At 38.3% G+C, this 453,973-nt stretch overlaps 20 protein-coding genes and 1 pseudogene across 31 annotated transcripts; 9 read left to right on the plus strand and 12 right to left on the minus strand.

The window, feature by feature from the left end:
• The first annotated feature begins 4,222 nt into the window (after positions 1-4,222).
• Positions 4,223-39,135, plus strand: LOC139940295 (uncharacterized). The gene is made up of 15 exons (XM_071936485.1): positions 4,223-4,270; positions 10,069-10,114; positions 11,886-11,989; positions 12,789-12,990; positions 14,151-14,888; positions 15,870-16,184; positions 18,018-18,260; positions 30,014-30,139; positions 30,587-30,682; positions 30,807-31,040; positions 35,719-35,949; positions 36,988-37,062; positions 37,776-37,901; positions 38,686-38,781; positions 38,891-39,135. The coding sequence occupies exons 1-15, from the start codon at positions 4,223-4,225 to the stop codon at positions 39,133-39,135; spliced, it is 2,925 nt and encodes a 974-aa protein (XP_071792586.1).
• A 1,483-nt stretch (positions 39,136-40,618) lies between these two features.
• Positions 40,619-51,961, plus strand: LOC139940296 (uncharacterized; annotated as a pseudogene).
• Positions 51,962-53,649: 1,688 nt separating this feature from the next.
• Positions 53,650-64,107, plus strand: LOC139940545 (Y+L amino acid transporter 2-like). Its single transcript, XM_071936848.1, has 10 exons — positions 53,650-54,253; positions 54,767-54,892; positions 56,041-56,134; positions 56,269-56,313; positions 56,445-56,568; positions 56,884-56,987; positions 57,671-57,767; positions 61,136-61,285; positions 62,087-62,264; positions 62,566-64,107. Exons 1-10 carry the CDS (start codon positions 53,767-53,769, stop codon positions 62,625-62,627), a joined length of 1,467 nt encoding a protein of 488 aa, XP_071792949.1. The 5' UTR covers positions 53,650-53,766; the 3' UTR covers positions 62,628-64,107.
• LOC139940547 (Y+L amino acid transporter 2-like) lies at positions 64,048-74,779 on the minus strand. Its single transcript, XM_071936850.1, has 10 exons — positions 74,144-74,779; positions 70,694-70,819; positions 69,670-69,763; positions 69,150-69,194; positions 68,270-68,393; positions 67,699-67,802; positions 66,688-66,784; positions 65,708-65,857; positions 65,015-65,192; positions 64,048-64,186 (listed from the first exon to the last, which is right to left on the minus strand). Exons 1-10 carry the CDS (start codon positions 74,637-74,639, stop codon positions 64,128-64,130), a joined length of 1,473 nt encoding a protein of 490 aa, XP_071792951.1. The 5' UTR covers positions 74,640-74,779; the 3' UTR covers positions 64,048-64,127.
• Positions 74,780-75,713: 934 nt separating this feature from the next.
• LOC139940804 (solute carrier family 49 member A3-like) lies at positions 75,714-99,857 on the minus strand. Its single transcript, XM_071937185.1, has 10 exons — positions 99,752-99,857; positions 93,958-94,145; positions 92,222-92,380; positions 91,605-91,895; positions 90,420-90,554; positions 88,601-88,717; positions 86,492-86,644; positions 85,215-85,372; positions 79,011-79,126; positions 75,714-78,782 (listed from the first exon to the last, which is right to left on the minus strand). Exons 2-10 carry the CDS (start codon positions 94,138-94,140, stop codon positions 78,610-78,612), a joined length of 1,485 nt encoding a protein of 494 aa, XP_071793286.1. The 5' UTR covers positions 94,141-94,145; positions 99,752-99,857; the 3' UTR covers positions 75,714-78,609.
• Positions 99,858-100,691: 834 nt separating this feature from the next.
• LOC139940697 (protein RRP5 homolog) lies at positions 100,692-145,927 on the minus strand. 2 transcript variants are annotated; one of them, XM_071937061.1, is made up of 36 exons: positions 145,834-145,927; positions 143,913-144,021; positions 141,909-142,154; positions 140,667-140,846; positions 139,635-139,796; positions 137,854-137,977; positions 136,630-136,832; positions 135,450-135,563; positions 133,275-133,484; positions 131,854-132,039; positions 130,914-131,060; positions 129,955-130,135; positions 129,412-129,608; positions 128,200-128,400; positions 127,017-127,187; positions 125,779-125,992; positions 125,030-125,161; positions 124,098-124,345; positions 123,002-123,072; positions 121,585-121,821; positions 120,637-120,733; positions 119,271-119,416; positions 117,932-118,031; positions 117,258-117,444; positions 116,603-116,786; positions 114,367-114,546; positions 113,247-113,360; positions 112,237-112,328; positions 110,832-110,932; positions 110,264-110,443; positions 109,599-109,658; positions 106,337-106,521; positions 105,233-105,401; positions 103,730-103,883; positions 103,024-103,189; positions 100,692-102,641 (listed from the first exon to the last, which is right to left on the minus strand). In XM_071937061.1, exons 2-36 carry the CDS (start codon positions 144,012-144,014, stop codon positions 102,467-102,469), a joined length of 5,616 nt encoding a protein of 1,871 aa, XP_071793162.1. In that variant the 5' UTR covers positions 144,015-144,021; positions 145,834-145,927; the 3' UTR covers positions 100,692-102,466. The 2 variants fall into 2 exon arrangements, with proteins under 2 accessions (XP_071793162.1, XP_071793161.1); XM_071937060.1 differs by having other exon boundaries at positions 109,599-109,667.
• A 1,250-nt stretch (positions 145,928-147,177) lies between these two features.
• On the minus strand, positions 147,178-170,205 carry LOC139940583 (SH3 and PX domain-containing protein 2B-like). 4 transcript variants are annotated; one of them, XM_071936912.1, is made up of 17 exons: positions 170,016-170,205; positions 169,198-169,270; positions 167,776-167,932; positions 167,162-167,242; positions 164,436-164,511; positions 161,996-162,072; positions 160,817-160,914; positions 159,844-159,866; positions 158,637-158,768; positions 158,150-158,254; positions 157,749-157,784; positions 156,076-156,193; positions 155,564-155,721; positions 154,395-154,444; positions 153,141-153,161; positions 151,414-151,542; positions 147,178-150,808 (listed from the first exon to the last, which is right to left on the minus strand). In XM_071936912.1, exons 3-17 carry the CDS (start codon positions 167,845-167,847, stop codon positions 150,107-150,109), a joined length of 1,878 nt encoding a protein of 625 aa, XP_071793013.1. In that variant the 5' UTR covers positions 167,848-167,932; positions 169,198-169,270; positions 170,016-170,205; the 3' UTR covers positions 147,178-150,106. The 4 variants fall into 4 exon arrangements, with proteins under 4 accessions (XP_071793013.1, XP_071793012.1, XP_071793015.1 ...); XM_071936911.1 differs by lacking the exon at positions 169,198-169,270; XM_071936914.1 differs by lacking the exons at positions 157,749-157,784; positions 169,198-169,270.
• Positions 170,206-170,366: 161 nt separating this feature from the next.
• Positions 170,367-176,351, plus strand: LOC139940645 (uncharacterized). Its single transcript, XM_071936996.1, has 4 exons — positions 170,367-170,502; positions 171,151-171,300; positions 172,498-172,657; positions 172,934-176,351. The coding sequence occupies exons 2-4, from the start codon at positions 171,151-171,153 to the stop codon at positions 173,089-173,091; spliced, it is 468 nt and encodes a 155-aa protein (XP_071793097.1). The 5' UTR covers positions 170,367-170,502; the 3' UTR covers positions 173,092-176,351.
• Positions 176,352-176,357: 6 nt separating this feature from the next.
• LOC139940644 (ATP-dependent RNA helicase SUPV3L1, mitochondrial-like) lies at positions 176,358-192,888 on the minus strand. The gene is made up of 15 exons (XM_071936995.1): positions 192,340-192,888; positions 191,603-191,680; positions 190,241-190,463; positions 188,768-188,936; positions 187,057-187,168; positions 185,906-185,983; positions 184,784-184,927; positions 184,170-184,298; positions 182,467-182,560; positions 182,008-182,098; positions 181,651-181,860; positions 179,775-179,951; positions 178,691-178,839; positions 177,720-177,913; positions 176,358-176,608 (listed from the first exon to the last, which is right to left on the minus strand). Exons 1-15 carry the CDS (start codon positions 192,761-192,763, stop codon positions 176,358-176,360), a joined length of 2,523 nt encoding a protein of 840 aa, XP_071793096.1. The 5' UTR covers positions 192,764-192,888.
• A 6,734-nt stretch (positions 192,889-199,622) lies between these two features.
• On the minus strand, positions 199,623-207,571 carry LOC139940880 (ectonucleoside triphosphate diphosphohydrolase 1-like). Its single transcript, XM_071937256.1, has 10 exons — positions 207,518-207,571; positions 206,586-206,785; positions 205,442-205,568; positions 204,602-204,725; positions 203,857-204,010; positions 203,027-203,281; positions 202,081-202,359; positions 201,655-201,741; positions 201,195-201,335; positions 199,623-200,601 (listed from the first exon to the last, which is right to left on the minus strand). Exons 2-10 carry the CDS (start codon positions 206,736-206,738, stop codon positions 200,350-200,352), a joined length of 1,572 nt encoding a protein of 523 aa, XP_071793357.1. The 5' UTR covers positions 206,739-206,785; positions 207,518-207,571; the 3' UTR covers positions 199,623-200,349.
• A 3,618-nt stretch (positions 207,572-211,189) lies between these two features.
• On the minus strand, positions 211,190-225,995 carry LOC139940921 (uncharacterized). 4 transcript variants are annotated; one of them, XM_071937316.1, is made up of 10 exons: positions 225,772-225,995; positions 221,859-221,975; positions 221,127-221,215; positions 220,467-220,563; positions 220,241-220,307; positions 218,861-218,980; positions 216,617-216,736; positions 215,846-215,872; positions 214,699-214,805; positions 211,190-213,146 (listed from the first exon to the last, which is right to left on the minus strand). In XM_071937316.1, the coding sequence occupies exons 1-10, from the start codon at positions 225,778-225,780 to the stop codon at positions 213,081-213,083; spliced, it is 819 nt and encodes a 272-aa protein (XP_071793417.1). In that variant the 5' UTR covers positions 225,781-225,995; the 3' UTR covers positions 211,190-213,080. The 4 variants fall into 4 exon arrangements, with proteins under 4 accessions (XP_071793417.1, XP_071793416.1, XP_071793420.1 ...); XM_071937315.1 differs by having other exon boundaries at positions 221,790-221,975; XM_071937319.1 differs by lacking the exon at positions 221,859-221,975.
• Positions 225,996-228,896: 2,901 nt separating this feature from the next.
• Positions 228,897-251,416, minus strand: LOC139940876 (nuclear pore complex protein Nup107-like). The gene is made up of 25 exons (XM_071937253.1): positions 251,258-251,416; positions 250,515-250,600; positions 250,040-250,140; positions 248,533-248,631; positions 247,970-248,067; positions 247,377-247,551; positions 246,947-247,118; positions 246,160-246,295; positions 244,922-245,082; positions 243,833-243,950; positions 243,271-243,421; positions 241,972-242,117; positions 241,409-241,554; positions 240,946-240,994; positions 240,571-240,640; positions 240,142-240,299; positions 239,899-239,995; positions 239,589-239,642; positions 237,644-237,759; positions 236,899-237,001; positions 235,922-236,082; positions 235,106-235,234; positions 233,370-233,483; positions 231,794-231,973; positions 228,897-230,799 (listed from the first exon to the last, which is right to left on the minus strand). Exons 1-25 carry the CDS (start codon positions 251,408-251,410, stop codon positions 230,692-230,694), a joined length of 3,081 nt encoding a protein of 1,026 aa, XP_071793354.1. The 5' UTR covers positions 251,411-251,416; the 3' UTR covers positions 228,897-230,691.
• A 360-nt stretch (positions 251,417-251,776) lies between these two features.
• LOC139940530 (H/ACA ribonucleoprotein complex subunit 2-like protein) lies at positions 251,777-257,309 on the plus strand. Its single transcript, XM_071936823.1, has 4 exons — positions 251,777-252,042; positions 254,199-254,268; positions 254,576-254,681; positions 255,790-257,309. The coding sequence occupies exons 1-4, from the start codon at positions 251,871-251,873 to the stop codon at positions 255,913-255,915; spliced, it is 474 nt and encodes a 157-aa protein (XP_071792924.1). The 5' UTR covers positions 251,777-251,870; the 3' UTR covers positions 255,916-257,309.
• Positions 257,310-258,580: 1,271 nt separating this feature from the next.
• LOC139940496 (pleckstrin homology domain-containing family A member 1-like) lies at positions 258,581-290,854 on the plus strand. 4 transcript variants are annotated; one of them, XM_071936783.1, is made up of 14 exons: positions 258,581-259,101; positions 263,175-263,377; positions 264,356-264,412; positions 265,427-265,472; positions 270,505-270,602; positions 271,949-272,107; positions 275,381-275,455; positions 279,761-279,925; positions 280,549-280,617; positions 281,030-281,094; positions 281,849-281,912; positions 282,266-282,352; positions 284,195-284,285; positions 286,650-286,789. In XM_071936783.1, the coding sequence occupies exons 2-13, from the start codon at positions 263,237-263,239 to the stop codon at positions 284,237-284,239; spliced, it is 1,071 nt and encodes a 356-aa protein (XP_071792884.1). In that variant the 5' UTR covers positions 258,581-259,101; positions 263,175-263,236; the 3' UTR covers positions 284,240-284,285; positions 286,650-286,789. The 4 variants fall into 4 exon arrangements, with proteins under 4 accessions (XP_071792884.1, XP_071792885.1, XP_071792882.1 ...); XM_071936784.1 differs by lacking the exon at positions 284,195-284,285 and adding an exon at positions 285,254-285,280 and having other exon boundaries at positions 258,585-259,101; positions 286,650-286,784; XM_071936781.1 differs by lacking the exon at positions 284,195-284,285 and having other exon boundaries at positions 258,585-259,101; positions 286,650-290,854.
• Positions 290,855-293,061: 2,207 nt separating this feature from the next.
• LOC139940351 (uncharacterized) lies at positions 293,062-327,436 on the plus strand. The gene is made up of 19 exons (XM_071936565.1): positions 293,062-293,240; positions 298,188-298,279; positions 304,423-304,494; positions 305,961-306,006; positions 306,870-306,989; positions 308,172-308,206; positions 308,854-309,090; positions 309,587-309,714; positions 310,901-311,081; positions 313,574-313,619; positions 314,397-314,487; positions 314,759-314,809; positions 315,489-315,579; positions 316,805-316,909; positions 317,788-317,969; positions 318,288-318,377; positions 319,289-319,391; positions 319,861-320,111; positions 321,723-327,436. The coding sequence occupies exons 1-19, from the start codon at positions 293,192-293,194 to the stop codon at positions 321,871-321,873; spliced, it is 2,121 nt and encodes a 706-aa protein (XP_071792666.1). The 5' UTR covers positions 293,062-293,191; the 3' UTR covers positions 321,874-327,436.
• A 147-nt stretch (positions 327,437-327,583) lies between these two features.
• Positions 327,584-337,367, minus strand: LOC139940352 (F-box/WD repeat-containing protein 4-like). The gene is made up of 9 exons (XM_071936566.1): positions 337,259-337,367; positions 335,771-336,108; positions 334,749-334,844; positions 334,363-334,545; positions 333,322-333,558; positions 332,731-332,796; positions 332,232-332,372; positions 331,253-331,394; positions 327,584-329,851 (listed from the first exon to the last, which is right to left on the minus strand). The coding sequence occupies exons 2-9, from the start codon at positions 335,974-335,976 to the stop codon at positions 329,735-329,737; spliced, it is 1,188 nt and encodes a 395-aa protein (XP_071792667.1). The 5' UTR covers positions 335,977-336,108; positions 337,259-337,367; the 3' UTR covers positions 327,584-329,734.
• Positions 337,368-337,902: 535 nt separating this feature from the next.
• Positions 337,903-342,774, plus strand: LOC139941017 (uncharacterized). Its single transcript, XM_071937433.1, has 3 exons — positions 337,903-338,030; positions 338,522-338,962; positions 339,416-342,774. The coding sequence occupies exons 2-3, from the start codon at positions 338,537-338,539 to the stop codon at positions 339,521-339,523; spliced, it is 534 nt and encodes a 177-aa protein (XP_071793534.1). The 5' UTR covers positions 337,903-338,030; positions 338,522-338,536; the 3' UTR covers positions 339,524-342,774.
• Positions 342,775-342,933: 159 nt separating this feature from the next.
• LOC139941139 (prominin-1-A-like) lies at positions 342,934-390,408 on the minus strand. Of its 2 annotated transcripts, none has more exons than XM_071937588.1 (25): positions 390,230-390,408; positions 381,235-381,638; positions 377,160-377,215; positions 374,161-374,366; positions 372,801-372,921; positions 370,582-370,648; positions 367,960-368,049; positions 366,923-367,131; positions 362,497-362,632; positions 360,608-360,684; positions 359,459-359,562; positions 358,397-358,549; positions 357,462-357,588; positions 356,308-356,411; positions 355,191-355,275; positions 354,589-354,735; positions 353,314-353,397; positions 352,081-352,161; positions 351,348-351,401; positions 350,405-350,485; positions 349,435-349,503; positions 348,480-348,569; positions 346,391-346,509; positions 346,053-346,087; positions 342,934-343,674 (listed from the first exon to the last, which is right to left on the minus strand). In XM_071937588.1, exons 2-25 carry the CDS (start codon positions 381,482-381,484, stop codon positions 343,670-343,672), a joined length of 2,550 nt encoding a protein of 849 aa, XP_071793689.1. In that variant the 5' UTR covers positions 381,485-381,638; positions 390,230-390,408; the 3' UTR covers positions 342,934-343,669. The 2 variants fall into 2 exon arrangements, with proteins under 2 accessions (XP_071793689.1, XP_071793688.1); XM_071937587.1 differs by having other exon boundaries at positions 381,235-381,642.
• A 218-nt stretch (positions 390,409-390,626) lies between these two features.
• Positions 390,627-402,380, plus strand: LOC139940930 (cytoplasmic dynein 2 intermediate chain 2-like). The gene is made up of 13 exons (XM_071937331.1): positions 390,627-390,767; positions 391,252-391,336; positions 392,308-392,364; positions 392,787-392,868; positions 394,136-394,308; positions 395,183-395,257; positions 395,892-395,958; positions 396,458-396,594; positions 398,391-398,544; positions 399,050-399,157; positions 400,824-400,981; positions 401,464-401,669; positions 402,240-402,380. The coding sequence occupies exons 1-13, from the start codon at positions 390,631-390,633 to the stop codon at positions 402,367-402,369; spliced, it is 1,569 nt and encodes a 522-aa protein (XP_071793432.1). The 5' UTR covers positions 390,627-390,630; the 3' UTR covers positions 402,370-402,380.
• A 1,954-nt stretch (positions 402,381-404,334) lies between these two features.
• On the minus strand, positions 404,335-408,737 carry LOC139940931 (uncharacterized). Its single transcript, XM_071937332.1, has 6 exons — positions 408,704-408,737; positions 407,354-407,475; positions 406,289-406,586; positions 405,928-406,125; positions 405,156-405,661; positions 404,335-404,580 (listed from the first exon to the last, which is right to left on the minus strand). The coding sequence occupies exons 2-6, from the start codon at positions 407,449-407,451 to the stop codon at positions 404,343-404,345; spliced, it is 1,338 nt and encodes a 445-aa protein (XP_071793433.1). The 5' UTR covers positions 407,452-407,475; positions 408,704-408,737; the 3' UTR covers positions 404,335-404,342.
• Positions 408,738-428,570: 19,833 nt separating this feature from the next.
• LOC139940348 (alpha-1A adrenergic receptor-like) lies at positions 428,571-429,572 on the minus strand. Its single transcript, XM_071936562.1, has one exon. It carries the CDS (start codon positions 429,570-429,572, stop codon positions 428,571-428,573), a length of 1,002 nt encoding a protein of 333 aa, XP_071792663.1.
• Positions 429,573-453,973: the final 24,401 nt, after the last annotated feature.

The raw sequence follows: 453,973 nt of genomic DNA on the forward strand, positions 1-453,973 counted from the left end.
TTACTTCTATCTCGAAAACTACTCCACTTCAGAGGAAGCAGTTTCTCACAATGTTTTATACTGCCAACCTCTCCCCATTACTTTTTACCAAGTGAGGTTTTAATGCTAATAATTATTTTGAGTAATAACCAATAGTGTCCACTGCCTTTAAATTGCAATTATTTTGTTTTGTTTCAGTTAACTTATTTTATCGGTACTTATAATAGACAAGTTTCCTTCGTGAATTATCATTTAGCTATAAGTTAAATGCTCTTAAAAGCGATAAATGAATTGCTCTTAAAAACCATAAACTAAACAAAAGCAAACCAAATTCATAAAACATTCATAAAATCAAATTTTCTGCGTGAAAATCTTCATAAAGCCAGTATATACAACCAATACTTTTCCCACTTCAGAATAACTATCCAAATGGAAGCTTTTTCAGAAAAAAAACACTTGTTTAATTCTTTATACAATTTTAGAACTATTTGAGAAATCGAGCTCTTTATCTATGTAGAGAAAATTTAGTTTAGTATTGTGGTCCTTGCCAAAGGTTGTTTTGAACACAGTGGGCGGTTTTAGCGTTGAGAATAAGTATAGACCCCAGCGAGCAAATGTTTTTCAAACATTAATTTATTTTTGTTTTGTATTCCCTTTGTTATGGGGGGGTTCTGGGTCACGTTCCGGAGGAAGAATCATAATAACAATATTCTAATTCATTAAACTATTTCTGTGACGTCACTCTATTGTTAAAAGTGTAAATTATTTTTACGAAACTACGTTATTCTTACGCATTGAGTGTATTTTCATTACAATGGTTCAACTTGAAAATTACTGTCTTTCCAAACTGAAAGATAGGATGAAGTGCACCAAAACATTGGCTAGCTAAATATATAATTAAATTAACTTCAATTTACAAAAACCTTTTTCCAGTTTAGACAAACCACTTAAGTAACACAATCTATTGTTAGCTGAGCAAACTGACGTTGTACTCGATAATGTTGCAAGCACTAAAGAATGGCTCTATGTTGTAAAATATTTATAAAAATATGTGACCAACCGTCGTTTGTAAACGTATACGAAATTATATAGACTAAGTAGTGTTGTTACTATTGAGAATCCCAAACCAATGGGGGAAATAGTTTAAGTCAGAGAATAGACCCTAAAGTGTAGATTCGTGAATATAATGTACTCGCCTTCGGCTCGTACACTTCAATTGATCTAAGCTCTATTAGTTCAGTATTGATCTAGGCTTTTGTTTTATCTACTTGTGGATTGCATTTCATGTTCGTAAACACTTTATTGTATAAGTCTCATACAGGTTTGTGGTTGTTATTCTATTACATTTGTTGGCATTCAATACATAACGTTTCTCAATAACTACCTAGTTGCGTTAATTGACATTGAGTGGTCGATCTGCTCTTGCTACAAGCTTTTACAAAATTGAAAAATCTTTGCGTCTGAATGAAATTGAATCTATATGTTATAATGACGCCATCGTACGTGAAGTTTTCGAATTAACGTGCAATAAGTAGAATTTTCTGACGTTCCTGTACGAGTAAATTGTTGTGTTTTTCTGCAATTGATTACATATTGAGCACAGTTTATGACTGTTCTCATATTAGACACATCATCAAAAACAACAACAGTATACAATAAGAGAGTACAATACATGGTTAAACGATAAGACTGTGGGTGTAATTACAATACTTGTAATAAACAAATAAATTAATGATGTTATTATATAGTGCTCTTATCACGCCCCTCGGGGCTTATCAAAGCGCCCAGTATTTTGTCCTGCAAGGAATGTGGAGCTATATGTTTTGAATTATGATACATTTTCCCAAAGGATTTTGGTACTTTACGTAACACAGAGTGTCTACATCAAACTTACGCCGTTTGAAGACAATGATGGTATTAAAGCTTACCTTAAAATTAGTTATTACTTTCTAAAGTGCTGTAGTTTTTGAGAAATGAATAAAACAGTGCCGCGAAAATACGTTTTACTTGCTTACCAAATTTTCGTCGTCAAAGAAAAACATTATTTTCGTGACTTGTTTAACTCATTCCTCAAAAACTACATTACTTCAGCTAGTAATATTTTAAGGGAAGCTTTCTATCCTTGACACTGTGTGACATGTAAATCTGTGGACATCGCGTTTTGTATCATATAAAGTACCCAGACCCTTTAACGCGCCATGTAATGGTTTACAAGTTACTGTGGCGCAATGTTCTGCCGATAAAACCAGGAACGACAGGGCGAAGCCCTGCTTGTTTCGATAAGTGCTCTAGGTTCTTTCGCATGCGTTACACAGCACACGGGACCAACGGCTTTACATCCCATCCGAAGAACGAGGCAATGATTAAGTGTATTGCTTAAGGACACAAGTGTTACGGCTGGGGATTCGAACCCACACTCTGCTGATCAGAAACACCCGGTTTGAGTCCGGTGGTCTTAACCGCTTTAGGCAACGACACGCCACTATACTGAAGACTGAGCAAAATGACTTAACCTTCCAGCGAACAAATCAATTAAAAACAACGGGTTAATCATTACCAATCAACAAAAAAATGTCATACGGATGTTTTTATCAAACACACCCTGATTAAACAATAGAACTGTGGGTTTTGGTACAATATGCGGTTATAAGACTGAGCAAAATGGCGCCAACTTCCAGCAAACAGATAAATTCAAACATAACACAAGGTTGACTGGCTTATTGGAGTCAACATAGGCCTATAATGTTGAAGCGATCGTCAACAAGATTCAATTTGACTGATATAGGGGCCTACAAAGTGTCGGTGTAATTTTTTGGGACAAATTTGCATTTTTACTTGTAATGCTAAAAATTATTTCGAACTTATAACTTAATTGAAAGCCTTTGGTGTTATCACCGTAAAATGCAGTTAGCTTTTTAATATCAACACTGAGCTTACAAGTTCAATTGAGAGTATAAAAGTGTAGCCATAAAACTGTTTTGACGAGAGGCATTGCCAATAATTATGACTTCGTTAATGAAAGTCGAACAAGGCGAGCGTTTAAATTGGTTTTTGACGAAGTTGACTGAGTATCATATCAACTCAGGTTTAATGAACGATTTAAACTTCCAGAAGCTGTGTGGATTGGTTTGACTGAATGCCTAGACTTTATTGAAGTCTTGTTCTCGGTTGAGATGTCCCTAAACACATATTGCGCAGCAATCTCGCCGTCAAAATGTGGTACCGAGAACAGGTTTGGGAGTATCACAAAGCAGTGAGATGGCACGGGATTGGGGCTCGAGTCAAGTCTACTGAATGCCTTGTCACGGGGTCATATTGGCACTGTCTTCTGTTCAATTTTGCAATGTGTAATTAAGTAGGCTCACTTTCGCCATTTAAATAGTTGTCTGCAAAATATTTGAGTGGTAAAAATAAACTTACCAGCAGTTTGTTAAATCTTGAAGTTTAGTGACCACTAAACGTTTAGAGTGTTTAATCCACAGTAAAGACACGGGAAGACTCGTGCCGATGGACCATAATTGGCTGTATTTTCAATAAATAGCACTTTTAACTAGAAAAACGAAGCCCGTTTTGTAAATGTGATATTTCCAGCATTTTACTACAAAGGAGGTTTCTTTTGAGAGTATGGTTAGACTACGTAAATTACTGAGGTTTGAGAGAGCTCACGCGCCGTGGATTTTGCGTTGTGCACGGCGTGAGTCGGGCTGTGATAAGGAAGATCGCAAAGTTGTCCCACTCATATAGCTGACAGCTCAGCCCTTCCTATAAAATAAGGTGAAAAAGGGGATTTGCAGCTTTGGGAGATTTTTATTGAAAATATTGGCAGCAAAATCATTACAGCGTATGAGGGCAATGTAAAAACACACTTTCCGTGCACAAACATTCTCGTGAAATTTCCTATTGGACTCAACAGTGTTTTAACCCATTACTGGCATTGTTCAGCCACCGGTAAGGTCTCATGTTACAAACTCCGGAATATTCTTCAGTGATTTCGAGAATTTAGTCTTTATTGAAAAAAAAATTGCAACAGTATAACATATCATGTCTGTACGTTATGCACTACGCCGTGTTTGTTTACATTAATTGGGTCACGTGACGAACGGAGCGCAATCGGTCTATTGTGTAGACGATAACGATGGTAACTGCATCTTTAGTCATTCACTCTGCTAGCCTTGCAATGATGACGAGTATACGTGTATGCTAGTTACTTAATCGTAATCTTGATATCTGTATCATTGTTGCGATGGGGACGTGTACTGCATCAGCGATGGGTCTAGTATTATTGAGCTTGGTGAGTCAATGCATTTCTTTCATTTCGCTTGCCTTAAAGGCAGTGGACACTATTGGTAATTGTCAAAGACTAGCCTTCACAGTTGGTGTATATTAACATATGCATAAAATAACAAACCTGTGAAAGTTTGAGCTCAATCGGTCATCGAACTTGCGAGATAATAATGAAAGAAGAAAACACCCTTGTCACACGAAGTTGTGTGCGTTTAGATGGTTGATTTCGAGATCTCAAGTTCGAAACTTGGGTCTCGAAATCAAATTCGTGGAAAATTACTTCTATCTCGAAAACTACTCCACTTCAGAGGAAGCAGTTTCTCACAATGTTTTATACTGCCAACCTCTCCCCATTACTCTTTACCAAGTGAGGTTTTAATGCTAATAATTATTTTGAGTAATAACCAATAGTGTCCACTGCCTTTAAATTGCAATTATTTTGTTTTGTTTCAGTTAACTTATTTTATCGGTACTTATAATAGACAAGTTTCCTTCGTGAATTATCATTTAGCTATAAGTTAAATGCTCTTAAAAGCGATAAATGAATTGCTCTTAAAAACCATAAACTAAACAAAAGCAAACCAAATTCATAAAACATTCATAAAATCAAATTTTCTGCGTGAAAATCTTCATAAAGCCAGTATATACAACCAATACTTTTCCCACTTCAGAATAACTATCCAAATGGAAGCTTTTTCAGAAAAAAAACACTTGTTTAATTCTTTATACAATTTTAGAACTATTTGAGAAATCGAGCTCTTTATCTATGTAGAGAAAATTTAGTTTAGTATTGTGGTCCTTGCCAAAGGTTGTTTTGAACACAGTGGGCGGTTTTAGCGTTGAGAATAAGTATAGACCCCAGCGAGCAAATGTTTTTCAAACATTAATTTATTTTTGTTTTGTATTCCCTTTGTTATGGGGGGGTTCTGGGTCACGTTCCGGAGGAAGAATCATAATAACAATATTCTAATTCATTAAACTATTTCTGTGACGTCACTCTATTGTTAAAAGTGTAAATTATTTTTACGAAACTACGTTATTTTTACGAATTGAGTGTATTTTCATTACAATGGTTCAACTTGAAAATTACTGTCTTTCCAAACTGAAAGATAGGATGAAGTGCACCACAACATTGGCTAGCTGAATATATAATAAAATTATCTTTCAATTTACAAAAACTTTTTCCAGTTTAGACAAACCACTTTAGTAACACAATCTATTGTTAGCTGAGCAAACTGCCGTTGTACTCGATAATGTTGCAAGCACTAAAGAATGGCTCTATGTTGTAAAATATTTATAAAAATATGTGACCAACCGTCGTTTGTAAACGTATACGAAATTATATAGACTAAGTAGTGTTGTTACTATTGAGAATCCCAAACCAATGGGGGAAATAGTTTAAGTCAGAGAATAGACCCTAAAGTGTAGATTCGTGAATATAATGTACTCGCCTTCGGCTCGTACACTTCAATTGATCTAAGCTCTATTAGTTCAGTATTGATCTAGGCTTTTGTTTTATCTACTTGTGGATTGAATTTCATGTTCGTAAACACTTTATTTTATAAGTCTCATACAGGTTTGTGGTTGTTATTCTATTACATTTGTTGGCATTCAATACATAACGTTTCTCAATAACTACCTAGTTGCGTTAATTGACATTGAGTGGTCGATCTGCTCTTGCTACAAGCTTTTACAAAATTGAAAAATCTTTGCGTCTGAATGAAATTGAATCTATATGTTATAATGACGCCATCGTACGTGAAGTTTTCGAATTAACGTGCAATAAGTAGAATTTTCAGACGTTCCTGTACGAGTAAATTGTTGTGTTTTTCTGCAATTGATTACATATTGAGCACAGTTTATGACTGTTCTCATATTAGACACATCATCAAAAACAACAACAGTGTACAATAAGAGAGTACAATACATGGTTAAACGATAAGACTGTGGGTGTAATTACAATACTTGTAATAAACAAATAAATTAATGATGTTATTATATAGTGCTCTTATCACGCCCCTCGGGGCTTATCAAAGCGCCCAGTATTTTGTCCTGCAAGAAATGTGGAGCTATATGTTTTGAATTATGATACATTTTCCCAAAGGATTTTGGTACTTTACGTAACACAGAGTGTCTACATCAAACTTACGCCGTTTGAAGACAATGATGGTATTAAAGCTTACCTTAAAATTTGTTATTACTTTCTAAAGTGCTGTAGTTTTTGAGAAATGAATAAAACAGTGTCGCGAAAATACGTTTTACTTGCTTACCAAATTTTCGTCGTCAAAGAAAAACATTATTTTCGTGACTTGTTTAACTCATTCCTCAAAAACTACATTACTTCAGCTAGTAATATTTTAAGGGAAGCTTTCTATCCTTGACACTGTGTGACATGTAAATCTGTGGACATCGCGTTTTGTATCATATAAAGTACCCAGACCCTTTAACGCGCCATGTTTACAAGTTACTGTGGCGCAATGTTCTGCCGATAAAACCAGGAACGACAGGGCCAAGCCCTGCTTGTTTCGATAAGTGCTCTAGGTTCTTTCGCATGCGTTACACAGCACACGGGACCAACGGCTTTACATCCCATCCGAAGAATGAGGCAACGATTAAGTGTATTGCTTAAGGACACAAGTGTTACGGCTGGGGATTCGAACCCACACTCTGCTGATCAGAAACACCCGGTTTGAGTCCGGTGGTCTTAACCGCTTTAGGCAACGACACGCCACTATACTGAAGACTGAGCAAAATGACTTAACCTTCCAGCGAACAAATCAATTAAAAACAACGGGTTAATCAGTATCAATCAACAAAAAAATGTCATACGGATGTTTTTATCAAACACACCCTGATTAAACAATAGAACTGTGGGTTTTGGTACAATATGCGGTAATAAGACTGAGCAAAATGGCGCCAACTTCCAGCAAACAGATAAATTCAAACATAACACAAGGATGACTGGCTTATTGGAGTCAACATAGGCCTATAATGTTGAAGCGATCGTCAACAAGATTCAATCTGATTGATATAGGGGCCTACAAAGTGTCGGTGTAATTTTTTGGGACAAATTTTCATTTTTACTTGTAATGCTAAAAATTATTTCGAACTTATAACTCACGATTTTTTTTTAAAGCCTGTGGTTATCACTGTAAAATGCAGTCAGCTTTTTAATATCAACACTGAACTTACAAGTTCATTTGAGAGTCAAAAAAAAAGTGTAGCCAGAAAACTGTTTTGACGAGAGGCATTACCATTATGACTTCGTTAATGAAAGCCAAACGAAGCGAGCGTTCAAATTGGTTTTTGACGAAGTTGACTGAATATCATATCAACTAAGGTTTAATGAACGATTCAAACTTTCAGAATCAAGCTGTGTGGATTGGTTTGACTGATTACCTAGACTTTATTCAAGTCTCGTTCTCGGTTGAGATGTCCCTAAACACATATCGCGCAGCAATCTCGCCGTCAAAATGTGGTACCGAGAACAGGTTTGGGAGTATCACAAAGCAGTGAGATGGCACGGGATTGGGGCTCGAGTCAAGTCTACTGAATGCCTTGTCACGGGGTCATATTGGCACTGTCTTCTGTTCAATTTTACAATGTGTAATAACACAAATTTAAAAGTAGGCTCACTTTCGCCATTTAAATAGTTGTCTGCAAATTATTTAAAGGCAGTGGACGCTATTGGTAATTACTCAAAATAATTAGTAGCATAAAACCTTTTTTGGTCACGAGTAATGGGGAGAGGTCGATGGTATAAAACATTGCGAGAAACGGCTCCCTCTTAAGTGCCATAGTTTTCGAGAAAGAAGTAATTTTCCACGAATTTGATTTCGAGACCTCAGATTTAGAACTTGAGGTCTTGAAATCAACCATCTAAACGCACACAACTTCATGTGACAAGGGTGTTTTTTTTTCATTATTATCTCGTAAGTTCGATGACCGATTGAGCTCAAATTTTCACAGGTTTATTATTTTAGGCATATGTTGAGATACACCAACTGTGAAGACTAGTCTTTGACAATTACAAGTGTCCACTGCCTTTAAGTGGTAAAATAAACTTACCAGCAGTTCATTAAATCTTGAAGTTTAGTGACCACTAAACGTTTAGAGTGTTTAATCATATTATTCCAACTTGCGAGAACACAAAAGGGGGCAGGCACAGCACCTGAACAATCAACACTTTTGTTTTGATTATTTTAGTATTTGTTTTTATTTGGTTGCTTATTTTTAGAAATCCTAAGAATTTTTCTCTAAAATTACCAATCTTTCGAAAAAGAAAGGAATTATTATAAATTGTTTAGAAAAATACACTATGCTGTAACGGTTGTGTTTTTAAACTTAACACTGGTCCGTTTTGCGCTTTGTGATCTTCTGTACTTCATTTGACGCTTGATGATGTCATCTCACCATTTAGTGCTTGTAAACAATGCTGTTTACAAGACGTGTTTCGGACGCAAATATCAAAATTTGTAAAACCTTACCAAATACTATGGCAAAATTTTAGTTTGAAATACCATGGATCGATTCTTCGGCATACAAAAGTCGATCGGTGACCTACTTTTTTTTTTGAAATACCAATATGCATCGTTCAATAAAAATTTGAGCAAAGTACCATTAAGCAATACCAGCTGTAGCCTTGATTCAAGGCTGTTGGCGAATCGTGCCCCGGCCGGCCCGTTGGGCGGCACGATTCGGCAACAAAAACTGCACGCAGTGCATACACACGAACAACGTATTATGTGCAGTACACTGCACAGCGAGAACAGTATAGCGAAGTTATGAGTACGGTCGTGTCTTTAGACCTCGTGCGCGTGGCTCAACAACAAAGTACTCATGGAAGAAATTACTCATGTACAGTACATGTACCGTACATACGGTATGTGTACATACGCTGTACACGTGTGCACGCTTTATGTTATGGGGTGCACTGGCAAACTGCAGTGTGGGGACTCGCTGGGGCGCCTCGATCAAGGCTATACCAGCTGGAATCATCAATGCGTTCCAACTTGCTTCAGGAGGGGGATTGTCTGCTACTTCCTCAATCAATCAAAATGCCAAGTCATCACCCGGGTGATGACTTGGCATTTTGATTGATTGAGTCTAAAGGCTCGTGACCATTTTGACAAGAATCGTTATTAAGGATATTGATTGTGGTCGATGACGCGGAAGGCAGCAACAATGCCCAAGTAAGTTCATGGGCCATAATCGTACGTGCGATACAAATTTTGACGGCACGGGGTTGTTTTCAAGCAAAATATTTCGCACAAATTTAAGGCTCACCTAGCCTGGAAGTGGTATTTTGTCAAAATAAAGCTTTTGTCACTAAACTATGTATTTTGATGAGTGGAATGTGAATAAACAGCAGTTAACCAAGGTTCTAAAAAATCAGTTCTTATCTCTTTCCAAATTTAAGAGTAGTCCCCGACCCGAGAGGGCGCTGTTTGTGGTGTCAATTATCGAGGCGCGATATTTGAAGAGTATAGTCTGGCCCAGTACACTATGTCTGGTACCTGGTCGGTACGATGCCTACGTACAGAACTACGTTCCACGGAGCAGACTGCACGCACTGCCGGCTGCTGTGCGGACGACCCTGCACGGTGAAGCGCATGCAATGCCAACAAAAAATCATGACGCTAGGCGCACGCTAAAAACAATAAATACGCTAAATACCCATGTTTTTCTTTTCACGTTACCAAGTAAGTTTTTATGCTAACATCTTTTTGAGAAATTACCAAAAGTGCTCAATGTCTTTAAGCGAAACTCAACTTGTCTTCAAATTGCTCGTTTTTTCTTTTTCAGCTAGTTTTTCTTCAAATGAGTTTCACCGCAGGAGTTTGTTTACCTGGTAAGTTTCGAGGTCCCTGTTAAGACAACCTATATATTCTGACATAAATTGTAACTGCAACAGGAACCGACCCTTTCTTAGTTTTCTTACAAGTCATGTTTAAACAATTAAAGGCAGTGGACACTAGAGGTAATTGTCAAAGATCAGTCTTCGCACTTGCTGTATCTCAACCTATACACAACATTACAAACAGGTTTGTAATCTGAAAAGTTGAGCTAAATTTGTCGTCTAAGTTGCGAGATAATAATGAAAGAAAAAACACCCTTGTCAGCACTTTTAGATGCTTGATTTCGAGACCTCAAATTCTAAATCTGACGTCTCGAAATCAAATTCGTGGAAAATTACTTCTTTCTCAAAAACTACTTTACTCCAGAGGGAGCTGTTTCTCACATTGTTTCTACCAACCTCTCCCCATTACTCGTTACCAAGTAAGGTCTTTTGCTAATAATTATTTTGTGTCATTACCAATAGTTTCCACTGCCTTTAACTATTAATCAAAACCTAAACTATCGCGAATACTCACAGACACAAGAACTTTAAACTTTTACATTGGGGTAGATTCTCATTGCAACTTGTCTTCGATTTGTACAATTTCGGTTTTCAAGAACAAACACGAAGATTAAGTTCATCATTGTAATGCCCATTGTAAATTTCAAAAATTAACTCAGTAACAATGGGAGACTTTGGGACGCTAGGTGGCAGCAGACTTACCAGGTATATTCCCATTGTTTACGTAGTTCTGAGCGTGCGCACATGACCGAGAACAATGGATTTTACCTGTTAAGTCTGCTGCCACCAAGCGTCCCAAAAGTCTCCCACTATACGTACAAAATCAGTTCTTCTCTGCATCACTTTTTGTCCTACCATGCTGGCTCAATTTTCATCTGCTCTGTTGCTAAGTTTCTATAATCCAATTTATTGCTCAATAGATTGTTAAACTAAAGTTGAACATATCATCGACAAATCTGGGCCCAATTCAATAGAGCTGCTAAGCACACAAATTTGCTAAGCGTGAAATTTCTTCCCATGATAAAAACAGGATTACCAACCAAATATCCATGTGATACTCAGGATAAGCAAACAACAGCTGAATACCAGTAACAAGCAATATGCAATAAATAGAAATTTGGTTGGAAATCCTGTTTTTATCAAAGAAGAATTAATTTCATGCTAAGCAAGTTTTTGTGCTTAGCAGCTCTATGAAATTTGGCCCTGTACATTACCTCGAGTCAATATGAAATGAATGTTGTTGTATCTATAGGGTGGTGCAAGTAAGTCACAATCAGATACTCAAATAATTATTCAAAAGCAGTATATTGGTCAATCAAGCTCAAATCATTCGTTATGAGAAAACTATTAGATAGGTCTACATTGCTGACTCATAAAAGCTATTGGACAGTTTTGTTAAACAGTATTATCCAAAGGCCCACACTTCGTGTATCACAACTTATATTCAAAAATCACAAACCTGTGAACCTAGGCTCAATCGGTCATCGGAGTCGGGAGAAAATAACGGGAAAACCCACCCTTGTTTCCGCACGTTTCGCCGTGCAATGACATGATTGTGTTTACAACAAATCCTCAATTCTCGATTTCGAGAATTGATATTGTTTTAATGTTTTCTCAAAAAGTAAAGCATTTCATGAAATAATATTTCAAGAGAAGTCTTTTACCATTATCTTCTGTAAATCCTGTAAGTTATTTGTATTTCTGTGAACTTTTTTTTTTTCTTTTCCGAAAGTGTATAATGGCTTTAAACATTATTTGACAGAATCGATACCTCCTATTGTGCCCCCTACCACTTGGACTGCTTGGTTTAGCGTGGATGACCCTACAGACGGTACGGAAAACGAGACACTAGCAGCAGTCAGATCGGTTAGTTGGTTTGTTTGTATAACTTTTTTTTTTAGGTTTTTGAAGTTTTAATTTTTTAGTTCGATTTTAAGTTTTATATTTTCTTATATGGAGCCACTATAGGTACTTAAAATAAATGGCCGACCAATAGTTCGCGATCGTTAAAGGATAACCGTGCAATTTCGAGTAATACCTGTGCGGATCATTAATATTCTACTTTTAAAGGCAGTGGACATTATTGGTAACTGTCAAAGACTAGCCTTCACAGTTAGTGTATCTCAACATATGTATAAAATAACAAACCTGTGAAAATTTGAGCTCGATCGGACATGGAAGTTGCCAGATAATAATAAAAGAAAAAACACTCTTGACACACGAAGTTGTGTGCGTTTATATATGGTTGATTTCGAGACCTCAAGTTCTAAATCTGAGGTCTCGAAATCAAATTCGTGGAAAATTACTTCTTTCTCGAAAACTATGGCACTTCAGAGGGAGCCGTCTCTCACAATGTTTAATACCATCAACCTCTCCCCATTACTCGTCACCAAGAAAGGTCCACTGCCTTTAAAACATCTGTTTAACCATTATTATGCACTTTATAACAAACGGTTACAAACGCTTTTCAAAGACCAACTCGTCCGATATAAGGCACCGGTCCCTTTAAAGAAGTTTTTTAGGCTTTTTTTCTAAAGAGGTCACCCTGCAGTTGAAGTACCATCATGCTTTCTCATAAGGATTTCAAATCAAGCCCTATCCAGAGGGCAGCCAAAGTTAGAAGTATATTTAAAGACTAATATTGCGAACATTTTTATTTAAATAGGCTTACCAATCGGTGTGCGTCAGCCCAACCCAGGCCGAGTGCCGAGTGAAATTCCTCCACACTGATGACGTCACTGCCGGACAGTCTTTAGTCTTTAGTTGCACTCCTTCTGCCGGACTCCTGTGTCAAAATTCGGATCAACCTCATCCCCAAGAGACATGCCTGGACTATGAGATCAGATTTGAATGTCCAACACCTGCAGGTAAATTAAATTAAACTTTATTCCACTAAACTCGAACACTTTCACCTGATATTAAAAGGTAATGACTACCTCTAATAAGTTGGGGTGGTTCTGAAAAGAACCGTTGGTTTTCTCTAATAAGTTTGGGTGGTTCTGAAAAGAACCGTTGGTTTCAAGGAGTTGAAACCAACGGTTCTTGTTAGAACCATCCCCAACTTATTAGAGATACATGGTGTTACCGCAAACCTTTCCATATCGTATTTCCACCATGCAAAGTTTCACACCCTACACACTTTCACCTGGTTTCTTGTAAAAAATTAAATCACAAAGACAATTGAAACGTTAGGGGAACCAGACTTGTGCGTTGATTCGGGGTAGTGCTTCTCTTGGATAAGGTCGGCATCCTCAAAAAGTAACTGCTCGAATCTGACTTTTTTAGTGGTTTCAAAAAGACACTTGTTAAAGGCAGTGGACACTATTGGTAATTGTCAAAGACTAGCCTTCATAGTTGGTGTATCTCAACATATGCATAAAATAACAAACCTGTGAAAATCTGAGCTCAATCGGTCATCGAACTTGCGAGATAATAATAAGATACAAACACCCTTGTCACACGAAATTTTGTGCGTTTAGATGGTTGATTTCGAGACCTCAAGTTCTAAATCTGAGGTCTCGAAATCAAATTCGTGGAAAATTACTTCTTTCTCGAAAACTATGGCACTTCAGAGGGAGCCGTTTCTCACGATGTTTTATACCATCAACCTCTTCCCATTACTCTTCACCAAGAAAGGTTTTATACTAACAAGTATTTTGAGTAAATAGTGTCCACTGCCTTCAACGAAAACGCACAAATACAAACAAAAAAGTTATTATGGCAGTTACCAGCTACTTCCACACCGATCTGTTTCTTTTGCTATTTTGAGGGTAGTGTATTTGTTGATGCAGGATATACACCAATTTCGTTTATTGTTTCGTATTGTTTCTTCATTCAGATTTCATGATCGGTTTGTTCTATTCTGAGTAAATAACTAACAATCATTTGTGCGTGATTGGTGTACGCCAGTCTGCAAGATTAATGGCGTTGTTCTTCTTCACTTCCTCTGATAACTAAAAGTCCAATTTCTGAAATTTTGAAAGGTATAACTATGGAAATATTTTTGTTTTTCTCTTCTTTTTTTTAGATACCCTTCCAGACCCCCATTTCTACTGGGAACTGAGTGGCAAGGCAAGTGGGAGTGACAATGACCCGGTATCATGCGGTGGTACAATATACTCAATCTATCCCACTATAGGCGGCTTGTCCGGAGAGGTGCATGTGACGTCTGGGCCGTTACCGATATCTGCAGACAGTTTCGACTCATCCAATCATCTCTGCGCACACAGAACTAACATTACTAGCGACATAGATTTCGGGTTACGGCCCGACAGGTGCATCACGGATACATCTTGCTGTACATCGGGTTGGACACTGACATTCTGGATGAGATACTTGAGCCTCCCAAGCAGTCTAAAACGACACGTAGTATCCACGGGAGGGCATGACTCGCAAGCAAAAGGTTTCGCTATCTGTATGGCAAGAAAATTTAACTTGCAGGTCCGTGGCGATCTCAATAACAAGATTTGGGAGATGAAAATGGATACTCCTGATGTATTTCCAACTGATGTCTGGACCCATCATTGTTTCACGTACAATGCCGATGATGGAACCCGGTATTACAAGAATGGGGTGTTAAGCTACTCGCTTGCAACGGAGACTGGAATTCAAACCATCAATACAAACCCTAATGACAATATTCGTTTGTTCTCACCTAATGGTGTAAATGTAGGACGCCCTGAAGGTGATTTCAGCGATTTCAAAATGTTTTACAGAACGTTTAACGACACTGAAGTTCAAACTGCATTCCTAAGGGAAACGTCAGGTGAGTTCAACACTTAACTCTCTTAAAATGAAAGCTTAAAACATGATGGTATTCATGTAAGGTATCAGTATATGACAACACCCATGCTGTCAACAACAGCCTAGTGTGTGCAGTTTTTTTTTTAAACAGTCGGACACTTATTAGGAATAATATCTATTTGAGAAAAAGGTCAGTTACAAACCGGAACTGTACACAAGAGCGCCTAAATATATTACATTTACAACTGTTTATGATAAAAGCATATAGTAGTACAGTGCTTAGTCACCAACAACATTCATGAAATTGAAGCTCAAGTAAGGTTCTAGGCCCAATTTCGTAGAGCTGCTAAGCACAAAAATTTGCTTAGCATGAAATTTCTTTCTTGATAAAAACAGGATTACCAACCAAATTTCCATTTGTTGCATATTGCTTGTTACCTGTATTCAGCTGTTGTGTTGTTTATCCTGAAAATCACGTGGAAATTTGGTTTGTAATCCTGTTCTTATCAAGGATTGAATTTCATGCTAAGCATATTTTTGTGCTTAGCAGCTCTATGCGATTGGGCCCTGGTCACCACTACGTGTTTACAAAGCTCTAGGTAAGTTCTAGTTGTGCAAACATTCGTGAAAGTGAACACTGACGTGAATGTAGCAACTGCCATGCTCCGTGTTTATTTTTTTAACACAAATCTCTATTATCTTACTTCTGTGGCCCTCCTGTTTGAGGTTTGGCAACAACCGTTTATGAACTGACAAATGAAGACGAGCAGAGTATACTGTTCTAAACGTCGAGACCAAACCCGGATTTTTTCAAAGCGGATACCTCCTTTAAAAGAAAACTAATACGTGGCTGTACCCGCATTCTTACAAATTATTACAGTTCATTCGTGATGTTCATACTATGCAGAGCTTAAAACATCACTCAATGACAATTATTGATGGTTGATGACCAGCTCAAACTTGTTGTTTTCGTTCGTTTGTAATCAAATATCTGTTTTTGCAGATTCAAACTTAGTGATTCACTACTTGGTGGAGAAAAACACTGACGACCCCTTCGATGTGGAGTTGGTTTGCTTAGCGAAATCTGGAAGTCACCCGAAGATCACCTGGCATCGCTCTGATGACGAGGCCCACTTCTACGTGGTGTCTCCTTCATCAAACGTTGATATCGTCGAAAGCTTTCCCAATATCTTTAGGACGCGGTCGGAGTTGAAGTTTCGCTCTATGAAACCGGCGTCTGACGTTGTTATTGCATGCGAGGCATCGGATGTTGCCGGCTCCAAGGGAAGTATATCAAAGAGTATTACCATTCCTAAAGGTAACGATGTGTTATGCAATGTCATGTGTTTGTCTTGGTTGTGTCATTTCCCTCATACTTTTGATAACAGTGCCTGCGTAATGACATCAAATCAACTCATTGAAGGGGGTACTAGGCATGTAAAGGCAGTGGACACTATTGGTAATTACTCAAAATAATTATTAGCATAAAGCCTTAGCTGGTGACGAGTCATGAGGAGAGGTTTTGGTATAAAACATTGTGAGAAACGGCTCCCTCTGAAGTGACACAGTTTTCGAGAAAGATGTAATTTTCCACGAATTTGATTTCGAGACCTCAGATTTAGAATTTGAGGTCTCGAAATCAACCATCTAAACGCACACAATTCCGTGTGACAACTTGGGTGTTATTTTTATTATCTCGCAACTTTAATAGACGACAATTGAGCTAAAACTTTCACAGGTTTGTTGTTTTGTGCATATGTTGACAACACCAACAGTAGCAACAACAACAACAACAACAATAACAGCAGCAACAGCAACACCAACACCAACAGCAACACCAACAGTAGCAACAACAACACCAACAGCAACACCAACAGTAGCAACACCAACAGCAACAACAACATCAACAGCAACACCAACAGTAGCAATAATAACACCAACACCAACAGTAGCAACACCAACACCAACACCAACAGCAACACCAACAGTAGCAACAACAACACCAACACCAACAGCAACACCAACAGTAGCAACACCAACACCAACAGCAACACCAACAGTAGCAACAACAACACCAACACCAACACCAACAGCAACACCAACAACACCAATAGCAACACCATCAGTAGCAACAACACCAACCCCAACAGCAACACCAACAGTAGCAACAACAACACCAACACCAACAGTAGCAACACCAACACCAACACCAACAGCAACACCAACAGTAGCAACAACAACACCAACACCAACAGCAACACCAACAGTAGCAACAACAACACCAACACCAACAGCAACACCAACAGTAGCAACACCAACACCAACAGCAACACCAACAGTAGCAACAACAACACCAACACCAACACCAACAGCAACACCAACAACACCAATAGCAACACCATCAGTAGCAACAACAACACCAACCCCAACAGCAACACCAACAGTAGCAACAACAACACTAACACCAACAGTAGCAACAATAACACCAACACCAACAGTAGCAACACCAACACCAACACCAACAGCAACACCAACAGTAGCAACAACAACACCAACACCAACAGCAACACCAACAGTAGCAACACCAACACCAACAGCAACACCAACAGTAGCAACAACAACACCAACACCAACAGCAACACCAACAACACCAACAACAACACCATCAGTAGCAACAACAACACCAACCCCAACAGCAACACCAACAGTAGCAACAACAACACCAACACCAACAGCAACACCAACAGTAGCAACACCAACACCAACAGCAACACTAACAGTAGCAACACCAACACCAACACCAACACCAACACCAACAACACCAACACCAATGCCAACAGCAACAGCCAACAGTAGCAACACCAACACCAAGAGCAACAGCAACACCAATAGTAGCAACACCAACAGCAACACCAACAGCAACACCAACAGTAGCAACACCAACACCAACAGCAACACCAACAGCAACACCAACAGCAACACCAACAACACCAACAGCAACACCAACAGTAGCAACAACAACACCAACCCCAACAGCAACCCCAACAGTAGCAACAACAACACCGGTATCTACATATAGAAAAGACCAGTGAACTGTGACGTTGTAAGCTCGTTAAAAAAAATCAAACTTTACTATGTTTTTTTTCCTCAGTTCATCTTGAGATAGAGGTGGTAGCCAACAATTGTTACCTTGGCCAGGAGCCAGACTCTAACCAAGGGGGTAAACTCAGATGGGTGTTACCAGTTGACTACAACAACCGCTGTATTTGTACACGACTCCTACCAGGCGGATTGAATTTGTACACACCAGAGAGATCGTACATACCTTATTACATTGATCAGCCACCATTCAGAGCCACTGAGAGAGATTTGGTCGTCTTCATGGATTGTCCAGGTGAGGCAAAGAGATTCTTGAGCAAGTTTAGTTGTTACTCTGTATAACGAAGCTTAGTGTGAAATAACAATTATCCCTAAACATTAAAGTCACCTGGAAATATATATTTTTTCTTTCAAACATACGAGTATAATGCTTACCAACGATAAAACAATTTTGTTGGTAATTGTTTGTCACGATTTATATGTTTAGAAAATATATAAAGCTGTTTGGGGGCTGACTCCACCTACCCCTTTTGTGACGTCAATCGAGGCAGGCTTTGCCTGCATTGCGTATAGTTAACACACGTGCAAAGTATATGTACGTCCAAGTCGTGAGTTGGTACATTTCAAAAAGTGTTTTTCTGCATTCAGCAGCAATACACCTGGTCGGCATTGCCGGGGAAAAAAAACCTTTTTTTTTAACGTACAAACTCACGACTTGGTCCGTACATGTACTTTGCAACTGTGTTTTATACTCTACGCATTACAGGCAAAGTCTACCACGGTTGACGTCACGAACAGCGCCCTCTCGGGTCGGGGTCTACGCTGAAATTTGTAAATAACATAAGAACTGATTGTTTAAAACCTTAGTTAACTGTTTATTCGCATTCCACTCACAAAAAAAACCATAATATTAGTGACAAAAGCTTTATTTTGAAAAAATACCACTTCCAGGTGTTGAAAGTTTTAACAAACACGAGGAATAGTAGTCCCCTAGCTTCCCGACATTTTTATGAGAGATTTCGACCATCATTTTAAGTTGTTTTTTTAACTTATTTTTCGCCATTTTCAATGCAGTTAATTTCTCAATTATTGGCAAACCGACTCTGCAGAGTTCAACGAAAGCGGCTGAATACGCATCACATAAAGCTGTAGACGGCAAAGGTTTGACATCAACTCAAATCGGAGATTGCACACACACGAGTAAGTGGAAGTCCCTTGCTATACCCGTCGTCAACATCATAATCACAAACAAAGTGCAGCGAAGTTACATCTGTTCAACATTATGATTTCATAAAACTAATACAAGCGTAGCATAATTATTATAGCTTGATATATCAAAGTTGAATAATTATTCACCTTTCCCTCCACTATAGTTCAGAAAGTTCCAAGTTTATTGTATGTGACGCAATAAAGTTATAGTTTTTACTATGAAGACATTCAGAGCTCACCAAACTTATAACATCAAAGTACACGTTTTGATAACAACGGCTCCAATACAATTCACAGTATAATAGAATAAGCCACTATCGACAACACTTTCTTGTATAGACACAGTTAGATTTTCTGCACAGCATATATTATGTATAGAACAATATTTCAACGAGATACGATATAATTTTATCTGAGATTTTGTGTTTTTCTTTAATACATTTTTTTCCAACAGCGGATAAGGATGGTGGTGAGGTACACCCTTGGTGGAGAGTTGATCTTGAGGGTAACCATTGCATAAGGACGATTACAATCATCAATAGGATTGACTGCTGCAGTAAGTACCATTTATTTTTTTTTTCATCAAAACACGGCTTATAGGTTGTGCTTTTGCAAGATCTGTAAAGCTTACATTTGTTTACTACAGAAACAAAGTCAGTATGATCTGAAACTTTGCATGGCGGAAGTGTAACTAGGGCTTTGCGGTAACTCCATGCGGATATCTTTTTGGAAACCTAACACACTCAAAACAGATATATGTGGTGTGGCCAGCTCTCTTAGCAAAAAGTGAATCAATTGGCCTAGACCTTATGCACATGACGTGGTTTCAGTAGGGCGCCCTCACCTACAGGTTAAAATAAGGTTGTTCGTTAGCCTGAACATCTGACGTCACACTTCGAGGCTCATGAATAACGCTAGAGACCTGCCTCGAGACCGGCGTATTCACCTTTGACATTGGTCATTTCACATAGAGATAGGCAGTCAACGTCTGTTGCGGACGTAACAGCAGTGTTCTGTTTGAGCATAACAAGATCATGTCACTGCACGTATCCAACGATATCATTGTATCCAATCGAATCACAGGGACCTGTCTTTATCCGTGCGGATAAAGACAGGAGCACTGTCTATGTGTTCATTGGCCGATCCTGTGCGCCGCGCGTACAAATCCGACCGTTTCTATTTTTTCGTCACCGTTTTACCTCTAAGATGGCGGCTGGATGACGTCAATACAAAGGTCTATTAAATAATTCAGACGTTTTTGTTTTGTTTTGTTATTTACAGGTGAGCGTTTGACTGGTGCCGTTGCTAGAGCAGGGATGGACCCCATAGTAACCAACAACACCATATGCGGGGAACCAGTGACAGCTGAACAGGCTGCACCACGAGGTGGTCTTATTGAGTTTAAATGTGACCCGCCGGTGAGGGCGCGCTACGTCTTTGTAGACATACCGATAGACGCACCTGCAATGCTGCAGCTGTGTGAGGTAATGGTGAAAGAATTTCCCCTTGAGGTCTGTTCACCATAAGAAGTGTAATTAAAGCCTCAAATCACAATCACAACGTGTGAGCTTGTATTAAGTTGATAAAAAGTCATTTTTTTTGAGCGCGATGAAATTCGTCTCCCTTTTCAATCTTTTGATTAGATGTTGAAATTACTGTAGTGCGCCACGCCTGAACACAAAATTCACTTTTAAATTGTATCTGCATGTAAAATGTATTTAAAGCATAAAATCAAGTTCTATCTTGACGTCTTTTTTCACGTGAGTGTTACGCTACCTTCGATCGTGCATTCACATCAAGAATAGTCGCTGGCTGTAAACAAGGTTTTAGAATATCAATATAAACCACAAGGGAAACTGACTGGGTAAATTTTGAAAAAGAAATTGGGGTTTAACGATGACTAGAGTGGGATTCGCACAAGCTATCTAGCCCTATATTGGCGGTGTCCCTATTTTGGTCAATATCTTTGTTCGGGGTGCCAGTCAGAAGCCATACAACCGTTAACTGCCGTGAAGCCATGGATCACACCCAAATTACGATACAACCTTGGAAGCGGCAGCTAGGGGATCACCTTAAGGGGATGCGACTTTTTGTTTCAGATATTAATATAAACCACAAGGGAAACTGACTGGGTAAATTTGTAAATGATTTTTGGGGTTGAACAAAGAATTGACCAGAGTGGGATTCGAAAGAGTGGGTTTTAAAATAGTAGTAGTCCGCTTACATTAGAAATTAAAAATTGTGTTATGTAAGGCTTACTGTTTATTCCAATACAATGTCAACAAAAATGTGAGGCCTGAATGAAAGATAGAAACAAACTCAAATCAAAAACTGAATTGGAGGAAAGTTAAGAAATGAAAATCTGGAAGAAAAACCCCCAGAAGTTCTCTCTACAAGAAAGGAACTATTCACACAATAATAAAATGCTAAAAATGCAATACTCTGCACTAAAACAGCACGGTAAACAAACAAAGAAATGAATAGGCCTAAAATACCAAGGCGAACAAGAATCACATTATGTTTTGTTTTTTTAAGAAAAAGGGTATAGCTCAGTTGCTTTTCGGGGATAAAAAAAACCAAGGACATAATTATACTTGGCAATATTTCATTTTGTACTTGACATTTTGATTGTTTTACTGCATTCAAATAGACTGAGTTTAACAGTTATTATATAAAAATTACTTTATTCTTATCTTTAACAAATGTAATTGTGTTACTGTAATCTGAAACTTTTAACTTTAAGTACGCTATACTGTGTTTTTTTTTTTTTTTTTTTAGGACAATGTTATTGTTTTTAAAGGCAGTGGACACTATTGGTAATTACTCAAAATATTTGTTAGCATAGAACCTTTCTTGGTGACGAGTAATGGGGAGAGGTTGATGGTATAAAACATAGTGAGAAACGGCTCCCTCTGAAGTGCCGTAGTTTTCGAGAAAGAAGTAATTTTCCACGAATTTGATTTCGAGACCTCAGGTTTAGAACTTGAGGTATCGAAATCAACCATCTAAACGCACACAACTTCGTGGGACATAGGTGGTTTTTTTTCTCTTCATTATTATCTCGCAAGTTCGATGACCGATTGAACTCAAATTTTCACAGGTTTGTTATTTTATGCATATGTTGAGATACACCAACTATGAAGGCAAGTCTTTGACAATTGCTAATAGTGTCCACTGCCTTTAGTGTAATCTGAAGAGAAAAAAAATAAAAGACTTATTGCACCCTACGCAGACAGGTTCAATTAAAACCATGCAGCAGTAGCACGTGCACTACAGGGTGACTTCCTATTCTTCATTAAAGCCATTAGACTTTTTCGGAACAGAACAACAATTAACATTTCACAGATTTACAAATAACTTACAGGGTTTACAGAAGGTAATAAGACTTCCCTTGAAATATTGTTCCATGGAATGCTTTACTTTTTGAGAAAACACAAAAACAATTATCAATTTTCGATATCGAGAATAACGGATTTATTTTAGTGTCATGACACGCCGAAACGTGCGAAAACAAGGGTGGGTTTTCCCGTTATTTTCTCCAAACTCCGATGACCGATTGAGCCTAAATTGTTACAGGTTTGTTATTTTATACATAAGTTGTGATACCTTTGGGCCTTTGGACAATACTGTTTACCGGATATTGTGCGATTGCCTTAATGTAAATATTTTAGAATAAATGTATAGTCTTTCAACTATTATTTTGACAACTTTCATAAAAGGAGTTGTGAAGTATTACATTGATCTGGTTTATAGATATTTTAATTGAATTTATCTGGGAGGCTGTATAAATTGGTGTGTTTGATTAATACATGAAAAACCATGTGGCATAGTGCCTAAACTAAATTTGGGGGCACTATTTTCTAAGATCATGCTTTGAACGTGAAATACGATGATATAGGATGACCTTGTAGAACGGGAAAATTTCATGTAAATGGCTATGGACTATTAAAGGCAGTGGACACTATTGGTAATTACTCAAAATAATTATTCGCATAAAACCTTTCTTGGTGACAAGTAATGGGGAGAGGTTGGTGGTATAAAACATTGTGAGAAACCGCTCCCTCTGAAGTGCCATAGTTTTGGAGAAAGAAGCAATTTTCCACCAATTTGATTTCGAGACCTCAAGTTTAGAACTTGAGGTCTCGAAATCAACCATCTTAACGCACACAACTTCGTGTGACAAGGGTTTTTCCTTCTTTAATTATTATCTCGCAACTTTGATGACCGATTGAGCTCAAACTTTCACAGGTTTGTTATTTTATGCATATGTTGAGATACACCAACTGTGAATGCTAGTCTTTGACAGTTACCAATAGTGTCCACTGCCTTTAAGTGGTGGCTTTGCTGAAATAGCCACACACTACACGTGCTTTCTATATGTGTTTAAATTCAACAAATGTAACTGCTATAACATAAAACTACAAATTTCGAGTATATAAACTAAGAACTTGATGTTTTGTGTCTGACTCGAAACAAAACAAATTGGATGCTGGGTGGCAGCATTGTTACCAAGTAGAAAATACTATTCCCGTTCATTCAAAATCTTAAGTTTATCGACGCGAGCAGAAAAACTTGGTTTTAGGACTATTCCCAAGGTTACTTCATTTCGTATTTTATTTAGTTTTTAACTTGTCAATTTGGTATATATTTAAAATAAATCAACACCTTAGTTTCAAAATTAAAATTAGTTGTATTTTGTCTGTTCATTGGGGCCACATAAAGGTCGGGCGACATATAGATACAACTTTGGGGTTACCATTAGGTCGGGCGACATCTAGGTGCACATTGGGGCACATAAAGGTCAAGCGACATATGGATACAACTTTGGGGCTACATTAAAGTCTAAAAACTAAAGAGTTGAATCCAACACTTGCATTAGTTCGGTGAGTGACTACACTTTGAAAGTGTTGGATCCAGCGTTTTGTATGTTAAATCTAGTAGTTTAGGTGTTACGTCAACCTGATCCAACAATTCAAAGGAAAACGGTTGGAGTAACACTTAAATTGTTGAATTAACCCTTTTTGCGTTGGATCAAACATTTAAAATGCTAGATTTAACATACAAAACGCTGGATCCAACACTTTCAAAGTGTAGTCACTCACCGAACTAATGCAAGTGTTGGATTCAACTCTTTAGTTTTTAGAGTGCACCTGGAAGTGGTATTTTGTCAAAATAAAGCTTTTGTCGGTAAAATATGTGTTTTGATGAGTGGAATATGAATAAACAATTAACTCAGGTTTACAAAAATTAGTTTCCATGTTATTTTACAATTTGAAAATAAGCCCGACCCGTGAGGGCAATGTTTGTGACGTCAATCGAGGCGCGATGAATCGCATGCAGTGCCAACACAAGATAGTGACGCTTGGCGAAAGCTAAAAACATGCCCTCAAAGGTGAAACAATACCTGATTTTTTTTTCACGTTAAGCAAATGCTCCTTTATGTTCGTTACGTCTTTCAGGTACCTTCTTCGACTTCCCCCCTAGCTGGACAAATTATTGGGATGGCGTTTATGTTTTAGAAAAGAACTTTTCTCTTCATGTCAAAATGTGCAGTGTATTCCGGATTCTCGAAGCACGACGGCTCGAAGTGTTTGCTGCACAGCGCTGGAAAAGACGTCGGACCGGACCACTTTGCAAACTGACCCCATCTTTAGTTGTTTTGCTGCATCCAGCAGCAATGCACCTGGTCGACATTGCCGGAAAAAATGAAGAAGAAAAAAACATGCGTCTTGCAACAAGACGAAGCGTGGCGGAATTTTACGTTACTTCAGATGAAGCTGTTTCTCACAATGTTTTATACTATCAACCTCTCCCCATTGCTCGTTACAAAGTAGGGTTTTATGCTAATAATTATTTTGAGTAATTACCAATAGTGTACACTGCCTTTAAGTCTAGCTCATGAAAGTTAGTCAGTAATAGTCAGGAATAAACTGAGATCTAAATGGTATTCAATAATAATGATCCACTTTGTTTGTAGTAAATTTCATAGCAACAAATGATTTGTTTCGGGGTATTTTTCATTTAAGATAACCAAACTAAGAACTTATCAAACTGGTTGGTCATAACGTTTTACTTTTGCAACACCTTTTTTTTTTTTTTTTTTTTTTTAGTAAGGCTTTTCGATGGTAACATAATATACTTTTTAACAAGTATGAACTAATAAGAAATATTCCAAATATTAAAATTTATGGAATTTTGTAGCTGCTCTCAAACTACAAATCAACAACCATTTCAAAACATGGTGGCAGTTCTGTAGTATTATCTGTTGACGTGTGTGGATCCTGTCACGAAAATTGGTTATTTTCACTATTGAAACCTTCCCAAAATGGACTCAGTTGTTGTGTTTATGGCAGACCGCGGTGAGCGTTTAATTAAGTGATTGTCGTTTATGAGTGACACCAAGGTTTGTGAAGTCTATTTTGGCAGAAACAGAGTAGAGAGGACAAAATGTCAAATCTGAATGAAGGTTAGTAAATAATAAACTGAAATCTTACAGAGACACTTATTATAACGATGAGAGCGAGCTTCCATTCCAACACTCCATTATCACCTTTAAGAAACAAACTAAAAACAACCTGAGAAAAAAAAAATCCAACTCGGTGGTTGTCATAAAAGTCATTCGCAACGCTGTTTTATGCTTTGTGATGGATCTTTCCTAATTCTTATAAAATGTTTTTTCGAGTTATTACAGAAGCTTATTAAAGATTGCGTAAGATGACCATGATGTATTAACAGCTAGTTCGAAGCAACATTCCAGAAATTAACAATTGTTTTAATATTTTAAATGCTTAGGTCAAAAGGATTTTGAAGATAATCAGGGCAGTCAGTAAAGAATAAAATATACAAATTGTTTACATGTAAAAAGGGTAGTCGTTTCTTTCCATCAATTCTGTGTTGTGTCCATTTTAGCGTCTAGCTTCGTTTAGACTCACAACCAACGCGATAATTAGCCCATAATTTCACCAACGCGTGGAGGCTACCGATTCGTTCGTATTGTTTGATACACGTAAGATTCATCGAAGCGACTCAATCTTTGTGGCCTGAATATTAATTGTAAGTGAATTTTGTTCGCCCCATTGTTAACTATAATGAGTGCGAGGTTGTTTGGGGGCGTGCTGCAAGCTAAATTAGTTGTAACGTGTCGTATAACGACGCCCAATATCCAGAGATGCAACAGGTCTTTTGAGAGGAGAGGCACCTATAAACCGGCGTATCTTTCAATGGCTTTCTCATATTATTAAGCAATGATTAAGGCATGGAAATGCACTATATTTAAAACGTTCAAAGTCATAATTGCTTGACAATGATTACTGTGATGCGTTGCAAGTTGTACATAAATAAAAGACGAACAGTACATAAATAAAAAGTGTTGCGATTAAATATGACGCAGTTTGGATTGATGGCAGTATTCATTTGGGCTATAGACGGTAAGTCGTATAAGAAATATAAGAAATCGAATCTAATTGCATTTTCAGCTTTTGAGCAGAAGAGAACTTAGTTTTAGTCAGATCTTATTTGGGGCTTTTAATTCTGATTTTCCCTCTCGTTTATCTACTGCATTTTTCTATCATAAACACCAGCGGCTTTTTACACAGTTTTCTTCTCCGCAATATTATGTTATTGTCTGAGCTTGGATCTTAATAAATAGCAAATATTAGTCAAATACAAATCACGTCATTGTGACGTCATCATGTGTCATAATCTTCTAAAATGTGCATTATAGAAAGGTTTGCGGTAACACCATGTAATGACTATCTCTAATGAGTAGGGGTGGTTCTGAAAAGAACCGTTGGTTTCAACTCGACGTTTCAATCATTATGCTCTGATCGTCTTCTGAAGAAAGCAGTCGAGTTCCGTTGAAACCAACGGTTCTTTTCAGAACCACCCCAACTCATTCGAGTTAGTCATTACATGGTGTTACCGCAAACCTTTCTATGTCGCATTTCCACCATGCAAAATTTCAAAACCTACTGAAAAATGTGCATTGTTCAACGTTTAATATTTTCACACATGAACTTGAACGATCAAGCTGAAACATTATTGGTGTTCAAGCAAAGATGTCTTACATACATAAACCAATATGTACTGTTAACAACGCCATTTAGGTGACGTCACCTTCATGGGTGCAGTTCTACAAATGGATGTGGGTTGAAATTTTGATTGATTGGGAGGACATCACGTGTAGGTGTTTAAACGGATGATATAACCACAGCCAGAATTGTTTAAGCATGGGCGGGCGTGACACGCGAGCTTGCACCTGTGCTTATGTTTATTCTTTCATATTGGTCGAGAGCAACGTCTGGAACATCTGTGACACATCACACGATACGTGCGACGCGCACGCCAAACTCCTTATAAGGAGTTTTTATCAGGGGGCCTTACCATTTCATAGCTGGAGGGGTGTTTTTGTTGAAAGAAATCATTGAACAATTTATAATTGTTGCATTTTTTTTTTCAAAAAGTGTATATGAATGGGAATTATTGCATCCAGACTGCAACCGGTATTAACTGGGTGTTTAAAACCGGCCAAGCACATATTTATTCCCTTATTATACTATGTTAAAGTGGCTGTAATACATTCGAAATATCTTTCTGTTTTTTGTTTTTTGGTGAAGGTGTATAGTTATTATGTTTATAATGTACATATTTCAAAATGTCCACAGATTTACATTAAACTTACGGGGTTTGAATATAATGATAGTGGAAAGTTTTCCTTGAAATATTACTAACTGGGGTTCTGTAGTTTTTGAGAAATGAGTAAACCAAGTCACAAAATAACTATCGTCTCAGGAAGACGAAAATTATTTTAGCATGTAAAATCACATTCACCAGTTATGATATCATACCATAATCATAGCATAACTGGTTTTAACCAGTTATGCTACGTTTTTTACATGATAAGACTGAGACGAACACTTATTTCTCAAAAACTACAACACCTCAGTAAGTACACTTTCAAGGGAAGCTTTCTACCATCATAATATTCAAACTGTGTACGTTTAATGTAAATATAGCTTTGTGTGTTGTGTTAGGAAAAAGTACATAGATGGATGGATGGAAGGAAGTAAGGACGTAGGGTTTGGGGTCACTGAAAGAGCCGATAACAATATTAAACTCACAACAACGTTGCATTTCAGGTGTTACTCTAGTCTCGTCACAACACGCTTGCCACAACGGATTGAAGTATGATCTTAACTCTAACAATCCAGACCGATGGGTCTTACCGTACGAGGATCCATGCGAGTATGTTACTGCACTCGGCGGACTGACTACTCATAATATATCATATCAACAGGGGGCGTCCTTTTACCTGGATAAGATATTCGTCAGACTGCATACAATCTTTGGTTGCCAATGTTATCAAAAAGGTATGTATAACATGGTTGATACTAAGGCATAAATGACGGCATTATCAGAAACAAAGGCAATGCAATTTTACTACGGAAGAAACACTGCAAAATGAGCTACAAAACTCGCATGAGCGTTCTTACTGTTTATTTTTTTAGAATACTTGTATTTAGCTGTTCGACTAGGTAGTCGCCTACCATTGCAAAGCCACAGGGCCACTTTAATGTGAGGGCTACACTTAACTGGTTTGGTCTGCCGAAACAAATTAGATGCCAACTACTCCAGTGTCTGCAACAGGGTTACCCCCTTCACACTCCGGAATGGCTAGGCTTTCTAGAGCCGCGTTCCCAAACAGCTGGAAGGGAAGACCACTTGCGGGCGAGGCATGAATGCATCGCCTACCAAACACGAAACATAACGAAAAACAAATTGGCCAATTCACGAAGGCCTTGAAAAAAGACTACACTCAAGGGCACAGGCGTTTAATGTTTCACGGCGTTATGTTTCAATACTTATGATGTGACAGATTGTTATGTCAAATTTGTTTCAAATAAAATTTGAATTTTGCCTTTTTTATCCCTCAGTGTATGATGGTACCATTGGTCAGTCATCAACCAGCGCCATTGAGAGAGAAACGACCATCTTCTGGGATTGTCCAGGTTGGTGTTGTCTCCTTTGAAACTCCTTTTCCCCGGCATACTGAGAAGTAACGATAGTTGGTATATTTTACTTTTGGCCTAGTTTGAACGTTAAACACTTCTGCCAAGTGACCTTCAAGTGCAATTAATCGTATATCAAAATGGGATGGGCTTAAAGTACTCTAAATGTATCGTACTTGTTTAAGTTCTTTTGACACAGTCGAGCGGTAGCGGTGTCAGATGCAATTGTGTCCGCCATGCAATACTGTCCGCTCCGGACACTTTTGCACATACAATCGTGTCCGGGGCTTTGCAAAAACCGTCCGGCGGACACGACTGTACATAATGTGCGCGCGTATTAGCGAGCGTGCATGCACTGAACCTACGTATTATGCAGCATGAATATTCACTTAATGATTGCAGCGAACACCCAACGGCCGAACATTTCCCATGTCATTCATGACATGCCCTTGTAAAAACAAATATGGCGAACGTGTTCCGTCGACGAAGGGTGTTTAATTTACTGCAGGACGGTTTTGCACGGGGTGGACACAACTGCATATGCAAATGTGTCCGGGCGGACAAAATTGCATTATGCAGCAGCGTCCGGGCGGACACGATTGCATTTGCAAAACCGTCCTGCGGACATTATTGCAATATGCAATATTGTCCTCCGGGTAGTATTGCAGAGTGGACATAAGTGCATGCGACACCGGTTAGGTTTTTAACTCAAAATGTAAGGATTTTTTTTAACTAACATTTTTTGTTAAAGTAAAACGACGGTTCATATGAGCGACTTGCCGTTAAGTTGGAATTAATTCCAATCTAAAATAACTGTGTTTGTTCTTTTCAGTGGATTTCTCCATAATTGGCAATCCAACTGAGCAAAGTTCGACGCACAGTGTCCAATACTCATCTTACAAGGCTGTAGACGGCAAAGGTGTGACAGCAACCCAAAACGGAGATTGCACACACACAAGTAAGGCAAAAACATCCCATGACATCCCATGATTAAGCCTTTTTCCGGGGAATTTCCATTAGTTTTGTACACAAAACCAAACGAGGACAGTCGATATGTTCTTTTTCGGATCCCTTTTACTAAAATCTTCGGTTTTGATGCGTAGACATGTTCACACTCACAAAACCTTCATGAAACACGGTGTTGTTTGGTTTGTGAAAGAATGAGTCCGATGAATACATGACGGGTAGATACAAAACGTGTGTCTCGTCGCAGCTTTGTATGTGCGCTTTAGCAGCAATGACTATACGTTACGAACAGCCTGTGCAAATACATTCAAAGGAACGAGTACCGTACATTTTGAAGCATAATTAATGTGAGGATATGCTGACATTTTAGTAATTATTGTAATGTTTTATTCCCCTATACAACATAATAAAATGTGGTTGTTTTATTCTTTGCCAACAGCGGGATATGGCGAGATACACCCTTGGTGGAGAGTTGATCTTGAGGGTGAGCATTGCATCAGGACGATTACAGTCATCAATAGGATCTTCTGTTGCAGTAAGTACCATTTAGTTCTACATTCACACACGACTTAGGTATTGCTTAATTTGGGGGCTTTAAAAACTGTCAGAAATTGAACCGCCTACATCATGCTTTTTTATTATAATTTGTTTATTTATAGGCGAGCGTTTGACTGGTGCCGTTGCTAGAGCGGGGATAGACCCCATCGTTACCAACAACGACATATGCGGGGAACCAGTGACGGCTGAACAGGCTGCACCACGTGGTGGCATTATTGAGTTTAAATGTGACCCACCGGTGAGGGCGCGCCACGTTTTTGTAGACATACCAAAAGACACGCCTGCACAACTGCAGCTGTGTGAGGTAATGGTGAAAGAATTTCCCCTTGAAATTTGTTCGCCATAAGAAGTAATTATAGCCGCGAATCACAAACACAACGTGTGGGCTTGTATTAAACTGATAAAAAGTTATTTAATTGATCGCGATTAATTTTAATTGTTGTTTTTGTTAATATTACTGTATGCTTTATTGCCTTAAGACAATGTTCATTTTTTATTTTAAACGTCATGTAAAATGCATTCATTTGGAGCATAACATCAAGTTTAATCTCAAGGTGGGTTTTTTTTTTTTTTTTTTTTTTTTCTCAATTAAGCCTTAAACCCAGTTCATACTTCCTGCAAATGCGAATGCAAGAGAGTTGACCCGCTGAGCTCTACCATTTCCTGCCAATTATTCGTTGCGAATTTGTGACGTTAAAGCATTCCTATCTCATTCGCATGAAGTATTAACCGGGCTTTACGCTATCTTCGCTCTAGCAAAACATTTTGTTTGATACTGCTGTTGATAGTTTTTGTCTGACATTGATATAAACTCAGTTCTTAGTGGCACACATGCTGAAACAATATCCATTAAAAACCAGTTAATTGTTTATTGAAGTTTAAAACAATCTCACTAAAACAGACCAGTGAAGCCTTAATGTAATACAGAGAAACAACAAAATAAAAAAGGAATTAGAAGAATATTAAACTATAACCTTTAACATTTTAATTAAAAAAAAAAAAGCAGAGTTCCCTTTTTACTACAATTATTCACACACAAATAAAAAAAAAATAAAAAAATGCAATAATTTGGCGACTAATTTAGGCCTACAGTTAAAGGCAGTGGACACTATTGGTAATTACTCAAAATAATTATTACCATAAAACCTTGCTTGGTGACGAGTAATGGGGATAGGTTGGTGGTATAAAACATTGTGAGAAACCGCTCCCTCTGAAGTGCCATAGTTTACGAGAAAGAAGTAATTTTCCACGAATTTGATTTCGAGACCTCAAGTTTAGAACCTGAGGTCTCGAAATCAACCATATAAACGCACACAATTTCGTGTGACAAGGGTGTTTTCTTCTTTCATTATTATCTCGCAACTATGATGACCGATTGAGCTCAAATTTGTACAGATTAGTTATTTTATGCATATGTTGAGATACACCAACTGGGAAGGCTAGTCTTTGACAATTACCAATAGTGTCCACTGCCTTTAACAAACAAAAGAACGAATCAATCAATAATTTTCTGCGATTGCTGTACATATATGCGTCTACACCTATATGGATTAGCTCGTGTTTTTGCCGTACCGGCCGATACTTGAAAAAGTCAAGGTTGCCAATTATGAACATCGCGTATTGTTTGGTACTTATGAAAAGCCTCTTAGTCAGTGTGACTAAATCTGCGATGAAAAAAAAAAATCGTCTTTTGGTTCAACTCCATTTTAATGACACTTGACACTATTGGTGATTGTCAAAGACCAGTCTTCTCACGTGGTGTATCTCAACATATGCATAAAATAACAAACCTGTGAAAATTTGAGCTCAATATTGGTCGTCGAAGTTGCGAGATAATGATGGAAAGAAAAAACACCCTTGTCACACGAAGTTGCTTGATTTCGAGACCTCAAATCTAATACTGGGGTCTCGAAATCAAGTTCGTGGAAAATTACTTCTTTCTCGAAAACTACGTTACTTCAGAGGGAGCCGTTTCTCACAATGTTTTATACTATCAACCTCTCCCTATTACTCGTTACCAAGTAAGGTTTTATGCTAATAATTATTTTTAGTAATTTCCAATAGTGTTTTTTTCCTTCAATAGACTTCTTTCTTCGTATACTCTATAACCCATTACAGTGATTATCCTATTTTGTTGCCGTACCTATCTACAATTAATTTGAAAGTGCCAAGGTTGCCTGTATATTATTTGTTTGTATTGTTTTCTAGAAAGTGTCTTCGTCATGGTGACCAAACCTTCGATTGACTAATCGTCTTTTGGCTTAACTCAATTTTAAATCCTCTTTAAATAATCTTACGGCCGTGTGCAATCTATTAAGTTTTTGTAATTATTTCTTGCGAAAGGTCATGTGGTTAATAATAGAAGAGCAATCTCACAAAAAATTCAGCACATTTGACGTTTTGTCTTGTAAAGGGAAGTCACGTCAAAAGCCTTATTTTTCTTCAAGCTGGTTTCAATCGGTATACGTTGGACACAATTAAGAATAAATTGGTTAAGAAATAAGGATATCATAACTGTTTCAAATTTGATGTAGGCCTACAGTGAGTTGTAAAATAAAATCAGCAAAGCTGTGTGATAACATGTCGCAGTTTATTTGGATGTGCGTGATAACCTGGGTTCTTTTTGTTGGTAAGTGATCTCTTTCATTAAAATTCAATTTTAATAAATTCAACATTTAAAGACACTGGACACAATTGATAATTTTAAAAGACCAGTCTTCTCACTAGGTGTATCTCAACATATGCATAAAACAACAAACCTGTGAAAATTGTTTGTCGAAGTTGCGAGATAACACAGAATGAAAAACACCCTTGTTTAACGCGAAGTTGTGTGCTTTCAGATGCTTGATTTCAAGACCTCACACTCTAAATCTGAGGTCTCGAAATCAAATTCGTAGCCTTGCTCAAGGCAGTCGAATTATTCACTCCGAAAAAAGAACGCCGCTGTATAAAAACCCACCCGTATTCACTGTGCGTAACATCGCACGACACGATGCCCCCGTACACTATCCGCATGCGGAGGCCGCGTGATTGGACGTCAAAATGAATAATTCATTTGCCTCACATCCTGTGTTGTCTGATAGGTCTGACGAAAGATATACATACTCATGGGCTGCATACTAGCATATCCAAAAGCCCCCCCCCCCCCCCCAATTTGTTTTCCACTAGTGGACATTTTTTCATGAAACACATTAAACCCGGACGTTACAGACCCGACAAGGCTGTCGGCCTGACGGCCTCCGCATGCGGTTAGTGGTACGAGTGCGGATGTGACAGTGTGTATACGGGTGGGTCATGCGGTGTGATCGCACGCACCACGCACAGGGTATACGGGTGGCTTTACAGCGACGTCTTTTCGGAGCGAATAATTCTGCCTTGAGCCAAGGCTATCAAATTCGTGGAAAATTACTTCTTTCTCCAAAACTACGTCACTTCAGAGGGAGCCGTTTCTCACAAAGTTTTTATACCATCAACCTCTCCCCATTACCCGTTACCAAGTAAGGTTTTATGCTAATAATTATTTTGAGTAATTACTAATAGTGTCCACTGCCTTTAAAGACAATGGACACTATTGGTAATTGTCAAAGACCAGTCTTCTCACTTGGTGTATCTCAACATATACATAAAATAACAAACCTGCGAAAATTTAAGCTCGATTTAGCTCGATCGGAGTTTCGAGATAACTATGAAAGAAAAAAACACCCTGGTCACACGAAGTTGTGTGCTTTCAGATGCTTGATTTCGAGACCTCAAATTCTAAACTTGAGGTCTCGAATTCAAATTCGTGGAAAATTACATCTTTCTCGAAAACTACGTCACTTCAGAGGGAGCCATTTCTCACAATGTTTTATTCTACCAACCTCTCCCCATTACTCGTTACCAAGTGAGATTTTATGCTAATAATTATTTTGAGTAATTACCAATAGTGTCCACTGCCTTTAATTGAAGTTACTTGGTGTTTCGGCTCTAAAGGGTGCGTTCGTTTAGCTTCCCTGGGTCGACCCCGGTGCGTTTTTTTTTTACCAGGACGAACGTGGGTAATTATCTGCACACGCTTGTCCTGGGAAAAAAAAAACCGGCACACACCGGGGTCGACCCAGGGAAGCTAAACGAACGCACCCAAAGTGTTAAAGACTTTAAAATTGTTTTGATATTGTTGTGTGGCTTCCCGTGTTACCGCGGAAAATACATTTTTTATATTTTACTAATTTTCCCCCCTGTTCGTGTGCTTGCATTTGTTTTACTTCAATTGACAGCGACTTTGTACACCTTTTTTTCTGCTCCGCAACATATTCTTTGTCTGAGCTTTGATTTACATTTATGGCAACATTTTAATACATGTTTACAAGTACAAGTTCCGTAATTGTGACGTCATGATCTTCTTAAAGGTGCATTATTTGTTATGTTTACGTAAGAACTCTAACGATCAGGCTGAAACATTGTTAGTGTAATAACCCTCTTATGGAACAGGTAAAATTGTGTCCTGGTGAAAACGTCATTTTGTGTGTCAACTATTTTTGAGGGACCGAACATTTATTTGAAAGGAACACAAAATTCACCCCCTAAAGACAATCACCGACGTAGACTGCAAGAGTCGATAACAACATTAAAGGCACTAGACACTATTGGTAATTACTCAAAAAGTTTATTAGCATAAAACCTTACTTGGTAACGAGTAATGAGGAGAGGTTGATAGTATAAAACATTGTGAGAAACGGCTCCCTCTGAAGTGATGTAGTTTTCGAGAGAGAAGTATTTTTCCACGAATTTGATTTCGAGACCTCAAGTTTAGAATTTGAGGTCTCGAAATCAACCATCCAAAAGCACACAACTTCGTGTGACAAGGGTGTTTTTCTTTCATTTTTATCTCGCAACTTCGACGACCGATTGAGCTCAAATTTTCACAGGTTTGTTATTTAATGTATATGTTGAGATACACCAAGTGAGAAGACTGGTTTTTGACAATTACCAATAGTGTAATGCCTTTAAACTCACAACAACGTTGTATTTCAGGTGTGATGGTAGTCTCGTCCCAACACGCTTGCCACAACGGATTGAAGTACGATCTCACCTCTAACAATCCACACCGATGGGTCTTACCGTACGAAGATCCATGCGAGTATGTTACTGTACTCGGCGGAATGACTACTCAAAATGTATCATACCAACAGGGGGCGTCCTTTTATCTGGATAAGATAATCGTCAGACTGCGTGAATTATTTGGCTGCCATTGTTACCATAAAGGTATGTAACATGGTTGATATTGGGGCAAAAGTAACCGAATTATCACCAACAATAAGTTAATGTCGATCAAAACATTAAAACCGAAGAAATAAACTGCAAATTGAAGTATAAACCCGTAAGAGTGTTGTATGACTCGTAGTACTTTTAGAGTACTTGTATTTAGCTGTTGGACTAGACTTGTATCTAGATTGCAAACTACTCGTAGTCGAGTTGACCTACAAAGGCCACTCTTGCGATCGGCAATGCTTGGTACTCGACTGAAAGGCTATAATGCTGACCACGACGCTCTATTTTTTAGACTTTTGTTTCATCATAGCGTAGAATATAATTGTACATCTTATTCGAATGAGATATTTTTATATCACCTAACATCACAAGGCCGCAACGGCCACGTGAAGGCCGCTACACTTAACTGCTCAGCGTCAAATATCAAAGAGCTGCTGAGCGCAAAAATTTGCTTAACATGAAATTTCTTCCTTGATAAAAACAGGATTACCAACCAAATTTCCATTGTTGCATATTGCTTGTTACTGGTATTCAGCTGTTGTTTGCTTAACCTGACAATCACGTGGAAATTTGGTTGGTAATCCTGTTTTTACCAAGAAGGCAAAAATGTCATGCTTAGCAGCTCTATGAAATTGGGCCCTGGTCTGCCGAACCAAATCTACTGTCGCCAAGGATGCATTGCAAACTACCCCTAAGTCTGGAACAGGGTTACCCCCTTCATCCACTGTGACCAAGGCTGGCAGAACAGGATGCAAACTACCCCAAATCAAAATAATTAACTGCCTTTGTCAATGTTATACTAGCCTTTTGAAAAGGCCTTCGTTGCTCGGACAGATTCCGTTTCCAAACAATTGGAAGGGGAGGCCACTATGGAGTGAGTCGAATGAATGTTTCGCTTACCAAAAAGTGCTACGGTCAAGGGAACAGGCGTTATGTTTCAAGGCGTTATCTTTAAATGTGTTATTTTTGATGTGAGAGATTGTTATGTCAAATTGTTTTCAAATATTTTAACTGGCCTTTTTTATCCCTCAGTTTTTAATGGTACCATTGGTCAGCCATCAATCATCGCCATTAAGAGAGAAACGACCATCTTCTGGGATTGTCCAGGTTGGTTTTGCCTTCTTTGAATCCCATTTGTCCCCTGAAAAGTAACGGTAGTTGATGTACTTACGGTACTTAACGGTAGTCGAGGTAACCCTCGACACATCGAACCTCAGAATGGTTTAGGTTTCAAATACGCTTAAAAGCAGTGGACACTATTGGTAATTGTCAAAGACTAGCCTTCACAGTTGGTGTATCTCAACATACGCATAAAATAACAAACCTGTGAAAATTTTAGCTCAATCGGTCATCAAAATTGCGAAATAATAATGAAAGAAGAAAACACCCTTGTCACGCGAAGTTGTGTGCGTTTAGATGGTTGATTTTGAGACCTCAAGTTCTAAACTTGAGATCTCGAAATCAAATTCGTGGAAAATTACTTCTTTCTCCATAACTATGGCACTTCAGAGGGAGCTGTTTCTCACAATGTTTTATACCATCAACCTCTCCCCATTACTTGTCACCAAGAAAGGTTTTATGCTAATAATTATTTTGAGTTATTACCAATAGTGTCCACTGCCTTTAAATGAATTGTACATGTATGGGTCTTTGACAAAAGACAGCTGTACCGGTAAGGAGTTGATTCGAAAAGTGAGGATTGTTTTGGGGGTTTTTAAGGTAAAACGATTTTTTTTTTTCATAGACAATGCCATGAAAGTAACGTGTTGTATAGTCAGAATTAATGCCGACCTAAAAGAATTGTGTTTGGTTCTTTTCAGTGGATTTCTCCATAATTGGCAAACCAACTGAGCAGAGTTCCATATACAGGTCCCAATACTCATCTGACAAGGCTGTAGATGGCAAAGGTGTGACAGCAACCCAAAACGGAGATTGCACACACACATGTAAGTGAGGCGAAACACTACAACCCACACCCCGTCGTGTTCGACCATCACGTTAGAGACACCTATTGTACTTTCTGTTGTTGAAGCAATCGCCATTAGTTTTGTACGCATGACTACAGAGGACAAATAGTGAGGACCTTTTGTCCTTATTGACAAATGTCCTCGGAGAGTACGCCATACAAACACACATGTAATTTGTGTTAATCGAGGACATCCCATGGTATGGACTTTAAAAGTTAAAAGTTAAAACTTTTTGTGCGACTTCCCCATTGGTTTTGTACACGACACAAACAGAGGGCTGTCCCAGGTCAAATTCCCAGATCCCTTTTTTTTTAATTCTTGGTTTAAATGCGAAGACATGTTCACAAACAAACACAACCGAATTTTCACCATGAAACACGATATTATTTAGTTTGTGAACGGGTGAGCATGATGAATAAAACAAAAACGTGTATATCCTTTTACAGCTTTTATCGAACTAGCAGTGACAACTTTACGTTACGAACAGTAATGTCCGAATATCTTCAAAAGAACGAGTACCGTACCATTCAGAGCATAATTTATAAGAACACTAAAAAATATTACAGCCAAAGTTAGAATTTGCCAATAAGATATCAGAATTTTTTTTATCGAAAGAAAGCCCATTTTCACATTAAAATTTTCTAATTCGACTTTACCAATTCAGTGAGGGCCAATGTGAGAACATGATGACATATTTCAATATTTTAATGTTTTATTCCTTAACAGCTAAAATAAAGGTGGTTGTTTGATTTTTTGCCAACAGCTGATTATGGCGAGATAGACCCTTGGTGGAGAGTTGATCTTGAGGGTGAGCATTGCATCAGGACGATTACAGTCATCAATAGGATCTACTGCTGCAGTAAGTTTTTTCTAAATCAACAGACGAATGTGGCTTTGCTTCTGTTTGTGCTTCTTTCTTTAAAAACATCAAAAATTGAACCGCCTACATTTTTTTTTTTTTTTTACAGGCGAGCGTTTGACTGGTGCCGTTGCCAGAGCAGGAATAGACCCAATAGTAACCAACAACACCATATGCGGGGAACCAGTGACGGCTGAACAGGCTGCACCACGTGGTGGCATTATTGAGTTTAAATGTGACCCGCCGATGAGGGCGCGCTACGTTTTTGTAGACATACCGATAGACGGGCCTGCAAAACTGCATTTGTGTGAGGTAATGGTGAAAGAGTTTCCCCTTGAAATCTGTTCACCTTAAGAAGTGGTAATTAAGGCAACAAATTAATAATACATTAATGAGGGCTTGAAATGAAGTTAAGTAAAAGACGATTACTTTATCACAATCTATTTCTTCACATTGTATTAAAGGCAGTGGACACTATTGGTATTAGTAAAAATAATTATTATCATAAAACCTTACTTGGTGACGAGTACTGGGGAGAGGTTGATGGTATAAAACATTGTGAGAAACGGCTCCCTCTGAGGTGATATAGTTTTCAAGAAAAAACTAATTTTCCATGAATTTCATTTCGAGACCTCAAGTTTAGAATTTGAAGTCTCGAAATCAGGCATCTCAAAGCACATAATTTCGTGTGACAAGGGCGTTTGTTTTCTTCCATAGTTATCTCAATCGAGCTCAAATTTTCACAGGGTTGTTATTTTATGCATATGTTGATATACACCAAGTGAGAAGACTGGTCTTTGACAATTACCAGTAGTGACCACTGTCTTTAACGTTACACCGTTGTTACATCGAAGTAAATATAATGCAATAACTGTAACAATATTCACTGCTAGTCGTAATAACTTTAGAATGTATTAAGAGTAGACACTAATGTTTTGTGCTTGACGATTATCTTTTACACCCTTATTTTACGCTGCCTGCGATTGTGTGAAAACAAGATTTTCCATTGACTTCGTGAACTATCACAGTACGCAAACAAGTGGATACATTCTTTTGGTTTTAAAGCCATTGTACACTTTCGGAACAGAAAAAAAAAGTTCACAGATTTACAAATAGTTTACAGGGTTTACAGAAGGTAATGGTAAAAGACTTCTCTTGAAATATTATTCCATGAAATGCTTTACTTTTGGAGGAAACATTAAAACAATTATCAATTCTCGACAACGAGAATTACAGATTTATAGTAAACACATGTCATGACACGGCGAAACGTGCGAAAACAAGAGTGGGTTTTCCCGTTATTTTTTCCCGACTCTGATGACCGATTGAGCCTAAATTTGCACAGGTTTGTTATTTTATATATAAGTTGTGATACACGAAGGGTGGGCCTTTGGACAACACTGTTTACCGAAAGTGTCTACTTGCTTTAAAAAGTAGGATCATGGAGTGGTAGAAGTAAATCAAATCACACAACTTTGAGATATTTTGATGTGAATCATACCATATTCCTTCTAAAAGAACGATTTAAAAAATTTAAAAGCCCCAAAGCGCCCAATCCGAAGGCAAAATGTCCATTTATTTAACACATTGGAATAAAAAAAAACAAGAAAAGAAAAAAAAAACAAGAAAAAAAAAACAATAGACAATCAGTCGTATCAGTTGTTTACACATCTTCCTTTAATACCGGACTCAAGGATGTCTTGTAAGAGTCTACTTGTTTCATAATCATCTTATTGTGTTGATGATGATTAGTCATTTTTACTCCGCTACCCTTGCACTGATGACGATAATATGCTAGTCACATAATCGTAATCTTGATATCTGTATCGTTGTTGCGATGGGGACGTGTACTGCATCAGCGATGGGTCTAGTATCATTGAGCTTGGTGAGTAATTGCAATTTGTTTGGTTTTTATGCTTTACATTATTGTTTGAAATTAATTTGCTTTGTATCAGTTGACTTTAGTTCTACATGCTACACTGTTGTTGTTGACTTTGTGAAAAGTTATTAAAAAACGAAGGAAAAAAATCCGATATATTTCTTGTGTTTATTTATTTGGTTCGGACAGTTACAAAATTGCATTACTGTGCCTCAAGCTTCAGAATTATTTGAGAAATGGAGTTGTCTACCTATTATTAAAACACGAAGAAATGTACAGGCGACTGGTTCCAGGCAAACTCAAATACGAACATATATTCAACGTTGTTTAGTTTTCTTTTATCTCTTGGGCATAGTGGGTTACAGCTAGAGGAATGTCTGACAGAGTGTTTATTTTTGCATCAGAAATGCTCTAAAATTGCGCGTTTGACATTGCCAAGGGTTGAGATTAAAGTCACTGGCGAGTTGTCACTGTTTTAAAGGCAGAGGACAGTGTTGGTAATTGTCAAAGACTAGTCTTCACATTTGGTGTATCTCAACATATGCATAAAATAACAAACCTGTGAAAATTTGAGCTCAATCGGTCGTCGAAGTTGCGAGATAACTATGAAAGAAAAAAACACCCTTGTCACACGAAGTTGTGTGCGTTCAGATGCTTGATTTCGAGACCTCAAGTTCTAAACTTGAGGTCTCGAAATCAAATTCGTGGAAAATTACTTCTTTCTCGAAAACTATGTCAATTCAGAGGGAGCTGTTTCTCACAATGTTTATTACCACCAACCTCTCCCCATTACTCATCACCAAGTAAGGTTTCATGATGATAATTATTTTGAGTAATTACCAAAAGTGTGCACTGCCTTTAAGCAATTTGTGTTAAAGTAAGGTCTCCCGGTCATCTTAAAAAATGCCCATTACTTCTAACTTAAAGCTGTAACGATACTCTGGAAAATCCGCAAGAGTTGATTGTTAATTAATTCGTTAATTTTTTTTTGTAAAAAAACCAAAACAAATACGATGGTCAAAAACAATGTTTTAAGGCTTTTTGGCAAGTTGTATTTTATGGGATACATGGACAGTTGATGAGTGTCTGATGACATCACGAATTCAAAATCGCGCGTCAAACAAGGGTTATAGTTTAAGCTGCTTTTGATTTCAGTTTTCGTTTTCGTTTATTCATTTGATATCATCGGAATTAGGTTCGTTAGATTTTTGTTTTGTTTATTGAGATTTTATATTCGATTTTCTCAATTTTGTAGTTTAATTTCAAACACATCTTACTGATATTGAATGGTTGCCAGCCTCTTGCTGCTGGCTTTTCCTCAATAAGCTTCGCCATTTTGATCTACCTAAACTTTGAAAATGCAATTACGACGTCATCTTGCTGCAGGTACAGATGCCGTTTACAATAATTGGATTTTTCTGACAACTCATACAATTTCAAAACTGTTTACATATTTAGCATAAGTTTTAGGTTTTCTTTATTGCAAGACATAAAAACATTAAAGTATAAAGCTACATCTAAAATAGACAATAAGGACGCGGTTGATCACAAAAACCCTGATTAAACCATGGGACTATGGTTTTTATAAAGAATATGCATTAATAGAGATGCCTTTTAATCTCCAAGAAAACAAATCGATTCGAACCATAAGACTGTTTCTTGGGGTCCAATATGCCATAATACAGACTCATCAAAATGACGCCAATCTTGCAGCTAACAAATCGATTCAAACCTAAAGAATTGGTATCAACTGGCATTTACAGGAAACGGGTGTTAGATTGAAATAAAAACAAGCTTTGATGGTCAAGCTGTGATCGTAAACAAGATTTCATGTTGATGATAAACCAACTCGTCGTTGTCATCATTTTGGGATAATGTTCACTTTACTTGTTCTGCTACAAATTATTATAAACTTAAACTGTATGAAGCTAAGTTTAACATGTGGTAATCACAGAAAATTGCAATCAGCAACTCATGTTTGATTCATAGACTTAACAAGTCTAGCTCACAATTATTATTACTTTTTTTTTTCAACAAGAGTATGAAATAAACGTGTATTGAATTGAATTGAATTGAGCTAGATATCTGGTATGAGAAACATTGCCAAGTTAATTTTCATAAATGAAAGTGCAGTGCTACAGGTTGTGTTTTAACCATGTCATACCTTGGTGTTGTGAACACTATACCGTAAATTAATAATCAAACACTGGATGACGTCAGTGGAGTATTTAGAACAGTGAACTTTTTAGTTACCATGGGTTGACTCCTTGGCATAAATAACGGAAACCAGTCAACTCACCCCAGCAAAGTCGCCCATCAAAAAGTCGTCTACTACAAAGTCGCCCCAGCAAAGTCGCCCCTGACGTACAAAGTCGCCCCTCTCAAAGTCGCTCCTCTCAAAATCGCCCCCTGACGAAGTTGCCCTCGACACTCGCCCCCAGACAAATCCGTTTAGTGCATACATGCAAGGGGGCAAACGTGCCGGGACGACTTTGTCATGGGGCGACTTTGCCAGGGTGACGTTGAGAGGGGCGACTTTGTATATGAGCGGTGACTTTGTAGAGGGCGACTGTCGGGATTAGAATTATAATAGATGTTAAATTTGCATCGGGGATAAAGAATATTAATTTTGGTTTTTACCCATACACCGATGTGTGTTAGCACTGTATACTCAGTACTTTCCCGAGTCCTGTGAAAAAATATCACAGGCATGTTACTCGGGTGGGATTCGAACCCACGACCCTTGCAATTCTAGAGCAGTGTCTTACCAACTAGACTACCGAGGTTGCCCGGCAGCTAGAGGCAGTTCGAATCCTATGTTTTGGCAGCGGGTACCGCAACGATATAATAGATGTTAAATTTGCATCGGGGATAAAGAATATTAATTTTGGTTTTTACCCATATACCGATGTGTGTTAGCAATGTATACTCAGTACTTTCCCGAGTCCTGTGAAAAAATATCACAGGCATGTTACTCGGGTGGGATTCGAACCCACGACCCTTGCAATTCTAGAGCAGTGTCTTACCAACTAGACTACCGAGGTTGCCCGGCAGCTAGAGGCAGTTCTTTTAATTAAAAGATTAGAATTGTCTTTTAAATTGTACATCAATTTCATATGCGGAGGACCATAGACACACCAGGCTGAAATCATTCATGTATTGAGCAAAGTTTATGGCCCCTTCATTTAAAGACACAGCACCAGCAATAGAAGCAGACATAACATCAGCCTAGACAATAAGGACGGTATGATCGAAATTACTGAGCAAAATAACGCAAAACTTCCAGCATACAGATCGATTTAAAAAAAAGGTATCAACTGGCTTGAAAAGGCAACGGTATGGTTTTAAAACTGTTCATATGAAAAGTGGTCATCAACAAGCTTCTTAATGAGTGGTAAACAAGGACAAAATTGGTCATACAGACCCTAATTGAAGATTGGACTGTGGATTTTGAAACAATATGCCGCCTAATAAAGACTGAGCAAAATTGCGCCAACAAACTTCCAGCAAACAAATAGATTCAACACGCGATGTGTTGCGACTGGCTTGAACCATGCTTGAACAGGCAACGGGTATGGTTCAAACTTGTCAACAAGGTTCCTTTTAGATGATATACAGCTTGTCAACATAGGAAGAAATAACAAACAGCAATAAACAATAAGACGTCATTTATCAGAATGACTGGGCGAAATTACACCAAACTTCCAGCAATCAAATCGACTCAAACAATGGGTATCGACTGGCTTGATCAGGCAACGGGTGGTTTTAAAACTTTTCATAATGAGGAGAGATCGTCAACAAGCTTCCTTATGAATGGTAAACACTTAGTGACACCAACCTTGATTAAAGATTGGACTGTGGGTTTTAAAACAATACGCTGTAATGAAGACTGAGCAAAATTATAGAAAACTTCCAGCAAACATTGCGATTCAATCGGCTGGAATAGACAGTTTGAAAAAAAAAAAAAAAAAAAAAAAACTGTCCATATGACAGTCCAAACTGTCAACAACGTTTCTATGTAATTATACAACTTGTCCGTATCATCTTTTGGGGAAAATGTTCCCTTTATACTTTCCCACATTTACCCACATATTTATCACCTGACTATCCTCAAACTTACTGGGGGGTTTTCTCTTACAGTTAAATTGTCTTGAGATGAGTTTTACTACAGGAGTTTGTGTTTATGGTATGTTACTCTTTCATTCAATCAACTTGAATATTAAGTGCAGTCAACTTAATAGACAAACTCAAGTTTCTTTTTCTTTTGTCTCTGTTATCAAATCATCTTGGTTCTGATGATATAATAATTTATAGCTTGCGACATTTGCACGAATGCTACAAGCTATGGTATCACGAACTGACTCAACAATTCAGTTTATCACGGACCTCCAGTTTCACAAAGTGACACACACGTCTGTTGATTGTTACTTGATGACGTCAAATATGTATACAAAACAAACAGTATATTGATCAAGTTCAAATCATCGACGTTCCACTTTAAGAACACAGAAGTAACTCGCGTGTGGCTAACATTGTTAGCGTTATTTTTACAGAATCGATACCTCCTATTGTGCCCCCTACCACGTGGACTGCTTGGTTTAGCGTGGATGACGGGAAACGAGACTGTAATAGCAGTCAGATCGATAAGTTGGTTTGTCGTTATTTTGGTTGTTTTTTTATTTTAATTTTTGGTAGAAGTTGAAAGTTTTTTGTTCGATAGACTTATGCTGTGTTTCAAATCTTAAGTCGTAATTCCGTTTTGTTCTGAAAAAGTCTCAAAAAGGGCCCTTTCTGTCATGCTTAAGATATGTATACCAATTTACATATTATAAGCAAACAGTGGTACATGTTTCTAAGCTGAAAAGAGCAGAAATTGTTGAAAATAATCATTGTAGCTGTTCCAACTTTAAAAAAAAATAATGCTAACTTTCAGTTATATATGTTTGATTTAAACAGGCTTACCCATCAGTGTGCGTCAGCCCAACCCAGGCCGAGTGCCGAGTGAAATTCCTCCACACTGATGACGTCACTGCCGGGCAGGCTTTGGTCTTGAGCTGCACTCCTGCTGCCGGACTCCTGTGTCAAAACTCGGATCAACCTTATCCCCAAGAGACATGCCTGGACTATGAGATCAGATTTGAATGTCCAACACCTGCGGGTAAATTGTATACTATTTTTACTGATTGTCTAAAATCTAATTTTGTATCTGGTTCCTTGTACTAAACACCAACAAAAATGAGAGTTGAGACGTGAGAGGAACCAGACTATACTGGCGTTCCATCTTTATCTCTCAAGACTGGAAAGTGTTTTCTATGTTATATTTTTAAACATCGTTTGGTTAATCATTTGAAAAATGTAAAGTTGGCGGCATTAATAAAGAAATGTGCTTGAGAATCTGACCTCTTTATTGGTTCACAATAGACACGTGCTAACAAGCACGCACAAACACCAATCAACACTTAATATGCCATTTATTGGCTACTTTTACACATTTGTTTCTTTTTCTGTCTAAGGGGGTGTTTGATTATAATATTATTATTTGTATACTTTCAATATTGGATTGTAAATAACTAACAGCCACTTGTTCGTGATCGGTAATTAATTACGTCAGTCTACAGATTATTGACATTATTGCGTTTCTCCATTTCTCTTCAATACAAGTATTTGTGGAATTTTTTTAACACTGTAACTATTGAAATAAATGTTTTCTTCTTTTTGTTTTCTAAGATACCCTTCCAGACCCCAATTTCCAACTAAGCGGTAAGGCAAGTGAGAGTGACGATGACCCGACATCATGCGGTGGGCCAATTACCTTAATCTATCCCAGTAAAGGCGGCTTGACCGGAGCGGTGAATGAACCGACACCGATATCCGCAGACAGTTTCAACTCATCCAATCATCTTTGCGCACAAAGAAATGTTGATGGCCACTTGTTCTTCAGGTCTGTGCTTTTCAAATGCATCTCGGAGACATCTTGTCGTACATCAGGTTGGACCTTGACATTCTGGATGAACTACAAGAGCCTTCCAAGTACTTTAAGACGATATATAATATCCACGGGAGGGCATGACACTACCGCACGAGGTTTCGCTATTTATATGACAAGGAAATTTGTTTTGATGGTCCGCGGCGATCTCAATAACAAGATTTGGGAGATGAAAATGGCTACTCCTGAAGTGTTTCTTACTGATGTCTGGACCCATCATTGTTTCACGTACAATGCCGATGATGGAACCCGGTATTACAAGAATGGGGTGTTAAGCTACTCGCTTGAAACGGAGACTAGTATTTCAACCACCCACCCAACGAATACTGACAATGTTTGTATGCTCACAAGTAATGGTGTAAGTGCAGGAAGCCCAGAGGGTGTTTTCAGCGATTTCAAAATGTTTTACAGAACCTTTAACGACACTGAAGTTCATCGAGTTAATTGAGGTCTCAAAATTAAATTCGTGGAAAAATACTTCTTTCTCGAAAACTATGTCACTTCAGAGGGAGCCGTTTCTCACAAAGGCCAATACCATCAACCTCTCCCCATTACTCGTAACCCAGAAAGGTTTTGTGCTAATAATTATTTTGAGTAATTACCAATGGTGCTCACTGCCTTTAAAATATATATATAAAAACATGTAGTTTAAAAAATATGAACTATGGCCTTCGTGGACTAACACTGTAGTAATGAGTGCAATGGAATCGCAAGGTCATATATTGCAGGTATCTAAACTAGCGTGTCTTGCAGGAGAAAAGATGAGGCCATGTTATAGTTGACGTCATCAAGTGTCACATGACCCAACGTGCAGTTTTCAAAAATCCATGTGTTCAACAATATTATTGTAAAACCTTAATACACGTATCCAAGCTGGAATGTAGTGAAGCGGACATGTGAGTTCGTGCTTAAAGGCATCATCAAGTGTCAGTCAAGAGACGTCACCTTAAAGGTGCAGTTTTAAAAGAGCTACATCCAAGGCAATTGTTACGCTTTATTATAACACGGGTGTATGAATACCAGGGTGTGTTAAATACAGTTCTTTGGAATGACCCTTTGTCGGTCATTTTCAGGTTGTTGCTCATTCGGAAAGTTCAACTATCTACTGAATTGAATTTGAATTAAAAAGCAGATAAGAGGGGGGGGGGGGGGGGGCGAAACAAACTTACAATACGTTCTGACTCTTTCTCGGTTTGAGAGACACAATGGCTGGATAGAGAGTATACGGCACCTTATCAAAACTTTCCCCGGACAACTTGTGGAAGGGTTTTCCCGAAACCATTTGGGAACATTTGCTTGCTCTCAGTAGATAGCAAATCTAAATGTGTATGTTTTTACCAACATTAAACAAATGGCCCATAGAACTTTCCTGAAAACTTTCCTGAACTTTCCTGGTGTTTATATACAGAATGCACAATATTTTGTTGAGGGATAATAAATTAGCTCCGGGAAAACTTTTCCGCAAGTTATCCGGGGAAAGTTTACATAAAGTGCCTACACATGGGAATACCTTCTTGTGATTACAGTTCAAATTAGAGCAGATCCAATGAAAATTTATCACATACTTCCAGCACACGAAACGTTTACGTATAAGAAGGTTGGGTTATTTCATCAATTCTGGTTTGGATCAATTTGACGTAGTCTATACGTCCTACTATACTCACAACCTAACAAGTATTGATACAATCTATATTGTTCGCACAATCCTATCTGATAAACATGTCAAGGTTACCGATATTAAAAAATTGTATTGTTTGATACACTTTAATGAAGTCTATTCGTCATAGCGACTTCTTGTGTTACGTGGCCTGATTATTCGATCATGTATTGGTTTCACCCAGATATTCACTTTAATTAGAACGTTCTGTATGCTGAGATGTATCTGGTAAGTGACAATACACAAAAACTCAACACATTCAACGGGGCAGACATCTTGTCTTGCGGGGGAAAGTCTCAACACCAGCGTATTTCTTTGTATAAGGTCTCATCTGCTTCAAATGTGATGTACTGTGATTTGTAAACTTAAAATTAGCAAGTTTTGTGGTGTGATGGCGCAGTTTACTCGGCTGAGTGTTATCATTTCGGCTGTACTCGGTGGTAAGTCACCTCTTTGAACGTACATGTTGCATTGTTATGTGCGCTTAGGCTTAAAACAAACGTTGTTTTGAAATAAATAAATGTGTTTTTTACTTTTAAAAAAGGACAATACGAGGGTTAACATACATATAAAGTGTGATTTCCCTTGAGGTTTGTGAATTGACAAGGCTCTCCATTTTGTATAAACAAGTGTTGTATTCCACAATGGCGGACATTGTTAGTTCATGCAGTAAAAGGGGGAGGATTGGGAGGATTTTGTTCGAGACCTTGTACTCTTCTTCATCTTTCAACCATATTATTTTCACAACACATGCGTTTTGTAGCAAAAAGGATTTGAATGTGCCCGTTTATCTGAAATTAATAAGGTGTTTTTTGCACTACGGCCGGAGCCCGTTATTTTCTTTTTGTTGGTATTTTTGTCTTTTTGTTTACGTAAACTAAATGGGTACTTTGTCCAGAACGCCTATCGTGTTTGGGTTTTTTTTTTACCTTTTTTTTTTTTTTTTTTTTTTTTTTACTATGGTAACCTTTCTCATATTCAAACTTTTGGGCATAAAACCTTACAGAATCACATAACTTCGGAGTGAAATGTTTCTCCAAATGCTTGAAACTTCTGAAAGCTGCCATTATTGGCATTATGTTTGAATATAAGAGTAACCTGAAGTACACCTTCCCTTCGCTTAGATAAGCATAACACATAATATTGTCAGGCAAAATTTGTTTAAAATCACTTTCCAACTCGACAATTTGTTATTCCTCAGCTCATTTATGGAGAGAGGTTGCGGCCAACAATTGTTACCTTGGCCAGGAGCCTGACTCTAACCAAGAGGGTAAACTCAGATGGGTGTTACCAGTTGACTACAACAACCGCTGTATTTGTACACGACTCCTACCAGGCGGATTGAATTTGTACACACCAGAGAGATCGTACATACCTTATTACATTGATCAGCCACCATTCAGAGCCACTGAGATAGAAATGGTCGTCTTCTTGGATTGCCCAGGTCAGAATTGTCTCCTTTAAAACCTTTTGGACCTGCAAAATTAACAATATTTAATAGTGTGATTATCTAGTATAGTTTTTGTTTTACTTTTTACCCTCCTGATAGACGATGTGACCTGTGACATCACAGGTTTACAAAAGAGCCACAGAGCCTGGAGGCACGATTTGGACATAGGATAATAGGTTTGGGAATTTTTTGGTTGGGGTGCGTTGGTGTATACAATGTTATCATTAAAGCCACTTTTCATTACGTTTACAATCTCTTTGTTCTTTTCAGTGGATTTCTCCATTATTGGCAAACCAACTAAACAGAGTTCCCTGTTCAGGGACGGGCACGAATCTTACTATGCTGTAGATGGCAAGATTTGCGATGAAGCTCCACTCAAGAGTTTCACACACACAAGTAAGAAAACAAACATTTAACAACCATCATGTGAGAAGTATTATTCTCTCTAAACGCAAAACAGTGAAAAAGGCACTTTTTGAAGAGCCATATGAGGGACAACTCTTTTTCGAGTGGTCTTCAACTCTTTTACATTGTAGTTTTCATCATTTTTTTGTGATTTTCACTCTGTCCTGGAGTGAAACCCCCCTAAAAGAGTGATATATGCACCGCGCTTTTTAAAGAGCCATTTGAGGGACAACTCAAAATGTAAGGAAGTAAATAGTAAAAAATAGTAAACTTTGCGGGTACAACCATGTATATGAGATCTCTTTTGAGGGAGTATTGGCTCTAATGACAAGCAGAGTATACTGTTCGAAAAGAGATCTTACATAATGGTATGAACCCGCATAATAAATAGTTTCTTTTTATTTTTCACACCATGCAAAGCTTCTAACACCATTTAGCATACCATGTATTTGTAGGCTGGAATGAGTTTTATATAAACACTAATTTGCCAGCAAGGCGGACAGCAGAGAGTCCTGTTAATCTTTCACAGCTTTGGGCTAATTTGAAGTGACAATTGTAGGCCTATACATACTTTTAAAAGAAAGAGTCTTTTAAAGAGTACCACGAGGACCAAGTTGAGGTAGTGCATATATAGTATTATGGAAATACTGGTTGTTATGATGCGTGACGTCACGGATCGTACTTTTCTCACGCGAAAGAGCTTGTGACCGGTGTCGCATGCAATTATGTCCTCTATGCAATACTATCCGGAGGACATTATTGCATATGCACATATTGCACATTATTGCATATGCAATAATGTCCGCCGGAAGGGTTTTGCATATGCAATCGTGTCCGCCCGGACACATTTGCATATGCAGTTGTGTCCGACCCCGTGCAAAACCGTCCTTGCCGTTGATTAAACGCCCTTGGTCGACGGAACACGTCTGCCTTTTTTTCAAGCTAACTAAGTGCATGTCATGAATGACTTTGGAAATGTTCGGCCGTTGGATATTCGCTGCAATCATAAAATACGTGAATCTTCATGTGCGTTTACGTAGGTTCAGTGCATATGCACGCTGGCTTACGCGCGCACATACATGTAAGTAATGTACATGTCCGCTGGACGGTTTTTGCATAGCCCGGGACACGATTGCGCATGCAAAAGTGTCCGGAGCGGACAGTATTGCATGGCGGACACAATTGCATTTGACACCGGCGTCCTGCAGCGAGTTGACATTCTGAATAATTATATAAGTCCACATTGAATGTTTCATTCTCCCTCAAGACAAATACAAATCTGTGCTTTCTTTTCACAATCTGTGCCACATGCGGTAGATGGCGAGATGGACCCGTGGTGGAGAGTTGACTTTGAGGGTGCTCATTGCATCAGGACGATTACAGTCACCAATAGGATCGACTGTTGTAGTAAGTTATCGAAGTTTTTTATCAACAAACGACTTGGGTTTCGCTTCTACATTATCTTGAAAAAAAAACAATTGTATTTTCTTTTAAAGTTTAAACAAAGTATCCGGTTATATAATTACTTTTGTTTTAATTATTGTTAAAGGCCATCGCTTAACTGGTGCCGTTGCTAGAGCAGGGATAAACCCCATCGTAACCAACAACGACGTATGCGGGGAGCCAGTGACTGCTGAACAGGCTGCACCACTTGGTGGCATTATTGAGTTTAAATGTGACCCGCCGGTGAGGGCGCGCTACGTCTTTGTAGACATACCGATAGCCAAGCCTGTAATACTGCAGCTGTGTGAGGTAATGGTGAAAGAATTTCCCCTTGAGGTCTGTTCTCCCGATAGACAATGAAAACTAAGGACACAAATCACTAACACAACGTCTGAGCTTGACATGAAAGTAAACTTATATTAAACATAACGAGAGCTTGATGCGACCTTAAAGCCATTGGACACTTTCGGTAAACAGTATTGTCCAAAGGCCAACACTTCGTGTATCACAACTAATATATAAAAAAAAGTAGTTAAGATGTTAACGTGTTGTTTTAGACAATACAATGCTTTATCAGGTATTTTGCTGTGTCTTACATTAATATGAAATAGTTTCTTATTCACAAACATCTATACACAGAATTCATGAATAGCAGAGAGTTATTTCACATTCTTAGAAAATGATATTTTGTCAATTACTTTTAAAAACAATTTATGACAAAACAAAATAACAGAACATACACAACATTTACCTGAAAGACGCCCAAGGCGCTTCAAGAACAAACTGAAAGCAAGATCTCAACACAATCAAAAATACATTTAATAAATTGAAACAATGTAAATAAACAAATAACGAGGGTTCTGCAATAAAAACAAAAACTGTCGAAATCAGCCAGAAAATAACTAGCTACGGTCAGTAAAAGATTGATTATTTAAGAGTATCAAACAGTAACACCTGTAATAGCCAGATATTGCTGTAAAGGTAAACATTAATTAAATAATTTGAAGAAATATGTTAAACACTACCATTTTACTCTGAAGCAGAGTTATCCAACATTTGCAGTTGCTTAGTTTCCATATAAATCAATTGAAATAAATCATCACAGAAAATTGAAGTTATAATGAGTTGGTATTTTTGTTGTCCATGTCTCAGCGTGTCTCAGTTCTGTTTTTGGTGGGGGGTTTTTCTTCATATAATGTTGGGATACATCAAGAGAGAGGTCTTTGACGATTACCCAAGGTGTCTGGTCCCTGCCTCCCACAGTTTGTTGCTCAGAGGTACCCGGAACAGTGATTTTTATTCAGTGTCCCGGAAGCTCAATGCTGCCCTCTATCGTCGCAACACTAACACGGTTTATGACATAATTTAAGAAGGAAGAAATTAGTCTGAACATCTGACGTCTTACTTCAAGGATCATGAATAACGTCAGAGAGTGGCCTCTAGCCGAGATTAATCCCCGCTCATCCTCACCTTTCACGTAGATTCATATGGAGATGACCGAAAGCGCAGCTGCCAAACATCAGCTCGGACCAATCAAAACACAGATACAGAAAGCTTTCGTCACTGCACATGATAATATTATCCAATAAAATCGTTGTTTTCAATGAAATCACTGGTACCGAAATGCAAGCCTGTCCTTATCCTTGCGGATAGAGACATGGTACCAGTCTAGGGAATAAATGTAGAGACATTCGAGCTTAAATTCGATGCTCGTCCACCTCACTATAGTCTTGGTGCAAGAGAAACTAAAAACTGTCTTATGGAGTCATCCACAAGTCAGGTGAGTCGGTGCGCGCGCTGTCGGTGAATTGGCCGCGGTGTGCGTGGAAAGGAAACGAGAAACGTATTGCACCAAGACTACCACCTCACTGATCTCTAGTATCTACATCCATGATATCAGCTACCTTCAATAACTTCCAATGATAACCCCAGGTGCTGTGAGCGGGGTTTATGATCTTTAATCTCACAAAAAAAACGATATTTGCTTTTCTATTTATCACCACAGTGTACACAAACACTGATGTGAATCCACCGACGAGTTCCTCACTTTACAACCTAAGCTTTGAATACTTGGTCTAAATGTTGTAAATGTTGTCACTCTAGCGTGGCATACTCTCATAGTGTAGAAAACACCCTCTTATGCTGCACAAAACAGACAAAATAAAATGAAGATGACTCCACAAGACAGTTTTAAGGACGGGGTGTCGTGCACCAGTCACACCAGCGAGTCATCCCTGGTGCAGATGAAACGAACCATCTCTCTCCTGAGCGGGGTTGCCATCAACATAGGTATCATCATCGGCTCCGGTATCTTCGTATCACCCAAGGGTGTCCTGGAAGGCGTTGGTTCCGTCGGTCTTACCCTCATCATTTGGGTAGTCTGCGGTGCCTTCTCGCTCCTCGGAGCGCTTTGCTTCGCCGAACTCGGAACAACCTTCACCTCCTCCGGAGCGATCTACACTTATTTGAGAGAGATTTACGGTGACTTTGTGGCGTTTCTGTATCTTTGGGTCAGTGTGATTCTCGCAGTGCCATCATTTCTTGCTGTAGTGGCGCTGACATTCGGTGATTATTGCATCCAACCTTTTTATCCTGATACAGCGTGTCAGCCACCGAGGATTGCCGTCCAGCTCATTGGAACAACGGCTCTAAGTAAGTCTTAGATTGCCGCTTTGAAAACCAACATGAACAAAAATATTAGTTTTGGTTTACCCTTATACCGATGTGTGTTAGCACTGTATACTGCCGAGTTTTGAGAACAGAAATCACAGCCATACTACTCGGATGGGATTCTAACCCACGACATTTGCAATTCTAGAGCAGTGTCCTACCAACTAGACCGCCAAGATTACCCGGTAGCTAAAGACAGTTCGAATGTTTTAGCAGTTGGAACCCTAACGTTTTAGTTTATATTAAATTTGCATCGGGGATGAAAAATAGTGTTGTCGGTTTTCACTTGTCTTCACTGTAAGAACGTGGGAAAGTATAACTGAGGTGCTAACACACATCGGTGTAAGGATAAAACCAAAATTAATATTCTTTGTCTAAATGATGCAAGTTTAGCATCTATACAATTTGAATGTTAATTAATGGATTCATTAACACCGAGTTGTCATCAACAGTTTGTATTAGTTAAACAATATATATGTGTTTATCCAAATCCAGTTTTCCTTGGAATAACCAGTACGATAAGCACCCGATTGTCGACGCATGTGCAGAACATCTTTACTGTACTCAAGGTAGTATCTCTTACCATCATCATCGGAGGCGGCATGGTGCAATTAGGCAAAGGTTGTTTCCTGATCTCACTCAATATCATTTTACGCATTATATACACACGGGAACTGACTATTTTTGTCACACTTTTACATATGGTGCGTTCGTTTAGCTCCCCTGGGTCGACCCCGGTGTGTGGCGTTTTTTTTCCAGGACGAACGTGGGTAATTATCTGCACACACTCGTCCTGGGGAAAAAAAACGCCACACACCGGGGTCGACCCAGGGAAGCTAAACGAACGCACCCATAGACATTTTTATTACGTCACAGCCCGAGCTTTTTGCCAACCATAATTTTACTAATGTATAGGGCGCCTCAGTTACATGACGAGACAATTATTACTATTACAATTTAGTGTAAATATTACTAATGTGCATTTTCACCCATACTCCAAGCACATAGACACCTTTTCCTAGCCAACACGCAATTCATCTTAAAGGCTTAAAGACAGTGGACACTATTGGTAATTGTCAAAGACCAGTCTTCTCACTTGGTGTATATCAACATATGCATAAAATAACAAACCTGGGAACAATTTGAGCTCGATTGGTCGTCGGAGTTGCGAGATAACTATGAAAGAAAAAAACACCCTTGTCACACGAAGTTGTGTGCTTTTAGATGCTTGATTTCGAGACCTCACATTCTAAACTTGAGGTCTCGAAATCAAATTCGTGGAAAATTACTTCTTTCTCAAAAACTATGTCACTTCAGAGGGAGCCGTTTCTCACAATGTTTTATACTATCAACCTCTCCCCATTAGTCGTTACCAAGTGAGGTTTTATGCTGATAATTATTTTGAGTAATTACCAATAGTGTCCACCGCCTTTAAGGCTAAGTACAGCTTTGTTATTTTTAACCGTTTGAATGATTCAATCCCACATACATGTAGGTATATGCAATGTAACTTATACATCCGGAGCGAATATGGTCATAATGGGGGAAGAATATTCAGTTATACGCAACATGGGAATCGTTACTCAGATTCAAATTTTGGGGCATAAAAACTGATGATTTCTTTTTACTCAATCTTAATAATTTCAGTGAAGTAAAATGTTTCTAAGAATGATATTAAAATATTTCGGTAAGCTGCTATTAACTTTAAGAGTGACTTTCAGACGTATACTTTAATTCACTTCAACAAGTGTCCGAAATTCTTGTCACAGGTGAGACCCAAAACTTTGAGAATGCTTTCGAAGGATCTACCTTCAGTGGATTGGGAGTTGCTCTCTATTCTGGACTATTTGCTTACACGGGCTGGTAAGTAAACCTTTCATTTTTGTTTTGACGCATCGTGCATAAGTATTTGTTTTGTTTTGTGTTTGTAGCTTCTTTTTATCTTGAAAGTCATTAATTTATTATTGCTGGTACTACTGTTTGCTTATTATGTGCAGTGAAAGCGTGAACTATGTTGCAGAGGAACTAAAAAATCCAAATAAGTAAGTAAAGTTTTGTTCCCTCTAACAAAAAAAAAGAAACAGTTATCTTTACACCCAAATGTTTCGATTGAGCTATTGTCATAAAGTTTATCTGTTAATGAATGATCTGTTAATGAATGTTTGGTTTACAGAAATTTACCGCGTGCTATATTGATAAGCGTGCCTATTATAACGACGTTGTACGTACTGACCAATGTGGCATATTTCACAGCGATGACACCAAGTGAACTCCTTGCCTCCAACGCAGTGGCAGTGGTAAGAAATCAAATTCACCCCCCCCCCCCCCCCGATGCTGCATAAAGTAAATTACATTGAACGCCAACAATATCTAGGCCCTACGTATAATTAAAAACAGTAACATCCCTAACTCAAGCTGTGCTTACTTTGCTGTTCCCCCAGCCCCTAAAATGTTTGTATCACTCCGAAAGAGAGGCTACTTCTTCAAAACACCTGTACCATTTAGACGGAAATTTACCTTAATTAAATGTTTTTTGTTTTATGTTTTTTTAATGAGTGAAAAGGTGGTGACAGGAAGGAAAGTTATCCTTTGTTCGTTTTTTGTATTTTCAGACATTCGGAAACAACGTGCTGGGTAGCTTTGCTTGGGTCATGCCGTTATCTGTTGCCCTGTCAACATTTGGCGCTATAAATGGCAATATTATGGTTTGTTCAAGGTAAACAACAACAACAAACTGTTATCAAGGCTTGTCACTAGCCTCGTGTCAAGGCGCTTCTAGTCTGTGTGCGGATTTTTTTGCTGTGTGTGAATTTTTCAGAGGATTTTTAGCGGTAGCAATTTTGCACATTTCTAAGAGGGAAAACAGTGTGTTCACGAGCGGAAAGACCAGCTTTTTTTTCAATGACTACAAAATGTGTGAATAGATTTCACTATTTTTTAACATACCCTTAACAATCATTTTCATATTATGAAGCAATTTCTGGGTGCGTATATTCCGAGGTTTAAAAGTAAGTGTAAGATGGCAGCTTAGTCTTTGTTTACTTATAATAATATGCACAAAAAAGTCTCACTGTGTGCACAAAAACTTAACCCTTTGATTTTAAATACATGTAATGTTGACATGAGTAAATATTTAGAATGCTTCAACCATGAGTGTGTGGGTCCAACGAACATTCATCTGTTCTGACCATTAAAACGAAATTTGGGCCCCGAACACAATTATTTACCCAATCTGCCTTCCGATCGCACCTAGTGAATCTATAGTATATTCTCCGGGGCTGCTCGGAGGGTTTAATGGGAACGTTGGGCGAAATACGGTGCCTCATCGGGCATGGTCCAATTCTAAAGTATGATATTAATGTTGCTAAATAATTATCAATATTTATATTTCTATGCTAGAGTGTTGTACGTGGGATCCCGTGAAAAACACTTCCCATCCCTTCTGTCGATGATACATGTTGACTTCTTAACCCCACTACCTTCAATTGTCATCGTGGTGAGTTTGCGCAAACACATAATTATTAAAAGCATACTATTGTCAAAGATTAGTATCTTTAATACTTGGTGTATCCCAACAAAATTATATGCATATACAATAACAAATCGTCACCGTTTTCACGAAGGGACAATTTGTCCCCTGCAGCCCAAAATGTATGTTTGGAGAACATCACGTTTGAAGTTAAGCTAATTTTGAAATCACTGATTCGTAGACTTTTCGATGTTAAATCTTTGAAATTTTTACATATCAGGAAAGTAGAGATCCTAAATCATAAAAATCTGTTTCCAATTTTGTTTATAATGGTTTAATTAATGAGTAATTATTCTATTAACAAAAGTGCCTCTTCGTGAAAACTGTACAAAATGTGGTCTGTGTGCAGCGCGTCGTGTTGCTGTTTGTGAAAACGCAAAAGCCGGATCTCCTACTTTTTTGCCGTGCAAGGGGACATTTCCACGCGTTAGAGCAATACACAAAGTGGCTGTTGGTGAAAACGAAAAAACAAGTTGTGGCCATTTGTGCCCGTTTGGGGCGCGCGCGCGTAAAACAATGTAGGTCACAGGTATAAACCGGAGCACTCGTTTTTGGCGCTGTGCCAGCCGTGTCTTTAACGCACAGAAAGGAAACTGTCTGTTCGTGAAAACGCAAATCAAGGATCTTGAGGTTTTTGTCCTTCACCATCTTAGCATATTTAAGAAACTAGACGACTTTTAGGTCTATAAATTAGAGAATTGTTAGATACCGTTAAACTAATTCGAAACCACCAAAAAAAAATCAAAATGATTTTTTACAATATTGTCCCTTCTTGAAAACGGCGACGAAATCTGTGAACATTTTTACTTTGTCATCAAAGTTTCAAGAGAATAATGAAAGAACACCCTTGTTGTACACATTTTTGTGCTCTCAGATGTATACTAAAAAGCTTCAGGCCTGAAGTCTTTAACTATTTGAGTGAGAAATTCTTTTTTTCTCATTAAAAGGGAGCCGTTTCTAACAATATTGTATAATACCAACAGCTCCCACTTGCTCTTTATCAGGTCCTTCTTTTTGCTAGCAATTATTTAGAGTAATTACCAATAGTGTCCAGTGGTCGATTTCACAAAGAGTTAGGACTAGTCCTAACTTAGGACTAGTCCTAGAAGATATACAAATTGCATGGATAGTCCTAAGTTAGGACGAGTTAAACTGGTCCTAATTATATGCATATACAATAACAAATCGTCACCGTTTTCACGAAGGGACAATTTGTCCCCTGCAGCCCAAAATGTATGTTTGGAGAACATCACGTTTGAAGTTAAGCTAATTTTGAAATCACTGATTCGTAGACTTTTCGATGTTAAATCTTTGAAATTTTTACATATCAGGAAAGTAGAGATCCTAAATCATAAAAATCTGTTTCCAATTTTGTTTATAATGGTTTAATTAATGAGTAATTATTCTATTAACAAAAGTGCCTCTTCGTGAAAACTGTACAAAATGTGGTCTGTGTGCAGCGCGTCGTGTTGCTGTTTGTGAAAACGCAAAAGCCGGATCTCCTACTTTTTTGCCGTGCAAGGGGACATTTCCACGCGTTAGAGCAATACACAAAGTGGCTGTTGGTGAAAACGAAAAAACAAGTTGTGGCCATTTGTGCCCGTTTGGGGCGCGCGCGCGTAAAACAATGTAGGTCACAGGTATAAACCGGAGCACTCGTTTTTGGCGCTGTGCCAGCCGTGTCTTTAACGCACAGAAAGGAAACTGTCTGTTCGTGAAAACGCAAATCAAGGATCTTGAGGTTTTTGTCCTTCACCATCTTAGCATATTTAAGAAACTAGACGACTTTTAGGTCTATAAATTAGAGAATTGTTAGATACCGTTAAACTAATTCGAAACGACCAAAAAAAAATCAAAATGATTTTTTACAATATTGTCCCTTCTTGAAAACGGCGACGAAATCTGTGAACATTTTTACTTTGTCATCAAAGTTTCAAGAGAATAATGAAAGAACACCCTTGTTGTACACATTTTTGTGCTCTCAGATGTATACTAAAAAGCTTCAGGCCTGAAGTCTTTAACTATTTGAGTGAGAAATTCTTTTTTTCTCATTAAAAGGGAGCCGTTTCTAACAATATTGTATAATACCAACAGCTCCCACTTGCTCTTTATCAGGTCCTTCTTTTTGCTAGCAATTATTTAGAGTAATTACCAATAGTGTCCAGTGGTCGATTTCACAAAGAGTTAGGACTAGTCCTAACTTAGGACTAGTCCTAGAAGATATACAAATTGCATGGATAGTCCTAAGTTAGGACGAGTTAAACTGGTCCTAACTCAAGATAAGACCAGTCCTAACTCTTTGTGAAATCCACCCCTGTGCCTTTAAACATGGAACTCTACTAGTGAAATAAAGAAACACACCCGTACCCTGAATCAATGAGATTTACTCCCGTCGAAAATCATAATTCTTTTCGCATTCTCACATTTTGACTAGTGGCATTCCACAAAGTACATTAAATTCAAAATAGTACATGCTACCATAAACATACAATTAGTTGAAAATGGAACATACCTGTATACCTTAAGAGAAGAAACTTGCTGATGATGTAGACATAATCAGAATCTCAAAGATGACTAAATAAATGCCACGGACTCGATACAAATCTCTAAGATTTAGCAGAACATGGATCTTGATGTCCTATAGCCAAAGATCGTAGAGCATTGCAAAGCACAACATGGTCAACTAAAGCTGTGTTGTTATAACGTTAAGTACGGCATTGGGCCATTTCAGTGTACATGTTTTGTTATAACAACATTGTTAGCCATGACTATTGTCTGTGCTAATCTGTTGTTGCACACTTATAATGGATTCCTGTGCATACTTCACATTTCCTCCGAATTCCACATCGTGTGTCTGCGATCCTTGATGCATATAGGCCTAACGTGCTGGTCGAAGGACCACACCCTAGGATGCAATTTATAGCTCCAAAGCAATCTAAGGGTGCGTTCGTTTAGCTTCCCTGGGTCGACCCCGGTGTGTGACGGTTTTTTTCCCAGGACGAACGTGTGCAGATAATTACCCACGTTCGTCCTGGAAGAAAAAATCGCCACACACCGGGGTCGACCCAGGGAAGCTAAACGAACGCACCCTAATGGTATTAGCAATATGCTTACGCGCGGCACACATAAAAACAAACTTTAGGTTAGCTTGTCATTTTACAGAAATACCTCGTTTGCCGAAAGGTTTCCCCCCATGAAAAACACACATTCTATTATTTTAAAGCCAGCGAAAAATTTCCACAAAAATCATTATTGTGTGTCCACGTGTGACTCATTGTAGAAAGCGTTCAGATAATGCCCCATAGACACAATTAATTTGTGTTTTATTTTGGCAGGTTTTGTTGTCGTGTATCTACACTTATTCCAACGATATCTTCACATTAATCAACTATTTCAGCTTCGTCACATGGACATCTATTGGTGCTGTTGTAGCGGGTATGGTGTGGGTTAGATGGCGAGAGCCAGACAGACCACGCCCTTACAAGGTAATGGTCCAATAGACTGGTCCCCTGTCTTCATTCAAGACAGGTACTTATACTAGGTGCGTTCGGTTAGCTTCCCTGTGCCGACCCCGCGGTGCTCATTCGGGTGAGCCCCTGACAAGAGCTAATCGAACGATCACGCACCCTCTCGTGATGACGTCATGCACCTTGGACCAGCCCGTGACCCGTTCCACAAGCACTAGGGGCTGACCCGGGTGGAATGACGTCAAAGCTATTCGAACGTGTACTACCGGGAGCAGACCAGGTCGACCCAGGGGAGCTAATCGAACGCACCCATAGTCTGGTCCCCTGTCTTTTTTTCGAGACATGTACTTGCTTTTCAGAACCAGTGATTTCATTGGATACAATGATGTCATTAAAACGTGCAGTGATGTGAGCTTTCCATATCTGTGTTTTGATTGGTCTAGAGTGATGTGGGTGCAGCTGACAAAAATCACATCAGACCAATCAAAACACAGTACTTTTGTGTATCATGGGGGATTGCATGTTAGTAAGGATTTGTGTGCGTGTCTCCATGTGAAATGATTGTAGGTGACGGGGTATGGCTAGCTAGGCTATAGAGGGAACTCTCTGGCGTTATTCACGAGTCTCGAAGTGTAACGTCAGACGTTCAGGCTAATGATCCAATACCTCTCCAGCCCCGTTTGTTTATCAAATTGATGCTCCCCAACCAAATACCGAGTGTAAGAATTTCCGTGGAGCATGTTGCGAGGCATTGCTCATTGTTTGTTATCACATGAACAATTACATTCCAACTTTCTCTAGTGACCGTTTTATTTACAGGTTCACATCACTATACCGATTCTCTTCGTGATTGCCGCCATCTTTCTGATCGTTATGGGAACCATTGACTCTCCAATAGATACCGCAATTGGTGTTGGTATTACGATGACAGGGGTACCAGTTTACTTCCTTTTTGTGTATCCAGAGCGATTACCAATGTGGCTGGATAAAATTCAAGGTAAAGTAATAGTTCATTGCGGGCCGCTGAAAAACATAGTGACTGTTCATTGTTTATGTTTTTGTCAGTTTCACGTAAAACAGCAACTTGGCAATCTGGTTTGAGGTCCGGCTCCAATCACATATGGGAGTCGGATCGGTGGTCCTTGGTCAAAGATTCGGACTCGTAACTCGGGACTTGTCCAAAATGACTCGGTTGGGCTGGAGTTCTGTTACATAACTAGGTAAGAAGCCCCCCTATACCCGAGAAATATATAAATGTAATTGTAATCCTGTGTTTTCATGATTTGTGACGCATCTAGATGCTGTGACTGGAAGGTTGCAAATGCTATTGTTCGTCGTTAAGGAGGAGAAAAATCTTTGAAGGGCGAACATCGTCGTGTATCATCATCGTCGTACTTTTTTTCAAAATATTAGTGTAATTAAAGCACTTACAACCTTGTAATCTTTTTGGAGAAGTGTTGACCCTCTAAAGAGCTGTTTTTGTTTTGTTAACGTCCCAACTCGCCTGTTGTAGTTGGCCTCTGTGGCTATGCGTACGCATATCTTGCGGAAACCAAATAATGAGTGCTTTAAGACGCACCAGGTGTGACAAAGCACCAGAGTATTGTTATTATTTCTGCATTCAAGTAATTTTATTCCTTGAATAATTGTTTCGTCACATTTTTCCCCTCTCATTATTTATTTCATTCTTTAGAACTTCATCCTGAAAACAGTCTTATCTCTCATTGAAATAAATTAAAAAGAACAAATTATTATGTGTGTAGGAACAATATTACTAGCAAACAAAATACGAAATTGACGGAACAAAAAAATCGGGGGAGTAAAAATAACAATGAGAGAGATGACTGTCAACGATGACAGGACAGAACATTATTATATTTTGGAAACTCTGTTTTTGTTTGCATTGTATTATCGTCATCAAACTCTCCTTTACGCTCCATATTGTATTAATGTAATACAAACAATATTATATTTCTTGATTACAATAAAGACGTTTTGATGAAAGAAAACTCTCATGTTTACTTTATTTACGTTACCACTAACCAATAGCGAACCGATACGTCACGATTTTGTGGGTATCCTGTTTAGCGGTTTACCAATAGCGAGATGGCCTAGTGTCCAGGGACCAATTTCATAAAGCCGGTAAGCAAAAAAATTTGCTAAGCATGAAAGTTCTTCCTTGATAAAAACAGGATTACCAACCAGTTTTCATTTGTTGCATATTGCTTGATACTGGTATTCAAATGTTGTTTGCTAAATCCTGAAAATCACGTGGAACTTTGGTTGGTAATCCTGTTTTTATCAAGGAAGAAATTTCATGCCAAGCATGTTAATTTGTGTGCTTACAGGCTTTATGAAATTGGGCCCAGGGGGTTAGTTCCACTTGGGCAAATGTTTGCAAACTATACGCAAAGGCCTACGTTTTTATAGTGGACGCGTTAAGTGCAGGCATTTGCACACGTTTGCGAAAATCGGTTACATGGCAGTTGTAGGTTTAAATGGCTTCTGACTGGCACTTTGAACAAAGATATTGACAAAAGAGGGAGTTCGCAAAAATGGGGCTAGCTCATTTAGGGTGCGTTCGTTTATTTTGGTAACATAAAATACATTTAGATAATAAAGTTAAAAAGTCAAAGATAGACAGTACTGGGAGATAAACATCAAACCAATGAAAACACTAATTCAAAAACCTTATAACGTTATGAGTTCCAACAACAGGATAGTCCATTGAAAAACACTTTTGTCATTACAATTTGTAACTTAAAATTCACCTACTGAAATACACATTTCAAATGAGCAGAATGATAGTGTTACCGTTGGGCTTTGTTTGGTTTACTACGGAGAGAAAAGAATATTAGCATCAGTCTTTCTCCTCCTCAATGACCAGTAATGCCTTCTGAAACCATCTCGTAATAGTACCTGAAATAAAAATAGAAATTGTAATGGGCCATATGCACCAGCGCCATCTTAAAAAATATACACCACAAGACATCATGGGAAACCGAGTGCAGTTCAAAAATCAATCAAGCTACCAAGATGGTCGCCATGTTAAGGTGTATGTACGTAGCTATGCCAGTTTTTTTTAGTTAATATGTACCGCACTACTTCAAAAGCAGCGCGTAATAGTGGTTGCCAGTGTTGATTGGACTTAAATTCTACTCAGAATCCTTTTCACGCAGATCATGCGCATTGATACTTGTCTATGGTGTAATCATTTCAGATACATGTATTTCATGTCAACATCCCCATCAATCAATACATAGTGTGATAATATTGCTCAGAAAACATATAATAAATTTTTCAAATGAAAACTTGATCTAGTTAATGAACAATAAATAGATAATAGTGTGACATTAACATGTAGGAAAAAGGAGAAGCAATGTTGCTTTTTGTTCCCCTTCCCTATACAGACAAAGACAAAATAAACGTATACAAGAAAAACGATACCGTTACATACACAAACAAAAGGGATACTGACATATTGCCCAGCGTTACGTACACACACAAAAGGTACACTGACATAATGCTCAGTTAAGAGAATCACATAAACAATCTCTGATGCAAACAAACATGCCTTTCATTTACAAACAAACTAACTTGAAACTGCTGCTCTGGATCCACTGAAATGAAATTGCCTAGCAACTCTTCTGCGTCCCATCCCAACACAATGGTCGACTGAGATATATGTGAACCGATCTGCAATGATCCTCTATCCATATTCGATAGCTTTCCAAACTATTAACTTACCCTCCAGTCTGGACAACCGTCTTGGCAAGTGCTTAGGATGAACGAAGAGAAAATACACTGGCACCCCGGTAAGTGTTATACAAACACCGATTGCTGTATCCAGTGGTGCGTCAATGGTTGCCATGACGACAAGAAAGATGGCCGCAATCACGAAGATAATCGGTATGATGATGTGTACCTTTGAACACAGAAACAGACATTGATATTCTTCCTATAATTAATTTATTCTGTATTCCGATATATTACCGTCAGAAAAACCAGTGGCCACAAGGAAACAGTTTGCCATTTGGGGCACAGAATCTCATGAGGCACTGGCAAAAGTCAAACATTTTCAAATTTTCTTTCGATGGTCACTATCGTGCTTGCAGAAGGTACACCAAATAGGCCTACTCCGTATGCTGGATGTTATCTTTCAAAATTTACGTTTAAGACCATGAAAACAACCATCGCTAACAGATTTCCTTCTCCCCAGGTGATTAAAAAAGTAATACTGGTATAACATTACATATAAGAAGAAGAAGAAGAAGACTAGAACCCCTCAAAAACAAACAAACAAACCAGCTAACTCCAACCAACAGACAAAGTGACAAACTATAAAATAAACGCAACTTCTAAGTTTCCGGCCTGATGCTTTTATATGATGATTGCAAGAAGAAATGCACACAAAATATTTTGACAAGAGTTAAGGATCACCTTGTAAGGGCGTGCTCTGTCAGGATCTCTCCATCTCAACCATACCATCCCAGCTACGGCAGCTCCTATAGGTGTCCACACAGCAAAGCTGAAGTAGTTAATTAAGCTGTTTATATCTTGGGAATACGTGAAGCAAACCGACAAGAGTACCTTTAAAAAAATGGTAGATACCGAAAAGTGCGTCACACTTGAAAGAACAAACTGAATGTAGTGCGCCACCAAGTGTCAGTTAAGCTGTTTATATCATTAGGCTGTTTGTAAGCAAACCGAGAAGAGTTTAGAAATACAAGCTACAATGAGCCGGATACATTTACAAATGCTGCCTATGAAGCGGTTTGTTTAACCTAATTAGTTGGCTTAAGGTTTAGTTGTCGTAACTAAAATACACTTATTGTGCTTATTAAAGACTCTGGACACTATTGGTAATTGTCAAAGACCAGTCTTCTCACTTGGAGTATTTCACCATAAAGCATAAAATATCAAACCTGTGGAAATTTGAGCTCAATTTGTCATCGAAGTTGCGAGATAATAATGAAAGACAAAACACCCTTGTCACACGAAGTTGTGTGCTTTCAGATGCTTGAGGTCTCAAAATCAAACTCGTGAAAAAAATACTTCTTTCTCGAAAACTACATAACTTCAGAGGGAGCCGTTTCTCAAACTGTGTTATACTATCAACATCTCCACACCAAAGGTTTTCTGCTAATAATTGTTTTGAGTACTGACCAATACTTTTGAGTATTGACCAACAGCTATATCTCAACCATCTGCAGGATTTCACACGGGGATATTGGATTTGCCTTTATGGTGTTAACAATATTTATCATGGGGATGAAGTCAGGCAAATGTGGTCAGTACTCTTGCTTCAGTTTCTCCTCACGTGATAATGAGAGATCTTCATAGTGAAACAGTCACGATTCAAAATTCAAACTATTTTCAATTTATTGTGAGGACATTTAAGTTGTAAAACATAAACTTACCATAAGTGCAATGGATGGAAGAGGTGTGAGATGCTTGACATGTATCATGGAAAGTAAAGAGGGCAACTGCTTCTCTCGTGACCCTACGTAATAAACTCTGAAATGTAATTGACAAAGAGTAACTCGAGACAATTCTTTGTTCAACCTCAAACATCATCTAAGAATTTACCAAGTTTCCCTTGTGGTTTATATCGACAAAGATCAACTTAGTACTTTAACAGCAAGGAAAGCTTCTCTAACTTATAAAGCAAGTATTGGACCGATGGAGTAGCGGATATGGGTTAAGATTTAGTGAAGGAGGAAATTGACGGGGAGGATTGACGGGGAGGATTTTGTCCGCACGGCGTGTGCCCCTAACCTGAACATCTGACGTCACACATTGAGGCTCGTGAGTTACCCTGACCTCGCATCATTTCACTTGGCTTTCATGGTTATGTAGATTCTATGTTTGAGAAGCAAAGTTCATGAGCAAAGTTCAAAGTTCGTACATAAAGCCAACACCTGTCCGCGGATAAGGACGAGGGACCAGTCTGTGTCCCCCATTGTGAGGTTCAAAAGAGGGGGCGCTGTCAGATGACTGTCTGCCACAGACACGTGCCCTTTTCGAAACCACGGCTTCGGCTCCAGATTAAAGGAACACGTTGATTGGATCGGTCGAGTTGGTCTTTGAAAAGCGTTTGTAACCGTTTGTTATAAAATGCATATGGTCAGAAAGATGTTGTAAAAGTAGAATACAATGATCCACACAAACATGCCTCGAAATTGCACTAAACACAAGCGGCCATTATGGGAGTAAAATTTTTAACTCGCATAAATGCATTTGATAACAAACGGTTACAAACGCTTTTTATAGACCAACTCGTCCGATCCACGGCAACGTGTTCCTTTAAGCTCAGGCTAGCTTGGGCCCGCGGTTGCTTTGAGTACGAGCTCAGGGCTTCAGACAGGATTATTTGAAGAGTAGATAGATGCTGGACTCGAAAGAACAAAAAATGGGTTTTTACATCATACCTTGAATAAACTATTATACTTCCATTGATGGAGCCAAATGTGGACAGTGCTACGAACACCGGCATGATGACTGCAAAACGACCCAGTAGCTTGTTACCAAACATCTAAAGACAACAAAAAACACGCAGGGGTGTAACTCATTCGGTATTCGTTGCAACAGAAGCTATGATAAACCATAGTTAGTGAAATCACGGCAAATTACTTGCCAAAAAGCTATCGACAGATGATCCAAACAATTTCTACCCAAAGTTTGTTTTCTCAACAATTCGGATCTCCTAATTAGGCCTACTCATAGATCCTCTTAGTAAAATCATTTATTTGTCGAATAATAATATAAAGGGTGGTAAATAAATGAAGGATAACAATTTGTAAAGACCGTATGCGTTGACGTCATCCAGCCGTCATCTTAGAGGTAAAACGAAGACGAAATAATCGAAACGTACTGAGTTGTACGCGCGGCGCACATGTTTGGCCAATGATGAACGGTCACTTTTCGAAATCCAGATGAGGGCGCCCTACTGATATGACATAATGTGCATCATAAGGTCTATTGAAACGATTTTAAACTTACCACTACAACTGTATTAGAAGCCATGAGCTCTTGAGGCGTCATTGCGGTGAAGTATGCCATGTTTGTTAATATGTACAGCACAGTCACAGAGCATACACTAATCGCTATTGCGCGTGGCAGGTTCCTGCAGTATGGAAACAATAGTATGTCGTTGTTACACACGGCAACAAAAGATTTTTTTCTGAAATTCATTTTGAATGTTCTCAATCAGTTAAGAAAGTGAGACTTAACAGATTTTGATTGTAAGATAGTACCCTCTCGGGATCTTCTGAAAGTTTTGCGAAAAGATCGTTACGTCATAAAAACTCATTTAACGTCACGTGACGGAGCTCTGTATTGTATTGCCGCTTTGTAGCAACGTGGCGGTATAACAAATGAAAATCCCAAAGATGACGTCAACAAAGTGTAGGGAGGTTTGTGTTGTTTCTAAGTGACGTCACCACTTGGGGCTTATTTCAAGTTCACGTATGACGTCTGCATGAACATACCTGACGTGAAAAATTATAACGTATGAATAAAAACGTATTTCACGTATGCTACAAAAACGTGAGATTTTAACAACACAACTTTCTGACGTTCACGTTTTTGCTCGCGAAACGTGCAGCTGAACCTTCCTAGTCAACGGCAGAAATGTAGCTAGGTTTTCAAAACCTTGGGGTTTGTTAGAGGCGTTTTTTTTAGAGGACAATTTAGAAGGGTTAAGTTATCAACATTGAAAGGACATTACAAACAGTCTTTAATCCAAGTGGTTGTTTTAACGTTATGATTGCCATTAAGGTCAATCTGAATTGGTGGCTATTAGAGCTACTGCTACGACTGTTGCTAAGGACGTCATATACTTTACGCATGACGCAGCTATTCAGGTTTTCATATTGCCTACCTGGTTGGGTTCTTTAACTCTTCGGACACAAAATTTAGACTTTCCCTGCACATGAATAATGCACAATAAACGAACTGTTAGAAAGGTGAAACCTGAAGGAAAAATGGGTTACTTGAAGGCAGTGGACACTATTGGTAACTACTCAAAATAATTATCAGCATAAAACCTTACTTGGTAACGAGTAATGGGGAGAGGTTGATAGTATAAAACACTGTGAGAAACGGCTCCCTCTGAAGTGACGTAGTTTTCGAGAAAGAAGTAATTTTCCACGAATTTTATTTCGAGATCTCAGAATTAGATTTCTGAGGTGTCGAAATCAAGCATCTGAAAGCACACAACTTCGTGTGACAAAGGTGTTTTTTTCACAAATACCTACTATTGTTTATTTTTATTATTATTATGACCACGAAATGAGTCAAAAGACGCAGAATCAGAGTTCAACTCTTTTCGGGTCAGCCCATTAATCCGAGTCAACTCTAATCCGGGTGTGGGGCTTTTTAGAGTGTATAATTATACATACCAGCCCGTGTATGAGAATAGTCCAGAGTAAAGAGCGATTCCAAGCCCACTGAAGGTCGAACCTTCAAAGGCATTTTCAAAATTTTGGGTTTCACCTTAAAGACAAAATGCAAACCAAAAGAACACAGAATATATTATTTAACTCTTTTTAACCGCGTTCATATTTTGTTTATGTTGTTTATAGCGTAGAATCCATGTACTTCTGGTATTAAGCCGTTTTGAGATATTATTATGGCGGACACAATGCTACAACTGATAACCCTTATGCACGCAGGTTCCCCAAGGCTTGCAAGCTACAGTGATTAAAGGAACACGTTGCCTTAGATCGGACGAGTTGGTCAAAACAAAAGCGTTTGTAACCGTTTTTTATAAAATGCATATGGTTGGAAAGATGTTATAAAAGTAGAACACGATGATCCACACAAGTTTGCCTCAAAATTGCGTGGTTTTCCTTCTACTGTGCGAACTAACATGGTCGGCCATTTATGGGAGTCAAAATTTTGACCCCCATAAATGGCCGACGTGTTAGTCGACGAGGTAAAAGGAAAACCACGCAATTTCGAGGCATGTTTGTGTGGATCATTGTATTCTACTTTTACAACATCTTTCTACCCATATGCATTTTATAACAAACGGTTACAAACGCTTTTCAAAGACCAACTCGACCGATCCAAGGCAACGTGTTCCTTTAAGTTCACATCATAACACATTTTTTGCTTTACTGTTTTACAAATAATCTACTAAAAATGATGCTGTATGCTGTCCACGTGCTTTTAAAGAAGTCTTAATAAAGTTCGTCAAAATTTGAAATTTTGAAAGTAAAATTTCTAGAGCAATAAAATAATTTATAATATCAGTATATAGATCAAACTTCAAACCGATATTGTTTACACAATACCATTCGAAACATATTTTTCGATTGTTATACTGTTATCTTCATCTCTCTCTAATGTTCTTGGTAACAGAGTCTGCCCTTTGTTCTTCACAGTACTGTAGGCCTACAGAAAAACAAAACCCATAATTACCTTTGCCTATCTGTACCATTCCAGTAATTATAATGATTGCCAGGGCGGCCACCTTACACAATGTAAAGAACTTCTGTATCCGCGTAGACAGTCGGGTGCCAATTGCATTGGTCAAACCCAGTAGCACTGTAAACAACAACAATATTATTTACCAGAACATGAATTTTGAGTAGAGCCATTTCGGGTGAGGTAGACTTGACCAGAGCCGTGGTAGCTCTCAAATTGACAATAGTCGACCTCCTGGTTTAGCCTTCAAGGCTGCATGCAAGAAGGAGCATCCCTCTGAATACTTAAAGTAACACGCTGCCTTGGATCGGTCGAGTTGGTCTTTGAAAAGCGTTTGGAACTATTTGTTATGAACTGCATACGGTTAGATAGATAATTTAAAGGGTCTGTGTACTTGTTGTATGACAAAAAACACAATGTCCACAGATTTACACCAATTACACAGTTTGAAGATAATGGTAGTAGAAAGCTTCCCTGAATATATTACAAGCTGAGGTGCTGTAGTTTTGGGGAAATGAGTAAAACAATGTCATGAAAATAATTTTCGTTTTATGAGACGAAAATTATGAGCATGTAAAAACGTATTTTCATGACATTGTTTTACTCATTTCTCCAAAACTACAGCACCTCAGTAAGTTATATTTGAAGAGAAGCTTTCCACTATCATTATCTTCAAACCCTATAGTTTTATGTGAATCTGTGGACATTTTGAAAAAGTACCCAAATCATTTAAAGTAGAATGTAATGATCCACACTAACGTGCCTCGAAATCGGTGTTTGTAAAATTCAAAGCTCGCTTTATTAGTGTCCCAAAACATATTTTCTCTGCTTGTTTACCTGCTACTCTGAAGTAGAATTTTACAAAAATAGTTCCATTGCCAGTACAATCACAGAAAAAAAGGTCTTCGTAATTCTAATCCGATTATAGTAACGCGTTTGTTTGATCAAGCAACATGACCCCACAATCACACTGAATGATACTGATAACAGTGTGCTACCAGGGGCCAATTTCATAGAGCTGCTTAAGCAAAAAATTTGCTTAAGCACGAAAATAGCTCGCTTATTTTACACATGTTACTGGCCAAAATGTCATGCCATATACATTGCTTATGACTAGTATTTAGCTGTTGTTTACTTAGCATAACAATTGAGTGGTATCTTGGCCGGTAATCTGATTTTACTAAGCAATGAAATTTTTGCTTAAGCAATTTTTTGTGCTTAAGCAGCTCTATGAAATTGGGCCCAGGCCATTTCAAAATCGAGATTACTGTTCATATATTAGGCGTACATGACGAGTTGTAGGGCTCTGCTTACTGCCAAGTTCTGCTTAAAATAAATTATTACCATTCTCCGTTTCTTTAAAAAGAATTATATATACATGCATCGTATTTCGTGATAGTATAATACATACGCGCAAAATCAAAAGTTCCCTGCTAACTCATGATGCATTGACGTAATTGCGGAAATCCCTGCTAGCTTCCGTAAGCTCCTATTATTTGTTGTTAAATTTGCATCGGGGATAAAGAATATTAATTTTGGTTTTTTACCCATACACCGATGTGTGTTAGCACTGTATACTCAGTACTTTCCCAGGACTCGGGAAAGTACTGAGTATACAGTGCTAACACACATCGGTGTATCGGTAAAAACCAAAATTAATATCCTATTATTTGCTTTGGGTAAGCAGAGCCATGGAATTGGCTCAGTTTGTTTGTGCAGTCTTGCATGAAAGGGCCCGATCGCCGTCCGATATAGGTCACAGGGTTTCCCACGAACAGTTTCCATTCCGTTTTTTATTTTAATATAGTACTTATTTTCTAGTGCAGAATAACCCTTAAAGGCAGTGGACACTATTGATAATAAAACCTTACTTGGTAACAAGTAAGGGGAGAGGTTGGTAGTATAAAACATTGTAAGAAACGGCTCCCTCTGAAGTGGAGTAGTTTTCGGGAAAGAAGTGATTTTCAACGAATTGGATTTCGAGACCTCAGATTTAGAATTTTAGGTCTCGAAATCGAGCATCTGAAAGCACACAACTACGTGTGACTAGGTTTTTTTATCTTTTCATTATTATCTCGCAACTACGACGACAGATTAAGCTCAAATTTTCACTGGCTTGTTATTTTATGCAAATTTTGAGATACACCAAGTGAGAAGTGACAACCATGCTTATTAATTTAGCAGCATGCAGCATCAGAGTCCAGCTTCCTCCAGAGGACAATCAGAGCATACTGATCGGAACGTCAAGTTGAAACCAACGGTTCTTTTCAGAACCATCCAAACTCATTTAGAGATAGTACATGGTGTTACCGCAAACCTTTCCAGTGTGTATTCCCAGTATGCAAAGTTTCAAATCCTACTTATGCTAAATTTAAGCAAGGGATCCCGGTTAAATGTCTGTCGTGTGAATAGCACTATAAAGTCTTCGAAAATCCTGTGAAGAATATCTGAGATTCCACGCGCACACATTGAATATTCAATGAGGAATAATGCCAATCCCCTTGTCTTTTGTTTGCCCAAACATTCATCTTGTCACGAAGGTTGTTGGTCTCTTTATTAGTTGATATTGATCAAAAATAAATTGAGCACAGCGATTTTTTTTACAAATAAACTGATATACAAACAATGCATGTCGACCTTTCTCGTAGCATGCGTCTGCTCTGATATGTAAAGTACACAGATCATTGTCCAACGTGTACAATACCACAGGTCCTCCTTTAAAATGAGAAACTTTGCTGAGTTGTCAAAAAAAATATATCAAAGGTCCCATTTGTCAATTCTTTTTATACATTTTTGTATGTGTGTTTTTTACACATTGATTGCCAAGTTGACAGTTACAACCAAATCACGGCTCGGATTGAACACAGATAGTGCTCCCATTGTGTGCCATTTTTATTCTCAAATCATATTAATTCTGCGTGTTGTGTTAATCAGTTGAAAATCACTGCAAATACCCACTGTCTTAGCATTGTTGTCAACACATCCCGCCTATATATATTATTCAACCATCTGATAAAGTGAAACCAGTCCAGCCATGTTTTGCATCAGGCAGTGCCGTTGATGTCTGGTATAGGCACTCTGAGCAGCTATGTGGTTTCCAGCGACCGTTTTAAACCACGTCACTCTATAGGTGTAACTATTTTGTGTGATTTTGTACACGGCACTATGGGCCTGTGTTTTTGAAAGGGCAAGGTATAATGGGCACCAAGGCATTTATTTCATGGTAAAGTACACCCTATGAGCCATATGCACATTTCTACTAGAGCATTTCAAGGGCACCTAAGCATTGACCAGGGGGCATGCAGGTATGATCGCCTTCGTTGCCTCTGTGGTGGCACTCTGTGGTGGTATACGGTATAGCGTAGGATAGCGCATATTATAACTCTTAAAGGGGATGGTTCAGACCCTGTCAGGCAAAAGATTTTGTAAAATTACGTTACTTACATAGACAAATCGTTCCAATGAGATTAACGGCAATCCTCGGTGGCTGGCAAGCTGGATCAGGGAAGAAAGGTTGGATGCAATAATCGCCGAATGTCAGCGCTACAATAGCAAAAAACGCAGGCACTGCCACCAATACAGTCACCCAAAGGTACAAGAAAGCTACGAAGTCACCGAAGATGCACTTGAGGTACGAATACACGGCGCCGGAAGACGGGAAAGTGAGTCCAAGTTCGGCAAAACTTAGCGCACCGAGTAGAGAGAAGATGCCGCAGACTGACCAAATAATGAGGGTGAGGCCGACGGAGTTAGCCCCGGCCAGGACACCTTTCGGTGAAATGAAGATACCAGAACCGATCATAATACCGACATTGATGGCTACACCGCTGATGAGAGAGATTGTTCGCTTCATCTGAACCAGCGAAGAGACGCTTCCACGGCTGGCGATGGACACGCCATCAGAAGTCACACGGCCCTCCTTGAGAGTTGGGTCTTCCATTTTGCACACAAAACACAAATAATTTGACTCTGGAGTAATGTAGCGTATTTGTTTCACAGTGTGTGCCTCTACCTGGCCAGCGATTGAACTTTGCTGCGATACACAAATAATTCCACTCTGGAGTAACTAATGTAGCGTAAGTTTCACAGTGTAAGCCCACTGCTTCACTCACAGCAATTTAACATTGCTGAGACGAGCTGACACTACTGCCGATGCAAGTTTTCAATTGATGTTGTCGATCGTTACCGGTATAGTGTACCAGTACATGCGGATCACCGACTGTGCATTGTGTGATGCCCAACGATTAGACTACACGTGCTGTCAGAAAATATGCCATGAACTTGGGTAGAGCCCTTGATTGGGTCTAAATGGTTTATTAGAACCACCAGTAAAGCCTAGTTTGTGTTCATTCTCTATGCAGCATGCTTTATAACATTATCAGTCATAGTTGAAGGCCGTGTCCTTAAAGAGGGGGGGGGGGTGGCTCACCTTTTTCACGAAAACAAACAAATGTATGGGTTTGGGGCTACCGATTAAAGTGGAATGACTGCTATCGCAATTTGCTTCCAACCATATTAAAGGTCCACAGAGCAAAGGTAACGATTAAACGGCAGCTTTGTGAAGTCTTTGCTCTATGGTTCAAAGTACAATGTCACAACTTTACTAAAGACGCTATGTCAGATTGTTGGCCGATTTGACCCAACAAATTTGATACCAATACCAAGTCGCCCATTTCCACTCTAAAACAATGACAATAATATGAAGGTCAAACACTGAAGGCGCACCATATTCAGTATGTGACGTAGCAAGCGAGTGCAAATGCCTTCATGCACTTAACGTGTGCCACTTTGAATGCCTCCATGCACTTAAAGTCTGTCACTTTTAAAACGTAAGCATAACGTTGGCAAAGATTTGCCCGAGTGGAACGCTCCCCAGGATACCGGGCCGTCTCGCTATTGGTCAACGGCAAACTATAGGATACCAGCAATATCGTGACGTATCGGTTCGCTATTGGTCAGCGGTAATAATAGAATAAACATGTCTTTTCATAGTTTTCTTCAATCATACGTCTTTATTGTAATCAAGAAGTACGTTTATAAATTGTGTTCAATATTTTTACATTCATATAATAATAAGCATATGAATAGTTCCATAATGAAATAACAAATAATAAACAATGAACATTATTTCCGAAATGAAAGTATGTGCTTGTAGAGACTCGACTTCATGCTTTATTTGTACTGTCTTTATGTATTTGTTGTGGTTGAAGTGTCGTTACACTACCATGGGAATACAGAGTATGCAAATGACTGACCAGGCTCTTTATCATGACCTACGGCTTTACGTCCATAGGACGACGCCGAAATGGTTACAAAAATAGAAATAAAATCACTTTGACTTAACAGAATACGATACAGAGGAAACCGTCTTTCTCTTCCAGTGGCAGTTTCTGTCAAGGCGTACAATTATCAGCAGTGTTGGCGTATAATTATTCTCTTCAAAACCTTACATCGAAAACTCCTCTTATCAAGACAAAATATTAATTGATTGTTCTTCACCTCAACTTTTTTCAAGTTCGACATTTTCAATTAGTGAATTTGTCATCATTTTACAAAATACAGTATATAATGTATAACATATTACACAAGTTACATACAAGTACATCACAGGTGAAGATAAGTTTAAATTATAAGCACAAAAATTGCATGTTTAAATAATTGTATTACACAAGCTGTCAAAATTACACAAAATTATCGGTACTATTTGAACTAATTGGAGACTTTGGAACGCTGGGTGGCAGCAGACTCCCAAGTAAATTTCCATTGTTTACTTAGCTCTGAGCATGCGCACATTGCCGAGGACAATGGATTTACTTGGAAAGTCTACTGCATACACAATCAGTCAATATTAGTCTTAGTAGCAAACCCAGTTACCAACCTGTTCAAGATTAATTTGAAATTCATTTTGCTTTTAGTTGTTTTAGAATGATGTTTGTGGAAACATTTACAACAAATCAAAATTAAAACAATTTCTCCCACAGGCACTCCTGCAAAATGGGGAATGTGCGCTTCTGCATCGCACGTACACTTCGCATTCCACCTTGTTGTATATGGGACGCAAGAGTGCAACATTTCTCACATTTAACACATGCTTGTGGGATAACTAATATTTTTCCTGAATATCAGATAAAAAAAGTGCATTATTTGTTTTTTTTTGAAAATTTTTATACTTTGTACAAAAGATAGAAAAGCTAATCAGTACAAAAATACAAGATGATTTCATCTTTCGCTGTTGAATGAATTTGTATTCTTCATATTTATAGATTATACAAACAATGTTTAATCATTGTAATTGAACATGAATTGTAAATATCAAAGGTTTGGTGGACCCACATGCACCAATAGAGATAGCAACATGTAGAGAGCGCAATAACAAAAAATGAAGTCAATATTCTACACCAGTTACTATTTCTAAAAAAAACTAAAAAGAACATAGGTGATGAGCAACATTCAGGTGTAGAAATTATTTTAATTTCAATTTCTGGTGATGTTCAAATTCTTTTTTCATTCGTCAAAATGCTTGGTTTAGTTTTTGTTCTTACAAACAAAAATAATTTTAAACAAAGATCAAAGAAGTGTACATGTTCATTGCATCAATATACGAAAAGGAAAATTAAGAGAAAAGGCAAAAAATTAATTACGTCAACAATAAATTAAAGGAGTGTGATTGATTGGGCATAATTTGCACTAGTTTTATCAAAGCTGCACGATTCCTTTTCTTTCTTGGTTTACTTAAATGTCCCCTCATTCACACCCAAAGTTTTTACACCTTCATTTTTGAAAAGGCAGTTCGAAAGGCTCACTTTTAAACAGAAAAAGAAATACAACGTTTAACTCGTCAAGAGATCCATAATCAAGTGATGTTTGAAGCTTTGCATGGTGTGAAGGATAAAAATAAACTAAAAATAATGGTAAACTTGCGGTTACAACCCTGTAATAATTCTCTCTTGAGGGCTTGTTGGCTATGAGAAGATCCTTCGTCTCGACGTTTCTGCTCATCTTTAAAATAAAATAAAAACCTGAAGTCGAGGAGATAATACTATTAGAATCGCCGAGACCAAACCGGCTCCTTTCAGAACCAACAATCCAACAAAAGAGATTTACACATGGTTGTACTCGCAAGTTTACTATTATGTATGGTTTATTCTTAGATCCATAACCAATGAAGTAGGAATTGCAACCTGCAATCAGATAGCTCGACCAACATATTCTGAGTACAGTGTGCTACCCGTTTAACCTCAAACAGAAGTACTTACCTTCAGGATTTCTTAAATGTTTTGCTTCATTAATATCAATAACAGACATATATTGCAGGAGTGAACATTCATTTTGACAGGGCAAGAAAATTAGTCTTTTACAAAAAGCACTTCGAATGGAAAAGTCTGTCAGAATATTTTGAAAGGTGCACCAAGGACAAGAAGTGGGGCAACATACATGTAGGCCATGCCCTCCATGTAGCCCTTATGGGAACATTGCAAAACCAGGTCCCAATTTCACAGCTCTGATAACGACAAATTCAGTGCTTGCGATCACAATTCTTCAAGAGGGCAAGCACCACATTTATGTACTAGCTGCTGGGTGAAGAATGTCTTATAATACTATAAATAAACCTTACACGGAAGTCCCGAAGCGCTTCACAAAATAAAGAAGCATCAAATTAAAATAAAAAGATGCCAGTTATAAGCATAGATTTGAAATTGTTTTCATCTGGGGCAGTTTTGATAAAGTTTGGCAAATTTTTCTTAGTATCAGAGAGTACTCACGCACACAAATCCCCTGTCAACCTGTGAAATACGCTGACGTTAGCACGAAATTCCCTGCTTCCATTAGCGAAGATTCTTTACTTACGGTAAGCAGAGCCATGAAATTGGGCATCCATGTAGATGTTGGTAATTATCTGACCTTTGGTCTTACGAATAAATGCTTTGAGGGGCTGGTGTCCCAAGGCTTTGACTGCTGAAGTTTAAGATGCTACTAGCTGCTTGGCGCTCCTCAGCTTTGAGTCGCTTGTATTCCGTCTTGAAGAAGAGTAAAAAGATGCAAGCGTTGAACGCTGCGTAACCAGCAAAGATCAGGAGTGGAACTAGAAACAAGAAATCAGAGATGGAAATCGTTATTGATTTGATTTAATATTAGCTATGCGAATTTCTGGGTGTGTAATTTATAATAATACTTTTACCTGATATGCCTGTGATTAATTCACAGAACTTGGTTAAGTACTAAGTGAGTATACATGTGTACAGTGCTAACACACATGGGTGTAAAGGTCAAACAATAAATTATTAAAGAACATCTGCTTCTCTTCACGTACGAGTTAAATCTTGGGGAGTGACGTCTCCTCGGCAAAGTTGTATATTTTTCTGATGTGGAGTAAGATCCGTGGTCAGGTACTGGCTGAGTAGGATGCCAGCGATGCCTTGTACTTGCCTGAAAGTAAGAAGGAAACAGTTGATGAGGCGACATTCAGCTGAAACTAAGAGGTAGGACTTCAATTTTACACTAGAACGCAGGTGCCAAGGCCAGTAATTTTTGCATCAGGCCAGTAAACTTACGACTGGACAAGTTTGGCGGTCTAGTGGTTTTTAATTGCATAATAATATCTGTAATAGAAGCAATTACAAACTAGAATTAAGTGTTTATAGAAACAAACACTAAGTGTTCGGGTATTGTCGGGTCAGTGTTTTGCTGATGTCAGAACATTTTAATTTAATCAATTAAAAAGTGTTTGTAACAATATCGATGGTTTACAGAACAACAACGACGCATGCGCGTCACTTTATTGGTGACCTAGGTCATATTGGTACATGACGTAAATACCATAACATCCCCCTTCTTTTTTTTTTTTTTTTTTTTTTTTTTTTTTTTAGTTTTGACGTTAACAAGAAACTAAAAAAAATGTATGCAGATTAAAAAGGAACTGCTGACCTAGCCTGAAAACAAAGGGATGGATAAGGAGGAAAATTCTCAACTGATTACAAAAAAAAAAAAACCAAGCTGTCTTCTATGCTTGAGTTAAAATTAACTTAATTTGTTGCAAACTGGTTCAAATGAGTTCGTTTTACTTGGAACAAACTGTAAAAATAACTTCTTTAAGTAACACTTAACAAATTTGTTCAGCAACAGTCCAAAAGTTCACTTGACGCGATCGGAGTAAAAGCATCCTTTGAATGTGCAATTATGGGATATAGTCTTTCAGGTGTTTCGGTTTAGTAACTACGCGTCCTGAACGGGTTTTGATAGATGCACCCAAATCAGTATTAGTGTCAGGCTTCGGTTTGGGTGTGCTTTTGTCCATGTTCAATTGTTTGTTTGTTTGCAACGGTCCGGGTTTTTCCATAGGATTCATTGGTTCCTGTGTACACTCTGCTGGTGAGCTGATGTCTCCACGACTCACATTGCAGCTGTTGTTTTTGTTAGTGTCCGGTGAGATTGGTGGGTTTTCTACCGTTTTACGCAGATGCATGCGGTTACGACGATATCTCCCAGTAGGCGTTTCGACAATGTACGAACGCTCATCAAGTCTACGCATCACTGTAGCTTTGTCCCAGCCTTTCTGTCCTTGGATGAGGGGTGGCATGCGTACAGTGTCTCCTTCGTCCAATGGTGTGAGCGTCTTAGCTGAGTTGTTGTAGTAATCAGCCTGTTTGCGCACGCGTTGCTTCATGCGATCATGCTCGTCAATGACCTTTGGTTTTAGTAGATTGGCAGTTGTTGGTAACAAGGTTCGTGTGCGGCGGTTCATGAGTCTCTGTGTAGGACTTGTGGCAAGACCTTGTGTGGGCGTGTTGCGATGATCCAAGAGTGCCAGGTAGGGGTCAGTGTGTGACTTTGCACTCTTTGTGAGCAGTCGCTTTGCTGTTTTCACCGCAGACTCGGCTTTGCCATTAGCTTTGCTATTTCCTGGGCTACTGCAGAGATGTTCGAAGTCCCATTCCTTGGAAAATTGGCTGAAGAGTGTGGATGTGAACTGTGGCCCGTTGTCACTTACCAGTTGGGATGGAGTGCCATAACGAGCAAAATGTCCCTTGAGTTTCCGAATTACGGTGGCGCTAGTCGTGTCTGGAAGGTTGTCCACTTCCCAGAAGTTACTGTAGTAATCCACCGTGATTAAATAATCCTTGGCATTCAGTGAGAACAGATCAGTTCCAACACGCTCCCACGGCCTTGTTGCAAGCTCATGAGAGATCAAGCTCTCTTTTTGCTGCCGTATCTCCATCGAACGACATACATCACAAGTGCTGATGAAGTGTTTTATCTCGCTATTCATTCCTGGCCAGAATAGGCTCTGGCGTGCTCGTCTTAGGCAGCTGTCAATGCCCAAGTGGGATGAGTGGGTTTTGTCTTTCATCTCTTTCCTGAGGGTTTCGGGTATGACCACTCTGTCTCCTCTGAAAATCATACCGTCTTGAATTGCCAACTCGTCGCGATAGCTGTAGTATGGCTTTAGCTGCTCAGGGAGTGTGCTTCGCTCATCTGGCCATCCTTGAGTGATGGTTTGCTTAAGTAGCTGCAAATTATCATCTTTTGCAGTCTCTTTTTGTATTTGAGTCAGTTTTTCTTCACGTATGGGCAAATACGACACCATATTGACTTCCTCAAAATCTCCCTGGCCATGGGTGGGAGGCTGTTCACCAACCGCTCGTGATAGTGTGTCGGCCAGATACATTCTCTTTCCTGGGCAGTAAGTAATTGCAAAGTCATATTTCTGGAGGCGTAGGAGCATTCCTTGGAGGCGCTTTGGGGCCTTCACTAGGGGTTTTTTCATGATCATTTCGAGAGGTTTATGATCACTGACCACACTGGTGAATCTTCCGAAGGTGTATTGGTGGAAACGCTCCATCGCAAAGACTACTGCAAGCATCTCCTTTTCAATAGATGCGTATCGTGTTTCAGTGTCGGTCACCGCTCTGCTTGCGTATGCTATGGGATGGCCATTCTGCAGCAGAGCCGCCCCAAGACCAACACCACTTGCGTCACACTGCACAGTTAGTTCATCCTTCGGATTGTAGAATTGCAATATGGGTGCATGACATACCATCTTCTTTACTTTGATGAAGGCATTCTCTTGGGCATCTGACCACTCCCACGCTATGTCTGGTTTGGTAAGTTGTCGAATTGGCTCCAAGGTTTCCGATAATCCTGGCAGGAATTTTCCCAAGTAGTTTACAAATCCAACCAAGCGTTGCACCTCTTTTACATTTGTGGGAGCTGGCATGCTTGTCACTGCAGATATTTTCTGCGGATTAGCTTTGAGGCCTTTGCTTGATACGATGTGTCCAAGAAATAGTATTTCATTCACTCGGAACACAGATTTGGCCTTGTTTAGCTTAATGTTCATGTCTGCACAACGCTTCAGTAGCTGTTCAAGTTTTTCGTCGTGATCTGTGATTGCTTCTTTTTGGGAGCCACCTGTCCCATAGACTAGGATATCATCGGCAACACAGATTATGCCCGTTAGTCCTTCAAGTGCTTGATGAAGCCTGCGCTGGAATATCTCTGAAGACACGCAAGTGCCGAAAGGCAGACGACACCAGCGATAGCGTCCAAAGGGCGTATTGAAGGTTGTCAAAATGCTGGAGGCCTCATCCAGTTGTAGTTGCCAAAATGCTGATCTCAAGTCTAATTTGCTGAAAACTCTGGCGTCAGCAAGGTCGGGCAGAATATCTTCAATTACTGGTAGCTGATAGTGTTCACGCTTCAGTGCTTTATTCAGTGGCCTTGGGTCGATGCATATTCTGAGTGCACCATTTTTCTTCTCAGCCACTACCAACTGGCTTACCCACTGTGTTGGTTTTTGCACTGCTGTGATCACTCCAGATCTTTCCATGCTTTCAAGTTCATCTTTGACTTTGGCTTTGATGGCATGTGGTAGTCTCCGTGGGGGCAGAACGACAGGCATAATGTCCTCTCTTGTTTGCAAGTGGACCTCTCCAGGGAGTTTGCCTAGTTTAGCATCAAAAACTGTGCCGTATCGCTCTTCGGGTAGCTTATCATGGTCTGATGACGTGGACACTTTATTAATGTGTGCTTTGTGGAAGTTCTCACTGTTTACTGTGATGAGATCCATCTGCTGGCTTGCTTTACTGCCAAGTAGTGGGGTAAGGTCGTTGTTTACAACAACAAACTCCAAAGAGTATTTCTTATTCAACTTTGGGTTCAGTAATTTCAGTCTACATACCCCTTCTGCCTGTAGTGTTGATTTGTTCCACATGAGCAGTGTCTTTGGGTTCTTTGTGGTGGTGTACGTAGTGCCCTTAAGACAGTTCTTGGATATGATGTTGACACTAGCACCACTGTCTACTTGAAAGTTGATGGGTTTCCCATCGATGTGCATTTCAACGTACACATCCTCTTTATTTGGCTGTACGGCGTTGACAAGAGTCACATCATATATGTACTCGGTGCTCGAATCACTGGCTGAGCCGTCTGCGTAGGTTGTGCCCAGTGCATGGATATTCTTTTTTCGGCATACAGTGGCAAAGTGGTTGTTCTTTCCACATGCCTTGCATGTCTGCCCGTACGCTGGACACAGATTTCTATCTTTGGCATGTGACTTCCCGCAATATTTGCACTTTTTCACTTCTTGTGTGCTCTTGCCAGTCTTATGTTGCCCTTCTCCCGGCTTTGACCGTTGTTTGTATTTTTGTTTGGGCCCCTGGCGCTTGTCTGTGACTCTGTGCACTGCTTGTGCCCCATCATTTGTATTTAGGGGTGCCGTGAACGCTTTTAATTGTGACTCTGCTGATTCCATGCTCTTACATATGTCTATGCATGTGGAAAGTGTTAGGTTTCGTTCTTGGAGTAGGCGTTTTCGTGTGTTAGAGTCTCCAATTCCCAGTACAATTTTATCACGTACCAGGCTACTTGACATACATTCACAAAAGTTACATGTCTTTGCCAGAGATCTAAGGGCTGCCAGATAAGTTTCAAAACTCTCACCTGATTCTTGTTGACGCTTGTTGAACAAGTACCGCTCGTATGTCTCATTCACTTCTCCTATGGCATATTTATCAAATGCCTTTAAGATTTTGTCCAAATCTCTGGAATCGTCTTCGTTGGGGAAGTTGAAACTGTTATAAATCTCAAGTCCTTGTGATCCAATCGCATGCAGGAACAAGGCTGTGCGGTATGCTGGCGTTTGTTTCTGGAGCTGTGTAACGATGCCATAGTTACTCCACATTTGCTTCCATGTCTTCCAGTTTTCTATGACCCCTCTCGAAACTTGCATCGGGGCCGGAGGTCGAATGCCGCGGACGGGTGCAGGTCCCTTCGGCACGGCGCCATGTTGTTGGTTGCCCGGGCCAATATTTTCATCGGCGTTTAACTGTTCACCGACATTGTCCTCCGCTAATGGCGATCCTGCATGTCCTGTCGCCATTTCTAGTCACACTCCCGTGTCTATCCGATCACTTAAGAGGATTCTCACTAGAAATTTGCAGATTAAAATGGAGCTTCACGCTGCCACCATGTAACAATATCGATGGTTTACAGAACAACAACGACGCATGCGCGTCACTTTATTGGTGACCTAGGTCATATTGGTACATGACGTAAATACCATAACAGTGTTGATCCAATGATGTACAGTTTGTAAGAATCTATTGCGTAGAACACCTAATGATCATGAATCGTCAACTTTGCATCAGGTCTATATATCTTTCATCATGTAAATTTTATTTCACAGCCCAATTTTAGGTAGGTCACATATTATACTTGGCTCTGACAAGTTTGAAACTTGTGTGAAGAACTTCTTAGCTTAGTGTCAAGGCAAGCTCAATCTAAACTGGCAGATTTGTTCTCAAATTTTAGATTTTTTTTTCATGTTTTAATGGAAAGGTATTGATGAACAGTAATACAAGAGTGGCGACTAAGTCTAAAATGGCCATTGAAAACATAAAAGGTCAGGACTGTGTATCAATAGTTTTGACATTCAAAATCAACATTTACAATTTTTAATTATCCAGTGGTTATTTCAAGCCCACCAGGGGTATAACACTGCAACGTTTAGATCAGTGCACTCAGATGATCTCCACAAAAACAGGATAAAAAGTGTTTTTTATTTTTAAGGGGTGTGGCATAGTTTTAGCCAGAGGGTAGTCTTTTGGACAACCTAACTTAAACTTTTGACACCGTTTTATCTCCCAGACATTTTTATGTTCTGTATCTGAATAGTTTGGACAACCAGTTTTCAAATTTTAAGCAAGTTTGGAGTCCCTTATACAAAGTCCAGGGCCCAATTTCATAGAGCCGCTAAAAATAAGCACAAAAATTTGCTAAAAACTTGATGAAATAAGGATTACAAACCAAATTTCCACATGGTTTTCAGGATAAGCAAACAACAGCTGACTACCAGTAACAAGCAATATGCAAAAACAAATTTTGTTGGTAATCCTGTTTTTATCAAGGAAGAAATTTCACGCTAAGCAAATGTTTGTGCTTAGCAACTCTATGAAATTGGGCCCTAGTTGGACCCTTAAGTGGGGAGGGGGTGGGGGTTGGGGTGTAATGTACTCACCCAGCCATCACTAGAAAGCCAGTGCTAGTCCCTTCAGCTACAGGGTAAGTTGTTTCAACTCCAAGCTCCATAATCACGGGGTATGCACCAAATCCGAACGTGCCGAATATTCCAGCGGCTACTGCTATGTATGGATCTAAACCCTGGTAGCACGATAGCTGTATGGTGATGGTAATAAATTGGCTTGTTAGTGGAAATAGTGTATTATTGTATTTGTATATAAGGCCGTGTACGCAACATGGTGAGAGTGCATGCTTAAAGGCAATTGACACCTTTGGTAATTGTCAAAGACCAGTATTCTCACTTACGCATAAAATAACAAATCTGTAAAAAAAAAAAGAAACTCAATCGGTCATTGAAGTTGCAAGAGAACAATGACAGAAAAAAACACCCTTGTTGCACAAATTTTTGTGCTTTCAGATGCCTTAAAAAATTATTTGAGTAATTACCAATAGTGTCCAGGGCCTTTAACAATGGAATATCTGCCTGTTTTTCAGGTTTCCCTATCCTTTTTTTTTTAAACGTGTCTATCCGACTCTTCTTAGGTTGAGAGTCTACAAAAGGCGTCATTCTTCAAAAACAAAGCTCAAACAATACCTTGCCGAAAAATACTGATAATTGATTCCTGTGTGTTGTGTAACACGGATAATATTACCATGGAGGTAGACTACCTCCATGATATATTCCAGTTTTCTTATTGAAAAGAGAAGGGGGTTCACCCCAGTGTCCCTGGTTTGATTGGCAGCATGTTGCGCCTCAATGCCTACATGTAGTAAACCATTACGAGGTGCTATAAAAGGATTAGGCCTCAGAATTTTAACAAAGTCCCTCACATACCTTGCAGGAAATACTGTTAAGCCATGTCCGAAACGACGACTTCGGCTACAGCTCCGTCTAGATCAGCGCGTCTACCAGTGTTGAAGTATAGGCACTAGCCGTAGCTGTAGCCGAAGTCGCTGTTTCGGACACGGCCTAACAGTACTAGGAGCGGCACTGAGTGACGATTATGAACACTGCATGTATCTAAAAAGCTATACTAAACAATTGCTGTTAACGTAAATATAATTTAGAGATTTGATTACCGTGCAGAAAGAAATGACCCAAAGAACGGCCACAGTGAAGCTTAGCTTTAAGAGTCACTAGGTGACACAACACATAAGTCGTTATTATTCCTATTGTTATAAATATATTGTTATAAATATATTGTTATAAATGTATTGTTATAAATGTAAAAATGTATTGTTATACATGTAAATATGATTTAGAGATTTGATTACCGTGCAGAAAGAAATGACGCCAAGAACAGCCACAGTGAAGGACATCTTGGCCGTCATCTCAAACTTCTTTGTCTTATCAACGTAGATGCCTGTTATAATTGCTCCAACCATTCCACCGCCAATCATCAGAGCACCAACCATCGAGGAGAAATTCTGTCAGATTAAACCAAAAACGAAACGGAATGTCTTCAGTAAAGAATAAATTACATGATTAATAAAATTCTTTAGTTAAGGATGGTTTTTTGTTTCTTTTAAACTGTATTTCTTGACTTATCAGGTTATGAATTTATTATATTAAATTATTAAATAAATAAAACATATAACAACTATTGCTTATTTATTTTGAAAACTCATGATTGTAACTTCCTATTTATATGTACTCTTTTTGAAGAGGCCAGACCTTGAACAATCTTAGGCTTCTTGTCTGCAACCTCCAAATATCATATTATTAAGTTCTGTTTACTAGTTTTCCTTACACTGTACATATAATCCTATATTAATTTTTGTTTTTATGTTTACCAGAAACCAAATCATTTAATGTTCAAAAACTTGTGTGACTTGCAGTCTATTGATCAAACAATTTGTGTTATCTAACAAAAGAACCAATTACATCAAATCATAAAACCTACACATTAAAAGTACTTAATGATATCACCCCAACTCCACAACAATAGTATATGTCTGATTTAATACAGTGTTACGGCAGTCAAATATAAACTTTAAAGCCATTGGACCCTTTCGGTAAACAGTATTGTCCAAGTCCCACACTTCGTGTATCACAACTTATATATAAAACAACAAACCTGTGAAAGTTTAGGCTCAATCGGTCATCGGAGTCGGGAGAAAATAATGGGAAAACCCACTCTTGTTTCCGCACGTTTTGCCGTGTCATGACATGTGTTTAAAATAAATGCGTAATTCTCGCTAACAAGAATTTATATTGTTTTACCGTTTTCTCAAAAAGTAAAGCATTTCATGGACTAATATTTCAAGAGAAGTCTTTCACCATTACCTTCTGTAAACCCTGTAAATTATTTGTAAATCTGTGAACTTTTTTTCTTTTTTTCTGTACCGAAAGGGTCCAATGTCTTTAATGCTAGATATTTGTTTAATTTTACAATTATTAACTATAGTTCAGTACAATTAAAACTTATTAGCAAATACAATATTTTGCATTAAAATGTTAATAATTGTTAAAATGTAAACATGGTAAGTTTAACAGTAAAGACAGGAGAAAACATTCACGATAATACATATAAAATATAAAACAAATTTGAATCAGACTATTAATACATGCTATGACAATAAAGCAATGAACTATTACAATCAAACATGTCAAATGGTATCAAACTTTTAGAAGAATAAATCCGAAGGAATATCGGAAAGTACATTGTAAGCAAGCAGCACACACAATAAAGCTGTGAAATAAATTTACAAGCGAAACTATGCAATCCCTTAACATATGGACTGTAAAAGGGGTGACCCTGTTCAGCCCTAAGAGTGGCAACGGCGTCTGGAAAAAAAACAATTGTAGCCCACACCTTGAAGTGACCTTCAGGCCTTGTGTGTCTGGCGACAGGCATAAAAAAAACATAGTAAAAAAAAATAGGCAATCAAGTTCATAAACCATTAATGAGAGCAAATATCGAATAGAAGGAATTAGTTAACCACTTCATAGACATATACAAAAATAACTTTCCAGGTCTCTGCAAGGGTTTGTCTTGGAAATGTTTTTCAATACCTTTGCAGCAAAACATTTTTTTTTTAAACATGGCTGTTTGAGTAAAACCATCTCAATTAATTACAGACAATAAACAAATGCACAGGGATTTATTTTTCTCCTTCGAGAAAACTCTTTTACCATGACTAGGCCATACCCTGACCGTGACCCACAGCAGACATACCCCCATTGAATGTTGTAGTCTTTAGTAAAAGGGAGATATCAAGCATGAATTCCAGTTCCCTCTGTCCGCTTCGAAATATCATAATACACATTTTCAGTTAAACACACAACCAGCTGGTAGGGCCCTTTTAAGGTACAATTATTTACTTTCTTCAGCTACATTCCAAAACCCCAGAAATTAAATCCAAACGGCAAGTTGCACTTACATCGGAGTAGCCTCTTGAACAAAGAACTTGCTCAACCAATGAGCTGACAGTGTTGAATAACCCAAGACCAGAACCAAACACTTGAAGAAGGAGCAGGTAGGCAGGATTGCGTATTATCTGTACAGTAAAACAACATCGCCAACAATCACATTAGTTTTAGGTGCCAGTTCAGGACCCAATTTCAAAGAGCTATTAAAGCAGACATTTTATCAGAAATGGTGCATGTGACACAGTAATTTGGCTGGTAACCTCAAAGCATTTTGTGTTGTGCTTTGCTACTTTTTGTGAATAAGTAGCTCTCTGAAATTGCTTCTCTAAATGATACATGTTATGCATGTAATGGGTTCTTTAGTGTGCATTACACAACACATGAGACCAAAGGCTTTACGTCCCATCATAAAGACAAAGCAATAAGAGTGTCAAGACCAGGGCCTAATTTCTTGGCTCTGCTTACCGTAAGCACAGAATGGGTGCTTACGGAAGCGTGCTCCACATTACTAGGCATTCTACACTTACAAGGCTAGCGCAAAAAATTTGGCGCTTGCACGTAAGCAGGAAATCATGATTGTAAGCGCAGAATTCGGCAGAAAGCAGACCATAAAATTGGGCCCAGGACTCAAACCCATACTCTGCTGACCTTCTGCGCTTGATGACTAGGCCTGGGCGAATAATTTGAATATCCGGTTAATGGCCAATAGGTTTTCCTATCCGTAACCACGAATGCCTTTTTTTTCTTAACCGGATATCCGCATAGGGTGTGAATACCTATTTACAAACCGGATAATTCTGTAATTACAACCGAGTAACCGGATATTCTTTAATATCCGAATACCCATGGACGTCGGGCGACAACTGATATGAATTGTTTTGTCTGAATCCTTATGAAACTTCTATTAAAACAGCATAAAAAAGCATATATGAAGTATTTAACTATGCTCACCTCCGTGAAGAGTTTAAACAATGACATTTCTGACGTAATTTGTTCAAAGATTACAAAATTTTTTCTTCATGTAGAGTCAATCATGATCAAAAGAAAAAGCAAATCGCCATCTTTAAACTAGATCCGGTCATTTTTATGAATGAACCGAGTGACACTGGTCTACAACTAATTTCAATCCGCCCATAACATCTCATTCACAAACGAACAGCGCCCTCTAGCGGCAAAAAAAAAAAAAAAATTATTTTTTTGAAATAGCGCCCTCTAGGGGCAAAAAAAACATTTGAATATATGGTTAATTTTGGATAGTTGGCCAGCGGTATCCGAATAACAAAATTTCACTATTTGCCCAGCACCATTGACGACATGACATGTCACAATACAAACTATACATAATAACCATAATAATACTGAAGTCTTACATAGCGCATGTATCTACCAAACAAGGTACTTAAGGCACAGAGTATATAAACTCAGAAAGATAGGTAATTGCAGTGATGAATTCTGAGACCCAATTATGTAGCACCTCATAAGGTTTTAAATGGTGCTACGGCGCATACAGCAGCAGCCACAGCCAGGAACACCGGGGCGAACCCCTTCTCTTTTCAATAAGTGCAATGGGTTCTTTTACATGCATTACACAACACATGGGACCAACAGCTTTACGTCCCATCCGAAGGATGAAGCAATGATTAAGCGTCTTGCTTAAGGACACAAGTGCCACGGCTGGGGATTCGAACCCACACTCTGCTGATCAGAACCACCAGAGTTTGAATTCTGTGCTCTTAACCGCTTGACCACATCCACAGATGTGTCTAAGAGAGACGGACTAACACACTCTGAATCAGAATGTCACAATAACTTCTTGATGTGGAGACTAACCTTCTTAAGACCCTGTACAAAAGATTCACTAACGGCAGCAGCACTAGCACTGGGAGGCGTAGGGGGAAGACTGTTACAGAATCCTACTGTCATCATAGCCGCTGCCACTCCGCCCGGAATAGTGTATATCCACAACTGAAACCAAATTGTCAAAAGTTATTAGAATTGATTTGATTTCTTGTTTTGTTAATAATAATACACAGAGTAAAGTAAAAGAAGCTTTTTATATAACGCTCACTTCAAATGCTAAAGGAAAACCCTTTTAAAGGACACAAGTGCCCAGAGCAAGAACTTGACCCGCACTCTGCTGATCAGAAACATCAGAGCTTGAGTTTTGTGCTCTTAAAGGCAGTGGACACTATTGGTAATTACTTAACATAATTACAATCATAAAACCTTTCTTGTTTACAAGTAATGGGGAGAGACATTGTGAGAAACAGCTCCCTCTGAAGTGACATAGTTTTCGGAAAAGAAGTAATTTACCACGAATTTGATTTCGAGACCTCAGATTTAAAATTGAGGTCTCAAAATCAAGCATCTGAAAGCACACAACTTCATTCGACCATGGTGCGACAAGGGTGTTTTTCTTTCATTAATATCTCACAACTTCGACAACCATTTGAGCCCAAATTTTCACAGGTTTGTTATTTTATGCATATGTTGAGATACACCGTCTGTCATGTCTGTAAAGACAAGTCTTTGACAGTTACCATTAGTGTCCATTGTCTTTAACAGCTGTACCAAGAATTGCCACTTTCATCACAAACTACTCCTATTTGCTTTTCTTGTTCATATAAAAAATGACAGGACTGTAATTTGTATCTATTTTTGTATGTAAGTACTGTCTACTCCGTACTTCCCGAGCTGTGAAAAAGGCATATTACTCCGGTGGGATTCAAACCCATGACCTTTGCAATTTTTTAGCAGTGTCTTACTGACTAGACCACCAAGATTGCCCGGTAGCTAGAGGCAGTTCAAATACTATATTGTAGCAGCGGCTACTGCAAACAAATGTTGAGAATATTAATCCCCGATGAAAAATTTTCTCTATCCCAAATAGAAATTTTCATCGGGGATAAAAATATCAATCCTCGACGCAAATTTCGTCTTTATTCCCGATGCAAATTTTCATCTTTTAATTTTCAACTTGCTGTTCAATACATTTGCCACTAAAACTTAACATACCATTGTTGGAATATCATTCTTATGCTGTACGATAACCCCAGTCAGTGCAAATGCCAGGAGTATTCCAAGAGGATTGGACGCCGAACCTAACGTATTAGCGATAGCCCTCTGACTGTCCGGAAACCAGACTGCTGCTAGTTTAGTCGGCGCGAAGAGAAGAAACGGTTGTGCAGACGCTGCGATCCCTTGGCCGATCATGACGATCAGGAAACTGTGACCATCAACTTGTGGGATTGTGCTTACGTATCGTGTTGCGAGTCCAACGAGGTTCAGCCAAGCACCTAGTAACATCTGAAAAACAAATAATGAAAAACAAATTCATCAGGAAATTATTTGTAAATAAAAACAAGTTTGTCTAACTTGTTTGTGTTCTGGGCTCAGACATAGATTCTATTCCCGTTTTAAGTTTGGATTGATAGGTTTTCGAGTCACAGTGGTTCGGTTTACTATTTTTGATCTATTTTAAAATCTTAGAGAATGGGTTTATCCTGTCTAACTTTTATTTTATTTTTTCCCTTTTTTTTTGAGAACACTCCTGAAATCAGGTGAATTTTACAACAAGCTTGGTGGACAATTGTAGACCAATGGATAAGTGATTTAAAGCAAACCAAACTTACCCCAGTTCTCAACCCGAATGTATCCAGAACCCATGTTGATAAGAAGCCAATGGGAATAGTTGTAACCATGTAAATCAGAGATAACCAATTGACATTAGCAAAGGAAGTGTGGTAGTATTCAGCGGCGATGTCTGCTATCGGAGCAAAGGAGATCCAACCCTGTAATCAAGTTTCAAAAAAATACGTTATTTTTTTTTATAGCACATAGCAAACAAAACATGTCATCGTCATCATCCTATGAGTCATGGCCGACCCTTTGTGACCCTGATTATGATGAAGTTCCCACTCTTCCTATCCAGTGCAGATCGATATGCATCGTTTATTAATAAGCCAGTGAGTTCTTTGATTCCGTCTGTCCAACAAAGTTCAAAAAAATTATAGTACACAAAATACAAGTTCACACAACTACATCTGAAAACCACTCAAATTCTGTGCCTACTGTGCGGGTTTCCATTTCATAGCGCTGCTAACCTCAAGAACATAAAAACACAAAGCTACCCCTACAAGTAAATGAAAATGAATGATGTCACATGTCACATAGTGAACGCATTTAAAGCTGGCCACCTAATCGTCTTGCTAACCTTTGAAATATGATGATAATTAGATGTTAAATTTGCATCAGGATAAAAAACCTACAATTTTTTTTTTTTTTAACAAATAAAAAATGCTTACGCCTTAGAACATTTTTCGGCTATATGCTATAGCCAGCAGGAAAACATGCATACCCTAAAAGCAGCACAATAAAGGAGATCCAACCCTTTAAACAAGTTCAAAAAAATAGTATACAAAAAAGTGTACAAAATACAAAATACAAGTTCACACAAACATATCTTAAAAACCAAATGTGTGACCACTCAATATCGTGGTTTTGAATTTAGTGCCTTCTGTGCGAGTTTCCATTTCATAGCGCTGCTAAACCTCAAGAACATAAAAACACAAAGCAACCCCTACATGTACATGTACAAGTAAATGAAAATGAATGATGTCACATGTCACATAGTGAACGCATTTAAAGCTGGCCACCTAATTTTCTTGCTAACCTGTTTGAATATGATGTTAATCAGGGCCCAATTTCATAAAGCTGCTAAGCACAAAAATTTGCTAAGCATGAAATTTGTGCTTTGATAAAAACAGGATTGCCAACCAAATTACCATGTGATTTTCAGGATAAGCAAACAACAGCTGAATACCAGTAACAAACAATATGCAACAAATGGAAATTTGGTTGGTAATCCTGTTTTCATCAAGGAAGAAATTTCATGCTTAGCAAATTGTTGTGCTTAGCAAACCTATGAAATTGGGCCCACATGTTAAATTTGCATCAGGATAAAAAACATTCATTTTGGGTTTTTTACGCATTAAATATGCTTAGCTTGAGCACATTTTTCTGCTATAGCCAGCACGAAAACATGCTTACCCTGTAAGAAGCACAATAATGTATACCCAGGCGCCGATTTCATCAAGATCTAAGATTGGTCGTAATTGCAAATCAATCGTAGTTGCTAAGTAATGTGTGATGTCACAATACAAATCATTATGGTGATACTGACAAATTGTCTTACGATGGATTCTATTGCTATGTGAAATTGAGCCCTGGACACGTGGCAAAATATTGCACTAAGGTAAAATTTACAAAGCTTGATTTACACTTGATTTACACTTGTTTTAACCAGCCTCACAACCCAGGCAGGTAAATTGGTCTTTCCCACCCTGTATCCCTACTACAAATTACTCACAATAGCATTGGATAGGTTGAGCACAACCAGTACGCTCAGCATGTACCATCTTCTCGTGTATACTTGGTAGTGGCTGGACTGTGAAGGGGTAGACGTTTTGCTACTAGACATATTGTGTTTACTGCTATTTATTGAGTTTACCACTGGATCAAGGAGATCGGATAACAGCTTGTCATCATCCATTGCATCTGGGTGGAGAAAAAACACAATCATTTTGGGAAATTTTATGTCTTTTGGTGAAAGAATGCTGCCGCCAACCACCAGATTTTCAGTCATCTCATTTTCACTTTTAGTTACCAAGTCAGTTTTAAGTTAATATTTGTTTTGAGTAATCACCAAACGTGTACCTTCTTCCCTTTAATGGCAATTTATACCATTAATTGTAAGGTTTAGATATTTGTAATTTCTTCCCCACTCATCCACATGAGGGCTCAATCTACTATCAGGCCTGGAATTTCAACTTCAACAGGGCAAGGCCATTTTAATCTTGAATAGGGCATTTCCATTGAAAAATCTTAAAGTCAATGGGAAACTTTTGAAGGAGCACCAATGCCAAGACCAGGGGCAAGGAAGGCCATGGTCTCCGCCTCCGCGGCCTGTGTGTAATTCCAGGCCTGTACTATTGGAAAATACCGATACTTCACAAAATTTTATAAATGACAGTTCCCTTCCTCTGTATATTAATAGGTGTCATTTCATTACTCAAGAAAATAAAGATCCACGCTTCCTTTGTACCAAATGACGTGTGAGCACGTGTGCAAAATGAGTAGCAACCTAATCTTTCAAGTTATCTAAAGCAAAGCATTCTATTAGGGTTTGTTAAATTGCAGGGTATATACACATTTACTTTTTAACTTCACTGTAAATTTTGTTAGGGAGTGCCTAAAAAGTAGACTTGGGTTTTCTATGTGGATTGGATTTTCAGTCCTACCCAGATTTTCCCTGGATTAATTCTCTTGGGTGATTCTCCAACATCTAAAATTGAAACTTCCTTCTTTGTCTTCTCTAAAATTGATCATATTGATTGGGCTCTTGGCTAGCCCACAAATAGGATGGGGCTAAATTATTGTCTAGCAAGAGGCATGCTAGGTAGGCCTGCGGTTATCGCTGAACGAGTACTGCTTCCATACCAGAATAAATTGAAACAAAGCGAAGGTGTCGCTACTGGGTGCTTCCTTGGTGATATTGTTTGATTTCATTATAAATAAACATTCACAATTAATCCCTCTCATTCCAAAGTGTAACAAACTTGAGATATGTATGATTATGATAACAAATAATAAATGGACCGAACATAAAACATGTTTAATTTAACGAATCATGTTGGAGCACTGAGTCCACTCAAGCTTTCCCATACGTACAGTGACTACTACTTGTACTTAACACTTACACTACAGTAACACTGTGTTATTGTACAAAAGTGATTTGACTGAGCGCCTGACAGCAGCCACTCAAATCAGCTCTGTGTTTGTTTGCTAATTTCTTAGTATATTGCTCAATTTGTGTTCTTATTTTTATACAACTGGATTTGTTACTACACCTGGAATCTACAGGACCTTTTCTGTGTATCCTGGAGTCATCTGAGTTGTGAAAATAGTGTTTTTCTGTTGGAATTTTTCACTGTCTCAGTTGAGAGTTCTGGTGTATAAAGCTTACACACACTTAGGTGGCTGCATCCTGTGCAGTCATCCACCTAGTCCATGGACATTGTTCGCCCATCTGGGGACAATGGAGGTAAGTATCCTTTTCATTCTCTCTCTGCTTGCTAGACCATTGTACTGTACTGACTCATCTGTGGTCAGCTTTGTTCCATCAGCATCAATTGTGTCTGATGCTTACATTCTGCCAAAGACACATCTAGGGTTCATCCAGCGTCGTAAATATCTGAAATGCCCTATTTCTTACTATGACAACTCCCCAGCCACTTTTCATTTGGAAATTGTGATTTTTGGTGACATTGCTGTAAATCCCGGCCCTGAAGGTGTCAATAACTCAAACTCAGCAGAAGCTAGTCCAAACTCTGCAAATTCCTACTCACGAAACAAGCTTCTCAGTCTCCGTTATGCCCCATCCACTCGTGCTACAACTCTGCTGCCTTCCTGTACACTATCATTACAGAACCTTGGCCTTTTTGTAAATCCCAGCACTGTTTACCGACCTACACATCGTGGTAAAAAAGCTGGTCGCCGTAGAACTGTTCATAAACCCCCCGTACCCGAAGTTACACTCCCATCTGTTCCAGTACCAGTGACTCCAGCCAAATCTCAACTCAGCCTTTGTGTTATAAACACACAGTCCATCTGTAACAAGTATGACGATTTTGCTGATTTTGTTCTGCAAAAAGATCTGGACCTTGTTGCCGTTTCAGAAACATGGCTGAGACCAGACGACAACTTAACATGTCGTCAGTGTACCCCTGCAGGCTACTACTTTCATCACATCCCAAGACCTCACAAGACTGGTGGAGGAGTTGCAATACTGTACAGATCTACTTTATCCGTCTCTGTGAAAAGTAATGACGTCCAGTACACAACTTTTGAATCTCTTCATGCTGAAGTTTCCGGAAACTCTAAATCTGTTCGCCTTGTCATTGTATACAGACCTGAAAGAGATTCAAACGGCCAACATGTGATTTTCTCAAGTTTTCTAAGGGAGTTTGAGAATTTGATTTTGGAATATCTGCTTCACCCATCGGAAATCATCATCACAGGCGACTTTAACATTCATGTTGATGACATCCACAACACCAATGCAAACCAGTTTAAGCATCTACTTCAGGCTTTTGGTCTTACCCAGCATATCAAGGAGCCGACTCATCGTCTCGGTCATTGCCTAGACCTTGTCATAACTCGTGAAATCTCCCCACCAATTGTCTCAAACTTTGTTATTCTACCTGGATTATCAGACCATTATGCAGTCATGTGTAACTTGAGTCTGTGCAAGCCCAAAGTCCCGACCGTTACTATAAAGAGCCGACAATGGAAACATGTGAATCCTACCGAAGTGTTCGCGACATAGGCTTCCATTTAGCAAATCTAGAAGTTGATCACGACTGCTTGGATTCCTATGTCAGCCAATATGAGAGTACAGTCAGTGACATCTTGGATAAATACGCACCTTGGAAAACGAGATCAGTCAAGGTCCGAACTGAAGTCTCCTGGTTCAATGATGATATTCGTACAGCGAGAAAGATCTGTCGTCAACTGGAGCGGAAGTGGCGGAAAAATGGCAAATTGGCAATTCAACGACAAGAATATCGCAACCAATGTAAAGTAGTTAGGAATTTGATCAACCAGGCAAAGATCATCCATTATTCATCTCAAGTACAAGAATCCTCAGGAGATCAAAAGAAGCTTTTCAAGATAATTGGTAAGTTGTTGCTCAAACCCAAAACCCCTGTCCTTCCATCCACTTACAATGACCAGAACTTAGCAAATGAGTTCCAGAAATTCTTTGTCACCAAGATTTTAGACATCCGCTCATCATTTTCATCAGTCCCTTACAACGTGCCGCAGACATTGCCACAACTTCAACCAGAGTGTAGACTATCTGTGTTTGAGCCTGCGACTGTTGCTGAGATTCAAAGGGTTATTATGAAATCTCCTTCAAAATCCTGTGAGCTGGATCCAGTGTCAACATCCATGATAAAGCAAAACATCGATATTTTTGTACCCTACATCACTAAGCTTGTAAACGAATCCCTCAGTTCCGGTTGTTTCCCCGATAGCCTCAAAGTTTCCTACATCAGGCCGCTCATCAAGAAACCAAACCTGGACAAGGAGATATTCAAAAACTACAGACCGGTTGCAAACTTAAAATATCTTGGAAAAGTCATCGAACGAGTAGTTTCATCACGTATTTCTGATCACATTCATACTTTCAACCTGTCCGACGTGTTCCAGTCAGCATACAAGCCTTTCCATGGGACCGAGGCTGCACTAGTCCGTGTGAGCAACTATACTCTCTCTGCAATGGACAATGGTAACCTAACAGCACTAGTCCTGCTAGACTTGAGTGCTGCTTTTGACACTGTCGATCACAACATCCTTCTCTCTCGGCTCCAGAATCACCTTGGCATAGAGGACACAGCCCTAGCATGGTGCAAATCGTATCTCTACAATAGAACTCAGCATGTATGTATTGGCACCGCGATATCCGACCCTGTTGTTTTGAACTACTCTGTGCCACAGGGGTCGGTACTCGGCCCGCAGTGGTTTACGCTATACACTTTACCGATTTGTGACATCATCCTGAAATTTAATCTGAATTACCATGTGTACGCAGACGACACTCAGCTATACATCACGTTTAAATCTTCTCAAGAAAACGCCAATGCATCTATTGCAAGACTTGAGAAATGCATCCAAGAGATTCGACGTTGGACACAACAAAACTTCCTGAAGTTAAATGATGATAAGACAGAGTTCCTTCTATTTGGGTCACGTCAACAGTTAACTAAGGTTTCAGTGCCATACATCTCCATCGGTGATGCTCGGATAGCTCCCTCGCTGAAAGCTCGGAACTTAGGTGTTATTTTTGATTCATCGATGACACTTCAGCCACACATCAACAACATTGTTCGTTTATCATCATATCACATCAGGAATATAGGTAAGATTCGCAAGTACTTGGACAAAAGTGCCACTGAAAAGGTCATTCACGCATTTGTTACTTCTCGTCTTGACAACGGCAATGCTCTTCTCTACAGTCTTCCTAACAACCAGATTTCCCGACTTCAACGGCTCCAAAATACTGCTGCCCGCATTGTGACACTGTCTAGAAAATCCTGTTCTATCACCCCCATTCTGAAACAACTACACTGGCTCCCTATCTCTCAACGAATCATCTTCAAGCTGATGCTCATTGTCCACAAAGCTCTTAATGGCAAGGCTCCCCACTATATTTCTGAACTGCTTCAAGTTTACACTCCATCAAGGAATCTTCGATCAAGTTCTATGCTTCTCCTCATTGAACCCAAGTCTCGACACTCATGGGGTGACAGGTCTTTTTCTTCAGCCGCGCCACGCATCTGGAACTCTCTACCACTTAATCTTCGATCTTGTCTTTGTACTGCAAAATTCAAGTCTCTTCTCAAAACTTATCTTATGTCACAGGTTTTCAATGACTAATTTTGTTGTGTCTGTTTTTTCTTTGTGTTGTGTTTTGTTTTTGTTTTGTTTTTGGTTTTACTGCGCCTTGAACACCCAGCAGGGTGGATATGTGCGCATTACAAGTCTTATTATTATTATTATTAGAGTCAGGGTCAGAGACAGAGAGAGACACATCCATTTTTGTTTGCTTTTTTTGTCCAAAACAAAATTATCAGATCATTCAAGCGGCCTCTGGGCAACCTAGTTGCGAGAACGTAACCGTCAGCAGGAGGGTTACGTTATCGCAACCAAGCTTAGTTCGAAGGATAAAATTAAATTTGCTGGAATGTGTGTACACAAATATGACCTGATGACGGCCTATGATGATCAGATGATTATGATATTATTAATATTATATTTTGTTCTTTAAAAATGTGCAATGGCAGAGGACCATGGAGGTGTATTTCTACCTCCAGCTCCATCTCCATGATAACTGATATGACTGAGTGGACCTAGCAGACAGCAGTGTAGTGTGTGTGTGCGGCGGCAAAGAAAGGTGTGTTCCGCGCCGTCATGTCGGTCATGTCGGTAGACTATAGTGTGCACAAACCGGTAGGATTAGGAATGCCAAGTTAGAAAAAGGAGCAAAAAAAGCCTTTAAAAAACATGTTGACGTAATTATTACCACTAACGTTCATACTCACCCCAAACCGTGAAGACGTTGGTTACATTTGTAGCTTGCGTGCTATTTTATTTAAAAACATGCTCAAAAGTCAAACCCTTCTTATCTGCTGTCTGTCACGTGAGATTTAGTGTGTTTCTTGCAGACTGGAGTCCTATTTACAATCGTAGGTTGGCAAGCGTGCCAAGCCGTGATCACGCACCCGACTACATACTTTCTGAAGGTTACGGCTACGACTACGACTTGACTGTTGCTAAAGGTGTTGCTATGATCCTGCCGTAGCCATAGCCAAGAGGAGGAGCCAGTGTGGGCGGGGCGGCTTTGATTGATTAGGGTTGGATATCTATTTGCGTGTTAGTTGCGATAACGTACACCCTCGTGCCGTCGGCAGGAGGGTTACGTTATCGCAACTATTTCCGTGTGTGGGTTGATGGGGAGATACTGTATTATTATGTTGGGTTACTTAGATCAGCATTCTACCTCCATGCTTAGATACTGGGACCAATTGCATAGAGCTGCTTCAGCACAAAAAAAAGCTGCTAAGCGCAACTAAGAACAATGTTAAGTAATTAAGCAGCTCTATAAAGTTGGGACCTGGGCCCAATTTCCTAGAGCTGCTAAGCACAACAATTTGCTTACCATGACATTTTTTTTTCTTTAATAAAAACAGGATTAACAATAGTATTTCAATTTGCAATTGTTACTGGTATTCTGTTGTTTGCTTTATAATATCCTGAAATTGGTTGATAATCCTGTTTTTATCAAGACAAAGATTTCATACTAAGCAATTTTTTGTGCTTAGCAGCAAATTGGGCCTGATGACAATGATGAACAATTTCCATCATGTGCTTTTAAAATATTTATTGTATTCCGTATTCTTTTGCATCACTAGTAAAAGTCTGACCATACACATACAAAAAAATAATACAATTAAATCAAACCAACAGGTTTTTGTTCTTGAATGTCATTTATTAACACAATGTTATACACCAAGGAAATTTATAGACTCCTCCTAGTGCATGGTGTTTGAATGAAAACTTTCCTCAATGAAAATATTAGTTTTCCTTTTTTTAATAACATGTACAAGCACCAAAAGAAAGGTGATTTTGTAGGAGCTAGGCCTATCTGTTTATTAATTTTGTTAGTTATTGTTTTCTAAATTGGAAAATAAAATAAACAAATGTTCTGGTCGAAAGCAAATTGAATCAAATAAAATTTCCATGTTACCATGAAGGAAGGAATTCACAACTATAATATACTATTAACTGCTGAATATTAAGAAAAAAAGTTTTATCAAATTAAACAAGATTATTAAATTTATAGGTAGGGTCAAAATTTGGTGATGACCAGAAAGAAATAAAATAACGCAATTTTTAATCAAAACCCAATTCGTTGATTCTGCAAAATGATACACTCATTGGTGAATGAAAGTACGTCAACACAAATGAATCTTCAAAACTTAAAGGAACACGTTGCCTTGGATCGGATGAGTTGGTCAATAAAGAGCGTTTGAAACCGTTTGTTATGAAATGTATATGATTAGAAAGATGTTTTAAAAGTAGAATATAATGATCCACACAAGTATCACTCCAAATTGCACGGTTTTCATTTTACGTCTCGAACTAACACGGTCGCCCATTTATGGGAGTCAAATTTTTGACTCCCATAAATGGCCGACCGTGTTTGTCGAGACGTAAAATGAAAAACAGGCAATTTTTGGTGATACTTGTGTGGATCATTATATTCTACTAATAAACCTGTAAGTTACTGATCAATACATTTATAAAAAGGCCTGGTACACATCATCTCTACATTATATGAAACAGTGCTTTACAACAAAGATTATTTCTATTAATTTTAGGGTAAAATACTCGTCTTTTTCATTGCTTTGAGTCAAAAGTTATATAGCAAAAACCTGCAAATGATTTACAGAGTCTATGGTGTCTGCAAAAAGGCTGAACCTGAATGGACTATATGTTCTGACATTATCAAGCCGCCATCTTGGAAGTAAAGCAATGATGAAGGACATAGAAAGCAATTTTGTTTATTAAGACTTGTATACCCGGCGCACAGGATTGGCCAATGAACAGCCTCCTTTTGTCCTCTAGGCTAGGGCGCCCAACTCAAACAACATCATATACATAAACCTTTTCGCAAATACCCAACTTGGTCGCTAGCTAGACCAGCATGCACCTCATTCCACGCCTAGCCTGCACATATCAAGAATTTGCAAAAGTTCTATTGACAGCTTTAACTGTTATGAAGAGTGTTACCAAGTCCAACCTCTGCTTCAATGGGTGCGTTCGATTAGCTTCCCTGGGTCGACCCCGGTGTGCTCATGCGGGTGAGCCCCCGACAAGAGCTTATCGAACGATCACTCGCCCTCTCGTGGTGACATCATGCACCTCGAGCAAGCCCCAAGTGACCCGTTCCACAAGCAGGGCACTTGGGGCTGAACAGGGTGAGCCCCTGGAATGACGTCGAAGCATTTCGAACGTACCATGGGAAGACAGGGTCGACCCGGGGGAAGCTAATTGAACGCACCAAATTTATGACACAGTGAGTTAGCCACAGTCGCAGCCGTAGCCACTAATTCAGAAACAGTCTGAATTTATGGCTTCAGCTGCGGCTATGGCTGACCTTATTTAAAAGTCCTATTCTCCAATGTTGCTCCTGTAGCCAGCAGCCATAGCCATAACCAAAGGTGCTTGAGTCAGACACGGCTGTACGACCCAGCTCAGCTATCAGCGACCACCTCCATCTTAGACTCTACATACTCAACAGCCTTGCGTTTAACCTCCACTACACTGGCATCAGTGCCAGATTTTTTCTCAAACTCCAAGTAGCGCTTGAAGAAGAACTTCATCTTCTTGGCCGAGAGACTGAGATGGATGACTCTTTCGAAAAGATGTCTGCAGGGGAAGAACAAATAAATTCAAATGTAAATTTTTAAAATCTTTAAATGTAAATCAGTGCTTTTCGTTAGAATTTCACAGAAATAGAGTAGTAGGCCTAATGTCCAACACTGTACTTTATTTATACATTTATTTATTTATTTATTTATTTTAAACCTTTAGACATACACAAAATAATTACAAGTTGGACAAGGGCTGTTATACAAAAGTATAAAAACTGTCAACTTGAAATGTGTACAATCAGACCCCTGCCAACAAAAATAAGATAATTATACTCTTATAAAATTATTACAAGGATATTGCGCTCAAACGATACTAAAATCTCAAAACTTTAAGAAAACAGCCTTTTCATCACTGCGTGTAAAGAAAAATCTTGTACCTGACAGCCTCTACATCTGCTTCCTTGATCATCATATCCAGGTACACTGACCAAATATCAGTACGCTTTGGATAGTTGCTGAGGACATTTTCAAACATCGTCTTGCCTCGTTCAGCTTCGGCAAACTTGAACTCCATTTGAGCAAATTTAGTAATTACATCAACATCTGGAAGGAACAAATGATATCAATTAATACAACCCATATTTTGTTTTAATTTTAGCTTGCAGATTATTTATACTTCTGAAAAATTGTAAACATAATCATAATGAGAAAGCTCCAATTAAGAAAGTATTACTTAAATAAAACATCCTTTTCATCTGGCAACTCACACCTGTTATCTCCATGTAATTCCTTTTTCCAAACAGTGGACTTACATGTATTTGGATCATGCAAAAGGCAGTTGGGCTGCTCAATGCCTCAGGAAGATTAACTGCTCATCCATTAACTTAAATTAATAACCCAAGAAATTCAATGTTAAAAACACCCACTCAGTAAAAAGGATGTATACTTCCTGAGTTTCTTTTGGCCAAACTCAGAATTTCTTTAATGGCGCTTTCCTGATTTGAGTCATTGTCATCAAAAAATCTTTATAACCGATATTTTATTCATCACACTCTCCAAGTGAAATATAAATCAACAACAGTACAGTCCATAACATAAATCGCTTAAGTAGAACTTGTATTTGATGAGTACAGTGAAACTTACGCTCTTTTTGTGTTAGACTTTTGAAACTTCTCTGCATAAGTTTGTGGGCCGCACCGTGACGTCCGCTCTTCATCAGAAAGTAACCATAGCTGATCCAGACGTCTTTATTGAAGTTAAATCGCTTCACCATCGTATTGTACAACTGCTCTGCTTGCTGAAAAAACAAATCGATTAAAAATTTTACAAATTATTTCCACACTTGGCAATTATTATTTAACGAGCGATAAACTGCAACGCCAGGAACTGAACCACCATTCTACTGATTCATCCACAACATATTAATAATAATAATAATAATAATAATAATAATAATAAATCTTATAAAGCGCTGGTATCTAGAAAACTATTCACTGCGCTAAAATATGACCAAGGGAAAAATTAATGGTAGGCTTGACTGAAGAGGTAAGTTTTGAGATTAGATTTGAATGAAGCAATGTCAGGTTGTGATCTAAGGGTGAGAGGCAGGTCGTTCCACAGGCGGGGGGCTGCAACCAAGAAACTTCTATCCCCATAGGTTTTCAACCTGGAAGGTGGAACGGCAAGCAAGTTGGCATCACTGGACCTATAGCTGGCGAACGGGCTTATACGGCAGGAGAAGCCTCTGCAAGTACAACGGGGATGAAGTCTCTGTCATACAACGGTATGTTGTGCAAAGGAGTTTGAAGATGATGCGTTGCTCAACAGGGAGCCAGTGTAATGCTTTTATTAAGATTAAATTGTTCTGTTGTTGTTGTTTTTTCTAATTGTTTGTATTTTGTTCTGTCTTTTTGTACAATGTAATCTTGCTGTATTTTGCTTATCTCTTTTTAGCTTAATGTTTTTTTAATGTTAAAGATGTCTGAACAGCGTTTTTAGATTTTTTTTTTAAGGAAGACGCTTTATTAAAAATGAATTATATTATCATTATTTTGCACCAATTATTCAGACAGTAGACAGTAAGAGAAGTTTTCATATTCTTTTAAAAAGTCTGTATAGTAATTTGACACGCCCATTCGATATAAATAAAAACCAAAACAAGATTCTTGCAGCAATAAGTGCTACTCACAATGCAGGAGGGAGAGCCATTGCTGACAAAAAAAGTCTAAAACTGGGATCCACATATGAGTAGGTTTTTGATGAAATGACGGTATTTCCACCTCTTGATAGACCCTAGGGTTCAGATTTAGCAACGCTTTCAGGGGCAGTGTCCTCAGAAGTGAATCACAGAGCAGGGACTTGCTTTAGCTGTGGGTGATTTTCTTCATAAGGCTGACCTTAAAGGTCTGAAATTTCTCTTCTTTGTACGGGTTTAGGCAGGAACAGAGTTGATGTAACGTGACATTCATAAATACCTCAGACAGTTTCGCTATGCCTATTGGTGGAGAGCGCATCACGTGGGCGTGTATAACCCTTTTTTTATGACCAGTAAAAAGTCTTGAAACATGGGCGTGACAGCTATGAAAGTAATAATAAAATCTGGAAAATTTCTGACTAATCACGAGTCTACATGTAAGTGCTACCCACCTCGAGTTTCTCTGTGCGGACGTAGATGTTGACCATATTCTGGAAGACTTTGATTGGTTCACAGTGCTTTAGCGCCCTCTCAAAAACCTTGAGTAGAGACTCTTCCGTTCCGTATAGATTCTCAAGATTCAAGAAGGAAACCCACACATTCAGCTTCTCAGACTCCTCCCTGAAAGAATAAAACTTTGGAATCTTAGTATTTGCTCAAACTCTTTCTTACAGATTCTCAAGATTCAAGAATGAAACCCACCCATTCAGCTTCTCAGACTCCTCTCTGAATAATATCAAGAACAAAACTTTGGAATCTTAGAATTTGCTCAAACTCTTTCTTACAGATTCTCAAGATTCAAGAAGGAAACCCACACGTTCAGCTTCTCAGACTCCTCTCTAAAGGATATCAAGAACAAAACTTTGGAATCTTAGTATTTGCTCAAACTCTGTCTTACAGATTCTCAAGATTCAAGAATGAAACCCACCCATTCAGCTTCTCAGACTCCTCTCTGAATGATATCAAGAATAAAACTTTGGAATGTTAGTGGTTGCTCAAACACTCTGAGATGAAGATGTTTTTGTTTTTGCTTCTTAAGGGATGTTGGTCTTTATTGCAGAGCTGCCAACATTTGCATCTTGCAGTCCGGGAGATACTGCATCAATTGTAGAGATATATAGAATTACATTTAACATAATAGGGAATAAGTTTCCTTAAGTAGGGCGATTTCCAAAATTGTTCAGCAGATCATGGAAAGGTTGATTTATTTTCAGGGAAAATTCTGCAGAATCGAGGGCAGTTGGCAGCTATTTTAAAGCAATACCACTACATTAAGTTTTCTAGTCCAACCATTTTTTTTTAGTGGTACTCATATCTTTTGCAGTTGCATAAATAAATAAAGCTTGGCTTTTTACTGAAATGTTTAAAAAATTAAAAGATCTTTAGAACGAAGGTGATTAGCTCGATTCCAAAAGCAGAAATCAAATAGTTTCAACTTGTCGCTACAAATGAATTCTGACAAAGCTCTGTAATGCTGGAAGTATTCAAAGGAAATTCTGGTAGGATTTGAACCCCCAAACTTTCTTCTTCTTTTTTTTGCTAATAAAGATACTGACCTGAAGCTCATAGTTTTAAGAGCTCTCTCAGCCACTGCTCTAGCTTTGTCAATCTCGGCTGATTGAAGGTAGAAGGCCATGTAACGAATCCATACAAGGGAGGAGTTTGGAGAACTCAGAACGAGACGATCGTATTCATCGGACGTCTGCGGTGTTTTGTCTTCATCCATCAATTCACGCTCCGTCTGACAACAAATTGATTTAATAGATGTTAAAAATGCATCGGGATAAAGAATATAACTTGGTTATACCCTTACACCGATGTGTGTAAGCACTGTATACTCAGTACTTTCCCCTTACACCGATGTGTGTAAGCACTGTATACTCAGTACTTTCCCCTTACACCGATGTGTGTAAGCACTGTATACTTAGTACTTTCCTCTTACACCGATGTGTGTAAGCACTGTATACTCGGTACTTTCCCCTTACACCGATGTGTGTAAGCACTGTATACTCAGTACTTTCCCCTTACACTGATGTGTGTTAGCACTGTATACTCAGTACTTTCCCCTTACACCGATGTGTGTTAGCACTGTATACTCAGTACTTTCCCCTTACACCGATGTGTGTTAGCACTGTATACTCAGTACTTTCCCCTTACACTGATGTGTGTTAGCACTGTATACTCAGTACTTTCCCCTTACACCGATGTGTGTAAGCACTGTATACTCAGTACTTTCCCCTTACACTGATGTGTGTTAGCACTGTATACTCAGTACTTTCCCCTTACACCGATGTGTGTTAGCACTGTATACTCAGTACTTTCCCCTTACACCGATGTGTGTTAGCACTGTATACTCAGTACTTTCCCCTTACACTGATGTGTGTTAGCACTGTATACTCAGTACTTTCCCCTTACACCGATGTGTGTAAGCACTGTATACTCAGTACGTTCCCCTTACACCGATGTGTGTAAGCACTGTATACTCAGTACGTTCCCCTTACACCGATGTGTGTTAGCACTGTATACTCAGTACTTTCCCCTTACACCGATGTGTGTAAGCACTGTATACTCAGTACTTTCCCCTTACACCGATGTGTGTTAGCACTGTATACTCAGTACTTTCCCCTTACACTGATGTGTGTTAGCACTGTATACTCAGTACTTTCCCCTTACACCGATGTGTGTAAGCACTGTATACTCAGTACTTTCCCCTTACACCGATGTGTGTAAGCACTGTATACTCAGTACTTTCCCCTTACACCGATGTGTGTTAGCACTGTATACTCAGTACTTTCCCCTTACACTGATGTGTGTTAGCACTGTATACTCAGTACTTTCCCCTTACACCGATGTGTGTTAGCACTGTATACTCAGTACTTTCCCCTTACACTGATGTGTGTAAGCACTGTATACTCAGTACTTTCCCCTTACACCGATGTGTGTAAGCACTGTATACTCAGTACGTTCCCCTTACACCGATGTGTGTAAGCACTGTATACTCAGTACGTTCCCCTTACACCGATGTGTGTTAGCACTGTATACTCAGTACTTTCCCCTTACACCGATGTGTGTAAGCACTGTATACTCAGTACTTTCCCCTTACACCGATGTGTGTAAGCACTGTATACTTAGTACTTTCCCCTTACACCGATGTGTGTAAGCACTGTATACTCAGTACGTTCCCCTTACACCGATGTGTGTAAGCACTGTATACTCAGTACGTTCCCCTTACACCGATGTGTGTAAGCACTGTATACTTAGTACTTTCCCCTTACACCGATGTGTGTAAGCACTGTATACTCAGTACGTTCCCCTTACACCGATGTGTGTAAGCACTGTATACTCAGTACGTTCCCCTTACACCGATGTGTGTAAGCACTGTATACTCAGTACTTTCCCCTTATACCGATGTGTGTAAGCACTGTATACTTAGTACTTTCCCCTTACACCGATGTGTGTAAGCACTGTATACTCAGTACTTTCCCCTTACATCGATGTGTGTAAGCACTGTATACTCAGTACGTTCCCCTTACATCGATGTGTGTAAGCACTGTATACTCAGTACGTTCCCCTTACACCGATGTGTGTAAGCACTGTATACTTAGTACTTTCCCCTTACACTGATGTGTGTAAGCACTGTATACTCAGTACTTTCCCCTTACACCGATGTGTGTAAGCACTGTATACTCAGTACTTTCCCCTTACACCGATGTGTGTAAGCACTGTATACTCAGTACTTTCCCCTTACACCGATGTGTGTAAGCACTGTATACGCAGTACTTTCCCCTTACACCGATGTGTGTAAGCACTGTATACTCAGTACTTTCCCCTTACACCGATGTGTGTAAGCACTGTATACTCAGTACTTTCCCCTTACACTGATGTGTGTAAGCACTGTATACTCAGTACTTTCCCCTTACACCGATGTGTGTAAGCACTGTATACTCAGTACTTTCCCCTTACATCGATGTGTGTAAGCACTGTATACTCAGTACTTTCCCCTTACACCGATGTGTGTAAGCACTGTATACTCAGTACTTTCCCCTTACACCGATGTGTGTAAGCACTGTATACTCAGTACTTTCCCCTTACACCGATGTGTGTAAGCACTGTATACTCAGTACTTTCCCCTTACACCGATGTGTGTAAGCACTGTATACTCAGTACTTTCCCCTTACACCGATGTGTGTTAGCACTGTGTACTTAGTACTTTCCCCTTACACTGATGTGTGTAAGCACTGTATACTCAGTACTTTCCCCTTACATCGATGTGTGTAAGCACTGTATACTCAGTACTTTCCCCTTACACTGATGTGTGTAAGCACTGTATACTCAGTACTTTCCCCTTACACCGATGTGTGTAAGCACTGTATACTCAGTACTTTCCCCTTACACCGATGTGTGTAAGCACTGTATACTCAGTACTTTCCCCTTATACCGATGTGTGTAAGCACTGTATACTCAGTACTTTCCCCTTACACCGATGTGTGTAAGCACTGTATTGATTGAGTTCTGAGAAGGAAAAAAACAGACATTTTTACTTGGTGGGATTCGCTATATTTGCACCGCAAAACAACAAAGTCTTCTTTGTATATAAGTTTATCTGTGGAATAAGAACTGTATACTCAGTTACGTCAGTGACTTGCCCAGTCACGAGAGAGATGAATCTAACAGTGCTTTGTCAAATTGTGACCCATATCTTTACTAATCAATTATGCAGGAAGTCCGGGCTCTGTGGCCTAGTGTAAATATTTGGCTTTACATCAAGATGGAGGGACAAACAAAATTATTCAAATTTATTTTTAAAAGACCACATACCTGGAAGAGAAGCTCTTCTTCTGCCTTTGCTATGGCTTCCTTCTCCTTCTTGCTTTTGACCTGAGAAGGCTAGGAGAGACGTCAAACAAGAAAAAAACTTAAATCACCAAACAGAACCCTCACGCTGTGATACAAGGGGGGTAACGACAGTAAAGGGGTAACCCTGTTTCAGCTCAAGAGGAAGGTGCTGGCAACGGCCTCTGGAACAAAATAATTGTAACCCACACCTTGAAGTGGCCTTCAGGCCTTGTGTGACTAGCACTTGCATAAAAACAAGTTTTAATTTTTATTTGGGCTTTCTCTCGGTTCACAATACAGGAAACCCATTCTAATAGTAATAACAATAAAATTGAACCTTTTTAGTGCGGCATGTCTGTCAAGAATAATAATAATAATAATAATGAAGACTTGTAACGAGCACATATCCACCCTGCTGGGTATTCAAGGCCCAGGCTGGTGATCAAGAACGACACTCCTGTTACAAAAACAAGAACTCTGCTACACACAAAGAAAACCAGAGGCCAAAGCTATGATTGCCAAAATAGATATGTTTTGAGATTTAAGTGGGACGCTGTTCCAAAGAGATGACCCGACATGTGAAACTAAAAGTTATAAGATTGAATAAACATCAGGCAACAGATCGAACCAATTTCTTGAATTCTTACCTCTTTGACAACTGTCTCCTCCTCTTCCACATCACTTTCCTCGCTGCTGGATTCCTCCTCGTTGCGGAGTACTGTCTTCTTACTCCTCTTGGCCTCTGGTGCATGACTACTATCCCAACTAAATCCAGTGTCAACGTTGAGTCGAGCAACTGGAGCGCCCTCTCTTGGTTTCTGTATCACCTAAAATTAAGAAAAAAATCACACAAAATTATGAATCGGATGGAAAGTTCACTCAAGATTTTGCTCTCTCATAAACAGACTTAACAAGCTGCAGTTTGGAATTGATCAAATGCACGACTCAGATGTTGCACATCTGTGTGTAGGGAAACAAGTTATGGTGAAATTTTATTTCACCAACAGGCCTTTTGCTTAACCTTTTTTGAAAAGTAGCTGACACGGCTAGTTAACTGTGTTTTTGTCACTTGCCCCTAGAAAGTTGTATAAGCCGAGATTTTGAGCACGTACACTTTAACCAATATGTAAATTCCTAACTTGAACCAATATTTGGCACAAGGTGGATCGAGGGGAGGGGGGGGGGGGTGGGGTAGGTGGACGAGTTGAAACTAACCTCTACTTCCGTGTCACTCAATGTTTCTGGTTCTTCTAATCCACTATCAATGTCCTCCTCTCCTTCCGATAGGTTTCGTTTCCTCTTCAGATTCTCCTTTCCTGTAAATAAAAATAAATAAAAATAAACCCACAATTTTTAACAACATTTGAACATTGCTAGACCAATTATCATGCTGTTTTTATCTTTGTATTTTGCCTGTATATTGTAATACTCATAAATGTTTATACTAAATGTTCAATGTATTTTTGTATAAATGGTAAATTTTTAGTGTGTATTTTTATAGACGAAGTGACCTCTGACGTCACACGAAAACCATAACATGATTCGCGCGCATACCGCCGGGCAAAACTTTTGTGTTTTGGCAGCCAGCTAGAAATCTTACTGTGACTGCGCAACTCAGTGCCCGGCGAAACATGACGTATAGAGTGTTTTGTCAACAGAGGGCGGTTTGAATGTAAACATAGGTCACATCGTCTATATAACACATTTTTAGACACGCTATTATAAAACCAAAACGCATTTCATTGTACAAATACTTGTTTTTTTTACAAGTGACAATAAAACATTATTCATATTCATATTATGATGTTACATAATATACCTGACACAAATGACATCATTTGAGCAGAGAGCTCTCTACTAGAGGTCAAAAGAAGGTTGCTCATTGGCCCATTATTCGACCTCTAAGATGGCAGCATGATGTCAATAGGCACAGTCACAATCATGGGTACCATTTTTGTTACAAAACACCAAATGAACAACAGACAACTGTTGAGTAACTCTATGCAGATCTTGTATTCGACAAACTCTTTATTCATCATTGACGCAAAAACTGTTAAAGGAACACGTTGCCTTGCATCATGTGCATAGGTTGAGTTGGTCATTGAAAAGCATTTGTAACCGTTTGTTATAAAATGCACATGGTTAGAAAGATGTTTTAAAAGTAGAATACAATAATCCACACACATTTGCCTCGAAATTGTGTGGTTTTCCTTTTACTTTGGGAACTAACATGGGCGGCCATTTATGGGAGTCAAAATTTTGACTCCCATCATTGGCCGACTGTGTTTTTTCGACGAGGTAAAAGAAAAACCACGCAATTTCGAGTGATACTAATTGTGTAGATCATTCTATTCTACTTTTAAAATATCTCTCTAATCATATGCAAATGGTTACAAACGCTTTTCAAAGACCAACTCGACCGATCCAAGGCAACGTGTTCCTTTAACTGATTATACAAATAAAATTGAGATAACAGCTACATCGGTGGTTTCAAACTGCTGTTCATAAAATGGACACCCAAAAAATATGCAGCCATTGGCTGTGCACCAATGCACAGGATGAATCCACTGTGCTGAATTATTGGATCATCTTGTGCCTACAATTTGAAAGTTCAACTTACTTTTCACTCTGAGTTTGGCAGGAACCGGATCTTCAGCGCCAGTGGCAGTGCTCGCTGAGGAGAGCTCAATCTTTCCTGACTTCTTATTAACGCTACCAGAAAAATAAACAATAATACACTCAATAAGAAATGTTGTTACCTTCACACTTCTGGTTTATCAAAGGGTTTTGTATAAAAATAACATCAAACTCCTCCTTAAACAACTGGCCTCATTCCCCCCAAAAAAGTCTCAGCGCAGAATCTTACTCTCTCTCTCTCATTAGATTCAAGTCAGTTTTTTATAGAGACAGTTTGAAATTCCATTTGTTTCAAACAGCTTTTCAGTAGTTGTTTTCATCTTTTTTCCCCATGACCCTTGCAATTCTAGAGCAGTGTGTTACCAACTAAACTACCGAGATTGCTAGAGGCAGTTCGAATCCTTTGTTTTGGCAGCAGGTACCTCAACAATATAATAGATGTTAAATTTGCATCGAGGATAAAGAATACATCAATGTTGGTGATGTTTGCAGCCATGAGTTAATACCAGAAACAACGATCTAGGATAAAGCTACTGCTGAGGCAGTAGACGTCAGACCTCTTTATCGAAGCAACTCTCTATTAAAGGCACCGGACACTATTGGTAATTACTCAAAATAATTGTTAGCATAAAATCTTACTTTGTCACAAGCAATGGAGAGCTGTTAATAGTATAAATAATTGTGAGAAACGGCTCCCTCTGAAGTAACGTAGTTTTTGAGAAAGAAGTAATTTCTCACTCAAATATTTGAATGGAATTCGAGACCTCAGCTGAGGTGTCGAATTCAAGCATCTGAAAGCACAAAACTTGTGTGACAAGGGTGTTTTTTCTTCCATTATTCTCTCGCAACTTCGACGACCAATTGAGCTCAAATTTTAATAGGTTTGTTATTTTATGCATATGTTGAGATACACCAAGTGAGAAGACTGGTCTATGACAATTACCAATAGTGTCCACTGCCCTTAAGACATAAATTATTACTAGATTCTCTCACCTTAACACTGCAACAGTAAGAAGCATTCCTGTTGGAAACAGAGGTCCTGGATCCTTGACAAAAGATTCCGACAAGTTCTTCATTTGGATTCGACCAACAACTTTTCGTGATAAACTGCGAACGAGAAAAACAGAAACATTTTGAAGTACAGAGCATTTAAAAAAGAAAAAAAAATTCTTTCACTCCCTGTTCAGATCCTCTATGCCGACTGTGGACTGTAAAAGCAAAAAGCTGAAACATGAAATTGCAATTATTCATTCAGTAACATTTATTTCAGTGCAAAAATTACAATATTGCACATTCATGTTGAAACTACAAAAGCAATACAGTATGAGGTATGATATAATTATTAGTATAAGGTACACAATGGTTCAATAATAAGCAACAATTTATAGACAACATTTAGGGATAAGGTTAATAATAAGAAGAAGAAATGCTTATATAGCGCAATTCAGTACTGCAAGTACTCACAATGCGCTTTACAAACAAATAAACCCATTTATACAATAGAAAGCAACAATTAAACTAAACAATACAATATTACAAAAAAGATTGAGTGAACAAGTGTGTTTTGAGATGAGTTTTTGAAGAGGTCCGGGTTTATCCGGGAACGGATGGTAGCAGGAAGAGAGTTCCAAAGGGTGGGTGCACTGAAAGCAAAGGCTCTTTTACCGTACGTTTTTGTTCTGTATGGGGGAACTTGTAGGAGAAGCTGTGAAGAGGATCTGAGGGACCTTGTCGGGGTGTATGGCGTTATCAGTTCAGAAATGTAATGACGGGAGAGACCATGGACAGCATTGAACGTGAGGAGCAGGACTTTGTACTGTATGCGAGCGAGAAGCTTCTGTTCCCTAACCTATGGACAGACAAACATTTAGTATGGTACAACCAATTGATGACCGTATAGTTTCGAGCAGACAATATACATGTCGTACATTTATAGACTTTTGTTCAGGCTACTGTACATGTATATCACAGTTTTGTCAATTTTCCTGAGGGCAAAACAAAAAGTTGAAAACAGATTTCGGTAGGAAGAACATCATGCATGAAAAAACTGCAGGACTCATGTTCCTGCCTCCTCATGGATTGAAAATCGAGGACAATAACAAGTTCAACTTACCTGACGAAGACGCCAACCTTAGTGCAGCTGCTCACATATCCTTTAACGATGTCCCCGACTGCTAAATCTTCAGCAGAGCTGATGTCCTTGTCAATAACTGCGGCGTGATCCTTCCATGTGTCCGAAGCTCTCAATGATAAAACTGCATTGTCTTTCTTTGGCACTGCCATCACGCAACACCTTTATAAAATATCAACTCTGTAGTATTATTTCCTAGTTTTATGCTTCATGATTGGAGGGGCAAGGGCACCAAGGCATTTTCTTCCTGGTACATGTAAATTGCACCCTTAGGAGGAAGATGTAAATTTGTACTGGAGCATTTCAAGGGCATCAAGGCAGTGACCAGGGGGCATGGAGGCAATCACCTTAAATGCAGTGGACACTATTGGTAATTACTCGAAACAATATTTAGCATAAAACCTTTCTTGGTAACAAGTAATGGGGAGAGGTTGATAGTATAAAACATTGTGAGAAACAGCTCCCTCTGAAGTGCAATAGTTTGTGAGAAAGAAGTAATTTTCCACGAACTTGTTTTCAAGACCTCAGGTTTAGAACGCAAGGTCTCGAAATCAACCAGGGTGTTTTCTTCTTTCATTATTATCTCACAACTTTTATGACCGACTGAGCTCAAATTTTCACAGGTTTGTTATTTTATGGGTATGTTGAGATACACCAACTGTGAAGGCTAGTCTTTGACAATTACCAGTAGTGTCCACTGCCTTTAATTGCCTACATTAAGTATCAGGCCTGATAGTTAGCCCTGTTTAGAGACCAATGGCCGGAAACAGCTTGTACGAAAAGGCCCATGGCAGCGCAAATGGCTGCAAGATCGGACCTACCTCCGACCCGACAAAACATTCAAAGTTAAGATCATAGTATCAATTGACAATGGCAAATTTTTTCTTTGTTATCATAGTATCTATGGATCACCTATAAAAAATGATGTAGTTTCTTATTTCAAATAAAAAAAAATTCACTTAGTTACATAGTCACTTTTCCCAACAGTTTGTTACCGCTTTACTTAATGGCAGTTGACACTATTGGTAATTACTCAAAATAATTATTAGCATAAAACCTTACTTGGTAACGAGTAATGGGGATCTGTTGATAGTACAAAACATTGTGAGAAACAACTCCCTCTGAAGTAATGTAGTTTTCGAGAAAGATGTAATTTTTCGGCGAATTTGATTTCAAGACCTCAGAATTAGAATTTGAGGTCTCGAAATCAAGCATCTGAAAGCACACAACTTCGTGTGACAACGGTGCTTTTTTCTTTTATTATTATCTCGCAACTTTGATGACCAATTGAGCGCAAATTTTCACAGGTTTGTTATTTTATGCATATGTTGAGATACACCAAGTGAGAAGACTGGTCTTTGACAATTACCAATAGTGTCCAGTGTCTCTAAGCAACTGTAATATTGTGGAGTCTGTGTAGACTTCTCCGAGTCCGTTTGTGGAGTGAAACCAACCATAAAGACAAGTTGACACAATTGAGTTATCAATGATTATAGTAAGGTCTTTAACATTCTGATACCACGTTCATTCAATCTTTTCCCCAAACTCCTCAAATACTCTTACATTCCTTTATTTCATTTTCAATTTTGTTGTTAATCATATTCAAAATCAAACATTAAAAGAGAAACCAAACCAGCACGTGCTCGCGCTTAAGAATTAGCTAAGGGAGGCCGTCTTTAACTAACCCCTATTTTCCGCCGTAAACCGCTGGATCCCTGCGGCTTTTAACTCAGTGAACACTTACAAAAGGATTGCATAAATCATGAAAATGCCAGCGCCCAAGAGGTCATGCTCTGGCCGAATAGCTCATTAAAACCCCAGTCCCTTGCCAGGGGGATAAGCAATGCGACAACAAAGATTAGTTACAATGTATACAGCGGATTAGGGCTTGTCCAGTGAAGCAAGCAGCCATAACAAAGGGGAGCAATCAAAGTGTTGCATCTCCATTTCTAAAGATCTCTGCAGAAAGGTGCCGGTAATTGGTCCCTTTGTTTGAAGCCACTGCCCCAGCCTGTTTGAGTAGACCTCATGCATATTCGTGTGACATAGTGTAGCTTTGTGAATTGACCTGTAGATCATTAGAGTGGTGAAAGAAAAACCGCCGGGATCCTGGGGTTTACGGCGGCAAATGGGGGTTAGTTAAAGACGGCCTCCCTAACGCATGTAGTTGATTCCTTTTAAGATCGCTACACAACAAATTGAAGAGTTGGCTTCCTACCTGACACACTGTTTCTTCTTGAATCCCGTCAAAGGATCTTTGATGAAGCGGTCTCTAAGGTCAGTGAGCGACACCCTGCCGTGATGACTGAAGGGAAGCTGAATGACCAGACCCACTCCGGGGTTGATTCGAGTTATAAATCCATTCAGGATCATTCCGGGGGTCAACTCAGACGAGCCAGTACCTACGGGAAAATGATGATAAGTGTTGATAAGTAACAATCATCATAATCATAGAATGTTTTTTTAAGAACAAAAACTTTGATTCTTACACAAAAATGGTCCGTGCAAAAATCCTTGTGCTGATTTTCGGTACCTCATTGAGACCAAACAGAAGACAAAAAGGGGAAATAAAAAGGGCTCGATTCTAAAAACTTGGTGTCGGGTGCTCCACAAGATAAATTATTTAATGGAGGTTTACCGTAATAAATTTCAAACTCGCGTATTTCAGGGATACAAAGGTTTTGCACTGACAATAACACTTTTCTTCGGGTAAGGTTTGCGGTTTAATAACATGCACATGAATCTGTTATGCTAGATTTTCTTATGGAGAATTCAAACGAGCGAGTTATTAACATGGCGTAACTGCAAACCTTACTAAATGTCAAATCCTACATCCAGCTTGAATAAATGTATTAACAGTTAAAAAAACTCACCCACAAATGTTAGTTCTAAAACCTTATGTGTCATGTCAATTTTGACCACTTTGGCTTTTTTGACCACTCCTGGTTTGAATAACTTAGCCGGTTTCTGCACTTCACTCAAGTTCTTGGACAGATTTAACTGGAAAATCTTGCCTTGCAGGGTACCAGTCACAGCCACCCACAACACATTCTGTACATACTGTGAAAACAAAACAATTTTAAATGAATTTTAATTTCCATTTAGTGAGAAAACTACTTGACACTTTTGCATGCACACTTATTAAAAACGCTTGTATGGCGCTTGTAGGCCGCTTTATGCTTGTCAAATAGCAAGTTTTTCTAACGCAATTCCATTTCAAACGAATCATGTTTGTACATAGTCACCCTAAAAACTGCATTAGTATACAGCTCGTGCTGCCAAATATGAGCAACTATCACTATAAGCTAAATCAAACACAAGAACCATCTCTGCCTTCCCCTGGGTGGAGAGAAGTAATTATAGTGAAGTGTCTTGCTCAGGGACACAAGTGTCACGACCAGGACTCGAACCCACACTCTGCTGAACAGAAACACTACAGCTTGAGTTCGGTGCTCTTATCCGCTCGGCCACGACACCCCACAATCACCCCTAGAAACAAGGTTGGGATTCACGATCTGAACACCGAGGGAGATGAGCACTTTCTTACCTTCTGAACCATACAGGTGACAGTCTGTTCAGGCTTGTAGGAAAGTAACTGCTTCTCTAGAGTTAAATCTTCAGTCTTGAAATCGTCATCATCCAATTTGCTGCATAAAAAACAAGGATTAAATTATAATAATAAAACTTGTAAAGCCCTGGTATCAAGAAATACTATTCATAAATACCTCAGACAGTTTCGCTATTCCTATTGGTGGAGAGTGCATCACATGGGGGTGTTTAAACCTTTCATAATGACCAGTGTTTATAATCGGTTGTGAGCGGATACTCCGCGCTAGTCTTGGTGCAAGACGTTTCTTGTAACAGGCGATGCGGGTGCTGTCGGTGAGTTGGCCGCGCTGTGTGTGAAAGGAAAACGAGAACGTGTTGCACCAAGACTACGCGCACGAACGGAGCAAGAAACTGTCGGAAATAGGCGTCTCAGTCATAACAATGCAACACACGGACATCGTACATGTACAAACAGAGCTCAAGCACGTCCTTGTGATAAAGGCCCTTGCCGACACGGCAACGACCCTGCCGGTTCTAAACGGCCGTGAAAGAACTCGTCGCTACCCTTTTATTCCCTTATTCACTGCGCCATAGGACCAAGGAAAAATTTAATAGTAGGCTTGAATGAAGAGGTAAGTTTTGAGATTAGATTTGAATGAAAAAACGTAAGGTTGTGATCTAAGGGTGAGAGGCAAGCGGGGGGCTAAAACTGAGAAACTTCTAGCCCGTAAGGTTACCTGGAAGGTGGAAAGACAAGCAAGTTGGCATCACTTAAAATGTTGGATAATCTGAGATTGTTATCCATATTTGATGATTATAGCTATTCCTTGTAATTCTATAACTTCAACTTTTGTGTATATTTTGAGGTTGGTTACTATAAGAAAAAGTGATAATTATAATAATAATTTATAGGTTTTATATTGCGCTCTCTCATGGACCAGCCTATTTGAGGGCGCATAACAGTAAAAATGGCAAAAGATTAATAAAATTACATACATTAAGTAAACAATTTTAAGAAGAGTACACCAGTTAAAAATATAAGCAAAATGGCTTGAAAATTGTACAGCCAAAAAAGGATAGCACATCATTGCTTTTAGAAGAGTCTACTTACTGCCTATTTTCTAGTCTTGTGAAAAGAAAACACACAATACAAGCACCTTGTGAAAATGTCATCAAGGAAGCCTTGCTCAAGGACACAGTTGTCGGAACTGACCGAGCTAGGATTCTAAACCACACTCTATAAATGACAGGACTCGAGTCCAACGCCCCAGATCACTCGGCCATGACACCCGACCCCACATATCAAGAACAAGTGTATAAACAAAAACGCACCATACCTTTGTATTAGTGTCAAATCTACAGCCATCTTAACGCCGTGAGTATGTGTGATCGGGAGGTAGTGGTGATCTTTGACCTGTAGATAACCTATGACCTTTGCTTTTAACTCCTGTCCCACTTGCATTCCTTTAAATGGAGACTTAGTCTGTAAAAGAAAAGTTTTACCAAACATGAAAAAAACATCATTGAGTCACACATTCTAAATTTGTTCATGACAAGAGGAAACTGATCTGTTGGATTTTGTAATAATAATAATAATAATAATAATAATAACAACCAGTTTTTATATAGTGCTTTTCACACGCGAGGGCTTCTCAAAGCGCTTCCAACATTATTACCCCTGGTGACTAGGCGTTGGATCATTCCGGCAGTGGACACTATTGGTAATTACTCCAAATAATTATTAGCATAAAACTTTTCTTGGTGACGAGTAATGGGGAGAGGTTGATGGTATAAAACGTTGTGAGAAACAGCTCCATCTGAAGTGGCGTAGTTTTCGAGACCTCAGATTTAGAACACACAACTTCGTGTTACAGGGGTATTTTTTTTCTTTCATTATTATCTCGCAAGTTCGATGACTGATTGAGCTCAAATTTTCACAGGTTTGTTGTCTTATGCATACATGTATGTTGAGATACACCAACTGTGAAGGCTAGTCTTTGACAGTTACCAATAGTGTCCAATGCCTTTAAACCATCTCAGCTCCCTGGGGAGTATACAACCTGTGCAACAATTATACGCTACTCGGCTAAATCAATCACAAGAACCATCTCTGCCCTCACAGGTACCCTTTTACCCCTGGGATGAGGGAAGCATGTGAGAAGGATTTGAAACTTTGCATGGTGGAAATACGATATGGAAAGGTTTGCGGTAACACCATGTAATGACTATCTCTAAATGAATTGGGGTGGTTCTGAAAAGAACTGTTGGTTTCAACTCGACGTTTTGATCAGTATGCTCTGATTGTCTTCTGGAGAAAGCATGTAGTTAAAGGAACACGTTGCCTTGGATCGGTTCGAGTTGGTCTTTGAAAAGCGTTTGTAACCGTTTGTTATAAAATGCATATGGGTAGAAAGATGTTGTAAAAGTAGAAGACAATGATCCACACAAACATGCCTCTAAATTGCATGGTTTTCCTTTTACCTCGTCGACTAACACGGTCGGCCATTTATGGGAGTCAAATTTTTGACGGTGCAATTTCGAGGTATGTTTGTGTGGATCATTGTACTCCTCTTTACAACTTTTTTCCAACCATATGCATTTTATTTAAAAAAACCGGTTACGTCTGCTTTTTATAGACCAACTCGTCCGATCACAGGCAACGTGTTCCTTTAAGTGTCTTGCTCAAGAAGTGTCACGACTCACCGGTGTCATAAAGTGTCTGACTTCTAAAGCGTGCACTCGACCCATGATGACATCATTTACTCGCACATTCATCTGACATTCGAGGATAGATTTCACCCTAAATAAAAACAACACATTAAGAGTTGGATCAAATATTTTATAAAATACATAAATGTTACTTCTTCAGGATGGATATTCTTGTCTAGATTTTTAAGTTCATACCAGTACCAATCCTCCAGTGAAATATTTCCATCTGAAAGCTTACCGATTCTAAAGTTCATACCAGTACCAATCTTCCAGAGAAATTATTTCCATCTGAAAGCTTACCGATTCTAAAGTTCATACCAGTGCCAATCCTCCAGAGAAATATTTCCATCTGAAAGCTCACTGATTCTAAAGTTTATACCAGTACCAATCCTCTAGAGAAATATTTCCTACTGAAAGCTCAATGATTCTAAAGTTCATACCAGTACCAATCCTCCAGAGAAATATTTCCATCTGAAAGCTCACTGATTCTAAATTTCATACCAGTACCAATCCTCCAGAGAAATATTTCCATCTGAAAGCTCACTGATTCTAAAGTTCATACCATTACCAATCCTCCAGAGAAATATAATTCCATATGAAAGCTCGCTGATCAAAAAGTTCATATACTCACACTGCAGTGGCGGTTTGACCCAGTTGTAAGCTTTCTGAAAGCTCACTAATTCTAAAGTTTATACCACTACCAATCCTACAAAGATATATAACTCAATATGAAAGCTCGCTGATCACAATCCTACAGAGATATATAATTCCATATGAAAGCTCACTGATCATAAAGTTCATATACTCACACTGCAGTGACGGTTTGACCCAGTTGTAAGCCTTCTGAAAGCTCACTAATTCTAAAGTTCATACCACTACCAATCCTACAGAGATATATAACTCAATATGAAAGCTCGCTGATCATAAAGTTCATATACTTACACTGCAGTGACCGTTTGACCCAGTTGTAATCCTTCTGCGTTGATGTCTGCAGATTCTGTCTTCATCTTCCTCTCCTTCCTTGACTCTTTCTTGGGTTCTTTCTTAGCCTGATTCTTGAGTTCCTTCTTGGATGTTTTCTTAGGCACAGCTTTCTCAACAGTCTGCGGCGCCGATGGTTTGGTTGTATTTTTTTTCTGACTGACAAACTGCTCAGTGAACACTCGATTGTTGATGAATCTAAAGAGATATAAAAAAGAAAATCAAGGTCAATCTCCTCTACATCTTTCAACTCAGCTGATTTTTTACTTCAAAATCTTTACGATCATCAGATTTTCTTGGGTTTTAGTCTTTTCTGTTATTGTACTTATAAATCCATCTATTTAAAAAAGAGTTAAAAAATAGCTCAAAGTGGTTAGTCTAACACAATAATGACTCGGCATTCTCAAGTTCCATTTATAAAACTGGGTTAGAAAAGGGTTCATGGTTAAAGGGAAAGTACACGTTTGTTAGTTACTCAAAACAAATATTAACTTAAAAACTGACTTGGTAACGAGCATTGGAGAGCTGTTGATAGTATAAAACATTGTGGGAAACGACTCCCTCTGAAGTAACGTAGTTTTTGAGAGAGAGGTAATTTCTCACTAAAATAATAAAAGACTTCTAGAAGTCTTTTATTCCTATCTGAAAGAACACAAATTTATCCAACAAGAGTGTTTTTTCTTTCATCATTTTCTCCCACTTTCGATGACCGATTTAGCTCAAATTTTTACAGGTTTGTTATGTTATGCATATATTGAGATACACCAAGTGAGAAGACTGGTCTTTGACAATAGACCCTTCCCATGAAATATCTAAATTGCACATAGCGCGTGCGCACTATTGTTTTGGTTGGCAAAATGAGGGAAAATCGCGCTGGTTTTTTTTCACGGCTAATGGGTGCGTGACGCACACGCGATTTCGCCTCTGCTTAGTGCACAACTCTATGGTGTTTGCCAACCAACAGGGTCTGTACGCATGCGTGAATGTAATTAGCATATTTCATGGGAAGGGTCCAGTACCAAAGGTGTCCACTGTCTTTAAGCGCCTTGCTAATAACAATTCTTTCTGTTGTTTTATGGGCAAACAAATTGGAAAACAGACTAAAGTAGGTAAAATATCATACCTGAAAGATGACAAAAAATAAACCATTTAGAGGTAAATGTTTGGTGGACACCCATGACCTACTAGATAGAGGACTACTTGTTTTGGGTAAATTTGTCTGAATACACCCAAACCAGATTACTCTCGCTGCAGACCAGTTATCAAAGTCGCAAAGTGCACAGTGCGCAATCAAAATTCCTATGCACGCAGTCGCAGCGCGGATAAACTGGCCTTTATAATGTCCACCATACCTCAAAAAGGCTAATGGGAGACTTACCTCTGTTTGATGACGTTGATGGTCTGTCCAACAGCAAGACAATCGTCTCCAACACGAATATCATTCAGATGCTGACAACAACAACAAAATATATAAACACTGGTCATATAACACATTCACTTAAAGGCAGTGGACACTATTGGTAATTACTCAAAATAAGTATTAGCATAAAACCTTTCTTGGTGACTAGCAATGAGGAGAGGTTGATGGTATACAACATTGTGAGAAACGGCTCCCTCTGAAGTGCCATAGTTTTCGAGAAAGAAGTAGTTTTCCACAAATTTGATTTCGAGACCTCAGATTTAGAACTTGAGGTCTCGAAATCAACCATCTAAACGCACAAAACTTCATGTGACAAGTGTGTTTTTTTCGATGACCGTTTGAGCTCAAACTTTCACCGTTTTGTTATTTTATGCTGATGTTGAGATACACCGACTGTGAAGGCAAGTCTTTGACAATAACCAATAGTGTGCACTGCCTTTAAGGATTTGTAACAAACATTGCTCTGTGATCTCACCCTTTTTCCTCAAAAACTTGACAACTAATGAGGCTGAAATGTCGACAGGTAAATTATACCACATTATAAATATCTTCATTCACAGTGCGTAAGGATTCATGTCAAGGCCGAAAACATGATCTAAAAAAGGTATCAAAACCCTTAAAGGCACAGGACACTATTGGTAATAACTCAAAATACTTGTTAGCATAAAAACTTACTTGGTAACAAGCAATGGGGAGCTGTTGATAGTATAAACCATTGTAAGAAACGGCTTCCTCTGAAGTAACAGAGTTTTCGAGAAATATAGTCTATTTCCACAAATTTGATTTTGAGACCTCAGAATTAGATTTTGTTGACCCAAAATCAAGCATCTGAAAGCACACAACTTCCTGAGACAAGGGTGTTTTTTCTTCTATTATTACCTCACAACTTGGACGACCAATTGAGTTCACATTTTCACAGGTTTGTTAAGTTGTGCATATGTTCAGAAACACCAAGTGAGAATACTGGACAATTACCAAATGTGTCCGATGGTGTCTTTAAATATATCTCATACTTTGTCTAAAAACGCAGATAAATTCTTTTCACTTAGCTCACCCTTCTTCCCGGGATGTACGCTATTCTCCCGCTGGAATTCAAGCAAACCATGATGAAGTCATCCTTCACCATGGCAACAGTTGCTTCCGCAACATCACTGTCTTTGCTCTTCTTGGAGAGCTGTTGTTGAGACACCTTCACGTCAAGATGAATGGTCTGAGGATCAAGGCAAAGTTCAACAAACTTCTCCTTGAGATCGACATTCAGTACGTAGGCGCTGACCTTTGACCCCTCTTCAGCTTCATTTTCTATAATCCAATAAAAGAAAGAATATTTTACATTTTTATACTTATCTAAATAATCTAACATCATGGAATTCAGGGTCGAGGGTTAATAGGGTTTGTGTTTTGGCCAAATTGGGTCTACACAATGTTTCAAACGATGCCAAATTTCAATGTAATCAGTCCACAATTATATTAATAAGAATTAATAATTAACCATTCTTATATAGCGCATAACACATAGTTACAAAACATGTCCCTAAGCGCTCTTTAGAAAAACACAACAGAATACAAACGGAAGATGTACTGGGTAACAATTGAAATGGATGAATTAAATGTTAAATGTTATCCAAGTTTTTTATTTTTCTTGCACACTCAAAAGGTTCGTTATTTTTCAAAAAGCAAGGCACTCTTGCGGTATTTACCAATATAATTGTTTGCTAATTAGTGCAGTTTGTATGCATTTCATAAAATTGCATTTGCATATTTTTGAGCACCCGAAGGATTGTTTGGCAAAAAGAAACAAAACCAAATTTCAGAGAAAAACTTTTCTTTTAGTTTATTTTTTATTTAAATTTAACACATGTTTAATTTAACTGCTCTTTTGATCATAATGAATGTGAAAATTTCAATTAAAGATCATTATGTCTAAATTACAGTTTTGAAAGTAGGGTTGTTTTATTAACATTAATATAAGTTATAAAATCTTACCTCCAATGTAACAACTATCAATAAATCCGTTGACGTCGTTGGGCAGCTGACAAACTAATCCTACTGGGGTCGATTGACTGACTTCGACTTCTACTTGCTGACAGATCTTGGGTTTCAGAAGCTGCTTCCAGGCTAAGGGTAAAGACAGTAGAACTTTGGTTAGAACTTCACTTCTTCTTTTTTTCTCAGAAGACCCAAACAAGATCACAGTCCTGTTTGCTTCGCTTTTCTAAAGAGAAAGGGCACCAAGTCATTTTCTCTGTGTAAAAGGGCAACCAAACACTATGAGAAAATTGTAAATTTATACTGAAGCATTTCAAGGGCACCAAGGCATTGACCAGGGGGCATAGAGGTAATCACCTTCATTGCCTCCGTGAAGTATCAAGCCTGAGACTGTACGGTGTTGTGGCTGAGCTAATAAGAGCAACAAACTCAAGCTCTGGTGTTTCTGTTTCGCAAAGTGTTGGTTCGAATCCCGATCGTGACACTTGTGTCCCTTAACAAGACACTTAACTATGGGTATCTGCGAGGGCAGAGATGGTTCCTGTGATTGATTTAGCTTAGTAGCGCTTCTTTGTTTCACAGGCTGTATACGCCCCAGGGAGCTGAGATGGTTTAAGGAAAGAATTAATTGACCCAGAGACCAGGAGTAATAATGTTGGAAGCGTTTTGAGACGCCCTTCGAGTGTGAAAAGCGCTATATAAAAACTGGTCATTATTATTACACCCCTCATGAAACTCTCTCTTACCTTCCTTTGTTGCCAGTTTCTTGCTGATAACATCTCTCTCGTTGAAGTACTGCTCCATCAGGAGACGATCTTCTCCCTTCTTAGGGTGGCACATGGACGACTGAAGACTCAAGAGAAATCGAGACTTCTCGACGTCTACCTCCGTCACATTAGCTCTCAGGGTCTGACCCACTTGGAACGCATCCGAGTTGGTGGTAAAGTCATCTGACATCGCCTAAAAAAAAATTTAAAAAACGTTATTTGTGTTTTACCCATTTACCGATGTAGGTTAAAGGGAAGGTACACGTGTGGTTATTACTCAAAACAAATTTTAACTTAAAAACTGACTTGGTAACGAGCATTGGAGAGCTGTTGATAGTATAAAACAATGTGAGAAACGGCTCCCTCTGAAGTAATGTTGTTTTTGAGAAAGAGGTAATTTCTCACTAAAATAATAAAAGACTTCTAGCCAGAAGTCTTTTATTCCTGTCTGAAAGCACAAATTCGTCCAACAAGGGTGTTTTTTCTCTCATCATTTTCTCGCAACTTAGAAGACCAATTTAGCTCAAATTTTCACAGGCTTGTTATTGTATGGTTATAATGGGATACACCAAGTGAGAAGACTTGTCTTTGACAATAACTGCAAATCAATCGTAGTTGCTAAGTAAAGTGTAATGTCAGAATACAAACAGCCATGGCACTATGAATTTTAGTGGTGTGTGAAATCGACCCCTGGCCTGGAGTTTCGTCTTTGAGAGGGCAAGGCCATTTTCATTTTGCAAAGGGTGAAGGGGCACCAAGGCCAAAAAAAGGTTGGCTGTATGCCTAAAGGCCAAAATTGAAAGACTGTTTTTAGTTTATACTGCACCATGCAATGATTTACAAGGTGCTGTGGCGCAACATGCTGCCAATCAAACCAGGGACACCGAGGCAAACCCCAACTCTTTTTGATAAGTTCAATGCTTTTTATGCGTATTCACAACACACTGGACCTACGTTCCATCAAATGTCAAAAGGACACGGCAATAATGGCTTAGTGTCTTTGTTTAAGGACACAAGCGCCAAAACCGTGAGTCAAACCCACTCTGCTAATCAGAAACACCATGGCTTGAGTCTGGTGAGCTTATCTGTGCTGCTACAACACACCACCCATGAATTCTATAATCGGTGAGCTCTCAGATTGAAAAAAGAATTGTACACAAATTTCAATACTGTATTCTTTGTTTACAAAACAACTTCGTTGATCTTCAAATACTCACAGATTTTGGAGCAAGTCCAACGAGATTGTTAGGCAACTCAATAAAGACGCCATATTTCATGACGCGCTTGACGACGCCCATGACGACGGCATCAGACTGCAGCTCATTAAACCCTTTGATAAGCTCGTTGTTTTGCTTCGCTTGTATCAGCATCGGTTTTTGTGTCACAACCTGAGTAGATGTCTCGTTAAGGAAATCAGAAAAAAATTCCACTTGGAAATATACTATTACAGGAAACACCCACTAAAACTAGACCTGTGTTTGCCTAAGACAACCTGGGGTTAGTCCCTGATTTGGGAAAGAACAGTTTTGAGCACGATCGGTGTTACCAGATAAAAAGTTTGTGGTTTAGGGTGTCACTGCCTGTAAGATTACTAACACGAACAGCTAAAGAGTATTTACAGTTGATATATTATTGCTAATAAGTCAAAGTAATAGGAAACAGTGTCAAATGTTATCATGAAAGCAACATCGACTCATAAAGAACGGACCAATTAATATCAAGAATTTGAATAAAAAACATTAGAAGTATCTCTCTGCTTTTCAGCATTTCAGTTTTTTGACACGAACGGGTTCCAGGGCATCCATGTGACCATCTCACGGCGACGCCACTCCCTCTTTGGCCACGTCCGTCAACTTCCAAAAGACCCTCCAGCACATGCCACCCTCAAGCTGAGCGTCAACGCTCGCTCGAGGAGGACTCCGTCCTGGCCCCGCCTGGAACAGACCAAGAGGGCGACCACGCAACAACTGGTTGCGCCAGCTAAGCGGACCATGACTCATCGGCACAGCAGTTGTGGCAGTCTGCAACAAAATGTTTGGTTTGGGCGGCTCTACGTCCCCCTTGATGGACCACAGAGAATGATGATGATGATGATGGTTCAAGAGTGAGTGTTTCTAAAACAATTACTTTACTCAAAATATCTGATAAGCGTCACATTGAAACCAATGAGTTCAGAGATTTGTTAGAATGAAATTCACGTAATGCAACTAAACGTATTAGGTCAAGAAAGTTCCTTTAAAAAATTTCCAAACTTGGGTGATCAATATTATGGAAAAAATTTTGTTTTAAACAAAATCAACTTCGAGGTGTAGCCTTCTTATAATGGTGAGTCAGGGATGACAAACTGAAATTATTAGGAAACACTGCCTAGGGACTGCCACAATTTTCTTCAAAGGATACAGCATGGTTTCTGCGAGTGGAGAAAGACCAGTGCATAACATTAGAAATGATGTCGTTCCGCTCATAGCATGCCAGCATCGGACCACAATTCTCTGTAAAATCAGACAGGTGCATCTTGGGAAGGAAGGCTCTAGCGCCACCAGGCTGCAGCGTGACATCTAGGCCATGGTCAGTGACCCTGGTCACTTTGACATCTGTGAGCTGCAAAAAGAAGAAGTTAAAAAGTATCATACAACTGTACACAATTCTTTACTCAGATAAGAGTGTCATGGCCGAGTGGTTAAGAGTATCAAATTCAAGTTCTGGTGCTGATTCACCAGAGCGTGGGTTCAAATCCCAGTCATGACACTTGTGTCCTTGAGCAAGATACTTTACTATAATTGCTTCTCTTTTACCCAGGGGCATAAATGGGTACCTGCGAGGGTAGAGGTTGATATTGTGTATGAAAAAGCCACAAGCGCCTTACAGGCAGCTCAGGGCTGTATCAGGGATGTTATTGGCCCCATGACCAGGGCACTAATGTAAAGAGCATTGATACGGTTATTGTGAAATGCGCTATATAAGAATTTGTTATTATTATTATAACACCATAACTAAGATTAATGGCAACAATTTGATGACCATAATGTACACAGCTTTAGCACGCACCAACGATGACTATTGTTTTTACCCGCTGTGTGTTACTCAGTACTTTCCTGAGTTCTGTGGAAAAAAACACAGGAATATTTTCCTTGGGTGAAAATTGAACCCACGACCCTTGCAATTCTAGAGCAGTGTCTTACCAACTAGACTACCAAGGTTACCCGGCAGCTAGAGGCAGTTCGAATCCTATGTTTTGGCAGCGGGTACCGCAACGATATAATAGATGTTAAACTTGCATCGGGGATAAAGAATATTAATTTTGGTTTTTATCCATACACTGATGTGTGTTGACACTGTATACTCAGTACTTTCCCGAGTCCTGTGAAAAAAATATCAGGCATGTTACTCGGGTGGGATTGAACCCACGACCTTTGCAATTCTAGAGCAGTGTCTTACCAACTAAACCACAGAGATAACCTGATAGCTAGAGGCAGTTCGAATCCTATATTTTTCCTGGGATTTTTCACAGAACTCTGGAAATTACTGCAAACACACATCGGTGTCCCGCTCAAATCAATTTTTATACGTTCAAACCCAAACTCTACAAATAAAATGAGTTAAATGACAAACCTGTCCCATCTTGGGATTGATGTAGTCAGCCTCCTTGATCTCCGTGGGCTTCTTGGTTAAATTAAGAGACAATGAGATGCGTCTGTCTTCAACAGGATATGTCTTTGTGACGCGACACTTGACGACTTGACCCACAGCGTAGGCGCCTTCTTCTACTGCTTCATCGCCAATGCACAGCTCTGAAGAGTGGATCAACCCTGGAAATAAAATTTCAATTACAATAATATTTATAATAAAAACTTATAAAGCGCACAAACCTATCAAAGTGCTCATGGCGCTAAATACAAATAATAAGATAAACATGTGCAATAACCAAAATTGAAACGTCACTTTAAAGACACTGGACACCTTTGGTAACTGTCAAAGACCAGTCTTCTTACTTGGTGTATCTCAACCTAATGCACAAAATAACAAACCTGTGAAAATTTCAACTCAATTTGTCGTCGAAGTTGCGAGATAATAATGGAAGAAAAATACACCCTTGTCACAAATCAAAAGCCTCAAACGACATCGGTACTCATTAAACACCGGTAACCAACATACCTGTGACATCGTTGTAGAAACGGACAAGGTAACCAAAGTCCTTGATTGTTACAATATAAGCATGTAGCAACATATCGACTTCCGGTTGGTCATAAGACGTGATGACTGGAAGGGTGGACTCCACTAAGCTTTTCTTGTGGGTCAGGAGAAGACGACGTTTGTTTGCATCTACCACGAGAACCTTGGGAGTAAGTATAACGAGTCAGATAATAATATTAAATTGATGTCTTATTAAGCACCTTATAATGGTTAACAAGGTGCTACGGCGCATTTAGCAGACACAGCCAGGCACACGGGGGCAAACCCCTTCTCTTTTCGATATGTGCACTGAGATCTTTTACATGCGTTCGAAAAGAGAAGGGGTACGTGCGCTATATAAGACTTCGATATTATTGTTATTATTATTATAATCAAACATTTTTAGAGATATCTCAAAAATGCTTCCATCTTTTGAAATGAATTTTTACAGATAAGGTTTATATTGCATATATCTACATCTACATACTGTATATATCTTCATTTATTAGGATTGAAAAAAATGAACAGCTTAAAAAAACAAAAGGTGTATACTCCATTTAAAGGAACTGCACACGTTCGGTAATTACTCAAAATATATATCAGCATAAAACCGTACTTGTAACAAACAACGGAGAGCTGTTGATAGTATAAAACATTGTGAGAAACTGCTCCCTCTGAAGCAACGTAGTTTTTGTGAAAGAGGTAATTTCTGACTAAAATAATAAAAGACTTCTGACCAGAAGCCTTTTATTCCTTACTGAAAGCACACTAAAATTGACTAAAGTCAAAATTTACTAAAGTCAAAATTTCCACTGGTTTGTTACTTTATGCATATGTTGGGATACACCAAGTGAGAATACTGGTCTTTGACAATTACCAAACGTGTTCAGTGCCTTTAAGAAATTAGTCAAGAAACAAAAAAATAAACATTGCATAGTTACCCTGAGTTGCAGAGCCTGATCAATTTGGAACTTGCTACTTGGTTTATGAATAGTCACATCCGCCATATGTAAGTTAGGCACAAAGCCTGTGACGTGAGCAGAGATTTGTATCCGTAAACCTTTGTCTGTGACAGCTGACACCGTGCCCTGAAACCGGGGAAAAGATCACAGATGTATCAAGAAAAGATCTAAAAAAGTGGAGTAAAATTAATTACAAATTAATCGTCTACTTCCAGTCGAATAAACATTTTAAAGTCATAAGGTGCACCAAGATAAAAATAATCTTCGAACAACAATCATTATTTGCTGGCTTGTTATATCCCCCCCCCCCCACAACAAAAACAGCAACAACAAGAAACACTTAAGCAATTTTTAAAGACCCTAAAATAAACAAAATATTGAAAAATCAGTTGCCCAACCCGAATTAAAAACTGACAAATATAGTCTGCAACTTTGCTTGGTCAAAACCATCATAAATCCTGAACCTAATTTTGAAAGAATCAAAAATCAACTGCAGGTACCACAGACAAAGTTTTGTTTTTATTTTCAATGATGACAAAAACAGGAAAATTCCTGACAAATAACATGCTGACCCACCACTTTTAAAATATTTCACAGTTAATTCTAAACCAATCAATACCAAATATGGGACCAGTTTATTAACAAAAAATCTCACAAATATTAATAGTTATGGTTTTACCAATATTCACTGATGTGTGTTAGCACTGTATACTCAGTACTTTCCCAAGCTCTGTTAAAACCAAATCACAGGCATATTACTCGGGTAGGATTAAAACCCACAACCTTTGCAAGTCTAGAGCAGTGTCTTATCACGGTTCTAAAACACATCAGTGTACATGTATATATACATAATTGGTAAAACCACAATGATTAATATTTGTTATCCTCGATGAAAATTTCCATCTATTGAAAAACTCACCTCCACTTTGACACCAGGCTGAATGTCATAGTAACCGAGGAATGGCTGCTTTAAGATAGATACCTTCATGGATACAGATGCCAACTTGTCCATTAAATTGATGTCCAGTACCCGGACTTTCACGATACCTCCTACTTTGTAGCCTTGCGTCGTAATTTTGTCCTTCTTGTCCGATAAATGTGGGAGCTGCAATTAGTCATAGAACCGACACTGATAAAACTTTGGAAACTATCTTCTTTTCTATTTTTTTTTCTTTTTTTTAAGGCACGTCGCCAGACACACAATGCCTGAAGACCAGTTCAAGGTGTGGGCTACAATAAGTTCTTTTTCCAGGGGCCGTTGCCACCTATTTCTAGTTCTAGGGCTGAAACAGGGTTTCCCCTTTTACAGTCCATACGGATGTAGGCTTAGGTATCATCAGTTCGAAGCCTGCTGAAATCAAACTTCCTTCCTTACTCAATAGAGTTATGGGGACACTATTCCAGCAGACTTCCTGCAAATTCGAACGGGAAGCGACTTATGACGTCCAGGGCTGCCCTCGCTGCGAATATTACATAGGAGTTGAGCACACTTCAACTGATATGAATTATTCGTTGTGAATTTGTGCCGTAAACATTCGTATCACACTCACATTCGCAGGAAGTATGAACCTTCGCAGGAAGTATGAACCAGGCCTAACTGGGTAAATCCATTGATCTCCGAAATAATATGCGCAATGCTCGGAAATAGGTTAACAATGAAAACTTAAATGAAGTCAACTGCACCCAAATTTCTTGCACATTTTTATGCATTTTACATATTTTATTTTTATATTTTACATTCTATATCAAGCAATAAACCACAGTGAGAACTGCCTATGCAGATTTCAAATGAAGTGTGGGTCGAACATAGGAAACATACCAGAAAGGGATTGGAACCTGTGACCTCTAGATTGACTACCGGTGGTCTACAAACTGAGTTTATCTAGCCCTAATGTTGGTTGATCTCCGTAGTATGACAATACCTGAGTTTGGCTTATAACTGGCGCTCTCAACAAAAAATTTCTAATACCAACAATGGGGCTAAAAAGCTCTGGGGTGGATTTCACAAAGGTAGTCCTAACTTAGGACTAGTCCTAGGCAATGCTAAGAGATAGGACCAGTCCTAAGTTAGGATGAGTTACTGGTCCTAACTTAGGACTGGTCCTATCGCTTAGGCAATGCTAAGCGATAGGACCAGTCCTAAGTTAGGATGAGTTACTGGTCCTAACTTAGGACTAGTCCTATCTCTTAGCATTGCCTAGGACTAGTCCTAAGTTAGGACTACCTTTGTGAAATCCACCCCAGATGGTAGAGGGCTTGCAAAGTAATCAACAGGTCACAGGTTCATATCCCGCTCGAGCCACTTTTCTTTCTTTACCGAAACATCAAATAAATACTCACGTAAACAAACCCTCTGGACTCTTCATGTAGCTGAACTAACATGCCAAGCCTCTTATCAATTCTTAAGATCGTTGATTGCTTGATGATTTCACCAATCTTTAAATCCTGGAGCGGTGATTGCGTCTGATTGACGGGGTCAACATGCTGGGGCATCAAGCTCAGGCCAAGAGATTTACTGTTTGGACAACTGAATATGATACACGCTTTCACCTGAAAGGACCAGAGTACAAAGAAAAGTCATGAATGAAAAAGAGAAACAAAACAAACAATAGTTTTAATGGGATCAGTTTGGCAAATAAATATCTTATAACTACGAGCAGTGCTGCCAAGAAGACGTGATGGCAGCAAACGAGTGATGCGCCCAACCCTGGCCAAACATTTGAGTTACGAGTTGATGATGGACTTGAAGAGTGGCAAAGAAAAAGCACTACGATATGTACAAAATGAAGCCAAATAGATTTTCCAAGCATTTTCTTTTTTATAATAATGATATGAACATGAATATGAATAGGAATAACTTTTATAATGATACTACCGAATGCTAAAATCTTCTCTGCAACAGTAGAATAAACAGCAAGACAAATTCTCAAAGAACCAATCTACACAGCAACGTAGACTGTTTTATACACACGGTGATACCGCAAAGCGAATAATACTGGAGTCATATATCTGGCACGTATATCTGCAAACTCGACTCTTTTTGCGCAGATTTTGCACTAAGCCTTTTTGGGGAACCCAATATACAATGCAGAATTTGATATGTGTTTTTCCCTCCCAACACCAAACACCTGGCGTAGCATTCTGGTGATAGCAACCATCAAGTTGTTTTTGTCTAGAACAGATGTTAATTGTCCATGCCTCACATCCATAAAGTAAGACAAGGCTACAATTGAGTGCCCTGTGATACCACATTTCCTTAGACCATGTAGTTTGTATAATTAATGAATGCCGTCTGACCTACAATACACCAATCAAATGACAAGGATAATAATAATAATAATAATAATAATAATAATAATAATAGTAATAATAATAATAATGAAGTCTTACACAGCCATGACAGCAAAGGTAGCTACCAACAAGGTACTCAAGTAACAAACTAATTGTAAGTAGGATTTGAAACTTTGCATGGTTCAGTGAGCACACACCCCCCACACAACCCCCAAGGCTCCATAACAGGTTTCACCACGCATCATCGAGTTCACTTCCCGCCTACATTTCCCGCCTTCGTGCATCACCGCTGATCCACCGCCTAGTACTTAAGCAGCATGCAGCATCAGAGTCCAGCATTCTCCAGAAGACGATCAGAGCATACTGATCGAAACGTCGAGTTAACCCAACGGTTCTTTTCAGAACCACCCCAACTCATTTAGAGATTGTTATTACATGGTGTTACCGCAAACTCTTCTAAACTAATTGTATACATTTTTTCCAGAAAGATAGATTATTGAAGTTATGGAATTCCGAGACCTAATTATGTAGCACCTTAAAAGGGTTTAATACAAGGTGCTACGGTGATCCCTTCTCTTAGCGATAAACTTGGATCGTTTACATGCATCACAATGCATGGGACCAACGGCTTTACGTCCAATCTGAAAGAATCTACTTGGGTTTTATATATTATTCATAAATACCCCAGACAGTTTCTCTACTCCTATTGGTGGAGAGCGCGTTATGTGGGTGTGCATAAACCTTTTGTTAATGCACACTGGAGCTCTGTTTATGCACACTGAGCTGGCTTCCGCGTGTCGGGCGCGCAAGATTATCATGCGGAACGCGCAAATCATAGCTATCAGCGCGTAATCTAAGCGAGCGCGCGCACACACAACCCATGCGCCTCAAACAGATTCTTCACAAAGTTTTGGAAAAAAATATTTCAAACCTCAAATTTTCAATTGTTAAAGTGTCTACAACTGTATTTGTGTACGTTTTTTAACAAGAGGGCATTTATGAATGGGAATAAAAGAGTAGTGAATCGTTCTCCAACGTCCGTTTAAAACCTTGCAGGGTCGTTGCCGTACGATAAAGGCCCTCGCCGTTCGGCTCGGGCCTTTATCACACAGCCGCCGACCCTGCCCGCTTTAAACGTACGTTGAAGAACTCGTCGCTATCCTTTTATTGCCTTATTTCATACATTCACAAGTAATTATTTCAAGACAGTGTCATGATCCTTACCATTTGTTTCTCTTTGTATAAACTCGTACCGGCACTGCTGTCTTCTAAGTGGAACTGATCGATGCAGCCAGTAAAAGAATTCAAGAAGCTGACCTTGATGTTTTTTTCGATAACCTACATCAATGAATAAAAAAAGATTGAACTCAGCTGTGCTACCCCTCCTACTGTGTAACTGCTCAATATCATCCACTTGGGCTTCGAATAAGGGAACATATGAGTGGACACAAGGTCTTAAAGCATGGGGGCACTATTGGTAATTATTCAAAATAATTATTAGCATAAAACCTTACTTGGTGACAAGTAATGGGGAGAGGTTGATAGTATACAACATTGTGAGAAATAGCTCCCTCTGAAGTGACGTAGTTTTCAAGAGAGAAGTAATACTCCACGAATTTGATTTCGAGACCTCTGATTTAGAATTTGAGGTCTCAAAATCAAGCATCTGAAAGCACATAACTTCGTGGGACCATGGTGCGACAAGGGTGTTTTTTCTTTTTTTAATTAATATCTCGCAACTTCGACTACAGATTGAGCTCAAATTTTCACAGGTTTGTTATTTTATGCATTTGTTGAGATACACCAACTGTGAAGACTAGTGTTTGACAATTACCAATTGTGTCCAGTGTCTTTAAAGAGCAGTTTAAAGGAACATGTTGCCTTGGATCGGTCGAGTTGGTCTTTGAAAAGCATTTGTAACTGTTTTTTATAAAATGCATATGGGTATTCAGATGTTGTTAAAGTAGAATACAATGATCCACAGAAACATGCCTTGAAATTGCACGGTTTTCCTTTTACCTCGTCGACTAACACGGTCGGCCATTTATGGGAGTCAAATTTTTGACCGACCGTGTTAGTTCGCGCAGTAAAAGGAAAACCTTGCAATTTCGAGGCAAACTTGTGTGGATCATTGTATTCTACTTTTAAAACATCTTTCCAACCATATGCATTTTATAAAAAACGGTTACGAATGCTTTTTATAGACCAACTCGTCCGATCCAAGGCAACGTGTTCCTTTAAGACTAAGGCCAGGTCCAGATTATTGGCTAGAGCTAAGGCAATGGCTAGTATTTCGCATAACCCTACATTGAAGTGTAATCCTACCTTAGCATCACACTTAGCAACAGTCGTAGCCAGAGCTTTGAGATTCAAATGGGACGATGATCATTGGGTAATATCTTACCTTTGTCACCGTAGCGTTAACTATGGTGCCAGGTAGCAGTGAAGAGAAGTGACGCTTTACTGGCAGCTTTGGGGCCCTGTCTTGCTTCCTGGCCTTTGCTCTAGAAAAAGCAGTCGGGTTGGTGGAGAGTACCAGAGACCTCCCATTGGACTTGACTTCCTTTATCTGGCATTTGATTGGCTTGGATACAAACAGCGGTTGCTCTGGAAACAACATTGTTTCTATAGTTATTCAAATGAATATTACAATAGTAATACAAAAATATCATACTCAAAAAGCAAAGGGATAAAAATGGTTCAAAAACAGGTTAAAAAGGGAATTATTGTCCAACAATTAAATTGGAAGCTCTTGGATGCCATTTGACAGCAGGGGTATCAACACCATTTCCAATGAGTGCCAAGTATCTTAGAGATTTGTTATCCTTGTTTAGTTTTAGTCTAAATGGCATTCCGACTATGAAGTTAAAACTAGAAAATAAAATAAAAATCTTTGAAATATTTCACTCTGAAATGCAGTCATAATAAAAACTGTATCTGAAAAATGTATAAAAAAGCAACAGCTGAATTTGGTTTTTTACAAACATGTATTAAAACCAAAATTAAGAACAATGTGTTTACATATTAAATTAATGGTTTTTCACTATTTTCTCTCCACTCACAAAATTGGATTGAGCACAAATGTTCACAGGTCTTTTGTTGTTTATGTATATGGTTGATCACAACTGACAAACATGAACACTGTCTGCGACTATTTTGTCAGCTCTACAAATCATGTATAATGCCTTCAAAATGACAAATTCTTGAATGTACATGTACATGTACATGTATGAATGAATTCAAATCAATGTATACTCGGTTTGCAGTTTGGCCTTGACGTTGGGTGTCGTGGCCGAGCAGATAAGAGCACCAAACTCAAACTCTAGTGTTTCTGTTGGTTATGTGAGTTTGAATCTCGATCGAATCCCGGTCGTAACACTTGTGTCCCTGAGCAAGACACTTTACTGCAACTGCTTCTCTCCACCTGTGAGAGCAGAGATGGTTCTTGTGATTGATTTAGGTTAGTGTGTCGAGGGAACTTCTCCTTATTATCTTAACTGCTTCAGAGTGAGTTCTTAATTTTGTCTCAATGTTTTGACTAGCCTGCTCTAGTCATTGTTAGGAGACTTCAAATCAATCTTTTCAAAATGAATGATTGTCTTGGGAAATCCAGACAAGACCGTCATACCTTGTTTACTATTCTTCATGTACCACTCTGCATCGCTGTTGTTAAGGAAGCCATGAACGCCAGCTACACCAGTCTCTATTACATAACCGTGGTCTTCTTTGCTGGATATGCTTCCAACAACAGTCTGAAAAATACAAAAGCGACAAACAAAACAGAAGTGAGACTTAAAGACCTGCTTGAACGAAAATGTTAAGTCGTGAACTTTGCTGAATTCCACTTAAAATGTTTTCGATGAATAAGAAAATCGAGTCTTATGATTATAAATAGGTTTCAATTGTGTAAAAAAAAACAATCATTTTGTATCTGAAAAGCCCCGTTACGTAATCACTCTCAAAACGTCATAAGTAGATAAAGCCGCTTTGTTGCAGCGTGGATGTATAACAAAGCAAACTCCCACAAATGACGTCAGCGGCATTGTCCTTTGACGCCCGCTCTCAACGGCAGAAGTGTTTTTAGTTTTTCAAAAAACCTTTAGGTAGGGGCCTGATTTTTTAATCGATAATTACGAAAAGTTCAGAAGTGTACACATAGCAAAATTACATTAAAATGGTGAACAAGTGCATTATAAACAAGTAAAAATACCATTTCCGTTGAAAACATTCCGCTCAGGTAGCTGTTTAATGCTATACACAGGATAGTTTAAAGTGCTTTATAAAACTTGAAATATTACTAACTGTAATGCATGGTTCATTCGTAGATATAGTTCAACGCTCCTACCATTCAACGATTGAATATCATTCCATAAAAGTTATGCCAGTCTGCGAAATGAAACTATAATCATAAAGGCAGTAGACACTATTGGTAGTTACTCAAAATAATTATTAGCATACAATCTTACCTGGTAACGAGTAATGGGGAGCTGTTGATAGTATAAAACATTGTGAGAAACGACTCCCTCTGAATTACAAAAGTTTTCGAGTAAGAAGTAATTTTCCATGAATTTGATATTGAGACCCCTGAGGTCTCAAAATCAAGCATCTGAAAGTACACAACTTCGTGTGACAAGGTTGTTTTTTCTTTCATTATTATCTCGCAACTTCGACGGCCAATTGAGCTCAAATTTTCCAGGTTTGTTATTTTATGCATATGTTGAGCTACACCAAGTGAGAAGGCTGGTCTTTGACAATTACCAGAGGTGTCCAGTGTCTTTAATAGTCATTGCATCTATACCATTTACCAATTTATTTAAAATAAAATTAAATAAAACAAAATTATCCAACGTTTCCAAGTGAAGGAAAGGTCAAGGTTTGTAGAGTGTCATGGCCGAGTGGTTAAGAGCATCGAATTCAAGTTCTGGTGCATTTTCACCGGAGTGTGGGTTCGAATCCCGGTCATGACACTTGTGTCCTTGAGCAAGATACTTTACTATAATTGCTTCTCTTCACCCAGGGGAATAAATGGGTACCTGCGAGGGTAGAGGTTGATATTGTGAATGAAAAAGCCTTTGGAGCGATATAAACTGTTGCCCAGGTTGTATACTCCCAAGGGAGCTTAGAAACATTAAAAAGGGATGTTATTGGCCCTATGACCAGGGCACTAATGTAAAGCACTTAGAGAATTAAGTATTAGTTATTAGGCGCTATATAAATCGAAAGTTATTATTATTATTATTATTATTACATCATTATATCATTGACTGTAAAGAAAAAGAAAAGTTGAGTCACTGAGCCATAACAGGCCAGTGAAATCATTCCATGCAACTGGTAAATTTATTTTGAAGATACAAAACTGGGGTTTTTGTTTTGTGTTTTTTTTAAATCCAGAATCATGAAAGCCCTTACCATTCCACTCTGGAGCATGCTGGGACTGAGTTGAGAATTAATAGCCTGTGGGTCAAGGGTTAATTGTATGTGCTGACGTCCAGACTTGGTTGTCCCTGCCGATTTGACCTTACACAGGACGAGCTCGCCAATGGAATAAAGATCCTGCAGATTTGGTAGTCCCTGGAGGGTGAGAACAAAAACAACAATACTTTGTTATTATCACAATAATAATAAAAACAACATTTATAAATATATATTTGGTTTGTGGTAACACCATGTGTGTATCTACATGCCAGGTAGAGTTTGTTTGTTTGTTTTTAGAGAACTGTCTTTCTCTATTCTACTACCGCGGCGTAGATTTATCGGATGTTCGGGAGACTTCTCAGTTTTGAAAAGAACTGTCCTGCTTTTTAACTACTACCTGAGAGGAAGGTATAGAAAATTAGCTGGGACTACAACTACCATTTGCCCGAGTAGTAGTTAAAAAACAGGACAGTTCTTTTCAGAACTGAGAAGTCTCCCGAACATCCGATAAATATATTCCGCAGTAGTAGAATGAAGAGAGAGAGTTCTCTAAAGAACAAACTCTATCTGGCATGTACATGTACATACACACATGGTGTTACCGCAAACCAAATTATAACATTGATAAAGCTTTTTTCCAAAGGATGCAAAATGCTCAGAGACCGACCAAGCAAAAAGCGCTAACAACATTATTACCCCTGGTCACTGGGCCTTAAATCATTCCTTAAACCATCTCAGCTCCTTTGGGAGTATACAGCCTGTGCAACATAATGCGCTACTCGGCTAAATCGATCACAAGAACCATCTCTGCCCTCACAGGTACCCATTCACCCCTGGGTGGAGAGAAGCAATTATAGTTTAGTGTCTTGCTCGAGGACACAAGTGTTTCGACCGGGAAATCGAACCCACACTCTGCTGAACAGCAGCACCAGAGCTCGAGTTCGGTGCTCTTATCCGCTCAGCCACAACACCCTCTGTAATCTGCATTATATTAACACAAAATTTTACTAAAAATTTTTGTTTTACCTGAACCTCATCCATTCCCTCCATCTGAGCATCTCCGAGTTTCTCCAGTAGTTTGGTATAAGATGATGAGATGTCAGTGATCTGAACATACCCCGTCATCATACTAGGTAGATTCACCACTATCTCATATTCATGGAGCTCTTTAATTGCTCCAAGCACCAACAAACCTTCGGATATCGTCTGCAAATAAGAAGCAAACACTTGATTAATTCATTCAGGGTTTGCCTTTCCTTTTGTAAATGACCAGCGACCGGTTTCACAAAACGCTAGGATTAATCCTATTTGGAGTTAGGACAAGTAACCTGTCCGAACTTAAGATAAGTTCAATGTGTCCTAACGTCTTCAGAAACGGAAGTGAACTCGTCCTAAGTCCTAAGATTAATCCTAAGTTATGAAAATCGACGGCTGGTGAAATCGACGGCTGTATGCTTTAAGAGTTTCCAGTAACACATTGTTTCACTTGTCTGTCAGCTTTTTTGCCAGAAGCCCATACTTCTGATTACACTATACCATGTTGCACGCTGTGACGTGGTTCATGGTATTTTGTACACACGAGAGGCCAAATGGCCAAGAGAGTGTTCAAAACCAATAGACCCCGTCACAGCATGCAACAACTGTTTTTGTTATACCACTGTTCCCGATGGCATAACGCAGAGGAATGTGTACCAATTTTACCTTCATGTAATACCAGCGTAAATACAACCCCATACCCTTACACAGCTTATGCTCTTGTGTACTGTTTTTTGATGGGCTCAAAACAAAATTCACTCATGACCTTTAAAGGCAGTGGACACTATTGGTAATTATTCAAAATAATTATTAGCATTACTTGGTAACGAGTAATGGGGAACCGTTGATGGTATCTAACATTGTGAGAAATGGCTCCCTCTGAAGTGACGTAGTTTTTCGAGAAAGAAGTAATTTTCCACGAATTTGACTTTGAGACCTCAGATTTAGAATTTGAGGTCTCGAAATCAAGCATCTGAAAGCACTCAACTTGTGCGACAAAGGCGTTTTTTCTTTCATTATTATCCCACAACCTCGACGACCGACTGAGCTCAAATTTTCACAGGTTTGTTATTTTATTATTATTATTGTTATTATGCATGGAGATACACTAAGTGAGAAGACTAATCTTTAAGGATTACTAATAGTGTCCAGTGTCTTTAAAGCTTTATATATTGTAAGATTTCAGAGTCTTTTGTATGAAAGTACTGTCTAAATAAAATTAAAGTAACAAACCCTTCTTCTGAGTTTGGAGAACTTTGGAACTATTTCCGATGTGCTCAGAAGACCATCTTCAATTACTCCCTCTGCTCCTTCTTCAGTATTCTCATCACCCTCATCACCCTCACCATACTTGAACATCTTGAACGGTGATTCATCTTCATCATCATCATCCACGTCCTCTTCAATGATAGTCACCTTCGACTCACTCCTCCTCTTTTCCAAGTTGCTTTTCCTACGCTCAATCGTCTCGCTGTCATCCTTAAGATTAACAATTTGTAAATGAAAGGAAGGGTTTGAAGAATTGCTTGGTGAGGTAATGTGTTGTTAGTATATATTTGGTTCGCGGTAACACCATGTGTGTATCTACTTGCCAGGTAGATTATGCTCTTTTGAGAACTTGTCTTCTACTACAATGGAGTAGATTTTTCGGGAGACTTCTCAGTCCTGAAAAAATACTGTCCTGCTTTTTAACTTCTACCTGGGTGGAAGGTAGACAATCAGGCGGGACTACTATACTTTAGCTCGTAGTGGATCATGGAACTTCTTGTTATTATCAGGTTTCGTCTAGCATTGTCAACTGTGGCATCTCAGACTTTTCCGCTAATGTTTTCATTTTATACAAAGTCTGAGATAATTTATTTGTATACGCACATAATGATCAGCCCAGCTTTAGTCTGGCCATGTCAGTGATCTTAAAAGAACACGTTGCCTTGAATCGGTCCAGTTGGTCTTTGAAAAGCGTTCTGTAACCGTTTGTTGTAAAATGCATATGGTTAAAAAGATGTCGTAAAAGTAGAATACAATGATCTACACAAATATGCCTCGAAATTGCGTGGTTTTCTTTTTACCTTGACGACTAACACGGTCGGCCATTTATTTTTGACTCCCATAAATGGCCCATTGTGTTAGTTCGCGACGCAAATGAAAAACCGTAATCAATTCTCAAGCCCTAGTTAGGATGAGCCAAACTAAATCAATAAGTATTTACTATAACATCTGAGACCCCAAATTATTCAATCATTTACCCAGTCAGTTTCTTCTGTGGTTTAGGTGTCAGGACACTTCGTACCTTTGCCACTTCCTACCCTGGACACTTCGTACAAAAGGTACGAAATGACTTTCGACACTTCGTACCTTGGACACTTCGTACCTTCTTACAAGACACTTCGTATCTCCTACCATTTTGACGATTGCATGATTGTTTTACTTTAAAATATTTGTAAAAAATATTGGCGGAAGATGTTGTCCTTGGCGGTAACTAACTTATATACATAATATTAATTTCAAACAAAAATTATAATAGTAGCCTATAATTAATTTTTTACCTCAACGAACGTTAAAGGAACGTAACAGAATTGGTAAGACACAAAAATCGTAAAGATCACAGATTTACATAAAACTTACACGGTCTAATGATGATGATAGTTGAAAATGTCCGTTGAAATATTTCTGTCTGAAATGTCATATTTGATGAGCGATAATCTAATTTCGCGTTTGGAGTTTATCGCTCAGTGAGCTTTTCATTCATTTTTAATTTGGCTTGAATGCAATGCAAAATTTGTAAAAGGGTTTTTCACTATTCTCTCGTGACACAGACAACCGATCGATCTCAAACTTCTACAGGTTAGTCAGTTTATGTATATGGCGGATTACATAAAGTGCTTACACTGCCAGCAACTATCTTGTTAGCAAAAACCAATTCTGTAATGTTCCTTATTATTGAGGAATACACATTTTAATGAAGGTACGAAGTGACTCTGCTGCAGCGAAGGTACGAAGTGACTCAGCTGATGGTCACTTCGTACCCCGCCCACGGTACGAAGTGACCAATTCGGTTATGGTACGAAGTGTCCCGAAGGTACGAAGTGTCCAGGGTACGAAGTGGCAAAGGTACAAAGTGTCCGACATCCGTGGTTTATAACAATATATAAAAAGAGAAATAAATACTTTAGCATGAATCATAACGGAACACTCGTTTTCGTTTCTCACTTAATTCTTTATTGTTTTTTACTGTACCTTGAACAAAGCATCTTCATGTTTTCTTTTGATGGATTTCGTTTCCAGGAATGTCACTTTCTTCTGGTTGCCTCGGCCACGAGGGAAGTCTTCCTCTTCCATTGTGAAACTAGAAAATGATTTATAAATATTAAATTAAACTACAGTACGGCAAACAGGGGGCTGATCTTCTTCAAATATACAAAATCATGCATGGATCTGAGGCTATAGAGAAGAATGACATGAATCCAGAACAAGGGGACACAGGCTCGAAATAAGGAAGCCCCACTGCAAATCTAAGACGAGGCAGATGTCATTTTCAGTGCGGAGCATAAACAGCTGGAACAACTTTCCTCAAATCGCCATCAATGCCTCATCAATTATAGTTGCGATAGGGTTACGAGATTCTTTTGATTGGCAAATGACAATCTGGTCCAACACGTATAATTTCGACAGTTAGTCACCAGATTTGCCCCATTTTTACCACTTTCAAAAATCATGAAACAAATTCTAAGGGCACGAACTTAATCCTCAATGTCTAATGAACACTCAAAACACCATTGAGAAAATATTTTGGAAGAAAAAGGACAAAAACTTACCAGATCCCGGAGCGAATTCCCAGGTTTATATTTTGAACTTGTCGCAACGCTTTACTTTGTTGTTGGACTAAATAATTCTGTGAAAGGGGTGGCGGTACAGAGAAATGTTTCCTTACCAGATTTTTTAGACATTTAGTTTGGAAAAGTTTCTGTATCACACCACCACTCTCTTTGTGGTTCCCAGAAGCGTGTCCATATGTTTTGTACACAAAGTTGACAAAGCACGGATTGGGTATTTTTTCTTTACAGGACAACCGTGTGGAGATAATTCTCCACGTTTGTCCTGGGAAAAAAATATGTGCACAGTCGGGGGCAATCGGCATATATTTAACGGTTGACTTATGTTCCAATGTTTTTTTAAAGTGAATTTAAAATTTGTTGTTGTGAGTTGTCATGAGGGGTCGTGAGTTGTCGGTATTTAGCGGTCACACTAAATACCGACAACTCACGACCCCTCACGACAACTCAAGACAACAATTTTTAAATGCACTTTAACAGAACATTTGAACGTAATTCAACCGTTAAATATGTGCACAACAGTCATATGCATCTAAATCACTTTCTAACTGTTGAAAAAATTGTATTTTTAACTGTAAAAAAGGTGTTTTTTACCCCGAATTTAGTAACGAACGAAAATATTCGCCATTTTGTCTTTCGACGTACTTGGACGATTCTATTACACCGCAGGGGGGCGAGGTAATTTCTGAGGGCTGAGTTTTATTTTTTCGTTTTGGTTTTAGCTGTTGATTTTTTCTTTCTTGTTAGTAACTAAGCCGCCACTCTGGAATTCGAAGTTAAAAGGGGAAACTTAAATATAATATTGTTTTAAACTCCATGAAATACATTTTTTTAAAAGGTAAATAATCATCTTGCATATTGTGCGGTATAATAGAATCGTCCAAGTGCGTTGAAAGACAACATGGCGGATATTACCGTTCGTTACTAAATTTGGGGTAAAAAACACCTTTTTTACAATTACACTACTGTCTACTACTAGTACAGTTAAAAATACAATTTTTTCAACATGTTCAACAGTTTGAAAGTGATTTGGGTGCATATGACTCTTGTGCATATATTAACCGGTTGACTTATGTTCAAATGTTCTGTTAAAGTGCATTTAAAAATTGTTGTCGTGAGGGGTCGTGAGTTGTCGGTATTTAGTGCGACCCGTATTTAGTAGTGCGACCCGTTTTCCATTTCAACAGTACACGAACAGTTCGCTGCATATTTCTAAGGATCTAAATTAAAATTGCCTTGAATCTGAACAAACTCTCCAATTAAAGGAACAACAAAACAATATCCCTATCTGTAATATGTAATCAATTAGTTTAATCATGTTTTACCTTTAAAACCTGGGTATAAACTTTGTAGAAACTGATTTGAAGAAGTACCACGTTGTGAACGCACGCGGATCACACGGAGGCCGCCATCTTTAAATTCATCAACACTGTCATCCTCCTCCCCATATACAAGGCTTTGAGAAGTACCTCGATCTCATTTGTTTCTGCTCGAGCTCGGGATTCGTGGGGGGGGGGGCGGGCTGGTCCAAAAGCAGTTGGGGGGGGGTAAATAAATAAGCAACCAAAAAAATGTACAAGAATAAAAGGACAACTTTCTTCTTTTATTTACTTTTTACATATTCATTTATTGCTAAGTTGTTTTGTATGGTAAGTTCCATGCCCTTTGAAAATCAATTTTAAATATCACGATGGTCAGAAGAATTCTCTTTAAAAACAGTTAATTTTGCCTGAAACGAGTTTTAGATTTCTCTGTTTGTAAAAACATTGAAAAGAAAAAGTTTAATGGCTTCAACTTTTATTTTATTGGGTCATATTAAGTCCAAATACTTTTTTTTTGATGGTTGTTGAAGGAACACGATGCCCCGATCGGTCGAGTTGGTCTTTGAAAAGCGTTTGTAACCGTTTTTTAATAAAATGCATATGGGTAGAAAGATGTTGTAAAAGTAGAATACAATGATCCACACAAACATGCCTCAAAATTGCGTGGTTTTCCTTTTACCTTGTTGACTAACACGTCGGCCATTTATGGGGGTCAAAATTTTGACTCCCATAAATGGCCGACCATGTTAGTTCGCACAGTAGAAGGAAAACCACGCAATTTCGAGGCAAACTTGTGTGGATCATTGTATTCTACTTTTAAAACATCTTTCCAACCATATGCATTTTATAAAAAAACGGTTACAAACGCTTTTGTTTTGACCAACTCGTCCGATCTAAGGCAACGTGTTCCTTTAACAATGTTGCCCATGCTTTAAAGGATTTGGGTACTTGTTCAAAATGTCCATAGATTTACATTAAACTTACAGGGTTTGAAGATAATGATAGTGGAAAGCTTCCCTTTCAAATATTACTTACTGAGGTGCTGTAGTTTTTGAGAAATGAGTTAAACAATGTCACCAAAATACATTCGTAAATGCTTAAAATAATTTCCATCTCATGAGACGGAAATTACTTTCATGACATTGTTATACTCATTTCCCAAAAACTACAGCACCTCAGCACGTAATATTTTCAGGGAAGCTTTCTACTGTCATTATCTTTAAACTGTGTAAGTTTAGTGTAAATCTGTGGACATTGTGTTTTTTGTCCTACAAAAGTTCTATAACACCCTAATTTAAGCAGATTTATAACACATCATTTAAAAACAAAACACAGTAAAACATCAGATCTGTTCAACTATTTATAACATATTTATATTTATTGTGAACATAAATTCCATGCAGTGAATGTGGTCAAGAAATATTGAAGTGAAAGTACTGATATTGGGGGAACTAAAAGTTTCTGCCGTTTTGTCTTTCAGACAAATTAAACTTTCGAAGAAATTTCAGCTGATGAGGGACAAGTTTGTTACACAGGAAATTGCTTGTTCTAAATTTATTATTTGGTAATTGTCTAACAATTACATTTCCCTTTGTTCACCAAAACTCATCTTACATTATAAAATGATAGGCCCACTGTAAATGGGAAATATCTAGATAAATTGAAGTTGAAATTGAAATATTTGTTTCAGGCCTATAAAAGGAATAAAATCTCCGGTGTTGTAAACTTTGTGTAATTATTTGCTTAGCAGTATTATCTCGTTAACATCTTTATTGGGCACTGAGCTGGGATTGATCCCAGGAATTTAGGAGGCCCAAGGCAAATAAATTAAAGGCAGTGGACACTATTGGTAATTACTCAAAATAATTATTAGCATATACCAAATGACTACCTCTGAAGTGAAATAGTTTTCGAGAAAGAAGTAATTTTCCACAAATTTGATTTGGGGACCTCAGATTTAGAATTTGAAGTCTCAAAATCAACCATCTCAGCGCACACAACTTCATACATCTGACAAGAGTGTTTTTTCTTTCATTATTACCTCACAACTTCGTCGACCAGTTGAGCTCAAATTTCCAAAGGGTTACTGTTATTTTATACATATGTTGAGATGCAGCAAGTGGGAAGACTGGTCTATGACAATTACCAATAGTGTCCATGGTATTTAAAGGGGTGCAAGGCAATTACAAGGGCCTACCACATGAGCCTACAGTTATCAATGTGGCGAGGCTTTTTGGATCGTGAGCGACGATGGTTGATTTTTAATCTAATCAAAATATTTTTGTGCTCTTTTTAATGTTTTTCTGTCACAAATTTGTTGCCTGTGTGTAATTTAATTTTTAAAGACTACTTTTGTAAAATGTACATTTCAGCTTTTAGCCGCTGTATTGCAGTGTTTTAATTAACCATGAATAATAGTAATAACAATATGTTTACTTAGGTATTAGAAATATATGTATAATCTTACTACAAAGTAACAACCATTATGCATTGACCTCATCGAGGTGCCATCAAGCCCCCATCTCCTTTTTGAGCTCAATCGAGAGGGCTCCTGCCTTAGTTGACGACATGCATATTCAGGAGGTTCTAAATTGACACCAACTGAGTCATGTATCAAATAAACCTACAATTGCTTAAAAAAAAAAAAAAAAAAAATTAAATATTAAATGTTTCATAGACTTTCAAGTTGTACAGATACGTTTAACTATAATAGCCAAAGTAGTTATACAAAAATATATGTTGTGATTTATAAAAATACAAGTATAGTAATTACAAATGATAATTGCTTCGTAACACCATTTATTTTGAAAATTGTGTCAGGCACTGTAAAATTGGGACTCTGTGGTCTCCACTGGAAAACCAAAAGTGTAGATGCGAGAGGAAGCCCAAAATAAGCTTTTTGCAAATTAGATTTGAATAATGACTATACTTTATAGCCACAACTCATTATCTGCTTATAGGGAAGGTACAAGTTTGGTAATTACTCAAAACAAATATTAACCTTAAAACTTACTTGGAGCATTGGAGAGCTGTTGATAGTATAAAACATTGTAACGGCTCCCTCTGAAAGAGCATAGATTTTGAGAAAGAGGTAATTTCTCCCTAAGATAATAAAACACCTCAAGCCAGAAGTATTTTATTCCTATCTGAAAGCACACAAATTCGTCCAACATGGGTGGGTTTTTTTTCTCATCACTTTCTCGCAACTTCGATGACCAATTTAGCTTAAATTTTCACAGGCTTGTTATTTTATGCTTATGTTTGGGTATACTAAGTGAGAAGACTGGTCTTTGACAACTACCAAACATGTACCTTTCCTTTAATCCAATTTCCTCATACTATTGATACAGTTGTGTACGGTCAGAGGTACCAGGATTTGCTCATCTGGTTTGCCTTCTATACTTGCCCCAAACCATTTGACATACATGTAGCAACTGTCTCTATAGTCTGAAAAATTCGAATTTAAGAGTTCAAATTCAAATTCAAATTCAAATTTAATACTAACTTCATTTTCAAATTCAAATTCAAATAAAGTCGCAGCCATTAGCCCTAGAACTTCAATCAACCTAATTCCCATCCAGCACCAATGACAAGGGGAATATATCATTTACTTTCAAATTCCTGCAGGACAATACTCTGGAGTCAGGACTCCATACCGTTACTGGTTTAATTTGATAACATTAAAAAAATACTACAACATTCTCCCACATACTTTCTTATATCTCACAAAAATATTCACCAATCACCAAGATACAAATATTTTAGGATTCTCTACAAAAAAACTGTAACGTTTTTAGTTAATATAATGGGAGTTCTTCTTGCACATAATGAGTTTTATGATATCCAATTGCATTGTCAAGTTGGTGGTGTAAATTATAAAACACAAATTTTGCACATTCTACACTAGGATCATGTCTGATTGCATAGATTCTACCTATGAATTTCAAAAAATTGCAAAACATCAAAATGTTTGGCAGCATAACATTAAAGGAACACATTGCCTTGGATCGAACGAGTTGATCGCGAACTAACACGGTCCACCATCCATCAATGGCCGACCGTTTTAGTTAACGAGGCACATTTGTGTAGATCATTGTATTCTACTTTTACAACATCTTTCTACCCATATGCATTGTATAACAAACGGTTACAGAACGCTTTTCAAAGATCAACTCGACCGATCCAAGGCAATGTGTTCCTTTAACTTAAACAATCATTTTAATGACGACTTGTTGATATTTCTCTATAAATTACAGTGACAGACTCTCTACATACATTACAACTTTTCAAGGTAAGTGGACGGCGCCCAACCCTCTACATCATCGATTCGTACCAACCACCACCCACTGTCATCCTCCTGTATCACCTCAACTTTAGCCCCTTCCTCAAAACTAAACCCATCTTCATCATCATTTGCATACGCACCTGTTGTTATATAACCCCCGGCCTTGCCCGGCTTTGATTGGCTATCCTGGGTCTTCATGGATTGTAATTGGTTCTTTAACTGAGTAACCTTAACAGGGACTTTCCTGGCATTGCCGTTAACTGGTTTCAGATTCGACTGAGCTCTGAGGAATTCTGGAGAACCTCCCCCGTTTAGTGGTGCGGAGGTAATTCTTTTATTTGGTAGGGGTTTCTTTGCCGGGACAATAGGCAGTGGTCTGCCGTGATTTGATATCGGTCTAAAAGCACTACGGTTACCATCACTCGGCGGGGTGGGCACCGGCCTGTGCATATTAGACGAACTTTGACCTTTTGCCGAACTTTGACCTTGTGCGGCATCGCTGGTTTTTCTGAAAGGAGGGGGGCGTGGTGGCTTAGACTCCCCCGTTTCTTCATCAAGGGATTGAATGGAGGATCTTATCGGTCTGGTTTCTGCCTCTGGTTCAAGTTTAGCTTCTATGTAAGTGGATGGAGCCCAGCCTTCTTCTTCACCGATCTTCACTAACCACCAACCACTGTCAGACTCTTGAACCACCTATTCAAATTTTTTTAAATCAGATAAAAAAAAACTTCAGAACTCGGTGTTTGTAGTTCACATACGTGAAGCAAGCACCCTTGTTTACAGGTCTCCTCAGGCTTGGGAGAAAGTTCACTCATGAGGAATCTATGGTTTCATTACCAGAAATATGAAATAATAACAATAACAATAATAATAATAGTAATAATAATAATAATAATAATAAAATGCGCAAGAGGAAGGCAGAAAATAAAGTGCTTCTGGTGAAAGAACCACTTGGTACACCAATAGTTATCTTCTGTGATCTTGACTGTTGCTTTTTACATACAGAAATAAAAATTAGAATAAGCTCTTGCAAACAACTTACTCACAACAAGGACATATGGTATAAATGCAAAAATTGGTTAATGGCCTGATGTTTCAACCCTAGCAGAGTCTTTTGTTTTCTCTCGCAGAAAGACTTTGCTAAGGTCGAAATGCAACAAACTATTTTTTGCCTTATACATGCCTGAACTTTCTCGCCACTTTGTTTTGATTTAAGTTTCAAGTCAGAACATCTTGGCCATAGAAAGACTTTGCTAGGGTCGAAATGCAATTAAAAATTTTGTTTGCTTTTCATATACCTGAACTTTCTCGCCACTTTGGAAGCTGATGCTGTCCCCAGCACTGCTTGCAAAGTCTGCGACTGTGTAGTATTCTTTCTTCTTAGGAGGTGGGCGTTTACTTCTCGTAGCACCCTTCCTCACTGTCCCCTAGAAATAATAAAAGCAGGTTGAACAATGTCATGAATCTATGTAATGACCGTTAAAGTTCATACAAAATTAACTTCAGCACTCACATGAAAATGAACCAGGTGTGGTGTTGAAGTATGAATTAATTGTATGAACTAACGGCTGGGGAAAAAAGTTGTATACAAAAACGATGATTTGAATGGTAAGTAAATGGGACGTGGTTTTTCATGCTGAAATGCAGAATGGGGGAAATTTCGATTGATGAATAAAATGGATGTCAACTGCTATTCTTGACACACATTAAACGTCCAAAAAATGTAAAGTATCAACGGACTGACAAGAAGGCTGTAATGTTTACAAACACACGATGCACACACTAAAAACATTATTTGACCCCTTTCATGTCTGCCATCGTTGAAGTCAATGAATGACGACCAATTCTTAGCCAATGATGCGTCTTCCCCTTGACTTCAGTGCAGTCACTAACTGTTTGAGTCAGTGACATACATTAACTGCCCGCTCTTATGATCTGCAGCGCTCTATACACCTGAACTGTCTGCCAATCAGAGTCAAAAATATAACAATTTAAAAAATTGACTCTCAAACCTACAGAAATGGCTTGGAATTACACGCAGGCCAGGAATGCCTTTGTTGCCCATACCTTGGCCTTGGTGCCCCTTCAAAAGGTTACCCATTTTCCAGATTTTCAGATGGAAGTGCCCTTTGTAAGATGAAACTGGCCTTGCCCTTTCAAAGATGAAATTCCAGGCATGGAAGGGATCAAAAAGGTCATGCAAGTCATACACAAATTCAAACTTCCGAGGACCATGAGGTTTTAATGGAAAGGGATCAAAACAGTGCACTTCAGTTCACTGTCAAAATAAACCATGCTTGCAAAGGCGCCAACATGCACAGTCTGCACAAAAATCAGCGACCAAAGTGAAGGATTTTGTGGGATGTTGATAAACACCATGGTGACGTGGGCCCAACTTCATAAAGGTGTTTACAGGCAAGCACATGTGTGGGCTTACAATAGTAGAAAAACCTGTATAAAAGCAAAGTGTATTTCATAAAGGATTGAAGAGATTTTTAAGCCCGATTCTTCATGGAGGCTTCAAAGCGATTGCCTCCATGCCCCCTGGTTGTTGCCTTGGTGCCCTTGAAATGCTCCATTAGAAATTAACAATTTCCACATAGGGTGCCCTTGACCAAAGAAAAAATGCCTTGGTGCCTTTGACCTTCCAAAAACGAAGCATACAGGCTTGAGACTTATTCACGATGGATTTGAATCGTTGCTCCATCACATATCTGCTTACAGAAACACCATCAAGCTAGCAGACAATTTTCGCCTTGCTTAAAATTAGCAAAGTTGGTGGAATAGAATTTTGGCTAATGCTGCTCAGTAAGCAGAAAATTTCTGCTTACAGTTTTTAAGGAATTGGGCCCTCTGCTCTATTCTGAATGATTGGTGTGGAAGGCAACCCACAATGGGAGACCCATCGATCGGATTTGTGATCAATTGACATGATTGAAATGTTGCTGAGAGATTGATTGGTGTTTAACAACTGACATAATGCAAGACACAGCACATCATGACCAAAGAATTGTGATCTACAAACCTCGTTATTTGAACCCACTGGCTGCATTGTAAAACAAATAGAAAGTACTGAACAAAATATTGTACATTTCAATAACAAAATGATATATTGAGTGTTAGACCGTCTTCATATACAGAACCATTTTAAAGCCAGTGGACACTATTAGTATTTGTCAAAGACCAGTCTTCTCACTTGCTGTATCTCAACATATGCATAAAATAACAAACCTGTGAAAATTTGAGCTTGATTGGTCGTCGGAGTTGCAAGATAACTATGAAAGAGAAAAACATCCTTGTCACACGGAATTGTGTGCTTTCAGATGCTTGATTTCGGGACCTCAAATTCTACATTTCGGGACCTCAAATTCTAAACTTGAGGTCTCAAAATCAAATTCGTGGAAAATTACTTCTTTCTCGAAAACTACTCCACTTCAGAGGGAGCTGTTTCTTACAATGTTTTGTACTACCAACCTCTCCCCATTACTCATTACCAAGTAAGGTTTTATGCTAATAATTATTTTGAGTAATTACCAATAGTGTACACTGCCTCTAAGTCTTTATGATTTTTATTTCTACAAAAACATTTACCTTCCTCTTTCAATGTGTCGTTATTTATCTTGGGCTAGGTTTACAAGAGGGTTTATAACTGCACATTTAATTGTGCATTCCACTTCTTTGGTAAATGTGATGTCCAAATTAAAGAGTTCGATACATGAGAAACTAACACTTAAAGCCAGTGGACACTATTGGTAATTGTCAAAGACTAGCCTTCACAGTTGGTGTATCTCAACATAAAAGTATGCATACAAATAACAAACCTGTGAAAATTTGAGCTCAATCGGTCATCGAACTTGCAAAATAATAACGAAAGAAAAAACACCCTTGTCACACGAAGTTCTGTGCGTTTAGATGGTTGATTTCGAGACCTCAAGTTCTAAACTTGAGGTCTTAAATCAAATTCGTGGAAAATTACTTCTTCCTCGAAAACTATGTCACTTCAAAGGGAGCCGTTTCTCACAATGTTTTACACTATCAACCTCTCCCCATTACTCGTCACCAAGAAAGGTTTTATGCTAATAATTATTTTGAGTAATTACCAATAGCGTCCACTGCCTTTAAGGATCGAGTTGGATTATACATGTACTTTAAAAGATTGCACCCCGTTAAGGTGGTCCCTCTGCCGCTACTTCCCATAAAGTATCGTAACTCGGGTGTTATTATGGCATTTACAGGTTGAATGGCTTTTGCTCTAATAAATTGTCTTAAAGTAACTTACCCTGACTGTACATCGTCTCGGTGGTGTGGGTTTACCTTCAGTCCCAACAGCTGTAATAAGAAGAAGAATAATAACTAGGCATTTATAGAGAGCTTAATTAGTATTTTAGTTCAAAAAATACCAACTGTGTTTCATTGAATAATTCACTTGTCTATCAAAACACTTATAGAAATGAACATTGGCCTAATCAGACACTTTTATTTGAGGTGGGACAAGTGGGGGCAAAGAAAAAAAGTTGGGGCTATTTAATGTATTAACCATTCAATTGTGCATCTCTGTCTCAATTTAAGGGGGGGGAGGCAAAGGTTCTGAGCGTGGAGGAGGGTCTCTCCCTAGCCCTGGCGGCCTTACACTTTCGTTTTGTACTACAGTGACGTCCTGGACATCAGGGTACATTTCTGGGGCGGAAAATTTTCACAGCTTCATAACTCAAATCTTACCTGCAAGAAAGCACACATTTCAACAGATTCACATTCCATGGCAGCATATGTTTTTCTGCGGTGGGTTTTGATCGTCATATATTCTTCACATTTCCGTCATTTTCATGAAATAATGCAGATCCCAACGTTAAGGAATTCCCATTTTTGTTCGTACTCTCACAGTCTGCCGTGTGTACGCAAGACGCGCAAATTTTGAATTGTGTTGTTAACGCTGTGCAGTCAAGATACGGTGACCAAGAATTCATGCGTCTAAGCTTGCATCGTGCGTCTTGCACGCGAATGTGTACGCGTACACACGACAACAGACAACACTGTGAGAAAACGATCGAAACAGGAATTTTTTAACGTTGGAAGCTGCATTATTTCACGAAAATGACGGATTTGTGAGGAAAATATGAGGACCAAAACCCACCGCAGAAAAATGTATGCCGCAATGGAATGTGAATCTGTTGAAATTAGTGGCTTGTTGCAGGTAAGATTTAAGTTATGAAGCTGTGAAATTTTTCCGCCCCAGAAACGGGCCTCAATAGTTAGGACTCTGTTCCCGTGTACAGAGAAAGAGTCCTATATAGGGCTAGGTCTCTCCCCTGCCCCTACCCCTTTGACAAGGCCACTGAAAACTCACAATATCAATCATCCATTTAATTTAAAAAACACAAGATGCACAAGATAATTTATTTTTTCAGATATTTATTTATTTTTTATTTTCTAAAAGATTTCTTGGCTTACATTTTGACCCTGTCTCTCCAGCTTTGCGCTTGTTGAGGATATCTGAGACATTCATGACGTTACCGATGCGTTGAGTTGGTGCATTGGCCGTTATATCAGACGGTCCGTTGTACGGCTGGAGGAATGCAGCCGGTACCCAGCCAGTCTTGCCTTGGTAACTGGTAACATGGTTAACATACAGAATGCAAATCAAATACCATTATTAGACTGTTGTCAGCATGAAAATCGACTGTGTTGGTAATCTGACACAATTGTATGTTCATATTTTGATCACAAGACTGGAATGCTGGAAATACGTCCGTGCCAGGGATGAAGTCCCAGTCGAAATTTACAGGCACAAAAATTTGTCCAGTGTTGTGATCAAAAGTTTCACATTTGATTGAAAAACTAATGTTAGTTGGTCCCACAAGGGTGCTAGATGTTCTGGATGCAGAATTGGTTCCTAATTGGTCTCAATGCTTTCGACTAGCTTGCTCTTATGTCATCGTCAGGAAACATGTTCTGACTCATACCTAACTTTCCACCAGCCGTCAAGGGATTTCTGAACCACATTTAAGACAGCTCCCGTCTCAAAGCTGACTTCATCTGCTTGCTGCCCCTTGTAGGAGTTATTCGTGATGTAATGCTCATCTAGAAACAAAGATAAATCAATAATGATAATAATTGGTTATACACCCGAAGGGCGTCTCAAAGCACTTCCAAAATTATCACCAATAAGCCTTTTGGAGGTATGGCGAACATGATAGGAGTGTACTGTTTGGTTTGGGTGTACACAAACAGACTATACCGAAACCTTATAGTGTTGTAGCATTGTGTCCGCCATATCTCAAAAAAGGCTTATGGTCACTAGGCAATTGAATTCATTCTAACTCTCTTCTGGAATATCATCTGTTGACTGTCAACGCCTTCAACGGCTCCAAAATCGTGCAGCTAAACTGATCTACCAGGCCAAGAAATATGACAGAGTCACTCCCATTCTTCACGATCTTCACTGGCTGACAGCCTCCAACGTATCAACTTTAAAATACTTACCCTGGTCTTCAAATGTCTCAATACCGCCTCTGCGCCTTCATACCTAACGGATCTCATTCAGTTGTACAAACCTAACAGATACCTCCGCTCATCTACTGACACCAGACTACTTGCCATCCCCAAAACACACACCACTACTGGGGAAAAAAGCTTCCACGCTGCTGCCCCCAAACTCTGGAATGATTTACCTCACAGCATCCGCCACTCTAGCTCACTAGCAGCCTTCAAGAAATCTCTCAAAACCCACCTGTTCAACTGATTTGCTTGCTTTTATTTATTCTTTGCTCTTTGTTTATTTTGTATGTACAGCGCTGTAGTACTTTCCCCTGTTTAAGTTAGAGCGCTTTATAAATACCTTGTATTATTATTATTATTATTCCTTAAATCATCTCAGCTCCCTGGGGAGAATACAACCAGTGCAATAAATCTGTGCTGCTATAACTAAATCAATCACAAGAACCATCTCTGCCCTCACAGGTACCCATTTACCCCTGGGTGGAGAGAAGCTACTATAGTGAAGTGCCTTGCTCAGGGACACAAGTATCACGACCAGAACGCGAACCCACACTCTGCCGACAGAAACACCATAGCTCGAATTCTATGCTCTTATCCGCTCGACCACGACACCCTAAACCCATAGAGCTAGGAATAAAACCAAGTTAGTTGTGGCTTCTTATAAAGCGCACATGTCTGTCACCCAGTGAGGCTCCTGGCGCTGTGACATACATTATTTCCTGCCGTTGTGGGACTACGTTTGAATTGTGAGACATAATTCATGTAATGCTTTACAAGGTGCCGTGGTGCATTAATTTGCTGCCGATCGGACCAGGAACACCGGGCGAACCCCTTCCTTCGATAAGTGCACTGGGTTCTTTTACATGCGTTACATAACACATGGGACCAACGGCTTAATGTCCCATCCGAAGGACGAAGCAATGGTTGTGTCTTGCTTAAGGACACAAGTGTCACGGCTGGGGATTCGAACCCACACTCTGCAGATCAAAAACACCCGAGGTTGAATTCGTGCTCTTAACCGCTCGGCCACGACACTTCCAAGGTGAAAAAGTGAAGCTATAGAGCTCAGACTACAAAGACATTCAAGTGTGTGAGATGTTAGTTTTGAAACAGGGTTGAAGAATAGTTTGATTTTTACCATTACACGGATTTGTACTGAGGACTTTCCCAAGTTCTGTGAACAAAAAAATCATGTAGACATCCCCAATAAACAAACTTAGTCAGACAACACCTCAAATGAATCAAAGTTAACAATCTTAATTGGCTTTTAAGTTTAATTAAACATTCTCAAAATTGCCAGGTAAAATAAAAACATGTGATCGTCGACAAGGCAAAACCCTTTTGTGAATTTTTCATCACATAGAATAGAACCCTGACCAACTAGATGAGTACATTAACTCATGAATATGCATTTGACACGAAATAGAACTCCGACCAATGAAATGAGTACATTAGCTCATGAATATGCATTTGACACGATTAGAACTCTGACCAGTGAAATTAGTACATTAAGGTCATGAATATGCATTTTTGACTTACCACTTCCCTCCATGGACTCCTCTTCATCACCAGTTCCATCCCCCTTGGACAGAAAAGTCCCTGGTGCCCATCCTTGATTGTCATTAGAATTAATGAACCACCAACCTGCGCAGAGAACCAGTTAAGAATGACATTACATTTTCAGACTATTAATAGACAAGGAAATCAAAACTAGTTGAAGTCTGCAACTAATAGTTTTGAAAATATGTTAAATTTGGATCATTGCATTTTAAAGGTACTGGACAATTTTGCTTTAAAATAACAAACCTGTGAAAATTTGGACCTAATTGGTCACCAAAGTTGCAAGAAAATAATGAAAGAAAAAACACCCTTGTTGCGCAACTGTGTGTGTTTTCAGATGCCAACACTATACTAAAAAGCGAAAGTCACATGGTGTTACCACAAACCTCTCTTAGTTATATACATCCACCATGCAAAGTTTAAAATCCTACTTCAGGCTTAGTTTATCGTAACAGATCTTACGAACCATTGTCATTCTTCTCAAAGACTTCAACGCTGTCGCCAGCATGCAGATCCACCTCGTTCTTTTGCTGCTTCTTGTAATCTGCGATGACAACATACTGCTCCGGTTGGATGGGATCCGAGATCATATCAATCTCTGCAGTCAGTAAAAAGATTTTAAAACAGTTCTGCTTAGGAGTGCCAATTTGTGACAGACTTGGCGCATTGAGTATAAAGTATGGGGAAGAATCCACCAGGCCCGATTTCATAAAGCCTGCAAGCACAACATCTTGCTAAGTACTCAAAACCCTGCTTAGCAGAAAAAGGTTAGCTGAAACAACTGCTTAGCAGAAACAGGCATTATTACTATTTTTGTTAAGTATGGGGAAGAATCCACTGGGCCCGATTTCTAAAGCCTCCTCTACGCACAAAATCTTGCTAAGCACAACAAAAATCCTGCTTAGCAGAAACAGGTAACCAGCTCCAGCCAACAATCCATATAGTTTATACAATTGCTACCAGTGCCCAACCTTTTTCTTGCTCAGCAAAGAAATTTTCTAAGCACCATTTTCTGGTTAAGTACAGCTTTATGAAATTGGGTCCTGGTTGGATTTGAAGTGCCAAAAACCCTAAACAACAATTCTACAGGATTTGAAAGCAATGACTAAATAACTGTTTATATAACCATTAATTGTAACCATGGTGTATACTTAATGAATTTCACCAACGCAAGAAATAATCCACTGAGGTTTTTTTATTTATATTGAAAAAAAAACCATCCACACACAAAAAAAGTTGTAAAGACCTTAAAGGAACACGTTGCCTTGGATCGGTCGAGTTGGTCTTTGAAAAGCGTTTGTAACCGTTTTTTATAAAATGCATATGGGTAGAAAGATGTTGTAAAAGTAGAATACAATGATCCACACAAACATGCCTCGAAATTGGGTGGTTTTCCTTTTACCTCGTCGACTAACACGTCGGCCATTTATGGGGGTCAAAATTTTGACTCCCATAAATGGACGACCATGTTAGTTCGCACAGTAGAAGGAAAACCACGCAATTTCGAGGCAAACTTGTGTGGATCATTGTATTCTACTTTTATAACATCTTTCCAACCATATGCATTTTATAAAAAACGGTTACAAACGCTTTTGTTTTGACCAACTCGTCCGATCCAAGGCAACGTGTTCCTTTAAGAAAGATGTTGTTAACAGACAGCAAAGTCCACTCACCGTTTCCGAATTTCTTCTGACCACTGCCAAAAGGATAAAAAGGAGAGAAAATGAGTGGTTGTTACTATTTGTTTAAACCTTCAAAGGAACTTGTCATTGGTCCAGTTATTCAATTTGGCCAACTCATGTATTCAATAAGTACAGGGAATCAGTTTTAAAGACTTGCTTATTGTGGGCTTCTTTATACATCATGAAATCTTTAGAAGCAGTGCATGGAAGGACACATAGCTGGTGGCGCTGGAAAAGGAAGACCAAAGGCCAATTGGACTGATAACATTTGTACAATATAAAAGGGTTTGCGGTAACACCATGTAATGAGTATCTCTAATGAGTTGGGGTGGTTCTGAAAAGAACCAATGGTTTCAATTCGAAGCTGGAGAAAGCTTGACTCTGATGCTGCATGCTGCTTAAGTACTGTGGAGGCGGATTAGCTTGGTGGTGCACGAAGGCAGGAAATAGAGGCGGGAAATGAAGCTCGGTGATGCGTGGTGAAACCTGCTCTGGAGCCTTGGGTGGAGTGTAAGGGGTGTGTGCTCACTGAACTGTGTCAGTAGGATCAAGCACAGGGGATAGTGAGGGTGTGGGGCCTAGTGGACTGAGGGTATAGAAGACCCAAAGCAGTCTAAATAAATTATGAAGTGGGGGCCTAGGTGACACTTAAAAGAAGTACATGTAGCATGCATGAGCTAATGTCAAAGCTCTGGACAGGGAAGTTTGGAGGGAGTTCGTTTCTTGGACCACGACAGGATGGTGGACTCTCTAAAGGCCCGGTCACACAGGCCTCGATAACGAGAACGAAAACGATAATGTTAAAAATGCATGCCCTCGATTGGTTGATTAAGCGTGGGCGTACTCTAGAAGCAATTCAACCGATAAAATGCATTCTCTTTGCGTCGTTATCGTTGTCGCTTTCGTAATCGCTGCAGTGTGACTCGGCCTTTATGAACTCAAGAAAGAGATAAATTTAACTGACCCGTCCTCTTTCGGTGGGTTGATGTCCTCTGCGGTTGGCGTCATAAATTGTATCACTTCATCACATTCGGATATCTTGGGTGGGAGTCTCACCAACGACTGGAGGTTAAACATAGTGCCATTTCAAGTTAATCTTTAAAAACTTATTTGTAAGGTTTTCTGATAACACGCTTTTTACATTGTATTTCTTATCTCCGTGGAAAACAGGCCTGGAGAGGCCAGCCGTCGACTTCACAAAACTCTTCCTAACTTAAGACTAATCTTAGGACTTGGGACGAGGCCCAACCCTGCACTGTAGCATGCAGACCTTAAGATTAATCCTAAGTTTGGATGAGTTACTTTTCCTAACTCGAGATAAGACGAGTCCTAACTATTTGTGAAATCGACCTTTGGGACTTTCTTTACCCGAGGTCACCCGGCACACTTTCATAATGTGTTCTTATTCCTAGATTTCGAGGGAGTGTTGGCTCTGAAAAGAGCGGGTGTGGTCTCTTTTTAGCCGGGATACCACACCGGTTCTTTTCAGAGCCAAGACTCCCACTAAAAGTGCTAAAAGAGATTTACACATGGTTTTACCAGCAAGTTCACTCTTTTGTTCATAAATACCTCAGACAGTTTCGCTATTCCTATTGGTGGAGAGCGCATCACGTGGGTGTGTATAAACCTTAGTTTATGACCAGTAAAAAGTCTTGAAACATGGGCGTGACACACCAGCTTGCACCTGTGCTTATAAGACAGTTTCTAGATTCCTATTGTTCGAGAGCAATGGCCGGGACAGTTGTGCCACATCACACGATACGCGTGACGCGTATAGCATTCCCTTATAAGGAGTTTACTCGAGGGCCTTACCATTTCATAGCTGGGGAGTGTTGTGTTGAGAGAAATCATGAACAATTATAATTTTTGCATTTATTTTACCTTTTGACCAAAAAGTGTTGATGATTTTTGACCGAAAAGGTATTTATGAATGGGAATCAAAGTGTGTTGAATCGGTTTTCAACTAGTGGTTTAAACCCGCCGAGGCCTGGTTCTTGACTTCGGCTCGGTAAAATTATCAAGAGCCAGGCCTAGTTGGGTTTAAACCACTAGTTGAAAACCTCTTAACCACACAACGATTCCCTTATTTATAGTTTCTTCCTACGCCTAATTGAACCAATAGAAACTGAAACAGTGCACGTACTTTGCAGTATTCATTGAGTTGTTTCATACGCCCGTTTGCAACTTCTCTCGTGTGGCTCCGACCAAACAACTTTTTACCTGCCGCAAACAAAGATAAAGATACAAGTTATGTTTATCTTGTTTACATTGAAGGAATTGTTTCCTGTTAAAAAAAAATAAACTCAAAAAGATGAAAAGTTTCAGAATTTGGTAGTTTCTCAATTCCAATTCTACTTTGTGTCAGTTGATAAGAAGCAGGAGAGTTCTTCAAAATTCGAAAACCAAATAAACATTAAAAAAAATAGTTTTACTTTATTGTATAATGATTTTTGTTTAGGGAGGAAGGGTCCTTTTAAATTATTTATGAGAACAAAACAAAAAATTCATCTTGACAAATAAATTCAAATCAACGTAATAGTCCTATATGATTGGTAGAGCATTATAAAACAGTCAGAGACAGTGTTCAAGTTTTGTGTGATCAACCATTTACAAGAGATAAGAAACCTCTAAAGATTTGGTCTTCATCTGTGTGAGAATTAGGAGATAGTAGTTAAAAATTTATATATATACATGTACAAGCATGTGGCAGGCTAGCCCTATATAGGACTCTTTCTCTGTACACAGAAACAGAGTCCTAACTATTGAGGCCCGTTTCTGGGGCAGAAAAATTTCACAGCTTCATAACTTAAATCTTACTGCAACAAGCAACTAATTTCAACAGATTCCTATTTCATGGCGGCATACATTTTTCTGCGGTGGGTGTTGGTCCTCATATTTTCCTCACAAATCCGTCATTTTCGTGAACCAATGCAGCTTTCAACGTTAAAAAATTCCCGTTTCGATCGTTTTCTCACAGTGTTGTCTGTTGTCGTGCGTACGCGTAAACATTCGCGTGCAAGACGCATGATGCAAGCTTAGACGCATGAATTCTTGCTCAGCGTATCTTGACTGCACAGCATTAACAACACAATTCAAAATTTGCGCGTCGTGCGTCTTGCGTACACACAGCAGACTGTGAGAGTACCAACAAAAATGGGAATTCCTTAACATTGGGAGCTGCATTATTTCATGAAAATGACGGATTTGTGGAGAATTATGACGATCAAAACCCACCGCAGAAAAATATATGCTGCCATAGAATGTGAATCTGTTGAAATTGGTGCTTTCTTGCAGGTAAGATTTGAGTTATGAAGCTGTAAACAATTTCCGCCCCAGAAATGTACCCTGATGTCCAGGACGTCACTGTAGTACAATACGAAAGTGTAAGGCCGCCAGGGTTAGTGGCAGGCCTGACACCACATGAAGGCAACAAAGGCGATTGCCTTCTTTGCCCCTTGCCATTGCCTTGGTACCCTTGAAATGCTCCAGAAAAAATTTACAACTTCCTCATAGGGTGCCCTTTGCCAAAGAGAAAATGCCTTGGTGCCCTTGCCCTTTCAAAAACGAAGCATACAGGCCTGATGTGGGCCTTTACGTAATGCCCTTGTGAATTACTTATTGTTTTATAGAATATTGCTTCATTCCAAAGGAACATACTTTACAGAAAAAATTGTTTCACTAAGCTCTCAGACTAAACTTAAAAAAATACAGCGATTTTATCATTACCAATCCTTACCTTTACCACAGATTTAGATACAATTTCACTTAATAATAATAAAGCATGAAAGAAGAAAACCCACACCCAAACCATTCAATTTTTAATAAGTTTTTAAATACAATTCAGTTTTCCTTTAAAATATCCAAATGCTTGCATCAATGTGAACTTCTTATAGACACCACTTCAGGAGATCAGTAGTATCAGACAAACAGTGTTTGCACTTCCAGCATGACAACAATAGTTACATGGTTCACGCTAACAGGAAGTACATAAACAACACACATTATATGGACAAGGAAATAAGTTATGCTACAATGCACAAGTACCGGCAAAATACCAATACATGGAACAAGGGAAGTATGTGGGTGTTTTGGTTTTCGTTGGCAATCATGCCAATGTTGTTTTGTTTTGTTTCTTTGTCTCTTCGGAATTTCTTTCGTTTTGAAGCAATCCTTATTAGTTGGAAAGCGCCAGGGTTTATAGTTTGCATCAGACAGACGCATAAACACGGAAGACACACCACCTTTTTCTTAAACTGTTTCTGGGTAATTTGCTTATGTAGCATTTTTACTGTTATGCGCCCTCAAACAGGCTGGTCCTGAAGGGAGTGCAATATAAATTCAATTAAATTATTTTTGATGTATAAACTATTACCACTATCAACCCTAGAAGGTGTATGCAAAAAGTAGTGTTAGAGTTCTCGTCCGATGTACAAGTTTACAAATTTCATGAAAGTGTGTCGTTATTTTGATATTAATAATAACAGGCAGTTATAGAGCACTTTTACACGGGACCACAGCGTTTTACAAGAAACAGTACAATAAGCAAATAATGGCACTATAGAATTGATGAAGATGCAACCTACCGGGAAGGAACGGAATCATTCGTTGGGTCGGATTTTTAGCTCCGGATTCCTCAGGAAATAAACTCAGCAACTTCACCTTTAGAATAACAAAGATCAATTACCAAATCAATATTTTGTTTTATAATAAGCCACAAGGGAAATGACTGGGTAAATTTTGACGACAAGTTGTATGGCTCATGGAGGAAGAAAGTTCTTTCTCCAAGTATGGCTTCTGACTGGCAGCCCCCAAACAAAGATATTGACAAAATAGGGAAACCACCAACAGTGGTGCTGGCACATTAAACCAGAGGTCGTTAGTTCTGTAAAATTGTCATTGTTCAACCCAAAATCAATTTTTACACAATCTTGTGTTTTAATTGACCAACTATAGGTCATATGAATACAGATTTACTAAACAAAATTAAGAATTTCCTATCCAGAGAAATGTATTATAAGCACAAATCAGGTTTAAAATTGTTGCCAATGAGATATCCCTGCTTAGAATTTTGGGTTGAAACTTGAATAATTTAGTTCTGAATTTTGGTGTGTAAAAAAAAAATTATCTGACAACTTCAATAACTCTAAAAATGTCAGGCATGATACTTCACGATGGCAGCGTTGTCTCAATTATCCCTTGTCACTGCCTTAAAGACACTGGACACTATTGGTGATCGTCAAAGACCAGTCCTCTCACTTTGTGTATCTCAACATGCATAAAATAACAAACCTGTGAAAATTTTAGCTCAATCGGTCTTCGAAGTTGCGAGATAATATTAAAAAAACATCCTTGCCACTCGAAGTTGTGTGCTTTAAGATGCTTGAGTTCACGACCTCATTAATTCTTAATCTAATTCTAATTTCTAATTCTTTCTAAAAAACTACAGTTTCTTCAGAGGGAGCTGTTTCTCACAATGTTTTATATTATCAACAGCTCCCCATTACTCGTTCCCAAAAAGGTTTTATGCTAATAATTATTGTAATTGCCAATAGTGTCGACTGCCTTTAAGAAAGAAACAAATTATTTTTGTAAAGATATTTAAGTTTCAAAAGGGATTTTGTGAACATATTATTTATTGTTTTGATAGCAGCAATTACCAATAGTGTCCACTGCCTTAATGCCCCTTGAAATGTTCTAATAGAAATTGACATTTCCTCATAGCGGTGCCCTTTACCAAGGTCAAAATGTCTGAGGAGCCCTTGGCCCTTTCAAAAAGAAGCAACAGGCCTAAGAATTCTTGCAATCGATTACAAAACAAAATGAGAGAGTAATAATTAACCAGTAAGTAAACATCTCTTGATATTTAAAGGCTAACCCTCCCTTTTTTGAAACCACATCTTCAGCTCTGATCTGGCTTGTGGGCCACCGGTTATTTTTAAAGCATGCCCCTTGGTACAGGGCTTCAAATGAGCAAACAAAGCCTAAACAGTAATTATTATAAACTACAGCATTTATAAGGCGCATTTTACTGAAAAGGAGAAACATTCAAAGGCGCCGGTCAGTAACCCAATTATAAACAATGGTTTTTAAACACACAGATCTATGTTCTGGATTATAAACTGTATCAAGATAAATACATGTGTCATAATAATGCATGTTTGCAATGTAAATTATCAATTTTGAGTTTTTCATAGCAGACCTGTATCAAACTACTGTTTCATTTCTGTGAAAATATTTCAGATTTGACAGGGATTTAGTGAACCTATTTTTTTTATTTTTTTTAGCAACTCAAATAACCAATGTTGATTTTTGAGTTTTGAGATGGTATTTTTGTATTTAACCATATTATTTCAAATGTTGAAATGGTAATCTAGCGGATTGGTTTATTGACCTTAATTTCGTCTTTGTTTGGTCTGGGTATGGCCCGAAGGACCAGTTACAGCTATAGACCTTTACCATGCTGCCTCCATCTTGGTCATGTTTCTGGTATTGAATAACAATTATGAATGCTAATAAGCATTTTGCAAATAGGAACCAGACTGTCTTTCCAACCTTGGTTTGGTTGAACATTGATATCTTTGGGACAAATTCAAGATGGCTGCACTATGATAAGGGACTCTTTATTTCACTAGTCTATCAGCTTTTTCACTTGATTTTTGGGTTTGAACAAAGAATTGACTAGAGTGGGATTCGAACCAGCGACCTCTGGATTAACGTGCCAGCGCTCTACCAACTGAGCTATCTTGCCCTATAATGGCGGTGTCCCTATTTTGTCAATATGTTTGTTCGTGGGTGCCAGTCAGAAGCTTTTTACCTTGTCCATTATGTCAAGAAATGGGGGTGCATTTGGAATCATACTCAACATGCTCAAGCTTACAAACAACCTGGGAAGCTGAAGCAAATATGACAGTGTTTTACTCATTTCTCAAAAACTACAGCACCTCAGCAAGTCATATTTTAAGGGAAGCTTTCTATCATCATTATCTTCAAACTGTGTAAGTTTAATGTAACTCTGTGGAAATTAATGTTATGTGTCCTACAAAAAGGACCCAGCTGTCGATTTCCACCAAACTCTTCCTAACGTAGGACTAATCTTAGGACTTAGAATGGGTTCAGTTCTGTATCCAAGTACGTAGGAAGCATTGAATCCATCCTAAGTTAGGACGGGTTACCCGTCCTAACTCGAGTTAGGATTAATCCTAGCGTTTCGTGAAACCAGCTGCAGACCCTTTACGATGACACATAGCTCTTTGTGCTTATCAGCTCCTGGCTATCGTATTTTGGTTTAAAAAACAGAATATTTCCTTACCTGAAAGTCAAAGAATTTACTGTAACGTCTGTAGATGACATTGACGGATCCATCCGACCATGAAATGTGTATAACATACACCTGTACACAATCAAATAAATAAAAAATTCTTTATCTTCAAATATTGATGATGTTTTCAAGACAGATAAAATCATCCTTAAAGGGAAGGTACACGTTTGGTAATCACAGCACTGGAGAGCTGTTGATAGTATAAAACATTGTGCGAATCGACTCCCTCTTAAGTAATGTAGTTTTTGAGAAAGAGGTAATTTCTCACTAAAATGATAAAAGACTTCTAGCTAGAAGTGTTTTAATTTTAGCCAAAATAGCAAAGTTTGAATATGAAGGAAAATTTTATTTTAAAAACCATCTATTAAACTAAAAGTAGTCAGATTGCTCACTTTAAGAAGGATTTACTAAATGTCTACATCTATACCAGGGCTGATACTTGATGGAGGCAACTGCGTCAATGCCCCTGGTGCCCCTTGAAACGCTCCAATAGTAATTTACAATTTCCACATGTAAGTATGTGACCATTCCAAAAGTGAAAACAACTTGTACCCTTTCCATTTCAACTACACAGAAACAAAGTCAAATGCAGAATGGAAACTTACATAATGTTTTGAGGGAAATTTCCTCTTCTGAAAATCGGAAATGGTGGCATCTTGGACAGTTCGCTTGCCCATGATGACTGTTTCAGACACACCTCACGTTACACAGAGGATGGGTCAATAACTTAGATCATTACTTGGGCTGACACTGAAAGTTGATCTGTTGAAAGAAATGTCAGACAATGTGATAGTTCCTTTGTGATTTCAATTCATCTTTTAAAAGGAACATGTTGCCTTGGATCGGACGAATTGGTCCATAAAAAGCGTTTGTAACCGTTTTTTATTAAATGATGGTTGGAAAGATGTTTTAAAAATAGAATACAATGATCCACACACATTTGCCTTGAAATTGCGTGGGTTTCCTTTTACTGTGCGATTTAACACGGTCAACCATTTATGGGAGTAAAAAATGGCAGACCGTGTTAGTCGACGAGGTAAAAGGAAAACTGTTCAATTTTGAGGCATGTTTGTGTGGATCATTGTGTTCTAATTTTACAACATCTTTCTAACCATTTGCATTTTTTAACAAATGCTTTTCAAGGACCAACTCGACCGATCCAAGGCAACGTGTTCCTTTAACACCATCGGACCATCAGGTACAGAGGTTTCGTTCTGCTATCACTCCACGTGGAGACAATAGCAGAACGAATCTCCACAGTTCTATCTAGGAAGGAGTATAGGCCCCACTTCGACACACAGGCCTACACGAGATGTCCATTTTTAAGCCGCAGTCTTGCTAAAATAAAAATAAATTCTCACTGTTTTCTTATGACCCAGTCAGTCAGATCAGATGACCAATCAAAATCAAACTTCTACATACAGGCTTGTCACTTTATGTATTACCATAATATGGTGGATTACGAAGTGCTTCATCTTCCAGTGCCATCTATTATAATAATAGACCCAGACATCGGTCATACTAGTAGGCGGATAATCTTCCGGTCGTCGCCACCAATTTATCCGCCGTTAATTAACTCCAAAACCACTGAATTTTTTTCTTACCTGAGAAGAAGGGTTACCGCATGTATACATCCAGAAAAAAAAGAGAGAAAAATAACGTTACCGCATGTATACATCCAGAAAAAAAAGAGAGAAAAATAACGTAACAGTTTGTAAACAAAGGTCAAAATTGGACCGTTTTTGACTCCCAGTGACATCGAACTCCGCCATGCTTATGCTGTTTGTGTGTGTGAGTGTTGTTGTTCAACGCTCCAATCAGTCGGTCATCGTCCATGCGCAAAGGAAAAAATCACTAGGACTGATTCATTTCCGATATGGGTAGACTGAAATTATTTAGGGAAGGGATGAGGGGAGGGAGGGAGGGAGGACGGAGGGAAATTCGAACAAACCACAAAATAACCACGTGCGTTTATGAATGTAATGTAATGTTATCAGAATAGGCTGTAATGGTTTCAATACACTGACCGACGTTGCATAATAAGCAGGTTGAACCATGGAGGACGGCGGGGGTATTGAGTCATCTCTTATTTTAGCCACCCTGCAAAAATAAGGGGAAATGAAGTCCAACTTTCATGTAATGTATGCAGTTGGACGATATGGACATTTTGCCTTATTTGAACTTGGGGTCACCAGTTGCTTTTGAGTAAAAAAAAAAAAAATAAAAAAACAACAGGCCGGAAGTTGGTGGCGAGGTCGTAAAATTTTTCCTAGTAGGCCCCTACTACCAATTTGGCCAAAATGACAAAACTTTGAAAAAGGAGTACACCTACATTGCCCCAGTTACAGGGTCTACTTGAGCAACTGCTTTGGCAATGCCGCTGCTTTTTTGTTAGTAAAAAGTAATTTTGACAGATGGGTAGCGTGCGAGGTAAGCATTAGGCAACCAAGCTTGCACCAAGAAGTTGTGTTTAAATTCAATATTAAAAATCCAAACAAAGCTGTCTTCTTTCTTTATATCATCATGTTCTATTATTTTTTTTATTAAAAAAAAATAACTTATAAAACTCCTAACTAGGACCAGGACTATGCAGTTTCGTTCCGCTATTGTCTCCCTTCGCAGAACGAAACCTCGTAGTTCTGTTATGGATAGGACTCTACTAGGAGTACTACTAATATATTAGTGAGTACTTCTAACTCTAAGCCAGTAAAAGTAACCTAACCGAAGCAAGCAAGTTAGACTTACAATTTTTTATATAAAAGCTGAATTTCTACACCAACATGAACATCATAAAGAAAGTAAGCTAATTTAAATTAATTGATTGAAGCAAGCAGGTTCGACTTACAATTTGTTTTTCTATAAACGCTGAATTTTTACACCAACATGACAATACTCATTTTGTGCTAATCATTGCACTTGCAACCACGACGACCTCAATTGTACACCAAACAAAATGTCTTTAATTCTCACACAGTGAAAGAAAACACACCAGCAAAACTCCTTATGACACTGCAACAACACTTCCGCATCTTATGTAATTTTTTGCTGTCTAATAAATGCTCAACAACTTGTTGTAAGCTGAAAGCTAATTGGCTAATTTATCCAAGACAAGAACGGTGACAAAGGTCTCAACCAATCAGACTTGTTCATAGAACCGTTCATCATAAAGCACGAGAGGGCGCGCTGACTAAAAATTGGTGAAGGGAAATCCCCCAATTCTATCTTTGTATCTTGGAATTCCCCCACAAGAACATTCTGGTGGTTTAGTACAGCTGGCGTAGTTGTGAGTTTGCTTTGCCTCCCTTTTGGAAATTTTACAGGATTGTTTAAAGGTAAAGTTGATTCTTACTTTTACACTAAACTTAACCATTATGTAAGTTACTTTAATCAATATAAACCACACACAAGGGAAACTGACTGGGTAAATTTTGAAATGTTTTCACCCCCCCCCCCCCGCAACCAAAATCATTACTTTTTAATCGTCAGAAGACACAGATTCAGATCGTGTGTTTCAGATTTTGTTCAACAATTTGTAAATGTGTAAGAAATTAATTGATTGATCGAAGGGATATTTGAATTTCATCAAATTCATGTATGTTGCGTTTATTTGATTGGAAACGTAAATTTGCATCCTTTCCATTCAATTCGATTCTATCTACACCACAATTAAGTGTTTGTAATTAGTTGTTAGTTGTGTGTTCGGTTGGACATAGCCATATATATAGGGCTACCTGTGTTGTGTTTGAAACGATATTACATATTTACTTTTAATATAATAATGTTTATGCCAAATCAAAGAAAAAACCTGGGCCCGATTTCATGGCTCTGTTTATACACGCACACCACAGGGAATTCTTCATTTAAGATATATTTTTTTTTTCATGAAGAGAAAAAATGGCTGCTGAAAAATTCATCATTCTTTCCCGTAAAGTAAATAGAAGTAGCTTTTATAAACAAAATTCTTATAATTTATAAAATAGATGGACTCTGCTGATAGGTACCGTTTGCTAAGCATAGAGTCGGATCTTCAAGATAATGTAGATGCCAACCATATTGTGGATCATCTTATTGAAAAAGGAGTCTTGGATCCAGACCACGATGAACAGATAAGAGCAGAACGCACACCTAGGGTATAAACTAAGACTAAAGACCTTTTCGAAACCACGGCTTCGGCTTTTGATTCAGCTCAGGCAAGCTTGGCCCCGTGGTGGTTTTGACATTTTGAGCGTGATTTATTTAAGTGCTCAGGGCTTCAGACGAGACTAACAGAGCCTGAAGCCAAATCCAAAGCCATAGGTGTGGTTTTGAAAAGAGCCACTCTCTTCCCCAACCATTTCCCTGACAATTCCTCGAAAGGAGGGGTTGCGATCATCACAACTAGGGCTTAGGCTGACTGGTAGCCATGGTGCTGCATTAAAACAATCACAATTTGCACAACAAAGATCATATTGCCACAGTGTAAAGTAAATTCACTGATCACCCTGTATCTAAAGTTATAGTAATGTTATATAGATTTATTGTTCTTATTTATCTATATTTTTTATTTTGCTTGTACAGCGCCATGAGCGTCACGCCTGACAGACCTGAGCGCTCTATAGACGATGTGACCTTTGACGTCACTCGAAAACCGTAACATGATTTGCGCGCATATGTCCGGGCAAAGCCTTTGTGTTTTGTCAGCCAGCTAGAAAGTGTATGCAATGTTACTGTATGCAGTCTTTTTGCTCGGCGAAACATGACTTATACAGTTTTTTGTCAACAGAGGGCGGTTTGAATGTAAACATAGGTAACATATGTGATATGGTTTTACCATGAATAGCGTACCTAAATGCTTAATAATAATAATAATAATAATAATAATAACATCGTCTATAAGAGACCACTATTATTATTTTTGTTATTCTCCCCATGCACAAGCTAGCACTCGAATAAGCTTTGGTCAAGATCTATACCACCATTTTTGTCATCAGCAACAGCTATCCTTTTCAATTTGACTTGTTTGTTGGACTGACAGACGTCCAGGTCACAGCGTTTTTTTTTAACTACCTTTTTGTTAATACTGCCAGCTTGAATTAGGTTGTCTTTAACCCTAATTCCCTGCCCCCCCCAACCCCATTTCATGTCCTTACCCAATCTACCATCTCTCATCTATTCTTTACATGTTCCTTCTATCCAAACCTGTCGGTCATCTTCATCAAAGGTATTTCTGTAAAACTTTTTTTTTTCTTCTTTTTTTTCTTCTTTTTCATGTAGCTATAATTTTGTTTGCAAGTACTCTTTCTGTGAAATTGAAAATAAATTATAATAATAATATTTTGTTTCTGAAGGGTCGAACAAATACATTGATTCAGATACTGCCAACAACAACACGCGATGCCTTGAAACATCTTCGAGAAGCTTTGCTGCCACATCACGGCTTCATTGTGACGAAGCTCGACTCGATTACAGTACCTGCCACCCAAACATACACAACAGGAGCAGGCGCAGGTATTTGAATACTCAGAATTTTCAGTTTGTTAGTCAGATACCTTGCAGTGATGTGATTTCTCTGTTTTTAACCCACATTCTGGTGGGGTGGGAGTGGGGGTGTTGGGGGCTGCTGCCCTCTAAAACAATTTTTTTTTTTTAAGATCAAATTCATAAAAACAATGTGAAGATAAATCAAATAATAACTCCCCAGATTGCAGAATAGGGCTTATTTATTAATACTGGTAATTACCCACATTAACAAACTTTTCTTGTTTCTTTGATTGTGTTGTACAGGTGGACTCCGAACAGCAGCAGCTGCCCTTAACAGATCAGCCGATCATCAACTCCCAACCGTTGTTGACAACAACACAACACACACATACAATATCAGAGGAGATGACAACTTTGTCATAATTGGAGGGCATAGCACAAACATCAACATACGTAGATAATTGCGGCAGAACAGACGGGCGTAGACTTGTGGACAAGTTGTTAATGGTCTGCCACCGTGAGATAGTCAAGTCGTGGTGGTGTCGTAATGATTCAGGTTTCCGCGATCGAATACTGCTCTCGCGCGATCACTGCTCCTGAGGCGAAACTGCCGGCTACCGACTACTACTCCCCGTTATCGAATTCGGCTGTAAGTGCCAATAGGCCCTGCACAAAATGCTGAAAGGGTTTTACAAGTCGTTAATTGAGACCGTAATAATGAGAGAAGTAGTCTTGGGGGGGGGTCAGCAGTCTCGTGTGTATCTCGCGGAAATCTCACGGGGAGAAAGTCAGAACGCTAGCACCTCGACAGACATTTAACGACTTGTCTATTTAATGTAAATCAATGTGAGTCCGTGTCTGAATTGGCGGCTACAGCTACAGCTACTGTGCTAGATTACCATGTCATCATGTGTTGAAGTATAGGACGTCCTTAGAAACACCCTTAGCAACAGACGTAGCCATAGCCGTAGCCACTAACTCTGACACAGCCTTACCAAACTGAGGCTTGAAGGAGAAGTCTGGTTCCTTTTTGTACGATGAATGATACTGTTCATTGTCGAGTCAAGGAACATAACCAAGATGGTGGCAGGATGACAAAGGCACAATGCATGTGTTCAAATCAAGATAAATGCACTGTCCTAAAATTACTTGTTCTGTATCCTAACATTTGATTTTTAATTTATTGTATGGGGGGGTGCCAGAGAAATGTGGCTATTGTAATGATTAAGACCAGTACAAAAAATGAGCAGTTGTGAAAATCTCGGCTCACAGTACTCGTAAATAATGACGTAACAAATTTTAAATAAGATTAGATAACAAGTAATAATTATTAATCAATCTTAAAACGATTGAACTTGTTTTATTTTAACTCTGATTGTTTGTATTATACAAACAGGCCCAATTGGATGCATTTAATGTATGCATTGAATTTTACAAAAATAATCCATATAAACCACAAGGGAAACTGACTGGGTAAATTTTTAAATGATTTTTGGGGTTGAACAAAAAATTGACTAGAGTGGGATTCGAACCAACGACCTCCGGATTAACGTGCTGGCGCTCTACCAACTGAGCTAACTAGCCCTATATTTGCGGCGTCCCTATTTTGTCAATATTTTTGTTCGGGGTGCCAGTCAGAAGCCATACAACCGTCGACTGCAGTGTAGCCAGGGATCACACCCAAATACGATACAACCTGGGAAGCAGCAGCGAGGGGATCACCTTAAGGGGATGCAACTTTTTGTTTCAGATATCAATATAAACCACAAGGGAAACTGACTGGGTAAATTTTGAAATGATTTTTGGGGTTGAACAAAGAATTGACATTAATCCGGAGGTCGTTGGTTCATATCCCACTCTAGTAAATTCTTTGTTCAACCCCAAAATCAAAAATAATAATCACAAGCTGAAATTTGGACTATTCCATTTCACAAGATGAAACCAAGTTAAAAGTGAAATGGAAGAGTCCAGATTTCACCGAATGATTATTAAAGAAATGCATGATTTATAAAACTCAAACGTGTAAATGACATGAATATTGTTTCATGATATTTTTGGCTTTGGTACATCTTTTATCTGACAACGGCCTTCATTTCCTAATCAAAATAAGAATACGCAATGATAAATCTTGACGCTTTAAATTTCATCTGCAGAATAAAGATAGAATAATGTAATTTGATGATGTGTACTATTAATAGCTATGTCCAAAACTGCCATAGATTGAGCTTTATAAATTTGTAAATTCATGCAGCTGTTGTATTGTACTTTTTACTTCGGGTACTTTTTTAAAATGTCCACAGATTTATATTAAACTTACAGGGTTTGATGATAATGATAGTAGAAATCTTCCCTTCAAATATTACTTACTGTTGTGCTGTACTTTTTGAGAAATGAGTAAAACAATTCACAAAATAGTTTTCGTTTATACGTTTTTACATGCTAAAACTGAGACAAAAATTATTTTTGTGACATTGTTTTACTCATTTCTCAAAAACTACAGCACCTCAGTAAGTAATATTACAAGGGGAGCTTTCTACTATCATTACCGTCAAACTGTGTAAGTTTAATGTAAATCTGTGGATATTGTGTTTTGTGTTAGAAAACAAAGTACATACACTGATACAGCAGTACTCTTTATTGACAGTGATTCTTAAGCCACCTAGACCCAATTTCATAAAGCTGTTAAGCAGTAGGTTCTGCTTAGAAAGTTTCTCGGCTAAGCGGGGAATTATCGGGTACCAATCGTAGAATTGGTAAATGTTTGGTAGTCTTGCTGGTAAAACCTTTTTTTGCTAAGCAACAATTTGTGCTTACAAACTTTTTTGAAATTGGGTCTTGCTTGTTAACCCTAGCAGCCTGTGCTCAGTATGAGTAATGTCATGTATTTTAGCTGTAAATTGCAACTTTCTTTTTCAAATTGCAAATAAAAATTTCTAAAAATGACTGCAGTCAACTCAAGGCATTCAAAAGTGTAAAGAGGATTTGCAAAACTTTGTTTCCAGCTTTGTAATCCAGCTGAAACCCAAGAAAATAATTTGATAAATAAGATTTATGGGTTTTTTTCATAAAAGACATTAGAATGAGTATTAAGTATACATTTGTGTGTTTTTGGTAACACCATGTGTGTATCTATAGACGAAGTGACCTCTCACGTCACTAGCAAACCATAACATGATTCGCGCACATACTGTCGGGCAAAACCTTTGTGTTTTGGCAGCCAGCTAGAAAGTGTATACATGCAATCTTACCATGACTACGCATCTTTTTGCCCGCCGAAACATGAAACTGTTTTGTCAACAGAGGACGGTTTGAATGAGAACTTGTCTTGCTGTATGTTCTACTACTGCAGATTAGATTTTTTGGAATTCAGGAGCAATTTCAGTTCTGAAAAGAACTATCCTGCTTCTCAACTACTACCTGGGCGGAAAGTAGAAAATCGGCCGGTACTGCTACTTAAGCATTTTCGTGGGATAGTTATTTAACTTCACCACTGCGGCAGTGTTCTTAGTTGGTCTCAAAGTTTTGTCTAGCTTGCTCTAGTCATCATCCGTTGACAAGACAAGTTCTCAAAAGAACATAATCTACTCAGCAAGTAGATATTAATACACTTGGTGTTACCGGAAACCAAATCATACTTTGATACCTCACCAATGAATGCCTTGAATCCTATTGGGAGTATTAAATACTGGTAATAAAGGTTGTATAAAAACTGTAAAATCAATGATTCTCATTTCTTCTTTTTCCTTGTTCTTCCATTCCCTTTACTTCCACCCTTGGTTCCAGTATTGAGCCACTCTTGATGTAGTTGATCTAAGACGTCTTGCGATAGCAGACCCTGTTTGATCAGCTCTTTGCTCAAACGTCCAGAGATGGTTTTCAATTTCGTCTGGTCGAGTTCATGATTCTGGATGTCAGACTCATCCTTGAGGGACTTGAGGCTGTCTCTTGACGGCTTACTCCTAGACTTCTTACCGGAATCTGTTATTTTGGAGTATATAAAAAATCACAAAAACTTGAAAGAAAGCTTAGCTGTTTAAAAGTCATTGGACCCTGTGGAACAGAAAACAAAATAAAAGTTACGGATTTACAAATAACTTACAGGGTTTACAGAAGGTAACGGTTAAAGACTTCTCTTGAAATATTATCCCATGAAATGCTTTACTTTTTGAGAAAACATTAAAACAATTATCAATTCTCAATATCAAAACGTGTGGAAACAAGGGTGGGTTTTCCCGTTATTTTCTCCCGACTCCGATGACCGATTGAGCCTAAATTTTCACAGGTTTGTTATTTTATATATAAGTTGTGATACACGAAGTGTGGGCCTTTGGACAATATTGTTTACCGAAAGTGTCCGATGGCTTTAATACTCCATAAAAAAAAATATATATTATGCAGTTCTTATATAGCTTTTTGTGACACCAGGAGTGCGTTTTGGCGACCCCAACCAAAGCCCAACTGAGTCAACAAGTTGGTATGAACAGCATCGTCACCGCGCTCAACCGAACACGCAAAAACGCTCAACCGATGACCAACGATTCTGGTTGGGGTCGCCAAATCGCACTCCTGAGGTCATCTGGAAGTGCTTAAAATTTTTGTCTACAAGATATGCAAAGCTATTAAAAAAAAATTGTGTATACACAGCATCGTGTAAAGGTTTAAAAGACGCTGTGGTTCAAACTGCAGCACACCATACCAGAAAATACCAGGACAACGCATTCCCTTATCCATTGACTGGGTTCGTTTTTGACGATACACACCTTACAATACCTAGAGCTTTATGTCCCATCCTACGGATGAATCTTAGCTCAGTGGCATACTCAAGTTTTTAGCACTCCTCACTAAAGTTGTGCAATTAACTACTCATTCACGAAACATATACGAATCGCTAGTATTTTTGGAATAATGCTTAGTTGATTAGTTTCGTCCAAGTTTAAGTAGCACCATGAAATTGAGCCAAAGGCCCAATAGCAAGGCACTGCTTAGCCATAAGCGCAGAAATATGCGGTAAGCAGAGCCATTAAATTTGGTCCAGTATGGCAAGATGACTGGGAGGACTTCAAATCAAGACTGATGAAGAAAACAGTACCTGCTGATTTGCCGAGGCGTTTCTTCCTCGTTATTTCATCATCAGGGAGCGAAGACACGCCATTGGCTGATCGGATCTCAGTAGCTCGGATTAGCTTGGTGATGTTGTCAACGCCTTGATGAATGATGTCGTCTAGTTCTCTTTGTATGTCTCGAATGATTAGGGTGTCGGGGAACATGTCCATGAAGCGGTAACTAAACAAAGGATTCAACAACAACAAAATTCATTCGTTCATGAATGGGTTTTTTCTTTTTAAAAACAAATTTCCTTGGTGACCAAGGTTCGAATAACAGGAAAATAAACAGTGAATACCAATTGTAAAAAGAGGATAAATTAATAAAAAAATTAAAACATCAGAGGGGGAAAAGTTTTTTTTATATTTAATTGTTTGAACTAAAGTTACGCATTAGCCTAGACAAAAAACTTTAGGTGCTGTCCAGCAAAACCTCAAGACTACCTCACAATAATTTTTGTTTAATTGGACAAAGCGCTTACAGCAAGGGCATAAGCCGGAGCCTAAGGCAAAGCCAGAGCCCTAGCCATAGACTTAGCCAAAGCTAAAGCCAGAGCCCAAGTCAGACCCTTGATTTAGAGGCACAGGCACGTTTGGTAATTGTCACAGACCAGTCTTCTCACTTGCTGTATCCCAACATATGTATAAAATAACAAACCTGTGAAAATTTGGACTCAATTGGTCTTCCAAGTTGCAAGATAATAGTGGAAGAAAAAACACCCTTGTCAAACAAGTTGTGTGCTTTCAGATGCCCTGAATCCAAGACCTCAGCTGAGGTCTCGGATTCAATTCAAATATTTGAGTGAGAAATTACCAAAAATTACGTTATTTCAATGGGAGCTGTTTCTCACAATCAGCTCTACAGTGGTCATTACCAAATAAGTTTTTATGCTAACAATTATTTAGAGTAATTATCAATAGTGTCCAGTGCCTTTAAAAAGGGCCAGAGATTCCTTACCTGAGCCACAGATAGAGATCCATGACATCATGCACAGCCTCTAAGTGCATTAAGTCTCGTATATTCTTAGGAATTGATAGCGGCCATCCAACTTGCCGACAGAACCAGTCGTATGTCATCGGCTCGTTCCGACTATACTGTCGAGCAAACTGCAGCAAGGTGAAATTAAAACCACTGACCAATTAATTTCAAGAGATGGTGCTTGATAAATACTTTATCAAGTCTGTTCAATCTTGAAGGAATTTTGTGAGAAGCAAAAATAAAATTGTTTAGTTATTTCAATCTTAAAGACCTAGGTTTGACAGCTGACAGTTGGCCAACATTTCCTCCACTACAAAGTTCCAAGTTAGAATCCAGGTAAAGCCCTTGAAAACTCTGAGCTGTGAGAATACTGATCGAAAATATCTGCTTCGTTTGAGGCATCACTTTGCTCTTCAGTGTTAAAAAGTGCGTCAGTAATTTCAAATCGGAATTTGGGGTTGGTAGGTGGGTCAAAACAAATTCAGAAAAAAATTGAAATGTTGAAACATTATTACTCTGAATGGCCCCTTAGTGAAAACACGCTCAGACTGGCCAAAAGGTCTCTTAGTTTGAAAGAAGTTGTTTTTAAAGACACTGGACACTATTGGTAACTGTCAAAGACTAGTCTTCTCACTTGGTGTATCTCAACATATGCATAAAGTAACAAACCTGTGAAAATTTGAGCTCAATCGATCGTCGAAGTTGCGGGATAACAAGGAAAGAAAAAACACCCTTGTCACACGAAGTTGTGTGCTTTCAGATGCTTGATTTCGAAACCTCAAATTCTAAATCTGAGGTCTTGAAATCAAATTTGTGGACAATTACTTCTTTCTCGAAAACTAAGTTACTTCAGAGGGAGCTGTTTCTCACAAAGTTTTATACTATCAACCTCTCCCCATTACTCGTAATCAAGAAAGGTTTAATGATAATAATTATTTTAAGTAATTACCAAGTAGCAGTGTCCACTGCCTTTAAGGACCACATTGACCCAAGTGGTTAAAAAAAAAAATAATCAAAAGTACCAAGTTTTCAAAAGTACTAACTTGAATCACATATATCTTACCTTGAGGAACATGGTACTAATAAAAGGGTGCTTCTTGTTGATTGGAGCACAGCAGAAAACGTAGCGAGCCCTGAGGTGCAATGGGATGTGTTGTATCATGTCGGCAAGAAACTTAAAGTCATCCACGTTGCAAACAAAGTAATTACTGTCCACTTTCGATAGTGTCACAAAGATATCCTGATGAAAGAAAAGAGAGATTGTAACCAAAAAGGTTTAAAGGAACATTAAAGAATTGGTAAGAAAAAAACTTGTGTAAGATCACAGATTTACATAAAACTAACACAGTCTAATGATGATGATGATAGTTAAAAACATCCCTTGAAATTTTTGTTTGAAATGTCACATTTAATGAGAAATAAATCAAACTAATTTGTCATTTGTAGAGTTTATTGCTCAGTTAGCATTTTATTCATTTGTTTTATCGATGCCATGCAGAATGTGTAATCAGTTTTTCACTATTTTCTTGTGACCCAGATGGCCGATCGATCTCAAACTTCAACAGATTTGTCAGTTTATTTATATGGTGGATAAAGTGCTTACACTACAAGCAACTGTTTTGTTAGCAAAACAAAATTCTGTAATGTTCCTTTAATATACACAGAACCAAGCTTGTAGAAAGATAAACTAATTTCACATGAGCTTGAATAGTTCTCAAAAAATAAATACAGCCAAAAGAAACAAGTTTTATTGAAATTACAATAAAGACTGGCCCAAAATGCCCTTAGTGTGTAAAAGATTGACCTTAACATTCAATGAAAAAAAGATAATAAGAAAAGTGAACTTAATTACTATACTAGCCAAGAACTTCATGGAGAGAAGACAAGGAAGGAAGTTTCAGTTTTAGATGTGGGAGGGAAAACCCTACATAATTTTTCCAGGGACTAAAACCAACGGACTTATTTTTTGTGTGATGGATTCTTGGCTAGTAATTGTGATTAAGTTCGCTTTTCTGAGAGTCCTTGGCTTCACAATGAGAGAAAATGAAATGAAATGAACTGGGGAAAAGCTTTGTGATGGAAGATATACATACTTAAAGGCAGTGGACACTACTGGTAATTACTCAAAGTAATTATTAGCATAAAACCTTTCTTGGTAACAAGTACTGGGGAGAGGTTGATAGTATAAAACATTGTGAGAAACGACTCCCTCTGAAGTTATGTAGTTTTTGAGAAAGAAGTAATTTTCCACGAGTTTGATTTCGAGATCTCAGATTTAGAATTTGAAGTCTTGAAATCAAGCATCTGAAAGCACGCAACTTCATGTGACAAGGGTGTTTTTCTATCCTTGTTATCTCACAACTTCGATGACCGATTGAGCTCAAATTTTCACAGGTTTGTTATTTTTGCATATGTTGAGATAGACCAACTGTGAAGACTAGTCTCTGACAATTACCAATAGTGTCTAGTGTCTTTAAATAATAAAAATAGTAAAATTTGTATAGCGCATATCACAGCTAAGTCCCTATGCACTGGATAGGAAAAAAGAAAACACCAGGAAAGAAGTACCAACGGCAGAGCCACAAGTGAAAAATGGTGAACAGATGGGTTTTATACATAGAGTTATATGGAAGAGCTAGAGCGTGCACTGGCCTATATACACGCCCCGGTATGCGAGCAGGCGGCCATTTTCTAGGCTGACAAAACAGCTATCTCACAGCACGTGTTTGTGCGGCCATTTTGTAAGTTGAACAAACAGCATCGCGTGAGCGTTCAATAAAAAAAAACCTCAAACGTGTGTTACATATTCAACGCGCGTGCAGAATGATGCGCTTGTCATCTTGCCGTCCCGTGTCGTTTGTGCGCAAAGCATCACTCGTGCGCCCTCTAGTTCTTATATATAACTCTATGGTTTTATATGCGACTTGAGCTTTACTTACGATAAGGTTAGAGAGAGTTGCTTCCGGTAAATGATAAGCAAAAAGCTCAATCTGTTCTGCGGTTGGGTGGAGTCCCGCAGCCTCGATGGATTCTACCGAGTGTGATAAGATATCCTTGAGTGTTATCAGGTCACTAGCGTGGAACGTTGTGGCTTCTCCTTCTTGGAATTGAGTTCCAAACCGCCCGGCTCGACCCGCAATCTGAAGAGCCTGGAACAAGGAAAGGCAAACAGCGGTAAGGAATATTGTTCAATGTTGAAGTAAACATTATAGCAAATATTATAGTAAACTTCGGGTACAACCATTTACCAACTGGCAAAACATAGGATTCGAACTGCTTTGTTTGGTGTTAATTACCTGTGATGTAGAGAGTCTATCCATCTCTTTTTCTCCTTTCTCATTGATGATTGGTCGGATCAGAGAGTTGAATATCACTCGCTTAATACTCCTATTTTAAGGGGAAAAGCAAAACATTAAAAGTATAGTACGAAAGGCACAACAAATGCTAACCGCAGAATTCTGTGCTTACAATTTTTACAGGGCGCCAGAAGTAATAAAGGAAAGAAATCAGCTGTTGCAGAAGACATACCAACCAAAAGAACCTGACGTTTCAACCCTAGCAAAGTCTTGTCATTTAGCCATTGAGAAAGACTATGCTAGGGTCAAAACGTCAGGCAATTAACTGTTTTTTTGCAAAGAAATTGGACTCCTATTCATTAGTAAAATTATTGCTTTCTGCAGAAAAAAGTTAATTAAAGTTGAATTGAATCTCAATCAGATGACTCTCATCTCTTTGGTTTCGACCGGTATACTCACAGATTCAGACCCATTCCAATAGCGTCAGTAGCTACCATGATCTTACAGGGGTCATCAGGGTCATTGAACTTCTTAGCTTGGCTTAGTTTGGTGCCTACAACGAAAAGAAAACCACTATATTAGCAATCAGTTTCCAGTAACGGGAAAGTACAGCTACTCCATAGGACAGCTTGGTGAGCAGCAGTGCAAGCTGGATCTGTATATCTTTGGTTTGCGTTTCCACCATGTGTCATGGCTGAGAGGTTAAGAGCACCGGATTCAAGCTCTGGTGTTTGACTAGCAGAGTGTGGGTTCGAATCCTGGTCATGACACTTTCTATGTAAAATTGGGGAGGTAGTGCTTTCTACTCTACCGGCCAGGCCAGGACTGATGATACCCAAGCCTACATTCGTATGGACTGTAAAAGGGGTAACCCTGTTTTAGCCCTAGGAGTAGGTGGCAACGGCCCCTGGAAAAAAATGATTGTAGCTCACACCTTGAAGTGGTCTTCAGGCCTTGTGTGTCTGGGGACGTGCATTAAGTAGAGTTTGTTCTTAGAGAACTGTCTTTCTTCTACTACCGCAGAGTAGATTTATCAGATGTTCGGGAGACTTATCAGTTCTGAAAAGAACTGTTCTGCTTTTTAACTACTACCCGTGCGGAAGGTATAGAACATTGGCTGGGACTACTTCTTTAGCTTATAGGATCATAATTAACTGCACTATCACGGACTGAGTTCTTAAATTGGTCGCATTGTTTCGACTAGCTTGCTCTAGTCATCGTCAGGAGAGCTGGATCTGCATCAGCATTTGTTGAACAGGGTTGATGCCATGACCATGCCCTACTACTCCCTCTGCCATCTACTGCCTGCACAATACCGGCCTTGACATGTCTGCATTACCGCGGAACCTCACAGTGTAACCATTATATAAATAATAATAATAATAAAGGAACATTTATAAAGCAACTTACAGGCCTATGTGCTTCGTTTCTGAAAAGGCAAGGGGACCAAGGCATTTCCTCCTTGGTAAAGGGCTCCCTATGAGGAAATTGTACATTTCTACCAGAACATTTAAAGGGCACCAAGGCAATCACCAAAGGGCATGGAGGCAAGAAGTATCAGGCCTAGCCTTATGCAAAGCTTCAAAGGGCTTTACACTAAAATAAAAAACAGCTACATATTAAAATACAAAGAGAAACACTCATTAAATCTATACATACCAATAACAAATAGGAATTTAAAAAGAGTCAATAAGAAACACAAGAGGGGAGAGGTTACCAGCACGATTCACCCTCGGCCAAGATCCTCAGCATCTGACTATATTTACATGCAAGCTTGTGCTTTGGGCCCCTACTCAAGGTCACTGTTTCAAGGCAGACCACAAACCACCTAGCTATGTGGACACCTTGTGCCGGGACTCTGGACTGCGTTGGGAAGAGCTGCGTACAGCAATGGAGGACCAACGTGTTTGGAGGGCCATCATCCGATGCTCCGCATCGACTGAATGCAGTGCTACATGTATATCTATCAACAAGATTTTGGAAAAATATTTCATTTATTGTATTGGTCACCAGTCCATTTTACATAGGCTTGAGTTAAAATGGTTTATGTTCCTAAGATATGATTAATTGAAAAAGCCAGTTGACCAGTAAAACATGCAGCCGACTGGTCCGGCTGCTTAGTCACTGACGATGTGACCAGCAAACCCTGTATGTTCACTCACCAGGAGGTAGACTGCCATAGATTACTGCACACTCTTTGCCCATGGCCTCTAACTGACGACTAATTGAATACAAGTCATTCTTATTGAAGGCAACGATACAGTCTCCAGGTCTTGTGTTTTCCAAACTCCCTGGAGACAACAGAAGAAAACAAGGTGAATAATTGAGTAAGAAAAAGAAAAAAACCTGAATTAGTAAACGTCAGTTATTTAAGGCAATATCAGTTTTACGCTCTGGTCTTTGCTGCGTGGTAATGACCAGGTTGGTGGCTGGTCGTCGGGGTTCATCAACAGTGAAAATATTTGATGAGAAAGAACTAAAACTAATTCCCATTTGGAATTTATCGCTCAGTGAGCGTTTTATTCATTTATTTTTAAATCAATGTCATGCAAAATGTGTAATAGGTTTTTCACTTTTTTCTTATGACCCAAATTGCCGATTGATCTCATACTTCTACAGGTTTGTCAGTTTATGTACATGTACATAGGCCTATATGGTGGATTACATAAAGTGCTTACACTGCCAGCAACTGTTTTGTTAGCAAAAAACAATTCTCTAATGTTCCTTTTAACAACATATTAATGCAAAATAAATGTATACCATCATTATTTCTCACCTAATGGCTCATCAAGAATCTTGAGAGACGTAAGACGTTTGTAGCGTCTTATCTCCATCTCGTCTCCGGTTGAGGCTGTGAGTTGTTGGACGAGATCAATGGCCGCCTCCTCTCCACATAGATGAATCTCCTGAGCTGTCAAACCTAACAAAAAGACAACAGATTTGTCACATGGGTTTTTTACACAGAGCTTGGGTAAGTTCACAGAGCTCACCGCATACATTGCCAACACACATCGGCGTATATGGGTAAAACCAGAAATTAATACACTCATTAAGACAACTGCTTTTCAATAGACAAGGTAGTAATTTTAAATCAAAAGTATCAAATTTGATTCCATAATATTGCTTGTTTTTGCTCACTTAAAGACAGTGGACACTATTGGTACATGTAGTTGTCAAAGACCAGTCTTCTCACTTGGTGTATCTAAACATATGCATAAAATAACAAACCTGTGAAAATTTGAGCTCAATTGGTCGTCGAAGTTGCAAGATATGAATGAAATAAAAAATACCCTTGTCACACGAAGTTGTGTGCTTTCAGATGCTTGATTTTGAGACCTCAAATTCTAAACTTGAGGTCTCGAAATCAAATTTGTGGAAAATTACTTCTTTCTCGAAAACTACATCACTTCAGAGGGAGCCGTTTCTCACAATGTTTTATACTATCAACCTCTCCCCATTACTCATTACTAAGTGAGGTTTTATGCTGATAATTATTTTGAGTAATTACCAATAGTGTCCACTGCCTTCAAAAAAGGTTTAACTCTTTCTTTGTAACATTCTATTCCACATGCCTGTACCGGTAGTTCCTCAATTCAGGGCTTTGTTTTATAGATTTCAATTTCAAGTGTCTGTCTCAGGATTCTCGCTGTTCCCGAAAGCGCGCCCTTCTGTAACAGATCTACCCTCCAATTATAATAATAACTAGTTCTTATATAGGGCATTTTAGAATAACAGAATCAATGTGCTTTACATTAGTGCCCTGGTCGTTAGGCCAATAACATTTTTCGTTATTTCACCGAGATGTTTCCCCAGTGCTTTTGGAATGGTGCCAAATAGTCCAACCGCCACCTGCCAAATCTTGCGAGGTAATTATTATTCTGTTATTATTATGTCTTACCTAGGAAGGCTCGAGTCCAAGCCCAGCCTCGACTTGGATCTCTCAACATCTGAATCTCATCAATAACGGCGACTTCATCTGATCGAGAGAAAAACAAGTAATTTGGGGTTGAAACAAACAAAATTGACGTGGGATTTGAACCATAGACCTCTGGCTAAACATGCCAGTGTCCCAGGGAATTCCATCCGCCGGAGATTCTGTCCACAATTTGAGAAATCAACATGGGCTGGAGGAGGAGGATTCAAAAGAGGGCACCATCAGAAATAGTTTGTACACAGTTGTCCATATGGGGGGACAAAATCAACCTCGTTCCCAGGGGTGATCGATCTCGCCGCACCATTTTTTCCCAGCATGCCTTGCTCGATGACAACCCCAAGTGTAACTCCAAAATATCCAAATATAAGGGATATTCCAATTAGTCCTGTGGTTGATCCGTTCTGTGTTGGGCGTTAGTCGCGCACACGCTGGATGCGCTGTGTGTAATAAAAGTCATAAACTTGCCTTGGCGTTCAGTGTTGCGTGACATAAAACGTGAATACGTACATCTTTATACGCACGCGTTTCGGCGTATAGAGCTTTTTGAAGACGCACGGCGTTTCATATTTTGGGCATGTATGATAGCCAATCAAAGACACGGATCGGAGTTTCCCTCCCAGGGGTTAGAGATGTACGCAGAGCTAGCAGATGATACGGCGCGCTGCCCATGGTAGCGAGGTTGGGACAGTATCTCCGGGGGGACAGAATCTCCTGCCTAATCGGCGCTCTGTCAACTGAGCTATCGAGACCCAAGTTTGCAATCTCCCAACAATAAATTAGACTGCCAACATTCCTACATGTCAATGACACTTTGACATGTCAATGGCACCATTATAATACAATGATAACCGAATAAGACAATGACATCATGCATGTCATGCTCCAATATTATTCAAGTGTGAAAATGGCATAATCTAGTGACAAAATGTAATCATTATAAAACCATGACAACCGATTAACAAAATAACATCCATATGTCCCAATAACACTGAAATGTGACAATGGCATTATCTAGTGACAAAGTGTGACTTATAGGGTTGATTGACAAAAATGCCAACCCAAAAAAGACAATGACATCCATATGTCCCAATAACACTGAGATAGATAACACTTACAGGGTTGATTGACACTTGTCATCTCGACAGTACAGGCCAGATGACTTGAAGGTGTTCCTTCAGGATTAGAATAGCGACGTTCCTCACCAGTCACAAGATCACACATAATACCCTGAAGAAAAATTAAGGTTCAAGAATATATAATAAACTGTTTAATTTTTGGTCTGTAATTTCACTAAGTACATACTAGAACTATTTTTCTGTGAAATATTTCCCTCTGAAAAAAGTCATATTCAAGAAATTTTATCTGAAAACCTTAAAAAAATGCAACACTTGAATTCAGTTGATGCAACCAAAATTAAGGACAATGTGTTTGTTTACTGCGTAACCATTTTGGATTGGTATTCCAAAAAACAGTACGACTCTACGCAGTATTATTTTTTTTTTTTTTCATTTCGGAGTAAACATTGTCCTTTAAAAAAAATGTTGTTTGAATAAAACCTAGACTTGACAAAAGCATTAAAGATTCTTGAAATATCTGATGAAGTATCACAGACAAACATAAGTTGTTTGGAAGAATTCAGCGCCAGAATTTCTTGTTTTCATATGAGAAAATATGAGAATGCGTTAATCGTGAAGCGCAAACAATTGGATTTTGTCCATGGTGATGAACAAAGCCTTGCCTCTGTAGGATCTTTCAAGAAGAGGTATTCCCGGATGCAAATTTAACATCTACTATCTGTTATATAAAGTACTGAGTATACAGTGCTAAGACACATTGGTGTATGGGTAAAAAAAAAATCAATATCTTTTTTATCGTTGCAGTACAAGCTGCCAAAACATAGGGCTTGAACTGACTCTAGCTACTGGGCAATCTCGGTAGTCTAGTTGGTAAGACACTGCTCTAGAATTGCAAGGGTCGTGGGTTTGAATCCCACCCATGTAATATGCCTATCCCTATTCGTTTACATGACTCGGGAAAGTACCAAGTACACAGTGCTAACATACATCGGTGTATGGGTAAAACCAAAAGAGGTATTCCGTATTGAGGTAATCAAAATCAAAGACTGCCATTAGTTTTTTATGGATCTATGGGTGCACCCAACTACATAAGAAAAAAACAAAGTGCAAGCTTATTATAATTTTGTGTAGGCCCTCAAAATATTCTATATGAGACAGATTTGAGAGCCCCCAAAAAACAGGGGTTTCAGTGTAAAAAATATGCTACATTGTGACCTGGGGGTTGTTGACATCCAACTTGATGTATTTTGGATGGCATTGGGCCCTCAAAAATTGGTTCTATTTGCTGAGAGGTGTAGGGACATATTTCAAGTCAGTATACTGGTCAGTATACACCACTGGTGTAGGGGTGTTTTGGCTTGGAGGGGTAATAACTCGAAGGGCGCATAGACTTCCCATATAAAATTGAGCAGAGGATTACAGTTCAAGAGTCAACGAATAATGGTCTTTTTACTGTAAAAAGCTGTGAGACTTTTAAGTATTTTTCGTGTATTTTTTAAATGTTAAGCATTTTGCACCATATGCTATGGGAGTTTATTTAGTGGGGTGGGCACCCCTAAGGCAGCTGCCGTTGATTTCACAAAGAGTTAGGACTCCTCTTATCTCGAGTTAAGACGAGTAGTAACTCGTCTTAACTTAGGATTAATCGTAAGGTCTGCATGCTACAGTGCAGGGTTGGGACTCGTCTTAAGTCCTTTAGATTAGTCGTAAGTTAGGAAGAGTTTTGTGAAATCGACGGCTGCTTGTTTACCTTGTCATTTGTCTTCATGTGAACCTCACTAGCCAAGAGTTTCAACGGTCCGCAGTAGACACCAGATTTAGCGTTGCAGAATCTCTCCAAAGCGTGGTATGTTTTTCCACTGTTAGTCGGACCCGCATGGAAAACTATTTTCCGTTTGATGTCTCTTGCGTCTCCGTACCTGTTTACAAGAAAATAAATGAAGCATTTTGCAACTGGGTGAGGAAAATTTGTCTACAAATGCTGTTAAACCATGCAGTGTGCTATGCCCTTTATTTAAAAGTAAGTTTTTAAACAAAGACTGTTTACCCACGTCATTTTTCGATCAAAAATAACACATTTTCAAGCCACAAGTTTCCTATTAAAATATATTCATAAATACCCCAGACAGTTTCTCTACTCCTATTGGTGGAGAGCGCGTCACGTGGGTGTGCATAAACCTTTTGTTAATGCACACCGGAACTCTGTTTATGCACACTGAGTTGGCTTCCACATGTCAGGAGGCGCAAGATTATCACGCGGATCGCACAACTCATAGCTATCAGCGCGTAATCTAAGCGCCACGCAACCCACGCGCCTCGAGCAAATTCTTCACAGAGTTTTGGAAAAAAATATTTCAAACCTCAAATTTTCAATTGTTAAAGTGTCTATAACTGTATTTTTTTACAGGGCATTTATGAATGGGAATAAAAGAGTAGTGACTCATTCTTAAACGTCCGTTTAAAACCTTGCAGGGTCGTTGCGTTGCGATAAAGGTTCAGGCCTTTATCACATGGCCGCCGACCCTGCCGGCTTTAAACGCGCGTTGGAGAACTCGTCGCTACCCTTTTATTTCCTTAGCAATAAGTGTACTGGGTTCTTTTACTTGCATACACAACACATTGAGACCTACTGCTTACGTACTGTCCAAAGAACAAAGCAACAATGATTAAAGGAACACGTTGCCTTGGATCGGTCGAGTTGGTCTTTGAAAAGCGTTTGTAACCGTTTTTTATAAAATGCATATGGGTAGAAAGATGTTGTAAAAGTAGAATACAATGATCCACACAAACATGCCTCGAAATTGCGTGGTTTTCCTTTTACCTTGTCGACTAACACGTCGGCCATTTATGGGGGTCAAAATTTTGACTCCCATAAATGGCCGACCATGTTAGTTCGCACAGTAGAAGGAAAACCTCGCAATTTCGAGGCAAACTTGTGTGGATCATTGTATTCTACTTTTAAAACATCTTTCCAACCATATGCATTTTATAAAAAACTGTTACAAACGCTTTTGTTTTGACCAACTCGTCCGATCCAAGGCAACGTGTTCCTTTAAGTGTCTTGCCAAGGGACACAAGTGACAAGAACCCATTCTGCTGCTGATCAGAAACACTACAGCTTGAGTTCAGTGTGCTAGATCACTTGGCCACGATACACCTTATTTAGTTGCACTGCTTTTAAACTCTTTTACCTGGAATATAATCATTTTAGTGACCAACTTACCATTGTGCCGGGTCAGTGAGGTCACTGATTTTCTTCAAATCTTCCATACAGTCTAGAGCAGGGAAGACTTGTCTTGCATGACGTAAGAAGTACGGGAAAATGTCGTCAACGTGGCCAGCCTCCGCCAGAATGTCACTCAGAATTATGTGTAGATCTGGCTCCAACGCTTCGACCTCTACGATGTACTTTCGGAAACTCACAAATGCCTGATGAAATAAATGTTCTGGGAGGAAAACAAATGGTACGTTTAGGAGCAAAATCTGAAAAACGTGAAGTAAGCAGGGCGTGTTCTCCTGAGAGCAGGCCTTGGTTGGATTTCACAAAGAGTTAAAGGAACACGTTGCCTTTGATCGGACGAGTTGGTCTATTAAAAGCGTTTGTAACCGTTTGTTATAAAATGCATTTTCGCTTTGCGAACTAACACTTGACTCCCATAAATGGCCGACCATGTTAGTCAACGAGGTAAAAGGAAAACCACACATTTTTGAGGCATAATTGTGTGGATCATTGTATTATACTTTTAAAACATCTTTCCAACCAATGCATTTTATAACAAACGGTTACTAATTGCTTTGCAAAGACCAACTCGACCGGTCCAAGGCAATGTGTTCCTTTAAGACTAGTCTTTCAAAATTTGCAAAGGCTATGAACTTGATTTCAACAACGGTGTCTGGCAAGGGTGGACAGTTAAAAAAAAATACCGATGACATCACAATACAACAGAGCACCCTCTAGCGGCAGGTTGAAAACTTATCAAAATAGACTTTTTGAAGATGTGTGTGGTGAAGTGTTTTGTAATCACTTCCAAATTTACACACATGTTGATCGTCAGGCAGCCATCACATGTGTGAAGTTTCAGATCGATGACGTCATCGGGGGTCACCTGGCATTAAAGGTGCACTTTTTTAAGTGAAATAACTCCAACGTAATGATGCGATCAAGTTGAAACTCAGTAGGTTCTTGTGAATTGTGAAATGACATCGTGATGACGTCATCAGATAATTTTTTATGATTTTTTTTTCTATTTTTGCACCTGTAAGTCATAAATTGCTAACTGAACATGGTATAATCTGAATTATTTTTTTATTTATGCTGGATTGGGCAAACTGCTTTGAATACACAAACACTTTCAAATTCAGTCGAGAAATTTGAAAATGTTATTAACGAAACAGCTATGCTTTTGTGCACAATGTCTAGTTTGTTGTAGTAGTCGTTGCGGCACGATTTAATTAGTAGTTTAAAAACGGTAGTCCGACTCACTCTACTTCGACACGGATCGCACTAGTCGCCCATGCTTAGAATAGTAGATATGTTGCAATTTTTATTTATGTTCAAAAGGCTTCATAGTCTGTAACACTTTACCATCTAAGCCACTCTCAGCTGCCAGTCTCTGTATTTCTTTCCGTCTGTAGAATAAATTCAGCACTTGTAAGAGCTCCGCTAAATAAATTAAAGTAAAAGTAAACAAAATGTGAAGATTATGTGGGCTTGAAACAGAACAATGAAATACCTCTATAGTTCGGAATACCAGGGGAAAAAAGTTTCAAGTTTATCATTATTATAATAGATGTTAAATTTGCATCGGGGATTTATCATTATTATTATGTAGTATTAGTACTGTGATAATCAAAAGCCTTGGACATTCCAACAGACATGTGTAGATCACTATGTACAGCAGTAAAAGCGGGTAAAAGGCAGGTAAAAGTTTTTTTAGGGGGGGGGTTTCTTTTCCTCTGTGTTTTAACTAATCTGGCTCCAACTTCGGTCCTACTATTTGCTGTCAGCATCCTAAAAAAATGTTATCGTTATTGTTTACACTTACAGAGTGGACAGTCCAGTTGCAATAACATAACCGACATCCGATCTCGCCGTCGGGAGGAGTGTTACGTTATCACAACTGGACTGCTCTAACTAATCATGACGTAAATCATTAATAAATATTGCTTAAAACTTTCCACACCGTGACACTGCACTCACAGATTTAAATTTTGTTTAAGTTTAAAAATAACATTGAAGTTAAACTGATGGATGGGAGAAAGAAAGTCAACCAATACTCCAGAATCAGAGTCTATATTTGGTCATTCCATGGTCATGCCTACCTTTTTTATCCTTTAGACTGGCACCAAGCTCTTCTCCAATATTTATATCATCCGGATTGAAAGTCATTTTCACCGGGACGGGAATAAACAGAGTGGAGATATTTTTGTCATTTTTGTCATTGCCATTATTACTGTTTGAATAATGCCTACAATTTGAATGGCAACATTGAATATTTAGGGGTTTGGAAATAGAGAACAATGGAGGAGGAGCACACTTCCGTTTATTCTTGTCCGCTGCTGTTCGTGTCCAGTTGTTTCGAGTGGAGGTAGAGGGGGGCGGGCGATCAGAGATGGCCTCAGGAACGTGACGAGTTGAAGTAAACAGCCCATCATGCCCATCCCACCGACAAAAAATTTGACCTCTTCGGAGATTAAGAATTCCCTTCGTGAAGAGACATAAACATCGTGTTTTTGTCATATTCATTATTTGCTACAACACGCTTATTTTGTTGACACCCACATACAGTAACAGACAGAACTGCAGTTAAAAGTCCATGTGGGGCACGTGTTTAACAAAATTTTTCTTCTCATGGGCAGCGCCATCTTGAATTTGCTTCGATTATCCGTTGAGGGCGCATTCGCAATCACGAGCTAGGCGAGCTAGGCTTTGCTCTCAAGCCTGTGACCTTCTCTGTATGTGTGCCCTTCCTTCGTGTACCATAGTTTACGTGCATGTGACGCCTTTTTTTAACATCTAGCTTTGCTCTCGTTTAAAGATGGACTGATCTATTCCGCCGAGTTGAATAGAACAGTCCATCTTTAAACGAGAGCAAAGCTAGATGTTAAAAAAGGCGTCACATGCACGTAAACTACAACTTCTTTTAACATACGTGGAATGTAGTTAATTTATTTTTGATGTGACGCAATTTTGTTTGTTCGGACCCAGTAAAATTTATCTACTCGAATGAGCCTGACCTTTATACTTAGAGGGAGGGGGTCGGTTTTCGGTGACTTTTCCCGCAAAAGGGACCAAGTTTCAACCTGCTAAATAAGCATTTTCTTTGTTACGCAGTCCCCATACTCTTTGCACCAGAAATGGGCACATGAATGTAGCCATATCACAAAACCATCTTGCTCCATAGGCCGTGTACAAAGTAAACGGGTAAGAAATTGCCCATTATCCTGATTCAAAAACATTTTCGCTTTTAGGGAAATTCCTTTTTATGGTGGTGACGCCTTTTTTAAAGCTCATGTGACGCATTTTTTAACATCTAGCTTTGCTCTTGCGCCTGCTCTTTTTAGTTGTAGCTGACGCTTGTGTGACGCCTTTTTTTTAACTTCTAGCTCCATGCTGCAAACTCCAGTTGGGGACGAACTAACTAATGCTTGATATTCTTTCAGCTTAACTGCTTTTGAGCAAGGTCCCAGGTTTATTGTCATGTAGAGCAGGCCTTTGATATTATGTTGGCAGTAGGCTGGTTCCAAGACAGGTCCCCTCATTTATATGAATGCATATAAGACAATCGTTTCCCTTATCAGAATTCATTAAAAACAAGTTGAAAACACAGAATAAAGAAGACAAGTCTTGTTTTGTTTTTCTCGAGACAGATCGAACTGTGTTTAATCATTGTCACGGATGGCACATATAATAATTACTAGCTACATGTTCATTGTAAACATTTTATAAATAAATGGGCCCATCAGTATAATGAACGTCGTCCCACTGGGTCAGTTTATGTTGACTTTTCCTGCAAACGGGACCGGGTATCCAATACGCTTCGCACAAGAAAGCTCCTTACGTCGCTGGTAAGAAATTGCCCACATCCTGGGTCAAAAATATTTTTGTCTAAACGGCAACCCAGCTGTTCCCCCCCCCCCCCCCCCTCCCTCGACAAGCAAGGCGCTCTCTCGCAACGACACGACGTGCAGGAAATGAACGAGATGGGCCAATAGCGGTCCCCATGCCAAAACCCGCGTTAAATTAGTTGTACACGCGGCCGATCTAGACGGAGCTCTCACGACGTACGGCACGCACGCACGACGACTGTGTCACTTCCATCGGTGTTGTGTCTTCACCGTCGTCCATACTGGATGATGTCACAGTGCTGTTACCACCGACGTCGACCTCCATAGATGTCGGGTCACTATCATCACCCTCCATAGGTGTCTCATCAACCTCCATAGGTGTTGGGTTATTGAAACCACCATCGTTCACGGGCTCCCCGTCACCACGTCGTTGGTGGTACCGCACGCACCGCGATTTCCAAACGTTGGTTCCAAACCTTCACGCTATATAGGTGTGTGTATTCCATTATGGCAATGCTAAATTCGATCAATAAAACCGTGCTCTCTAATATAAAAGAAATCTTGCAAGTTCGCAATGCCAAAAGTACCCAGGGACCAAGTTTCAACCTGCTATATAAGCATTTTCTTAGTAACGCAGTCCCCATCCTCTTTGCACAAGAAATGGGAACATGAAAATAGCCATATCCCAAAACCATCTTGCTCTATAGGCCGTGTACAAAGTAACGGGTAAGAAATTGCCTATTATCCTGGGTCAAAAACAGTTTCACTTTTCTGGAAAGTTCCTTTTGGTGGTGAGCGCGGCGCTCTCTTGCAACGACACGACGTGCAGGAAATGAACGAGATGGGCCAATAGCGGTCCCCATGCCAAAACCCGCGTTAAATTTGTTGTACACGCGGCCGATCTGGACGGAGCTCTCACGACGTACGGCACGCACGCACGACGACTGTGTCACTTCCATCGGTGTTGTGTCTTCACCGTCGTCCATACTAGATGATGTCACAGTGCTGTTACCACCGACGTCGACCTCCATAGGTGTCGGGTCACTATCATCAACCTCCATAGGCGTCTCATCACCCTCCATAGGCGTCTCATCAACCTCCATAGGTGTCTCATCACCCTCCATAGGCGTCTCGCCAACCTCCATAGGCGTCTCATCACCCTCCATAGGCGTCTCGCCAACCTCCATAGGCGTCTCATCAACCTCCATAGGCGTCTCATCAACCTCCATAGGCGTCTCATCAACCTCCATAGGTGTTGGGTCACTGAAACCACCATCGTTCACGGGCTCCTCGTCACCACGTCGTTGGTGGTACCGCACCGCGATTTCCAAACTTTGGTTCCAAACCTTCACGCTAAAGGTGTATTCCATTATGGCTATGCTAAATTCGATCAATAAAACCGTGCTCTCTTTCACTAATTATAACAAAAATATGGAAAGTAAAACAAAACACCTGCTCTTATATAAGATTTTATCTCTCGCCGCACCGGACCGCGCTCGGTTTTGGTGAACTTTCCCGGAAAAGCGACCAAGTTTCAACCTGCTAAATAAGCATTTTCTTTGTAACGCAGTCCCCATACTCTTTGCACAAGAAATGGGCACACGAATACCGCCATATCCCAAAACCACCTCGCTCCATAGGCCGTGTACAAAGTAAACGGGTAAGAAATTGCCCATTATCCTGGATCTAGACGGAGCTCTCACGACGTACGGCACGCACGCACGACGACTGTGTCACTTCCATCGGTGTTGTGTCTTCACCGTCGTCCATACTAGGTGATGTCACAATGATGTAACATTAAAGTATCATTGTCTAAACGGCAACCCAGCTGAACGAGATGGGCCAACAGCGGTCCCCATGCCAAAACCCGCGTTAAATTTGTTGTACACGCGGCCGATCTAGACGGAGCTCTCACGACGTACGGCACGCACGCACGACGACTGTGTCATCACTTCCATCGATGTTGTGTTTTCACCGTCGTCCATGCTGGGTGATGTCACAGTGCTGTTACCACCGACGTCGACCTCCATAGGTGTCGTCGGGTCACTATCATCAACCTCCATAGGCGCCTCATCACCCTCCACAGGTGTCTCACCACCCTCCATAGGCGTCTCACCACCCTCCATAGGTGTTGGGTCATTGAAACCACCATCGTTCACGGGCTCCCCGTCACGACGTAGTTGGTGGTACCGCACCGCGATTTCCAAACTTTGGTTCCAAACCTTCACACGTGCTCGCCAATATAAAAAAATCTTGCAAGTTCGCAATGCCATATGTACCCAATGAAATTAAAACCATTTCTGCTCTATATATAAGATTTTGTCTCTCGCGGCACCCAAAGGCCTCCGTCGGCCGGGGACCGTGCTCGATACACCCTTGGTTCGGAAACAGTAAAATGTAATTACTTTTCCCCTACCGTTTTTACTTCGAGGGGGGGAGGGGGTCGGCTTTTGGTGACCTTTCCCGGAAAAGGGACCAAGTTTCAACCTGCTAAATAAGCATTTTCTTTGTAACGCAGTCCCCATACTCTTTGCACAAGAAATGGGCACACGAATACCGCCATATTCCAAAACCACCTCGCTCCATAGGCCGTGTACAAAATAAACGGGTAAGAAATTGCCCATTATCCTGGATCTAGACAGAGCGCTCACGACGTACGGCACGGCACGCCACGCCACGCACGCACGACGACTGTGTCACTTCCATCGGTGTTTGTGTCTTCACCGTCGTCCATAATAGGTGATGTCACAGTGCTGTTACCACCGACGTCGACCTCCATAGGTGTCGAGTCACTATCATCACCCTCTATAGGTGTCTCATCACCCTCCATAGGCGTCTCATCACCCTCCATAGGCGTCTCATCAACCTCCATAGGCGTCTCGCCAACCTCCATAGGCGTCTCATCACCCTCCATAGGCGTCTCATCAACCTCCATAGGCGTCTCGCCAACCTCCATAGGCGTCTCATCAACCTCCATAGGCGTCTCATCACCCTCCATAGGCGTCTCATCAACCTCCATAGGCGTCTCATCACCCTCCATAGGCGTCTCATCAACCTCCATAGGCGTCTCATCAACCTCCATAGGTGTCTCATCAACCTCCGCACCGCGATTTCCAAACTTTGGTTCCAAACCTTCACGCTATAGGTGTATTCCATTATGGCAATGCTAAATTCGATCAAAAACCGTGATCTCTAATATCAAAAAATCTTGCAAGTTCGCAATGCCAAAAGTACCCAATGAAAAGCAAAACCATTTCTGCTCTAATATAAGATTTTATCTCTCGCGGCACCCAAAGGCCTCCGTCGGCCGGGGACCGCGCTCGATACACCCTTGGTTCGGAAACAGTAAAATGTGTTTACTTTTCCCCTACCTTTTTTACTTCGAGGGGGGGAGGGGGTCGGCTTTTGGTGACTTTTCCCGCAAAAGGGACCAAGTTTCAACCTGCTATATAAGCATTTTCTTTGTAACGCAGTCCCCATACTCTTTGCACAAGAAATGGGCACACGAATACCGCCATATCCCAAAACCACCTCGCTCCATAGGCCGTGTACAAAGTAAACGGGTAAGAAATTGCCCATTATCCTGGATCTAGACGGAGCTCTCACGACGTACGGCACGGCACGCACGCTCGACGACTGTGTCACTTCCATCGGTGTTGTGTCTTCACCGTCGTCCATAATAGGTGATGTCACAGTGCTGTTACCACCGACGTCGACCTCCATAGGTGTCGAGTCACTATCATCATCCTCTATAGGTGTCTCATCAACCTCCATAGGCGTCTCATCACCCTCCATAGGCGTCTCATCATTTTCACTTTTCTGGAAAGTTCTTTTCTTTTAGTGGTAGGCCGCCATGTGAGTGTCGTAGTTAACGCGCATGTGACGGTTTTTTTTAACATCTAGCTTCTTAGTAGTAGTTAACGCGCATGTAGTAGTCTCGCGACAGATCGAACTGTGTTTAATCATTGCCACGGATGGCACATACAAATAATTACTACATGTACATTGTAACAAAAAATGAGATCAAAAAAGCAAAATGTGCCCAAGCTCGAACGTCGCTGGTAAGAAGTTGCCCATATTATCCTGGGTCAAAAATATTGTTGTTTAAACGACGAAGCCGACCGACGCGACCCAGCTGTCTCTCTCCACCCCCCCCCCCCACCCCTTCCTCGACAAGCGCGGCGCTCTCTCGCAACGACACGACTTGGTTCTCCATGGACGCCGTATAAATGTCACGTGCTAACGGCCACGCGCGGGAAACGAACGTGGGAGATAGGCCAAACCACTATGGACGCACGAAAATGTCTCGTGCTAACGGTCACGTGCAGGAAATGGACAGGGGATGGGCCATAGGCGGCCCCCATGCTGGTCTGGTTCCCAGACCCAAAAATCTCCGACTAGGCTCTGTCGAATTTAGGGTCTGGTATCACCCAAAATCACGTGACCAAAAAGGAGGAATTCCTCCTCTTTCGAAGTTATCCGAAATGTTCCGAACGTGTTGTCGTCAACATTCGGACAGTATCGTTGATGTTCGGTACGGACTCGTAATGTCAGTCCTGTCGGCCGTAGATCCAGGAGTTTTTATGTCAGTAATTGCCAATGCAGGCGTTGTGCCTAAATAAAGCGTTTGCAAAGCGATGCGACAAGTTCAAAATATAAAAACCTGGGATCTGGTAAGTTTTTTTCCTTTTTCTTCAAAAATATTTTTTTCAAAGGTGTTTTGACTTGAGTGTTCATTAGACATTAATTGAGGATTAAGTTTCATGATTTTTAAAAGTGGTAAAAATGAGGCAAAATCTGGTTACTAGCTGTCGAAGTTATACGTGTTGAACAATATTGTCATTAATTGACGATCAAAATAATCTCGTAACCCTCCGGCCTGGCGGCCGTTGGGAGGAGGGTTACGTTATCGCAACTAGTAGTACTTGCAGACACGGTTTCCCTGGAGATGACCCCCAACCCTGACAAGTTGCGTCATGCTCTATTTTTAACCGTGGGTGATACCTGACCTAAGATTTTTAACAAGAGACGTCAAGAAATCTTTGGTCAGGGAACCAGACTACCCCCATGCCAAAACCCGCGTAAAATATGTACGCGCGGCCGATCTAGACGGAGCTCTCACGCTACCCCCCCCCCCCCAGACCGTCCAGTCACCCCCACTCTATCCTTTTTTGATTCAACACCGAGGAAGACGACCTGGCCGACTTTGAACCACCCCCCCCCCCCCCCCCATCGACCAAGATGGCCGCTGCTTCTCCTCCACGCTCTCTCTATGATTCAAAGAAAAAGAAAGTAGAGAATAAATGCCGATCTGAGCATGGAGCAACTGAGCAGTCGTTATCACGCAAAAAGGCTCGTAGTCTCGTCGCCCAGGCAAGCCAAAAAGGTCGTGCACACTTCTCTGTGAACTCTAGACAATTGACTGTTGATAATTCTTTGAATGCTTGAACATTGTATTTGATTATTTTGCTCACCCTTTATGTGGATGATTGTTATGCTCTGTGTACAAACAAACTTTGAATTGATTGTTGTTGTTGTTTACCACTTGATGTTTATTTACTGTTAACGTTTATTATTAAACAAAGCTTTAGCTCTTTATTAAAAAAAAAAAACACAATAATAAAGGCGGGTCTACGAGTCTGCGCTGACAGAGAATTTATGGTTGTCACGTGATCTTTTTTTAGGCGGTCTATTTAAAAAAAAAATTAAGAACGCGAGGGGGAAAAGGGGACACACTCTTGCCTTAAAAAAGTATTCTACCCCCGTTAGTCATTCTACTCCTTCTACCCCCTCTTAACTCTCACTTTTTTAACTTATTATTTACAGTAGAAACACTAAACCGGGGGGGGGAGTGTCGGGTATAGACGGGGGGGGGGGTAGAAAAGAAAAGACTTCTACCCCCCTTTTTTAGGAGACTTCTACGGGGGGTAAAAAAGTAAAGACTTCTACTCCCTTTTTAGAGACTTCCACCCCATCCATTTCTTAACTTATTTCTGTTAATAAAACTGCGTCTCGTGAAGGAGTAATGAGAGTTTTGTACATGGGGGTAGAAAACAGGGGGTAGAAGGGTTAGAAAACCCTAAAAGTACCGATTGTGTCTATATTTCATCCTCGATCTCATATTCTATTGTGGTAGTAGAATCATGGAGATAAAATAGACAGTTCTCTAAAGAACAAACTCTACCTGGCAAGTAGATACACACATGGTGTTACCGCAAACCAATATTGATAACTCACCATGCAATACCTCAAATCATATATGGTCTATACTTGTTCGAATTGATACATTTCTGCAGATGACGGTATCCACTCGTTATCATCACCTCGTTGACACGCAAAGCCATACCCCAATGCAACCAGAACAAACCCAAATATCATGGCTACAGTTAAAATAAGAACAGTCTGTTGTTTACGCTGAACCAAGATGGGATCTGGCACCAGGACGCAGGCGAATGTAGGGGGTTGCAGATTGCTGACGACACCCGTAACAAACCCAAGGAACCAGCGATGGTCAAGCTGTATCAGAATGATAATAATGCGAAAAATAGTTAATACCTAACGTTTCGACCCGTCTTTGCAATGACGTCATCACACGCTGCCCTGTCTTCTTTTGGTCTACCATTTTCAAGATGGCGTGCGTGACATATAATGCGCGCTTATTATGCAGATGGCAGAAACGCACTTCCAAAAATGAAGACGCAACCAAGAGCAATAGGGAGTTTTCGGTTTCGACCACGGATGATTTGCGACGGTTTGTCATTTTCAGCTCAACGCAGATTCATCCCGAGTAGGCCTATACTGTGGTAGAAATTAAGGGACGGCCGGTCGTGACCGTCCTCAACGCCGCTGCAAGCGCAGATGATGCAAAATGTCATCATTACCGTCGCAGAACCATCCGTCGTCGAAAACGAAAGCTCCTTAATTTCAGGGGGCAACGCCATATATTATTAATAGGGACAATTCATGCGTGATTGCTACAATTTATTTGTTTATTTACTTTTTTTCCATCAACAATCAATATCAGAAATGGGCTAGTCACAACAAGAGCAGTGTAGGCCTCATATCGTACAGAATCTTGACCGTCAGATCCTTTCTCTCGATATACTTACTCTGTTGTCTTCGTGCATGATGACATCCTCCCAATTTTCTCTGTCCATCTTCAAGTCGTCAAATACCAAGCTGTGCAAATAGTTGGCAACAAAACAAGGGTTCATACCGGTGATGTTGACTTCCGTTTTGAACATATCAGCCTGAAAAGGAGAAAACAAAGTGTTTTTTTAAAAACTCTTTCAAATAGAACAATTTGACATGGTGCCTGAACCACTGACCCGGATCTTGTGTCAAACACACCCAGAAAGGTGGATTAAAGTCACTTCAAATCAGCACCGTGGCTTGGAGAGCCGCAATCACAAGCGACTGGAACGAGAGACTACGCACGCAAGTGGCGCACGCTTCGCCAGTCGATCGCCCCTCGACTCGCGCGTGTGGTCTACCGTTCCAGGTTGCTGTTTATGCCACGAAGGCTTTGACAAAAGGCTAAGCTTGACCCGGAGTTTTGGGTGTCCTTACCGGCATGTGCGTCCAATCGCATTGATCACTGCTATTGGTCAAATCAGTCACGTGGGACAGATCCACCAGAAAATATGGAAAATATGCCTGGTCAAAAGAAAAGAAAAAAAACCTCAGTTATGAAAAGGGCTCATTTGACTTCGTTACAAGTGATAGTTCTGTTTGAAATTAAAGCTTTACAAAGTTTTGGGGAAATAGGTTCAGTCAAAGAAATAGAATCTAAGGTGTATAGATTCGTTATATACAATATCTTCCCAAAACTCTGTACTATGTGTTCATTTCAAACTGAACTATCACTTTAATTTGCTACGAATCTAAAGTGAAGTTTATATTCGCAAACAGAAATCAACACTTTCGTAAATAGAGTGACGTCACAAAAATACTTTAATACACTGCTCTATAATGTTTTCAGGGAAAGCATCCTACCATGAATTTGCCGCCAGGCACAGGTTGCAACTCCATTCCCAGAGAAAGCCTCTTAACCTCGCTTTCACATGCCTTGGCATCACCCGTGCCCTCTAGTCTGTACAACTCCGGCTGTGTAGATTGCCTTGATATCGATGCATCGACGTCACTTCCGTTATTGGTGAATGTTGATTGGAGGACGCAAGATGACCTCTTATGCAAATCAGATGACCTGACAGTTTCGTGGTATCCAGGTGGAGTACATGGGTTGGCGATCGTGTCTTTTGATGATTTAATCATCTAAGCCAACAAAGAGAGTATGCCAGTTTACTTTTATAACTGTTTTGAGTGTGAATTGATCATAATATTCTTTAAATGAATTAAACTTGCATCGGAAATAAAAAATAACAACTTTGGTTTTACCCATAAACTGATGATAAGAAGTTTTCAGAGCGCAGCTTTGGAACTCCCTCCCGGACACTGTCAAACTCTCCAATCACTCAACACATTCAAGAACAGTTTAAAAACTCATTTTCATAGAGAAGCTTTTTGTTAAGTTTGTTTTCTTATTTTGTTGTTTGCTACTTTGCTTGTTGTTCTTTTGTAAAGTAGCGCCATGAGCGCCGCTTGCGGCGGATACCGGCGCTTAATTAAGTGTCTATTATTATTACTTATTATGTGTCTTACTACTAGGATTTAGTACCTAAAAAACTACTGCACAAATCACAGGCATATTACTCGATTGGGATTCGAACCCACGACCTTTGCAATTACAGAACAGTGTCTTACCAACTACATGTAGACCACTGAGATTGCCCTGTTTTATAGAGGCAGTTCGAATCCTATATTTAAGCACCGGGTATACGGCAACGATTATATGGAAACTTGCATCGGGGATAAATTGTTGCAGCTGCATTGGCCAATTTTTATGAAACACGTGCATGTTCAATAAAGGTGCCACCCCTACCTTATCAATGAGGTCGTGCTGGAACCGTCTGTACGCCGCTCGTAGTCCGTAGCAGGAGATACTCCGAGTAAACACGCTATATTCCTCCGCGTACAGTTCAAGTGTTCCGACATTCTCATTGGCTGTGAGCGAAGAGTTACCATCTATCTTTACCTCGTAAGTGATCCGGGCAGAACTGTGCGTGACTTCGAGTAAACCATACGTCAACTTTGTTCTGTCTTTTTCCATGAAGTAATTTTGCCCTGGGTTGATATCCTGTGTTAGAGATGGGTTTGAATAAAATAGCTCGTGAAATGTTCAAAGGCACTGGACACTAATTATTAACAAGTAATTGTTAGCATTAAATACGTATCTTGGTAACGAGCAATGGAGAGTTGTGGATAAGTGTAAACCATTATGAGAAACGGCTCCCTATAATATATGAAGTAGTGTTTTGAGAAAGAGTTAATTTCTCAGTCAAATAATAAAAGACTTCAGGCCTGAAGCCTTTTATTATTCAGATGAAAACACGCATTAATTTGTGCAACAAGGGCGTTGCTCTTTCAATATTCTCTTGCAACATTCAATCTTGAAGATGCTGTAAACCCAATTCAACATTTTCTGTCTCTACACAGGAAAATACATCGTGTGATTGGTTTGAGTTTTTTCCCAATCAAATTTAACACTATTTTCAAAAGGTTGTGTAATTATTATCACAAATAGTGTGGCTATCAGTTTTGCTTTGCATTATTGTTTCCCATATAGTAAAGTTGTCCAACCTTGGTTGGCAACAACTCGGGCCGTGACTTTGCACCACATTCCCAAATCCATTCAAATTTAACAAAACTTACAGGTTTTATAATCCCCAACAATTCGTTTTCACGTGTCCAGCGGTGTCTAGCTATATCATTAGCCGTCATGACGTGCGGTTCAAAGGTACCGTTGCTGGTGTTGAAGGCGTAAGATGAAAGCAAAACACGGACTTCGTCCAACTTCGTCTGAAGCCTATTGGCAAAGTTTTAAAAATAAATTTTGGTTAAAAATCTTAGCTAACAGGTTTTACCGTTAAAGGCAAGGGACACTATTGGTAATAACTTAAAATAATTATTAGCACCAAACCTTACTTGGTAACGAGTAATGGGGAGAGGTTGATGGAATAAAACACTGTGAGAAACAGCTGCCTCTGAAGTAATGTTATTTAATTTCGAGACCTCAGATTTAGAATTTGAGGTCCCAAAATCAAGCATCTGAAAGCACATAACTTCGTGTGACAAGGGTGTTTTTTTTTCTTTCATTATTATCTCGCAACTTCGACGACCAATTGAGCTCAACTTTTCACAGGTTTGTTATTTTGTATATAGGTTGAAATACACCAAGTGAGATGACTAGTCTTTGGCAATTACCAATAGTGTCCAGTGTCTTTAAAGTTTAAAGGACCGATTTTCGGAAAAACGTACATTTTTGAACGAATTTTGACCAAATGACCGTTTAGCCACATAAATGCACAACATACATGTATTACAAATGTGTAATATTCGTATAACACTATGGACCTTTTGCGCATGATATCTCAGTTTCACACGCAACGGTACATACTTTAATGCCTCGATCTCATCCGTAGCAAGCAGGAAAACCTCGGTAGTTTCATGCTGGTCTCTGGGAACGATCCTACTGATGGAGTCTACACAAGACTCGAGAAACGCACTTGGTTTCTTTTTATCTGTCATCATAAGAACATTGAACATTATTGTTCGTTTATGTATTTATTAATTTATCTTAAAAGTAATAAACTATACAAGGGAAACCAACCGGGTATTTAATAGTAAGCCTTTTTAAGGTATGGTGGATGACCGGCACAGTATTGCGACACTGGGTGCGTTCGATTAGCTCCCCCGGGTCGACCCCAGTCTGCCCCCGGTATATTCGAATAGCTTTGACGTGACTCCAGGGGCTCACCCGGGCTCACCCAGGGGCTCAGTCCCAAGTACCCTGCTTGTGGAACGGGTCACTTGGGGCTGACCCGAGGTGCATGACGTCACCACGAGAGGGCGAGTGATCGTTCGATTAGCTCTTGTCAGGGGCTCACCCGAGTGAGCACCGCGGGGTCGACCCAGGGAAGCCTATTGAACGCACCCTATAATAATTACGTTTGTGGATTACTTTTTCTGTCGAAACCCAAACCAAACAGTGCACTACTGTGTCCACCATAACTCAAAAGGGCTAATTGATTTGGGGTTAAACAAAGAAAAATTTACAGACCGGGATTTGAACCAACGACCTCCGGAGAAATGTGCCGGTGCTCTTACTAATATCGTGAACTCTCTTGGCTGTCTCCCTACTTTGTCAACATCTTTTGTGCGGAGTGCTATGGCTAAAATATATAATTTGTAACCAATTTACAAATTAAACAAATAGTTAACTGTAACAAAAACTTACTTTGTTTGATCCTGTACGTTTTTTCTTCAACTTTGCCTAGTGATCCGTTTATATCAAACTTCCAGGAGAATAGGCGTGGCTTAGGAAAAGGGGTTTCAACTTCGATCACAATGCCGTATTGTGTGACCTTAGGGAAGATTTAAAGAAAAACAAAATGATCGTTATGGATGAACTAAAGAATATCTCATTTTTAAATAGATTTTATTATCTGATTTGTAAGTTAGTTATCAGTTCAAGTTTTAAGACCAATAGTTGTGAAATTCATTTTATTTTGTTTGTTTGCTTATATTGTATGAAGATAATAATATTGAGACACAATTTTGGTATAAACGCTAACAAAATAGCTAATGGCCTGTCGTTTCGACCCGTGCAGAAAGAAATACTAGGGTTGAAAAGTCGGACCAACAATTATTTTTTATCTTGATTCGAAACTTATTGTGTGTAGACGGTTATTTTAAAACGTCTGTTAGTGTCACTCAACTGCTAACATTGTGGTGTTGAACAGGTGTAGTTGGTGATGAAGTTGCAATGGTCTTGGTGTTGGTGTTGAAGTTTGTGTAAGTGCTAAATAATTGATGTTGGTGTTGACGTTGGTTTTTGTATTTGTGTCGAGTTAGTAATGGTGTTGGTGCTGAAACTGGAAGTTGGTATTGGTGTTAAAGACACTGGACACTGTTGGTAATATTGTCAAAGACCAGTCTTCTCGCTTGGTGCATCTCAACATGTGTAAAATAACAAACCTGTGAAAAATTGAGCTCAATTGGTCATTGAAGTTGCGAGATAATAATGAAAGAAGAAAAAAACACCCTTGCCACACGAAGTTGTGTGCTTTCAGATGCTTGTTTTCGAGACCTCAAATTCTAAACTTGAGGTCTCGAAATCAAATTCGTGGAAAACTACTTCTTTCTCGAAAACTACGTCACCTTAGAGGGAGCTGTTTCTCACAATGTTTTATACTATCAACCTCTCCCCATTACTCGTTACAAAGTAAGGTTTTGTGCTAATTATTTTGAGTATATACCAATAGTGTCCACTGCCTTTAAGTGTTGGTTTTGCAGTTGATGTCATATTTTATTATGTGTTGATGTTGGTGGTATAGTGTTAGTTTTTGAGTTGATAGGTGGAGTTTTCTTGTTCATTTTACCTTCATGTCGTCACTATACGATTCGCATACTTCCGGGATGTTGGAACGACCACTTAAAACCACAACGGATATCATGAAGAATATGGCAATGACAGTTCCAATGGTCACCAACGAAACGGTTATTACGTTACAGTGCAGACCTCCTCCAGCCATGGTGACGTCACTGTGATGTCATTTTTTAGTTTACTTTATTGTAGATGCTGCATAGTAAAAAAGAATTAACAACTTATTGCAACAACATTAAGACAATGATTCAACTGTTAAATAAATGTTACACTAAAGTTACCTGTTCGTGTATTGTCATCTAGCCTTTGAGAAAGACTGTTATTTTTTGCATTTTTACCATAGGTCCTTTTGGTTGGTAAGCAGTTTGCAGCCGCCAATTATTGTTTCTCTGTTATATTAAAACTGACCGTTCGGATGAAATATAAGAACTACCTACGTGAGTTGTTTTCCTCTCAAAACAAAAGTTGGATAACATCATAAAGACATTCATTAGAAACTATCAAGTGTAAACTCATAACATGTTGTAACACAGAAACATTATGTATTTGGTTTGCGGTAACACCATGTGTGTATCGTAGAGTTTGTTCTTAGAGAACTGTCTTGCTTTATTCTACTACCGTTGAGTAGATGTTCGGAGGTTCGGGAGACTTCTCAGTTCTGAAAAAACTGTCATGCTTTTTTAAATATTACCCGGGCGGATGGTATAGAAAAATGGCTGGGACTACTACTTATAGGATCGCGATTAACTGTACTACCGCGGAGTCAGATCTTAAATTTGTCTCAACATTTCGACTAGCTTGCTCTAGTCATCATCAGAAGATACACACATGGTGTTACCGCAAACCAAATATATATTGATACCTCACCATGCAATGCCCCCAAATTATATAAACATAAACATTGTTATATGAAGACGTTTAGCTCACCCATGGAACACCTCAAAACTCCATCTTGTACTCATTGCGTTGGACGGGTTGGCTGTACAACAGGTAGAGCAACCACAACCAATAAATCTATTATTACATTGTACTTGCTATACGTCGTGCAGAGAATAAAGACTTACTAATCGATAAGCATATTAAGAATCTACATGCAGGCAGTATTTGGATACTCAGTGTAGTCTGTAGTGTCTTTACATGGACCCTATTGGTAATTGTCAAAGACAAGTCGTCTCGATCATTTGGTGTATCTCAACATATGCATAAACTAACAAACCTGTGAAAATTTGAGCCCAAATTGGTCGTCGAAGTTGCCAGATAATATTAAAAGAAAAAAACACCCTTGTCACACGAAGTTGTGTGCTGTCAGATGCTTGATTTCAAGACCTCGAAACCTAATTCTGAGGTCTCGAAATTAAATTCGTGGAAAATTACTTCTTTCTCGAAAACTACGTTACTCACAATATTTTTATACTATCTCCCCAATACTCGTAATCAAGAAAGGTTTTATGCTAATAATTATTTTGAGCAATTACCAATAGTGTCCACTGCCCTTAACCATCCCACTTTTTGAGTTAATTGAAAACTATATGAATATTACATCATTTCTATTGCGTATTGTTTCATGAACATTCGTAAATTATCACTATATAATAAGGTAGCCGTCCAGAAAGACTCTGCTCATTGTCGAAACGTCAAGCCATCAACTATTTGTTGCATTTATACCAGGTCTTTTTGTTCAATAGGCCCCCTAGTGTGTAGCAGCCAGGCCCAATTCTATTTTCGGAAATCAATAGTTGCAATTATGGCCCTTTTCGAAACCACGGCTTCGGCTTTGGACTCGGCTCAGGCTAGCTTGGCCCCGCGATTGTTTTGCAATATTGCGCTTGCGTATGCGCTCAGGGTTCAGACAAGTAGACAGAGCCTGATGCCGAATCCAAAGCAAAATCCAGTCGTTTCGAAAGGGTCTAAGAGTCATATGACACTCATGGTGCGCTTTCGAGGCTGCAAACTACTGTTTCAGTCGTTGGACAATGGCAAATGGTCAATTCAACCGAAACAAAGTTATTGGTTCGACCGCTGTCTTGATTGGCGAAGTTAATTTTGTTAACGTATAGTTACCGATATCGCCACATGAATACCATCCGCAACAATAATTACTGGAGGAGATATATCTGTATCACACACAAACACATATGGGCCCAATTTCATAGGGCTGCTTATTAGTAGAAAAATTAGCAATAAGCAAAGCAAATTTATGCTTACCAGAATAACTTTACCAGCTTAACTGCCATGTCACATAATACAATAATTGTTAAGCAATATTTTCTGCTTAAAGCCATTATACACTTTCGGTACAGAAAAAACAAGTTCACAGATTAACAAATAATTTGCAGGGTTTACAGAAGGTAATGGTGAAAGACTTATCTTGAAATATTATTCCATGAAATGCTTTACTTTTTGAGAAAACATTAAAACAATATCAATTCTCGTTGTCGAGAATTACGGATTTATTTTAAACACATGTCATGGCACGGCGAAACGTAGGGAAACAAGGGTTGGTTTTCCTCGTTATTTTCTCCAGACTCCGATGACCGATGAGCCTAAATTTTCACAGGTTTGTTGTTTTATATAAAAGTTGTGGTACAGGAAGTGTGGGCCTTGGACAATACTGTTTACCGAAAGGGTCCAATGGCTTTAACTACCATGTCACATAATACAATATATTGTTAAGCAATATTTTCCGCTTACGCAGCGCTATGAAATTGGGCCCCGGATCGATCCAGATGTGTAGACTTGCCCAGTTCTTCAGAGTCGAGCTCTAAAACGCTCGATGAGTGCTCTCTTCCGGCGACAAAACAAAAAACAGTGTCACTATTTCGACGGCGATTGTGTTTAAACCGCAGCGTGGGGACCGGAGCAAACAAGTTCTGGAACATCTTTTTGATGGCCGGAAAATAGACGAAAAGGAAAAGTACAGTTCTCTTGGGTTGGAGTGACATTTCTGGTTGCATTTATGGGATATTTAAGTTACTCGAAACAGTCATTCGGGGAAGATGTGGTAAGTGAACAAAATGTGTAAAAGCAACAGCACATGCCGTGCTTTTGAATTGGTGATTTTGGAGTAATATGCCTGTGGTGCGCGCCATTCGTGGGTACGAATGAGGGCCGATTTCCCAAAGATCTCAAATTGATAGTAACTTCAAATTAATCGTAGTTGCAAAGTAAAGTGTGATGTCACAATACAAATCTCTATGGTGATACTGAAAATTTGTCTTGCGATGAATTTTATTGTTTTGTGAAATCGGCCCCAGAGGGACGTGTGAAGCCCGAGGGCCATTTCCCACGAATGGCGCGTCAACCGATACGAGCGCATTTTGCGTCTTACCTTACACCTGTAACGTCATGCTATTGTTAAAATCGCTCCATTAGTCCCAAAGACTTGTTATATTTACGTCTTGAGAATTTACATTTTTCCCCACAGAATTCTTAGGACATAGTGAAGAATTTTATTTGGACAAGTAGTTAAGTTGTCTTTGCACTAACTTCTATAATTATGTCATTCATGTTCTAGACATAGCAAGTAATTGCACTACTTTTCTTGGGACTGAATAATATATGTAAGCCTATCAGAAGTTTTTCCAAAAGAATTGTACTTTACCTAAAAATGTCATTCATGTTCTAGAAGCAGGGCATTGACCTTGTTTGCATTTCTTTATCATAAAGTCACTGGCACCCTGTCTCCTCACTTGGTGTATCTCATCAATGCACAAAAATAATAACAAACCTGTGAAAACTTGGATGGTCGTCGAAGTTGCGAGAAAGAAAAAAAAAACCTTGTCGCACAAGATGTGAGCTTTCTGATGCCTTGAATTCGAGACTTCAGCTGAGGTCTCTTATTCAATTCAATAAAAATGAGACATAACCTCTTTCTCAAAAACTACGTTACTTCAGAGGGAGCCGTTTCTCACAATATTGTATTACTATCAACAGCTCTCCATTGCTTGTTACCAAGTAAGTTTGTATGCTAACAAATAGTTCGAGTAATTACCAAAAGTATTGATAACCTTTAAGTCTTTGGGCTTACCCAAAGTGGTTTGAGAGTCCATTCGATACCAAGGACGTTCGTCTCGATCTGGCCATTGTATAAACCAGAACAAAACCAACACGATTTATTCACTATTCTAAGCAAAGTAATGATCAATTTCGTTCTGAAAACTCTTGGATTATAATTGTTAATGTCAGCAGGAAAAATACATTCAAATGAAATACCGTGAGGAGCGAAAACAAAATTGCATTGAAGACAAGAAATAATAATTATAAAACTAGACATTAAGTGTTTGTGAACAAACACGAAGCTGTTCCGTGTTGTTTTGCTTGGACTATGTGCTTCATTGCCCAAGGAATATATAACTGAAAAAAAGGTTTCAAAAAAGTTGTGTAGCTCTTGTTATAAGGTCTTACTTCCCATACTTCATACTTAAACGCTACTAATTATGTTGTCATTGTTACAATTCAGAAGTTCAATCATCATCAATCATCCTTCGACATAAGGTCAGTTCCAGACCAAAATGTTATAAGGGCGGGGGGGGGAATCTGCCAAAGATGAAGCATGATTGATGAAGGGGCATATACTGATTTAAAAACCGAAACACAATATTTATTTGAAGCAACGCTCCTTCTTTATTATTAACATCTTTCTCAAAATGTCTTTTCTTATATCTCTTTACTTTTTATTTCAATATTTGTTTTGAAATTTTTGTACATTACAGTGTCATTATTTACATTTTTACCATATGGTACTTTATCTTGTAAGTACAATTTCTAGTATATTTATAAACTGGTTGCCCAAAGGCCACATGCTGTAATGTACAACATTCAAAGATAAAAAATGTCATTAAATTATTACAAAGTTACAATACAAAAATACAACAAACACAAGAGCCAAGTGGCTTTATAGCAATATACAGCAAATTAATAAGTACTTCAATTTTGACTCTAGAAAAATACAAACAAAAAGCAAGCAAGATGGTCTTTGTTGTAAACCACAGCAGGCCCGTCTTTGACATTCATGAGTTTCATAAGAGCAAGATTGTGGATACTTTAGGCCTACCAAAATAAAAAAAAACAATATTAAATAGGAACATGTACAAACCCCAAAATAAACTTACTTTTGTTTTGATAATTTAAGTTCAAGTTTTTTTGTAATACATTATTTACAGTTCTTGTTTAAAAAATATATTGAGAGTTATTGCTTGGCAATGTTTGTAGTGAGCCATGTATAAAAAAATAATTTCAACATTACTAACCATAGTTTTTGATAAGAAAAATAGAAATCTGAAACTTTTTGTTCAAATACCCGTTCTCTTCTCTTACTTAGTTACTGTTGTTCATTTAGAAAGAAAACATGCACATTAGAATTTATTTTTATACGAAAATAAAACCCCTTTTTCATTTCATAACAGTACTAAATCTGTTTAAAAACAATAAAAGATAGATTTATCAAGTCAAGAATAATGGCAGCCACAATACACAGCATTTATTAAGTAGTTGAAATTTTAGAGACTTTTTTATTTGGTTTATTTTCTTCTCATTGTCTTACGCTACTTATAAGAGATATACGATAGAGATAGGAAAGACATGGCATAATTTCAGTTAACATCCTGACAACTGGAAGACACTATAGTGCACTAGCCAACCAGGGCAACAATTCCCTCCCTATCACGATCTGCACCCATCCTTAATAAGGTCACTTCATGTAGACACTTTACATAAAATTGTATCTCTGTGTAAAAAGCTTTAAAGTAAAAGTGCAGCGAGATACCCCAAAACATACTTTTGCATTATTTTGAGCGAACATGGAATATATTTTCATGTCAGTATTGATCTTTGGTGAAAGGATTCAAAAAAATTAATTGATTATGCTTAATTCAGGTGCTCTTAACCGCTTGGCTATGACACGCCACTAAAACCCTTCAAATAATTCCATTTGAGGCCCACCAGCAATGCTTTCAGATGCTTGAATATGAGACCTCAGCCGAGGTCTCCAATTCAATTCAAATATTTTTGTGAGAAATTACTTCTTTTTTTAAAAACTACATTACTTCGGGAGCCATTTCTCACAATTTCTCAAATAAAAATGTGCTCTTCCAAGAACAAAGCTATTGAAAAAGAGGAAGATCGTCCCGTGACAATCCCAAAAGTAAACTTTTTAGAAGTTCAACAATAAGGGCGCACTTGGCGGATCCCTACAATTATTTTGAGTAATTACCAATAGTGTCCAGTTTCTTTAAATAACTTTGCATATTGCATATTCATTTATTTGTAAAAATATGGTTTTGTTGTTATGAAAGGGAATTATGTGTAACTGAGCCAAAGATTCCTGTTCCGGGCGCCTCTCCAATTCTGGTGAATTAGATGAAACAGTTTCTGTAGTACATGGGTGTCCAGGGCTCCAGGCACCTTTAGTGCACTGCTCCTTTCCCATAGCAACAGCCATGGGCACTGTATTTGGTGGTCCAGCACTGAACTGCGACCACCACTAACATCATCAACGAGTGTTGTCACTTGAAGGAGGTAGAGAGTTTAGTGGTTGTCCTTCACGTTGGTTCTCCACCTGGAGAGCGAGTACAACATTCTTTATTCTTATTCATAATTCAAGGTATTTTTATATAAATCTAAAAGAATGATTGATTCATCAGTGGTAGGGATTTGGGTGTTTTATGTTGGTTATAATAGTATCATCTTTGTATACTTTCTTTGTGATTATTGTTGTTTTGGTTTGGTTGGTAGCACTTATTATACCAGTGTTGTGTCTTATCTTTATCTGATTCTTTGGATGTTTTATTGTTTTATAGTTGAACAATCCAGTAATTGTTACATTGAAGCCTTTCCATGAATCAATCAATCAATCAAACGTAATTTGTATAGCGCCTAAATCAAAAGTTTGCTCAAAAGCGCTGAGGCACAGAAGAAATAAAAAGTCATTGATGGTAGGCCTCACGAATCAAGTGGGCTTTCAGAAGTGTCTTGAATGTGTTGAGTGATGTTGTGTCCCTGATGTGATTGGGAAGTTTATTCCAGAGTTTGGGTCCATATACCGAGAAGGCTCTATCGGCAAAAGTGGTGTGACTTGTTCTTGGAACTGCAAAGTATGGTGAACAGGAGCTGTTTGACCGAAGGAGTCTCCGTTCAGCACCAACTTGCAGAATGTCTATGATGTAATGAGGGACTTGTTGTTAAAGTAGTAGGATGAAAGAAGAGAACTTTTTGTTTATTTCTACTAAAATAGTAGCTTTACTTTTAATGAAACCATTTTACTAAAGAGGAAGTTTGGATTATTTGATACTCAGAGGATCGAATAGCATTTGTTTTTCTTATTCAAGAAGTCTTATAACTCACTTTTATTGGAATGCTTTTTCTTTTTAAGATTACTTGTTGCTGTTATTTTCTTGTGTTTTCTTTATATAACTGCCCTCTGTATCAGCCCTTTTTTTTTAGTGAATTTTTTTAATAATTGTTTGTCACGATTTATATGTTTAAAATATATATAAAGTTGTTTGGGGGATGACGTTTGGGGGGTTGAGTTGGTACGTTTCAAAAAGTGTTTTTCTGCATTCAGTAGCAATACACCTGGTCGGCATTGCCGGGAAAAAAAACAAAAAAATATTTTTTTGAATCGTACAAACTCACGACTTGGTCCATACATTTACTTTGCAAGTATGTTTACTCTACGCATTGCAGGCCAAGTCTGCCTCGATTGACGTCACGAACAGCGCCCTCTCGGGTCGGGGTCTACTCTTAAATTTTTAAATAGCATAAGAACTAATTTGTTTAAACCTTAGTAAACTGTTTTTTCACATTTCACTCATCAAAACACATGTTAGTGACAAAAGCTTTATTTTGACAAAATACCACTTCCAGGTGACTTTAATTCCTTTCCCGATAACTATTGAATTGAGCATAGCTACTTTATTTTTGTTAAATATTTGCTGAACTTTAAGTCTAGCAAGTCAGTAATTTCTTTTAAACACACTTTTTGACAGCTAGATTCATCTCTACTCTGCTTAAGTACCAAAAATAGCTATGGCCTGAGAACTTCATTGAAAGTTGTCAGCCTGTGAGGGAAACAGCTTACTTTGATTATAACATTAATTGTAATCACTTACATTGTTTACAGAGCCGTGCCGTTGTTTACGTTGGCAGATGAAGATGATAATAATAATGAACTCAATGACGCAAATAACACTAACAATTCCAACGACACCTATAGCACCTACATAAAATAAAAAGTAATTTTTAAGTTGATTTAAATGACTTTAGCAAAATAAGCAAAAGGGAGAGGATGCAAATTTGTAGAAGATTCAAAAATAATCAACAATTACAAATTTGCACACACTTATTTTATTGCTGCCCTACATGTACATTTACACATTTTTCAAAGTTTGTTATTTATATTCAAATTATGAGTAGTTAACAGTAATACATAGTAGCTTTCTATAGATGAGTTTTTCAAAAGTCTTTGAGAATGTCGAAAGAACTGATATGGGTCTATAATTGCCAATGAGATTTCTGTCACCACCTTTATGAATAGGGGTAACTTTAGCTTTTTAAAGGCCTTCTGGAAAAACTCCCGAAGTTAAAGACATGTTGAAGATCTTTGCAAGTGGTTTTGCCAATGAGTACCTAGCTTGTTTAATAACAATAGGGCTTAAAGAATCACACCCTGGGGCTTTACCACAAGGAATCTTGTTAAAAATGTCAACAATTTCTTCTTCTTCAAATGACAACTTGAACTTAGTGGTAATAACACCAATGCAATATTTATACTCTTTCACTTTTCAAGACTCGAAATGAATGACATAAATAATCCTTTGAACTGACTGTTTTTTTTTAGACTTAATAACAACACATAAATAATATGTTATGATTCGGTTAAGATCTTGTCACAAAATGTGTGTGTGATAAGATTTTACAAGTAGCGCCATCACAAAACTACTTGTCGATCAGCATCGTTGTAGTTAGTGAAAAAGCAATGCTCAGATAGAAGGTATTAGTCTTGCTTCAAGACCTAACCATCAATCAGTCAGATCCCACTTAACTTGTTTTGAGAAACGTTTATGCAGTGGTCATGCAAAACTATTTTAGGCAAATTAAATATAAAGGTCTGTTAGAAAATCTAATAATTAGCAAAAACATAGGTTAGAACTTGGAAAACAATTTCTGAACAACCTCATCTTTATTTTCTTTCATATCAATACAATTCTTTTCTCTTAATTCATCTTATCTAAACTAAAATGAATTAAAGCAACTTACTTTCTGGCCAACTTCCTTTAGGATCTTCTGTAAAGTGCGAAGAAATTGAGACAAACATTTAGCAATGTTACATGGATTGCACAATGGAACCTTTGTTATGGAACCACCGTTGGGGCCCAATGATTCAAAACGGGTACACATTAGTAAACACTAAGCACCATACATTACTATCAGCCAATGACAGACCTTCAATCCACTTCTGGTGAGGGGGCAATTTGAATAAGATGACATCATACCTAACAGATCTTTATCAGGACTATATGCTGATTTTTGTGGTTAATTGAGCTGATTTGCCCAATGGTGAAGAGAGATTTTCAATTCATTATGAGAAATAAATCAAATAATTTCAATTTACAATCTTGACTATAACCAGAGCAACTGTTTCTAGGGTTAGTTAACCAGCCATTGCTGCTCTGGTCTTGGGCACCGTTCCCTCTCAACTATTTCTCATAGACTTATAAGACTCTCAAAAAAAGGCCTTTCCCTCACTAGTACACTGTTTTATTCTTTGTATTGGTAGATCAGTGTTTTGTTGATAAGTGCATGTTGTTTATTAACAGTTGTCATTATCTCCCTTCTATCCCAGGAGCCAATTTCACAATGAGCTAGGATTGATCTTAACTTCAAATCAATCGTATGCTAATAGTTATGTGTAATGCCACAATACAAATCACTATGGAGAGACTGACAATTTGTTTTACAATGGACTTTATTGCTTTGTGAAATCGGCCCCTGAACTGCTTGGCTGTGCAGTGTTCTTATCTGTCTCACCTGATTCTTTTGGCGTCAGTGGATCACCTGATACGTCAGGCTGTGTAGTACTGGTAAATGTATCAGGTCGTTTTGTTGTCATATCTGCAGGGAAGTCTGTGCAGTTAATTCTTTTACATTCTGTAAATGAAAAAGAAAAACATACATAGTTTATTGTAGTCTCTTCAGTGACAAACTTTACAGTTTGGTGTATCTCAACATATGCATAAAATAATAAACCTATCGGTCGTCGAAGTTGCGAGATAATAATGAATGAAAAAAAAAAACCCTCTCCCCATTACTCGTTACCAAGTAAGTTTATATGCTAATAATTATTTTGAGTAATCACCAATAGGTCAGTTCCAGACCAAAATGTTATAGGGGGGGGGGAATCTGCCAAAGATGAAGCATGATTGATGAAGGGGCATTTACTGATTTAAAAACCGAAACACAATATTTATTTGAAGCAACGCTCCTTCTTTATTAACATCTTTCTCAAAATGTCTTTTCTTATATCTCTTTATTTTTTATTTCAATATTTGTTTTGAAATTTTTTGTACATTACAGTGTCATTATTTACATTTTTACCATATGGTACTTTATCTTGTAAGTACAATTTCTAGTATATTTATAAACTGGTTGCCCAAAGGCCACATGCTGTAATGTACAACATTCAAAGATAAAAAATGTCATTAAATTATTACAAAGTTACAATACAAAAATACAACAAACACAAGAGCCAAGTGGCTTTATAGCAATATACAGCAAATTAATAAGTACTTCAATTTTGACTCTAGAAAAATACAAACAAAAAGCAAGCAAGATGGTCTTTGTTGTAAACCACAGCAGGCCCGTCTTTGGCATTCATGAGTTTCATAAGAGCAAGATTGTGGATACTTTAGGCCTACAAACATAAAAAAAACAATATTAAATAGTAACATGTAGAAACCCCAAAATAAACTTACTTTTGTTTTGATAATTTAAGTTCAAGTTTATATTGTAATACATTATTTACAGTTCTTGTTTAAGAAATATATTTAGAGTTATTGCTTGGCAATGTTTGTAGTGAGCCATGTATAAAAAAATAATTTCAACATTACTAACCATAGTTTTTGATAAGAAAAATAGAAATCTGAAACTTTTTGTTCAAATACCCGTTCTCTTCTCTTACTTAGTTACTGTTGTTCATTTAGAAAGAAAACATGCACATTAGAATTTATTTTTATACACCAAAATAAAACCCCTTTTTCATTTCATAACAGTACTAAATCTGTTTAAAAACAATAAAAGATAGATTTATCAAGTCAAGAATAATGGCAGCCACAATACACAGCATTTATTAAGTAGTTGAAATTTTAGAGACTTTCTTATTTGGTTTATTTTCTTCTCATTGTCTTACGCTACTTATAAGAGAGATACGATAGAGATAGGAAAGACATGGCATAATTTCAGTTAACATCCTGACAACTGGAAGACACTATAGTGCACTAGCCAACCAGGGCAACAATTCCCTCCCTATCACGATCTGCACCCATCCTTAATAAGGTCACTTCATGTAGACATTTTACATAAAATTGTATCTCTGTGAAAAAAGCTTTAAAGTAAAAGTGCAGCGAGATACCCAAAAACATACTTTTGCATTATTTTGAGCGAACATGGAATATATTTTCATGTCAGTATTGATCTTTGGTGAAAGGATTCAAAAAAATTAATTGATTATGCTTAATTCAGGTGCTCTTAACCGCTTGGCCATGACACGCCACTAAAACCCTTCACATAATTTCATTTGAGGCCCACCAGCAATGCTTTCAGATGCTTGAATATGAGACCTCAGCCGAGGTCTCGAATTCAATTCAAATATTTTAGTGAGAAATTACTTATTTTTAAAAACTACATTACTTCGGGAGCCATTTCTCACAATTTCTCAAATAAAAATGTGCTCTTCCAAGAACAAAGCTATTGAAAAAAAGGCCTTTCCCTCGCTAGTACACTGTTTTATTCTTTGTATTGGTAGATCAGTGTTTTGTTGATAAGTGCATGTTGTTTATTAAGAGTTGTCATTATCTCCCTTCTATCCCAGGAGCCGATTTCACAATGAGCTAGGATTGATCTTAACTTCAAATCAATCGTATGCTAATAGTAATGTGTAATGCCACAATACAAATCACTATGGTGAGACTGACAATTTGTTTTACAATCGACTTTATTGCTTTGTGAAATCAGCCCCTGAACTGCTTGGCTGTGCAGTGTTCTTATCTGTCTCACCTGATTCTTTTGGCGTCAGTGGATCACCTGATACGTCAGGCTGTGCAGTACTGGTAAATGTATCAGGTCGTTTTGTTGTCATATCTGCAGGGAAGTCTGTGCAGTTAATTCTTTTACAATCTGTAAATGAAAAAGAAAAACATACATAGTTTATTGTAGTCTCTTCAGTGACAAACTTTACAGTTTGGTGTATCTCAACATATGCATAAAATAATAAACCTATCGGTCGTCGAAGTTGCGAGATAATAATGAATGAAAAAAAAACACCCTTGTCACACGAAGTTGTGAGTTTTCAGATGCTTGATTTCGAGACCTCCAATTCTAAATCTGATGTCTCGAAATCAAATTTGTGAAAAATTACTTCTTTCTCGAAAACTACGTCACTTCAGAGGGAGCTGTTTCTCACAATGTTTTATATTATAACACCCCTTGCAAGTATTGTGCCTGCTCATTGGTTTAGAGCGCGTCACATGACATGTCTTAGTTTTGCTAGACGACGGCCGTGTGATAGAGCGTCGGTTTGCCATGCGCTAGTCCGAAGACTAGCACATGGCGCCGTGCGCTAGTCCGACAGACTAGCACGCGGCGTGCATTACCCAGACGTCCGTTGCGTGTACGAGGATGATAAATTAATAGTCTGTAACCATTTCAGATTGTCCGACACTACATGCAACACAGTAGGTAAAAGTGTTTGCAATCTGTGTTCGCGTCGTCCGTGGATTGTAGCATTCAGGTCTGTAACTTAATAATAATAATACAGGTTTTAGAAATGTTTGGGGTGTTATAAAACAAATATTGACTGCTTTTACTCGTGCAATCGGTGATCCCCGGAGCGTTCTATTTTCCCTCGGCTTCGCCTCGGGAAAATAGAACGCTCCGTGGATCACCTCGGGAGTCATAGTTTTAACCATAGCACTCGAAGCAGTCAATATTTGTATACTATCAACCTCTCCCCATTACTCGTTACCAAGTAAGTTTATATGCTAATAATTATTTTGAGTAATCACCAATAGTGTCCACTGCCTTTAAATAGCATTGTTTATTGATTACTTCTTTAAACAATTTCTTTGTACTGTTTTCATGAAGTATGGAAATAAATGTAAGTTTGAGAATGAGAATGAGAAATACTGGCTATCAATGTAAGTGTCAAAGGGTATGCTGTGAGGATCCAGCCTACAGCAAACAAGTGACTGTATAAAAAATCAAAATTGCTAAAATTAAACAAAAACACAAACAAATTTACAAGGGCGACTTATTATTTCAAATGTCAAGTAATAAACAGAAACTGACTGGATAAAATTTCAATTCAAATTTGAGTTGAACAAAAACAAGATTTATTGTAGTTACACCCGAGTTCAACTTGATTGTTTTTTGTCTTACCTTCGTATGAAATTGGAAATGATCGGCACTTGCATTTCCGGTCTTCGACAAATGTGCCATTGCTCTCCTTCAAATTAAAAATCATCAAACGAGTAAAACTACAGTTAGTTATGAAAACGTCACACAACATGCGCATATTATAATGATTTAGGTTAAATAGTTGCTCTCATATTTGACAAACTTAGAACTGATTATTGAACAGTCTGGTGTATTATTGGTACCTTACCAGTTCTTGGTTTGGATCACATTTGGTGTGGTTTCTGCAATAGTTGCATGTGTTTCTTTTGGCCATGAAAGTGCCTTCAGGACATTCACAACAGCAGCTGGAAAATAAATCAAAAATAGTCAAGATTACTCAAACAACTTGGGTTCTTTTTGTACGACACAAAACGAAATTGCCACAGATTTACCTTAGACTTACTCGGTTAGGAGATAATGATGGTAGAAATCTTCCCTTGAAATATAACTTGCATAGGTGTTGTAGTTTATTGGGGGAAATGAGTGAAACATATTCCCTGAAATAGTTTTGGCTCTGTGAGATGAAGTTGTTTTTAGCATAAGCAACGGGTATATGAGAAAACAATATAATAGGGAAAAACAGTGATCTAAGTGACATTCAGTAACTTGGTGAGGTAGGGCAATGAATTAGACAGCGCTCGCCTGACCTCCTTGTCAACCCACGCTGAAGTTTCCGAAGGATAAACACCAAGTACCAAGTACTAAGGGCAAGGGACTTTTACAAATGAAAAGTCCAGGGGAATAAATAAGCCTTTCTGTCAAATTAAGGCAAAAAACAAAACGAACTGGGCATTCTAAAATTGTTCCAGGCATTTACTAATGAAATTAACCGGCCATCCAGTTGCTAAAATTCCCATTTTTATCTTACTTCTTAGTGCTGTGCTTGTGTTGTGCGGAGCTACAACCATCGTCTGAATTTTCTTCTTGAATCTCACATTGAGTAAAATTATACTTTTCCTAAAGAGAATACAAAAATAACATTGGGAACAATAGTATAAATGACCACATGTTTCAAAGGAAAATCGTTTCAAACCTTTACAAAATAAACTGTTAAACCTACAAAGCAAATTTTAATGGTTTGGCTCTGTAAGGATGGAAGCCAACATTTACTGGTAAAAAACAAAATGATTCAATCCTCTGAATAAGCATAAATGGGGAATCCATAAGATCAGCTTTTTTTGATATTATTGACGGCAATTCTCAAGTTCTTGATGACATCAAAAACAACATTTATATAGCGCATAAGCAGCGGCATCAATGCGCTTACTTACAAACATTAAAATTCTTAAACAAAGTATAGAAAATTTAAAATGTACCTTACGCTACATACATAATGTAGGAACAATAAAACATAACATATCTAGTAATTCACAGAGTTGCCCTCCAGTAATTAGTCCTTGTGAGAATTTGTTTGGTAAGTCATTGGGTAGTCTAGAGCGAGTCCTTTACAGCAAGTCTCACTGCACATCTATCATTGTCATGCTGATCATTTTAATATTAAACTTGATGTCTAAATTTGAAGTGTACCAACCTGTGCTTTTGTATTATTAGTACTATTAGTATTAGTACTATTAGTATTATTAGTACTATTAGTACTAACAGTACTTTTAGTACTTTTAGTACATTCAGTTGATAGACATCCTGGTAATGATTCTGATTCTGATGATGAATTTAAGATGAGGACACCAAGAAGTACCAACATTATTGAAGCCATAATCTGAAAAAGATAATATCACAAGAGTCAATATTGAAGATCATGCACCTACTTCTAGAAACTATAAGGCTCCCCCGTTGACTGTGAGCTCACAGGGGAGCCTTATAGTTTCTAGAAGTAACATGCACCCTCCCCCTCCCTTTCGTGAATTCAAGTCCTGTAAAACAGCTATGAATACAAATAAATAGTTATCAGTCAAATTCAAAACTATGTGGTCTTAGTTTTCCTCATTTTTAACTATTTCAGTTGATGCCACTAATTACTATAGCGCTTAGAAACTCACTTAATTTTAGCACTCTATCTAACTAATGTAATTATTATTTATATTATTTATTTTTATTGTTATTATTGGCTTCAATTTCAAAGATCAACTCGAGTCCATGTGTCGCCCAGTGTCACTGTCATACAGCATGCTGCCTGCCTATTAAGTATAAAGTATAGTCCATGTGTCACCCAGTGTCACTGTCATTCAGCATGCTGCCTGCCTATTAAGTATAAAGTATAGTCCATGTGTCACCCACAGTGTCACTGTCATACAGCATGCTGCCTGCCTATTAAGTATAAGTATAGTCCATGTGTCACCCAGTGTCACTGTCATTCAGCATGCTGCCTGCCTATTAAGTATAAAGTATAGTCCATGTGTCACCCAGTGTCACTGTCATACAGCATGCTGCCTGCCTGTTAAGTATAAAGTATAGTCCATGTGTCACCCAGTGTCACTGTCATACAGCATGCTGCCTGCCTATTAAGTATAAAGTATAGTCCATGTGTCATCCAGTGTCATTGTCATTCAGCATGCTGCCTGCCTATTTAGTATAAAGTATAGTCCATGTGTCACCCAGTGTCACTGTCATACAGCATGCTGCCTGCCTGTTAAGTATAAAGTATAGTCCATGTGTCACCCAGTGTCACTGTCATTCAGCATGCTGCCTGCCTATTTAGTATAAAGTATAGTCCATGTGTCACCCAGTGTCACTGTCATACAGCATGCTGCCTGCCTATTTAGTATTAATTTAAATTAAGTAGAAGTATACTTACATGCAGCATGCTACTCATAGAACTATGATATGAGTTTCTTCTAGGAGTAGCAGCATGCTTACTGCCGACTGACAGTGACACACTGGCAGGTATGTGTCACTGTCAGTCCGCAGTGACCTGTATACCAACACCTAGCCCACTTTGTTGAGCTGTTCATGGCTCTCGACTCGACTCTTTTAACATCGGTCTCATCACAGACACGTCATAAGACTGATGTTAAAAGAGAGCCATTAACAGCTCAATAAGGTCGCGAGGTGGGCCAACTGACACCATGCTGACACTCAGTGACACCAGCATGGACCTGGAGCTATTGTTATCTAGAACTATGAGGTTCGTTCCGCTATCGTCTCCGTAAGTGGAGATGATAGCGGAACGAACCTCATAGTTCTACTAGTGTAGTACTAGTAGTTAGGAGTAGACGATAGTGGAACGAACCTCATAATAGTTCTAGGAGTAGAGCTATAAATATAAAAAGGTAGTGACATTTGGTCCATTCCACACCATTTCCTTTGATACGGTGTGACAATGTTACGCCCTAGCCCACCTTGTTGAGCTGTTAATGGGCAATGTTACGCCCTAGCCCACCTTGTTGAGCTGTTAATGGGCAATGTTACGCCCTAGCCCACCTTGTTGAGCTGTTAATGGGCAATGTTACGCCCTAGCCCACCTTGTTGAGCTGTTAATGGGCAATGTTACGCCCTAGCCCACCTTGTTGAGCTGTTAATGGCTCCGCTTTTTAGCATCGGTCTCATCACTGTATGGCGACAGTTATGAGACCGATGTTAAAAGTGGAGCCATTAACAGCTCAACAAGGTGGGCTAGTTACACCCTATTTGCGATAACGTAACCCTCCTCCCGACGGCCGCCAGGCCGGAGGGTTACGAGTTTGTTTCGAGCGGACACGGTTGATCTGGTCAAACACGTACAATTACGAAATATGAACGTGGGAATTCGCTCCGGGATCTGGTAAGTTTTTGTCCATTTTTCTTCAAAATATTTCCTAAATGGTGTTTTGAGTATTTATTATGACAGGCTGCATTAGACATTGCGGATTAAGTTCGTACCCTCAGAATTTGTGTCATGATTTTTGAAAGTGGTAAAATAAAAATGGGGCAAATCGGGTGACTAGCTGTCGAAACTGTACGTGTTGGACCAGATCAACCGTTTCCGCTCGAAACAAACTCATAACCCTTCGGCCTTGCGGCCGTCGGGAGGAGGGTTACGTTATCGCAACTAGTTACGCCCCAACTTGATAATCGTCCCAACTATTTTGGGACCGGTGACTGCTCTATATTCCGACACCCCTATGTTCCGACACCCCTATGTTCCGACACCCCTATGTTCCGACAACTCAACCTATATTCCGACACCCCTATGTTCCGACACCTCTATATTCCGACACCCCTATGTTCCGACACCCTTATATTCCAACGACCCAAACACCCCTATGTTCCGACACCCCTATGTTCCGACAACCTGTACCAATATTTTGTGTTAGCCATTTTGTTTTTAAAGAAAAACGGTGTGACTTGAAGAAACTACACATGTTCGCAATTTAGTTCATGAACGTACCGGTAACCTATCTTTAATATGTAGTCCCACAAAGGAGTTTAATTTGTATAACAAGATTCTGCTATTACAAATATTCGATTTCTTTAGAAGAGGACTGAGTAATGGAGGGGGTGGTAGGACTGAATTATTTATTGTTATTAATTGTTAACAAATTATTATGATTATTATTATTATTAAAAAAAAAATGTTGGGGGGGGGCAAAGGAAAGAAATTACACATCGCCGCAATAAACGCAGGAGAGGGTTGGAATTTTTATTAATTGACGCCCATGAAATGTTATCAACACGGACACGCACCTAACAATAGCAAAGTAACGAGTATTTTATTGCCAGCTACCTCGGGGAGCCATACTCATGTGTATAACCACCACAAACAAAATTAAATGCATGCGTGATTCCATCACTTTTTAAAATAGTACAAATTCATTTTATGAATGTTCAAACCTAATCCCGGTCGAAAATTACTGGGAAACCTTGCGTAATACAAGTTGTGTTTTTGTTATTGATCAACTGAGTAATAATGTGCGGGAACAACTTGTCGGAACATAGGGGTGTCGGAACATAGGGGTGTCGGAATATAGGGGTGTCGGAACATAGGGGTGTCGGAATATAGGTTCAGTTGTCGGAACATAGGGGTGTCGGAATATAGGTGTGTCGGAATATAGGGGTGTCTGAACAAAGGGGTGTCGGAATATAGGAGCCTATCCTGAGTTGTCGGAACATAGGGGTGTCGGAACATAGGGGTGTCGGAATATAGGTGTGTAACCTTGGGACCAGTCCCAACTATAGTTGGGACGATTATCAAATTGGGACAGAACAGCAATACAACGAACAAACAACAAACATGACAAACAACAATCATCAATCATCATGATTATAGCCCTGAGTGGTAGGACGTCAGCAGTCAGTGCCACTTGCATGCAACGGAGGAGTCCCACCTGGGCTACATCATGATCAGTCGGCTTGCTGCAAAGCATGGAGGTAGAATTCCATGTGCAAAGCCACAGCCACGCTATCTACTTTCAAAAATAGAAAGCTGTGCTAGGCCCTACTGCTTACTAATAATAAATATAATACTTTTTTAATACTAATAGTGCTAGCCCAAGCCAAGTTCATGAGTTGGAAAAATGGCCCTAGATATATAAACTATATTAAAATTAATAATAGATAAATAAGTTTATTATACTTACATTTTCCATATATACCGAGCGACAGGAAGGGTCGGGAACTGGTGATCATGGGTGTGATTGATGAATTGGTATGATTGGATGATGGCCGGCAGGCATGGCAGGTGGGTGGGGTGGTATGGGTGTGTGGAATGGGCCGCCGGGACGGAACATTCTCGATCTCTCGAATGTGGTTGTTGGTTGGGCGCTGGTGTACCTTACGTGCTCACACCCACACACATAGGTACCTGACAATAGTGCACATGCGAAAATAACAGCGCGGCCAGTGCACCATACAGGGCGCCCTCATTTGGGCTATATTAAAAAAAGTTTACGACCGGAAAGTCAAAGTTTGCATTATTATTATAAAAAATATTTCGCCTCAGAGTCCCTTGTCCTCAAAAAGCACACTTTCCAAACTCGTACGAACTTGAAACTTCACATACAGTTCAGATATTTATTAGGAGAGCAAACCTCTCAAGTTACGTCATCCATTCTTGAATTATGAAAAAGTTTATTATTTCAAAAAATCATACTTTGTTGATCTACAGCAGTATACACAAAGGACGTCGGACACATACATCCTCCAAAACTCTGTAAGCGCCTCACGGACATGACCCTATTTTGACCTTGTCTTCCAGTTCAAGAGGTTGAAAAGTCAAAAATTCGGGTCTTAAAAAAAACTACATAACTCCCCAATTGGTTGTGCATTTATAGTTTACACGTAGGGCCTACCTACAACACTTACCGGTCTCAGTGGTTGTGATGATTCTAATATGCTCTTGTAAATTCGATGACCTATTGAGTTCAGGTTTACACAGGTTACGTGTATGATCATTGATGGGATACACCAAGTGAAAATACTGGTCATTAAAATTTACCAAAATTGCCCAGTGCCTCAATTTGTATCTTAGCAGGCCCCTCGGTCATTAGAACATTCTGCAAGTTGGTGCTGAACGTAAACTCGTTCGGTCATACAGCTCCTCTTCACCATACTCACGGAGGCCTACCATATTGTCCGCAATTTATGAATACAATTTGATTCTCATGTGAAAATTCGCAAGCAAGTTTCTAGCCTGTGCCAACTTTATATTTTATGAATACAGTCAGACATCAAGGCCCCCTACTCTGGAATCAGCTCACCCCAATACCTTCACTTGAACTGTGCACAGCTTCAAAAAATACATGAAAAACCTACTTATAACCAGTATCGTCTAAAATGACACCACCTGTAACTACACGCGTACCATGATTATCCATTCCAAATTATCAAGTTTTGTAATTTCCTAAATAATGTTCGGTTAATTTTCCTTTTTGTTATCAACTCTCATTATGTATTTATGGCTGCATAGCAAACAAATTTTTTCAAAACAGTTTAATTACAAACAATCATCGTTTTGTGTTATTTTTGCTGTATGCACTATACCTTCACCGTACCTTAATTTCAATAATCAATATTGTTATTGTTATAAACTAAAACCTATTAATTTACATTATCAAGGGTCCAGGCTCTGTATAAGCCCAGGCTTTTTCCTGGTGCCCTCCTCTTATCACTCGTTGTTCTTATTTCTTGTATGTTTCATGATTATTTATTGTGATATTTGGAAATAAAAAACAAACAAACAAACAAATCAATAAATTTCAATTACCTGGATAAGGATACTCTCCATCATGTTGTCAGAGCTTTTAGTCGTCTCTCCTATTGACTATGGCAATCTCTTTTTATTTGGTGCAACGTCATTTGGACAGAGTTCAAAGATTACAAAATAGTGCAGCTCGTTTAATATGTTCCACCGTTGAGAGAACATATTACCCCATCACTTAGGAAACTTCCTTGGCCACCAATTAGAGAACGAATCCATTTTAAGATTGCTCTTCTCGTATTTAAATGCTTTAACAAAACCACACCTCATTATATTACCACTTTACTGTCACATTACACTCCTCCACGATGTCTTCGGTCCACACTTGACATCACCCGCTTGAATGTTAACCGACCAAACAAAGTCGGAAGGCTTTCAGTGTGGCTGGGCCCATGATTTGGAACAATCTCCCAACTGCCAGTAGGGAATCTAATACTCTATCTGCTTTTCGTTTAATTTCTCTCTAGTGCGCTATGGTCTTGATGGTATAGCACCTTATAAATTTTAATTGTTATGTAATGTTATGTCATGTTATGTTATCAATGACTTTTTTATTTCTTCTGTGCCTCAGCGCATTTGAGCAAACTTTTGATTTAGGCGCTATACAATTGTTTTTTTAAATTTTTTTTATTGACTATGTACCAATGAAAGGAACCGCTTTAATTCGCATCTACTATTTATATCCCCTCACAGATTAATGGAATTGACCTTTTTCGAGCTCTTGGCATCATGATTCAAGAAACAATTTGCCTTCTCGTTGAAGCGTCTTGGGCTTTGTGTCATTGGTTACAGACGAAGGATTCTGATCATCAAGTTGCTAACATTCACCTATGTGGCACCCCGGTTCGAACTCCACCTAAGACTACAACCCTGCATGTGCATTGGGTTTTCAGTCCCAATCTGACTGCGTGGGTTACCTCCTACATCGAAAACTGAACATTTCCCTGTGTCTATCACCATCTGCTTCCTCCAGAAGACGATCAGAGCATACTGATCGAAACGTCGTGTTGAAACCAACGCTTCTTTTCAGAACCTCAAGTCTTAAGTAGATTTATCTCTAAACAGCTCACGTAGGAAGCTTAACTTGGATGGTGTGTTGGTGATGCCATTGGTCGACGGTGCAAGGTGCGAAGAGAAAATAAAGATGAAACGAAAAGGTTGTGCACTATTCACATTGTGCAAGAGCCTGACTGGGTTTACAGCTTCCTAGAGCCAGCCAGAGGTCATAGGACTCTAAATGCTGGCAGGGCAACCTGTTGGAATGCCGAGATGGATGGCGCCAACTCATTAGAGATTATCATTGCATGGTGTTACCACCAACCTTTACTATATCGTATGTCCACAATGCAAAGTTTCAAATCCTTTTCATCAACATTCTGTCATTGGATGTTATTATGTTTAAAAATTAAGTTAAATCAATAAGTCAATAAGTTTTTATGAAAAATCAATGAGACAAGTTAAAACAAAAAAGTGCAAAACAACAAAATGGTTTATTATATCATGGACACTTCCTTGATTGATTTATTATTGTTTGGACAATAAAGTTTCAATTGAAAAAGTCAAAAGTCATGATTATATACATGTACATTCTCTGTTGACATCATTAAGAAGACAAAAAACTTGCTTTACAAGATACAAAATCCGGTTCTTGAACAAAGTAAAGTGGCATAGATAAGTACCATTTTTACAAAACAAAGCAGCTTGGCTTTGGATTTATAGAAAGTATTTGCACACTACAACGAGGTCCACGCATGTTTTTACGCACCAAGAGCAGCTTCAGTCCAATGAGGGCGCTGTTTTGAGAGTGTGACATCATAATATGCAAGAGATCTGTTGCAGTAAACAATTATTGTAACAGAAAAAAAACAAAAATTCTTAGAGTGACCATAATAACCTACTTCATCCTAATTTCTGTAAATATTTACGCATTATTTGTGTTTTTTAGGAAGATTTCACAAAGAGCTCAGATCGATCTTTACTGTGTAACAATCTGAAAATTGCAAAAAATAGTTAATGGCCTGACGTTTCGACCCTAGCAGAGTCTTTCTCGAAGGCTAAATGACAATGAAAATTGCTTAGCAAAAAGTGCTAACACAATACAGATCACTTTGGTGACACATAACTACGTGATATTTACTCATCTTCAAATGAATCTTAGTGCTTTGTGAAAACCAGCCCATCTCGAGAAACTTGCGCATCAAAAGTCAACAGGTTGTTTGAATAGTTTCTCTGAAAAAAAAATACGCTCTCAACTCAATCTCAATACATGTATACTATTTAAAGGAACATTACAGAATTGGTGAGAAACAAAAATCATGAAGACCACAGATTTACATGAAACTTACATGGTCTAATGATGATAGTAGAAATCACCCCTTCAAATATTTCTTTTTGAAATTTCATATTTGATGAGAAATAAACAATCTAATTTCGCGTTTGGAGTTTATCGCTCAGTGAGCGTTTCATTCATTTTTGTTTTGGCAACGATGCAATGCAAAATTTGTAATCGGTTTTGAACTATTCTCTCATGACCTGGATGGCCGATCGATCTCAAACTTCTTTGTCAGTTTATGTATATGGTGAATTACATAAAATGCTTACAATGCCAGCAACTTTTTTGCTAGCAAAACCAACTCTGTAATGTTTCTTTAAGATGTTTCTCATGGACTTTTTCCAACCGAAACGCCTTTTGCAAAAAGAAAATGGCCTTGCCCTCTTTACAATGAAATTCCATGTATGCAATGAGCTTAAGATAACAGCATCTTCACCACAAAAGTGGCAAACAAAAGAGCAGGGTATTTATACATTGAGAAAGTGTAAGCTACATGTTTCATGAGGCAGGCATAGAAAAGTCTGAATTCAGATAAAAGTCTGAAGTTTCTCATCCCTGTGTAAAGGCAGTGGACACTGTTGGTCATTACTCAAAATAATTGTTTGCATAAAAACTTACTTGGTAATGAGCTATGACTAGCTGGTGATAGTATAAAACATTGTGAGAAACGGCTCCCTTAGAAGTAATACAGTTTTTGAGAAGGAGGTAATTTCACACTCAAATAATAAAAGACTTCAGCTGAAGCCTTTTCATATGCATCTGAAAGCACACAAAGTAATGCAACAAGGGTGTTTTCTATTTCATAATTCTCTTGCAAATTCGATGACCAATTGGGCCCAACGTGTCACAGATTTGTTATTTTATACATGTTGGGTTACACCAAGTGAGAATACTGGTCTTTGACAATTACCAAACGTGTCCAGTGCCTTTAACATTTGCTTCTCAGGCTCCAACATACGAGGCACTTTCTTACGATACCAGCTCATAGCCGAGTGGATCTAGATTCTGATTGAGTAAGAGCAGCGAGGATTCCCGGAGCTTGGTTAGGAATTGCTGCAGCTCTTGTCTGCTGAAAACCTGAAAAGTGCAAGAAGAAACGTAAGTTGTAGTGATGGTGTTGCAATGTCAAAACTTTAAAATATTTACATACATATATATATTTTTTTTTTTCGAATGAAAAGGCAATGCAAGGCTCTTATAAAAATGAACACCTCAACTTGACTTTGATATCTACCTAGGCAGATCATTGGTTTATATTGCCCTAACTGGCAGTCTATATAAGGCTGGTAATCCTCTTAAAGGCAGTGGACACTAATGGTAATTACTCAAAATAATTATTAGCACAAAACCTTACTTGGTAACGAGTAATGGGGAGAGGTTGATAGTAAAAAACATTGTGAGAAACGGCTCCCTCTGAAGTGAAGTAGTTTTCGGGAACGAAGTAATTTTCATCAAATTTGATTTCAAGACCTCAGATTAAGAATTTGAGGTCTCGAAATTAAGCATCCGAAAGCGCACAACTTCGTGTGACAAGGGTGTTTTTTCTTTCATCGTTATTTCGCAACTTCGATGACCGATTGAGCTCAAATTTTCACAGGTTTGCTATTTTATGCATACGTTGAGATATACCAAGTGAGAAGACTGGTCTCTGACAATTACCAATAGTGTCCACTGTCTTTACGCTATGTGATGTGTTAGATTACCAGGGCCGATCATTTTATATATTGCCCTGCTTGACAGTCAATAGTTTACCTTATAGAGTTGTTAATGCTCTTAAGCTATGTAATCTACCAGGGCAAACCACTCTTTATAATGCTCTGATAAGCGTTCAATATTTATAGAGTAATATCCTACGCAATGTAATTACCAAAGCCAACAACCTGTTTAATGAACCGATAGGCAGTCAATAGTCCTACCCTAAAGAGTTGGTACTCCTCTGATCATATCAGCCAGGGCCAACCACTTTTTATATTGCCCTGATTAGCAGTCAATAGTTATAGAGTAATCCTAATCTGTGTTGACCAGGGCCAACAACCTTATTAATGCCCCAATAGGCAGTCAATAGTCCTACCTTATAGAGTTGGTACTCCTCTGATGCTATGATGTCAGCCAGGGCCACACAGTCTTGATATTGCCCTGATGTATGCAATACTGTATAGAGGAGTGAACACAGCATGGGGAGACACAGTTTACGCAAATCTTCAAGTTGTTTCTGTCTCATCACCTCATCCTCAGTCTCATCCTCGTCGGTCTAGACAAAACAAAATTCAATTTATGCAAATTTTGTTTGTTTTTCGGGTACATAATAGTAATAACAGATGTTAAATTTGCAGCAGGGATACTATTTATTTGGATTTTAATACCTTTACACTGTTGTGTGTTAGCACTAAGCTTGGGCGGTTCCAGAAATTTGGGGCTCGGTTCCGGTTCCGAAAAAAAGCTCGGTTCTGAGACATACCCGGTTCCAATTCAATATAAAACATAAGCCGCCCGTCCCGAGCTCACACACACACAATTGAGCTGATCTATTTTAACTGAAAATAACCAAGTTAATCAGACATCGGTTCCGAGCTCACACACACACAATTGGAGCCGATCTATTTTTAAAGAAAATACCAGAATACCCACCCCAATGATCAGACATCGTGCCACCGAGCACCTATTTTCCCTGCATTTAAACAAGTCTTTGATTTAGCCGGCAGTACGATGTTGTGTAGCAGTATGTCCGTAGTGTAGTACATCCGTAGTGCAGTACATCCGTAGTGCTGTACATCAGTAGTGCAGTACATCCGTAGTGCATGCAGTGTGTCGTCTCTGTACATACAAGTGTACTATGCCTGTACATGCCTGTACATACATACATACATACATACATACATACAGCACTGTGTGTTTTGTGCATGGGGCAAGCTTTTATGAATATGGATATATCGGCAGCCAATCACAACGTGCTGTCTATACATGTACATGTATACGCATGACATGTACATGCATACATGTGGTGGTTGTACAAGATGCCTATGTGTGTGCACTGTGTATGCAGCCACATGTGATAGTTGATACTCATGTCGGCTTGAAGCCTTTGCACACTGTATCTGCCGTCACCGCTTTCAACATCAAGCCTCAATTTCTAGAGCCGGTTCGTCGCAGGATCGGCTCCACAGAGCCTTTTATAATTGGGACTCGGTCTTTTAAAATCGGAACCGACAAAAGCGGGTACCCGGTTCCACAGAAGAGTGGAACCGCAAGTCCGGTTTTCAATTTGGAACCGGGTAGAACCGGGTAACCGAAGGGACCGCCCAAGCTTAGTTAGCACTGTGTACTCGGTACTTTCCCCGAGTTCTTTGAAAATAAATCACAGGCATCCTACTCGAACCCACAACCTATGCAATTCTAGAGCAGTGTCTTACCAACTAAATCACTGGTGGCTAGAGGCAGTTCAAATCCTATATTCCTCTCGATGCAAATTTAACATCTATTAATATAGGATTCATAACTACCATGCAATCTCGGTGGTCTAGTTGGTAAGACACTGCTCTAGAAGTGCATAGGTTTGGATAAATGCACCATTAGTTTTCTATCTCAATACAGAAAAGTATTTATTCCCAAATTTGGAAGTGGATGTAAATCAGAAGATTGTAATTTACCATCGTCTGGTCGACCATCCAGCCCCCGTTGACAAATAATAAGACATTGAAGATGCACTCCTTGACTCTGTTACTCTGCTGATTAAGAGCCTGATGCCACCTTTCCAACTCAAGCTGGAAAAAATTACAAAATTATAATAATAATAATGATACCAAATAGCATCTTAATAATATTGACATGTTCAAGGCACTGAACAAAAGACACTAGTCAGAAACTTAGCAGGTACATGGACAAGTTAAACAAATAAACTAAATTATAAAAACAGGAGTAAAAAAAATCTAAACAAAATTTAACCTGTTAACTGAATAAAGTGAACTACTTAAATATTAAAAATTTGATCTGAAATACAAAATATTATTAAACATTACTATACTAATCATTAAAGGGAAGATACACGTTTGGTAATTACTCAAAACAAATATTGCTTTAACAACTGACTTGGTAACAAGCATTGGAGAGCTGTTGATAGTATAAAACATTATGCGAAACGACTCCCTCTGAAGTAACATAGTTTTTGAGAAAGAGGTAATTTCTCACTAAAATAATAAAAGACTTCTAGCTAGAAGTCCTTTATTCTTATCTAAAAGCACACAAATTCATCCAACAAGGGTGTTTTTCCTTTCATCATTTTCTCGCAACTTCGATGACTAATTGAGCCCAAATTTTCACAGGCTTGTTATTTGATGGTTATGATGGGATACACCAAGTGAGAAGACTGGTCTTTGACAACAATCAAACGTGTACCTTCCCTTTAAAGGTTAATCAGCAGGCTGAACAATAAATTGCTAAATTATGTCTAAAGAAACACAACAGCTGATTCTGGTTGTTACAACCAAAATTTTTGCCGACTCACTAATGGATAAAGCCCAAATTTTAACAGGTTCATGATTTCACACAAAACACGAACATTGTCTGCGACTATTTTGGTAGCTCTGCCAATCCAATTTTTCCCGCCAAAATTTGTTGCTATTTAGCCTGGTAACATATAATTGTAATATTGGGATTTTGTTTTTAACCCATTCATAACAAACGCTCAGGGACACGGCATAAAATCATTAAATCATTAAACGGTAGTAAAAATTGCAGTGAAGTGCGCTACGGATTGATGTAGGTCTACAAAGGTTGTATGTCTCAAAGCAAACCTGGAAAAGGAGACACGTACAAAAATTTAACTGTGAAAAATCAACAATAATATTGGAAGAAGTAAACAAAAAAATTCACGAAAGGATTCGGGTACTTTTTCCAAAATGTCCACAGATTTACATTAAACTTACAGGGTTTGAAGATAATGATAGTGGAGAGCTTCCCTTCAAATATTACTAACTGAGGTTGTGTAGTTTTTGAAAAATGAGTAAAACAAATTTCAAAATAATTTTCGTCTCAGGAAGACGTAAATTATTTTAGCATGTAAAATCCCATTGACCAGTTATGATATTATACCAAAACCAGAGCATAACTGGTTAATACGTTTTTACATGCTAGAACTGAGACGAAAATTATTTGTTTTACTCATTTCTCAAAAACTACAGCACCTCAGTAAGTAATATTTTCAGGCATGCTTTCTACTATCATAATCTTCAAACTGTGTAAGTTTAATATAAATCTGTGGACATTGTGTTTTGTGTTAGGAAAAAGTACATAGACCCTTTAATGGTGCTGCTTCATCTTCTCCTACTAGAAAACATTTAACTAAATCGAGGCTAGCAGGGGAAAATGTCTGCCCCCCATCTTATACCTCATACTCCTTCTGCTCATGCTCAAAGCGAACTTTCTCATGGAAGTTTGGGTTTTCCGGCATAAGTGGTTCCAATGGCCGCTTGTTGTGGTAATGTTCAAACCAGTCGTTGAAAGAATCGAACGCATCCTGTACGGCAACAAATATACAATTCATAAGTTTAAGTACTAGACAGTCGTTGGTTCAAGTCCTACCCAAGTCAAATTTAATTTGTTTAACACCCCCTCCCCAAAGAAAATAATAATAATAACAATAATAAAATAAATCTACATAAAAATATGTACATGTACATACAAAATTACAAATATTTCGCTACAACTTATTAATGACATCACTTAAGCCAAAAACATTAAAATTAACATTTTGATTAAATATTTGACCAAAATCATATAAACAAAAAATGTTAACAAACTACAACAGCACAGTTAACAGATAATTTTAAGAGCAGGGAAAAGCAAGAATGTAAATAGACAGCATTAGTTATCTGAAAACGGAAAAAAGAAAGACAGAAATTAAAATAAGTATCAACTATCAACAACAAAATATTAATGAAGACCATCAAATATGTAATGGATTTAGGATTTGAACAGCCTTAAAGGCAGTGGACACTATTGGTAATTACTCGTGTGACAAGGGTGTGTCTTTTTCTTTCTTTATTATTTCGCAACTTCGATGACTGGTTGAGCTCAAATTTTCACAGGTTAGTTATTTTATGCATATGTTGAGATACACCAACTGTGAGGCTAGTCTTTGACAATTACCAATAGTGTCCACTGCCTTGAAGGCCTGATACAGTAAGTATAGAATGTGACTCACTAAGTAAGCTTTGATACAGAGATACTCCTTGATGGCGTTATTGTCAACGGCTGGCAACATCTCTCGTCCAGCTCTGGCTTGCCAATTCCTATAGATCAGATCGATGGAGTCGGTTGGAACCTTATTGAAGACCTCTTTGGCTGCTTCATGCTTCTTACAGGCTGTCAAAGAATAATTATAATATTAATAATTTGGGTTTGAGGTTTGCTGTAGCACCATGTGTAAATCTCTTATGAGTTGTTTTGGTTCTAAAAAGAACCTGTGGTTGACGACTCATCGTTTATTTTTATTTTGTTATTTTTTGTTATGCAAGTCGCCTGACACACAAGGTGTGGGCTACAGTTATTTTTGTCCAGAGGCCGTTGCCACCTATCCTAGGGCTGAAACAGGGTTACCCCTTTCACAGTCCATACGAATAGGCTTGGGTATCATCAATTCGAAGCCTGGCCGGTAGAGCGGAAAGCACTACCTCCCCAATTTTATGTAGCAAGTGTCACGACCGGGATCCGAACCCACACTCTGCTGATCAAACACCAGTGCTTGAATCCGGTGCTCTTAACCGCTCGGCCATGACACTGCCAGTCACTACTCACAAAAACATACTGTAAATACGATCCACATTTTAGAAAAGTATGTTGAAATGTTGGTATTTCCACCTTTTACTAAAATGCCAGTGTCATCTCCCACCGGTCATGTATTTATATTGTTGTTTATAATTTATACGTTTCTCTTACGTTTACTAGCTTATCCTTATTTGTTTAAAGTCAAAGGTCAGTGCACGCAGCCAATCGCCTGCGGGCATCTTATTATCTACCATCTATTAATTAAGTGTGCCTCTGATCGTCTTCAGGAGATTGTCTTCACTACTCAAAGGAGATTAAAACAATCCTTACATAATTTAGTGTTTATGCTTCATCTGGCATGTCAGGAAATGTGTCAAGATCCTTTTTGCATGATCAAAAGTGCAGAAGCCTTACCTAAGAATGTTCTGACGATAGCGTTGCTTTGTTTGAGTGCCTCCGCCCTCTGGGACGGGTCAAACATCAACCAATCGGTCGCTTCAATCTTGCGCCGGTCTTCCTGATTGGTGAATAGGATAAGAACAGAGATGATGGTGGGAAGACGAACAGGGAGAGAAAAACAAACAAACAAGTGAGAGGTCTTTTACGGGGATGTTAACAATTCTGCTGAGGAACACGTGCAACCTTAAACATTTCCAGCTTTTTTGTTTTTGGGGGATTATGGGAGTAAAAATTTGCAAATAACCATATCGGGGGAGAGAGTCACTACTGACAAAAACGACTGTAAATATGATCCACATGTTAGAAAGGTTATGTTTGAAATGTTGGAATTTCCACCTTTTACCAAAATACCTTTCTAAAAGTTTTAGTAACCCCTGGGGTTTAGATTTCAGAGAGCTTATAGTAACATGTTCTGAGCACAAGAGAAGTAGATCAAAGAGCAGGATTTCTTTACTTGTGGACAAAAATAACGATTGAATTACTTCACCAGACAGATTTTAAGAAGTCTGAACTTAGACAAAAGTCTGAAATTTCTCATACCTGGCATTTTTTACAATTTATTTCATAAAGCCGCCGGAAAGAAATACAAGGCCTGAAGGCCACTTCAAGGTGTGGGCTACAAATCAACTATTTTTCCAGGGGGCCGTTGCCACCTACTCCTGGGGCTGAAAATACTATCACAATTAAGTCTGTCACTTACCTCTGAAGTGGCAGCTTCCCGAGCTGAGGAGAGTTCATTGGAAGCCATGAAGTCAGTCTGGTCTCTCGTCCGGATATTCTCAACTACTGTCTTCGTAATTTGGGCAACGTCAAGTCCTTCAGATTAAAAAACAAATCAAACTAGTTAATAATAATAATAATAACACAGCATTTATAAAGGCGCGCTAAATCTGGTGAAAAACCATTCAACGGCGCCGGTCAAGATGGAAAGAGGGAAAATTCTCAAGTGTTGGGGAAAGCAAGTGTGAACAGGTATGTCTTAAGTTGATGCTGAAAGATGGAGATGTCATGGATTTTCCTGAGGTTTTCAGGGAGTGAATTCCAGAGCCTGGGTGCTGTAATGGAAAACCCCCTGTCCCGTAGCTGGCTAGACAAGACCGGGGAACAAGGAGCATGTTGCTGGTGAATCTAAGACCCGGTCTTGTAGTACGGGGAATCAACAGGTTTTGAATATAGAGTGGGGCTGAACCTTGGAGTGCCTTGAAAGTGAGAATGATTATTTTGAATTTGATGCGTTGTTTGATGGGAAGCCAATGTAGATTATAAAGGATTGGAGTGATGTGGTCATGCAATTTGTTTCCAGTCAAGAGACGTGCTGCAGCGTTCTGAACAGATTGGAGTTATGAAGTGTTTGAACACTCATTCATAAATAAGTGTTTAAAACATAGGCATGATGCGGGAGCTTAACGCATGGTTTTATTTTACGCGTAATGCATTTATTTGCCGGTACTCAATGTAAAAAAACTCTTGGCACGCAACCGTTTAGCGTCAATGCAATTTTTACCATTCGCGGAAGGGAGCCAGGACAGAAGTTGAAATTTTCTTGATTAGTTTCTACAGATTTTCCAATTTTATAACGTTTATGAGGGCATTTATGAATCGGAATAAAAGAGTAGAGACTCTGTCTTAAATGTCCGTTTAAAACCTTACAGGGTCGTAGCCATTTGATAAAGGCACTCCGCCTTCGGCTAGGGCATTTATCGCATAATATTCCCTTAATTCAATTCAGAGCTCTCCCCATGAATTGTTTAGACTTCAGGGTACTCTGGACCCAGTTTTTGTAAGTTTGGACGAAGCATGCTGAGTTAAAACAAAGTTCTTGAATTCCCCTTGAGGAGGGGATTGGGGCTCTGTGTAATTCATTTGTACAGGCCTGATACATAAGATTGTGCAAAAATTACTTGACATACACCTTCATTCACAGTGAGTAAGGCCAAATCAAAAAAGTTGATTGTCTGGATTTTTCAAAAAAGAGGAGGATGAGGGCCTTATTATTTACTATTTACTATTTTTTTTTTCAAGATGGCCGCTTAGTGTTTCAAGTCAAACAGGCCACCAATTCTTCAGTTTGAATCAACCGAAAACTTATTTTATACCTTTATTAGTTGCATGAGGACCTGTGTTAACACTAACGCTTAAACAGGGTCGGATATCACCAAAAAAAGAAATTGCTGGTAGGCAATTCACTAATATTGTTTTATGAAAGTGTTCGAGAGCATCACGTTAGATTCGGGAAAAGCTCCTAGACCAGTCCTTTTGAAAATATGGATTTTTTTTTTATTTTTACAAAATCAAAAAATAATAAATAGGTAAAAAAAGCATGCGGGCGGGGACGATCACCTGGTATTTGTTTTTGTTTGGCCTAATAATGATAATAATATTTTATTCATTTATATTGCGCCCATTCCATAAAATGTACACAGGCGCATAACAAAATAATTATACAAATATTAAAACTTTACAACAGGAAAATATACAGCAATCCAAACAAACAAAAATACAAGAACCTTACAAAACAATCCGAAGAGTAAAATTGCAAAACATTAAGACAGTAAACCCAAATAAATTAGTAAAGGTATTCATGTCATGGCCAAGGATCTACTGAAGGTACCAAAACCCTTTAAGAAAACAAGGTCCCTCCTTACCAGCTTCTTCAGCTAGCTGCAAGCATTGCTGTCTCTCATCTTTGTCGTGGATACCTGCATAAGAAAATACAGTAACACAAGAATTCAATTCAATTCAAGCCCATTCCACAAGCGCTAGGCAAATGATGATGCAAAGAAAGTAGGGAAAACAATGACATGGTGAAAGAAAAAACAAACAAATGGTTTTATCCTAGAGGTAGTGAACGAACCTTCGAAGTCAAGGAAAAGAAAAATGAGAATGATCATTATTAGAGGATGTCGGTTCATTCAGTTCAAAGGTCAAGGGTGATCATCATTTAAGGTCACTTACCCTCGAGGAACCTAGCATACCACGATACCTGCATCTCATATGGAAGTTGAGCTGTGTATGTCGCTACTAGCTTTTTGTGTTTCTCTTCAATCAAATCCTACAAAGAAAATGAAAAAGAAATTTATTTAGTGAGGTAAAGTTTCTCAAAACATCATTTTCTTGAATCTGAGGTTCAACTGGAATTTTGACCTTGGAAAGTACGACCCAACCTTAAGGAACTGAGTGTTTTGATTTCAAACGTACCTTGACATAAGCCTCGATGATGGCAACACAAATCTCTTCCTTCGTCTGAAGCCCCAAAGATCTCAAGAAAAGCACAACATGAGCCATAAACCGTACAAGATGATGCGACGGTCGGCTGACATCATCTGATAACCATTCTCCCATCTCCTCAATCAGAGCTGTAAAAACAGATCAAACTAGATCAAACCAGATCAAACCAGATCAAACCAGATCAAACCAGATCAAACCAGATCAAACCAGATCAAACCGGATCAAACCAGGGGCCGATTTCACTCAACTCTATATTAATCACAATCAGGTAGGGACTGAAAACCCAATCCACATGCAAAGCTCCGGTCTGAGGTGGGATTCGAACCAGGGTCCATGAAGGTCAAAGGCGGGGGTTAAGAAGAAAACTACTGAGCCAATTAGATCTTTGCTTTCTCTTACCATCGATATCACCAAGGATGATGTACTTCTGTATAACGTGATGTCTCTCTTTGGACTGTAACTCAACAATCTACAGAGAGAAAACAAAATCAGAAGATTGACACGAGACTCTTTAAGAAAAAAAACTATAAATAAAAGTAAACTTGCGGGTACAACCATGAACTATTTCTCTTTTGAGGGAGTTTTGGCTCTGAAAAGAGCCAGTTTGGTTTAAACGTTTCGAACGATACCCGCTCGTCTTCATGAATAAGTGAATGTTGAAGAAAGATGAATAGAACTGATTTAATTTTTATTGCATTAGAAAAATAAACATTTGTATTTTTGGTTTTTGGCATCACAAAAATGAAGATCAATCTACTATTTCTGGAAACCTACCTGCTTCGGGTGAGACTGTAGTTCTTGGAAAATTCTGAAAGCTGTAAGTCTAAGAGAAAATAAAAACAAACAAATTTGGGCTTGAAATGGTTGAATGACCATAGAGTGGAGGATAATGGAGGATTGAGGACTGTAGGCACAAATAACAATTACTTAGCACTGGGCCAGGCTTAACAATTTAAAACAAGTCCAAACATTTGTATGACTACAGAGTGGAGGATATTTTTGTAACCACAAAAATTTACTTAATAATAATAATAATATTATTACTTAATAAGGATTTTGGGTGAAGGTATCAAGCCAAAATAATTGAAATGTACATCAAATGTACTAGGACAACCAAATCAATAATACAAATCATTACAATACAATTTTTACTTCACTGAAAAAAACACATAAATAATTGCTCTGGATTTCCCCCACTTCAATAAAAAGTTGTCCTTACTGTAATCACGCAACTTACTCTTTGTCAAAATACGAGGCCGGCAAATCGTCCATGTCTCTGCTGATGGTTAAATTCTCGCGAATCTCTTGTTCTACTTGCCGGTCGACTAACACCTTAAAGTAGGCCCAAAGGCAGTCATCCCATGTATTACAGGCTGGAAGAAGCTGAAATAATCAGACAAGGAGTTCAATTAACCGAATATTTCCTTTTATAAGAGCAGTTGTTGATTTTACTTTGTTTAGTCAAGGTTTCGAATGTGAAGATGATCATCTCGTAATCAAATTTATTTCATGAGCAGAGGGATATTTTGGGAACCCAGGGCCCAACTTCATAGAGCTGCTAAGCACAAACATTTGCTTAGCATGAAATATCTTCCTTGATAAAAACAGGATTACCAACCAAATTTCCATTTGTTGCATACTGCTTGTTACTGGTATTTAGCTGTTGTTGGCTTATCATGAAAATCACGCAGAAATTTGGTTGGTAATCCTGTTTTTATCAAGGCAACAATTTCATGCTAAGCAAATTTTTATGCTTAGCAGCTCTATGAAATTGGGCCCTGGTGGGCAGTAGATAAATACCTCTTTAAGGTTTCCACTGAGTGCAGCGTAGATGGCACGTTCATAGACATTAAACATCTCAGCTTCAGACATCCTCCAGCAGACAGACTTCCAGATATCACGATGCTTGTTCCCTACAATTCGCTCTAGATCGCCTGATGAAGCACCTAAGATACGACCAAAAAAATTTAATCTTCCTGTCAGTACAGGAAAACATATACAAACTGTATACAGGCACAGCATAAGCGAGTGCATGCTGAATAAATAATAATAACAGGATTTATATAGCGCCAAATTACCAAAGGATGCAAGATGCTTTACAGGGAGACAGACAAAAGAATGGGGAAACCTGCTACGAGTTCGAGAACAGGTGCGTCTTGAGACCCTTTTTGAAGGACAACACAGTTTCGGCGTTTTTAATGGGGACAGGAAGACCGTTCCTATCAGTCTCTACTATACAGAGTACTCTCTTTCTGTTTCACTTCACTGCAGGAGGAAAGCCTGTTCACCAACTCTCTATCTCACTCTATCCTGCGCTGTCTGTTGCCAAGCAATGCCCCTATTGACCCCTTGCACGCGTATCTCACGCGGCGACCAATGCCACGCTCACCATGTTGGTGGACAGTTAGGTTTACGTGTATTAACGCCGCGTCGCCTAAAATGCACTTTCACTGCATAACGCGCAGCAGAGAGTTAATATAAAAACGCACAGTGAAATTGCCCACCAGTATGGCGCATTCAAGATTTTTCTGTTGATGACGTCAGGTGAAATGGGTCAATATGTACTTTGAGTATTCCAGGACAATTGTTCACTAGCTCTGTCACAAAGCGGTAGAATGAGGGTTTTGAGGGCTAACTAATGAGCATTCAGATCTTTCTGTAGAAGGTCGAGTAACTTGGTTTTGTGACGACCAGGACGGCCTCACAGGTGTCCCGAGCCAACTACAGCGTTCAGGAAACATTGAGAACATTGGATCTCTTAAAATAGCACTTATGTTAACCGCAAGAATGACATTGTCAAAACATTGAATCTTTCTAAAATAGCCTGGATGTGTTAGGTGCCACAGGCATTCAACTGCGCCTATCGGCAGCCGGCCACATTGACCAACATAATGAACATGGACCACAGCCAGCAGTCGAAAGTCTGTGACTTTTTTTTAAAGGAGGAAAAGAGATGGGCCGGAGAAAACCATCATGGCAAAGATGAGAACCAACGCACAACATTATGGCCCTAGCTGGGAATCAAACCAGAGCCGGAGTGGAAGAGGCAAGTGCTTTTCACACTACCAACCTAATAAAGAAATCTTTCCAAAAACTCACCTTTGATGTTGGGGTCATGATACAGACGCCATCCCTCTAGTGTTGCAGCGCGCCAGGATTGTCCACATTTCCGACACAGTCTCTGAGCTTCTTCCATCAATCCTGCTCGGATGTTACTGAAGACCTCGCTGAAAAGACGAACTTCATCCTCCTAGAACATAAAGATGAGAACGCAGGGTTGTAGCGAGACAAATTTTAGTGGTGGGCAATGATCCAAGGGCGAGCAGTTTAACAAATTATTCATGTTTAAAAATGGAGCCATTATTGCTGAAGTGGGGCCAGGTTTACAAACTCTTTATGTTGTGGGGCTGTGCAATAAGTTGAATGGCATTTTTGGCTGTGTTCTATCTCTGTGACATTTGATACTCCTTATCATAAGCAGTGTCTCAGATCAATGCAAAGTGGACAATATTTGAAATCTGTGCTGGGCGGCTTAATGTTTTTTGCTCAGAGTGCTGGGCAAAAATCAAGAGTCCTGGGCAGGCCCGCCACGCACTGCCCACCATGGCTACAACACTGCTTATTACCTTTGACCTTTAACCTTTATACAACCATCTCTTACCTTGTCTAAATCGGCAAGAGGTGTTTTCTCCCTGATTGGTGCATCCGGGTCCAAGTGGGGCAACGACTGATGCTGACCTGAAGTTACCTGCTGCTGTAGACTGTGCAAGGTGTTTTCCCTGTTACAACAAACGATCAATATTGGTAATTGGTAATATCAAATACCACAAACGAGACTATTGCAGTATTCAAGGTAGTCTTGGTGCAAGACCTGGTTGTTCATTATTACTCAACTATCGCGATCCCTGCTAGCCGCGCAGATTACTATCGAACGACAGAGGGCGCTGTTGGAAAACTTTCAGATCAGATCAGCCCACTGCACCACACTCTTTCTGGCGGGATCGCAGCTTACAGAAACGCCCTCTATCAGTGAAATAGTCGTGACGTGTGTAGCGTTGAGTGTATGGGGCCTATGGTATTAGAATAGAGGTTGACCAACTCAACAAGAATGCCCTGCATCAAGACTATATTATTCAAGGTGAAAAGTTACACAAGCCATGGCAAATGTTATAGATGTTAAACGGATCTGAACTGCCTCTAGCTACCGGGCAACCTAGGTAGTCTAGTTGGTAAGACACTGCTCTAGAATTGCAAGGGTCGTGGGTTCGAATCCCACCCGAGTAACCATGGCAAATGCTTCCCTTAAAAATTACTGCTCCAGAAGAAACCTCTTAGCAGCTCCCAAAGTATTATCAAGTTCAATTCAATTCAATTCAATATACATTTATTTCCACAAAACATTTCCACAATATTATAGTAATACATACAGGTATATATAAATGAAATAAACTGGCGGAAACGCGTGGAGGCAAGGCAAAAAAATAAGCCAGGTAGCTCGTAGCGGCTTGTCTTTACAAGTCAGCTTAAACCATAGACATCTTTACTTCAACAGAACTGAAATTAAGTGAAGTTTGAAGCTTTGCATGGTGTGAAGGATAAGAATTAACTATAAATAATGGTTAACTTGCGGGTACAACCATGTAATAATTCTCTCTTGAGGGAGCATTGGCTCTGAAAAGAGTCGGTAAGGTCTCAGTGTTTCGAACAGTACACTCTGCTTGTCTTCAGGAGAATTTCAGAAATATCTTACCAACAGACAGACTTGGAGTAGAATTCCGCTCGGTCATAGCCGTATCTCAAAGAATCTCTGGAGTTCTCTTCCAGCCAGTCGACTATAATCTGGTTCTGCCGGACGTCGCTGTCTCGCTGGAAAAGTGCTTCCATGATGTTTTTCTCACTGTGCTTGGAGGTCTAAGCATGTTTGATTATTCAAAACATTATACAACATATTTACAACACAAAAAGACAAGAAAATCGAACAAAGAAAAGTTACTTAGTTTTGTTTTCTCTAACTATTGTTTCAAAGCCTCTCTTTTTTGTCCGTTATTGTGGGCTGTCAACAGAGTGAAAAACAAAGATTGTTGTACAAACAAGGATTACAAGAGATCGAGATGCTGCTACAATTGTTAATCATTTTATTCGGCGAATGGGACGCAAGTCCAAGCTTCCAGCACACCATGGCCGATTATCAGCCATGGCTTATGTCAAAGGTTTGGCCTAATCCAGTAAAGACATTCAATAAAATTAAGGAGACTGAAAATCCCATTGCATTCATTTGATGAGAATGTTTATCTTCTTTCCTTTTTGGTCTCATTATGCCAATGAAATTCTCAACAACAATAAATTATTTCCGAAGTTTGAAAAGTTTTAAAAATAATCACTCCTGGAATTATACGCAGGCTAAGGAGGCCGTGGCCTTTGCTGCCCCTCAGCCTTGGGTTCCTACAAAAGTTTCCCACTGACTTATAGATTTTCCAATGGAAGTGCCCTTTACAAAATAAAAATGGGCTTTACCTTTTAAAGGAATACGTTGCCTTGGATCGGACGAGTTGGTCTATTAAAAGCGTTTGAAACCGTTTGTTATGAAATGCATATGGTTAGAAAGATGTTTTAAAAGTAGAATATAATGATCCACACAAGTATCACTCAAAACTGCACGGTTTTCCTTTTACGTCGCGAACTATCACGGTCGGCCATTTATGGGAGTCAAAATTTTGACTACCATAAATGGCCGACCGTGTTAGTCGACAGGGTAAAAAGAAAACCACGCAATTTCGAGGCATATTTGTGTAGATCATTGTATTCTACTTTTACAATATCTTTCTAACCATATACATTTTACAACAAACGGTTACAGAACGCTTTTCAAAGACCAACTCGACCGATCCAAGGCAACGTGTTCCTTTAAAGATGAATATTACTCTACAGAAGGAGCCCAGTAAAGATGTAAAAAAAACAAATTTAAAAAAACCACTAGAAGTCTAGTACCTTAACTCCAACATCCATATTCTCATCCTCAAAGTCCTCAAGTACAGCTTGCCTGTCTTGGTAAAGGGACCCGATCAAACGCCATGTGCACTTCTCTTGTTCCAGTAGACGTAGGACCTCAACTGTACGAGCAAATCTTAAACAGAAAGAAAATAAATCAAAACCTCTCAGGAAAGTTTGACATGATTTGTGACAAATTTAACATTTGGGCCTTTATGGAAATAGACACTATTGGTAATTACTCAAAATAATTATTAGCGTAAAACCTTTCTTGATTACAAGTAATGGGTAGAGGTTGATAGTATAAAACGTTGTGAGAAACTGCTCCCTCTGAAGTGGAGTAGTTTTCGAGAAAGAAGTAATTTTCCACGAATTTGATTTCAAGACCTCAGATATAGCATTTTGAGGTCTCGAAATCAGGCATCTGAAAGCACACAACTTCATGCGACAAGGGTGTTATTTTGTTTCATTAATGTCTCGCAACTTCGACGACCGATTGAGCTCCAATTTTCACAGGTTTGTTATTTTATGCATATGTTGAAATACACCAGGTGAGAAGACTGGTCCACGACAATTACCAATAGTGTCCGGTGTCTTTAAAAGAAAGAAAACAAATCATAAACTTCTCAGGTAAGTTGGACATGATTTGGGACAAATTTAACAGTTTGGTCTTAAAAATAATAGTTTTCAGTTCTTATATAGCACTTCATCACAGTCGAGAGCATCTCAAGGTGCTCATTATTTTTTTCTACAAAGTTTGCAGAGCTGTGATCGAAATATAACTCACTTCTTCGGGACACCATAAGAGGAACTGAGACCTGCTTTTCGGACGAGGTTGTTCAACATGTCCACCTGCTCAACGCACACCTGCTGGTACTTTGCGACCAGTGTAAAGACGTCCGTCGGTGACTGGTGGTTTGTAAAACAACTCATGAACTCCTCGAATAGTCCCTCTGACGCTAAAAGCCATACAAAAAAATTAATTTCAATTAGTAGGTTTCTTCGTTAAGAAAAGAATTTGCATTTATTATTTGAATTATTATTGTTTTAATTTGTTGTGTTGTCATTAAGCCTTTGCAAAAGACTCTGCTAGGTTCGAACGTCAGGCCATTAACTATTTTTTTGCATTTATATCATCGGTCTTTTTCGTTGGTAGGTTGTTTGCAACAGCTAGGTTTTTTTTCTCACTTCTTATTACTAAGCAGATTTTTGTTTACCTGCCACTCCTGGGTCTTCTACCAACAGCAGGTTCATATTTGTAGTTGTAAAATCCTCCGTTACACCCCCTGGCGTTTGAACGGCGGATGGTTCCAGGGCTCCGTTGGAAGGATGTACGGGCGTCGTTGGGAAGAGGGAGTTAAGATGCGACTGATCCAACATGGATAAATTAAACTGAAACAAAGATGAATCAACAAGTTAATTCTCAAAAAATTGTTTACACCAAGCTGAAATTTCATCGTTGAGAGGGCAAGGCCATTTCGATTTTTCAAAGGGCAATGCCATTTGGAAATCTGGAAAGGCTAAGGGACACTTTCAAATGGGCACCAAGGCCAAGACAATGGGTCAACAGAGGCCACAAAGACCTTCATGTAATTCCAGGACTGTTCACATGAAAAACACAATCATTTTAAAAACAGCACATCCTCAGATGATAGAAGAATTATTCATAATTCTATCTTTTAGTTTTCCAGGAATATTAGGCTTTTGATAGAGTAAATTTGTTTCCATCTATTTCAAGTTCAAGGCCTGAACTTTGGTGGGGCAAGAACCCCAAATTATTTAATAAATCCAATATTTTGTTGGAACTTACCGTCCTTGCTGGTGTCAACATGGATCTGTTGGGTGTTTGTCCCATCAAGTCAGAAACATCAAATTGGGACGATCCCATGGGGGGCTTTCTCGGTGTGTCTTCAAAGAACAAAATAAAAATTACAAATACATAACTTCTACAAATATATGAACCAACAAATTTAAGGCAAGACGACCCTTTCTTTTCTATTTCGGGCTCCCCTTTTATTGGTGTCCAGCAGAATCAGAAATAAGGAACCATAGACTTCTCCCTATTCACAATATTGACGAAATAGGGAGACTGCCAAAACAGGGCTAGACAGCCTAAGTGGTATAACACCGGCAAGTAAACCCCGAGGTCACTGGTTTAAATCCAGTTTTGGTAGATTTTTCTCTGTCCAACCCTCCGAAAAGCAAAAATTGTCTTCCCTTGGGGGGACCCGATTTAACAAAGAAATACATTGTGTGGACCTTTGTTCCATTGTGTATAAGTCCCCACAGCTGTACGTATGTCTACACACTGGAACGTCATTCCAGAGGCCACTGGTTCAAATCAAGTATTAGTTACTTTTCTTGAGTACTCACATTTGCTGTGTTTAAGCGCACTGCCTGGTGTGTGTGGTAGCTGTTCTCGTACGCCTGGAGTGTGTGATTTCCCTGCTGTCTGGTCCAGTAACCCAGGAGCTTTTACAAAGGGTCAAGGATAATTTTTAACCAACCAAATATATTTTGAAAAATCGAGTACAGTGAGCAGATAAATCAAAGCGCAAAGATGCTATGGATGCTGTATCAGAGCTCGAGTAAAATTTAAAGTATTTGAACCTAAATAGTTTTTGTTCAAGACACTATACAATGAGGTATTAACTCTTTTATGCACTGACCGGTCGCTAGAGTCCAGTTTATTTTTATTTTGTATTTTTGTTTCGCAAGTTTGCCCAAAACAAGGCTAAAAGCCACTCTAGGTAAAGGGATACAAGGAAGAAAACAAATAAGTGCAGGAACTACGTGGAGCTGAAGGTAGGCATTGATATTCCTGTTAAAAGTTGGAAGATCATAGGATGAAGGGAAACATGCACCAGGCAAGGAGTTCCAAAGAATTGCAGTACGAGGGAAAAAGCTACTGGAGTAGCTCTTTGTTCTACATCTCGGCACAGCCACAGTATAAGGATGAGAAAAAATAGTTGTTTAACCAAAAATAAGATTACACAGCTACACAGTTTTCAGAATGTGACAGAGGACTCTTGAGGGTTGTATTGTAACCTAGTATTTTAGGAAGGTCTAATCTCACTGACCTCAGACCAGGGCCCGATTTCATGAAGCTGTTTAGCAGAAAATACTGTTTGACAAATTTCTTTGCTAAGCAAAAATTGAGTGAGGAACCAGTCACAACTATGTACATTTGCTGGTTACCTGTTTAATGTTTATGGTTCTGCGCTTTGAACACCCAGCAGGGTGGATACGTGCGCATTACAAGTCTTATTATTACTATTATTATTATTAAACAGCTACCTGAGCGGAATGTTTTCAACAGAAATGATATTTTTACTTGTTCACCATGCACTTGTTCATCATTTTAATGTAATTTTGATATGTGTACACTTCTGAACTTTTCGTAATTATCGAGTAAAGGTTTTTTGAAAAACTAAAAACACTTCTGCCGTTGAGAGCGAGCGTCAAAGGACAATGCCGCTGACGTCATTTGTGGGAGTTTGCTTTGTTATACATCCACGCTGCAACAAAGCGGCTTTGTCTACTTATGACGTTTTGAGAGTGATTACGTAACGGGGCTTTTCGCAAATCTCGCAGAAAAGCTCTGGACAAGGGCATACAAAATGATTGTTTTTTTACACAATTGAAACCTATTTATAATCATATGACTCGATTTCCTTATTCATCGAAAACATTTTAAGTGGAATTCAGCAAAGTTCACGACTTGACATTTTCGTTCAAGCAGGTCTTTAAGCATTGCTTTTCAAGTACATTTTTGTGCTTATAGGCTTTATGAAATGGGGCCCTGGTGTCCAGTGTTAATTTCAAGCCGTGTTAATTATTGACTAATAAAGGATAAACTAAAAAAATTATGAAAGGATACATCTTGTAGTCAATCTGTCTTTGTTTAACGTGCGGCTCATCATTTTATCCCTTGCTAAAGGTGAACTCTCCAAGCCTCCATGAGACAGTCTGCTGCCCTCTCTGTTAACAAGAACACAAAGTCAAATAATAATGGATAAAAAAATAAGAGAATTGCAAATAAGCATTAGGTGTTTTCACAGAGTGTCATAATTGTTCCTCAATGTTGGAAGGAAAAAGTTTCCATATCATATGTACAACCACTTTTTGATTCGTTATGACATGTATTGTATGAAATAAAATAGTATCTAATTTACTGAAATAAGATTACTTTTTGTACAAACGAGTTTCACGCCACCACTTTTACATTTGATATGAAAATAATAAACTAGTATCTATGAGATATCCTTTTTTTTTTAAAAGTAAAAAAGTGATGGCGTGATACGGAAAGTTAGCCAAAAGTGGTGGCAGGATACGGAAAGTTTAAAGTTACTGACCTTTGTCCAAGGCGGAGGTTGCGTTGTTTATCCACTGCCTCATTCATTTTGTCTGGATTAAACCCCTGGCTCTGCCTTTGGGAATACTGTTAAGAAACAAATATTTAAAATTTAAGAAATAAGAATAGCCTGGATCATTTAGTCATCAAAATCACCACTTCATAATTGAATCATGACATCATCGGCCGGCCCTGCATGCTGTGGGCAGAGCGAGGCTGCGAACATGCAGTACAGGGTACTGTTTAAAACTGTATGTATCCGCTCTGCCCACAGAACAGCCATGACAGCCAGCCAATGATGTATTGATCGATCGCGTGAAGTAATTCAGAGTGAGTCTGTGAATATTTTTTACTGTCAGACTGTTGTGTAACTGTAAGTAATTACTGTAAATAACTTTTTTAAAAGAAACTAGGGCCCGTAGCGTAGGGGACATGTTTTGATATATATTTTCTAATCTATCTATGTATTAATTGTGACATGTATGTCATGATGTTGCGTCCAAAGTCACCCAACTGTGTGTCAAAAAATTTCCATAAAACAACCCTTTTTTTACGGCAAGGAAAGATAACAGTAACACGTTTCGAATTGTATTACTATTGTAACAAGACAAATCAATTTGAGTATTAAATGTAGTATTCAGTAAGCATAAGCAACTCAGCAGTCAGCTGTCGAGGCGAGTTGTTTTTTGTAGGTTATTGTTCATTTTGTTGATTGGAAATAACGATAAATGAAGTGGTCCATGCCTGGTAAATGAATCCAAGTGTGGAGTCAGGTGGTTCTTGAAACGACACTGATAATGGCCTGTCCCCAGCATCCGATCTTCGCGTCTGATACTGCTCACGTTCAACCCGCGACTGATAACCATGATCATCGTCCTTTCTGTTGATTCCCGCCATCTTGTTTTAACATCAGTGACCCCATTTAAAATTATTCTAGTTCACTGACCCGCTCTTCCGGTTGAACTAATAAAAAGGGCTGTATTTAGTTTATTAAAAAAAACTCAAGAAAGAGATCTAAGCATTCGTAAATATTAATAAAATCAATAGTAATCTGTTTCAAATTCAACAGACTTAAGATTTGAATATTTTACAATTAAAAGATACTTAAAAAGAATCAATGTTTGTAACTACAGAATTATTTTTAAGTTGACCTTTGAACTTACAACACACGGGTGAGCAATTTTGTAGTCTGGTAACACACCTGCTGATATTTGACTTGCTCATACAACTAAAACTATAACCAGTCTATCGGGTTTGCGCATCAGTTGCGTGGCTTTGCATACTGCACGTGTTTACAACTAAATGGGAAGCGTATCTGATTGTCTCGTCAACTTTCGGGATTCAGCACTCAACTAAAATGGGAAAAACTCCAAAGAAAGACAAGGAACGTAAAGAAAGAGTGGAATCAGTTGAAGAAGATGAACCACAGGAGCTGACATACGAAGAGTTGGTGGAAAGAATTGCGCCTATAGCGAATCCTCTAGCTCCAAAGAAACTGACAAAAAAACTCTACAAAACCATCAAGAAAGGTATTTATAATGGAAACATGTCAGCTCGCCCCCTATTCACCGCCCATTACAAAGTCGCCCCTCATTACATGCATGAAGTCGCCGGAGTCAGACAACTCGTCCGTCGGACAACTCGTCCGTTCGGACAACTCGACGGTTCAGACAACTCGACGGTTCGGACAACTCGACGGTTCAGACAACTCGACTTTGAGACAACTCGACGGATGGCCGAGACAAGTCGACGGTTGAGCGGCCGACCTCCGAAACTGTCATGTTTACACGAACTTTCCTGTATAATTCCTGTGATTCTATTATTTATCAGTTATTATTTATCACAAGAAAGTGTGGTGTCCCAGTGAAGATTACCAACAACAACAACTCGATCAGACATGTATGGTACAAAAATAATTAAAATGCGGGGTCATGGACTCGTGGTAAAAAAAAACTTAAAAAAAAACACGTATCAATTATCCGTTTGCCCGGATATTAAACCCACCCACCATAATATACCCCCACCCCTGGGGCCGGAACGCCCGTGCATCATTGCCAAGTCACTAGTCAGTACATCCCTCCATCCCAAGGCCGCTATCTACCCCTCCTGCGCTGAGCCCCCGTCAAGGCCATCCGTCGACTTGTCTTGACCCCAAGTCGAGTTGTCTGACGGTTGAATAAATCATCCGTCGAGTTGTCCGAACCGTCGAGTTGTCTGAACCGTCGAGCTGTCCGAACGGACGAGTTGTCCGACGGACGAGTTGTCTGGTCTATAAGTCGCCCACTGACAGAGTCGACCCCCCCCCCCTCGACAAAGTCACCCGTTCTAAATCTAACTTAGAATCTAAGTCCTAATCTTTACTCGCTATATTATAAATACTAGTGCATGTACTTAGTCGTGTTAATGTTATAGTTATACTTACTTTAGAAGATGAGGTGAATTGTTGAATTGAAGTTGTTAAATTTTCATAAATTTTAAATTTAAAATATTGTTTATCATTCTTCATAATCATAATATGTTAATCTTTTTAGGTTTTTGTTTTTGTAAAGGATTTGTGGGATAACTTTCCGTATGGCGCCACCACTTTTGCACTCATTTTTACAAAAAGGGATATATCAATCAGGTAAATTAGATACTATATTATTTTATTTCGAATGAAAAAGTGGTGGCGCCATACGGAAACTTTTCCGATTTGTGTACTTTTTCAAAATGTCCACAGATTTTCATTATTTAACTTACACGGTTTGAAGATAATGAAAGTTGAAATAGTAGAAAGCTTCACTTCAAATATTACTTACTGAGGTGCTGTAGTTTTTGAGAAATGAGTAAAACAAGTCACAAAATAATTATTTCTGTGACACTGTTTTATTTCTCAAAAACTACAGCACCTCAGTAAGTAATATTTTAAGATTAAGGGAAGCTTTCTACTACCATTATCTTCAAACTTTAGAAGTTCAATGTAAATATGTGGACATTGTGTTTTTGATTAGAAAAAAGGGGGAAAAAGTACGTAGACCCTTTAAGAAGATGAAACGAAACGAAAGATGGGATCTGGAGAGATTACCCAGTTTTTAAACATTTGCTTGTGAAATAAGTTTGTTGTATTGTCTTCTTAAAGTTTACACTACTGTACTTACTTATATTATTTGTGTTTTACTTTACTTTATTGTGATATAAAGTAGCAATGAAATAGGATGGTTTTATATTGTTTTAATGAATGAAGTAATATTTGCAACATCTGTTCAGTTGTCTTAAATTTCAAGCTGTATATAGGCTGTTTCTTTAATTAAGGTAAGCCCTCTAGCCTATATTGTTTTTTTACTAACTCTTTTACAACTCTTGCAGATGAGAGCCTCTCCAAAAAGCTATAGCCAAAGACTTCGTCGTGAAAGACTCTGCAAAACGCCAGGCCGCAATTTTGCACTGTCATTTTGTGAAATGACTTTATCATTCAGATTTTAACATTGGGAGAAAGTCTTGTGTTTTTTTACCGGAAACGAGCAGAAAGAAAAACAATCGCCCTTGGGGAAATTTTCAACTTGTTGTTATAAACCATCTAATTGACATTTAATAATGTGACCAATATCCCCATGGTAGTTTTTGGCCATGATGGATAAAATAGTATCAGTTATTTTTTTGTTTTAATTAAACAGTTGTGTATTCTTTTGTGTGTTTTTTGTTCCAGCTTCAAAAGTGAAAATGCTGAGAAGGGGAGTAAAGGAAGTGCAGAAGTTTCTCAGAAAAGGAGAAACAGGGTAAGTGCAATTGTGCAATGAACATTCATGATACTTCCTTGTATCAACCCCCCCCCCCCCTCTCAATTTTTGTGGAGGAAATGCAACTGAATACTTTCAAATTAAAATTAATTTCTTTAACTCAAAATGAATACATTGTGTTTTCTTCATTGTGTCTTCTGGTGGTCGATGGCTGTCGGAACGCCCAAGGGTTACAATTACTGCTGTTTTTAACTTTCCTATAAGTTCCATCTTGCACCCTTTTTTTATTTAATCAAGGTGAGAGCCGCACAATTCTTTGAACTTGTTTCCATTTTGTTCCTTCAAGGTTTGTGGTGTTTGCTGGAGATGTCACTCCAATTGAAGTCATGTGCCACCTGCCTGTAGTCTGTGAAGACAGAAATATTCCTTACGCGTACGTCCCAGCGAAGAAGGTAACCAACAATTTATTATTTATAGACGATTTTCATTCACTCTTTCCTCTGTTCCAGCCGCATCAATGTGATGCACTGCTATGATGGGACCATTCAGTGGTGTCTACAGTCCTGTATAAAAAGGGACAGTTTGTGTTATCTTCAAGCAAACTTGGATTTTTTATTCTGATTGGTCAACCCATAGCAACACAATCAACGCACAAGCAACGTATCCTTATAACTCTCTGTTAGTTCAGGGTTTCATTTCTAAACAATTTTCTAGTTTTTGTGTATGTATTGGGATTTTTTTTCTTCTTAGGAATGAAGGATGAGATAAAACTTCAAATAGCTTGAAACATAAAACATACCTGGGATTAAAGTATACATTAATTTAGCTAAAAAGTGATCTGTCCTTTTTTTTTTTTTGCATTTTTTTTTTTTTATTTCATACAAAATTTTGTTTTACCCTTACACCGATAGGTATTTAGCACTGTATACCCAGGTAAGGGACACCTCTATGAGGGAATTGTAAATATGCAATAGAATTTTGCAAAGGGCACCACAGCAAAGGCACCACGGTAGTTGCTGATGTGGGTGCCTCGAGTTATTGTGAGGCCTGTACAGTGCTTAAAGACAGTGGACACTATTGGTAATTGTCAAAGACCAGTCTTCTCACTTGGTGTATCTCAACATATGCATAAAACAACAAACCTGTGAAAATTTGAGCTTGATTGGTCATCGGAGTTGCAAGATAACTATGAAAGAAGAAAACACCCTTGTCACACAAAGTTGTGTGCTTTCAGATGCTTGATTTCGAGACCTCAAAATGCTAAATCTGAGGTCTTGAAATCAAATTCGTGGAAAATTACTTCTTTCTCGAAAACTACTCCACTTCAGAGGGAGACGTTTCTCACAACGTTTTATACTATCAACCTCTCCCCATTACTCGTAATCAAGAAAGGTTTTATGCTAATAATTATTTTGATTAATTTCCAATAGTGTCCACTGCCTTTAAATAATACACATCGGCCCACGGTTAAAACAAAAGTATTATCTTTATCCCCGATGCAATCTTAAAAAGGTCTATTTCATCTCTCAAATTAACCCATAAGCTCTTTCTTATTGATAGGATCTTGGAGCAGCTATGGGAGCTAAAAGATCAACTTGTTGCGTCTTGGTCAAATCACATGAAGATTACGCAGATGTCTTTGAGGAATGTCAACAGCTTGTTAAACAACTACCACCACCAATCTAAATGATTAGTAAGGGATTAGTAACTTTTTAAACCTAGGACCGACAAATTTTGATATTTTCTCCAGATAAAAAAAAGTTTTTTGATTTAGAGCTCTAGTACTAAGGACACTGGTCCTAGAACCCAGGACACTAGTCCTAGAACCCAGGGGTTATCAAAAGGTTTAACTGTCATCATTTTGATTTCCTTCTGAAGGGGAGTCGACTTCACAAAGAGTTAGGACTAGTCCTAAGAGATATCAAAAACGTACAGCTAGTCCTAAGTTAGGACTCAGAACTCGAGATAAGACTAGTCCTAACTCTTTGTGAAATCCACCGTGGGATCCCAGTTTCAGACTTATACATCAGCAGTGATTCTTACTCGTAATATACACCCAAAGTGTCCTATATAATTTTTAGTTTTTAGTAATTTCCTGTTTTAATCATACAAATTCCATTTAATTTTAGAGAAATACTTTTTTGTATTCAGTTTGTTTCTCGGCACAATGATCTGCAAAGCAATGTTCCAGACCATGGCCCAATTTCATAAAGCTGTATAGCACAAAATACTGCTTTAGCTTCTTTGTTAAGCGAAAACATTAGTTGGGTACCAGTTGTAATAATGTCAACTTTATGGTGTGTCGGCTGGTAACATGTTTCTGCTAAGCAAGATTTTTCTTTGCTAAGCAAGTTTTTGTGCTTACATGGTCTATGAAATTGTGTCCAGAACTCAATGCGATACTTTTAAGGGACACGTGGTGGTAGCAGACTTCAAGAATCGTTGTTTTGATTTGTTACCCAAGCTCAGGAAAAGAGTAAACAATAGAAAACGTAATGACTGGGCCCATTTTCATAGAGCTGCTGAAGCAGAAAATATTGCTGAAAATTTTTCTGCTGAGCAGAGATGAGCAGGATACCAATCACAGTTCGTGTACACGTAACATTGTAGTTTGTCTGGTAACCTTTTCTGGTAATCATAACTTAAGTGCGCTTGGCTAGTTTTTTTGCAAGCTCTTTGAAATGGGGTCCAGTATGCCTGCTGCCAGCCAGCGTATCTTTTTCAGTAAATGTATTGTTAGTTTTGTTTGAGGTTTTGGTTCACTTTAGGGTGTTTTTTGTTTTGTTTTTGTGGGGGGGGGGGCTTTTTGTTGTAACAGTTCTCATTCACTACCAGCTTAGAAGGATCTTACTTGAAAAGGATTTTCTGCATCTATAGATTATCAAATTCAATTGCTTATTTTAAATGTAAATATTTGGGTATTAACAAATTCTCTTTCCAGGTTCTAACAGTTGGTCATCATTAATTACAAATTTTAATTTTAACCATTGTTTTTTTAGGAATCTTTTGTTTTAAAATCTTACTTTTCCCTAAAACTTCAACTATGTATTTACTCCAAAGCATTGAATAAACACTGTTCTGTACATAGCATAACATTCTTTTGGTTGGTTTGTTTGTTTGTTTGCTTGCTTGCTTGCTTGCTTGCTTGCTTGCTTGCTTGCTTGCTTGCTTGCTTGCTTGCTTGCTTGCTTGCTTGCTTGCTTGCTTGCTTGCTTGCTTGCTTGCTTGCTTGCTTGCTTGCTTGCTTGCTTGCTTGCTTGCTTGCTTGCTTGCTTGCTTGCTTGCTTGCTTGCTTGCTTGTTGGTTTGTTGGTTTGTTTGTTTGTTTGTTTGTTTGTTGGTTTGTTGGTTTGTTTGTTTGTTTGTTTGTTTGTTTGTTTGTTTGTTTTTGTTTGTTTGTTTGTTTGTTTGTTTGTTTGTTTGTTTGTTTGGTTGTTTGTTTGTTTTTGTCATTTAACCCTAGCCTATTCCCTGGGTCTTTGGTTAGAGCCTCTCCAGAGTCCTCCGAAATATTCCAAACCACCAAATTTGTTTGACCTATTCGAGATGAAATTTTCCAAACTTCCTCAATTTTGATTTGGGTTAAAAGCAGCATACCAAGTGTGTGTAGAGTGACGAGTACCTACACTTGTACAGTACCTGGATGGATGCTAAGCCTTAAAGGCACTGGACACTTTAACCTCACTTCAACCTCTTTCCATAATGAAACCATTCTATGACCATACACAAACTAAAGGCATGTGAACCGACATTCGCAATACCATAGGTTTGACCACAGAGCAAGGGTTTGACTGCTTTGCTGAGTGTTTTTTTTTTTTTTAATAGCTTGTATTGTAATGTTAACCCTGAACTTGTCAGGAACTGTGAGTCTATTCTTTATAATGATTTCCCTTTCGCAATGGAATGGTTGATCGTCCAAAATATCAACTTACTTACTGAAAGCAACATTATCACGCGCCGACACCGGGCAACTTTTGTTTTACCACTCAAGTAAATTAGCGCCACCTAGTGTGCATTATTAATCAAAATAATTTATAAACAGCGCCCACTGTTGATGGGAATGGCTGGGGCGGGAGTTTACATTAAAGGTGTCCCACAAAATTGAACCATAAAAATGTTTTTGAAGAAGACTAAAATTTGTGTTTTTATTATGTTTTTGGATGCTGAACAAAGAACAAAAATTGCACATACAGTCACTGGTCTGAAGTTACTCTTTAAGATAACTAAGGCCGTGTCCGAAACGACGACTTCGGCTACAGCTACGTCTAGATCACCGCGTCTGTCAGTGCATAGAGTAAGGACAGAGCAGTGTTGAAGAATAGGCAGACGCGCGCGATCTAGCCGTAGCTGTAGCCGAAGTCGCCGTTTCGGACACGGCCTTAGTCTACTTCATGTACTTCTGAAACGTTTTTTTACTTTGAAAAACATTGCAATTCAAGGCACCCGATTATGCACAGCAAAATCATACACACGAAAAATGACAAGTTAATAGGTCAACATTTTTATTTTGACATCGGGATGTTCCAACGTTGCCTCTCTCGTAATTTCCACGTTTCTGTAAAAGTTTACTGAGAAGTTACTTCTCAAATTCTTCAGTGAAAGAGCTCAACAAACAAAACTGACAACAGAGGTCTACCTCCATGCTGGGGACAAGCAAGTTGTTCGGTGAACCGCGACCACAAAATCGCCACAGTTCAGCAGTCAACTGTCACACAGGCGGCAAGGCCTGGGAAATACATTCAACTTCCTGGTTCGTTGGAACGTTCAACGAGAACAGTCGAGAGGAGTTTTTGGTTGTAGTTTTAGTTTGTATGGACCTACATTGCTTTACTGTGGACCCTTGATGAATTTTGTTCATGCACTCGAGACCAGGGTAAGTGAAATGTGTATTTTTATTCACACAATCACTCATATGAATTTAATTAAGTTTGGGCAGTTGGGACATCGCTTTGAATAGTGTTTTTGCCAACCAGGCGCAAGGAAGGCCAAGAGAATTAATTTTTGCATTGACAATCACAATGAAAGTCTGGGGTCAGTGATCACTGACTGATGATAGTGATGGGCCCATATTATAAATAGTGCCAAGGAAAAGTTTCCGTATGGCGCCACCACTTTTTCATTCGATATGATATAATATAGTATCTAATTTACCTCAATGAGATATCCCTTTTTGTAAAAATGAGTGAAAAAGTGGTGGCGCCATACGGAAAGTTATCCAGTGCCAACTTGGCCAATCTACTTTGTTTGTTGGCACCATTTATGCATTTGGTTAGACAATTCATGTTGTAAAATAAAAATGATTGTGGGACAGTTGCATTTGTTGTGTACATACAAAAAATCACATTCATTCGTTTTGTTTTATTTATTATGGTGGTCTTGTGTTCCTCTATGTATCGTAGGAGGTCCTGTTTTCGAGGTGTCCCTAATATCGTGGCAAATCTTTTACCTCTCTGTGCGTGATGTAAACAGTCCCTAGATAAAAATTGTGTGGTTTTATTTACCAAGCAAAGAGTCTCCTCTTCTTTGACTAAAACTTAGAAACACGTAAGGCTCCACTGGTCATTTGCACTTGTAACTGCAAAAAGTTTGGTATTTTAGGCATTTCTACAAGGTACAAAAATATGTCATAATGTTGAGGCCATATAAAAATATTTGCCCACTGAAAAAGTTTCACCAAACACTATTTCAATTCACAATTCATGATGATCAAAATCATGTGACTGAATGTTTGCTGAGCATTCTTGAAAAAAAAAATACCGAGGCTTGAAGAAGCCATGTGCCTTATATCATTTTCTAATATTTTTGGAGATTTTTATTTTGTAACCCTCGTATCAATACTATTATTTATATTAAAATTTAAACATCAGCTTGTTGATTCAATTATCACTGTTTATTTATACGCTTTATTATAAATATTGAGAAAAAAAATAGAAAAAAAAATAAATAGAAATCAGATTTTGAAGCCAGTAATTATTCACACTTTTTATATATAAATATGTTTTTTGTTTTTTTTCCAAGTTACCATGGTAATTTAAAAAATTTAATAAAAAAATATCTTAAATAAAATGAAGGCAACTGCTGGCTATACAGTCATACACAGAGTCTCAAAGAACACTTGTAGTCACTGCAGATGTTGCTTCCATGTATGACTTCACTGGGAAACCATACTGTCTCGTTTGCCGTGAAAACAGGAAAACCTCAAAACAAATGGGGCCAGTTGAAGTCATCCAAGATCGGTGTGTGGTGTGAACATTTCAATGTCCATCAAGTTTTAATACATGTTTGCATACTTCATATTAACAAATAAAGATAATTAGGGCATCGGTTGATATATGGCATCATTATTTTTCTCCCAATTCAGAGAAAAGGTCATAATAGCGTGATTAACTGGTAAGCAGAGGATATGTTTTGAGTTTGTGTTGTGGACTTAAAACCACAATGAAATTGACATGTTTTCAGTGTTTTGTTTTGTAGATTTTAGGGACTGCTTGATTTTAAAATCACAGTGACATAGACAGTTGCATTGTTGTTGGGTGTTTTTTTTTTTTTTTTTTGAGAAATTGTGGGGGGGGGGGGGGTCAGAAGTTTGTGCTTTTGAAGTCACACTGATCATGGAGGAAGAAATTCTCCATGCACTGAACAAGACTTTCCATTCTTGTGTTAATTTTTTTTTAAATCTATTAATGATTAAGAAATTTCCATTTTTTTAAATTTGTTATTCTTTGAATTTAAGAGAGTTAGTGTTTTTAAAATCATTGAATCATTCCATTGCTGTTTCTATAAACTTTGTTTTACTACCACAGTGAACACATTTCCATTGTTGTTGATGATCGTTTTGTATTTTGGAGCTATGTTTTTTAAATCACAATGAACACAATACTTTCATTGTTTTTGTTTGTTGGTTGGAGAGAATTCTGAAAGAGAATTCTGAAAAACACAATAGGATTTTCAGTCATATTTATTCTTCTTAATCATGTATTTGAGTGGGTGAAATCACAAGATCTGAAATAATCTAAAAAACATGTGTCTGTTTATGATATTTTGATTTCAACTGCAAAAAATATTACACAAAAAGTGAGTAAAAACTAAATATGTTTTTTACACAAATGAAAAGTGAGATATAATGCCATTTTTTAGGACATTTGATTCTGAAATGGCCTTTTTTTCAAGTTTGGCTGTACTTACATGTAGTTCTAAAACAATTAATTGGTGCTTTAGTTTAAAGGAACACGTTGCCTTGGATCGGTCGAGTTGGTCTTTGAAAAGCGTTTGTAACCGTTTTTTATAAAATGCATATGGGTAGAAAGATGTTGTAAAAGTAGAATACAATGATCCACACAAACATGCCTCGAAATTGCGTGGTTTTCCTTTTACCTCGTCGACTAACACGTCGGCCATTTATGGGGGTCAAAATTTTGACTCCCATAAATGGCCGACCATGTTAGTTCGCACAGTAGAAGGAAAACCACGCAATTTCGAGGCAAACTTGTGTGGATCATTGTATTCTACTTTTATAACATCTTTCCAACCATATGCATTATATACAAAACGGTTACAAACGCTTTTGTTTTGACCAACTCGTCCGATCCAAGGCAACGTGTTCCTTTGAAGTAAAAGTTAAAATAAAAAAATTCTTTCAACTATTCATTGTAAAATGATTGATTATTTGTGATAAAAAGAATGATATTTGTTAAATCAAATCGATATATGTTATTTATTTTCTCTGTCAAGTATTGTGGGTACTTCATTGGTTTGGTGACTCGCTTCTGTAAGTGACTCAAAAAAGCTTCCCACAAATCCTCAATTAGGGATTTGATGTTCGATTCAAGATTTGTCCTCAATAACAATAAGCCATCTATCATAGGAAAATACAAAACAAATTCAGGCTAAATTACGCTGTACCACTTTTGTCAAGTTCTGTTGGAGACATAGAGCTATATTTATTGACTAGAGCGCTAACACCCCGTTGTACACGCACTAAGGTTTTGAAGCTGTGTGGGCACATCCATGTTTATGTACAAACCAAAACAAAAGCTTGAAATTTTGTACGGTAATTGTACGGCTGTTTGCATGATAGTGCAGCAAATGTGAATGCACAATCTCCTGATGAGCGCACAAACTGCGAGCCTCATGTGGGTCATGTTTAAAATGCGCGTACACTTTTTTAAGTACGTCAATCAAGTCGAACTTACAGTTTTCGTAGCACAGACAGACGCAAATGGGCAGTCGCGTACGTAAGCGCACACGCCGAATGTAAAAAAACACGCGCCAATGTGAATTAAAATCGTTCCGTAGTCACTCAACACATCAAACATGTCTGCACCCAGGGTGGCTTCAAAACGCACAGCAAGTTAGCACTCTAGTCAATATTATAGCTGTATGGTTGGAGAAAGTATGACAGCAAACCTTTGGTAGTGTTCAAATGAAACCAGACAATAATGAATGTGTATTGACTTAAGGTGCAAACAGCTTCCTAAACTAGAGTTGCGCAAATATGATAATTAAATACCCTGACTGCTACTGTAGTTTCATTAAAGGGACTATACAATGATTAACTTTTGAAAGAGTAGTTTTGATGATTTACATACAAGTTGTTCTTGAAAAGTTGTTTAAACTTAAGTTTTGAGTATATCACAGGATTAAATTACATCAAGTCAACTAAATACAGGTACATTTTGTAATGCTTTCTTTGCAGTAACTGCAAAATGCCACGTCTTTAATATGAATAAAAATTATTTTATTTCTTTTGCAACAAATACAGAATTGGTGGTAATTCAACAACTGATAGGCCGTACAACATTCATTTGACATTTTATTAGTAAAACTTGTATGAATTATTAATAACAAGTGATAAGCGGTTTAACAGAATCCCAATTGTCAATATCAATTAGACCTATGGGGCCTATATTATGTAGATCATTATTTGTTTCTCTTTTCTTTCTACAGATAATTTTGAGCCATATTGTTTTATATTTTCCCATCTTCTGCTGAGACGAAACCCAACTGCCATGCCGTATCGAGATAGACAAGGCCGGACCTGTGGTTTCATGGATTTTGAAGAGCAGGATCAGAGTGGCCGGTTCTTCCGTCGTTATTTCATGATCAATCAGGAAAAAGGAATATTTGCCTGGTACATGGATAACCCATCTGTAAGTTTTTTTTTTTAAAAGAAATCCACTGCAAAGTTTAAATCTTGACTTTGATGAATTTGTGCATAGGGTTTGCCTGGGCCCAATTTCATAGAGCTGCAGGGGTCGAAATTGCCACTAGCCCGCTAGCCCGGGACTACCAGATTTACAGCTGGGCTACTCATTTTTCCAGTTTGATAGCCCGACGGGCTAGTGGAAAAATAATGCAAAAATCATCATCACAAACAATAAAGAACTATGTTATTGGTGTATTGTAAAGTTTGAGCCGTGACGCGAGACATAATGTGTCTTTCGGGCTACCAAAATCTAATCAGGGCTACTAAAAATTATTGGTCACTAGCCCTGCTGACTACCATGGAAATACACTTAATTTCGACCCCTGGAGCTGGTTCAAAAGCACAAAAATTTGCTGAGCATGACAGAATTATACTTACCAGAATAAGTTTTAAGCATTTTTTTTCTCGCTTTTAAAGCTGCAGCTCTATGGAACTGGGCCATGTACTTGTCATTACAAGGAGGCCGTCAAAATATACCAGTAGTCTTTAAGATTTTCCCAAAATGGAAATTTTTAAATAAATATAAAAACTTACTTGGTAAATGAGCAACGGAGAGCTGTTGATATAATTAAACTTAGTGAGAAAACCTGCGCAATCAAGTACAATAGGACTGAAATCCAATCCACATGCATGGCTCTATTTTGAGGTGGGACTTTGTTGTGTACGTACTTTGTGGAAACTTTCCTCGGAAATGTTTCTTATTTTTCATTTTTTTATGTTATAATTTGTTTACTTATTTGCCTTTTTGGGGGGTTGCTTTTAGTAAGATTCAAGTTTTAAAGATAGTTGTTTATATTCAAAGCATCATTACAATATGTTGAATATTGTAAAATTTAGTCTCAAGTATTTGATGGAATCAAATTTTACACTTTAAATACTTAGAGTCATGTTCGATTGTTTGGTGTTATTTTTATTTGTTTAGAATCTGCAAGAAGGAGCAAGTACGTCTGGAGAAATACAGCTGTCCTTAATATCAAATGTAAAGTATACATTTCAGTTCAAGCAACGGTTTATTAATGCTGCCATTTATAGAAATTTGTTTTACAATGTCACAGACCAGGAGGCGATTTCACAAAGAGTTAGGACTAGTCCTAACTTAGGAGATATTTAAAAAACTTAAGGCTATTCCTGAGTCCTGACGAGTAACTCTTCCTATCTCGAAATACATGTAGGACTAATAATAACTCTTTGTGAAATCAACCCAGGGCAGGTTTTGTCAACCGTGGTTTGCAAAGTACCCCGTGACTAGGCCTGGGCGATTATGACTAGTATAGTGTCAAAGTTGCGACTATTGACTGCTTTGTCTCGTCACAGCTGGTGCTTTTGAACTCACCTGTTAATCATGCCCAGCTAATTACTGAAACAATAGTCGAGACTTGTCATTCAGTCACAAGCACTCAAAGAAGATCCATACCTTATGTGTTTGATACCCATGAAAGATAATTGTCACATTCACAGTCAACAGTCAGCATTTTTTCATAAAGATATTGCATAATGAGGTATTTTATTCAAATGAAAAAAACAAGACCATCGGGCTTGTCCCATTGTGTGTTTGCTGTCCAAACACTCACAGGCCTCGGACCTGTTAATTTCGAACCCTTCACCTTCAGAATTCCATTTTGGCCAAGCTTTATCCTTCCACTTCCAAAATATATTCCAAATATGAACTTCACTGTATAACTAGACTTGTGGACAAGTCGTTAAATGTCTGTCGCGGTGATAGTGTTCCGACTCTCCCAGTGACTGCTGGCCCCCCGAGACTACTGCTCTCACGACTACAGTCCCGTTTAATGGGGAGTAGAAGTCGGGCAACCAGCAGCTCGCGCAAGAACAGTGATCTCGCGAGAGCACCGCCACAACTCGACTATCTCACCGTGTGGGACCATTAACGACTTGTCCACAAGTCTACTGTGTAACACACGGTGACTTTGACTTCCAAATAGCGCAACCAAGATAATTGTGATATCAGGTGATTTGGGTCTTTTATTTGTAGGCAAGAGACGCCACCAAACAAAGACCGAAGGTAGAATTCTGTTTTGGTAAGTGCTACTTTCAACTTTTATTTACTTTAATAATGTTAATAATATTGGAGTCTTTTAAGGCGCATCCATCAATTATGTGCTTTTAAAGGCGCTTGAACAAAGATAAACACTTTTTTAAACAGGTTATTTTTTTATATTTTTTTTTGAGACCCAGTTATGTAGCATCTTAGGATTAACAAGGTGCTGCAGCGCATAAAGCAGCCACTACCAGAAACACAGGGGCAAACCCCTTCTCTTAGGGATAAAGCACTGATAAAGGTTTGAGACCCAGTTATGTAGCATCTTAGAATTTACATGGTGCTGCAGGACACTCGGCAGCCACTGCTTGTAACACAGGGGCAAACCCCTTCTCCTAGCGATAAGTACTGATAAGAAACTTGGTTCTTGTTGATGCATTACACAATACCCAGAACCTACATGTAAGCTGTGTATAAATCTTCGGCCCCTCCTGAAACCGAGCACTGTTCCTGTTATAAATGTCAAGATACAGCTTTAAATGTGTAACATCAAGCCCTGCAGTATTGTAGGGTTGCTTTTACGCAAAATGTTCAAGCAGCATACTTAAAGGCAGTGATCACTATTGGAAATTGTCAAAGACTAGTCTTCACAGTTGGTGTATCTCACCATGCATAAAATAACAAACCTGTGAAAATATGAGCTCAATCGATTATCAAAGTTGCGAGATAATACTGAAAGAAAAAACACCCTTGTCACACGAAGTTGTGTGCATTTAGATGGTTGATTTCGAGACCTCACGTTCTAAATTTGAGGTCTCGAAATCAAATTCGTGGGAAAATTACTTCTTTCTCGAAAACTATGGCACTTCAGAGGGAGCTGTTTCTTACAATGTTTTACACCATCAACCTCTCCCCATTACTCGTCACCAAGAAAGGTTTTATGCTAATAATTATTTTGAGTAATTACCAATAGTGTCCACTGCCTTTAATGTGTGTAGAGAGACGAGTACCTACACTTGTACAGTACCTGGATGGATGCTAAGCCTTAAAGGCACATGACACTATTGGTAATTGCTCAAAATAATTGTAAGCACAATAACTTACTTGGTAACGAGCAATGGAGAGCTGTTGATAGTATAAAGCGTTGTGAGAAACAGCTCCCTCTGAAGTAACGTAGTTGTTGAAAAAGAGGTAATAATAAAAGACTTCAGCTAAAGTCTTTTATTATGCATCTGGAAAAACATCAAGTAATGCAACAAAGGTGTTTTATCGTTCATTATTCTCTCGCAAATTCGATGACCAATTGAGCCCAAATTTTCACAGGTTTTTTATTTTCTGCATGTTGGGATACACCAAGTGAGAATACTGGTCTTTGACAATTACCAAACGTGTACAGTGGCTTTAATACAGTGAGTCATTACATTGATTAGTGCATACAGGATGAGCAAATGTCACTGCCATCAAGCATACATGTAACACTGACATGACTGATAGTATCAAGCAACACATTACCACACAGGCCTGTGTACTGCGTTTTTGGTAGGGCTAGGGCACCAAGGCATTTTTCTCCTATGAGGAAGTTGTAAATGTCTACAGTCGTGACAGTAACACTTCAAGGGCACCCAAAGCAATGACCAGGGGGCATGGAGGTGATTGCCTTTGTTGCCTCTTTGAAGTGTGAGGCCTGACAGCCTTGGCAACACCTTGGTTGGTTAGTTTGTTAAAAAGTATCATTTTTGTTGTGGATGGGATTGTATGGGTGGTATTGGACCACAAACAGTCCCCTGTGGGCAATGGACCCTGAAGTCTTTGATCTTGGTGAAGCCTTGTTTTTCGAGTTTGTTTTGACTCTAAAAAAGGTAATTTTTTAACAAACAAACAAACAAACCAACAACAACAAGCATTCGCGCTAGTCTCCGCCTATAATTTAGTAATGAGGGAGCCCTTAGTGATATGACAGCCAGCGCGCAGGGGTTAGTTCATAATTCCATGTACAGCAGCAGGTGCTCTATGATCACGAAGACAGTCAGACAGTCCCCCTTTAAAACATGTTTAACGAGACAAAAATAGACCCTAAAATGAATCATAATGCCATTGTATCAAGAATACAAGTTAACAAGGAGACTCATCGTTTTTAAACCTCGGGATAAGTTCAACATCAGCCCTCGTCACTTTGACCTTGAGAACGCCATTCTCCCTGATTGTTATTATGGTTGACGACCCATACCAAGTTGTTAAATAACTCTCAACCCTTGGCATACAATCTTTACTGGTCACCGTGGGGAGCAATGTCCCCTGTTACAGTGACCATGTCACTCTGATTTTCATGGCCCTTGACCCCTATGCACTTGACCCTTGTTGATATGATAGCTGACCTCTGTGGTAAATATAGGGTCTATAGTTAGGCTTTGTCCAAGAAGTTATAAAGAATTGGGGTTGAACAGAGTAAAATTGGCATGAGTGGGATTTAAACCAACACCCTCTACCAAATGAGCCATCTACCCCTATGTTTGCTTTGTTCGGGGTGTGGGTGGGGGGGGGGGGTGTCATTCAGAACACATACAACAGTTAGCTGCCATGTAGCCAGGGATCACACACCCAAGTTTACGATACACTCTAGTACTATAGGAAGTGAAAGCCAGGGAGTCACGAGACTGACAATAAAAGACACAGTATGTGAAAGTTTCAGCTGAATACGGTGTCTACTTATTGAGAAAACAGCAACAAACTGTCGCAGTATTTTCATAAGTTGACAGTGGGGCACCAACCTGCAGAAATCTGAGTAACGATTTAGGAACAACTAATTTTAAAGTTTAAACTTGTATGCAATCTGTTCTTATTTGAATATGAATAGAAAGGTCACTTTGTACGGGCTAGCAGGCCTATACTTTGAAATTCATCTGAAACTGCCGCATCACATGTACAATTTGTGACCCGTACACTGTAGTATCCTGTTTGTTTTTTTGCTAAGCAGAAGTTTCTTGAGGTATATTTTCTACTTAACATTGCTTAAGCAGCTCTATGAAACTCGGTTCTGAGAGTGTCAATCGTGAGCCCTGCATACACAAAAAACACACAGTTATGTGTATGGATATTAATGATGATGATGAGGCTTTAAAATCAACATGACCCCACTTTGATACCCTTTGACCCTGCCTTGACATCACAGATTGTAAACCCAACCAGAAACTGTGGGTCAATTCAGGTTATCCTTTATTCAGATCTACCCGCTTTGTTCAGCACATCCCCTGGTGGTTTGACAACAAGGAAATAAGTAATTCTTTATCTTTCGGTTCTGATCAGTCCCCTTATCTGTGGATTGCAGGGTTCAAGTGCAGGGATTTCCCCCCTCTGTAAAAATTATCTTCCCCCCCCCCTCATTTTGGCCTCACCGGTGTGCTCTTGATTGGGGGGTTATTGGCCATGACCTCTGTAGTTGGGACTTCCCAGTTGTTAGATGATTTATTTTGCCAGATTCTGTTAGGTTTGGTCAAAGAGGAAAGTGCTCAATGGCTCAGGCTTAGGCTCTGCCTGTAATGTACACTTTTGGTTACAGGACTTTGGTTACAGGCATCAAAGTAACAAACCACAAGCTGATAAGGGAAACTGACTGTGTAATTTTTTGTATAATTTTGGGTTGGATGAAGAAAACTTGACTGCATGTGTAGAGAGGTGGAGTTGAACCTGCAACCTCTGGATTTAACACGCTGGTTCTCTACCAACTGAGCTATCTGGCCCTAAAATTTGTGTTATGTTGGCAATCTCCCTATGTTGTGAATATCTTTGTTCAGGAAGCCAGTTAGGAGCAGTTCAACCTGTAGATCAGGGATCATATTCCAAGTCCTGCAAAATACAATACACAACCTGGGAATGGTAGTTAATGGATCTACCACAAGATAGTAGTACATGGATCGCCTTTAAAGGGTTTGGGTACTTTTTGTATGATACAAAACACACACAATTTGTTGATGTTCACGTTCACATGTTTGCTCCCGTAATCAGCAGCTAAACCTCACTAGTGATGGTAGAAAATATTACCTGTTAAAAGGTGAAGTAGTTTTTGAGAAACGAGTAAAACAATTTCCCAAAGATAATTTTTGTCTCACAAGAGACGAAAAGTATTTTAGCATGAACAACGGATACACGGTTCTATACTTGTCTTGACATCTACTCTCCAAATGCCAATTATTTCCTTTGGGCATGTGTGCATGAGAGTTCAGGTCGCACAATAAAAATGTCTGCTTGAATTCTCTTTTTAAACATGTTAAAGGGTCAATAATTTTCATTTTCGTAACCAATTCCTCAAGGGGAAAATTTGAAATAGGGACATAAAGTTCAACATCCATTAAAATAATCCCCCAAGAAAATCTATTAGAAAGTGGCTGTCATCTTTGTGAATTTTTCTATATGTTTCATTTTACAAATATTTCTCTGAAGGGAATTAAAACAGTTGCTAGCAACTGGTCATGGCATGAAGTAGTTAAACCTAGACTGAAATCTTGTTACTATAATGGAATGCTGTGTTTGTAATTCTGTTGACACAGTTCTGCTTTTTGTTTACTTGATCTTATAAGCAGGACTGGGAATGTTGGCGTAGGCGTACCTGATGATACTGTCCTGTAATTTTAGGGCGACAAGTTGCTATTTTAAAAAGGAAGGGAATTTCCCCGACTTGGTGTTGAGGTTTTTGCGTGGGTGTGCCCTGTTATCATTAAGTGTTAATTATTCTGGAACTATTGTACATGTAACACAAGTTTTGTCCTTGCCAACTACTTCAAAAATGACATCTGTTAACATAGTATCTGCTACTAAGTAGGGTTCAAGTTGCCTTGAGACTCTGGGCTATCTCTAAGGTCTAGTGGTAAGACATCTGCCCTAGCAATGCAAAGGTATGGGTTTGAATCCCACCTGAGTGATTTGCCTTTGAATTTTGTTTACAGAACTCTGGAAAGTTCTGTATACAGTGCTTAATACACATGGTTGTAATGGGGGAAAACAAATTACATTCTTTATCCCCGAGGCAAAACTAACATTTATTGTTGTTTTTTTAATTTCTTTTTATTTGACTACAGTTGTGACTATACCATCAAGGAATTATCACTTTCGTGCGGACAACCAGCAAGACTTAGAAGAGTGGGTTCTTCATCTAAATGAGGCATGCAAAATCAAGGTGGGTCTCCTTTAACATTTCATTTCATTGATGGCTTTAAAGCACTGGACACTATTGGTAGTTACTCAAAATAATTGTTAGCATAAAAACCTACTTGTTAACAAGCAATGGAGAGCTGTTGGTAGTACAAAACATTGTGAGAAACAGCTCCTTCTGAAGTAATGAAGTTTTTGATAAAGAGGTAATTTCTCACTCAAATAATTGAAGACTTCAGCTGAAGCCTTTTGTTGTGCATCATCTGAAAGCACACAACAAGAGTGATTGTCCTTTCATTATTCTCTAACAACTTCGACGACCAATTGGGCCCAAATTATTTTATTTAAATGCATATGTTGGGATACACCAAGTGAGAATACTGGTCTTTAAGAATTACCAAATGTGTCCAGTGCCTTTTGACTTATAGCAAGTCTTGCTGGTATTTTAACATTTTGGTTCAATTGGCGATCAGGCTGGCACAGTGTTTTCTTGCCCTGCTTTTCACTTCTCTTGCACCCCATCTCAGCGCCTTGCATGTGTGGATTGGGGTTTCAATCCCACCCTCATTGCTTGGGGTTTCCCCCCTATGAGAGGTTTCCTTTCCCTCGCCTAACACTGAACATGTCGACTAGTTTCCTATAATGTGCATCCTGTTATTGGCGCTTCTGCTGTTGGATGTGATAAAAACAGGCTTGTGATCTATCAGAATGTTTTACTGATCTCCATGCACCTTTAGTTTGTCTTGGAAGAGGCAAACTTGCCTTCACAGAGATGCAAAGACTTAGCCTTCTTATGATCTGGGCCCAATTTCATAAAGCTGTTAAGCAAATTTTGAATCGGACATCAGTCACTACAATGTAAAGTTAATGTAAATTTGGCTAGTAATCCGTTTCTGTAAAGAAATATTTTTTAGAGCTAGGCAATTTTTTGTGCTTTCAGGCTTATGAAATTTTGCCCTGGGCCCAATTTCTTGGCTCATCTTACTGCCAAATTTTGCACTTGCGATCGCCATTCTCTGTGCAAGCGCCAAATTTCAGTGGTAAGCGAAAATGCCTAGTAACATGGAGTACGCACGCGCATAAGCAAACAATTCCCTGCTAACCTGTAATTATACACTTATCTATGGGATTTCTTTTTCAAAACAGTTTATACTATTATCAGCTAAAGTGTTACATGTGTGCTCACTAAGTAACTTTATTGGGTCATTAACTATGGAGTATTTACCAATCTATGATCATACTCAACCCTTGCAGATCTGCAGGTCTAGACTCGCAAGGAAAATGCATGTTTAAAAAAATACCTGACAGGTAGAGCAAAGTCCAAACAACCCCAAGCCCAAACTCATAAACTGCTTTCCATCTGTTTTAAAGGTACCGGTTCCTGAGGCAACGAAGACGAGTCCCCCTCTAAAAGTGGACATCTCAAGGGCCAACAGCCTCGGCAGTTCATCCCCAAAGTCTCCTAATAAATCGCTACTGAGCTACAAGACGGAAATCGTTGGTGGAGTGGTACACAGAAAGGCGGTAGAGGTGAGGAACTAGACTTACTGGCAATTTGTGATGTGTCATGTCCGAGCGGTTAAGAGCACCGGATTCAATCCCTGGTGTTTGATCAGCAGAGTGTGGGTTCGAATCCCGGTTGCCGGTTGTGACACTTGCTACGTAAAATTTGGGAGGTAGTGCTTCCGCCCCATTGCGTATTGACCAATCACAACTCGTTGCACAACCAAAAGTCTGACGCTATAAAGTCTGACATGCGTGCACGTATGCTTGGCGTGCACGGCAGAGTTGTGCAGAATGGCATTGGAGAGGCTCACATGCTCTTGCTCATACGTGCGCCGTGGGCGGAGCCTAATGGATCGGTGCTCACATGTTCTTGCTCACACTTGCACTGTGGGCGGAGCCTAATGGATCGGTGCTCACATGTTCTTGCTCACACGTGCTCTGTGGGCGGAGCCTAATGGATCGGTGCTCACATGCTCTTGCTCACACGTGCGCCGTGGGCGGAGCCTAATGGATCGGTGTATTGTCAAAGAGTCTGCGTGATTTGAGTTAACTGCATGTTTTTAAGTAACAAGAACCTACATTGTGGCAGGCCTGGAATTCAATCTTTAAAAGGGCGATGTCATTTTCAATTTGCAAAGGGCACTTCCATTGGAAAATCTTAAAGTCATCGGGAAATTTTTCAAGGGGCAACAAGGCCAAGACCAGGGGCAATGGAGGCCATGTCATGCCCGTAATTCCAGGCCTGATGTGGGCAAGCAAATCTTGGCCCTCACAACTGTTATCTGTTGACTAAATATACCCAACAGAGTTCGTTTAAATGGAAATCCAATGTCCCCTGGAGAGTGTATTTAGAGTACAAGAAACTGGTGAGTGCAAAGACTGCTTGCACGTTGCACAAAAAAAAAAACGCATGAGGGAAATTTGTTTTCATTTGTCAGACAAATGTGATTTGTTTTTACCCCTTCATCAATGTTTATTGAGTACTGTATACTCAATGCTTTCCTGATTTGTGTGAACAATATCCACTGTAAATCATTCGGAATTAAACCCATGATCGTTACATTGCCGGAGCAGAAGCTTACCTCTAGACTACTGAGCTAGCCCGGTGGACAGAGGCAGTTTGAATCCTTGGCGTTAGCAGTGGGTACCGCAGTGATTTAATAGGTGTTACTTTTGCATTGGGGGTATTGTATATAATTCGTTTTTAACCTTACAGTTCTGTGTTTTAAGCACTGCATTATAAAATCTTTCCCGAGTTTTGTAAACTGCCTCTAGCCACCAGGCTAGCTCGGTGATAAAGAAGCAAAAACTTGTCGATTGGTGTGTGTTGGTCATATGTAGTCCTAAAGCTGAAAGGTTGGTGGTTGATTTTACAATCATATAAATGCTTATTGGCAGTTTGATTTCAGCCAATCTAGTCATAGTGTGGTTCGTAAGCATGCTACTAACACTTTGAAAAAGAAACAGCTGTATACATGTTGTGAAAAAGGGAACTGTTGTATTATCAGGACTGATACTTAACGGAGGCAATAAAGGCGATTGCCTCGATGCCCCCTGGTCTATGCCTTGATGCCCTTGAAATGCTCCAGTAGAAATTTACAATTGACTCATAGGGTGCCCTTTACCAAGGAGAAAATGTTTTGGTGCCCTTGCCCTTTCAAAAACAAAGCATACAGGCCTGAGTTATCACAGAGGATTGAGCATTAGATCAAAAATTAAACAATTTCCGTTTTTGCTGACAAAAAGATTTTATAAGAAATTTGTCTTGTTTTTTTCCATTGGTTTATAGGGTCAGGACTAGTGACTATTTCAAATAATTATTAATTGGAAAAGGGTTGGTGTAGCGGTATCATTCCTCGCCTTCCATCTCTAGGACTTTGGTTCAAATCCCACCAGGGGCAATACGGATCAGCCCATAGAGTTATATAAGAACTAGAGGGTGCACGAGTGATGCTTCGTGCACAAACGCCACGGGACCGCAAGATGACAAGCGCGTCATTCTGCACGCGCGTTGAATATGAAATACACGTTTGAGGTTTTTTTTATTGAACGCTCACGCGATGCTGTCTGTTCAACTTACAAAATGGCCGCACAAACACACGCTGTGAGATGCCAGTTTTGTCAACTTAGAAAATGGCCGCCTTCGCGCATGCCGGGGTGCGTATATAGGCCAGTGCGCCCTCTAGTTCTTATATATAACTCTATGGATCAGCCCCAACCTGACTGTGAGTGGGTTTCCCCTGGTTGTGTGTGGTGTGAACTCATTGATGTATTGTGTTGATGGATTCACATTAACATCGGAGGATGGCATTTATGTGTATTAAATCTTCAAAACCACTCAGTGAATGATATTGAATATAGTAAGAGGGTTGACTGTGTAACTGTGTAAATGCATTCACCACAAATTGCGGGCTGGTATAGTATAGTTATCCTTCAAATCCTTCAAAACAATAGTGGATGATTTTGAATGGCCAGACAGTAGGAGGGTTGACTGTGTGTGTGGTTGCATATGCTACACCATACAGCAGGGTGGCATACAATGTACATACTTTATCGATCATTCAAAACTTAGATGATATTGAATGGCCATAAAGTAGGAGGGTTTTCTGTGTTTAATGGCCAGATAGTAGGAGGGTTGACTATATTGAATGTCCAGATAGTGGGAGGGTTGACTTGATATTAAATGGCCAGATAGTGGATGAGTTGACCATTTGAATGGCCAGATAGTGGGAGGGTTGACTATTTGAATGGCCAGATAGTGGGAGGGTTGACTATTTGAATGGCCAGATAGTGGTTGGGTTGACTATTTGAATGGCCAGATAGTGGGAGGGTTGACTATTTGAATGGCCAGCTAGTGGGAGGGATGACTGTTTGAATGGCCAGATAGTGGATGGGTTGACTATTTGAATGGCCAGATAGTGGATGGGTTGACTATTTGAATGGCCAGATAGTGGGAGGGTTGACTATTTGAATGGCCAGATACTGTAGTGGATGGGTTGACTATTTGAATGGCCAGATAGTGGGAGGGTTGACTATATTGAATGTCCAGATAGTGGGAGGGTTGACTTGATATTAAATGGCCAGATAGTGGGAGGGTTGACTGTTTGAATGGCCAGAAAGTGGGAGGGTTGACTGTGTGAATGGCCAGTTAGTAGGAGGGTTGGCTATATTTTGGCCAGATAGTGGCATGGTCGACTTGATATTGAATGACTAGAAAGGGGGTTGACTATGGAAGGATGAATAGATTGTTATTAAAACTGTACTGTATGTTGTACCACATTTATATCTGATGTGAAGAACAGTGATAAAAGGCAGAGTCACCAGCCGGCTTGTACGTCGTCGCACCTCAAGTCTCATCTTGAATATACACCTGTAGGTATCTCCTTGTAACTATACCAACACCTCGCCTGCCAACACCTCGCCTGCCACTCCCTTCGCCTGCCACCCCTCTCTCGTCTTGTAAATTGCTGCATTTTGTCAGATTGCATGCCACTCTGCACATTTCAAGTACATTCATACTGCGGAATTGTTAACCACCTCGGGTCAGTGTTAAAAAAATGTTTAAACGAAATCCATGTTGGAACTTTTTAGAGTTTCCGGAGTGATAATTTTCATTTATTATTGTTATTATTTATTCGATCAATTTCAAAAAGCACAGAAACAATACTTGCAAACAAAAGTTTATCTACGGGTAAAAAGAGTTTCCGGGGTAATAATATCACAATGAAACACTGAGTTGACAAAGGAAAGACAATTAAGGTTTTCATAATAAGCACTGGAATGTGTTCTCTTTATGAGTTTGGTTCACCTTGAATTGAAAAACCTGTGGGAGATTTCAAACTTAAATGCCAGTACCTCTGGCCCTTCGTATGGGGAAAGGAAACTAGCACGGTAAATGAATGCCCGGTAATTTACAAAAAGGTCTGCCATCCAGCTGACTGACTAAAAGGTTCTAGGGTGCTCCAAAGTTGTCTCAGGTGTTTAAAAAAAAACGGTTTGGGAAAAATTTGGCCTGTATGCATGTCATCCAAAATAAAGTGGTTGACCTTGATGTTTTGAAGGTACGTTGCATAGGCCTGCTACTTCAAAGAGGCAACAGAAGTGATTGCCTTCATGGCCCCTGGTCATTGCCCTTGAAATGGTCCAGTAAAAATTTTCTCATAAGGTGCCCTTTAGCAAGGAGAAAATGCCTTGGTGCCCTTGCCCTTTAAAAAAAAAAAACAACAACAACATACAGGCCTGGGTTTTTTGTTACGGTGTCTCGATCGTTGATGTCAAGATTTGTTCCCTATCTGCATGTAGTATGAATCCAGCTTCAGTTTGATGCATTCGTTGTTTGTGGTTGCCTGCCATCTGCATGTAGATTTACACGTTGTATGCACAAGCTGTGGAGGTCATTGGACACGGTCTATGTTATGCCCCAACTTGAGTTACTGTCCAATTGACAATTGGGCCTATCCCAGTTTGAAGTTACTCAAGCTGGGACTGCCTAAACTATAGAGGGTAAGGCCAACTATGTTATGCCCAACTTGAGTTACTGTCCGATTGACACTTGGGCCTATCCCAGTTTGAAGTTGCTCAAGCTGGGCCTGTCTAAGCTATAGTTGGAAAGGCTAGCTATAGTTGGGATGGCCACTAAGTTAGGGCATAGTTTAAACCGAGATGAAACTATCATGTTGGTATTGAACCGTTTTTAAAATCATAGCTTGAATTCTTCAGTGTCTTACTCTTTAGAGCTTATCTGTGTGTGTGCTTTGGTGTTGGTTAATGTGATTTAAGTAGATCTCCAAATTATATCGAGAACGTTTAAAGCCATTATACACTTTCGGAACAGAAAAAAAAAAAAAAAAGTTCATAGATTTACAAATAACTTACAGGGTTTACAAAAGGTAATGGTGAAAGACTTCTCTTGAAATATTATTCCATGAAATGCCTTACTTTTTGAGGACACATTAAAACAATTATCAATTCTCGATATCGAGAATTACGGATTTATTTTAAACACATGTCATGACGCGGCGAAACATGCGGAAACAAGGGTGGGTTTTCCCGTTATTTTCTCCTGACTCCGATGACCGATTGAGCCTAACTTTTCACAGGTTTGTTATTTTATATATAAGTTGTGATACACGAAGTGTGGGCCTTTGGAAAATACTGTTTACCGAAAGTGTCCAATGGCTTTAAGTATGTAGATGCAGCTTATTTCACGTCACACAGTGTAATGATGGCCTTCTAAGTTTACGGGCAATAATAGTAACTGTTAACAACTAAAGCTTATGGAAAATTTTGCAGAAACACCTTGTAATGGTTATCTCTCAATGCTTTCTCCAGAAGACGATCAGAGCATACTGATCGAAACGTCGAGTTGAAAACAACGGGACTTTTTAGAACCACCCCAATTCATTGAGAAATAATCATTTCATGGTGTTACCGCAAACTTTTCCATATTGTATTCCCACCATGCAAAGTTTCAAATCCTACTTAACTATAGCTTTTGATGTTATATGTGGCAGGCAGGAGTTTGACCTAATTTCTCAAATGGTTCACCAACCACTCTGGCCAGTCATCTAAGTTAGAAAATCCAGCCCTCGTTCTAACAAATTAATTCTAAATTCATTAAAAACAATAAACAATGATCTAAATGTTTTCCACAAGGATTTTATTATACAGAAGAACTTGACTACATGCAAACTTTATTCAAAATTATGCAAATTTATTGATGGTAGGAGAGACTACTAACCGATCAGTGTGCTTAGCTATAGTAGTCTGGTTCTGATGTTTTAACAAACAAATAGGCCTCAGTAGAAAGAGAGCTTCTAAATGTACTAATTTAATGCCAAAAACTAAGGCAACATACATATGAACTGCAAGTAGGAAACTTGAAGCCTGCTTTTTGCTAAGCAAAGCTATTTGTGCTTAGCATGTTTGTGTGGTTGATGGCTCTATGAAATCTGGGCGTCAGTGGGCAGGCTGCATAACTTGTCTTGTAATGTTTTTGTACTTGATCATCCCTCAATCAGCTTTATACACTCTTATTTTGAATGGCGATGTTCCTTTTATTGTTAGTCACTTATAGCACAACACAAATTACTGGAGAAGAGATACCTGTATCAAACAAACATCTGGATCAAAGTTTGGAACAAGGGTGCGCTCGATTAGCTTCCCCTGGTCGACCCCGGTCTGCCCCTGGTACGTTGGAATAGCTTTGACGTCATTCCAGGGGCTCACCCGGGTCAGCCCCGAGTGCCCTGCTTGTGGAACGGGTCACTTGGGGATGGCCCGAGGTGCATGATGTCACCACGAGAGCCTGGGCGAGTGATCGTTCGATTAGCTCTTGTCAGGGGCTCAACCGAATGAGCACCGCAGGGTCGACCCAGGGAAGCTAATTAAACGCACCCCAAGAATCCTTTCTAGACTTGCTCAGTCCCTTTGAGCCATTTGCTGATGTGCCATCTACTAGTGACTAATAGAAAGTCAGCATTGCCAATCAAGACTCTTAAAGTGACTCTGTGGTAGCTAAGACCCGTTTCAGACAGGCACCCCAGAGTCGCGCCGAACCAAATTCTGAATTAAGTACATGAAAAGTTTGATGTCTGACACATCCTCATTCACAGTCATCGCCAAAAACATGATATATAAAAGGTGTTGAATCCCTTTTAATCAAGCCATTGGACTGTTAAGGTTCTTTAGTCAAGACTATTTTACATCTTAAGCACATCAATCCTGTATCATATTTCAATGTCAATAACGTATGTCCTTATTATGCTTTGTGAATGTTGTATTGCTTTTCGCTTTGTTATCATTATTCATTGATTGATGGATGGAGTACGAAAGTAGTATTCAACAAAATTTACATAAACAACTTTATATCCCTCACATACAGATCTTTGTCATTTGATTAGTGAAGACGCGCCACTTGCCATATTTTGTATACTGTTGTAACACTCCAAAATTTAATATAGGATTCCTTTAAAGACACTGGACACTATTGGTAATTGTCAAAGACCAGTCTTCTCACTTAGTGTATCTCAACATATGCATAAAATAACAAACCTGTGAAAATTTGAACTCCATTGGTCCTTGAAGTTTCGAGATAATAATGAAAGAAAAAACAATCTTGTCACACGAAAATGTGTGCTTTTCAGATGCTTGATTTCGAGACCTCAAAATTAAATTCTGAGTACTCAAAATCAAATTTGTGGAAAATTACTTCTTTCTCGAAAATTACGTTACTTCAGAGGGAGCTGTTTCTCACAATGTTTTATACTATCAACAGCTCCCCATTACTCTTTACCGTGTAAGGTTTTATGCGTAATTACTAGTAGTGTCCACTGCTTTAGATGAAAATGATAGGATTTTTATGACACTTCACTGTGAAGCGTCGCAGCACTGTTTCCCAAAAAAATATCTACAGCCCATTTGTCCCAACAAAACAATGTCAGTTTGTTGTCTACTCATAAAGTGGTCTATGTGTCAGGCCTGTAATTACAAGCAGGCCACAGGGGCCTTGGCCTTGGTGCCCCTTCAAAAGTTTCTCAGTGACTTTAAGATTTTCCAATGGAAACTCCAGGCTTGGGCCAATTTTCATGAAACTGGATTGCCGAATTCTGCGCTGTTGATTGAATGGTGACAGGCTATAGACTGAGATTGATTTATGGCCTTTTTTTATTCGTCTAGAATGCACACAGTGACACGGACAGTGAGGACGAGAGTGCGGTGCTCAGAACCAGGTCGTGGCCTCGTTCTCCTTCCCCGTCGAGTGGGGGCGAACGAAATCTCAGCCCAGTCTTTCCCGGGAAGAAGGTTGTCAAATCTGGATGGTGTGTCAAGCAAGGGGGTGTGGTAAGTATTAATTGTTTTCACTTTTAAGGAGCTGTATTGTTAGAAGGCTCACTTTTCATTTGATCATTATTACAGGAAACCTCAGTGGCGGATAAAGTTAAACATCCTTTTCATCTTGCAACTCACAACTGTTATCTCCATATATCTTTGTGTCTTGAAGTTAAGCAAAGAACAATTGAATAGAGCTGGATTTGAAGTAACAACGTCCAGATTGAATGTGCCATGCCCTCTACTAACTGAGTTATCTAACCCTATGTTGGCTGTCTCCCTATTTTGTCAATATCTTTGTTGGGGGGTGCCAGTCAGAAGCCATGCAACCAGTAACAGCAATGTAGCCAGGGATCAAACACAAGTTTATAAAAACAACCTCGGAAGCGGCAGCCAGGGGATCTTATTTGAGATACCAAATAGGAAACAACATTTTGATGTTTTGTGCGTCAACATAACACTTTGCAGCTGCTTGTGAAAAAATGACTGAAAGATAACTTGTGTCCTAGGAATGGCAGATAAAACACTAGTACAAGTTCTGAAATGGATTGTTCATATAAAAGTGTTTTTTTTTATGTGATCCTGATTTTTGTTTTAACCCGTGCTATAACTTTCTTTGTTTGTTTATCTCACAGAGGAAAAACTGGAAGAGAAGGTATTTCATTCTGGATGATGTGGGGATAGCTTACTACAAGTCCTCTTCCGTATGTATGCGTTGGTTTCTTTTTTCTTTAAAACCATAACAACTAACGTTGACCAATGCACCAATATCACTTGACTATTGTACATGTCCGCCATGCCGTGTTAGGAGTCAAATTACACACAAATTTGGGACGCTAGTGCATTTTGCTCTACTAGCTAGGTTTCTAGTGGATTGCCTACATCCTTACCGACTGTGAACCCTGGGGTATCCTGTTTGAGCCCTAGATCAGGTAGGGGGTAACGTAACCGTAACCCTGGTGGCAGTTAATCTGTTCAGTGTAGCCCTCACCTTGAATTGACTGTCTAGCCTTGTGATGTTAGGTGGTCAAAAATGTGGTTTATTTATTTATCTTTGAGCCAGTAAACTCCACTTGTCATATATAACTAAAGTTTGGTTTGAATTTCTCGCCTCAGGATAAACTTCCTCTGAAGACGATAACTAAGAAGGATATAACGGTGTGCAAGATGTCAGACATAGGGTGAGTTAGCCTTGTCTAAGGCTCTTTACGCAAGCACCATCGGCCCGCTCTTAAATCACGAACTGCATAGATACTATACTGCACGGTACATACAAGTACTTGATACCGTGGGGGTCGAAGCATGGTTTTTCGAGGTTGTTGTACCTCGTACAATGAGGCCGCAACATCCGGCCTCGTTGTACGAGGACGGTATCAAGAACTGTTATGTACCGTGCAGTATAGTATCTATGCAGTCCTTGAATTCAGAGCGGGCCGGTGGTGCTTGCGTAAAGAGCCTTGGACAAGGCTAAGGGTGAGTTGTCACAAGTTCATCGGTTGTCCGTCCTTTTGTCAAAAATACAAGACGCTAAACACATAATTTGTTTGCCTTATTTTGAGACCCAGCCGTTGATTTCACCAAACTCTTCCTAACTTAGGATTAATCTTTGGACTTAGGACGAGTTCAATCCGTATTCAAATATGTTAGGATGCATTGAACCCATCCTTAACATTGAGTTACTCGTCCTAACTCGAGTTAGGATTAATCCTAGCGTTTCGTGAAATCGGCTGCAGGCCCTTTTCTTTGGCTGTGGCATAGGTCTGTCAGTAATTCTATGGACACTTTTGGTTTTCGATTTCAGAGACATGTACAGAGACGATACTTGTTATAACTGTTACTGTTATAATCATTTAATCATTTTTTGCTGAATAACTGCATTTGAACAGAAACATCTTGAGCCAAGACGATTATCACCAATTTGTTCTTTCTTTGTAGTGACACGCTCGGGAGAGACAATTTATTTGAAATCATCAGCCCTTCAAGAACCTTCTTTATACAGGTAAGCAATCATTTACCATGCCGGCTAGAGGGTGTGTTATCGCACAGCCACGACCCTGCAAGGTTTTTAACAGCTATTTAAATTCAATTTTCATGGAGTAATATGATTCAAAATGTAATGTCTACACAAATCTCAATCAAATCGAGACCCAACAACTCATGAGGGACAAAGCAACCTGGCACCACTTCATCAAAGCTGCTTCTACTATTCCGTCTAAGGACGAAGGATGATGATGATGATAGTATTAGCCTCCCAGCAAATGCCCTGGAATGTACAAGGACGCTCTTTTTGTAAACACGGTAACAGAGTCTGTTAAATTCAAATTTTTGTTTCTTTCTCTTCTCTGCTTTAAGGCCTACTCGCCAGAGGACATGGCAGAATGGATTAATGCTATAAACGATGTCCGAGCCCCTAAACGTGCTAGTGCCCCCCAAGTCAGTGTAAGTTTGCTTCATGAATTAATAAAGCTGCGTTCAAGTTTGCCGTTATAGGTGCTTGATCTAACCACCAAGGACCAATTTCATAAAGCTGTTCAACAGAAAATACTGCTTAGCAAATTTGCTGAGCCAATGATGAGTGGGGCACCTGTCACACAAAAGCGAACCTAATGTAATTTTGGCCAGTTAAAAATATTGGTGCTTACAGGCTTTTTGAAATCGGGCCCTTGTCCCAGTTTCATATAGCTGCTTTAGCAGAAAATGTTGGTTAACAGTTTCCTGCTGAGCAGGAGTGCGTTTTGGCGACCCCAACCAGAAACATTGATTATAGGTTGAGCGTTTTCGCGGGTTGGGTTGAGCACGTTGACGATGCTGTTCAGACCAACCAGTAACCGACTTGTTGAGTTGGTTGGGCTTTGGTTGGGGTTGCCAAAACGCACCCCAGAATTGACCAGGATACCAGTCACAAATTGTACATGTGAAATAACATTGTGGCTGGTAACCTTATTTTTGAAAGCATAACTTTGTTGTGCTGATTTTAAGCGGCTCAATGAAATTGGAACGAAGAGCCGCTAAAGTGCAGAAAGTAGCTTTAAAAAAAAGGATGCTCACCAGAAAAAGGTCACCAGCCAAAATGGCATGTCCCCTGTACCATCTGTGACTCACTGGTATCCTGGGCCCAATTTCATAGAGCTGCTCAAGCACAAAATTTTGCTTAAGCACAAAATTCCTTGCTTAGTAAAATCAGATTACCGGCCAAGACTCCACTCAATTGTTATGCTAAGTAAACAACAGCTAAATACTAGTCATAAGCAATGTATATGGCATGAAATTTTGGCCAGTAACATGTGTAAAATAAGCGAGCTATTTTCGTGCTTAAGCAAATTTTTTGCTTAAGCAGCTCAATGAAATTGGCCCATCGTCTTTTGCTAAGCAGAAACACAGTATTTTTTTCTAAAGCAGCTCAATGATGTTGGGCCCTGATGATGTTAATTAACTGTTGGAGTAAGTTTTAACTGAATTTAATTTGAAGTGATGAAACTAGACTCAAACATAAGCTGAAGTTTTTTTTACAGGTTAACTTTTAATGGTTTAAAGTCTAGGAACATGTTTCCTGTATATTTGGTTTGCGGTAACACTATGTGTGTATCTACTTGCCAGGTAGAGTTGTTCTTAGGGAACTGTCTTGCTTTATTCTACTGCCGCGGAGTAGATAATCGGAGGTTCGGGAGACTTCTCAGTTCTGAAAAGAACTGTCCTGCTTTTTAACTATTACCAGGGCGGATGGTATAGAAATTAGACTGGACTACTACTTTAGCTTATAGGATCGTAATTAACTGTACTAGTGCCCTTACTGTTGACCTCAGTGATGAAGGCCTCCGATTATCTACTCCGCGGCAGTAGAATAAAGCAAGACAGTTCCCTAAGAACAACTCTACCTGGCAAGTAGATACACACATGGTGTTACCGCAAACCAAATATACATTGATACCTCACCAAATCCTATAAACATGTTTCCTGTTATTATTTTATCTTTTCCATCATATATATGTACCATATCATCTTGAATTCATAACCCCATTGCATTTGACGTCACACGCTCAAATAGCGCCCTTACTGTTGACCTCAGTGATGAAGGCCTAATGCCGTGTCCGAAACGACGACTTCAGCTACAGCTACGGCTAGATCGCATCTGCCTATTCTTTAATACTGGCAGACGCGCTGATCTAGCCACAGCTGAAGCCGAGGTCACCGTTTCGAACATGGCCTATGCAAGGGGTTTATTTGTGGTATCATAGTAACGCCATGTTGACCATATTTTGTTTTGAACCATCACACTGATAGCCCCTCATGTATAGCGATGATGATGATTCTGATGATTATGTGTAGCGTACCACCACCCTAAGCTATGCACGAGACTTGGCCTCTCATCCATGTACGTAACTCTTATTCCATCGTGGCTGACGAAGCAAGGCGCCTTTGTCTCAATTCAAAGCATGCATAGAGACCGCCCGCTGCATGTTTTAACTACCGCCCGCTGCATGTTTAACTCAATACTGGTACATCCCTCATCCTGCATTTAAATTAACAATAACAGATGTGTGATAAAGCTTTATAAATAAACTCTTAATAGATTTAGAATTTGCATTTGGGATAAAAAGAAGAACATGATTTTACCCATACTATCAGGTATTGATTTTCGCTCGTTAGGGATAATTAATACACTTGTTGTATTCTAAAGAAGTCATCTGATGTAAAGTGTTTAATATGGCATAGTACAAAAATTTGTGACTGGTCCAGTGGTTAGACTGCGTGACTTGCAATTACAAGGTTGCAGGTTCGAATTCTTCCAAGCTAACCGCTGATTTCTTTTTCGCAAAAACTAGAATTGTTGTCTTGTTGTGGAATTACAATTTCTTGATTTGGCAGTTCATAATCATTGCGTAACCAATAGTTGTATGAGAGTCTCAGAATATTGCCAGTTTGGTGTTCATTTCTCCCTGATGGAATTTTCAAAGTTCTCTTGATCGGAAAAATCATCTAAACAAAACAAAAAATCTACAAAAACATCTGGTTTATACAGGATAAGAATAAAAAGCTCTGTTTCTAATGGGGTGTACCAGGGTAGGCTTTTGCATAATTGCTGCTTGACTAATTTGCATAAAGGTCTTATGCAAATAACCCGTTAGGTCGTGAGAATTTGCATGCAAAGCAATGCGGTGGTGCTGCCCCGAATTGTTTGACATTCACACGAGTGCTGTTTTATTTCATCATTAACCTTTGCATGGCTGAATAACCCAATATGTTTTAATTTAATTATGTTTTCTCCATATTTTTATTTTTGGTTTGTGCTTTGTTTGCTGCTCCTTGCATGTTATATTTTGATGCAATCCTACCACGCAGACCTGAGATAGTGTCATTCCGCACTCAGTAAGTAAAAGTTTCTAAACAAGAATGCTCCATTTTTCAAGAATCTTTGAGTTTGGCTATGCACACTTTCAAACTATACATCTTTTTGTCATTCCGCACTCAAACAATCAGTAAGTAAAAATTCCCTCAACGAGAAAGCTCCATTTCTCAAGAATTTCAGTGTTTCGCTACTCAAACTTTGAAACTGTACATCTTTTTTTAGTGAGTGAGTGTATTTAAATTGTCATTACTTGTATCAACTTCATGGGCGAGCAGTTAATCTGCCTGGGGCAGTCAACAGCATGCAGGCATACAACTTTTCAGCTGATCAGCTGATTTCCTCTTTTTCTTTTCAAAACAGTGCCATAGAAAACTGAAAAACACTGTACAAAAGTTAAGTCTGATAGGCCATTTCCTCTTTTCCTTTCAGTTAGAAAGTTGCATGTCTGAGCACTACTGGCTTGTTTGTGGTTAAATTTTTAAAAAGGGGGTCCACTGTTTGGAACAGGATAACAGGTGTGAGTTGGGAAAGAAGAAAGGATGTATTATTCTGGCCTCTTTAGTAATGAATCCGCCAAAATCCTACCCCTGGACCTTACCTGGTTTTCACCAAAATTTATTAATTTTTGCACATCAATTATTGTGTTTGGGTCACTAAAACCTTGTAAACTGGCTCTATCTTAAACAGTCTTTTATCCGACTCTAAAGGTTTGCTGTAGCACCTAGTTTACGAACAAATAATCTTTGTTGCGGTTTCCAGTGGTTTTAAAATAACCGGTGGGAATGTAAGGAGATGGGGATGTAAGAACCACCACAACTCACTTCTACTCATTTTTTTCAGACTCAAATTTCTTTTTATCTGAAAAAGACGGTTAATTGTCTATCCTCTGTTATTTTCTTTCTATATGAAGACATCCTGCTCTATTTATCTACTTCTCTAGTGCTCAGGAACTGTTCCCAAAAGCTCCTTGAATAGAAGTCTATAACTCCAAGGGTTACTAAAAACTATATATACAAACTTTCAGAAAGATAGGTTATTTAAGTGATGAATTCTGAAACCCAATTATGTAGCACCTTATAAGAGTTTACAAGGTGCTACAGCACATTTAGCAGCCACAGCCAGGAACATTGGGGTGAACCCCTTCTCTTTTCGAAAAGTGCACTGGGTTCTTTGACATGCGTTACACACTGCATGGAACATGGGTCACTGCTGGGGATTCGAACCCACACTCTGCTGATCAGAAACGCCAGAGTTTCCATTCACACTCACAGGAAGTATGAACCAGGCTTTACTGTGGCGGCAATTATAAATATAAAATGAGCATTGTGATAATTGTGTTATCTTTTTAGCTTATACCTAAATCACACTTTCTTCTATTCCAACTTAAAGCAAAAGAAGTCAACAAAGATTGAAAGTACATGTAAACCATTTTGCATCAGAGCCAAATTACTTAAGACTCCTGTGGAAACGGAACAAACTGTCAAATGGGAGAAACAGCATGGCATCAAGATCAACATCGAGCAGCCGCCAGAGGATGCGATAGACTTTGAGAATAAGCCAGTAAAACCTGGAGGGAACGAATCAGGAACTGAGGAAGATCAAGAACAGAGGAACATTATAATGGAGTTTATCGAAGGCAGAGAGACTAACATTTAAGGCTCTGAACACTAGGTGGCAGCAGACTCGGCATTAGGTTATTCCAAAAATGTGGGATACTCAAATTATACACCTGTCTATTGACGTTAAACAAATCACGCTGGTTGGCATGGATGGACAGATTTTTAGCAAACCATTCAATATTGTGGAGAGATATTGTGACCAGAATCAACATCTTCTGCAGCTTTCAATTAACTAAAACACCTCCCTCGATTGGTTGCTTTGTTTCCAACAAACTCAGAACTAAAGTTTCGAGTATTTGTGTGACTTTATTACAAACTTGGCCATCTGTTGTTGTTTTGCATTCATGGCTTTCAACAGTTTTCAAACTTCGGTTGGCAAAATTTTGGGCTGCGACGCTGGAATAGAAAGGTCTCTAAAATATTACCTTGGTGTGTCAGCTGCTTCCTAGTGTGGCGAATTAACCAATTTACCTATCATTCTGTTTTTCTCAAACCGTGTTTTTTAGGCTGATTTAATCATGAGCAGAATATTAAAAAAATACTGCTTAACAAATGTATTGCCCTAGCAAAAGTTAGCTAGTCCAATTTCATATAGGTGCTTAAGCAGACGGTGCTTACAAATTTCTTGCTGAGCAAAAGTTTGCAGGAAACCAGTCACCGCATAAATGGTTCATGTGTTATGGAATTTTGGCTATTAACCTTATTCTGGTAAGCAAACCTGTTTTGTGCTTAGTTACTCTCTGTGCTTTAGGCAGCTCAATTAAATCGGGCCCAGGAGATTTATGTGTAGGCATTGACTGAGTACATACGTGTAGCATTAGACTAGTTTAAACTGCACATGCTATTATGCCCCAGCTCTGTGGGAAAGGCTGTCAAGGTTTAGTCTTTATAGACCTTTATCATGCTACCTCCATCTTGGTCATGTTCCTTGTATCGAATAACAATAATGAATGCTAATAATCATTTTGCAAATAGGAACCAGACTATTTTGTTCTTCCAGCCTCGGTTTGGTTGGATTGATATCAATGGGGAAAATTCAAGATGGCGGCGCACCATGATAAAGGTCTATGTCAGTGCTAACGGTAAGCAGAGCTATGAAATGTGGCCCTGGTTGCTTGGTTTTACCTATGCTTTTTTGTGCAGGTAGAAAACTGACATTTTATTGTATTAATGAGATCACCCCTACACAAGCAGTTTTACACTTTCTACTAAAAGCAGAGTTCTTTAGGAAAAGTGAAATTGAACCTTGAACCAAGAACCTTCTGTACCATAGGTATACAAATTGCTCAGTCCGCTTAAAATAGCAAAACTAAAACAGTTTTAACAACTAGTTAAATAGCACTCTGCACTTGTGAGGCCTTGGTTGCTCGTATGTTGGACAAACTTTCCATCACTCGTGTATCACTGCACTGGATCGCTGTCAGTGCAAGTGAGAAACAGTAGTTTGGACATGTATGCGCGCACACATCAGTGAAGTTTGACATGTCGTTCAATCGCGATCTGGGTTTTGGCGTGAAGTAATCATATTGAGCTTCAGTATTAGTGCGCAGTGGTGTTCAGGAATCACAAATTGACACATTATTTTGAATTGCAAATTGCACAGTTGAATTTGAAGAAAGCAAATTTTGCTGTTAGTAACACGTTTTTAGAGGATGGTAATATCCGTATAAGCTCAAATGCCTGCCTTCAAACTTAAGTTCAAATCTTACCTTTGCAGTTTTATTACTTTTCACTTATATATATTTGTTCCTACAGTAATAATAACATAACTGCAAAAGATGGAATTCTGGGGAATCTGAGGTAATTATTTTATAATTTTTTTACAGAAAATTTGTTATGTTGACCACAGATCTTCATCTTGTGTGTCCACCAATTTCTTTTGTTTTGCTTGTATAGAATTAAGAACAATTTGATTTTCGATACTTGCTCAGTCTCTTCAGAAATGGCCTAAAATAAGGAGGAAAACCAAATGGCTGCCAGATAAAAGTCTAAATGCTTGTATCTTTGCAACTTTGCAATTGTATTGAAATAGTTGTGTCCTGCTGATGAAGTAGAACAACTTCTGAAGCTCAAAGGTAAATCCTAGTTAATGTGAAAACAAGTTCTTGGTGTTGAAAGACTTTGTGGTTTCCTTTACAGGAAAAGCGAGCCTGTTGTTGAAATAACTATTGTCTTGAAACGGTATTGTAAGGATTATTTTTAGCCATTTAACAAGAATCATCATATTTATATATCAAGCATTGTGAACATATTTAAATGTCTTTACATATTGCAATTGTGTAAGCTTAAAATATTCATCTACTTCCCTTAAATATTGATATGAAATATTGTCTTCTTTTTTTTTACCTGACCAAAAATGTGCTTCCAAGGAGTATCAACAAATTTATTATTTTGAATTTATGCAAATTATAAAAAGTATTATGGTATGGCAAATATCCACTTTTAAGACCTCAGTGAAAACAGTTTCTTGGTATTTTAGGTAAAAGTTGATGAAATCAGAACTTTTGAGAATAAAAAGAAACTGTTTATGAGATTATTTTGAGATAACACAACTGTCTTGAAGATCACAGGCAGTACATGTAATTATCAAGTGACAAGTTTTCTTAAAGGCAGGGTATACTTTTTGTATATTTGTCAAAGACCAGTATCCTCTCTTGGTGTGTTCCAACATATGCAACAAATAACAAACCATTGAAACTTTTGGCTCAATAGCCGTCAAAGTTGCAAGAAACTTATGGGGAAAAAATTTTGCCTTGAATTGTGTTCTTTCAGATCCCTGAGAAGCCTTTCTCATATTCAAACTTTTTTGGTGAAACATGACCAGATTACTTTAAAGGGGGTTGTTCCTAACAATGTTCCATAATTTCAATGGGACTCTAGTGCTCTGTTACTTAAACAATTTGTTTAAAAGAAATTACGCAAGTTAACCCGAAACACCCCAAGTTTTTATTTCATTTATTTGTGTAGAAATTACCAAAAGTACATCCTGCCTTTTAAGTTATAAAGCACACTGTGGTTAAGTTTCTGTGGCTGAATTTTTGTTTTTATAGTACTTCAAAATGTTAGTAAATTGATTGTGTGCTCAAACAAACTCAGTAATTTACAGTGGTACACCCAAAGTAGGTAGGGGGTGGAAGGGAATGGAATTGTACTACCAAAATCAGCGTCCGCCCTTAAAAAGAATGGCTCACTGGCCAAATGATAGCTAAAACACCTGAGAAACAGCCAAAATTTACTTCAAGTGATCCGGCTGAGTAGTTTCGTGTTCGAAAGCATCTCTATATCTTTTGAAACAGCGAAAAGTGACTTAGAAGCTGATGGACTAAATAAATGGCAACTGCTAACTGGTCCTGCTACCCCGTTACTAAAAAAGTTAAGGGCAAACCTTGAAGATGAGCTTGTTAAAACAAGATATGATGTACTGTTGGGCTGGGTTTGGGAGTTAAGGGTGTGCTAGTGTCATGCCACAAAAAGCTGCTTGTGTTTTCCTTTGATATTTGTTGTGGTCCCTTTCGCAATCAACAAGTATGCCCTATAGCTTCATGCCCCACTTCAAAAATATTTCTGGGTGTACCACTCAAGAAAACAGTTCGATTAGAAAACAGTATCACCAATGTTTATAATTCCTAATCGGGCAGATTCTCAATCAGGCAGACTCTGTGGTGCTAGTGATAGGTAGTTAACCATGATGACTTCTCTCCTCACAGGAGTGATTGGGCAGGTGTGTCAATGTAATTTTCAGCAATTGTGAAAAGAAGGGAAAATGCTACTTTGTTCAATTAGTCCTGTCATGTTTTTAGGACTAAAAGGCTTGTTTTTGTTTATTTTAAAATATTAAAAGTTAAATAGTTGGTCAATACAGGATAAGTTGCTTTTAATACACTTTTAAAGGCATCCATTTAAAGGAACACGTTGCCTTGGATCGATCGAGTTGGTCTTTGAAAAGCGTTTGTAACCGTTTTTTATAAAATGCATATGGGTAGAAAGATGTTGTAAAAGTAGAATACAATGATCCACACAAACATGCCTCGAAATTGCGTGGTTTTCCTTTTACCTCGTCAACTAACACGTCGGCCATTTATGGGGGTCAAAATTTTGACTCCCATAAATGGCTGACCATGTTAGTTCGCACAGTAGAAGGAAAACCACGCAATTTCGAGGCAAACTTGTGTGGATCATTGTATTCTACTTTTATAACATCTTTCCAACCATATGCATTTTATAAAAAACGGTCACAAACGCTTTTGTTTTGACCAACTCGTCCGATCCAAGGCAACGTGTTCCTTTAAGATGAATTTTAAATCGTTCTGCGGCAAATTCCAAGAAGAAAAAAAATTCAATGCAGATGGGGAACTGAATTATAGATTTTAATTTTTTAGGTTAGTTATAATTAACAATTAACATGTATCAATTAACCAATAATGATGGAAATGTCAATGGTTAATTTAATTCTAAATAATTTCCTGAAAAGAGATATAGAGAGCGTTGCGTAAATTTGTACATTTAGATTGTATTTTATTTTGTATTATTATTGAATAAAAAAATGAACAAATCTTTAACTATCCCTAGAATAATAATAAAAAGATATTATGTTAGTCTTTAACTAATGGAATAACTATTTTATACCCTTACTCGGCTGTATATAGCTAAGCATTGTTGATATAAGTTTGAAAATAATAAAGTGCACTATTTTTTTTATTACCCGAATCTGGAGCTTGTCTTGATTCCTCAAATTTCACTCTAGATACCTTTTGTCAGTTTGGGTGTCAAATGCAGTTGTGTCCGCCATGCAATACTGTCTGCTCCGGACACTTTTGCATATGCAATCGTGTCCGGGGCTATGCAAAAACCGTACGGCGGACATGTACAACAAATGTACATGACTGTACATGTATGTGCGTGCGTTTCCAAGCGAGCGTGCATGCACTGAACCTACATTATATATGCAGCATGAATATTCACTTACTTTATGATTGCAGCGAATACCCAACGGCCGAACATTTCCCATGTCATTCATGACATGCAAGCCTGTAAAAAAATGGCGAATGTGTTTCATCGACCAAGGGCATTTAATTTACTGCAAGGACGGTTTTGCACGAGGGGCGGACACAACTTCATATGCAAATGTGTCCGGGCAGACACAATTGCATCATGCAGTAGTGTCCAGGCGGACACGATTGCATATGCAAAACCGTCCGGCGGACATTTTTGCATATGCAATAATGTTCTCCGGATAGTATTGCATAGAGGACATAATTGCATGCGACATGGGCATCATTCTCCTGGAGGGTGCAGTGGGTGGGGATCACTGCATGCGAGCAGGACCATTTTTTTCTTGAAGGGGTGGGGGGGGGGTGTTGGTGCATGTTTGATGATGTTTCGAGCCATAGCAGGGGTTTTGGACTGCAATTTTTATGGAGCGGACATGACAAAGCTGATATGCAGAAAAAACTGCTCAACAAATCATTTCACAAAAGCAAAATAATTTGTGGAGCACCAGTTGCGACAGTGTAAACATTTTATGGAATCTTGGTTGGCAACCAGATTTGCGGTGCTTATAAAGTTTATTTGTTAAAACAAACAGGGCTCATTCATTTCAAAGAGCTTGGAATGGTTGTTTATCGCCAAAATGTCTTGTGTGCAATTTGTGACTGGTATCCTGCTCGTTTGCGCCAAGCAAACAATTGTTTCTGCTTAAGTAAACTATAAAATTGGGTCCAGGCTTTAGAAAATTGATTGGGGCCAGTGCTTTGAAAAGGAACTATACACAGTGTGCTATACACAGTGCCCCTTCCCAAAAGATTCATGGTTGTCTCCGCCCCTCCCTTTTCCTTTGTGTTTATTCCTCAGGTTTATCTATGATTTGTGCAAGCATGTTTCCAAGTGGCCAGGTCAAATAACATCCAGAAATTCCTTTTTATTTTTTTATTTTTAAGAGACATACACCGGTCCCGAATCATAATAGTTTCCGGTAAAGTAAAGACAAAGACATGCATCAGTGAGCAATAAACGTGACGGCCATCACGCAAACTACTACAGAAATAAACAAGTGGGGCATTTCCGGTTAGAGACGGTTGCTCCCGACTATCCGTCTCCTTGTGCGCTTTGCTTTACGAATAGAGTTGGGTGCCATACCAAAGGTCACGTGACAATTATCGTACAGGTTTCGCGCAAGTACAGTAGCACAGTTTGCATGCATGCGCCATATGATTGTCACAATGGTTTGTAAACGTGCTTCGAAATGTCCATGACAGCTGCACAAAACTTTATGAATGTCATCTTTATATGACTTGAAACTTCTATTAATAAAATATGTCACTTGACAGGAAAACCGCCTATGAGATTTTGGGAATCTCTAAAGGTAAGATACTGTATAAACTCGGAACGTCTTTAAGTTCTTGTCTGTGTTTTTGTCATGTCTGTCGCCGGCATGTCTGTAAACCCGTCTGTACGTTCGTCTGTAAACCCGTCTGTACGTTCGTCTGTACTGCTTGCTGTAGTGTAGTGTACATACTGATTACTGGTTTGCCACAACAAAACAGTGAAACTGACTGACTCACACTGTACCACAATTTTGCAAAGTTACACTACCATGTGGCAATGACAATGCAGTTATTAATGAAGATTGTATCCGTGTTTCCATGGTCGATCAGAGAAGTGTTGTTGATGTTAAAATCATGTTAATTTTTTAATACATTTATGATTTAGACATTAGTTGTTTGTTGTGGTAAATAATAACATTATTTTGTCCTTAAATCAGTTCCAAACAAATGAAATACGATATGGGACGTGTGCTCATTCTGTTCCAACTTACATGCCAAATTTTCTTTGGTTCCCAACTTTACTACATCATTCAATGAATAAATAATGTATAACTCATTTGGAACTTCGGTTTCCTTTTATTTGTTAAAATTAAAGGGAGAGACAACAATACACCTTGCCTTCGGTTTTTTCTAGAAACTGTATAATTATAAGGCTCTGCATGCAGGGGACCCTAAGTTCTAGAAGAGAAGAAGTAAGGGCCTATCTTTCGGTATTTACTCCAACATGTTCAAACCTTCTATGACCATAAAAACTTTGTACGAACGAAACTTTCATTGCTTGGTAAGATTATTGGTGTCCAGATTATATTATATTATTTACAGAAATACTGTAGCTGTTGGACTTGAATGTAACATAATTGGGAAAAGTTTCCGTATGGCGCCACCACTTTTTCATTCGATATGAAATAATATAGTAATCTTATTTACCTCAATGAGATATCCCTTTTTGTAAAAAAGTGGTGGCGCCAAACGGAAAGTTATCCCATGATTTTTCTGGTATGTCATGGTTGAGAAACCTACATGTATTCGTTGAATCTAATTTTTCCTCCCTTCATGGTTGAAGTTCAACACGGTGTCAAATTTCTGTGTTCTGAATTTTGGTTGTACTTGCCGTATGTTAATCTTTAATCACTGACCACTTAAAAAAACACCCAGTATGCATCAGTGCAGATCTGATACTTTACCATATTTTAATTTTTGTCCCATGTTTTTGTCTCCAGACAAGACTCGAAGAGACCTATACTTTTCTGGATTTTTCATTTTTGTTCAATACTATTATTATTAATAATAATACCGCCCTTTGATTTTTTCAGGGAATTGCTAAAAAAAAACTTCACTCACAATTTGTCAACCGGATTTCCCCAGCAAAACAAATTGATCCATTTTAAGGGGCTGTGTCATCATGATCGAAACAGTCCCATGGCTGTAAATGGAATGAGGAACTCTCACCTAGTTAATGCAGGCGCGCACATACCCTCCATAGATATGACACAAAGGGAGGGCGCACACACACAGTAATTGTGTGAGTTAATAATTCCATGTCTGTTCCATGCTGAAACACCCCTTTAAATGCTGTACAGTATTGTGTGCTTTCATTGTGCAACCTGTGCACATAATGTCAGTGTCAGGGGATTTCCCCAAGTATTGTGAAATTGCCAACTGTTACTTCCAACTATAGAATTGACCCAAGTATAGTTGGGATTGTCCTAACTGAATGGACTCAGCACGACTTGGTCTTGAGTCCATCTTCAAACTATACACTTAGTCCTGTGGGTCCAACTATAGTTGGGCCAATTCTCTACATGGGGGACAGGCACAACATTTATAAGCATGATATTTGCAATCCCATAAGGAAAGAGGTGAAAAGGCTTTGTTCATACTGTTTGGAAGTAAAACCTAGCCATGAAATATCAAAGGGCACTGTTCGTTGAGCTGGGTTGTGTTTTTGTTCTTCGTCTGTCCTTGTGCTTCAATTTGTCATCGTTTTGTTGTCTTTTGTCAATTGTCATCAAACTTTTGTCAGACCCACCTTTCAAGCGCCCCCTTTTTTCTTTTTTTAAACAGTGGGATGGGTGGTTTTTAACTGTGGGGTGGGTATAAGGGGACGTTCTTTGTGGCAGGATGGCTGGTCACCTGTTCCTCCTTGCCACTTATTTTTAGGTGTTTTGCTTCTTTGTTTCTTTATGTATCGATTTGTATATTTATATTTTTATACCATTGTAAAGTCTAATAAAACTAAAGCAGAATAATTATAAAGAAAACTTTGAGAACAAGGTTCGACATTCATTTCTGGTTACTTGTTGACATTAATCAACAAGATTTTTGCCCAACTGACGTTCATGTATCATTCAAACTAGATGTGATGGTCATACCAATTTTTGGCAAATAGGGTTTCTAACAAAATAAACGTCCCTTTTTCTAAATTTGTGTTTTGTTTCATTGTGAATTCAAACAAATTATTTATGTACAATTTACATCGCATACAAACATTGAAATTGCTATGGGTAAATTGTTATTTTCAATAGAATTTAGAAAGTTTTAATCTCATAGTAACATATAGGGTTTGTTGAGTTTCTTTCTCGTTTGTCAACAGGTGCGAGGCTTTCATAGTTCATTTTCCCTGCCATCTTTTTATATATACAAAATACAGAATCTAGGTGTACCCATTGTGTGTCAAGCTTGGGCGTTTTCAGAAGTTTCAAATTCAGTTTGGGTTCTGAACAAAAAACTTGGTTCCAAGTCGGACCTGATTCGGAAAAATCAATAAAAATCAAATTCAATAAACAAAATTTAACATCGATTTTTCCCCCAAAGTTGCGAACAAACAAGTCTGTGGTTTGATGTGCATGCTACTCTGCATGAATATTCATCAACATAATCAATAGCCAATCACAATGTGTGATGTGTTCAATATACAATTGTTGCACGCTGTGACGGATCCCATGGCGTTTTGTACACTCGAGGGGGGAAATGGCACCCGAGGCAAAGCTGAAGGTGTTTTCCCCTCGAGAGTGTACAAAACCCAAGGACCCCAGTCACAGCGTGCAACAATTGTTTTGTTATACCTTTGTATAATTGTTATTCCTCTTCTCGAAATTCTGTCATCTTCAAACATTATTACGACAATCCATTGTTTAGTAAGCAGACAAACAAAAAACAATTCCCTCGAACCCGCAGTTGTTTTGTACACAGCGCTGGAAATCGACCATTGCCGGGAACGATCAAGGTGATGTACACCGGTGTACATCACTTTTCATGTTACCCGGCCCGTCGAGCCATGTAACATGCGATTTTTGTTGTGCGTCACACGATTGATTCTCGACCAATCAAACTTCACAGTTTGTTACCGAGGTATAACAATCAAATTTAATGAAAAGAAACCCAACTTTAAGAAGTTAATAAAGATTTGAAACTTTGCATGGTATAAAACAGATCTGTATATGATTGTACAGCCCTGATACGTCACGTTGCCCCTACCCATTACCGCAATGCCCATCAAGTTTTTAAAAAACATTTATCGCGGCAATTTTTTAGCCGTGCCCTTTTTTCATCATTGCAGCTGTGCCCTTCCTCCTGAAAAAAAAGAGTATAAATATTCATCTATCTATCTAGTAGAACATTCCTCTTGTAGTAGAGTATAGTCGTCTAAGCATGACATTCATCTCTAAAAATGACACAGAAAATTAGCCAGTTTGTAAATATTTACTGTTTATAAACAGCACCAAAAATCAAACAATCTAGGTTGGATTATATTATCCCTGTCATTTGCAATGAAGTTGTCTTCCTTTGTGTTTTTAACAGTTCAGTTGCAGGCCTTGAACTAAGCTCTTGAAGGGACACAACAGTTTTTCTCTGGTTATGGGCATCTCTCTGAGGAAAATGTAAATTTGTATTGGCACTTTGCAAAGGGCACCACAGCAAAAGCACAAGTCTCCATTGCTATTGCTGTGGGTTGCTGTGGGCCAATTTTAGGTCTGGAGTTGTATTCTGAGTAGATTTAATAATATTATTAATAATAATAAAATAATATTAATAAGAAGAAATTATTGTTATTATAGCGTCTTACATTAAAAAAATCTCAAAATGCTGTTCAGAAAATTTACTTGTAACTGTCCTTGAACCAAGTTTGGTGTACAACACAATGCCATGTACTGAGATGTTTTCAGGTTCTGCTCTAAACCCAGATTTCTCGAAGTCTACCAAGGGTGAGGGGTTGTAACTTGATGCAAAGCATAACAATACTTCAAATTCCTTTGAACATGGCCCACAATTTACTAATTATTCATGTTTATTGGACCATGTACAATGCCAGGCAAAAGTTTTGTGTGTAACTGTAAAGAAGGCATAATGCCCTGGTTCCAACCATGGAGGTAGCTGCTCATGTCAATTGTTATGGGGGCCATCAACTTGCAATCAAGTTGAATGGCCTTTTTACTGTATTTTTTCTCTGTGGCATTTGATACCCTTTAGTGTTCTCCCATAGCAGTTGTCCGCTGGCCAAATGACAGTTTATACTGAAGGGTCAGACTGCATCCTGTCTAACTAGAAAATTTATTGCAGTAAACCCATCCTACATAATATCAGTCCAAATTACAAGTCACATGCTAATGGCAATGTGGAAAGAAAACTTTAAACCTTGCTCCTGATTTGGCTATTTAATAAGTTAAAAAAACTTCCACAGTTGACAATATTCTAATTCATTCTTGGGGGAAATCTTTGCCTGGCAACACAAGGTATTTTGCTGAGAGTGCTAGGCAGAAATATTGAGCTCAGGGGGCCGCCGACGCTGAATGTATCGTGACATGACTCAAAACAACCAGAACAATGTTATAAAATGTAAAGAGGTTTATGTGTACCTTCTTTGTCAACTTGAGGTACATCACCGTCTGCGTTTTGCTTTTGAAAGTGCAATCTTTTGAAGTATGTTGTTGATCTTTTTTTAATTGAAAATTTCCTCCTTTTTTGTTTGTGTGTGAATCCAACAGGCGCTAGTGAGAATGACATCCGGGCCGCTTATAGACACCTCGCTCTCAAATGGCATCCTGATAAACATGCAAACAACGACAAAGCAACTGAGGTATGTAGTTAACTAGTGCTGGGCGAATAGTGAAATTTTGTTATTCGGATACCGCTTGCCAACTATCAGAAATTAACCGGGTATTCGAATAGTTTTTTCGCCGCTAGAGGGCGCTAATTAAAATTTTTAAAAAATTAAAAAATTAAAATAAAATAAAAATTGCGGCTAGAGGGCGCTTTTCATTTGTGAATGAGATCTAATGGACGGATTGATATTGGTTTTAGACAGTGTCACTCGGTTCATTCTTAAAATAAAATGAGCGGATCTAATTTAAAGATGGCGATTTGCTTTTTCTTTTGATCTTGATTGACGTGAAGGAAAACTTTTGTAATCTTTGAACAAAATACGTTGGAAATGTCATTGTTTTAACTCTTCACGGAGGTGAGCATAGTTAAATACTTAATTTATGCTGTTTTATGCTGTCTTAGAAGAAGTTTCATAAGGATTCAGACAAAACTTTCATATCAGTTGCCGCCCGACGTCCGCGGATATTCGGTTATTAAAGAATATCCGGTTGTAATTACCAAACTATCCGGTTTATAAATAGGTATTCGCGCCCTATGCGGATATCCGGTTAAGAAAAAAAAGGCATTCGCAGTTACGGATAGGAAAACCTATTCGCCATTAACCGGATATTCGATTAATTCTCCCAGGCCTATAGTTAACCACCTTATATACATTTGTAGGTCTTACATATGTACTCTATGTCTTGGCGTGTCATGGTCGAGCGGTTAAGAGCACCGGATTCAAGCTCTGGTGTTTGATCAGCAGAGTGTGGGCTCGAATCTCGGTCGTGACTAGGCCTGGACGATATGACGATAATATTGTCACGATACGATATTGAAAACAATATCGCCAATATCGATGTTGGTTTTGAATTTATCGAAATATCGTCTCAAAACGATAAAACGGTAATAAAATGAGGGTTTTTTTATTGTGAAAAAAAATATCTTGAGGCGGCAAAAGCTGTCGGCCGCCATCTTGCTTCTTCACAGAGCTTGTATTGTACATCATGGACAACAGAGGGCGCTTTCCTGCATTTGGAACTGTTTTGGCCATACAGCTATATAAAATAGCATCGGTCGTGTTGACGGTGAGTTGACCAACACAAGCGAATCAACTGTGAATATCCATACACAGCTATAGTGATGATTGTGAACGCATTGGAATAAAAATAGCGGCACCAGGTTTTTCCTCCATGGGTTTTTAGAGATCGCAACACTCCAATCGATTGAGGTACAAATATGATTTAATTGCTTCAGAGCCAGTGATGTAAAACAAAAAAATATTACGTTTTCTGTTTCATGGAATATGGATGTAATGTTAATTCAGTAATTTTCATCAAGGCGGTTTGAATAAAATTTACGCAGTCCATTTTTTTTTTTATTTAACAGTCATGTTTTGTTTGTCTTGTCTTCGTCCTTGCGGTAAACTGTTTTTTTAGCGTGCGATTGAGCCATTGTTGTCCCCTTCTGAAGGGTACTTTCAATTTTCAAAAATCTTCACGATATATCGTCATATCAGCGATATTTACCTGACGATATATCGCCAGTCAAAATTTTCGATATCGTCCAGGGCTAGTCGTGACACTTGCTACGCAAAATTGGAGAGGTAGCGCTTTCTACTCTACCGGCCAGGCTTCGGATCCATGATACCCACGCCTACATCTGGGGCCAATTTCATAGAGCTGCTTAAGCAAAAAATTTGCTTAAGCACGAAAATAGCTTGCTTATTTTACACATGTTACTGGCCAAAATTTCATGCCATATTCATTGCTTATGACTAGTATTTAGCTGTTGTTTACTTAGCATAACAATTGAGTGGCCGGTAATCTGATTTTACTAAGCAATGAATTTTTTGCTTAAGCAAAATTTTGTGCTTAAGCAGCTCTATGAAATTGGGCCCTGTATTTCCAGTAAAAGGGGTAACCCTGTTTCAGCCCTAGGAGTAGCTGTGGCAAAGGCCTTTGGAAAAAAAAAAAATTGTACCCCCCACCGTGTCTGGTGACATAAAAACAAACAAAAAAACAGCCATTTGTTTCTTGTCTTTAACCATACTAGGCATTGGTCTTACAGGCCCATTGGTTTACAGGCCTAATGACTTGACGTATTCTAAATATTACACTCTTACTTTAAAACAAATAAAAGTGGAAATAAATGAACACTGCAGAGTGTAAAAATCCTGTGTTTTCTATTTTATCTTACCATTATTGTATCAATTCCAGATCCTAGCTACATTGTAAATTCATGGCTAGGTTTTATGCTAGCAATGCTAGCAATGCATACGGAACTCTAGTCACAATGATTGTATAATGACTGTCGGATTTAACTTGTTTGCCCACCCACTACGCACTGTGCTAACAAAAACGTCGCACATACATTAGGCTTATTTTGACGGAATAATCTTGTTCATGGACCTCGGTGATTCACCTAATTGAATTAGATCTATCAGACATCAACAAATTTGTACAGCTGTCAAAAATAGTTCCTGAGTTGATATTTCATTCAATTACTGGCTACGATTTTGTCCAGCACTTGTGCAAAGTAATATGTTACATTGTACATGGGGATGTATGACTGAATACTAAATGCACACTAAATGCTTTCTGATTTTAGAAACATGAAAAATGAAAATTGTTGTCCATTTTGTGATGAGATGAATGTCTGACATTCAATTTCATCATGATTTGTATGTGCTGGCTGGCCCTAATTCCATGGCTCTGATGATACGCAAGGAATCGGGTAAGCAAGGAATCGCACTAGTGGTAGCTTGAAATTCCGCACTTACCTTAAAAGCATATTTCACAGGTTAGCAGGGAATCTTTCCTTGTGCGTATGCGGACATCACGTTAAAAGGCATTATTCACTTACACAGCTACATGTAGCGCAGAAATATGGCACTCTCTCAGTAAGCGGAGAATAGTGATCGTATTAAGCACTGATTTTGGCGGTAAGAAGCCCATGAAACTGTTTAACAAAATGTGTTTATATTTTTAATCACTGGTTTTACCTGGTTATTTTTATAGTTTTCTTTAAAAATTGTTTTGTCCTTTACTTTATTGTTTTTTGATTGATTTTTTTATTGACTTTTTTAAATATTGATTTTTCTTTGATATTTGAATTATTTGAACTATAATTGTCAGTGTTCTCCCTTTAACAGAGGTTTATTCCAGCTGTTATATCTACACACTCTCTTTCTGTTTTTGTCATTCTCGTGGCAGACAACATTGTTTGTCAACAGGTTTCCCTGATTTAAAGATTAGAAAACAAATCAATCAATAAAGAAATGAAATAATAAACATAAAATCATAAGTAATTACTCAACCATAGAATCTATGCAGGCAAGTGAATGGTTTGAATGATTACAAAGTTCTAGAAAATGTTACGAGAAGTAGGAAGGTTTCGGTCTCCGTGGTGAACACCTAGAATGTTAGGTCTGGTGGTCTGTGTTTTTTTGTCACTACGTAATATCTTGAGTAAAAACAACGTTATGTTCAAATGTTGATTTTGAGTCTGATGAAAATCTTTCATTTCTGTATTAACAGAAAATGAGTGAATGAGTATTTTGCCTTTTTTTTGTACCGGTTTATTATCAGGGTACTTTGGCTTTATGATTAGAACAACATACATATTTAGTAATTTTCTTGTAATAGTGTTTAGTGTGTCACTGTATGTACTTTCGCAATTTTTGCCAATAATACAATTATGTGACACTGTCTATAAACTTAATACTATAATTTGTTGTAAAATAAAAATGTTGAAGAGTTCATGGTCGGGGTGCCCCAAGTTGGTTCATAGTGATTGGAAAATTCTCAAATTCCATTTAAAAGTTATTAAACCATTTTGAGAAAGCAGGAAGTCAGTGCAGACTCTAAATAGGATGTTTTTCCGTGAGTGAGTAAGCCTCACCCCCCCCCCCCCCAAAGGATTAAACAACGCTACAGGGAAATAAAAAGAATAGCTTAAAGGAGCCTTGGATCGAACGAGTTGGTCTTTAAGACGTTTGTGATCGTTTTTTATAGAATACATATGGTTGGAAAGATGTCTTAAAAGTAGAATACAATGATCCACACAAGTTTGCCTAGAAATTGTGTGGTTTTCCTTTTACTCTGCGAAATAACACGGTCGGTCATTTATGGTGGTCACAACTTTGACTCCCATAAATAGCCGACCGTGTTAGTCGACGAGGTAAAAGGAAAACCGTGCAATTTCGAGGCATGTTTGTGTGGATCATTATATTCAACTTTTACAACATCTTTCTACCCATATGCATTTTACTTTAAAAAAAAAATGGTTACAAACGCTTTTCAAAGACCTACTCGGCCGATCCGAGGCAAGATGTTCCTTTAATTCTCTCAACTGCCAACCTCTTGATTCTCAAGATTTGAACTGAAATGAATCGCTTAATCCTTTTATCTGCTCGTTTTTGTCCTTAAAGGCACTGGACACCTTTGGTAATTGTCAAAGAACCAGTCTTCTCACTTGATGTATCTCAACGTGTGCATTAAATGACAAATCTGTGAAAATTTTAACTCAATTGGTCGTCGAAGATGCAAGAGAATAATTGAAGAAAAAACACATCCTTGTCGCACAAGTTGTTTGCTTTCAGATGCTTGGTTTACATGTTATAGGAAACCTTACAAATTAAAAGTACAGAATGTCAAACATTTAAAATTGTTTTTAGTGTTGGCCTGCACGTCCATTTATATGTTGAAACACTTTTGGGGGGTTTCGGTTGTTAAAAAAAAAAAATTCACAAGGGTTGGAGAAACAGTGATCAAAAACCATCATATATGCTAGTCAATATTTGCATTCGCCAATTATGCACAAAACGTTCCAGTCAAAATAGTTTGCTAAGCAAAATTGCTAGACGAAACTGTCCAACCCTAACCCTACCCGTGGTTAACACATAGTGTTAGCCAGATGGGTGTCTGGGTGTCTTTTGGACACCCTGTTTTTAATTTGGACACCCTGTTTCATCTGTCATTTACATGTAGATTTGTTGTAAGTGAACAATTTGGACACCCAGTTTTAAAATTTCCAGCAAATTTGGACACCCTTTTACTAAATCCTGGCTAAAACCTTGGATTAACACGACGGATGCAAAGTGTGTTTGTTTTCTCAAGTGCCTTCATTTTTAATGGACAAACATGTATACCAGAGTAATACAAACAAAAATTCTGCAATGGGGAATTAACTTGTTAGACAGTGGTTTAGTTTTAGGTTGTTGCTGCAACACTAACAACACACACACACTTGTACAATAAGTGTGTGCTCACCTATGACCTAGTGAGAATTATAAAAATGCAGCAGTCCTAATGAGTACATGTACGTGAAATCTGTAGGGAAATTGTGGATGAGTCATAAGCATGACTAATAAACAGTCAAACAAAAATGTCTGTAGCTGTTAAGCGGTGAATTGGTAATAAGCAATGTTTAGTGGGAGAAAGTCATGTCAGCATTGATTTCATAAAGCTGTTTTAAAAGCAAAAATTGCTTAGCACGACCCTGCATGTATCTGTAGATGTAGGTCACCAATCACCAATAGAAAACTTGTGGATCCCTAAAATTGTTAAATAAGGATTTGGGGAGAATTGGAGATCAGTCGCAGCAAGTCACAGATTTGATGCTCTGCAAAGCTGTAGTTGTTGTCATATCAGTTCAATTTCACAGATCTGCTAACCGCGGGCTGTAAGCACAAAAATGATGTGCTTACAGCCCACAGAATCACATGTATGCTCTCTGTGCCCAACTCAAGCCTACCTAGAAATCGTGGTATTAAAAGCAGTGTGGTGAAATTGGGCGCAGGTAATTTTAAGTTCGTAGGTAATTCTGAGTAACGTGCACATCACCGAGAACAATATTTTTATCTGCTGATTTAGTTTGCCGCCACCTGCTGTCCCAAAAACTCTTTGTATCGCTTACCATCCGTGTTAATTTATGCCAAATAATCTACATTTTAGATGACACTTTATGCTGAAAATTGAAATTTGACCTGCAACTTACGTTTTGATTGTACGCACTTCCATGTATACATTACTTGGCTACTGACGTGTTGACACAGGTTTATCAGCAGGAATTGTGGGATTCAAAACTGCATACACCTCTTCCTAAATATTTTTTTTTCTTTCTCTTTTTTCCCAGAAATTCCAGGAGATATCTGCTGCCTACAAATGTCTCACAACGGAAGACAAGGATGCCCAGGTTCTCACAATGGTAAGTTTGATTTGGCCATATTATTTTTAGGTAAAACATACAGTCATATATAAACACACGTATTTGACAATAAAGTACTCACAGCGCTGGCACAATAAAGTATCACAGCGCTGTATTTTGCTTAAATATCTTTTTAGCTTTAATGTTTATTATAATATGTAAAAAAATACTGTACAGCGTTTTGAGATTTTTTTTTATGTAAGATGCTATATCAATATCTATTATTATTTTTATTATTAACAAACAGAAACATTTCATGATGATGTCATAGCGATGGACGCCATTTTGATTACGTCATGCCTCCCCCCCAAAGAAGTCTTTGGAAAACAATGCACCTTCAAGACATTTTGTTGAATGTTTTGAATTATGGGACCCATTTACGTCATACGGTTACGATTTACGTCATGTGGGAACTATCTATACTGAATATTAAGTGTTGCTTTATGAACACAAGCGTCAAGACCAGGATTTGAACCCACACTGCTGATCAGAAACACCAGCGCCTGAGTCCGGTGCTCTGAACCACTTGGCAAAAACATGCCACAATATACAATGTAGCTCTATAACTTAAAGTTTTAGTTTTAGCCTTGCTCAAGGCAGTCGAATTATTCACTCCGAAAAAAGACCGCCGCTGTATAAAAACCCAGCCGTATCCACTGTGCGTAAAACCCAGCCGTATTCACTGTGCGTAACATCGCACGACACGATGCCCCCGTACACTATCCGCATGCGGAGGCCGTCAGGCCGACAGCCTTGTAGGATCTGTGTTGAAGCCACTGACCTCATTACTATAATAAGCGAAGAGTTCCCACGGTCAGCTCATTACCATAATGCCCGCGAAAGACGAGACATGTTTACCTCACACACCACCACCACGGACGCATGATAGGGTCCAAAGGTCGTGATAAGGGAAGTGCGTGATTGGACGTCAAAATGAATAATTCATTTGCCTCACATCCTGTGTTGTCTGATAGGTCTGACGAACGATATACATATTCATGAGCTGCATACTAGCATATCCTCGAGCCCCCCCCAATTTCGTCCACTATTGGAATTTTTTCAATACAACACATTAAAACGGGAAGATACAGATCCGACAAGGCTGTCGGCCTGACGGCCTCCGCATGCGGTTAGTGGTTTACGAGTGCGATGACTTGTGTGAACAGTATTCGTGCGATGTGACAGTGTGTATACGGGTGGGTCATTCGGTGTGATCGCACACACCATGCACAGAGTATACGGCGGGTGGGTTTACAGCTGCGTCTTTTCGGAGCGAATAATGTGACTGCCTTGAGCAAGGCTATTTTAGTTTGTGCACTGTTGTCTTATTCTACAATCGAGAAGTTCTCACTGTAGTACTTATTCATTTATGAGTTTAATTTTGTGTGTGTAATTCCTTGAATCAACTGAAAAATTTTGGTTTTTAAGGCTAACTTTATTTTTTGGTGATCTTTTTGTTTTCACAGGACGATATGTTTGACCTGTTCGCACAAATATTCTTTGACTCAAGAGGTAAGAGTTTACCAGTATTTGATTTATTTTACCCATAAATTACCTTTAACCCATGTATGCCTGACTGGTCACACTGCCTGCACCCATGTAGTGCCCATCGTTGTAGTATTGTACTTTTACTTTGCCAAATTTCGAACTCTGCTGCTCGTGTTATTACCTTGACTAAAAAGTCCTCACATATTACGCCTGTTTTTATATAAGAGTTACACTGGTTTGTGCTGCAACTTGTGTACCCCAAGGGCTTTTCCAAGGGGCAAACCTTGTGAACCTCTTGTTAAACGCTGTATTCCTCCCTCTCAAACAAGGTTTTCAAAAAGCACCCTTGTTCTATAAGTTACGGGTTCTGTTCATTGCTCATTTCCGCTTTAATAGCAGATGTGTGTTAAGCATTTTTTCTGCCCAAGGAGCTGAAGGAACTTCAGGCCTGTACATGTGTGCTCGGTTTTTAAAAGGGCAAGGGCACCAAGGCATTTTCTCCTTTGTAAAACGCATCCTACAAGAAAATTGCAATTTTCTACTGGAACATTTCAAGGGCACCAAGGCAATGACCGGGGGCAGGGGGCATTGAGGCAATCGCCTTCGTGGCCTTCGTGAATTCGTATCAGGCCTGGAAACTTGACCCAGATATCTTAAATGCAAGAGGTCACCAGGGTCAGGTAGAATTGAGAGTATTTAAAAAAATTCTTCACAACTGTCTTGAAGCTTTCTACAATGGTTTTGCGTTAAAGCAGGGCCAGTTTGAAATTGAGGGTTTTTCTATTTTTAGTCCAAACGCTCGTTTAGCTTTCTACAAGGGTGTTGCGAATTAGCAGGTCCAGTTGACAATTGACAATTGACAATTTTTCCTCCAAACCTTGCTTTAGCTTTCTACAATGGTTTTGCTTTTGAGCACAGCGACTGTGACTATGATGATGATAGTGATGATGATGACTTCTCGTGGGAACAGGTGGAGAAAAACAGACACTTTACTAAAAAACAAACAGGTCAGGGGTTATCCTCAAATCACTTTTTTTAATAGATATTAAATTTGCCTTTGGGATTTTAGTTTTGGTTTTACCCTTACACCGATGTGTGCACTGTATACTCGGTTCTTTCCTGAGTTCTTAAAAAAAAAAAAAACCCATGCTATTTCCCGGGTGGGATTTGAACCCACAACCTTTGCCAATCAGGCCTGTGAAATCTCCGCTTTAAAGCGGATTTCCATTCTTTTTAATTTTCCCAGTCCGCATTTTTCGTGGGTTCCGCTTTTTTCCCGTTCCTTGTTTTTCTTGTGAGCTCCGCTTTTTCTCGTTCCGCTTTTATCTTTTTTTTACATCCGAAATAGATCGTCAAGCAGCACGTACCTGGAATCGGGAGGCACTTTAATTGCGATTTGATTTGATTTTGACATATGAGTCGGGGGCTAGACCCAGTAAAATGCTCTGTCTTGTTCTTTCATTGAAGCCATTGTTCTTCATTTTTCGTTCAGCGCGATGTCTATTTTACATGTACTTCAATGTCATTATTCAATTGCACCAACAGAGGGCGCTTTACTAAAGAGCCAACACCTTGAGACAAGATTAGGCACACATGGTTTTCCCCCATGCGACGTCCGTACGTCGCTGTGTGTACAGTGTGTATTTGTTTGCGACAAGTAATGCATAATATGGCAGTCCACGACGAGGACTCATCGCGCTTGTGGATTTATTTCTAAAGGAATGCTACAAAAATATATTGAAAATGAGGATGCACAGCACATTGTTACATGTAAGAATTGTGGCCTACTGTTTATGTGAATGTGTTGTCTACGCTTCAGTTTTTAATTAAAGCCTTTTATTACGTTCGTAATTTTGGCCCAAAATCTGGACAACAATTTTCCGCTTTTTTTTTTCATGACCCGCTACATGCCTGGCCAATATAGAGCCGATGTTTTACCCACTAGACCACAGAGATTGCCTGATAGCTAGAGGCAGTTTGATTCCAATATTTTTAGCCGAAAGTACCGCTAACGATTTAATAGATGTTAAATTTGCATTGGGGATAAAGAATATTCATTTTGGTATTTCCAACATACACTGATGTATACTGTCAGTACTTACCCAAGCTCTGCAAATTTAACATCTATTACATCATGTAACCTCCCTTCAATTTTAAAAACATTTGTTTTTATTATTTATTTTTTACAGAATTTTCCTATACAGCCAACCGACCTTCTGCCAGTGTAAGTAAAATGAAACCTTTTTCCCCAAAATAATTCAAGCTCTTGGATCTACTTCTCTAGCACTGGGGATACTGTTCCCAAAAGCTCCTTGGAATCTAGAATTCCAGGGGTTAACAAAAGATGGAAATGCCATCATTTCAATGTACCTCCTAAGATCTGGATCCAAGTTTTAGACTTTTTCGTACGCAGTGACTCTCAACATGCTATTACCCCTGCTCTGCGTTCCTAAACAGTTAATTGTTATAAAAGACACTGGACACTATTGGTAATTGTCAAAACCAGTCTTCTCACTTGGTGGTTCTCAACATAGGCATAAAATAACAAACCTGTGAAAATATGAGCTCAAATGGTCGTTGAAATTGCGAGATAACTATGAAAGAAAAAAACACCCTTGTCACACAAAGTTATTTGCTTTCAGATGCATGATTTCGAGACATGATGCATGATTTCAAATTTTAATTCTGAGGACTCAAAATCAAACTCGTGGAAAAATACTTTTTTTGCAAAATCTACTTCACTTCAGAGGTAGCTGTTTCTCACAATGTTTTATACTATCATCGTCTCTCCATTACTGGTAACCAAGTAAGGTTTTATGCTAAAAATAATTTTGACCAATTCTGTAATGTTCCTTAAAAAAAATATAACAGGAGGCAAGTAAGAACGCAGATGAGTTGATGAAGGAGGAAGAACGGCAGAAGAAGAACCGAGAGAAGCGGAAATCCAAGAAGAAGCGTCAACGAGACAAGAAAAGGGAAGAGAAAGATAAGATGCAGGAGGAGGCGATTAAAAAAGAGGAGTTTTTAAAAAAGGCGAGAGAGTCGGCAGAGAAGGCAAAGAGACAGGCGGAGCACAGGAATAATTCCACAACATCTACATCTTATCTGGTTAGTCTTAAATGGGTCTTTTCTTTATGTAGGATTTGAAACTTATGGAGCTCCAGGAGTACCATCCCACATATTGAGTTACCGACATAATGTATCTCATCAAGATGACTTATTTTGTGGAATAAGTTAACTTACCGACATATTTTATCTTGTTAAGTCGACTTATTCAAAACAACCAGTCAACTCAGCAACATAGTTTATCTCAACAAGTCACCTTGGATAAAATGATAAGTTGACAATTGACATAATTTTCTTCGCCAAGTCGACTAAGATAAAAAGCCAAATTTTGCGATTCAGAATTTAATTGTGAGTTTAAGTTCCATATCAGATTAAAAAGAGAAAAAAAGTTAAAATATTTATGTTTTTGTCTTTTTCATCCCACTTTTTCTGTCTGTCTGTCTGTCTGTCTGTCTGTCTGTCTGTCTGTCTGTCTGTCTGTCTGTCTGTCTGTCTGTCTGTTTGTTTGTCTAATCTCTCTGTTTATTTTGCTGTGCAGGGTGCAACAAAGTCATCGTCTTCCAGTAGAGTAAATAACAACACCATTTCCAATAGCTTAAATTCTGCAAGAAGTCAACCCAGAGCTCAGTATGACGGCCGAGCTAAGTCCAAGTCAGCTGCTGACAGGTCAGTGTAAATTGTTGTCTTGTACCTAGACTAAGTGTTGGAGGATTCACTGTGGAATGGGTGGCTAGTGCATAAATAGACTGGTCCCTTAAAGACAGACACTGGTCTTGTAGACCCAATGATTTCATTGGATACAATGATTTCATTGGATATACGTGCAATGATGCAAGCTCTCCATATATATGTTGTGATTGGTCCGAGGTGATGTTTGTCAGCTCGTACTTTCGATTGTCTGCATCGGCATGTGCAGAATGTTTGTACATCATGTAATGTCAGGTGTCGTGGTCGAGCAGATAAGAGCACCAAATTCAAGCTCTGGTGATTCTGTTCAGCAGAGTGTGGGTTTGAATCCTGGTCGTGACACTTGTGTCTCTGAACAAGACACTTCACTATAGTCGCTTCCCTCCACCCAGGGGTAAATGGGTACCTGTAAGGGCAGAGATGGTTCTTGTGATTGACTTAGCCGAGTTGCGCATTTGTTGCACATGGCTGTAAACTCCCCAGGGAGTTGAGATGGTTTAAGGAATGATTTAAGGCGCAGTGACCAGGGGTAATAGTGTTGGAGCATTATTGGACCTGAGCGAGATATAAGAAGCCATTATTGTTTTATTCACTATGTACATGTAAACGTGAATTTGAGAAATTGTTTTTGAGATATCGCCAAAAATCCAGAGCGGTTATAACACGCAGGAAGAATAATCATGATTGGCATACACAATCAGAGAAACACTTCTGACAGCAATGGTTTTTCCAGATTCAATTTTTTAGGGGATACTTTAAGACACTGGACACTATTGGTAATTGTCAAAGACTAGTCTTCTCACTTGCTGTATCTCAATATATGCATAAAAAAACAAACCTGTGGAAATTTGAACTCAATCGGTCGTCGAAGTTGCGAGATAATAATGAAGAAAAAAAAAAACACCCTTGTCACATGAAGTTGTGTGCTTTCAGATGCTCGAAATCAAATTCGTGGAAAATTACTTCTTTCTCGAAAACTACATTACTACAGAGGGAGCCGTTTCTCACAATGTTTTATACTATCAACCTCTCCCCATGACTAGTAATCAAGGAAGGTTTAATGCTAATAATTATTATGAGTAATTAACCAATAGTGTCCACTGCCTTTAAGAGTGACTACCAAACATACTTTAAGGTTTCTAGATTTGTGTATTCTCTCTTTCAGGGAATCTTCAGAGAGCTCTGATTCAGACAGAGATGAAGACACGGCAGGCTGGGACCAACAGAGCGCCTTCTTCGCTGGAGCTGCAGCGACCGCCAACAAGAAGATGACGACAAATTCCAAGCCGGAGAAATCCAGAAAGAAATCCTCTGCGAAGGGAGGAGGCAAGGAGGAAGCCGAGTCGGTGAGGGCTATGAATTCAGACCAAGTCAGTAACACCCTCTGGGGATTTCATATTAACAAATCTTCCTGCTCTGCTTGCTTTAAGACATCTGCGGACATCGGCCAGAATGGGTGTGAGGAGTTGGTGATGGGTGTTGTTAAGGGCGGGGTAGGGGTAACAACGTCTAGGGATGCTTCTTTATTTTCTTCTGCTGCCTGTTTTAAGACATCTGCGGACATTGGTTGGAATGAGTGCGAGGAGTTGGTGATGGGTATGGGTGTGGTGTAGGGCATGGGAAGGGGGGGTGTTATGAATTTGACGTTAGTAACAACGTCTGGGGATGGGTTCTTTATATTCTTTTGCTGCTTGCTTGGAGACATTTGCGGACACTGGCTAGAATGTATTATTAGTGAGGATTAGTGTTGGTGGTGGGGTGTGGTTAGGGTCGAGGGGAGGGGGGTCTCTAAACCTTGCTTTAAAAATATCATTTTATTTCCAACTCCGAGCGAAACTTGAAACCTGACTTCATCAGACAGCAAAAACAAATTGTTCTGTACACGTTCAGTTTTGACTGATATTTACATTATTGTGAAGTTGTCGAGGGTGGTGAAGGGCAGTCTCACTTTCTTCCTTTTCAATGCTCTTATTTCCTCTGCATGTGTTGCATAGCTTTAAATTCAGAACACCTTTTTCTATTTTCCTCTGTACATCTTATGCTGCTTGCTTCTACTTTTAATACATCTTTTAATGACTGAAGCCATTCCTTTGGAACTTTCTTTAGAACTGTTTCTTAAAAAGCAATGTATACCTTTGTTTTTTTGGAACCGTTTGATTGTTTTTATTCTATTTGTATGATGATGATGACAGTGTAACTAAAATGTCATGTTTTTGAGATGTTGCTGAAAATCCAGATCGAATTTGCCCAGGCAGGAAGAATAGTCCTTGAATACACTGGACACTATTGGTAATTGTCATAGACTACATGTAGCCTTCCTAGTTGGTGTATCTCAACAAATGCATAAAATAACAAACCTGTGAAAATTTGAGCTCATATCGGTCGTCAAAGTTGCAAGATAATAATGAAAGAAGAAAAAACACCCTTGTTACACGAAGTTGTGTGCTTTTAGATGCTTGATTTCGAGACCTCAAATTCTAAATCTATGGTATTGAAATCAAATACGTGGAAATATACTTCTTTCTCGAAAACTGCTCCACTTCAGAGGGTGCCGTTTCTCACAATGTTTTATACTACCAACCTCTCCCCATTACTCGTTACCAAGTATGGTGTTATGCTAATAAATATTTTGAGTAATTACCAATAGTGTCCACTGCCTTTAATAGAGATAACCACAGGCCTGATACTTCACGGAGGCAACAGAGGCGATTGCCTCCGTTGCCCCTTGCCATTGCCTTGGTGCCCTTGAAATGCTCTAGTAGAAATTTACAATTCCCTCATAGGGTGCCCTTTGCCAAAGAGAAAATGCCTTGGTGCCCTTGCCTTTTCAAAAATGAAGCATACAGGCCTGTAACCACATTACTTTGAAGCGAAACTGTTCTCAAAATGCTTTACACTATCAAAAGCTTCTGTAGCTTCTAACCAAAAGTTCTTATTACCATTAATTTAAATTACTCAAAATAATTTTTAGCATAAAACCTTAATTGGTAATGAGTAATGGGGACCTGACATTGTGAGAAACAGCTCCCTCTGAAGTAAAGTAGTTGTTGAGAAAGAAGTCATTTTCCACGAATTTGATTTTGAGACCTCAGATTTAGAATTTGAGGTCTCGAAATCAAGCATCTGAAAGCACACAACTTCGTGTGACAAGGGTGTTTTTTCTTTCATTATTATCTCGCAACTTTGATGACCGATTGAGCTAAAATTTTCACAGGTTTGTTATTTCATGCATATATTGACATACACCAAGCCAAGTGAGAAGACTGGTCTTTGACAATTACCAATAGTGTCCAGTGTCTTTTAAAGCCATTATACACTTTCGGTAAACAGTATTGTCCAAGTCCCACATTTCGTGTATCACAACTTATATATAAAATAACAAACCTGTGGAAATTTAGGCTCAATTGGACATCGGAGTCGGGAGAAAATAACGGGAAAACCCACTCCTGTTTTCGCGCGTTTCGCCATGTCATGACATGTGTTTATAACAAATCCGTAATTCTCGTTAACGAGAATTTATATTGTTTTACCGTTTTCTCAAAAAGTAAAGCATTTCATGGACTAATATTTCAAGAGAAGTCTTTCACCATTACCTTCTGTAAACCCTGTAAATTATTTGTAAATCTGTGAACTTTTTTTTTTTTTCCTGTACCGAAAGGGTCCAATGGCTTTAAAGAGCGATTACCAAACCTATACCTAATAACCTTCCCTTTGCTTATAAGAAGTGTTATTCCGATCTCTATTTGCTGATGAGATTGTACATGTGCTTCTGATAATGTTTTTGATGTTTTGTTTTTTACTATGAACTAAGTTCTTGTTTTTTTGTATGTGATTTCAGATTGACAGCATGGACCCCGTTGTTTTGCAAAGCAGACAGTATGCAGGTATGTACATTCCATCAAAATGCAGTCAGGTTGGCTCAGTGGTTTCTCTCCCTGCCTTTCACCTCTGTGGACCCCGGTTCGATACCCGGACCGGAGCCTTGCGTATGGGTTGGGTTTTTCAGTCCCTACCAGGCCCAGTTTCATAGAGCTGCTTAAACTCAACAAGCATCTTAGCACATAACAAAAGTATGTTTGTACCAGAATAAGGTTACCAGCCAAACTACCATGTCACATGTACATTTTGTGTCTGGTGTCCTACTCATTTCTGCTTAGCAGAAAATTGTTTAGCAATTTATTTGGCTTAAAGCCATTATACACTTTTGGTACAGGAAAAAAAAAAAAAAGTTCACAGATTTACAAATAATTTACAGGGTTTACAGAAGGTAATGGTGAAAGACTTATCTTGAAATATTATTCCATGAAATGCTTTACTTTTTGAGAAAACATTAAAACAATATCAATTCTCGATCGCGAGAGTTACGGATTTATTTTAAACACATGTCATGGCACGGCGAAACGTGGGGAAACAAGGATGGGTTTTCCCGTTATTTTCTCCCGACTCCGATGACCGATTGAGCCTAAATTGTCACAGGTTTGTTGTTTTATATATAAATTGTGGTACACGAAGTGTGAGCCTTGGACAATATTGTTTACCGAAAGTGTCCAATGGCTTTAAGCAGCTCTATGATATTGGGCCCCGATTGTGTAGGTTTTCCCTATGGGGGGAAAATGCTGATGTGATGAGATATTTTAAATCTATATGTTTGTTTTCTTCAGTTAAAGGCAACGAAATGGCGAATCTTGGTCACTACAGTACAGCAATAGATCTCTTCACACAAGCTATATCATTGGATCCAAGAGATTTTAGGTAAGGACAGAAGAAGTATACCATAGATAAATTAAGGACCGCATTGAAATAAATTCACTTTGACAATTGATTTGAATTTAATTGAAATAAAGGCAAACTGTTCAATAATGCTTTAGACTATGTGGAAATTTTTCTTGTTTAGGAAGTGACATTTGGTGAATTGTTTAACAGAGTTGTGCTGGTTCAGTACTCAAGGACAAAAAAAGCATGTTATTTATATGTGTGTTAATTTATAAAGTTACTTATTTACTTCATTCGTGATTTTTTGCAGGTTTTTCGGAAATCGTTCTTTTTGCTACGACAGGCTACAACAGTGTGATAGGTATGTGCACAATTAAAAGAAATTCTGAAAAAATCATAATAAAAAAAAACAATTTGATTTGATTTCTTGTTATATTAATTCCAATGGGGACAAGTCATTTACAAAAGCTGCACGGACAGTTTGGAAAGGATTGCCCTCTCACATTCAATCAATACAGGTACTTTCTATTTAGAAGACTTAGCGAAAGACTTTTTTTATAAACAATCTTTTGTCTATAGACTTGTTTTATGAATGTTTAACCTTGTTGATTTTTACTCTTTGCTGGTTTACTCCATTGTGTTGACCTGTGATGATATTGTATATCGTAGTTATTGTACTGCACTTTGTAACTTTTGTAAAAGGCGCTCTATAAATATTATTTATTATTTTATTATTATCATTATTATTAGTATTATTAGTATTATAATTATTTTTGCAATACACTTTCATGGTAAATTGAGTACAATAAAAAGTGGTTTAATTATTGTTACTATTAAATGTTTTATAAAGCTTTCAAATGTCCTTATGACTGTTATATTCAAAGTACCAAACTAATAATTGTAACTTGGTCTCAATTTGGCCCTGCAAGTTTGTTGGTTGGTTTTTAACAACAATAATCCATGTATCTTACAAGGCTCTTGCCTGAAATAGTATTGCAAGAGTTATATTTATTTTTTGTGTTTTGTTTGTCTAAAAACAGTGCTTTAAAAGATGCAAATCGAGCAATTTCCTTGGCCAAGGAATGGCCTAAGGGTTATTTTAGAAAAGGCAGAGCGTTAGCTGGACTGAAGGTGAGATTGGCTTTTGGAAAAAATGTTTAAATTATTTTGAAGTAGGATTTGAAACTTTGCATGGTGGAAATACGATAAAGAAGGGTTTGCGGTAACACCATGTAATGACTATCTCTAATGAGTTGGGGTGGTTCTGAAAAGAACCGTTGGGTTAACTCGACGTTTGGATCAGTATGCTCTGATCGGCTACTGGAGAAGGCTGGACTCTGATGCTGCATGCTGCTTAAGTACTGTAGATATGGATAAGCTTGGTGATGCACGAAGGCGGGAAATAGAGGTGGGAAATGGAGCTCAGTGATGCGTGGTGTGTGGGGGGGGGGGGGGGTGTGTGCTCACTGAACTGTGTCAGTAGGATCAAGCACAGGGGATAGTGAGGGTGTGGGGCTTAGGGGACTGAGGGTATAGAAGACCCAAAGCAGTCTAAATAGATAAGTCAATAATGGAGTGGGGGCCTTGGTGACTGAGGGGTATAGATGACCCTAAGCAGTCTAAATAGATAAGTCAATAATGGAGTGGGGGCCTTGGTGACTGAGGGTATAGATGACCCTAAGCAGTCTTAAGTAGTGGAGGGCTAATACTAAGTAATTATTAATTATTTTTGTTTGCTGTTATTCGTCTGCCGCAGAATAGAATTTCTGGGAACTGGGGGAGGAAGTATGGATGACTTTTCATGACAGTTTACTCGCAGAAATTGTTTTACAGAATCAATTTCTTTTCTAATTCAAGTCTGATTCTTTTCCAACGTCAATAGCTTATTTGGAATTTTAAAGGAACACGTTGCCTTGGATCGGTCGAGTTGGTCTTTGAAAAGCGTTTGTAACCGTTTTTTATAAAATACATATGGGTAGAAAGATGTTGTAAAAGTAGAATACAATGATCCACACAAACATGCCTCGAAATTGCGTGGTTTTCCTTTTACATCGTCGACTAACACGTCGGCCATTTATGGGGGTCAAAATTTTGACCCCCCATAAATGGCCGACCATGTTAGTTCGCACAGTAGAAGGAAAACCACGCAATTTCGAGGCAAACTTGTGTGGATCATTGTATTATACTTTTAAAACATCTTTCCAACCATATGCATTTTATAAAAAACGGTTACAAACGCTTTTGTTTTGACCAACTCGTCCGATCCAAGGCAACGTGTTCCTTTAAAGTGAAGCTTTCCAAAATCTCAACTTACCATCTGGTTTGCATTTTGAAAAATCTTCTTTTCCATTGACAGCGTTATGCCGAGGCAGAAACCGCCTTTGAGCACGTCCTGAAATTGGATAAAAATTGTGAGGACGCCGTTGAGGAGTTGCACAAAACCAGGATCTCTCGCTTAATGGTAAGTCTGACTGGGGCTCGTGAGGTACCAGCCTTGAACACATGGCGCGATCCTGCCAGATGGACCTTTGACCTCCCATTGACATGTGTAGACACATTACAATTGATTACATTCAAACATGGTGCACACACGGCAGCAGTTGACTGAAACTACGGTCAAAGGGCACTTCAATTGGAAAATCTGAAAGTCAATGGGACACTTTTGAACGGGCACTAAGGCCAAGACCAATGTGTTATACCGGGTAAAAAGTGTTTCTGCTTTCACTGTCCATTTTCTTTTTGTCTTGCTGTGCCCAATTTGCCCCACTGCTTCGCCTGCCTTTGGGAGGGCAGTTGCCCCCTTGGGTCATTCGCCTATGTGGCTGAGTCATCTGAGTGTGGGTTCAAGTCCTGGGCCCAATTTCATAGAGCTGCTTAAGCACAAAATTTTGCTTAAGCAAAAAAATCCTTGCTTAGTAAAATCAGATTACCGGCCAAGACTCGACTCAATTGTTATGCTAAGTAAACAACAGCTAAATACCAGTCACAAGCAATGTATATGGCATGAAATTTTGGCCAGTAACATGTGTAAAACAAGCGAGCTATTTTCGTGCTTAAGCAGATTTTTTGCTTAAGCAGCTCTATGAAATTGGCCCCTGGTCATGAAACTTGTGTCCTTGAGTAAGACATTTAAATATTTTTGCTTGTATCGTTATAAAACTGTAAAGAGGGTTGAGGGCGTACTTTAAAAAAGCAAATACCAAATACGTATTTTTAATAATATTTGTTCATTTTGATGATGTTTTGTAAGTTTCATGGTCAGTGTAAAACAACATGTTTGTATTTCATTTGATAAAGGCCCGTCTCAAAATACTCTCTTTTGAATTTTGAATTGAACAGGAAATGGGCTTTAATAGACCTCAGTGTGATGCAGCCATCCGCCAGTATGGGTCTGTGCAATCGGCCCTTGATGCTCTTCTTATTAACGGAGTAGAAGGTGTCAGTAATACCTTCCCAGAAGACGTCTATATCTCCGACGAGGAAGATTATATTACGCAAACTATTGAAACTAGTAAACTTGAGTAAGTGCACACCAACTTTCATATTTTTTTAGCCTAGTAACTCGAGTAAGTGTTGACCAACTATTAACAAAGTATTGGAACTAGCATACTTGAATAAGTGTTAACCAACTACACAAACTATTTAGAATAGCAAAATTGAGTAAGTGTTAATCAACTGCACACAAACTTGAGTAACTTTTAACCAACTACAAAAACTATTTTTAGTAAATTTGAAATAAAAGCCACAAATAACATAAGACTAAATATGGGAAATCTCATCACTCAAAATATTTAATATGAAATTGATGCTAACTTTGTGTTGTATTCTTTGTCGTTTAGTGCACGTAATCCTTTGAGTCTACGCTCCCTATGGGTCGGCAATCTTCATTCAACTGTTTCAGAGAAAGAACTTAGAGATCAGTTTGGGCAGTAAGTTATCACTTCTTATGATCAAGACACTAGGCCAGAAGTTTGTTTCGACAGTTGTAACCAACAAATGTTTCAGTCAATGGCCAGTGATTTACCAGTGGCAAACTCAACTGAAACAGTTATTGGTTTACATACCCCATGCTAGTTGAACCATTAAAGGAACACGTTGCCTTGGATCGGACAAGTTGGTCTTTGAAAAGCGTTTGTAGTCATTTGTTACAAGATGCATATAATTAAAAAGATATTTTAAAAGTAGAATATAATGATTTACTCAAGCATCACTCGAAATTGCGTTTTTTTGGTTTTTTTTTACCTCGTCGATTAACACAGTAGGCCTTAAAAGGCCGACCGTGTTAGTTCTCAAAGTAAAAGTAGAACCACGCAATTTTGTGGGGCATATTTGTGTGGATCATTGTATTCTACTTTTAAAACATCTTTCTAACCACATGCATTTTATAACAAACGGTTACAAATGCTTTTAAAAGACTAACTCGACCGATCCAAGGCAACGTGTTCCTTCAAGACCAGGGGCCAATTTCACAGAGCTGCTTAAGCAAAAAATCTGCTTAAGCACGAAAATAGCTTGCTTATTTTACACATGTTACTGGCAAAAATTTCATGCCACATACATTGCTTGTGACTGGTATTTAGCTATTGTTTACTTAGCATAACAATTGAGTGGAGCAAGGATTTTTTTTTGCTTAAGCAGCTCTATGAAATTGGGCCCAGTATATCTCGGTCAGCTATAGGGAAGATCGTTAGCAGCCTCTTGGTTCAGCATGAATATATTAACAGCTGGACACAAATTTTGTCAGTCTATATTTACTAACTCAAAATGTGTAGATTTGAACATTGGAACCAAGACATGACGTCATATCGTACATCAACATTTAAATTTTATTTTTACCCAGGTTTGGCGAAATAGAAAGCCTACGCCGCCTTCCGGACCGGTTTTGTGCCTTTATAAACTACAAGCGCCCAGAAGAAGCCGCCATGGCCCTTGATCAGCTCCAGGTTTGTATACGCTCTAGAAAAACCATTCCTTGGAATTACTCCAGTTTACCCAACGACACCTGAGGGACTGTCCAGTGTTCTCAAAAGTTTGCAAGTCCTATTGAGAACTACTTTTTAAGGCAGCTTGTGTTGACCTTTTTGCCTTTCACATTAAGTGACTGAGTTGTGCTCCAGGCTTGTATTCTTTTTTTTGGAATAATCATCCTTTGACTTTTCCGTTTTTAATACGACACCCAAGGATTGCTGTTATGAATTTATCCACTGTGTAACAGACCGCCCGATGTTTTTCAAAAAGGTTTCAGGTCATACAGAGTGAACTGCTTTTGAGGACGCTCCCTTCCCAAAAGTAGCACTTACCAACATTATCTTTCAAAATTGATGCACTGGAGTCTTTTTACCACATCACAACAGCGCCCTCAAGAGCCCATACACACCCTAAAATTTAAATATTTGTATACATATCCCACAGGGTGTCGAGGTCGGTGGGCGTTTTCTATTGATTAAATTCCCGGATAACCCCATCGTTGACGGTCAGCCCCGCACCACGGTGTTGAAGAAAAACACCACCGCCAGCGCCAGTACCCCCAGCACCAGCAACAGCAGCAACAGCAGCAGCAGCAGCGGCAGCCACACCAAGGCACCTACAAGCCAACAGCAGCAGCAGTTTGCTGGCAAGGGTGCTTCTGCACTCAGTAACTACAGCAATCATACTGATGCAAGGTATTGTACAAAGTTACTGTCGGGGGATCTACTCTTTTTTTTTCCTGGGATTATTTTTGCAAAACTGTTGGATTCTTTGTTTGAGAGTACCTCATGCACAAAGAAACTATGACTTTACCAGGCCTGTATGCTTTGTTTTTAAAAGGGCAAGGGCATCGAGGCATTTTATCCTCTGTAAAGGGCACCCTATGAGGAAATTTTGAATTCCTACTGGAGCATTTCAAGGGCACCAAGGCAATGACCAGGGCCCAATTTCATGGCTCTGCTTACCGTAAGAACAGAATCGGCGCTTACGGAAGCAGGATACGGCAAGCGTATTTCACGGGTTAGCGGCGAATTTTGGCTTCTGCGCGTGCGTACTTCGCGTTACTTGGCATTCTACGCTTACAAGGCTAGCGCAGAAATTCGGCGCTTGCACGTAAGTGGGGAATCGTGATCGTAAGTGCAGAAATCGGCGGTAAGCAGAGCCATGAAATTGGGCCCAGGGGGCATGGAGACTTATTTTCTAACTGATGTGCTATAATGATTTTTCATGTATGCTGTATTTGTTGTCCTTTTTTTACCATGTCTTGGCTTATTATTGACATATAATCCATGTTACTTTATATTGTAATTGTTTAGACATCTCTATTATCTTGTTGTTTTTAAACAATGCTTATTCATTTATGGTTTTACCCATAGGGCTGTCTTCTACAAGTTTCAACTTGCTTAATCAGCTTCCATGCTCCTATTTCTATTACACTGTTCCATTTTACTAAATTTCATTCTTTTTAAATTTGTTTTCTTGATTTGGTACCATATTTTTTCTTGTTTGAGATTATGGAAATGGGCAATTCCATGGTCAGTCGCATTACACTTTTCTGTGTAGTTTCTTGATCTTGGTGCTAGTAGTTCTGTGTGAGATATTCTTTCCACTAAGTTAATGGACTGATTTGTAGCCACAACCTACGTGGCGAGCCCAAGCTGAGTTCTTATTTGGCAAAATTGGGTTCATCCCTTGTCAACAACTAAAAAAATAAGTTGATTTCCTATGTAAGCTATAACTTCTTAGTGGAAAGAAAGTTGTGACAAAAATTTGATTTTGTTTGTGTCATGTCCATGTTTGCTTTGAATTGCCCAAATGTTTATTGGAAATGAATTGATTATGTTGTTGTTTTACTTTTGTTATATTGAATAGGCCTAATATTTAGTTATACTATGTGCTTTTTTCTGTGATACTAATTATATTGTAACTTCTCTTCACAAAACAAAAATTGTTTATATGATTTATTTGCCAACGCTTATCTCGCTTGTACATAAGTTGTAGTCAATACCTTACATTTAAGCAGAATTTTATTATAAGCCGAGTTCTTTAAGAATTGTGAACACATGAATTGCACGATAATTCTCTCTCATTTAAGTTGTAGTCGATACCTTTATTTTCAGGAGAATTTAATTATAAGCCTAGTTGATATCTTTTTTTAAGAGTTCTGGACAAATGTCCTGTCCAACTATTCTCTCTCATTTATATTTTTTTTAATGTTTTGTCTCTTTCCCTGAGAATTGTGGACAAATGTATTGCAAGACAATTCTCTCTCACTTACATGCTTTGTGATTTTCTCTTTACCCCAGTGGTGACAAGGTGACCGGACCAGTCAATGGCAACGAATGCTACTTCTGGCGTACAACAGGGTGCGTGTTTGGAGACCGCTGCAAATACAAGCACCTCGCTAAGGCCAAAGGGGCTGATCTCAAACCATGGCAGAAGGTGGTTTATGATTAGCGCCCTCTGTTGTTGTTTAACCAAGCCATCACTTTTACCTTGGTTAAAAAAGTGCTGGGCCTATGATTCAAGTTATGTTGGGAAAGTTGTGTGTTGTAATCGTAACATTGTCTTGGCTCTGATTAGATTACTGTATCTTGAGAAACTCGTATTCAAACCAATGACTTGATTATGACGAGATAACTATCTTAGGAATTTTGTAACCAAACCCAGGGCCTGGTTACGACAAGGTTTTTGTATCTTGGGAATGTCATAACCAAACCTGTGGCCTGGTTACAACAAGGTTTTTGTATCTCGGGAATGTCATAACCAAACCCAAAGCTTGACTTTGACGTGATTACTGTATCTTGAAAATGTCGTAACCAAACCCATGGCTTGGTTATGACGAGTATAGTGTATCTTGGGACTGTCGTAACCAAACCCATGGATTGATAGTGATGAGATAACTGTATCTTGGGATTGTCGTAACCAAACCCATGGCTTGGTTATAACGAGATAACTGTATCTTGGGATTGTCCTAACCGAACCCATGGCTTGGTTATAACGAGATAACTGTATCTTGGGAATGTCCTAACCAAACCCATGGCTTGGTTATAACGAGATAACTGTATCTTGGGATTGTCCTAACTGAACCCATGGCTTGACTATGACTAGTCCACCTACAATGTACGCCATATTCTCAAACACAAAAGCTAAATTCAAAGATTTAACACCATTTAAAAAATACTGACAATTGGATATTCCAGAGGTTTTTTTTATAAGGGAATCAATGTGTGGTGAAGAGGTTTTCAACTAGTGGTTTAATCCCAACGAGGCCTGGTTCTTTATAATTTTACCGAGACGAAGTCGAGAATTATAAAGAACCAGGCCTCGGCAGGTTTAAACCACTAGTTGAAAACCGATTCAACACGCTTTGATTCCCATTCATAAATACTTTTTCGGTCAAAAACATCGTCACTTTTTGGTCAAAAAGTAAAATAAATGCAAAAATTGTAATTGTTAATGATTTCTTTCAACACAACACCCCTCCAGCTATGAAATGGTAAAGCCCTCCGCTGCTACAGGTAAGCAACTCCTTATAAGGGAATGTTGTGCGCGTATCGCGTGACGTGGCACAACTGTTTCAGCTGTTGCTCTCGACCAATAGGAATGAAGAAACTGTCTTATAAGGACAGGTGCAAGGTCGCGTGTCACGCCCATGAATTAACACTTTTTACCGGTTATAAACAAAGGTTTATACACACCCACAAGACGCGCTCTCCACCAATAGGAATAGCGAAACTGTCTGAGGTATTTATGAATTGGTGTTCATTCATTCATTTCTATGAGAGGAATTGATGGTTTGTGTTTAAATACCAGCCAAGCTTTTTGATAGTGTGTGGAGTTAATGTTCTTTTTTTGGAATTGCTGTACCAAATTTTCTAGATTTGCGGGGAAAAAAATTGTTGGCTGTTGTTGAGGAAAGAGCTTGGTGTAACTTTTTTTCTGTTTAAAGGAGCAGTATTTTGTCCTGGTCCAAAACAGTGATTAACACGTAACGATAATTAATAGTGCATCTTAAGCCTGGTGTCTTTAAATCTTTGTATTAATTTATCAGAAATGTTGTGGTTAAAAAAGTAATACGTCGGGAAATTTGAGAAAATTATAACAGTTTTGTTGAAATTCAAAGCATCAATATGTGGTTGGGCATAATGTATTGCATTAGCCAGTAATTTTGAAAATAAGGGAATAATGGTTCAGAGTTGAGGGTAAACCTATTTCTTTCCAGAATGTAAAGCAAAACTTGAGCCTTCAAACGAGGTATCTGTTAACAGATTCTCAAGTTAATATTTCTATTGTACAAAAATCATCAAATTCTGTCTCAAACAAACAAGCGTTTAAAAATAACTTGGGAACTGAAGCAGAAGTTTTAAATTCAAACCAAGGCCTTGCCTATGTTGTATTATTTCTTAATGTATGCTTCCTAAAATAGCAGCACTTCCGATTTGTCTGTTTGTTTGTTTGTTTGTTGTTGTTTTGGGGTGTTTTGGTTTGTTTTGTTTTTTGGGGGTTTTTTTTGGGGGGGGGGGTTACAAAGATAAGTTACCAAAAATTATGACAGCGTTGCATAGGAAAGGTATGCCTAAGGAAAATACTGTGGCTTAGCTTCCATATGTCGTATTAAAAAAATAGTTATAAACAACTTTGTCATATGAAACTTCTGAAATGCTACCCTCGTATCTTTGACCATTGCCCAAAGGATGGACAGATTTTCTCTTATTTTTTTCCAAGTACGTTACAGCGGGCTTAAACACCATAATCTCAAAAGGCTTGTTTATGGTTGGTTGCGAGATGATAAGCAATGATCGGCAGCGCCTCTAGCGACTAGTGTCAGATGCCTCTGCAACTAATATATCAGACGCCCAGCCATCACATGAATAACTATTAGTTGTCATTTGTGAAAGTTCTTAAAGTTAAAGGCAGTGTAATTGTCAAAAATCAGTATCCTCACTTGGTGTGGAAAACCTGTGAAAACAAACCTGTGAAAATTTGGGCTCAATTTGTCATAAAAGTTTCAAGAAAATAATGAAAGAATGCAAATCCTTGTTGCGTAGATTTGTTTTAGATGCATTCACAAGTGAAGCCTTTTTCAGATTCAAATTTTTAGGTAAAAAAAAAACATCTTTCCTAACAACATGACTTCAAAGGGGGTAGTGTCTTGCAATGTTTTATACGCTCAACAACTTTCCATTGCTCTTCCAACAAGTAAATTTTTATAGTCATTAACGTGTGGAGTAATAACCAAAAGTATTATAACCCCTGCCTTAAAAACCTTAACAAAAATTAAAAGTTCACAGATTTACAAATAACTTCAGGGGTTACAGAAGATGGTGAAAGACTTCCCTTGAAATATTATTCCATGAAATGTTTTACTTTTTGAGAAAACATTAAAACAATAATCAATTCTCGACTTCGAGAATAACGGATTTATTTAAAACACATGTCATGACACGGCGAAATGTGCGGAAACAAAGGTGGGTTTTCCCGTTATTTTCTCCCGACTCTGCTGACCAATTGAGCCTAAATTTTCACAGGTTTGTTATTTTATATATAAGTTGTGATACACAAAGTGTGGGCCTTGGACAATACTGTTTACCGATGTTGTGCGATTGCTTTAACCTGGTGTCTTTGACAGCCAAGGTGTTCTGATTGGGCGTATTTGGGAATCAAATGGTTCCAGACCTATAACAGCTGCTAAAGGGTTCTTCACTATGTTTGTACATTACGTTGCCAACATGTCTCTTTGACAATACACAAAGGAGCTCCTATGAAGTAACTATCAAAGGGTTCCAGACCTATAACAGATGCTAAAAGGTTCTTCAGTGTTTGTACATTACGTTGCCAACATGTCTCTTTGACAATACACAAAGGAGCTCCTATGAAGTAACTATCAAATGGTTCCAGACCTATAACAGATGCTAAAGGGTTCTTCACTGTTTGTACATTACGTTGCCAACATGTCTCTTTGACAATACACAAAGGAGCTCCTATGAAGTAACTATCAAAGGGTTCCAGACCTATAACAGATGCTAAAGGGTTCTTCAGTGTTTGTACATTACGTTGCCAACATGTCTCTTTGACAATACACACAGGAGCTCCTATGAAGTTCCTTGGTGTCGTAACTATCAAAGGGTTCCAAACAAATAACAACTACATGAACTAAATGGTTCCTCATTAGGTTTGTACGTTACCCAAGTTACCAATAGGTCCATGCCTGTGTGCTTCATTTTTGAAAGGGCAAGGGCATTTTCTCCTTGGTAAAGGGCACCCTATTTGTACTGGAGCATTCCAAGGGCACCAAGGCAATGACCAGGGGCATGGAGGCAATCGCCTTTGTTGCCTACGTGAAGTCTTGGGCTGCATGTCTCTTGACTATACCAATGGAGCTCCTACAAAGTAACCTTACACGGTTCCACACTAGGTGTATTTGACCATGGAGGAAGGAAGAGGAGCTCGAACGAAGGGACTTCAAAAGTCGAACCCGTGGTACCGCAGTCGTTTAACGACACCTCGTAAATCACCCACATACCTTATACAGACAATGGCCGACCTGGCGTATGTGAGTTTGCGCACTTGGTTCTTCACTCAACTATGGTGTCGTATGGCTATAATACAGAAAGAAAAACAAACTTTTTTGAGACCTGATAAAAATTGTGTACACTTTCGCCCACCAAATCGAAAAGCACAATTGAATACCAACCACCCTCATGTGCTAATACCCAAATTTTGAACCACCGCTAGTGACAGGAAAGTGACAAAAAATGTAAAAATATGCCATGTTTCCGTGAAACACCACAAACGGTAAATGAAAACGTGTATATTCACAATTCTTGTCTCCAATGATTCAACTTTACACGAAGGCAACGGTGCAGAGTGGCGGTACCACACCTTCTGTATAAAGTGATTTAATCCTGCTCGTTAATCGGCTGTCCAGCTGGAGGTCTCCTATCTTTTTCCAACTGGTCTTTTTCCACTGGTCAGACAGGGGCATTGTCGGGGTATTCTTTTGATTCTCTTGCGGCTTTGCGGGTCGTTCGAGCTCCTTCTCTTCCTTCCTCCATGATTTGACTATCAAAGGGTTCCAGACCTATAATAACTGCCAAAGAGTTCCTTACTAGGGCCCAATTTCATAGAGCTGCGTAAGCAAAACAAATTGCTTAAGCAAAAAATTTGTGGCTTAGTAAAATCAGATTACCGGCCAAGACTACACTCAATTGTAATGCTAAGTAAACAACAGCTTAATACTAGTCATAAGCAATGTATATGGCAGGAAATATTGGCCAGTTACATGTGTTAAACAAGCAAGCTATTTTCATGCTTAAGCAAATTTTTTGCTTAAGCAGTTCTATGGAATTGGCCCCCGTGCTGTACATTACCAAACATGTTTCCAACATGTCTCTTTGACTATTCACAAAGGAGCTCCTACTAATGCCCAATTTCATATAGCCTGTACGCAGAAAAACTTGCTAAGCAAAAAAGGAAAAATATTGCTAAACAGAAACTGGTTACCTGCCAAGATTCCATAAAGCTGACATTGTTGCAACTGGTGCTCAGCAAGGGAACTTGCTATGCAGTATTTTCTGCTTAACAGCTTTATAAAATTGGGCCCAGGTAACTAAAAACAAGATTTCCTGCTTGTTTTTGGCCATAAGAGATTTCCGGCTGGGAACTACTAACAGGTTTTCACTGGCACCATTAAGGGAACACGTTGCCTTGGATCGGTCGAGTTGGTCTTTGAAAAGCGTTTGTAACCGTTGTTATAAAATGGATATGGGTAGAAAGAAAGACCTGTTCATTGTAAGTATTTAAGTTCTATAATTTAATCTTTAGATGCATTTATAATCATTATACACACATATATAATTATAAAATCAAAAACGCCACTGTAAAAATCATTTCTACGTAAGTAAGCTTCAAGTGTTAATTTATATAATATTCAAATGGAAGACTTGGGTTTGGAAGAACTATTTTTTGTTGACATCCCAAGTTTATTCATAACAAAATAAAAAACATGTTGAACACATTTGTTTATTGGGTCACGAGTGTCTTTTATTTTCCAGTCCGTTGTGAAGTTTTTAATATTTGTTCCATTTCTAATAAGTAATTCACTTTTACTTCTCTTTGAAGGATAAAGTTATTCAACTTCTTGGACCAAATATTTTAAAACACTTTTGCAGAAAACTTCCATGCTTATTTATTGAAAAAAACTTGACTCACCCAAAAAACAATCAAGTATTATACATGTAACCCTTGTACTCTATGACCATTCAATATTGTCCTGCTCCACTGTGGTTTGGAGCGGCAAACAAAACTGTTGGCCTGCAATATGATTTTTCTTCGTTCTCCCGAAGATGATCAGAGCATACTGATCGAAATGTAGAGTTGAAACCAATGGTTCTTTTCAGAACCACCCAAACCCATTTAGAGATGTCGGTACACAGTCAACCCCCCAACTGTCATATCATTCATTATATAACTGACATACAGATCCTTGTCATTTGATTGGTGGAACTTACTTCACGTGACATTCACTATTACTCCCATCTGCACCGGCAATCGAAAAGACCTATTCGCCCATTGGGAGTAGCATTTCCCATTCAACAGTTAGGATCATCCTTGTTCCCAATATTTTTGAGCAGTACAGCGCCGCCGCGCCGCTGCTAAAACAAAGGAGCACCTGTGCAAAAGGTTGTGATCCAATTTGTGCATTGTTGTATATGATTTTTTGTTGTCAGTAATTTGTGTTATTTTTCATGTTATACTTTTAAAAAACATCAAATGACAAGGATCTATGTGTCAGTTATATAAACGAATATTGAGTGGCTCTAATTTGTGGAATGAGAGGAATATTATCGCTCGGTAAATTTGGATTGTTCCATTTCACGAGGTGAAGCCGAGTGAAATGGAACAGTCCAAATTTTACCTTGTGATAATATTCCTCCCATTCCACTCTGTGCCACTCAATATTTGTATAATATCACCCACCGTGAAGATTGAATGATAGATGCACTATTCCAGCCTACAATATGACATCATGTGGTGAATGCATCTACAAAAGCCTAGACTTGTGGACAAGTCGTTAAATGTCTGTCGCGGTGATAGCGTTCCGACTCTCCCCGCGATTCCTGCGGTATTCTACTTCTGCTGTCACGACTACTGTCCCGAAGTCGGTAACCAGCAGTTCGCGGGAGAGCAGTGATCTCACCATAGCACGGCCACAACTCAACTATCTCATCGCGTGGGACCATTAACGACTTGTCCACAAGTCTAACTAAAGCCCCTTTCACACGAGCGGTGCAAACACGGGTCCCTGGTTAAGGGCGCAGGCCTACTATGACCATTCAATATCCTCCACTGTGTTTTTAATTTCTAAATTAACTATTTCAACCTGTAATATGATATCATAGCAACACTTTTCAACCTCTTAATTTAAATAACTGTAAATAAGTTTACTCTTTTTAAATATTTTCTTTTATAAATACAAGAATAAATAATTAATATTTTCAAAGCTAAAATCTCAAAATTTAAAAACAAAGTTCCCAATTGATTTTTAGTTTTCCCTAAAAGCCCAATATAAATACATGTACTTGGACATTCACATTTTCAATTGAGAAGAAAGTACAAGTTAAAAGACTTTCACCAATTGATGATACATGTATGCAGTTATCCCCAATTTTAAAGCATGTGCACCAAAGTTGGGCCAGGGGTCTGCCCAACTAAGATTAAGATGAGCCACAGCGAGTATGGTTGTTTTCATCAATTGAGAATCGGTAGGTTAGGTGTCCCACAGAAATCGGTCCGCCAGAGATTCTGTCCCCCCCCCCCCCCCCCCATATAGACGATGTGACCTGTGACATCACTTGTTTACAAAAGAGCCACCAAGCCTGGACTTCCTGCAGGCACGATTTGTACACAGCTCAATGGAAGAAAACATAAAATCTTATATTTTATGGAGATTGCACTGTCCAATTCTTATCAACTGTTGATATGATGAAAGGGGGCACATCTCAAAACTTGTCCAGCTTTTACTTTCATAACTTTTGGTTTTATGTGGAAATTTTGACACCAAATGTCAACTTTCCCATGGGACCATTGTAGTATCTTGCCTGCCAGAATACTCAAAGAATGTACAAGGTCACACTTATTGTAAACAAAGTTCACATGGTCTACAGGGCCACACTGTTTTGACTTTCAGATACACTCTAAATTGTTCAAGTACTTAATTTGATTGTTTGGTTTGGCGCGATGCTGGAGGAGCACCTGTTTCCAGCTGTAATTTTCCTGAGTGCAAGGTATTGTCACCAAAAGTTAACTCCGTGTATCACCTCCCAGTGAAACTCAAAGCCCTGAGTGAGTTTGATAAGGCAACATACATGTGAGTAGTGTTAAACTGAAGGCTATAGACTGGACTATTGCTCCCTCGCCCGACGAAGAAACTCTGTGAAGTAAATCAGAAGAAAACAAAAATTTAATTAAGCTGTCGTGTTGGTCTAAAGGAACACGTTGCCTTGGGTCGGTCGAGTTGGTCTTTGAAAAGCGTTTGTAACCAGTTGTTAAAGAATGCATATGGTTAGAAAGATGTTTTAAAAGTATAATACAATGATCCACACACATTTGCCTCGAAATTGCATGGTTTTCCCTTTACTTTGCGAACTAATGGTCTGCCATTTATGGGAGTCAAAATTTTGACTCCCATCCGACCGTGTTTGTCGACGAGGATAAAGGAAAACCAAGCAATTTCGAGTGATACTTGTGTGGATCATTATATTCTACTTTTAAAATATCTTTCAAACCATATGCATTTTTTAACAAACGGTTGCAAATGCTTTTCAAAGACCAACTCGACTGATCCAAGGCAACGTGTTCCTTTAATAACCTCTTAATTATAAAAGTGGCTTCTTATTTTTTTTTATAGCGCGCGTATTCAGTGACGTTTAAGGCACTTCAACATACAGTATTTTCCTTCAAGGTAGGTGGGGCTACGTTGGAATTATACTCCTTTTGCACAGCACGATGTATTTGGTTTACAAGGTGCTGTGGTGCCATATGCAGCCAATTAAACCAGGAACACCAATGCGAACTACTCCTTTTGCACAGCACCATGGTTTACAGGGTGCTGTGGCGCAATATGCTGGCAATCATTGATGGACCTAATGCATTGATGTCATTGTGAGTGCTACATTTTACAACCATATGTTCCGAAAACCGTGAGAACTAGGGATTCAGGGTGAGCATTAGGAAAATACACTAACATGTAAGCTTGGGCGATATCACGATATTATCGAATATCGCGATATTAATTTGGAAACGTTTTTGATATCGGATGGATTTGGTTTTAATCGAAATATCGATATATCGCGATATATCGCAATAGTCGCGATAAATCGCGATATCGATTAAATATCGCGTAGTATTTGCTAGCTGAGACATCTTGCACCCCATAGATTTGGAGTAAAACCAGAAGAATAGGTCATTAGAACACCTCTCTTATGCTATGACCGTCTCTTCTACAACTTTCACTTTGAGTTTGAAGACTGATGATGTCAAATTTAATTAATCGCGATTATATCGAATATCGCGATGTAATGTCGGCGATATATCGTGAATAAAATAAATCGATATCGCCCAAGCTTACTAACATGACCAGGGTGTTGGAACTAACTAATGTCATCATGCTGCCATCTTGAAGTATTACATATGGAATTCCATAGCCTTTTATCACACACATACCTAAGAAGATAATAATAAAATGACTGACAAGCAAGAGTGCACGAAACATGTAGACCTATTTTCAGAGCCAACGCTCCTCCCAAAAGAAATGTTCCACACGCATGTTTACCTGTAATGTTTTATTCATGCGTTTATCCCAGAGTCTGGCCACACCCCATAGCGCTGTACCACTAGCGATCAGATACTTGCCGTCAGACTGAATACAGTACACAGTGTAGTCGTGTGGATCTTCCAATTCAATGACCGGTAATCTGCAGATAAAAATCAAACAGGAATAAATATAAGGCCACTGGAACAACCACTTAAAACACATTTTGTCTCAGATTTACATTAAATTTACATGGTTTAACTGTAGATAATGATGGTAGAAAGCTTCCCTTAAAATATTAGGCCGTGTCCGAAACGACGACTTCGGCTACAGCTACGTCTAGATCAGCGCGTCTACCAGTGTTGAAGAATAGGCAGACGCGCGCGATCTAGCCGTAGCTGTAGCCGAAGTAGCCGTTTCGGACACGGCCTTACTAGCTGAGGTGCTTTAGTTTTTCAGAAATTAATAAGTAAAACAATTCCCCAAAAATTACTTTAGCATCTACAATGAATCGATGCGACTCTCCTGAAAACATTGCTGTGTTATTTTTAACTTTTCTCTCAAAAACTTAATGGTTAATTAAACTTAACTTTCTACAGGTAGCAAAAATAAATCTTCATTCATTTTTTTTTTTTTTACAGTTAGTAGGGATTCATGCCATAGCCAAAAACTTGATCTACAAAAGGTTTCAAAACCCATCTAAGTAGCCTACCAGGGATAGTCAATAAGCATTTGGCAAGTTAGATTTGAAAGTCGAGTACAATGACGCTTGATCACAAGTTTAAATTTGGATTCATAAATTTGGATTCATCAGACTATAGGGACAGTTGCTACGCCACATGAATTGGGGCAACTTTTTGGTAGTTACAGCGAACTACAAACACGGCGAACACCCATACACAATTCTAAATGTGTATGTTACAACGGTACCTGGGTTTGCATTGGGGCATGGCTTTTGAAAATACTCGCATACAAGGGTGTGGCTTACGCAAATACTTACATACAGTTTGTCCTGAGATCCCACATTCTTACAATGGTATCATAACCAGCGGAGAGTAGTGTGTCTGGTGACTCATATTGCATGTGTAGTATACCGGCACCATGGCGCCAATTACGTCCAATCGTCATAATCTGTTTACCACTATGGATATAATAACAGATAACAAAATGGAAACTGTCACAAATCTGGGGCGTGTTTTGGCAACCCAACTTAAGACAGGTTTGAGCTTCAGTTATTGGTTGCCCACAGTGGATATGAATTGGTATACCTTTAGGGGAAAATACCTTTAAAACATTGGAATGGCCCACTGAGTATGATTTAAATCTCAATTGGGATACACTTCTACCCCGATTGGAACCCTGATCTCCCAATGCAGATATAAATGGGTATCTCTTCACGGACAATGCCTTAACGGTTGTTATGGCTCACTGGGTATAAACTATCCCAAATGGGGATACATGTATACCTCCCTCAGGGGATATTTTGCCTTTTGTCTCACCTCTCTATATCCCAGATTTTTATCGGTTGTCTATCGGCTACTGCTGAAGAGCCACTTGCAAAAGATCTGTAAATCACACAATAAAGAAATGCAAAGTCAAATGAGTGCCAACTAAAGAGATTGTGTTTTTTTTTTGGAGGGGGGGGGGGGGACAAAGACAAATTGACTAGGACCTGTGAAAATTCGCATCCCATAAAGGTGATCCCTCTATTACTGCTTCCTAGGTTGTGTTGTGATCCCTGGCTATATGACAGTTACAGGTTGCATGGCTTCTGACTGGTACCCCCGAACAATATTGACAAAATAGGGACACCGCCAACATAGGGCTACATGTAGATAACTGAGTTGGTAGAGCGCCGACATATTAATCAGGAGGTCATTGGTCCAAGTCCCGCTCTAGTCAATTTGTCTTTGTTCAACTTACAAAGTTAAAACTAAAATAACGTGGGGTAAATGAATCTTCACAGTACACAGATGGTTCTGTACACAGTCCAATTCAATTTCAATTTCAACCCATGCAGTTGAATGGTTTCAAATGGTCAGTCAACTCACTATGTGAAAATGGTACCAATAGTAGGAGGGTTAACAAACCTTTGGCTTGGACTTGTACGCAGTGACCTGACAGTATCCGACATGGTGATGGACCTCATCGGCTGTTGGCAATTACATCTCCAAAGGGTGATTGATTTATCGTTTACTCCCCCGACAATCAAGTCGTCCGTCATGTCCACGCACATGATATTTAAACCTGATATACGCTGCTCGTCTGGCTGGTAACAGTGCAACAGGGCACCAGTGTACTTGTTATACAAGAGAAACCTTGCGTCACTGTGAACAAATTGTGAAAGGAATGCAAATCATTGTTCATTCTCTGTTTCAAGATAGTTTACGAGAAGGCTCCATTAAAGATTTTCTGAGTTTCGTCACAAAAATTCTTAATGATTTTTTATGAATCTCTGTATTTTAAACTCAATTCAGCTTGTAGCTGCGTTGTTTGAATGTGTTTTAATAAACCAATAATAAAAAATAATAAAAATAAAAAAAACTCAGGAAAATGTTTATCCTTTTCACCAGTGGGTGTATTTACTTTGGTAATTCAAATTATTTGCAGTAAATCTGCCAAGGGCAGCCAGCATAGAGATAACGGGTGTTAGTTGTCAGATTAAAAAGGATGTTTCGTTCTAGCGTCTTTCTTTAAAGGAGCTTTCCATAAATACCATTTCAAGATTGCTTTCTTGTCTTCTACCTGAAGACACGAGCGGAGTATACTGTTCGAATCGTCAAGACCACACCAGCTCCTCTCAGAGCCAACACTCACACAAAAGAGATTTACACATAGTTGTACCTGCAAGTTAACTATTTATATGTATTTTTTCCTTTGTTTTTCTTGTTAATGTGACTCAAACATTCTTGTTCTTGACAATCAAACTCATCGGAAAAGGAAGGGGTTCGCCCGAATGTTCCTGGTTTGATTGGCTGCATATTGTGCTACAGCACCTTGTAAACCATTGCATGGTGCTAAAAGAAATTGGTCTCATACTTCAAAAACAAACACACAATAACGTGTGTGCCTATAAGAACATTCTATTGCGCCTAGAACATGCCAGACTTTTGAGACCCTCCCTAACATACCATCCTGCTGTCAGAAGTCTATCCTTCTTGACAACGAACTGTGTGACGTCATTGAGCTGACCATGGAAGGAAACTAATGGTTTCTTGTATATACTGCCATTATCATGGAGTCGGAAACTGTGGACTTTCTCCCCTTGACTCAGGTACAATTGTTGGCCGTCTAGTTGTAGCCAGGGTAAATACCTGAAGGAAAGCATCATTAGAAAGATAAATATTATTATTCTTCCTTATTCGGCCATTTCACAAAGTACAGTAACAATACTTGCAACAAAAGTTTAGCTACAGGAAAAGAAAAAAAAATAACATGTTTTTTTTTCAGAATCTTTTTGAGATCACAAAAGTGAAGTGGGTTTACAAATAATCAGCATTTGTTACCAACCACTTACCGAGTTTTAAATTTATAAAGAAGATTTTCCTTTTTGTTTCCTCTGGTCCAGTTGAGGGAGATCCTACACATTTCCTTCAAGGACTTCTGTCTGCGTCTAAAAGAAATAAAAAAATAAAAAAACAGTTGTTTTTCATCTAAACCTTTGAACATGTTTAACAACAGAATCAGTCTGTTACAACAAATGTATTTTAAAAAAACCTGTCAAGCATTCAACAGTTGAGCAGAGCTGATACATAGCCTGTCACTCGCTAATATGTATGACTATTGGGGGCGAGTTGCGGAGTTTGAGTTGATGATGCCCCTGGGCTAAGATTAATTCCTAACTGCAAATCAATCATAGTTGCTTAGTAAGGTGTGATGTCACAATACAAATCACTATGGTGAAACTGACAATTTGTCTTGCGATAATAATAATAATACACGGTTTTTATATAGTGCTTTTTCACAGGGTGTCTCAAAGCGCTTCCGACATTATAACCCCTGGTCACTGGGCCTTAAATCATTCCTTAAACCATCTCAGCTCCCTGGGGAGTATACAGCCTGTGCAACATTAATATGCGCTACATGGCTAAAGGCTAAACCAATCACAAGAACCATCTCTACCCTCACAGGTACCCATTTACCCCTGGGTGGAGAGAAGCAATTGTAGTTGGATTTTATTCCTTTGTGAAATTGAGCCAAGGCATGCATGCTTCATTGTTGAAAAGGGGCAAGGGCACAAAGACATTTTCTCCTCAGTAAAGGGCACCAATGAGGAAATTGTAATTTTCTATGAAGGGCACCAAGGCAATGACCAGGGGGCACAAAGGCAATTACCACTCTCTTGTGACCCCGCATACTCCTGATCTCTGCAGCTTGTGCACTGGCTTCTTCAGTTGACGCAGCCCTCCTCTTGCTTGGTGATTAAACACCATGTGAGCCTCTCCTTGGCCAAGTCTTCCCAGTGTTATTTTGGAAAGCCAGCTGCTTGGAGATGTTGTTTCGAAGTTAGATATGCACCAATTTAAAATGTTTACTTACCCAATTTTGTGGCCACAGTTTTCTCTTGTTTTTTTATCCTCCTGAATATTGATAAGCTGTCTGCTGATTGGTCGCCATGCAGCATCTTGACCAATCAGTGCGTTGAGCCTTCTGCTTAGTTGGGCAATGCAACCAATCTCTGATATTCTTAGCAAACTCAGGATATACAAAAGTACTTCATCGGGTAAGTCAAGAAAACCCGCCATTTTAGTCTCACAAAAAGAAATCTTGACCTCCTACAATCTGTCTACAAATGCGACAGCTGTCATTTCCACCTGATGATGTCCGTAGCAATAACAGACGTCTTCTTACGTTCTCCTCACCCCTCATCAAACCAACTGCAGTGGAAAATAACAATATTTACTTTTTAAGTTAGATTTGATTGTTTTTCTTTCCAGTAAGCCCTATTATCCTGTATTACCTTTGACCTCACCCAGAATTCATTGAGAGTGCGAGATGTCAATATAAGAATATAAGCGCAAAATGCTGATTTTGCTTACTACATTACTGAGCTATGTAAAGCTAGTTTTGAAAACCGACAGTCAGGAGGATCAATTTCAAGGGTTTTGATTGCAGCACCCGCAACTATTTTTTATCAATGGAGGCCTCCAAACGGCAGGAGGAGGCCTCCAGACGACGGGAGGAGGGTTACGTTATCGCAACTACACTGGGCCAAGATAATCAGAGCTCACTGTTACCATGGTTACACTACATCAATAAAGAAATCTATCAGACAATCCTCGGGATAGGACTCGGGTCAGGAGCATCCAGCTTCCAAGACTTAATTTTGTTTTAATAATAAAAGACTTAACAAAATCCCTGAACATATTGACAAGCCGTAAATAAATAGTTACTAAACTAATATTTAAACTCGGAGGACAGCGCCTACAATTCAAATGTCACCGTGGTCAAGTGGTTAGACTGCAGGACTTGCAATCACAAGGTTGTGGGTTCGAATGCCCCAGCTAACCGCTGATTTCACAATGACTAGAATAAATATTGTCGTCTAGTTACTGAATCACAATTTCTTGATTTGTGTATATAGTTCTAGAATCTAGTTGCGATAAGGTAACCTTCCTCCGGTCGTTGGGAGGAGGGTTACGAATATCGCAACTAGTTAGTGGGTGCAGTTCATAATCATTAATCATTCATAATCATAGACGTTAAATTAAACCAATGTTTGTAAATGTATGAGAGAGATCTAGATTGGCTGTTGCCAGCTTGGCGTTTATATCCCCTTGAGGGAGTTTGCCGAGTTCCCTTGACTGAAGGTCAGCTAAACAAAACAACAACCAAATGAAATGGGCTCCAATGGGAGTAGCCATTCAAATACAAACGACTCCATACAAACACACACACACAATCCAATTCAATTCAACCAAGAAAAAAGATGACCAAACTTTTAGCGTTAAAAACATGTGGGGAAATGTCCTGAAATTCAATAATGTATGAAGGAAGTAAAAAAAGACCTTAGACCTTAGACCTTACCTAAACAAGAAGAGCCGTGTTATTTAGAAGCTGTGAAAAGGGTTCTTGCGATCATTTCAAACAGATTATGTGGACACATATTTCAGTTTGTTTTGCAATGTTATGATCGTCCAAACTGATGTTATGACATGCCGGCGCCCTCTCGCGGCAACTCTGCATGATAGTCTGAATACAAGTCGTTATTTTTTATATTGACTCTTTTGTAAGTCGATTTCAGTGGTCCTGTCACAAAATGTTTTGGCAATTTGACCCAAAATTCCTTGCTCTATGACCAAACTTATCAATTAATTTTTAAAAAAATATTTTTTTATTACGTTTTTAAAGACAGATAGTGGCTGCAGACAGTGAATCAAAGGCAAACACAACATTTTGTTTAGGTTTTAAAAGAAAGTTTTTTTTTATTGGGGGGGGGGTGGGGGTGCAGCGTTTCAAGCCTTCAGTTTGGGCTTAAATGATTCTGGCCAAGGCCGTTAACTAATATACTAGCAGCCAGAAGAAAAACCGTCAAAAGAAAAGTTGTAAAATGGAATGTAAAATAATAATATGCAATCCAATAACTGTACTTCCTGCTTGCCAGCGACTGAGGCGTAGGTTAGGCGCGGTAATGCTGCCCTCTTTCGACAAGGCGCTGAATTAAAAAAGTTTTTACACTTTTCTTACACACAACAACTTTGTTGGTTTCAATCAATTTCTTTGGGTACTTTTTCCTTGTTTGTCCTGTGCTACACTTTCTTCCAGCTTCAGAAGACCAGTTTGTTAGCAAAAGGCCTAGGTACGATTTATTTTTCTGTTTCTTAATTCTTGTGTATTTTTCACAAAAAGTCAAAGAAATTATTTTTTAATTCAATGCCCAACAATTTTGTCTTTTTTTTCTGTCGTTGAGGAGATTTTGAAATCCTCCATCACCGGGAGTGTGGCATCTGTAAAGCCACCTTCTCTTTATTATTAGCCACACAAAGTGGGCTATCTAATCTTATTTTGTTTAACTGTTTTGTTGGTCAGCTTTTGTCTCCTTGTCTGCATCCTGCTTTTATTAGTGTATTTTTGTAACTAATTGTAGGGTCTATGCTGCATATAAGATAATGATTGCAGGTGAAAATTGAAATTAATATTTGAAATAAAATGAATAAATTTAACTGAAATTAAAACCTAGAGCACCAGGTACATGACATTTGATTTCTAATAAGTTCCATGTATGTTTCTTCTCCACATTTTCACTTCACAATTCACACTGCTGGTCACTACTGGTTTTCCTGAAAACAGCAATTTGACATCAACATGGGCAAGAACAAAAAAGCATTTGTGCCTCCTCTGAAACTGAAAGCAAAACGTGGAAAAAACTCAAATGCTCCGCTGATGGAGAAGCCGAGTTCAGAGACGGAGAACTTGGCGGTGAGAATAAATCCGACTCTAGAGAAACCAACGGCAAACATTTCATCATCTTTGATAATAAATGTTATTCCCAACTCCGACGATACGACCGATGAGCTGGTGGCTGGACCTGCAGCAGATAATCTTCTGGAGTCCTCACTTAGTGGACATGACGGGATCTTTCTGCGGGATGAAAGTCAAAAAGCGCCCGATGATGTTTACGAGTTCCAAAGTTCCCCAGTGAACTTTCTGACAACAACCAAGAATGGGCGAGCAGAACAAGTATGCCCAAAACAAGATCAAAATTGCAAAAGAAGCATGAAAAAGAAAAAGGTTTGTGAATCTGAATTGATAACTAATTTGCATACAAATCATATCTTGCATTTCAGGGATTTTTTGCATTTCTATTTTTCATATTTTGCATTTCAGGGATTTTTCAGCCAATGATTGCTGCGTCGTCAGTGGAATGCCTCCCGCTCATCAATCAACTAATTTTTTTCGCATTCAAATCCCCACTAAGATTGTCTTTCTTTTTTAGATCAAAGGAAATAACAGTTTTCTTATTTTTTATGAAATGCCGTTTACTCCTTCATTTAATTGATGGTTTAACTACCCCCCCTCCTCAATATTTTGTTTAGAAGGGAATAGTCGTAAATGGTGCAGGTCCCACTTTACTGTGTACCCACACAATATATGCACTGCCTTTATTTATTATAATTAAACAGGGAACATTTCTGATGATTTTAAATCTGACAACTGACACCCCTTTTCCTTCTTTACACACAGACTTCATCAGTCAGGCAAAGTGTCTTGAAAGACATAGCAAAGATGCAGAAGGCTATGTCATTACTCAGGGAAAGAGAGCAATCTCTCATGGGGTCTAGTGAGCAGTAAATCCAGGCCAGATACTTCACGGAGGCAAGGCAAGCAAATGCCTCAATGCTCTTGACCCAATTTCATAGCAGCTGCTTTTCAAGGCACTCAACATATTTGGTTACTTTCAAAGAGTAAAGACCAGGGCCCAATTTCATGGCACAGAATCGGCGCTTACAGAAGCAGGGAATTCTGTGCTTACGGCAAGCATATTTCACGGGTTAGTGGCGAAATTTGGCTTCTGCACGTGCGTACTCCACGTTACCAAGCTTTCTACGCTTACAAGGCTAGCGCAGAAATTCGGCGCTTGCACGTAAGCGGGGAATCGTGATCGTAAGCGCAGAATTCAGCGGTAAGCAGAGCCATGAAATTGGGCCCTGTATTCTCACTTATGGTGTCCCAACATATGCATAAAATAACAAGCCTATGAAAATTTGGACTCAAGAAGTTGCAAGATAATAATGAAAGAAAAAACACCCTTGTTGTACAAAATGTATCTTTGAGCTAATCAAAGTTAAAGATAAAATAACATATAGTTTTGGCTTGTCAAACTTCAAGAGCACACTTGAAACCGAGAAAGCAACCTGAAAAGCATCCAGTTTTATAAAGCTGTTTAGCAGAAAATACTAGCCAAGTAAATTTCTTTGCTAAGCAAATATTAAGTGGGTAACCAACCACAACAGTGTAAACATATTGGATTTTTGGCAGGTAATCTGTTTCTGTTAAGTAACACTTTTCTTTGCTTAGCAAGTTTTGTGCTGACAGACTTTATGAAATTTTGCCCTGTCTACAAAGATTTATCTGCAGTCCTACAATAATTGAAACGCAATTAAACTATTTATTAAAATACATTTTCTTGAGGCCTTTATTTAATATTATTGGTGCAATTGTTGTGTTCAACAAATTTTATATTATTTGAATTCTGTAATAATCTACTAAACTGTTAACTGAATAAAACTTGTTATGTATATAGTATAAATACCTCGAAATTTAATGCAGTTATTTGTTTTTATGAAAAATAAGGCACGACGTATCTAAATACTGTGTACAGGCGACATAAAAATATAAGCTTTTTACCTGCAAAAACTTGATGTTTTATAAGATGCATAATTTCATTATTATGTACCATGGTGGTTTCACATGATATATAAACTGTGCTGGCCTAGGTGAATGCTAATAAATTTACACAGTACAGAGTCACCCCTCCTACTGTCTGACCATTCAATATCATCCACTGTGGGTTTTGAATTATATACACTTTGTCAGCCTGGTATTTGATACTAGGGACCACAGGCTCGAGGCCAGTGATTTTAGCCCAGGGCCCAAGTTCATAAAGCCTGTAAGCACAAACATTTGCTTAGCATAAACTTTTCTTCCTTGATAAAAACAGGATTACCAACCAAATTTCCACATGATTTTCAGGATAAGCAAGCAAAAGCTGAATACCAGTAACAAGCAATGTGCAACAAATGGAAATTTGGTTGGTAATCCTGTTTATATCAAGGAAGAAATTTCTTGCTAAGCACATTTTTGTGCTTACAGGCTTTATGAAATTGGGCCCAGGCCAGTATCAGGACTTGACAAGTTCAGCGTTCTTGTGTTTTTCAATGACTACAAGTACCTCACTGTGTAGCAGTATATTAAAAAATGATGTTCATTGTTGGCTGGTAATTATCTTTCAGTTATGCTGAGTTTTAAAACATACTTAGTTCTTTAAAATACAATAAATGAGATATTCCTCTCAGTGTATGTTCAAATAAAGAGTAGTTAAAATGGTACATTTAAACTGTGCAGAAAGTTTTCTCTTGTTACATTGTACATTCTGGTCTTGTAGAAATATACGCTGGTCCAGTAAATAAACAAGCCCTGCAGCCGCTTTCACGAAACGCTAGGATTAATCCTATCTCGAGTTAGAACAAGTAACCCGTCCTAACTTAGGATGAGTTCGATGCGCCCTAACGTCTTCGGATACAGAATTTAACACGTCCCAATTCCTAAGATTAATCCTAAGTTAGGAAGAGTTTGGTGAAATCGACGGCTGCAGTTTTGTGGGTTTCCCCCTAAATTTGAGCCCTGGATAAAAGCTAACTAATACAATAATTTGAATGCACGGTATTTAAGTGTTTGCCCTGTGCACAGTTATGCCATCTTATACAACCTGTGAAATTAAAAGATTTCAAATGGTGGGTCAACTCTCTGGAAAATCACACCATAAGTATGAGGGTTTCAATTTAAAATAAAATTAAATAAGGATTCTTTTTTACATCTTCTTAAGGATAAATTCAACTTCAATATCAATATTTTAAGTATTGAAAGTTCTTTTCTAAACCTTTTGTACTTGATCAACCATCAGTGATGGATGACATGTATTGCACGTACATTTTGTAAAACTGTAAAACTAAGTTTGTGGGGGAAATGCGCAATGTAAAAAAAATAGCGCTAAGTAAAACTTATCTGAATAAGTTAAATACATATAAATTGTGAAATTTAGTTAAGATTAAAAATTTCCTTTTTTCAGCACCAAGAAAAGAAAATTGTGTGCAAACATAAAAAAAATATGAAAATAAATTGTGCACAGGGGCTTTATGTTCATTTTGATCACCCTAGCTTTTTCTCGAGGCTATCGTGGCTCAGGCAAAGATGTGTAGCTACCAAGCATGGAGAAGTTGAGACCATATGCGAGAGAAGCGAATCCTTTAAGCTTTTTCCAATTTTTTGTCTGTTGAATTATTCCTACAGATTCATGATTTATATATGCAATTAGGAAAACAGCTAACAGGTTAACCAATCACAATGCATAATAGTTTAATGTTTGCTGCTCTAATCGCTTTTGATAGGTTTGAAATTTTGCTCCCCCAGGAAAATTTGAACAGGCCCCTGTGGCATCTCCACTAGTATGTGATTCCAGTCGCTTAGCGGCAGGAACATCTGTCTAAGCCACGAAGGCCTTGCCAATAGGCTACGACCAACCCTCCTACAAATAACTTTTTGGCAAGACAAGATTACCTCATCAATGTGAACTTAAGCATGCAGCCGGGAAAAAAAATGTATAAAAATACACAATTATAAATAGGGTTAAAAACTAACATGTTAAAAACAATTTCTGGGTTGACTTTAAAGGAACACATTACCTTGGATCGAACGAGTTGGTCCATTAAAAGCGTTTGTAACCAGGTTTTTTATAAAATGTATATGGTTGGAAAGATGTTTTAAAAGTAGAATACAATGATCCACACAAGTATCACTCAAAATTGCATTGTTTTCCTTTTACTGTGCGAACTATACATGGTCAGCCATTTATGGGAGTCAAAATTTTGACTCCCATAAATGGCCGACCGTGTTAGTCGACGAGGTATTAGGAAAACCGTGCAATTTCGAGGCAAGTTTGTGTGGATCATTGTATTCTACTTTTACAACATCTTTCTACCCATATACATTATATAACAAACGGTTACAAACGCTTTTCAAAGACCAACTCGACCGATCCAAGGCAACGTGTTCCTTTAACCACAAAAGTTTTCTATGTACAAAATCATAACAAGGCCTCTTTATATGAGGGAAGCTTACATGCACCTCTGAAATTTGTCAGGAAATGTGTCCAGCAAAACGATGGCACCTTTCTTACTTAATATTGGTTTCTACTTGTTAAGATTGACGTCCATTATTTACATATATTTCCTGTGTGAGTCGTTCACTAACAAACCTTGGATACCACTAAAATTATTTAACGATACAAATGCACAACTATTTGTAATGTACTTTTAAAAAGAACAATAATAAGTGCCACTATGGTGGGGTAATTTATAATAACTTGGCACTATTTGTTGTTGGTAGCCATAAAATAACAAGATATAAACTTTTTCAACGACCTTAATTTGCCGGCGCTCTACCAACTGAGCTATCTCGTCCTATGTTTGCGGTCTCCCTGTTTTCTCAAAACCTTTGTTTGAGAGCGACAGCCTGAAGCAATACAACCATTAAAAAATCTTAGAAATATTTAATTTATTAAAAAATATATCATCTTATTTGCGACAGAAAAGGCAAGTGTATGGAACCGAAAGTGTTTATGCGTTTGGAAAAATAAACTTGTCCTTCAAGAAATAAGAACCGTACAGGTCAAAGATCAGATGCTTATCTTCAGAGTTGCTGGAACGGGTCGATAGGTCTTCACTCTATGGGTGAAACAAACAGTTATAGATTGTAAATATGTCGTATTACATTTGTACACATGTTTTCTAAATTTTGTTTAGGTCTAAATCGGGAAACATCTGGTTATCTGCTTTCTCCTGAAGATGAGCAGAGTAAACTGTTTGAAACCTCGAGACCAAACCAGCTCTTTTCAGAGCCAACACTCCAAAAGAGAATTATTACATGGTTGTACCCGCAAGTTTACTAATAATAATAATAACAATAACTAGAGATTGAGAGTTTGTGAACAAACTCAAGGTGTTCGGTTTCCGGGAGTAAAAGCCTGGATTAAAAAACAAATATTACACCTTGTTTTGTTCTCAAGATTTGTAATAAATGATTCAAATTGCAAAAACTGTCAAAACAACATGATTACTCTAGTAAAAGTGTATGTTTGGTGATGTCATCGGTAATATTTGTTTTAAACCAGAACTTTGCCAGACTTGTATGCTGTGATGGTAAAGCATCAAAGGATATTTCAACCTAAAAGGCAATAAGCAACGCACTTTCAAATCATTTCACAGTCACTTCCGGTTTAAACAGGTCAACAGGTCAACGAAAGTTCACCAACATATAAATTTCTGTAAAGTACGTAAAGCCCTTTCATATGATGTATAGATTGTCAAAATAGCTTATGTAGTTTAGGAAATATGCACTTAGGAAATATTGACGACTGTAGAAAAGACTGTAAGGGGCATGTATGTTTTAACCGCCTTGAACGAAGACTATTCTTCATGAAGCTTTTTCGCGCTCTATGGATGATCACTGGAGCGTGACTCTGCTGCACCGCTAATACACTACACGTTGTGTGTATGCCTACGTGCAATGTTTATGCACATACCAATTTTGAAATTTTCAACCTCTTTTTTGAGCCGGAAGACAACATCGAAATGGGGTCATGTCTGTGGGGCGTTTACGGAGTTTTCAATGACGATTCCGATGACGTTTCGATTGTAAGAATCCCTCATGTAGATCAAAATTTATGATTTTTTGAATTAATAAACTTTGAATATTCATAACTCAAGAATTGATGACGTCATCATGACGTAACTCACATGATTTCTTCTCCTAATGAATATCTAACTATTTGTGAAGTTTCAAGTTCATACGATGTTTAGAAAGATGTTTCTGTTAGGGGACAAGGGACATACAGAAGAAGAAGAAGAAGTATCAATAAAATAAAAAAAACGAACAAAAATAAGAGGTGTTCCGGGCTGTTGGCCCGAACACCTAATAATAACCAGTTCTTATATAGCGCATTTCACAATAAACGGTATCAATGCGCTTTACATTAGTGCCCTGGTCATAGGGCCAATAACATCCCTAATGTTTCTCAGCCCCTTGGGAGTATACAGCCTGAGCTGCCGTGGCGCTCAGATGATTTTTTTCATACACAAAATCAACCTCTACCCTTGCAGGATTTATACCCCTGGGTGAAGAGAAGCAATTATAGTAAAGTATCTTGCTCAAGGACACAAGTGTCACGACCGGGATTCGAACCCACACTCCGGTGAATTAGCACCAGTACTTGAATTCAATGCTCTTAACCACTCAGCCATGACACTCTACTACTATTTATAGTTTATTCTTAACCCATATCTGCTTGACTGGTCACTGTACATAACACAGTTACTGCCTAAGCCCATGGAGCAACTATTACTGCATTACAATAAAGGTTTATTATTTACTGTTTAATACAATAAAGGTTTATTATTTACTGTCTAATACAATAAAGGTTTATTATTTACTGTCTTGGATATAAACATATCCCAACAAACTGTGAACAGTTGGAAAGAGCACCTTATTCTTTTTAATGTGATGTACATTTTGCCATTTTTCTCATCTCATATTTCAAGTATTGACCCCATGCACGCGTATCTCGCGCAACAACCAATGCCACGCTCACCATGTTGGTGGGCAGTTAGGTTTACGTGTATTAACGCCGCGTCGCCTAAAATGTGCATATCGCACTTCAGTGCATAACGCACAGCAAACTCTATGCATAGAGTTATATATGAAGACGCACATTGAAATTGCCCACCAGTATGGCGCATGCAAGATTTTTCTGATGATGACGTCAGGTGAAATGGGTCTATAGGTATAGTGCGAGTACAAAGAAAGACAATAACTTCTTGCTCAGCGTTTGTGTTCTATGGGAAATCCTTTGCTTAGGCAGATATGGATTGTGTGTTTTTTTTATTAATAAATAATAAATAAATAATTATAAACTTACAAAGCGCACATATCTGTCTCAATAGAGAAACCCAAGGCGCACAATTAATTAAAATAAACAAATTGTTGATCGACAAGATGCATTTCTTTGTGATGAGTTCTTGGTTAAACAAAATGGTGTTTTACTTACCGTATACCTTCATTGGAACCGTTTCAATGTCATGACTGTAATAAACAAAACAACAAAATATCACACATAAGTAATAAAATTTGATGTTTATTCTGTCTTCTGAATATTTGGAGTTCTAGAACCGATATGTATGTGAGGCGCTAGAACCAATATGTGTGGTTCTAAAACATCTATTCTGGAACCGGTACACAACATTCAAAAAAATACAACCTGTTTGTTGTAAGGAGACGGACAAAATCATCAACAAAGGTGTCTTGTGACTTTAACAATTTTTTTATATGCTAAATATGGATTTGGGATGGATAAACAGAAAACTAAACTGCAAGCGCTAAACTTACGCGTTGTAGTAATCCTCATAGAATCGCATCCGTCTGTAAAACTTTGAAAGCTTGACGGCAAATACGATACTCGGGATGAAGAAGATAATGCACCACCCCAGCGATAACCAAAATCCATTCTAAGGAAAAAAATAAAAGGAAGATAAGACGACAACAGATCAGGGGTCATCATTTTGTTTTAGAACAACTCTTCATCCTGCAAAAATAATGGTAAAACACAATATGCGAATTGACCCATTGCGCAATGTGCAGTGGACTATACACGCACCCATCCTGTCCGCTTACTTGAGAGTCAAAATGTATGAAAAGGAATTGACTCCCAAAATGATGAAAATTGTGCGTTCCGCGTTGTACCGGGGGTTCAAAAGTGGAAATATTTGCAAAAGATTACCAATCTTTTCTAAAGGAAAGGACCATAGCTTAAATTCGCTGTACAGGCTAAAATAATTTCCGTCTCACTGAGATGAATTTTTTTTTCGTTGGGAAATTGTTTTACTCATTTCTCAAAAACTACAGCACCTCAGAAAGTAATATTTAAGCTGTCGTTCCCTGTGTAAGAGCGCCTTATAAATGCCTATTATCACTATCACTATCACTATCACTATCACTATCACTATCACTATCACTATCACTATCACTATCACTATCACTATCACTATCACTATCACTATCACTATCACTATCACTATCACTATCACTATCACTATCACTATCACTATCACTATCACTATCACTATCACTATCACTATCACTATCACTATCACTATCACTATCACTATCACTATCACTATCACTATCACTATCACTATCACTATCACTATCACTATCACTATCACTATCACTATCACTATCACTATCACTATCACTATCACTATCACTATCACTATCACTATCACTATCACTATCACTATCACTATCACTATCACTATCACTATCACTATCACTATCACTATCACTATCACTATCACTATCACTATCACTATCACTATCACTATCACTATCACTATCACTATCACTATCACTATCACTATCACTATCACTATCACTATCACTATCACTATCACTATCACTATCACTATCACTATCACTATCACTATCACTATCACTATCACTATCACTATCACTATCACTATCACTATCACTATCACTATCACTATCACTATCACTATCACTATCACTATCACTATCACTATCACTATCACTATCACTATCACTATCACTATCACTATCACTATCACTATCACTATCACTATCACTATCACTATCACTATCACTATCACTATCACTATCACTATCACTATCACTATCACTATCACTATCACTATCACTATCACTATCACTATCACTATCACTATCACTATCACTATCACTATCACTATCACTATCACTATCACTATCACTATCACTATCACTATCACTATCACTATCACTATCACTATCACTATCACTATCACTATCACTATCACTATCACTATCACTATCACTATCACTATCACTATCACTATCACTATCACTATCACTATCACTATCACTATCACTATCACTATCACTATCACTATCACTATCACTATCACTATCACTATCACTATCACTATCACTATCACTATCACTATCACTATCACTATCACTATCACTATCACTATCACTATCACTATCACTATCACTATCACTATCACTATCACTATCACTATCACTATCACTATCACTATCACTATCACTATCACTATCACTATCACTATCACTATCACTATCACTATCACTATCACTATCACTATCACTATCACTATCACTATCACTATCACTATCACTATCACTATCACTATCACTATCACTATCACTATCACTATCACTATCACTATCACTATCACTATCACTATCACTATCACTATCACTATCACTATCACTATCACTATCACTATCACTATCACTATCACTATCACTATCACTATCACTATCACTATCACTATCACTATCACTATCACTATCACTATCACTATCACTATCACTATCACTATCACTATCACTATCACTATCATTATTATTATTATTATTATTATGATCCTTTACGTTGAAGAAAACAAAAACTTACGAATGAATCCACTACTTGGTTGCAGACTAGCTTCGTCAGTGAGTCGTAGACATCAGCAATAGGTTTACATTCTCCAACTTCATTGTTAATCTGTAAAAAGGTTTCAGACATTTCATTATTAATTTTGGTGTTTACCCTTCCTTACAACGATGTGTGTTAGCACTGTATACTCGGTACTTTCTCGAGTTCTGTGAAAAAAATCACGTAGGCATATCACTCAGGTGAGATTTTAACCCCCGAGACCTTTGCATTTCTAGAGCAATGTCTTACCAACTAGCCCATTGAGATTGCCCAGCAGCTGAAGGTAGTTCGAATCCTATATTTTTGTTTAAGACATTTCATTAATTTGTTTTTAATAACAATAATACTAGGTTCTTGAAGGGTCTATGTAACTTTTGTAGGACAAAAAACACAATGTCCACGATTTACACTAAACTTACACAGTTAATGATAGTAGAAAGCTTCCCTGAAAATATTACGTGCTGAGGTGCTGTATTTTGGGGGAAATGAGTAAAACAATATCATGAAAATCATTTTGCGTCTCATGAGACAAAAAATTATTTTAATAATTTACAAATGTATTTTCATGACACTGTTTTACTCATTTCTCAAAAACTACAGCACCTCAGTGAGTAATATTTGAAGGGAAGCTTTCCACCATCATTATATTCAAACCCTGTAAGTTTAATGTAAATCTATGGACACTTTGAAAATCCTTTAATAGTGTTTTATCAAACCCTTCGGGTCATTTTCGAGCAAGGTATGCGGCGCTACGTTTATAAGTATGAAACCTAATCCTTTAAAGCACCAAGTTATGGTTTACAAGGTGCTGTGGTGCAATATGCTGCCAACTAAACCCGGAACACCAGGGTGAACCCCTTCTATTTATGATAAAAGCACTGAGGTCTTTACATGCATTACACAACACCTATTTAAGATCAAACGAATAACTTACCGCTTTAAGAAAATACAAGACATACTGATCAGCATAGTTTAGAATCCTGTTGGTGAATGCTGTAAGTTCCTGCGCAGAAAAGAAAGAAAATGTTTCAGATAAATTACATTTATTTAAGGAAATGAAACAGACAACTTCTTAAATAAGGGAATAAAAGGGTAGCAACGAGTTCTTAAACGGCCGTTTACAACCGGCAGGGTGGTTGCTGTGTGAAGAAGGCTCAGACCTTTATCGCACGGCAATGAGCCTGCAAGGTTTTAAACGGCCGTTTAAGAACAAGTCACTAATCTTTTACTCCCATTCATAAATGCCTTTTTGGTTAAAAGGCATTATAAAGTAAGAAACTCTGTAAAACTCATCCGTTTCCGACGTGCTTGAGCTCTGTACGCCCATGTGTTGCATTGTTATGACTGAGAGGACAGTTTCCAGTTCCGTTCGTGCGCGTAGTCTTGATGCAAGACGTTCTCCTTTTCTTTTCACACACAGCGCAGCCAACTCACCGACAGCGCCCGCATCACCCATGACAAGAAACGCCTCGTGTAGTCTAAGAAAACAACCGGTTATAAACAGAGTTCCAGCTGGTCATTATCAACCGTTTAAACACCCCCACGTGACACGCTCTCCACCAATAGGAATAGCGAAACTGTCTGAGGTATTTATGAACGACCAATGTAAGAGCGAGTCACTGCTCTTCCATTCCCATTCATAAATACCAACAACCGTTTTAAAGGGGCTTTATTCAAGAATTATACATCTACTTCACAAGCAAATGGTTTACCTCACAATAATATTTAATGCAAAAAAAAAAGGTAATGGCCTGGCGTTTCGACCCTAGCAGAGTCTTTCTCGAAGGCTAAATAATATTTAATGTTAAATTTTCAAATTTGACAGTCACATTTTTCCTCTTGAAAGAAAATTATTCACTAATTATAACCAGAAAATAAGTTCACTCAAAGAAAACTGGACTTACCTGTCTAAAAATCTGCGGTCCGTCTGTCTGAATAAAATCTTGAGTTTCAAGAGTTCTCTCAAGAGACTGGTTCACTAACGGCTAGAAATCACATACAAGGAGGAATAATCAGTTAACGAGGGTTACAAACAAGGAAGAATAATCAGTTATCAAAGGTTATAAACATAATAAGAAGAACATTCAATTAAATTTACTTGGTAACGAGCACTAGAGAGCTGTTGTCAGTATCAAACATTGTGAGAAAGACTCCCTCTGAAGTAACGTAGTTTTTGAGAATTTCTCACTAAGGTATTTCAATTGAATTCAAGACATCAACTGAGGTCTGAAATTCAGGGCATCTGAAAGCACACAACTCGTGCGACCGACAAAGGTTTTTTTCTTCTTCCGTTATTCTCTCGCAACTTCGATGACCAATTTGAATTAACATTTTCACAGGTTTGTTATTTTATGCATAAGTTGAGATACACCAAGTGAGAAGACTGGTCTTTGACAATTACCAAAGGTGTCCAGTGCCATTAACGAGGGTTATAAAAAAAGTGAATAATCGGTTAATAAGGGAATGCAGCAAAGAAGTATAACATATAAAACCAATCCCCAGCCGTGACACTTGTGTCCTTAAGCAAGACACTTCACCATTACTTCGTCCTCCGAATGGGACGTGAAGCCGTTGGTCCCATGTGTTGTGTCACGCATGTAAAAGAACCCAGTGCATTTATCGTGGCTGTGGCTGCTGTATGCGCCCTTTTATAAGGTGCTAAATAATTGGGTCTCAGAATCCATCACTGCAATAACCTATCTTTCTGAAAGTTTGTATATACTCAGCGCCTTGAGTACCTTGTTTGGTAGATACGTGCGCTATATAAGACTTTGATATTATTTTGATATTAAGAAGCAGATTAAATTATTTAAGAAACCTGATAAAGTAAACAAATTCCATACTCACACTTAAATCTCTAGCTTTATTAAGAAGTACGTCTAGATTTGCCTCCAAGGTATCCTAACAAACAGAAGAGATGAAAGTAATTTAAGATAATATCAAATACAACCACTTTATTTACTTGAGACTCCTTTCTCACAAATTCCAAACCTCTATCAATGCTCTTTGGGCTTTTCATAACACTAAAATTTAATCAAAACGTCTTCAAATCCGAGTTTCATGCATCGCATACCGTGCGCAATCTTTGAAGATGGCCTTTTTTGAAGTATGCGCAAGCATTTTGCTGTTTGAAGTTTGGGCCGAAAAAAAGGACAGTTTGCGCGAATTTCAAAAAAGTCAATCTTCAAAGATTGTACCCAACATTATTATTATTGCGGGGGGCAGCATGGCAATGACCTGGTTCTTTGGGCGCTACGTTCCTCAAGCTTGTTCAAACTACACAACATGAACGGTGCAGGTTTTATTTAAAGAAAATTTTTAACAAGAAAAATTACCCTGGACGAAATAAAGGTGTTATTTTAAGGTAAGCTTTCACCCAGTTAGTGTCGCAATGATCTCATTCAATATCAGACAAGGGGCATTGGAACAAAGGACACAGTGATTTTTGTTAACCTTTGAAAATCAGATAAGACGCATCTTAAGATGCTTCTTATCCGCAGGAAAATACGGTAGTTCTCAAGTGAAGATTTCCCGACTGCAGGAGAAGTGATACTAAATGGAAAAAGAAAAAGTATCTTACCACATAAGATTGCATCGGCACAACATTGTCCCGTTGAATGCTGCGTAGCGTGAAGGCATGCTCCCGTAACCTGGTCTGGCTCTAAAAAACAAACATAACTCTCAAGTTCACTGATTGGAACAAATATATAGTGTGGTTAATGGCACTGGACACTGTTGGTAGTTACACAAAATAATTGTAAGCATAAAAACTTACTTGGTAAAGGGCAATGGAAAGCTGTTGTTAGCATAAAACATTGTGAGAAACGGCTCTCTCTGAAGCAACGTAGTAACGTAGTACGGTAGTTAAAAGACTTCAGAACTGAAGCCTCTTATTAGGCATCTGAAAGCACACAAACTTGTGCAACAACGGGGTATTTCTATCATTATTATCAATTGAGTTCAAATTTCCACAAATATTGGGATACTTCATGTGAGAATACTGGTCTTTGACATTTACCAGGCGTGACTGTGCCTCTAAGCATTACCATAAAAATGAATAATGTTTCTCTTTTCTTCAATATTGATCGTGCTTCGGCACATCTACATGTTGCCATTTGAACAGCAGATTCGATTCAAAATCCTTGCCATTACATATAGGATAATTGAGAATATCACTGTGCCAAATCTACCTCACTGACCTGGGCCCAATTTCATAGAGCTGCTTAAGCACAAAATTTTGCTTAAGCAAAAAATTCATTGCTTGGTAAAATCAGATTACCGGCCAAGACTCCACTCAATTGTTATGCTAAGTAAACAACAGCTAAATACTAGTCATAAGCAATGTATATGGCATGAAATTTTGGCCAGTAACATGTGTAAAATAAGCAAGCTATTTTCGTGCTTAAGCAAATTTTTTGCTTAAGCAGCTCTATGAAATTGGCCCCTGGTTGGTCTCCGCCTTCCGCAGAGATCAACAAGGCAGAGTAGTGAGATTTGGCTGGAGCCTCCACCTGTGAATTATACGATGACTAAGTATTATGGTAATCGTGCTTTCTCGGTTGTTGCACCCATGGTATAAATGGAATGATCTTCCATCAAATATTCGTGCAGCCCACAGCTATGAATCCTTTAAGTCATTGGTCAAAACTCATTTGTTATGTTCTTATTATGGTAGTCGTTGTTTACTATAAGTTTTTACTCTTCTTGTTCAACTTTTAACATTAACTTTTAATTGTCATTATAGTGTACAGTGTGCTGAGATAATTGCACTTTAAACAATATATGATTAGATTAGATTAGATTAGAATCTTACAAGATCTGGTAACGGGTCCACTGCATAGCTCTCCAACTGTGTTGCCAAGGATAACAAATCCACCATCGTAATCCCTTTCCTGATCTGTAGGATTAAAAGAAACAACGATTAATTGCTAATGTTACTCTGATAACCCCTTTACGAATCTAAGTATTTGTAAATCAGTCAAAGTCACCTTGTAATCTTTGCGGGATATCGCCTTAGATACGGAGTCAAATTTCATATTCTTCTGAGGGTGAGGGTCACAAGCGGGTGGATGATACCCAAGCCTACATCCGTATGGACTGTAAAGGGGGTAACCCTGTTTCAGCCCCAGGAGTAGGTGCCAATGGCCACTGGCAGAAATACATTGTAGCTCAAACCTTGGAGTGGCCTTCAGGCCTTGTGTGTCTGAGGACTTGCATAAAAATATAAAAAAGCAGGCCTGATCTAAACTACTCCTCGCTCTCACCCCCCCCCCCCCCCCCTCAATCTGGAGAGGATGAAGCTTCCTGAACCACCACAGTATTAATTAAAAAGGAAACTCTAAGTAATAATATAACATTTATTCGGAAATCACATTTACAAGCACATGTACATACATTCAACATATTTTTGAAAACAAAGTAAAACAACAGTGGGGTGCCCAGGAGAGCATAAAAGTGAAGTACCACAATCGGGACTTGAACCCACACTTTGCTTATCAGAAACACAAGAGCTTGAGTCTGGTGCTCTTATAAAGCCATTGGACGCTTTCGGTAAGTCCCACACTTCGTGTATCACAACTTATATATAAAATAACAAACCTGTGAAAATTTAGGCTCAATCGGTCATCGGAGTCGGGAGAAAATAACGGGAAAACCCACGCTTGTTTCCGCGCGTTTCGCCATGTCATGACATGTGTTTAAAATAAATCCGTTATTCTCGATGTCGCGAATTGATTATTGTTTTAATGTTTTCTCAAAAAGTAAAGCATTTCATGGAACAATATTTCAAGGGAAGTCTTTCACCATTACCTTCTGTAAACCCTGTAAATTATTTGTAAATCTGTGAAATTATTTTCTGTACCGAAAGTGTTTAATGGCTTTAACTAGCAGCCAAGACACACCTCGACATATAAAATAATAATAAAGACATTTTTAATGCAAAAAAAACCATATCCACCCAAGGGGTGCTCAAGGCGCTAATAAACAAGAAAATGAATGATTTGAGGAAAGAAATAAAAAAACCTAAAAGCCATGGGCCTGCTACAATCTTTGATAAGGAATTTCTAGATTGAAAACAAATTTTACTTACTTCTTCAAGATACTGTGTGTAATTGACATCACCAACACCTGAGTCCATAAATTCTGTCAAGGAAGTCTGTGTCATTGGTGAAATGATTTCAACGCCAGAAAGATCGACTTGGATTGTATCGAGATAGGTTGGGATGTCTGGATATAGCTGATTCGAAAGGGAAAAATGACAATGAATTGTTTTATAACAATAATGATAAAAGTGGCTTCTCATATAGCGCTCAAATACATCACTTAGTTAAATTTCCACGGCAGACATAGACGGCCGAAAAACTTTTAACTGAATTCCGCTATAAAAAAAACCATCAAAGTAAAAGCAACATCCCGAAACGACTAACATTGCATTTTGATATTAAAAATGTTTTTTGACTATTTACAGTAAATGGTTTACAGTAAATTTGAGTGTAAAAAAAAAACCAAATTAAATTTCCACACAGATTGTCACATGCAATATGATTTCCAAGGACTGAAAACAACATTTCGTATTATTTTACTTGTTGTCAATGACAAGTCATGGGGAGCAATTACACCTATTCTACAAGAGGGAAAAATAATATCCTACATTCTGAAAAAAATATTATATTTGGCTAAATTTTCGGTTACCTTCCTGTAATCCAATGCAGCTGTAATGTTGAAGTAATAGCTTAGTTTCATAGCTCTATAGAGGCCAGCATTGGCCTCGCAGGAACTGAAAAATAAATCAAAATAATATTCATCAACCCTCCTACTATTGGTACAATTATCCAGTTGTCATAAACATCTTAAATTGATTTAACTGCATGTGTTTAAATTATGGTGAAACGACTGTGTTTAGAACTGTGAGCTTTATGCATTCACCACATGAAATCATATTGCAGGCTGGCATAGTTTATTTATCATCCACAACCCACAGTGGATGATATTGAATGGTCAGACAGTAGGAGGGTTGACTATGTACTGTGTAGATGCATTCATCACATGATATCATATTGCAGGCTAGAATAGTTTATTTTTCATTCAAAACCTGCGGTGGATGATATTGAATGGTCAGTCAGTAGGAGGGTTGATTGTGTACTGTGTAGATGCATTTACCACAATGTTATCATATTGCAGAATGACATACATTGTAGTTTACCTATAATGCAAAACCAGACGATGTTGAATGGTCACTTTATTTTATTTTTAAATAAGGCAAACAAAAAGCAGGAGGTATCTAACAAAGCGAGCAAGAACGCTAAACAAATTTATCATTTTTTATATCGTTGCGGTAGCCGCTGCCAAAACATATAGGATTCGAACTGCCTCTAGCTGCCAGGCAACCTCGGTAGTCTAGTTGGTAAGACACTGCTCTAGAATTGCAAGGGTCGTGGGTTCGATTCCCACTCAAGTAATATGCCTGTGAAATTTGTTCTATGAGTGAGTATACAGTGCTAACACACATCGGTGTATGGGTAAAACCCAACATTAATGTTCTTTATCCCCGATGCAAATTTCCTATCGGTGTATGGTAAAAACCAAAATTAAGATGCTTTTTAAACAATATTAAACAATATTTTGCCTTAGGTTGTCCTTTATCATTCATGACTACCCTGATAGCAGACCAGCAAAAGGCGAGCATGGGACTCAGAGACCTCGATAAGTATACCATCATGTGGCTTGAAGTCAATAAATTTAATTACATTCAATGTTCATCTTGGCACAGAGATGAAACGAAAGAAAGTTGTTCTGACGTTCGACTTACTTGATTAAACTCTCTATTGTCAGTGGGGGTGAGTCCGATTTAAACAGAGCTCCACTCAACCAATATTCATACTCTGGATCGATCAGGTAGGGATAATCAATAACCTGCAAAATATCACAATAAATATTGATTAGATACAGCATTGATTTGCGGGATCAATAGGACAAACAAAACAAATTTCTACTTTTAAGGGTTTTGGTACTTTTTTAAAATGAGACAATAGAACCCCTCCGATGAAATATGTAAATTGCACATCATGCGTGTGCAGGAACACTACTGTTTGGCAAACTGAGGGAACATAGCACCTGGGGCCAATTTCATAGAGCTGCTTAAGCAAAAAATTTGCTTAAGCACGAAAATAGCTCGCTTATTTTACACAGGTTACTGGCAAAAATTTCATGCCATATACATTACTTGTGACTGGTATTTAGCTGTTGTTTGCTTAGCATAACAATTCAGTTGAGTCTTGGCCGGTAGTCTGATTTTACTAAGCAAGGAATTTTTTGCTTAAGCAAAATTTTGTGCTTAAGCAGCTCTATGAAATTGGGCCCTGGTTGTATGAGGCTGATGGTGGTGTGAGTCATTTGAGTTTGGGTATTTGTAGTGCACAACTCTTTAAAGGCTGTGGACACTATTGGTAATTACTCAAAATAATTATTAGCATAAAACCTTATTTGGTAATGGTTGATAGTATAAAACACTGTGAGAAACGGCTCCCTCTGAAGAGGTGTTGAAATCAAGCATCTGAAAGCACACAACTTGTAATCGTGTGACAAGGGTGTTTTTTCTTTCATTATTATCAACTTGCAACTTTGACGGCCGATTGAGCTCAAATTTTCACAGGTTTGTTATTTTATGTATATGTTAAGATACACCAAGTGAGAAGACAGGTCTTTGACAATTATCAATAGTGTCCACTGTCTTTAACGCCTGCAAACCAAATAATACACGCACGCATAATTACAGGGGTCAAAAGAATTTGGGGGAAAATCCACAAGACCACACTGTCATGTACCAAAATTAATTCAATACTTTTCTGATCATTTAAATGGATAACTTTGTTCAATTATTTCAATTTGATGATGGAAAAAAGAAAACTTCTTGAAGTAATATAAAACAGAAAGACAGAGATGATAATTATCAAAAACGGCTACCTCCTTGAAGATGGACTTTGTCTCCAAAGGTTCACAAATAACTTTCTCCGACACTCCACCAACGAGAAAGCACAGCGTAGTAAACAGCATAACAAACGCAGAGAAGATGAATGTAAAAGCCACACTCCTAAAAAAAAATAGAAAAGGAAATACAATCAAACAATACCTGTCAGTTAAAACATTTTTCATTCAGATTTGACTAGTTGCTAGAGGTAGTTTGAATCCAACATTTCCTTAGCACTAGGTAGCGCTTGAATTGATTTAAATTGAGATCTGCAATATAATCATTAATAATAATTGTGGCTTCTTATATATCGCACATTTTATCCGTCACTCAGTGACGCTTAAGGCGCTGTAACATTCAGTTTTCCTGCAAGGTATATGGGACTACGTTCGAGTTATGAGACCTACTCCATTTACATAGCACCACGTATTGGTTTACAAGGTGCTGTGGGGCAAAATAATGCCAATCAAACCAGGAACACAGGGGCGAACCCCCAGTTAGTAACACCTGGGACCAACGGCTTTACGTCCCATCTGCTGAAGGACAAAGCATTAGGTGTCTTACTGATAGACACAGGTGACACCACTGGGACAACCAAGCTTGCCTAGTCTAATAGCTAGAGGCAGTCGGTTTAGTTTCTTTAGCAGGGCCCAATTTCATAGAGCTGCTAAACACAAAAATTTGCTAAGCATGAAATTTCTTCCCTGATAAAAACAGGATTACCAGCCAAATTTTCACTTGTTACACATTGCTTGTTACTGGTATTCAGCTTTTGTTTGCTTATCCTGAAAATCACATGGAAATTTGGTTGGTAAACCTGTTTTTATCAAGGAAGAAATTTCATGCTAAGCAAATTTTTGTTCTTGGCAGCTCTATGAAATTGGGCCCTGGAGGTAGCACTTGAATTTATTGAAATCGAGGAAAAACTTACGCAAGGAGTAGAGTTCCACCAAAGTTCGAGAAGCATCCTCTCTCCGTCGGTCTGTCTCTGGTGTCGCGCCCACACTCCCCAAACAAAATACCAAGGAAGTTGCAAACAACAATGATGAGAATTACACAACACAGTGCGATGCCGACGTAAAACCTACAGACAGTGCAAGAGAGTAAATGTGAACTGACGAACAGATGTATGTTTAAAGATTATAGTTTGGTTTTTACCCTTACACAATAAGTAAAACCTACGGACAGTGCAAGAGAGTAAATGTGAACTGACAAACAGCTGTATGTTTAAAGATTATAGTTTGTTTTTTACCCTAACATCAATGAGTAAAACCTACAGATACTGCAAGAGAGTCAATGCGAACCGACGAACAGATGCAGTGTTGTAGCTAGGTCAATTTTAGCGTTGGGGTCTAAATCAATTTTTTTCTTCCAAATCCACCAAGGGCGAGCGTTTCAACAAATTATCACCATTACGTTTCGTAGGTCCGTCTGATATTATGTTTTGTCTTCTGAAGGGATTAGTATAAAACAAATTGTAAATCAATGTCAGTAAGAGCAAATGAAATATAAATAATCTGTTAAGTATCTCTAAGGCTTTGTCATTTACGATTACGGGTAAGCTTGGGCGATATCGATTTATTTTATTCACGATATATCACCGACAATATATCGCGATATTCGATATAATCGCGATTAATGAAATTTGACATATCAGTCTTAAAACTCCAAGTGAAAGTTGTAGAAGAGACAGTCCTAGTATAAGAGAGGTGTTCTAATGACCTATTCTTCTGGTTTTACTCCAAACCTATGGGGTATCAGCTAGCAAATACATCGCGATATTTAATCGATATATCGATATATAGCGATTATCGCGATATATCGCGATATATCGATATTTCGATTAAAACCAAATCCATCCGATATCGAAATCGTGTCCAAATTAATATCGCGATATTCGATAATATCGTGATATCGCCCAAGCTTAATTACGGGTGTCAAGCTTATCTCTCTGAGAGTGAATTTTTGTTTTTAATCCAGAGGTTAATTTTACCTGTATTTATCATAGGTCTTAACTGTTTCGAGTTCGGAGTACGCTCTCTGCGTAGTAGGACTGCCCGACTCTGGAGATATGCTCTCGATGGCACTGTTGATATCCTGTTGACAGATAGAGAAACTTTCACGTACTTCATTAAACCCATCAGCTATCCTTTTAAAGGCACTGGACACAACTGGTCATTACTTAGGCAAGTTGTTACGTAAGAGACTGTGTCATGAACACCCATACACAATTCTGAATGGATGTAAGTGGCGCCATGGTACCAGGGTTTGCTCATCTGGAGGTTGCTATACAAAAGCTTGCGCCGAACCATTTGACAAAGCAACTGTCTCTATAGTCTGAGGAATTCAAATGTAAGTGGTACATTGTGACTAAACAAGTCATTGTACCAGACATTGTTAACATCTAACTTGCAAATGGCTTGTTGATCAGACTGTCTCTAGCTACCGGGTATGTCTCGGTGATCTAGTTGTAAGACCATGGAGAAAACACTGCTCTAGAATTGCAAAGGAAGGGGGTTCAAATCCCACTCTAGTAGAATGCCTGTGAATTTTTTCACATAGCTCGGGAAAGTACTGAGTAAACAGTGCTAATACACAACCATGTATAAGGGTAAAACCAAAATTAATATTCTATCTTGGTTGCTGCACAATAGTCGCAATTGACCTTGGCGCACAAGGCCAGTAGGGGATCCCCAAACATGTACAGTATAAAAATATAATATGAAAAACTTTGATCCCATTTGGTTAAAGACAGTGGACACTATTGGTTATTGTCAAAGACTAGTCTTCACAGTTGGTGTAGCTCAACATATGCATAAAATAACAAACCTGTGAAAATTTGAGCTCAATCGGTCGTTGAATTTGCGAGATAATAATGAAAGAAAAAAACACTTTGTGTTACGAAAAGTTGTGTGCTTTCTGATGCTTGATTTCGAGACCCCAAATTCTAAACTTGAGGTCTTGAAATCAAATTTGTGGAAGATACTTCTTTCTCAAAAACTACGTCACTTCAGAGGGAGCTGTTTCTCTACTCAATGTTTTATACCACAATACTCGTAATCAAGTAAGGTTCCATGATGATAATTAGTTTGAGTAATTACCAATAGTGTCCACTGCCTTTAAAAGATGTTGTTCCACTTACTGGTGCAATTTGGTCTTCGAATTCCTTGGTTTGATTTCCAACTGAATCTCTCAGTTTTATAAGTTCATTTGTAAATTCTGCAAAAACAAGCAAACATATTCTTAATACAAAATGAAACATTACAATATTATCCTAAGATGAGGAACGTAAAATGACTAGAGCAAATATGTGTGATGCAGCGACCAGACACTTCCTGCCAAATCTCAAAAATGGGTTTGTGGCGTTTAAGACAGCACTGAGTTAAACCCGATACGGTTCATCTTTAGTTTTAAAGAGGTCAAAGCAAACGCAACCTTGTTACTCTAACATCCGGTTTCATCCCGTTCATTGGTCACCGTGTGTTTACGTAATGATTAAGGAGGTCAATGGGTCATCTGTTGTGAGTTAAATTGGATGTGGTCTTTTTTTTTCTGTCCCCACACAGTGTTAAAAGATAAACCCGAAGCGGTCTAAAGATAAACCCCCTCCCTGGACAGTCTATCTTTTGTGGGTTGAACTCGATTTGGTCTAACTTTAGTACCGTTCAGACACACAGATTTGAACTCGATCGGGTTGAACCATGAGTTAAACCGACTTCAGTACTGTGTCTGAACGACCTCTAACTATGAACACCCGACTCAACCTCTTGGGTATCATCCCTGGCTATACAGTAGCTACAGGTTAGGTATCATCCCTGGCTATACAGTAGCTACAGGTTGAACAGCTTCTGACCTGACTCCCCAAAGCTATTGCCGAAATAGGGAGACTGCCAACATTGGACTGGATAGTTCACTTGGTAATTCAGAGGTCACAAGTTCAAGTCCTGCTCTCCTTAAAAAAATTCTTTGGTCAAACTAAAATTATTTTAAAATTCACCTTGTCAGTTCCCCTTAATTTATTGATAGAATTTAGAAAGAAAATGTTCTTTTATAGAGAACCTAAGTCTTCATTCCAGTTGTTTTCTCAATTTCAATATGCGCAACACAATCAACACAAACCCCATGGTACTTTTAGTTGGTGACTTGTTGCTGCTAAGCAAGAATAGATTCCTGCTAAGCAAAATTTTTACTCTTGGAATCTCTGTGAGACTAGACTTGTGGACAAGTCGTTAATGGTCTGTCGCAGTGAGATAGTTGAGTCATGGTGGTGGTGTAATGATTTAGGTTTCCATGATTGAAAAGTGCTCTTGCGAGATCACTCAGCTCTCTCTCGCGCAAAGCTGCTGGCTGCCAACTACCGAGACCATAGCCGTGAGAGCAGTAGTCTTGCTGGGGCCAGTGTCGTGGCCGAGCGGTTAAGAGCACCGAATTCAAACTCTGGTGTTTCTGATCAGCAGAGTGTGGGTTCGAATTCCCAGCCGTGACACTTGTGTCCTTAAGCAAGACACATAACCATTGCTTTGTCCTTCGGATGGGACATAAAGCCGTTGGTCCCATGTGTTGTGTAAACGCATGTAAAAGAACCCAGTGCACTTATCGAAAAGAGAAGGGGTTCGCCCCGGTGTTCCTGTCTGGATTGGCAGCATAGGCGCCACAGCACCTTGTAAACTATTACATGGTGCTTAAGGATTAGGTCTTATATCTCAAAATTCGCCCTACTCCTTGCAGTGATAATACCTGGCGCTTTGTTTCCTTTGGCAAAAGGCACGTTATAAATACGGTTATTATTATTATTATTATTATTATTATTATTATTATTATTATTATTATTATTATTATTATTATTATTATTATTATTATTATTATTATTATTATTATTATTATTATTATTATTAGTCTTGTGAGAATACCGCCAGTGTAGCGGGAATCATGGAGAGAGTCAAAGACGCAAGAGATCCAGAGACAGACGTTAAACGACTTGTCCACAAGCCTATTTGTGAGACTGGCTTATTGTTGACTATATTCACTTACGTTTGACGGCAGTTTTGCTTTCATTCAAGACCCTCTCTGGGATTTGGTCAAACTCTTGTCTGCCTTGTGTGGCTAGGTCTGTGATGTTGATACTCAACGCTTGGTTGACTCTGTTTAGCTGTGGCTCTATATCGATCTAAAATTTAAGAATCAGAAAAAGAAAAAACACCTTGAAGGGTTTGGGTTCTTTTTGTAACAAAAAAACACAATGTCCACAGATTTAAATTAAACTTACACGACTTACACAGATAATGATGGTAGAAAGCTTCCCTTAAAACATGTATGGGTTGTGTGATCTTTGGCAGGTTAACATAGTTCATCCTTCATTAAAAAAAAAACAGTGGATGATATTAAACAGTCACACAGTAGGAGGGATCATAACTTCACTATTTTCTGACCACAAGATAGATCAAATTAAGCCAACTCTTCAAAAGATAGTCCTTCATTTGATGATATTTTACCAACTAATCCGTCAACTTTGTTGTGACGTGAATTATAGTTTTAATTCACTTCCTGCCACGACACAAATTAATGAGAATAATTAATCTATATCGAGCTGGCTACATGTAAAGTCGAAGCAAAGGAAATGAACTATAGGTCACTTTTACGACCCACTCTTAATCTTAATTAATTAATATCCATTAAAATTCTTGTGGGACCTTTTAGCGAGACTTATTACTACCACATGCCGTCCCTTTTGTGGATGTTTTAATTACATCTTGCAAAGGATAGTTAATGGCCTGACAGTTTGACCCTAGCAGAGTCTTCCTCGACTGGGAAATGACAACACAACAAACATGCATAAAACATGCATACTATTTTTAAGCCATTATACACTTTCGGAACAGGAAAAAAAAAAAAGTTCACAGATTTACAAATAACTTACAGGGTTTACAGGAGGTAATGGTAAAAGACTTCTCAAGAAATATTGTTCCGTGAAATGCTTAACTTTTTTGAGAAAACATTAAAACAATATGAATTTTCGGTATCGAGAATTACGGATATATTTTAAACACACCTCAAGACACGGCGAAATGTGCGGAAACAAGGGTGGATTCCCGCTATTTTCTCCAGACTTCGTTGAACGATTGAGCCTAAATTTTCACATGTTGTTATTTTGAAGTGTGGGCCTTTGGACAAACTGTTTATCGAAAGTGTCCAATGGCTTTAAGTATAAAATAAGCAGTGAACAGGACAAACATGAATATGAGAGAGAGGGTCAGAGAGCACACAGAAAAAAGCAAGAGATATACATTTTGTATTTGTCAGGCATTTCAAAACAAGCCTTTCTGGCTTCTGTATGCCCCTACATATTACTTTGTATCCATTATTTATTACATACATTATATTTGTTCATTTAACTTTCATTAATTTTTTTCTTGACCTGTTCTTGACTGTCTTTGACTTAAAGCCAGTGGACACTATTGGTAATTGTCAAAGACCAGTCTTCTTACTTGCTGTATCTCAACATATATGCATAAAATAACAATCCTGTGAAAATTTTAGCTTGATTGGTTGTCGGAGTTGCGAGATAACTATGTAAGAAAAAAACACCCTTGTGGCACGAAATTGTGTGCTTTCAGATGCTTGATTTCGAGACCTCAAATTCTAAACTTGAGGTCTCGAAATCAAACTCGTGGAAAATTACCTCTTTCTCGAAAACTACTCCGCTCAGAGGGAGCTGTTTCTCACAATGTTTTGTACCACCAACCTCTCCCCATTACTCGTTACAAAGTAAGGTTTTATGCTAATAACTATTTTGAGTAATTACCAATAGTGTCCACTGCCTTTAAATAATTGTACTTCATTTGATTAGTATTCTCCTATTTGTTCACCAATATGGAAGTAAATGTTGATTGAATTGATTGAGTTGACCTGATGACAAACAAGGGAAAGTTTGAACACAATTTCCTGTTGACAGAATCTTTGAGAGGCGATTTGAAATTGAAAGCGACTGCTAGAAAAACATGCTCAGTTGAATCTCCATGGTAACAAACAGATGTTATCTCAAACAGACTTAATCTCAAATATCCTTTGTTGCAAGAGTTTTGGGGACAGACTTAAGGTTGCATGATCCACTTTTTGCTGAAATGTGTGTTTTATTCCCCCATGCAAGGCCTCGATCCAACACAGGATTCAAATCGATTCCACAGAGATGAAAGGCATGTAAAAAAAAAACACTAGGCCAATTTGATTTCTGTAAAAGTAGACAATTGAGTTCATATGGGTTTTTGTGTGCACTCTTAAGGATCCACTTGAACAAATATGGCAATAAATGATCTCTTCGCAAAATGATTGTGTTTTTGTAACAATTTAAAAATGTTAACTCTCATCGAACTCAATTTCGTTATTGATTAACACATTTTAAATGAATTTTGCGAAATCAATTTAAAATGTGTTAATGAATAACGAAATTGAGTTCGATGAGAGTTAACATTTTTAAATTGTTAAAAAAACACAATTATTTTGAATGCTATTTTCTTGTGTTTTTCAAAAAGATTTGCAAAAAGCCTGTCAACACTCTCATTTTGTCATTTGTGAGAGCTCCATTTCATACAGCCGCTTTGTTGCTGCAAGGAGGTATAACAAAGCAACCTCCCACAATTGACTTCAAAGTATTGTCATTTTACACACACCGTCAACAACAGTGTTTCAAATTGTTCAAAACCTTGAGCTCAGGACCCTATATTCATATTGGATATTTATTTGGTTAAATTCAGAAGTGTACTTGTGTATGAAAACTAATGATAAACAAACACATTATAAACAAGTTTTAAAAACGTTCCCTCCACACATTTTTACTCAAGTAGGGAAATTTGTTCAGGCAACCAACTGCATTGTATACTGCAAAAGGAACACTTTGGCGACAAAAAAAAACGATTTTCTCCTAGCTGTAACTCACTGTCCCAGAGAAAAAAAATGTGAAAACTAGAAATAATGTTCTTCTTGACAACTTGCTCTGTGTGACATACATGACATACATAGCTTCTACACTTCCCCTTTAAAGGATTTGGGTACTTTTTGTAACACAAAACACATTGTCCAATTTACACAAAAACTTACACCATTTGAAGATAATTTTAGTTGAAAGCTAACCTTTAACATTACTTTACTTTTTGTGAAATGAGTCAAAAAATGTCATGACAATTTTTTTTTACATGCTGAAAATATTTCGTCTCATGATCACTGAGACAAACATTATTTTTGTGGCTTGTTTTACCCATTTCTCAAAAACTGCATCACCTCAGCAAGTAATATTTTTCAGGGAAGCTTTCTACCATCATTATCTTCAAACTGTGTAACTTAAATGTAAATCTGTGGATTTTGTGTTTTGTGTCCTACAAAAAAAAACCAGACCCTTTAAAGAAAAAATTCTGAGTAATTTATAATAATAGTTTAGAATAAACTGCTAACATGTGTTTAGTTCGCTTTTTTTGCAAAGCGTCAACAGGATAAGAGTGTTTGTGTATGACACGGACAGACGTCAGCTCTAGGCTAGTGTGAATTTAACACCCCAGCTGTTCCAGAATCATCAAATATTTGTTCTAAAAGCGTCTCGATTATTTGGCATTTCCTCAAAAGTACAATCAGTACTAAAAAGATGTAGGGATATAAACGAGAAAGATTTGTTAAGAGCTATTTGCTGATAAAAGCAGCTCTGTTGACCATTTACTTCTTTAAGGAACATTACAGAATTGGTTTTGCTAGCAACAAAAGTTGCTCAAAGTGTAAGCACTTTACGTAATCCACCATGTACATAAACTGACAAACCCGTGGAAGTTCGAGATCGATCGAAAATTCGACATCGATCAAAATTGTGAAAAACCAATTACAAATTTTGCAGTGCATCGATACCAAAGCAAAAATGACTATAACACACTCACTGACATGACTGAACAATAATAACCTCAAAACGCTAAATTTGATTATATTCATATCAAATATTTCTCATATATTTCAGACAGAAATCTTTCAAGGGGTGTTTTATACTATCATCCTCATTAGACCATGTACGTTTTATGTAAATCTGTGATCTTCAGGATTTTTGTTTCTTACCAATTCTGTAACGATCCTTTAATCAAGACACAATAAAGAATAAAGCTTAACAAAATTGTTTTTGCATGTATGTGGCATGTCTTGGCCTAGTATCATATTCTAGCTCTGGTGTTTCTTATTAGCATAGTGTGGGTTCAATTTCCGGTCGTGAGACTTGGGGAAGTAGTGCTTTCTGCTCTACCAGCCAGGCTTCTTATGGATGATACCCAAGCCTACCCTGTTTCAGCCCCATGAGTAGATGGCAATGGCCCCCGGAAAATAGTTGACTTGCAGCCAACATCTTGAAGTGGCCTTCAGGCACTTTGTCTGCCCCATCCCCCCCCCAAAAAAAAAAAAAATAATTAAATAAATAAATAAATAAATGACTTACAATTCTGAAATCTGCAGCTACTGTTAAGTCTTCTAGTCTCACATCGTCCTTTGGACAGGGTTGACCAGGTTGGCAGGGAAGCATTTGCAATGTTTCGTTGATCATCATCTTTGCCATCTCTAGAGACGTTTGCAGTTCGGCTGCTTTGATAATTAGTTCCTTGGTCGAGCGGTTGACTGCGGCTAAATTCTCCTGTAGGCCTGAAGATTCTGAGAGAAAAAGTAAAGGAATATTTGTTGATAGAGTGGTGCCAGAGAAGTTTTAAGGATTCGGGTACTTTTTCAAAATTCTCATAGATTTACATTAAACTTACAGGGTTTGAAGATAATGATAGTGAAAAGCTTCCCTTCAAATATTACTCACTGAGGTTGTGTAGTTTTTGAGAAATGAGTAAAACAAGTCACAAAATAATTTTTGTCTCAGGAAGACCAAAATTATTTTAGCATGTAAAATCCAATTAACCATGATATTATACCAAAACCATAGGATTATGGTCAATACGTTTTTACACGCTAAAATTGAGATGAAAATTATTTGTTTTACTCGTTTCCCAAAAACCACAGCACCTCAGTAAGTAAAATTTTGATGGCAGCTTTCGTCTATCATAGTCTTCAAACTGTGTAAGTTTCTTGTAAATCTGTGCACATTGTGTTTCGTGTTAAGAAAAAGTACATAGACCACTTAAAGAGGGGTAGGGGACGGAGCAAGGGGCTAAGGGGGGAGGGCAGCAGTTGAAGAGAGAGAGAAAGGTTGGAGGCAACAGAGAGTGAACTGTCACTGAAAGAGCTAAGATAAATACATGCACATTCAAATTTTCCAAACTTGTGTAAAGTTCTCTGGTTTGACTTGTGGCAGAGTGTAAATATCTCTACTTGATTTGGTAATGAGTTATCTCATACAAGTCACACACACAAGAGGAATCATGCGAGGGGGGGGGGGTTCTGTACTTTTTTTGTAATAATTTTTGGGTGCTTTTGAGACTCTTGTGTGAGGCACTATTTGTTTGTTTGTTTTTTTTTTCAAGTTGTGACTCTTACCCTCAGCCAACATGAAGATCGACTCCAGCGCTGGGTTGACCTTAGCTGATAATGCTTGATGGATCACACCACCGACCTGATCACCAACATCTGTTTAACAATTAAATTATTATAATAAGTTTGTCATCATAAAAAAAACTTGAGATACAAACTGTTTAAAGACACTGGACACTATTGGTAATTGTCAAAGACCAGTCTTCTCACTTGATGTATCTCAATACATGCATTAAATAACAAACCTGTGAAAATTTGAGCTCAATTGGTCGTCAAAAAACACCCTTTTCTTCTTTCTCAAAAACTACTTTACTTCAGAGGGAGCCGGTTCTCACAATGTTTTATACTATCAGCTGCTCCCCATTGCTCGTCACCGCTTTTATGATAACTATTAGCATAAGTGTATTTTTTTTCTACATCACTGTATGCATTAATGACATATTTTTATACAAAGGATTGAGACTAATTCTCAAATCTTTGCAAACTCCACCAAAAAAACTTCAAAATGTTGTCCTTTAGAAAAAAATAGTTTGTCTGAACCTAAAAGTACAACTTGGTCAGATTAACTGACTTCTACGATTAAAATCACTACTGCCTCTTAAAGCTATAACAAGACCAGCCTATTTTCTTGGCATCTTGTTTGCCTCGTTTGAATTTCACAAGATGAACAACTTAGATAAATACGCCATGTTGGACATCTGCACCTCTCAGTGATGAGGAGTGAAAGGAAAACATCCCCCCCCCCCCCCGGGGCATCTTGGGAGAAAAGCCCCCTAAAGCTCCCTTAATTCATTTCGATTTAAAGGATGAATTTTCACACAGACCTTGGGGATGTTTATGATTTGACTCTGTCCGAAGTGATAATGATGACAAGTACAAGCATAAACTTAAAGGGAACTGGACATGTTTGGTAATTGTCAAAGACCAGTATTCTCACTCGGTGCATCCCAACCTAAGTATAAAATAACAAATCTGTGAAAATTTTGACTGAATTGGTCATTGAACTTGCAAGAGACTAATGAAAGAAAAAAACACCCCTGTAGCACAAATTTGTGTGCTTTTAGTTATCTAAAAATGGCTTCAGACCTGGATGTCACAAAGAGTTAAGATAGTCTTATCTCCAGTTAGGACGAGTTACTCGTCATAACTTAGGACTAGCCTTAAGTTTTGAATATCTCCTAGGACTAGTCCCAAGTTAGAATTAGTCCCAACTCTTTGTGAAATCGACCCCTGAAGACTTCAAATAATTGAGTGAGAAATTACCTCTTTCCCAAAATCTACGCTACTTCAGGCCTGCTGTTGAAGTGTACCAATATAGAGTAATAAACAACAAGGGAAACTGACTGGTTAAATTTTGTAATAATTTGGGGTAGAACAAAGAAAACTTTAACCACGGACTTCAATCTGCGTCCTGGCATGCTGGCACTCTACCAACTGAACTATCTACCTGTAATTTTGGCGTTCTTCCTATTTTGTCAGCATCTTTGTTTCGGGGTGCCAGTCAGAAGCCATACAACCTGTAACAGCTGTGTAGCTAGGGATCACACCTAAACTTTCCAATTCAACATGGGAAGCGGCAGTATAGGGATCCCCTTAAGGGGATGTGACTGGGCCCCCAGAACAAAGATGTAGACACACAAATAGAAATACCGCCAACTGATCACTCAATTGGTAGAGCACCGGCTCGTTAACTCCGGAGGTTGCAGGTTATAAGTCCCGCTCTAGTCAAGTTTTCTTTGTTCAACCCAAAAGTGTAATAATAATAATATGAGCATTTCTACCCGCCTACAATTTATATTTAGACAGTATCTCTTTGGGATTTATTTCAGCAGGATATCGAGAAAACCTAAAGGGGTACACCTGGAAATTGCAAACAGCTTTTGTATATCAATTACCAAAAGGAGTGAGTCATAAAATCTCATGTTGTGCAGCAAATGTACATTTTACCTGTGAAAGTTAGAATTCTCTCGGCGTGTATGATTTGTTCGGAAAGGGCAAGGGCACCAAGGCATTTTCTCCTTGGTAAAGGGCACCCTGTGAGGAAATTGTAAATTTCTACTGGCCAGATAATTTAAAGGGCACTGAGGCAATGACCAGGGGCATGGAGGCAATCGCCTTCACTGCCTTCAGGAAGTATCAGGCCCGAGTCTTAAATTTTGAGTTTCTGATCGATGTCGGAAATCCGTTGCCCTAAAGTTAAGCCCAGTTCATACTTCCTGCGAGTGCGAAGTGAATTTGGTGATGCAATAATTGGTTTGCACTGTCTTTTCAATTGTGACGCAAGAATATTAGCTTCGTACAAAGCATTCCCGGTAAGCAGAATTTTAGTGTGCTTAGGATGTGCTTAAGCAGCTCTCTGAAATTGGGCCCTCAGTGAAAACAACTACATAGAAGGCTTCTTCAAGTCTTTTGAACAACTTCCTCTTGTAGTGTTCCATTTTTGGAAGGTTGTTTTATCAGCATGGAAAACTCCTGCTGTGTATCACTCCCCTTATTCAGTCAACTATTTCGATACTTTTCAGATTAGCCCGACTAATCCCCGTAAATCCCAAAGATTCTCTCAAACGAAGCAAGTTTTCTTCTGGTGAAGGCGTTGGTAATCTTGAGACATCTTAATAAGGTACTTACTGTCTAGGTCATTGACGATCAGACGGAACACATAGCCAAACTGCTCAAAAGCCAGAAACTCAAACTCCTATATTGGAAGGAGGAAAAATGGCCAAAACAGGAAATTAGTTAATTAACGTTGGCAGGCCTGTACTGCGTAGACAACTTTGGTACTTATACAATATTTGTCAATACTACCTACAATTACTAACTCTCCGTCTGACAAATGAATAGGGTCTAATGTTGTCAAGATGCAATAGATGTTAAATTTGCAACGGGATAAAGAATTTTGTATATCGTTGGTAAAACCAAAATAAATAACCATCAAGACGGTTCAGAACCCAAAAATTTACTCGGCTGATACAGCACTCGCTTAGCAGAAATGGGAGTTGCCAGCCAAAATACCATGCAATGTACTTTAAATGTCACTGGTTCCCACAAATTGTTTTTGCTCAGCCTGTGTTACTTGAACTAATTAAGCAGATCAATTTACAGGGATTGAATTTATTTTTATTTATTTATTTATTTTTTTGGGGGGAAGGGGGTTGGCGGGGGATCACAAGACCGCAGGACTTGTAGCTCTAAATCGTTTCTTACTGGAGATAAAACTAGTCTTAACTCTTTGAGAAATCCACCCAAGGCCTGTGACAATAGGGCCTACAATGCCATAGGGTGTTTATGATTGACTCACTGTTGATTGTATTTTAATGATTATAAATAATAATAGCAAAGGAAATTTGATAAGTTTGTGGTTAAAGTGACCCCTGTCATTTTTCATCTGAATGTGTCTGAACACAATAGAAGCCTCATGGGCTAGTGTGATACTTCATATGACCTTTGGACAATAACTAACAGCATGATGTATGAGTCACCTACAGTCTCCCCCCCCCCCCCCCTTTTCACTGCTTTTATTATTATTATTCATGGTTTAGTAAAAACATTCAAACTAGTTGCCATAGGCAAAATTACAATGAATTTACAAAATTTACAGATAAAACGATAAAAATACAGACATATCAAAATTAGGTGTGACATTAAAACAAGGGGGCATAAAAAGTACACAGGAATTCAACTAGGCGAGATGAGCAGAAAAATATTACTGCAAAAACGAAGACAAACAAAAAACATTAACAATTAATTACACAAAATTTTCATTAAGGAGTTTGGTCATGTACGGGATTGCACTATTAGCATGTCGCTTGGTATGTATATTTACATTAGGAGTTGTAAACAAATGTGAGTTACGTAGTGAACGGACATTACTATCTCCTCTCGTCTTACGAAGCCACTCCCATTATAGGTACAGGATTGGGTTTAGTTGTTGAAAGTGTTGAAAGGGCAAGGCCATTTTTTCCGTTTCACAAAGGGCAAACAGGTATATGCTTTTCAACACTTAACTAGCAAGCTGGAGCACTTGGCATGCTTGGAGTATGATGAGGGTGTTCAGGAATAGTGTAATAGAATTCCAAGCTAAAATACAAGGCCTGCAGCCGATTTCACGAAACGCTAGGATTAATCCTATCTCGAGTTAGGAAGAGTAACTCGCCTATACTTAGGATGGGTTCAATGCCTCCTTTGTATTTGGATATGGAACTGAACCCGTCCTAAGTCCTAAGATTAATCTTAAGCTACATGTAGGAAGAGTTTCATGAAATCGACTGCTGGCACTTTACTATATTAAGGCCCAGTGACCAGGGGTAATAATTTGAAGCGCTCTGGGACACCCTTCGGGTGTGAAAAAGTGCTATATAAAAACTTAATATCAATTCAATTCAATTTTTTCAATTCAATATTGGTTTATTTTCATATAAAAATACAAGACCAAATAAAACGTCAAAAACTAATGGCATTTGGTTAACAATGAAATTACATCAAAAATAATAATAATAATAATAATAATAATAATAATAATAATAATAATAATAATAATAATAATAATAATAATAATAATAATAATAATAATAATAATAATAATAATAATAATAATAATAATAATAATAATAATAATAATAATAATAATAATAATAATAATAATAATAATAATAATAATAATAATAATAATAATAATAATAATAATAATAATAATAATAATAATAATAATAATAATAATAATAATAATAATAATAATAATAATAATAATAATAATAATAATAATAATAATAATAATAATAATAATAATAATAATAATAATAATAATAATAATAATATTGTTACTATTATAATTATTATAATAAACCTACCGTGAACGTGCGATTAATGTAGCTTCTCACATCCATAATATTTGTGTCTACTGTATCATTAACACCTTGAATGGCTGTTGACATACGAGCATTAGCCATGAATGCCCCAACCAAGCCCAGACTATAGAAAAAAGAACAAAGAAAACCCTTAAATGCCATATATTACAGTTTGCTTCTGAACAGTTAATTTTTGCGTGACACTGTAGATCTCTCTCTCTCTCTCTCTCTTTGATATTTTTTATTTTTTAGATTTTTTACCTTTTGCATTTCCATTTGAAATTTTGACGCCCAACTTTTTTTAACCTTCTTTGCCTTTGTAAATTCAAAATGCAGTTTGGTCTTTGGACCACAGATCTCTTTCAAGGCACTGGACACTATTGGTAATTACTCAGAATAATTGTTAGCATAAAAACGTTTTGATAGTATAAAACATTGTGAGAAACGACTCCCTCTGAAGTAACATGGTTTTTGAGAAAGACCTAATTTTCCACTAAAACATTTGAATTTGATTTCGAGACCTCAGAATTAGATTTTGAGGTCCCGAAATCAAGCATCTGAAAGCACACCACTTTCTGAGAAAGGGAATTTTTTCTTCCATTATTATCTCAAAACTTCGACGACCATTTTGAGTTCAAATCTTGTGCTTACATTGTGTTGAGATACACCAAGTGAGAATACTGGTGTTCGACAATAACCAAAGGTGTCCGGCCAGTACCTTTATTTTGATTTGGGCTCATCAGTGTTCCTGGCTGTGGCTACTGTATGTGCCATAGGACCTTGTAAACCCTTACAAGGTGCTACATAATTGGGTCTGATAGTTCATAACTTAAAGCCATTATACACTTTCGGTAAACAGTTTGTCCAAATCCCACACTTCGTGTATCACAACTTATATATAAAATAACGAACCAGTGAAAATTTAGGCTCAATCGGTCATCGGAGTCGGGAGAAAATAACAGGAAAACCCACTCTTGTTTCCACACGTTTCGCCGTGTCATAAATGCGTTTAAAACAAATCCGTAATTCTCGCTATCGAGAATTGATATTGTTTTAATGTTTTCTCAAAAAGTAAAGCATTTCATGGAACAATATTTCAAGAGAAGTCTTTCACCATTACCTTCTGTAAACCCTGTAAATTATTTGTAAATCTGTGATTTTTTTTTTTTTCTGTACCGAAAGTGTATAATGGCTTTAATAACCAATCTTTCTGTATAACACTAAGCGCCTTGAGTACCTTGTTTGGTAGATACATGTACGTCACTATATAAGACTTCAACACTATCATTATAAGCCGTGTGTTATATTATCATTATTAATAAAGCTACAATAAATTTATAAAAATTATTAAGTTCAATCTTACATGATCAGCCCCGTTGTGAGGCAGAGAAAGGTTGCAAAGCAGACACGCCTGCACGTCGTGTTGTACTTTTCACGCTGCAGCATCTTCCCGCCGCAGTTCTCACAGCAGCGGCAACAGCAGAAGATCAGGCCCGTAATTGGCATGATGATAATGAAGAGTATACCAATGACAAAGCAGATGATGAAACCCGCAGAGAAATTGATGAACTGAAGGAAGAAAACATAAAATACATAGATTTTAAACCCAGATTCTGCTTGCGTAGTCCTAACTGACCCATGCCACAAAACACCACGAGAGACTGTGGCGACTAAGTCTATACACAAGCTCTATGGGGGTTTCCATACAGCATCAACTGTACAGACTGATCGGAATGCATTTAAATAAGAGGGCCCAATATGGTCAGCTTTCTGAATCACAGTAAAGATGTATTTAAATAAATAAAAATTAAGTTATCAACATTCAAATCTGAAAATGTCCTAAAGAATATGAACTTGTGTTTTTTTCTTCCTAATGTACTGTAGCAATCTGAAAGCAATCATAAGTTGTGGTTTTTTTTAAATGCATCACAAAAATCTAAAAAAATAAGCCAAATTCTCTCATACCTAAACAATTAAAACATTGAGCTTCATAAATGTACCTCATTCCATGCCCCCAAAATCACATAGCATTCTGTTTGTGCCACCCATGACTCAAAAAGTAAAATTTACTGGATTGTTTTGTACATATCTCATAATATACAATTCAGAAGCATTTGGCTAGCTTCCAAAGTTTTCCCACCATTATGCTATCTATTTCCGCACCATAACACTAAATTAATTCAGATAAGGAAGGTTGTTTAATTCTTCAAAACAACAACAAAACAATGACAAATGTCTGAGGAAGTCGTTGCAAATATCCTGTTAGGCAACGATGTCACCTGTATTCGGATGCATCATGACCCGTGACCTTAAAGGTATTCTACAGAATTTTCATGTAGCCATGGTCATTGGTAGAGCTGATAAAATAGTTATGTTATTATTATTATTATTATTATTATTATATAGGATTTGAGGCATATTGCTTTGTGAGGTATCAATATATTTTGGTTTGCGGTAACACCATGTGTATTGCCAGGTAGAGTTTGTTCTTAAGAGAACTGTCCATTACGCGGAGAGGATTTTTTAGATTTTTCGGGAGACTTCTCAGTTCTAAAGAGAACTGTCCTGCTGTTTTTAAAACACTACTTGGGCGCAAGGTAGAAAATCGACTGGTCTACTACTTAAGCTTAAAGGATTTTTCAACTGCACTTCTACGGAGTGAGTTCTTAAATTGGTCTCCCCTATTTCGACTAGCTTGCTCTAGTCATCGAGTGGTAGAAATGCAATAATTATTATTATTAAGGGAATCAATGTGTGGTGAAGAGGTTTTCAACTAGTGGTTTAATCCCAAAGAGGCCTGGTTCTTGATAAGTTTACCGAGACGAAGTCGAGGTAAATTATCAAGAACCAGGCCTTGGCGGGTTTAAACCACTAGTTGAAAACCAATTCAACACACTTTGATTCCAACAACTCCTTATAAGGGAATGCTGTGCGCGTCGCGTGTATCGCGTGATGTGGCACAACTGTTTCAGCTGTTGCTCTCGACCAATAGGAATGGAGAAACTGTTATATAAGCACAGGTGCAAAATCGCGTGTCACGCCCATTTTTCACACTTTTTACCGGTCATAAACTAAGGTTTATACACACCCACGTGACGCGCTCTCCACCAACAGGAATAGCCAAACTGTCCGAGGTATTTATGAATATTTGTTTATTTCATACAAATTAAAATGTGAAGGAAAGTACAGTATGGCAACGGATAGGTTGAATAAACCCTTCCCATGAAACATGCTGGTTGCATTTACGCTTGGAAAAACAGACCCTATTGTTTGCCAAATGCCCTAGAGATCTGCACTCAGCAGACGAACAATCAGGCCTGCGTCACGCAGCCATTAGCCGCTTACAAAACACTGCAATGGTTCCTCATTTTGCCAACCAAAACGTTAGTGCGCACATGCTCTGTGTAATTTAAATATTTCATGGGAAGGGTCTATTGTACTTTACATGTTGTATAGTGGTTCATAAACTAGGAATTCAAGGGCAGTAAAAATATCTGTTGCAGACAGTGTTTGTGTTTTGTACCATCAACCATAACAACCCTGTAAAAATGTTGACTATGGTGGTTGTGGGAGTCAGAATAAAATAGTGAAAGCAATTTTTAGCAAAAAAATATGCATGGTCCTTAAATTGTGGTTGTACATGCAAGTTATAACCAAAATCAGAGGTTTATTTAAGGTTTTCATGAATATGTGACTTCATTTTTATAAGGAAATATTTCACAGAAAAATCTGTTCTATAGTATGAACTTCATGTTTTTCACCTACTGTACAACTGTGCGATTCAGCCCTGAGGCTGCAATATGGTGTTAATAAACTGATAGGAATTAAAAAAATAAAAAAAATAAAAAAAAATATGCTCTTAGACTAAAATTTAACAGTGATGGTTTGCATCCTTTGTGTCATGTATTTTGTCCTTTTGTCTGTCGGTCCTTTTGTCTGTCTGTCTGGTTGTCGTTTTTTCTTGTCTGTCTGGCTGTTTTTTTATAAACTCATGCTTACATAAACGGCCCCGTACTCCATTTACTTGTTAGTTAATGTTGACTGTTACTTAAAGATATGTTTAGCTTTACTCCGTAATACATGTAACTGTCGTTATTCATACAAGTGAGTATGGAAATAAACGTATTCTTGAATTGAATTGAATTAAATCCTTTCCAATCCAATTGAGTTGCAATTGTGATTTTGTATTAATTACATGTAAGGTATGGAGATAGTTTTATCTTTTGATTTTGATTTTGAAGCTTGTTTGTGTTGTTTTTGTTGTGTTATTTTTGGGGGGCAGGGGCTTTTTTTACCCTTGGAAATTTCTACTATTTCCCTGACTATGTCAGAAAAAAAGAAGAAAAATTAATCCCTACTCACCTGATTATACTCCTGTAAAGGATTAATGGTTCCGTTGATTACCCCACGAAGCAGATCTAGTAAACAATAAACAACAATATTCAGTAAACACATAATTTAATTTACTTTAAACTATTTTTAGTTTTCCAAAGAGAGTATTTTATATAGTGTGTTTGCCTCCCTATGTGACTGGATTAACAGTCTTTCGAGCTACAGTGTTTAATTATACTTTTGTTGATCCTGGCCATCACATTAGGGTTGTTTTGTAATTTCCTGTTCCCTACTGTTTGTCTTGCGTTGTATTTACTTTTGTTTTTATACTATTTATTTTACATACTGTCTGCTTGTATATTGTTATTGTTTAATGGCCAAATAAAGAATAAGAATAAGGCACACTTTAAAAACAAATCCAGAAATAAACAAACTTTAACAACTCGTGCAGTATCCCTATTTTTCAGGAATTGCTGGCAATTAAATCGAATTGTGTTTATTTCCAAAAAGGAACCAGATACAATTTGGGTCAGATGACAATTTTTCCTTTGACTGTAAATATACTTGCTGCAATGAAACTTTACCCAAGATTGTTAAGACCCAGATCTGAATATACATAACCTGCAAAACAAATCATGTTACAAATATTTATGGTTAGCGATACTTTAATGTCGGTTCTGATTACCCATTTCCTCAATAACTCCACAAGAAACTAGAACGATGAATTGCACTCGGCCCACTTTCATGAGAATGTCATGACTTACATACTCTTCGAAGAACTAAAATGTTTGAGAATTTTGAAGTTTGTGAATGTTTGTTATAACCTGTGGGAGAGTAGGGCTTAAAAGGCACAGGAGTTGATTTCACAAAAAGTTAAAGGAACGTTACAGAATTGGTAAGAAACAAAAATTGTGAAGATCACAGATTTACATTAAACTTAAACGGTCTAATGATGATGATGATAGTTGAAAACATCCCTTGAAATATTTCTGTCTGAAATGTCACATTTGATGAGAAATAAATAATCTAATTTCGCGTTTGGAGTTTATCGCTCAGTTCGTTTTATTCATGTTTATTTTGACATCGATGCAATGCAAAATTTGTGATCGGTTTTTCACTATTCTCTCGTGACCCAGATGGCCGATCGATCTCAAACTTCAACTGGTTTGTCAGTTTATGTTTGGTAGATTACATAAAGTGCTTACACTGCCAGCAACTCTTTTGTTAGCAAAGACCAATTCTGTAATGTTCCTTCAAGACTAGTCCTAACTAATGACTGCTGTAGTTCTAGGAGATAATAAAAACTTAAGGCTAGTCCATAAGTTCCTTGAGATAAGACTAAACTCCTAAACTCTTAACTCTTTGCAAAATCCACCCTGGAAATGATTGGTAATTACTAAAAAATATATTAGCACAAAACTTACTTGGTAATGAGCAATGGTGAGCCTGTTGATAGTCTTTGTGTTTTTGTCGTCAGCATTTTGTGTTGTCAGTGTGTAATTGTCTTGCCCTTGTTTCTTCTTCGATGTTTATTTGTTTGTTTGTTTGTTTGTTTGTTTGTTTGTTTGTTTGTTTGTTTGTTTTCTTGTCTGTATAAAGGCTGTTGTCTATAAGCCACGGCTTAACTAACAGCCTCATGCTCTCGCTCCTGTATTGTACATAGTAAATTCCTAGTTATTAATTTATTATTTGCTTTTAGTTTATATTGTTTTTCTGTACAATTTAATACACTTTAGATTTGTTAAATTTCTATGTACTGTCTAATTCTCACAAGTGTTTTGTTTTCTCAACAAGAGTACGAAATAAACGTGTATTGAATTGAAATAAAACATTAGGAGAAAGGACTCACTCTGAAGTAAATGAATATGAATAATATGAATAAAATATTTGAATCTGAGCTGAAAGCACACAAAATTTCTTCGACAAGGGTGTTTTTTCTTTCATTACTATCTTGCAACTTTGATGACCAAGTGACCCCAAATTTGCACAGGTTTGTTATTTTATGCATGTATGTTGAGATACAACAAGTGAGGATAATGGTCTTTGACAAATTTACCAAACGAAATTACCAAATCTGCCAGTGCCATTAATCCTAGTGTTTCTGGTTCACGTAGCAAGCCACTACTCCTTGTTTTACTACTGGGCCAAATTTCATAGAGCTGCTTAAGCAAAACATTTGCTTAAGCAAGAAAATAGCTCGCTTGTTTTACACAAGTTACTGGCCAAAATTTCATGTCATATACATTGCTTGTGACTGGTATTTAGCTGTTGTTTATTTAGCATAACAATTGAGTGGAGTCTTGGCTGGTAATCTGATTTTACTAAGCAAGGATTTTTTTGCTTAAGCAAAATTGTGTGCTTAAGCAGCTCTATGAAATTTAACCCAGGCTTCCTCAGCCTTGTAATTGCGAGCAGCAGTGATTAGGTTTCACTAATGGGGTATGTATCCTTGGTTTCGCTACCAGAAATGTTAATTCAAGCATCCAGCAGGTTTATTGAGTGTACTTTACCTATTATGAATATTCAATATGTGTACAATAGGGCACACCCTTGGGTTTAGTTACACTTTGACATTATCATGACTCATTCCTACAATAATTAATGATGCACACAGTGATAGCAGGGAATGATTTCGTCCATCAACTGTGCATAGTAATATGTTTTAGCTGAACTCATTTTGTGCACACTGAATGCTAACATTGAGTAGCATATGATGACTTTGAGTAGCAACTGATACAATTTGTGTAGCTTTTTGCTCTGCTATTATGAGAAATTGTTCACTGTATCTATAGGCCTACGCAATCAAATATTCTTGCTGCATGTTCATGTAAATAGTATGTTTTCTTCACCTAAACTAAGTATACACATTTAAAGGTATTTTTCTTTATCAGCATCTAGGCCTAACCTTTTTTGTTTTCAGAGTTTCTCTTTTACTGTTTTGTAATATTTTGTTAAAGATCTAATTCCCATTTTAAGATTGGTTGCTGGGCTTTTGAGTCTCAGTGGTTATATTCACTTTTTATCCTGGCCATCATAGAATGGAAATGTCCTGTCTGATTGTATAGATTTGTTTTTTTTGTTTGCTTTACCGTTTCTATTTCAATGTTTTATGTCAACTAATGTTCTAGGTGTCACAATTTATTTATAAAAAAAAAGAAAAAAAGAAAAAAGTATACTTCCGTTGTTTTTTGTATACCGTTATATTAAAGGAACATGTTGCCTTGGATCGGACAAGTTGGTCGGACAAGTTGGTCTATAAAAAGCGTTTGTAACCGTTTGTTATAAAATGCGTATGGTTGGAAAGATGTTTTAAAAGTAGAATAAAATGATCCACACAAATTTGCCTCGAAATTGTGTGGTTTTCCTTTTACTTTGCTAACTAACATGGTTGGCCATTTATGGGAGTCAAAATCTTGCCACCCATAAATGGCCGTCGGTGTTAGTCGACGAGGTAAAAGGAAAAACCTTTTGAGATATGGTGAACACAATGCTACAACACTTAAAGGTTTGGGTAAATTTGTGTGTATACACCCACACCAAACAGTACACTCCTATCACGTCAGCCATACCTCAAAAAGGCAGGCCTTAGTGATGTAAGGGTCAGCGAGCGCAGTAATTGGGTTAAAGTTCATACATCTGTGTTCAGCCAAACAAACAAACAAACCTTCTATGATCAAGATGACAGTACACCTTTTAAGGGTTTTTGTACCTTTTGAAGCAAGTTTTGGGCCGCGACATCAATCCTTACTCACTGTGATTGAAGATGTAATGTAATTTACCTGATAGAAGTTTTTGAGCTTCATTAGAAGTAATAATTTTAGAGAAAAAAAGTGAAACCACAGAGCAATGTTTCAGGAGAGCCGCATAAAATATTGTGCTAAAATATTTTGTTTGTCTCCTGAGATGAAAACTATTTTTGTGACATTGTTTTATACTCATTTCTCATAAACTATATAGCACCTCAGCAAGTAATATTTGAAAATAATCGAAATACATGTAATTAGCACTGTTTTGGATAAGTATGGAAATAAGTGTGAGTTTGAACTGAATTGAATTGAATTAAATGAAATGCACAGAAATAATAATGTAATTGAGCGTAACTTACGCAAAGGAAACTCGTTTGGAGAAACGGCGTTTATGAACTCCGAGGCGACGTGGAATATCCCATTTGGCGCCGCGTCTACATTATCCCTGGATGTGTTAGATTGCGGCTGCGTTGGTAAAGGATCCCAAATGATCTGATCATGACTGTCTTTTGAGTTCGTCGCCGACGCTCCGAGGAAAGATAAACTCACACACAGGAGTAGAAACATTAGATGAAACCACCTCAAGGATGGAACAGCTCTGACTGCCATGATGGAACCTTGTTCTCTACAATCAACAATCCACACTGGAATGATAGAGTCTGTTTTCCACCTGAAGAGCAGAAGTTGGATAATAAGATTCCGTCTACGAAGAAGTTGTTCTCATAACTGCTGTCTTTAGAGACCCCCCCTCCGACTAAGCAGACTTCCTTCATAAAAAAAACACAAAATAAAATGCAAATGAACCATAAACTATCCAAAAGGAATAAACTTCATAAGCTTTGGACCGACTGAGTATTATTATTCCCCGGCTTGCTGGTCTGGAGTTTCGACAAAAACAAGCGAAAGAAGCTCCCGGCTGAATGCCAGCACCAACGTGGAATGACGTCAAACGAGATCGTAGAGGATACTGCGGTGTGCCACGGCTCTTCAGGTTTTTCCTGAACCCTGCGTCTGCAACAGGAAAAGGGTTATATTCCCATTTTAAAGCGAGGCCACGGATTAAAAATGTTGTTACTGCTGTCGGAAAGAGCAGCACTCATTTTGTTTTGTTTACATCCCTTTTTTTTTTTTAAGACACTGAACACTATTGTCAAAGACAAGTCTTCTCACTTGGTGTAGCTTATGCATAAAATAACAAACCTGTGAACATTTGAGCTCAATTGGTCGTCGAAGTTGCGAGATAATAATGAAAGACAAAACACACTTGTCTCACAAAGTTGTGTGCTTTCAGATGCTTGATTTCGAGACCTCAAAAATCTAATTCTGAGGTCTCAAAATCAAATCCGTGGAAAATTACTTCTTTCTCGAAAACATTTTACTTCTGAGGGAGCCGTTTCTCACAATGTTTTATACTATCAACAGCTCCCCATGACTCGAATACCAACAAAGGTTTTATGCTAACAACTATTTTGAGTAATTACAGAGAGTGTTCACTGCCTTTAAAAGAGGATTTCTTTACTTTATGATTCACTCTTGTTACAGACCTGGAATTTCACAGAGCTACGGAGGCCACAGTCCTCCGTATCCCTTGCCAGAACTAAAACTGCTATATATAATCTTGGTAACGTATACTCACAGTCACAAGAGATCCTAGCATACATTTTTGTCCTTTCTTCTGTGGTTTACTAATTAATACAGAATGCATTATTTCGTTTGTATGCATAGTCACCATCTGGTCGGTCTTAACACAGTTCATCAATAATAATAATGAGTTTCAGTCGAAGGTGTCTACAATTAAAGGAGTTAATAATAATAAAGAGGATTGGGTACTTTGTGTAGGCCACAAACACAATGCCCACAAATTTACACTAAACTTACACTTACAGGGTTGGAAGATAATGAAGGTAGAAAACTTCCCTTAAAATATTACTTTCGAAAATACGTTTTACACACTAAGATAATTTTCATCTCCTGAGACGGAAATTATTTTAACTTGTTTTGTTCATTTCCCCAAATAACAGCACCTCAGCAACTAAAATTGTAAAGGGAAGCTTTCTACTATCATTATCTTCAAACCGTATGAATGTGATGTAAATCAGTGGACATTTTAGGGAGCGTCTCAAAAGTCGGAACGGTAGGAACGTTCTTTTTGGATCGCAAGAGTATCCCCGCCGCTTTACTTGGACCGGTCCTTTGGACCGCCAGAGCGATCTTTTGGATCGTTCCAAATGCGTGACCGCGTCCAATCTCATGTAAGAACGTTCCTAATGTCATGATGTTGCGATCCTGCGGGCATATGCCCGCAGGAACGTTCTTTTGCGCTAGGAAGGTGCCCGACTTTTGAGACGCTCCCTTAGTTTTGTGTCCTACAAAAAGTACCCAGACCCTTTGAAGGTTGTTCACGACAAATGCTATGGTTTTGAAACATTTGTAAACCAATTCGTTTTGATCTCAGGAGTCCAAAACAGGTGTTTAAAAACAGTGAAAACCACCGATGTTCTTCACTATTTTCTCCAATGACCAACTGGGGTTTTTGTTCACAGAACTCGGGAAAGTACTGAGTAAACAGTGCTTACAAACATCTGTGTAAGGGTAAAATCAAAGTATTATTATTTTTTTCACTTTGAGGACATTATAAAGAGAAACAATTTGAAGTTATTCTATGGCCCTGTGACAGTAATAAGTTTGTGCTACTTTGGTGACACATTCTCTGATAATCCAACATGGTGTAGAGAATTAGGCAACCTTGTAAACTCCAACATCCTCCCTGTAAAACATCATTCCCGTTGAATATTTACTTCTGGGTTTTTTTCTGCCTTTTGTCTTTTGTTAACCCCAGCTGGAGTAGGTAAAGGGAGTGTCTCATAAGTTCCTCATTTCTTCTTTGATTTCTTTGTTTTCTTGTTATTTACTTTTAAGTCTTGCTGTTCAAATACATAATTTTACTTTTTGTGTTCATTTGTTAATTATGGAAAACAAATTAACTGATTTGTTTAAGTCCTTGGACTTCTAAAATCTTCCTCATAACTTCTTTGATTTCTTTGTTTCCTCGTTATTTTCTTTTAGGCTTTGCTGTTCAAATACTATAACTTACTTTTGTGTAAGTTTGGAAGTAATGGGAAACAAATATAAATCGAGACTGTGTTTGTGTCTATATAGTGCAAATAAAAAATTATCAAGTTTTTGTGATTTTTATTTTTACTAGATAAGCCCACTTGTAGATGAGGGCACAGCAGCCATTGCGAATCCCTGTCATGACCAGGCCTAGTCATGACACATTTGTCCTTGAGCAAGACGCTTAACTATTATTTGCTTCTCTAAGCCCAGGTGTACAAAAAATGTATACCGATGGAATCCTGCAAGAACCATGACGATTAAGTTGGATTACCTTCTTAGAGCTAATACATTATCTTTCTTCAAAGCTTAGGGCGTGTATTAACTTGAAGTTATTTCCAGAGAGATAATGTTTGTGGATTATTTTAAGTAGGCCCTCGTTCAATGTCGGCCAAGCTTGATGATGGCTCTCATTGTGCAATCTGTGTTTCAGCTGGGGTTAACAACATTAGGGACAGGAGAACGGCAGGCCTGATTCTTCACGGAGGCAACAGAGGCGATTGCCTCCGTTGCCCCTTGCCATTGCCTTGGTGCCATTGAAATGCTCCAGTAGAAATTTACAAATTCCTCATAGGGTGCCCTTTACCAAAGAGAAAATGCCTTGGTGCCCTTGCCCTTTCAAAAACGAGGCATACAGGCCTGGAACGGGGTAGGGTATGTCTAATGGAAACCTGCAAATTTAAAATCATTTATGTGCATAGCCAGCATCTGTTCTGTCTGACCACAGTTCATCAATAATGATAATGAAATTCAACTTATGGTGTCTACAATTAAATACACTAGACACCATTGGTAGTTGTCAAAGACCAGTCTTCTCACTTGGTGTATCTCAACATATGCCAAAAATAACAAACCTGTGAAAATTTGAGCTCAATTGGTCGTCGAAGTCGCCAGATAATACTGGAAGAAAAAAACACCCTTGTCACACGAAGTTCAGATGCTTGATTTCGGGACCTCAAAATCTAATTCTGAGATCTCAAAATCGAATTCGTGGAAAATTATTTCTTTCTCAAAAACTACGTTACTTAAGATGGAGCCATTTCTCACAATTTATACTATCAACAGCTCTCCATTGCTTGTATGTAAGGTTTTATGCTAGTAATTAATTTGAGTAATTACCAATAGTGTCCAGTGCCTTTAATGTTATGTATTTTTCCATTTCTGATCTTTTTTTTGTACATAAATTTTTATTACCCATTTATTACATTTGTATTACAACCAGATGTGGAGAGGCAGGACTACGGATCATAGTAATTACTTTGCTTTTAATAATAATAATAATTGTCACATGGCCCAAGCATTTTGGCCCGTATTCTAGTGTGTTTTTTTATATTAAAGGCAGTGGACACTATTGGTAATTGCTCAAAATAATTATCAGCATAATAAAACCTCACTTGGTAACAAGTAATGGGGAGAGGTTGATAGTATAAAACATTGTGAGAAACGGCTCCCTCTGAAGTGAAGTAGTTTTCGAGAAAGAAGTAATTTTCCACGAATTTGATTTCGAGACCTCAAGTTTAGAATTTGAGGTCTCGAAATCAAGCATCTGAAAGCTCACAACTTGTGTGTCAAGGGTGTTTTTTTTTTTTTTCATAGTTATCTCGCAACTCCGACGACCAATCAAGCTCAAATTTTCACAGGTTTGTTTTTGACAATTACCAATAGTGTCCATTGTCTTTAAGATTCTTTGTATTTTTTTTTCAGAAGTTTTAATGTTGTAAAGCACCTCAAGTTGGATCAGCGTTAGACACTCAAGTTTTATTATGATCAGTTGTGGTTTAAATCTAGCTAAATCATAGAGGGCAGAGGGATGTCTTTTTGTCTGGATGTCTTTTTGGACACCCTTTTTTTCAATTTCCTGTTATTTCTGCCATTTACAACATGTGTAAAATGTATGTGAACAATTGGATACAAAGTTTTTAAACTCGCAGCAAATTTTAAGTTTAAAGCCATTATACACTTTCGGCACAGAAAAAAAAATAAAAGTTCACAGGTTTACAAATAACTTACAGGGTTTACAGAAGGAAATGAAATATTATTCCATGAAATGCTTTACTTTTCGAGAAAACATTAAAACAATTTTCAATTCTCGTTGTCGAGAATTACGGATTTATTTTAAACACAGTCATGACACGGCGAAACGTGCGGAAACAAGGGTGAGTTTTCCCCGTTATTTTCTCCCAACTCCGATGACCGATTGAGCCTAAATTTTCACAGGTTTGTTATTTGTTATATCAGTTGTGATACACGAAGTGTGGGCCTTTGGACAATACTGTTTACCGAAAGTGTCCAATGGCTTTAAGTATAACAACTCCTGGCTAAATCCTGGAGCTAAATTGGTCGTGTAATCTTGTGTTTTTGACATTGTTCAAAAAATCTCTCAAAACTCATTTGAATCAGATGTAGTTGTAGTTTTAGTTCCATTGGTTTTGTTCTCTTCAGCGCTTTGATCTTGATGTAAAGGCGCTTTACAATAATGTTTAGTTGTGTGTATGTAAAGTACACAGTTATGGAGCAGTTTGTAGTTTCAAAAGTTCAACACACACACTTGTTTTGGAACTCTTTTCACAATAACTTCACAAATCAGGTACCCGGGTGCCATTTTATTTTACATCACAATAGGGTGCAGCTTGTTCCATGACAAATGCACATTGATTGACTGAACCATAGAGTCAACTTTCTTTCTCCAATTGAATGGTTAAAATAAACCAGTACCAGTTAGCTTGTTTAGCAAAGTGAAAGAGCTCATGGATTTGTGCTAGAAAACTCTGAACTCTTTCAGTGCCAAGGTCATCATTCTCTTCTTTAGGTATTCTGAAAGTGCCATTAAAGGCAGTGGACACTATTGGTAATACTCAAAATAATTATCAGCATAAAACCTTACTAGGTAACGAGTAATAGGGAGAGGTTGATAGTATAAAAACATTGTGAGAAATAGCTCCCTCTGAAGTAAGGTAGTTTTCGAGAAAGAAGTAATTTTCCACGATTTTGATTTCGAGACCTCAGATTTAGAATTTGAGGTCTCGAAATCAAGCACCTGAAAGCACACAACTTTGTGTGACCATGGTGCGACAAGGGTGTTTTTTTCTTTCATTAATATCTCGCAACTTCGATGACAGATTGAGCTCAAATTTACACAGATTTGTTATTTTATGCGTATGACACACCAAGTGAGAAGACTGGTCTTCGACAATTACCAATAGTGTCCATGGTCTTTAAAGTCACCTGGAAGAGGTATTTTTTCAAAATAAAGCTTTTGTCACTAATATATGTGTTTTGATGAGTGGAATGTGAATAAACAGTTAACTAAGGTTTTAAACAATCAGTTCTTATGTTGTTTACAAATTTAAGAGTAGACCCGACCCGAGAGGGTGCTGTTCGTGACGTCAATCGAGGCCTGTAATGCGTAGAGTAAACACAATTGCAAAGTACATGTACGGACCAAGTCGTGAGTTTTTACATTTCAAAAATTCAAAACATTTTCTTTTTTTCCGGCAATGCCGACTAGGTGTATTGCTGCTGAATGCAGAAAAACACTTTTTGAAATGTACCAACTCACGACTTGGACGTACATGTACTTTGCACGTGTGTTTACTATACGCATTGCAGGCAAAGTCTGCCTCAATTGACGTCACAAAAGGGGTAGGCGGAGTCAGCCCCCCAAACAACTTTATATATTTTTTAAACATATAAATCGTGACAAACAATTACTAAAAAAATTGTTTTATTGTTCGTAAGCATATACTCTTATGTTTGAAAGAAAAAAAATTATATTTCCAGGTGACTTTAAGTGTCAATGTTTTTTATGTACTGAAAAGTGTCATCAATCATAAAATGTCAAACCAAAGTATGTTATTAATGAAATTGCGCAACTCTACAAAAACAATGGACTTTGGGATGTACCAAGGCACACAAAATGTTTTGTTTGGTGAGAAAGACTTATTTTTGTCTAATAATAGTTACAAAATGAGAATTTTGAAAAAGCTGAACCTTATAAACGGTGCATTTCCGTATCTTGCCGTCACTTTTTGTTCACCAATTTTTCACCGAAAGCAGTAATCTCATTGAGTTAAAAAGATACTATTTTATTTCAAAGCAAATAAATAAAAAAGTGGCTACCAGCATGGCCATCACAGCAGCAAGGTACAGACAATTTGCCCTTACTGTTTCTGGAAGGACACAATTAAGAGCCCACCTTGTTTGGCTGAAATGGCTCTCTTAAAGTTTTATCATTGGTCTTATCATGTTGCCATTCTAATATGGTATGACCATTGATAAAAAGAGAGCCTTAAAGCCATTGGACCCTTTCGGTACACAGTATTGTCCAAGGCCCACACTTCGTGTATCACAACTTCTATATCAAATAACAAACCTGTGGAAATCTAGGCTCAATTGGACATCGGAGTCGGGAGAAAATAACGGGAAAACTTACTCCTGTTTTCGCGCGTTTCGCCGTGTCATGACATGTGTTTATAACAAATCCGTAACTCTCGTTAACGAGAATTTATATTGTTTTACCGTTTTCTCAAAAAGTAAAGCATTTCATGGACTAATATTTCAAGAGAAGTCTTTCACCATTACCTTCTGTAAACCCTGTAAATTATTTGTAAATCTGTGAACTTTTTTTTTTTTTTCTTTGGGCTAATAAAAAAGTAATATTTCATAATTAGGCACAACCTTTATTTTCTAAGATTTTTACACCCTTAAAATTCACCCAAAAAAAATTGATTGATCTGTCAATGAAATATCAGTTTCATGTGTTCAACCATCGAGGTAGGAAAAGCCCCCTCCATTGGTTCAACTAGACTCGACAGTAACTGGGGCGCTGCTTGTACTCCTTTGATGTCAATTTGGAAAATTGTCCGTGTCCTGCTACCACTTTTTCATGAAATAAATAGTTTCTGATTTATAATATTAATCACTATACTCAACAAATGAGATATTCCTCAGAAAAAAAGAGTAAACAAGTGGTGCAAGATACTATGATACGACGGAAAGTTTTTCCTTCTGTCAAAGAGCCCAAGAAGTACAGTCATTTGACCAGTTCGGGATCATTGACCAGTTCGGGATCACTTCAACTTTGCAATAACCAAATAGTTATATCACTTCTCATTATTACCAATTTCTGTTGATAAATGTGAAGATTAACACCCATTAAACCAACAAACCCAAAATAAGGTGCCAAACATCATCAGCAAATAAATTATGGCTGTTTTCCTGAAGGTTGTCTGCGAAATTTATCATTTTTTTGTTTAAAAATGTTGGTTGAAAAACACTGTTAAAACTTCTTACCTTTAGAATTGGAGTGCCGGGGCAAAAAATATTTATGTAAAATGATAAAAATGTGTAAAAAAACATTCCTGTAAATACTGTGCAGACATCTTGTTTTTTTGAGGAGACGAAGTTACCAAAATCTTCTTTAGGGGGGCAACTTACCCTTGACCAGTTCGGGATCACTCAACATCTCATTGCGTCAAATGGTGCCGCACTAACTTACTAAGTATGGTAAAATCATACTACTGCAGTAGAAAGTTTATTCAGATGATTTTGAGAAACATTACTTCAACAAATTCTTTTAGATTTTTTTTTTTTTGAGAAATTTAAACTTGGAGGGGTCGATATTGCTTTTTAGGTTCGCTTCACTTTTTCATTTGCCTTTGCTGTTGTTTTGTGGTTTTGTCACTGGGTTTTTTGCGCTGCTATTGAAGACACTTGCATGACATTCACTAAACAAATGAAGTCCAAGTCCATGCCAACACACCTCTGAAGTTTCGTGTCCTTGAGAGACAGTTTTATGAATGGGAGTATGGGTTTGCAACAAAGGGCACTCTACTGATTCAGAATAGATTCAACTGATCCTGAACTGGTCAAACAGGTGACAATACTTTTCTTAAAGCCTCTTCAAAAGAACTAATCTTTTTGTGTCAGTGAATACTTGGTGAGTTTTATGTCATGTTTAGGTAAACTGATAAACTTTTTTGTTTAAAATATCAAAGAGATTGCAACAAAAAACAATGTGAATTCAAAAAGTGATCCAGAACTGGTCAAACGACTGTATACGACGTAGAAACGGTAGAAAATAAAAAACAGTAGCAGCACTTCCGAATAAGCTCACCGTACAGACCGTAGTGGACTAGTGGAGCACCCAGCAGTTTGGCCGACTGTACGGCGTCGATACGCCCGAGGCCCAATTCGTTACTCGGTCCCGTACAAAAAAAACCTTGCTAATCTAAAACTTACCAAATTCTTCCTAATAAACACGATTCTCAATCACCCGTTCGAGTTCACCAACAGATGCCAGATAAATCATAGAGTTGATACCATCAGCACGGAATGAAAACTGTCGAAACTTTTTGTGATACAGCTTATTTGTCAACAATTCAATGTGCTACTGTGTGGTCCGGCCACTGAATAGGGATTAGTACGTTGCGGTTTTGTTGGGAGTGCACGAACCGAAGCGAAAGTGATTGCCTTTTCGTTACTTTTTTGGCTACCGTGTAAGTTATATACCGCCCTCTTTTGGCTGGAGGTTATTCGTCAAACTTAGTCTGTTTGTACTTTAGAACGATTCTCTTATCATTTAGTGTGTGACAAAACGAGGCGGCGGCTAGACCATTTCTACCCACATGCCATTGATGTTTATGTTTTGTCGGCGGGGTGATCTGAAATTGCAACAACCTATTTTTTTATTTCTTCTAGTTTCACGTTTTGTTTCAAAGATGTTTACTGATGAGGTGCTTGACGGAGTTGAGTTTCAATCTTCATGGAGACGACAGAGGTATAACTATTTAGTTATTATGCTGATTTTATCCAAGAACCAAGCCAAAAGTTGTATTTTTGTAATGTCAAAAAAGTATAATCCGGAAGGCGTCGGATCGAATCCCACTCTATATTCAATTTGTCTTTATAAAAGATGTTAAATTTGCTTCTGGATAAAGAATATTAATTTGGGTTTTTCCCAAACACCGATGTGTTTTAATAGCACTGTATACTCGGTACTTTCCCGAGTCCTGTGGAAAAATAATAATATCACACTCACACTCACAGGCATGTTACTCGAGTGGGATTTGAACCCACAGCCCTTGCAATTTTAGAGCAGTGGCTTACCAACTAGACTACCGAGGTTGCCCGGTAGCTAGAGGCAGTTTGAATAATGATTTTGTTTTGATTTTAAAAAACTTGTTACTTATCAATATATTTAAATTTATAACCATTAATATATGATAACTTTCTGTTTTTAAATTCTTAATCCCTGTTAATAGGTCAACAAAGTCCCACAGCTCCCAAACGAGTGAAATCCTTACCAATGATGGCGATTCACAAACTGTACGGAAAAAAGATGTGAAGGTATAATAATCAAAGCGCAGATGTTGAATGTGTTCATAGAGAATAGCGCTCCAAACTAGACTCGGTAAACTGTTTTTAAAAAAATTCATTCCGACCAATATTGACAAAATTTCGACAAAAAAGGAGTACACCGCTCCAGTTACTGGGTCTAACTCAAAACTTTGACGCCATGTTTGCTCAGAACACCCAGCTGTCGAACAACTATTTCACCATTAACGCGATCACTGCATCGTTTCCGTACCAAGCTGCACTAGTATACATTAAACATGGATGAATATCTGTTGCCTGTTTGTCTGAGATTCGGGTATTCAACTTCTATTTTTAGCATGTGCAGAGTGCTATTGTCTTAGTATAGCTGTTACTTTGATGATAATAATAATAATGCTTTACTTTGATAGTAAAGCATTCTTAGTAATAAGCACTTCCTCTGAAAAGAGCTCATGGAGCTTTCATAAGGAGGAAAAACAAATTAGGACTGGATTGCAGGAGTATGCTTACAGAACAATTGATGTGTTAAGTTTTTCTTGATATATGGTTTTATTTGTGTTCTAAATTGAAGTCCTATTTAAAGGAACATTACAGAATTGGTTTTTGCTAACCAAACAGTTGCTGGCAGTGTAAGCACTTTATGTAATCTACCCTAAACATACACTGACAAACCTGTCAAAGTTTGAGATCGGCCATCTGGGTCACGAGAGAATAGTGAAAAACCGATTACAAATTTTGCATTGCATCGATGCCAAAATAAAAATGAATAAAACGCTCACTGAGCGATAAACTCCAAACGCGAAATTAGATAATTTATTTCTCATCAAATAAGACATTTCAGACAGAAATATTTCAAGGGAAGTTTTATACTATCATCATCATTATGCCGTGTAAGTTTTATGTAAATCTGTGATCTTCACGATTTTTGTTTCTTACCAATTCTGTAACCTTCCATTACATAATTACGTTTTGTTTTTTCAAAGGTCCAAACTGACCCTGAGAAAGAGAAAAAGTTTGAACTTATTGACGACAAATCTGAGGTGAGTATTTAGGCTATATAAATTGTTTCGTCAAATAATATGGAATAATATAGGCCTTTAAAGAAACTTTGTTAATTTTACGTCTATAGGTTGAAACATTTGAGTGACTTTTCCCACTTGTTTTAATTTAAATATAAATTGTTTTTTTCACCAATTTATTTTATGTAAAATTTGTTATTACTACTTGGGAAACAAAGATGAAATAAAATCCACAGATAATAAGGTAGGACTCCAATCTTTATGCCTTAACTCTCACTAAGAGAGTCCAGGTGTCATTCCAAACATTCTGAAGCTGGCATTGCTATGTAAAAGTTGTGTGCTCACTCCTCACTCTATAAAAGACTGACGAAAAAGGTATCTCTGTAGCAGTTAGCGCATAATAAATGTTAAAGCAGAAGATTTTTTTACAAATTATTTTGCAGGCTTTGAAAGATTTCATCAAAAAGGTCACGCCAGAAATCTGTAAGATGTTGGATCGAAATTCAAGAAGTCATGCTTTTGATGGTAAGTCTGTTAGATTTCTTAGTTAGATCTTGGATTATGTCTTTTAAAGCCATTGGACACTTTCGGTAAACAGTATTGTCCAAGGCCCACACTTCGTGTATCACAACTTCTATATAAAATAACACACCTGTGAAAATTTAGGCTCAATTGGTCATCGGAGTTGGGAGAAAATAATGGGAAAACACACCCTTGTTTCTGCACGTTTCGCCGTGTCATGACATGTGTTTAAAATAAATCCGTAATTCTCAATATCGAGAATTGATATTGTTTTAATGTTTTCTCAAAAAGTAAAGTATTTCATGGAATAATATTTCAAGAGAAGTCTTTCACCATTACCTTCTGTAAACCCTGTAAGTTATTTGTAAATCTGTGAACTTTTTTCTTTTTTTTTGTTCCGAAAGTGTCCAATGGCTTTAAGATGTATGATTCTGACCTTTTATTGCAACTTGATTACCCCTAACCTTTGAGGTCATTGATCGCATTTAAAGAGAAGTAACTTCCTCCACTTCTGAAAGTCTTAGGCTGGTTTTAAGATTCTGATAAAGTTTATGCACCTTTTGTAATAGATTGTTATGGGTGGTGTATCAAAGATATTCATTACTTCACTCAATTCCACTTGATCGACATGATCATGTGTCGTGTCATGGCCTAGCAGTTGAGAGCACCGGATTCAACTTTGGTGCTTCTGATCAGCAGAGTGTGGGTTCCAGTACCGGTCGTTGCACTTGTGTCTTTAAGTAAGACACTTAAGCAAGATTGCTTTGTAAAGTTTGGGAGGTAGTTCTTTCTGCTCTAACAGCCAGGCTTCTGATGGATGATACCCAAATCTACATCCATATGGACTGTAAAGGGGGTTACTCTTACAATATAATACAATACAATAATCTTTATTAGATCCCAAAAAGGATAATTCAAATACTTGCATACAGTAAAGACTTTGACACATCAAATACTCGCATACAGTAAAGACTTTGACACATTAAAAACATTAAAAAAACAGACAATGGCTATATACAATTACAAGAAAAACCACAAAAAAAGCGATAAGAAAAATACTGGAAACTGGGCGACAAATTTATAATTATCAGTAATAAAATTGAGATAAGAAAAATACTGGAGACTGGGCGATAATTAATAATTAACGTTCAAAATTGTGATTGCGGTGTGTTATTGCACGAGGGATAAAGGAGGATCGGTAGTCATTTGTCTTTGAAGTGACATGGATGCAAAAACTTCTCCAACCTGCTCTGATTTTTCTTGATGCTAGGTTACAAAGTGAACTGGGAAGAAGACACAGTGTCTGTAACGTGCCTTCGTAAACTCACACATGCCCCGCTGAAGGGTGAGCTTCAGTGTACCAGACTGGCTTGGAATTCCACCGGGTCGTCATTAGCTGTTGCCTATGGAAGGCTGGACCATCAAGACTGGTGCAAACATAAAGTGAGTTGCAGTCTTGCTACCATGGGCTGCGAGCCATATATAGATACCTCTCCAGGTCTGGAATTTAGCATTGGACCGCATGCCAGAGGCCAGTGGTTTTAGTGTTGGGCTAGTAAACTTATGACCAAACAAGTCCGGCAGTCTTGTGGGTTTTGTTTTTTTCATTTTAAAAGTAACACCTCATTGCATTTTCAGTACAAATATCTATTACATACATCTTCTATTAGTGCTTGTTCCAAAAGCAGCTTCAATGTGAAACTGTGTAGATAGTGGGGTTCTCGTTTTGATACCAGTCTTGTAACAAATTCTCTGGTCCAGTAAAGTTTTGAACTACAAGCCCTGCAGTCTTTTGGATTTTTTCCACAAATTCCAGCACTGCCCATTAAAGCCATTATACACTTTTGGTAAACAGTATTGTCCAAGTCAAATAACAGGAAAAGCCACTCTTGTTTCTGCACGTTTCGCCGTGTCATGACATGTGTTTAAAATAAATCTTTAATTCTCGCCATCGAGAATTGATATTGTTTTCATGTTTTCTCAAAAAGTAAAGCATTTCATAGAATAATATTTCAAGAGAAGTCTTTCACCATTATCTTCTGTAAACCCTGTAAGTTATTTGTAAATCTGTGAACTTTTTTTTTCTTTTCTGTACCGAAAGTGTATAATGGCTTTAAAACGAATTTATATTATTTGATACACAGAAATCTAAAATTGTAGTGAAATTTAAAAAACAAAAGAGTTCCAATGAAAACACCTTGTAGAAATTACAGATACTCTGGCTGGTATAGTGCCCTCTCTTGGGTCAAACACGGTCATTTCGTATTTCTTCATGATGTCTGTTTTGTGAATAAACATGAATATTATTTTTGTACAGGGATCTCTATGTGTATGGAATGTTGACCTGAGACGAATGAATACAGAGAAGGCTGACACAGTCGTTGACGTAAATGTGAGTTTAAACAAAAAAAAATCTCTTTCCTTTTTATTGTAAAGAGTCACAAAAGCGATATTTATGACCCTTTCCCCCAAAAAATGTTGATCGTGTTTCAGGGCCCAATTTCATAAGACCTGTAAGCATAAAACGTGCTAAGCACAAAAAAATCTTGCTTAACGGAAACAGGTTACCTGAGGACCTTAATAAGCATTACTTTCCGCTTGAACAATGTTATGAAATTGGGCCCTGGTTTTCAAGAGTTGACATCTATGATTTTCTAGCTTTATTGTTTGGTATTATCTAAGAAAAGTAGGATTTGAAACTTTGCATGGTGGAAATAAGATATAGAAGAGTTTGCGGTAACACCATGTAATGACCATCTCTAAATGAGTTGGGGTAGTTCTGAAAGAAGACGATCAGAGCATACTGATCGAAATGTCGAGTTAAACCAACGGTTCTTTTCAGAACCACCCTGAACTCATTTACATGGTGTTACCGCAAACTCTTCTATATATATATTATCGAAGAAGAAATTTTACTTGTTATTATAGTTGTTGATTAGTTTTGTGCCAGTAGGTTAGTCTTGCAGCTAACTGGCTTTTCCTTATTTAGCTAGAATCCTTAATCTGTGTTTTATATTTATGACCAGAGCTGCTTGATGTGCATAGCTTACCATCCGGAGAAACCTTCTGCACTGGTTGGAGGAAACTTCAATGGTGAGTTAAGATCATCTCTAAATGCTGCAAAGTCTTTGATTCTCTCCTCAGACTGCATTGTTTTAAAGTGAAGTTTTGAGCTTTGGTTGGCTGAGTGGTTTAACGGACTCAAGGCTCTGGTGTTTCTGACCAGCGGAGTGTAGGTTTGAGTCCCATGCCTGTATGCTTTGTTTTTGAAAGGGCAAGGGCACCAAGGTTTTTTCTCTTTTTTTTTAAGAGGACAACGTAAACTGGAGCATTTCAAGGGCACCAAGGCAATGACCAGGGGCCATGTAGGTAATCGTCTTTGTTGGCTCCGTGAAGTATCAGGCCTTGAGTCCCCATCTGACCACTTGTGTCCTTAAGCAAGACACTCTAAAACCATTTTTTCTTCATCCTTCGGATGGGATGTAAAGCTGTAGGTCCCATGTGTTGTTTATAAAAGTACCTAAAAGCAGACTGCCTAAAAGAACCCAGTTATACTAATCGTGAATGTTTGTGAATTTGTTCTAAATTTTAGGGGAGGTTTTGTTGTGGGATTTGAACCGAGAGGACGATAGTCTAATTGCTAGCTCAGGTATCGGAGACGACTCACATCGGGAGCCCGTGTCAGAGGTCATGTGGCTCAGGGATCCCAACAAACCTAAGAAATACAATGTAAGTTTTTAAGGCTGTGTGTCATCATCATCATCCTTGTGCGTTGTTTCTTGTGCAATATTTGTTTCTGCCTTTTGTAATTTTTGATATTTGTGGTGCGTTTTAATCTTTTGCGAGTAATGTACTTTCTTCTTTTTGGAGAGTAATAAAGTTTATTATGTCTTATGTCTTAGGTTGAGTTCATCCAGTGAAAGATGTAGCCCTCATGAAGATGCCATTCATTTCTATTTATTGCAGTTCTGGTCCATTTTGTTCCTGCATTAACCCTGATCTTTTGAATGATCTTGTGTTTTTACCTAAATGTTTTATATTTGTTATAGATGTTCTATTTTTGTTTCAATTAATGTTTTTTTTTAGGACAAGCTAGAGAGGAGAGTCTCTAGGCAGAAACTTTGTTTCTTTGAGGCAATCATTCGGGCTCCAGCTGTCTCTTTTTCCTTTCTGTTGTATCTTTTATTGTTATTCACCAATGAGCATTATTGTATTTATTTATCTGGCCGATAAATGAAATAAATATAATTTTATCTTCTTCCTTCATTTGACAGGGTTGAGTTTTACATTGGACCACAGGCCTTAGGCCTGCCGTCGATTTCTTAAAGAGTTAGGACTCGTCTGATCTCAAGTTAGGACGAGTAACCTCGTCCTAAGTCATAAGATTAATCCTAAGTTAGGAAGAGTTTTGTAAAATCGACGGCAGTACTTTTAGTGTGCGGCCAGTAAACTATGACTTGACAAGTCCAAGTCTTGTGTTTGTTATTGAATAATAATACCTCACTGTGAAATATCTTGAACTAAAACAAATTATATTCAAATGTTGACTTTGAGTCTTGTAAAACACTTTTAAAATTTTAATTAGTAATGAAATATATTATTATTACTATTTTGATTTTTGATTTTTTATGAAATATACTTAAAAGTAGAATAACAAACAGATGAGATGTATTTTCCCTGGATCTTGTCAAAATAAAAACAATATCAGGAAGGTTGTTCTCACTTGATTCTAACATGTTGAACTACATTTTGAATCTATATAATATTCTTATAGATTTGTCACAATTTTGAAACCTTCCTGACCATTGAAACATTTGATGAAAAGGGGTGTTAAGAGTTTATATTTGAAACAGTTGCTAGTAGGCTTACTTGTTGTGGTAAATGGTAATTTAATAATAATAATAACAATAATAATAATAAAACGGTATTTATGTAGCGCAATATGAATTGGCATTCCTCAAAGCACTTAACAGCAAAATGAAAAGCATTACGAGAAAACAAAAACTTATCTACTTCCCCAAATAGAGCCCCAAACAAATAATTATAGAATTTAATAGTTAAAATGAAAAGGTTTGATGTCGTTCATTTGTACAAATTTGTTTTATAATGTTTCATACCAGAATTTAATGCCCAGTAATAGATATAGATTTACATATAATTGCTTGTTTCTGTCGATCATCTGAACAAGCCAGCCAGCAAAACTGTGCTTCTGATACCTGATTGTGATTGAATGGTTTAGAATTTTAGCATAGAGGCGTCTGTCTCCTGACAAAGGTCAAAACTTTACTGATGCCAGCAGAGAAAGGCCTATGTAAGAAGTAACAATTAGTTCTCTGTTGGCGGGACAAACGTATCCCCATACTTTTGTTTGGGCACTGGCCTGGTGACCAGTCTTTTTTCTTCGTCTGTTTCTTCCACTCTGTACTTTTTAACATGTGTTCTGCGCCTCTGGTCATGTTGTATGTAAGGGGCGCAATATAAATTTTAAATATTATTATTATAATTATTATTATTGAATGGTTTAGATTGTGAGTGTCAGCAACGATGGTCAGATCCTGGTCTGGAGAGTGAATGCCAGGAAGGGGGCGTTGGAGCTGACCGAGGGCTTCTTACTTCTAGCCAGCTGTCTTCCTGCGACGGTGGGTCGTGCTAAGGCTAAAGGAGAAGGAGAAATGGGAGGTAAGTCTGTAGACTACCTTAAGCCGTGTTCCCCGCTTTTTCTTCCACTGCTACAAGGAAAGTTACCATGACTGGCTTTGGTGTACATCTACCGTGCGTTCCCACCTGACTTATATTCTGCTACATTTGCATGGCATTTAAAGGTGTGACATTCGTTAGCACCAGGTGCTAATGTAATGGTAAATAATAATAATTAATTGCATTGTATCTTATATTATATAAAGGGTTTTTAAATGTGTAGTTTTTAAAATCTTATTTAGAAATAGTTTAATTATGAAGACTATATGAATTAATTGAGTGTTGCTTAAATAATGCAAAAATTGCATCTGGGATGAAGATTTTTTATTGTAGTTTTTATCCTGCACCATTAAGCATTGTATACTTTTCCCAACACCTTCTTAGAAAATATCCACAGGTATACCACTTGGGTGGGATTCAAACCAACTTCCCCCTGCCAATCTATAGCAGATGTCTGACCACTAGATATTGTTGTATTTTGTTTCAGTGAACAGCATCTCCTATTTATCAGACGATCAGAGTTTGTTCGTCATTGGTTCAGAGTCCGGCGGAGTCTTCAAATGTTCCATGACATCAACGACTCCTGTGCCCACAAGTGAGTCCTTTGTTCTACCACTACTCAGATATATTTGCCAATCTTTTTGTTTACTAGTAGAGTCATTCTTTGAAACGTACTTCATCAATTAAAGGCATTGGACACTATTGGTAATTGTCAAAGACCAGTCTTCTCACTTGTTGTATCTCAACATATACATAAAATAACACACCTGTGAAAATTTGAGCTCAATCGGTCAATGAACTTCCGAGATAATGAAAGAAAAAACACCCTTGTCACAGGAAGTTGTGTGCGTTTAGATGGTTGATTTCGAGACCTCAATTTCTAAACTTGAGGTCTCGAAATCAAATTCGTGGCAAATTACTTCTCTCTCGAAAACTATGGCACTTCAGAGGGAGCCATTTCTCACAATGTTTTATACCATCAACCTCTCCCGATTACATTACTGGTCACCAAGAAAGGTTTTATGCTAATAATTATTTTGAGTGATAACCAATAGTGTCCACTGCCTTTAACAATCATGAAAACTTACCTGGTGAATTGCTCTGCAGCTGTTGATTGTACATAAAACATTTTCAGACACAATACAGAAAGGTTTGTTGTAACACTATGAACATGAGTAGTGTTTGAAACTGTGCATGGTGGCAATACAATCTAGTAAGGTTTTCAAATGTTTTCAAGTATATGGTGTTTCTGCGTTTCTGACTAGATTGTGTCTCCACCATGCAAAGGTTCAAATCCTGTTCATATACATGGTGTGTCTGCAAAACTTACTAGATTGTATCTCCACCATGCAAAGTTTCTTATCCTACTCATGTACATGGTGTAACTGCAAAACTTACTAGATTGTATCTCCACCATGCAAAGTTTCTTATCCTACTCATGTACATGGTGTAACTGCAAAACTTACTAGATTGTATTTCCACCATGCAAAGTTTCAAATCCTACTCATGTACATGGTGTTACTGCAAACCTTACTAGATTGTATCACCACCATGCAAAGTTTCAAATCCTACTCATATACATGGTGTTACTGTAAACCTTACAAGATTGTATCTTCACCATGCAAAGTTTCAAATCCTACCCATGTACACGGTTATACTACAAACCTAACTAGATTGTATCTCCACCATGCAAAGTTTCAAATCCTACTCGTGTACATGGTTTTACTGCAAAACTTACCAGATTGTATCTCCACCATGCAAAGTTTCAAATCCTACCCATGTACATGGTTATACTACAAACCTAACTAGATTGTATCTCCACCATGCAAAGTTTCAAATCCTACCCATGTACATGGTGTTACTGCAAACCTTACTAGATTGTATCTCCACCATGCAAAGTTTCAAATCCTACTCATGTACATGGTGTTACTGCAAACCATACTAGATTGTATCTCCACCATGCAAAGTTTCAAATCCTACCCATGTACATGGTGTTAATGCAAACCTTACTAGATTGTATCTCCACCATGCAAAGTTTCAAATCCTACCCATGTACACGGTTATACTACAAACCTAACTAGATTGTATCTCCACCATGCAAAGTTTCAAATCCTACCCATGTACATGGTTATACTGCAAACCTTACTAGATTGTATCTCCACCATGCAAAGGTTAAATCCTACTCATTTTTACATGGTGTTCACTGCAAACCTTAGTTTTTAGATACTCTAGATCCAATGATGTTTTTCTCGTACCCACAGCTGAGACATTACGATCGGTACCCCTGCATTCACCGGTTATCTTTGCCTTCCAACCCCATCATGGGCCTGTGCATTCTGTTGAATGCTCTCCCTATCATCGCAACCTGTTCCTAACGTGTGGGATGGATATGTCGGCTCAGATCTACAGCATGCTTGAGGTAAGGGTCGAGTTTGTGTCCCAACAAATTTTCCTTTTTGTAAAAACTTCCTAAATAAAAAATGAAAAATTACGACACTTTTTCTTCACAGGGTCTGGGTACTTTTTGCAGGACACAATGTCCACAGATTTACATTTAACTGACACGGTTTGAAGATAATGATGGTAGACAGCTTCCCTTAAAATATTACTCACTGAGGTGCTGTAGCTTTTGAGAAATGAGTAAAACAAGTCACGCAAATTATTTTAGCATGTAAAACGATTTTCGTGAAATTGTTTTACTCATTTCTCAAAAACTACAGCACCTCAGCAAGAAAGTTTTTAATGAAAGCCTTCTAATATCATTATCTTCAAACTGTGTAGGTTTAATGTAAATCTTTGAACATTGTGTTTTGTATTACAAAAAGTAACCCCAATCCTTTAAGAAGTACTCTTGTTTCTATAATTCCATCTAACACCATCTCCTTTTTTCCTCATCCGTAGTCAAAAAGCATAATCTCAATCGAGCCATCATCAGGGTATCTCTTCTCCGCTCGTTGGTCCCCAGTGCGCCCTCTAGTGTTTGCAATAACGACAGGAGAAGGAAAACTCCTAATCTACGATTTGAAAAGTAGTCGTATTACGCCAGTCCAAGTTATCGAGGCCAGTCCGAAGAAGAGTGCAGTCTACTCATTAGAATTTAACCACAAGTAAGAAATGTTGACATTTTAAAAAAAATTGTAAATCTTTGAAACTGCAAATGAATTGGTTAGATTTGTTTTGTTCTCGCACTTATGTAGTTAAGATGATTTCATAAATGCTTATGGCTCGATGAACAGGGGATGGCCTGATACTCCTTGTCAGGGCACCTGTTAAAATTTAAAGGGGCACCAAGGCAATAACCAGGATCCAATTTCATAGATTTTCTTCAGTAGAAAGTATTGCTTAACAATTTTTTGCTTAGCAGAAATGAGCAGGTTACCAGTCACAAATTGTACGCAGGTAATGCTAGTTAGGTTTCACTGGTAACCTTACTCTGGTAAGCATATTTTTGTTGAGCTACTTTTTCTGTTTTAGCAGATCTATGAAATTGGGCCCAGGGGTATGGAGTAGGTAGGAGGCAATATACGTTTATCACTCTGTTACAATCATTGTCAGGTTTCATGAATACCAAATGGCAAAAATAGTTCTAATTTCACTAAAGGCTAAATAATATTAATAGGTCAATTCTGAACATTCATTAAAACATTATTTCTTGGTATTTGTTTTGTTCTTTACAGAAAGCCAACTTTGGCAACAGGAGACGCAGATGGTATTGTGTTGATATGGCAGCTGAGTGATGAGTTATCAAAACAAGGCGCCAGAGAAATTGAAACACTCGCTGATGTTGCTAACTCAGCCATGGATTGAGTAATTTTCCCTCTATCGAGTGTCTTACTTTGTGTTTTGGTCAATAACCGAGTGACTATCGCTCAACTGGTAGTGTCTTACTTTGTGTTTTGGCCATGGACCTAGTCACTACCGCTCAACTGGTAATGTCTTACTTTGTGTTTCGACTATGGTTTAAGTCACTGTCGCTGAAATGAGTGTCTCACTTTATGTTTCGACCATGGAACGAGTAACTGTCACTCAACTGAGTGTCTTACTTTGTGTCTGGGCCATGGACCGAGTCACTGTTGCTCAACTAGAAGTGTCTTACTCTGTGGCTCATCCATGGACCTAGTCAATGTCGCTCAACCGAGTGTCTTATTTTGTGTTTCGGCCACGGATCAGGTCACTGTTGCTCACCAGCGTGTCATACTCTGTGGCTCGGCCATGGAGTAGGTCAATGTCGCTCAACTGAGTCAGTGTTTTACTTTGTGTTTCAACCATGGACCGAGGTTATTCCGCTCAACTTAGGGTCTGGGCCATGGACCTAGTCACTGGCCCGCAACTGGCAGTGTCTGACTTTGTGTTTGGGCCATGGCCCGAGTCACTGTCGCTCAACTGAGCGTCTTACTCGTGTTTCAACCATAGACCGAGTCACTATAGACCTTTTCAAAAGTGGCTTAGGATTTCGCTCAGGCTCTGTCTTCTTGTATGAAGCCTTGTGCAATTGTCAAAACAACCACTAGCCTGAGCCCAATCTGGAGCCAAAGCCGTGGATTCAAATAGGGCCTATCTCACATTTGAGTGACTTACTTTGTGTTTCGAACATTGGAACATTGCTCATCCTTGGATATATTTGTTTGAAGTGGAATAGTATATATTGTAAATAAGAAAATCAGAAGATGTAAATTATATTTATACTTTTTGAGTTGTTTATTCAAAATGAGCATACCAACAATTGTATTAGAAATGTATGAGAAATATTACATTGTCACCTTGATTGTACAGTACAGTAACATTGATCTCTGCAAAAGTATTTTCAGGAAAATATTTTCACTGTTGCACTCTTAAACATTCATTGTTTGTATAAACATTATTTTTGTCGTGTCATATTTTCACATGTACTTTATCTTTTTAAAATAATACATTCTTAATTGTGATTTATGTCCTAAATTGAGAGTTTATAAAACATTAATTGCTCACTCAAATAAAAAGGTAAATAAAATTTCAGTTCATTTTAATATTGGTTTTAAGTTTCAACCGTTTTGTGTCTTATTTTCATGGTTTGTCAATTTTCACCAACATAAAATATCTACACAAAGTATGGCAAGGTCAACTTCTGCAAAGTTTTGACAAATGTTTTTTCCACTGCCATCATCTCAGCTTTGTTATTTATCGGGCATCCAGTCTTTCAGGTGTAGAGTAACAAACATTTCTTTTTGATAAACAAATAATTTTGACACCACTCTTTATCAATAAACTCCATTTACTAGGAGCTCCAAAATATGCAAAAGCAAGTTGATGAAATCCATAGAATCTGCACTAACGTTCGTTAGGTCTGAGCTGATGGTATTATAAAGTTGACATTAGAATGTTCCACATTTTATTTCTCCATCCCATTTCAGCAAGTCAATCAGTCTAATTTCGCTGCAATAGCTCTTCGTGATTAGCATCCTTTGTTTAGTTAGGGACACATAGTTCAAATTTTCTTTATTTATTGCATATAATATTCTTCCTACTTTAGTCTGGTTTCCCACTTTTTGCCCTTGTGAAATATTCAGAAAAATTGCACGATAATGGAAAAATAAACCAAAATCCATAAACAAGTGTTTTTCATGAAAGTTTATTGTTACTTTTTGCCAAATAAATATTCTGGACACATACTCTTCAATAAATGAGATCCAAAATATGACACTCCTACAATCTGCGCTAACGACTTTTAGTCCTGAACTGTTGGTGTTATAAAGTTGACATTAGAATGTTCAATATTTATTTCTCTGTCCTTCACCTGTCTATCAGTCCAATTCCACTGGGATTATTTCCTCTTCATGATCAGCATCCATTGTTCTATTTCCTCTCGTTCCATTGAGTAACATTTCTAGTTTGTTGAATCGTAAATCAACGTGGTCTTGTAGAAGCTCAAGTTGACGATCAAGCCTTCCCATAATCCTCTTCTCCATTTCACCAACGTATCCCATAAGTCTTTGCTCCACTTCGACCATTCCATTTCTGTATGTTGATTTCTCCGATTGGCTGTAAAATCAAATAATCAGAAATCAATGACCATCTTAAGTTCGTTAGCAACAAACTTTTTTTTATTTTACTTTTGGTGACTGTTAATTAGGCATTCTGAACCTAACATAACCAGCTTTTTTGTTTTGCTTTTTTTCCCAAAATTATAAGAAAAAATTCACCAAACAAAATGTATCTTGCTGTTTTGTGCTGTATTTGTAAATCACAAAATCAATAGTATTTCTTGAGTAATAATGCCCTCTCATGATTACAACATGTAAATTATGGTTTGTACATTTGACTCTTTTTTTGAGCACATAGAATAGATTGTACATGTGCGATAATAGTACTTTTGGAGTACATAAAACAGATGGGCATGTATGACCTTGGCACTGAACCAAAATCATATACTACCCAGTGCAAGTAATCAAATCACAATACTTCAAAAGAAATAAGTTAGTGTGTTTTTTTATCACAAGTTCGAGCTTTAATTTTAATTTTTAATCAGACTACAGGTAGACAGTCTTTGTACTTGGATTGAAACTTTGTACAACAACAATTCTAAAAACATGGTACTAGTATTTTGTTTTCCTCACTTTGTATTGTCTGGAGTGTTTGAATGCTCCTGGTTTAATCGCCTTTCCGCCCCACTTTGTCTCTCCACAGTCTGCCTGTCTGCTGCCCTCATTTTACTGACGTCTCTGCACATAGTCCGCAAAGCATTCAACATCTGTGGCTCATCTCCACTCTCCCTTTCTACTCCATTATTCTCAGCCGAACTCCCCAAACTGAAAGACGACATCAGTTTGGAAATACTGTTCATGGTATGTAGGTGATCAGTTGGAAGTGCATCAGCGTTTTCTGAGCTTGATTGCGATTGGTTGTTGGGTGTTGTATCATCATTAACGTTCTGATCCGTGACGACGCGACCTCCAGTGGTGGCGGGGGTTTGTGCGGTTTGTTGCTGGAGCATAGATGCCTTAGAGAAGAGGGACATCATGCCCGCCATGTTGGATGCTAGTGAAGCCCTCGGGTCATTTGAAGAGGAGGATAATCTTGTTGCAGCTGCTTGTTGGAAGTCTTCAAGAACTGATGCCTGGTTCTGGGACAGGAGCATATACAGCCATAAGAAAAAAACAATAACTGACAAATGACATCATGTCCATAACTGGCCTGTATATTTGTATTTGAAAGGGCAAGGGCACCAAGGCATTTTCTCCCTGGTAAAGGGCACCCTGTGAAGAAGTTTCTACTGGAGCATTTCAAGGGCACCAAGGCAGGGGGCATGGAGGTTAGTGCCATCTTTGCCTCCGTGAAGTATCAGGCCAGGCATAGGGTGTTCGTAAAACATTTAGATCATTAATTTACCTTCTGGTATTGTTCAACACTCGTCATAAGTTCCTGTACATTGGCAGGCACCGGCTGAGGCAATGTTGACATGATCTCCCTGACCTTTGACATATCAATGCCTTGACCTCCGACCCCACAAGATCTTCTCTCCGTCCTCATGGTGGTCACTGTCAGCTGGACAAGGGTCAGTTGGCACTTCTCCGTCAATGAAATAAACTGTTTGAAAGAAGCAAGAATTTACAAGAAATATTTTAGTATCAAACACAGAGTGGATAGACTGCGAAAGTTTTGGCGCATATTCAATTTTTTCTGAACAAGTTTGGTCCAAACTTCATTGAGTTTATTCTGTTTCTTCAAATATATTAGTTTGCCATCTTACCTTAAGCCTACAGCGTGGAAATGGACTGTCAACTGCTAGATGAGCCACATATGTCACAACATCCTGCTCTCTGTCCCCTTCCGTGTCGTCTTGCCTCTCTCCCTTGGCCGTGGCGCAATAACCATCCAGGTCATCATACAGTTCAACATGGCGGGCATTGCTAATGACTGCCAGTGACCTGATTAAAGTGCAGGAGTCACAAGTAAGACGAAGCTCACAGGCAGGGATGTTGTCATCGTTGGTTGAGGGAGGCGGGACTAATTTAATGCTATGTGTGTTTGAGGATGACTCTTCAGTGCTGGAAAAGTTGGAGAAATGAAAAAAACAGTGTGTCACGCAACTTTGAATTTACCTTAATGTTAGAAACGTCTGGTTTGATTTTGGCAACACTTTCGTTTACAACCATGTGTTTAGGTGGCCAACCGTGCACAAGAATTACAGGGTTTGACTTTGTATATATATTCCAGGTTGACATAGTCTATCTATCATTCAAAACCACAGTTGATGATATTGATTGGTCAGACAGTAGGAGGGTTGACTTGTCTGTGTAACTATGCATTCACAACATGAACTCTTATTGCAGGCTGACATAATCGTCCAAAACCACAGTTGATGATATTGAACGGTCAGACAGTAGGAGGGTTGACTGTTTTGTGTGACTACGCATTTACCCCGTAATATCATTTTGCAGGCTGGCATAGTTTATCTCTTATTCAAAACCGCAGTAGATGATACTGAATGGTCAGACAGTGGGAAGGTTGACTGTACACAGTACACAGTCAACCCTCCCACTGTGTGTAGATGCATTTACCATGATATCATATTGTATGCTGACATAGTTCAAAACTGCATTTGGATTTTAAATGGTCAGACAGTAACCAAAAAAGGTTATGAAATATGAAACACTAAACTCCCTGATTGTGTTGAAAACGGTAGACTTTAAAAGGTAATCAGTAGTTTCAACAACAGTACATGACCTTGCATACTTTTCAATCATTTGAGGTCATGCAAGGTCACAGCTACTGGTTACTCTTTAGAGGTCCAACATTAATAACGAGTACATACCTCTCATCTTCGTGAACATGACGTACTATACTGTTAACATCATACGGTCCTTGAACATTCCACAGTGATGACAGACTCACTTTCTGATATTGCTCCATTTGATGTTCGTTAACCACAAGTTCCTGAAATAAATTTTTATAGTTAAAAACAAAAAGCTGTTATCAGGCATGATAGTGGATATGGCCTGACAATTTGGCTACTAGCAGAGTCTTTCTCTTTTAACCTTCGATAAACTCTGCTAGGGTCGAACCTCAGGCCATTAACTAATTTTTCTGTCGAATTCTTAGTACGTCCTTTTGGTTGGTAAGCAGTTTGCAACAGCCAATTCTACTTTCTCAGGCTGGCAAATTCAGAATTCACATCTTTCCCATTTCAATGAATCCTCTTTGGACTAGAATTTGACATTAAGGCTTATTTTACACCAAATTATACGCTCAATTGACCGTAATTTAACTTAGACTCTAAGTTAGAGGGGGATAAAGCGATGGCCGGATGCGGTGCAGAAATTTAGCCATTGAGTTTACATTTGAAAAGGCAACCCAGCAACTTAGTTCTGTACTCCGTTTGTTTTCCCTCGAAAAAGTTGACAACTGTGGTCGTCGCGCTAGAGTATGACCGTGGCAGATGTCAAACTTTTAAGAGAAAAACGAAATACAGTGCCCCAGTTATTACTGCAACCCAGGGCCCAGTTTCATAAGACAATTAAGCAGAACATTTTCTTTTGGCTGACAAGAATGACTGAGGAGGTACCACCACTAGTCACTGCAATGGTAGGTTCTCTGGTACTCCTAGAACTATGAGGTTTCGTACTGCTATCTTCTCTCGTAGTGGGAGACGATAGCTGAACAAAACCTCAGCAGGAGTAGTTCTCTGCTATCCCTGTTTTTGCTAACGCAAGTTTTTGTGTTCACCATACCAGGTTTTAAAAAAATTGGCAAGCATAACAATTTTCTAATCATATTGCTTTGCAGAAATAGATTCCAACCAAAATACATACCATACAGTTTATACATCGTCATTGCTACGACTGGTATCCCACTAAATTCTTGCTTAGCAAAGATATTTGCTGGCAGAAATCAGCTTAACTTAAACAGCGAATGGATTGGGTCATAATTAAAAAAGTAACATTACAAATAAATCGGTGTTTTAAATTGTTTTTAAATAAAATTGAGTAAATCTGCTAACGTTTTATACACGTTTGTCTATCTTATATGTTTTATTGTAAATGAGGACCGAAGGATTGAAGAATGCATAACATACATTTGATATTTTTACATGCCTGTATTTTTGTATGTTTTACTCAAACAGAGTCCACAAAAAATGATAAAATCAATGACTTCTACTACTTACAATTTTTACAACAGTCAACACACCACCCCACACACACAGCTTCTGTATTTAGTCTGGTTTCCTAATCTTTCATTTAGTGTTCCAGTGTAGAGGACGACCAGGAGCATTTTGCTTGGTGTCAAAGGTCAAGTTATGTTTACGTAGTCTTTGCTTCAGACGTGTATCAAGTGACTTAGTGGCACACTTTTGGTCGTTCATTTGTGTTAACCATAGAGGGAGCTAGCTACCACTGTCCCGTCTTCATCATACAGACATTTCTTCATAATGTTGAAGCATAGCAGTTCACATCGGCCCAATTACATAGAGCATGTATTGAATCAAACTTGCTTAGCAGCGACAAAAATATTGAAATAAATTTACACTGTGATTGGCGCCCCTACCCCACTAAATGTTTGCATAAAAGATATTTTTCAAGCAGTTCTGCTTGACAGCTTTACTGATTTGTGGCTGGCCACTCGGAGTTTGCATTTCGGATGCTTTAGGCCTACTGAGGGCCTACCTTTTGCTGATCTAGCTGCTTACAATTCGAAAAGTCATGGAAAATTTGTTAACTTTCGATAATTTGACAAAATAAAACGTGCTTTCGCCATCACACCAAATTAAAAAAAATTACCGTTCTCGAATAAAGTGGACGCCCTTGTTTGTAATAATCTTGGCCTCTTTGTCATTCCCCTGTATATACCTGTGTCTCCTTGTCACTGAACTTGTTACAAGAAACTCTCATCGAAAGATTGTTCTGTCGCCATCTGTCGGCCCTATATGGCGTCTAATATAAAACCTGAATAATAGCGACGAACTTTAGAACTTAGGCCCAATTATCCAATTTGGATACACACTGAAGTAGCCTTGCTCAAGGCAGTCGAATTATTCACTCCGAAAAAAGACCGCCGCTGTATAAAAATCCACCCGTATTCACTGTGCGTAACATCGCACGACACGATGCCCCCGTACACTATCCGCATGCGGAGGCCGTGCGCATGCGGTTATAGTGGTACGAGTGCGGATGACTTGTGTGCACAGTATTCGTACGATGTGACAGTGTGTATACGGGTGGGTCATGCGGTGTGATCGCACGCACCACGCACAGGGTATACGGATGGGTTTACAGCGGCGCCTTTTCGGAGCGAATAATGCGACTGCCTTGAGCAAGGCTAACACTGAAGCCACACCCCTACCTTAAAAAATAATATAGCGAGGTGTGGCGGTTTCAGTCTTCCGGCGTGTTCAGTTTTCCGGGTGACGTAGCCAGACAAAAATACCGCCGCGAGTACCTTGGCAAGTACTGTAGTTCAGTGAAATAAAAAAATAACTAAACAAATAAAATAAAATAAAAAACGGTAACAAATAAATTTAATAAACTAAACCAGAATAATAAAAAATTCTTCTGATTCTCTGACGCTCGTTCGGTATAAATACAGGATAATTTGCTTGGTCTTCACACCAAATTCTCTCATACGATCCACGCGTTCGCCGCTCGTTGTACTCGTCGTGGACGCCGCCATGACAGCTACCGGAGAGTAACACGGATGACTCAACTAAAATGACGGCACTAAAAATGGACTACTTTCGCTTGCTATGCGCAGGCATCGCATGACGTAATGTTACCGTATTTGGTCATTCGGAAAACTGAACACGGCGGAAAGTTGAAACCGCCACACTGTGCCCCCTAAATATTACGCCACTATTGTCAATTGGCTCGTAACCTTGATTTGATTTGTGCTTAGCTACTTTTCGGCTCGGCCCAAACCCATCTGGAGGAGATTGATAGGCGTGCAAAGCACCCCCTCCCTCCCCATCGATCCATTCAGCAAAGGCCTTGATATACTCACGCGATCTTCTTAAAACCTTCGGGAAAAAATGAAATTACCTTTTGACACTGTTTATCGATACGCTTTATTGTGCCTCCGGCATCATTGACGTAGGGAAGCCCTTGTTGTCAATTATAATCGTGATGTCGCATTGATAGCAAATTAACAACGTTCTTGAAACTAATTAATATAATTACTTTTAATATGTCCTTCAGTTTCAACTCCTATCATCTTGTCAAGATGATATTTCAGCCTTGCTGACAAAAACACAAAAACATTATTAAAGCCGTATTGAGTCCTTCAAAAGTTTTATCATTATGCACTACATCTTTTAATATGATCTTCCCGTCAAGTGAACTCGGCGAACTCTCACAAGGGGATATCAAAGCTGGCAACAGCCAATCTCTCTCTACAAACATAAGTTTTTCATAAAACATTCTTTCCAAAAAGTATAGCAAAAAAATAAGCGGCAGAAGATGGATTCCGAAGGGGGAAAGGGTTACTCTTTAGTGCTATTCACACGACAGTAATTTAACTGGGGTCCCTTGCTGAACTTAGGCATGGTTGTAAAATGTAGCAATGTTTGACAAGATTTTGCGTGAGAAATTGGACATCAGAACAATATTGTTGTCCATTCCACACGAGGTACGTTTTGTAAAATTTTAAAACCGTGCTAAAATTTAGCAAGGGACCCTTGCTAAATTGCTCTCGTGTGAAAGAGGCTTTATACATGTAGACCAAACTAAAGAGATTGTGAGGCTGTAGAAGAAAACATATAGACAGGTAAACTACAAACTGTTTTCTCCTGAAGACTAGCAGAGCTGTTCGAAACGTCGAGACAGGCTTTTTTTTCAAAGCCAACATTCCCTCAAAAGGGGGATGTACCCGCAAGTTCACTATTGTTTGTAGTTTATATGGCTTATTATTTACACTATGCAAAGCTTCAAACATGAATGAGACTAACATGTAACGAAAAACAACACAAAACAGACCCATTCGCAGTGAGACAAAATATTAAGTATAAATGATAGGAGCTGGAATGACAATAATGAAACAGAGCTATGCCACATATTATAATGGGAGGGGAGGGGGCCTCGTGATAGTATAAAACATTGTGAGAAACGGCTCCCTCTGAAGTAACGTAGTTTCCGAGAAAGAGGTAGGTAGTTTTCACTCAATTAAAAAAAGAGTTCAGGCCCGAAGCCTTTTGTTATAGGCATCTGCTGGTGGAATCATACAAATTTGTGCAACAAGGGTGTTTTTTTCTTCTTCCATTATTCTCTTTCGCAACTTTCGCAACTTCGAGATGACCAGTGAGTTCGAATGTTCACAGATTTGTTATTTAAGCATGTTGGGATACACCAAGTGAGAATACTGGTCTTTGACAATATACCAAAGGTGTCCAGTGTCTTTAATTACATAGGACAATCCTCAGTGATTGGATGACTCGGGTTTTCCCGTTGTGATGGAAACCTTCTATATGACTTACTCCTCCGTGGTATAAATTGGAGATTGCCTGCAACAATTCAATCAGCTCAATACACACACAAGACTGTGGCCGGTGTGGACAGAGCAAATCTCCACTTCAACAATGGTCAAAGGACACAAGAGTTGTTCTGTTATTTCGTTATTTTGTTATGAAACCTTGAGTTGATGAAATTTGTGTGATTAACTGATAGTATCATCGGAATGAATTTATTCAATAGATCTAATTAAATCCAAGGCACTCATTATCCTTCAACTTTTACTTAGGGAAGATTGGTGATGATTGAATATTGTGCCTGAGTTAACATCAAGGAGAAAGTGATATGTGAGAGCACTGAGTTGCTTTTTACAAGGACGTTTGCGTCTCTGATTGGCAATGAGATGAATTCAATGCCAAGCCTGGACCCAATTTCATAGATAACTTGCCCGATCCAAGGCACTGCGTACGGGTAAAGTAAGGGCAGTTTTTCATACATTCAAGCAATCGCACAACATCGGTAAACAGTATTGTCTAAAGGCCAACACTTCGTGTATCACAACTTACATACAAAATAACAAACCTGTGAAAATTTAGGCTCAATCGGTCATCGGAGTCGGGAGAAAATAATGTGAAAACCCACCCTTGTTTCCCCACGTTTCGCCGTGTCATGACATGTGTTTAAAATAAATCCGTTCTCTTGATATCGAGAATTAATAATTGTTTTATTGTTTTCTCAAAATGTAAAGCATTTCATGGAATAGTATTTCAAGGGAAGTCGTTCAACTACCTTCTGTTAACCCTGTAAGTTATTTGTAAATTTGTGAATTTTTATCTTTTGCTCTGTTCAGAAAGTGTCAAAATAATGGCTTTAATCTGATTCTTACGTCCTCAAGACACAATTGTTTTGTACACAAGTTCCATTCCAAGGTTTCAATTCAATTGGTTTTCGGAAAGTGAAAGTCATTGAAAGTTATCAGCAGTGAGTCTACAATTTTGAGTCCTTAAATTCTCTGAGTCGTTTTGTTTTAACCTTGGCTGGCGAAGATGCAGTTTATTGGCATTGAAAAACAGCACAACATTGAAGTGACTGGAGCGACTGATGTAATTATTCACGTTGATCAACATCACATAACATTGAAGCAAAAAAGCGGAAGGATTTCTTTTAATGACAAGAACGTCCCCGGTTCGAAAAGAATCCTGCTGAATTGATTTGACAAACTTTGCGCATTCTTCGCTTGAAGTATTTCAAAGGAACTAGATTAGACAAAGCAGCGCGAGTGTTTACAGAGGAAACATCACTGCCTTCAATCGAAAGGAGAGCGAGGTTGTTGGTTCAAACTCTAGCCTCCGGCTGGATCAACAAATTATCTGATGAGACGATAACCAGCAGAAGGAAAACAACATAACATGGAATTTGAATGTTTTGAATTTGTTGTATTTGCCCGTTTGTGTTTGTGTTTGTTTTAGGTTTACAACATCCCGCTTGACAGGAACACACGGTCGATGTTCTGCAGGTACCTGTTATGGGTGCTCTTAGGGTGTATTATAAACAAACAAGTTTACGGAAATTAAAGGTAAAGCATGCCTTGGGTTTTTAACCGTTCGATTGGTTTAAAGACACTAGACACCTTTGGTAATTATCAAAAACCAGTCTTCTCACTGTGGTGTATCTCAACATTTTATAAAATAACAAACCTGTGAACATTTGAGCTCAAGAATAAACACCCTTGCCATTCGAAGCTGTGTGCTTTCAGATGCTCTCGAGACCTACAAATCTAAATCTGGGGTCTCGAAATCAAATTCGTAGAAAATTATTTCTTTCTCGGAAACTACGTTACTTCAGACGGAGCCGTTTCTCACAATGTTTTAGACTTTCAACAGCTCCCCATTACTCGTTACTAAGTAAGGTTTTATGCTAACAATTATTTTGAGTAAATACCAATAGTGTCCACTGCCTTTAAACCTTTTTGGGATATCGCCGAAAATCCGGAGTGAATAAATAATAATCCCATTTTACATTTTATATACGGTCTTTAGCTTTCTGTCTGTGTTTTGATTGGTCCGAGGTGATGTTTGTCATTCGCATCACATTACCTCAGAGAGACCAATCAAAACACGGATATTGAAAGCTTACGTCGCTGCACAGTTTGACCAATGAAATCACCGTAAATCCATTGAAATCATTGTGTCCAATGAAACCACTGGTTCTGAAAAGCAAGTACCTCTGTATCCTCGTGAATGAGACAAGTGACCAGTCTACAACACGACCAAAAACCCCAGGTCAGAATTCTGTTCTAGTTTTTTTTTCTAGGTCAGGCCGATTTTGTGAAAGTGTGTTGTTTTGACACAGATTCCATGTAATTTTAAGAAAGAAATAATATGTCATACGGCCTTATGCATGTTTTTTTTAAAGGTAACAGAAAAAAATATTCCCTATCCGGGGTTTGTGTTTTTCTTTTGCGAAGGTGTTTTAATTAATCTGCCTCTGTGAAGACCGTATGTTGTATTCTTCGAATTATTTTTTTCCATCGGTTATTTGAAAACGTCCGAGCTTATAATGTAAGAGCTGTGTATTAGAAACCCAGTAGCATGTTAGGCTTTATAAAGAGTCTGATTTTCATTGTTGATGTTTTTGGGGTTTTTTTACCTTTGAGGACCGCATAATATTGTTTTGGTTTTTTGTTTATGCTAAGTCCGTTATTTGATAAACGTCGTGAGCTTTCACGCGGGACGCAACTGATTTATGTACATCAAACTGCACTGTCGTTGTGCTTTTCAATGGGAACTTGTGCCTTTTTCTAAATCGGCATATATAGTGTCCAGTCCCTTTAATGGGAAAACATGGATTGTAGTCGGTCGAAGAAACATTAAAGGAACTAAATTCACGTAGGCCTATGGAGTATTTTACATGCGTCGTGCAGTTTGTGTCCAAGGTTTTTTGTTTGATGCACTGATTTTATTGATCCCAACAAAATGGTGTTAACGATTCAGCAGCCATGGGGAAGCGATTACAACTTTTTCTTGGGTTAAATACGAGTTTAACCCATAAACGCTCGAGGACACGGCATTAAATCGTTCAATCAATGTAATAAAAATTGTAGTGTAAAAATTGTAGTGAAGTGCGCTACGAATTGATGTAGGTCTGCAAAGGTGGCATGTCTCAAAGCAAACCTATGGAAAAGGAGACACGTACTGTAACCCCCAAGTATGAAATCCAAAATATTATTATGCCACACTCTTTAAAGTGTTTTTGTAGGACACAACACACGGTGTCCACACAGATTTACATTAAACTTACATGATCTAGGTAAGATTGTAGAAAGCTTCCTTTCAAATATTACGACCTGAGGCGATGTATAGGCGATGTATAGTATTTGAGATGTGAGTAAAACAATGTCGTGAAAACAAGTTTCGTCTCAGTGCTCATGAGAGAAAATTATATCAGCATATAAAACGTTTTTACCACTTATGGTAAACCATAACTTGTATGTGGTTTTACATGCTAAAACTCAGACGAACAATATTTCCGTGACACTGTTTAACTCATTTCTCAAAAACGACTGCACCCTAGCAAGTTATATTCTAAGGGGTGCTTTCTACTGTTCTTATATTCATTTTTCTTTTGTGTAGGATGTAAATCTGTGGACATTGTGCGAAAAGTATCTGTAAGGCCCTTAAAGCCATTGGACCCTTTCGGTAAACAGTGTTGTCCACGGCCCACACTTTGTGTACCACAACTTCTATATTAAATAACAAACCTGTGAACATTTAGGCTCAAACGGTCATCGGAGTCGGGAGAAAACAACGGAAAAACCCACCCTTGTTTCCGCGCGTTTCACCGTGTCATGACATGTGCTAAAACTAAATCCGTATTTCTCGTTAACAAGAATTGATATTGTTTTGCTGTTTTCTCAAAAAGTAAAGCATTTCATGGCCTAATATTTCAAGAGAAGTCTTTTACCATTGCCTTCTGTAAACCCTGTAAGTTATTTGTAAATCTGTGAACTTTTTTTTTTTTTTTTTTTTCTGAACCGAAAGGGTCCAATGACTTTAAGTTCTTTTGAAAATCTCGAGCAAAAGTACACGACCGTAAAAGCTTCCTGATCAACAGGACTCCGAGAACCAATAGGATTAAGTTCCATTTCATTTTTTCCGATATCTGGAAAGAGTAAACTTTAATACATTTATTTCAATCTATATGTAAATTTGGCCTGCGGAACAAAGATTATGCTGTAGCATTCAATATCCACATGACCCAAGGGAGTTAGAAAAATAAATGAACTTATGAAGTTGTTTTGTTCAAGTCAAATTTTGATCTATTCTGTGAGGACTGTTTTTTACCTAAGGTTTTTTTCTATCATTATGATTTCTCTCTTAATATTTCTTGCACAATGATTTAAGTTGCCACATGTATTGGCAGATGAACTTCGTAAACCTCTTTGACGAATCCTCCTGAGACTTTGTAGTTAGGTCCCCTTCAAAGTCTTTTTGCAATTATGTTTTTCTTTGTGATAGCAATCATGGAAATGTTGTCCATTTTGTGTATGAATCCTCTGTTTGACTGTCGATACAAAATTGCATATATTGCAATAACTCTGTATTTGTATTTTATTTTATGTTAATACATATATAAGTTTGACACAGCAACAATTTTGTATTAGTTAACTTCTTGCAAAAATTGCAAGAAAACTTGCCTAAAACGAGCAGACTGTTCGAAACGCCGAGACCACACCGGCTCATTTTGAATTGTTTGTATACCAGCAAGTTTACTATGTATGTATAGTTTCTCTATATTTATCCACACCATGCAAAGCTTTAAACAATACTTAAAATTGCAATTGATTGACAGTATTTGTGTTTATAAAGCAAGACAGCATAAAATAAATTATGCCTTCATTTGTATCTATAAAGTTACAAAAGTTGCTTAAATTCCGTTTTTAAACATTATTTTTAGTCGAAACTAGGCCTACACTATGACACGTTTTGAGCGTGACCATGCAGGGGCAAATTTCATAGAGCTGCTTAAGCAAAAAAAAATGATTAAGCACGAAAATAGCTCGCTTATTTTACACATGTAACTGGGCAAAATTTCATGCCATATTGCTTGTGACTGCATGGTATTTAGCTGTTGTTTACTTAGCAATAGCAGTTGAGTGGAATCTTTGACGGTTATGTGATTTTACTAAGCAAGGATTTTTTGCTTAAGAAAAATGTTGTGCTTAAGCAGCTCTATGAAATTGGGCCCAGGATTTCTGCTTGTTCTCACCCATTCTATGCTTTGCAGATCCATCAAACACTTTTGTTACACGGAACGCTGCATTTCTTTGAAACTCCTTGTCTGCTGCACGTTTCCCTCTACCCACAATGTAGACTATTTTAAGAGGAATACGAATTCCTAAATCCTGAGTTATGTTAATTATGGGTTTATTTTCCTGAAGCCCCTCATTATACCATGGAGGAATAATTTGTTCCTCCATCATTATACCAACAGTATACTGCAGTAGCCTTTCCTGGTTTGGAGCGAACTTGAATTAAACAAGAAAAAAAATCACAAACTAATGTATGTTAATATATTTAACAATTTAAAGACGCTAGGCAAATTTTAGCCTCGAAAATTAAGACTGAATTTTTAACTTCGATTCAGTTCAGGAAAGTTAAGTTTTATTTATGGTACAGTTTGAAAATACCTATGGTGTAATTGATGGGTTTCACCATCTATGGTTTCATGTAATGAACAAACAATAGCGGACTTTTGGGACGCTTGGTGGCAGCAGACTTACCAGGTAAAATCCATAGACCTTATCGCAAATACCAATGCGCAAGCGCAGACTGTTGAATGAGGTGCATTTTGGGATAGATATGAATCAAATTTTGCTACCAGCTAGACCACAATGCACCTAATTCCAAGCTTTACGCGCGCGCCCCAGTATTTGCGAAAAGGTCTATTACCTGGTAAGTCTGCTGCCACCTAGCGTTCCAAAGTCTCCTATTTTAAGTAAATAGTTATTTTTGACATTGTCCCTGGCATGAGAAACTTTGTGTACCATTTTCGTTTTGAAACAGTAGGCCTATCATCTGTCATTAAAAAAATCATTCTTCCGGTGAAAATCAGGCTATGCATGCAAAGTGACAAGAATAAACTGCCTCCACACAGCTACATTTCACCGCTGAAGAGATCGATTTCCAGCAACGGATGGATGGTGTTAGAGATAAATCCACAGTAAAAGGATATCTTAAGGCAGAATAAACCATGATGACGCTGGAAAGCCTCATTGATGGTTTAGGGAATGGCACATCAGAGTGTGAACAAATAAACACTTACGCCAATGTCCCCGGTAGGGAATAAAGTATTTTCCCTACCGGGGACATTGGCGTAAGTGTGTAAATCTTCACTTCCGTCCATTCGGTGAGCCTTAAAAACCCTCAATAAATCCATCACATAATAGCTGGAATATTGTGATGGACATTAATCTTCAAAAACAAGCTGGCTATAAAGACCATTTCACACGAGAGCTTTTTATCCAACATATTTTGCGATTTTTCGCAACCAGGATTAAAAATAGTGAAAGCAACTCGTGTGCAAGCTATTCTAGTTATGAAGGTATTCACATCATTTAAACTGCACACGATTGGGGTGAAGAGTTGCGACACAGACACTGCTAAGCACAAACATTTGCTTAGCATGATATTTCTTCCTTTATAAAAACAGGTTTACCAACCAAATTTCCATGTGATTTTCAGGATAAGAAAACAAAAGCTGAATACCAGTAACAACCACTTTGTAACAAATGGAAATTTGGCTGGTATTCCTATTTTAATCAGGGAAGAAATTTCATGCTTATCAAATTTTTGTGCTTAGCAGCTCTATGAAATTGGGCCAAACCGTCGGTAAGTCTCGTGGTTGCTGGGCGCCATTTTCGGTTCAAATGCAGAGCACAGCACGATGGGCAGACTGTCTGTCACCCCGTTTTTTGCCCATGCGATTTTGTTCAACACAAAAAAGCTCATAATATTTTCCAACTTTCACAATATTATACGGGTCTGTGTATGGGAGGGTAGACCCATCTTGTAGCCTGTGTGAGGTGAAGCAGCCACGTTGGTCCTATGCCATGACGTCACGCGTGTACGGTCGCTCTAGATCTTGTGAAAGAGCAATTATGTACATTGTACCAAGATGGTACCAAAAATGTTCGAATACGCACATACTATAGACCTTTCATAGGGTGCGTTCGTTTAGCTTCCCTGGGTCGACCCCGGTGTGTGACGGTTTTTTTTCACAGGACGAACGTGTGCAGATAATTACCCACGTTCGTCCTGGAAGAAAAAACCGCGACACACCGGGGTCGACCCAGGGAAGCTAAACGAACGCACCCATTTATGCCTCCACGTTGGTCATTGTTTCCGTATCGAATAACAACAAAGCATGCTCATTTTGCGCTTATGAACCAGACTATTTTGTTCGTTCAGCCTCGGTTTGGTAACATTGATATCAATGGGAGAAATTTAAGATGGCTGCACCGTGATAAAGGTCTATACTAGCACGGTCCATTATGGATTGTACATGACGTCATTGACCACCTTGATGTAGATAGAACAATGGAAAAGTGCACTCGTGTACACGCTGCACATGCGCACGACTCTCAGTTAATGATTACCTTTCACGCATGCATATTTCATCAAAGACATATGCATGCAGCAACCACTCTTGGTACCTAGAAGTCTAGGCACAATATTATTTGTGGGCAGTTGTAAAACAAATATTGATTGGTTTTACTCGTGCTATGACTTACGACTCCCTCGTAGTGATCCCCGTCAGTAGTCTAAAATTGCCCCGGGTTGGGTTCGCCTATAAAACCGCGCCAAATTATCACTCGGGAGTCGTACGTTTCAACCATAACACTCGAAGCAGTCAATTTGTAAACTACACTCCAGGTCGTAAGATCTGTGACGTAGGTCCTTTTAGCTGTCATGCCTTACTTATTTATAAAGTGCATTATTCCAAACTTGTCAAAACGAAAAGGAGATTAAATGGAACTCCTTCGTCAGCCTTGGGGCGGACAATATGCATGCATGCCGCAATCAACGAGTTGTAAATAAGACTAGTCACTCTACTGTCCAGTGAAGCTTTAATCTAACCCCTTGCCTCTTGTGGGTAAATCCTTATTCTGACCAAAGAGCTTTTCTGTAAAGACATTGATACATTTTCCCTGCGGTGTGTTCCACTTCAATTCTAGTCAAGGGGTCGTTTATAAAAGCCATTATATGCCAGACAAAACCGGTCGTTGTTTATCAAAGTTACTGGACAAACAACTTTACTACACGACAGAACAAAATAGTTGAAGAATCAGTATAGAAGAGCGGTAGGAGTGTTTTCTGCAAGCGGTCACCGACCTCTTAGAGGCAGTGGACACTATTGGTAATTACTTAAAAATTATTAGCATAACCTTACATGGTGACGAGTAATTGGGAGAGGTTGATAGTATAAAACATTGTGAGAAACAGCTCCCTTTGAAGTGATGTTGTTTTCGAGAAAGAAGTAATTTACCACGAATTTGATTTCGAGACCTCAAATTTAGAATTTGAGGTCTCAAAATCAAGCATCTGAAAGCACACAACTTCGTGTGACCATGGTGCGAAAAGGGTGTTTTTTTCTTTCATTAATAGCTCGCAACTTTGACGACCACTTGAGCTCAAACTTTCACAGGTTTGTTATTGTATGCATTATTTTGAGATACACCAACTGTGATGACTAGTCTTTGACAACTACCAATAGTGTCCAGTGTCTTTAAAATAATAATAATCATTCTCATATTATATAAAAAACTCTCTTTTGATTGATTGTTACGAAAGCCCGTGAGTGCCATCGCTATTTAATTTTCAAATGCGGCTATTTCTAATTTCATGACAGTTGTTGTGTAAAAAAAAAATGCTTTTGACCGGATTTTTTACACAAAAATATGCTTTTGAGAATACCTGTAATGCTTTAGAAAGTACCAATAGTTGTCTAATGAAAATAAAAGAGAGGCCTGACTGCTTTTGAAAATACCAACAACTGCTCTGGAATATACTATTAAAACTCCTCTTGAAAATACCAACAACTGCTCTTAAACCAAAAAAACTGCTCTTGAATATACCAATAACTGCTCTTGAACAACAAAAATACTCTCGAAAATATAAATAGCTGCTTTTGAATAGCTGCTTTTGAAAATAGAATAATAATTGTATGTTTTACGAAAGCCCGTTCGTGCCATCACTATTTTTTTTACTATAAACAGATGGAAAATATTTCTCTGTAGGATCTGTTCTGTCACTTTTTAATCATTAAAATAAGTTGTGTTTTAAAAATCATATATGAATAGTGCTACAGGTGACTTGAGCCGTGTCGCCATCATACCATTTAAGCTGTCTCAAAAGTCACTGGACCCCGTCAAAATATAATTTATTTTATGTTTCTATATCAATGTCTAATATCGTTATACATAATGAGTTAACTCGAGTATGGACTATTTACGGCTGTCATGTACTTTATCATGAGTTTAATTGGACATGTTATGCTGCCGAGGGAGTACATACTAAGGCATTGTTAAAATCAATTAGACGAAAAACAGAATATATGAACCGGCGAGAAACATTAGTTTTTTCCAGTTTCTTTTCTCATCAATTTTGTGTGACCTGAAATGCGATTAATGAAACTTGACAAGGCGTATAGATGGGTTTAATGGTATTACCGCAAACCTTTCTATATCGTATTTCCACCATGCGAAGTTTCAATTCCTACTTAACCTGGGTTCAATTAACCTTTAAATTTACTTGAAGGACAATTAATTGTAGTTCTTTCACTGTTCTCTTTTTGCATTTGGTATGGAATGATTACCCTCATTTACAGTTTTCAGTCAGATTCCGGAAAACAATAATAGAAAGGTGCCAAGGTTTTAAGTCCAGGGAAAAGGGCAACAAAACAGTAAAAATTACTAAATATTTAGACTTACTAAATTTCTTAAGCATTGTATTTATGCCTACAACATCTTTGTGAAATTGAGCCAAGACGGATGTTTTTTGTACTTAGACGTGAATACTATTTCCACTTGAGAAAGTTAAATGAGAGATAGCTCTTACTGCTCGCTCTTATCAAAAAAAAAAAAAGTCTTGTAGCCTAATGAAATTGAATGATCTTATTTGACTGTAGTAAATGATAAACTGTTAATAATTGAATTATACTCCTCGGACTGTTGAATGCTGATTCAATGAGCGTTCATTATGAAACGCAATTGAATTAGCCGGTGGTATTACTACAAATGGGTTTTTGTTGATATTGGCCAGGAAAACCCGATACTTCGCTGTTTTTACATTTACCAAAATTAAAGGCAGTGGACACTATTGTTAATTACTCAAAACAATTATTAGCATAAAACCTTTCTTGGTGACAAGTAATGGGGAGAGGTTGATGGTAAAAAACACTGTGAGAAACAGCCCCCTCTGAAGTGCCATAGTTTTAGAGAAAGAAGTACGTTTCCACAAATTTGATTTCGAGACCTCAAGTTCAGAACTTGAGGTCTCGAAATCAACCATCTAAACGCACACAACTTCCTGTGACAAGGGTGTTTTCTTCTTTCATTATTATCTCGCAAGTTTGATGACCGATTGAGCTCAAATTTTCACAGTTTTGTTATTTTATGCATATGTTGAGATACACCAACTGTGAGAGCTAGTCTTTGAAAATTACCAATAGTGTCCACTGCCTTTAAGCAAGGACTTTATAGGCAAATACCCATTTCTGGAACAATCTTAATTGAAAACATGTTTCATTTATAACTTCATTCTTTTCCTACCTGACATCAGTTTCCTTTAGTCTTTGGTGTCATTGTTATAAATGCTTTATAGTCGACCCTGTTTGTAACTCGTGCAGGCATTACGCACAGATCGAACACGTGTTTCTAAAAAATGCCATATTTGTGGGACGTTTCTTCTCATAATTTACGTTTTTATAACTTTGTTCTCTTTTCCTATTTACTTTCCAAAACCAGGCATACGTTTCCATTCATCTTTTGTACCTTTGTGATGCTTTATCACTGAACAGTGTTCACAGACCTCGTACATCTATACGCACAGATCGAACACGTGTTTTTCAAAATGTCATTTTGGTGTTCACGTCTAAGTACGAAACCATTATTGCCGTTTTATGTAAATCTCTTTCTATTGCAAGTTATAATTTATCGTGCATGTACACGTATCGTACAAACTTATCGTACACGATAACTTATCGTGTACGTACACAACACGTCAAAAACTAAACAGTTTAGATTTATCGTGTAGGAGCACGAAAAGAGAGATGTTTTTTTTGTAATCATGTGCGGCAGCAATACCCTTTCGTAGAATAATAATGGACACTTAAGCATTACATATGGTTCACAATACGCGAGCTGGGTTTCTACTGTACTTTTTTCCACTTGATGCAATGAAATGGTTGACAGCTCTTCGAAATGAAATTTAGCAAATTAAATGAGTGTTGTGGCCTACTTTGACAGATTTCAGCAGGATGTTTGTTATCATTTCCGTAAAACTGAAAACTATGGGATGTCTCATATCTTTCTTCCATAATAAAGACTTCTGTAGGCTATTTTGAGCGAAAATGGGAACACTTTATTCTCAACACAGGTGTCAGCCTAGACTTGTGGACAAGTCGTTTATGGTCCCACGCGGTAAGATAGTCGAGTTGCAGCGGTGCTCTCCGCGCGAACTGCTGGTAGCGCGACTACACGGCAACCAGCAGTTCGCGCGAGAGTAGTGACAACTCGACTATCTCACCGCGTGGGACCATTAACGACTTGTCCACAAGTCTAGTGTCAGCCTGATGATGCCCAACTATATGGCAAGGTCCGAACTAGTGGTTATGGCTACAGCTGCAGTTGTTGCCAAGGGTCTTGCTATGGACCTTCTTTGCTTTTGAGTCTCGTGTTTATCAAACTGCAGCCTAAGCCGTAGCCGTTAATCCGGACACATTCACAGACATATGATTATTACAAATCAAGAAACATTTAAATATATATTGAAGATTTAGTTAAATTACAGTGCACAATAAATGTAAGTGCATGAAAAACATCGCAGCATATTTAGATCGAAACTTAAATATCACCACAGCACATTTTTTTGTCTCAGACATGTCAAGAAACAAGATTAATTAAATACAATTTTTGCGATAAGTTTTAATTTCTTAAAGCAACACACACTTATCTTGTTCGAGTAATGATATTAAAGTGACGACGTGCATTATTTTCAAAATTGAAACTTCTTTAAAATGGATAAGAAAATACAATTAGCTCGTGCAAACTATTTTTTACTAACCATTGGACCGATGGTATAAATGCCAATAGATTGTTAATGGCCTGACGTTTCGACCCTAGCAGAGTCTTTCTCGAAGGCTAAAATAATGACAACACAACAAACATGAACAGGTAACTAAGTGAAACATAAGGCTATGAACCATTATGTTTCACTAACCTAACCCTAACCCTTACATGTTCAGCCGTCGATTTCACAAAGAGTTAGGACTCGTCTTATCTCGAGTTAGGAAGAGTAACTCGTCTTAACTTAGGATTAATCTTAAGGTCTGCTTGCAACAGTGCAGGGTTGGGACTCGTCCTAAGTCCTAAGATTAGTCTTAAGTTAGGAAGAGTTTTGTGAAATCGACGGCAGGTTTGTTGTGTTGTCATTTAGCTTTCGAGAAAGACTGTGCAAACGTCAGAAAATTAACAATTGTTTGCATTTAAAATGGATAAGTGGAAATAAAACCAAAGACAGCTGCAGACCACACTGACATCAGTTGTTTTTGCGTGGAAGAACTATATTACTGACAGTTTGATGAGCTTCAATAGGGGTCTTGAAGATCAAGTTTCAGTTTTGTGAAACACTATTTTTGTTTATCTGAGATATTTAAGCATATCTGAGCTACATTTTGAAGCATCATGGTGTGGTTGAATATAAACAACAAATGGGTCTTTATAAATACTGTCCAAAGAAGAATTCCTGGGTCAGTAAAAAAAAGGCAAATTCAATAACGTTTCGATTGAACATCGTTCAGGAATGAACTAAAAACGAGTTTCTTTACAATATGAATGTACATACACATAATGCAAAAACTTAGTGTTCAAGTTGACATCGTGGGTAATGTTACATTAAAGATACCGGAAAAAGAACACATATTCACATCATAGGATGTTAAAGGCGGTGGGTGCTATTGGTAATTACTCAAAATAATTGTTAGCATAAAACCTTACTTGGTATAGCGAGCATTGGGGAACTGTTTACCAATAGTGTCCACTGCCTTTAAAAGTCATATTTATAGGGCCTTTGACTTTCGTTTGTTTTTCTCAATGTCCTTTAAAGGCAGTGGACACTATTGGTAATTACTCAAAATAATTATTAGCATAAAACCTTACTTTGTAAAGAGTAATGGAGAGCTGTTGACATTATAAAACATTGTGAGAAACGGCTCCCTCTGAAGTAACGTAGTTTTCGAGAAAGAAGTAATTTCCCACCTCAGAATTAGATTTTGAGGTCCTGAAATCATGATCTGAAAGTACACAACTCCGTGAGACAAGACTAATTTTTCTTCCATTATTATCTCGCAACTTTGACGATAAATTGAGCTGAAGTTTTCACAGGTTTGTTATTTTGTGCATGTTGAGATACACCAAGTGAAGAAAATACTGGTCTTTGACAATTACAAATAGTGCTTTGTCTTTAAAAATGCCAACTCAATTTAGGCCCATATTGGTGTATTTAAAATTAATTTGATTCTCTCTTCTATATCGGGCAACACCCATGGTGTAAATTTTTAACACCCCAGCTTTAAGAAATGTGACTCCGTTGGGTGTTTTTGGGTGTTGGCAAAATTCACTTGAAGAGTCAACAAATACAAAGGCATTGTTGTTTCAAATTAACTTTTTGTTTCCACTCCCGTATGGCTTTTCCCATTGCAAAATTAGTGTTTCCGTGTTTCACAAAACAGATTTTGAACTTGGAGCCCTCGTTGGCATTAAAATCACTCTGTATAGGTCATCACAAACTTGACCGGTAACCGTGTATGCCTAGCAACTATGGTTATTAATATTTGTTTTGCGGTAACTTGCCACAGGTAGAGTTTGTTCTTTAGAGAAATGTCTTGCTATAGTATATTGTACTATCGCTGAGTAGACTTTTCGAATTGTTGAGACTTTTTTGGAAGGTGGGGATTCTTTAGCTTATAGGATAATTTTAAAGGCAGTGGACACTATTGGTAATTGTCAAAGACTAGCCTTCACAGTTGGTATATCTCAACATATGCATAAAATAACAAACCTGTGAAAATCTGAGCTCAATCCGTCTTCAAACTTGCTAGATAATAATGAAAGAAAAAAACAACCTTGTCACACGAAGTTGTGTGCGTTTAGATGGTTCATTTTGAGACCTCAAGTTCTAAATCTGAGGTCTCGAAATCAAATTCGTGGAACATTACTTCTTTCTCAAAAACTATATGGCACTTCAGAGGGAGCTGTTTCTCACAATGTTTTATATCATCAACCTCTCCCCATTACTCGTCACCAAGAAAGGTTTTATGCTAATGACTATTTTGAGAAATTACCAATAGTGTCCACTGCCTTTAACTGCACTACCACGGAGCGAGTTCTTAATTGGTCTCAACGTTTTGACTAGCTTGCTCTATAGTCATCGTCACCGTCATGAGAACTAGCTCTACCCGGCAAGTAGATATACCGCAAACCAAATAGTATTGATACATTACCACGCAATGCCTCAAATCCCTGGTATGGTTATTCTTTGCAATTTTGTTCGAGATTGTGTTCTTAGATAATGCGATATAAAGCGTGACACACACTGACAGTCTTGTTACAATGATTTATAATAAATTAGAAAGGCTGCAACTTAACTTTTAAGATTTATAAATAATGTGAAGTTAAAGTTCATAAAATGTCCATCACCACTCTCACATTAACAGGTTTCTCTCTTTGTTTTCTCTCTCTCGTTCAAAAAATATATTGTGATCTGTGTTTATATTTACATTAAATTTGTTAAAGGCAAGTTACACGTTTGGTAATTACTCAAAACAAATATTAACTTCAAAACTGACTTGGTAATGAGCATTGGAGAGCTGTTGATAGTATCATACATTGTGGGAAACGACTCCCTCTGAAGTAACGTAGTTTTTGAGAAAGAGGTAATTTCTCACTAAAATAATAAAATACTTCTAGCTAGAAGTCTTTAATTCTTATCTGAAAGCACACAAAGTCGTCCAACAAGGGTGTTTTTCTTTCATAATTTTCTCGCAACTTTGATGACCGCTTGAGCCCAAATTTCCACCAGCTTGTTATTTTATGGTTATGATGGGATACACCAAGTGAGAAGATTGGTCTGTGACAACTACCAAACGTGTACCTTTCCTTTAAACTCAAAGTTGCTAGCATTGCAAAAGGTGGAACGAATTCAACATTAATATACATCGGTGCTTTATGGCCAAAATCATGGTGTGCAAACATAGGGTCGGTTTTTTCGATTTAAAAGCAAAGTGATATATAGAAACTAATTAATTAAAAGTCAAAATCATGTGAAATTTTCAGTTGAATACAGCAACAACTTTTACCGATGTTCACAGAATGTCACATCAACATTTAGCTATATATAAAGTGACAGCGTGTAACAACAGGAATATATTAGTAGGGTGAAAAATACAAACCATTTTACTTAAAGGTAAACCTTTCAAAAAAAATAGGCCTATAGTAGAATCAATGGACTGGACTCAATTTCATAAATATCCGTCTGCTGCCACCAAACTCAACATTCGGGCGTCTTGGTATTTTGTGGAATAAATATAAGCACATCTCACATGCAGCTCACCTATGGTTGGTGTTGTAATCAAGTCGACTGCAGAAGCTCGCTATGGCCTATTTTATTATAGAGTTGCAACTCACACATCTATAGTGTTGTAGTTAGCTGATAATGTGTGCAACATTTATTGTATTCAAAAGTGGAAACGATATTCATGGCTAGATGTGGAACTTAGTAAGCACTGTTGCGGGTAATACTTTATACATTGAAGTAAAAGTGTGCGAGAATCAACCTAGGTGTATTAACAGGGTTAAAGTAACTTTACTCAACTACACCTTTTCCAAGTCAAGACTGCAGGCTCGGCTCCACCTTTTTGCAGCCCATTATGGCCTAAGCGACCTCCTTTAAAATCACTAACGGGGCAAAGCCTGAGCTGAATCTGTAGCCGTGGTCTCACAACCAATAGAGCGAAGCAGTTATAGTCTCAGTTACAATATCGTGCAATCGATTGGGTGACGACACGACTAATGTCAGACATCATGCATCGTTACTGCCCAACTACGTGCTGAGGGGATAACAAGTATTTCAACAAACCTGGATGGCCGTTGTGGCAGGAGTTTCTGTCCCCCATGGCGAACTATGTACAAACTACTTCTGATAGCGCCCACTTTTGAATTCTTCTCCTTAAGCCCGTTTTAATTTCCCATATGGGGGACAGAATCTCCGGTGGACGGAATTCCTTAGGACACCGTCGCTTGACTTTGGATTGGTTTGTCTAAGATACGTGTGTTTGCCGAGTAGCCGACTCCGCTGTGACAGTTATTGCAGATGGATTCAGCCCGTCGTCCCGCGCGATTCGACGGCCAATCATCTTATTCATTGCCTTGCGGAATTGTTTATACTTGAAGGAGTATATGATGGGATTGATGCAACAGTTTGATGCGACGAGCACAGTGTTGAACACCATCAGCGGGCCGTCGAAGTCAATTTTGATCCAGCCCATGTTGAATAGGAAGAAGGTAGTCTGACTTGGCGTCCAGCATACCAGGAAAATCGCAAAGACGATGACAAGGGTCTTAAAGGTGTTTCGCCTTGCCCGGAGAAGCGACTCTTGCTGCTCGTTGACGATGCGTTCCCCAGGGGCTGAGGGCGCTCCACGACGGTCGAGAGACAGCGGTGCAACCTGCTCAGCACTCTTCTTCAGTGTTACCGTAATATGGGTATACGATAACAACATGATAATCGAAGGGACGAAGTACTGCAAGATTATCAGAAGAGGACCTATAATGTTGGACCCTGGAATAGGTTTGAATTTACATATCCCATCTATGACGGTGTAGATCATGAATGAGTAAGACTTGAGAGCGATCCCGATCAACCAAACACCAACTCCGATCACTATGGCTGAATTCTGAGAGAATATCACATTGAAGCGGAATGGGTATACAATAGCTATGTATCTCTCTATAGTAAGAGCGAGGAGGCTGAACGTGGACGTGACGAAGAGCAACCAGAGAAGGGCGTCTCCGATCCAAACACGGCATAGGATCTCCCCAGAGAGGGTCTCTGGGATGGGGACCGGGACGGGGATGTTACTTTGGAGAAGCAGAAAGAGTGACCCTAAAAGGTCAATGACAGCCTGGTGACAGATGAACCCATTGGTCAAAGTGTGCATGAAACTGACCTTACAGATGACCACTATGACCAAGCTGTTGCCGAGTATGCCAACCAGGCCGACTAGAGTTTTATAAATGCGAAGAAACAGTAACACCGCCATGATTCACATACACAACGAGCAGACGGCTTGAAAGATGGACGGATTTGCGATTAAAAAATCGTCCGTCATTTACCGTATCCACACGAACACTGAAAGCAGCAGGGGAGGGATACATCGTCGTGCCTTTCCTATACCATACATTTCCGCGTATCATAAAACGAGACATCGCTGATTGGTCAAACAGGAGAGTAACGTCATCCACTTTGGCCAATCAACATGTCGCTCTCGTCGCACGTCTACACCGAGCAATCAAGTAAGTAGTGTTTCTGTACACCGGTAAATGATAATGAAAAAGTAAAAACTGACAATAACTTGACGACCTTTCTCTAGCTATGCTATTGTGCTTCAGATAAAAAGAAAATGTGTTTGACTGACATGTTAATTGGGAAAAACGATCAGATAATAGTGATCGATCACATTGAGGCCCCTGGGGCCAATTTCATAGAGCTGCTTAAGCAAAAAAATTGCTTAAGCACAAAAATAGCTCCCTTATTTTACACATGTTACTGGCCAAAATTTTATGCCACACACATTGCTTGTGACTGGTATTTAGCTGTTGTTTACTTAGAATAACAATTGAGTGGATTCTTGGCTGGTAACCTGATTTTACTAAGCAAGGATTTTTTTGCTTAAGCAAAATTTTGTGCTTAAGCAGATCTATGAAATTGGGCCCAGTTTATAGTCGGTCGCGTGATGGTCGCGCAACGGAAATCTTGAGCGCAATCCTAAGACTGAGGCCTACAAACCGTGTCTTTTTATGATCGCGCGTTAAGATTTCCGACGCCCGACCATCGCGAGACCGACTATAACTCGGCCTTTTAGCTGTCAACCATCGGTTATTTTCAGAACTAACATTACTTAAAAGAGATTTCCCAATAGTGGTACCGCAACATCACCTGATTACACTCCTGCACCATGCAATAGTTTCAAAACCAATCCGAAAAAATATCTTAAAAGGAACATTATACATAATTGGTTTTTGCTAATAAAAAAACAGTTGCTAGCAGAAGGATTTTATGTAACACATCATCATACATTAACTGACAAACCTGTAGAAGTTTGAGATCGATCGGCCTTCTGGGTCACGGGAAAACAGTGAAAAATCGATTAGCCTTCCCATTTTTTATGACATCTGAGGGACAAACTCCAAACGGGAAATTAGTTGGGGGGGGGGGGTTCTCGTCAAATATGACATTTCAGACAAAAATATTTCAAGGGATGTTTTCTGTAAGTTTTATGTAAATCTGTGATCTTAGATGATTTGTTCTAACCTATTTGTACTGTAATCTGTTACTGCTTTTCTTCACGTTGTCTCTGAACGTGACCACTTCATTTGAATGTGACGACTCTTTGGAGTTTGTTTGTCATTTTTTCTCATTTAATAATTTTGGTTTGAAACTAAGAATTCTTAGAAAAACGAATATAATCACGAACTCCATGGAGAAAAGACAGAGAAGGAAGTTTCAGTTTTATATTTAGGGGGGAAACCCATGAGAATTATTCCAGGTAAAACCCACGCAATGGGCCCACATATATGGCTCACTGTCGGATTCTGCGCTTGCAATCACCATGACCATTATTCGCTTATGGGACAAGCACCGCATTTCTGTCTGTGCAGAAGCAAATCCCTCCCCTGCGGCTGACTAATCTGGGAAATACGGTTGACGTTAGCGCGGATTTCCCTGTTTCATAAACCGCTGATTTTGTTTTGCTTACGGGTAAGCAGTTCCATGAAACCGCGTCCATATTTGTAAGGGCTGAAAACCCAATCCACATAGTGCCCCCAGCTGGATTCGAACCGAGGAGGATGGCGAGAAAAGACAACCTTACCAGCCAATGAACAACCAACCTGTGACGTTTTTATCACGATATTGGGTCTTTAAAAAGCTATTTTTCTTGTATTTTGCAGTCAGACGCAAACAATTCTCTGCTGGTTAAGCAGACGTTACTGCATAATATAGACAATTACATTTCGAGGATTGAGGCAAGTGAAGTTAAACAAGACACGTGGGGTTGAGGTGATATATCGAACCATTTATTTGTGTAGGCCATCGATCTTATTCACGAGGGCTAAGAGGGTGTGAGCAAGGGGTTTGAGCTCGCACGCACCCGCCCCCCCCCCCCCTCCCCCTGCTGCCAGTAAGCATCGAAAACAATTTTACTTTTTTACCGGAGCCCGAAACGTGAGATAGTGCCTATACCCCATCTATTAATAAATCCATTAGTTGTCAGCATGGAAGATTATTACTTAGTCGTTGAATCACTGGCAATTTTACTTCAAATTACTGGAGAGGGGCAGTTGGGATTATGTGCTTAAAACATAAAATGAATATTCTCTTAATGTCCCCTTACAATTTAGCCCATTTAGGCCTACCATCCGTTTCCGTAGACCGGGGCTTTTACAGATTCTTTCCCTGAAAACTGTAATAGCCTTTTTGCGATGGAAATTTGATTTGAGTTAGTTAAAATATGTCACGTTTTGTCCTATTCGTGTTGGAATGTGTCTGCTATCCATTGTCCAAAGAACTAGTCTCTTAATCAGGCGCAAATGTATGTAGTAGCAAACATGAAAAAGAAAAGTGGGAATAAGACCTGGGTTTGTGTTGTGCATAGTTGAAGGGGGACGGGTAGCTCAATTTACCATCGCCCATAAAATCAGTAGCTGAATGTAACGATTGCTTCACACCGTCTATACTGTTACATTTTCAAGATAACAATATTTAGCAAACAATAATTTCAAATTTTACGTATTGAGTAAAATCAGTCGAAAACAACACTTTGGTTTGTGGGACCCTTCGATTGTTTCAATACATAAAAACTAACCTGTGACAGTTTTATTTTAAAGGATTCGGGTACTTTTTCAAAATGTCCACAGATTTACATTAAACTTACAGGGTTTGAAGATAATGATAGTGGAAAGCTTCCCTTCAAATATTACTAACTAAGGTTGTGTTTTTTGAGAAATGAGTAAAACAAGTCACAAAATAATGTTGGTCTCATGAGACCAAAATTATTTTAGCATGTAAAATCCCCTTAACCAGTTATGATATTATACCAAAACCATAGCATAACTGGTTAATACGTTTTTACATGCTAAAACTGAGACGAAAGTTATTACTTTTACTAATTTCTCAAAAACTACAGCACCTCAGTAAGTAAAATTTCAAGGGAAGCTTTCTACTATCATAATCTTCAAACTGTGTAAGTTTAATGTAAATCTGTGGACATTGAAAAAGTACATATAAAAGGCAATGGCGTTTTTGAGATATTATTGGCCAAACTCCAGAGCGGTTTGGTCCACGCAAGAAAAAGAACTCGTATTAATCAAAATAATTACTAGCATAAAACATTACTTCGTAATGAGTAATGGGGAGAGGTTGATGGTATACAATATATTCCCTCTGAAGTGCCATAGTTTTCGAGAAAGAAGTAATTTTCCACGAATTTGATTTTGAGACCTCAAGTGTAGACGTTGAGGTCTTGAAGTCAAGTATATGAAAGCACACAACTTCGTGTGACAAGGGTGTTTTTCTTTCATTAGTATATCGCAAATTCGATGACCAATTGAGCTCAAATTTTCACAGGTTTGTTATTTTATGCATGGTGAGATACACCAAGTGAGAAGACTCTCTTCGAAGAGTGAAAAACGGGTACTTTCAACTCGATTTAGAGTGAAGTTCGTTCAACTTTTACTCAGAAAGAGTGATACAGATTGACTTTTACTCTCAAAAGAGCGAAAATTTAAACAATGTTGACAATGGAAATATTCTTACTTTCATCTTGATATAAGAAAGCAAGGAGTAAGTATAATAAGACGGTTCTATAGAAAAATAGACCCTGTTTTATATCGAGGTTTCTCTTGCATTGCAGAGCGGTTGGTTGCTTCCGAGATGCCTGTGTAAATTGTCCTTTGCGACAAGGACTTTACACTACACGGCCTTATTTCATAAAGACTGTCTAAGCACAACACTGAAAAGTATATTACTTAGCAGATACTTACCAGCCAAAAGTCCATAAAGTTTACACTGTTGTGACTGGGGCCACATTGAAGTTTGCTAAGCAGTATTTTCATTTAATAAAACTTAGTATATTTAAGGTAGTTATTGAACCAGACGGTACTGGCATTTTCAGAAATCGAATACTATTAATTTGTTTTTATTTCGTGCTAAAATTTGTACCTCCATTATTATTTTATTGGTTTTTCTAATTAAATTATAAATTACTGTTGTATTCTTCATGTTTTTCTTGTTTTCATTTCATGGACAACTACACTTTATTGTAAAGTACTTTTTTTATTGCCAAGTAATTTCATATAAGTTAAATTTATTATACATATTTGTTTCCCCATTTTTATTGTGTAAATTCCAATTATGAACGAGATGACAAGTTGCCATCCGATAGGAAAATTTGAGCTCAATTGGTCGTCGAAGTTGCGAGATAATAATGAAAGGAAAAAAACCCACCCTTGTCACATGAAGTTGTGTGCTTTCAGATGCTTGAGGTATCGAAATCAAATTCGTGGAAAATTACTTCTTTCTCGAAAACTACGTCACTTCAGAGGGAGCTGTTTCTCACAATGTTTTATACTATCAACCTCTCCCCACTCGTTACCAAGTAAGGTTTTATGCTAATGATTATTTTGAGTAATTACCAATAGTGTAACACAAAACACAATGTCCGCAGATATACATTAAACTTACACCGTTTGAAGATATTATGCTAGTAGAAAGCGTACCTTACAATATTAATTGCTGAGAGGTGCTGTAGTTTTTGAGAAATGAGTAAAACAATGTCACGAAAATACGTTTTTACATGTTAAAATAATTTTCGTCTCATGATCAGTGAGACGAAAATTATTTTCATGACATTGTTTTACTCATTTCTCAAAAACCAAAGCACTTCAGCAAGTTATATTTTCAGGGAATCTTTGTACTATCATTATCTTCAAACTGTGTAAGTTTAGTGTAAATCTGTAGACATTGTGTTTTTTTTTTGTCCTACAAAAAGTACATAGACCCCATAAGGCAAGAATGCACGGTACATGCCCTATTTATGGCCCACGGCCTATAAAGACAGTTTTAGAAAAACAGTCCCCCATTCTACCGACGTTTCTCTCGCTCTACATATATATTGTCTACATATACAGTGCAGTTGGTTGTCTCAAAGATGCCTGTGTAAACGTTTTTGACAAGGCCTAAGCCTATGGTCCAATTTCACAAAGCTTGACAAGCTTGACCAGCACAGAAAAGTATATTACTTTAGCAGAAACTTTTTACTATGCCAAAAAGTCCGTAAAGTTTACATTGTTTGACTGGGGCCGCATAGAAATTTGCCAAGCAGTATTTTCATTAATCACATGTTCATAAAACCTAATATATTTAAATTAGCTAATAGAACAAGCTGCTGCAAACATTTTACTAACTAAAAGGACCGGTTTGTATGTATTGATTTCGAGACCTCAGAGTTAGATTTTGAGGTCCCGAAATCAAGCATCTGAAAGCACACTATTTCGTGTCACAAGGTTTTTTTTCGTAATTATCTCGCAACTTCGACGACCAATTTTCACTGGTTTGTTGTTTTATGCATATGTTGAGATGCAACAAGTGAGAAGACTGGTCTTTGACAATTACCAATAGTGTCCAGTGTCTTTAATATATTTAAATTAGATAATAGAACTAGCTGTTGCAAACAATTTACCAACTAAAAAGACCTGTTGGTAAGCACAACATTGTTAAAGGAACACGTTGCCTTGGATCGGTCGAGTTGGTCTTTGAAAAGCGTTTTGTAACCGTTTGTTATAAACGCATATGGTTCGAAAGATGTTGTAAAAGTAGAATACAATGATCTACACAAATATGCCTCGAAATTGCGTGGTTTTCTTTTTACCTCGTCGACTAACACGGTCGGCCATTTATGGGAGTCAAACTTTAGTAAACCGTACAGTTTTGAGTGAAACTTGTGTGAATCATTATATTCTACTTTTAAAACATCTTTCTAACCATATGCATTTCATAAAAAACGGTTTCAAACGCTTTTTATAGACCAACTCGTCCGATCCAAGGCAACGTGTTCCTTTAAAGTTACCTGACGTTTTGACCCTTGCAGAGTCTTTCTCAAACGCAACGATGAACAGGTAATAGTAACATAGGTCTAAGCAGGTGTTTTCCATTCGGTTTCAAAATTTTGTTGTCATTTAGCTGGTTTGTTTTTTGATTTACAGTAGTTGCAGTTTCGCTGATTCTATAATAAATGAATTGGTGTAAACTAAATTAGGAGAAAACACTAAACCGACTTTATAATTTAAAAGGCAATACACGCAAGTTGTTGAAACCGAATACTGCTAGTATTATTATTCTTGTTATTAATATTATTTATTTGGCAATTCACATAAAAATACAAAACTACAAATAATTTATACGAAAAGGATAAAACTCTTAAAAACAATAATTATATAAATATATACATCTGGATTGGAAAACAGTAAAAAGGGGGGATACATCAAGGTATAAAAAAAGGAGGACAGGTCTTAAAAGAGAAGACAAAGTACTACACGACTGAGGACATCAGAAAGAGAACAAAAAACTAATTTATTTTTATTTCGTGCTAAAATGTATACCTCCATTATAATTTTATTGGTTTTTGCAGAGCATCTTTTAAATTTTGTTTTATTTAATTTATTCACTACTGTTGTATTCTTCATTTATTTTATTTTTTATTTCATGGACAACTACACTTTCTTGCAATGTACTTTTTTATTGCAAAGATGTCTGTGTATAAATTGTCCTTTGTCAACATGGCCCAATTTCACACAAGCTTAGCATAGAAATTTGCTTCGCAGTATTTTCTGCTTAAAGACACTGGACACTGGACACTATTAATAATAATAATAATAACTGGGATTATATAGCGCCAAATTACCAATTTGTATTTACTCAAAATAATTGTTAGCTTAAAAACTTACTTGGTTACGAGCAATGGAGCTGTTAAAAAGAAACATTGTGAGAAACGCCCCCTCTGAAGTAACGTAAATTTTTAGAAAGAAATAATTTCTCCCTAAAATATTTTAAATTATATATGAGCCCTAAGCTTTAATCGATCTCAAACTTCTATATATTGGTCAGCTGATTTTATGTTCATGGTGGATTACATTACACTGCCAGCAACTGAAATTCTGTCATACCTATAGAATTTGATTTTGAGACCTCAGTTTTAGAATTTGAGGTCTCGAAATCAAGCATCTGAAAGCACACAACTTCGTATGACAAGTTTTTTTTATTTCATTATTCTCTTGCAACTTCGACGACCATCTGAGCTCAAATTTTCACAGGTTTGTAGTTGTATGCATATGTTGGGATACACCAAGTGAGAAGACTGTTATTTGACAATTACGAATAGTGTCCACTGTCTTTAATGCAATTAACGTCGCTTATTATTTTTAAGTCTGAATGTTTACATGATTGTGAAGTTCATAAACAATTTCGTGAAATATTTCCCTCTGAAAATGAGGTCACATTCAAAATAGACCCTAACTCTTTCGCATGTATACGTGCTGAAAGTTGTGCGTGGTTGTTCACATTTTTTATCAGAATCTCACAACCGATTAAGCCCGAAGTTTCACAGGTTTGTTATTTCATTATGGTTGATCACACAAATCATGGACCACTGTCTGCGACTATTTTGTCAGCTCTTCCCATCCGATACCTTTACAGTTGATGGTTTATGTGGGGCAACTTGCGCGTAAAACTATCCAATACAACAAAAAACCATCTGGACTTGATAAAATAGTCTCAGAAATACAAATTAGATTTATGCCGGGTGTCTCCTTCGAAACATGACTAGAGAAGACCTTAATTCCCTTAAAAGCCTTTCTATTCGGGAAGAATGATCAATTCACCAGAATCTAGAAAAAAATGTTCCATACATGATTACAGGAACACGTTGCCTTTGATCGGTAGATGCTTGTTTGCTATAAAAATGCATATGGGTAGAAAGATGTTGTAAAAGTGGAATACAATGGTCCACACAAACTTGCCTCGAAATTGCACGGTTTTCCCTTAACCTTGACTAGCACGATCGGCCATTTTGACTCCCATACAATTTTTGAATCCCATAAATGGCCAATCTTTCCAAACAATTGCATTTTAAAAAAAACGCTTCTTATATACAAACTCGTCTATAACGTTAGACTACTGGTTAAACTCGTCCGATCCAAGGCAACGTGTTCATTTAAGTTCGTTTTTTAAAAAGAAATGGTTTACACTACGTTGCACTGCAAGTGAATTTGAAGAGACGGCACCGAAAATTAAATCGTTGTTTAATATTAGATTATTGTCCTAATTTCAGTTTCTGTAGCAGAAGTATTTTTCGGAATGAGAAACAGATACTTTCCTTTATTTTTTTCTTGCATTTTGTGTTCAGTTTATGGATTGAAACTGTAAAACAATAAACATATTTGTTTTTTAAGTTTCGGTCGTATCATGCCAAACGATTCCCTGCCTGTTGTAAACAAACAAATCCAATACAAAACCAGTGCTTTGTTTACAAAACGCAAATGATCTGGGCCCAGGATATTTAAATTTGTCTTTGGTTTTTGTGTGTGAAGTATCGGCTTGCGGTCCTCAAAACACACATGTATACAAACCAACTTGTCGAGAACAAAATTCATCACAGATCTCTTACATCAGCTGCTGAAACAAACTAATCTTGTGCAGTCTCTAACTTTGGAATAGTCTTCCCATCTCTGCGCTCAGCCGTCGATTTCACAAAACTCTTCCTACCTTAAGACTAATCTTAGGACTTAGGACGAGTCCCAACCCAGCACTGCAGCATGCGGACATTAAGATTAATCCCAAGTTAAGACGAGTTACTGGTCCTAACTCGAGATAAGACGAGTCCTAACTCTTTGTGAAATCGACCCCTGCTGATTCACTTCATTTTCAAGAAGCATCTGAAAACCTATACAATTAATGTTTGGTTGTTTATGATATTAATTTGCAATGTTGTATCGCCGTTGACAGGCTTCCTTTGCTGTATATCATCATAAACTGCCATGGTCTTGATGAAATGGCGGTACATAAAACATGTTTGTATGTATATAGTCCTAGGCCTATGTGTTCAATTTTACGAACTTATGGTTATGTATTTTCGGAGCACAGGCCTATCTTTGTGGCCATGAACGTATGTTGATACAAAGTCACATTAAATCTACCTTTCATGGGATTTCGAAGACCAGCAAGTTAATTTATTTAAAGGTACTAGACACGTTTGGTAATTACTTAAAAAATATTTTTAAAAAATTGTTAGTATAAAAACTTACTTCGGTAACGAGCAACGAGAAGCTGTTTATAGTATGAAACATTGTGAGAAACGACTCCCTTTGAAGTAACATAGTTTTTGAGAAAGGGGTAATTTCTCACTAAAATATTTGAATCTAACAAAGACTTTAAGCACAAAGCTTTTATCTGACACAAACTGGTGCAAAGGGTGTTGTGTTTTTTCCCCACTATTTTCATGCACAATTTCGACGACCAATTGAGCCCACATTTTCACAGGTTTGTTTGTTTATGCATCTTGGGATACACCAGGTGGGAGTACTGGTCCTTTTTATATAGGCAGTTACCAAACGGGTCCAGTGCCTTTAATCTACTTTAAAAAATGTTCCATAACTGATTTTTTTAATTTCCTGTAGATCGAGTTTGAGTTAAAGTCAACCGTAACTTCATAACAGTTGAGACATACGGCCCACACATAATCAAATTAGTATTGATATTATAAATTTAAAAATTAAGTCTCACTATAATGTTTCGCGGAAAAGAAGTGTGGGTTGTAAAAGAATTCGAGCGTTAATAAAAACGTCATGCATGAAGTCATGGCACATCGTAATGAAATTATAACTAGCAATTGCCAATTTTAGCTATATTTATTTAAACTAAAAGTAACAAGCTGCAAGTTCAATCTTCGTCGACGTTGTTTATCTAAAGAACATGGCATCTTCTATTTCGCATGTATATTTTAGTCATGTTATATTCATGTGAGCTTATTGAACACTCTGTTTGCAAAGGTTTCACTTGTTTTCAATCAAGGTTTTCATTCGTCTACAAACGTAAGTTGATTAAGTCATGTTATTATTATATTCCTCTAAGCATAATTGCGAACATTGTGTTTGCCAAGGTTCCAATTATTGTTTTCCATCGTTTCCCATCAAAGTTTTCGATCGTGTACATACGTTTGGTACATGTTTGGGGCTACATTTAGGGCGCATGCTACATTTAGGTGTCGCACATACGTTAGTTAATTAAAGGCAATGGAACACTATTGGTAATACTCAAAACAATGTTTATCATTTAAACCTACTTAGTAAATAGCATTGGAGAGCAGTTGCTATATATAACACATTGTGAGAAACGACTCCCTCTGAAGTAACCTAGTTTTTGAAAAAAGGTAATTCTCACTAAAATATTTGAATGGATTTCGAGACCTCAGTCGATGTCTCGAAATCAAGTATCTGAAACCACACAACTTGTGCGAGCAAGGACCGTTTTTCTTCCATTACTCTTACGACCAATTCAGCTCAAATTTCACAGGTTTGTTATTTTGTGCAAATATGTTGAGTAACATCAAGTGAGAAGACTGGTCTTTGACAATTACCAAGGATGTCCAGTGCCTTTTAGTCATGTTATTATTATATTCCTCTAAGCATTATTGCGAACATAATAATACAGAGAAACATTTGAAAACAAAAACCCTATACAGATAAACAGAAAAAGCAACAAGGTATAAAATAAAATAGAATAAAATCAGTAAACAATTGTTTAAAGCATTTTTGGAAACATTTCACTTCGAAGAAATGTACCAAGTTGTTACGCTCTATTAAAATTTGAATCTAAGAGGCGTAACTGCTGTTGTAATGCTTCTCAGATGGTGAATTCCTTGGATTATTCTTCCGGATGCATGACTTAATCGTTCCAGATTGTCGGTGATGTCTCAAGTCATATTGAAATGAAATTTCCACGTGTTTAAAGGCACTGGACACTATTGGTTATTACTCAAAAAAATTATTAGCATAAAACCTTACTTGGTAACGAGTATTAGGGAGAGGTTGATAGTATATAACATTGTGAGAATTAGAAATGGCTCCCTCTGAAGTGTGAGTTTTCGAGAAAGAAGTAATTTTCCACGAATTTGATTTCAAGACCTCAGATTTAGAATTTGAGGTCTCGAAATCAAGCATCTGAACGCACACAACTTCGTGTGACAAGGGTGTTTTTTCTTTCATTATTATCTCGCAACTTCGACGACCGATTGAGCTCCAATTTTCACAGGTTTGTTATTTTATTTTATGTGAGATACACCAAGTGAGAAGACTGGTCTTTGACAATTAGCAATAGTATCCAGAGTCTTTAATGAAAACCATCGAACGGTTCTATAAGCAAAGGGTATACTTGCATTTTGCTGTGTTTTCATAAATTGTGAACAAAGGTTGTATAGTGGAGACGGCAATACATATGTAAGTGAAGGGGCACGATTTTTGAAAATAAACTGTGGCGAATCACGTATTGTCCAGTTTTTGTTTTTAAATAAATGGTGCTGATTCGTTGAACTTTGTTTAATTTGATATAAACCACAAGGGAAACTGACTGGTTGTATCGTAGGTTGTATCGTAATTTGGGTGTGATCCCTGGCTACACGGCAGTTAACGGTGTTTGGCTTCTGACTGGCACCCCGAACAAAGATATTGACAAAATAGGGACACCGCCAATATAGGGCTAGATAGCTCAGTTGGTAGAGCGCCGGCACGTTAATCCGGAGGTCGTTGGTTCGAATTGCACTCCAGTCAATTCTTTGTTCAACCCCAAAAAATCTTTTGTTTAATTTGCTGAGACTTCCACGATATGGATTTTTTTATAAAAAAGACACACCTTTAATTTTTCAAATGAAATAACCTTTTAACAAAATTAAGTTATTGGACTCACTCAGATTAGGCCTTGAAATAGGATTATTCGTCTTTTATTTCCCCGATGTTCTCATCTTGTTTTTCTTCATCCCATTTAATGATGAAAAGAATTTGAAAAGTGACCTTAGGCTTCAGAGCGTCTCGAAACATGGCATTTCACGTCGATTATAATAACAACAAAAAACGGGGAAAATGATGATTCATCCATGGTGTTAGAGCACATGCTGTTATCCGAACACAAGCAAAAAGATGAACAAATTATGAATATTAAAGTACGAGTAAGCCCATAGTTGAAGAAAACATGTTTAGAGACCTTGTAAACAACGAAATGACAACATGTGCTCTAGACTTCATGGACGAAGCTTTTATCTCCACCTTTTTGTGATATTTATTATACTTTTTCGACGTGAAATGTCATGTTTAGAGACAATTGTAAGACAATGCTCTCCTATTGTTTAGTGGTTCTTGACCGAGTATTGTTTCCTCAAGAGAAAATTAATTTCCAATCTTCTAGTTCCATGGAACAAATGCTTTTACGGTACCTTTTGTATCTCAAGTTCTTTGGCCATGACATGAACCCCTACTCACCATCATACCACTCACTGTGAATGAATATGTAATTTTAATTTATAGCTTAAGAAGTTTCAGCTTCATTAGTCGTCAAGTTTTTTGAGAACAAAAGTGAAAATCACAGAGCAATGTTTTCAGGAGAGTCGCGTAAATACCAGTACAGGTATCCTGCATGCTAAACATTTTTTTTTCTCCTGAGGCGAAAATTATTTTGGTGTTTATTTTACTAATTTCTCAAAAAGTACAGCACCTTACACTCAGCAAGATATATTTTTAGGGAAGCTTTCTACCATCATTATCTACAAAACGTGTAAGTTTAATGTAAACCTGTGGACATTACGTTTTTGAACTACAAAAAGTACAAACAAACCCTCTTATAAAAATTCTTTATAGTTTGCGTTCTAGAGAGACAAAAGTGACAAACTGCAGCATTTTAGATTGGTTTTTCTACCGCACACAAAATTAGTATAGGCATACTGATAAAACGTTGTTGGCATGACACTGCTCTAGAATTGCAAGGGTCGTGGGTTCGAATCCCATCCGAGTAACATGCCTGTGATATTTTTTCCACAGGACTCGGGAAAGTACTGAGTACAGTGCGAACACCGTTGTATGGGTAAAAACCAAATTTAATATTCTTTATCCCCGATGCAAATTTAACATCTCTTATTATTGTTGGCATGCATGACATTTTTAAAGCAAGGATTTAGAATTGTTTATTTAACCAATGATATAAAACAGTCACGGGAATTTGAAATATTGCCTTTACATCATAAACAGATTTTAGTTATCCTCTAAAGTTTTATATCGATTACATATTTATGACCCACTCTGTGAAAATGAGTCACATGTCGCCCAATGCAATATTAAGTTATGGACAGTTTAATATGGAAAATGTATTTAAAAAAAATATAAAACAATCTTTTCTTTTCTTTTTAAGATCTTTAGTTGCATGGTTAACCTTTAGAACAATTACTTTTAGGCAATAAAGCTATGAATACAACAATTATTGTGATCATACTTATGTCTAATTTGTTTCTTTTTGCACACAATGGTAGTTTAAAATATCTTTTTACTTGTACTTCGTTTTGCACAAAAAGAATGGTGTAGTGGCTAATTTCAAACGGGAGTAACTTAGCAGCGCGATACACCCCAAAGCTTAGACATATACCAAATTACTGCTGCTGATGTGTTCTTTCCAGCCATGCATATAACTCAATTCCTGAAATCGCCTATATCTGACTCATTTTCACAGAGCGGGTCACTTTTTTTCATCGGGCTAAAAAAGAAGTGTTGGGAGATTTCTGATCATCTCTTCGAAACAAAATACACGATAGGCTATAGACGATGTGACCTCTGACGTCACACGAAAACCATAACATGATTCGCGCGCATACCGCCGGGCTAAACCTTTGTGTTTTGGCAGCCAGCTAGAAAGTGTACGCAATCTTACTACAACTACGCAACTCAGTGCCCGGCGAAACATGACGTATATAGTGTTTTGTCAACAGAGGGCGGTTTAAATGTAAACATAGGTCACATCGTCTATACATTAGTTACTTCATGCCGCATGGTTTCGATGACAAGAGCCCATTTTTATATAGAGCTGCTGTAAATATTTGACCAGTGCACATTTTTTCACAGAGATGCTTAAAGGCACTGGACACTATATTGGTAATTACTCAAAATAATAACAGCATAAGTTTAATGTAAACCTGTAAACCTTATTTGTTTTATCTAACGTGTCACTGGCACTAGCCAGTTTGCCCTTTTAATGTATAAAAACAAATTGTAATTCTTAATGAGTTTTTTTTTTTTTTAAACATTTCTATTTTTTATGAATCTCTGTATTTTATATTTTAAACTCAATTCAGCTTGTAGCTGCGATGTTTGAATGTGTTTTAATAAACCAATAATAATAATAATAACAACTTACTTGGTAACGAGCAATTGAGAGCGGTTGATTAGTATTGTGAAAAACGGCTCCCTCTGAAATTACTTAGTTTTTGAGAAAAAGGTAATTACACACACTAATAAAAGACCTAATAAAAGACCTTTAAAAGACTTCAGGTCTTTAAATGGAGCCTTTTTATGTATCTGAAAGCGCACACATTTGTGCAACAAAGGTGTTATTTCTTTCATTATTCTCTTTCAACGTCGATGACCAATTGAGTCAAAATGTTCACATGTTTGATATGTTATGCATAGTTTGGGATACAAGTAAGAACATATGTCTTTGACAATTCCCAAAGGTGTTCAGTGTCTTTAAGCAGAACAAGCCGCTATATATAAACAAAATGAAAAGGCTTTCAAGAACAAGGTTTAGCATTCCAAATGTGTGACTGTATTCTGCTTAGTTATGCTTAGCAGAAAATTACTAAGCAACATTTCCGTTTTAAGCATGAAATTGTTGGGGGGTTTTCTTTACGTAAACGAATATATTTTATTTGTTTTTTTTAATAATTTGTGTGTTTTGCATGTGAGCCTAATATATTGACAAAGAATTTGAGTGTCCATCATTGCAAATTGTTCAATAAACTAAAACAACCTTTGTTCACCTAAGGTCCGATTGAACGGTAAATAATTGCTTCATGGTTGGTATACCACAGTGTCTTCTAAACAACATAATTACTCCATCACTTTGGTTAATCATTAAACAAAGAATTAATTACAAAATCTAATAGTGTTGCCTTAGAAAACACTCCATGGTCTAGACACTGTGTATAAATAGGAGACATGTTGTGTACATTACCATCTTCGGCCCAATCTGAGATCAAATAAATTTCTAATTGAACTTTCCTTGACCCATTCATGCATACTTCATCGGGTGATAGCAGCTTCTTTTTTTCTTCATGTGCACCAAAGCTGTGTGGAATTATCTTCCCTGTCAACTCAATCCTTAACAATCTTCAAAAGCCAGCTTAATAATAATAATAATAATAAAAAAACACAGCATTTGTAAGGCGCACTATCTCTGTAAAAACATTCAAAGGCGCCGGTCCAGGACAGCGAAGACACCTTTGGTAATTGTCAAAGACCAGTCTTCTCACTTGGTGTATCTCAACATCTCAAGCCTGTGAAAATTTGAACTCAATTGGTCGTCGAAGTTGCGAGATAATAATGGAAGAAAAAACACCCTTGTATTGTGTGCTTTTAGATGTTTGAATTCGAGACCTCAGCAGGACCAAGTTGTTTTCCTTCCCGAATTAACCTCCTTTTTATTGATAGCACTCGAGTGATTAAATAAGAGAGAAACAGCACTCGTTTACACGGTGTCCTTATTCGATCAAAAAATAACCATACATTTCTGCGAATGAAGTATAACACATTAAACACTTTTAGTTTTGACCCTCTCTATTTTCGGACTCAATAAATCACCAAGACGGTAATTGTTAAGCGCGGTGTGTAGTTACAGCGCGGCGTAGCTACGGGGACGATACACACACCCTCGATCCCAGTATGTGTGTGTTAGTCAGTCGCTCGCGCTACCTACGACTGTTGCATGTGTAACATCGCACTGTGACTGTTGCATGAACGGCAGACAAATAGGCAGCGCCTAACGACTTGTCATCAAGTCTAACAAAAATCGTGATAATAAAAACTGTACATGCCTTTCACTGAACATTTAAACCGCTATGCACAAAATAGAGCCATTGAAACACTGTGGTACACCTACATTTTTTGTCTCCTCTTTTTTCGGACTCCATTATTTTCTTCCCCGCAGCCACACACATAAATCGTGAACCAAATGGTGATAAGAGATGTACATGCACATCAATGAACATTTATTTCGCTATGCACAAACGAGATCCGTTGAAACACTTCCACTTTTGTTCTAGTTTTTGTTCCACTCTCCATTTTTGACCCCTTTATAGACGATGTGACCTCTGACGTCACACGAAAACCATAACATGATTCGCGCGCATACCGCTGGGCAAAACCTTTGCGTTTTGGCAGCCAGCTAGAAAGTGTATCGCAATCTTACTACGACTACGCAACTCAGTGCCCGGCGAAACATGACGTATATAGTGTTTTGTCAACAGAGGGCGGTTTGAATGTAAACATAGGTCACACCGTCTATTTACTTCCCCGATACCACACTGCTAACCATGACAGACGATGATTGTGAAAGCTGACATGCACATCGCTGGACATTTATTTAGCTGTGCACAAAAGAGAAACACTCTAAAACACTTATTAGTTTTTCTCATCTATTTTCGAACGCATTTTTCCTGAACAAACAATAGTCATGACAAATGATACAAAAACACTGTTCGTGCACATCGATGGAAATTATTGCATTGTGCACAAAAGAGTGGAGCTTGTCCCGAAAAAGGGACAAAAATAACGGTCATAATAAACTATTACTTGCACAAGCACGAAAGAGAGCCATTAACACACTGTGAAACACTTTTATTTTTTTTCCACTGTTCATTCTTACTTTTGTTTTTCCTTCCCCGAAATCATAATTTTTTAAATTACAAAATGGTTATAAAAAAAAAGTTTAACATGCAGTGACCACTGGACATTTATTTCGCATATTGAAACACTGTCCCCCTCTCTATTTTCGGACGATAAAGTTCCTTCCCCGAAACCAGACACAATAATCATGAACACAATGTGATAAACAATTGCACATGCACATCGCTTGATTTTCTTTCCCCGCTATGCACAAAATAAAGAGAGAGCTGTTGAAACACAGTTAAAGGAACACGTTGCCTTGGATCGGTCGAGTTGGTCTTTGAAAAGCGTTTGTAACCGTTTTTTATAAAATGCATATGGGTAGAAAGATGTTGTGAAAGTAGAATACAATGATCCACACAAACATGCCTCGAAATTGCGTGGTTTTCCTTTTACCTCGTCGACTAACACGTCGGCCATTTATGGGGGTCAAAATTTTGACTCCCATAAATGGCCGACCATGTTAGTTCGCACAGTAGAAGGAAAACCACGCAATTTCGAGGCAAACTTGTGTGGATCATTGTATTCTACTTTTAAAACATCTTTCCAACCATATGCATTTTATAAAAAACGGTTACAAATGCTTTTGTTTTGACCAACTCGTCCGATCCAAGGCAACGTGTTCCTTTAAACACTTTTATGTTTTTTTTTTCCACTATTGGACCTTCCCTGAAACCACACAAAATAACAATGACAGAATGATGTTTAAACTGTTATAATATGTCTTTACCTTCGTTCTGCACAATAGAGTTTCATTCACACCAAATCCCTTATGAGCACCAGTACCTACACGTGTCTAATTGAAGTAAAAAATAAAAACCTTTAGAACATTAATGACAGATAAATGTCAGCGCTTATTGTGCATGTTCGCTTTGCCAGACATAACCAAAGTCGTTGAAGGATTTAAAGCCTCTAGTGAGTTCTGCTGAGAGAACTCTTTTTATTCTAGAATTCTAAAGAACTTGTCGCTACACTTTTATTCCCTTAGCAACCGCGGTTCTGGATTTTAAACGAACGTTCAAGACCAAGTCACCACACTTTTTATGATCTGTTTGTTGAAAAGCGTAATAATATTTGAAAACATCTTTGAACAATTTCTGCAAAATTGTTTTATCATCAAATATGGCGGTCTATGACGCTAAGTGCAATTCAAGTCTTGTACGTATTCGAAGATTATATTTGGGACCCATTAAGTGCGGGAGTTTGTTTTCTTAACGCGCTACGGATCAAAGTGGTCCCAAAAGTATCTTCAAGTAGGCCATACGCGCATGCACATATACTCTATCCTGACCTGAGAAGTCATGTGAACAAATAATTTGTCCTATTTCAGATAAAGAATTCTGCCTAATAGTCCCGTCAAATTCCATTTAAAATGGTCTTCAGAATGCACACAGGAAAGAAATGTTCCGTCCGTTAGTATTGATGTACCGGTATGCCTCGTTAAAAACGAGATACCTTGACCGAATTTTCTATCGATTTATTTTTCCAAACCTTAAAGCTATTGGACACTTACGGTAAACAGTATTATCTAAGGCCCACACTTCGTGTACCACAACTTATATATAAAATAACAAACCTGTGAAAATTTAGGCAAGTCACCTGGAAATAGAATTTTTTTTTCTTTCAAACATAAGAGTATATGCTTACGAACAATAAAAATTTTTTTAGTAATTGTTTGTCACGATTTATATGTATAAAAAATATATAAAGTTGTTTGGGGGGCTGACTCCGCCTACCCCTTTTTGTGACGTCAATCGAGGCAGACTTTGCCTGCAATGCGTATAGTAAACACACGTGCAAAGTACATGTACGTCCAAGTCGTGAGTTGGTACATTTCAAAAAGTGTTTTTCTGCATTCAGCAGCAATACACCTGGTCGGCATTGCCGGAAAAAAAAACTCACGACTTGGTCCGTACATGTACTTTGCAATATTGTGTTTACTCTACGCATTACAGGCAAAGTCTGCCTCGATTGACGTCACGAACAACGCCCTCTCGGGTCGGGGTCTACTCTTAAACTTGTAAATAACATAAGAACTGATTTTTTAAAACCATAGTTAACTGTTTATTCACATTCCACTCATCAAAACACATATATTAGTGACAAAAGCTTTTTTTTTGAAAAAATACCACTTCCAGGTGACTTTAATTGGTCGTCGGAGTCGGGAGAAAATAACGGGAAAACCCACCCTTGTTCCTGCACGTTTTGCCGTGTCATGACATGTGTTTAAAATAAATCCGTAATTTCTCGATATCGAGAATTGATAGACATGTGTTTAAAATAAATCCGTAATTCTCGATATCGAGAATTGATATTGTTTTCATGTTTTCTCAAAAAGTAAAGCATTTCATGAAATAATATTTCGAGAGAAGTCTTTCACCATTACCTTCTGTAAACCCTGTAAGTTATTTGTAAATCTGTGAACTTTTAATTTTGTTTCTGTTCCGCAAGTGTTCAATGGCTTTAAAATAAAATTAAGAATGTCTTTTGACACTCTACATATGTTGTTTTCTTCTTGTTGAACAAGGATGTCTGTCTGTTTTCCTGTGACAGATGACAACTGATTTGTTTTTAATTATGTTTTTTATTGTATGTTGGGAATGTTTTCATTCACTTCACGGCGTAGCCTTCTCTTGATGAGGAATTCATTGATGCGTATTTAACAAACTCTTTTCACCCAACTGTTTTCTGTAAGTTTGTTTCTATAGTCCGCTATACACGAAGATGTTAAAGGCAGTGGACACTATTGGTAATTACTCCAAATAATTATTAGCATAAAACCTTTCTTGGTGACGAGTAATGGGGAGAGGTTGATTGTATAAAACATTATGAAAAACGGCTCCCTCTGAAGTGACGTAGTTTTCGAGAAAGAGGTAATTTTCCACGAATTTGGTTTCGAGACCTTAGATTTAGAACTTGAGGTCTCGAAATCAACCATAAACGCACACAACTTCGTGTGACAAGGGTGTGTTTTTTCTTTCATTATTATCTCGCAAATTCGATGACCGATTGAGCTCAAATTTTCACAGGTTTGTTATTTTATGCATATGTTGAGATACACCAACTGTGAAGGCTAGTCTTTGACAATTACCAACAGTGTCCACTACCTTTAAGGTGAGTTTACATAATGTTGCGTTATAAATTTTATCGTGTTTTTTTTTTCAATTCAACAACATTTATTTCCATTAAGTTCACAAACAAACTTACAAGTATCATACAAAATAAATAATAAAATTAAAACAGCTAGTGATACAAAATAATACTAAAAGGACAGAGCAAGTGAAATGGTGACAATCCCCGGTGATCGTTTGCTTACATATTACATTAATAAGATTATTAGATTGCATGCATTTGTATGTTTGTCGTTGTGGTAACTTGTTTTTCAGACAAGCCGAGGGGCCAAATATGTATACAAAATAGATAGACACATCATTTAAAAGAATATCCACATGGGAAGGGAACTAATGAGTTAAAGGGCGTATGTACTTTTTGTAAGACAAACAACACAATGTCCACAGATTTACACTAAACTTACACAGTTTGAAGATAGTAGAAAGCTTCCCTGCAAATATTACGTGCTGAGGTGCTGTAGCTTTTGAGTAATGAGTAAAAGAATGTCATGAAAATCATTTTCGTCTCATGAGACCAACATTATTTTAAGCATTTACAAACGTATTTTCATTACATTGTTTTACTCATTTCTCAAAAACTACAGCACCTCGGTAAGTAATATTTGAAGGGAAGCTTTTCACTATATCATTGTCTTCAAACCCTGTAAGTTAAATGTAAATCTATGGACATTTTGAAAAAGTACCCAAATCCTTTAAAAGAAAAATAATTATACACAAAGTAAGAGTAAGAAAAGGAAATAACATACGTATTGCGCAAGAGCACCCCTTAGTCATGCGGTGCCGATAGAGATACTTCACAACTTAGTTCCACATGAAAATTGAGCGCTTTGAGACGCCCATCAGGTGTAATAAAGCGCTATACAAGAACTCAGTGAAGTTATTATTAATTACATGAAAAACGGCGTAAATTGTTTTGCATTTTAATAATGGTTGGACAAAAATATTTAAAACTAGAGAACAATGATCGATACAATGCCTGAAAACTGTGGGGGTGGTCTTTGTGAACAAAATATGTTAGACCTTCTTCTTTTGTTGTTTACTATTAAATAAAAACTAGTATGAATACTTTGTCGTGTGGGTATACCTGAAGAAAATATGATACATGTATTTTAATCAAATAAATAATGAAGGCCTCCTATACATAGGCCTATACAATGCGAGACGCTCGCTTTTTGTGTAACGATGTGAAAGTTGATTGCATTTTGAATGTTAAAAACTTTGATGAATCGAAAACTTGGCTCTAACCGCTATAATTATACAAACCGTGTCCTCCTGTATGTGGGACAGACACAAAGATTCCTAACAATCAGGTCGGGTCACTTTGCCATACTTTGCACCTTTGCCGAGCTGAACTCAAATAGGGATTACTAAAGCCGTTTGGTAAATTGTCAAAGACCAGTGTTTTCACTTGGTGTATCCCATCATAAGCAATAAAACAACAAGCCTGTGGCAATTTTGGCTCAATCGGTCGTCAAAGTTGCGAGAAAATGATGGGGGAAAAACACCTTGTTGGACGAATTTGTGTGCTTTCAGATAGGAATAAAAGACTCGTATCTACAAGTCTTTTAATATTTTAGTGAGAAGTATACCTCTTTTTTGAATTTATTGATCCACACAAAATATGTCTCGAAATTGTGTGGTGATCCATTTTGAAGAGTTATTTTTTATTACACAAAATGGCAGGCTAAACGAAGTAAAGGGAAACCCTTCAATTTCGAGACATTCTTTTGTGTAAGTGGATCATTGTCGTCTACTTTTAAAACATCTTTCCATGATTCGTTCCATAGAATAAAATAAACGCTTTCAAACGTACAATCGAAGGCAACGATTTTTCATTTGATAAATTCGGGGGAAAAAATAGCGACGTTGGCGCCATAGCGGCAAGCTCTGCCGTGCAGTGCCCAAGTTCCATAGCGCTGATTAATGGTAATCAAATTTTCGTGCTTGTTGATAGCGGGGCCCAATTTCATGGCTCTGCTTACCGCCGAATTATGCGCTTACGATGACGATTCCCCGCTTACGTGCAAGCGCCGAATTTCTGCGCTAGCCTTTTATTTGGGTCACGTCAACAGTTAACTAAGGTTTCAGTGCCATACATCTCCATCGGTGATGCTCGGATAGCTCCCTCGCTGAAAGCTCGGAACTTGGGGGTTATTTTTGATTCATCGATGACACTTCAGCCACACATCAACAATATTGTTCGTTTATCATCATATCACATCAGGAATATAGGTAAGATTCGCAAGTACTTGGACAAAAGTGCCACTGAAAAGGTCATTCACGCATTTGTTACTTCTCGTCTTGACAACGGCAATGCTCTTCTATACAGTCTTCCAAACAACCAGATTTCCCGACTTCAACTGCTCCAAAATACTGCTGCCCGCATTGTGACACTGTCTAGAAAATCCTGTTCTATCACCCCCATTCTGAAACAACTACACTGGCTCCCTATCTCTCAACGAATCATCTTCAAGCTGATGCTCATTGTCCACAAAGCTCTAAATGGCAAGGCTCCCCACTATATTTCTGAACTGCTTCAAGTTTACACTCCATCAAGGAATCTTCGATCAAGTTCCATGCTTCTCCTCATTGAACCCAAGTCTCGACACTCATGGGGTGACAGGTCTTTTTCTTCAGCCGCGCCACGCATCTGGAACTCTCTACCACTTAATCTTCGATCTTGTGTTTGTACCGCAAAATTCAAGTCTCTTCTCAAAACTTATCTTATGTCACAGGTTTTCAATGGCTAATTTTGTTGTGTCTGTTTTTCTTTGTGTTGTGTTTTGTTTTGTTTTGTTTTTGGTTTTACTGCGCCTTGAACACCCAGCAGGGTGGATATGTGCGCATTACAAGTCTTATTATTATTATTATTATTATTATTATTAAGCGTAGAATGCCTGGTAACGTGGAGTACGCATGCGCAGAATCAAATTCGCCGAACCCGTGAAATACGCTTGCCGTAAGCCCAGAATTCCCTGCTTCCGTAAGCGCCGATTCTGTGCTTACGGTAAGCAGAGCCATGAAATTGGGCCCAAGGTTCAAGCGTATTTCACAGGTAAGCAGTTCAAATAAGGCGGCCCACCGTGGATTTACATTGTTATACGTCATTCATTTTCGTGCAGTATATGCAATACTTTTCCGTGTAATAATGCTAGCAGATAAATCGTACAGTGAGTGCAAAATCAGCCGTCAAAAGCAGGGCCCTTTGGCTATGGTGGCGTCGTGCTCAATAGCGCAGTAAAGCTTTTGGGAAATCAATTTATAAATGTTTAAGTTATGACAAATTCTCTTGAACTCTTGTTGGGGACAAAAATACACAAGTAGACACTCCTATATAGGCCTAACCGTGTAATGCTGAATGTGCACAATAACACCCCACCCCTTTATATAGGGCTATAACCAGATAGTTGCTGTGTATGCTCTTGAGAAAAGAGACAATTATTAGAAAACAGCCGGATCTCGGAAGATCAAACTAAATTTTCCCAAAGGGTTGAAACATTCGTCACACTAGGAATTTTCTTTAATACATTACCTGATTGCATGAATATTGAAAGGTACTGTACTTTTGTATATGAATGTATCTTCAGCTAAAAATGCAGAGCTTTGTACTGGGGCCAGGAGGAGGAAACAACCCTCAATTCATGCAACTTCAAGAATTTACTTTTTCGAAGGACCATAATTAGGAAAAACCTTCCCCGACACATTACTATTATTTTCTACGACGCACAACACATTCAAAGACACAATTACTATCCAACGTAGATGCCTCACCTCTTCTTGACCTCCTATAGTCAACACTGGGGATCCGAAGGTGATTTTTTTTCCTGGAGGCCTATAAGTAGGCCTATACCAAGTGGCAGTGTTTCTTATGGACATGCACAGTCACAATTGAACTTTACTCTCCTATATTGATCTATTGGGTTGCCGCAGTTTGCTCGTTAAATAAAACTAGCGCAGTCAAAGAAGCCTACCTGTTTTTGTAGGGGTAAACTTTACTTGACCGACTACAAATAATTGCAATGGAATCTTGACAGAGGTGTGCATGATCATGAGCTTTGTTGCAGCTCCTTCAAATTTATATTATTTAAAGATCTTTTAATTTATGTTATTGGATTCCAATCATGCTATGACCATTTCTACCTCCATGGTATGAGGTAGACTTGGTTTCAAGTCTGTGATAGTGGCTTTTAGGCTACCCGGTAGCCAATACAGTATTGTCTTAAATAGCCTGTAAACACAAAAACTTGCTAAGACAACATAATCTTGCTTATAGCAGAACAAGCTTG

The sequence above is a fragment of the Asterias amurensis genome, chromosome 8 (genome assembly GCF_032118995.1).
Source record: "Asterias amurensis chromosome 8, ASM3211899v1".
NCBI lineage: Eukaryota > Metazoa > Echinodermata > Asteroidea > Forcipulatida > Asteriidae > Asterias > Asterias amurensis.

Bases quoted from the DNA above. Each gene is read 5' to 3' on its own strand.
- LOC139940644 (XM_071936995.1), bottom strand. From the start codon at position 192,763: ATGAATATGACAAAAACACGATGTTTATGTCTCTTCACGAAGGGAATT. The intron at 185,984-187,056 runs GTAAGTGTTATC...TCTCTCGATCAG, and splicing joins GACAAGTGTCAATCAACCCT to ATGAAGTCGCCGTTATTGAT. The intron at 184,928-185,905 runs GTAAGACATAAT...TCTTTTTGTTAG, and splicing joins TTGGACTCGAGCCTTCCTAG to GTTTGACAGCTCAGGAGATT.
- LOC139941017 (XM_071937433.1), top strand. From the start codon at position 338,537: ATGGGCAAGAACAAAAAAGCATTTGTGCCTCCTCTGAAACTGAAAGCA. The intron at 338,963-339,415 runs GTTTGTGAATCT...CTTTACACACAG, and splicing joins GAAGCATGAAAAAGAAAAAG to ACTTCATCAGTCAGGCAAAG.
- LOC139940583 (XM_071936911.1), bottom strand. From the start codon at position 167,847: ATGGGCAAGCGAACTGTCCAAGATGCCACCATTTCCGATTTTCAGAAG. The intron at 160,915-161,995 runs GTACGTGCACTG...TTTAACCTCCAG, and splicing joins AACTCAATGAATACTGCAAA to TCGTTGGTGAGACTCCCACC. The intron at 158,255-158,636 runs GTTCGTAAGATC...TTCTCTGCGCAG, and splicing joins CTTTGAGAAGAATGACAATG to GTTGGTGGTTCATTAATTCT.
- LOC139940545 (XM_071936848.1), top strand. From the start codon at position 53,767: ATGAAGATGACTCCACAAGACAGTTTTAAGGACGGGGTGTCGTGCACC. The intron at 54,254-54,766 runs GTAAGTCTTAGA...ATCCAAATCCAG, and splicing joins CATTGGAACAACGGCTCTAA to TTTTCCTTGGAATAACCAGT. The intron at 56,314-56,444 runs GTAAGTAAAGTT...TTTGGTTTACAG, and splicing joins GAACTAAAAAATCCAAATAA to AAATTTACCGCGTGCTATAT.
- LOC139940530 (XM_071936823.1), top strand. From the start codon at position 251,871: ATGGGAAAAACTCCAAAGAAAGACAAGGAACGTAAAGAAAGAGTGGAA. The intron at 254,269-254,575 runs GTAAGTGCAATT...TGTTCCTTCAAG, and splicing joins CTCAGAAAAGGAGAAACAGG to GTTTGTGGTGTTTGCTGGAG. The intron at 254,682-255,789 runs GTAACCAACAAT...TCTTATTGATAG, and splicing joins CGTACGTCCCAGCGAAGAAG to GATCTTGGAGCAGCTATGGG.
- LOC139940351 (XM_071936565.1), top strand. From the start codon at position 293,192: ATGTCACTTGACAGGAAAACCGCCTATGAGATTTTGGGAATCTCTAAA. The intron at 314,488-314,758 runs GTAAGGACAGAA...GATTTTTTGCAG, and splicing joins TTGGATCCAAGAGATTTTAG to GTTTTTCGGAAATCGTTCTT. The intron at 314,810-315,488 runs GTATGTGCACAA...GTCTAAAAACAG, and splicing joins AGGCTACAACAGTGTGATAG to TGCTTTAAAAGATGCAAATC.
- LOC139940697 (XM_071937060.1), bottom strand. From the start codon at position 144,014: ATGGAAGAGGAAGACTTCCCTCGTGGCCGAGGCAACCAGAAGAAAGTG. The intron at 121,822-123,001 runs GTAAGTCTCCCA...ATATCTCTTTAG, and splicing joins ATCAACGTCATCAAACAGAG to ATTCATCAACAATCGAGTGT. The intron at 106,522-109,598 runs GTATGTGGTCTT...ATTTGTTGTCAG, and splicing joins AAGAAGAGCTTCTCTTCCAG to ACGGAGCGTGAATTGATGGA.
- LOC139940348 (XM_071936562.1), bottom strand. From the start codon at position 429,572: ATGGCGGTGTTACTGTTTCTTCGCATTTATAAAACTCTAGTCGGCCTG.
- LOC139940496 (XM_071936781.1), top strand. From the start codon at position 263,237: ATGCCGTATCGAGATAGACAAGGCCGGACCTGTGGTTTCATGGATTTT. The intron at 265,473-270,504 runs GTAAGTGCTACT...ATTTGACTACAG, and splicing joins GAAGGTAGAATTCTGTTTTG to TTGTGACTATACCATCAAGG. The intron at 280,618-281,029 runs GTATGTATGCGT...TTCTCGCCTCAG, and splicing joins CTTACTACAAGTCCTCTTCC to GATAAACTTCCTCTGAAGAC.
- LOC139940352 (XM_071936566.1), bottom strand. From the start codon at position 335,976: ATGGCGGGTTTTCTTGACTTACCCGATGAAGTACTTTTGTATATCCTG. The intron at 334,546-334,748 runs GTAAGTGGTTGG...GCTTTCCTTCAG, and splicing joins CTTTATAAATTTAAAACTCG to GTATTTACCCTGGCTACAAC. The intron at 331,395-332,231 runs GTAAGTATTTGC...TTTTATCTGCAG, and splicing joins GATCTCAGGACAAACTGTAT to ATTACCGGTCATTGAATTGG.
- LOC139940804 (XM_071937185.1), bottom strand. From the start codon at position 94,140: ATGGATGATGACAAGCTGTTATCCGATCTCCTTGATCCAGTGGTAAAC. The intron at 88,718-90,419 runs GTTAGTCTCCAC...TTTACTGTACAG, and splicing joins TTGTACAGGGTCTTAAGAAG to ATAATACGCAATCCTGCCTA. The intron at 78,783-79,010 runs GTACGTGAAGAG...TCTTGTTTCTAG, and splicing joins CACTCCCCAAGATTTAACTC to TTCCACTCCTGATCTTTGCT.
- LOC139940921 (XM_071937315.1), bottom strand. The intron at 221,216-221,789 runs GTTGGTACACTT...TATTCTCTTTAG, and splicing joins CTAATAATACAAAAGCACAG to GAAAAGTATAATTTTACTCA. The intron at 215,873-216,616 runs GTGAGACAGATA...CGCACTTTACAG, and splicing joins ACTGACGCCAAAAGAATCAG to AAGATCCTAAAGGAAGTTGG.
- LOC139940931 (XM_071937332.1), bottom strand. From the start codon at position 407,451: ATGGAGCAATATCAGAAAGTGAGTCTGTCATCACTGTGGAATGTTCAA. The intron at 406,126-406,288 runs GTAAGATGGCAA...TCTTTCAAACAG, and splicing joins TTCCACGCTGTAGGCTTAAG to TTTATTTCATTGACGGAGAA. The intron at 404,581-405,155 runs GTGAGGAAAACA...TTGATTTTACAG, and splicing joins AACACTCCAGACAATACAAA to CCAATCGGAGAAATCAACAT.
- LOC139940876 (XM_071937253.1), bottom strand. From the start codon at position 251,410: ATGGCGGGAATCAACAGAAAGGACGATGATCATGGTTATCAGTCGCGG. The intron at 243,422-243,832 runs GTAAGAGATGGT...TTTATGTTCTAG, and splicing joins CTCTTGCCGATTTAGACAAG to GAGGATGAAGTTCGTCTTTT. The intron at 241,555-241,971 runs GTATTTATCTAC...TGATTATTTCAG, and splicing joins TCAGTGGAAACCTTAAAGAG to CTTCTTCCAGCCTGTAATAC.
- LOC139940930 (XM_071937331.1), top strand. From the start codon at position 390,631: ATGTTTTGTCGGCGGGGTGATCTGAAATTGCAACAACCTATTTTTTTA. The intron at 396,595-398,390 runs GTAAGTTTTTAA...TGAATGGTTTAG, and splicing joins ACAAACCTAAGAAATACAAT to ATTGTGAGTGTCAGCAACGA. The intron at 401,670-402,239 runs GTAAGAAATGTT...TGTTCTTTACAG, and splicing joins TCATTAGAATTTAACCACAA to AAAGCCAACTTTGGCAACAG.
- LOC139941139 (XM_071937588.1), bottom strand. From the start codon at position 381,484: ATGGCAGTCAGAGCTGTTCCATCCTTGAGGTGGTTTCATCTAATGTTT. The intron at 367,132-367,959 runs GTAAGAGTCACA...TTTTTCTCTCAG, and splicing joins GATCTTCATGTTGGCTGAGG to AATCTTCAGGCCTACAGGAG. The intron at 346,510-348,479 runs GTAAGTTTTTGT...TTTTTTCCTTAG, and splicing joins ACCAAGTAGTGGATTCATTC to AATGGATTTTGGTTATCGCT.
- LOC139940547 (XM_071936850.1), bottom strand. From the start codon at position 74,639: ATGGAAGACCCAACTCTCAAGGAGGGCCGTGTGACTTCTGATGGCGTG. The intron at 68,394-69,149 runs GTAGGCAATATG...TCCATACTGCAG, and splicing joins GAGTTAAAGAACCCAACCAG to GAACCTGCCACGCGCAATAG. The intron at 65,193-65,707 runs GTGATCCTTAAC...CTGTGTTCAAAG, and splicing joins ACAGAGCACGCCCTTACAAG to GTACACATCATCATACCGAT.
- LOC139940295 (XM_071936485.1), top strand. From the start codon at position 4,223: ATGGGGACGTGTACTGCATCAGCGATGGGTCTAGTATTATTGAGCTTG. The intron at 4,271-10,068 runs GTGAGTCAATGC...TTTCTTTTTCAG, and splicing joins GTCTAGTATTATTGAGCTTG to CTAGTTTTTCTTCAAATGAG. The intron at 30,140-30,586 runs GTAAGGCAAAAA...CTTTGCCAACAG, and splicing joins CGGAGATTGCACACACACAA to CGGGATATGGCGAGATACAC.
- LOC139940880 (XM_071937256.1), bottom strand. From the start codon at position 206,738: ATGGCTGGAGGAGGTCTGCACTGTAACGTAATAACCGTTTCGTTGGTG. The intron at 204,011-204,601 runs GTATGTACCGTT...CTTTGCCAATAG, and splicing joins GATGAGATCGAGGCATTAAA to GCTTCAGACGAAGTTGGACG. The intron at 202,360-203,026 runs GTAGGGGTGGCA...TTGTTGGCTTAG, and splicing joins AGCACGACCTCATTGATAAG to ATGATTAAATCATCAAAAGA.
- LOC139940645 (XM_071936996.1), top strand. From the start codon at position 171,151: ATGGACTCTGCTGATAGGTACCGTTTGCTAAGCATAGAGTCGGATCTT. The intron at 171,301-172,497 runs GTATAAACTAAG...TTGTTTCTGAAG, and splicing joins GAGCAGAACGCACACCTAGG to GGTCGAACAAATACATTGAT. The intron at 172,658-172,933 runs GTATTTGAATAC...TGTGTTGTACAG, and splicing joins CACAACAGGAGCAGGCGCAG to GTGGACTCCGAACAGCAGCA.